The sequence below is a fragment of the Venturia canescens genome, chromosome 2 (assembly GCF_019457755.1).
Source record: "Venturia canescens isolate UGA chromosome 2, ASM1945775v1, whole genome shotgun sequence".
NCBI classification, from domain to species: domain Eukaryota; kingdom Metazoa; phylum Arthropoda; class Insecta; order Hymenoptera; family Ichneumonidae; genus Venturia; species Venturia canescens.
This window is the reverse complement of record NC_057422.1, coordinates 2,959,161-3,515,318: the sequence shown is the minus strand read 5'-3', so window position 1 is coordinate 3,515,318 and position 556,158 is coordinate 2,959,161. Positions and strand designations below refer to the sequence as shown.

At 40.5% G+C, this 556,158-nt stretch overlaps 56 protein-coding genes and 5 long non-coding RNA genes across 118 annotated transcripts in view; 30 read left to right on the top strand and 31 right to left on the bottom strand.

Annotated features, from left to right (window-relative positions):
• Window positions 1-15,810, top strand: part of LOC122407153 (pyrokinin-1 receptor-like) — a 25,610-nt gene extending 9,800 nt beyond the window's left edge. Inside the window, exons 2-3 of the mRNA XM_043413180.1 lie at window positions 12,038-12,261; window positions 12,760-15,810. Of these exons, the coding sequence (XP_043269115.1) occupies window positions 12,038-12,261; window positions 12,760-13,551 (1,016 nt within the window). The 3' untranslated portion in view covers window positions 13,552-15,810. The remainder of the gene's footprint in view (window positions 1-12,037; window positions 12,262-12,759) is intronic.
• A 1,291-nt stretch (window positions 15,811-17,101) lies between these two features.
• On the bottom strand, window positions 17,102-21,089 carry LOC122407155 (sorting nexin-4-like). The gene is made up of 10 exons (XM_043413183.1): window positions 20,766-21,089; window positions 20,032-20,138; window positions 19,748-19,964; window positions 19,528-19,633; window positions 19,319-19,428; window positions 19,107-19,244; window positions 18,764-18,974; window positions 18,335-18,467; window positions 18,138-18,252; window positions 17,102-18,042 (listed from the first exon to the last, which is right to left on the bottom strand). Exons 1-10 carry the CDS (start codon window positions 20,844-20,846, stop codon window positions 17,992-17,994), a joined length of 1,269 nt encoding a protein of 422 aa, XP_043269118.1. The 5' UTR covers window positions 20,847-21,089; the 3' UTR covers window positions 17,102-17,991.
• Window positions 21,090-21,508: 419 nt separating this feature from the next.
• LOC122407154 (synaptic vesicle glycoprotein 2B-like) lies at window positions 21,509-32,425 on the bottom strand. 2 transcript variants are annotated; one of them, XM_043413182.1, is made up of 12 exons: window positions 30,498-32,425; window positions 26,339-26,398; window positions 26,102-26,263; window positions 25,855-26,017; window positions 25,599-25,720; window positions 25,171-25,415; window positions 24,382-24,539; window positions 24,097-24,292; window positions 23,904-24,018; window positions 23,670-23,829; window positions 23,448-23,575; window positions 21,509-22,435 (listed from the first exon to the last, which is right to left on the bottom strand). In XM_043413182.1, the coding sequence occupies exons 1-12, from the start codon at window positions 30,520-30,522 to the stop codon at window positions 22,371-22,373; spliced, it is 1,599 nt and encodes a 532-aa protein (XP_043269117.1). In that variant the 5' UTR covers window positions 30,523-32,425; the 3' UTR covers window positions 21,509-22,370. The 2 variants fall into 2 exon arrangements, with proteins under 2 accessions (XP_043269117.1, XP_043269116.1); XM_043413181.1 differs by lacking the exon at window positions 30,498-32,425 and adding an exon at window positions 29,635-30,424.
• A 4,544-nt stretch (window positions 32,426-36,969) lies between these two features.
• LOC122407152 (peroxidase-like) lies at window positions 36,970-46,212 on the top strand. 3 transcript variants are annotated; one of them, XM_043413178.1, is made up of 13 exons: window positions 36,970-37,515; window positions 39,081-39,224; window positions 39,551-39,839; window positions 40,809-41,026; window positions 42,500-42,676; window positions 42,768-42,964; window positions 43,112-43,295; window positions 43,378-43,720; window positions 43,842-43,998; window positions 44,094-44,264; window positions 44,458-44,656; window positions 44,847-44,952; window positions 45,069-46,212. In XM_043413178.1, the coding sequence occupies exons 1-13, from the start codon at window positions 37,425-37,427 to the stop codon at window positions 45,154-45,156; spliced, it is 2,364 nt and encodes a 787-aa protein (XP_043269113.1). In that variant the 5' UTR covers window positions 36,970-37,424; the 3' UTR covers window positions 45,157-46,212. The 3 variants fall into 3 exon arrangements, with proteins under 3 accessions (XP_043269113.1, XP_043269112.1, XP_043269114.1); XM_043413177.1 differs by lacking the exon at window positions 36,970-37,515 and adding an exon at window positions 38,266-38,459; XM_043413179.1 differs by lacking the exon at window positions 36,970-37,515 and adding an exon at window positions 38,814-38,956.
• A 1,633-nt stretch (window positions 46,213-47,845) lies between these two features.
• LOC122405963 (peroxidase-like) lies at window positions 47,846-61,071 on the top strand. Its single transcript, XM_043411063.1, has 14 exons — window positions 47,846-47,878; window positions 48,880-49,004; window positions 56,345-56,513; window positions 56,676-56,884; window positions 57,572-57,748; window positions 58,025-58,212; window positions 58,504-58,699; window positions 58,933-59,130; window positions 59,221-59,368; window positions 59,448-59,604; window positions 59,850-60,020; window positions 60,133-60,331; window positions 60,442-60,547; window positions 60,656-61,071. The coding sequence occupies exons 2-14, from the start codon at window positions 48,884-48,886 to the stop codon at window positions 60,786-60,788; spliced, it is 2,172 nt and encodes a 723-aa protein (XP_043266998.1). The 5' UTR covers window positions 47,846-47,878; window positions 48,880-48,883; the 3' UTR covers window positions 60,789-61,071.
• A 116-nt stretch (window positions 61,072-61,187) lies between these two features.
• On the top strand, window positions 61,188-68,207 carry LOC122405806 (peroxidase-like). Its single transcript, XM_043410791.1, has 13 exons — window positions 61,188-61,687; window positions 61,805-61,985; window positions 62,399-62,639; window positions 62,734-62,948; window positions 64,640-64,813; window positions 65,453-65,646; window positions 65,713-65,908; window positions 66,036-66,233; window positions 66,519-66,660; window positions 66,751-66,907; window positions 67,047-67,217; window positions 67,386-67,584; window positions 67,701-68,207. The coding sequence occupies exons 1-13, from the start codon at window positions 61,262-61,264 to the stop codon at window positions 67,865-67,867; spliced, it is 2,661 nt and encodes an 886-aa protein (XP_043266726.1). The 5' UTR covers window positions 61,188-61,261; the 3' UTR covers window positions 67,868-68,207.
• A 22-nt stretch (window positions 68,208-68,229) lies between these two features.
• LOC122405807 (leucine-rich melanocyte differentiation-associated protein-like) lies at window positions 68,230-73,511 on the bottom strand. Of its 3 annotated transcripts, none has more exons than XM_043410794.1 (4): window positions 72,114-73,511; window positions 69,904-70,167; window positions 69,542-69,802; window positions 68,230-69,305 (listed from the first exon to the last, which is right to left on the bottom strand). In XM_043410794.1, exons 2-4 carry the CDS (start codon window positions 70,107-70,109, stop codon window positions 69,071-69,073), a joined length of 702 nt encoding a protein of 233 aa, XP_043266729.1. In that variant the 5' UTR covers window positions 70,110-70,167; window positions 72,114-73,511; the 3' UTR covers window positions 68,230-69,070. The 3 variants fall into 3 exon arrangements, with proteins under 3 accessions (XP_043266729.1, XP_043266727.1, XP_043266728.1); XM_043410792.1 differs by lacking the exon at window positions 72,114-73,511 and adding an exon at window positions 71,718-72,022; XM_043410793.1 differs by lacking the exon at window positions 72,114-73,511 and adding an exon at window positions 71,462-71,685.
• A 1,346-nt stretch (window positions 73,512-74,857) lies between these two features.
• Window positions 74,858-135,268, bottom strand: Scp2 (Sarcoplasmic calcium-binding protein 2). The gene is made up of 7 exons (XM_043410795.1): window positions 134,883-135,268; window positions 84,969-85,041; window positions 80,036-80,088; window positions 79,767-79,886; window positions 79,538-79,652; window positions 78,883-78,980; window positions 74,858-77,041 (listed from the first exon to the last, which is right to left on the bottom strand). Exons 2-7 carry the CDS (start codon window positions 85,024-85,026, stop codon window positions 76,934-76,936), a joined length of 552 nt encoding a protein of 183 aa, XP_043266730.1. The 5' UTR covers window positions 85,027-85,041; window positions 134,883-135,268; the 3' UTR covers window positions 74,858-76,933.
• A 16,161-nt stretch (window positions 135,269-151,429) lies between these two features.
• Window positions 151,430-153,048, top strand: LOC122405979 (inactive pancreatic lipase-related protein 1-like). The gene is made up of 4 exons (XM_043411099.1): window positions 151,430-151,564; window positions 151,681-152,106; window positions 152,200-152,445; window positions 152,544-153,048. Exons 1-4 carry the CDS (start codon window positions 151,516-151,518, stop codon window positions 152,951-152,953), a joined length of 1,131 nt encoding a protein of 376 aa, XP_043267034.1. The 5' UTR covers window positions 151,430-151,515; the 3' UTR covers window positions 152,954-153,048.
• Window positions 153,049-159,794: 6,746 nt separating this feature from the next.
• On the top strand, window positions 159,795-168,103 carry LOC122406579 (uncharacterized). Of its 2 annotated transcripts, none has more exons than XM_043412113.1 (6): window positions 159,795-160,005; window positions 160,662-160,800; window positions 164,358-164,393; window positions 166,143-166,431; window positions 167,103-167,289; window positions 167,392-168,103. In XM_043412113.1, exons 2-6 carry the CDS (start codon window positions 160,692-160,694, stop codon window positions 167,422-167,424), a joined length of 654 nt encoding a protein of 217 aa, XP_043268048.1. In that variant the 5' UTR covers window positions 159,795-160,005; window positions 160,662-160,691; the 3' UTR covers window positions 167,425-168,103. The 2 variants fall into 2 exon arrangements, with proteins under 2 accessions (XP_043268048.1, XP_043268047.1); XM_043412112.1 differs by having other exon boundaries at window positions 159,795-160,061; window positions 167,392-168,102.
• A 252-nt stretch (window positions 168,104-168,355) lies between these two features.
• LOC122406580 (neuropeptide CCHamide-1-like) lies at window positions 168,356-180,227 on the bottom strand. Its single transcript, XM_043412115.1, has 3 exons — window positions 179,529-180,227; window positions 168,993-169,258; window positions 168,356-168,852 (listed from the first exon to the last, which is right to left on the bottom strand). The coding sequence occupies exons 1-3, from the start codon at window positions 179,626-179,628 to the stop codon at window positions 168,799-168,801; spliced, it is 420 nt and encodes a 139-aa protein (XP_043268050.1). The 5' UTR covers window positions 179,629-180,227; the 3' UTR covers window positions 168,356-168,798.
• Window positions 180,228-194,093: 13,866 nt separating this feature from the next.
• Window positions 194,094-200,890, bottom strand: LOC122406578 (odorant receptor 67a-like). 2 transcript variants are annotated; one of them, XM_043412110.1, is made up of 5 exons: window positions 200,025-200,890; window positions 194,945-195,044; window positions 194,717-194,821; window positions 194,472-194,627; window positions 194,094-194,379 (listed from the first exon to the last, which is right to left on the bottom strand). In XM_043412110.1, the coding sequence occupies exons 1-5, from the start codon at window positions 200,786-200,788 to the stop codon at window positions 194,329-194,331; spliced, it is 1,176 nt and encodes a 391-aa protein (XP_043268045.1). In that variant the 5' UTR covers window positions 200,789-200,890; the 3' UTR covers window positions 194,094-194,328. The 2 variants fall into 2 exon arrangements, with proteins under 2 accessions (XP_043268045.1, XP_043268046.1); XM_043412111.1 differs by having other exon boundaries at window positions 194,759-194,821.
• A 7,654-nt stretch (window positions 200,891-208,544) lies between these two features.
• LOC122407085 (uncharacterized) lies at window positions 208,545-214,821 on the top strand. Of its 2 annotated transcripts, none has more exons than XM_043413067.1 (4): window positions 208,545-209,189; window positions 213,333-213,720; window positions 214,394-214,503; window positions 214,581-214,821. In XM_043413067.1, the coding sequence occupies exons 1-4, from the start codon at window positions 209,084-209,086 to the stop codon at window positions 214,745-214,747; spliced, it is 771 nt and encodes a 256-aa protein (XP_043269002.1). In that variant the 5' UTR covers window positions 208,545-209,083; the 3' UTR covers window positions 214,748-214,821. The 2 variants fall into 2 exon arrangements, with proteins under 2 accessions (XP_043269002.1, XP_043269001.1); XM_043413066.1 differs by lacking the exon at window positions 208,545-209,189 and adding an exon at window positions 211,844-212,053.
• On the bottom strand, window positions 213,932-218,529 carry LOC122407084 (CDK5 regulatory subunit-associated protein 3). The gene is made up of 11 exons (XM_043413065.1): window positions 218,451-218,529; window positions 218,174-218,289; window positions 217,874-218,048; window positions 217,545-217,783; window positions 217,195-217,465; window positions 216,895-217,013; window positions 216,526-216,804; window positions 216,115-216,326; window positions 215,818-215,989; window positions 215,589-215,713; window positions 213,932-214,710 (listed from the first exon to the last, which is right to left on the bottom strand). Exons 2-10 carry the CDS (start codon window positions 218,180-218,182, stop codon window positions 215,642-215,644), a joined length of 1,548 nt encoding a protein of 515 aa, XP_043269000.1. The 5' UTR covers window positions 218,183-218,289; window positions 218,451-218,529; the 3' UTR covers window positions 213,932-214,710; window positions 215,589-215,641.
• A 689-nt stretch (window positions 218,530-219,218) lies between these two features.
• On the bottom strand, window positions 219,219-228,022 carry trbd (trabid). Of its 3 annotated transcripts, none has more exons than XM_043413061.1 (9): window positions 227,725-228,022; window positions 227,096-227,329; window positions 226,303-226,457; window positions 224,777-225,550; window positions 224,376-224,654; window positions 223,802-224,281; window positions 223,345-223,574; window positions 222,608-223,037; window positions 219,219-222,538 (listed from the first exon to the last, which is right to left on the bottom strand). In XM_043413061.1, exons 4-9 carry the CDS (start codon window positions 225,532-225,534, stop codon window positions 222,460-222,462), a joined length of 2,256 nt encoding a protein of 751 aa, XP_043268996.1. In that variant the 5' UTR covers window positions 225,535-225,550; window positions 226,303-226,457; window positions 227,096-227,329; window positions 227,725-228,022; the 3' UTR covers window positions 219,219-222,459. The 3 variants fall into 3 exon arrangements, with proteins under 3 accessions (XP_043268996.1, XP_043268997.1, XP_043268995.1); XM_043413062.1 differs by having other exon boundaries at window positions 227,978-228,013; XM_043413060.1 differs by lacking the exon at window positions 227,725-228,022 and having other exon boundaries at window positions 227,096-227,717.
• A 344-nt stretch (window positions 228,023-228,366) lies between these two features.
• On the top strand, window positions 228,367-232,526 carry LOC122407083 (probable ATP-dependent RNA helicase DDX43). The gene is made up of 5 exons (XM_043413063.1): window positions 228,367-228,634; window positions 228,973-229,276; window positions 229,624-230,663; window positions 230,786-230,933; window positions 231,136-232,526. Exons 2-5 carry the CDS (start codon window positions 228,974-228,976, stop codon window positions 231,763-231,765), a joined length of 2,121 nt encoding a protein of 706 aa, XP_043268998.1. The 5' UTR covers window positions 228,367-228,634; window position 228,973; the 3' UTR covers window positions 231,766-232,526.
• eco (Establishment of cohesion) lies at window positions 232,497-237,300 on the bottom strand. The gene is made up of 6 exons (XM_043413059.1): window positions 237,066-237,300; window positions 234,554-236,376; window positions 234,033-234,258; window positions 233,735-233,908; window positions 233,449-233,654; window positions 232,497-233,280 (listed from the first exon to the last, which is right to left on the bottom strand). The coding sequence occupies exons 2-6, from the start codon at window positions 236,350-236,352 to the stop codon at window positions 233,157-233,159; spliced, it is 2,529 nt and encodes an 842-aa protein (XP_043268994.1). The 5' UTR covers window positions 236,353-236,376; window positions 237,066-237,300; the 3' UTR covers window positions 232,497-233,156.
• A 507-nt stretch (window positions 237,301-237,807) lies between these two features.
• On the top strand, window positions 237,808-239,456 carry LOC122407087 (protein dpy-30 homolog). The gene is made up of 3 exons (XM_043413069.1): window positions 237,808-237,992; window positions 238,129-238,202; window positions 238,638-239,456. The coding sequence occupies exons 1-3, from the start codon at window positions 237,977-237,979 to the stop codon at window positions 238,878-238,880; spliced, it is 333 nt and encodes a 110-aa protein (XP_043269004.1). The 5' UTR covers window positions 237,808-237,976; the 3' UTR covers window positions 238,881-239,456.
• Window positions 239,457-239,979: 523 nt separating this feature from the next.
• Window positions 239,980-244,445, bottom strand: LOC122407086 (endocuticle structural glycoprotein SgAbd-4-like). Its single transcript, XM_043413068.1, has 4 exons — window positions 244,258-244,445; window positions 241,658-241,836; window positions 240,445-240,706; window positions 239,980-240,326 (listed from the first exon to the last, which is right to left on the bottom strand). The coding sequence occupies exons 1-4, from the start codon at window positions 244,267-244,269 to the stop codon at window positions 240,237-240,239; spliced, it is 543 nt and encodes a 180-aa protein (XP_043269003.1). The 5' UTR covers window positions 244,270-244,445; the 3' UTR covers window positions 239,980-240,236.
• Window positions 244,446-248,704: 4,259 nt separating this feature from the next.
• On the bottom strand, window positions 248,705-255,121 carry LOC122407191 (stabilizer of axonemal microtubules 1-like; the record flags this gene model as incomplete). Its single annotated transcript, XM_043413232.1, has 13 exons — window positions 248,705-248,857; window positions 248,946-248,996; window positions 249,305-249,372; window positions 249,753-249,993; window positions 250,674-250,869; window positions 250,987-251,277; window positions 251,426-251,580; window positions 251,644-251,839; window positions 252,397-252,552; window positions 252,841-252,885; window positions 252,998-253,057; window positions 253,209-253,269; window positions 255,099-255,121. Coding segments are annotated over 13 exons (1,569 nt in total), but the record flags the coding sequence as incomplete, so codon positions are not given.
• On the bottom strand, window positions 253,692-267,245 carry LOC122407316 (folliculin-interacting protein 2). 2 transcript variants are annotated; one of them, XM_043413446.1, is made up of 12 exons: window positions 266,992-267,245; window positions 264,915-265,139; window positions 259,732-259,945; window positions 259,443-259,612; window positions 259,269-259,348; window positions 258,997-259,113; window positions 258,675-258,909; window positions 257,965-258,297; window positions 257,606-257,690; window positions 256,134-257,512; window positions 255,534-255,993; window positions 253,692-255,334 (listed from the first exon to the last, which is right to left on the bottom strand). In XM_043413446.1, the coding sequence occupies exons 1-12, from the start codon at window positions 267,090-267,092 to the stop codon at window positions 255,122-255,124; spliced, it is 3,612 nt and encodes a 1,203-aa protein (XP_043269381.1). In that variant the 5' UTR covers window positions 267,093-267,245; the 3' UTR covers window positions 253,692-255,121. The 2 variants fall into 2 exon arrangements, with proteins under 2 accessions (XP_043269381.1, XP_043269382.1); XM_043413447.1 differs by lacking the exons at window positions 264,915-265,139; window positions 266,992-267,245 and adding an exon at window positions 260,926-261,243.
• On the bottom strand, window positions 262,920-264,529 carry LOC122407318 (dnaJ homolog subfamily B member 13-like). Its single transcript, XM_043413449.1, has 3 exons — window positions 264,290-264,529; window positions 263,777-263,948; window positions 262,920-263,251 (listed from the first exon to the last, which is right to left on the bottom strand). The coding sequence occupies exons 1-3, from the start codon at window positions 264,441-264,443 to the stop codon at window positions 262,987-262,989; spliced, it is 591 nt and encodes a 196-aa protein (XP_043269384.1). The 5' UTR covers window positions 264,444-264,529; the 3' UTR covers window positions 262,920-262,986.
• A 432-nt stretch (window positions 267,246-267,677) lies between the features above and the next one.
• On the top strand, window positions 267,678-268,640 carry LOC122407183 (transcription factor SOX-3-like). The gene is made up of 3 exons (XM_043413214.1): window positions 267,678-267,717; window positions 267,903-268,377; window positions 268,532-268,640. Exons 1-3 carry the CDS (start codon window positions 267,678-267,680, stop codon window positions 268,638-268,640), a joined length of 624 nt encoding a protein of 207 aa, XP_043269149.1.
• A 6,784-nt stretch (window positions 268,641-275,424) lies between these two features.
• LOC122407317 (uncharacterized) lies at window positions 275,425-292,398 on the top strand. The gene is made up of 8 exons (XM_043413448.1): window positions 275,425-275,649; window positions 277,302-277,678; window positions 278,778-279,026; window positions 279,431-279,560; window positions 279,763-279,923; window positions 280,210-280,641; window positions 290,147-290,350; window positions 291,628-292,398. Exons 1-8 carry the CDS (start codon window positions 275,439-275,441, stop codon window positions 292,000-292,002), a joined length of 2,139 nt encoding a protein of 712 aa, XP_043269383.1. The 5' UTR covers window positions 275,425-275,438; the 3' UTR covers window positions 292,003-292,398.
• A 4,045-nt stretch (window positions 292,399-296,443) lies between these two features.
• LOC122407307 (T-box transcription factor T homolog) lies at window positions 296,444-300,948 on the top strand. Its single transcript, XM_043413438.1, has 6 exons — window positions 296,444-297,149; window positions 297,827-297,922; window positions 298,031-298,274; window positions 298,442-298,595; window positions 299,133-299,330; window positions 299,775-300,948. The coding sequence occupies exons 1-6, from the start codon at window positions 296,911-296,913 to the stop codon at window positions 300,698-300,700; spliced, it is 1,857 nt and encodes a 618-aa protein (XP_043269373.1). The 5' UTR covers window positions 296,444-296,910; the 3' UTR covers window positions 300,701-300,948.
• Window positions 298,264-299,807, bottom strand: LOC122407308 (uncharacterized). Its single transcript, XR_006260180.1, has 3 exons — window positions 299,707-299,807; window positions 299,190-299,320; window positions 298,264-298,386 (listed from the first exon to the last, which is right to left on the bottom strand). It is a non-coding gene; the product is annotated as an uncharacterized lncRNA (long non-coding RNA).
• A 107-nt stretch (window positions 300,949-301,055) lies between the features above and the next one.
• park (parkin) lies at window positions 301,056-304,559 on the bottom strand. The gene is made up of 8 exons (XM_043413433.1): window positions 303,889-304,559; window positions 303,042-303,249; window positions 302,426-302,786; window positions 302,134-302,335; window positions 301,899-302,057; window positions 301,698-301,823; window positions 301,527-301,611; window positions 301,056-301,220 (listed from the first exon to the last, which is right to left on the bottom strand). Exons 1-8 carry the CDS (start codon window positions 304,144-304,146, stop codon window positions 301,111-301,113), a joined length of 1,509 nt encoding a protein of 502 aa, XP_043269368.1. The 5' UTR covers window positions 304,147-304,559; the 3' UTR covers window positions 301,056-301,110.
• Window positions 304,560-305,078: 519 nt separating this feature from the next.
• On the top strand, window positions 305,079-309,068 carry LOC122407304 (uncharacterized). The gene is made up of 4 exons (XM_043413434.1): window positions 305,079-305,216; window positions 305,916-306,154; window positions 306,666-306,909; window positions 307,111-309,068. The coding sequence occupies exons 1-4, from the start codon at window positions 305,132-305,134 to the stop codon at window positions 307,575-307,577; spliced, it is 1,035 nt and encodes a 344-aa protein (XP_043269369.1). The 5' UTR covers window positions 305,079-305,131; the 3' UTR covers window positions 307,578-309,068.
• LOC122407301 (acylamino-acid-releasing enzyme-like) lies at window positions 308,894-314,144 on the bottom strand. Of its 2 annotated transcripts, XM_043413431.1 has the most exons (14): window positions 313,904-314,144; window positions 313,620-313,761; window positions 313,195-313,412; window positions 312,929-313,092; window positions 312,640-312,782; window positions 312,120-312,384; window positions 311,887-312,035; window positions 311,446-311,617; window positions 311,003-311,251; window positions 310,557-310,915; window positions 310,161-310,240; window positions 310,031-310,078; window positions 309,488-309,715; window positions 308,894-309,218 (listed from the first exon to the last, which is right to left on the bottom strand). In XM_043413431.1, exons 2-14 carry the CDS (start codon window positions 313,638-313,640, stop codon window positions 309,092-309,094), a joined length of 2,223 nt encoding a protein of 740 aa, XP_043269366.1. In that variant the 5' UTR covers window positions 313,641-313,761; window positions 313,904-314,144; the 3' UTR covers window positions 308,894-309,091. The 2 variants fall into 2 exon arrangements, with proteins under 2 accessions (XP_043269366.1, XP_043269367.1); XM_043413432.1 differs by lacking the exon at window positions 310,031-310,078.
• A 226-nt stretch (window positions 314,145-314,370) lies between these two features.
• On the top strand, window positions 314,371-316,676 carry LOC122407305 (protein-lysine methyltransferase METTL21D-like). Of its 2 annotated transcripts, none has more exons than XM_043413437.1 (3): window positions 314,371-314,460; window positions 316,107-316,296; window positions 316,372-316,676. In XM_043413437.1, the coding sequence occupies exons 1-3, from the start codon at window positions 314,375-314,377 to the stop codon at window positions 316,609-316,611; spliced, it is 516 nt and encodes a 171-aa protein (XP_043269372.1). In that variant the 5' UTR covers window positions 314,371-314,374; the 3' UTR covers window positions 316,612-316,676. The 2 variants fall into 2 exon arrangements, with proteins under 2 accessions (XP_043269372.1, XP_043269370.1); XM_043413435.1 differs by lacking the exon at window positions 314,371-314,460 and adding an exon at window positions 314,471-314,846.
• Cdc5 (cell division cycle protein 21) lies at window positions 316,670-321,042 on the bottom strand. Its single transcript, XM_043413430.1, has 10 exons — window positions 320,808-321,042; window positions 320,415-320,680; window positions 319,785-319,915; window positions 318,817-319,494; window positions 318,284-318,721; window positions 318,024-318,142; window positions 317,787-317,951; window positions 317,584-317,691; window positions 317,211-317,384; window positions 316,670-317,081 (listed from the first exon to the last, which is right to left on the bottom strand). Exons 1-10 carry the CDS (start codon window positions 320,850-320,852, stop codon window positions 316,851-316,853), a joined length of 2,355 nt encoding a protein of 784 aa, XP_043269365.1. The 5' UTR covers window positions 320,853-321,042; the 3' UTR covers window positions 316,670-316,850.
• Window positions 321,043-323,634: 2,592 nt separating this feature from the next.
• On the bottom strand, window positions 323,635-338,894 carry LOC122406834 (uncharacterized). Of its 11 annotated transcripts, none has more exons than XR_006260082.1 (14): window positions 338,763-338,894; window positions 338,096-338,487; window positions 337,413-337,889; window positions 335,759-337,114; window positions 334,837-335,674; window positions 334,592-334,764; window positions 333,631-334,444; window positions 332,672-333,390; window positions 332,441-332,579; window positions 330,359-331,257; window positions 329,509-329,961; window positions 328,321-329,348; window positions 326,202-327,693; window positions 323,635-325,889 (listed from the first exon to the last, which is right to left on the bottom strand). It is a non-coding gene; the product is annotated as an uncharacterized lncRNA (long non-coding RNA). The 11 variants fall into 11 exon arrangements; XR_006260088.1 differs by having other exon boundaries at window positions 323,635-324,498; window positions 324,605-325,889; window positions 338,096-338,861; XR_006260079.1 differs by having other exon boundaries at window positions 323,635-324,498; window positions 324,609-325,889; window positions 338,096-338,861.
• LOC122406825 (Y+L amino acid transporter 2) lies at window positions 328,526-347,458 on the top strand. Of its 3 annotated transcripts, XM_043412576.1 has the most exons (11): window positions 328,526-328,662; window positions 333,567-333,831; window positions 335,030-335,276; window positions 338,855-338,980; window positions 340,678-340,940; window positions 341,014-341,214; window positions 341,637-341,711; window positions 342,378-342,537; window positions 342,654-342,746; window positions 343,151-343,210; window positions 344,287-347,458. In XM_043412576.1, the coding sequence occupies exons 2-10, from the start codon at window positions 333,574-333,576 to the stop codon at window positions 343,207-343,209; spliced, it is 1,482 nt and encodes a 493-aa protein (XP_043268511.1). In that variant the 5' UTR covers window positions 328,526-328,662; window positions 333,567-333,573; the 3' UTR covers window position 343,210; window positions 344,287-347,458. The 3 variants fall into 3 exon arrangements, with proteins under 3 accessions (XP_043268511.1, XP_043268510.1, XP_043268513.1); XM_043412575.1 differs by lacking the exon at window positions 343,151-343,210; XM_043412578.1 differs by having other exon boundaries at window positions 343,151-347,458.
• LOC122406835 (uncharacterized) lies at window positions 339,932-340,963 on the bottom strand. The gene is made up of 3 exons (XR_006260089.1): window positions 340,825-340,963; window positions 340,659-340,759; window positions 339,932-340,581 (listed from the first exon to the last, which is right to left on the bottom strand). It is a non-coding gene; the product is annotated as an uncharacterized lncRNA (long non-coding RNA).
• On the bottom strand, window positions 341,011-342,760 carry LOC122406836 (uncharacterized). Its single transcript, XR_006260090.1, has 3 exons — window positions 342,484-342,760; window positions 341,541-341,802; window positions 341,011-341,152 (listed from the first exon to the last, which is right to left on the bottom strand). It is a non-coding gene; the product is annotated as an uncharacterized lncRNA (long non-coding RNA).
• Window positions 347,459-347,612: 154 nt separating the features above from the next.
• LOC122406827 (TIP41-like protein) lies at window positions 347,613-392,751 on the top strand. Of its 3 annotated transcripts, none has more exons than XM_043412584.1 (6): window positions 347,613-348,028; window positions 391,118-391,296; window positions 391,490-391,669; window positions 391,739-391,961; window positions 392,039-392,197; window positions 392,297-392,751. In XM_043412584.1, exons 2-6 carry the CDS (start codon window positions 391,121-391,123, stop codon window positions 392,534-392,536), a joined length of 978 nt encoding a protein of 325 aa, XP_043268519.1. In that variant the 5' UTR covers window positions 347,613-348,028; window positions 391,118-391,120; the 3' UTR covers window positions 392,537-392,751. The 3 variants fall into 3 exon arrangements, with proteins under 3 accessions (XP_043268519.1, XP_043268517.1, XP_043268518.1); XM_043412582.1 differs by lacking the exon at window positions 347,613-348,028 and adding an exon at window positions 388,996-389,145; XM_043412583.1 differs by lacking the exon at window positions 347,613-348,028 and adding an exon at window positions 390,780-390,928.
• Window positions 349,791-388,435, bottom strand: Gprk2 (G protein-coupled receptor kinase 2). 3 transcript variants are annotated; one of them, XM_043412568.1, is made up of 8 exons: window positions 388,006-388,432; window positions 376,941-377,725; window positions 364,621-364,716; window positions 360,000-360,357; window positions 356,900-357,806; window positions 355,408-355,545; window positions 354,599-354,727; window positions 349,791-354,256 (listed from the first exon to the last, which is right to left on the bottom strand). In XM_043412568.1, the coding sequence occupies exons 2-8, from the start codon at window positions 376,990-376,992 to the stop codon at window positions 354,161-354,163; spliced, it is 1,776 nt and encodes a 591-aa protein (XP_043268503.1). In that variant the 5' UTR covers window positions 376,993-377,725; window positions 388,006-388,432; the 3' UTR covers window positions 349,791-354,160. The 3 variants fall into 3 exon arrangements, with proteins under 3 accessions (XP_043268503.1, XP_043268504.1, XP_043268505.1); XM_043412569.1 differs by having other exon boundaries at window positions 388,081-388,432; XM_043412570.1 differs by lacking the exons at window positions 349,791-354,256; window positions 354,599-354,727 and adding an exon at window positions 355,017-355,314 and having other exon boundaries at window positions 388,006-388,435.
• A 1,346-nt stretch (window positions 392,752-394,097) lies between the features above and the next one.
• LOC122406821 (uncharacterized) lies at window positions 394,098-397,669 on the bottom strand. 3 transcript variants are annotated; one of them, XM_043412564.1, is made up of 4 exons: window positions 397,016-397,224; window positions 396,858-396,931; window positions 396,521-396,577; window positions 394,098-396,102 (listed from the first exon to the last, which is right to left on the bottom strand). In XM_043412564.1, exons 2-4 carry the CDS (start codon window positions 396,928-396,930, stop codon window positions 394,145-394,147), a joined length of 2,088 nt encoding a protein of 695 aa, XP_043268499.1. In that variant the 5' UTR covers window position 396,931; window positions 397,016-397,224; the 3' UTR covers window positions 394,098-394,144. The 3 variants fall into 3 exon arrangements, with proteins under 3 accessions (XP_043268499.1, XP_043268500.1, XP_043268501.1); XM_043412565.1 differs by having other exon boundaries at window positions 396,521-396,563; window positions 397,016-397,223; XM_043412566.1 differs by having other exon boundaries at window positions 396,005-396,102; window positions 396,521-396,563; window positions 397,016-397,669.
• Window positions 397,670-397,754: 85 nt separating this feature from the next.
• On the top strand, window positions 397,755-403,295 carry LOC122406819 (putative helicase mov-10-B.1). The gene is made up of 11 exons (XM_043412562.1): window positions 397,755-398,047; window positions 398,159-398,593; window positions 398,748-398,912; window positions 399,634-399,790; window positions 399,935-400,074; window positions 400,330-400,452; window positions 400,553-400,767; window positions 400,952-401,231; window positions 401,356-401,650; window positions 401,815-402,187; window positions 402,349-403,295. The coding sequence occupies exons 1-11, from the start codon at window positions 397,953-397,955 to the stop codon at window positions 402,591-402,593; spliced, it is 2,523 nt and encodes an 840-aa protein (XP_043268497.1). The 5' UTR covers window positions 397,755-397,952; the 3' UTR covers window positions 402,594-403,295.
• Window positions 403,296-403,431: 136 nt separating this feature from the next.
• On the top strand, window positions 403,432-407,503 carry LOC122406824 (lysyl oxidase homolog 2B-like). Its single transcript, XM_043412574.1, has 8 exons — window positions 403,432-404,821; window positions 405,344-405,490; window positions 405,592-405,864; window positions 405,982-406,188; window positions 406,274-406,571; window positions 406,770-406,898; window positions 406,992-407,115; window positions 407,228-407,503. Exons 1-8 carry the CDS (start codon window positions 404,593-404,595, stop codon window positions 407,348-407,350), a joined length of 1,530 nt encoding a protein of 509 aa, XP_043268509.1. The 5' UTR covers window positions 403,432-404,592; the 3' UTR covers window positions 407,351-407,503.
• A 487-nt stretch (window positions 407,504-407,990) lies between these two features.
• Vps24 (vacuolar protein sorting 24) lies at window positions 407,991-410,206 on the top strand. Of its 2 annotated transcripts, XM_043412592.1 has the most exons (5): window positions 407,991-408,146; window positions 408,231-408,291; window positions 408,477-408,871; window positions 409,052-409,252; window positions 409,334-410,206. In XM_043412592.1, the coding sequence occupies exons 1-4, from the start codon at window positions 408,102-408,104 to the stop codon at window positions 409,211-409,213; spliced, it is 663 nt and encodes a 220-aa protein (XP_043268527.1). In that variant the 5' UTR covers window positions 407,991-408,101; the 3' UTR covers window positions 409,214-409,252; window positions 409,334-410,206. The 2 variants fall into 2 exon arrangements, with proteins under 2 accessions (XP_043268527.1, XP_043268526.1); XM_043412591.1 differs by having other exon boundaries at window positions 409,052-410,206.
• On the bottom strand, window positions 410,067-411,006 carry LOC122406837 (uncharacterized). The gene is made up of 2 exons (XR_006260091.1): window positions 410,791-411,006; window positions 410,067-410,701 (listed from the first exon to the last, which is right to left on the bottom strand). It is a non-coding gene; the product is annotated as an uncharacterized lncRNA (long non-coding RNA).
• Window positions 411,007-411,072: 66 nt separating this feature from the next.
• Window positions 411,073-414,201, top strand: LOC122406826 (nischarin). 3 transcript variants are annotated; one of them, XM_043412581.1, is made up of 3 exons: window positions 411,073-411,192; window positions 411,372-411,842; window positions 412,157-414,201. In XM_043412581.1, exons 2-3 carry the CDS (start codon window positions 411,402-411,404, stop codon window positions 413,120-413,122), a joined length of 1,407 nt encoding a protein of 468 aa, XP_043268516.1. In that variant the 5' UTR covers window positions 411,073-411,192; window positions 411,372-411,401; the 3' UTR covers window positions 413,123-414,201. The 3 variants fall into 3 exon arrangements, with proteins under 3 accessions (XP_043268516.1, XP_043268515.1, XP_043268514.1); XM_043412580.1 differs by having other exon boundaries at window positions 411,074-411,228; XM_043412579.1 differs by having other exon boundaries at window positions 411,074-411,842.
• A 122-nt stretch (window positions 414,202-414,323) lies between these two features.
• LOC122406830 (heat shock protein beta-1) lies at window positions 414,324-442,377 on the bottom strand. Of its 3 annotated transcripts, none has more exons than XM_043412588.1 (4): window positions 441,915-442,377; window positions 428,306-428,425; window positions 426,732-426,921; window positions 414,324-415,474 (listed from the first exon to the last, which is right to left on the bottom strand). In XM_043412588.1, exons 1-4 carry the CDS (start codon window positions 442,100-442,102, stop codon window positions 415,280-415,282), a joined length of 693 nt encoding a protein of 230 aa, XP_043268523.1. In that variant the 5' UTR covers window positions 442,103-442,377; the 3' UTR covers window positions 414,324-415,279. The 3 variants fall into 3 exon arrangements, with proteins under 3 accessions (XP_043268523.1, XP_043268525.1, XP_043268524.1); XM_043412590.1 differs by lacking the exon at window positions 441,915-442,377 and adding an exon at window positions 436,962-437,126; XM_043412589.1 differs by lacking the exon at window positions 428,306-428,425 and having other exon boundaries at window positions 441,915-442,375.
• A 5,629-nt stretch (window positions 442,378-448,006) lies between these two features.
• Window positions 448,007-449,795, top strand: LOC122406828 (exosome complex component RRP43-like). The gene is made up of 7 exons (XM_043412585.1): window positions 448,007-448,169; window positions 448,252-448,288; window positions 448,380-448,517; window positions 448,591-448,885; window positions 448,966-449,086; window positions 449,248-449,351; window positions 449,624-449,795. The coding sequence occupies exons 1-7, from the start codon at window positions 448,153-448,155 to the stop codon at window positions 449,728-449,730; spliced, it is 819 nt and encodes a 272-aa protein (XP_043268520.1). The 5' UTR covers window positions 448,007-448,152; the 3' UTR covers window positions 449,731-449,795.
• Window positions 449,796-451,183, bottom strand: LOC122406832 (caltractin). Its single transcript, XM_043412593.1, has 2 exons — window positions 450,802-451,183; window positions 449,796-450,524 (listed from the first exon to the last, which is right to left on the bottom strand). Exons 1-2 carry the CDS (start codon window positions 450,802-450,804, stop codon window positions 450,015-450,017), a joined length of 513 nt encoding a protein of 170 aa, XP_043268528.1. The 5' UTR covers window positions 450,805-451,183; the 3' UTR covers window positions 449,796-450,014.
• Window positions 451,184-451,568: 385 nt separating this feature from the next.
• On the top strand, window positions 451,569-457,398 carry mio (GATOR complex protein mio). Of its 2 annotated transcripts, XM_043412561.1 has the most exons (17): window positions 451,569-451,903; window positions 452,261-452,267; window positions 452,351-452,477; window positions 452,553-452,701; window positions 452,791-452,988; window positions 453,447-453,746; window positions 453,931-454,158; window positions 454,319-454,480; window positions 454,734-454,915; window positions 455,000-455,133; window positions 455,221-455,325; window positions 455,427-455,793; window positions 455,983-456,121; window positions 456,196-456,334; window positions 456,574-456,781; window positions 456,860-457,068; window positions 457,265-457,398. In XM_043412561.1, the coding sequence occupies exons 4-17, from the start codon at window positions 452,581-452,583 to the stop codon at window positions 457,350-457,352; spliced, it is 2,580 nt and encodes an 859-aa protein (XP_043268496.1). In that variant the 5' UTR covers window positions 451,569-451,903; window positions 452,261-452,267; window positions 452,351-452,477; window positions 452,553-452,580; the 3' UTR covers window positions 457,353-457,398. The 2 variants fall into 2 exon arrangements, with proteins under 2 accessions (XP_043268496.1, XP_043268495.1); XM_043412560.1 differs by lacking the exons at window positions 452,261-452,267; window positions 452,351-452,477.
• On the bottom strand, window positions 457,382-458,426 carry LOC122406833 (uncharacterized). Its single transcript, XM_043412594.1, has 3 exons — window positions 458,194-458,426; window positions 457,920-458,106; window positions 457,382-457,690 (listed from the first exon to the last, which is right to left on the bottom strand). The coding sequence occupies exons 1-3, from the start codon at window positions 458,278-458,280 to the stop codon at window positions 457,593-457,595; spliced, it is 372 nt and encodes a 123-aa protein (XP_043268529.1). The 5' UTR covers window positions 458,281-458,426; the 3' UTR covers window positions 457,382-457,592.
• A 135-nt stretch (window positions 458,427-458,561) lies between these two features.
• LOC122406829 (nucleoside diphosphate-linked moiety X motif 8) lies at window positions 458,562-459,980 on the top strand. Its single transcript, XM_043412587.1, has 2 exons — window positions 458,562-458,856; window positions 459,187-459,980. The coding sequence occupies exons 1-2, from the start codon at window positions 458,809-458,811 to the stop codon at window positions 459,907-459,909; spliced, it is 771 nt and encodes a 256-aa protein (XP_043268522.1). The 5' UTR covers window positions 458,562-458,808; the 3' UTR covers window positions 459,910-459,980.
• Window positions 459,981-461,841: 1,861 nt separating this feature from the next.
• On the top strand, window positions 461,842-467,275 carry ALiX (programmed cell death 6-interacting protein-like protein AliX). Its single transcript, XM_043412563.1, has 13 exons — window positions 461,842-462,244; window positions 462,886-463,001; window positions 463,112-463,239; window positions 463,513-463,791; window positions 463,884-463,985; window positions 464,172-464,394; window positions 464,498-464,799; window positions 464,921-465,082; window positions 465,184-465,327; window positions 465,416-465,631; window positions 465,759-466,050; window positions 466,134-466,313; window positions 466,419-467,275. Exons 1-13 carry the CDS (start codon window positions 462,039-462,041, stop codon window positions 466,538-466,540), a joined length of 2,472 nt encoding a protein of 823 aa, XP_043268498.1. The 5' UTR covers window positions 461,842-462,038; the 3' UTR covers window positions 466,541-467,275.
• On the bottom strand, window positions 467,255-471,736 carry Moca-cyp (nuclear cyclophilin protein Moca-cyp). 3 transcript variants are annotated; one of them, XM_043412572.1, is made up of 10 exons: window positions 471,568-471,703; window positions 471,427-471,451; window positions 471,054-471,364; window positions 470,620-470,707; window positions 469,908-469,937; window positions 469,661-469,806; window positions 469,502-469,592; window positions 469,168-469,423; window positions 468,988-469,083; window positions 467,255-468,781 (listed from the first exon to the last, which is right to left on the bottom strand). In XM_043412572.1, exons 3-10 carry the CDS (start codon window positions 471,334-471,336, stop codon window positions 468,065-468,067), a joined length of 1,707 nt encoding a protein of 568 aa, XP_043268507.1. In that variant the 5' UTR covers window positions 471,337-471,364; window positions 471,427-471,451; window positions 471,568-471,703; the 3' UTR covers window positions 467,255-468,064. The 3 variants fall into 3 exon arrangements, with proteins under 3 accessions (XP_043268507.1, XP_043268508.1, XP_043268506.1); XM_043412573.1 differs by lacking the exon at window positions 471,427-471,451 and having other exon boundaries at window positions 471,568-471,736; XM_043412571.1 differs by lacking the exon at window positions 471,568-471,703 and having other exon boundaries at window positions 471,427-471,557.
• A 348-nt stretch (window positions 471,737-472,084) lies between these two features.
• On the top strand, window positions 472,085-480,960 carry LOC122406805 (serine/arginine repetitive matrix protein 1-like). 3 transcript variants are annotated; one of them, XM_043412531.1, is made up of 8 exons: window positions 472,085-472,495; window positions 473,567-473,809; window positions 473,895-474,030; window positions 474,389-476,531; window positions 476,621-476,682; window positions 476,770-476,838; window positions 477,034-477,155; window positions 477,359-480,960. In XM_043412531.1, the coding sequence occupies exons 1-8, from the start codon at window positions 472,406-472,408 to the stop codon at window positions 477,359-477,361; spliced, it is 2,868 nt and encodes a 955-aa protein (XP_043268466.1). In that variant the 5' UTR covers window positions 472,085-472,405; the 3' UTR covers window positions 477,362-480,960. The 3 variants fall into 3 exon arrangements, with proteins under 3 accessions (XP_043268466.1, XP_043268465.1, XP_043268464.1); XM_043412530.1 differs by having other exon boundaries at window positions 477,242-480,960; XM_043412529.1 differs by having other exon boundaries at window positions 472,086-472,495; window positions 477,034-480,960.
• Window positions 480,961-481,563: 603 nt separating this feature from the next.
• On the top strand, window positions 481,564-494,057 carry LOC122406806 (putative thiamine transporter SLC35F3). Of its 6 annotated transcripts, XM_043412533.1 has the most exons (11): window positions 481,565-482,443; window positions 482,807-483,060; window positions 483,164-483,325; window positions 484,290-484,643; window positions 484,738-484,866; window positions 484,983-485,172; window positions 485,293-485,382; window positions 485,811-485,940; window positions 488,410-488,439; window positions 489,503-489,792; window positions 492,553-494,057. In XM_043412533.1, the coding sequence occupies exons 1-11, from the start codon at window positions 482,305-482,307 to the stop codon at window positions 492,603-492,605; spliced, it is 1,821 nt and encodes a 606-aa protein (XP_043268468.1). In that variant the 5' UTR covers window positions 481,565-482,304; the 3' UTR covers window positions 492,606-494,057. The 6 variants fall into 6 exon arrangements, with proteins under 6 accessions (XP_043268470.1, XP_043268468.1, XP_043268469.1 ...); XM_043412535.1 differs by lacking the exon at window positions 492,553-494,057 and having other exon boundaries at window positions 481,564-482,443; window positions 489,222-489,641; XM_043412534.1 differs by lacking the exon at window positions 488,410-488,439.
• On the bottom strand, window positions 493,984-495,422 carry gfzf (GST-containing FLYWCH zinc-finger protein). The gene is made up of 5 exons (XM_043412545.1): window positions 495,057-495,422; window positions 494,863-494,921; window positions 494,652-494,793; window positions 494,453-494,570; window positions 493,984-494,326 (listed from the first exon to the last, which is right to left on the bottom strand). Exons 1-5 carry the CDS (start codon window positions 495,189-495,191, stop codon window positions 494,085-494,087), a joined length of 696 nt encoding a protein of 231 aa, XP_043268480.1. The 5' UTR covers window positions 495,192-495,422; the 3' UTR covers window positions 493,984-494,084.
• A 679-nt stretch (window positions 495,423-496,101) lies between these two features.
• On the bottom strand, window positions 496,102-499,933 carry Tango10 (transport and golgi organization 10). The gene is made up of 5 exons (XM_043412539.1): window positions 499,828-499,933; window positions 499,403-499,553; window positions 498,876-499,099; window positions 498,509-498,649; window positions 496,102-498,395 (listed from the first exon to the last, which is right to left on the bottom strand). The coding sequence occupies exons 3-5, from the start codon at window positions 499,002-499,004 to the stop codon at window positions 497,130-497,132; spliced, it is 1,536 nt and encodes a 511-aa protein (XP_043268474.1). The 5' UTR covers window positions 499,005-499,099; window positions 499,403-499,553; window positions 499,828-499,933; the 3' UTR covers window positions 496,102-497,129.
• Window positions 499,552-503,825, top strand: JMJD5 (Jumonji domain containing 5). 4 transcript variants are annotated; one of them, XM_043412541.1, is made up of 9 exons: window positions 499,552-500,694; window positions 500,775-500,788; window positions 501,569-501,717; window positions 502,022-502,166; window positions 502,265-502,442; window positions 502,528-502,689; window positions 502,761-502,978; window positions 503,195-503,350; window positions 503,489-503,825. In XM_043412541.1, the coding sequence occupies exons 3-9, from the start codon at window positions 501,575-501,577 to the stop codon at window positions 503,744-503,746; spliced, it is 1,260 nt and encodes a 419-aa protein (XP_043268476.1). In that variant the 5' UTR covers window positions 499,552-500,694; window positions 500,775-500,788; window positions 501,569-501,574; the 3' UTR covers window positions 503,747-503,825. The 4 variants fall into 4 exon arrangements, with proteins under 4 accessions (XP_043268476.1, XP_043268475.1, XP_043268478.1 ...); XM_043412540.1 differs by lacking the exon at window positions 500,775-500,788; XM_043412543.1 differs by having other exon boundaries at window positions 499,552-500,788; window positions 502,531-502,689.
• Window positions 500,782-501,443, top strand: Alg14 (ALG14, UDP-N-acetylglucosaminyltransferase subunit). The gene has a single exon (XM_043412546.1). The coding sequence runs from the start codon at window positions 500,791-500,793 to the stop codon at window positions 501,415-501,417; it is 627 nt and encodes a 208-aa protein (XP_043268481.1). The 5' UTR covers window positions 500,782-500,790; the 3' UTR covers window positions 501,418-501,443.
• A 123-nt stretch (window positions 503,826-503,948) lies between the features above and the next one.
• Window positions 503,949-512,037, bottom strand: LOC122406803 (uncharacterized). 2 transcript variants are annotated; one of them, XM_043412528.1, is made up of 23 exons: window positions 511,830-512,037; window positions 511,127-511,176; window positions 510,938-511,032; window positions 510,753-510,869; window positions 510,455-510,636; window positions 510,099-510,228; window positions 509,895-510,016; window positions 509,667-509,799; window positions 509,399-509,587; window positions 509,062-509,189; window positions 508,906-508,978; window positions 508,703-508,821; window positions 508,464-508,588; window positions 508,040-508,213; window positions 507,240-507,910; window positions 506,674-506,903; window positions 506,508-506,600; window positions 506,208-506,355; window positions 505,172-506,130; window positions 504,876-504,997; window positions 504,697-504,804; window positions 504,437-504,621; window positions 503,949-504,256 (listed from the first exon to the last, which is right to left on the bottom strand). In XM_043412528.1, the coding sequence occupies exons 3-23, from the start codon at window positions 511,010-511,012 to the stop codon at window positions 504,158-504,160; spliced, it is 4,182 nt and encodes a 1,393-aa protein (XP_043268463.1). In that variant the 5' UTR covers window positions 511,013-511,032; window positions 511,127-511,176; window positions 511,830-512,037; the 3' UTR covers window positions 503,949-504,157. The 2 variants fall into 2 exon arrangements, with proteins under 2 accessions (XP_043268463.1, XP_043268461.1); XM_043412526.1 differs by having other exon boundaries at window positions 509,062-509,192; window positions 511,830-512,036.
• A 634-nt stretch (window positions 512,038-512,671) lies between these two features.
• On the top strand, window positions 512,672-544,682 carry LOC122407122 (ankyrin-2-like). Of its 7 annotated transcripts, none has more exons than XM_043413126.1 (28): window positions 517,030-517,235; window positions 518,024-518,247; window positions 521,508-521,609; window positions 521,944-522,076; window positions 522,203-522,366; window positions 522,904-523,059; window positions 523,720-523,848; window positions 523,943-524,140; window positions 524,610-524,906; window positions 525,416-525,613; window positions 526,084-526,230; window positions 526,773-527,063; window positions 527,262-527,417; window positions 527,660-527,956; window positions 528,092-528,275; window positions 528,438-528,557; window positions 528,672-528,759; window positions 528,844-528,861; window positions 528,958-529,182; window positions 529,335-529,498; window positions 529,623-529,831; window positions 529,943-530,147; window positions 530,422-530,611; window positions 530,812-530,950; window positions 531,183-531,456; window positions 531,955-532,104; window positions 535,623-543,379; window positions 543,459-544,682. In XM_043413126.1, exons 2-27 carry the CDS (start codon window positions 518,224-518,226, stop codon window positions 543,365-543,367), a joined length of 12,003 nt encoding a protein of 4,000 aa, XP_043269061.1. In that variant the 5' UTR covers window positions 517,030-517,235; window positions 518,024-518,223; the 3' UTR covers window positions 543,368-543,379; window positions 543,459-544,682. The 7 variants fall into 7 exon arrangements, with proteins under 7 accessions (XP_043269063.1, XP_043269062.1, XP_043269059.1 ...); XM_043413129.1 differs by having other exon boundaries at window positions 517,030-517,253; window positions 529,335-529,480; XM_043413125.1 differs by having other exon boundaries at window positions 517,030-517,253.
• On the top strand, window positions 532,935-535,606 carry LOC122407125 (uncharacterized). The gene is made up of 2 exons (XM_043413132.1): window positions 532,935-533,093; window positions 533,182-535,606. Exon 2 carries the CDS (start codon window positions 533,309-533,311, stop codon window positions 534,305-534,307), a length of 999 nt encoding a protein of 332 aa, XP_043269067.1. The 5' UTR covers window positions 532,935-533,093; window positions 533,182-533,308; the 3' UTR covers window positions 534,308-535,606.
• A 150-nt stretch (window positions 544,683-544,832) lies between the features above and the next one.
• On the bottom strand, window positions 544,833-551,408 carry LOC122407123 (alkylglycerol monooxygenase-like). Of its 2 annotated transcripts, XM_043413130.1 has the most exons (10): window positions 551,182-551,407; window positions 549,379-549,506; window positions 548,450-548,601; window positions 548,232-548,335; window positions 547,851-548,013; window positions 547,591-547,742; window positions 547,318-547,452; window positions 546,480-546,593; window positions 545,626-546,022; window positions 544,833-545,264 (listed from the first exon to the last, which is right to left on the bottom strand). In XM_043413130.1, the coding sequence occupies exons 1-9, from the start codon at window positions 551,335-551,337 to the stop codon at window positions 545,777-545,779; spliced, it is 1,350 nt and encodes a 449-aa protein (XP_043269065.1). In that variant the 5' UTR covers window positions 551,338-551,407; the 3' UTR covers window positions 544,833-545,264; window positions 545,626-545,776. The 2 variants fall into 2 exon arrangements, with proteins under 2 accessions (XP_043269065.1, XP_043269066.1); XM_043413131.1 differs by lacking the exon at window positions 549,379-549,506 and having other exon boundaries at window positions 551,182-551,408.
• Between the last annotated feature and the right edge of the window lie 4,750 nt (window positions 551,409-556,158).

The following is a 556,158-nucleotide window of genomic DNA, read 5'->3' as shown; positions in this document are numbered from 1 at the left end:
CGTTTTGGATTGAAAGATTTATTTCATATTTATGAGACTGATTTATTTATGAACTCTCGAATAATTCCAGTAGATTTTCAATTTTCTTCCCTGCTGAATTTGAAAGTCGTAGTTTTTCTAACTACACCAATGATTCGTGAAATCAAAAATTCGTGCATTACAACTCTTTTTTTCGTTCCTTTCGTTCGTCTTCAACGTTGCAAACTTTAGCGTCGTTCATATTTTTCCTTGTAGAGCGAACCGAAGAGAATTCATCCCGGACCCATCCTGATCGTGTGATTCTGACCAGCAGATAAAATTCGATGCAAACGTACAAACAGTTGAAGCCATCAGGTCGTTATAATAACACAATTGCAATAACTATTTTACAAGTCCACTAACTCAATTTTACATCATCTCGACACATGATTTATTCCAAAATTCTATTCGCGACCATTTATTCAAAACGAAATTCTAGTGGCAGCCATTGATGTAAATTTTATCGCTCCTTCACAAATTTGTCTTATATCGGATTGAAATTTTCTATTGGTTGACCTAAATACGCAATGAATAGCGTAATATTACTCGTACTTCGAGAAATCCCCATTTCAATATGTCCTTCTCATCGGATCGTCATTGAAACACACAAATAATATGTTATTCTACTGCGTTCCATATCCGAACGTAACGCTGGTGCAGTATGGAATTACTTAGGATAATTGAACATTGAAAGCTGAAGGGAGCTGATTGAACTCACCGATTCAGTAATTAATAACGAATAATGAACAATAATAAACTAATCGAGATTCGATGATTAAGATCACACAATTTTATTGTGTTAAGGCATGACGCTGAAGTTTCCAACGTTGGAGTCCAACGAAATGATCGAAAAAAATTCTCTAATAATTCCAGCAATTCTCATATTTTCTTTCCTGCCAAATTTGCGATTCGTAGTTTTTCAAGCTGCACCAACGATTCGTGAAATAAAAAATTGGTGAATTACAAACGTTTTTTTTCGTTCATTTCGTTGGATTCCAACGTTGGAAACTTCAGCGTCGTTGTTAAGGCGAGGTTTGTCATTGTTATGAGTGACGTCAAAACTATTCAGTTGGGGATTTCGCAAGGTGAGTTTTAGTGATTGAACACACTCCAAATTCACGAACAAATGTTTAAGGAAGGATTTCAATAAATAGTAGATTCGCTGAAAGCTCGCGATCTCAATGACGTCCGAATTCCCGGGTGAATCAATCGATAAATTGGTGAATCAACTATATAATCTACTGATGTATGTATGTTACTGTTCTTGTCGTTGCATAGCTGAAGTGGAAGTTGATGATAGAACTGGGTGGGCGTTTTTCACGAGGAGAAAATAACGATCCACTGGATTTACTTGATGCTTTCTTTTTTCATTTTTTGAATTTGCTCCCGGCTTTGTTAATTGATTGCTTATCCTGCCTTTCCAATTTTTCCATTTCATTCCATTTTCATGACCCTAAAGTTTGCAACGTTGGAGTCCAACGAAATGAATGAAAAAAAACATTAACCATTCACCAATTTTTTATTTCACGAAATATTGATGCAGACTGAAAAACTATGAATTGCAAATTCGAGAGAGAACGAAATTGGAGTATTGCTGAAATTATTGGAGAGTTTTTTTAGATCATTTCGTTGGACTCGAACGAAATATTATGGTACTTAAACTTATGGTGAATAAAACATCGCGGATAAGGATTGTGAGTAGTTGTTCAGGACGAGAGGTTTCGTGACGTAAAATGCCACGATTTCGAATTCAATGAAAAAATCTTTTGGAAAATTATTCTTTTTGTGTTGCGAGATCTTATGGGATGATTCACGAATTTAGTTTATTGCTCCATACTTTGCAATCATCGATTTTCCTTCGCAATTGTAATTTTGTCCCCTCCGAGCTTTATTTCTTTTCATCGAGCCTTATCAAAAGTCTCGTGCGAACGAGCTTTAGACGAGAGAAAAATTGGCGACCGCTGTGACAAATTGCTACAAATGAGCCACAGCGTCGCCGGGGTTCGCGTTATTATTTCTCCAACGCCCTTGTACTCATTATCGGTTTACTATGAAGTTGCAATCGGCACCGTGAGTAGTTTATGAGTTCACACGTTGTACATAAATAGTTTTTATGTCTCGATCCTCAAAGTGAGTTCGGGCGAGACGATTTTTGTGTCTCCGAAGTCTCGTCGTGCTGGCGTCGATCGTTTACACGTTCGCTCTCATTTTTTTCTTATTTAACTTCCCTTCTGCGAATTACTTAATTCCGCGATCGGACGGAATTGAACATCGAACTTTGGGCTACGAATAACGACTCAGGAAAAAAAATTTTCAGGAGATTTTACGAATCGAAGCATTTTGAAATATTTTGCAAGTCTGCTCATTTTATTATTTTCGTTCTTTATAATTTCGGGAATTTGGAATACTACAAATGCACGTTTGAACGACGCTGAAGTTTGCAACGCGTTCGAGTCCGACGAAACGAACGAAAAAAAGATTTGTAATTCATCAATTTTTTATTTCACGAATCATTGGTGTAGCTTGAAATACTAAAAATTTCAAATTCGGCAGCGAACAAAAATGGAGATTACTGGAATTATTCGAGAGTTTTTTTTACATCATTTCGTTGGACTCCAACGTTGCAAACTTCAGCGTCATAAGTTTGAAATATGGAACCTTCATTCGCTTCCGTAACATCGAACAACGATCGCGTTTTTCGCATACTTTAAGGTAGTAACTGTACTCGTCCCCCGGGTATTATTTCCCAGCATTTATACCGTCCTTTCGATAGATTCTGATTGCTTAATTAATTTTCCTGTTGAATTAACTCGGAGGCGGTAAATTGTGGTACGGAATCGCTACCCTCGAATGATAAGACTCGCTCGAGAGACTTGCAAGTTGAAAAACTCGATATCGACCTGTCACTCTGAACGAGGATTATGAACAGAGCTGAATATTCTCATTCGTATTTGCAGCAAAATTCAACCGTCATCCGATTAGCAAAGCTTTATACTGCAATGCTCGTAACAATTTAATCAATAATTGGGAGATAATGCCGTTGAGTTTCCACGATGGAGCAAGCGGCTCTGTACTTTGTAAATTAATCTTCGAATTGCTGCTGTAAGCACGATTGATCCGAGTTATTGGCTCTCTCATAACTTTTTGTAGAGAATTTCATTATTTGAAAAAAATATTTTTTTTCATTGAGAAAAATCGTGAATAATCAAACTTCGGTATTTTCTTGTTGGCGCATGGTCAACATCATTGATTGTGAGAGTCCAAAAATCACGTTTTTCTCGATACATCGTACGATGTTTGCCGGTTCCATTGTTCACTTAAATTGAAAACTCGAACCAGTCGTTATTGCATCGAACTCCTACAAAACTCAACTTTTTATCAGGGATCGCTGATATTTATTCGAACGGCTGATAAAGGAGGAATTTGTGAAAAAGGAACAGATTGAATTTCCGAAACAATTTGCGTTGGTGACGCACCAGAAACTCGAAATACACGAAAGGAAAAAAACAATTAAATCGATCGATCACTTCATAGGAATGTTCGGCGGGCTCGTAAAATACTTCACTGTCAAATACCTCCCAACCCATTTACGATTGTAACTGATCTTTTTCCATGCGTAGAGAGCTTTTGAAGGGCTATTTGTTCCACAGGCTTTCCCACTGAGTTCCGTTTTCTGCTGAATGAGCATTTCTTTCCCCAACATATTTGGAATTGCATAAAGTCCTATGCGGGACGAATCATTTGAATGGGGAAAAAAATTCGGGAAATTTATTTGAAGAGTCGTAGGGATGAACAACGGTTCGACATCGTCCACAATAAAGCGGCTCGAATCGTATTTTTTCTCACAGTCCACATCTTCGCGCGGTCAACGTCTCACTAACAAAATTTACCTTGAGGAATTTTCAAGTATATTTTCCATCGACGTTACAAGAAATATATAAAAACCTGCGTCGAAACCGTGTTTATTCGCAAGTAGAGTTTCGTCTTTATTCGTTGGCTCCATATAGAAAATATAGCAAAACCAAGGCCCAGTTTATTTAAAATTCATTTAGAAATTTTCGAGCGTTAATACCCTTCAGTGTTCGCCACAGAAAGAGCTTTTTATCATTAATCCACCTTCCGCCTCTGAAAGTAATGACGAACATGTGGGTATGTATTTAGAGCCGTGCAAAGCAACATCAAACGATTTGATGCTGCGCGGAGCTTGCAACGAATACGCTAATCACCAATATCAGCATCGAGAATGATGTGGATTTTGCATCGCTAATTGAACCCGATTTAGTGCAACTGATCCGTCATTTTGTAGCGTCATGAACCTTCTGGAACTGAGTGTAAAATTCAACTCAAATGGTTCGGACGTACAAAGAAATGCTGCTTCACTGAGATTGATGGTTCCGCTGACTAAAGTTTGAGTTCCAATCGGAAACAGAGATCCGAACGAAGCAGCCTTCTCTTTGTGTAATTAGCTCATTGAAGCGATTTGAATTGAATTGCACACCAATCAACCGGCATTCAAATTCATGACCCTTCGAGCGTGTTGTTCGAGGTAAAGGATATTTCGAGAAAAAAAATCAGTAAATTAAAAAAAAGATTTATGAATGAGAATTCATCGTGAAGTTAATCAGCCGCGATACATTTTATGCATATTTCGCGTCGGAATCGCTCGTTTTCTGTCAATTCCTTCTATATAATGAGAAAATTGCAGTTTTTCCGCTCGTGTTGTTCAATCAACTGTGAAATATTGCATGCAAAGTGAATGTAATCAAACGTACAAAGGGGGAAATTGAGTGGACGATAAAAAGGAAAACGTGACTTTGTCGAGAGGAATATCAAAGCGATCGGACGAATGTCGTTCGCGATGAAACTGATATCGTACTTTTTCCACTGGGAAAAATGATTCACGATCCCTTCGATTATGCGATTCTTGTTTCATCAAATTATCGGAAGCTTCTGTTTAGCGTACTCCAATTCAAGCGTTTTTTATGATTCGTTCGATCGCGTCAGTCGAGTCGATCTGCACTTGATTAATTTGCTCGTTTTGTACTTAAGGAGTTTCGGTACAGGCGATACAATGTTGCCATGCTAAACCATGCTAAAAACATAAAAAATTTCAAAAAGTTTAGAATTTTATAAAATTTGGTGAACATATTCTTTAGTGCCAAATTTGACAATACAAATTTTTTAAGATTTTTCTTCTACACAGTTATCGAGTAATTGATCACTAAAGTTTACGTGTATAAGCATAGCGTTTCCATATATATAGGTATACATTCCGGGCATAAGAAATCTGCTTTAATGCGTAATTACTCGATAACTAAGTAGAAGAAAATTTTGAAAAAATTTGTGTTTTCGCACTTGATGTTGAAGAACATTATCACCAAATTTGATCAATTTCTTAATATTTTGACTTCTGTACCGAAACTCCTTAAGAGCTTGGATCAATCGACTAATCTCGCTTGGAATTTTCGAAATCGAAATTCTTTGAGACAGTTTGGCTGATTAAAAAAAGCCTCTGTCAGCCTACGCAGAACGATGGCAAGAATCGACTGACAGAGCCTTTTTTTGATCGGCCAAACTGTGCCAAAGAGTTTCGATTTCGAAATTTGCAGCTATCTCTCTCGCACTTACGGTTGCGATATACCGACTGATCCATCCTCTTAAAATAGGAGAATCAAAGCTAATGAAATTAAGAGTTCGGAATGTTTCGAGCCCGTTTGATGTTGAAGATCGAATGATTCGCATCGTTTGGTTTCTCGATGTCGATGATCGATGTACCATCGGTATTCGAGCAAGCTCTTCTTCTCGGTTTTTTCTGTCGATAGATTGCTGTAGAAACTGAGAAATAACAATTTCATCGTACGACTGTGAACTATGAGCTCGTATCCGCGTGGGGAAAGCCACAGGTGCAGCAAAACTGCCTCGAGCTGTTGCTTTTGACGGTTACAATGACCTACTAAAAAAGTTTGACGGTGATGGCTGAATGTTCACTTTGCGGAAATGACATTCCAGCGAATCCCAGGACCCTTTGTTAAACTCAATTTCGTTAAGAGAGTCTTCCAATGATATTCGTTTGGCTTCCAGCAGTTTTTGTTGTGTGTCAACGAGTCGTTCTGCATTCGAAGCGAATAGTATTTGGAAGGAAATGAAATTGAGGATCGTGGGTCCAATTCCATTGAAGTTTTTGATTAGTGGATGCATTTTTGTGCAAGGTCGAAAGTCAAAGGTGAAAAGTAACCGAAAGCGGCCTCGATCATTGGGCGAGGATGGGAAGGAAATTTTGAATTTTGTGACTCTGAAATTATTTTGCCAACGACAATACGCTTCGTCACGGTTAATGAACGGTTTCACTACTGCAAGACTTTTTTGTCTGCTCGCGCGAATGCTCACTGAAACACGCCGCCTATTCGCGATGTCATTCATCGATTCATTCCACGATGCACAATTTACACGTGTTTCACTCATTTTTTCTTTCGTTTCGCGCGTATGTGTTTTCAGTTTTTTTTCTCTTCTGTCGATTCGTTTCGTGTTGGCTTATCGCCCTGGGCGTCGAGGCGTCTCCGATTCGGTTTTCTTACGTGGACGTAGGCTTTTGTGTAATATATTGAAAGACATTATCAATCAATAGAGGCAACAAGATCGCTCGTTTACATCGATCTTTACGACTAGTTTTTGCCGCGTTTTTTTCGCCGTTTTTGTCGAGACTCGTTCAGCGCGTGTTTGCTTCACGACAATGTAGGTATCTGCACCTCGGCAGCTTCGTTCCCATTCAATTTATTCTTACTGACACTTCGTTCTGTGATTCTATGTACCCGGGGCCATTGACGAATTAATTTATGCGAGAGCAACTGAAAAACATCTTACGCGGACGAGCTCTATGAAAACTGCGATGATTTATCGCTCTCGCCGTTTCGCTTTTTTCTCCCTCATTTTCATTGAAGATCATCATATCGACGGAGAAACCTTAAGAATTTCTATATCGAGAAGCGAAGTCTCATTCGATGCGAGCTCTCCGCCAGCGAACCAAACACTTCGCTCTCACGGTGCGGGGTCATTGATGAACAAGTTTTTATCGAGCTTATGCTAACATCGAAAAATGCTATTTTATAATCACGTTTCCTGGAGTGCTGAAGCAACGCAATCGACAGGGAAACTCACTTTTTGCAGGAAAAATCCTGCTGTCCAATTGAAAAAAACGATTAACAGCGTTATAATTGCAATTCCCTCGTGTCGCGAAATTAACGAAGCAGAACTGCGCAACTCGCTCCAATTAGAATCGGATAATGCAACTTCACAAATTGCAGTTCCAGTCATTTCTCAATTTCTTAATGACCGGTGCACCACGGTGAGGAACTCTCGACATTTTATTGCGTTCTGACGAACGCAGGAACTTCCAGAGGAATGTCGCAGGTTTGAATAGTAAAAAATCGGTCGATGATTCGCCGAAAGTGACGACCCGAAATTTGCAGCCAGTTGAATTGATTTTCTCGTCGAATCGCGCACGGAATCTACTTTCTTCGTTTCCGGCCGCTGTTTTTCATCGGAGTGACGAAACTTTTCATTTATTATTTCGAACGACGCTGAAGTTTGCAACGCTGGAGTTCGACGACACGAACGAAAAAAACATTTGTGATTCACCAATTTTTTATTTTACGAAGTATCAGTGCTGCTTGAAAAACACCGGATTGCAAATTCGGCAGGAAACAAAATTGGAGATTTATTGGAATTATTGAAAAATTTTTTCAGATTATTCCGTTGGACTCCAACGTTGCAAACTCCAGCGTCATTTTTCGGAACATAAATCATCGGAAATTCGTGCCCTTTTGCTCGTGTCTGCGACAGCGGATCAATCAAGCAGCAGTTGACACAGTATTAGGTCGCTCTCTCCGAATATTCGAAAATTTATGTACCCGGCTAACCGAGTCCGGTGATTTCTTAAGTAAACAAAATGCCTAACAACATAAACGTACGTGGCAAATCCGGGGATAAATAGAGCGTGATGGGGGATGTTTTGAACGAGACGGGGACGAGTATCGAATCGATGTTGGCAAAGAAAACATTCGATAGTCCATTTTAATGGAAAGTTGAGCGAATAAATATCCGTGAAATGTCTTACTCGTTGAAAATTTTTTAATTTTATAGTGAAAATTCCACGTCACGTTTCTCACACCGTTTCGGTTAGACGTCGAAGTCGCACGGTCTTTTTTTGCTCGTAGATTAATTACCAGAGTTAAATATTCCTTGTGACCTTTCATTAATCTTCGGAAACAGAACCGAAACAAGATTCCGAGCTTCTTGTTTTCGTTCGACTCTTCCAATGATTCAGGGAATAGGCAAAGAAAATTTCCCGAGAAGAAAACAATACTTTATTCTCACGTTGGTCCATGAAAGCTCGCAGCAGCTCGGGTACTTGAATTTTCGATAACTTTCCTGGATTTATTTGATGGTGTATTCCAATCCTAAAAACGTTACTGACAGGATTTTCGTTCTTTCAGTCTCAAAGTCTTCACATCGACTTCATGATTTTTTCTCTCCCTTTTTTGAGGCGACTCTTTCAATCTTTCATGCATTTCCTCTCAAGAAAACCTTTACTGGGCTTAAGGAGTTTCGGTACAGGCAATACAATGTTGCCATGCTAAACCATGCTAAAAACATAAAAAAAATTCAAAAAGTTTAGAATTTTATAAAATTTGGTGAACATATTCTTTAGTGTTAGCATAGCGTTTTCATATATATAGGTATACATTCCGGGCATAAGAAGTCTGCTTTAATGCGTAATTACTCGATAACTAAGTAGAAGAAAATTTTGAAAAAAATTGTGTTTTTGCACTTGATGTTGAACAACATTATCACCAAGTTTGATCAATTTCTTAATATTTAGGCTTTTGTACCGAAACTCCTTAAGGGCTATAAACAGAGTAAACGTTGGAATTTTAGATGATTTCGTTTCTTTCATAAATAAAAATTGGTTGGATGGATTTACATAAAACCTTGTACACGTCTTTTACATACTCAGAAGTACTGAATTTTTTTTATTTTTTTTTATTTTTTAATGCTACGTTTTTGTACAAGGGTGTATTGAAAGTAGCACCCCTCGAATCAGCGTTGACAGCAAATCTCAAAAAATGGAACATCTCAGGACATAAAACCAAAAGAATCTTTAAATTAGCTGTCCCATGACGTAGGGGATTTTCAAAATATTGTTCAGAAAAAAATGGTGACCATTTGAAGAAAAAAATCACAATTTTTGTGGATTTCTCAGTAGAAAATTGTTTAAAAAAGGAAAAAAAATATTTGTAGAACAAAAGTTTTGTATATTTTTATGGTTTATTATATATACATTGGTTTTATTTAAATCCATCTACCCAATTTTTATTTATAAAATAAACAAAAAAAAAACAAAAATTCCAACGTTCACACTGCTCATAGCCCTTAAGAAACAAAAATCATCCGAGCCTTTGTGTTTTTCAAATTCATTTGACTGCACGTTTTAAACTCGGTCTTTTCACTCATCAATTCTACCGTCGAAAAATTGACCACCCAAGAAACGGATGAACGTTTTCGAGGTTCTTCGAAAAAACATATGACGTTGAAGTTTGCAACGTTGGAGTCCAACGAAATGATCTAAAAAACCCTCCAATAATTCCAGTAATTCTGCAATTTCGTTCCCTGCCAAATATGCAATTGGTAGTTTTTCAACCTGCACCGATATTTCGTAAAATAAAAAATTCGTGAATCACAAATATTTTTTTCCTTCATTTCGTTGGACTCCAACGTTGCAAACTTCAGCGTCGTGAAAAAACCAATGTTTTAACTCAACGTGACGTGCTGCACTCCATGTCACAAAGTCACCCTCATCGAAAAAAGCTCCATAAACATTAAGGTAGATCATGCCCGAAGGATCGTATTTTATGGGTGTCTAAATTGGGTCGATTTTTACTCCCTAATAAAGACATAATCACTCTAAATTAATGTCAGAGTTATTAATTCGAAATCGTAAATAAATTTTTTCAGCTTATCTTTTGGCGAATGAAATTAGAAGCCATTAATTAATCGGCGATCCATCATTGACTGAACCCGAAATTTCATTCGTCCCTGGCTAAAATACTATAGTTTTTTATGTAAAAAATCGCATTAGAGAGCGCGAAGGGAAAACATAAAGAGAAATGGATAAAAAAAAAGTATTAATAAAAAGACAAAAGTCCGTGCCAGGAATGGTCCAAGCCAAGAAAAAACAAAGTGCTGGAATAAGCAAATGCGAGGTTATACGACTGCTCGTTACCAATTTCGTTCAATCTCTAACGTAATATATCTCGAATTTTTTCCCAAACCTTCCTTACATACTTCATTGTTATTGTGTACTTTTTCACAAACTTCGTAAAAAGCGTTCATTCGTTATATGGAAAGATGAACGATTTTTTACGCAAAGTCCCTATAACCCTGCGTATTTTTCTTCATATTTAAACACGTTTATCTCAAGAACCAATAAGACGAGCCCTTTAAAATTTGATACGCGTGTCAACCGTCTACTTATTTAAACTCTGTAAATTTCAAGACTTTCTCAAGAAAATCGTTTCCCGCAAGAACTACCTTAAAAGCCAGCCTTTTCCCTCCGACTATAGGCGAGTATACGTTCGTTATCAATGACGCTGAAGTTTCCAACGTTGGAGTCCAACGAAATGATCGAAAAAAACTCTCCAATAATTCCAGTAATTCTCCTATTTTGTTCCCTGCCAAATTTGCGATTCGTAGTTTTGCAAGCTGCACCAACGATTCGTGAAATAAAAAATTGGTGAATCAAAAACGTTTTTTTCGTTCATTTCGTTGAACTCCAACGTTGGAAACTTCAGCGTCGTCGTTATCAGAGAAGCAGCTCCGCTGGAAGATTATATTTTCAACAAGTTCAACGTTCTTGACAGTTAGAGAGTGCCAGAGTCGGACGAGTAGTTATTAAACAGGAGAACCATGTGGACAGTAATATTAGCTCAATCGATCGGGACGAACAGCCACGAGCTCATCGTAAAGCTTGTTCGAGGGATGCACTTTTACGAATATCCGCTTTGATGTTGGCCATACGCGCTGGATCCACGGACAAAAATCGACCGTCGAGCTTCTCGTGCGCGGATGTCGTTCGGGATAAGCTCGCGGGTGATGCGAGAAATGCCGTTTTTAATGTTAAAGCAAAGTTCTTTCGAGGCATTCGTACCTCTAACTTTTTACCTGACAAACGGCACGCTTACAAATGTCAATCATTTCGTCAGCAACGAGGAAATATTCGTGCGAGAAAGAAATCGAAAATGTTCCAGAATTCGAAGTTAATTCCCGGATCCCTGCCAACATGCTGTGCTAAAAGCTATACAAAATAGTATTACAATGCAGAGTAAACGAATAAAATATTATGTACGATTTCTACATCGCATTTCAAATATGAAAATTCTTTCATGTTTGCTAAACGAATTTTTGGATTTAAGGAACATCATTCGACAGAACGAAGTTCGTGTCGACGAACGTCAGACAGATTTTCTCTATCTCCGGTCTCATTTATTCGGGACAAACGGATTTATATTTTTTGACTTAAATTGCGAATAATGAAGATGAACTGTAGATTGCACATGAACTAGAAACCTCGTAATGAATTATTCGTGGAAGAGAAGATCGAAGGAAACGCGTATAATCAGCTCCCCTGATTAGCCGTGGAAACTTTTTTCCTCGTCGCTCCCCCAAGCGCGTTTTTTATGTCAACTCATTTGTGACCGTGGGCATTACTATACGCGTGTGCCATCATCGATCGAGTTAGTCGTGTGTGCCTGATAAATTGAAGGAATACGCGGGCGAACGAACATTCATTATTTTCGTTTCTCGCGACTTATTTTAGCATATCGTTTGTTGTTCCTTCATACAATAATGCATTTCCAGAAATGACATTAACCAGCGACACTTCGAATGTAAAACAATGCGAAATTATTCGGATGACATTTAAAAAGTCTCTTAATTACATTCCTTTTTTGTCCTTTTTTTCCAGTTGCAGTCGTCGTCGCTTTCTTTCTTTGCTGGGCTCCCTTTCACGTGCAACGGCTCATCGCGATTTACGGAACCGACGACGATCTCATTACGTCGAAAAACAAATGGGTCGAGTTTTTGTATCTCCTGTTTACGTACGTGTCCGGCGTGCTTTACTACGTTTCTGCAACTATTAATCCCATTCTCTACAACATTATGTCGAACAAGTTCCGGGAAGCTTTCATGGTGAGTACGAATCGAAATGCAGGCTGAAAACGTCGCCGCTCCGACGCATAATCCACGAGCTTTGGCAGCCTTCGGAACAACCCGAGTGCCGGAAAGCTCATTCGGCATTTAAATCTATTTCTCCCTCTCGATCGCGAGGGAAACTCTGTCCGATGGAGCGTTACGAAGTTGCCTCAAAGCGCGCAGATTGTGAGAGTTGAATTTTTAAAGAATCGCTGCAATTTAAGTTGCTGCATTAATATTAAAGTTTACTCGAGCTACGCGGTAGCGAGTTGCGTAATTTATCAGTCCTGCAAATGGCCAGTTCCGGCTAATTTCTTTGGAGCAGCGCCTTTGTTGAGTAATTAAAAATCGTGCATAATTTCTCGGCTCTCTGGCAATTTATCGTTGGGAAATTGAAGAATTGATGGGAGACCGTAGAATTTCTCGTTTGACGGGATGGATTGGAGAATATTTAAAATTCGAATGGGATTTATGAACTTTGGCGTTTTTTGGCAGGAAACGCTGGCACGGACTTGCGGACGAGGCGACTTTTCCGTTTCCCAGGAGCAGCGCTCGTACTCGAGCTTTTCTAGATCCCAACAACAGCAACGCGGAGCAGCCGGTGTTTTTGGCTCGAGGAATGTAACGGGTGGCAGCGCTTTGCCTCAAGAGAGCAGCGACTATTCAGGGACTTCGATCAGAGAAGAAAGTGGCTTGAGGAGGAGTGCTTCGGGCGTTGGGGAGTCGAGGCGGGTTCTGGAGCACACGAATTCGACTCTTGAGGGCGGCCGACAACGCTCCTCGAAAGAGACCGAAGAGGAGCCTCCGGGAAGAGGCTCGTCGAGGAAATTCGGCTCAAATGCGGAGCCCCGGAACCGCGACGACTCCAGTTCGCATCTGATGGTTGGCACGTTCAATCCGGACTCTTCGAATCGAGCGAGACAAGAAACAAGCTTCAGAGAGGCTTCCGAAAGGTCACGACGATGGCGTGGAAACAGCAGCAGGTCACGAAACAACGTCGTTGGAGCGAGAAACGATCGAAATAATTCCAAAACGAACAAACGATCCGGTGATCATCGCCGTCTCAATTACGAGCCCGTTACCATCGACACGAACGTTGTACGACGGAAAAAATGGTGGCGCCTTTTCAAATGGCTTCCCAGCGCCAAAGCCTTCGGTTTCGGCAACGAGAGAGCACGCTATACCAGCCCGTCTCATTCAATCGTCAATGACATCGAGTGCAATCGAGAAGCGTATTCGATGACAGCCTGCTACACGAGCAACGCCGATGGAGAACGACCGGTGTGATAAAAGGCCGAGCGAACTCGACATTGCGAAATCAGTGTCGAGTTTTCTTGTACCCACGTTTGAGCGTTACTAAAAAAACCTATTTCCTCAGGTTCGCTATCAAAAAGGACGATCGTTTCAGAACGCTCCTTGTTTTTCAATGCTCGAATCTCTCAAATTGAGATAGTTCCGTAAAATTAACGAGCGAACGAAAAAAACGAAGATCGGAAGTACCGCGTTACGTTGTTCCTTTCTTATTTTTGCTCACTCGCGAAAAGGTCTGAAAATTGTAGAGTCACTGGGCAAGGACAAAATTGGCTACCAATTATTTCGAGACGACAATGTGCAAGTTTGAAATTTTATCTCGCTAATCGGAAGGTCCGTCATATTCGTTGGGAAAGATCAATTTCACCGGAATTAAAAAAAAAACAGCTTTAAATATGGACATTTATCAACGCGGAGAAATTCCGAGGAAACATTTTCGTCGTCGAGCATAATCACGATCCCTTCCATTCAAGGACGAATGAACGTCTCGTCCACTCTCGAAAGTGGATCGACTCGGTCGAGTGCATGTCCGAACATAATAGACGACAAAACTTTGAGAACCGGACAAAAGATCAGCGAAACTCGAACGACAGGAAAAAAATCGGTTTATGCACGTAATTGCCATGCGAAAAGACACGCGAGGCATGGAACGTACGATTTTTGTAGCTCTCGAATGATCTGCTATGTCGTACGTATACAAAGCCTGGTACGAGGAAGAGCCAATTATTTTCCGCGGTCTCGGATTGACAACAACACTCATTCTAGAGACTTCGTATATTAATACTGATGGGAATGAATGCGTGTAAAATAATCTGTAATAGAATGACTTGATGGAAAAAATTTCGAGAGAATTCTCGACGACGAGAAAATCCGTGAGGAGACTGGAAAAAAATGTTTGAATGCGTTCTATTTTTCGTTCGAGTTTAATATTTAACGAACGAAACTCCTGAAAGAAGCATTGAGAAATGATTAGAGGGAAGGAAAAAAGTTGACGAGTTTATCGCGACCTATTGACGGAAGTGTGCACATTCGGGCAGACTATTATGGAGCGTTGAAACAAAAAAGAAGAGTTTATTTTGACAAATATGGTGCAGTCGTAAATCGAGTGTGAATTTCTTGAAAATGGATAAACTCCGCAGCGAGCATAAAAAACGAGCGTGAAATGATAAATATTTAATGAGCAAGCAATGCACTGCTCTTCGGACTCTTCTGTTTCTTTTTTTCCCTCGCACTCACTTCGCAAAAAAGTGTGGACACGTGTAGCGCGCTAGCGGCAAATTCGTGATTGGATCAGTGCGGGTTTTTCATTACGTACGAATCCGTTGCGTCGACCTTTCTTCGTCAGACTATTTGGAGAGATGAAAATAGTGATTTTTTAAAAATAACCTCGTCGTGGTCGAATATGTAGTTGGAATATTATTTTTACTTGAGATTTTGTAAGAAAAAACGAATTTGCATGTGTGCGAAAGATGAAATATTTAGAACACACAAAAAATATTGAGAGAAAAACTTTCTCAATCTTATGACAATTGTTGGACGAAATTGTTTGATTTGATGTGGAAGGTTTCGTTTCCATGGTGCAAAAATCAGTGTAAACTACATTTATAAATATAAACTCGGTTTACTGTCTGTGCCAAATAACGATTTTTAATGATATGAGCTGAAAAGCAAATAATGTTAGATGAACATACGTGTACTGCGTTCGTTGAGTCTTGATGGATGACTCCAGTGTGCATTTTTTACGCCAAGACTGTTTATTAGACAAAGTACCAACTACGATGAAAAAATCTATATTTGACAGTTACGATCCGCTAATTATCTCAAGGATACCACATTAATATTGAAATGCTGTGATATTAGTCGTTAAGGAACTGTACAGAAAATCATTGTAGCGCCCGACGAATTTACGACTCGAAAGTTTATTGAAAAATAATGAATAATTTAAAATGTCAAGTGTATTTTATTCGTGTGAACGTTTATGTATAACTTACCAATATGGCATAAAACGAATGTGTATAAATATGTACAAAGGTAGAATTTAGTACAAAACGTAGTTCGAGAATATGCTCAATATACATAATATATTAGTTCGATATAAAAACGTTTGTTTATTTCCAGAAGATATGCGAAGCCAGTAAATTCAACGATAATTCATTTCCAACGGTTTGCATACACAGCTTTGTGAATGTCATCGTTTATAAATAATATTCTCGATTATATTTGGAGTCAAAAGCATAGGCGTGTCATAATTCGATCGCAGATCGGCAATTTCCTCTTTATATGAATTAGCCACGATCGTGTTCTCCCATCAAACGATAATTATGGAAACCGGATCCTTTATACAGAACGGTTATAAGTCATTATTTATGTATACTCATCATCCTAAATCTCACTGTACACGTGGCCCATTTGGCTATTCCGAGATATGCCACTTTATCGAATATCCTCTCCTCTCCATATTTTCACAGCTGCTTAAAGATAACTTCTTGCTCTTCTCTCGAACCCGCGATTCATCAAAAGTTTATACGAACTCCGAATTAGACACCGCCGAGAGGGGCCTAATTTACCTTTGGACTTGACTTTATACGCGAGACCCTCGTCACAGTTATTTGCTGGGGATAACCAGCTGATCTCATCAGGGACAACAAGTTGAGCTCATTGGGACTCCGCATCGTTATATCAATCACGCTTCATGGTTCCATTGGTATAAGTTCCATGGTCCATATATAAGCTTTTTTGTAGACGCTCGTTAAGATATTTCTCAGATTATTTACTAAATTCATCGATTATTCCAACTTTATGCGAATTCGTAGACGATTTTATGGCAAAGATCGACGCAGTTAAGCCTTTAATAATTTTCCACATGTTCTGTGGTAAAAACTTTTTCAATTATCGTTATCAAATGATACTTCGGTGGTAATGAAACAATTCTTCTGAAGTTTTTGTCTCTGATAAATGCAACGTCACGTACTGTTTATATAATAAGCTGAAAAAACGTCCTTGTATTCGATACGATCAAATATTCAGAGATCAATCGATTCGAAAACCTTTTAACGAAATGATTGAATCAAAAAAGAAAAAATCAACGATTCGTGTCATTCTGAGACACATAACAATCGTTTATTATACAAAACGTGACATCTTCATTGTTTTGTATGAAAAAAATCGGAGTGGAAGACCGATAAAAAAGACCCGGCAGACTATCGACAAAAACTATTTCGGAATTTCCAGAAAAAGTGATCCAGCCGAGTTATCGCGTCGACCGTCATGTAAAAAATAGTTTAAAAAGAAACGCGTTGTTTTCGAACTTCGTCCGGACCAGTTTATCGTCACAACCGTTTTTTTTCTATAGTTTCTGAAGAAAAAACGAACAAAAAAATAATTTCGTGTAAGTTTTTTACAAACGCGAGAACTCCGATCGCTAAATTTTCAGTATTTCACAATGATGAAAAACAAACTTAATAAAAAAAAAAAAAAAGAATAAAAATATTTGGACCAGGTCTCGGGAATGACGTGAAAACAAGGATTTGGTTACAATTTTTTATTCGCTCTCTAACAAGGAACAGTGTACAATATTGGAGTAACGCGATCAGCGTAGCAACCTCACCCGGAAGTCACTCTGCAAATATATAAAACGCTAACGCGACGAATTTTATCTTCGAAGATGTTGGGACGAATCAACGTGTGTGTTTGTGTGTGTATATAATATAATATAATACGATATGCGAGAGTTGATTCATAAAACTTGATCGGTTATTAGTTAGGTCCATTATTCGTACAATTAAAAAATGACCACCCGAATAATGGCACAGCTGAAATTCTGTTCCTCCAATGATTATCGATCAATAAATATTTGATCAGTAAAAATAAGTATTCGGAAAAATAACAATAAATACAAATAGAGATTCATTCAGAGATAGAAAGAGAAAATAGTGAGAAGAGAAAAAACAAAGAATTTCGTAAAAAATTATACACAAAGTACAATTTTTTAAAAAGTTTGAGTTAGCAGATTTTTCGCCTCATTCATTACATTTTCTAAAAAGGTATCTCGTATAGTTTTTATATACCGTACTCGATCAATTTTTCGAGGTAAGTATTCAACACCAAATTCGTATATACAGAACATTTTTTTTCCTCCTTTTTTTTCTTTCCTTTCGTAGCAATAAAATACACATTATAAATACTAAACAGTGCTATTTTGATAGAATTTTTGTTAACGCGTACAATATATACCATTTAGTCGATTCTATCTATCCGATAAAAACAATTATATTTATACATTGACAGTGACAATTAAGCATATAAATGCAGGAATGTACATTGCATGATGCGAGACACGAATATTCCTTTTTTTTGGATTCTTACCAAATATATTAATTGTCCTGGTTCCCACGACAAGACTCTTTCGATATATTTTTATGGTATTGCTTCCAAGCACTGCTTGATGTGTTGCCAAGCTTGCAGCCCCTGTATTTCCACAATAAAAAACAGTCTGATGATTTATTCCATAATTCTCATTACAAACAATTGAATATATCGTTATAGTGAAGATCGATGTATACCTTTCTTGCAAGTTTAAATTGAAGCACGCAGTACGCCGCTAAAGTTTCCTTCAAATCGATCACTTTTTGGTGTTGAAATCTCTGAATATCCATGGTAGCTTTTGCAGAAAATGACCTTGAAACAATGTTGATAACAGTAATTACAAAAAAGCAATTCAAATTGATGACAGAAGATCTAGAGGAAAACTTGAATGTACTTTAAATCCTCGTCGACCTGCTTAACCATTTCTTCATTTTGTCCTATACGTTGCTCTAGTTGTACTATTTTTAATTCTCGAACTTCTTCGGTGTCGACCGAACCAAATAGCCGGGACATGATTCCAGATTTTCCTGAATTTATCATATACAGTTTTCATTATTATCAAGATTTTTTATAACATTCTTTCGTTATTTTGTGGATACTTAATTTTTTGCCTCTTACTTCACTGGGTCTGTGAGATTCGATATGCTCAAAGATCGTATAATCCAAGCAAAACCGAATACATAAGATCAAGTTTTTTTTTAATCAAAAAACCGTTTCACCGAAACGCTCAAAAATCACGAGTTCATTTCCTTTGTCAATCTCTCAGACTCAACAGAGTGCTTTCAGAGTAAACATAAAAAGTTTCTCAAAGGAAACTGTGTACCTTGCATAACTTTATTTTTCTGCTCATACACAGAATTAAGATTGTCATTAGCCTCGTCTTTTGCTAGTTGCAAAGCCTCTCTTCGTCTAATTACAGCTTGTAACGCAGATGCTCCGAATAACCATTCTTTCAATTGATCCGCTATGAGTTCTTCTTCCTCGAGTGTAGTGTCTATAGTAGCCGCTAACGAATCCAAATAATGACCAGATTTCTAGACAGAAATCATCTTTTTTTTCTTATAAACTCAAACATAAAACGAGAACCTGATTTTTTTGTGTATTGGCATGAATGTTCCAAACTCAAATCGCTGACAAAGTAATGTGAAAATAACTATTTCATTTACCTGTAAACCATCTCCCAATTCTTTTTCAATGGCACTCCATTCACTGAACACACGTCCATAATTAGCGTGCAATTTGTACAGGGTATATTGTTTCTCGACTAGTCTGGCACGAGCACGTAGAAGATTGCACAAATTGTTCTACATGGGAAATAAATATTTAGTACAGTCTTCAAATTTTTATTTTTCTATGGTTTCATGAAGTTTTTAATTACCTGAAGGTCAACTCCATAATTTTTTATTGTCTCAAAGTTTTTGTCCGGCTTTCTCAACCTCACAGCAACACTGAGCGCCTTCAACTTTGATTCAGCTATTTGTAAATAACCTGTTCAGGTTTTGAAAGCAATCATTTTGAATACTTCTAAAATAATCGCACAAGCAAGTACAATTATGAAAATCTTCAACAGAATATTTTCACACTCACCACTTTCTTTAATGCTTTCTTTCCATCCATCTTTCTGTTGCAAAAATCCCATGAAATGTTTGTCTCGAGAAAGAACCGGATGAGAGGCAACGCGCAAGAGAAAGTTCTGAATTTATCAATAATAGTTAATGCCCTTCAATCTTTTTGCCTTCAAAGCATGTCAGAGTTTCTATAATTATCGAATATTTTCTGAATTTTCAACTTATTCAAACATACATACCTCTAGACCGGCTCTGCGACGATCCACAAAATCGGGGTCAAAAGTATCAGTAGTGATTTTTTGCCATGCATAGAGTACTTTTTTCTCTGGCAAGGGTGGCAAAACTATATAAGGATAAGATATCTCGAGATACGCTCTAAGCATCTCAAATTCTGTATACCGACGCCACAGAGAGCTGACTGTGGTGAGAGCATCTTTGAAATCAGGATCTATAACTCTGTGAAGTACTGTCATTAAAACTAGGACCGTTAACTTGACAGAAAATTTTATGAAACTGAGCTTACTTGGTATCGATTAGATAAACGGTATAGAATTCTCTCAAATTGAGACCTCCATTGGCCCTTTTTTCAGCCTCAACGATGGAGATTTCCATGTGATCGAGGAGAGACTCCTTGAATGAATGAAAAAATGCTATTAATAGAAAAAAAAGTCAAAGCTTTGTCAGATATGAAGTCTTTTTGAAACCTCAAACTTCAAACTTATAGCTTGTTTAGAGCCTGCCGCTAAACATAAGTCACAGGTTACAGTCTTTCCTATTCAACTTGATTATGAAAGTACGGAATGCATGAAGTGGAAAACTGACTTTTTCTTTGATCTTTAGATTATTTGATAAATTTGTTATGCTGCTAAATAAAGTGTTTCTCAAAAGCTGTTTTTTTTTAGTTGAAATTTGATTCGTGTGACAATCATTTTACATCGTATATATACAAGAGAATGAAGAGAAACTTCGAATTGATCTAAAGAAACAGCTGATCAGTGAATATTTTTGACATTTCTAGACACACGAAACATCATTATTATACATATACGATTTAAAACTTAGTGAACTCGGAATAAACCTTTCGACGATTACTTTTCTCTAATCTATCGGAAAATGCTTTGAATGATAATGGAAATAGAACAAATTCACTATTTATTCGTTTTGAAAGTGTCATTCAAGCTATTAATTCATCTCTATAATCGTGATTACTGAACGTAAGAAGTATATTTATATGACTGAGAATTACACAATACACACCTCTTTTTGTAAATCCAAACCCGTCATATCGTTAGCGTTTGATTCTATCTGGTAATTTCCATTCTGAAATATATCGTCCATTTTTTAATTAATCCGTTCTCGGCGACACACTCGAATCACCGGAGTTTTTGGAAACAAGTACTGCTTATCGTGAAAGTTTGACACTGTTTTCGTTACATTTACTCGACATTGTTCTCATTATTATTAAACAAGTAGAAGATGATTAAATTGATGGACTATAGCGACGACAGTCCAATAGACGCCACTACTCTTCCGTGGCCCTCTTTCAACTTTTACCTGCTCTTGCTATATACATACGTCATCGAATAAATAAACACAAGAGCTGTCAATGAATTTCGTACATAAACGTAGACGTTCATCGTACGGTTCTGCTCCCTGCGGAGCTTCACTGAACTACGACAGGCTTTCCAGTTGTCTGCAGATACACGGTAAGTACGACACTTTTTTAACGGAACGTACAAACATAATGGAATATTCGTGATATCTCAAAATGAACAATCCACTCAAAATTTCTGTCAAAAAATCTTCCTAATTTGAAAACGTCACGAGAGTCACATTTTCATGTACTGTTAAATCGTGTGTTATCTTCATACATGTTTTTTCTTCTTGCTGACGTAAATATATCGAAAAAAATCACATCTGCTGAAAACAACATATCTCAAACAAATTTTTCTCTCGTCTATCGATGAGTTCATCACACTGATAAAAGAGTCAACAACTCGTACTGTAACTACAAATATATTTCGAAATACTTCGAACAAATATTTCTGTGAACAATAACCCCTCAAACGTTTTTGTGTTTCAATATATATTTCAATTCATCATACATACTTTTTCTATACGTAACGACAATAATACTAAAGTAAATTCTTTCTTCACGCCATAATCGCAGTATTTTTCAAAATTCTATTAAATTACTCATTCGAGGCTCACGCTCTTGCGTAAATATTCGTACACATTTTTATAAATCGTAGTATACAATAATGACTATAAATTACATAAAGAGTATAGTCACAATTTACTAGCCGACCATCTGAAATAACGATTATTCAAAAAATTTCAAAATCCTATTATAAAGTACGAGTTAATTACAAAAAATATTGATTTATACACTTCAGTTACTCACTATTCTAAACAAAAATTTGTCATTTTTACGCACGTTTGTTTTTCTACATTTTACATTAATAAAATATACTATTATTATTATTATCACTAACAATCTATACATGCGTGTACATATTTATAAAATAAAAATATTTCGATCACTGTAAGCTCTCTTTTCTAAAAAAATTATTCGTATTTTACAGAAATAGTGCGTAGAAAATATGATGAAAAAATTCAACATAATCTTTTGCCTATTTTCTCGTATCGGAGCCTTTGTGCGTATTCAATACGAACGCGAGTATAGAAAAAAATGTAATCTAAACTGGTTTCACTCAGGACTGATTGATCGATAACGATTTGTATGTTCGAACACTCGTTCACACGTTCGATCGTTATTCAGTCAACGCAAATCACTGCGGCACTCACAGCTGAACTTTGCGCACGAGAGTTTTCTTTCGTCATTACACGCCCAGGAGAGAATCACTGTTCTGGTATCTCCTCCGGAGCGTCCTTTTGAGGAATGAAGAATACCAGGAGCGAACAGACTTCGGCAGTAGAAAAAAAGTTTCAATTACACTTTTATTGCGAAAAATTTTTCTAAATCGTTTTTATTCGCAATGGGTGAAACGGAGGAAGGAATAATTTTTTTTCTCTCTCACAAATTCGAACTTTTGAACGATCCTGAAAACGGAAATGAATACTTCATTTTCAGCATTCACTTCATTTTTAGCATTCGCTCATTCGCAGGTGAACAGTGGAATTTTTTAACGATCGTGAGAATGAAAAAAAACGAAATCGTTGTGAAAAAAAATGACGTTTTTAAGGGCTTATATACACTTGTGATGGGCGGAAAAATAGACATTTTTTTTATTGGATACACTTCAAGTAGAAAACGTCTGAAGAATATTCTCACTAAATTTCATCGTCATTACTCGAATCTTTAAAACCGATTATCTCAGAATCGTTTTTTTTTTTTTTTTAATACCTTCGCAATGGAGACGATTACTAAAAAACTATTAATCCGATCCATACCAAATTTATACGACTTATTTATCGTAATAATGGCTGGTGCCTGGACGAAGGATTTCGTATTTTGTTGGGGGGGGGGGTAAAAAATTGTAACAAGAAAGCGAAAATTTAGCACCTCAAAAAATGAATTTTTTGTTAAAACTATCGCCATTTTTTTTTAAACCAACATTTTTACAAATTCTTCGTCCAGGCCTAAGCTATTATTCATAATAAATGAGCGGCACGAATGTCGTATGGATCGGATCAATTTTAGTTATCACGTCGATCGCAACTGATGCTCAAAAAAGGTGCAACTGGAATACAGCTGGAGTTGCGCCATTTGAGAAATTTTTTGACGAAAAAAATGGTACAAGCACACATGAGCATATGTACTGACGAATGTGCGTTCACAGCTTTTCAACCAACATTTATTTTCTCGTCGAAAAAAATCACGAAAATCGCGTTTTTCGGCCGCTGCGAGTGACACAAAAAAAGCTTTTTTTCGATGGCACACCGTATTTGTAATGAAATGGGAAATTTCGAACTCACTCAAGCAGGCGATACCGATCATGACGAAAGGACCTAAACAGCCGGCGTCGAAGAGCACCGGAAATAGAAGGTTTCCAGCAACAGCCCCGAATCGGCCCGACATCATAGTGATACTGATGGCCATTGTTCTAAAAAAATAAAGAACCGTCAAAAGCAATGGAAAAATGAAAAAGTGTCGAAAAATTGTGAGCAATCGGGGGGTTCGAACGGAGTCGATCTTACCGAAGACACGTAGGGAAATTATCAACGATGAAGTTGATAACGGCGGCACCCCCGATGCTTGAAAGTGCAACAAAAACGGCCGAGATGCCAAGAATCCCGTTGGAATCTTCGGCCCAATAAAGCACTCCGCAACACAATCCCGCCGACAGAAAGCAGAAGACTGTAATTCGTTACGTTTTTACTGAAATATCGAGAAACTTTTTTACTCTTGTCGCGTGAAAATGAGCTTCTCACCCATGAGCTTCTTCTTGCCGACGGCGTTGATGATCGTGCCAGCCAAAGTGTACCCGATCACACCAGTCAGGGCGATCACGATGGAGTTTATGTAAACAGTTGAATTGAGAACGACCTTAAAGAAAAAAAGCGTACTTGCAGGTCCCTCGTTTTGTATAATAAATCCACGAGTTTGTCGATTATTTTCACGTACCGGTGCACACACCCCAGAAAACTGGACTGTGCGGTTACTGCTCGGAGTCTGTTCCAAGTGATACTCGTGCTTTCGACTCTCGTCGATCATAACGCAGATGGACGGAAAGGGACCGGAAGTTTTGATCGGATGGTTCGCCTCGTAGGTTTCTATGATGGTGAACAATTGTGGCATCCACAATCTCAGAGAGTTTGAACTGATTTGAAGAAGCGAAAGTATACTTTTTATTCTCATCGTCACTTTCTATTGAGATCGTGGAAACAATATTTGGAAAATCTGGCTCACCCAACAGTGCCGCCAAACTGTATAGCACCGATCAATATCAATCTGAACACGTAATGGGAATTGAAGAGTGGTTTTATCTGCTGCCATCCACCGCTCAAAGACTCCATCAGACTCTTGCTTTTGTCTTTTACTAAAACTTCGTTTTCGAGACTCTTTACCTGTCAAATGGACGAGTGTTGAGTTCGCCTCCCCGCGTGGGCGTTACACGACAAGGAACAAACGAAAAGACGACGAAAATAGCAAGCAAGAAAAGTGGGTTAACCGGTTGACTGGTATCGCGTCGCGCATGGAAATATTTGAATAAATTTATCAGTTTTCGAGCGATTTTCACACAACTTTTGGCACACGATCGTTTTTTGTGGTGCTCGGAAAAGTCGAGTTGCACGCAACATTGAAAATGTTGTCTCCGAACGGCGTCGGATATAATCAGCTTTGAGGAATAACTTTAATGAAACGCTTTTCGGTCCGCGCAGTGAAAACTTGCTTCGGAGATCGAACCAGCAGCTCCGAAAGGCCCCGAATCACTTGATCGCATTTTTGGCTAAAAAGAGACTGCTCGTGGCAGCTCTGGCGTGAAAATTGACAGTTACCAGTTAACCGGTTAAAAGCGGCTTATTAAATTTGATCCTTGAACTACCTGAACGTCTCATCGGTAGCCTACACAAGTGCACTCGACCGGCAGCCCGGTAGTATCACACGCGCGTGGGCCCGGATCTAATCGAGGATGAAACTTGAGTCGGGGACAGGAGCCCGGTCGGCATCCGATAACTTAAAGGCATCGAGACTTACCGGGTAAGTGTGGGCTTCTTTTCCGGAGTTGAGGCTGTAGATCCTTCTGAAAACCTCGAGGGCGTCCTGGTCGCGGCCCTTGGAAAGGAGAAATCGAGGGCTCTCGGGAAACCACGAGAGAGCTATGAACGCTGCAACCTCGGGGATCGCGCATACTGCCAAAAATATTCTCCAAGAGGTCACTCTGAAAGTGCCGCCGGCGACGCTCCATTGCCACGTCTGAGGGATTATCAGCCACGCGAGACCTGCAACGGGAAGTGCGTCAAGGGGAGAATCGTTGGGGGTTTCGATGTTGAGGAAAAAATGGGAATTATTTCAACATTGCAATTCGAGGTCGCGCAAAGACGTCGCGAGGGGATGCTGGAAAAGTTATCTCGAGTGTTTAATCTTGGATGTTTTGGTTATAAGCTCGTTCGGAAGCTACTCACAGGGCATCGTTATGTGCGCTATCGAATAGAATATCCCGAGCCACATATAAATTCGCGAGCGCTGCTGCTCGCCGTGAACCTCCGCAAGGTACGACATCAACGCTGAGAACGGTCCGGAAATGCTGTTTTCATTGGATATTAATAGTCAGCTTTATTCTATTATGGACACAAATGTCCTCCAAGTTCATATGCGGTTTTACAAGGATTTACGACATCGATCGGAAAGATCGTCCGCTTTTTTCTCTTCCATACTCACACAACGCCGTTCAAGAATTTGAAAAATATCAACATCCCCGACGTCTGCGACAACGAACTCGACAAACTGACCAAACTCGTCGTCAGGTAGCCGTACATCAGAATCTTTTTACGTCCAAACGTATCGGTCATGAATCCCCAGAAAAAGGAGGTCACGATCATCCCTGAAGTGCGCGAAACGACGTTCGTTTTATAATATCCTTTTTACCAATTATTATTTCGATCTTTTTATTCGTTCATTAAGGTACCAGCGAAAGGCATCGAGTTTAAGAGTCCCTTGTCGAAGAGAGTGAGACTGAGATCGCACTCCGCCGAGGATAGAACGTACGACATCGAAGTGGAGGAATAAATGCTGGCACATCCCGCCGGCAGAATGGCCAGGAGCAAAAGATAGTTGAACCTTCCATATCCTGTTCGAATTCATTGAAATACTTAATAGCAGGCGAAATTTATGGCGATTTTTCGACGAACAGAATAATCCAGACCTGTCAATTTTATTGCTCGTTCGAAATCCGCCGGTCCTTCGGCTTTCTCGACATCGTCACCTGAAAAAATGTTCAACACTCGATTACCGAAGGTCACAGCGTCAAAAGCCCGTGAACAGAGAGCTTCGATCAGTCCAAGTTTTCTTTCGAATCCTTGGAACGAAACCGCAATCGATTTTTTTTTTTTTTCATTGCTGAAAACAAGAAATGAGATTTTATCGAGTGAATGAATGTGTAAGCGTTGCTTTACTCCAGCTGATAAAACGGCAATGTGCACCGCGTCGATTGTAATGAGCTGAATGATCAATTGTGAGAACTCTTTCATGCAATCCCTGATTATTGTTGCGTGATAATCTTTCGAACGTAATTAAAACAGTTTTATTATTTCTATATAGAATCTGGATGAATGCTTAAAAGAAACCGGATTGCGAGGCAGTTCAGAGCCTTCGTTTCGATAAAAAAGGAAGCGAATTAAACGCCACAGGATCTCAGAGAATTGTTGGTAAAGAAGTCGCCCCAATTCCTTCGTTTTTCTTCCTAATTTTTCCCCATTTTTTAAACCTTCGTCGAAATTATACGGTGCATTGTTCAGAATTGGCTTTTCTTTCAATCGGCTTGTGAAACTCGTTCTTTCCTTTATTTAAACCGTAACGTATGCAAATTCGTGCTTCGAACGATATGAACGAAATATTCATCGTAAATATGGAAATGCTCCAGACCATTTCCTGCTGCAGAAGATATTATAATACTCGAGTTTTCAAACCTGTTTCAACGATATTATACTTCGAAATCATGCACCGCAGCTCCGTTGATCATTTTTTCGCGACTCAATCAAGCGGAAGACAGAAAAACTCGTTGTAGCATCGTCTTAACGATTTATATGTTTAATTAATATTTAAAGAATCGGTGAGGTCACATCCATTCATCATATTCAATATTTCTTCGGTGAAATATCGTGGAAACCGGTACGAATGAAAAGTTTCTTTACAACGGCCACTAAGCAGCCATTGAAAACGATTATTGAACAATAAACAGGCTAATGATGAGCTTCATTTCTGCCGACGCACTGAAACGATGCAGTCAAACTGCAGTATTGGTTGCGCTCGACAGAGAATTCCCAGGTTGTCATAATCTTTTCAAATGTACACGAAAAACCATGAAAAATATTATTTGGCGAGTTTTCAAATGAGAATTTACATCTTTGCAACGATTTTTTGGATGTTTTTTTGTAAAAGAGATTCACTATTTCAATTTCTGGGTGCGTCGAGCAACGACATTTTCTGAACGAAGCTTCTCCGGCACTCTGCAACTGTTTCGAGAACTTTGAACGAAATTTGTTATTCGCGATCATAGAAAAAGGGAACTGACAGACCGGAATGTTTTCTTTAAGGTAGATCATGCTCGAAGGATCGTATATTTTATGGGTGTCTAAATTAGATCGATTTTTACTCCCAAATTAAAGATATTATCACTTCAAGTTAATGTTAGAGTTATTAATTCGAAATAGCAAATAAATTTTTTCGACTTATTTTTTGGCGAATGAAATTACGAGCCATTAATTAAGGCGGGCGGATCCCGACGATACAATGTTGCCATGCTAAACCATGTTAAATACATAAAAAATTTCAAAATGATAAGAATTTAATAAAATTTGGTGAACACATTCTTTAGTCCCAAATTTGACAATTCAAATTTTTTAAGATTTTTCTTCTCTACAGTTGTATCGAGTATAATTAATCACTAAAGTTCACGTGTACAAGCATAGCGTTTCCATATATATAGGTATACATTCCGGGCATAAGAAATCTGCTTTAACGCGTAATTACTCGATATCTAAGCAGAAGAAAATTTTGAAAAAAATTGTCTTTTCGCACTTGGTGTTGAAGAACATTATCACGAAATTTGATAAATTTCTAATTATTTAGACTTTTGTACCCAACCTCCTTAATCGGGGATCCATCACTGACCGAACCCGAAATTTCATTCGTTAAAAATCGCTTTAGAGAGCGCAAAGGGAAAACACAAATGGATAAAGAAAAAAGTATTAATAAAAAGACAGAAGGCTGTGACAGGAATGGGCCAAGCCAACAAGAAAATCAAAACGCTGAAATAAGCAAATGCGAGGTTGCACGAGTGCTCGTTACCAATTTCATTCAATCTTCAATTAACGTAATATATCTTTATTACTAGTAAGACAATCGTCTCGAATTTTTCCCCAAACCTTCCTCATGCACTTCATTCTTATCGTGTACTTTTTTATAAACTTAAAATTTGAAATACGTGTCAGTCGACTGCCCATTTAAGCTCTGTGTAAATTTCAAGACTTTCTTTAAAAAAATCGTTTCGTGCGCGAACTATCTTAATTCAGCTGCATTAAATGACTTTGGTTTTGTGAATCGTCGACTCTCGACAGAGTGTAAAAGGCAAAACATCATTATCATAGGTTGGGGACACGATACCGATGATTTGCTTGTCGCGAGTGCCGCAGTGCTTGTTCATTTATGAATCTCGATAAGTCAAGAAAACGTTGCTTGTATACGAGCAAAGTAGACGACGGAGTTGTTGCTCGCGCTATGTTTACAAGATACGGACGCGATTGAGATGAAAATGAGCTCAACAATGGTGCGATCGGACACGACACTTGCCTAGTAGAAAGAAGCCTGAAAGAGCCTTATTTTCGCTGTGTCAAACCTCATCGAGCGATCGAAATAAATATTTATTGTCGAACGGTTCACAATCTAACATCGAAAAGTGAGCGTTTTCTCTTCGCATTTCCATTAACAGACAAACCGACTGATACACGCAATAGGATGTGTGCACTCGAGTTTTTTTTTCGTGCCGTGCATAATTCACGGATCTTCGCGAGCTGTTTCGAATCGCCCGAAGCGTTGATTCGAAACGTTCATTTACGTTGTTAAGCCTCGCTGCTCGGAGCGAACAAATTTCCGGCATTCGACGTTTCGTATCGGGATTTCCTCGCTCCCGTCGACTCGTTTTTCTACTTCGCAGGTCCGTTAAAACTACCAGAATTCCAAAATTTCGGCTCAATTGTTGCACGATTTCACAGAGGCGACACTGCTCGAGTCGTTTTCACACGATCGGCGAGAGAACGTAAACTCGGAAATAACTCTCATCCACAATTTTTTTCATTCGTAAGAATTCGTCGAAAACAACGTTTCCCGATGACTTTTCACAGCGAGCGTTTCGTCACCCTCGATCGTTCCGACCGAGCACAATTATCCTACGAAATCTCCTCAAAACGACGTACAAAAATTTCCAATTGCGATTGCACTCACTCTGTTTCGTGAAACAAGAAGACCGCGGACTCATATCAAAGCGTACACTGATATCGGCGTGAGCGAACTTTATTGCCGCTATTATAGGGCTAATTCATGAGCAATACCGAGAGCACGAGCCGGCCGCGGACTCTTCGCGCGCAGAACCCCGGAAAGCCGACCTCACCATTGTTAGTTTTCGGGCTAGTAAGTATTTACATTTTCAGCTACATTTTTGTATTATTTTTAAAGGGTCGAATGAAAGAGCGCGCATGTCTTTGGTTTCAAATCAATTCAAATGATAAGACAAAAAATTGAATGAAAAATGTTCTACGTGGGAAGGGGGAAAAGATTTTCATTTTATCGCATCAATTTCGATTCCTCGCATAAAAATACTCTTTCGGTACGATCCACGATGATCGAGTTTGCGCATCTATTTTTTCTTGATTGATACGAAAATCATGTGAACAGCTGCAAGGATTCGGATCGCGTTTGCCAACGACATTATTGACAAAACTGAATTTTTTTTTATTTGCTTCCGAATCGGTATTTGCTTCGACGAACTTTCTTCGTCGCAAACTTTTGCCATGGAGTCCTGAGCCACAGTTTTATCGTATGAAACGAGAAAGTGCGTCGCTTTTTAAGCACGTTTCCTGGCCCGCGCTGGGGGTAGGAGCGATTTTAATTTCCGTCAACATTTCGATCCAACGGTCAAAGTGTAAGGTCGAATTCACGAGTTTTTCGCCCTCCCAAATGGAATCGAGATCGACGTTTGTACAGCGATAAACAAACAAAAGAGCTCGATGTGCAAGACGAAGGCGCGACGTCGACGCGTGTCGATGAAAGACCGAGACCGTTAAGATAAATCTGTGAAAAGAACTTGCCTTGATAGTTTATTGACGGAGTCATGGAATGCCTTCAACGACGATGATTTTACTTCACTGTACAAACAAGAGCGAAAGGACCGAGAAGACTAAAAAATAAGAAAAAGAGCGGTCGAAAGTGTGCAGATGAATGTAAGATTTGAAAGTGATCGCTGATCTATTCCTTCGGTAGTCCTGATTGCGACTGACACCAGATTTGACGTTCATTAAACGTACTCGACTTCGTTAGTAATACGAGAGGTTCGAGCACTCGGTTTATTATCCAGTCTCATTGGCGAGGGGGGTGGACGAAACGTCACATCAGGTACGCGTGTCCAGTGTAATTGATAAAACGGGGAATCGCGATGCCGGTTTAAAGGTCGGAGGAGTATCGCGCCTGGGAAGCTTTTCCCACCTGCCACGTAGCGTTTCCTCCCACCCTCGAGCTCTACGCACATTGTGCATCGTCGAGAGCAAATGCAGCTTTCAATGGCGTCGGAAATCACGCGAGCCTCGCAGATATGCAGCAGCGAGAGGTGCTCGCTCGTCCAATCAATTCGCAGGGTTGATGTTGGCGTGCGTAGAAAATCCGAGTTGCCTCGTATCGAGCGACGGCGAATGTCTGCGAAGGAGAAATCTTCCGATGAGAATGTCCAACCAAAAGGGATGCGAGCTCTCGCGTTTTCTCCCGAAATTCTTCGGAGCAGGTGGCATTTTCCGACTACGATAATTGGCGGACGAAAACACTGAAAAATTGAGAAAACAGAAACTCTGCGGAGGAAACTTTTATCGAAATTTAAGCCGCTGCCGTCGTGCCGGTTAAAAGCTTTCGATAATCTTCGATACGTGTGACACTCGTCACTTAATGCTTTCAGTCGTCGTGCGTAGAGTGTTATACGTGTTAATTATTCAGTCTCGGTAGCAGCTCGGGAGTGTGCGAAAGAAAATATTCCACTAATATCACGACGGGATGGTCCCCTTCGGTGTTTAATCGTCGTTGCGACATTATACTCTCAATTAGTGACGATATCGTATCGTCAAATCAATATCACGATGATAAAAACATCGGGAGTCGCAATACCGTCTTCGTAATTTATTCCTCCCGCTATAGAACCGCTATAAATAGGTGCCGAGAGCTGTTGTACCGTCAAATTACAATTAATATTGAAATCATTCCCGCCGCAACGACGTTGTGGAATTAAGATTTTTTATGTAACCGTCCGGTTGCTGCGGCATCCAGTAATGATTCGGTAATCCGGAGCTCCCACGTAGCAGCGACGGAGAGCAAGTGTCCTTTCCGAATTGCCCTACTTGCCGTCCGGAGATCCAACGTATGCGGTTGAGAGATGGAAACTTTTTTAGATTCGAATGAGAGAGAGAGAGAGAGAGAGGATTATCCGGAGAGTCGTCGCTCTTAAGGAACGTCCGAATACCCCGCACTTGAGCTCGGCGCTTCGTCTCCGTTATTTCATGGAGCTCCTAAATCAGGCGGAATCTTAGCTGCGCTGCCCTCGTTGCCATCGTTTATCAACTACGTTTTGAACGATCGTTAAGAGGGGAGCTTCTAATCCACGACGCAGAAGTGCGTATTCGTCGCTCATCATGTTCAACTCCGGAGATAATTTGATGGCCCAGAAATGTGCGTCCAAAAATTGAGTTTATCTTTCCAGTGTGCAGAGCAGCAAGAGGGAGAATCGGGAAATTCGACTGGGAAGCAGCGCGGGAGTGCTTCCTGCAGGAATTGACGACTCTCGCTCCTCTGTTCACGATTCCTTGCTGAATACTGCGAAATAACAGGTCACTCCGTTGACAGGCTTGGGTTGACGCTCGAGAAATTTGTGCGGCGGAATCGAATTGGCCGGGTTGCCGTCCTCGTCGGTGAGGACGTTCGCTCCGGTTATGAGATTCTCGACGCAGGAGACGTCTTGCTCGGCCGACGTGAGCATCTCGTGAAACAAATGCGGAGGCTAATGAAAAACGAAGGACTGTTCAAATCGAGATGCAACGTCGGGGCTCGACAGCGCTCGATCGCCTCGAGATGATTGAAAAGTCTCGAGTACCATGATATCGGAGAGCGGCGATAAATCCTTGATCGGTGGCAATCGGTCGAACGGCTCTGTTATTTTTCCACTTTGCATTGCCAGAAGCAACAACCGTGTGTAATCGTTTCTCGTCGACAAAACCTTCTTGTCCCCGGATATCGACTGCAGTTTTTCCAGCCAAATCGATATGTGAGGCCTCTCTGAATCATCATTCGTTCATCAGCACGTTCAATTACGTTCTCATCAATAATCCAATCACTGAAATTATTAAAAACAACGAAAAACTTTATTACGAATAGTTTTACCATCTTGGGGAAGCAGTTGGACGAGCGCCCGGGCCAGCATGTCAGTAGACACGTAAGCCTCGTTGAGCTCATCGATTTCTTTCGAATTCGTATCCATTGTGACTATTTTAAGTGAGGGGTATTCGAGATTTATGAATTTTTCAAATGGACTCAAAAATCAAACGGTTTGGCAGAGTTAGCATGGCATCCTGTCAAATTGGACGCAACGAAGTTGGCGCACATTTAATCATTTGTTTATCAAATTAAGTAGCGAATACGAGATTTCTTCGCACACGATAATGAGGATGAAAAATAAAAAAATGGCTTTTTCCGAAAATCGTAAACACGTTTTGGAAAAATATTCGTGTTTATTCACTGTATCGGAGATTGTGAAATAAGCCGCGTGACCCTGGTACGAGCGACGTGAACTTTGTACTCACATGTAGCGGGGCAATGATTCGTATGTAAATGATGATGGAATTCCCATTGATAGTAGAACCAGCAGTTGCTATCGCATATCCATGTTTATCGATTATCTGCGTGATTCATTATTAAATTTATGAAATGACGATAAAACGATTTTGAGTATTTGAGGTGTTGGGACGCTGGCTGAGAAGAACGCTGGGACGGTCCATGGTTGCAGCCTGCTCTGATGTGGCAAATTGGGTCCGTTCGATCGCGACCTGAGACAACGTTGGCGGATCTGAAATCGTTGGAATCGTGTCATGAAAACTCACTGATTTGAGGACAATTATTCTGACGAAAAATCGGGTTTCTCTGACTAAATTGAAGGGAAAATCGTTGGGCGTCCTCGGGAATGAAAATTTTATAATTTAATGGTTTTTCTTGAAATTGGAAGCAGCGTAAGCTTCGAGATGGAGCTCGATTTCGTTCGTTCTACTGGGAAACTTGATTGTAAGACGATCGTTCGTCGAGGGACTGGCGAGCTGAGATAAGAACTGAGCGCGAGGACTGACCCGAGGTGACCCGTCGATATTTCTCGCTCAACTTGTTCGAGTATTCGTCCACACACATTCAACACATTTCTTTGTTAAATGGATCTCTCCGCATAGAGAAACGAGGATAAACTCAAATAAGGGGATGTGCGGAGGGAGATTAGAAGCCTGCACGCAGCAACGAGAGCTCGTGTTCTCTCGTGCCCTCCTCGAGATCCGTGCACATCCATCTCTGCTGTGGTTATAAGTCCGGGAAATTTCGCCAATCCGGAACAGTGAGCACCGAGACTTCGAGCTGGTTCCAGCCCACTAATTGCTTCCCAAAGTGCTCCGGATCAGACGACAGCCTGCCTGCAATTGTTCGTGAGTATTATTTTTTTAAATAGATCATATTTTACGATACGATAGTACGATTTTCTAAATTATGGATATGACTAAATGGATCATGGTAATTGATGTTATACAACGTTGGCTGCTGTGGTTCTTGAACATTGAAAAACTTTTTTTTCCCCACTTAAGATGATGGATCAGTCGGTAATCACAACCGTGAGTGCGAGAGATAGCTGCAAATTTTGAAAAGGAAATTTTTCCACATCGTTCGTCTGATCGAAAAAATAAAAATGTCATCGGATTTTTGCGATCGTCCTGCGTACGATGACATTTTTATTATTTTAATCGGACGAACGATGTCAAAGAGTTTCAATTTCAAAAATTCGAGCTGTCATTACCGACTGACCCATCATCTTAAGGAGAGTGGATCACGAAATCAAAATAATCTGAATTTGATCAAATTTCGTGATAAAATTCTTTGGCATCATGTTCAGGAATACAATTTATTTCAAATTTTTTTACCACGTGGTCATCGCATAATTGAGTGTTAAATCGAAGTTCTTATTTACGAGATGTATAACTGTTTATATGTAAACTCTATGCTTATAGACGTGAACTTTAGAGTTCAATTACTCGAGAGCTATGTGGTAGAAAAATCTAAAAAAATGTATATTGTCTTATACATTTTTAAAGAATACATTTACCAAATTTTATGAAATTCTTATCATTTTAAAATTCTTCATATTTTTAACATGGTTTAGCATGGCAACGTTGTATCGTCACGATCCACCCTCCTTAATATCGGAGCTATAATTACCTCGAGCGACAACGATCGGGCGTAACTTATTTAAATTATTCGAAAATGAATGAAGCTTCTGTTTTACCGATTGAAGTATTGCATCGAATGCACTGATGCGCAGGAGCTTCCTTTGAAAATGTGACGAGGGCGCCACCTTCGCGATTCAGTTGACACCGAAAAACAGGCCTGACGAAGATTAGCTGAAATCGAATGAATTTTTTTTCACTATTTTATGTGTGAGAGGTAAAACACAAAATACTCGAGGTCAATTGTCATTCTACTTTCGTGGTAGCAAACATGCGTTCATTATATCCGTAGGAAAGTGCTCGCGGAATGTCGAAAAAACGTGCGAAAAGTTTTGGTAAAACATTATTTTCTTTCATTAACCACAATTCCACGTGCTCGAGATTAAAATTTCGACTTTTCATTCATTCCGATGACAGAAAAACAATGATAAACCGATTTATTATTGTTGCCGGATATTTTTGGAATAGCTGATTCAGAATACATTCACGATTATTGTAACCTCGACCCGGAGAATTCCGATCAATTATTTAGGTCGAGCTATCAGACTTGTATATAGAGTCGTATATTTAGAGTGAACATCGAATCGCGTTTTCTTGATCGAGTTCCCGATCCCCATTTATTTGTTTTGAATCCCTTTTGTCACTTCGATCATTAGTACAAACATTTTTGGTACTTAGGTGACGTTTTTTAGGTTAACTTCTTTCCATAGTATGGAAAGTTACGTCCCTGCGGAGGGTTTTTTTCGTGGAGAGATTTCGTGAAAGACTGTTATAGAATTCGATGACTAAGTTACCTATCACCATTCTTATTTATCTGTGAAGATTTACAATGAGACTTGGAGCTGCATCAACAGAAAAAGTGCCGACAATATTTGCTATAGTTAAGATATAGGACTACGTAGGCAAAGAAACTTTGTTTTAGCGAAGCACGTGCCGTCTACAGTTTAAAATAACTTCTATTTTAGTAATAATCACTTTCATAAAAAAATGTAAGAAAAGTTGTTTGAAACAGAAAAATTATTTCGCTGAGAACGATTTCGAACAATGTTTTACCCATTTCGATGCGAGAAATCTTGAAAAAATGACGTTCACGTTGAAAATGTCGAAAAGACAGATCGAAAGTATGAATTATTCTTCATTTTTATTATGGATGTTTTCTGCTGTATTTTTAAACAGCAGGTAACGAAATTCTAAATATTCCAATTTCGTTATGCTGATACATACAAATCTTCGTTGAAACGATAGAAATTTTGTCGCCTGAAGAAAAAATTGGTGTCGAAACGTCCATCAAAATATTGCGATATTCCCACAAAATCCGTTCCTCAGTGTAGTAACGAGGGCTCTACTGTACGAAAATTGAGCTGAGACGCACGTAACCGGCCGACTGGATGAAAAATCATGCATCGATCACGTGCTCACCAGACCGGCTTCAGGGGCTCAGGAGTTTCATTCGCCGCCCCCCCCCCCCCCCCCACCCTCCGGCCGCCAACATTTTCACTTCCTACGACAATGCCGAAATTGCCGTGAGAATGGAGAGTAAAAAAACAAATGAAAAGCCGTCGCAGAGCGGCGTATTATTCTTTATTACATGATTAATTTCTTTTATCGACTCTTACTCCTCTTTATTATCTCAGACACGCTTCAACTGAATCCTCTAGCTCTTCGGAATAATATTTATTGAACATAGAAAGCAAATTATTTTCGAAGAATTTAAGGAATGCATATTTTATTTCAATTCCGTATGTGCAAATATGAGAGAAATGAGAAGCTCGACTCGAGTTGATGAAAAAACTATTATAGGAAAACCTTTACAAAGGTGATTTTAGTTTTCGACTTCTTATTGGAAGCGCAAAGCGCAAAAACCTTCCAGAGTATTCCACACAGGTGATGCACCGTGTACATAGCTCGTAAATACGACTAATCCATTGGCGTAGGCTCTGAGGGCTCCCTCATATTTGGAAAGTAGGCGCAAGCGCGTCTCGTCGAATCCTGTCTCCCGTCTCCCCTCCCGCGCGTGTGTTGGGGTTCGAAGACTGTTTCGGGATACAGGAAGAAAGAAATCGTTTAGGATCATCAGAAACAGTGACGCGGGAGGTTCACGTTTTCGTGCAGCCGAACGAACTCACGATTAAGAAAAGCCACAAGGTTTCAGTGATTGTTGAACTGTTGAATTCACAGTAATATCGTTTTTTACCGGACGTTTGGTACGAAAACGTGAATTACGGTTGTCCGTGTCATTAGAAAAAAAAGGATTCGCCGAGTGCAACGATCGATTTATATACGCGACTATATATCTCGTGTTGTATACTTCAAATGAAAGTTTCGCCAAAAGCAGCTGTTCCTATTCGAACACACAGCGGGTGAAAGAAAAACAAAAGACTGTCCAAAAAATTGTATTGTTTTCAAACACATTCCAACTCTGTGCCATTTATAAACGTTGTTCCACGCCCGGAAAAAGCTTTCGTCTTTGTGGAACAATTATCCCGTCACTCGTAGGGCAGAATCCTGTGCATGGATTCACCCTGGAAGATGGGACTTGACGTAATCGCATTCTTTAATAATAGTTATCAACGATTTGAAAAATTCAAGAAAACCCAATCAGGTGAGCTCTCACGCGGAGACACAAGTCACGTCCGTGCCTTTCGCTTTCGACACTGTTCAATAACACTTGAAATTTCTACATTTATACAATCAAATACAAATGCGTGTACGTTCGGCTCGATGTTATTACAACCCGAATGACGCAATAAGTGTGCACTCGAAGGGTTAAGATGCTTCCAGAACAATCGATCGGGTCTGGACAGCCGGTAAATATAGAACAAATTTCATAACTACGACGCGAGATTCGAACGCACACGCTTCCATTGATATCGCATCAAAACGCAAGATTTTGTGTTAATTGTTCCCTTGAAAATGGATAGATAAGCAAATAAAACAAAACGCTCGTTATCAGTGCACTCGTTATCAAACTGTGGCAAATCATACGTACATATTTCTCACTTCTATTTCCGCAGCTACTTCGGTAAAAATGACTGAAAAAAATGATCGAGGACGATGCAAATTTTTTTTTACACCCGCTGATATCGCTGTTAAACAATATTCCATAAATCTTTGGATTCGTGCCGGGTAAACGATGCACTGAAATACGACGATGTTTAACCTCAATAAGCGTGTTAATACTGTCAGATTTTTATGAAAAAGTCTCGTATTTTTGTACGATAAGCGAATGAGGCGCGGGCTCGTTAAGACGCTCCCGTAAGAGGGGGGAGTTACGGAACTTGTATAAATGCTGTTTGAAAACAACGGCACGGAGATGGTCAGTTTACTTTCCGCAATCGGAACGGTGCTGTCGGAATTTTCGAGCAGGTCAACGCGTTTTTGGCGAGTTTTTTCGCGATGGATATTAATTGACTACCGAGAAAATATTGATGCCGAAAATCGAAATTGGGTTGTCGCGTAGTCGCGCGTTCTTTCTTCGCCATTTTTTCTCGCTCTCCCCGATTTACGCGATGCAGGGCTTGGAAAAACACAGAGGAAATTTCCTCGGTAACGAAATTAATGATTTTCGCAACGAAGGAACATTTCGATAGAAAATTATTGAAAGCAACAAATTTGGCTTCACCCTCCCGAACATTCGATTTCACTATTCAATTTCTCGGCTTTGTTAAATGAATTGTTCTCGCTGTACGTGCCATGAAATTAGGTTTCTATAGGTGTGACTCAAACTCGGAAAATTTATGACCCCCCCCCCGACAGTGGATTCTCACAAATCGTGCATTAATCCCTCCCACACCCAGCGGAGCGGGGCTCTGCGCAGTACTTTTCCATGAATTATTTCGTCGAAAATTAGACCGTCGGGCACGTATCCAAAGCCTCCCATTAATTCTCCATTGTGTGTCCGATAAAATTGAACCAGATTTTATTCACGTGCAATAAATAATGCGAAGAATCTTCATTATCGTATTTTATTTCTATGAAGCTTCCGTAACTACTAAAATTTCGAGTCACGAATCCAGAAAATGATCGTTTCGGACGGAATTTGAGTGCGTTTTTTTTTTACTTGACTCGCCGCACGTCACTTTGAAAAGTGCTACCGAAAAACTAACCCCCCGTTAACGAGTCGGGAAAAAATTGATCGAAACTTAAGAAAGCTTGATTTTGTTTCAGCCAGTGGAATTATGGCGGGTTCGATAGCAGCCTTAGCCTGTTTATGGATAACAATCCAGAGCTTAGGGTTCTTTGGTTATGGCCACGTTATCGGTGGTTACAGAGTCCCTCTGTACGTGCAGAATCATCGTGCGGCGATGAACGGTAAGCAAAGTCGAAAAATTGATGAATAATCGAACTGGGATGACGCTGAAGTTTCCAACGTTGGAGTCCAACGAAATGATCGAAAAAAACTCTTAAATAATTTCAGTAATTCTCCTATTTTGTTCCCTGCCAAATTTGCGATTCGTAGTTTTTCAAACTGCACCAACGATTCGTGAAATAAAAAATTGGTGAATTAAATACGTTTTTTTCGTTCATTTCGTTGGACTCCAACGTTGGAAACTTCAGCGTCGTGAACTGGGAGTCGCAGATATTTTTGGAAGTGCTGAGTTTATAATTGACTGATTTGGAATTTTTTTTTTCTGCAGGAATTCTGAACGAGATGTTCGCTCGTACTGAGCAGCCGAAACCCCCGAGACTGCCGGAATTGAATGGAAACGCGCTCAACACTTCAATCGTTTATGGGCAAAACGTAGTCGGCCGTTTGCAAAGGTTGGAGGAAAACCTCGTTTCGGCGGGAATCCTTCTTGGCCAAAATACGCCTGCTCACGATCAATACATTTTTTCGGCACCGAACGACGAAGCGTTTGAGATGCAGGCCGATGCACTCGTCGCAGCTAAAGCTTCGATGTATCTCTTGCAGCATCACTGCCACAGGTAAAGTCATCGAATATCAAAAGAAATGGTTCGAGTCTCGACCGTAGTGAGAAAAAATCGAAACGATCAACGTCCAAGAAAAATTGCAGTAAAATTAAAAGTTATGAAAAGTAACTACGAAACGACGACGCTGAAATTCACAACAGAGCCCAACGAAAATAACATTTGTAATTGACCTATTTTTTATTTCACGAATCATTGGTGTAGACTGAAAAACTACAACTTTGACCCTTAGTGTGCACACCTTGACAGCGAGACATTTCGTGCGCATGGGGTCACTTTGATCAGAGGTCATTTTTGACATCGAATATCTCGGTAACTATGCGCTTTTCGGAATAAAAGGTTTAGTCACTTTTTGCAGTGAATCGATACAACTTTAAGGCTGCAAAGTCGGATTTCCAAAAAAATCTTTGTTCCTTGTTCAAAAACGTGCTCAAAGTTGCTAGTGCGCGCGTAAAAAGCACTTTTTCGGTTAAAACTCTCGTAAAAAATTAAATTTTGAGTTTTTAAAAAAATCCTTACAGAGCTTTACAGACGAGGGTCCATGCTTTAAGGGAAAAATAGTCGACTTTGCAACCCTTCCAAAAAGTGTATTTATTTTGGAGTATGAAGTGGCCCCTACTTTTAGAGAGGGGATAACGATTTCTTAATATTGGGGGTTTTACTTATGAGATGCTCATCTGTAAATGCTATTCATGCGAGAGAAAAAATGTTGGGGTCAACCTGAGCCCAGATGCACACTAAGGGTTAAAATTCAGCAGCTAACAAAATTGGAGATTTACTGGAATTATTCGGGAGTTTTGTAAAATCATTTCGTTGGGCTCCAACGTTGCAAACTCCAGCGTCATACGAAATGCTGGATCGAATTTAAAGAGTTTTCATTGAAAGACGATGAATCGAGGGGGATGACGAAGCTCGCGAAAATTCAATTTGAAAGTATGAAAGGACCGAGTTGTTGTACGATTGTAGATACGGAGAGAACGAAGGAAAGTGCGCCCATTTCGTTTCAACCCTCAGCCTGGAGGGCACGAGCTTAGGCGAGAGTTGCGTATCGAGCCATAACGTTGATTGCGATGGAATTTCAACGTATCGTTCGATCGACGGAAGTTGCAACAATCCGGACAATCCACGATGGGGTAGCGCGTTGACGGCCTATGCGAGAGTTTTATTCCCTCGTTATTCCGATGGTGAGCTTTTCTTTCACAGAAACAAGTCGAGGCTTTCGCGATATCATCGTTAATGAAGCTTCTTTGGCGGACACTGAATGAATTTGACATTTTTCTTGGAGTTTTTACCTCTCAAACGAATATTTAAATTTTTCATTAGAGGCTACGAGAAGTCATCGATCGCTTTAACAGTGACCGCCAATTTGCTGATTTTTTTTCTTCCATCGCATCTTGTTCACGGGTTCCATCGGATTTGCATCCTGTAACAGTCCGGAGTGTCACTAGACCAATACCGTTTTCCTCTGTAAAAATCGACGAGCGCAGGCGCCCGCGGTTTTCATTTCGTTTGCTCGGGCTTCACAGCACACCGACGATCATTTGTGTACCTCCTTTTGGCAAAATTTCATGCACATCATCCAATCATTCACGGTCTTCTGTCTAGAACGAATCATCCCCGATGTACAGTTCCCAGTTCCCCACATTTCCACAAACAAAAAGATATTTCGACACTCGAGCCCTCTAAATTAACTGCAATTAATTCTAATTAGTTTCAAGAGCCACGCCCGAACGCACACGGATTGTTAATAATCCTCGAGGCGCTTTTAATGGATTAAAAATAAAGAAGAGAGAGAGAAAGAGCTGGCAAGAACGAAATTCCTCGATTGGCCTAACGAATTGTATTCTGTTATTTGCATTACAGTTGTTGTACGATAAAGTGAGCACAAAATAGTGCATAATATGCCTGTGAGTGTATGCGTATGGCAGTGAATAGTAAAACTGCCTACGCCTTATAACGTACACACCCCGGTCGGGAGATTCTATCCAGCAATAGAAGAGTGTATGTAACCTAATTCGGATAATATATAATATTGTTTATCATATGCATTAACTATTTATAAATATTCTAATATGTATTTTTTGGGATTTGCTCTTAAGCGTTTAAAACCGTCCAAAATAGTCGAATATCTGGTGATTTTTTTTGTTAATATGCGGTTCACGAGTCTCGGAAAGGTCTCCGACTGCGCTGAATTTAAACTGGGTGACCGCGTAAAGATAAATTTATTTCAGGTCTGCATGATCTAGCAATAACTTGCCTTTCGCATTACATCTCACGTAATATGTCGTTTTTGCTTCATTTTTCGACTCATTTTTATTCATCGGGTCGGAGGTCTTAACCTCTATCATTTAAGATCAGCGGTCGATGAGAATTTAATGATATTTGTACGGTGCACGGTTCGCTCGTGAATTTGGTAACTCGTTTGTATAGAAATGTGGAAATTTCACTTTTGAAGCAATGACTCTGCTTCGATTCTCGTTTTTGTAACTCGCCAACTTTTCGGAGCCCACGAACCTTGCACCGATAAACGATCGTTCCTCCAATCGCAATAATGGCAAAGAATAACATTGACGTGATATTTTTTTCTCGTTATTTCGATTGACTGGGAGCGTCAGGGTGCGAAAGAACGACGTTTTAAAATAATGCTCCGTGTCCAGGGATCCAAGAGCCGAGAAAAGCTGAGAGGAGAAGAAGACAGTTGCCTGGACCGAGGATCGTCAGTACCACTCTTTCACGCAACACCGAAAATTCTGACCTCTCCAAAACTCTGTCCGTCATGCAATGGAGTCAGTTCATCGCTCACGATCTCGCTCACACTCCCGTTCGGAAAATGGGTAAGGAAGCCCTTCCTTAGACTATTCGATCGATTCTGGGCACGCTTTTATCGTGAAAGTAACGTCATGAGGGTAACGAATATTTTTACAGTTTCAACCGGTCAGCCGATTTCTTGCTGCAATCACGACGGTTCGTGGCCTGCACCGAGACACATTCATCCGCACTGCGCCGCCATCCGGATTCCTGAAAGCGATCCGATTTACGGCGAACATTACATCAGTTGTATGAATTACGTTCGTTCGCTACCGGTGATCGAAGAAGACTGCAATTTCGGACCGATAGAGCAGGTACGAAAAATCGAAATTTTCGACTCTAAAATTTAATGCTCAAAATGTTTCTTCGTTGCGGAGAAATAACGCGACTCGATGTTGCTTGTCGACTTCTTTGGAATCTAATGAAAAAGAATTTATGTTCATGACCATAATTTTTCACAGATGAATCAAGTGTCCCACTTCCTGGACGCCTCGACGATTTACGGATCAACGCTGAGACGTTCTTTCGAATTGCGTGCCTTCAGGGATGGAAAATTGCGCGTCCAAAGTCACGAAAACCACGATTATTTGCCAGGCACCACCGACGTTAGAGAGTGTCTGACGAATAGATCTTGCTACAAAGCCGGTAAGTATATGGAAGCGATCGACGATCTAAATTGCGTTGTAAGTCTCGTTGTCATATTTATTCGTTTTTTTTCATCACGTAGGCGATGATCGTGTTAATTTCGAACCGACTCTGGCCGTGATGCACACCGTGTGGCTTCGGGAGCACAATCGCATCGCCGAGAGCCTTCACAAAATCAATCCATCGTGGTCGGACGAGAAAATTTATCAGGAATCGCGGAGAATCGTGATCGCTGAAATTCAGCACATAACGTACAACGAGTGGCTCCCAATAATACTCGGAAATGATTATGTCAACGCCATTGGTTTGGGTGTCAGACAAGATCACACTGAGGACTACAGTTCTTCGGAGAATCCCACAGTCAGCAACGAAGCTGCGACTGCCGTTTTCCGGTTTTTCAATTCCCTGAAACAGGGACAGTTGAGGTACGAAAATGAAAATTTTTAATGATTCTTTCAACGAGACGACGATCCGTCGTGTCAATACAATTCGCAATTTTCCATTCCTTTTCACGTTTTACTATAAACTCCACTGAATTTGTAACAGCTTGCCGGATGATGCGCGCCAGATGAACTCGTCTCTCCAACTTTCCGACTACTTTTACAAACCTCGGATCATCGAGAACGACGGAATTTTCGACGGTCTCGTAAGAAGTCTAGCGACACAATTGGCGAACAAAATGGACATAAATTTAGTGCCCGACGTAAGAAACGATAAATCAATCTTCGATGTTTTTCATCTATGAAAGTAAATGTAGAAAAAATCTTCATAAAAGCCCCGTCTGCTTTGTTGGTGCAGATTACCCATCGACTCTACAAAACTAATTCATCCCTTGGGCTGGACACCATCAGTCTGGATATTCAACAGGGTCGCGACCATGGCCTCCCAGGCTATAATCATTATCGTAAATATTGCGGAGTTCCAGCAGCAAAGAAATTCGGAGATTTTATGGATCACATACCAATGGAGGTTCGTTCGACTGAACATGAAATATTATTGTCTTTTATAATAATTCGTATAGAAAAAAAATGCATCGATAGTTAGAGGCGAATGTTTTTTGTAAATTTTTGTTAATTGTTAATGTTGAAAAATTAATCGTATTGTTATAAAAGTACACGACAATCGTGAATAATTGCTTCCTCTTTTTCATTCGTCCTAACAGATTGTCAAAAAATTGGAATCGTTGTACGATCACCCTAACGACGTTGATCTAATTATTGGCGGTATGGCCGAACGTCCGGTCGACGACGGTCTTTTGGGGCCGACATTCCGTTGTTTACTTTCTGAACAGATGGCTCGGAGTCGCTGGACCGATCGGTACTTTTACGACTCCGCTAATCAGCCACATCCATTCACATCTGGTGAGTCATTTGCTCTTGAGTTGCTCAATATTTTTTTTACATCACATTGCAGTGCAATGGAATTCCGCTTTTTTCGATACTCTCAATTGAAGAAGTTGAAATGTTTGTTTACACAATTTTCGCTTTTTTTCTCGCTACATTCAAACAACACTCGGACAAACACTGATTCGATTTTCTTATTTTTTAACAGAGCAACTGAATCAACTGCGTCGCGTTACATTGGCGCGTATTTTCTGTGATAATAGCAACAACGTTTCACAAATGCAGCCAAATGTTTTTATACGACCTCAAGTTGGGTGAGTTGGAGTTTATCGAATCGGTCTGACCAATCGATTGGAATAAAAATCCTGTCGACTGCGATTATCGTGCATTTGAGGTAAAATAATAGTAATTTTATTTTTTCTCTATGCAGAAACGAAATTACTTTGTGCGACGATTTTCAAGCGATACCAAGCGTCGATCTGTACGCCTGGGCCGAAAAGGCTAAAGCCTACCGCTGAATATCGCGTGTAATTGACTGGTCACTTTACCGGAATCGGAAACCCGGAGATCTCGGGATCGAGAACGAGGAAAAATGATGAACAGCCTTCCGGCTGACCTCGGAGATCGCGCCCGAATCAGCGATGAAATTTCCTTGCCAACACCCACGAACGATTCTATATCGTTCTATAAAAGAAGCAACAACAAGGGGATGATTACAAAGTGGGAAAATCAAACAGGAAGAGAGCAAAGAATCTTTGTTTTATGTAACTCGGTAGACGACGGTGAAATTACGTGACTAGTTGATTGCGAAAATTCGGAAAATCTCGTTCAAAGTCGAGAAAAGTGTAACATAAGCTGCATCCCGTGAATTTTTCATTATATTTTACTGATTATTTATGTAAGAACCAATTCAATGACTGATTAACACGAGTACAAGAAATATTAACAAAGAAAATAGATCAGAAACTGTTACTAGAAACGTGTGTTTTGTGTGGAACGACTGAGAAGCGAGTGTGAGTTGAATGCATCATACATTGATATAAAAAAAATGTGCGGGACTCTTCCCACGTACACGTGGTGACAGGAAAATAATCGACGAAATATTTTTATCCTTTGATATCGCTAGAAAATGAAATATTCGGATTTTTCCGAAAAATAGGCGCCACATATTTTTACCATTCATTTGCCAAGCGTTGCTGACCAATTAAGTTGTGATCTACGCTAGTCGAAAGACGATTTTGAGTCTCGATCTCTTTTCGAGAATTTTGCCATTAGTTGAAAGGATTTCACATCGCCCAGAAGAATTTTCTTTTATTCTTCATCACTGTCGAAACTTCCAAGTTCGAAGTATCACGATATTTTCCACGTAGAAAAAGATTGCATCGCTGAGTGAAAAGTATAGGAGAATGAAGGAATGCGATGCACGTGACTGATTAGGTTTATAAGTATCATCGAGTGTTTATAAACACGAAATCATGCAATTCTTGTACTTACCATTTGAAAGACTCACCTGAATGTTATTTCTCACAGAGCTTCTTGTATTTGTACCAAAATAAATCGATGAATCAACAAAATTATGGTTTCGCCAGTTCATTAGATTCGATAATTCGTCGCAAAGTAAACAATTCTAGGAAATGGTCAGATATCAACGAAGATTCGACAAAGTGGATTTTTTTTTCGATGACACCTGCAAAATTTGATATTCTGAATCAGAATCTACGTCAAAAATACGATTATCGATGTAACTTAATTTTTTTTAATTGAAAAAATTCACTGCTTCGATTGAGAGAATAAGCGATGAAATCTTCAGAGGTGTAAATATTTCCCAAATTTAATGATCATACAATTTTATTTTACGCACACAAATCACACCCAATTGGAATTTCAATTTTTCGAAATAAAATATTATTTTAAACTAACGAAAGAAATAATTATGCGAGATTCAACGAAGTTTAATTCATCGAATTATTTTCGACAAATGCTTCACATACGGTGAACACGGAGCACTATACCGGAAATAAGATAAATCGAAATACACTTTTGAATTTCAATCACTCTCGCTTGAATAAATGAATCAGCTACTTTCAATATTCGTTGCGTTAACCTGGATTTGTTTGACTGCACCAAAATTTTATCGATTCGATCAATAACTCGTTTGAACATTCGCGAATGATTTAGCCTTATTTCACAAATATTTTTCCTCCACCATCGAAATAAACCTTGTGATCGAAAAATAATAAAGTTTCGAAAAAATGTTCTACTCGCACGTGTTTGTGTGTGAGTATTCAAGCAGGGAACTGGATTTTACGATTTTTATCACATTTCAACCTCTATATTAAATGAGAAATCTTGAATTTCAGGAATTCCAATAAGATCCGAAGCTGCCAACAACTTGTGGCCTAAATCTGGTGCACTCGAGTCTTTTTTCTCCGGAGTAGTTTATTTGAACGGAAGCCCGACAACAATTCGTGCTTTTTAAGGAAACAAGGCCGGAGCCAAACGTAGCTTCGGTGTCGAGAAGTTCTTTGTCAAAATTTCATCTCTCTTAACAAATTTCTACAAAGTCAAGCGAACCGAAAGTCCTGCTGCAGAGTCCTCAACTTGATCGGAATTTTTCTACATAGGAACTTCGAACCGAAGATCCCTTCATGAAAAATCGGAGTTAAAAAGATGCTTCCATTCATCGATACGATGTACGTGAAAAAAATTAAATTCGAAAGAATTTTGTGACGTCGATGAACTCTCGAAAATCGATCTAAATTTTTCTGCTCAGAATTGAAACCCTTCCGGCTGCTAGGTCGTTGCATATTCATTTTTTGCTCGATTAGAAACACAAACGAGTGCACAAAGCAGTGCAAACGAAGTGTGCACATCGGCTTTTGTTCGAATGGTAAAATTATCACTCCGATAAGACAATGTCAATTTTCATCTCGTTTATCGCGATCTCTCGATCAAACATTCCAAAGAAGTTTCATTGAACCTGCCAGAGGCACTGATTTGCAAAAGTTTCCAGAAGCAAGTGACGACTTTATTGCCGGAGCTAATGATTCTTGAGGAAAACTAATGATTCAATGTCAGACTGGTGCTGCTGGGCCTGTTGATAGAGCTTTCGGGAGCGTGGGGTTCGCGTTCGTTCGCCCTCCGTACTTTCTCCCGCCCATTTATAAACTTGCCACGAGCATTCTAGTTGTTCAGTCGTGCTGCCAACAATTACGCGATTAATACCGGGTCGACGCCAAGGTAGGTAAAAAACTTTCGGCGAGTTTGAGGCCGCAAAGGGTCTGAAAAAAAATTGGATCGAAGCAGCCCTCGGAGTGCGTCGGTGTAAGGAATTTTCGGTGTTTTCAGTTCTCGTGTTTCCAATTTGTTTTCGTTGGGGATCTCGTGCTTTTCGGTGTTTCTTTTTCCACTATTCGATTCACAGCGAATTGGTAAATCGGTGGCAAACCTGTGATTGAGTTTCGTACACTAGAAATCATTGAAATGAAGATGAAAAGAAAGAATGAAATGAAAACGTTTTTGTCGCCTCATTTCCGAAATATGGAGAGCCTCGAAGTTCGTTCGCAGGAAAAGTAATCGGGAAAAGGACAGCGAAAACGTCGAACGCGCCTCGCGAAATTGGCTCGATAATTTCGCGCTAAATTCTTACGAGACAACCACGAATTCGGCGCGACCCCGGCGCGAATCTGACATTTGCTTAATCGAGTAATCTGCAAACGTGATTGGCGAGCATTAGTCTTCCAATATTTCCGGTTTCACGAGATTTCGTTGGCGAAGTAAGCGTCAAAAAAGTGAGAAAAATGGCGAGAGAAGTTGGACGAGTCTCGCTGCGCGAGAAAGCATGGTTTCATTCGGCATCGAATGATTTGCGTTCTAATCGTTCTGGTGAATTTTTAATAACAGATTCCGCGATAAGCAGTCACGGCTATTGAATAGTCACGAACCGAGTGTTGGGCCCAAATCGCGAATGCACTCGTACCGGTAATCACGCGCTGAAATTGCGTACGGGAGTAACGAGTCTGCTCTAGTCTCCACGGTATTCACTCGAGTGCGACGTGCTCGGCGTTTCACTCCGATGAATCCGATAATAATCAATGATCTATTACGATTCCGCGCTTAATGAAATTTACCTGCGAAACGGTCGGTCCGACGATCGATCAAACTTTGGCGAATGCCTGATGATCGAGCATCGATTGACCGCACGCAAGACAAACACGCTGATGCGAAACTTTTCATTCCAGAAATATGAGTCCTCGATTGAGCACGGGGATCAACATCCTCGCGGTTGTTTTACTCGCAAGGACGTCGAGCAGTTGGTACGTCAACCCGGAATTATCTCCGCACGGTAATCAGCGTCTCTGCGAAGGTAAATATTGCTGAAATGATTAGCACCGTTTGAGGGCTGAGATTTCGGGTGAGCCGCGGGTCCCTGAGGCCTCGGAATATGAAGAAGCAGAGTTTTCAGAGCGATCGGGACTCGAATATGCTTCGAGTTTATAATTGAACTTTCGAAGCGTCGTGGCGTTCGTTACGAATGCAGATAAAATGGAGCTCAAAGTCCCGTCGAAGTGACACGATTTATGTAAATTTTAGTTTCGTGGAGAATTTTTCAATGAACGACGGTGAACGATGCTCGTTTGAAAAGCACCCGGGAAATTAACGTCTCACGTTATCCCAATGAGATCAAGGCCTCGCAGGATAGTTTTGCGAGGAAAAGAGCGCACGTGAGCTCGCGAAAAGACACACACGCGCGCATAAATGTCGACGTGACTATCGCGCCCGGGGCACGACGAAAGTCCATCATCCACAGTGCCCCGTGGCTTGATGCGAGCATTCCAGAAATTGGTCTCGTGATTAACTTTCGTCCGTGAAGCGTGCACCGCCCAACGTTTAAAATGCAAGCGCGTGATACACGCATTTATGGCAAGGAAAATACATTCCCGCGCAATAACCTCCTGCGCGCATAAAAACATTTATCTAACAGTGAGAATAAGTGGCTCCGGGGCTCGCCGAGCCCGACGCGCACGGCGAGCCCCCTTCCACGCTTTTTTCTTCTTTCCTCAGCTGCTGCTCGCTCGTTTTTCCACCCACAGACGCGGGCGCACAAACGATCGCGGTACTTTTTCACGCGTCAATCAAACGCTCACTTTTATCGGGTTTTCAACGATTCTTATGAATGAAAACGTGCTGAGATTGAGCGCGTTTTACTCGCAGCCGCATCTCCCAATTGCGCTTCCATAAAATGTTCCATTTCGTTCGACGTTCTTTCCTCGAAATGAGATTATTCTTCGGGGGATTTTCGATCGGTGGTCCGCGGATCGCAAGACCGCGGCGTCGAGCCGAGTTCAACGAAACTATTTCCCGCCTTGATTTTCCGCTCTGCGGCATCAGAAATATAAATTAATTAGCGAACGGCTCACGCAAAGAATTTTCTAATTTATGTGTCAGTATCCCGAGGTCGGGGACGTCGAATGAAAACATCGCGGGTGCTTGCGATAACTTACAGGAAAATGAGAGTCGAGAACGAGCTGACGAAAATCCGGAAAAGTTAGAAATCGCTGGAACAACGAGTACGAAAGCGAAAAATATTGTAACAAAAACATGCACAAAAGTGCTTGCACTCACACGCGAAAAGTATCGCGGATTCAACGACCTCGATTTATCATTTTTTCTGCTCTTCTACGGAACCGGATAACGAATAAGAACACTGGGAGTCGGTTCGAGAGCCTTAAAAACTGTCATCCCTCTTACTCGCTTTCAAAACGCAGGCGCAGCCACACGAATAGCAAAATTGTTCGACCTCGAACGAAAAAGTGTAAAAGTACGAAACTCGAAGGCAGAGCAAACACCGACATTGTTCGCCGCCGCGGAAAGTAAGGCAATGAGAGGCCAACGAAAAAACGTAGACGCACGATATACAGTCGTGGATTAACCGCAGAATAAATAGTATGTGAACGATTAGTCACGAGGCAATTTGCGGTGGAATTTCTCGCATTCAATCCCCGAGAAACGGCGATAATGACGAAAGAGAAAAGCTTCCCTTTTTCCGCATGTTTTTCTCGCCTTTTTTTCAGACTCCGGGCGCGCTCCGTATGGCAACGTCATAAAGACATCACACGAGCAAACGCTCTCGAGACGAACGGTACTCTTGTTCAAAAGAGTTTCAAGTATTTGCACTTGGAATTTTCTCAACGACACTCGATCCACAACGACCGAGTTAAGAACCTTTTTTAATTTACCTACGGGCTTATGATGGAACACGTTAAACGACGTGACGTTTATGAACGAGTGGAAACTCATTAATTTACCTGTCGAGAAGCCCGGGAGCGCTCGAGAGCTCTACACCAGACTCCTCAGCCAACGCGTTCGGTGGAGAAAAAACATGTGCGCAGGCGAATGCAGAAAATGATAGTTGCACACTTCTCATTCGTCGACGTTCGACAGGTGGCCTACCTGAGGTTCAAAAAATCCGATTTTTTCTATAGTCAAAAAAATAATATTCACTGTAACTGTTCGAAATACGAATGAAATGATGTCAGAGTTTGACTAAATTCTAATTAAAGTAGTTCACGTACGAAACGATTTTTTCTTAAGAAAGTCTTGAAATTTACACAGAGTTCAAATGGCTAGTCGACTGACACGCTTATCGAATTTTTAAGGGGGTCGTCTCATTAGCTATGGAGATAAATGTGTTTAAATATGAAGATAATAACGAATGAACGCTTCTTACGAAGTTTATAAAAAATGTACACAATAATGATGAAGTATATAACGATTGTCTTACTGGTAATAAAGATTTATTACCTTAAAGATTGAACGGAATTGGTAACGAGCACTCGTATATCACACAATTGCTTATTTCAGCATTTTGTTTTTTTTTGGCTTGGCCCATTCTTGTCATAGCCTTCTGTTTTTTTATTAACACTTTTTTATTGATCCATTTCTCTTTGCGCTCTCTAATGCGATTTTTATCATAAAAAACTACAGTATTTTCGGCAGGGACGAATGAAATTTGGGGTTCGGTCAGGGATGGATCCCCGATTAATTAATGGCTCGTAATTTCGTTCGCTGAAAGATGAGCTGAAAAAATGTATTTACAATTTCGAGTTGATAGCTCTGACATTAATTTAAAGTGATTATATCTTTAATTATAGGAAGTAAAAATCGATCCAATTCACCCATAAAATACGATCCTTCGGGCACGATCTACCTGAAGTCTTTCCACCAAAAAAAAATCCAAAAAAATCAGTGTCAAACAGCCTCTCGACGCGGTTACCCCCTTAACGTACACGCTTTTTAACAATAAGTTTCATTCGATCCTTGGGAAGGATCGAAACGATCAAACACATCGAGCAGCATTTCCTCTTTCATCAAAAATCAATTAAAAATTCATTTTCAATTGATTTCTTATTGCTCCAATTTTTTGAAGCATGATTATTTATCAGCGATTGAAAATATTTCGAGGAGGCTCGAGTTTACGAACTCTCCCGATTCGTAAAAAAATTTTCGAAATAACATCCCGAGTAATTCAAATTTGCTAACACCTCAAAACGGAATGTGAACTTTACAGATCCGGATGGAGAAACCCATCAAGGTCCTATGAAATTTCCCCCTTCGAGGGATGTTGAGAAACTTGGAAATTTCTGTCGCAATATACCAACGCCTATGCCGCGCGAGCTGTCCTTCATTCAGATACGAAAACAATACGTTGAAACTCTTTAGCGTTGAGAACGAAGTATCAATCCTCGATATTATTTCTAGGGCCGATGAATCACAACGAGATTTCAACAGTTCACCATTTCCACCAATGATCTCACGGAGAATCAAGATTTATTCACGAATCTAAACCCATTTCGTTGAGCAGAACGTTTTCATCATTTCTTTTTCAACTAAATCACAAAACTTCCTCGTTGCTAAATCGATCACAACAGAGGCCAAATAAAATGTTGGTTTAAATCTCAACGAAAAAAATGGAAAAATGATAATAATCGTTGGAGTTAATCGGACCAGTTTATCTCAACGCACGAGTCGATTCCGCTGCCCGCCAAAGCTTTATTGATTTCGCTGTTTCAACATCCGAAAACTACTCGGCTGTGTATCTCAGAAAAATCATTTCTTTTCCAGTCCATCGAACCAAATATTTTGGCTCTGAGAGCTGCAATTCGTTTGGACAAAGAAAATTGAATATTCAGTGTGCACTGAGAAGAGAGCGGTCTCGTCCGATCCCGGTTCACACGAATCTAGGTTCTCCCACCTGAATGATTACTTTGGTTCGCCGCTACGTTATGCACGATTATGTGTATAATTGCGATAGGATTTTCTATCCATCCGCCCAGGTCCGGTTCCACCGCGAGAGAGTTCCATCTCGCGCGAGTGTACATAAATAGACAGACAAAGATACGCGTTGTGACGACGTGTGCAATCTACAAAGGTGGATAATGAGCACGGAGGAGCACAGAGACTGCATCGGCAGCCGGGTAAACTCGTTGGGAAAACGTTTATGGATCTGTATCAGGGGAATGAGCGCGTGCGGCGGGGAGAATCGCAGAACAGTCTCGAGCATATTTCAATCTCGAGCCCTTCGGTCGGCATTGCTCGTGATGCCAGATCCGATTCATGTGGAACTCCGGCCACCACGGTCGTCGACTTTCGTCGGCAGATTCTCGAACGAGCCGATGAACACTGGCGTTGATACGAGAGCGGAGACTCTCCAATGAATTTCGACGCGAAATAATCTCCCGATTTCACTTGGTCATATAAAACATGCGACGTGGGTGCTCGCAATATCGTTCGAACGCAACCGGATTCACAGTTTTACAGTACAGCGAAATATGCGGTCTTTAGGGAGCACGGTTGTTTCACAATAATCAGGTGATTGGTCCAGGCCGTTCCACAGCTTCTCAAAAATTACGTGCAAACGGCTCTTTTGCCATTTACCTTGACTCCGTTCATAGAAACTCATTCGAATGGCGGATTACGACATTTTTGCCGTTTTTGTGGCTCTCGTATCGCCGAGTTACGCGGAATCGGGGACCGTTCGTTTCGCGCGCTTGGCGCGGGGGAGAAAAATCGGAGGGAATTGACGGCGATCGGCTGATTCAGACCTGTCGAATCTTCCAAGTTGATAGCCATAAAATGTTGTTTTTCATTTCTGAAGTACTGATCGAAAAATTGCAAGAGACGCGAGCAGTAATAAATCGTCGCTGTTGTTTTTTTCAACGTGCCTTTCCTGCTTTAAACGGTGTTTACGAATACGTTTTTTACTGAGAATACTGCCAGTCATTTATTTGATAGCGTAGCGAAATTCGCGCCACTCCAGGCTCATGTAAAGTAGCATAAATTAGCGTGGCACCTCGAGGGCATTCGAGCAAAACCTCGGAAAACGAGCCGTCAGTGGCCGCTTTCGCCCACGTGAAAACTCCCATTTTTCTCTTCTCAGTCTCCTTGCCAACGATTATTTGCCTATCAAAGACATTTGGAAGGACGAGAAACTGACGTGATGGCAATCACTGCGAGACGCCAGACTGATTAGATTTTAGTAGAAAACATTTACCACCTGTGCATAATGACAAAACACCTGGAATGTTCATTTCATTTTTCTCTAGTACGCCATCATTTTAACGAGGCGATTGGTCAACCTCGATTCGTTCTCTCGAATTATCATTCACGGCAATAATGTTTAAGGCGCCCACCGAGTGTCACAGCAGCCTGAAAAAACAGCCGATTTTTGAGAATTCTTTCTAAGATAACTATTGCATGGAATTTTTTCAAATTTGGAAGATTTGTTTATTCGCATCAATAATGAATGAGCTTCGATTATGATGAAAAATTGAAATTTACCAAATAGGCAGAGTTTTGAAAACAAAATGTCGAATTTCGCTCGAAAAATCGATGATTTTTAGCCCGCCAAATTGACAGTTTTCATACGATCGAAAAACCGGAAAAACAATCGAAAACTAAAAAAAAAAAACAAATCAAAACGATCGGATGATTTGTCTTCGAGTTACAACTGCAGCGAATTTGAAAAATGTAGTTTTGAGAAAAAAGGGACTGAGCGGCTTTGGAAGGCTGTAGCACAAGAATTATTTAAAATATTCATTTGAAATTTTATTATGTTATTTTTAAAAGTATAGACTATCGAAACACGTGAAAAACAAAAAAATTTCTCAAAATTTCACCATCCGTGTTATAATAAATCTACGAATCCTCTTAAAAATAAATTTCATAACCAAAATCGAATTTATGTAAAGCAAATAAATTAATTGCTTCCATATTATTCAGCAATTCGTAATTGGCTCAAAGTAAACATGCGTTTTTCACACAATCCCGAGTCAGTAACAGCAGATATCGAATCATTAGAAACAATGGACCGTTGATGGCCTCATCGCTGCCATTTATTCATCAAATAAAACGAACGATCAGCGTTTAGACTTCATCAAACAATATTTAAATCCATAGTTACTGGAGCAACAAAAAAACGTACGCGAGCCTATAAAAAGTACGAATTATTAAAACAAAATAATTGAGCTTCGATTATTCTCATTCTGTCCAATCAACCAGATTTATGACCGCCAACCCATCAAAAATTGATTGTTCCCAGCAAATTTTCGTTCAACAAATCGTTTTGTTCCAATGTCCTGTATTCTCACTGTAACGATAGTCGCTCTCAGGTTTGTTCGAATCACATGAACTACTTAAGATTCTGCACGTATCGATATTCTCCAGCGAGAATGCTATCGAAGCTTCATATCTGATTAGAACAATTCAAGCAGCACAAACGTTCAAGAGCATGCGGTTACGCCACTCCCCGGGCACAACAAAGTGGGCATACGTAACGCGAGGCTAAAAAAACATGTACAAGCATTTTTCTAAGTAGAGAGAGAGAGATTTTTATTTCATATAACATTAAAACGGACTCGATCCAGGCATGTTACCATTTCGTCTATGTTCACATCGCTCTCGATGTATAAACGTATTTATATACATCGAGAAAAAGTACGTGCATGCCATCAGCACGCGAGTCGATGTAATCTGTCGCACAGAGCCCCGAGAAGTCGGGCTAGGATGCTGGCAGAATTTATCGGTTGTCTTGAAAGTGGTGAAAGGTCCTCCCTCGCTCACGGGACCCTAGAACGGCGACCAGCCATACCGGAGGCTCGAGGCCTAAGAGCAGTAAAAGTGCACAAACGTTCCAGCCGTTTTCCCGCGCCCCACTTTATGAAACATTCAATGACAATTCATGCTGGGCGGGATTCATTTCCCGCAAAATTTTCTCGACCAAAATTCTTGACGCTCGGTCGAGAGGCTTCGTTTCTCTTACTCATTATTTGCAGGCTTATCATGATCGTGAACACACGCACAGTGAATTCTTGACTGCAACTTCTTCTTCAGTTTTATGATGAAAGATCGCGGATATTGATACGGAAAGTTAAGACCCGAACGAGAGTCTTCAGGCCTCTTAATTGCTTCTCAAACAGCAGCACTTTGAATTTCGAATCTAAATACCCCTTCCTCCATCGATTCCCCTCGAGAAAATTGACTTAATTGTCCGATGGGAGCGAAGCCATAAATCCTATCTCAACACCCCGCAGGCACATGAGAGTTGAAACGTCGTGATCGGAGTGACCAGCTAACGGCGAAACTCTGTTATTTTTTATCGTCAATTACGCAGTTTTTCATGATTTTTAAAATGCATTTCTCTTGCAGAAGCCACTAGTGGGTTCGGCAAGCTTGGATTGGGCTTCGATGCCATTGCTGCACTGTGCCCAATGATGGGCAAATTCAATGGCAAAATCTCCAGCAACGAGTTCCAGTCGGAAATCATTCACAGCTCAGTCGCTGATGTGCCTTCGCCTTCTTACAAACTCCAATCACAGTACGTCATTTCGTAATTTAATGCTTTTGTGGCTTTCGGAATTTTCGTGATCGCGCGATCGAAGTCGAACGCGATTGAAAAACGGAATAATTGATGGAATTGCAGCAGCTTCCTTTGGATTTTACGACTGTTTTCATATCGAAATCGACGTGCCTTTTTCAGGGTAGAAAACTCCATTCGCCGGCGGATTTATCCACTAAATCCGGAGCAATCTCCCTCGAACGAAACCTGCGGTGACATATTTCTTGGATATTGTCAGCCCGAGTCGCGATATCGAACGATCGACGGCTCGTGCAACAACGTACGAAACCCAACGTGGGGCATGTCAGGAACGCGTTACGGAAGACTTTTACCAGCGATATATTCGGATGGTGAGATCTACGAATATATTCTCGTTCCGTAACCGCTTTCATTATTTTCTTTTTCTTCGTACTTTCCCCCATCGCAACGCGCAATTTATATTTTTACGACTTTTTTCTTCGGGATCTACGAAATAAATCTAGAAAAATTGAATTTTAAACGTATCGCGGTTCAGCAATCAATTTCCCCTTTCGGACAATCGAAATAATGATTTTTCCACAACAAAACAGCTCGTACGAACGAGCCTTTATGCGAGAATAAGATTGCAAATTACACCAAATTTTTTGCATTCATTTTCGGTGTGCAAACGTTCGCAACAACTTCGATTATGCAAGTAACAAATCGTTTCTTCGTCCTCGAATTCTTAGTCGCACTTATTGGTAGGAAGAAAGAGACGAGAGCAGTCGAAGCAAAAAAATTCGCAGGATTTTATCACTCAACAGAAAAATTGCCCGAACGTTCGTGACGCGAACGACTTTTCAATTGAATCTACGGTGAGAGGTGCTCGAACAATTACGAAAAGAATTCGTTTGAACCAAATGTTACTTGACTCATGAAAAATAGAAAAAGAAAGTTCGAAAAACGATGACACTAAAAGTAAAATCCGTTTGTTTTCCAAGTCGAGAAAGTACGAAGTGCAAAAATGCTTGAAAAAATGTTTATCATGAAGCGAATAATTTCCCCTCCGAAATGTTCAGGAATCCATGCGCCTGCACTCTCGAAATCGAACCACGAACTACCGTTCGCTCGTACCCTCAGTTTTACTCTTTTTCCTGAGCTGAAAATTCCTGATCGGAAATGGACTCTGGTTGCGATGCAGTACGGTCAGATAATGGCTCATGATATGGCGCTCATCGCAGGCCTTATGAGAATAAGTAAGTTCGTTAGAAAATCGAAGAAAAAAAAACTTCCGTTTATCCATTTCTTTGTTAAGGAGTTCCGACGATACTTTTGCGATAAAGGGAGGAAAAATCCACCGTTTTTTGTTCTATTTGAATGACCGAATCGTGAATTTTTCGATACCGACATCGAGAGACCGAAAGATTTTTTTCATTGACAAAATAACGAAATAAAATTTTTGTTCGTATCCAGTCTCAAGTGCTCAGTTCAAAGAATAATTTGCACTGAATTTTGTCGTCGAATGATCGCAGGACCAGGCGTGAGACAGTGTTGCGACGAGGGCAGAGTGATGCCAGAACTTCGTCACGACGATCAATGCATGCCAATAATGGTGCCGGAAAACGATCCTGATTACCATGGAATCCAATGTCTCATGTTCACCCGTGGGGCCACTGACCTTGACAGTGGATGTTCGCATGGCCAGGGGCCCGCCGAGCAGGTTCGGAAAAAATTGTTACTCGAAATTCTCAAGACGAGAAATTTCTTTTGTTTCTCCTATAATTCGACCGCGTCGAAAAACTTTTTTGAACGTGAAAATAAGTTGCGGAACTAAACTAAAAAATGAGAGATTTCCCAGTGAATTTGGCGGGGAAAAATGTTGAGAGAGCTCGAAAAAATGCTCCGTTTGTATAAAAACTCGAAAAAAATGGTGTCGAGGAAGCAGAGAATAAATTCAATCAGATCGATCCGGTAATGACAAAATATTTCATAACTCTCCGATTCATTGAAGCTGACAACCGTGACCCACTATTTGGATCTCTCCGTTGTGTACGGTTCGACCGATCAAACGGCACAGAATCTCCGTGGCTGGTATGGTGGCCGCTTGAACGTCGATGTGAGAAATCATAGAGAGTGGTTGCCCAGAGCTTCGAATACTACGACCTCGTGCTCGCCCGATATTGGCCAAGAAGTTTGTTACACTGCAGGTAAACAAGTCTCATTAGTGTAACGTGCACTGTCAATGGAATGATTAATCTACTGGGAGTTACGAATTTCAATAGCAATTACGATAATAAATGAGACAAGGAGAAGGATTGATTAACAATATCATAATTGGGTATCATTAGCGACGGATATTTTGTTTAATTGGTGCGTCGTAGCTGACAATTTAATCGTAAAATTTCCGTGAATTTTTACAGCCTTTTTGTTCTCATTGCAGGTGACGAGCGCGTTAATCAAAATACTCAACTCACGGTATTGCAAATAATTTTGATGCGAGAGCACAACCGAGTGGCTGGTAAGCTCGCCGAAATAAACCCCCATTGGAGCGACGAGACACTCTATCAAGAAACCCGGAGAATTTTGATCGCGACGAACCAACAAATCGCGTACTACGAGTGGCTGCCAATTTTCATTGGTAAATAGAGAAAAACGGATTCTCATCCGATCTAATGTTCGATCGAGTTCCAAACGTTTTCTTTCTATTACACGAAACAATGTTTGACAGGCCAAAAAAATGCTGAGGAGCACAAAATCATTTACGCCACCGACGGCTACGTCGACGATTACGATCCCTCGGTCAATCCGAGCGTCCTCAACGAACATTCCAACTCCGCTTTTCGGGTCTTCCACTCGCTCATAGCCGGATATTTGTCGTGAGATATTGCCATGCACATATTTATTTCACGTTGAAAAGGTGGAGAAAATATTCACTGTTTTTTCCTCTCGAAACAGCCTCGTAAACGAAGCACGTCGAGGTAACAGTTTCCTAAGACTCAGCGACTGGTTCATGAGGCCTGGCATTATTGAAATCAACAACAACATGGACGATTTGACGAGGGGAATGGCCACGCAACCCCAACAGGCTCAGGACGAGTACTACGACAAAGAGGTGCGTCGTTTTTTCTCCCCCAAGACGATGCGGTTCGACATTCCTTTTCGAGGATCATTCGATCTTCAAAGTTTTTATTTCCATGCAATTGTTTTTACCGTCTGGTCCGCCGTGGGGGCTGAAGTTTTTGAGGAAATGAAGAAAATTTATGGGCGCGATCTAACTCGGAATTAATGGAACTCTCGACTTCAGCATTTTATAGCGAAAATAATGGCCGATGTAACGAGGCTGTTACGACCTTTCAGATCACCAAGTTTTTGTTCCGGGGTCGCAGTCCTCTCGGCGGTGATTTACGGGCAATAGACATTCAGAGAAACCGGGATCACGGGCTTGCGAGTTACAACGATTTTCGAGAGTACTGCGGAATGTCACGAGCAGAGCGCTGGCACGAGCTCGAAGACGTTATGGAACGAAAAGTACGTACGAGACAATGAAGTAGCCATTGTTACCGAGATTATCTCAGATTCGAAGTGCTCGTTTTTAACGATGCTTCATAAAATCATTGAAAATTCGATCTTTTGGATTCAGAACATCGAGAAACTCGCTCAACTTTACGAATCACCCGCTGACATTGATCTCACGGTCGGAGGCTCTCTGGAACTTCTCGTTCAAGGAACTCTCTCGGGGCCAACATTCCAGTGTATTTTAAACGAGCAATTTTATCGCACTCGAGTGGGTGATCGATTTTGGTTCGAATCCTCGAACCCCGAAGTCGCTTTTACTGCCGGTAAGTAAATTCGCGATGGTGAATGTCTCCCCTATCTTTATGGTGCAGGAAATGCAGTTTTCATTGACCCGCTCGAGCTTTTTATTGCCATTTTTTCACCCTTCTTACAGAACAATTGAAGGAGATCAGAAAAGCTACTATGGCGAGATGGTTCTGCGACAACGGCGACAACGTTCGGAACATGCAAGCCAGAGCTTTCGAGCTGCCTTCAGAATCGTGGGTTTACCAATTCGTTCGAAAAGTCAAAAAACGAATACTGAATTCACACTTTTCTCGATGCTCAAAAACAAAGAGAACTTCGAATTTTTTTTTGTTTATTTTCAGAAACCCCATAAAAAGCTGTCAAGACTTGCCCGAAGTGGATTTGTCGCTGTGGAAAGATTACGCACCCGCGTTCGAGAAGCAGCTGGAAACTTCGAACTACCAACAACATGGAAGTGTTTATTATAAGAAGTAACGAGTAAGAGAAAAAAGCAAACATTTTCGTTTCGCGACGTTCCGGATCTTGCGGAACTCTGTTGATCCAATTATTCGAGCGGTACTTGATATTTTTCGCTTACAGAATCTATACACAAGTGCAGTATTATTTAGGATTAATGAACTTTTTCATACAAGCCTCGATAAACAGTTGGCCGATCCCTCGCAATCGCAGCGGATGTTTTCGTACAACCTCGTCCACAGGAACTTATTGTACGATTTACTAAATAAAATGTCAAATGTTTTGTTTTATCTCGAATAAAGAAAATGTTATTTATTTGCTCGACCGTCCGAACGTCAAGCTCGGAAATTTCGAAATACGAGCTCGAAGAGTAATTAAACAATTCGTGAAATCGTGCCCGAATCCTGACGACGATTTCAGTCGAGTCAAATCTACTGCTCGCTGCTCATCATGCGATAAGTCAAACGTCAACTGGATCGAAAGACTTCAAAATGCGTGTCGGTCACTTGCTGTTTTCTGTGGCTTTGCTACTCACTCTGGTCTGCAGATTTTCGATTGGACAAAACGACGAATCAGAAGTTTATGGAAACGGTGGAAGGATTGAGATCGAGTTGGACGGTCCTGAGGTCCAGATACAACGACCTCCGAGGAAAGAAAATATTTTGACGATTCCAAATCGCAGAAGTCGAAATTGTGAAAATACTGGGGAGGCGAATCTCGATGAAATATCAACGAACGACGGGACGGACGAGGTCGAAAGTTCGTTGGAAACTGAGGCCAACGAAGCTCGGAAAGAAGGTGCTCGATCGTCGGACTACCGAATGCAGATTTTTGAAAAATCGCGAACTTCGTTGCCGAGTGATCGCAACGAGGTGGAAGATCGTTCGAGCCTCCAGAAAAGCGCTCGATCGAAGAGGGTGAGTTTCGTTCTCTGGCAAAAAACCGAATTTTTGGGTTTTCGATTCCACGTTAAAATGTCGTGATGGAAAAATCTCACGAGTTTCCAAGGATTTAACAAAGTTCGATCGTTCCAGGAAATCTTTTTTAAGGACATTTCCGTGGACCCTGGATTTTCGTTCACCACGAAGGAAAGTGGCAGCAAATTCGATTTTAACTTGTCTGTGAATGCGTCGTCGAGGACGAAGACGTGTCAAGACAGCTTGGACTGTGAGAACAGGGACATGATAGAAAAGCAGCGACCAGTCAGGCAAACAAGTACGAAAAGCACAAAAATACTCCTCAAGGTCGTGTCATTGTCGAGAAACTTTATTTCAAGGACAAATTTGAGAGTAGAATAAATCCTGAACTGTGAGTTTTCTTTCTGAAATCTTCAAAGCATATTCAAGATTCAAAAAAAAGTGTAGAAAAAACTTCGAAGCGGTTTGGAGCCCGTGGAACATAAAGTTGAAATTTTTGCTCCAAAAATTTGAGCGTATCTTTGAACGAATCGTGAACGAAATTAAACGAAAAAAGCTGAAACAGTTTTTCATTTAAAAATCACCCCTAAAAACATCAGGAATTCAGAGAAGAATTTTGCCTTGAGATAAAATAATATGAAAGTAGATTTTTGAGCGCCCGATTCTACTGATTTGTCAGTCAAAATGCCTACTTTCGATTTGCCTTTAAAGACAGAACGTCAGCGCTCCAGAAGTTTGTAGAGACTCACGTGAACCAAGGTCGCGAGTTGGCAAAGAATTTCCAAGATCGAGCGAGAGCTTTGGTGGCGAGAGGATTGTGTCCTCGCATGCACACGCCATCGATGCTCAACTACATCCATAGCAAGTCTGGCAACGACGTTGTCACGTTAAACGAGCAATCGGAATCGGCACTTTTTGGGACGAAACTGTTGCAGCAAACTCTTGCACAGGAGTGCGTTCAGATCAGAATATTTTTCCTCCGCAATTTTTTAGTTCGACGATCCAAAAGCGATTGGAGGTTCTAATGAAAATGATTTTTTTTTCAGTTACAATATGACGGCTGACGGATACGTTCATTTTCTTCGGGAACGAGATTTTCGCGTGGTGGATGAAAACGTTTGTCGGCCGGCTGTGTATCTTGCCTGCAATCCCTCCGCTAAGTACAGAAATATCGATGGCTCTTGCAACAACATTGCTCGTCCCTTTTGGGGTCGAACGAATTCTGCACTCGGAAGAGTTCTGCCAGCTCGTTATTCGGATGGTAACGAAAATGATCTCGATTCGATTTATTGTCAAAAAACTCATCATTTTTTTCGATTTTTTTCAATTTTATTCTCAAGATAGTTCCGTAGGTACGCGTACGAGCTAAAAGTTTGAGCGTACAATGAAATCCGATGCTTATCCGGTGCTGAGCGCCGGCATCGAGGCTCAAAATGCCAGTGTTTCCGAAATCTTATTTATTCGTCACGAAAGAAGTTAAAAAGTGTTCAAATGGCAATTCAATCGAAAAGGGTGGCCGAACATTTGAGAAAAAAGCTTTCATATTGTCTTGTACTGCGCCTGTCAGCAGGTCGCCGCACCGAACACTGTTGCCACGTCGTCACAGCTGGCCACGCGCCCTCCGCTTCACGTTAAGGAGTTTCGGTACAGGCAATACAATGTTGCCATGCTAAACCATGCTAAAAACATAAAAAATTTCAAAAAGTTTAGAATTTTATAAAATTTGGTGAACATATTCTTTAGTGCCAAATTTGGCAATACAAATTTTTTAAGATTTTTCTTCTACACAGTTATCGAGTAATTGATCACTAAAGTTCACGTGTATAAGCATAGCGTTTTCATATATATAGGTATACATTCCGGGCATAAGAAATCTGCTTTAATGCGTAATTACTCGATAACTAAGTAGAAGAAAATTTTGAAAAAATTGTGTTTTTGCACTTGATGTTGAACAACATTATCACCAAGTTTGATCAATTTCTTAATATTTAGACTTTTGTACCGAAACTCCTTAAATCAACACAGTTCATTCGCCGATATTTCCGAAATTAGATGATCAAAAGTTCCCATTTTTTAAATATTCATTTTCTTTTTACTGTTCTAATTCGTACTGTTTAAATCTTGCGACTATTTCCTCGGAGGTTTCTATACTTTTATGGGATAGAGGATTGTTGTTAAGATATTTGGTCCAGGCTTACAATGTTGCCATGCTAAACCATGCTAAAAACACAAAAAATTTCAAAATTGTCAGAATTTTATAAAATTTGGTGAACATATTCTTTAGTGCCAAATTTGACAATACAAATTTTTTAAGATTTTTCTTCTGTACAGTTATCGAGTAATTGATCACTAAAATTCACGTGTATAAGCATAGCGTTTCCATATATATTAGGTCGTATACATTCGGGGCATAAGAAATCTGCTTTAATGCGTAATTATTCGATAACTAAGCAGAAGAAAATTTTGAAAAAAATTGTGTTTTCGCACTTGATGTTGAAGAACATTATAACCAAATTTGATAAATTTCTAATTATTTAGACTTTTGTACCATACATCGTTGAAATTGTACTGCTTTGTTTTTTTGTTTGTTTTTTTACATGCTTTTTCATTTTTTAAATATTAATCCCACAATAGTACTGAACACAGGACTAGTTTTATTTTAAAGTCGTAAGATCCGTTTAGCGTCTTTATTAAAAAATGTAAACAAAGCGTTACCCAGTTGGGTGTAGGCATCGCAATGACGCATTTTTAATAGCGAATATTTCGAAAACTAAATGGTGAATCGATTCGAAATTTTGACAGTCGGTCTATGAAGGCATATTTGAATTAGCTGAAATTTAAGTTTCAGCAGGTTCTTAAGATTTCAACAAAAGTACAGAACTACCTTAATTCTGACTCATTTTCGAAGTGCTTTTCCCTCGACGATTAATTTCATTTGATTTTTCGGTGTAGGAATCCACGGGATGCCGACTAGTGTGACCGGGGCCGAGTTACCGAATCCTCGGGAGCTGAGCGTGCGATTAATCACACGAGGAGAAAAACACGACCCGGAATTAAGTCTCGTTGTGATGCAATGGGGTCAAGTAGTGGCTCACGATTTGGCCCGTCAAGTTCCCGACCAAACGGGTAAGTCCGTACCACAAAAAGGGTCGCACTTCTGATTACTCGGGGCGATCCTCCGCACCGTGTCAAAACCGTGAGAACATTAACGCTCTCCGGTCGAGATATTCACACTCCAAGGGTCGCAGATTTTGTCGTCTCGAAGACTCACGAGCTTTCTCGGCGATTGGGACAGAAATTGCGAGAAATCGAGAAAAGTCAGCGACTCTGGTTCTTCAAAAAATTTCAAGTTTTTTCCAATTTATTTTTTCTCTTAAAAAAATTCATTTTTTGTTACTGAAGTTACATTTCCGATCTTAGGGTTGATACGAAAAACGATTTTTCAACTCAGCCCATCGACCTCGAAAAGGGTTTTCAAAAAACGTGCATTTTTGATGATTTTCTGTGATTTTTCGTGGATCCTTTCTTCTACATAAAAAAAAAAAAGGATTTTCTTAGTGTTTTGGATCGAATGAAAAATCTGATTCCTTTCGCATGAGCGATTCGTCAATATTTCGATTCGAATCACACTTTCAACCATCGTCGTCAATGTTGCTGGATCAATACGAGATAGAAATGCATCTCGAATAGTTTGTATCGTTGATTGGTGTTGCTGAGCTTTCCAGATATTTGGCGAGGTTTAAATAGATTTTTGACTTTATTTAGCCGAAGGGGGCATCGAGTGCTGTGCCGACGGTGGAAGAGCTGTTCTTGACAAATCTTTGCAGCATCATTCGTGCGCTCCAATAGAGATATCGCCGCACGATCCTTTTTATTCGCGATTTGCTCAGCGATGCATGAACTTCGTTCGATCGATGACGGCTCCGAGCGAGACTTGCACACTGCAACCGGCCAGACAAGTATAATTTTTCAGTCTTCGTAGGAGGAAAATTGAACGGATAATTAGAAGAAAAAATTTTTTGCAGCTGAACGCAGTTACGAGCTTTCTCGACTGCTCACAAATGTACGGAGTGAGCGATTCCGAGTCGAAAACGCTTCGGGCGTTTTTTGGTGGGCGATTGAAAGCTGAATATCGACGAGGTCGGTGGTGGCTGCCAACATCGAGAAACCAATCGGACGTTTGCGACGTGTGGACACCGAACGATTTTTGTTACGTTTCCGGTAAGAAGCCAAGAGGAAAGTCATTCGACTCGACGTTGCTGAGGCTAAAAAAAATCGAAATATATTCAGTCATCTCACGTTTATTGTCGCTTCAATTTTTTATACTAACCAAAAAACATCGTCGCAGGCGATCCTCGGACGAACCAGAACCCCCAACTGGTCGTCCTCCACACGCTTCTCGTCAGAGAGCACAATCGGGTGGCAATGACATTATGGGCATTGAATCCCCACTGGAACGATGAAAAAAATTTTCAAGAGGCGAGACGAATCGTCATCGCGGAATATCAGCACATAACTTACAACGAGTGGCTGCCACTGCTGTTTGGTAATCAATAAAACATTGTCGTGACAGTCAATTAGCAGCTCTGCAATCGTGTCAATGTACTTGCGATAATTCTCGCTCGAATCACGAGTTTTTATCGAGAAATTCATTTTCATTCGCTCAGCAAAAGAGCTTCGGTGTTAAAAAAAACTAATTTTTTGAGATCCACTGAAAAAATTGAACGTCCGTTTGACTCGTAAGGTTTTTAAAACCCATCGAGGGTCAAGCAAAAGTTCTGTCCATAGGACGTCAAACTTCCATTTGTTATTTGGTCTCTATCGTGCACAGGCGAAGCGAACAGTCATTCTTCGAAACGAGTCAAAAGGACAATGTCTAACGAGTACAATGAGAACGTTGACCCATCAACGGTAATCGGTTTCACGACGGGAGTTTATCGATCATTGCACTCCATGGTCGCAGGAAATCTCGGGTACGTTTAAAGAAATTGTAAAATATTTACAATCAAACAATTGCTGCGAGCGATACGAAGCGGTCAATAAATTCGTCTGCTTCTCAACAGCGTTTGCGACCTCGATCGAAACATCGTTGACGTTCTCAGGCTGGAAAATTATTACTTCAGGCCGTCCGTCATAGAAAATAACGACAATTTCGCCGGCTTGTTGAGAGGTCTCGTGGCACAATACGTCGGAATGCAAGACACCGTTGTCACTGAGCAGGTGCGCGAACTTTCGCTGCGAAAAATAAAAACGAAACTCGATGAATTCGAACGTCAGTCTTCGGGATAAAAATTCACTTCGGAAGAATTTCTCCCACAACTTTCCATCAATCGATCTAACTGCGAACGTTGATTCACAGGTGACAGAATTCGCGCTCCGTTCTCGCAACCCTTTCGGCATGGATTTGACCTCCATTGATATTCAGAGAGGTCGAGATCACGGCATGCCGGGTTACAACGCTTATCGCAGATTCTGTAACCTCCGTCCGGCCCGGACTTTCAGTGATCTCGATGGGGAAATATCGCCGGAGGTAAATCTTTTAAAGTTGAAGTACAAAAGAATTTTAAAAAATTAACCCAGAACTTTCAATCGCATTTTTGCAGTTGTTTTTCCAAAGTTTTTACGTGCACGAGTTCGAGTCGTTCGAAATCTATTTCCCAGAGTCCCAATATTTTTGGGATTTTTTTTTTTTTTTCAGAACATCGAACGATTACGTCGCGAATACGCTCACGTGGACGACATAGATTTGGTGGTCGGAGCATACATGGAAAATCTCGTGCCCGGAAGTCGCTTGGGGCCAACGAATTTTTGTTTGTTTCGAGAACAATTTTATCGAACTCGAGCAGGCGACCGATATTTCTACGACAACGCCAACTTCTCACACTCCTTCACGCCTGGTGAGTTGAGCGATTCCCACGGATCCGTTATTTCCATGCAAATATCGTCCAAAGTGAATGAACGAAATAGCGAAACCGAATAAAAACTAATCGTCGCTCGTTCAACTCCTTTTCAGAACAATTCGAGGAAATAACGAAAGTTACGCTTGCTCGTTTGGTTTGCGATACGGAAAACGGCGTTGGTCACATACAGCCTGAAGCGTTTCGAGCCATATCGTGGAACAATCCACTCGTCCCGTGCAGAACTTTGCCCAAATTGGATTTGACTCTGTGGAAGGAATAAATTACGAATTATTCACAAATTTCATTCAATTTTCATTAAAATGTCAGTGAGATCGAGCTCGAAACGTCCACTAGAAATTTTTTAAGCTCAAAATGAGCTGTAGCATGATCGAGTTCGTATAAATATCGTACGTCCTTCTCGAATACTCTCATACAATCGAAAATAGTGAAAAAAAAAAACTTTTTAGTTTTAATATTTCGACTGCATCGTATAAAATATGGAAAAAACCAGTTTTCAGGCCCCTCAAATGGGAAGCAGGGATTTGAACAAAAAATGTACTGAGTCTAGAGATAAGAGGGGAAAAAGAAAAATGATAGAAAGAAAAGAGATTTTAAAAAAAAAGTATCTCCAGCAAAACAAGCTCTGTTGATAGACTTTTTGATTGTTTTATTCGCAATCATTATTTCTTGTTAACAATCATCTTTTCTTTAACACTTTCTACAAATATACATTATACAAAATAAAGAGTATTATTACTGAAAAAAATGATATAAAACTTGACGATAAGTGTTGCTCAATATAAAACTGGTATAAATTTGTTGACTGTTTTAAAATGTAGTTATATTTATTCCATTACCGATCTTCTATGCCTCGGAAGAGCTGCGTTTTGCCAGTCGTATCACATGATTAAACGAGGGAATAGAAAGTGAGTGATTGAAAAATTGAATGGAACACGAGAAAAAATATTTTACACTCACTTTCGCTCCCATTTCGTTCCTCCGAATTCTACAAAATAATCACGAAATATTCACTCGTTTTACGGAATTTTCTAGATAAATGCAAAATACTTAAAAAAATTGTAAATATCGCACATTTCGAGTGACCAAGTCACAAATTGTGGGAATTTTCATTGAGGAAAGAAATTTGTAAACTTCCTTTTCCTGGTTTCTTTAAACCTAATAAAAACTTAAAATGGCACCAAAGTACCGAATTTGGTACGCAAATCCTTTCGAAAATTTGGATGGCTCTGCTGCTTCACAAAAGCTCGTCGATTGTTAAAAAAACTTTGTCACTTGCTCCATGGTTTATGATTTTTACACGCTGCTCGATGCCTCCGCTCTTTTGACGTGTCGTTTTATCCGTTTTGAATAATCCCGCGGATAAAAGTGAGCAGGAAAAATTTCTCCGCCAATTTAGCTGTACCGAGGAGGCTGAATTTTCGGAAACTTTTCTAAGTTACATGATCAACCTGATAATACTGTTTCATACGACAAGATTCGGCGTTTGTATTTTCACTCTGTCCGGCATAACAGGCTTGGAAAAGAAATTTGTTATTTTAGCGTGTATCAACTTGAGGCATTCGGGCAATGGTGCGTTTTCGGCAAAGTTCTCGAAAATTGGCCGCTTGAAGAGTCTCTTTGCCTCGATTCTCTGCTCTCGGGTCACTTCTCGGTCGTCGAGATGTATCAGCCGTGGAAACCAAGAAATTACGAATAACCTGGAAAGGAACGAATCATTGAAATGTTGAATGGAAACAGAAAACTGTGAGAAAAACGATCGTTAAAATTTAGCAAATTAAATCAAATTATTGTTTGCAAAAATTTGAAATAAAAAAAAACATTTTCGCCAATATTATTTTCATGCATGCAAGAAAAAATTGGAGTTTTGTAACAATTCTTCGAAAAAAATTTAAAAAATGCGAATTACTCAAATGTGACTAACACAAAAATTCACCTGTACTGTAGATAATCGTAAAACGTTCCTCCGTTGAGATAACTTGGTGCAGCCTTGTTTCCCATGAGACAGAGATAACGAAGATTAGGAACACTCTCGTACAAATTTTTCACAAACGGAAACAAATCAACGATGTTGTTGTGATTCAACCAAAGCAACTGTAATTTTGGCATGTGCGGTAAACACGTGAATGAGTCGATGCTATTGTGATCCAAATTAAGGGAGGTAAGATTCTCGAATTCGGCTAAAAACTGAAGATTCCTAAAAGTCAAAAATTAGCATGTTCAATGTTCCTCTTATTTTTGGGACACTCGTCCAACATGAAAAAATCATTAGAAAAAACGTTGCTGCCTTTTTCTTACCTACAAAATTTATTGTGACTAAGATCCAGCGTGTGAATCGTACTTCCATAATTCTCGATAATGTCGAATGGCATGTAAAATAAATTTTCAAACGCGAGGGAAAGTGTCTCGGACGAATCAATCGTCGCCGCGTCATCCGCGCTTGTGGAATTATTTGGATACCGCGAGTGCGTGTCCATGTAAATCAACTTCCCCAGTGACGTCATGGCGTACTCTTTCACCCTTTTCTTATCGTCTATTTCAAGATCATTCCCCCTGCCCAACCTAAATTATCGATATTAAAAAAAAACATGAGGATAAAAATAAATGAAATAATTAACGAATATTTTCAGATTTTACGACATTTTTTTCAACTAATCAACAATCAAGCAAACTGATTCATTTATTTTCTACCTTTTCCCATTTAATTTTTTATTTCTAAGTGGGTTTTGCATGAAACAAAAATTTGCATGAAATCAAACTGATTTTGTGATTTGCCTGGTAAAATAATACATTTTTACCAATCGGCAAAGAAGCAAAAAAGACAAATGAGATATTGAGCGACGATGATTCATCAGCTGCTCAACTCAATACTTTTTATCACACATTTCATGATCAATTTTCCATGAAATTTAAAAGCGAGTTATTAATAATCAGCTATTCGGAGAGCTTGGGAAGCATTGAGCGAGCCGGCGAAGCAAAGCAGATAAAAAATGCTCCAAGTTGAGCATGGACAATGGTAAATCTTATTTTGTATTGTGGAAAAATTTCTCATCTATTGACAATTGCAGATTGTATTGTCATTCGCACGATTTTTACGTAACTTTGATTATACAATGGATGTGATCAGGAAGTGAAAAAAAACCTGATTACTTTGCAGTTCATCGAGCTAAGGCAGTTTGGAAACATGAACTCATGGGGTTTGATTTATTTATTCTAATCTTGGACAAGAATTTTGTAATCGAGATCAATTGATGATAAAATAATCATATTTTCAAAAGACGTGAAACGTTTGCATCAAAATGATAAAGCTCAATTGCGAATTACACAAGAAAGTGATCTATTTTAGTTATTTTGTACAAGTAACCTGGACCAAATTTATTTTTGCTATTTGTAGAACACTAAAAAGTTGAGATCAGTTCTTGATGAGTTACTATGAAACAGACTAGATTTTTGGAAATATTGGTTCGTAGAGGGAAAAAAATATCTCTTGGTTTTTCCGACTATTGAAAATATTTTTCATTGTTGATAAATAGAATCAACGTTTATCTCATATGCAAATATTAGTCATGAGAGCAGAAATGACCTTTGAACGAGGACAGGAATCTTAGTCTACGTAATCTCGGATGTTTATCAAAGCAAGTGTCCATTATTTTCGAATATTTCTTGAGAATTTAGTGAAAGTGATCTACTATTTTCTAAAATACAAGTTTTCAAATATGAGTGCAAACTTTGTCCAAAGGCCTACAAACTCCAAGTATACTTCGAGGGCTGAGTAACAAACTTCAATGAATATATTGGAATCGTTGAGCAAGCGCAGAGCTTTTGCTTTGTTTAATGCAAAAACTTTAATACTCACATCGCGATGAACTTTTGACGGTATTACGTAAAGTTATTCGATGGAAACGATTAATTCGATAAGATTTAAAGCACTCACGATTCCTTATCTCTCTCCCTAACCTCTGGAGATATTCAGCGACATTGGAAAAAAATGATTGGACTCAAGAGTCTCAGGAGTTTACTCGCAGCTGGTATAGAATTTTTCGCGTTGAATTGCGATTCGGATCGTGGAAAAATTGGTTCGAAAGAGAGATGGATGAAAAAACTCCATTTACCTCTGTCGTGCGTCGCACGATAAGGAATATTTCAAGTACATATATCGGCACGAGAGCACAAAGAGAACTTGTCGTAATTTAGTACGAAGCCGTGTTTTTCCAGAAGCGAAAGATTTGTTAATAGTATGTTAACAATTAAAAAGGCACATGGACACACCCAAGAGTATCTGCACCGTGTATGATAATAAAGGCGTTTGAGCGATGACACAACAGGTTTTGAGGTTAGAATTTACGGGTTTCGCGTTATATAATAACACGCAAAGCTGATTACGAATAAAATACGATTTGTTTCCCACTACCGAAATACCATCCGGAGCTTGTCTGTTTTGTTTTCGTAAGACATCATTCAATCGTGCAAATCGGAGAAGGAAGAGGGCAGGAAATAAAATAACTTACCGAACTTTCCTCCATTCTCTCGCGTTCGAAATTGGTGAGCAAACTCTCGGCGACCCGGTCGGTAAGCACAACACGGGTAGACTGACCACCAACGGCGAAGACGACAACGAACCATTCGGAAATGATACCGCTGATTTGCTTTCTCAATGCTATTTAAGCGGCCGGCTCTTGATTTTATTGTATTACTGTTTTTTTTTACATTCACCAAATTCTCCTTGCACTCTTGTTTTTCACTGGAATCGTCCGTTGCTTACCAGACACTGATCTTTAACTGCTTTCACACGACACTGAACAAAACACGTCGGAGCTACTTGGAATGCAAGATAGGAATACGAGGGAGTGCGGATTCAAGCGTTGTTTTATCATCTTTCCCGCGTACAGTCGTGCGCAAAAAGTGCTATTATGTTTTTTCAATAATTCCTCGATTATCCTGGAAAAATGTTTCTCGCATTTGCATGTACGATCAAACGTTCGTGATGAATATATCGTGACTGCCGTTGAAACCATCAAAAACGAAACTTCAAAAATTTCGATTCAATAGAGAAGGAGTTTTTTTTCCGGACCTCGTTATAGTTACCTACGAAATGTTTATTTTATTTTTGTATGTAATCCACAAACGCGCTTTAACCGCCATTATTTTATCAAACACTGTTTTGACTATGTATTATTGGGTGCGTTGGTGCGTATGCAAGCAGCGCTTTTCGCACAATTCAGGAGTGAACAACCTGTAGAACGCAGGAAATGGTTGAAATTGGAAGTTTCTTTTTTCATCACATCCTTTCCGCACATGACTGTACATTCTCAAATGTCGGAAAATTTCTTAGCGATATACTCGAATCATCGATTTCCACCAGTGATAAAGATGCAGCAATATCTATCGAGGCAAACAAATAAACAAAAGACAACCTACAAATCAGCATCGTGTGTGAAGAGTTCCTTTGCGTTGAATTTCATGCAATCATAGCACAACTACGAATGAAATATACAGGTTTGTTTTTATACATTAATACATATTTTTCATTTATTCAACAATCGTCATCTCTTTTGCTTTTCGAACGTCATTCTCGAACTAAATAATTCTGTTATCGTGAATAATATATAGATCAGCATTTCTCTTATAAAGGCGGCTCTTTTTTAGTATAATTTTTTTCTCCGTTAATTTTCGTAGCTGCGTGTATGTTCCTTTCACACTCACAAAATAGTGTGTAGAAACGCGAGACTGTTGGATTACAATAGAGTTTCGGTTTCAATATTTCTTCCTACGATATTTCGTAGTGTTATATTTTTCTTTTTTTTCGTAAAGCATATCCCAATGCACGGTATAGAATAAACGTGGAAATGATAACAACCATGTAACATTATGGCCATAGATTATAATAGAAGAATATTCGAGATAAACCCAGATAGACAAACGTGCTGTGAAAAAATTAGAAACAGAATAACTACAGCAACACGACGTTACGATTCGGAATAGCATGACGTAAATATTGCATATTTTGCTTCCGAGTTGAGCTGCAAACTAACGGCACGTTGGTAAATTTGGCAGCACAATTGTGAAAAATAATATTAACAAGATGTCGGCAATACGCGTGCATGCGTTACAACAACAGAACGGCAACAGAACAGCAGGCCGTGCTGTTGCATTGCCGAATAGTGTGAGTAATGTAACAGCAACAGAACAGCAATAGAACAGCACATCGTGCTGCTGTATTGCCAGCAACAGAACAGCACATTGTGCTGCTGTATTGCCAGCAAAAGAACAGCACATCGTGCTGCTGTATTGCCAGCAACAGAACGGCAAAAATAATTTTAACAAATTGAAAAAAAGCGGCCGTTCCGAGGGAGACTCGATCCCGGGACCTTCGGAGTCCTAGTCTGATGCGCTATCCACTACGTTACTAAACGTCTAATATTTTAATAACATCGAAACTCTTATATAAATCACGGAGGAATAGCTTTTTTCGATTTATTCAAATTATTTTTGGTATTCTATTCGTATCGCCTTCACACTGGCGATACCACTGCCTGCTGCTGGATTGCCAGCCAAAATAATGTAGATAAATCGAAAAAAAATAATCGTTCGCTCTGAGCGAGATTCGACCCCGGGAGTTTCGGAGTTCGAATCTAGTGCCGTATGTACTCCGTTATCAGCATATTGTACTTACATACTAACAAAATTTATATGTAAATTGTGAACCAAGATTTATATAGAAGTTTTGTTGTTTCTAAACTATAAGACATCTAGTAGCGTAGTGGATAGCGCATCAGACTAGGACTCCGAAGGTCCCGGGATCGAGTCTCCCTCGGAACGGCCGCTTTTTTTCAATTTGTTAAAATTATTTTTGCCGTTCTGTTGCTGGCAATACAGCAGCACAACGTGCTGTTCTATTGCCGTTTCGTTGCTGTTACATTACCCACGCTTATTCGGTTAATACAACGGCACAGCGTGCTGTTCTGTTGTCGTTCTGTTGCTATTACGAATTGGCACGTCGTGTCGGCGTATTGTGATTCTTTTTACGGTATTAAACGCAATACCGTGCCGTCATAATAAAGCTTTATGCGGCGGCAAAAGATACCATATTTGTGTTTCAAAATTCAATTTCGTGCCGTGTTATTGCTGTAATTCTAGCGCAAAATATCTATCTGGGAAGAGGTTAAGTCACGCATCCGAGACTCGAATTTCGAACAATAATTTATCAGATTCTAACACATTTTGAAGAATCACGAGGAAAATATTGACACACTTTTCCTAAATCATGTTTTTATTTCCGAGTTTAAATCAACGATCTCCTCGAGTTTAAATGAATTCAGAATCACTACGAAATACGTTAGTTTTCGTTACAATAAGTGAGGAATCAAGGAAACACGTGCTAACAATTTCGAAAGGAAATTTTTTATCTCCATTTTTACGTGAACTTCGTGCTCTACAGAGTGAGATGGACAGAACATAACCTCCTCATGGCGTACATAACTTTGATTTACCTCGAGCAATTTATATTCAAAACGACCGTTTTTGAGCTTTTGTTTTTTTAAATCTCTCCCCTACGCATCTTTACAAAAACGATGCCTATGCTGGTAAGAGGGTCAATAATGATAAGAATTCATTTATATTTTCGTGTATTCGCATCGGATAGTGTAAGAGCAATGTAGTGAAGTAATTATCAGTAATATTATTAATATAATTGTCACACCGGGTTAAACCCACTGACGTGATTCGAAACGAGCACAGAAAACAATGTATCGATGAAAATAAAATACGAGAGACACACGCGCGACGAAGTGCGCGCTCGACAGAAAATTGAGGCGCTTTCTCCGCGACAGAGCGATCGTCCCGTAAACATAACCAACAAAGGTTGTAGCTATTGACGCAGTTTGGCCTTGACGCGTGGCACTGTACACTCATTATTTTTCCGCCATTTCGTGTCTCGTTTCTCCCTCGTTCTCATTTTTACCATCCTTTATTTGCTTCGTATATTTCTTCTCATTGTTTATTATTTTCTCTAACGGACATGAACTACAATGTTATTATTTACAACGACAGAGATACGTGTGTACGTCTACTACGTATTCCGGACAGCAGGAAAGGGAAAGAAAATACACTGCGCTTCGATATTATATTCTTTCGGGCAGTGATTGATATACCACAATGTTTTCATTCTCATTTTTAATATCCGCGTTCGCTAACTCTTTTTCCATCGTTTTCCAAGTAATTTTCAGCTCGGTAATCATTAAATCGAACTCAGAACAAAACTGAAGGGTAATTTATTCAACCGATCCGCGTATTTATATATAATATGGTTTATTTTGTGTAAATCTCCGGAGATATGTAGCTTTGCTTAGCTTCTAGAAATTCGAATCATTCGAAAAGCATGAAAACGCGTAGCGCTCAGCGCCTGCTTGTGATTCATTTTTTCAGTTTCTTTCGTCGCGCGATATGAATATATATATTTTTATGTATTTATCTACTCGATCGTATTATCTGATTTTTGCGTGTCCGATCCAGTGTTTTTTTCATTCTTGTACATTTCATTGTTTATAATCGTTCGCGAAAGACTCTGGAAATGTGTGTATATACGTGCGTGGCGGCTCGCCGAGACTGGACATCGATGTACATCGCGTTGAATACTGAGGAAAAAAGTGAAAAAAAATAGAGAATAATTTTCCGGCTCGTCAGCGGTGAAAACGAAGGACAAATAGCGTGGAAAATCGACGATTTCGCTTTTTTTTAGTCTCGTTACTGTTGACTCTGTGCTTTTCTTTTAATCTGCAACGACACACACACGTTATTACTCGACACGATCACGACAGCGATGATTTTATACACTCTATTACAATGCAATATATGTATTTTATAATCTTTTTTCTTCTTCTGGGTTATTTTTTTGCTCTTCTTTTTTATTGACTTTTATTAATTTTTTTGTTTTGTTTTGTTTTTGTTTTGTTTTTATATTACCGAGTATCTTTTGTCTGCTTTCATTGAAATATTTAATTTACATCGAATCTTGCGATGGATCAACCAAAGCATGGATATCGAGAAAGGAACAATTATCTAGAGATATACAGAACGATTATGCCGACAAATCGTCATTTTATATATTCTGCGACGAAACGAGAATTTGAATTTTACGGTTCGTTAACGACTCGAGCGTTGCAAGGTGGCGCGGATTCAGCCGTTGATTTTCGTTTTTCTCTTAATCTCTCGCTCCGTTTCTCTTCTTTCTTAATCTCGTTTTTTCTCTCGCTGCTTTATTTGTTTTGCTTTGATGTTTCTCCACGATCACGCACGACGTGCTCGCGTCGATGGATGGAAACGAAAATTCTTAGAAGGAAGTCTTGCCGAAGACGAAGTTTCCAGGCGCGCTTGGGTCGTCGGAGGAGAAAAACACCTTCCACAGGGCAATGAACTTCTCGCGGTTGACTTCCTGGCCCTGCAGACAGAAATATCGGAATTAGGGTCTGAAGATTCGAGTTTTGCCGAATATCTCCCTAACTATGCGCTTTTCGGAACAAAAGGTTTAGCCACTTTTTTCAGTGAATCGATCCAACTTTAAGGAGGGTGGATCACGAAATCAAAATAATCAGAATTTGATCAAATTTGGTGATAACATTCTTTAGCATCAAGTATACAAATACAATTTTTTTCAAATTTTTTTACCACATGGTTATCGAATAATTGAGCGTTAAGGTGGCTCCTCCACGAGACAGTTAAATTAGGAAATTATTTAAATTTGGCATACGTATTGTTTAACATATGAACAACCCCTCTATAAAATTTTAACAAGTTTCACCATCCCGAACCCGAGGTATATGTAATTGAAGTTGACTCAATTAACACGTAACATATGGACCATGCATAGGCAAACGGCACATTATTAATTCTACCGCTAGTACTAAAATTATGAAGTTTATAAAAAACGAGGAGGAGCTAGAGCAGGCTATCACAGATATTGTGAAAAAAAATCAAGGTGATTAACCATCTAGTTTGACAGATATAGTCTCGAGAAGTACGAAGGTTTAGGCTGCATACGATATATTTAGCAAGCGAACAAGCGAATGTCGTCTGTATAGGCAATCTTTTCTGTGTGTTGAAGCGTAACTCGGATAGTTCCGTCAAAAAATTTACTCGCGATGTCAGATCAAAAATACTTTTAGAATAAATTTTACGAAAGCAAATGATATTTATACTATATCTGCTGGCATCGAGTACGTATATAGGGTCTTTACAAAGTTATTGATTACGATCCCAACGAATTATCAACCCTTTTAATATGCAGACGGTACACAACTTTTGGTTGGGGCTGTCGCAGAGGATCAACCTTAAATCGAAGTTCTTATGCACGAGATGTATAACTGTATACATGTAAACTCTATGCTTATACACGTGAACTTTAATGTTCAATTACTCGAGAGCTATGTGGTAGAAAAATCTAAAATAAATTATATTGTCTTATATATTGTTAAAGAATACATTTACCAAATTTTATTAAATTCTGATCATTTTGAAATTCTTAATACTTTTAACATGGCTTCGCATGGCAACATTGTATCGTCGTGATCCACCCTCCTTAAGGCTGCGCAGTCGGATTTCCAAAAAAATCTTTTTTCATTCTTCAAAAACCCGCTCAAAGTTGCTAGTGCGCGTAAAAAGCACTTTTGCGGCTATTGGATTATGGAAGCAGGTTTTTAAATAAATGGCACAAAGTTTAAGCAGAGCAATTATATATTTTATTTAATGAACTTTACTCGAAGAGATCTATCGATTAACTGAGCGTTGCAGTGGTCGAAAAAGTGACTCTGACTTTAACGACAAAGGGCCTCGTGTCGACCTCTTTCTTTATCTGTATATTCGTTATATAAACAAACTTCTAGGACTGCGAGCACGCTCTCATGTGTATTGTTTAATATCAAGTTTTATTACTATGCTGATGGATTATTTTTGCTCATATTCCAATAGCGGTTAAATATCTCTCGTAAAAAATTAAATTTTGAGTTTCGAAAAAAATCCTTACAGAGCTTTGCAGACGAGGGCCCATGCTTTAAGGGAACAATAGTCCACTTTGCAACCCTTCCAAAAAGTGTATTTATTTTGGAGCATGAAGTCGCTATGCTCCCTACTTTTAGAGAGGGGATAACGATTTCTTAATATTGGGGGTTTTACTTATGAGATGCTCATCTGTAAATGCTATTCGTGTGATGAAAAAATGTTGGGGTAAATAAATTGTGATAAATAAATGGCTGCCTCGCTAACGATTTGACGAGGTCGACTCACCACTTCGAGCTTTTTGAAGGCTTCGCGAGACTCGGCTTCCTGGACGCCGTGACTGCTGCAGACCAAACTGAACTCGTCCTCGTCGATCGAGCCGTCCCCTGAAATATTGGAAGCGTTCAGAGAGCCCTCGTTGTACTCTCCCAGGCGAAATATAACGGAAAGAAACTGCGCATTCGGGAGGGGAATCGAAAAGTTTTCGAATCCATTGTGCAGTGGAAAAGTTTCTCGAGACTAACAACCATTTCACGAGTCTCGATACCCTCGCGCTAAATCGGCACGGGGATCCGCTCTAACAATATAAATTCCTACGAAGCGCTCGGGACTAATGCACTCCGAGGATAAGACGCGAACGCAGCTCCGCCGGAAGTTCGATAAGGTTATTAATTGCTCGCACGTGATGCTTCCCAGGCTTCATGCTCACAGTGCGAACCCCAAACTCTCAATACGAAGCTACTTCAAGTTCGTTAAGACATTGATGTTTTTACGAGCCGTAAAGAAAGTGACGCTCGGATATTCCTCAGCGAAAAGTGTCTTGCTCCAATTCCATGGGAATTTTCGATGGCCCAAGAAATTACGACGACAAACATTTGTCTCCGTATTCGTAAACAAAGCGAGTGCCCGTGCCCGTGTTTTAACTCGTCCCATTGTAACTTACCGGAGGAATCTACGAGGTCGAACATCAAGTTCATGTAGGTCTGCTGCCACTCGAGGGGCTGAGACGGATCCTTCGCGTAGGTTTCCCACATCGAGTACCATTCGTCGTGGCTTACCTGCGAGCATTATTAATCGTTATTTCGAGGCTCGATTATCTCACGGGGCTGGGGATCTCATTGGAGAAGAAAAATAAAGTCGGGCTCTCGGTCATTGTGTATACGTAGACGAACCTGTCCGTCCTGGTTCTCGTCGGCTCCCGATTTCAAGCCGTCCCAAACTTTCTGAAGAGTTTCTTTGACCTTCTGGTACTTTTCGTGTCCCGGGGCCCAGCCTCTCGACTCGCATATTTTCTGATAAAAGAGGAGAAACGAAAGGCATCGATAATTCCAAATGTCGCTTCTGCGTTCGGCAATAGACGTCAGTTAATCAATGGAATCGTTGTTTCTTCGCGTCGATGCAGCATTTCGGACGCGCGTAAAAATGAGCGGAAAAATCTCACCTGGACCGCGAGGTCAACGTCTCCCGCGTCGATGCCACCGCTCTCGTTGACATCTGCACGGAACATAAAACAGATAAAAGTGAAGACAGAGCCCGATTCATCGATCGCGTTCTAAAAGCTGTTGTTGTAACGCTGAAAGTTTCACGGGGGAGATTTATCGCGCGAATCTTGAACGGATTCGAAGTCGGGATTCGCCAAGTGAGATTAGTTGCTCGCTCTAATTCAGTGAAATCCATTCGGGCCCGTATTTATATAGATTGCACGAATGGGAATGCTTTACAAGGGGAGTGGAGGCCCGAATGCGACTCCTGAGACTCGTGGAGGGCAACGCAGGGCGGTCGTAGGTCGAAGGCTAAAACGACCGAGCGGAGGGACCCGGTGAGAGGAAGAGAAAGAGAACTGAGCAGCAGCAGCGAGTGTAGCGACGAACGGAAAAGCCGAGCGCGGAGGGAGGGCGAGGGAATTCCTGTTATTCTCCACACAAATATACAACCTACAGCCCCGCAAATAAATACTTGGTTTTTTCTTTCCAGCAATATATTTCAGTTAATCTTTCCACAGAGGCTTTTTCCCACATAAATCTTGGCCCCGGATCGCTTACCCGCGCCGCACGAGGAAGCATTAAAAGAATATTCATAATACGAAAATAATGAAGTTGTACCTGAGGCGATCGCACTCGTGAAATTCATAACTTTATTCCAAGGCATTAATTTCCATCGAATTGTTCATTGCACCGAGCAATTAAGTGAAACAAACATCAAGTTACTTCCCGGATATTTTTCGATCTCGGCCTCTATTCCTCGCAGTGAATTTTAAGGCGGTGCGACAGCCAAGTCCCGCATTAAAAGTAGGGTGCAACTCCTTCCTGCGCGTGTGAACGTCATTCCTTGTGAAATACGTTCGAAAAATCATTCAAATTATCGTTAATGATCAGCAAAAAATATATGCTTACGATATTTTACTAAAATTTCATAATTGCTCGTGATTACGATTTTTATTACAATGATTTTGTTCTCAAACACTGGACGGTGGATCATGTTTTTGTTTTTTCATTTTTTTCTTCAAAAAATACTCTAACGCTGTGCTTTTAAAATCGAAATCGTAAGAACCGTTCTCGAGCTAGTTCGAAAGACATTTTTCGTTCGACGATTACCATGTGCTCGGATGGAGAAACGAGGGAACTTTAACTTGCAATATCTGAAATACTTTACGATGGAACTACTTTTTTTTTGAATCGATTCGTTTGATTTTCCTGCGCAACATATAATTTTTTCGAAATTCTCGTAAGAAATCGGGCTTTGCTATTGAACGACCTTAATGGACAATCGCGCGCGACAACTGCAACGGAGCTACCACCGAAGTAATTTCATCGTCGCAGTGATAATTCGAGTGTTTGACAGAGTGCACGAAAAATACTGTAATTTTGAGTGTGTGGAAATAGTGCATTGTCGGGAAAAGTCTAATTAGTTGGGTCGTGTTGAAAAAAAAGGAAGTTAGCTCGTTCCCACTTTTGCAGGGCCCAGCGAACCGGAATCGCGGCGCATGCTCGGAAGAATTTCCACGAAAATTCCGGAGAAAACGCCCTCGTCCTTGTGCAAGTGCTTGAAACATATTTTTCAATGAGTTTCAATAACTTCCTTCGAAATCGTTAACGAGTAGAATTTTCAGGAATCGACCCCGCGTCACTGCATGCTTGTTCAGGGCTCCATTTTTCGCTCGTGGGTTCAGGTTCTTGAAAAAAATGTACGACTTTTTGGATTAAAAAGGATTAAAAAAATTCCAGTTTCGCACGCTCGAGAAAAACGGCGCACGAACGAAACTTTTGACTGGCAACCGGTGCGCCGGACGTCGCACGAGTTTGTGGTACGAAAGCCAAACGAATTCTTCATCATTTGACAAGCTCGTGAACACTTGTACTAGAATGAACCAGAAAACATGCCTTTTCGACAAAATTCCGACTCGCTAACTCTGCCCATTGACTTTTTCTCGATTCCCTCTCCTTCTGTTGACCCGAGAGAAAAAAATAATTCTCCGACACGATTCTGGTGCCGGAATCATCGAAAAATTCGACTCCATCGGTGCACTCGTTATCGGAAAAAACGTCATAGTCAAGCCAGAAAGTTTCTTCTTTTGCTTCCTCATAGAGGAAGCTATGTGATGATGAAAATTTTTTTTTTTCCAATTCTCAATGTCAATGTGCTCAAAATGTCCCAAAACATCGAAAAATCATATCTAGAAAACATGTCCGGACGTGTGTGTGTGTGTGTGTTTGTGTTATGGCACTGCAAAATTAAAATGCTTATAACTCGGAAACGGTTTGAGATACAGGGCTACCGTTTTGCACAGATGTGAATCTAAACAAGCTCTTCATTCTCTGATAATTTTGTCAGAATTTGTAAAAAATTACGAATCCTACGACGTTTTGAAATTTTCATAAAAACGGTGTCGACGCTCTAACTTTCGAAAATTTTAAGACTTGTTAATAATTTTTTTTTTATAAATTGACTATCATAATAGGAAGGTTGGCATTGAATTTGGGGAATATCGGTTGAGCGGTTTAAATTTTATGATTTTTTGAATTTTACGAAAATATGAATTTTTCAAAAAATCGTCTAACCGCTTCGATTTTTGGAAATCTTGTAAGATATTGTGTATAAGTCTGTACTTCCTCAATATTTTCCAGCAAAGTTGTCGGAATTATTTAATTCCAATGTGAATAGAAAAACGATGAAAATTGAAAGTTGCAAACTGTTTTTTCTGATGGCTCGTCATTTAGTTTTTTTTTTTATGGATTTAAACAAAGAGATAAATTAAAGTTCGTAAAAGAAGGTAGAGAAAATAAATTATTTCCTTGTATACAAAAAACTGCTGTAAATAAAAATTTGCAAATTGCTTCCTCAAGATGGTCAAGATGCACGGTGCTCAAAGCTTCCTCTACGAGGAAGCCAAATAAATGAAAAATATAGCACCTCATAGAGTAAGCTTTGAGCATCGTGCATCTTGACCATCTTGAGAAAGCAATTTGCAAATTTCAATTTGCAGCATTTTTTTATTTCCAGAATAAAAATTGGAAGAATCTTGCCCCGGAAAACGCACCCCCTGCGACGATCCACTCTCGCAACCGAATATTTTTTCCTCACCCAAAGCCCTTCGAGCAAACCTTGTGAGCGAACATTTTTTGCTCAAGCGACTCGTGCAAACCAATAAAGCCACGAACAGGAGTATAAATGCGAAGAAACATGAAAGACCGAAAGGAAGATTGGCCTGTATCAGAGTGGCGTAGTAACGGGTCAGGGAGAGCGTGATATGTTTAGCGTTATCGTCGGTCAAAGTGGAGAAAATCGTGTTGACAAGCTAATGAGAGCTGCGAGGCGTGTGCACGTTTCGAGGCCTCCAACGAACGCTCGCACCTGTCTGTGAGAAATTGATACACTTGCATCTCGTACATAATTCAACGTGTGGCTGTGTGTTTATGTGCTTTACAGAGACACGTGTGCACGTTACGTGGCACGAGGTTGATTGTGGGAACGAAGACACCATCAAGATTGTGTCATACACGTGCTGCTGTTGAAGGAGGTAAAAAAGTTATGGAGAAGCCAACACCGAGGGCCGCTCGTCCATGGGTGTTTAATAAGGTGAGCAACAATGTTGAGTCTTCGGGATCGATAAGTTATTGGCCACTCGTCGACCTATTATTATTTTCTTCTGTTTGTTACATGCGACTTTTTTCTACAGTTTATTACAAGTTCGATTCGTAGCGGACTGTCACACAGTGAGAAAAAACTTGAAAACATTTTTTGACGCTCACAAGATTTCGGATGTCAAATTTTTTTTTTTTTTTTGGGGACCTGCTTGAAAGGATGAGAAAATTGTTGAAACAAGGTATTTTGAGGTTTCGACAAAACTTCTTCCGTCATCCGCGGGGATACTTTCGTGCCGGATAAATGGAAGATAATTGGCTGGGGAAGGAGCCGAAGACGAGGGGCACTGAACTCTTTTCTCACGTCTTCGATTTTTTGGTTATGGAGACTCGTTCAGGTTTACGAATGGCTTCGCCTGACGATAAGTAATCGTGGCTCTCTAGGGTGTTATTTCGGGGGTCGCTGCACGGTGGAAGGTCCGCGTGTCTCTATCGCAACGTCGTCGACTCGAGGAGGCCTCGGTCTTAAACGACAAGCTCGATTTTCCCAAAGCGAAGAGCACTTTTCCCGCGGTCTAAGCGTTGCCCACTTTCGAGCTCGCACGCACACGACGATCCCGAAAGTCTGAAAGTACGGTCGGATCCATTCACGGCCAGTCGTATTTCTTTCACTCGGGTGGGAGGAGGGAACAGGAGAGAAAGAGAAGTTTAACGGAATAGCCCGCAAGGATGAAGCGAGAGCGGGCCAAAAGAGGAGAAAAAAACGAAAGAGCGGCTAGATTCGTTCTCTTCGCTCTTGGCGAATATTTTATAGCGCCTCCGTTCTTTATCTCTCAGCTCCTTCACCAACCGTCATATAACAAAACATTTCTGGCTTCTATGCATGCTCAAATATCTGCGGAGGAGACCGGGGCCAAGCGGGGGACCCGAGGAAATATTTTACTTTCCAGAACGTTCAGGAGCTCTGTTTATTTATTTTCGAGCACCAAAGAAACGTACCGAAACGTTTGCAATTTTCGATAAAAAGAGTTTTCGCGAGGCGCAGGGGGCTGCGTCTAAAAAATTTGTGACGTTTTTCGAATTACCGCAATTTCGATTCGATGCAACTATTTATATAGAGAAGCGAGAATTTTTGAAATTGAATTCCCTCAAAATTTCTTCACTTTTCATCCTCTTTTTCGGAATTTCCTTTTTTTCAACATCCTGTTTTTCTTCCTTCCTCAAAATTTCGAAAGAATTCAATTGCTTTTTCTCCTCCGGATAAGTATTAAAAATTCCTTTGGGTCGACTTACCGAAGAAAGTGTTGAAGACAAAGAGCAGCTTCTTCTTGCGGAATTCCGAGATCGGCATGGTGGCGATTAGATTCTGAAAGTTTGAGAAAAAGTGATGAATTTGATTCGAGGATCATTGAATAATATATAACAGTGTATACGAGCGTTCCGTAAATTCAATTGAACGAGGAGAACGTGGCAGGGAAATCAAGTCGACGTTCGAAACTGGCCCGATCGTTTTAATTAATCGTCCCGAGGGTGAAGAATGTTGGCAGATGAATGAGAGATGGACTCGATACAGGCGGAGGTAGAGACAGCGAGGGCGGGTCGGAGGACTTCGGGGGACCGAGAGGCTGCTGCGATCGTCGAATTCCTCGTGGCACGTGGCCCACGTACATCCTCCGTCGGCGCGTTCTGCTTTCTAGCGTGGGACACGAACGTCGAAACGTGTCAGCCCGATTTATGCGTTTGGTCAGGTATCGCATGCGTTCCGTCACAGCATCAACAGCTGACACCTCGAAGGGCATAATTCTCGGGCGGTATTGTGCGGGAGAAATTTTTTTATCGCGCTCCACGCGAGGCACATTACACGGGTAATTTCAGTCGAAATGAGCTCACTCGTAGATCGAATCTATTTCACTTCGGAGCTCGTTGAGAAGGCGAAAATTCCGGGAGTCCTGGGGACCAAAGTCCCACGGTTTGGCAGCCCAGTTTCCCCTCGATTCGTCAATGAAACGAAGCCTGCAAGAGGCGTTAAGGGGGTCCGAGAATCCGATACGGAAGAGCCCATATTCGAGCACGTCGTTTGCCTTCGTGGCGACAATAGCTGCACCGAGGCACCCTCTCGCTGCTACTACCTGCTGGACGAATGCCCGAAGTTTAATTAATGGCAGGCTACCAAAATGCCAGACTCCGGGACGCGGAGGAGAGCGAGCGAGAGTCCGGGCGGCCCTGTCGCCCTTTCCCATCCTCGCAGGCTCTCGACACAATTCTATATCCATGTATTTTAAAGCCACTGCGTGTATGTCTATGTATATTCTGGATTTGGAGTATACAGAATGTAAAACATGACAAACGTTTCTCGTCGCTGCTCGCTCGTCGCTCGCCTCGAGTTGGCGTTCCCGAGCGACCGCGACCTGATGTACGATAATTTAATGAGACCCTGACCACCTCGATTACGATGTAGTATAACGGAATGTCGCGAGGCCGAAGAGCGATGAGATTAACAAGGATTATTTAACCGTTCAAAACTTTCGCCCCATTAGACATCGATATTTTCCAACTGGTAACATATTCGACTGTTTCATGGGATTCTGCTTAATCGAGGCGTTCGTCGGTTTCTCCATTATTGAGGGGAGAAATTTCTTCGTTTAAGAAAATCGCTGTTGGATGGAGAATCGTCGCAAGCTCAATGGAATTCGTTGAGTTTATGGTTCATAAAAAAACTCAATTTGGAGACTCGAATGAATATTTCTCACTGCGATAGAACCGCTGTTCGATCAAGGAAAGTTTTGTTGAATGGACAAACTTCGTTTTGTTCGCGACGAGTTATCGATTCAACCAAAAATTTTGTAGGGATACTTTTTCTATCAGTTTATTCTTCGGAAGTTGAATTTGTCTTAGCGAAAAATGATCTTCGCAAAAGCGTAGAATTACGATGTTCATTGGCTTTGGAGAGATGTAAAAAAAATCTTTTCGGATTATCCCGAAATTTGAGGACGTCAGGCCGTACTTGTTCGCGGAAGAAGGACGATTGTCATGTAAATTTGTGGAAGCTTCAAAATTAGTAACGCACGAAATGAGGCGAGCCTGGAGGGCTGGTGTGATGGGCGCGTATCGATTATGACGCCAGGTAGCTGCGTTACACGAAATATTTATTAATCAAATGCTCTCAGCGGTCTGTGCTCGTCCCCTGCAAGCAACCCCGGGCTCACTACCGCATTCTGTATATCAATGTAACGAGACTTTGGGTCCGCATGAATAAGATAAACAGCCAAGAAATGAACGGATTAATAATGAACGAATTCGGGAAAGCTCTTCGAGTTTGTCTGACCAAACGATGGTGAAACTACTGGAACGGCCAACTCATGAATAAGAGAGTGAGGGAGAGCGAGAGAGGAGAGGAGGAAGAGTGAACTCAAAAAAAGAGTAACGTTACAGATAATTTGAAGAGGCATAAAAGGTCTTTTGGGAACGTTTGCATATTTCTCGATAAAATCATTAAAAAACGATAATCGTATGAATATTAAGGTAGACCATGCCCGAAGGACCGTATTTTACGGGTGTCTAAATTCGATCGATTTTTACTCCCTAATTAAAGATATAATCATTTTAAATTAATGTCAGAGTTATCAACTCGAAATTGTAAATACATTTTTTCAGCTTATCTTTCGGCTAATGAAATTACGAGTGGTTAATTAATCGGAGATCCATCACTGATTGAACCCCAAATTTCAGTCGTCCCTGCCGAAAATACTTTTTTATGAAAAAAAATTTTATGAAAATTTATGAAAAAATTTGATGAAAGCAAATCCGAGGTTACGCACGAGTGCTCGTTACCAATTTCATTCGATCGCTTTATTACTAGTAAGACAATCGTCTCGAATTTTTTTCCAGACCTTCATCATATGCTTAATTGTCATTGTGCGCTTTTTTATAAACTTCGTAAGAAGCGTTCCTTCGTGGAAAGATAAACGATTTTTTACTGCATAGTGAGCACGTTTATCTAAATAACCAATGAGACGAACCCCTTAAAATTTGAGATGCGTGTCAGTCCATTGAAACTCTGTGTAAATTTCAAGACTTTCTTAAGAAAATCGTTTCGTGCATGAACTACCTTAAGCGATGACCACAGTTTATGTTATTTCTAATATTCTCACGTTCTTTCCTCGAAGGCGACGAAGCTTTTGAAATATTAAACTTTAATTTCCGTGCGTCTTCGTGGATTCGTTGTGAGCTGGCGCCTGCGATTTGTACTATTCCGAGGCAAAACTCGAAACTCTGCTTATATATGACGGCGCTGATTGCTCCTTCGTATGATAACTCATTCCTCCACTCACCGCATTATTCTATGTATAAATTCGTAGACTCGTGTACAATCCATTCGCACACAGAACGTGACGCGTACCTTTGACGCAAGTAGGATTTATTTTTTATTGCCGGATAAAAAGTAGGCTTGAAATAGCCTCGAATAAAGTTTCGTTAGCAGCGATTGGAAGCTTCGAATTAATGCCCCTGCCTCGCGAAATCCTCGGGGGACTCGACAACGTCAAAGAAATTAATGAAATTATTTCATTCGGCTCTCGTCAATCGCTGGAAGTTTTATGGCTTTCTTTGGTGAGCTCAACCTCGATCTGCGCGAAATTTCGTCGAAATAATTCCGACCTTTTTTATACCGAAAAACTTTGATCGTCAAAATTGATGAGGGAAAACTCACAATCTTTATCGTCCCGCGTCATCGTTGAGATTCTCTACTAATTGGAACGAGACTTTCACTGATGCGATTAAAAGCATAAATTCGTCGTTAATTCCGTTGCCTTTTCACCGAAAATACCTCCGTTTAATCAGGTTCATCCAACGATGTAATCAGTGTTGCTGCTGCTCGGAATTATTTCAATTAAAATCCTTCACATTCGTCCGGATTTTGAGCCTGTAATTTTTTACGAAAACCCATTAAATCCCAAAATTTCTCTAACAAATTCCATTGTTGCGCGCGTATGTTTCCGTGCTCCCGTGATTCCCCCTCAAAATCGGCAGCATTAATTTTCCTCCGCGCGTAAGTCGATCGTCCATTAAATCGAGCAGGATGAACGCGCTCGCAATGCATCCGCAACGAAAAAGCGACGATTTCACTCGCCAGCGGCGCGCTTTCGGTGGTGCAATATTCGCGAGTCCCTCGCGCCCGCTCGCGGGGCGCATACGTTTATGAAATTTCGTAATTAACCCCGGGACGTGGGAACCGAGTGGGAAAAGGGTGGAGAAAAATGCTACAATGCTCGGAGCTTTATTTGCGTTGCGAGTGAATTGCAAACGCATTTCCGGTTTTACCGCGAGCACATCGGATCAGCGCATCCGCATCGATTCGCCTTCCTCATTTTGTGTGTCAACAACGATCTTCCCGTTACTGTCCAATCCGTCAACAGGAATTCGATCAAACGAGTGGAAATTGAGCCTCGACGGAAAACCAAAAAAAATTGCCTCCGAAAATGTAGACAGAAAAAAGGGGCTAACGAATCTTCGTGCTCGTGACATATTTCGTGACATATTTCTTATCAGACGTTGCCTGGGATTACAGAGATTGCTCGGGCGCCGCAGCGAAAACGTCCGCGCACAGAAACAGAGCTCGATAACTCGAAAGAGGCTTTCACGCGTGAGAGAATCTTCCGCAACTCTATCTCTTACTCTTCGCTAAATTCAACGCGGTCTACACGCGACACTTCTTTTGGGAACTTGTGTGTGTGTGTGTGTGTGGAGTCACGCTAACTTTGTGCGGAGTCTGCGAGCCCGAAGTTTCGGTGACCGCAGCTTCCGTTTCTGTCCCACGGACCCGCATATTCGTGTTTGCTATTCATGTATTCTTCGCATATTTCGTAAAAAATTCAAATTTTTCCAATAATTACGATTTTCATTTTCATAATTAGACTTTCGAAGTGGTGTCATCAGAAATAAGCTGAATTGAGAGGAAAAACGTTTGTTTTTTAATGGAAATAAAAACAGAAAGCGAAAAGATCCCACTTCGAAAATTCCAGAGAACTTGTAGAAAATGTGTCAAAGTCTCTTAAGACGAGAAGAAAAAACCTAAAAAGTGTCAATCGGCCCAAAACTTTCGATTTTTATCTAAATTCCCAAATAAAACGTTGATCATGAATTTGCATGAACTTTTGATATTGTTTTCTGAAAAGTACACTCGAAGACAAGACTTATTAAGGCCCCATAATTTATTTGAAAAACTCGCAATTATTATTCGCTCGGGAAAAAAATTCTGAACAATTTCTTTGGTGCAGTAGAATAAAAAGATAAAAAACGCTTCGATAAAAACGAAATCGAAAGGGCTCGGGTTGAAAAGTGCCTTGGCCTGGAATGCCCCGCATGTAACACAGTTTGTAACACAGTCACACTGTCCGTGCGCGAGCAGTTCGTCGTCGTACGAAGCCCACTAAATATAGAAAGTCCATTTTTTTCGTCGCCTTACCGCGAAAGCTTTGTCCTTCTCCCCCACTTGAAGTGAGCTATCCTCGCTTTTTTCAACACTTTTTTGTTTATGATCCGCAGACACCCGTGAAGGAGAACGAAGGGATAAAGAGCCGAGCAGGGTGACGAACGACGTCATAAAGGCGAGTCTCGAAAGCCTGGCCCGCGATTATCGATAAAAATCCAAGATGAAAGAAAGTATTGCCCGAAGCTTGTTCTCCCGGAGCTGAGAAAACCTGCGGATTCCGCTATTTCCACACGTACGCACACGCGCGCAGACCTGGGAACACAAAGCTCTTTGGGTGTGAGCGGAAAAATCGTTGTCGCGCGAGACTTTACCGGATTCTCCGTAATTCTGTCAAATCGCGCGTACAAATTTCCCGTTTTTGTGCTCGTATCCAGTTCCTGTTTACTTTCGTGAACGATCATTGTTCAAACAGTTTTAATTGTTGAGGATGAAGGAGTTATTGGTGCGTGATAAAACCGAGCGATAATTCGCGGAGCAGGTGAAGCTCTCGCGTTTCTTTAGCGGCCGCTTTACCGAAAACTCTGCTTCCGTATCGACTTAATTGTGGTGCAGTAATTATAAAACGGAGGTTTTTTCGCAATGTGACAGTATCCTCGGCGCTCGGAGCGTGGGACCGTCGGAAAAGGGAGAAAAAAGCTTCGGTCCCATCGTCGCCGATGGGTGTCTCGGTTTTTATTCAACCGAGCATACGTCAACCGCGATGTCCAAAGTTTCAAAGATCGATTGTGTGGAGAGACAAAAAATGTTGAAAAACTTGTTTCGTCTCAAAGGCAGTTGAAAGACTAGAGGAGAGACAACAGAAAGGGAGTGAAAAAAGACTTTGGGGAGTAGAGAAAAAATTGCGTTTTTTCTCATCGTCTCTAGAGATCTGTGTGTATTCGTTCAACGTATACGTGTTGGTAATGGAATCGGAGAGAAAGAGAAAAAACGTTATTCGAATTCGTCAGTGCAAAGCACACACGAGACCTGCGATATTTTCCCATCCCTTTGCCTGGAATCCGAGTAAACAATAAAGATTCAGCGCGCTACGAGAAGGAGTGAGACAAAAGTTACGAAACATTAAATTTTAGCAGTGGTTATCGTCGACCCTCGGCTCCAGGAGGAATATATGCGAGTATGTGATGTACGTTTTTCCACATGGCCCGAGGTGTGAGCTCACTACGACAATGGCATTCAAATAACAACCTTACTTCGTTGCATATCCATTTTTTTTAGCTCATAGTTAAGGTAGTTCATGCACGAAACGATTTTATTAAGAAAGTCTTGAAATTTACACAGAGTTTCGATGGGCAGTCGACTGACACGCACTTAAAATTTTAAGGGGTTCGTCTTATTGGTTGTTGAGACAAACGTGCTTAAATATGGGGAAAAATACACAGGGTTGTAGGAACTATGCAGTAAAAAATCGTTTATCTTTCGACGGAGGAACGCTTCTTACGAAGTTTATGAAAAAGTACACAACAACGATTAAGCATCTGATGAAGTTGTGGAAAAAAATTCGAGACGATTGTCTTACTAGAAATAAAGATATATTACCTTAAAGAGTGAACGAAATTGGTAATGAGCACTCGTATAATCTCACATTTGCTTATTTCGGCATTTTGTTTCTTCTTGGCTCGGCCCATTCATGTCACAGCCTTCTGTCTTTTTATTAACACTTTTTTCTTTATTCATTTTCCGTCGTCTTTTCCCTTCGAGTTCTCTAATGCGATTTTTTACATAAAAAACTATAGTATTTTAGCCAGGAATGAATGAAATTTGGGCTTCAGTCAGGGATGGATCCCCGATTAATTAATGGCTCGTAATTTCATTCGCCGGAAGATGAGTTGAAAATATTTATTTACAATTTCGAGTTTATAACTCTGACATTAATTAAAAGTGTTTATATTTTTAATTAGTGAGTAAAAATCTACCTCAAGGATGTAAAAACGGTTCGTACTAGTCAATCAACAGTCTTTGACCATATTTTTTCAAAGAAATTACCACGGGCAATCATATATAGCACAATATTATTAAGGAAGTTGAGGCATTGGAATGAAAATGATGTCATCGTTTTTAAACCGATTGCATCTTATAAAGTGAAGTGTAAAAAAAAAAAATCAGTTAAATTTTCAGACAGTTTAGGAGCGTCGTTGCTGAGAAAAATCAATAACAACTTGGACCAAATAACACGTAACCTTATGGAAGTCAAGACACATTCAGTGATATCTCTGTTAAAAATGATGCTAAAAATATGAAATTTTTTGGGCAACATGAACAAGGCTTGCTGAGTAATGTCAATTTTTTTCAGATTTATTAGGAGATTTGTTGAGATTATATTAATAATAATTTGTTTCCCGTGCAGTTTTTTGAGGCTAGGATCGTCACCGTCCGTGCTTTCGATTGAGCTTTCGCCAGTTTTTCGTCTCTTTTTATCCCCAATTCTTCTTTAAAGTGTATGCAATATTGCCAAACTGTAAACTGGCCTAACTTTTGAAAGGTGCAGGTCATAACTTTTGGGTAAAAAGAATGACTGTACGGCCTCAACTTCCCTAAGAAATCTTGTAATGATTTTTTAATGGTAAATAATATTTAAGTTCATTTCATTACGAAAAGGATTTTATGCGGAGTTATTAACGAGACTCGGTAGTGCAGTGTGAAAAGTTTACGTCTGACAACGTCGGACGTAGTCAGTTGACAGCTGAGGTTACAACGTAACATAACGACAAAAAAGTTCCATAGAGCATTGTGCAAATGTTTACATTTATAGGTTGTGCGACGTTGCCACAACTTCACGGGGTTATGAAATCCTGAGGTTCCGCGAGTATTTGTCGTCTTTAACTTTATATTTCTAATTCAAATGTCCATTGAGACCCCCTTTTTTTAACGAACTGTTAAAATCCTCAGGGTTCAATGCATATAATAGATGTTTTTTATGATCAACATGTGATACAAAAATATACATGAAATTTTGAGTTATACAGGCTTCGAAGTCATTGTGGCTAAATATGACACGTAAAACTGTGTTTTTTTTTACGAAAAATATTTCAATTAAACAGTCGTTAAGGGACCTCGAAATTTCACAGAGATTAAGTTTTAAGCTTGGACTATAATATACAAAAAATTTAGAGTGCCATCTGAAATGGAGAGTCTAGTGCTTAGTGTTTCGAACGAGATGACTCATTGGATGTGAGCCATCAAAAATTGGTGGATGGTTCAACTGTTTCTGACAGCATTTTCGTCCAAGTTTCCTTATTAATGACGATTCTTTATCAATTTTTCTAAATGCACTAAAAAAACATTTCCATTTGCCTCTTTATGGCTTGCACCGTTGTATTTTTCTTGGCACCTCGCCATGAATAATAATGGTAGTAACGCCGTTGCATTTTTAATCGAAGGGCTGGATAAAAATGAGTGTCTTCATTAGTACGAGAGCGCGGTGGGCTCCGCGTGGCTCAAGAACGTGGCAGCACGTACAGTGTTTTTATTATCCGCTGATAAATAATACTTAAACCCGAAACGTGCGAATCTCTGCGTGCATGTTTATCCGTGAATAGGAAAACGTAAATTTTCTCGTCGAAAAGATAAACTTAATTTAGAAGAATTTCCATGTTTCTCCACAGCGAAGTGAAATACGAGGCTTTTTTGGCAATTTCTTATTACTTACGGAATTGGCACGCAGCGAAAAATCTTACGATTCCCTCATAAGTCTCTTCTCAGTATTTATAAAACGCAGTGCACACCAATCAGAACGTGTATTCAGCATGAAACGAGATACGGAAGTAATTCGTGCCAAAATGTAAAAACTGAAGATCCTCTTCCCCCTTCTTTCTCATCGAGTATTCCCTCTTTTTCTCTCCCTCTCTCTCTCTCTCTCTCTCTGGAAGATTGCTGGTCGAGGTGTGCTCTAATTTCCAATGGTCACGCTCGATTCCTGAATTATTTACCGAATGAATAATATCCGTAATTATATGGTGATTGGGAGATTTATAAAAGCGATATGAGGCATAAAGTGCGGGGTGCGAGTTCGGCGCGGCTGCTCGGGGGTGCAGGGCGGGGGGGAATGTGCCAGAAATATGAGACTCATCAGTCCCGTTTCTCCATCCATTCGCCTCCTTCCTTTCTCACACCAATTTAACGACCTCGAGATGGAGTTCTATCTCGTTATTCCCGCGGGGCTCGCTCTGTATAAATTTAATAAAGAAAGCCTTTTCTTCGTTACTTCGCTTGGGAGCAGCAGCGAGCGTCGCCCGCGAGAATGAATTGACTTAGGAAGAGCCTTGTGAAAGTTTATCGCGAGGCGCAGAGGACACGAGGAAGAAAAAGTTGTGCCGACGATCGAGTTTCCCCGCGACGTCATGAATCTCGAGCTATTGTTGAAACGTCACGAGTGACCAGCGTGCGGAGAGATTACAGCTGAGAATAAGTACCGCGGAAATAGAGTGAAACGTTGTCGGGACGAGGACGAGCCCGCAGGAACGTCCTTAATACTCGATCATTATCGTGACGTCGTCGTCGCCGAAACATTTAAATAATTCGACGCACATTCCAGCATAAAAAGCGTCCGTTATATCGTCTTTCGCGTCTCGAGTTACGGGAGATTTGTCTCGTGAAAAGTGAAGCTTCGTGCCGCGAGGAAGAAAAGCACTCGCAGCGAATCCGTTCGCCAGTCTCCAGCCTCCATTGTACTGTAATAGATTTCCTTTGGCAGCAGAGATTCCCGCGCCTTGGCCACATCGACGGTCTCGTCTCTCCCGCTCTGGAAGCCCGTGTATACGAAGCGCGCTGTGGAGGGTCGCCAGTCACTGACGTGTGGCGAGTCGCGACCATCGATATTTAATGGGCCGGCAAGCTCCGAGAAAGTGGAACGGGCAACGAGCAGAGAAAAGAAAGCGTCGAGCACGTCCGCCAAACGAGGCGAAGCAGCTTAGACGGGCTGCTCAGCGGCACCTGAATCATCGGCTTACTCTCCGGCTTCGTAGGAACTGAGCGCACTAATTGCGGCTGAGGCTGATATATCAGCCCTCCGGTGAGAGGTTCCCGGACACTCGGGGATCGGATCTTCCGATGATGCGCGGTGACCTTGATACGAGTAAGACGCGAGTGTGGCGAGTAAACGATTGATAATCGAAGCTCGCTGCTCCGAGCTCCTTCCAAGTGGCTCTTCAGAGTTGCCCTTAAGAAGCTGCGACGGCGACGGAATAAATATTGGAGATCGTTCTAACGAGGTAATCAGTTTTCATCGCGAATTACAGAACAACTTTGAACGGGTGTGCTGCCGCAGATGGTCGAAAATCATGCCGACGATGGCGAACATGAATTGAAGTGAGCGAACAACCGGCGAGTCCTTCAAACTCGATACTTTTGTCTTCGTTTGTCCGAGCGAAGATGTGCTCGAGTGTGTTCAGGAACAAATGAGATTGCGAGCTCGCGAAGGAAACTGATATCGAATTATCAAGACCGCGGAGAGCCCGAAGGCCACCCAATTCTCCCTCTCGCGGTCTCTCATCGCTCTGTAACCCGTTTAAGCTCAATCCATTATCGTTTGGCGAGTGCTCGCTCCGCGCCCTCCGCAACTCTGTCTGTATACACTTCCGCCCGCCGCGCCCTCCCTTCCCGCTCTTTCCACCTTCTGCGCGCCCATTTAACACAATTAATTATCGCGAAGCAGCGTGTTCAGTGGTACAACTAAACTATGAGATTATCCGTGTGACTCCGAGCGCGACAGCTCCTGGGAATAGAATCAAAACGTACGTCCGTCGCTGCAGTTGCTCGATATTCATTTGTCACTGCGACGCAGCCAAATAAAATGCCGAGATTCGCCGACTCGCTTTGTCGTTTTCCACCGCATCGGCGACCAGCTCCGCATGAAGCAACGTCATAAAAGTTCCGACCCAATGGAAGCAGAGCCCTCTGTAATTGGAACGCGAAAAAAGGTCGAAATTACTGCATCTTTGAGTAACGGACCGAGAAAACTCAGCTCGGAAGCATCCCCCCTTAACCCAATTCCCTTCGCACACCCGGTGCGCGCACAAGCTAAAAATCTAATCAGCAGGCCCACAAATGTTTATCTCCTCGCTGGAGCTAAGTATGAATGAGATAAACTCGCGCAGTACACACCTTTCCGCAACAATGTCAAACTCCGCTTGCCGCTCGCTCACTCACTTTTCCTCAGTGCTGATGCAACGTAAGTTGGTTAAATATACGCCTCGAGCGCGGATGTGCCCCTTCAACCCTCTCCGGATCGTTCTCTGCAGCAGCAGCAGCAGCAGAGAGGAAGGGTGCAGACAAATAGTGCTCACGGTCGAACTTCGAGGGCTCCGTTATACCGTGCTCAGCCTGCGAGATGTGTTTATATAGATGCAAAGATATAACGCATCCGCGTACAGAGCAGAGTGAGGATCGTCGAAGTTTGATGGGGGCGTATACAAACAACAACGTAGATTAGATTCGCACTGCTGAAGAACTCGAGCGATATACGTATGCATTCGTACGAATTTCTATGTCTGTGTGAAAATCGTAAAGAGTGAAAGAGCCAGGGAGCAAGAGGGTGAGAAAGCACCGATGAATTCCAAACTGTGTATCCGCCTGCTCAAACGTTTTCATCCCGAAAGCCAAATTCGTTTGTATAGAACTCGGTGTAACCATGGTCGCCACATAGCCTCGTACTATTTCTACCTCGTCCCGGAATGGCTCCTCTCACATTTGGACATTGTATATTTTTATCACCGGCCCGGGGGCAAGATTGAAATCAAGCTGCGGGAAGAGGCAGCTAAAAATTTGGCTCTTCCAACACAGTCGAATCGCCTTAAAGTCGGTTTAGGGACTGGAGGGGAAATTTAACGACCCCGCCACTGCAGCGCGCCGTCGAATTTGCGACCAGCCATTCCCCATAGGCGCGAGGCAATTGTCCCGTGTTAAGGAGGCGCCCTCGACTACGCGGTGCGCCATCGAATTTTTACCTGTTCGCTGTGAACTCTCCAATAACTCATCGGTAGCGCCGCGGTTTTCTTGCTCTATTTCCTGGCTTGTTACATGTCCAAACATCAAACCAGAAGAGGCTTTTAAGGGGATTCGACTGTATTCCAATTTCCGAGGATCGAACGATGGTCATTTTCCGATGAATGCAAAGCTTCATCAAAGTTACCACGAAACGTGCATACCGACAGGCTTTGACGTTCCAAACTTTATTCTTTTTTTTAGTTATTGAAACTCGCTCCTCCATGGGGAATCGATGTAATGGAATTACTCGTAATTGATTATGTACATGAATATGGAAATTCACGTATAATGCATGTATAGAGAAGATAGAAGGGAGAGAAGCACTCGGTACACTTTGGAGGAAGTAGCTCACGGCTCGTCTGCTGCGCGACTATCACGAGCTTTATCTCTCCCTGTCTCCCTCAGAGCTCGTGCCAGGCTCAAGAGCTTTACCCCAGGAAACGAGCTCCCGTTGTGTATGTATGCGCAATCTAGATTTTTCGGAGGAAAATTTGATCCGGTGACACGGGGTGTATACTCGCAGAGCGCGAGGGGAGAGAGAATAACGCGAATTGAGTTGAATTTTTTTCTTTCATTAAGCTTCCATTGAATACCCTTGTATATTCATATCCTGCTGTGCGCTACTCCACGTCCGCGAAGGAGAGAGTAATTTATTTAAAAGATCGACCGACGGGGAAAGTAAATTGAATTGGACCCGATTCTGCTGAGACTTCGTTATTAATAAAACAATCGCAAACACAATAACGTACTATGATTATTCATGTCTGCAATGACGTCAGAGCCCTGCGCAACCAAGATCGACAAATTTACTGTGATCATGAGCAGGCTAAATGTTCACTTGGGAAAAATATTCCTCGGCGCTCCAGCACCGAATGAGGAGCGGGAATATTATTTTAGGAATTTTTTTCACCTACTGAGGAACCTCTGGCAACATTTTCCAAGGTGTGTTTTCTCATTGGAAGTGAACTCTCACTGGAACCATGGGTGATTTTTTCGTCATGGGTTTTGGACCAAATCGTTTTTTCCCCATACGCATTCCTGGGGATTTGTTCTGCAACGTCGTTGCGAGATCGTTTTGACCACAATCTCTCAGGGATCAGGTTCCACTGAACTCTCGAGAAGCTCCAATTCAATGAATTCGAGATCGATATCAATCGTTTGGAGCTAAATGCATTACAGTCATTTCATTTCGATCGTGTGAAAGAAAATCCGATTAGCTAAATCTAATTCGTTCTTGCCGAGGTTACCGATCGCGAGATGGTACATAACTCGAACGGAGCGAGCCTCAATAAACGTGTCATAACTGTGTGAAACCCTGCAGTACGAGCGCTGGACTGCTTATCGAACATTAAATCCAAGGTCTCGGCGATAAAAAAAACGCTGCTCTTTCCAGCGTGGTTGTGCTCGTCTGACCTAACTCGACCTTTTCTACTGCCAACAACAAGGGCTTAAATTCTTTCCAAAATGTAGGCGTCGTCGTTTGGAAAACGGTGAAAAATTTCTTAAGGTATCGACGATGATAAAAGTCGATATTTACGAACCAAATGATCCCTGTCGTCGATGCTAATGTGCGTCAAGCATCGAATCGGGATCTTCGATGAAACTTTGAAGAAACGATGCTCGTAAAAATGGTAGCGTAACGATGATTGGCGCTGAGTGTCAGGGCGATGAAGCGTACGGAGAGGTAGTACAAAAGCGATTGATCCGAAAAATAAATTTCAATTATTGGAAAACTGTTGCTCTCGTCGTGGTTTTGCCTTGCAGTGAAATATCCAAGTGTCCGTTTATACAGAGTTTGTACATCGGAGCATATTATATTCCCTTTGTACGAGGCGTGTACCAGTGTAAAGCGGAGCTTTTCTCCTTCATTATCGGATCTGCGAGGGAAGAAAGGAATAAAAAAATGCTTTATACGTGCACACTAACGCTTGCTTCCGTGTGCACGTGTGTGTCCGCGTGTGTGTGGACGTGAAGAATAAAGCAATTTCTGTTGGCACGCTGGTCTTTGCATGGAATATTAAACGGATCGCTGAGAAGGGGTCTCTCGGCGTTACACACGTGTATATCGGAAGAAATTGCTCGTCAGTGGCTGACAATAAAAGAACAAAAGGGTGGATGAAAGAGGAAACGCCTTCCACTGTGAAGACCATTTACAAGGAAATCCAATCTCAACGTTCGTGGGCATTTCACAAATTTGCATGTACAACAACAACAACGTTAAGGCATCACAATACGAATCATGGTACAGAATAATAAAGGCGTTCTGAAACATCATTGCTATCGATAAAGTTCGTGAGAAATAACACGAGAAAGAAACTTTAGCGTACGAATGATCTGAAAAGATTTTTTTTTCAAAATTCCATGATTCCATTCGATTCCGCGACGTTTCTGTCCTCGTAGAATCCCGAATAATTTCAGCTCCTCGTAATGATTTGAACCACCTCCAGATAAAAGGCCATCCCGTCGGACGAAACTACAAAAAAATGTCTTTTGTTCCCGCCGGCGACGAAGGCCAAAAACAGTTGGCAGTTTTGTGCTCCAACAAAACTGTTGGCCCGAAAGAGGCTGGACCTAAAAATCCCGGTTATGAGAACAAGGCTAATGTAAATGCGGTGTCCAGGAGAAGAGACCGGGGCTGGGGGCCGGGGAATGAGCGGTGGAAAAGAAGGCGTTCATCATGCGCAGCCACCTATAGAGAAACGAAGAGAGAATCTACAGGGAGAGAGAAAGCACAGCAAAGCTTGGCAACGAGGGAGGAAGCGCTCGAGAGCCGCGTGTTCCAGTTTGTTCACGTCAATCGCATCCCACCAGAGACTTTCTCCCCTCTTTTTCCCCTCGTCTTGTCCCATTCAAGCTCTCACGTTCAAAAGGAGATTAGTGAGAGCAGTGAGAAGGAACCACAGCGTCGTCCAAGGCTGATCGTTCGCCGAAATCTCTTCCACATAAACGCATTCGCATATACCGAGAAACAAAATTTGATTGAAACACTTGAAAAATGATCAATTTAACTAAAATATTTAGGCCCGTACGAACGACAAAATATTTATTAAATTTCACAAAATATTTTAGATAATTATTCAAATAGATGACGATTTGGATCAACGAAATTGAGGGTTATGTGACGATGTTTGGGTTACTCTAACATCATATTTTGTTGCTACGAAAATAATTGTATATTGAATCTCCGTATAGCCTTTGCCTGTGGAGGGAAAACTTTAAGCTGAATTAACAAAATGATTTATCGTTCGAACAAAAAATAGAGGGTATAAATAAGAAACTTCATTGTCTGAAGAGTAAAAATTCAGTTTTGTATAGCAAAGCACTACGTGTATACTCGTAACAGAAATTATCATTGATTTGGGTTGTGTCTCCGTCAACCGAAAATCTACAGTACTTATCTAAAGATAAAATGAAAGTGAAAAAATATTTATTTACTATAAAAAAGGATCCTGTCATCCAGCCTGAAAAACCCAAATAAGCTCAAACAAAAATTTAGTGATTCGGATAAACGAATTTTTTTTTTTTATCGCGAGCGAATGTTAGATCAAGCAACAAAAATATCGACTAAAGACATTTAGTTGTTAAAACGATTTTTTATTCTTGTTGTGTCCGCGTAGACACGGTCACGAAGGCACGAGTTATCGAGGACGAGTATTTAAGGGATTAAGATCAAAAAGAGCTGAACTCGAACTCGATACTTTTACAACAAGTTAGCAATAAGTTTATTTAAGAAGTTACTAATTCGAGGTTTTATTGCCTCGAGACCAATCGCTAAAATTTCTCGTCAAAGACTGGCGATTTTAGGTTAATCGATAATTTTATAGATTCAGGGGTTTTCCCCTCCTCATGCGAATATAGCCTCAATTTCCTTCTGCAAGTTTCGACGTTGACATCGAGGATCGATGCGCTCGTTCGGGAGCGTCGATATTTCGCTATCGATGCATTTACGCGGAGAGCGCTTAATTTATATCGCTCTTTATTTTATGAGTTCGATGCACGAGCACAACATTCTCAGTGTACACTTCGTAACTTTACATTTTTAAAGACTTTCCGGACAGCTCTGAAGAAAAAACGTCTCAATTGAATCCGCCTTTTGTTGGACAAAAATTTTGTAGATCCATCAACTTTTTGTGGACTCGATTTATTCAAGTAAATCGTGAAAAATTCCCGTAAATTCATCGAGTTTAATTACTTTCTTGTTTCGTAAACATTCTTGTGGGTTATTTTTATGATACACTATTGCGCCAACATGAATTTTTCCAACTGCACCAAAGTTTTGCTCATTCGACTAAGGCCTCGCTCAAGCATTCGAGTTTTGTGCGTCCAATCTCAATATTTTCGTTGCTACTAACGCGGGATCTGTTTGTCGCCTACGAGCTCACATCGAAGCAAGCCTGGGGAAATGTAGAGAATATTTTTCCAGCTCACTTCTCCACGTTTCGTCCAGTTTCCCGTCCTCGGATCAGTTCTTCCGTTTTACTGGTTCGTGTGTCAACTGCAACAGCCGATTAACCCGAAAAATCATTCGCTCTCACTTCGTTATGTTTACTTTTGCCGAGAATATGCGTGCCTAGGGAAACTAACGTTGGGAAAATGGGGGCCTCAGGCACTTTCCGTTAGAATATTGAAAGGCATCCGCACCAAAGTATACTCGCGTTGTAACGTATCTCGTGTAAAAGATCAAAGTTAGAGTCAATGTCAGAGTCACGAGCGCGCGGTGCAAGTGGTAACTCGGGATGTACAGTTGCGCGAGCAAATGTTCCATCTCGGTCTCAGCGGTACTTCGATCAGATGGGACTAACTTTTGAACAATTATACAGTCAAAGTTCCACGAATCCCAGCAGTTTCAGGATTTATTATTATGCCTTACGTGCAATCTGCATGGCAATTCCTATCGAGTGTTTATCGTGGTGCTGGATCCGTCGGGGTTTTTCAGTTCTCGAAACGTGCAATTTCGTCTCATTCCAACAGGGGAAAATTATTGCTACGTGGAACTGCGAAATTCCGAGATTTTTTGCAGATCGAAGCTTTTCTGCGTGCTACGAGTCTGCGAAAAATGTTCCCAAACATTCGTCACGCCCTTGACCCGATCGGGATTTCGTTGCGATAAAAATGAGGAAAATTGGGAAATAAACTGCAGTTGGATCGGGTAAAAAATTGGTTAATCTCGATTGGAAAATGGGAGCAGGCCTCTGTCACGGAAGTTTATAAAATCTCGATTCAGAGCTCCGATATATCGATATTCGCATCTCCGTTAGCCGTTCGATTTCGCCTTCCAACGAGGCCGAGTGTTGCCGTTCGGTTGATAATTGTTCTATTCAAAGGAGCGAGCGAGCGCCATTTTATTTATTCATCGACGCGCTTTCGAGAGATTAGAAAAAGCTTTTATCCCGTTACCGAGATGAACGGTATTGAGGGAGTGTCTTCGCGGAAGATTCACCGATGAAAAATAATATCGTCGATTGCGTACTAAAGTACATTGCCGTAAGAAATCAAAGAGAAATTAGTGGATCCCTTTGCGGTACTTTGAAAACCCTCAACTTCACCCGCCAATGAATTTTCAGATTTTTTGCACAAGTGAATATTCGAGCGGTTGGGCGAAAGCGAATTTCAGCCCAATCAAGTTCCCCATTTGCACCGTTGATATTTCCTTCTATTTTCCCCGATTCGTGGGCATCCCCACAACGGAGACGATGAGGAGCAACCTTTGAAGTTTCGGGCTCGGCGTACTTTTATTTGTCGATGTTATTTATCGCTGTTATTTTATTCGTCGAATGCGTCGGAGGCTGATCTGCGCTGGGACGGATAACAAGGGGGAGTACAAACGGAGGAATAAATAATTGGTGTGCACTGCCCGAGCCATGTGGGTTGCGCAGTGGTTCAAACGGATAACACGAGAGCTCCCTCATATTTGCGAACTTTCATTCGAAAAGGTATTTTCTGTGCGTCCCTGGAAGCGCGCAGAGCCCATGAACCGTTTAACGCTTAATATAAAGTCCTTTCGACGGCCCCCATGCTTGCGTTTTCATTCTGTTTGTTGGCGCACATGTACACGATGTTTTAACGCATAGCTTGAAGCAATATTGGATCGCCGCGCAACGAGGAAGCCCCGTCGAGTGTGTAGGCGCATATGCGACCTGATACTCGGCCATGTTCGATGCTATCTCAGTATGTGAAACTCGCACGTACACGGATACTCGGTCCACCGCTGCACTAACGGTAATCCCGATCCTTCATGTCGCTGCAATTCCAGACCTATTTCAAGCCGAAGCAATGTCACTTCACCGCATTTCCAAATAAACCTCTCGGCCAAAACGAGACTGCGTTTCATAGTTGTTTCAAACAATATTGGATCTCTTTAAAGTACGAGACAATCCTCGTACGGAGTCGCGAAATAGCACTGTAAAAGCTCCGTATCATCTTTAGCTCCCGAATTTCGAAGCTCCAGTCAAACGTTTAACGACCCAATATAGCGGGTTCTCGTCGCTCTTCGTACGCGTACTTTCCATCAGTTCGACCGCTTTCGCTTCCCCCGCACTCCTTATCGTGCTCTCATATTTTCATAATTACGTAATTCTGTCGCGTTTTGTAGTTTTGTAACGTAGGGAAAATGGGGGCAATTCCGAGCTCCAAGATAAGAGGGCATGATGAAACTACTAAATAAATGGTCGATCTATTTTGTGGCTTGATATCTTCTTTACGATTTTCGATGTACGTTTCAACAAGTAGATGAAAAAATTGCTAAATATTTAGGAAAAACAATACTTGGTGAAATTCGGATTTACACCGAAGCTCCGGAGTAACTCCGGACGACGCTTGGGCCGAATCTAGATTGCGTTAGAGATTGCTGCTCATATCGCAAACATATTTTCGACTCGTACTTTCGCTTGTGCAACTTTGCGAGCCGACATTTCACCCTCGATTGACGAAATCCAGTCTTCGGATGGCGAATTTTCATATTTTTCAAAACAAAAATAACTTTTTTGCTTTCACATCGTTCACTGCTACATTTATGCGCCGAATATCATAAGTTGGTGTTGTTTTTGGAAATTCCCCCAAACTGCGAAATTTCACAAATTAATTAATCATTTAAAAGCAGGGTAAGCCCAACTTTGAACTGCGTTAGTGATTCTTATATAAAATGAGGACATTAAATCAATTTTCTTTAATAACATATTGAAACCCTTTATCCCGGAGTTTCATCAATTTAATGAGCAGCCTAAAATTAGATCAAAATGCACGAAATTTTACGATCGGTCGTACCTCGAAGAAAATAAATCACTTCACGCCTCGAATAATGCGCGAGTACACGAAACATTCGTTGCATGAAAGTGAGGATTTCGGAATATGAAGATATTGCAGTGTCCGTATTTACCCCACGCCCGGAGTTGCCCTACATTTCCCGAAGGGTCGATGATTTTTCGAATAATCAGGAAAAATAATCGAAATTTGTTTTCCTGGTGGCGAGACTGTGAGAGGGAGCCAGGATTCTCGTCCATTGACATACGAGGACTCATTATGCGTGGATCGACATGCTGCGTGGAAAAGTCCACTGTACAATGGCTAAAAACATTACACGAACGGCAGGGAAGTCTCGTTCGTTAAAGCAACAGTTTTCCTTCCGAAGCTTTCCGTGTTGGCCTGGGCTCGGTCTCTCGCTCGCTCCCGTGAGGGAAGTGAGAGTGGCGAGCGTGTGGGCCCGAGCCGTCGAAGTATCGAAAACCTCTCGTTGTTCTCGGCTCCCGTAGTTGCGCAGGCTATAAAAATGTTTTCGTTTTTTCCACATGCCGCTTTTCTCACCACGATCGTTTATTTTCTTCGGCCCTTTCGCGCGCACCCTCGTCCTCTCTTTTTCCGCGGGTTTTTTGAGCTCGTAAGGTACGAGAGTGGAGAGTGCGGTCGACGCGAAAAAGTAGGGTGACCGGGAGGTCGAGCAGACCGTGCACCTTTGAGCCCCGTTTCTTCTGCGAGTGCGAGGGCACTTTGGCTTTTGCATTTTTACGAGATAAAAAAAGGAATGGACGGCTTCCTCGCGGCCCAAATGGAAACGCTCTCCGAACGCTCGACAACAAATTTATCGCAGTGCCGGCCCGACTCAAATTTCCAAATTGCAAACCCCTTTTCGCAATACGGAAGATCCTTTGATCGGAAATAAAATAAATACACTGCGGGAATTCCCTCGCCGAGCACACATCGCTCCACTTTCCGAAGCCGATGGAACCTCGAGTCAGCCTCCTCGATATATGGGTCAAGTTTTATAGACTTTTGCTTGCGCGTGTTACACACGCTCTGCAGCTCGCACCCTCCGAGAGCGCGACACCCGAATCGAGCTGCCACTTTTTGCTCGGACGCGAACACGCGGAGAAATAAATCGGCGACAATGTGTGTTGCGGAGGGTGGAATAAGTGGGCTGAAAATTATGCGACGAGTATCACTCGACCTTTGCCGCACTAACGAGTGCGTGCACGGATTTATCGTCAGTAAACATTATCAGGGTTGAGCATCAAGTGCTGTCATTAATGCCAAGTTCATGCGAAAATCACAACTGTAACGATGCAGTCAACCGTTTAGCATCAAGGATTTGATCGTCGAATGAAAACCGGTAGTTCAGCTTTAGCAGGGGCTAGCAAATCAGAGCCGAGGGAAGACACGCTTGAGTTTCGATGCAGCAAAAGTGAGTCGAGAGAATAACCGAAATGGTTTTTTCACTCCGCCATTCCCTTCGTTTTGCCTCGGTCGAATTTCCTCCTCGGATTTGTTCTCTGGGCGCGTACAATTTTTGTTTTCCTTCCAGCATCCGGCGAGCGATGAGATTCAATAATAAAAAGTCCGGAGAAACGTGGCTTCTCACCGCGGCCGAGTCAATTTTCCGATCGGCTAATTTGATGGCGCGGAAACGATCGGGCACAAGCAGACTCCGTTCACACGACGAATTCCAGTAAAGTACTACGATTACCTACACGTCTATATGTGCGAAGCTCGAACCAACCGGAAGTTCGGAACTTCCCGGCCGTGACGAGGGAGGATCCCGGTCGTTGTCCAACGAGCTTTTGATCACCTCTGACCGTGGCCTTTGCCAATCTATACATCGAACCGCGCTCACAATGGCTTCTGTAACGAACTTTCCTCCCGAGCCACTTATTCACTCTACGACAGTAACGCAACTGTCTTCATTCCTGTCAGGAACATCAGCGTAGATCAAAATCGATAAACCGCGAGAGAGAATCATTAAGAAATGATTGACGAGAGTTTCTACGAAAGTCGGCATCGCCAAACTGAGGAAAATACTGTAATTTTCTCCATCGCTTTTCGGCGTGGCTCCAGATTTCGATTAAATGTAACTTCCCATTTAAGGAAAGTTGCCTTTCTACTGAATTCGTACGAATCGAGAATGCTTGCTGCATTCTCATGCATGAAAATCGAGTCAAAAGGACCTTCCACTCCCCTCGAACGCGACGAATCGTATTTTATGGGTGTCCAAATCTGATCGATTTTTACTCCTTAATTAAAGATATTGTCACTCTAAATTAATGTCAGAGTTATTAATTCGAAATTGTAAATGCATTTTTTCAATTTGTCTTCCGGCTAATGAAATTACAAGCCGTTAATTAATCAGAGATTCATCACTGACTGAACCCCAAATTTCGCTCGTCCCTGGCGACAATACTATAGTTTTTTATGTAAAAAATCGCATTTTAGAGCACAAAGGGAAAACACAAGGGGAAATAGATAAAGAAAAAAGTGTTATTAAAACGACAGAAGGCTCGAGTGCTCGTTACCAGCTTCGTTCAATTTTCAAGATAAAATATCTTTATTACCGGAAAGACAACGGTCTCGAATTTTTCCCAAACCTTCATCACATACTTCATTGTTATTGTGTACTTTTTCATAAACTTTCGCGATTTTTCGCGCATAGCCCCTGTACCCCTGTGCGTATGTTTCTTCATATTTAAGCACGTTTGTCTAAATAACCAATTGTCTAAGAACCCTTCAAAAAATTTGACCACGCGTGTCAGTCGACTATCGATTTAAACTCAGTGTAAATTTCAAGACTTTCTTGAGAAAATCGTTTCGTGCACGAACTACCTTAAGGATGACGAAAAAATGTTGAGTGGAGGATGAATATGATTTGGAGGCCACACGAGTTCCGTTCTCAAAGAAGAGAGTAAAATGTTGTGGCCGCAAAGAGCGATCGTATTTTCTCAGCAGTCAAAAAATATTCACTGCGTAGATTGCACACGCGCACTCTGCTCATCCATCTTTCATCGAAAGAAAAATGCGGAGCTTTAACACAATATTCGAAGTAACTCCGTCCAAGTTATACCGAGATTGCTAACTGTGGAAATTTGCTGTAGTTTTTTCAGACGCATCGGTCGATGCACTCGTTCATTTTCATCGGGACGAAGTGCTCGTATCAACGAATCCCATATCTGCTTTCCATATATCCACTCTCGCCCGTGGCTCTCACGAATAATGGGAAAAAAGTGTGTACGCTCTTTTCACCTTCCTTTTTCCTTCTCCCTTTTCCTCGCTTCTTCTCTCTCCCAGTAACTCCCCTAAAACTCTGCGAGCCGCGCACTTGCCTGCAGCGTCCGCATCATTCCCGGGATCTGCAGTGACCAGCCGCGAACTAACCGCCTCCACGATTCCAACTTCGCAATCTCTCTTCAAGCCTCAATGATACGCTCTACAGTTGAGTTTCATTAATCCAGCAAATAAAATATTAGAGTACACCATCTTTGTGCTTCGCATAATTATCCTCCGGATATTCCATGAAAAAATGGTGCTTTTCTCTTCGGCATTTACTCGAAAAATCCAATAGCGTGCCAGATCGTTTTTATCAGCGTTTTATTAATGGCTTTTCGCTGTGTATGAAAAGAGACAAAAAATGATAAAAATTTGAGATCACCGTACACGAAAAGATCTTTGATTCTTGTTATGGATAAAATTGAGCAGGATATTCGACAACAAATGCAGCGAAAAGTATAGAGCCCCGGAGGAACGAATTTTGTCGAAATGCGACGCGCGTGGCCCGCGAATGAATTCATTATGCGACACGATTGAATGGACGACTGACAAAGTCGCATTTTATTCGAGGCTCCGAGCGAAACACGGTCAGCGCATTTAACCGGAAAATGTAAACATTTATATTTCGACCGGAAATACGAAGCTTCGTTGCAGAACTAAAAAACCAGTCGATGGAAGAGAGGAAAAAGATGATTGATTTCCGAATAGATTTTCATTGTCGTCATATTACAACGAGCAGGAGCCGTCGCTATAAATTATTATTCATGAAAGCGTCGATGGGAATTCGTTTCGAGATTGGATTTAAAGCATCGAGAGTCGCTAGAAAATTGAGACTGAGGTTATTTCGGATGCTATTAAACCGAGCGACTTCCGAAGAAGAGTCGAGGCGCCATGGATTTCGTTTTCTCTGCATCAATCGAGCGCAACTGTGAGCAACATCGGACAACACTTGGAACAAAATATCGCCAAAGTTTTACGCGCTTTACTTGGAATCCTCCGGAGCGATGAATCGTCAAAATACTGGATCGCACGCTGCTTTCTAATGCTTAAGAGCACCCGAAATTTTTCATAATCCGGGGAAAAAAATTCAATTAAAGTCTGAAGGATTAAAAAGCTTTGGGGTAACGAATAAATGTTTTATGCCCAGGCAGGCTTTCGAATACGTTCCGCCATAATTAATTCAGAGGAAATGTCGAAATCCCGTTTTAGTCGCGTGCATGCGCGACACTCGTGCAATCCGGTATACTCGCAAACGGATTTTCGATGAACGAGAGACATAAAAGAGAGCGGAGGAGGGACGAGAATTCAGTGAATCCGGCGGAAAATATTCGACGAATTATGCCCGACACATTTCCTCTCGCCTGTTTGCCTTCCACTTTGGCTTCCCTCCTCTTGACGTCGTTACTATTTTTTCCGTTTTCTAGACCAGACTCGGAAAAATGAGTACTTTTTCCCTCTCCGCGATTCGATTTTGAAGCTCCGCTACCGCAGGAGAATGTATAAACATAAACGTGCGAATTGCAATATTCCGGCGAACATGAACGTCACTTTCGGCCGGCTCTTCTCCTCAACCGTCCTTAGGCAAGTTTTCATCAATTATTCATGTCTCTGCTGAGCCTTTTATTCCAGATAAATTTTTATTTCTTGCCGCCCCGGAGTGACTGAAGAAACTTCGAGTCTCGGAAAATCTTTCCGGAGGGACCTCAACTGCGCGAAAGAATGCGGGGGGAAGAGCTTATTCGACGTGCTCGTCGCGAAAGCACGAGAACTCGATTGTCGCTTGTCCGATTGGCTGCTCATTCGATAAAAAAACGAGCCAATGAGACTCAATTGTACGAAAATTCGACGAGAAATATACGGCATGCCGAAGGCGTGAACACGATTTCCAAATATCCTCCGAAAACGGAGGCGTTTTTCGTACATTTTTAAGGCGTGCAACGAGCATTTGAAAAATGTTTTTCACCAAAAAATTTAAAAAAGTGCCACGAAAAAGTTGCAACAAAAATACAAGAAATATACAAAGTTTTTCAGACCCTTGAAAAGCACGATATTTTACCACGAACCCCGGCTCGCCCCGTCCTGCTTCGAAGAGCCAATTTAGAAACGGATCATATTGTGACACTGATCCCACCAACGAGACGGTCAGAGCATTTTTCACAAGAACGTTTGATTTTTCCATCACGCAGTTATGAATCGAAGGAAAGAACTTTTCAGAGAATACATTTTTCATTGAAAACGTTTTGGCGTCTGGAGGGAGTACTTAAGACAACTCATTTATTAGAGCCCGCTTGACTGCGGCGAAGGCTTGGTGCACCTAGAAAAGCGGAACGCAGGGACGCGAACAGTAGCGCCGCTGTGTATGCGTCAGACGGCAAGCCACTCCGTGATAAGAGAGTTAGCACGATTCCTCAAGGAGAGGAGGAACATCAGCATGCAGAGAGAAAAGCTTCGGTATATGCGGTGCACCCTTATCGGCGTGACCATCAGCTCTGTCGACGTCAGTCAACGAGAACATTGTTCCTCGCACTCCTCGCATAATGCATCATTCGAGGACACGTTTACGAGAGCGTTGGGCTGCTCGTATATTTCGAATAAGATTTTCTTGGTGCGTGAAATTCCATGGGAAAATCAACGACGACGTTTACTCGTCGCAATGAGTGATTGAGTTTCGCAAATTGCGATTGGTATGTTTTCGAACGAATCTGAATTTTACAATATTTTATTGTATTTACGCACTCTTGAAAAATCCTATTTTCCGGATTTTTTTTCGGCTGTGGGAAATCATAATAAAAAATTGTGCAAGTTTTTTCCGCTAATTTTCCTCCCGACGATCTTTTGAAATAGTTTCGTGCGATATTTTTTACCGCGTTATTTTGTTTTCCTGGACTTCGGAACTCTGAAAACTTTTCGAGACTCGGATGACTTCGTCCAAAGGGAAAACAATTGCGGAGAATCGTTCCGCATAGACTATCATTTTGTCAGACTTTTTATTATACCGTTTTTTTTTATTTATTATTTCCAATCGAAACTTCGATTACTCAAGTAACTTACTTAGCTTGAAAAGCCCGCCGGGGTCAAGTCCAATGATCGAAGTTGGGGAATCTCCCCACTTTGAATTTTTCAATCTGCAAGGAATTCTCCAGAATTTTTGTCATCATTGAAATTGTGACATGGCCAAAATATCGTTACTTTTGAAAAACTTTGAAACTTTAAGGTAGTTCATGCACGAAACGATTTTCTTAAGAAAGTCTTGAAATTTACACAGAGTTTGATTGTTAATGAGCACTCGTAACCTCCATTTACTTATTTCGGCATTTTGTTTCCTCTTGGCTTGGCCGTTCCTGTCACAGCTTTCTGTCTTTTTATTAAGGAGCGTGTGAAAATAACACAAACATGTTAAAAATATTAAGAATTTCAAAACGATAAGAATTTAATAAAATTTGGTAAATGTACATTCTTTAAAAATATATAAGACAAAAAATAAAAAAACTTTGATTTAACGCTCAATTGTTCGATAATCATGTGGTAAAAAAATTTGAAAAAAATTGTATTTGTATAATTGATGCCAAAGAGTATGTTATCACCAAATTTGATCAAATTCTGATTATTTTGATTTCGTGATCGACTCTCCTCAACACTTTTTTCTTGATCCATTTCCCTTCGTGTTTTCCCTTTGGGCTCTCTAAAGCGAGTTTTAACATACGAAACTAGATTTTAGTCAGGGACGAGTGAAATTTGGGGTTCGGTCAGTGATGAATCTCCGATTAACGAAGGACTTTTAATTTCATTCGCTAAAAAATAAGTGTAAAAATGTATTTACAATTTCGCATTAATAATTCTGACATTAATTTAAAGTGTGAATTTAAGAAGTGAATTCCTGTCCTCAGGTTGCTCACTTCGTCTCGAGACTTTTAATATGCGCAGATGCATTCATGCAAAAGTGTGTTTCAAACAAATTTCGTCCAGTTAGAAAACAGGTTAAGGGAGAGGAGCGATACGTGAAAAAACCGCGAGGAAAGCTCCCCACGAATGAATTGCTCGAAACGGACTAATAACGCGGCAATATAAAGCCTCGAACGAGGCCCATTAACTTTTTTCGAGCTCATAGGAAAAGAGGCGAGCGGTCTTTCGAAAATAATGCACACGCGAGTTTCTCGGAGCCGCATGTACAAGAGATGTTTGTTATCGATAAGTGGTTGTATATGAATTGGTGTCGCCCGGCGATCTCGTTCGAGGGGTAAAAGTGAATGAAAAAGTGCAATTTGCACCGGGCTAAATTCTTAAATCGCGTGTTCCTCGGTGCATACAGGTGAATCGTTGGATCCTGAGAGTTTGAGTATTCGCGAGGAGGACTCGTGACACGCAAGGACGAACAACGATTCGTACGTGGATGGAGGAAGGTGGAGTCGCGATCGGGAGATTTCGCAGGGTACAAAAGGCTTTTTAACTTCGGTGGCGGGTCGAAAGGAAGGAGAAAGAAGCGAGAAAAGGGTCGTGGAGCACGTGCACATAAGGGCCGTCCGGACGTCTCTATTATCGAATTTACGATGGAGTTTTTGGCCCCGAGTCTCCGGTAAGTGCAGCAGCTAAAGTTGCTACCCTCGCCAGCAAAATCTACGGGAGACATACACATAATTTTCTCTTCAAGGATTCGAGAATGCCGGAGAAATTTACACGTGGGTATAACGTTTGGCAACGGTTACTTCACCGTTGGCAGAGAGAGCTTGGAATTCCCGAGTGCACATAGTTCCGCGTGCGCCTCGTCTTTAGCGTGCCTAACGAGAGAATCTCTGGCCCGTTTCTTCAGCGCCTTCGAAATTTCGCTGTCCAGCGCACGCATCTGCATACCGAGGATAACTGAATCGGTGAATCCCCAGGAGGAAATGAAACTAATAAAAATCGTTCTTTCCGGCGGCTTCGAGAGCTTCGTGTATCCAGCAGGTATCAAATGCGAATTGGATTCTCTAGAAAAAAACTTGATCCCCGAAGCGCTGTGTGTGCGCGCCGCCAGTGAAATTTCTCAGAGGAAACCAGGCCAGGGTTCCTCCCAGCGTCGAATAAGGCACACGCAAAAGGCGTATGTGCCAGCGCAGAGACAGGTTGCTATAGATTCGTACTTATAGAGCATGGAGCTGCACCGGAGAGCTCGGAGAAGTGGCCGAAGGAGGCTCCAGGCCGCGCCGAGAGCCAGTAATTACAAGCTGCTTTGCTAAACGATCCGCGAGTCCGTCGCAGGGCAAAAGCAGCTTCCGCACATATGTACGCTCGCCTATGTACGCGGGGATGTGGACGTTTATGTAACGGAATGGTTATGTGGCCTTGGGATTAGGGAGCGAGCTGCTTCGAAGGAAGGAGTGAAAGGAAGTCGGTCTGTGTAGCGGCGCAGCTCGATGTTGGCAGAACATCATTGTCCTGTGTGGCCCTCCGCTAATTTGCCGGTTTCCCTTCATTAAGCACACGGTATCCGAGGAAAGTATACACAGCTAGCGACCGTATTTCACTTCAGATATAGGAACAATGCGCAGAAACTTCTCGACCGAGTCCTGCTCCCTGCTGCTGCCAATGCCGCTGAGAATTTCACTCCCTGCACACAGCATATTTGTAGCTACATGCGTCCTCGCTCCGTGCGCATGTAACACGCTCGCACTGGAAGAGCAAACACTAACGTGCAGATCCGAGGAAAAAAGGAGAGTCGCTTTGTGCCAAATGGCGAATAAAGGACACGACGCCGCCGCCACTCGCGCGCTGACTCGAGACGTGCCAAAAAATAATATGGACGATACTCGTGCAAGCACGAACTTAGCTGTTTGCTCATTCTTGGCCGAAACAGCGCTGGGATGCGGCGCTCGCCTTTGTCCAAAGGTATACGAAATGGGCTCGCGGATTCATTAAACGAGGAAAGATGAAAAATACTTCATTACTTTTGAACACTAATTATCGAGGAACGAACAACTGGTTGGGCCTTCAAGATTTTTTTTCTTTCGACACTCGACCCTGTTCTACGGATTTTTTGTAACTCTCTCGGCTGGCGCTAGTTTCTGATCCCCCGAGAGGGTTGCGCGCAGGTTTTATTGCAGTGGATTCCATCGCCAATGCTGCCATTGACTTGGGAGCCTCGCCGCCTCACTAATCATAGCAACAACGAAGTGTGCGGGGTGCCGGTGAAAAAATCGTGCGCAATGCGACTCCGGGCTTGGGGAATCTAATGTCGTCAATCTCCACGCGATTTTTCGCCAGAGCGGCTACGAGAGGAGGACTTATCGGCAAATAAATTCTCGTTATTCGGCAAAATAGCTGAGGACGTGAAATAGCTGGTGGCAGAAGTAACTACTGTATATGATCCCGAATCCGGAGAGTCGTTAACTGTGCAAGTCGAAAGTTTCGAGGCAACGTTATCGCTCGTTAAAGAAAACCGTGTCGAGCACACCGCGCTATCGTCGAATGCGAGGCTAAACTTCCAAAGCACTCCGCAAGAAAAAATACTTAGATTCCACCCAAGCACCGAATCCCAGCCAAGTTTACGACAGCCGCATCTAATTACGGGTCCTTACAAACAAAACCGTTGATTGACAGCCTGACGGGCCATCGCGTTTCGGTCTTCATCGTCGAGCGAGACGGACAAAAGCGATTTATCAAAACGGTACGAGTGGAAAGAGGCAATGGCGATGAAATGTGAAACATTTAGAAACGAGAATGGGTCCGGGGCAATCTCGATCCTATTATTTTCCTCGCCACTCTTCATCTTGCTCCATGTCACTCAAATCGAGCTACAAAAATGCGCAAAATAATGCTCCATGTTTTTCCGTGTAATGCTTCTGTTTCAATCGTTTTTCACATTTTTTGTCTTTGCCCTCGACGTGGAAAGCCTCTCGTCTTACCAACTGCGCGTGAATTTAGTTTCTGCTTTTCAATTAACATGAAAAAATGACAATTGTCTACTTTCGCATGAAAAAATAACTACTTCAAGCGCAACCTTGCTGATTTTGGCGAACGCTTCTTGTTTTGTATTTCAAAATATCGAACATTTGCTGCGACAGCAACAATGCAGGGTTATATGCTTTCCGTTTTCACTGGTGGCTGCTCTGCTCAAGCTCGAGGGCGAGCTGCAAGACGCACTATTTATTTTATATGGCTGTACGAGAGTGCGTTGATCGATGCGGCGTTGCCGCGATTGAAGCTGTGTCCGCCAGGAGACAGAGACAAATTTTATCCATTTTCTTTTGCACATTGCAGACAAACGGTACGGTGAAATCATTGCAAATATCGCGAGAGTTATTTTGACAGTTGGTTCAGTATTAGTGTTCGTTTCTCATCAAAAAGTGGCTTTTTTAACAGTAGTTTATCAACGTTTTTTGCCTCTTTTACGTTTTACCATGAGATCGAATGTGAAAAACTGATTCGATTTTCACAGAATCGGTACCGTCAAACCCGTTAACATTTCGCGAGCAAACAGTCTACACCCTTTCGAACGTATCTATCAATTTGCATAAAAATCCCTCTCTTTTTATATATGCTACCGTCCCACCTTAAGACGATGGATCAGTCGGTATATGGCAACCGCAACTGCGAGAGCTGCAAGTTTCGAAATCGTAATTCTTCGACACAGTTTGACCGCTTAAAAAAAGGCTCTGTCAGCCGATTTTTAGCCATCGGTCAAACTGTGTCAAAGAATTTCGATTTCGAAAATTCCAAGTGAGGTTGTTCTACTGATCCATACTCTTAAGTATGTAGTTTTTAAGGACTGTAAGGACTCTAATTTTTTCATGTCTTACAATCCAAGGTTTCTTTTCTATGCAAGTGAAATTTAAAGAACGCTAACTTATGGCCACAATGACTAAACGTTGCAGGTTTCGTGACGAATGAACTTTCGTATCAAATGAGCTTAAAAACTGAACGAATTAAAACGCAGTCATCGATTCACCGGAGTGTGATTCGCGAGTTTTCACTCGTTTACTTCTTCGAAATCTGTTTTTTTTTTTCGTACCTGCGTATTTACAAGGAAGCCAATGAACCAAAGACCCGGAGTTTCCACAGCTGAGATGCAACAGGCGTTCGCGCTCGCCCTCGTTATCTGCCGTAAGCTGTTATAAACCTGGTACTTATGTATTTTAATCCTCGTTTTCTCGCATGCGTCATAAATCGTTTTACCATCGAACAGAGGGACCCACGAGGAGTACATAAGTCTGTAAAACCGCGGAAAACCGTTTCACACTGGTTCTCGACAGCTTTTCAAACCTCCGCTTTTTACCACCGTTTTCGAGTGCCACGCAGCCGATAAAATGATGCCGCGACACTTGTTTTCCGGTCCTCATTGACCGCTCGAGAAAATGTTGATACTCGAGTGAAAGATCAAACTGAAAAGCGATCTGAAGACGAGGAGTGGAGAAAAAGTGACTCGATTTTATCGCGAGAGGATTCGTCGCTTGGAGGGAATGCAAAAGTTCCTGAAAATCTCAACTGTCTGTCCGTCTGTGCTTTTTTTTTTATTCACTGGGAATGTTGCACCTCGACCAGTATTTGCATAACTGCACGAGGGGAAAAAGTCTACAAATCTGAATGATGATATTATCACGTTAATGAACGTTGTTTACGGTCGCGAAGTAACGACTCCGTTGGCAGAAGCTCCGCAACAACTTCTTTCGAGCGTCCTGCTCGTAGCACTTTCGGACCCCAATTTTCCAGAGAGAAGCGGCGCCGAAACCGTCCCGAAAATGTGCGAATTCCCGGCCCATGAACGGAGTTATTCAATTGCTGTTTTAATGAATCGCTTGAGATGAGCATTTGGAATACAGATTAGTGTTGCAGCGCCCCGAAAAATAGGCGGAAAGCCAGCGCAACGGAATCCTCTGCCGTTGACATTGAACATTTGAATTTCTATGGGAAACGCGGAGAGATAAATCGAGTTGATTTATGTCAACGAATGCAAATCGCACATATCCATTTGCAAATCATAAATATCTCCATCATTTAAATGTATTCGTAAACTGCGCATGCATCGAAGTAAAATCTTCGCTGTTACTTCCGGCTGCGGCCGTATCCATCCAAGGGATTCACTGACCTTGCAAAGTTGTGCTGCCATTTTGATAAATCATCGAGAAGCAGCATCGAACGAGCTTGCGGGATAAAAAGAGGTATGCAAGCGTCCGCACTGTATCAATCGAAGCAATACTTTTTGGAAGTTTGACAAGCTTCGTTTGTTTTTACTCACAAACACGAAGAAATTGACTGCAATGTTTGTGCAATTTTCGAAAAACAAAGAAACAAATTTTTTGCCTCACGACGGGGTTATGAAATGCTTTTTTGCTGCAGGTCTGACGCAGTGCATAAAAGTACAGCAAAAGAAAGAAGCAAAGGGGAAGTTTTGAAGAAAATTAAAAATTTCGAAGGAATTTCATTTGTTCTCTTATATTTCATTAAAAATATAAAAATCTGAAAGAATGAAATGAAAAAATGTTCGTTATTTTTGAAGTATCCCGTTTTGTCAGGTTCTCCGCTATCGATGTTTCCACATTTTCTGTATACGTTGCAAACAAACTGTGAACATACTTCGGATGCCCGTGTCGGAGGGTGAGAAAGAGGCGTGTGACATCGACGAGTTTTTTTTCAAAGAATTTTCTGGCCACGCGTCACCGAACACCGAATATTCTCGGCGTTATTCGTGTAGTTTTTTCGACTTTATTTCGGTAAGTTCGTTACGAAAGCCAGGAAAAAACATCGACGAGAAGAAAAAACGTAGCAGTTTTGAGTTGCAGCGCTCGCGATATTCCGATGCATTTTGTGCATTCATTTTTCAGAGGGGAAATGGAAAAAAAATACGTGCAGATTGCATGTCAGCTCGGACTCGTACTCGAAAGGCTCGAAAAAAGAGGCCGACGGTGCAGATCCACGCGAATACAATTGAAAGATCAATACGAGAATGGGAAAGAAGAAAAAAACAAATATGATGCGAGCATGAAGAGAAATGGGCGATAGAAAGCGGTCATAAAAGAAACCGTGACTAAAACGCCCGTCCACGTTTCGAGATTACGTTCCACCATTTTTTTTCTCCTTCAAAGCCTCTCTTTAGAGAAAGAAAGCAGAACACACAGAGAAGATGGAAAAGACCTTTAACTACGACGCTGAAGATTTTTTATCGCTTGTAACTTCGGCGACGGGAGGTTTGATGCCGTGGACATTTTTATTCATTAAACCCCCATCAATTTTCCATCCCCGGAAGTACAATTTTTTACCTTTCTTCATTTTCTCAAAATCCCCACAATTCGATGAGTCAAAATGAATTTTTTAGCCCAAATTATCGAGAGAGCAAAAGTTTTACTGAAAATATTCAATCCTATCGACCCCCAAATTTCCGCAGAGACGTAACTTCCCGAATTCAATTTTGCCTCTCCGATCAATAATTGCCAAAAGTTTCAAATAACAGCTAGTCCGTCCTCGGGTCGGAACAATGGACACCGAAAAAGTCGTCGGTGCGTAAAAAAGCTTTGAAAATGGTCCTGCTTTAACGTCGGGGGGCTAAGCCCAATAGCGGTAATTCTAAGAGACGATCGACGTAGCACACTTTATTGCTCGAGGGACTCGTCAGATCGTCGTGACAGCGCAGGCCACTCGAAAGCCACTGTAAGAGTTTTTCCTTCTCCACGGTTCGGTGTGTAGCCGTGGTATCCCCGGATATCTTTCGACATCGCGAACACTCAAAAGGTATATTTGCATAAGAAAATACAGTTACAAGAGTACGGAGATAGAGCGGATGTTAAATCCGTGGATTCTCGTAGTCGCGAGTCGAGGCAGTACAAAGTGCGGCGGGCAAAATATTATGAGGATAAAAAAATGAATAAAACAGAGAGGAAGGAACGTCGCAGTAAAGCCTCGAGGAATATTCCGCAGAGGACGGGAGACAACGCGTTGCGAGTTTCCCGAAGCAATGGATGTTTGTGCGAGTATGTGTCTGCGCGTGTACGGGGACGAGGATTGTGAAAATAAAGAAAAGAGAAAAGAGAAAAATGGAAGCGCGGTGCCCGTCATCGAAGATGCTCGTATTCAAATTTTCATTCTCGTTTCTACGTACCACGTGTGCGCGTGCCACTTTCTCCGACGTATTTGCCCCTTTCTGTGTGCGTGCACATTCGAGAACGTACAATACCAAAATCAAGCACCCGATAAGACTTTATCGCGTGAGCCTTCCACGGACCGCGTATCATTGTTACGGAATGTCTGCTAGGATAACCCGTGTCGTCTCTCTGAGGCAGCAGAAAAAAAGGCACCAAAAGATGTTTTTCGGGGCCGAAAAAAGGGCTTTATTCCTGCCCCGAGCTCATCGTCCCTTCGATTCTTTCTTTTATTCCACTTTACGTTTCTCTTCCGCTTCCTCGACCCCTCGCTCGCTCCGTTTCGTTGTTCCTCTCGATTCTATACTCCGCTGCGGAGCAATACGATATCTCGAAATGTGCAACGGATCATTGAGTTTCCCGTAGCTGGATCTCGTCACTGGCACTGCGCCGTCCCAGAACTCTCGTATTTCCAGAGTGCCCCGCGTCCCCGCGCACCCCGCTCCGGGGAGCGGTACTCTCTCGTATTTGGTGGCTGCACTTTCGTGCCAGAATAAAGGAGTCGAAGAAATGGAGAACAAAAAGCTGGATAGTTCCATGTCTGCACGTATCACTGTGCCCAATTTGTTGATTTATAGCCACGCGCTGCTTGCCAGAGGCGCGAAATATCGCAGCCACTTTTTTCCCCCGGAATTAATGACTTTTTCTCGCCGCTTGCGGAATGGGCGATTTAAATCGTGCGATTTGTCTCATTAATTTTTCTTCTTTTGTTTCCACAACGCCGCGGGCGTTCGATCGAGAAAAATATTCTATCGTTCGAATGTAAAGGCTGTCGTATTGCAGAATTCAATTTCCAGGATTCTCTATTTCCCCAGTCCCTAGGACACGTCACGTCCGATTGAATTACAGGCGGAGCTTCCGTGCCAAATCTGACACGTTTGCATATTTTGCCCTTCCTTCGCCCGCATCAAATTAATGACAAGTTAACCCTCCGCTTGTCACATCGAGCGTTCAATTAGCCTCGTTACTTTGAACTCGAATTTCCCACCATTTCGAACCACTGCTGCGCGAAACATTGCGGACTTTCAGGGCGTTTTAACCTCACGAGAAAACTCTGTCGCTGTCAACGGAACGAGACTCCGAATGGAACGAAGGGAAGAAAATTTTTCAATTTTCTTTTGTTTCGTTAAAAAAAAAATGGCGTGTCGCCGAATATCGCCGCTGATCTGATCCGAACTTTAATCCCTTTTATTATTTACATCGCGCATATACCACGAAAGACTGTGAGCGACTCTGAAGAATTGGCCTTCCCAGCGCGCTTAGTATGCCGTGAAAATAACGTTTTAGCTGACGGCTTTACAATATTTTTCCATCGCCGGTGAGAGCAGGCCGAAGAAAGGGTTCGATGTTCCCGCTGAGAGGAGCGTCGGAGGTGAAATCCCGGGAGCATTTTCAAGACGTGATATTCAAGGAGCAGGAGGATGCTGCGGAAGAGATTTTATTCGAGGGCTCGTCGTTGACTTTCCGGCGATAAGGGTTTCGGGAACGAGCTAGAGAGAAAAGATAAAGGGGTGTCTTCCTCAATCCGAGGATGCGGAATAATATGAATGGGAGTGAGCCAGCCCGAGGAAAACCGATAGAATTCGACGACTCGAACGAAGTCACCCCTTTCTCACTAACGCCACTTCTGTCACCCCCCCCTCCTCGCTCTCTCTCGTTCCCACGCTCTCCATCTCACTTTTGGGCTGTCGTTGACACGCCGCAATTACTGTTCGTCGGGGTGCAGGCCTGATTTGCAAATCGATGTTGGGCCGAGTGGTAGCTCAAATATATGCAGCCACAGGAATATGCGGCAATAATTTAGACCTGCATTACGTCCTTCTATGTACATAAATACAAAGGCTTCTATATATCAACGTTTACGAGGCTCTGTACACAGAGCCACATTATTTACGAAGTAGTATCATGCCTGGGAAGCAATGCACGTATATACGTGGAGCGAAGTGTCATTAAAATCCGTGTTATTCACACACGGGCCACGCGAAATTTGGCATGGCCGATTAAGGCTTCATTGTTCTTCGAGGCCGATTAAATGATGTTGTGAATAAAACGAGGCAGTTTCGTTTCATGCGAGCATCAAAAATTCTTTATGGCGTTTATTTATCCGCAGATATTCGAACATGTCGGAGGGAGAAATGGATTTTTTAATGGGCCATATGCGAGGTCTCGCGGCAGGGAACACGAGCGAACTCTTTCGAAGGGATCGATAATTTTCGTGGCTACGAATACGTGTCAGTGGGGCACAATAATTTGGTGAATTTCGCGAAAGTACGTTTTGCCTCGAACAACGAGACGATTCGGAGCTTTTTCTTTCAGTTTCTCGCGGTGGCATCTTCGTAACGGTTTTCGTGTAATAATAGAATAGAACGTAAAGGGAGCTTCGCCGAGGAAAGAAGCGAGCGCCACCCTTGTGCGCTCGCTCAAGCGTTCCTCGAGCTTTGAGAAAGTTCCTACGCGCCGCGAGTGCTCGTTTACATTTTTCGTTGTGAAAATATATATTCGAGTTGAAGTATTTCGAAAGAAGCGCATGCCTGTTGCTCGGCTCGAGCGAGCGGACTTTCCAGATCGTTCGGATCAAGTTTTCGGGATCCTGGACGTTTTGTAGCGTCAACTTTTCAGCAGCAAATGTGTCAGCTGGCACGGGAGCGACGATCAACGAACAATCGGAGTTGAAACTGGGGGAAATTTCGGAAAACTTGTCAACCGGTCGTCCGCACGCGCGACGGGAAATTAGTTGATTAAAAAAGAGCGAGCGTCCCAACGAGCCGCTGATTCCCTGTGACAATTTCGTCCAGCGAAAATCCTTTTGCACGAGAATTTCTCGCGCAAGTGATTTTGTGACACTTCGAGCTCAATTCGCGCCACCGCGACATGTCGCGCTGGTCATCAGAATTCCGGCAAATGCGATAAAAAATGTGAAGGAAATAAACACGCGACGCATCGTCGAGACCGAATGGTTTTTACGCACGTCGACGCGCTTGCATTCCTGATTTTATTCGCAATCTACGCAGAAAAGGTTAATAGCAAAATCGTGCCGAGCCACACACGCCCGCAGCAGGTCTGTCATGATTGCGTCTGAATAGAATTGAACGCGCGAGAGCAAATGAACAAATCATCTTTGTCAGCGCATAATGAAACCGGAAATTCCATTTGCAACGCCGCGCGTATTATATAAAACCTTCGTCGCTCATAACCACCGCGGAGAATCAAACGTCCTCGCGTCGACTTTGCGAACTCATTCTTTTGCTTGTCTTCGTACCTCATGACTCACGCGAATCTCGCAAGAATGCATCAGCATCGCGCATGCAGCCGCCGAGGATTCTTCGAACTCTCAAGCCATCGGGAGTTGCCCAGAAAAATGTAAAAACAGAATTCTCCTTGCAGAAAACTCATCCTTCGAATTCAAACGCTCGCTTCAGCGCCTCGTCACATTTCCCCGGAGAAAAGAACATCATTTTTTTAAGCTTGTTGCTAAATCTTTTTAGAATGCCAACCTTATGATACTCAATGATTATTATTCGTTCGGATGAACAATGCAAAAATTTTCAAGTGTGCGTGAATGATAATATTAATTATTATTCAGAAATACCTTCATTTTAATCGCTCAAGGTTCGTAGAAAATTTACTCTCGGTTATTGCAAATTGCGTTGAAATAAAGACAAAGTTTGACAACGCTCCGTAATTTCTTCGCACTCGGCTGTTGGCTCGGATGCAGCGAGCCCTATGCCTCTGTGTACGCGTTACTTGTTCCGCCCTGCGTTTTTGGAGGTTATATCAACGACTGCCTTTTAAGGAATTGCTCTCGCGTTTTGGTGTCGCATATGGTGCCGATATGATAGTGACGGAGTCGCGCATGTTTTCGGTGTTTTCTTGTCTTTTAAGTCGGTAAGCCATCTGCCCTTTTCAGTAAAATTATTCCATGTATCGTCCTGATCCGAACAGTCGTTTTTCAAGTGACATTATTTTACTGAACTTCGACATTGAATTTCTCCAAAATTAGTTCGACAATGCTTGTTTTCGTTGAAACAGTAAATTCAGGAGAAATTCATCAACGAATAGAAACATTTTTGTAGACATCTGTTCGCCTCAAAAATGTCAAGCAACAACGTTAGCGCCGAGTGCAGAAGCTTGAAACGTGTTAAGTTGCGTGACAAACTGCGTGAGTAAGTGAACTTCGGTTCTAAATTTCGGCGTTGTATGTGCGCTCCCTGCTCTTTTCCCACTTTTTATCTGACGCTTCAATCTCAGCTGGGAATAATGTGTCGACGATAAAAGTCCGCTATCCTCGTATCTTAGCGATGTTAACTCGTTTCGTCGGGGCGAACAAGCTTGCGGAAGCGCCTTTCGGCTTTTTTGTTTTTTAATCCGTCAGCTCGAAGCTTTTATCAGCACAAATTACATTATCTTGCATTGTTGGCATGCGAGATAACGAACGCGTCCGCGGTGTATGCTTGAAAATATTTTAGGTCTCGCAGCACCGAGCGAGTCGTAAGTTTTAACGCGTTCGTATACACAGAGAGGCGAGTGGAGAGATTATATCTCGGGAATGACGCGTGTGCCGGATCATTTAGAAAAATTATCGTTTCGTTTCAGGGAAACTCTGTGACGGACAGTAACTCGTTAGCTCCCAATGATCGGAGCGGCGCGGAAGGGGGTAGTAAACCGAAATTCCTCTGGAAGCGAGGATCGTAATATAAACTAAAAGGGGCGAGAGACTATGCGCGGCCGCACGTATAGATATGGGGAAAAGGTCGCGCGCTTTCGATAAAGCTTTCTATATCGCGGGCGAAGAGTTTCTCGTAAACAGGAAAAACCTCTCGAGACTCGTAAACGATCGAGCGATAGTCGTTAAATTGGGCCGAGGATAATGTTCTCTTTCTCTCCGTTTCGATCCTTATTTCTGGCTCCTGTTTCTTTTTTTACGTGCATCATCAACCTCATCCAATATTTTGTTCGTATCTTCGAAAGCTGGGGAGCTTAAATTCTCCGACACGCTCTATAAAGTTGAGGAATTTGAGAACGAATCGTCAAATTGTCCGAGGCGAAGACAGACTCTCCGATATTTCTTGGCCTTCGATCTCGCTCGAGCGGAGATCTGCCGAAGTCTTCTCCTGGATGGATTCACTTCGGTCAAATAAACACTGGAATTGGACATTTCCTACGTTCTCTTTTAGTGTGCTCTTTTATCGAGTTTCACCGACAACGAGGGGAGCTCGAACGACCGAGCGCAGAAGTCGAGAACGTTGAAATCGAATAATCTCTTATTTCAGCCTAATTTTCGTAAGCGTCCTTAAAAAGTCGTTTTTTTCTCTGACTCCGCGATGAATTAACAATTCCTTCATACACGAATCGCATCGGAATTCCCCCGGAACGGAGCTTCCTGGCGTTTGCATACCCTCGAAGTACTCAATCTGTGTACCGAGGGCAGAGTGTGGTCAGCCGGTTTTCGGAGCCGCCCTCAAGTCGGGACCGCAAGCATGGGAGTTTGAGTCTATATACGAACCTGCATCTATAGGCGGTCACCATAATATTTGGATTTCATGCTTCGGTGCGATACCGAAAGCCGAGCGTCAGGACCGGAAGATCGATCGAATTTTCGTGGTGCTCTTGACGCTGGTGTAATTGAGCAGGGAAAAAATTTGGCGAGTAGAGTCGAGCCAAGAATGGATGAGTGTAGAGAAAGCTGGGGAACGAAGCGTCGGAGCTGGGGGTGTTGACACGAAGAGAGAACCCCCTTAAAGCTTTTTCGTCACGGACACATCCTGCGTTGCTTCAATACGCTGCAATAGTTTTCGGTCCTCTGTAGCGCGACTGCTTAAAAGGGAGAAGTAATGAGCTGCTCGAACATGATTAATGTCGGTACGAGCTTTTCGTTCTGTGGCGCAAAGCAAATATACGTTAAGTAGAACACTTTCACGCGCGGTTCGTTTATCGATTGCATCCAGAGAGCCAGAGAGGGCGGCGAGGGATAGACGAAGGAGAGTAGTTTTTATAAATTTATTTATTGGATACACGTCGAAGGGATAGAGAAGAGGCGCGGAAAGAAGGTGAGAGCATATAGAAGAGATAAGTATAGACGCGCCAAGGTTGCACCGGAAGAGCAAAAAAGCTTCTTTCCATTATGGCTCTCCGTCGTTCTCTCTCTCTCTCTCTCTCTCTCTCTCTCTCTCTCCTCGTTTCATTCTTCATCCCTTTTCTCGATGAACAGGATGAGCGAGTCCTCCGAGAGGAGAGAGAGCTAGACGCGCGGAGTCTAAAGCGCTTTTCCCCAGACGCTGAATACACACCATATCGAACATGGTCAATCTACGTCATCGTATCAAACTATAAATCTCTCAAGTTTTCCCATGGAGAAACGAGATGAGGGAGAGAGGAAAAAGGAGATAGAAACTGGGGCTTGTCGTGCTGTTATGTCATTTCAGAAACGAACACGGGATTGTGGAGGGCGACAGTCATTCCCTCAAGTCCTACGTGTCTCTGCCTTAAGTACGTGATTTCGAATATCGATAACGTGCATGACTATGAAATATTATTTACAGTTGTGCACCGCGGCACTGCGGAGGTGGAGGACAAAAATTCGCGGCGCAGGGTAAGCCGCCAGTGTGCGTTATCAATCTTGGCCGCGCGTCGTGTGTAAATGGAGGGCAGTGGCGAAGAAAGAGCTTTCTCGGGGAGCGAAAAAATCCGCGAAATTCAAGCAGCATCTGGCAGTAATTGAGCTTTTAGAGCTCTCGAAACTGCAGACTCCACGACAGCGCGAAAGTCGGACTCCCAAAAAGAACATTCTCGCCTCCATCATTCTCACTCTCATCCAACATTGGTTTCAGCCCCACCAAAATGTAGCCACAAAAGAAGACCGAAACAATAGTCGCGTTCGTGAAATTCACGCCGCTTTTCTCATCGACCTGAGAAACAAAGATTCCATGGAAATTTCAACCCCAAAACTGGGAGCTTTAGCTTCACCGAGATTCGGATGAAAAAATGAAATGAAATATCGCCGTCGAATTGAGAGCTCGACAAAAATGTGGGCTTTCACAACCCTCCCGAATAATTGCTCGTGTCCAGTGTGCATGAGAAGCTGTAAACCTGCCGTTTTTCCTTTTTTCTTGACAGCACGCTTGAACGAATCGTTTTTTCAGGGTTTCCACGATGAGAAACGTAGTGAAGGGAAGTCGCACACATCGAAACGAAGCTCCGTCTATATACCTCGAGACTTTCTGTACCATCTGCGTGAATGGACCGCGCAGTGAATTTTGCAACAGCGGGCCGGGGGAGCGGGATGAGAGAAAAAAGCATCGCCAGAGCTTTCGCTTCGTTTCACTTTTGACTGACAGTTTTAGCGTTGATACAACTGGACGCGAATGGAGCGTACACAGGTACAAGTTCACACGTGTGCCTCGGCCATGTACGTAGATAGAAACATACATAATTCAGGTGTGCCGCGAGTTTCATTCGGGCGAGCGTGCTCATTCGTCGTATTTGGTGAGAAAGAACGAGAGAGGCGAGCAGGCTCGTCAACGTGAGGGAGAAGGAGGGCCCAATGCGAGAGCCCGAGTGCTTAACAATCCTACGAGACGAGGCTCGTAAACAATTGGAACTGCGATGAAGCGTTGATGCCCCGTGCAGTTAGCCTGTAAGCGCGTTGTGCGGGGTGCGAAGTATTTTTGAATGTGATTTCAGCTGCACATTAGCTGATTAAAGGAAACTCGCTCTCGTTCGCGGCAGGTAAGTTAAATTACTTGTCAAAAGAGGCTTGATTTATTAGCGGCGTTTGAAAGACGCCGGGAGCATTGAGTGAGTCGTTGTAACGGAGGTTTCAATCTTTCCCAACGTCCAATGCTGTCCCGAGGCTCATGAGTGATCGCTTCTTCCAACACTTATCGTTGCTTCCTCTGATCCAACCAACGGTTTGGACATTGTGAGTTTTTAGTGGAACAAAAAATAGCGAGAGTTCGGAGTAAAAAGTCATAGAGCGACGGAGTTCCAAACGGTTTAAGGAGTTTCGAACACCCCCGTTGCCACACGAGCCAGCATCATTACCACGGCGATGATCCCCTCTCGTTCAGCACGCGAAGGAAGAAAAGCTCTTCGGGAAATATTCTGCTTCGCCACGAAAACGCTACCCCGCGGCATAACAAACGTCGCTTAAGTGCTTTGCAACCCCAAAATCCGGGGAATATTCGCAGGCATTCGAAGGCTCGAGCAGGGCATAAAGTGCGTCGAATTACTCGCGACACAAGCTGCTGAGCTTTTATAAGCTTCCGCTACACGCGCGCCTCTCAATTTGGCTCTCATTTCCCCCAGCGAGCCCCCACCTCCCTCGCCAATGGAATAATTTTCATATCGGAATATCCCACCCCTCGAGTATCTTTCTCGAAGTGGAGAAATTCGTTGAGATAACCAATACCGTGCACGGGGGAGGCCGGGACGCGGGGAGGGAAGCAGCGTAAAAAAACTCTACCGCGGGATCCTATTAAATATTCCAATAACCACAGGGGTAGCTTTATTTTAAATGAGCAAGAATGGATTGAATATTAGAGCTACCGATATTGGCTTTTTCACCATTTTCCTACGGGCTCCGCTATACCGCGAGCCTCGTAAACATAACTATATTAGAGTCGAAGAATATTTAGTGCTCCAAATGACTAAAAATGGTGAAACAAGCAAAAAACAATCGACCTTAATATCGATTGAACCGCGGCAGAAACGTGTCTTTGTTTATTTTTTCACGTTCGGGAACAAAAGTTTCAATAATGAAATTCGTCTTCTGGCGACCGCGCTCGAAACTTGGACCTTTTGAACTCGCGCAGACGAGACGCGAGACGAACGGAGAAAGCCTCTCCAGCTGTTCCCCCGCCGCCTCGCACACTTCTCTTTTCTACTGTTGAATCCATTTGAATTAATTATCACTCGGCTTAATGGGACAAATCCTGATCCCGCGAATTCGCAGCGTGTTAAATCGCTGCGTTCGCAGTTATCGAATTACCTTAATACGGAACTTCTGGGAGGCTCGCGTTGCTAATTTCATTCATTTCGTCATCCCTCGGAAATGATCGCTATCTCTTTCATGAATGATCTACAAATGTAGCCTGAATGCGGGAGCCCGAGTTCCTGGGACACGCCCAATCTCCCGAGTCGTACTGCGCCATTTGCGAAAGCAGCAAGTGCACTTTCTTTCGGTACTTTTTGAGGCGAAAAGCTCTCTTCGATAGGCGCACGCAATGAGAGCGAAATTTTGATAAATTATTAAAAAACTACTTGGCGAAGATTAAAAAATCGGTTTAACGTTTGCTTAATTTCCGGAGATAATCGATTCCGACGATCCAATTCCACGCAGATCCTCCCACGACGTACAAATCCTCTTGGCAAGCATACAACGTGTGAAGCGTCTATCTTCAGGGAGATTCACATCGTCAGCGAGGGTGTGAGCGAGACCACGAAATTCACATAAATTCTTCATCGTGTACAAGAATACATATAGGAATCGCGGCACGCCACATATATATCGCGGTAGAAAAATACGTAATGGAAGAAATTGAAAAATATCTCTGCGAGACGAAGAAAGTCACGGAATAAAAGCCCTTCCGTCGCGCGCGGCTTCGATTTCTATGCGGAAATCGATGATTGCGAGATTCCGGTTCTAACGTTGAGCTCTCCCACTTAATCGAAATGCGATACGCCTCGTGCGTATATCCGTATGAGAATGTACACAGACGTATGATGCTCCGTATGATTTCAATTGTTCAGAATAATCTTTATATATGTATCGAGAGCCTATTCTCGTCGCATTTCGTGGACTCTTAAGGTAGATCGTGCTCGAAGGATTGTATTTTATCGGTGTCTAAATTGGATCGATTTTTACTCCCCGCAATTAAATATATTATCACTCTAAATTAATGTCAGAGTTATTTATTCGAAATAGTAAATACATTTTTTCAGCTTATCTTTCGGCGAATGAAATTACGAGCCATTAATTAGTCGGGGATCCATCACGGACTGAACCCCAAATTTCAGTCCTCCCTCGCGAAAATACTATAGTTTTTTTTGTCAAAAATCGTTTTACAGAGCGCAAAGGGGAAATCAGGAAGAAAGAAAATTTCGTTCAATCTTTAACGAAATACATCTTTATTCCTAGTAGGACAACAGTCTCGAAATTTTTCCCAAACCTTCAAACCTTTTTCCCAAATACTTCATTGTTATTGTGTATACTTTTTCATAAACTTCGTAAGAAGCGTCCGTGTTCGTGGATGGATAAACGATTTTTTACTGCATAGTCCCTGAACCTCTGTGTGTTTTTCTTCATATTTAAGCACGTTTATCTGAATAACCAATAAGACCCCTTAAAATTTGGAATACGAGTCAGTCGACTACCCATCAAAACTCTGTGTAAATTTCAAAACTTTCTTAAGGAGATCGCTTCGTGCATGGACTACCTTGAAACGGATGAGTGAAACTGCAAAGTGTCGCGTTCCCGTTTCGTGAGGTGTGCGGAAACAAAAAATTGAGGAGTCATAAACGGTTGGAAGTGTATCGCGAAAACCTACGAATTCGCTCGTCTAAAAATATGAATTAGTTTCTCCCTATGAAATAATGTATCGAGAGACATTGGTTATGATAGGCTTCCGGCCTTGATTCGAGCGTCTTATCGTTTGTGTCTCTCCTTTCCTCGGGTCTAATGCAATAAAATCGGATCACTTGTGCCCCGGTGTGTTATAAAGGCGAGAGACGACGAGTCGAGGAAGCTTCCGCAGTATATTTGGGTCAATCGAGTATTGAGAGTATGAAAATGATCTTCGAACGAGGAGCTCCGCCACGTGAATTGCACGAATCGCGATTCATTTTTTCTGTACAATTGCTCGAACCGATAAATCCTTTAAGGAGGAACTATCAATCCAGAGATGAAGGAACGAGTCGAAATAATTGTTCTGAAAATATGGCTCACGTTCGAAACGCATTAAGCCCGAGGAAACAAAAGCATCCGAGAAAATAAAAGCGATTTCCGGTAATAAGAGAAAGTCGAATGGAAAATCGGCCAACGGGGAAATAAAATCGTTTATGAAAATGGTAATATTCGCGGTTAATCGTTTATTAGCTCCCCTCGCCGCTCTTCCATTCCGTTCGACCCGTTATTGTGTTTCTTCGTTACACTGCAATGCGGGCTTGTAACAAAAGTCCGACGGAGTCGCAGAAGGAAGCCGGCCGGGCGTGGGGAGGGGAGAAGCCGAGGAGAAAGGGAGAGTGAGAGCACGGAGATGGTCTGGCGCTCGGGTAATTAAAAGTAATGGAAAATTAACAAAGTTCTCATAGCGTTAGCCGGTGGTTCATTCATCTCAGTCCGTTGGTAGCTGTGCTTTTGGGCGCGTGCACACAGATACCTGTTTTTATGTTTCATTGGACAGGAAAAGATAGAGAGGAGAGTAAAAAAGGGGGGCGTGGGGGCGGCTGAACTTTGAAACAATGTTGCGGGAGAATCGAGTTTTGGCGAGGCTGAAAATAGGCCAAATCTATCAGAGCATTGAGCACTGGTGAAAATTCCGTGTGAACTTTACGGGCCTCGTAAGTCGCCCGACTCTCGAAAAAATCCATTGTACCAGTCGCCCCTTGACGATGAGTTTAACCAAGAAGTAATTTCTCCCTCACTTTGACAGCAGCATTTCAATGTACTTATAACGATCGTCTGCTCCCACAGATCTGTACGCAGATTAACGAAAGTTCTCTTTGACTCTACGCGAGACCGTGATCGCCGGTATTATCCGTCAAGAATACTTCGCCGCGGGTGGATAGATTGCCGGAGTAGTTTCAAGCGAAGGTACTTTTACGAGAATGTACGAAAATGCGAAAGTCCCCGTTGCCCCTTAACCTTTTTCCCTCCCCTTGGTGCACCACCTCGGAGGTTTTTTCCTCGTCAAATATATAACAGCCGCTGCGTGAGAATAGTCCAAGAAAAAAAAGCGAGCTCGAACGACTCGGTGATCGAAGGGTTGCCACGGTCAAGGAGTGCTTGTGGGAGCGACGTTGACACCGCGCGATGGTGGGATGACGGACAAAGCTCGTCGGTACACGAGTCTCGACCTTGGAGGGGACGAGTGGAAATATATCTTCGTCCTATCAGCAGCGTCTCGCGTGTTTGCCCATCGAGAAAATCTCGACACCTGTCCTCGTGCGAAAGGGGTCCCCGCGAGTGGTGTGCAGAGAAAAGGACGCGAGTACCGGTCATTGGGAGCTGGGAGCGAAAGGCTCGATTGATAGAGTCTCGGAGTCATTAAGACGTAAAAATTACGCCCTTTTTGCCCCTCCGATCGAATCTGCCTTCGCACACGAAAGGGCACGTTTCATGAGTTTTTACACACGCAGCCGCGACGCGGGCTGTACCACAGCTCTTTATCTCGATGCTCGTGCTCGCGGAAAGCTCTACAGTGGTTTACTCAAGCCCAGAAATAGCCCCACGTCCGCGAGCGAACGATTCCCCGTCTCTTTCCACCTTAACGTATACACACTCGTCTCAGTCTGATGTACGCTTCAAAGTCCCTTTTTCTGTGGAAGTAGTGCACGCTCTCTGATGACGGCCCCGCAGGTATAAGTGCCGGCCGCCGATAAAGGCACGCTGCGTCCTCGGATGCAGCACATCATCAGAGGCGCGCTCGCTGCGGCGGCGGGGCTCGCGGACATTACGAGACAGCGAGCAGGGAGAAAAGACATAAATAGGCAGAGTTCTCGTGACATGCATAAAGCGGAAACTTTGCCAGGGTTATGTGCACGGAGGAGGCGAAACGATGGCTGGAGAAAGACAGTTTCGCAGGTACGAAAGTGCGCCCCGCGCGCGCATCGCCCTCGTCTTCCTACCTTCCTATCGTCGCTACTGCAGCTGCTGGACTCTACCACTATTTACGACACGCAGTTACCCGGAGGACACCCCTTTCAACGCTATTTCGTTCCCCCATCGCTCCCCGCGCCTCGCGTTCACATACAAATCGCGAGGGTTCCTCAAAAAACCATCTATTTTTGTACATATCGAACAAAAGAAATCTCAGAAACTCGGACGAAGCCCGAGGGAACGACGCGAGCGCAATTTGTTTCCAGCTCGCGAATTCAATCGCGGAAAATCAAGCGAAATTTTAAGTACATTCGCAACGAAGCAGATTCCATCCGAAAGAATCGAAGGGCCAACTCGACGAAGCTGCGATCGCGTCGGACTCGAAATTCCGCGAAATTATTCCCTCTGATGGAGCAAAAGGGACGCGGAGATTAAGGAGAATAATTACACGTCCGTGTAAGCTGCTTGGATGAGAAGCGTCCCATCCAACAGCAATCCCGTGAAGCTCCCACAGGCTCGTTATGCGTGTGTGGATGTGACATCGTCCTGATACAGCTCATCGAATATGTATACGCTTTTGGGGCTGTAACTATGGAGAACGAGAAGCGATTCGCGGTCTGGCCACGAAACGCCTGAGCTCGTACCTACTGCGGTAACTGACTATACCGTCGCGACTGTGTACTTCTCTCGCCAAACAAGCTCTCCTCGTGTCTTAGCTGTGCGGTTTTTGTGGCTAGTTATGCTTGCGATCCTGTTCCAAAGCGTAACTCGCGACTGGCGCTTTCCTCCTTGAATTCGGGTCTATAATTTTGAGCGAAACGCTCTGTCGTTTCTTCCGAACGTGCGGCCTTTGTCTCGCGATAACATTTCATCGAGCACAAACGAGTTTAATCATCGTCGCGCAGAGCTGTTGGGGAATTGAAGGGACGGAAAAATACGCGATGCGGGAACAATGTGGCCTGACTCGCTGGAGAGAGACGAGTACGAGTGTGACGAAAATAAAGGAAAAACTATTTACTTTTATAACTTTTATCTTTCCCCCGATCCTTCCCCCGCTCACTCCTCCGAACGGTCTCGATCGGGAAAAACACTCGAGGATAACTACACGCCCGCGAACATACAGGAACGGAGGGATGCGACGAGGATGATGCGAAAGGGGAAAAGGTCCGAAGGGCGATTGAACAGCCAGACTCATTCTCGGCCCCTTCGTCGCTCCTCGTAAGCGCGAAAACGAGAAGAAATCAGACTTCGGTCAGCGGACTACGGGTCTCGCTCTCGACGAGGGCCGTGTGATAAAGGGAAAACAGAAAATTGAGTCGTCCAGTGCGAAACGAGTCCCCAGGACGCGGTGAGACAAATCGGGAAAAAATGGAACGGCGGGCTCCCTCCTTGCGGTTGATAACGATCAGATTCTCGCAAGAGGGAACGAAATTGTGTCTGGAAGAGTGAAATTCGTCGGCTGTCTCCGCGTAAGCGCTAAATACGGGGATCAAGCGAAGGCCAAGGTGGAAAGGAAAACGCTGGAAAAGCTGAAAGTTATAGCGTCCAGTTTTCTAAGCTCCGACTGAAATATTGACCCTCGAGATGTTCCAATTTTCAGCGTTTCTTCGAGCAAACGAAGCGGCAGCTTCTCGCCTGGCGCGCCCTCTTTTTTTTACCTACGATCCTTCGCTCCCGAGTTTTTTCCTATTTTTCAACGAGCTTCTCGCTACTTAGCTGCCAAATGTATATCTTTGCGATCGGAGCAAGTTCGCGCGGAAGGAACGCGGCTTACTTACGAGTTGATCCTTCGGCTCTTATAAATCGCCGGCTACCTTCGTGAGGTTTGTCTGTACAAGGGGAGAGAAATAAAAAAACATTCTTCCAACACGAACTCTGCGTGTGCGAAAGGTTTTTCAAAGCTGCTTCGCTCCACTTTTTTTCATGAATTTTTTCGTATTTTTACAGATAACCCGATTGAATCTGTAGCCTAAAAGCAATTTCTGAAGATGATCGGAAGCTTTTTTCGAACGATACACTGCTTACCGGAGACGCCAATGGAAGGAAAACCGCCCATTGTGAGCTCAACAACAGTTTGAAGAAATCCCAATAACTGTCAATACGTACGTGCACGAGTGAAAGAAATCGTGGAAAAAGTACAATCTTTGAGGGATTAAAAAGAGCCTCCGTCGAGCACACTCCGAGCTCGACTCAAGCTTGCATCTGGGACTCGTATAAAGTTCATTTCAAATCGAGATCGCGCATTAAACTCCGCGCAGCTGACCTTGTGGACGAAGAATTTTACATTTTTTTCATCGGGTGTCGATCAATGGCCCACCTAAGTGAAAACTTCTTTTGAAAGTTCCCTCAATCGAGGTTCTACTGCGCGAGATTACGAGTCTCGTTTTTTCCCTTTGCACGATACTTCGCGGAAATAAACGCGCGTTGAAAACGAGTATTCAGGATGCCACTCGCGGGTCGTTCAATTGTTTCGAGTTTATTGTACGTAACCGATTTTTCAGAAGAAAGTGCGTCAAAACTGATCAACGAAATCTGAGAATTTCATTTTCACTCGCGAGTTTCGTCCTCGATACCGAAACTGCATTCTCAATTCGATCAATGGAACCAGAACTTTTTCCATGAGGCCAGTCGTTCATAAAAATGAATTTGAAAACGACCGGTTCGTAGGACAACGAAAATGGGAAAGAAATCGTGCCAAAAAATCTGCAAACGACTCCACATGCACGAAGATCCTTCGCACAGGGAAGCACGCGAGTGCATTATCGAGGAAAATTCTCGCATAGGGAAACACAGCAAAAAATAACGGAGCAACTTTAGATCCACCACTTTTTCTTCCTCGACAGCCCGAAAGTTCGAGAGAAGCAAAGAATCGCGGTGCGCGAAGAAAAAGGAGGAAGCTCCTCGAACAGCTGACTGAAGGGAGAAAATTGCAATCAGCTCAGTCCGAGACTCGACAAATCTGAAAGCTTTTTCAGACTACTTTGTTTTTCTTTTGTGTATATTTCGATACGAGTGTCGGGAGGACTCGAATAAATGAGAACGTAAACACCGCGCTCGAATCGGAGAATCTAATCATCGTTGGCAAGTTTGCGGGAACTTTTAACAAGACTTTCACGAAGGCGCGATCAATTTTTTTTCCATGAGCAGCCTTGATGCAAGGCCGAATGAAAAAGGATGGAAGACTCGAAAGAAATCTCACAAAGTTGGTACACTCGCGTGGAAAATCGAGATAAACGGTGTTGAAAAATTCGGGTGAAAATGGTGTTAACGCTAATTGTTTTTGCACTCACCTCGGATTGCGTTAGTCCAAGATAACTCGAGCAACAAACGATGCTTATCGTAAAGTCCGTTATCCGTCGACGATTAAAGTTCTCCAGACGCTTAAACGTGTCAAATGCTCGCAGAAATTATTTAATCTCAATTGAATTTTTAGTCTTCGTCTACGGAGGTACGAACGGCGAATGAGACGAGCGGACCACCGGACAAGTTTATTAACTGTGTCTGCCTCTGTGTGCTGTGCGTGTGTCAGTGTCTGTCGGGTACTTTGTATGACGAAGACGACGAGGAATTGTCTCCAAGAGTCTCTGCGGCGTGTGACCGAGCGTGGAAACACAAAGTGCGCACCGGGCTCTCGCGCTTCTCCTCTTTATACCCTCGAAACTTGCACCTGTGCTTGCGCAGACCAGCCAATACACGTTGTACGGCTGCTGCTACTGCTCTGGTGGCCCACGGTCCTGGAGCTTTTGCCACTAGAGCGAGAGCGCTCGCGGACTCTCGCACACTTCGCGCTCTTTCTCCGTCGCTCAACAATTAGCAAGGTTTTTATACTCGGCCTTCTTCCGATGCTTCTTCGATTCTTCGGTGCGCCAAATGAGGATTCTTCAATCGACGCATTCAAATTTTTCGTTTGTATTCATACTTTTACGGTTTTATTTAAACAAGACACGATTTCGAAGAACGGGATTATTTTTTAATGCAAAATTTCCTCGTTTTCTCGTTGAGCCTGTTTTTCCCGCGCTGGTAAAGCATTTTCCAGTTTATTGTGGAGCTCAAAATCATTTTCGCGGTTGAATTATTTCGAAAAATTCACTCGAACATCCGTTCTCGTCCGGAGCATTTTTCTTCAAGATTGAATGAACCGCGGTCGTTATGACCGACGAAGGAGCTTATGACAGTTGCGACGAAACATCGGCCACGTTCCGTCGGCCGATTCAGCGAAATTTTTTCTCCTCTGCAGACTGAGCCAGAAAAACATTCTCCGAAAAAATAAAAAATCATCGTACGGTTTCTCCTACGTACTGCGAACAAAATATCGGGAGAAAACAATACTCACGAACGCGCTCGTAAAACCGACGAACCTCGGGAGAAATTTACGATGAAATCTAACAAATGTTTTCTCTGGTTCCTGTGGGAGAGTTCAAGACGAGTCGTACACCCACATTTGGAACGCTGATCACTTTGAAGAATTTTCAACGTACAAGATCTTCCTCATTGACGTGCAAACACAATTTGCACAAAAATTTTTTATCCAGCATGCATTCGAGTATATTTTTGATTATTTTTCGGAAATTTATCAAAAATTAATCAAGTAAAATAAGATAAAAATTGGATGAATAAAAAATCAGAAGTTTTATTTTGATGGCAATTCGTACAATTTTTTTACTTGGTTTTGCATCTACAGACATTTGTGTGCACAGAAGCTTCCTAATTGTTTCAAATATATTAGGTTTATGCGGTTCATCTACCTAACTTTATTTTCATGTTTTATTGAGCTCTAAATATGGAAATATGTATGAAAAATTTGCATCGAAATATTAGCACAGTAAATAGATACAGTGATATCCAAAAATATTTCATTTCATTTGAATATAAATGCGATTGTATATAGTTGGAAACAGGTACGACTATTTCCAGCTATTCGTGGACAAAATAATTCAATCTCATCGGATATAAATTTGAGAAATTATTTTCAGATGAATATACATGGTCGTATTCAACTCGATAGAAATACGTAATGAAGCAACAACACACCTCCGACCGCGGCAAAAAACAGTGGATCATTTATTTGATGACCATTATTTCCATATTTTGCAGGAATTCTCAAATCTTCGTTCAGAAGACGAATCCAAGAATCTCTGCTCACTGAGTCTGTAGAAATAAAATTTTACCAAAGAATAAAAAGAGCGATCAGACTCAAGAAAGTTATTGCTCGGCTTGTATTTAGCAAAAAGAAAAATGCTCAGTTTGGATTTGGCAAAAAGTTGAAAAATCTACTGAACAGTTCAAAAATTTAAGCGGAGACATTCAATAATCTTTTTTCCGTTTAATCAAATTTTCTCGTTACTTCCGCATCAATGAAAGTCCAACGCAATAGAAAATTGCAAACGTAAAAAAATTGAATTGATGAAAAAAATCTTTTTCGACGCTTTCAACGTTAGCAAAAGACGCTTCACGGTCAAGCGGTCCCATCTAAATATTCGGCTTGCCCAGGCTACTTAACTCAGAAGTCCATTGAAGCCAAACATCGAGCACATCGCCACCATTATTGAAAAACCCTTTTCCAATGTTTTCAGAGCCCCAAAGATATTTTGGGGAGCTCGTCCAATCGAAAGTTCCGAAAATGATCAAAAGTTGGTCAGAGAGTCAGTTTTGCTTATGCGGCGATTGTTTTTATACGAATCGATAGTTTGACTGAGCGATACTATTTTGAATTTTCCTTCTCTAATATTCATATTTTAATTGTGCAACGTTGGAAAAAAAACAATATTTTGTTTCCAAATCGTGCCTCGTTCAGCTCGAGTTCTGCTACTACGTCCAGAGAGAAAATACTTCGGAAATCGTATTAGCGTGCGAAGCTGCTTTCGATAGAGCGGAGTGCAGTCTGTTTTATCGTACTCCAAAGACACGTGGTCGCGCGCGGAGAAGTTTTGTGGAATTCCAGCATCTCGCATTACAAACACACTCACACACAGCCCGTGAATATATCTATGTACGTTGGATATTTATATAGAGACGTGAGTGTGTATATTGCCTGGCAAACGTACGAGTCGTATATACGAAGGCACCGCGGAGATAGCGAGAGAACGTTTTTAAGTGAGGTTTGTGCGTGACCCGAGTACCAAAACATGTATTTTCATTCATGTGAATCCAGTCGAGACAGAAAATATAATATTACAATATTTCGTGTGGATTTTCTAACACACGACCGACCGAGTTGTTCTCCCTTTTCACCACGATTCCAAAAGTCAATATGAGCTGTATTATAACGCATACAACATCGCGGGTTCCTGCCCACTCGCAGACTTTTTATTCCATTACATTTTCCGGGCAGGAAAATAGTTCATTCTGAAAGTGAATTTCGGTCGTTCCTTGGAGAGTTTTTTGTGAGGATTTTCAATTCGCTGGCGTTGAGACTCAAATCAGTAGGCAAATTGTTGCTTGGGATGATCAAGGAGATTCGAGTCGTGGATTCTGCACGCTGCTTCCAATCCCATTCGTGACTGTTTTTTTGGCTCCACTTTCTGATCTTTGTTCCGTGTTCGAGCCAGTATTCCATCGAGCTAAGCCTCGAAGAAGCAGTTGAACAACCTGCAGGGCCAATGGAAGGATGAGGGGGGAGAAAAAAACGTACGAGACTCCTGTGTCCTGTAAGAGAAACTCCCATGGGCCCTCCTAATGCGCAATTGATTGAAAAATGTCCAGAAGAGAACAACAAGCGAGAGCTTCTCTTTCAAATACGCTCCGCGAATGCCAACAGAGTCGTTTTCTCCACGGTTACTGCAGCAACCGCGCTTCTGGAAAGCTACCAGTCCATTCGAATTCCTTTCATGTAATCTTAGCGTAGGGATACAGAAATCAAGCTCTGTGCATCGCTGGCGAACATGAATTAAGAAAGTTATTAATGGACAGAAAAATGTGAAACTTTGCAGAACGTTAAATTATGATGTAAAAGTAATTCGTACACTGAGAAAAAAATTTGGTTGAAACACTTGAAAAATGTTCGATTTATTCAATTTTTAGTCAAGTTTTAAGTTAGTTAAGATTTAGTTAAGTGGAATGAAAATAAAACCCAACTATCAAAATTATTTGTTATTTTCTGCTACAAATCATGTTTGCTAAAATGATAATACGTTTCAACAAATGTTGAGTCATATTGGATCGACCAGTTTGATTTGATTTAACAAATATAATTCTCAACAAACCATTTAGATACTTCAGTACGTGGCAATCAAATAAATATACCATAAAAGTGTTCGTGAATTAAGTAGAAATAAACAAATGTTTAGAGTTGTTCGAACAAAAGATGATGTGATTTTACTCGTTTAGTTAATTCACATAAACAAAAATTTAGTGATTCGGATAAATGAACTATTCTTTAGTTATCGCAAGCGTATGTTAGTTAGATCAAGCAACAAAAATATTCACTAAAGACATTTAGTTGTTACAACGATTTTTTTCTCAGTGTTCAAATTTTTGAGATCCGCGGTGTGTTGTAACGCGAAATATCTGTAATTTCTTTTCTGCCTCGACAAGCCACGTTAACATGCCCTCTTATGAGAAATCACAGAGTAGTTGTACATTTTTCCCCGAATCTCGTTTATTGAAGGATGGAATTGTTACATACTGACCATTTATTTTTGGACGCAATAGAAAAGAAGGAAGTGATAAAAAGAATAATATTTTTAAACGTAGTACGTCCACCGATAGAGTATTCAAGAAATCGATAAAAGAATCATTAGAGACAGATAAAAAAAAAGGTTTCGATAATATAAAAATTCACGGTCAGAAGAGAAGCGAGCGTGTGCTTACTGTGATGCTGTAAGCCGCGAGGCCTTATCACAGGAAAGGAAAAAACTTACATCCTGTGACGCAATACCCAGTGGCAGTAGTAACAACGGTATTCTCATACTTCGTTGCCATGCGCATTGAAATATTTTTTTGCAAGCAAAAAAGAATACGTAAGGACCACGCCACCAAATAATTAGCCAATGGCAAGAAAGCCACTAAATGGGGGCAAGGGTTATTTAAACCAGGTCAAACGACGTCCGAGCGCATTATTTTCCATTTTTCTGAAGTCGTCACTACGTTCAATTATTATTATAATTTACACCGAATTTTTGTCTCAATCAAGACTTGTTAAATTTTCACAAGAAACCGCGAATAATTTAAAACTCAATCAAACGCTTCACGAGTCGACCAAAACTAAACCTAACGCTTTGTAAAGTCTAATAATTAATTATAAATAATAAGTATTTTATATTATTCATCGAACCAGTTGTAACTTGGAACCTCTACGACGACGCTTTGAACCAGCCAATTGTAAACCAGGAAATCAGGAGAGATCCGACCAAATAAAATGATCTCCAGCTTATAACCGAGAAACCATCTTGTGAGTATTTATTTAAATATCTATAATGAAATAAATCATCATCACACCGCTGAAGGTTGACCTGCCATCATCTAGAAATTCGCAAAAATCATTCTTGCACTCCTACATTCGACAGACGTGGCTCTCGTCCCTGGGTAAAAGACTCGAGTGTCTTGACCCGAAAGAAGAGTCAATACCGTGTTGCGTTCCCTGTTAATTCAATATCTTTTACTGGAACGTAACAGAACGAAATTGGAGCAGTAGAGAGATGAAATATTTCCAATCATTTGTCCGGCTTAAAATTTATCGAAGGTGACTCATGACAGGAGTAATGACTAAAAGTAAGGCATGACACTCGCTTCTTTCCGGAGCGTCACAAGAGACGTTGCAACGTCTCATATTCAAGGTTATGTGTGCGTAATTCCAAATTTGAATCTATGTATCAGCATTGTATGTGCAGACTGGCAAAGACGTTCGAAAACTTTTTTTGCTAAAAGGATATGAGTCAGAATGTTTCTGAATATAATAAATTTCCAAACAAATTGAGAAGTACTCTTTTATTTCCACACATATTTTCGTATAAACGCAAAGGCTTATTCTTAAAAACTAATGTATTCCACGTAGCTGGTGAACTGTCAATGACATATTTGTTTTTTTTTATTATTTTTTTTTTATTTTTTTATTTTTTCGAACACACATGAATACGTCCACGTGAAAACGAATTTTTATGACTACTTTTTACGAAAACGAATATTCACTTCGAATTCTCGTGAGAGCAATTCGAAAAACAAAAACCTCCGGATTCCGCGGCGCACGCGCTGCCGCATTCTTGCATTAGCGACGGTTTAGGATTCTCGTATTTTTCAAATTCTTCCCCCGACGGAGCGGTTGCAATAAAAATTTTATTATACCGAAGTTTCTCATTGTACCGAGGACGTTAATTTTCGAATTTCGCACTCCATTCATGAGCACTTTTCCACTCGCGAATATGACGCTTTCGGCCTTTGCTCGTGCTCCCTCGGTTGCGCTAGCGCGTTCTTCCATTCGCGAATGCGAGGGTTGCGGATTTTTCTCGCGTTTCAAATTGCTCTTACGGCGAAGCGGTTCTTGTAGGAGTGTCATCATACTGGAACGTTGCCTTCTACTCTTAAAGTCTTCATTTTTACCTTCTGGAATAATCGAAATAACAAACGACAGTAAAGGACGATTTATCGATCGGTGGCAAAAAAAATTCTCTCAAAGTTCATCTCATCGTCGTTGAATCGATAGGGCGTAATAAAAATTGAGTAAATTGAAAGAAAACTAGCCAAAGTCGCTGACGTAAGCGAGCCCGAATCATTCGCAGGGATTGAATGCCGGTGCGATTCTTTCCGAAGAAGTTCGAAGTAAGTTTTTCGGTAGCTCGCGTCACATACGTTCCTATGAATTTATAAATAATGATAAAAAAGGGGGTTGACGCGCTCTTTCGTATACTTAATAAGAAAAAATTCAGCGCAGACTCGTGTGTCTGAATTTGCAACGAGGATTGAGCAAAGTGCCAGAGAGTGCCTTATTATTATGCTCCTCTTGAGTGCGAGAGTTCTCCTCTGGGTCGTCGGGGCGCGCGAGAGTGAAAGCGAGGTACGCGCAGGGGGCACTACGTCCTGCCCTGGCTTGGAGCGTACACGAGAAAGGGCATAGATAAAGAAAGATGAGCACAGCGATTGAAGGTGATAGGACAGGGGACGCGATAAAGAGAATGGAAGAGAGCGAAAGAGGGCGAGAGGGAGGAAAGTGCGTGCGATGTGCATATAGTCGGGAATGGGCTACCTCGAGATAATCGTAGAACACAAAGATTGCCTGATCGACTTGCAACAATGACAGTTCGTTCGGAGTTTGGATAATGAACGGCAGGAGCGATGACGACGAGGAGGACGACGACGAGGACCAAGAGGTTGAATCCTCTGGCAGGGCAGAAGCTTTCGATTGTACGCATGTCTGCGGCCCGCCAGGTCAAAAATCCATATAGCTAGAGGAGATTCTGATTCGTCATAACGAGGCAACTAGTCGGCTCGTCTACCCCTCCTCCGCCCCTGCATACCTGGGTTGCACGATCTGCACGGAGGGAAAGTCCATGTCGTCACATCCCCAATAATTATACACGTACTACATGCATCGCTATCGCTGTACCTATCGACGAGGACGTACGTATACATTCGACCAATAAACCGATACCTCCAGTTATAGACATATGCACCGATCTCCGGTATAAATATCTGTATGGAAAGCTTAATAGGCTGCACGTAATGCGAACTTAATTATCATTCGTTTAGGGGCTTGACGCACGTGTGTCTGTCGGCCGTTGTAAGTCCTCGTGCATACTTAATTACCTCAAATCACTTACAACAATTGCTCAAGCGAGTTCGCTCCTATAATTGACGATTCGTTGAACATTATTATGTACCAATGCCACTGGAAATTTACACATTAGTAACAGCTATCGACGCGTGGTCAACGCACCCACGCGCGGAAGAGCCGCATCGGACGCGCGATCAAAGTGATTGAGTACTGCACGAAACTCTCCATACTTTCGATTCGAAATTCCGGTTTTAAAGCTAGCGCTCTTCCCGCTAATATTCGTTGCGGTAAGCGAGATTTTCGCTCACTCTTTTCTGTCCAGGCGACCGAGTCGCCAGTCATTTGAAGCGGAGTCGTTCGTGACGATAAAGGCTGATCCTCTTTTGCATTAATCTGCAATATTTCTCCTCGGGTTTCAAAGTCCTCGAGAGACTCAACACACTCTCAGGTCCTCTCCTGATGTGAAAGCCTCGCGAGGACATGCTCAACTCCCTCCCGCGTGGCCCTGCGAATACACGACGCTTGAAGAGGCTCCTGTTTGGCTCGCAGCCGCACATTTCTTCTCTTTGCTCTTTCGTCAATCCTGCAGCGATAGAAAAAAGGAAGAAAGCGAGTATAAAACTGTCAAGACTTTTATGCTCGTCCCTGCCTCTGCCTCGCTGCTTGTCACTCGCACTGTATACACCGCAACTCTCCCGGTCCTCACTTGCTCACTCAGCACTTGGACGAATATCTGAAACTCAGGAATTTTCTTCGCCTCTCCTCTCTATATCAGCTTCGTACGTACTTGAACGTATCCCAATGCGAAAACTACGGATGTACGAGCATATCCGCAACGCCTGACTTACTTCGAAGCCGCACGGTAGTGTGCGCTTTTTTGGCTCTCCCTCGACTTTGACTCGAGCACACGAAAGACCGAGCGGAGATCGTATCGCGAATGAAATCGCTTTACAAGCTAAGAAATGGCTTGCATTTCATCTTTCGCTTTTACTTTCCCCTAACCTACTCTCTCTCTCTCTGTCTCTCTTCCTTGCCGAATCTGTATGTGTCAACAATCGATTGGTCCCTACTCTAGATTTTCTGCCATCGTAATCTTCTCAATCTTCGGAATCCCTAAATTCGAAAGCTTCAAGGAAAATAAAATTCAGTCAGATCTACTGCGGTGCCATAGGAGTAGGGTTTGTATCTTAATATTTATTAACTCTTACGAACATATTCATAGTCATTTTTTGTGAAGCGAGAACTCGGTGAAAATTGATGTGTCGTACCTAAACAAATATCAGTACACATGTGTACTGATTTAAGGAAGTTGAGGCTGTACAGTCATTTTTTTTATCCAAAAGTTATGACCTGTACCTTTCAAAAGTTAGGCCAGTTTACAGCTTGGCAATGTTGCATATACTTTAAAGACAAGTTGGGGAAAAAAAGACGAAAAACTGGTGAAAGCTCAGTCGAAAACACGAACGGTGACGATCCTAGCCTCAAAAAACTGCACGGGAAACAGATTATTATTAATATAATCTCAGCAAATCTCTTAATAAATCTGAAAAAAATTGACATTATTCAGCAAGCCTCGTTCATGTTGCCCAAAAAATTTCATATTTTTAGCATCATTTTTAACGGAGATATTACTGAATGTGTCTTGACTTCCATAAGATTACATGTTATTTGGCTCAAATTGTTATTGATTTTTCTCAGCAACGACGCTCCTAAACTGTCTGAAAATTTAACTGATTTTTTTTTACACTTCACTTTATAAGATGCACTCGGTTTAAAAGCGATGACATCATTTTCATTCTAATGCCTCAACTTCCTTAATATCGTACAAACGTGAATGAAATTCTGCTATAGAAATAAAAAAAAGTAAATTTCTTAAGACTTTGGTGGATCATCGACGCTCTTGTTCGAGCTCCTCAAATTTGACTATGTTTGACTGTAGATTTCGATTGTGAAAACATCACTATAAGCGTAGCAAAGCGGCATTAATAATTCTACTTTACAGTTCATCATCGAGTCGACATAAATTTTACAACGTTTCTTCGGTGAACTACGCAAGAAAAAATACCACGATTAATCCTTTGTCAGAGCAAAATAGCCAATTTAAAAGTTTTTATTCGGAATTTACTTGGAAATGAGAATGTTTTTGGTAAAAACCTCCAAAATGGGCGACATGGAACCCTAGCAATGTGGTGTCATAGTAATTTTTACAGTTTTTTTCAATATTCAAGCGTAAATGAAATTCTGCTATGTGCCACAGTAAATTTTCAAACATTTCGGCGGATCGGCGATACTTGTATTCGAGCTCTTGGAATTCGACTATGCTCAACTGTAAAATAAGCAATTGAGAAATTTGAATTTGGAAACGACGAAAATTACAATTCTTACTATTTTTTCTCTCCGTCTACGAACTACCGACAGAGAATAATTCTAAGAAATTCTTTGTTTCTACTCAATTGATAAGAAATGAATCCCATTTCACTCAACTCCAAGTACAGTTATAAATGGCAATAAAAATAACCTCAGACCGATCATGGAGCTTGGCACTCCCCATCAATACCCGGTCATTAATGCACATCTGAGCTCCGGACCTCAATGCATCTGGTATCGTCTCGTGCTGAAGAGATTAACGTCTAAGCCAATGAGGCATGTACAGCTGAACCTGCTGATCTGTATCTGTCCCATCGCCACTCGCGACGCGGTGATAATTACTGCATTAATTGAATCGACGTATGGACCGTTTCGATGCGTGAGAAGCCCTAGCAGAGGACGCCCGACGCTGTAACATCGACGTCAACATTTGTTGAAATTCAACCAAATTCCTAAAACCCCATTGACATTTCGACTCAATGATTTCAATCGAAAACCCAAACGAAAATTGTATGGCAACGTTTTCACGGATGCCTGCTACATTCGTCGTCGAATAATTCCGGTCATTAGTTCCCAATGAAAGTTACTCGGCCAACAAAATACCCCTGCGCGAAGCAGCGAATATTGAATTATTCGTGCGTACGTGTGGCCGGACTCCCGGGGAATTCTGGTCCCACCCTTGCTATTTCAATCCGGATTTTCCGCGCACGCATCTTTCGTCATCTTTCCCGAATCGTGGGCAAAGATTTTTCACGGTAATGTTCGCGGTTTTACGAATCGTAAACGCAAGCTTGCAGTCCTGTACACACTCGCGTCTCCCCGCAACTGGGCTTAGGAATACAAGAAAAAGGTCGGGCTTACGGCGTACCAGGCTCGTAAGGAATCTCGAGTATTCGGCGCTTCGAGCATGTCACGTATCCGCACCACGATACCGCATCTTTGATGTCCTCAGTGGAGTGGTCCATAGAATCGACGCACGTCGTGCACGACTCTTCACTTCCGTAAAAGCGTATCGTGAAAGAGCCTGCTTACAATGTCTCTCGGGTTGTTTCAATCACAGCATTGAGGGACGATTTTGTTACCACTTGGCCGATGTTCATTCCCCGAACAGTGCTCCACGGAAGTCTCATTCAGGGATGTGCCGCTTTTTGTAAGTTCGGTCGTTAAGAGCGTTAATTTTGGGAACTGAATTCTATTTTCCTGGCTTTTGGCACCGGTGCTAAGGGGTTTTTTTTTTTTTTTTTTTTTATTTTTGTGCAGGTTTCAAGAATTTTTCATTAAATCTCGAATAAAACGAATCGGAAGGTACACGCGGTACGAATTGAGGTGCATGGTGAAGAGAATGAATTTTTTGAGTACTTTTGGAATCGAAATAATTCAAATATTCGTGAGGAGATTTGAGATTTATGATTTTTAGTAATTTTGTGATTTGTAGTGGTCGCTGGAACTGGAGCGCTTGAATTATTGAAATGATGAAGAAAACTTCTTGCCTCGTACGATTGCACGCCTCTTCCAGCCTCCCCGTGACTTTTATTTTGCCGGGGTATTATTCAGATGCGCTGAAATCCTGGATCTACAGGACAATGTAAGAATTCGTGCTCATATACGGCGTACCTCGCGCTCGGAAAACAAGGAAAAACGAATATTTATTTAACCAGACTGGAGGCGTCGGGCTGGATTCTCCGGAGGATTTGTCCCGGCTTCCATCGAGACGCACCCGCGTGTTATACGGAAAAGAAAGAGAATGGCGACTCTTTTTGTCGTTTTTTCGTGAGCTATGCTCGTGAGGAAAAAATGACGGGAAGAGGATAAGAAAAGTGAAAGAAAATGGAGATTTAAGAGAGACGAGGGAATGGGAATGGGCCAGCGAGATGGAAATGAACAAAAATGTTCACCCAGGAAATAGTTTTGACGTGGCATAATTTATCGTTCCTCAAACATCGAGAAATCGGGGGCGTAATATGGCCCGAGGAATTCGATGATCTCAGAAAAAAATTCCCATTTCTGCAATACTCAATTTTCAAAACGAATGCAATCCAACCCGCTTAAAGTAGTTCGGCCGTTCGATAAAGTACGGTGAAGGTCCACTTTTTTGCGGTCAACGATAGTTTAAGGTCCCCTGATAACGATGAGCACAATCCGGGGCCTCTTACGGGGCAATTTTTTGAATTATTTCATTTACTATTTTGAGTTTTTAACACGGTGCCCTGTGGGAGAACTCACAGTGATATTAATTGTGAAAAAATTGTACGGTGTTCGAGCCTTGGAAAAGTTTACATCGTGAAGAAAATTTATCAGGAATTCCGTTTCTTTAAAAAAAAACATTACCTTTGAGAGGCTTTTAAGAAAGAAAACATGAAAAAACTTCAGTTTTTGACGTTTCGAATGCGGATGTCGCAGTTACTACGTTGGACTGCTGGTAACAGCTGATTGAACTTCGGGAAAATTCGGGAATCCTGGGAATTTCATCAAATTTATTTTGGAGACTGACTCACGTGCTTTCGTTCGCCCAGTAGCTTCGCTTTTTTTAACGAATTGACCGATTCCTTTTTCTCGGTGGAATTACATCGATATAAACTTTCTTTCGGACAATAAAAATGTTCCCTAGGTCATGTGTATTTCAAGTGTCACCGGTGCCGACTAAATCATGACCTAGTCAAGTTGAAATTGAATAAATTTTATCTTTTATGATATTTTTAAAGCATTTTATTAGATTTTTATGATAAAAATATTCTCAGTGTAAGCGTTTGTTAATTTTATTAATAATTTAGACTCAAAATTAATCAACATAAAGTAGTTGCAAACTTGACAGTCAAGAACAGTCGAACTGCTTGAATTCTCATGCGATTATTATTTTACACGATGAGAATTCGCTAAATAAACTCGATTACGGAGTTAGAAACAAGTGACCCAATTATTTGAACTTTTTCGTGGTTTCCGGTGGCGAGAAGTTGACAAGAATTTTGTTTTTGGTGGAGCGAGAAACGATGAGAAAATTGAGAGTTTCTAACCAAGTACAATTTCATAGCGGAAGATGGAATTTACAGAGGTTACAGCTTTGGGTTTCAAAGTTTGAAGAAGTTACCGCAACGTGGTTTGAGCAGGACACGAAAGACGATCGGATGAAAGGGGTCGAAGAGGGGCACGAGGAGGTACGCGGAGGAGAGAGTACATGGGTTAACGAAGGCTAATTGGGATACGGATGAGAGCCAGCTGCGTCAAAGTAGAGTCTCCATTGTCTCTTCCTTCTCTGTTTTTTTTCGCTTGTCTACGAGTGTGGAGACTCCCGCGACCGATATTGGCCTGATTGGCAGACCTCCGCGTCTCAGGATCCGATGGACTTTGTGCTGGTATATCGTGATGACGCTGCCGCATCGAAGCAGCGGCCAACTTGGTTGCAGCAAAAAAATGTTGGATGCACTACATGCCCCCAGTTGAGCAACGACACAAAAAATCTAACGGAATTCCCAGATTTCAAGAAAGTTGATAACGTTGAAATTCGGTTGATCATGCCCCCGGAGGCGGTCATAATATTTGGCAAAAAACGAAGAGTAAACGAAGCAGATATTGATTCAATAAATCACACCGCCAGATACGATCTTTTTCAGTTCCAAAAATACTTTCGCTGCCGCACGATATTGATGGGCAGCGAATCAAGTCTTTCTTTATCTCGACACATCGCCCCCTTTCTTGATTAAAAAACTCGATTTTACCAAAAGCTTATCTCCTCGATATCGCTTTTTAAATGTAAAACATCGTATTGTTTGAACGCAGCATTAAACGATCGAGAAATTCCATGGTTTTTCAATCCAGCTTGAAATATACCTTATGAAAACAAATTTTCAAGATATTTTCCATTGACGAAACGGATCCGGATGGCGGCTAAAATGTTGTATCGAATGTTGGTGCGTCGAATCGATCCCATCTAAGGGTAAGGCAGTCTTTTATCGACAGGACGTTATCATTCAGGATGGGAATCTCCTATCACGGTCGACGGAAACTATTTATCGCCAGCTTCTTTGCTGCTCTAACATCATCCGCTTGAAATCGATCGTTTCGGAGTTCAATTATATTTGGACACATTCTTAAGAGCTCGAATTATTCAAAGACGAAACTGATTTAACGAGGAAATCGTAAAATCCTAATGTCTTCGAAGTCCAGTGGGAACGAGAATCCAGAATGCAAAATCAAACTAGAATTGTCCGTTTTGAGGGCCCGTTTTTTTAATTGACTTCCGATGGTTTCTCTTTCAGATACACGGAGATAATTTAATTTAAAAAATTACCGTCCAATGAATAATATTCGTTGTTCAAAGTAGGAACTTTCATCGGAGTATGTCTAAAAGAAATGCCTGCTTAAAGGGGCCGTACTTTTGAAGATTATTTTAATACTTATTTCGAAATATTAGATGAGCGTAACCGTGAATTTTACTGGGCTGCACTGTTAAAATTTCCGTGCGAATGTTTATCTTTATACGAATTAAATCAAACGAATAAATATTTTTCGTCAACTTGTCTCGGCAGTCGAACACATCCGGTAAATTTAGCAGTGAACTTCACGCTAAATATTACCGTTTAATTCTCTCCGTGTATACTCGATTCCGTTGACACCAAGAAAAATCCCGAGGTGCATCTAACACTTTTGGCCAAAGCTGTATTCGTATCGTGGACTACGAAAAAACCGTTTGAGAATTCACATTGCGCGCGACATTTCTCGAGCGAGAGTAAAAATGGAAAATACAATCTCTAGTATGCGAACATCATTTTTCACTTTATTTTCAGTTGATCTACGGTAAGCTCTTGATTTTACAGGAGAACGAGAAAGGTCGGATCTCGTGTCATATGCAATTCTCAGGCATGCGTGAATCGAGGATGAAACAAAATTAATAATAATTCTCTAGTGAGAGCTCCTCTGCATTCCAGAAGTAAATTCCGATCGTTGATGCAGCCGCGAAGCGGTGAAGATTTTTAAAAAACTCGCCAAATCTTCGGCGATTCTTGCCCACTTTTTTTATCATCTCTGTACGTAATCGGGTTTCTACCTTAATGGGTGTCGTGCATAAAATTCGAGGGTGCATAAAGCTCTTGTAGAAGTATCCATACAATTTTGATGAGTCAGGAAAGAAAAATTCTTCCGCGCTCGGAGGGTCCGTACATTTTTGGGGGGTGAAAATGCGAATGAACTGTGACAATTTTTTTTTTTTAATTTTTTGTCGAATATTATGTCGAGAAAGCTTGTGCGCGGTGCTCAACAATCGGAAACAGATTTATTTAATAGTTTAGCGATTTTGACATTTCGCGTATTAAATATTGCGCTCCGATGGGGTGTGTAATTCGCAATCACTTTCAAATGTTCTGTAAGAGCAAACAGATTTCTGGAACCTCGAAATTCGTCGAGTTTCATCGAAACTTTGACTTTACAGGCTGAAACACACGGAAGCTTCTTCGCAGATTGAAATCTACGATGAATTCATATTTTTTCAATCAACCAACCTGCCCACCGCTTCCGCGGGGCTTATTTCCAGACTAAATAACTTTTCTATGCATATACCGATGAACAATGCCGACGCGATCTCAGTGGATTTCGCGGAAAATCATTTCCGCTATCTTCCAATCGTGAGGAAAAATTTAATCGAGAATCGATAGCGTTCCTCGTCGTCTAACATTTATATTCGGCTTCCTTTGATCTATCGAATCGAGAAAATTCCATGTGGATGACAGAATATTGTGAATGGAGGGAAGAGAGAGACGGAGATTTCGGAGATCGAAATGGAAGATTCGAGCAACAGTTATTCCGCCCACGAAATCAACGGACTGCAATATTTTGTTGAAAAATATTTGACCTTCACGCTGTCTTGGATGCAGAATTGAATTGAATTAAATCGATTCGCATGCTGAAAAAAATAAGCTTGTGAGTCCTCCTTAAGGGGGAATATCAGTGTGGCAGGCTGAAAAATGAGGTATTTTTGGTACCAAATTATTTGAAATTTTGTGCATTAGTTATTGAAGTATACTGAAGCATACAAGGAATTTTTAAAAAATTTTTAATACTTTTTATTAAGCAGAGGAGCGTTTGGAAAATGGCGTTTCAAAAAAGACTCTCCGACGGTTGACAGCATCGTAGGAAATTTGAAAATTTTGATTAGAAGAAAAGACGCCCATTTAAAAAAAAAATCGAATTTTACACAGAAATTCTGCGAATTCTGCAGTAAATTTTTAATAAAAAAAAGTTAACAATTTAGAAAAAAAAAACTCTGCGATGCGACGACAGCTTTACGAAGAGAATCCTTTTCGAATGAAGTCGATAGGACAAAATTTGACAGAGCTGTCAACCAGGTCGAAAAACATGCTTTCAACAAAACGCGTTTAAAGTTTTCAGAGGATATTAAATTGAATGATTCAACTCAAATATTAATATAAAACAAGTTCTTACCGATCAGTCTGCTATCCCTGGACCACAAAGAAGCTTTTTTGCGCCCAGGCTCTTTTTTTCACACTGATATCCCCCCTTAATTTCCCTTTGCCAGAGATACACTGAGAAGCGAAGACCCAGAAAAATAAGGACAATCCGATTTGAGGCGAGTGTAAGAAAGGTAAACTAATTCGTCAATCGCAAAAACCGGTGGAATGTTCGTTTTGCTTGTAGCGATCTCTAATAACGATTAGACAAGCTGATAATAGCGAGAAATCGCGAACGAAAATACACAAAAGTATGTAAAAAGCGATGCTGATCTAATCTTATCAGTCAAATTGATTGAGTTGGTTAATCGCGAAAGCCAGGCTCCGCTCCAGGAGGGGCTTTATAAGCGCAGAATTGCTCAAACATCGGTAGAGTCATCGCGTTGCCCAAACATGCTGGTCCTCCTGTTGGTCTGTTCCGTGCTGGTAATCTCCACCCTCGGTAAGTCGGTGGTCTCATAGAAAAAAAACAGAGTTTTAAACTTACCCAACAGTGATGGCTCGACTCCAATTGCCCTAAAAATGTTTCTGACTGCGTAATAAAAAATTCTGCTGCAGGGTCTCCCGCTGGAGCAGATCCGATAAGGACCAACATTGGTGGCGGCTTCGGCGAAGAGAAGATTCAGGGCGATGGCAATTTTGCGGGGGGTCATCGCGCTCCGAAAACGAGGCCAATGGACGAAGAATACGCGATGTTCAAAGAGGGACTTATGATGGAGAACGACGAAGGTGAATTGGTCGAGTTGACCCTCGGCGACGAAGGCGGAGTCATCGCGCTGGAAAATATTTTAAGCTCGAACCTCGATAACCGAGTGTTTTACCGTCTCTACACCAGGAAAAATCCAAAAGAATATCAACCACTTTGGATCGACGATCAAAGCAGTTTGTCTCGCAGTAATTTCAACGCTGATAAGCCCACCCACTTCGTGACCCACGGCTGGATCAACTCCGGAGACAGTCCAGCCTGCACTGACATCCGGGATGGTAAGTTCGAGAGTGAAAAACTTAAAGAAAATGAGAAAAATGCAGGTTTTTTCGTTTCGACTTTATCCAATGTCCGAATGTACTTGCCCTCAGCGTACCTAAAGAATGGCGACTTCAACGTGATAGTACTCGACTGGAGCACGTTCACTTTGGGACCGTACGGAAGGGCAGTGCTCCACGTGACCCAGGTTGGTCAGCACGTCGCAAAAATGATCGACTTCCTGCAGAGCAAAGCTCGTTTGGATACAAAGAAAACCACTCTCGTGGGCCACTCCCTGGGTGCCCACGTGATGGGCCTGGCCGGTTACTACTCCAAAGGAACGATCAACTACGTAGTCGGTACGTGGGACCTTGACGTTGACTTTTCTTACAGTGCCGATGGGATAACTCGCTAAGTGAGAAGTGGGAATGAAACATCGAATTTCGACGTTTTTCAGGCTTGGATCCGGCACTTCCGTTGTTCTACTTCGCCGACGAAGGTCACAGGATATCGAACAAAGACGCTAATCACGTTCAAATAATCCACACGAATGCCGGTCTCCTGGGCTACATGTCCGCGATCGGTCACTCGGATTTCTATCCCAACGGTGGATCGATGCAGCTCGGATGTCTTCTCGACGTCACTGGAGCCTGTTCCCACGCTCGTTCGTGGAAATTCTTCGCAGAATCGATCAATTCCCAAAGAGGATTTTATGGGAAACCTTGTACATCTTACCTCTCGTATATTATCGGGAGATGCACGATCGGGCCAGTCTCGATGATGGGTGGATCGTTGATTGACTTGGCCGGTACGGGCAACTATTTCCTTTCGACTTCCGCCGTAGCACCCTTCGCCAAAGGACCATGAAATACGCTTTTTTATCGAATTTCACTTCTTCCTCATCAAAATTGTTATTGCCTCGAATCAATGAAATGCACGAAAATAAAATATTTAAAACCAAACGACTCTACCCCGCGAGATATTTTTCTGTGCGCACACGAATCCTTTTCTCCGCACCGCTTTTTTCCTTCGATACACCAGAAATTCCAGCGAAGCGAACTGTCCCTTGTGAGAATCTCAAGAATGTCTGCAATCATCCCCAATCATCCGATCAGCCATAATTTTCGTAACGTTTATGAAACTCCCTATGAACGTGCGTTGAAAAAAAAACGCTCGAGAGCAACTGCTCTGCGGATGAACTTTAGTAGTTCGAGTTGAGCGCGTGGGTCGTCCGGATTCGAACATTAATCGGGGTGAAAGTGCAACCGTGCAAAAACTGCTTGGGCTCAATGACTGAGTGAATAACGCTGAAGCTCTACGCGCCAAATGGTTTTTTATACTTTTATTGTGATACAGATAATACGTCGGAGCAAATGGTCCATGAGTGGATTGAGCGGAGTTTAACGTTACGATCTCTGCAGACCGGCCACGTCACAAGTGTCCAGATTAAACTTTATGCATACAGAAAAATTTAATGGGACATAAATTTACGTCGTAATAATCCCGATTTTTACATCACACATTATAAGCACAAGTTCATCTGCGCCAATCGCGAACGCTATCGCGTTATCTTAAAATCAACAATGTCCCAATTGTATTAATCGGAGCTCGATTGTTTCACTCGATTCATCAAATTCTTCAGATTAATCGTCCTTACAATCTGTAGTACGTTGATAGGGAGCTACATATACAATCGTATATCGATACAATCGTCATACGAACACAAAGTTAATCTCACGAGTATATTGAGCTGATTACGGTTGACAGATTTTGATGCGTTCAAGGTGTAACGCTAAGATTAACAAAGAGTCAGCGAAAAAAATGATTAATAAACGCTGGCGTCAAGGTTTTTGTATTGTTTTATTGTTTATGAAGCTTCGAGACTTTTGCTGTACATTGTTGGACATCACCACACCGTTGGCTCTGGTTTGGAATGATAAGCTCGGTCCAATGGTGAATGACTAGCTCGGTGCGTCAACGACAACGTTCACTCATGTTCTTGGTCCTGTGCTGTAGGCTCAAAACTGGTTGAGCTTTGCTCTTTGATCTCCAGCCACGAATTTCCGTTGTTACATTATTTGATTTTCGCCTTTAAAGCAATACTTATTCTGGGTAATGGAAGAGATGAAAATAGGGGAAATCAATCGATTAAGGAGGAACATCAGCTTCGCGTAGAGTGAGGTTATGTAAATACGAATTTGATTGTTTTTATCCAAGTTATCGAGGTCATGTAAAGCCTGCTTGCTTCGTTTGGACGGAATTAAGTCCCAAAAATTCGTCTTTTTGGGTGGAATTTATGTGAAATATTAAAAGTGGGAGAATTAAACGACCTCGAATTTTGTACACGTGTACTTTGAATTTCAAACCTTGGAATAGTACGGTTCTAATAACCTATGATCATTTTTTATTTGTTTTTGAGTATGGAAAGATGGGGGCTGTGGAGTTGTGTCCTATGCGTAGATATTCGTATGCGTAAATATTCGAAATTTGGAAATTATTCACTAAAAAATGGCTGAATGAAATGGATTAAAAATTGGTGAGGCTACAGAAAATATATCCAAAAATGTATTCTAAAAGTTTCATTAAGCTACCACCGTTTTTCTCAAGCCGATGTTCCTCCTTAATGTCGGGGGTTCACGTTACACGTGGATTGAACCCTGACGAATGCAAAGGCCAAAATCAAGTGGATTCGAAAACGAATTAAATCAGAGAAACCGAAAATCCACTTTCCTTGCCATTCGAAAATCGTCAATTCAATGCCCGCGTACCGATCCGAATGTTCAAGATAGCAAGTTTTAACATTGTTTGTTTCAAATTGACATGTTGAAAATCGAAATGTTATTCCATATCGAATCATCAATATCATTCATTCGATCGATTCTTATCCCGATCACTCACGAAGCAAAATTTCTTCCTCCTCAATCATTGCGAGATGTAATCTGAGTAAAGATAAATTCGAATATAATAATAAAAAAATAGAGATACGGGAAATCGATCTAACGGCGTAACGTCGAATGTTTCTTGCTGCCGAGCTAAATTTTGCGACGAATTTTCGATTTGATTTATCGCGGATCCCGAGTGAATTGAAAACGTGAGGCTCGAGACTTTTTTTTATTCTTCTCCGGTTAGAGTCAGTTTTACGACTTCGTCGCTGTTTTCTACACTCTTGCTCTCTTTTTATCTCTTGATTGGTCAACTCCTTTTCAAGCCTCCACCACAGCTGGCTGTTACAAATAGGAAAACACAGAGGCCTCGTACACCGCAGCACGAAGCTTGCCCAACAGCGATGCTCGCCGCAGCGAAACCTCCGACAACTTGGTCAGCTTCGTTTCACCCGTAGGACTATTCTCAAAAGTAAAGCTCCGCTTATCGATCTTCCGCAAGTGCCGAGCAATGAATTAGCCGCTCTTATCGTCATGGGAAAATCGTGTAGGAGACGAAGCACACTCAACATTGCAAGCGGGATAGTCAACAAGCTTTGTATCGATCGAGTCTCCGACGATTCTCGCAGTGGGTTCTTAGGAAAAAACCTGATAAATTATTTATCGAAATAATCGCCGACAGTTTAGCGTCAACGATCCACTTTTCTGCAAACTTTTAAACATTTTATTTTTTAAATAAAAGAGTCTTGCGATTGCCCATGGGAAAAAACCAATTTCCACTCATCGACAGCAGTTGCTCGTGAGCAGCAAAGTGTTGTCAAAAGAAACCATTCGTTCGGTAAAACCATGAATTGGTTCCCATCCTTAATAACCTCGCTCAAAATAACCTGGTAAAATAACCAACGATCAAAATAACCATGAAAAAAAACGATTGACAGAATAACCGTGATGAATATATAACCGATTTACAAAATACCTCAAAAGACAAATAATCAAACAAAGAATAACACACTCACGAACTTACCAATACGAAGGAAAAAAACTGCAGGGTGAGTGTTCTCGAGACATCTCGAGATGTTAAACATGTTAAAAACAATAAACAATAAATTTATAATCAAGCATTTTGAATCTAGTAATGAAAATTCTGCAAAGGGTTTCGTGATTATCCGCAATCAATGTTTCAAGCGAATATTTCAATTACTTTTCATATTCCAGTAATTACGAACTTAAGGAGTTTCGGTACAGGCAATACAATGTTGCCATGCTAAACCATGCTAAAAACATAAAAAATTTCAAAAAGTTTAGAATTTTATAAAATTTGGTGAACATATTCTTTAGTGCCAAATTTGGCAATACAAATTTTTTAAGATTTTACTTCCACACAGTTATCGAGTAATTGATCACTAAAGTTCACGTGTATAAGCATAGCGTTTTCATATATATAGGTATACATTCCGGGCATAAGAAATCTGCTTTAATGCGTAATTACTCGATAACTAAGTAGAAGAAAATTTTGGAAAAAATTGTGTTTTTGCACTTGATGTTGAACAACATTATCACCAAGTTTGATCAATTTCTTAATATTTAGACTTTTGCACCGAAACTCCTTAAATTTCATTGACGATTATTGTTCTCGTGGTTATTTTACCAGGTTATTTTGAGCGAGGTTATTAAGGCCGGACACCCCCATAGAATTATCCTCAATTTGCAATAACTTTTATTCTTCGATAAAAGCCAATCGGATTTCCCACTTGAAAAGCAACCGACCGTTCAATATCTCTAGAGAAATAGTTTCCCACATTCGCGAGAAACCGATCACAAAGCAGCGTTAAATGTTGCTCCGGAAGAGGCGGTTCGCACCTGCGGTCGTTTGCTCCACGCGAGGTAATATCTTCGTGAATTCCCAACAGGTGAAATCGTCTTCACGTGTATCTTTTCCCAGCTCAAACGCCCGACGCGACAGTTTCTTTCCCTTCTCTGTTGATCACCAGCCTACAATTCAACAAATGTAACTCACGTCGAGAGTCACGGTACGTGAGCCAAAGAGGAACACATGGCTTCGTCTATAAGTGAAAAAAGAGAGAATAACTCGACCCTCCATCTAGTTCGTGCATCAAGTGAGCGCCTCCATTTGGCAAAATGGTCATTGAAGTATCGTCTATAATCTCATTAGGACTTCAAGGTTTTTTATTGCGCTTGAAATTATTTTTCCACGTTGATGTGAAAACAGGATGAAAAAACGTTTTTTTTTCCTCTTTTTTTTTCATTTTTTTCACTCTTGAACGAAATACCGATGCACATTTATTCAAGAAAGGAGATTCGAAGACAAAACCTCAATGCAGATTCATCGACAGAGGCGAAGTTTGGTGACCGAACAGGTTACCACATCAGTGACAAAAATCATAAGCAAACCAGGTCGGATTAGAGCCTCAAAGACCGTTCATTAGAAGTTTAGGTTCCTCGAAATCACTGACAGGGAAGCGCGTCTCCATGGCTGCACTGAATTAAACATACCAGAATATATGAGGCTGAAGGGAGTGTAATGAAATTGCTTGTAACTTGGTACAGCTGCCGAGGCGACGGTGCGGAGAACAGCCAAGAAGAGATGAAATATGCGCCTTTCGTTCGACGTGAATATTACCTCGAATTAATAATGATGTCGCGGTGGCTCAACTCTGTACACGAAGCATTAGTTCTCCGAACGTGTATGACGAGACAACATTTTCAAAGAAATTCCTGTGCCCGAGATCATATGGTTGAAATATTTGCCAGTCGGAACAGACATATTTCCGGGGAAAAAGATCCTAGAAATGTTATTTTTATCGTCGACCTACGAGGCGAAAAAAACGAAGGCGAAAGACGTCACGAAATCCAAATGAGGAACGTCGCACGCAATTTTTTAATAAAATTTGAAAAAGTGCTAATAAACTGTAAGAACTTGGGTACGATAAAGGCTCGGGATTCTCTCAGCTCTTCGCGTCAAACCCTACTCAGGAGTTCTGGAGGCTCGTCAAGCGACGGAATACAAAGGGTCAGGAGGTTACTGATCGTACAGGTGGGCTGCATTTCTAAACATTAACGCCACGTATACAGGGTGTCTCCTTAATGGTGGACGGTTGTTGGATCCAGGATGCAGGATTCCAAAGTCATTTTGATGGTAACCAGAAATCTTAGAGACTATGGAAAAAAAATTGAATTGAATATTATTAATTCAATGGCTTGAATGCTATCCGATAATTTGATGCAAAGTGAATATTTTTTTCGACCCAATATCATGTTTCGATGAGACCAAGTATCAAATCATCAGTAATAATGTAAGATCGATTATGATCACGTCTGATCATAATAGACTCTTACTACTGCGAAATCGTTCGCAAACTCAATCTCGTCACTTTGAGATTTAATTTTAGAAAAATCAATACTTTCAATTTGACGTTTAAACATTTTTTAACCTTCAATATTTAATTTCAGAGAAACCGATACTTTCGAGTTACCGTTTAAAAATTTTTTAACTTTTGAGATTTAATTTTAAAGACACGGATACTTTCAATTTAACGTTTAACATTTTTCACTTTTGAGGTTTTATATTATATAAACTGACACTTTATATTAACCGCTTAAAGGCTCGATCTCGTCACTCAATCTTAGTAATTGTTCGCCAATCGCGAAGCTTCTATGGGAAAACAATTACGCTGGTATTTACTTTTACTGTTCGAATCCTCGGAAGTTATTGCACGCATAGTCAATTGCAAAACTGTGAAACAGAAAATCCGCCCCTTCATCAGCAGCTCATTTTCCTTTTTCAAATGATTTATGTTTCCGTTTGAATCATTTCAAAACAAGCAATCTTAATAAGTTATTTATCAAAACCTTCGTGACAATGTTCGAAGAATGGCCGATGCTTTTCATTTGACATGTGATGGAAAATGCATCAATTCATATCGTTTACTCTTGCCAGAGAATGTGCCTTTGACGAGAACAAACGGTTCGAACCCCGGTTGCAGTTTCCTTGGTACAAATATACGACACAGATACATTCCAAGTGAAAGAAGATGTCAAAAAATGGACTCCAAAACTGACTCTCTTGGACAGCTTCCCTCGCAGTTTTTCCACCCCCACACAGAGCGTAGAAACGAATGAAAAGTCAAGGGACAACTGACATTTGAGAATCTCGAAATCGACGAGATGAACAATTGTGCGGAAACAGTCACTGCAATTCATTCGCGTTGTCTCGACTACTATTAAAACTTCTAATTATGCTTGAAATTAACGATATTTGACGTTCAGTTGATTCCTTTGGTCTAAGGCATCCGAGATGATTGAATTTGCCTTATCCCAAGTCATTGTACCACTGGAAATAGCTGTTGAACTTATTTTCGACATTCAACGAATTTCGAAACGAATGCGTTCAGTCACGAGCCACATCGATCCACGACGAATACACCATTCGATTTATTCTTCCAGGCAATCAAATCAAAAGTTTCGAAGAAAATAAGTTTCTCTCTAAGCAATGGTTGCGAGCTTGGAATTATTGTGTTTCCTGAAACTCCCATGTCTGACTATAGCCACAAGTAACTACTTGTGAATGTGAAATAAACGACTCTTTTGCTGTTTCGGTGGAACTAAGTTTCATTTGAAGTTTATGGGACACTGTACAAGTGTGTTGGTCCCTTTGTTTAACTTCAACGTCATATAGACACGGTCCGCCATGATTTTTAATGGCGGAGAATGCCGCGTGCGCTCAGTTTCCCCACCACCATGGCAGCGGGGCTCGCGTCTATATAAGTCTCCTGTTCGACTTCTCCGCCGCTCTCAGGTGCGTACAGGCGTCCTTAAATGTTGTTACTCGTCCAGTTGCCAGCATATTTTTCCTTCCCGAAGTCATATCCGTAGCTTGAAACTTCGTCAAAGTGTGATTCGACGTTTCTCAATCTTCCGGAAGTTTCCCCCTCATTTTCGCGGATAATCGAAAGCTTCTTCCGAACTGACAATCCGAAAAATCAAATTTAACATTTTCCAATATTCTTTCGAATCACGGTAATCACATTTGAATTCACGGAGAAGGAGCAACGCAGAATCGCCGACTCTTTACGGTACGAGTCCCGTGACGAGGTCCGCGGAACTTCGAGTGCGCGATTCGCAGTTTTTTTCACCCCTCTTTTTGGCAGTGATTTTGATGGTTTTTCGATAGTTTTTCATTCCGCTGTCAATACCGTCGATTTTTTGTTATTGATTGCCCTCCTTTTCCGGCCCGGAACGATAACGTTTCATTAAAGTCTTCGCTGTTCGTTCGTTGACATTCTGACCGTAATAATTCAACTACTTCTGGCGTAGGAAGCACACACGAACCGTTAAGGAAATAATTAGCATCTGCTGTGAGGGAAGTGGCAGGGGAGAAAAGGCACTTCCGATCCGCTCGCAATTCCACGATATTCGAACACACCTCCCATCAACGCTTGTACCAATCGAATAATTTATGTCCATTCGTAAAGCGACTCGGTGTCATTGATACGCGTGCGAAACTCCACAATTATACAAAAATAATAATAGCAAAGGATTCGATAGATCAATACGATGGAAATTTCGAAATTTTTTTAATTGCTTGCATCGGTGGGGGCGAAAATAATTAATGGCGGGGTTAACGAAGATAATCTTTAATTTCTGTGACTCACTGCAGGTTTGTCTCGTTCCAGGTTCACTAATCTTGCGAAATTGACAAAGGGATGGAGATGCACGATGGGAAAAGGACTTGCAGGTATCCCCAGAGTCTCAAAGCGATCGAAAGGCTCTTCATTGTAATACTGATCTTCTGCTTCGCTGAGTGTGCAGCAGGTAAGTAATTTCATAAAGTTTCCTTCGATTTTCATTACGTGCTCGTTGGAAGCGACATTTTTGAGAGGCGATTTTCAACTTTAGAATTTTCTTTTCTCGCTTTGAAACGGTCGTTTGGAAATTTCAATATTCAAGTTGACAAAAGTTCGTTGAAGGGAGAAAACTATTCGAAAGCTTCAAGATCTCAAGTTTCGGACCTCAAGAAGGGACAGTTTTTTGAAAAATTGAAAAAACTACCTACTTCCCTCAACCATTTTTCTGCATCGACCCATTCCAAGTTTCCTCATTAACCTTACCAAACGTATGCTATTCTCAATGGAAAATCTTCAACGATTTTCCGGAAACGAGGCCCCATTATCGCGGAACCTATTAGCAATCGAGTTCCTCGCATTTCGCCAAGACTCCGATCTTTACCGCGGTGGGAGCAAACCACCTTTTTGACTACTTTGACACCGACACAAGAAGCTTCGAGATCCGACCCTGCTCGTGTCTGTCGCGAGGTTACGATGCGTCATTTTACCTTGCCAAAAGCCCGGAGAGTAACAAACGAAAAAGTTTAGCCATTTCAAAAACTATGATAAGATTTTCATTGAGTAGCAATGGTGAATCTCCAATTGTGGGGTTGGCAAAAAATTTAAGTAGCTCCGAAGTACTTTAACCTGTGCGAGGTCCCTGCACACTGATCCTACGAAAAGAAGTTTATCTCACCAGTAGCATCCAACTCCTGAATTCGATGAATAGAAACTTGTTTTAAAATCATTTTCTCGCCCGGTTTCCAGGCATTCGTTTTCCGTTTCTTTGGAAATTACCAATGCCATGCTCATCGGCCCTTCGGAAGAATGGATGAATTTAGAAAAATATTTTTTTTAATACCCTTTTGACCTCTCGATTCATCATTGTTTTAATCAAACTGTGAAAAAAGGCTAGTGACGTGAATGTTTACACGGGGATTTTTACGTGGAAAATGATCTTTTTTTACACGAAATTTGTGCATAAAATCGATCAATTTTTCAAATGGATTGCCCGGCCAAACTAGTGGTCGATATTTCGACCAGACCCGTCTTTTAAAGGTTAAAATTTGGTATATCAGTACAATTTTTATGAACGTGCGTTTAAGGTTGATCCTCTGCGACAGCCCCAACCAAAAGTTATGTACTGTCTGCATATTAAAAGGCTTGATAATTCGTTCGGATCGTAATCAATAACTTTGTAAAGACCCTATATACGTACTCGGTGCCAGCAGATATAGTACAAATATCATTTGCTTTCGTAAAATTTATTCTAAAAGTATTTTTGATCCGACATCGTGAGTAAATTTTTTTACAGAACTATCCAGGTTACGCTTCAACACACAGAAAAGGTTGTCTATACAGACGACATTCGCTTGTTCGCTTGCAAAATATATCGTATGCAGCCTAAACCTTCGTACTTCTCGAGGCTATATCTGTCAAACTAGATGGTCAATCACCTTGATTTTTTTTCACAATATCTGTGATATCCTGCTCTAGCTCCTCCTCGTTTTTTATAAACTTCCTAATTTTAGTACTAGCGGTAGAATTAATAATGTGCCGTTTGCTTATGCATGGTCCATGTGTTACGTGTTAATTGAGTCAACTTCAATTACATATATCTCGGGTTCGGGATGGTGAAACTTGTTAAAATTTTATAGAGGTGTTGTTCATATGTTAAACAATACGTATGCCAAATTTAAATAATTTCCTAATTTAACTGTCTCGTGGAGGAACCACCTTAACGACTTGAACTTGGTAGAAGTTTTGAATCTTTTGGTCGAACAAATATGGTCCCCAGGAAGGACGATCTTGAGTATGTCAAAATGTAACCTTTTACACGCTCTTTTATGCGATTACGAAAATTTTCCGATCGTCATTAAAACGTGGGTGACAAAGTTAACAGAATGGAGCGCTGATCGATATTTTAAAATAATTAGTTTAGGTTACCGAGGGCGGAATTTCTATTTCCGTTACAAAATTTTCCGTAACAAATATAATCGACAGATTTTCCGTCAACGATCCTCGGTTGCGTGTATACAAATAAAGCACGAACCGGAAACTTCGTGAACAAGGGTTACTGGCGATTAAACATTTTCGAGACAACGCGAATAAAGCGGTGCCAGTTATTTTTGGATCGAAATTTCCAATTCAGAGGTCTTCGACCAAACTATTTTCAGGATCGATAAAACCTACGCACCATCAAGTGGAGCGAGACCAAGGAAACCGAAATCATCAAAGCCCAAATGTATAAACCTACGATGATCAAGTACTTTGAAAAAATGAAAAACAGAGAAAAATAGAGCGAAACAATGAGAAGAAAACCGAAATTTTTCAAATGAACCATTTTTTAAGCATTTTTAAAATCAATTTTAGTTGAGTCTCCTCATAGCTTTCGATCATCGAACTGCTTTGGGGAGCTTCGTCCAAACGAGCTCCCGTCTAATTACTTCACCACCAGCTTCAATTATGCGATGAATTTCATTTCAACGTTGCAGCCACTCCGAACTCTCGCTTTTCCGCTTTTTTATATATTTCCCTTTCCAAGTCTCCAGGAACACATATTTCGACTCGCTCGTCCTTTGACAGGAGATAAATAAATGAATATATTTACTCAAAGAATAAAAATGGCAAGGCAGAATGGAGACTTACGTTGCAATGAAAGCAGCGCCGTTGCGGAAGGAGCATAACGCAGCTTCTTTTATCACATATTCATCTGCATTCAAGCCCGCCTTATACTCGTCTTGTGAAAAATATGGTTCAACAAGAATGTAGACGCCATATTTCGAGATTTGAGCGCATCGTGTATCATGCCTCGTGCATGATACGAACCGGGATATGAAAATCGATTTTGCCTTGGAAGAACATCAATTCAGTTTCCCGCCCAATTTCATATTGAATTTTCACAACTTTTTGCTAATCGATTCAAATTAAGCAGGATCGTTAACGAGGAACAATTTGCCGGAACTAATGAAATAAAATTGTTTAAGAAAATACTAAAAGATGAAAGAAAAAATATTCCAATTTGTATTACGTAAAGCTCATAAACGGAGCACAAGCTCATTATTTTGGAGGAATCCAAATTTTTTTTCGAAATCCATTATTTTTTCTATTCCTGTTCGTTTCGTTTAATTGGATTTTTAATGCGATTAATTACGTGAAAATCAAGTTTTTTCCTAAATTCCTGGCACGTGGGCTTGCGGACTACGAAAGAGAGCTTTTCATTGACGCATTATTGAAACAAAGAGACGAGGATGAAGAAGTAACCGAGAAGAAAGAAAGCTCTCTCGAGCTTTTCGAGGATGCACCGACGCTCTCTACTTCCCATAGACAAAAGTGATTGAAGTAACGAGCACGATACGCTGAATGGCTGAGGGTTGCGTGGATACTCCACGAAAAAAGTGGTGCATGAAAGTGCACAAGCAGAAACACTTTGTACGCGCTAACGTCATCGGAGCCTGCTCTTTCGTTTCTCTCTTCCCCTCATTTAACAGTATTTTTCAAATTTTTATTATCCGAGAAAGACAATTTAATTTCTTTCTGTTTCAGGCTCTTGTCTGAGCTACGGTCATTCGTGCTGGGGTGGTGAGTGCATTTAATACGCTCCTCATTCATTTTCACTCTCCACTCAGACTTCGTACTCCAAAAATTCTTCGTCCAAATATTCGTCGCTCAGGATTTAATTCAAAGTTCCAACACCTTTGAATTACCAGGGCTTTTTTATAGCCAGAAACAATTACGTGGTCGAGTACTTTATTCGCAGTCTAAACAACGACGTCTGATGAGCCTGTTTAGAGAAATTACTGTTCTAATTTGAACCCGTAACACCTCCGATGGGTTTGAATGTTCAAACGAATCGTGCATGGTTCCGGGGAGGGATTTCAATCGAATCTCACAAGGGTACGTGGGAATCGGTACTTTGCATCGAATAATCTTTGGACTCGCGTCAGAGCCTACTTATTCACGGAGAGAAAATTTCACTAAAAACTACTATGGCGCCATAGAAGTAGGCTTCTATTTCGTGTAATATTTATCTCCATAAAAAACTTTTTCAAAGTAAAAAAATTACGCCAAGTATTAAAAAGCGCAACCTTGTTTATAATAATACTTATTATATTTTTCCCACTAATTATTTATTCTGTTTCTTTGCAAAAATATAATCATATCAATTTAATCAAGCCAAGTACTAGTGATGTTTGTTTTTTATTATTTTGTTTACAAATTTAGAAAAAAAAATCAAGCTTTTGAACAAAAACTTGGCGTGCATGGTTTTTTTAATTACCATTATTACGAAATTACACGATTATTCTTTTTATTAATTAATTAATAATTACGTATTACTTCCGTACTTTTACGTAAGTAATTACGTAAGTAGTAGTAATAATACGTAATTCGTAAATAAGTAATACGTAATAATTAATGAATTAATAATTATTAAGTAATTATATGTATACGAAATTATACGAAAGAAAATTACGTGCATGGTATTATTACAAATAATATTATAATTCAAATTAATTCTTACGAGCAATACATAATAATTTTTTGTGAACCGACTTGATGAAAATTGATGTGTGATATCAAAATAAATACATCGGTACACATGTATACCGGTATATTATCGTACAATCGCGAATGAAATTCTGTTATTTACCATAGTAAATTTCTAAACACTTTGGCGTATGATCGATGCTTGTGTTCGAGCTTCTCAAATTTTACTATGTTCAACTCTAAATTTCAATTGTGAAAACAGTACAAAGCATAGCAAAACGGTATAATAATTCTACTTGACGCAGTTCATCGTCGAGTCAACATAAATTTTACAACGTTTCCTTGGTAAACTATGTAGGAAAAAATAGCACAGTTTAAACCTTTGTTACAGCAAAATACGCAATTTAAAAATTTTCATTCAGAATTGACTTGGTTTTTGGTAAAAACCTCCAAAATCGGTGGTACAGAAGCCCAATACGATGGCAGCTTAGTAATTCTTACTATTTTTTTCTCTCCGTGTTCCAATGGAAACTTAGAAATTGATTAACATTAAAATCTGTGGCGGTTATAGAACAAGTAACTAATTGACGTTTCATTGGTTTCGGTTTTCGTTCGAGTTTCTCGATGTTTTCTACCGAAATACATCGTTGCGCGGTGTAACGGACGGGAAAATTAAATTAAACGTCGAAGCCAGCCACTTGAATTAACCTGGAGTACGAACAAAAGTGGAAATTCTTAAACCCCTGGAGTAGTTGAGCTCTCAATGCTTCATTTGTCATCGTTGGCCGATTTTCTCGCTCACAATTTCTGAGTTGCATCAACAGAAATAAAAATGCGTTACAGCCCACGGAAAACGGAGTTACGATGGTCCTAGAGCTTCGCAATATCGACAAATTGGCAGTCGAGAAGCCGAACGAGGAGCCATGCAGGATCTAAATGGCAAAACGACAGGGAACGGCGATCAGAATCGCTGGCTCTTCTCTCGTCTGATAACTGGGCGACTGGTGGTACCCGCAGCTGGTCCGATCCTTGGCGAACGTCTTAGCAACAGGTGGCACGAGAGACAAAGTGTTGGCCTTCTACCGGGAAGTTGGGAGACCGGTTATGGGAAAAAGACCAACGGGATTTTCAGGTATCAATCGTTGTAATGTTTTCAACTTGAATTCATTCCATTTCCTTGGCTTATGGTGATTCCGAATTTAATAGTAAAATCGAAATAACCATTTTTTTGTTATTTGATACGATAAAGCGTGAAAAATATTCTTGAAAATGGAGCATGAACCATTTTAATCACACATCGATTATCGAATATTGGATTCGACAGCGACTCTAGTTTAAAATCATTGATCTTCATCGATATGTCAAAACGCGATTGATTGAAAATCATTGATAAAGAAAAGAAGACGACGATCTGTAACGTGATATTTTAAATCATCGATCATGATTGAAGGCTCGCAAGAGGGTGTGGTCTAATCGAGTGGTGAACGCGCGAATCATTGCGAAAGTTGTCACGTCGCTTCGACAACGATCCAAACGTTGTTTCAGAGTTGAACGGAAAATAGTTAGATTTCCATTCGTACGTTTAATTTTCGGGCTTTTGGAAGGAACTCTGAATTAGTTTATCGAAGCTGGAAATTAAACTGGTTCACTTGCATCACTTTTTCTCTATCAATCATGGAGGATGTGACGCGATGAGTTGATCAAACTAAATCAATGATTCAACGCATTGTTTCAATGAAATAATTCATCCGCACGTTGCCAAAAATGCAGATCTTTTAAAAACCGTTTTTTTCATATTCGAAGAGACGGCAAAGAGGAAACTGACAACAGCATCGAAGATTGGAAGGATTCAAGAGATTCTCTCGAGTTGATAGACCAATTTGCGAAAGGGCGTGACCAATCGGCGGACCTTTTTCATGCGTCATCCCAAAACGAGTACGTCAATAATCATCCAAGTCTGACCCGGAAATTTCGTCTGTACAAAATATTGGTAAATATCAAGAGTTTTTTTGGAATTATGAAAATCAACGATCGAGCTACAGTTCGATTCTATGACGTCGACAGTAAATCACGTTTTCAAATCTCCTTTCAGGCCGACTCATTCGACGACGACGCGCTTCAATAATGAACAAAGCGGTGTAATAATTGACTAAAAATTAAGTACGAAGCGACGACAGTGCTACCCAACATTTGGTCTTTTGTTCAAGTAGAAGTAGTGCGGAAAAGCCGTCTCTGTTTTTTTTCATTTTCCTTCTCGAATGAAATATTTTTCTCAGTGAAGAAAAATCCCATTTTAGAGTTTGAGAGTCGCGTGAGAAATTTCTGAGAAACTCAATTCTTCGCACGGATGCATAAAACTTTAGAAAAATTTGATATTCAGGATAAAAGTTTAATCGAAACGCGATACGAGCTCATTTCCTTCGAGACAAAAATCGAATAGCAGAGAGAGGGGATGATAAACACGCTTTTCGTGCCCCAATTTCTGGACGAAAATCAATAAAGCAAGCAATTTTTAATTCGTCTTTGTTTTTTATGAGAAATTCTCAGGTAATTGAGTATTTTTTTGAACTTTTATCATTGTCAGAATTGGTACGATTAATTCGTACGTTTAGGGCGAAAAAAACTGTGTACCGTTCGAATCTACTAGTAATTTTCACCGTTGATACATACATCGATTGTCAATTGAAAAACTTTTCCTTTTTTGTTGTCTTCGACGATGTATAAATAGCATTAAAAAGGTTCGTTGAAAAGTGAGTAACTAGCAACGACACGAGTAAAAAAAAGCATATTTCTCAGTTGTTTTTTCAATTAATAATCCTGACCTGCATTCACATTCAGTAATCACCCGAAAAAATGGAACGAATATCACACAATCTTTTCACTGGTCGTTATCAGCTGGTATGATTTCAGCCTTGGAACGGATTCCTGATTGATAATCCCAACAACAAAAATCCTTATCAGCAAATTTGTTAAAATTCTTGCTGAATCCCACTCGTTCTCTTGACACATACATCAGTTTATAAGAAAATATGTAACGCAGTTCTGACTATAGAAAATTTCCTGGTGTGCAAAGTCTCAAGTGCTTTATTTGACAAACATTTTTATTGGTCAGAATCACAAGTACGACGACAATGGATTTCGTAAAAATTGGAATACACCAAAAACAAATAGAATAGAAAAATTTGACGTCATAAACTCATGAAAAAAACAGGGCAACAGTCCCGCTGCTTCTGCCACTTTTATCTTCGATTAATTGTCGATTGACTAGAAGTGTGAAAAGTCTCGGACCTCGAGGGTGACTGGGTTAATTGATATTATAAAAATAGACAGACATTATAACGAAACGATCGCAATGAAACGAGATTTTGTTGCTTTTGCAAAAAAATCACGAAACAAGGCGCTTCTTTTAAGGTTCATTCAAGTTGTTTCTCGTGCGTTCATCTAAATCCGATTTCCCTTCAAGTTCTCGAGGAAGTTTGTAACGTCGGTGCATCCGTTATTATTCATCGTTTGGCGAGCGAGCAGGGTTGTAGGGACGACGATTCGGGACGATCTGAAACAGGAACATCGTCGTCGTTAAAAATTGTTCGAAAATAAATTGAAATTACAGCGAGTCGGGAAAGAAGGTCGAAAAAATGGCGATCATCGGGGTTTCAACGATGATAAAAAAAGGTCATTTCTCAAATGCTTTACCAATTTCCGGAGAAGGAGAGAAGAGTCCCAGTCATCTCGGGAACGTCGTGACGATCCAACAGGGCAATTTGGACATTTTATGAAATCTTGTAATTGTTGAATTTCGTTGCTACTCAGATACACTAGCTCATCGACGCCCGAGTGCTGAGCTATTTCGTCAGGGCTTGCGACGTCGATCTCAACTTCCGTCGATCGCGGGAACTCGTCACCGGACGATCTTTTGCCATGGCCACCATAGCAGGAGTGTCCGTACGCCGAGCAGCCGCCTTCGAAACATAAATAAAAATGAAGAAGGGGAGATTACTCGATTTGAGGTAAAACGGAGTGTCAATTAATCAATCAGTTTGCTCGTGCTTCGGACGCCCATTCAGCGAGGAGGCCTTCGTCACTTTTCCCATCTCGTTTTTTTCTATCTTTACTGCAATTTTCGCTACGTGATTTCATTCAATTTCAATCGGTTTGCAGAATCGAACGAGTTGTGCAAAAAAACGAGGTAATATCGTTACTCGGTTTATGCTCAGGAAAACGTTCATCGGAGCTAGAAAATCTGAAAAATCTACCTCATCTCAAAATATCAAACGTTTTTTTTTGCATTGCTCTATGAATTATGAATTTTTCACCAAGAGATTCGCCGTGTGCACCGACAAAATGCCAATTAAGGCGAATCGTGCGTTCAACCAACATGTCCCCGTCCGACAAATACCCTTAACGCGATTCCCATTTCATGCTCAAACTGAATAATTTTAACCATCAACGTGTCCTTCGACTCGCTCGACGTAATTATCGGACTGACTGATCAAACGTTCTTCTCATCAGCCATGACAATATTATTTTTTAAAAAATCATGCTTCCCAAGAAAATATTTATTTATGTGAAAAGTTCATTGTTGATAGCCGTTCGAAAAAACGGTACGTCGGTCAACGAGCTTCGGTCACAGTGAAGATGAATTCACTTCGTATTTATTGAAACAAATTGATGCTTGTGCAAGCAAAATCATTGGAAATATTGAGACGAAGATCGATTATTATTAGTAAAACAAAAAATGAGACGAGAATCGATTGTTATTGGTAAAACGAAATAACAAGAGCGCAGGAATATTCTGAACGAGCCTGAAACACATTTAATGCGTTCTTAATGTTCACGTTTATAAATTAAAGCGAGTGTTATCCTGGTGACATGACGCAGGCATTACAGAATGGAGATTTGTGGTGACGTTCACTCCATACGTTTTGATTGGCTGTGTCCTACAACGGATAGCGGACACTGACATGTGTACGACAATTAATATTCCCGTGGCTGAACTGGCGAGACCCTGTATTTATTAGCTGCAAATAATGTAATGCTGCTTTTCAAGGGAAAAGCGTTGTTCCGCGATCGACGGGAGGATTTTGTGCTGTTTACACGTTCTAATAATATCAACCTTGACAACTAAATGATGGAATTTTTGTCCGCCAATTGTACTAATAAGCCGTTATGCAAATGCACTCAATTCTACTGTTCTTAACGTTATTTATAAATGTGTAATTCCGAGAAGTTTGAACGACGTTTTCCTCTATTTGTAGAAGGAAGTCAGACTCGATCGAATCCTGTGTCGTTGGCTTTATTGCATGCGTTGCTTTGTGATCCAAACAAGCTACTGAACGTTTTTGCTCTTTTCATGATCGAAGAAACGATTAATATTTATTCTCGGAATTATTAAAATTGTGTGTAATTAATTTGTTGTCAATTTTTATCATATTTTTGATCAATTTTTAATATAATGATAGCGGTTAAAATACTTTTGTTGTTAAATCGTCAAGCAAAATGTAACAGCCATTTTCTATTTGCATGCGTATGCATATCTATATTTTAGATCCGCTGGCTCGTGGTGTTGTCAAACCTTCCACCGTTTGTGTCGTTATTACTCGTTAACCTCAAATAAGTCTTCTTCTTCCATTCCCAAGTGATTTGCACCGGTAACAAGGCTTTCTCGAGACGTCATTGATATCTAAAAACATTATATTTTCTTATTCTCGTTTTTGACTCTCTAAAGTTGGGGAGATCCTATTTGATTAAATCCAAATGTTCGCACAGGAGGTGTGCCTGCCATAAGAGCCTGTGGATAACCCTTAAAAAAATGTGAATGTAAATTTTTATGATAATCCCGAGAATAGATGCACGCTGTATATTTCGAGCATATTTCCAAATGTCAATTCTTAAAGTTTGGAATTTTCAGTTTCCATTAGATTCGCGTGAACTTCCTTAAGCATTGAAAAGTTTGACATGGACGTAAAAAAATGAAAAGTGATAATTCTCTCGAAATGCACACTCGACGATTGAATATTTTTCAAACTGTCACAGTTCAAAAACGTATGGAAAAACATTCGAACGTCAACGACTTCAGCTGTCATTATTACGCTCCTTCGTCGTGATTTCATTCATTATTTTCGTCCTCGAATATACAACAGTTGTGACGCAATATTGAAGAACTTTTGGCCCGGGATTCGCGATGAACAAATATACGCGACGAGAGATCGAGTTGATACTACGGCGCTGTCGTTAACTCAATATTCGAGAACTGCGGTTGTGAGAGAAAACAAGCAAAACAGAATGGACTCAGTGTCGAAGCTCCAAGTGCTCCGGGATTACGGAGACACTGGCCAAATGGTATTTCCGACTTGTTGAAATATCAATTAGAAGGGATATTTCGAGCCATGACTTCCGACTGAATCGTTGACAAAGTATGAATGAACGAACCCGTGTCGAGCGATAAGGTGTCAGAAAACAATGAATTCAACGAACAAGTCACCAATATTGCACGGTTTTTATTGCGAAAAATATTTTTTTTAGCGAGGACCAAAATTTCCAATGTTTCGGGTCGAATTTTCCTACCTGAAAACATCGTGACATTTCGATCGAAAAAAATGCATTTTTCTCCTTGAATTCTGCATGAATCTCCGATAATTTCTTATTTCCGTTAGTAAATCGAAGCCCTCGTACATCATTTATTTTTATAATGTCGAGACCGAAAAGGTGTGACGGAGATGAAAAACAAAAAAATATGAGTGGATTTGTGACACGTGAACGAGGATTGGTCATTCGGGAAACTTCCGGTTTTTGAATGAGCGAACCGAACGTACTAGCGTGCTTCGCTATCGTCTGTACTGTATTAAAAGAAATGAGAATAAAAGGCGTAAGGAATGCAGGTAAAGTCGAGCGAACTTCTGTTGGAATAGAAATTTTCGTCCCGAGAAGATTCCGGTCAGTTAAGCACGTTACGTGGGAGCATTCGTTGGTTGAAAGTATCGGAAAAATATCAGGAATCTATGTCCCAAATATGTGTCGAATGCGAGTCTACTTTGCAAATCGTATGCGAGTTTCTTGAACGCTGTTGCTCAAAATTGCTCAATGATACTGTATAGTTTGCGAATGAATGTCGAAAAATACTCGAAAATCCGATCAAGTTCTTCAAAGACGCCTGGAAGATAAAAACGCATCGGAATTCGAAAAACTTGCGTTTCCGAGTCAAACAGCTCAGCACGAAACACGATCGTCGAACGCACAAGACTCTCATGCGCGAATGCGAAAGAAAAAATCGTTGCGAATGAGATAAACATTTCTGCAATTTTTGAAAAAATTCGAGCAAAATTTCCCAATATTTTTCTCAGATTTACGCACGTGTATCCGCAGGTATAGTCAGATCCTGAGAAAAAGTCCTAGGAACGATCTTTTTCGAAGACTTTATTGAATAAATTCAAACGAAACGAAACATTAATAAATATCAATATGCTCTGGAAGCTAAGATTGGTTTCCACTAAAGGTAATCAAATCGGTCGAGCTCAGATTATTCGTATTTTTTATAGATACACAAAAGTCACGTACTTCATCGTGAACCTGACTACGGGTTTTGGGCACGTGTGAGTTTCATCACGTACCAAAACAATTCATCGAATTTGTGTTCTCTGTGAGTATTATCAATCGTTTGAACAAAGGAACACACCACGAAGGCGTGGAAAACGAGTGAAAAGAACGACTCCCACGCACTTACACAGCACACTGCGAACGCGAAATGAAAAATTTTCTTTCTTACTATTGAATTTCGAAATGTGCTGTGGAATATCGCACCAGAGCAAATATCTCTGGGTAATCCAATTTTCATACGAATTTACTCGGATTCACGAAATACTGCAGTGCTCGTACACGGCTGGACTCATTGGGTGCATGTCAAAGAGCATGAATACTCTCAAACGATAGAAGAGTCACAAAATGGGCATAAAATGTTGTTCCTTTTGGTAAAAGATATCTAAATTTTTGTGACTTTTTTTTCATCGTCCTGCGTTTTTATTCAAAGTTTAAAGTATTCTGGGAAAAGAAGTACGAACATGAGAATAGAAAAATAATTGAAATCGTATGCAACATCCAGAAAGAAAAAAAACGTTTTTGTGTCGTGACTTCTTCCCCAGGATCTTCAATACCTTCGATTGTTCCAAGGACTGCCTTCGTGGAGCTGGCAAATTCGAAGGATTAATTCTCTCGAATGAAGATCTTGAAGAGTAGAGTACAAAAATCATTGTCTCAGGGGAAGCAATCCCCCATCTCATGTGTTTTCAAATAAATGTTTGTACCCAAGCAACGTCCGTAGTGCGAGGAAGATGGAAATGGAGAGAGAAAAAAGGCGAGGGGCAAGGCGAGAGCAGGAACGAAACAAAAAACAGGGGAAGGGAGGAAAGAATCTTTTTCACCCCTTAACGCCTCGTTGTCATTGCTCCGGGTCAAAGCAACACGAAAAATTGCATCGATGACGTCCCTCAAACATCCACGGACTTCGTACCTTTGCGTCAGCTACAAATTATTGTGAAACTGTTCAAAGACCAACGAGAATTCGAAAGTTGTCGAGTCACCTGATTCTTTCGATGAAATTTGTAAGTTGGTTGCCAACGCTAAAATGTTGATGAAAGTCAAAGCATTGTGAAGTCAAAAATTAGCGCTCGTTCCGCTCGACCGAGTTGCATCAATTCGTTCAATTTTTCTGGGATTTTCGTTACATTGGATTCCGCGTTGAGAAAGTATTTTTTGTGTCATTTTTATTCCAACTTCATTCATAGTTTTGCAGCAACGCCATTGACAGTCATGTGGAGAATATTCCGATTTCGATAGTCCTGGTTCAAAAACAACTTCGTCCCTCGACGTGACGCACGTCAACAGTGCTACAGAGTTTTGAGGTTTGCAGAGCGATAACATTGTTCCCGATATTACCAATTGGACTCTGTGATGAAAACAATATCGGAACGGAGTTGGACCAACAGATACGCTCTCGTAAGGGTGCCGCGTTATTTGTACCGAACGCTTACTGTTCAACGGTTTTCTATTTCCGTGTTCTTTAATTGAATATCAAAGCGTAGTTAACGCTCTGTATGACCACGTGTATGACACACCGACGTAAAACAAGAGTGCGGTTACCGGGGAGCAGCGTGGAAGACAAATGAGCCACGGACCATTCAGCGACTACAGTTCCAACGCTTCGTCGATGTCCGTATAGTTTTGCACGTGAAATATCAACAGAAACGAAAACGATTCAACGGTATTGATATTGCGCAATTTCCGTTCAAGTTCGATTTTCGATGGGAGAAACTGCATTTTGGTTTGAGACCTGATTCGAATTATTTAAGAATAATTTTTCGCTGTTTTATCAGTATTTAAGGGAGATCATGCCCGTAGGATCGTATTTTATGGGTGTCTAAATTCAATCGATTTTTACTTACTGATTACTCTAAATTAATGTCAGAGTTATTAATTCGAAATTGTAAATAAATTTTTACAACCTATTTTTTGGCGAATGAAATTACAAGCCATTAGTTAAAGGAGGATCCATCACTGAACCCAAAATTTCACTCGTCCCTGACGAAAATAATAGTTTTTTGTGTAAAAAATCGCTTTAGAGAGCTTAAAGGAGAAACACAAAGGAATCAAGAAAAAAGCGTTAATAAAAAGACAGAAGGCTGTGACAGGAATGGGCCAAGCCAAGAAGAAACAGAATGCCGAAATAAGCAAATGTGAGGTTGCGAGTGCTCATTTTACAAATTTCGTTCAATCTTTAAGCTAATAAATCTTTATTACTAGTAAGATAATCCTGTCGAATTTTTTCCCAAACCTTCATAATATATTTCATTGTTATTGTGTACTTTTTCATAAACTTCGTATGAAGCGTTCATTCGTTACATGGAAAGATAAACGATTTTTTACGCATAGTCCTGTGTATTTTTCTTCTTATTTAAACACGTTTATCTCAATGATCAATAAGACGAAGTCTTAAAAATTTGATATGCGTGTCAGTCGACTGCCCATTTAAACTCTGTGTAAATTTGTAAACTTTCTTAAGAAAATCGTTTCGTGCATGAACTGCCTTAATTCGATGCCCGGTACGAGCGTACGAAAACCTTGTGAAACTGATTTCGACTAGTACAACGGACAAGAATGAAATTTGAAAAATTTTTGACAGCGTCATAAATTCTTTCAAAATTCTTTCTCTGAGAATTAAAAATAAAGTTATTCATACTTCTCCGTCACGTAATCAATTTTTCTTGTACTTTCATAGCGTAAATTCAATTAATTTGCTGCCGGTACTCTGGAAACGAACCGTGTCTTTTTCACTCTATTGAAGAAAAAAAATCTAATGTCCTTTGCATTCTGTTTACGAATTAATCCTTAAAATTGTCCTCCGAACTACTCGCAAATACAAGAATCTCTTTCATACTCCGATGAAAAAAAAAAATCATTTGATTTTTCGATATCGATGTCACTGGAGCGCTCCGATGTTTTACAATAATATTAACGCAAAGTCACTTTTTCCTCATCACTCAGAAATCCCATTGAAACACGAAAATGCGTGGCCATGAATTACTTTCTGCAAGTTCATTCTGCACTCTTACCTTTTTTCTACTTTTTCTGCTTAAACGATTAATAACATTCAGCTCGTCTGTGAGCCTTTCTTACACCAATTTACGAAATAATCGCAGCGTTAGTTCGATCAGTGACGTCAAATAGGACACGAGAAATCAAAAGCTGGCAGGAACAATCTACCAAAAAAAATCCAATCTTTCAGATCACTGACTCGTGTGTCTCCATTCGAATAACTGATTGATTTTCACTGCCACGAAACCGTGAAAGTCATCGAGGTACAGATCCTGCGGGCGTGAACTTTAAGGATTCAAAGGACGCCAAAAAATGGAGGACCCCGAATTTCGAAAACTGTCAAAATGATCGTACTCCAATTCTTTTTGAATACTTATTCAGTGAAACGTGGCTATTTTTTTTCGATTCGACGTTTGACGTGTACGAGTTCTGGAAAATTGTTTCTTTGTCGATGGAAAAAGAGTCGACAATCGAAACTCTTCGTTGTTCATCTGCCTTATGCACTGAACAAAATCTTTGTGTGCAAACGAAATGATAGTAGCCAAAATTTCCATTCAAATAATTTTTTTTTAATTTCTTTGAGTCCCCTTAAGATTTTCGAACCCTAAAAAAGTGAATTCTGAATTCATTTAATAATTCCCTCATTCATATAATCTCCATGAATTTAAATCCGTTTCTAGCTATTTTTTTTTTTTTATATTTTTTAAATTCACGATGAGAATTCCGAAAGAGAATCAGAATCTATCATTCCAAAATATATCACATAAAAATTCAGGAATTATCGCTATCCCATCACCTGCGACTTTTTTGACTGGATACAATCTTGTCTATTACCACGTTTCGTTATCTCAATTACTCTCTAAACACTCCTTTCTTTTGAGACTCGAGGAGACTCGAGGAGTGAGTAAGTATTGCGGCGAATTTAAGGCCCAACAAAATTCATCAATTCTTCAACTGAATAATTAATAGCTCCTCAGATGCTATTGACATAGTTGGCACGGCACTGCCTACTACGTCAGTGTAACGATCACTGCCTGACATAAATAATCGTCAAGTTTGCTATTTGAACATCAAATAACGATATTAAATAGCAAAGATTATCTACGTCACGTGGAACATCTGGTCTGCCAATGACACGGGCATGTACGAAAGCGCTGAAAACCCACGAATGAGATAAAAGAAAAATAGATGAAAAAAATTGAAAGTATTGTTTTGGCTAAAAGTCGCTTCTGATGTACGTTATCACGTACGTTTACGTTCACCGTTAGAAAAACACGTGCAGCAAACACGAGAAGAAAAAAAAATTTCGTGTGGCAAATGATACGCGTGTAGGAATAGGGTATTACACCTTTTTTTGAAAACTGTTTTAAAATAATCCTGTGATCGTAATAAACCAGGAGAATTTTTATTTCAATTTTATAAGACCGAAAACTGTCTTGAAAACTATTTTTTATTTATAATTTTCAATTTTTGCGCGGAAACGCTAGCCGCCATGTTTTTTCGGTTTGTGACGTCACTCCGTTAGTAAACAATACAATTGCGAAAGACCAAGTAATAAGATTTGTAAAAATAATGAGTTATAGCGGTATATCATTGGTGTCTCGTGCCTGAATGCAATAATACAAGTGTAAAAATGCGACAAAAATTGTGGATTCATTGTCACCATCAACATATTTATCATTGGTAGATTTGTACTATCTGCTTTCACAAAACCGTTTTCCATAATGCGATTTTAATCAAATGAATGATAAAAGTCCACAAACGTGCATAATAACTTGTAATATTTCAAAATAACACAGAGCGCACAATAAGAATCTAGATTGTTTACTATCGGAGTGACGTCACGTTGGAATCCAATATGGCGGATGGCGTTTTCGACATTTAGAAAAACAGTTGAAAAAAGACGATTTTAAAAATTGAATTATTAAATTTACATTGCATTTTTATAAATAAATATTGACGTTTCTCGTTTACTTTTTACGAAATCGAAATGCTGACTTCTACCAAATTAATGTCTTTTGAGCCTTCATTTGCCGAAGCTTCGACTCTCGGAGATCCTGAAAACCCTAGACCAAGATTCTGGAGATTCTTACCCTCAGGACAAAACCTCACTGCAGAGTTCGCAGACTCCAACCACTCGAATCGCCCAGGAATAATGTGGCAGAATATACACAAACTCGGCTGCTCAAGAGCAATTGAGAAAATAAAGGATCAATTGTGTGCAGCTCAAAGCAAAAGATTACTTGCCCCCGGGCTTTGTGTCTATCAGCTGCTGGCGCAACGGCAGAAATCTTCCGATCAATTTAAAACTTCCAAGAAACAGCTTTAAAAAATACAAGTTTCGTAAACGAGCCCCTTCAAATCCACAAAAATCGATTTTCAAAAAATCCTGAGTGTCTGGGTCTTTGATCGAAATGGACGTTAATTCTCATCCAGACTAATTCTGAACTCCAAAAAAGAGTGTTTTGATGAATAAATGTTAACTTGACTAAATCACGAAAAAGCCTCAATTATTCCGAGCATTTTTTTTTAGAATATCAAAAAACTTTGATCACCAATTGCAGAAGCATGACATTTTTAAGAATTCGCAGTTTTTCCTCACTTCAATTCTGAACAGCTTTTTGTGGTTATAAATAAGGATGCTTCGTTTGACTCTCCAGTACTTTTTGCTTCCTCATCGAGGAAGCTTTGTGACTATGAAATTTTTTTTTTTTCCAGTTTTCAATGTCAATGTGCTCAAAATGTTCCAAAACATCGAAAAATCATATCTAGAAAAAATGTCCGGATGTGTGTGTTTGTGCGTGTGTGTCATGGCACTGCAAAATTCAAACGCTTATAACTCGGAAACAGTTTGAGATTCAGGGCTACCGTTTTGCACAGATGTTAATCTATACAAGCTCTTCATTCTCTGATAATTTTGTCAGAATTTTTAAAAAATTACGAATCTGACAACGTTTTGAAATTTTCATAAAAAGGGTGTCGACGCTCTAACTTCCGAAAATTTTAAGATTTATTAATGATTTTTTTTTTATAAATAGACCATCATAATAGGAAGGTTGGTATTGAATTTGGGGAATATCGGTTGAGTGGTTTAAATTTTATGACATTTTGAATTTTACGATAATATGAGTTTTTCAAAAAATCGTCCAACCGCTTCAATTTTTGGAAATTTGTAAGATATTGTGTATAAGTCTGCACTTCCTCTATACTTTCCAACACAGTTGTCTGAATTATTTAATTTCAATGTAAATAGAAAAACGATGAAAATTGAAAGTTGCAAACTGTTTTTTCTGATGGCTCCTCATTTAGTTTTTTAATGAATTTAAACAAAGAGATAAATTAAAGTTCGTAAAAGAAGATAGGAAAATACATTATTTCCTTGTATACAAAAAAAATTCTGCAAATTAAAATTTGCAAATTGCTTCCTCAAAATGGTCAAGATGCACGATGCTCAAAGCTTCCTCTATGAGGAAGCCAAAATGAAAAATATAGCACCTCATAGAGTAAGCTTTGAGCATCGTGCATCTTGACCATTTTGAGAAAGCAATTTGCAAATTTTAATTTGCAGCATTTTTTCATATTTTTTTTCATGTACGACAAGAACTAACAATAAGTATAATTAGTGGAAAAAGTAAATCGACTTACGTGTAGCTAAAGCCTCGACGCTGAAAGATACGACGAGTAGCAGAGAAAAGGTCAGGATCGTGAGACCGGAAGTGATGCTGTTAAGGGCGCCGATCTTCATCGTCGCAGAGTTTTTCGCAAGAAAAGTGGAGTCAGTGGTTTCGATTTTGATCTCCTCTTATATTTTTATCCTCAATTTTAATTTTTTCGGTGCTTCCTCACTGTGGGGTACTTTACGATCCGTGCTCTTGTTCTCGAAGAAGGCAACCGAATGCAGAAGCCGATGTTACCACGACGAGCAGGTGTTTTCGAATGAACGATATTTGGCGATGCGCGGATGTAGCTTTCACGGGTGCGGCGCGCTCAGTGGTGGATGGTACAAATGATAACTAAGCGCTCTGTACAGGTAGCGAAAGACTCTCAACAGGGGTTGATTCTGCGCTCGCTCCAACTTCAGCAATCTTTTTTATTCAACGTTTCATTTAACCTGGAGGTGGTGGAAGTCTTCGGAGTGGTGGTTCCCTGATGTTTTTCAGCTTCAACCGACGCCCGCATTTCACTTTTTTCGAGCGGTACTCGCTCGACATTTAAACCGTTATCGGTTGATTGTCATCATTGGAAAGTGAACAAAAACGTTTTTATCTCTTTGGAGGTTTTTGAAATTTTAGTAAACTCTGAAGCATTCATGCATTTCCGCGGTGTTCATTGATTAGATAAGTTCGTAAATACGATCTCATTGATACGCTTCTGTGTCGAAACTTTTCTGAATTTTATTGTTTTTTAAATATTAATAATATTAATAATTACTAATAATATTATTTTAATATTTTAATAAATTAATATTGAGGTCTTACATACGTCCAGCAGTACCTAAAACGCGCCTAAAGAAAAACTGTTTTTAGAAGGGATAGAAATAGAAATTAATAATAGTATATTACACACCTAGGGAGGGAAAGTAGACTACTTCAAACCGCGGGTAGAATTGACAAGCGCGCAGTTTGAGGTGGTCTAATTTCACTCCCGTGGAGTGTATACTATTTTTCACCACACATGCACCGAAAATCCAACCTTCTGATTTCGGAAAGTTGAACTTTCGGCGCATGTGTAGTGAAAAAGTCATTTTTACTTTCAATTGATTTCAATTATTTTCAATTGATTGAAGGGCTCAGGGATTTCCAGGGACGTTAAGGAAGTTGAGGCCGTACAGTCATTTTTACCCAAAAATTATGACCTGTACCTTTTAAATGTTAGGCCAACTTACAGTCTGGCAATGTTGCATACACTTTAAAGAAGAGCCGGGGAAAAAAAGACAAAAAACTGGTGAAGGCTCAGTCGAAAACACGAATGGTGACGATTCTAGCCTCAAAAAACTTCACGGGAAACACATTATTATTAATATAATCTCAGCAAATCTCCTAATAAATCTTAAAAAAATGGACATTATCCAGCAAGCCTTGCTCATGTTGCCCAAAAAATTTCATATATTTAGGATCATTTTTAACGCAGATAACACTGAATGTGTTTTGACTTTCATAAAGTTACACGTTATTTGGCCCAAATTGTTATTGATTTTTCTCAGCAACGTCGTTCCTAAAGTGACTGAAAATTGAACTGATTTTTTTTTTTACACTTCACTTTATAAGATACAATCGGTTTAAAAGCGATGACATCACTTTCTTTCTAATGCCTCAACTTCCTTAACAAACTTAGTTTTCCAGATTTTTTTTCTCATTTGACTAAAAACTTTTTAGTCCAATGACTAACTCTTTTTACTCGTTTTTTTTTACTCGTGAAACGTGGTCCAACGTGGGACAGTCCTTTGCGACGATCATCAGAACATTATCCCGGTTCGTCTGAAATTAATCGTATGAAAAAAAAATAATTGTTTCTGAAGTTGATCGAATACTCGATCAACTTTCTGTTAATCAATAAAATGACTATTCCCGTTGTATCAATAATAATCAAACAAATGTTAATCAATAAAATGACTATTCCCGTTGATTCGCGGATTTTCAAAGAAAAAATCACCAGTTCAACTGAGTTTTCAAGAAAAAAAATCTTCGTTCGAGTGCTTGATTTTTATGCTTCCGATCAGCTCTTTGGATTTCATTGAAATCTGTCGAGTAGCTTCTGAATTTCATAAACCTTAAAAGAATACTTTCGAGAAAATCGCACTCGAAAACTATTGGTTGGAATGACTGAATTTCCAAATAATATTTCCGACGAATCGGTGTTTCTCACGCTCGGATCTTGTACCAAGAAAGCGTCATTGATAAATATAGATCGATAACAACAATGAATCGTTTCTAGATTCTTTCGGAGACGCAATTTCTGAAGCGTTCTCCATCAGTGAACAAACGTTTGGAGAAACGTGGACCAAGATAGCGAAGGCAAGAACTTGCATAACGAAGATGAATCAATTAATCACAATGTGGAGACGAATAATTTCGAGGTTTCATCCGACGAAGTTGCGGATCTTGTTTTGTTCCCGTTCCCCCTTACAAAGGGAGGATCTGATACAATCGCTAAGTTTGGTAAACAAAAGAACGCATGAGAGCGTCCCACAACTGGTCATTCCATAACAATACAAAAAATCAACCGATCCTTTGAGAAAAGCGAACTTTACGTCGGTGAAATATCAATGAGAGGGTGCATAATTGAATGGCCGATCTATAATCATCGTGGAAACTTTTATCACTGCTAGAAAACAACGTTTGAGTGTTTTTCTTTCAAATATCCAGAAGAAAAAGAGTTACAATTCGAAAATAAAATGAAGTTTGTTGGAAACTACAGTTTGGTGAAAAGTCATTTATTTTTCAAATTCTTACTCGAAAGGGATTCAAGTTGAGTTGAAAATTCGCACCTTTTTTTTCCAAGTTGGCCGGAGTATCGAGATCCGAATGAATTTTCATGGTTCATGCACTCTTGCTATGAAAACTTCGTCTATTTTTTCGTTTCTTGTACACAAAGATAGTGTGCATTGTATCCGCAATGATCGAGCCACCTCATTCGCCATCCGATGAAAAATAAATAAAATTCTCGTACTGGAAAATAAATGCTTTGATATTTATACTTTCGGGATCCTGAGACGAAATATCTATTGGCAAAATATTATTGATTTGAAATTATCCTCACAATCCAGTTATCTCTATTTGAAAATATTGTGACATATTTTCGTTTATTCAAAAATATTCTGCAAACAAGGATTTTTGCTTAATTGGATAATAATTTAATTAATTGAACGACTAATCGGATATTAATTGGACAATGGAAATATGAGTGGAAGCTCGATCCCTTCGTTGAATGAAATGTAATTTTAGTTTAAGGTAGATCATGCCTGACGGCTCGTGTTTTATGGATGTCTAAATTCGATCGATTTTACTTCCTAATTAAAGATATAACCACTTTAAATTAATTTCAAAGTTATTTATTCGAAATTGTCAATAAATTTTTTCAACTTATCTTCTGGTGAACGAAATTGCAAGTCATCAATTAATCGAGAATCCATCACTGACTGAACCCCAAATTTCATTCGTCCCTGGCGAAAATCCTATAGTTTTTTACGTCAAAAATCGCATTAGAGAGCTCGAAAGGAAAACACAAAGGGAAATGGATCGAGAATAAAGCGTCAATAAAAAGACAAAGTCTGTGACAGAAATGGTCCGAGCCAAGAAGAAACAAAATGCCGAAATAAACAAATGTGAGATTATACGAGTGCTCATTACCAATTTCATTCAATCTTTAAGCTAATAAATCTTTATTATTAGTAAGACAATCGTCTTGAATTTTTTCCCAAACCTTCATTATATGCTTCATTTTTATAGTGTACTTTTTCATAAACTTCGTAAGAAGGATTCATTCGTTATATAGAAAGATAAACGATTTTTAACGCATAGTCCCTGTGCATTTTTCTTCATATTTAAACAGCACGTTTATCTCAATGACCAATAAGACGAGCCCTTTAAAATTTGACATGCGCTTCAGTCGACTAGCCATTTAAACTCTGTGTAAATTTCAAGACTCTTAAGAAAATAATTTCATGCATGAACTACCTTAACCCGTTGTGAATGGCAACGAACGTGAGAAACAAATTAATTATTTCATTAGTATTTTTCTGAATGTTACGAACCTTTTCTCGAATGTTATTTAATTCTCGAGGATTTTTCAACTCAGAGAAATTGTGCCTCAGGATATTTTGAGTGGGTATATTGTTACGTGATCGAAGAAGACGTCCTCGAGCTGCACGCACCGCGCTTGTCAATTGTAATTTTAATTCCAAATATAAGCTGAATCTCACTCCCAGAATTTGCGTGGATTGTTCCTAAGACTGAGAGTTCACTCGTGTATAAATACTATTTGTACTAATTGATCCGATTCTAAGAATAATCATTCACCTTCCCTGGCCCCAGATAAATAAGAAAAGAGCATTTGTGAGGACACTGTCCGAGGCATGCGAGTGATACATTTTGTTATAGGGAAGATAATGAGGGCTTTGTTAGGTAGAGAAATCGTAATGACCAATTAGTCGCAATGTATCCTCGATATGAAATGTTACGAGTTTGAGGATCTTGAACCATTAAGGTCTGATTACACTTGCAGTGGGCGAAAAAATGTGATTCTCTTGATTTTTTTTCGACAAGAAGATAAACGTTTATCGAAAAACTGTGAACGACATTCGTTAGCACGTATGCTCACGTACTTGTACAATATTTTTCATCAAAAAATTTCTCAAAATGGTGCAACTCTAGCTGTATTCCAGTAGCAACTTTTTTTGAGCACCAGTAGCGGTGGATAACTAAAAACTATTAATCCAATCCATACCAAATTTATGCCACTTATTTATTATAATAATAGCTCGAGACTGGACGAAGAATTTGTAAAAATTTTGGTTTAATAAAATGGCGACAGTTTTAACAAGAAATTCATTTTTTGAGGTGCTAAATATTCGGTTTTTTTCTACAATTACGAACACAATACGAAATCCTTCGTCCAGGCCCTAGCTATTATTATAATAAATAAGTCGTGTAAATTTGGTATGGATCGGATTAATATAGTCTTTTAGTAATCGTGTCCACCGCAAAGGTATTTTTCAAAAAAGGCGATTCTGAGATAATCGCGTTTAAGGAAGTTGAGGCTGTACAGTCATTTTTTTTACCCAAAAGTTATGACCTGTACCTTTCAAAAGTTAGGCCAGTTTACAGTTTGGCAATGTTACATACACTTTAAAGAAATGTTGGGAAAAAAAAGACGAAAAACTGGTGAAAGCTCAGTCGAAAACACGAACGGTGACGATCCTAGCCTCAAAAAACTGCGCGGGAAACAGATTATTATTAATATAATCTCAGCAAATCTCCTAATAAATCTGAAAAAAATTGACATTGTTCAGCAAGCCTTGCTCATGTTGCCCAAAAAATTTCATATTTTTAGCATCATTTTTAACGGAGATATCACTGAATGTGTCTTGACTTCCATAAGATTACATGTTATTTGGCCCAAATTGTTATTGATTTTTCTCGGCAACGACGCTCCTAAACTGTCTGAAAATTTAACTGATTTTTTTTTACACTTCACTTTATAAGATGCAATCAGTTTAAAAGCGATGACACCATTTTCATTCTAATGCCTCAACTTCCTTAAAGATGGAAGTATTAGACGACCGCGCACACCGCGCGGTCGGTTGAAATACCCAGAGCTACGAATCTAATGCTCCAGTCTTTATGAAATTCGGTGGACATATTCTTCAGACACTGTACTTGAAGAATATCTAAACAAAAAAATTTCGATTTTTCCGCCCATCACAAGTGTATATAAGCCCTTAAATTCACGGGCAGATTTTGCGGATCAAGTGGGCGGTTTACAGGGCCATTATCACTAAAATTTGAGGTTGGCAGCCCTCGTTAGAGTCTGGGTCTCATTAGCATGAAGAATATTTTGAGTGACGTAAGACATTTACTGCCTCATACTACAAAAACGACGAAACGGAAGAAAAGCAACGATAATTATTTCTTATCGCAAACGCGCGTTATTGTACCCTATAATTCGTCCACACCTACGTTTTATCGCGTTTTTTTTGTCTCCGCTAATAATAAATAAACATGAAAATATCAGTGACTCAATCGGTCTCTCGAATAATAAAATCACAAATAGAGCAGACAATCGTCGATTCTAGAATGAAAACGTCCGCAAAATCCGGGGAGCTTTTAACCAACCAACGCAAAAGTTAAATGGAATATGAAACGAACTCCCACTGCTTGGCCCGCGCGTTACCTGCTGCGATGCTTGCCCAAGATCTTTCAACAGCTCAAATAATTCATGAAAAAATTAATCTAAAAGCTCCTATTCTCGTTTCGCGTACTAATTCCCGAATCAATTTTATCTCCGATTGCTCCCGACCCTCCGCACTCACTTCTTACCTCTTTCTCACATTCTTTCAGAATCAAGCGGAAGAAGGAGAACGAAAAATGCGTTCTACTTTCAAGTGATACGGGATTATAGATAAGAACTAGGGAAATGCGAGCAGCTGATCAGAGCTTTTCCATTGCCAATATATTTTCCTTCAACATTTCGCTAAATATGTTTATCCTAACCTCCTATTCGTCCACGCATTTAAAAAAAATGGCAGGAAATTCGTGGATCAAGTATCGTGTGATTAAGTTAATGTACCAGCGATTTTCCAACGTTCGTCGGTTCGCCATCCACCGAAAAAGTACCGGCACGAAAAGCGCAATCGAATCTCCGAATTATTTTGATTCGTCGATAAAACTGGTGACTAGAATTTTAAGACAATTCATGCACAAAACGATTTTCTTAAGACAGTCTTGAAATTTATACAGAGTTCAAATGCGCAGTCGACTGACACGCGTATCAAATTTTAAAGACTTCGTCTTATTGATCATTGAGATAAACGTGTTTAAATAAGAAGAAAAATACACAGGACTATGCGTAAAAAATCGTTTATCTTTCCATGTAACGAATGAACGCTTCATACGAAGTTTATGAAAAAGTACAATGAAGTATATTATGAAGGTTTAGGAAAAAACTCGAGAGGATTATCTTACTAGTAATAAAAATATATTACCTTAAAGATTGAACGAAGTTTGTAAAATGAGCTCTCGCAACCTCACATTTGCTTATTTCGGCATTTTGTTTCTTCTTGGCTATTATTTTATTAAAACTATTATTTTCGCCAGGTACGAATGAAATTTTGGGTTCAGTGATGGATCCTCGGTTAATTAATGGCTTGTAATTTCATTCGCCAAAAAATAAGTTGGAAAAATTTATTTACAATTTCGAATTAATAGCTCTGACATTAATTTAGAGTTATAATATCTTTAATTAGAAAGTAGAAATCGACCCAATTAAGACACCCATAAAATACGATCCTTCGGGCATGATCTACCTTAAAATGGTGATTGGAATTTCAAAAACTTTGAAGAAAAATCATTCGAATGATGAGAATGACACGAAATCTTGTGTCCAGCAAAATCGACTATGATTCCTCGGAAAGTGAATATTCGTGAAGTAACGCAATGGAGCGAATCTCTCTTGAAAGGATATGAACTCCGTGTGTGTACCCCCCTCGATCACCTGCGTTCACTCTCACGGTATATTGGATTTTGCTCGTCACTTTTATCAGACAGTTTCTTGCCACCGTGGACCCGAAGAAAAAATGTAAACCGTACAATAGTTAATGAACAACGTACGAAGAAAAGTGCGCGTTGCGTAAAGCGTAATTAATTCTTTATCGTTCAAAAGATCAGACGCTTTTTCTCCGCTCCACGGAGACTCGGGAGCGGGGAAAAACAAAAGTTTTGAAAAGAAAACGAGCCGTGGATAAAGAAGAGACGAATCATTGTAGCTGCGACGAGAGTCTGTGGCGGATCAAGGATTTTTTTCATATTAGAATCCGCTCGAATTCCCTGCCGTTTCCTTTCGATCTACGAAGCACGAAATTTTCATTTGTTCTTAACGTGCCGAATGAAAAATTGTTCTCCCAATACGCTCGTTAGATCAAATAGACGAAAAATTTGTTGAAATTATTGTAGCTTCCCGGAGGTCGAGAAGGCTTTTACTTTCGAGCACGGTACGATGCGCCCAGTTGCACAGATGGGCCATGCACTTGCGTACCGTCCTGATATGTGCCATCACCGAATTTACATGATCGGTCGAGCGGGAAACTACAAACGCAATTTTCGAGAATTCTGAGTCGAAAAATACGATTTTTCGACTCAGAAAAATGGAAATGAATTGGGAATTACGGGGCTTCCGATGCATTGTTAATGGAGTAGCATTGTTTATTGAAATCGACGAGTTAGTGAGTTACTCGACCCTTCAAATTGGGCCAGCACGCCCAAATTTTTCCTCCAGTTTCTACATTTTTTTCTTCCCCTTAAAAAAGTGTGAATTTACGTTCCCGCTTTCACTCAACTTCCACCTCGCATCGTTCCCCATCAAATTAAGGTATTACACTCCTCCGTTTTTCCAAACGATCGCTAATCACAGCCGTTTCACACTTCCGGGATAAAAGAACGTTTTTTTTCAATTATCTCTCGCATTTTGTCTAATACCTTGCAACGCGAGTTGCAGCGTTCTTGCTCTTTTCACGTGAAACAAAGCGACGCAGTAATTCACGCGAGCTCCGTCGTTCTCTCAGTATTTGTACGTCGTACATAGCTTATTACACATAAATATTTCAAATAGTTTGCACTTATCTGCCCCCGGGAGAGGAGACGAGGCTCGAAGGAAGTTTTTCACTCAATGGGGCCTCCGTGTGTATGTACTCCATCGCGAAAAAATGCGCTCATTCATATCCCCACACAATGAGCTTCATCATATTCCTTCACCGAGTGCGATGCTTCGAAATACGTAAAAATTCTCTCATGCATGTAATGGCGAATGGAGATAATGTGAAAACAGCTTGTTATTATTGCACGTCGAGAAGAGAGCGAACAAAGGTGATATTTTTGTGCAATACATCAGCGATGGGACTGCGTCAAAGATGAGAAAGAAGCTATTTCGACGCGATTTCATAACGGCCGCCTCTCCGTTTCGAGAGGATCGGCTCTCGATGTTGCTGTAACTGACCTATGCAATATTCCGATGGAGTCTCAGAAAGAGCGCAAAATGCTGGTGCAAAAGCGTGTATTATCCAATTATATGTTGAAAACCGCAGGATCAAAGGGGCGGTTGGAAAATCAACTGGAACGATTCTCGTTCCAGTCGTCGTTTTCGACGTGTGTCGTCGTTTTATTTTTCCAATCGATTCTTATTTCTGTTTTTGGAGTTTTAATTCTTTATTAAATGCTCGGTAACTTGACCTGAAATTTCGCCAATCCATTCGCATGCACTTTTACTTTACTATTATATAAAATCAGTTATTTGTAGAATATTCGGGTTCGTGAAAGGAATACCTTAATTTCTCGGGATTGCTTCCTAAATATATCGCTATTTCACACGATGTATAGTCTCGTATTGTTTGTAACGATTGTTTAGATTTGTAATAATAGGTCGTGTCTACCTTTTTAGCTTTGTTCAGTTCTTCTTCTGTCAATGTTGAATACGTTCTTTTGTAATTGTCTACTATTATGATTTTCAATGCAGTTTTTATAAGATGAAATGGATTCTCGTTTATTCTGGTAGGTGATGGATACACTTTGCTGACTTTAAGAATCGTCCTTTCTATTGGAGGAAATTCAATTAGTAGTACAAATCTGATTTTGGATGTGTATTTCAACAAAATGGTAATTTCACTGCTTTTTAATAAATTTATTGGAAAACTTAATCCTTTTGAATGCAATGAATACACCTGAGTTTTATTCGCTGCCTCTCCCAGCCGACTTACCGTCTCCTACGACGAGGCGCGGAAGCCTCGGGAAGTCTTGGAACTCGTTGACGTGGTTAAGTTGAATGAAAATATAAAATTATACGTTATTCCGCGAAGAGGCTCGCGATGCTCGGTTAGACACGAGCTCCCATCCGTGGCAAACGCTCGCTGCATCTAACGGCACTGTGTATTTTGCATCGCGCGCGCGCGCGTGCGATATGCACATCGAGCACATGCATAAGTCTCCCGGATAAGCCAACACGGATCATGAGACTGGCCAGAAATAATGGAGAATGAGGGAACGAGACTGTTTGAGTACGTACGCGAACGAAAAATCGATGAAAAAGTATAGAATTTGAAATATTGAAAACAAGCCAAAAGTCAGAAAAGTAATACCGATCGAGAGGTTTTCAACGAGCATTTTACTTTCGAGAAAATTCTATAAAGTGCTGCCACTCGTAAGCTTATAAGGCTTCGATTTCAGTCACCGAATCATCAAATATTCAAATCTCTAAAACTCAATTTAAAACCGGGTTACAGACACGGCGGGGCTCCGGATACGTGCTCGGACGAGGCAAAAGATACAAAAATATGCTCCGTCCTTAAACACTCGCAATCCAGTATTTATGGAGCAGTGATGAATAAATTGTAATCTCAATGCAAAAGTTGTCTGTGTCCATCCGCGTTATGTCATGGAATTAAGATATTTATGAATCGTTCGATTATAAAGGATCCAAATACTTTTTCATTCTTCATTAAGGGCGGAGTAACGTAAATTCGGTGAAAAAAATTTCAACAATTTTTTTAGACGCTACAGATAATACAAATTTATTTTATTGATTATGATATCATAACACAATATATAAACAAGATTTCCTGAATTTTAAAAACTCGAATATCAATAATTAACTCGACGGTAGCAGAGGCACTTCGGAAGAAAGTTGTCCACCGACGAACAGTGTAAACCAAAATCTACTCGATCGATCCTTTTGAAATTTGGCATGGTACTTTCTTACACAATTGACCAGGTATCTACGAGAGCTTTTTTCAATTTTTCATAGTTATTAATTTTACAAAAACAAATAGGCTCTTTTGTTAGGCGAAAATCAGTGTTTTTACTTCCAAGTGTCACAAAACATCGAAAAAAAAGAAATTCTTTCGTAGATACCTGGTCAATTGTGTAAGGAAGTACCATGCCAAATTTAAAAAAAAACGGTCGAGCAGATTTCGATTTATACCGTTCACCGATGGACCATTTTTTTCTGAAGTGCCTCTGACGATTTGCTACCATCGAGTTAATTATTGATGTTCGGGTTTTAAAAATTTCGGGATTATTGTTTGTATATTGTAATATGATGTCACAATAATTAAAATTGATTCGCTACTACCTGTAGCGTCTACCGGGTTTTTTGAAAGCTTGATCTGCCGTGAGGTTGGCAGAACATAAAATGCCCGAAGCGCCACTCGTTTAGTATACAATTTTAACTAACCACGCAAACATCATCCATAAACTGTTGAGAAAGCCTAACTTGTTTGGGTCGTCACTGAGCGGCAAACAATGACCAGAGAGAATATTTTCGAATGCGTTTAAACGATTTACACTCTCGTAATATGCGCTCTTCTCCATGCTCGCTAATCTTGAGATCTAGTAAAATATACTTGAAACAAGTATATTTTACAAATCTATAGTAAGACGAAGACGAGTCGCTACTAGAGTCTTTACCGCAAGCAGAGTGGTTTCGAATGGTTTTCCAAAATTGTTTCGCCGATATTTAATAAATTACAGCGTTTTCAAAGATGTTATTAGTTCACGTATTTTTCATTATTTTTTCTCTTTCGATCGTGACTAATTAAACCTCTGTAACTTAACGCATATAAGAAATATATCAATTTCATTTTTCAATATCGTCGAAAAAAGGTGGCATTTTTCGCACACATTTTCTGACCTTCAGCAGTTGCTGTCTAGTGACACTAGTTGTATCTAGAAATTCTGGTAATATGTGACACTGTGTTCATTGATGTGACAACCCATACCATACTTCATACATATACAAAACAGTGACAGCTGTGCTCGAATATATAAGGTTATAAAGATCGCGGGTGATTAATTTGTTTTTGGTTCATGTTCGTTAGTATGGAGATATATATTTAAGAAAGATCGGGATTTCTTGTTATGTTTTTTGAGTTTACCCTTAATAGTCACACAGGGTATATTGGACCCCAGCCGTTTTTCGACCGACGATATACCAGCAAATAGAAACTTCGAGAAAATGGGACTTGTGGTGCCCTCGCTCAATAGTTCGAACCTTTGAGAAGAGAGCCTCATCGTTATTATTTGAAAGGGCCCGTTAGATTAGTTTTGGTAGTCAATCATGTCAGACCGTGCGAAAATCTGGGGTCCGATCTACCCCAGCGTGACAAATTTAACTAATACTACCTGAAAGCGTGATTTCTCAGGTTTATAGAACGAGTTGATTTTTTTTTCTAATTGAAAATTACGATTTCTACATCAATTTTTGTGATAAAAGTCATTTTTCCTGCATTCTTTTCTTTGACATTTTTTTTAATATTAAAAATAACACGAGTAGAATAAAATCGTTATGGTCATTTCTTAAAAGTTTAAATTACATTGCAGTATTTTTATTTTTTTTTTTTTTACATTTTTTAAATTATTTATCGTTCCCCAAAGTGAGTGGGGTACTTTGGACCCCGTGTAACTATTATGCCAGAAACTTGAGGTGTGACTAGTAAGGGTTAATAATGACGGCTTTGAGATTATTAGGCATCGAGATTTTTTTAAAACTTCAGAATTTGGAACAGCTGTGTAAATGCGAATATTAAAGAAAAATTTCACTCCCAAAGATGTTAATGGAGTGCACGATTAACTACCATCTGCTAGCTTATTGGACTATTTTTTGGATTGACTACTATCTGCTAGATTAGTTTGAACAAAATTTCGAACTGTCCCAAATTTTACTCAATGGACCAGTCCTCAAGGTAAGTTATAAAAAATCACGATCAAACCGTTTTCAAAGGTCATTATACAAGTATGTTGAGAACAGGTACTTCTTCATGGATTTTTGCAGATGATGCTAAAATTGAGAAAAAAAAGTAGGCCGAGGAATGCTAAAAATGGTTACACATTTTTTTTGGAACAAACTAAAAATAAGATTTTTAACCAAGCAACTATTTCATGTGCAAATTATTTTAGACTACATATTGACATACTTTGCTATAAAACAGGGAAAAATGCTGATCGTTTTGCATCATCCGAGTACTTACACAATAAATTGACATGTTTAATACACGAGCTATGAATTCAATACAAAAAGTCGACAAATCCCCGCCAAAAAACACCAAAAATGCTGTAAAAAAAGCGAGACAAGTACATTTACTTCCCTCGTCGTTAAAGTCGTTAAATGAATGAAACCGATGAATAAAAAGCACCAATAAGCAAATACATTCAACTTATTAACCTTGAATGAATATTTTTTAAATTAATTGAAAGTATAGGAAATCGTGTGATCCATCACCTTAAGAGGATGGATCAATCGGTATATCGCACGTGAGTGCGAGAGAGAAAGAGGCAAATTTCGAAATCGAAATTCTTTGACACTGTTTAACCGATTAAAAAAAGGCTCTGTCAGTCGATTTTTGCCATCGTTCTGCGTAGGCTGACAGAGCCTTTTTTAATCGAAAAAATATAAATTAAAATTCGAAAATTCCAAGTGAGGTTAGTCGACTGATCCATACTCTTAATATTAGTAAGAGGAATAATAGGAGGATTTTGTGAAGTGTGAGCAGAAGTATTAATTAAGGAGGGTGGATAGCGACGATACAATGTTGCCATGCTAAACCATGTTAAATACATTAAAAAATTCAAAATGATCAGAATTTTATAAAATTTGGTTAACATATTCTTCAGTGCCAAATTTGACAATACAAATTTTTTAAGATTTTTTTTTGTACAGTTATCGAGTAATTGATCACTAAAGTTCACGTGTATAAGCATAGCGTTTCCATATATATAGGTATACATTCCGGGCATAAGAAATTAAAATCTGCTTTAATGCGTAATTACTCGATAACTAAGTAGAAGAAAATTTTGAAAAAAATTGTGTTTTCGCACTTGTTTTTGAAGAACATTATCACCAAATCTGATCAATTTCTTATCATTTTGACGAATGTACCCACCCTCCTTAAAAGAGAATTCAAATTGTTATCTGGTATTGGAGAGGGAGATGGAAAACCTGGTTGAATTTCCGTGTGAAGTGTAGGTCTCAATAAGGCATGGAATTCCTCTCTGTTCGTACGACGGTGATTATCCAAATTTTCACGAAGAGTCTGTCTGATGTCGTTCATAATTTCATTTCGAAGATTCATTTTCATTTCGATGAATTCCGCAGAAATTTCTTGACGGAGTTGATTTGTTTCATTATTTCTTGTTGGAGATGAATGAGAACGATAACTAGAGGTGTAAAGTTGAGGATTCTGGTTCTTTTTTGAAGAATTTTGTTTCTTTCGTGACGTTTTTTGTTACTTATTGTCATCACTGAATATCACTTTTTGATCATTTCAATTTTTATCGGTTTTTTTTACTTCTGACACCAATGTTATGTGTGGGCGAAATAAAATAGTCAACTCAATTTTAATAGAGATTGGGGTGGTTTATTTGGTTACAAATGTAATACGTTGTATCTTGCTTGAGGTTCGTATCTTGAATGAATTCTTGATCTTGTTGACTTCCAAAAGACAATCGTTGTCAAGAGGCACCAGATGTTCGTTTAGTTAATACAAATATATATGAGAATTTAAAAGAGGGAAACCGTAACAATATTTATAATCCAAATAGTAACTCTCGAGTCCGATCTAGTTGCATCAATAGTGAAAGAAGTTTTATAGTTTTGTGACTCCCAATACTAAGTCGCGGTTATCATAGCTGCGACACGAAATTAACATGGAACGTTTCAGTTAATTTGATGCAGCAAAGCACGACATTCATTTGATGTTGAGTAGAAGTAAGCAAACTGAGTACGATTTGCTCAAAATCTGTACCGTAAAAAAATATAGATATTGAATAAGTAGTCATTGAGATAAAACTGAATAATTGTATCGAAATAAACGAAGTATTTCTCATTTACCAATGCCAAAGTTGGAACGACGAGATCAACGATTCGATAAGCGCTGACACGACATTCCATCTGGCTGCTGAGTTGAAGAATGAAAAAGATTTTCTGCACGGTCTTACTCCGAGTATACCAATTTTCGTGAAATGCGTCATCCGTAACAGACGTGCTCTACGATCGAAAATCGTGAATTTCAATAGAAATTTTGTTCAAAGATAAGAATAGTGATATTTCTTTTGTTTTATTCAATCAAAATTTACTGCATCGACCAATTCTTGAATGCTGGAGCAGAATATAAATACCAGCAATATGCGAAAAAATATGTAAATCATGTAGGTAAACTTTTCGACGATGGCATTTCCGAACTACAAAAGAAAAACTGGTAGTTAGTTGGGAGTTATAAGGAATACGGAAATGCTGTTGAAATGTGAAAAATAAAAAAAAAACATTCACACAAATGAATATTTTATTAATCGAGCGGAACTTACTGTTATTACTCCGTAAGCTAGAAAACAGAATTCCATAATGCAAGTAATGTACGTTACGCCGATATGAAACGCCAATATTCCGATGAGCGTTTGCCCAACTCTACAAAAATATGTCATATTTTTGTAATTAAAAATTTTTATGGGTTTTCATGATAACCAGTTAGTGAATTTAAACAATTATCATATAACGAGAGACAAAGTGAATTTTACTCCTTACGGAAGTGCATATTTTTTTAGATGTATTTTTACAAGGCGGTGTCCGGTTACATTTAAAGTTATGAGCCGTTCAGTCTTTAATCAGTGTTCGGACAGATTTTTGGCACATTCGTTTAAGGAGGGTGGCTACGTTCGTCAAATTGATAAGAAATTGATGAAATTTGGTGATAATGTTCTTTAACATCAAGTGCGAAGACACAATTTTTTTCAAAATTTTCTTCTGCTTAGTTATCGAGTAATTACGGATTAAAGCAGATTTCTTATGCCCGGAATGTATACCTATATATATGGAAACGCTATGCTTATACACTTGAACTTTAGTGATCAATTACTCGATAACTGGACAGAAGAAAAATCTTAAAAAATTTGTATTGTCAAATTTGGCCCTAAAGAATATGTTCACCAAATTTTATTAAATTCTTATCATTTTGAAATTTTTAATGTATTTAACATGGTTTAGCATGGCAACATTGTATCGTCGGTAGCCACCCTCCTTAAGTCATTAAGCATTTTTTAACGTTGACTAGGGTCTATCACGCGCGCTTCTGCGCGCGAGTGGTTTCCTAATGGCGCCGCAGCGCTTCTTTTATTGCAAAAGCATCTTGAAACCAACCTATTTTGGAGCAGTTGAATAAGAATAAACACGGGTACAGGGAGACGGCTCCACAGTTTTCGGTGTCTAGGCATATTTCTCTACGGTTTTTGGTACTACATTGACAGCTCCATGGTTTTTTTACCATGGAATAATTGTGTAGTCAGAAATTTTTGGGTCCCTTTCAATTGTATAGCGAAACAAGACTCTAAAAGTATGGAGTTGAAAACGAGTACAAAGTGTATGTAACAAGTTCTAACACTTTGAGAATCCATGGACTTGGTTCGTTGCGACAGAATCTCCAATATTTGAATGTGAAATGAAACCAATCATTCTCTGGATGAATGCTGTCGTATAATTTCGTTTTTTGTGATTGATTTTTATTTGAATGAAAAGTGATGGGCCGGACCAGTACTTTTAATACATATTTAAACATAATTTGTACTGATACAAAATCGACGTCGAGTATATTGCGAATAATACGAGAGGATCCTGAAAGTCTGAGAAGAATCGATTTTCATCTAAGTCTCTGCCACCATAGAGTATCAAATTACTATAGCTTTGATGGGATTTTTTTGGATTTTATCATAAATTTTAGTGCTGCACGTAACTCCAATGGCAACTCTTTTGATTCATTAAAACTTTTTCAAGTTCCTGACAGTTCCCGTAGGAATGATAATTCGAATTACCATTAAATACTTGGTCTCGAATTGATATCACAAACTTTAATGTTGCACATAACTTAGATGGAATTTTTTTCAATTGATTTAGCTGTTAGAATAAGATAAAAAGAATGAAGAATCGGTTTCCAAAATGTTTCCAAACGCGATTTTTCGGTTTTTTATTTCTTACGTTTTATTTGATTTTTTTTTCACTTTAAAAAATAATTACAGATTTGTATTTTTTTTAATATCATGTTTTGGTTAAATTTTTGTCGAATTGTTGTGTTGAAATTATTTACAGTTGGTTTCATAATTGTTTTTATGAAATTTTTTTTCTTCACATTTCTCGGGATATGATCAGGAAACAAGGGATCATTAATGTACCTGTCCCAACCTTCTTTCCCTAGGGGAATTTTTGGGATTTTATATCACGTTTTTTTTCTCAAAAGTCCTGCAACCTTGTTTCGCGGATTACATTAAGTTGGGCTAACTACAATCGCGCTAAGTTCAAAAAATAAAAATAAAAACTATATACTTTGTAATCAGAAAATTCAAAATTCGATTGAAGTAATCTTTTAAAATATGTTCACATACCCGACAAAAATACTCGTCACATCGATATAATCTTGTAATGCCTTACCTATTTGTTTTGAAAAATTGAAAAAAGAAATTAACTTTTAAAAGACAAGATTTTCAACATTTTCAATATAGTCGTAATAGTGAAAAATTCTATTCTATCTCATGTGACTTGCTATTGATGAACTCAAGAACAAAAATCAACAGAGTGTGGAATGCGAAATTGAAACATTGATCGATTTATCGATCGATGGCACAGATGATTCTTGGGATATTTCGTTGGGCTAAAAATCCCTCACAAACTGTCAGTACTTTATTGTCTTGAGATCATCTAATTGTATCGTACAATTTCGTCAGAAGCCAAGAAATAACTCTACATACAATCCGGAATATGGAAGCTATTGAAACACTTAACGTGATCTATCAGTTGTTCAGTCGGTAAAAATCCTGCTGCACGTTTTATTCCGAGTAGGTTAATATTTGAAAGAAAATATGAGTTACACGCTATTCTCATTTTATTAGAGAACAAGGTGTAACTTTTATTTTTCTCAAAAAGTCAAGGATGTCCGAGTAAAACGTGTAACCATTTTGCAGCCATCTCTCTCGCACTCACGCAAGCACCACGCAAGTGATAGATCACCTTAATCGATCTGCAATCGTTCTTAGAGGTTCAGTATTTACTATAAACCACAAGAATATGAGGAAGCATATTTTTGCCGGAATTGGTTTCATGCCAAAAAGTTGCTTAGGAATGAATTGCTGTAGTTCATCTGCAATTAAATTATTATTTAATTTTTCATTTTGTGTCACTTGGCATAAAATTATTCTCATAGCATAATAAAATTATATATCAAAAATGTGTGCGAAAAAATGCAACATTTTTTGATGAAATCAAAAAATAAATAATTAATATATTTTTAATGCGTTAACCTACGGAGTTCGTAGAGGTCGCGATCGAAAGAAAAAAAATAAAAAATACGTCAACTTGCAGGATTCTCTGAAATGCTGTAATTATTTAATTATTACAGAAATAAGTGTTGAAAGTTTTCCAAAACAGATAAAAAAAAACACTCTCGCTCCTGTAAAGACTCTCTAGAATCGACTCATCATACATAAATGTACTTGTCTCAGAGTCGCTACCGCGACTCTAAATATAAGCATCGCGCTACGATCGAAACTTGCCCAGATCGTAGCGATACTCAGCCCATGGTAAAAGCCATACCCTGCAGTGCCTAGCCATACCTTTGCCACGACCTCCCAGGCCTTTTTTTCGTAGGTAAGTCTTTCTTAACAGTTTTCGACGTCTAAATCGACGGCTCCAGAGTTTTCGATGTTTAGGTTGAAGTTGTCGTAGTTTATGAGGTTGAGATCAACCCCTCAATGATTTCGAAGTTCACATGAATGCTGTCATTGGTTTTCGATGGCCAGGGGGACGTTTTCATGGAGTTCAGTGTCTAGATCGACAGCTTCATACTTATCGGTTTCCGATAATATTTTTTCATGGCCTTCTGTGGCCTCGAAATCTTCCGTGCATTGAAGACCATAAAGTCGTTGATCTGGATATTGATAACGATAATGAAATACACCTACACATCGAAAACCATTAAGCCATCGATCTAGACATCGAAAATTATAGAGAAATATACCTAGATAGCGAAAACTACGGATAAATATACCTAGATATCGAAAACCATAGAAAAATATACCTAGACCTCAACAACTATGCAGCCGTCGACCTAGATAGCGAAGACTATGGGAAATGTTGTACCTAGACATCGAAAGCTATGGAGCCGTCAACCTAGATAGCGAAAACTATGAAAAAATATACTTAGACATCGCAAAATATGGAGCCGTCGACTTAAACAGAAAAAACTATGGAAACCTTGTCCTGGACATCGAAAACGATGAAGTCGTTGACTTCGACAACGAAACCCTTGCAATTATCGACGTGGACATCAAAAATTGTGACAAAGTCCACCTGGATCTCGACAACTAATAAGAACCGTCGATGTAATCACTGAAATTTGAAAAAATCAACCCGGACCACGAAATTACGGACCCTGCGATCTCGTTTTTCACATTATGTATAGTTTTTCTCATGCTTCATACTAACGATTCACAATTTCAATTCTTTGTGAAATCAGTGTATCTTCAGATCTGTCCTACGATAAATCTATTATTATTCGAAACTAGGACGTAATAAAAATCAATTCTCATTTTATTTGAATGCGAATGTAATCAGAAGCATGATATTCCATTTCAAGCCGAAATGTATTTAAACGAAAAATAATTTCTCGTTTCGAGCTAAAAACAAGCGGAGACTGAACAACCATGTCTTATGTTATTTTATACACGAATAAAAATATTTTTTTATTCGAGTGTGTAGCTTATCTTTGGGTCATATCATTTAACGCTGTTGAGAAAAAAAGACGTGATCTGATTCGTTTTGATAAAATTATTGAAAAAAGTGTTACTCTGATAGAAACGTATAACAGCACGCGTATTCACGCAACTGTCAAACCGACAGGGACTCGAATAAATAAACGAATAAAATGACAACAATCCCTCTCCGTTGGTAACCAACTTTGGCGTTACTCGCCAACTTTTTAGGGGTGGGTATCAGAAATTAGAATGCCTGTTCGAAATTTTAGTCGTTCTTACTTCTGATCCCCACCCACTTTTTAGAAAGGTATAAGAGGACGAGTGTTTTTATTACTATTTCATTTCGTTAAAACGGTGTCGACCATCGATTTTTAAAATTCGAATGTATGTTAAACTTTCAAGGACGGGGATTTTGACATGAAAATCGACTTTTTTTACACGAAATTTGTGCATAATATCGATGAATTTTTCAAGTAGAGAGCCCGACCAAACTAGTAATTGATATTTCGACCAGACCCGTCCTCCAAAGATTAAAGTACACGGGTACTGAATTTATTTTTTGTTGAATGGCAATAAGATTAAATTTGTCCCAAAACTCCTCGGCTAGTATGAATAATAATTTTGATCTATTTGAAAAAATGTGTCTACCTACTTAATGACGGCAGAATGATGATCAACGCATTCACGGAGTGCAGTTATTACAGACAAGTCGTCCCTTGGATCGTCCTTTTCACTAAACGCTTCAGCTATTCGTATGCGAACGTATTTATATTGACCCATTAATACGGCAATATAATGAATGACATATAAATATATAGCGATCACTCCAGTATGTAAGATGCAACCACCGACAACTTGTATAGCAACACCGGCTGCGAAAACACTCCTTCCGAATGGTTCACCGGGTAAGTAAGCAGGTACCGTAAAATCGGCGTACGTGAATTGTTCGCTCTCGAAAATTCGAAAAATTGGTGCTGCTGGAAAAAGGACTACAGGGAAGAGGCCTGCAATGAAGAAAAAGCTAAGGCCCGCGTTGTAATGTTTCACCGTTTGACAAACACATTGTCTCAAATCATCGCAATCGATGAGAATGAGATTGTAATTCTTGATCAATTTGCGAAGATCACTTCGTCGAAAATTAAGATACAAAAGAGGAATCAACACTTCGATAGTGAGCATCGCGATAGCACCAGATTTCTTGAAAGCTTGGTCTGCCGTGAGGTTGGCAAAATGCAAAGTGCCCAAAACGGCAGTCGTTAAGTATAACATTTTAACTGACCACGCGAACATCAACCATAAACTGTCGAGAAAGCTTAACTTTTTTGGGTCGTCACTGAGCGGCAAACAATGACCAGAGAGAAAATTTATGAATGCATTCAAATGATTTACACCCTCAAAATATGCGTTCTTCTCCATGCTCGCCAATCTTGAGATTTTATCAACTGAAGTTATTAAACTGTAGTTTGAAAAGTGTAGTAGTGCTACTGCTGGTAAAATCTCTAATCTTCTGTTCAGTTACGCTTCTCGATGAAGACTGACGAGGTGAATACTTTCGTACTTGAAGCTACCAGCTCTCGTGTAATTAATCATTCTATTTGTCAACGTTGTCAGGTTTCGAGAAGTACGAGCCAACGGTATGTATTCGACGGGAAATAGATTGAAAAAACTTTAAAGAGAATGAAAGAGAAGCACCCTTGTTCGTTCGAACGCTATATGAGGCTTCTGTTCTTCCTCTATTGGGAACATTTTCATGTTTTTTTCCCTGCAAATTTCTTTAGGGTGATACCTACTCCGATTTCTCTCGGAGGTATCGATCTCTTCCGTTCCTAACCGTTGACAACAATTACAATACTTTTTTTACATAGTTTCGGAACAACACTGAGACTCAGTCGTATAATTAACTTTCCTTTGAAGAGAATGCGATGTAGAAATGTTTATAATATATTAACGATAAGTACGTGATTCAATACCGGAGTAGGAAACAAAAAATTTTGAAAGGGGGATGACAAGAAAGGGATCAGAAGAGAGAGGGGAGCATGAGCTGACAAGCTGGGAGTTAGATTTATTGATTTTTATTCAGTTTGAATTTGTTCTTCATCAAGTGACGATCTTTGGTCTCACTGCAAACATCTGTTCGGAACGGAGAGGAAGTTGATTACATTGAAGTCTTGCTGTTCCACCGAATCATTGGGTTTATATTTTTTCATTATCGATCTTTTTTTTGCCTTCTCCGGGATGGCGTACAATATGTTCCTCATATTTATTTAAACACTTTTCCGTATCAATGTCGAGCTTTTTTCATTTCTTTTGGACTCTTTTCATAAATGTCCGAGAAAAAAGTTGTGAGTCTCAAATTAGAATAACAGTGCGATTTCATCAGAAAAACTTAACACAACACATTTCGCGAGTTTATACTTTTTTTTAATGAACGAGCCGTTAGGTCGATCGCTTTGAAAGTTCTCTGCAGGCGATTTTAATCTCACGCATGAAGGATTTCGAGCCAGTCACTCACGCTTTTGCATAGCAACAAAAACTATTTTGAGCAATCGCGCAGCTCTATGCGCTATGCTATTATTCTGTGCAAAAAGCTCTGGCTAATGCACTGCATCACAGTCGAGAAAGTATGTGAACCGTGATGAGCTCGTTCATATTACCACCAGAGGGAAAGCTCCATATCGGCGAGGTTTTCTGCAATTTTCCCTTCGCCCTCAGCGACCGCGATACGTTCTAAAATGAATTAGCTGCTGCTGCTGCTGCACTGGCAAGATTTTTGAAAAGATGGAATGAGAGGATGAAAAGAAAGACCCTGATCAGGAGCAATGAAAATTGGCTCGAATTCCAATACAAAAAAAAGTGAGTGTGCCTGAGATCACACACCCCCCCAAATGGGGTTCCACCTTGACGGGTCCACCTTGTCATAGCGGTGGCAGGGCTTAAGGAGGGTGGCTACCGACGATACAATGTTGCCATGCTAAACCATGTTAAATACATAAAAAATTTCAAAATGATAAGAATTTAATAAAATTTGGTGAACATATTCTTTAGGGCCAAATGTGGCAATACAAATTTTTTAAGATTTTTCTTCTGTACAGTTAACGAGTAATTGATCACTAAAGTTCAAGTGTATAAGCATAGCGTTTCCATATATATAGGTATACATTTCGGGCATAAGAAATCTGCTTTAATGCGTAATTACTCGATAACTAAGCAGAAGAAAATTTTGAAAAAAATGGTGTCTTCGCACTTGACGTTGAAGAACATTATCACCAAATTTGATCAATTTCTTATCATTTTGACGAGTGTAGCCACCCTCCTTAAGGTAATGGAGCAGTCGCTATCTCGCCACCGTGAGTGCGAGAGAGATAGCTGCAATTTTCGAAATTGAATATCTGCGACACGGTTTGATCAATAAAAAAAAGCCCCTGTCAGCGTATTTTTGCCATCTTTCCGCGTCCGCTGACAGAGCCTTTTTTTGATTAGTCAAACGACAGCGGAGAATTTTCATTTCGAAAATTCGAGGTGAGGTTAGGTGACTGATCCTTTACCTTAAGGTACAGCCCATGCCACATTAGATATAAATTACTCGGTCTAGCCCATGCCACTGTGGTTAGCAATTAGTCATAAATATCTCCTAATCCAAACTCCCACTGAATAACAACCCAGCTTGCCCACAGCACTTCCAAGACACCCGATAGAAGATCATCTCATTTCGAATCATGTGTTAAAAGTCTCTCGACATTGCGTTCGACTATCGTTTGACACATAATTCTGAAATAAACTCCCTTATTGTTGTGTCTCTCAGCATTGCGCCTGACTATCACACAATCACGGGAATTCCCGAGACGAATATTAGCTACCTCACGAAAAACATCACGTCATCCATCTCCCTTCAACCTATGATGAAAACAGTGCGTATCTCGCTCCGTATGTAAACAGAGCAATGACGCGCCCCTGAGGTTGTTTTCCTATTCCTATCTCATTCCTTTACCAGCGCCAGTCCGAAAATCCCATCAGCTGTGCTGGTCAGTGAACTCCGTCACGCGAAGGCCAGCAGAACTGATAGAAATAATAATATTCGACAAGAGGATTATTCTCGAGTACGGAGAGATAAGTCTGTGAGGATTAACTATTTCGATTCAAAAAAAATCGATATTTTTTTTCTCGGAGCTCCAACGAAAATCGTTAGTACATCAAAAAAAAAGTAATTTTCCCAAAATTTCAGATTGAAAAAAAAAAAATTCGATAGCATTCAAGCCACCTTTCGATATTTTCCTTTTTTTCTTAAAAATCGAGAAGCAAAAATTTTTTTTGCTCTCAGCAGAAAGTATTTGTGCTCCATGGAATTATGAATCGAATAAAATTTTTTCTCTCAAAAAAATGTTAAGGCTAACTCGCATAATTCATTCGTTTTTTTTTGTATATTTAGCTATAAGTTATGAGGTTAAAAAACGTGTGGTTACAAATAACTATTCTTGTCGTCCTTCCAAAAGAGAAGGTGAAAGTATTTTCAAAATTTTGTCGAATTAAAATTCTCTATTTCAAAATCTGGTATTTCACCGCAGAAGACGTTATAATTTGGGAATTTTCTAGTTTTCCAATAGTCTTCATTTTTTTCTAACAGAATTCGGTCGAAATATTTTACTAATTTTTATAACGCACGAGAAAACTAGAAAATTCCCAAATTTTAACGTTTTCTGCGGTGAAATATCAGACTTTGAAATAAAGAATTTGAATTTGAGAAAAACACAGCTTTATTTAGCACGTTGTCATTTTTGTTCGATGCCCTAGCAAGTCTTCGTGCATACAAATATTTATCTCTCTGATAAAAACAGGAAAATTGAAATCAATCGCTTGAGAAAACGCAAAAATCATTGTTATAACACGTAATTTTGACGTCGTAAGCGTCTTCATTCTCGTCCGGAGTTCTGCCAGAGTCACATGTGCCAATGTAATTGCTCATATGTTATAAGAGTCCCGTAGACCAGGTGTTGGACACAAAATAAAGCAACATAGCGAATAGACGAGTTAACGTTATTTTCCCAATCAGCCACCCAGATATTACAGCGATGAGCGTGAGAGAGAACGAAAATGTACATGCGCATGCGCAATCACACTTTTCGTAGCACTTCCGTAACGCTCTCGTAACACTTCCGTTACACTTTCACCAGTTTACTTCCCAAGCCCAGCGCCAGCCTATAGAAGTTTTACTTCAAAAAATACTTTTCATTTGGAGGAGTCGCACGTTACTAAAATTTTGCATTTTCGAAAACGCCGTGCAATCAGCATTTTCTATTCGATTTCATTAGACCCAGAAATGTTTAACTTTCGTAAAAAAAAACAATTCAAAAAATACGGTAAAATATTATGTACACTTTATGTCATTGATACAGTCAACTAAGGTTGTTGCTTAAAATTTTTGAGATGAATAGATATCTATGAAAATTTCCCCATTTATTGATACATATTTCCTGAATGCACTCTTTCAAGGAAAACTGAGGTTACCGAACTAGTTTCGGAGAAATTAAATGTTGAAGTTGAGCAAAAATGTCATCTCATTATATATCGGTTGAATGGGACGAAGTCGTTGCCTTCACACTTTTTTGCTCTTACTAATCAATCTTACTAATGAAGAAATTCATTTGAAAAATAATAGTTCGAATCAGGAGGATATATATAGAATGATTTGACTGAAAAGAACAGATAAATTACCGACTAAAATAACAAGAAATCACCGAAAATATGTGACTGCATCACGATCATATCGGGTTAACTGAGACTGCCGTGTAGAAATGTGGCAACGTTGCAACTACGACACTAACGGGAGCACTATCCGTGACAGATTCACGATTCACACTTTTTGGTTATGCATAGTATACAGATATGTATATAGGCGCGTACGATTTTTCGGAAAGTAGTCAAATGCGAGCAATGGGATCTCAATTATTTGTTTATTGAACACAAATGAGAATTCAAATCAGCATACAACAGATATTAATAATGTATATAGAATGGATATATGTATATATGTTTGCATATATACGGAACGTTCAACGGTTTTCAAATTTTTTTTTAAATTTCATTGAAACATTTAAATGAAATGACATCGAATATCAAAAATTGAAGCAAGGTCTCTATGTCGCTCTTTCATTGTGTATTTTAGAGAAAGTACTTCTTTGCACAAAGTACATATTAAATTCTTTGCGAATATAGCAAAGTTGACAATACGACGGCCCTCGACATCAATCGATTCGAAACTTTTGACATTCTCTTCACATATCACTTTTCGTTTTTTTCCAGCTTCAGTGAGCATAGCGCGATGCTTATAAACGTGAGAACTGACAAATCGACCATTCCATCGATGAATTTCAGGTTTTTTTGAATTTGTTTCCCCATCATTTTCATTTACCACAGTCGTTGACATGATAACCTCCAAAAACGCCGGACGAAAAAATGACACGAAAACACTGAGGCACAGGTCTCACTGCATCCAATCCAACAGCTGCATATGAAGAAATCACGCAACGTTGCCAAACTTTGTTGTTATTTCAACGCAATTTTCAATCATCGAGAATAAATGTTCTATCAACTTTGAGTGATTAAAATGAACGTATTTCTGTATTATAATCAATATTATCATTCACAGAGTTGAAAATTTTCGCAATATTCATCTGAATTAAGATGATGGATCAGTCGGTAATCACAACCGTGAGTGCGAGAGAGATAGCTGCAAATTTTGAAAAGGAAGTTTTTCCACATCGTTCGTCTGATCGAAAAAATAAAAATGTCATCGGATTTTTGCGATCGTGCTGCGTACGATGACATTTTTATTATTTTAATCGGACGAACGATGTCAAAGAGTTTCAATTTCAAAAATTCGAGGTGTGATTACCGACTGATCCATCATCTTAAAAGTAATCATTCAGTATCTATAAGTTGGCATTGCTGACGTCACTCGATGCATAAGCATAGGAGCTCCGTCCCTTACCCCCACCCTCTCAAAAGATTTAGCAACAACTTAAATTTTTACTGTAAAGAATGAATGTGTGATGCCGAGCGTAGAGATCGAATGATAAAGGATTTTGGGAATGTTCGCGGAAGTCACGAACGCTTCGGATAAAACCTCACATTTTGTATTCTTCGATTCAATAAAAACATTAAAATATATAAAAACGTGTTCGGTTATTAAAATCATTAAATTACCATTGGACAAACCTTTTGTACTTAACTGCCCCATTTTCCAGGATCGTATTTTAATGAATGGGAGACATGACTATCGGTATTTGTATTTTCAAAATTTGGTATTTGTATTTTCAAAATTCTAAAAGCCTGAACATTATCAAGATTTTTTTGCTTTTCACACTTTAATTATTCGAGATCAACGTCAACTGACAACAACAGGTATCTTCACAAAATTTGATTCGAGTACATAGGAGTACATAACGAATATTCCATCAACGTGATTTTCTGTCATCTCCGAGATCTTCTAACAACTTATGTGAATACATGAAAAAAAGCTGTTCTCCTCGCAGGCTTTCATATTTATAATCCAAATAATAACTCACGATTCTGATATAGTTGCATGAATGATGAAAGAAATTTTCTAGTTTTGTGACTCCCAGTCTAAAAAAAGGCTTAAAATTGGGCCTTCTTTCCACCGAATAGACGTTAGCCCGCCCTTAAAGACTAGAATATATTAATTGTTCCAGGCCATGGCTAATGGTCGTAGCATTATCACATTTCGATGAACTATAATTCATAATAGATTTCACAATACTCGCTGACCTGTATTTAATGAGGGGCGAAAATAATTGTTCACTTCCCAATGTATTCAGTAATTGTACCATAGAATTGAAAAAATTGTTTTACCAAAATAATTTTAATCAATTTTGATTTTTATATTTATACTCAATTTATCCCTCGAACAAAAATGTACTGCGATTATAAAATTATTCTATTTGTATGTTGTCGAATTCTTCGTTCGTGTTATTTTGGCGAAGTGTTGCCATTCTCAAATAACTTCGCAGGCGGCTGAAGGAAATTTGATTCTAAACTGTTTCTATTCCTTATTTTAGAATGTAACGTTTTTTGGATGATCTTTGTGCCTGCACATCTTCTTGCCAAGTTTCTTCAAACGTTTCTTTTTTATAGTTTTTCAGATGTTTTGAACGAAAAATTTTTTGCGTGCATTCTTTTTGCCACGTACTTTTTCATTCGTTTTTCGACTAATAACTAACGCCAAATAACACGTTTAAGATCCACTTCATCTGTGATTTCTCAGTAACTAAAAAAATCTTTTTTTTTTTACAAACGTTTATTTAATCTTGAGAAAGTTTGACTTCGCAGAATGATCTTTACAAACTCTGAACAATTTTGCGAAACTTCAATTATTCTTCAGGTACCTTGTCACATGATTCACCCGAAAACCGAGAGCTCTTATCAGCGAAATCTCTCATTATTCTCGGTGTCCCAGTCACCCGAGGTTCAATGGATTTTGTCATTCGCAATGTCGACTGTGAGAAAATAAAGCTTCCGGTCATGAGAATCCGAGCACTTAATTTCTCATTTTTGCCACTTCGCTGACAAAAAAAACCATGCAGATAAGGCCACTTTTGTTCTTTGAATAAATTTTATTCGAGGCTGTTTTGTTGAAACGAAACGAAATTTTTGGATTTCTGTATTTTATAGAAAATCTTCCAACGTCTGAAATGGTGTCGTTTCCCTCGAAGTTGATTAGTCGCAGTGTCCTTTCACTTTGTTTTCTGGCATTTTTCGAGACGAAAATGTCGAGACTCAAGGAAAAAACGTTTTTCGATCGATCGCCGAGAATATTTTCAAAAATATGTGATTCCCTTCGTAAATGTTTCCGTTGAAAATCCATTTCCGAGAGTTTAATTCATCCGTAATGAGTAATGAGCATGAAATCAAAGTATTTTGTGGCCAAAGTTCGATTCCCTTCGGAATCCGTTTAATGAAATAAGCGCGAATCCGATTTAGCAACGACGCAGTGAATAACGGTCCGGCAAAGTTGATTCCGAAGATAAAGTCTCTTTCCACAATCGGAGGACACTCGCGGGAGTCAAAGAAGAGCGTGTAGAGTGAAAGTGTAGGAAAACGCATCTCGGAGAACTGTAACGGCAGCTGAACGCACGGACGATTCGCCTTCCTCATCCAGTTTCGCGGCGTTTGCTTCGACTCGACGGTCGCGTCGTGATCCTTGTCATTCTTCGTGTCGGAGCGACGACGAGGGGACAAGACTCGGGATTTTCGATAGCTCGTTACATTCTCATTGGGGGTGAAAAAAGAAGTTCAAAAAGTACACAAAGAAGGTGGCGAGCGGGTTGAGTTTGCATTGGAAAAGATTTCAGTAATAAAGTTCCGTCTGAAGCAGGCGGTTAGCGTTCGGTGACCGGCTCGAAGCTCGTCGGGGCAACATTTTCATATTTATAATATGAAGAAACTCAATTTTGCGGTGATTCGAGGAGAGTGAAAAACGAGCGAAAGATCGATAACTCATCGGTTTTCTTTTTTTTCGTTCCTCGATCGACGAGAGTGAATTGACGTGAAAAATATTCGGGGTTAAAAATGAGGGGGCAGAACGACAGTAAAAAATTGGGTGAAAAACGATGACGAGCGTTGAAATAGTTTTTCGACGATTACCAACACGCCCCGGTCGTTTCCTCTGAACCGTGCTCCATTGTGCAAGTGCGTTCGATGTGCCCCGTCGAAATTTCATCGGCGATCCCACGTGGATTTCATAGAATAAGGTCAATCGGGATCTCCCTCGCACTACTGACTACACTCACGTTCAACGCACAAGGTAACGAACATTCCTTTCCACTTGATTTGTACGTTCGAGTTTATTCAATGGTGAAAACATGTGAAACGATAAACTGCCGGATTTAACTCGGCCAAGAAGAAACCGAAAGTTCAAGTTTCCCAACGAGCCTTTCTTATTCCCCAAGCTTCGAATTCTTCCGCGAAGAATGAACGAAATAAATGCAGATGAAGCACCCACCGACGACTTTATGCACGTGCGCTTCTCCACCGCTTCTGCCAGCTACATTTTGCTCTCGTAAATCCTCCTCTCGACTCTTCCTGCCTCGTAAAATCATTTGTTCAAAAACAAACAAGAGAACAGTCAAAGAAATCATTCCCACCGCACGAATTAGCTCTGTGCAGGTTCGAAACATCCATTAGTCGACTCTCGATTCTGCAGAAAACGTACCAGTGGACCAATCTCACAATAAAACTCGCAATAAATTCCATCGAATTGCCCCAGCTGAAAAAAACGCCCTGATAAAAGTAAATCGAGACAAACAATATTCAATTTTAACCACAAAATATTGCTGAGATCAGAGGACACAATTTATAAAAACGTTATTGATCTAACCAACAGAGCTTTGGTGCTGCTCAACGAATTCCTGTTAACGAAGTAAAATATCGTGGAAATTAACTAATTTATTCATCAGAACGAGTACCATCAACACGATTCGCTAATCGAGAACGACGCTAAACTTTGCAGCGTTGGAGTCCAACGAAACGAACGAAAAAAACATTTGTAATCTACCAATTATTCATTTCACGAAGTATCGGTGCAGGTTGAAAAGCCTACGAATTGCAAATTGTGCAGGAAAGCAAATCGAAGTATTCTAGAATTAATAGAGGATTTTTTAGATCATTTCGTTGACTTCCAAAGTTGCAAACTTCAGCATCATAATTGAGATTCAATCAACCATTGATTGGGGCAGCTAAAAAGTAAGCGTGAGCAAATGAAATTTGCAGCTCGTTGGAACAAAATCACTTGGCTTTTGTCCGTTGAATCATCTGGAAAAATTTTTAAATTTGAATGAACGAGCTAAACCAGTCGCGACAATGGTTGGCTCCATCAAACTTTCATCGTACAAAGTACATTTCCATGAATTCACCTCCAAATCGATAAATCCCTTTTACGCCTGAGTGATAATTCCATGACAACAATTAAATAATGGCAATTACAGTGTAATGAAATCGTACATCACAGAGTTAGCGAAGCTTATTAATAATGTTGGACTTTATAATCCGTGAGGGTGTATACAGGTACAGCAAGATTACTAAACAATTTTCCGGGCCCGTAGGCGGCTGCATGGGAATTCTAATTCAATGGAAGGATTGTGCACACCTTGTTATAGCATCTATTGACTTTGCGGAGCACACGCACACGAGAAGGCTTCGTTAATTAACGCGTTTCACACGATATATTATATACTGCGAGTCCGTCATGACTATAAGAGATTTGAAACTCCTGAGAGAATGTTTCGTGCTTCGCGAATGCCTCGTAACCCAAAGACCCACATCGTTCGAACGAATTTTCGATGCTGCGTCGCTGCCGGTTCGTTCGAACCAATTCGTGGCATTGGCATGACGCCGAAAAATGCTCGAGCTCGAGATTCGACTCCCGTGGAGCCTCGATAACGATCGAGAAATTTCCTGCTTCCAAAAATACGACGATAATGTTGGCGATAAAAATTTATTTCGAAATTAATCATTCGGATTGAGCTTCCCTCTCATTTCCCATTTTTAATCTCATCCATTTCGCTCCGATTCGCAGTGCGCGATAATCCCCCATCGAAAGCGTCCATTTTCTCGTCCATTTTAACATTCTCCAACGAGATTATCGAAGATTCAGATTGAGATAAAGAAAAAAACGTTGTTTACTTCGTCACTTTGAAGAAATAAAAATTCACAGCGATCTCAAAGTGCCAAGGAAATCGAGCAGTTTCGAGCACACGCATTCAACACTTTTCACGGCCGAGGTCAGAGTGTTGGACACTAAATAAAAAAGAGGAGCAATGAACGCTCTCTGACTCCGCGAAACGAGAGTGTCCGAGAAGAAGCATCGACCCGAAAGCACCATTCTAAAGCGTAAACTGAATTTCTTTTTTTCCAAAGAATTTCCGTCGTTCCAAAAAAAAACTCAAAAAACCAGACACTAAATCACGATAATCGACAAATCGCTGAGTGCCACCGACGACGAGTCACTTCGATCGTCCGGCCATGTAATAAAGCAATTTATTCGAGCCGTTTACGAGACGAGTGTAATATAGGCTGAATCTTGAATCGCAATGTAATCACAGTTACATACGATCACTTTTATCATTATTATGATGATATTCGTGAAGATTATTGTTATTAAGCAGCTGGCATACGATAAATTGTGCCTCGTGCCTAGAAACTCATTGCCCATTACGAAAAGTGCACGCATCCGTGCGGTATTACTACATTTTTGCAACGAATAAAAACAGTAATAATGTGCACTTTGGCTAGCTCAAAGCCTGTCGAACTTCAGTTAGGATAACAGCGAAAATTAGACTGTCTTTCCTTCCTTCGGTGTCTCCTGCAGACTCGTTCATTTCAATATTATTGTGATACGAGATTTTGGATTGAAGAATCGTAAGAAGCGGAAAAGTGCCGTGCACTTTTTGAGACTCCAAGGGAGAGTGTGAGAGAGCAAGAGGGAAGAGAGAGGGAACGAGGATGATTCAAATTTAATGGAATCTCGGCGAGTCCCTTACACTCGAGTGCTCGTGATTGCTCGCTCGCAATCGCTGGCGAGGAGTGTAACACTGACCGTGACGAACTTGTACAGTTACAGAGTTCGTCGTTTACGCACTGACCGCTATTCGCGAGCCGGCTACTCCGAAGGTTTTTCTTCTTTTTTTATTTTTCCCCTCTTTAAAGTTTCGTGAAGAAAAATTAGCCGGTAATGATGAGTGCTGAGATCGCTACGAGGGAAAAGACTCGTGCGTCAGGTGAAAAGTCGCTCGGGAGATCAAAACTCTGAGCATTGATGTAAATGAAAAAAGAAATTTCATATTATTCACTGCGAACACAATCGCTGCCAGACAATCTCAGCCGAGTGAGAGTTGAACAAAAATTATTCGCTTCTTTCTTTATTCTCTTACTTTTTTATATTATTCTTTTTACCACTCTCAATTTACTTCGGACTCGTGAATTGTGCGAAAGTTTAATCCTCAATTTTACTATTCTCCGAAAGCAATATTCATTCTCGAAGGAAAAAGATAATATGCAGGAAACAAAAGTCTCTTAGTCAGCCAAATGGATTATCGGAATTCCGGGGTTTTTTTAAACAGTCGAAACTGCCAAAACGTCAGCCAAAAAGTGAACAAAGTTCAAGAGATTTTCAATATCGAGAAAACAAAAATCTGAACTGTTGACGAATAGTTTTTCAAATCAAGCCTGTTGAAAAAGTCGACATAGGAATTTAACGAAGATTAAAAAAGTTCGACATCGATTGCAAGAGTTTTTAAATGGCAAATTAGTTTTCGAAGGATCTCAAAATCCATGAATTTCTGTTGAAATTTCTGGCAATTCGCCAAATACCGAACATCAAACGAATGATGATTTTTCGAGGCAACATCGAATTGAAATAATGGAGCATCATTGAGAGCAAGATTCGCGTCTCGCACATGCGTGCGTCCAATCATCGTTCATCGCTCCAACAAAAGCTTAGAAATTCGTACGAAGTTATTGTACTCGTGAAATCTTTGAAGATGAATTTTGTAGGGGAATTAAAAAATGGCGAGATTGACTCATAGAAATGTGTTTTCAAGTCTGCAGGCTCATATATCCATGTCTCATTGAGTTTGTATTGTGGAATTATTTGTGTACATCCACTGCGGATAAACCGAGCGGAGAATATGAAAGTGAGACACGCGAGGTTTAGGAGCACAGAGGAGCATTTGTGTTAGTCTATAAACATAACTGCATCGAAAAATAAAAGAGATTATAGAAGGTTGAGTTTGCTGGCGATTTATCCGAAGAATTATAAACCGAGACATATTTATTGGAGAAAACTTTTCTGCTTTTCCAGTCGCGCGAAAAGTGTAGAAAATTCGATTGATTAACGGTCTCGTGAGTGGGCAATGAGCCATTCGATGTAAAAAAAATGAAATTGTTGCAGGTCACGTTGTTTCGGAGTTTCGAAAACCAACAGAAGCCCACCGGACTCAGACGATACGGAAAAGTCTCGAGGCAATAATGTCACGAAATTTGATTTCCGGTCGAGATGTTTTGATCGGTCACAGCGGAGATCCTTGGGGATTCCGCAACGATTCCAAAGATTTGAGGAACTCACGGGGAGGAGTTCGCTCGCAGTCACCGCTCGACGGAAATTGCAACGTTAGCTCGAGTGGCGTTCGATCGACGTCGCATAATCGATCGAGAAGAAGCGTCGTTCATCTTTACAACATGGTCGTTTGCGCCACCGGATGCAACCCGATCTCTTACAAAGGTTACGGATGCTACTGCGGCTTCCTCGGCTCCGGATCCGCGGTCGATGGCATCGATCAGTAAGAAACGAATTCTCCTCACGATTTCCACTCTCTTACATTTCGAGCTCCCTCCGGACTGGTGAAAAATTGAAGACAATTTAGCGTTCGACGAAAATTCATGTGTACACACAAAAACACTCGCTAATACGTTCGTGCCAAACGTTCCATTCACTGCGACTTTTCACCACTCTGAACAAGAAGGAAATAATTCATTAGCATAATGAAAATGTCAATATTGACAATATTTTTTGAGATTATTTTTTATGGTTTATTTCGAATTGAGTTTCATTTCCAAACATTTGTTTTACTCTAAATTATTCACTCTTTTTAAGCACCCTCATTTCAGACGAATCTCATCTTTAAGAATAAAAATAAAAATGAAAATCATTTTATAAACCCACAGATCATATTTGAGCAACTGAATTTTTAAAATATTGCACATTTTCGATGCACGACTTTGATATACAACTCGCTAAATGATTGACATTGAAAATTTATTATAAAATAACTGCAGATTTTTCCATCATGACGCATAAAACGAATAAAGAAGTTCTGAAAAGGTTCGGGCCTTAGTTTCCATAAAAATATTGGCTTTTTCAGATTAATGAATTTTACTGAGAAAAACAGGGGAACGTTGGATATTTTCGAAAAGTTTTTAAAAAATCTAACTTTAGATATTTTGTATTTACAGATGTTGCAGAATGCATGATCGGTGTTACGACGCAACAGAGTGTCCGAGTTTTCTTCAGTATTTTGTACCTTATTACTGGAAGTGTTACCGAGGCTACAGACCAATCTGCGGTGAGTGAATATTTTCTCCATTTATATTTCTTCCTTAATTTGCATTTTTATTAGCAACATTTTGTTTTTTTTTTCAGCCGTCGAGCACGGTAAATGGGGCGGTTCCGGATCGTGCGCTCAACGTTTGTGCGAATGTGACAGAGCCCTGTCCGAATGCCTGAGACGGTTTCCATGTCCAACTTCCAAAGCGGTTTGCACTACGTCGCCCTGGCGTTTGATACAAAACATATTCATGATTTTTTAACCTTTGCTCCTTTTTTCACCCTACGTGCTATCAGACTGTAATAAGTTTAAGGATAAAAACTAAAGTTACCAAAACCTACGGGCTGTACAACAAAAACTTCAACAATTCGACGTTTAATTGTCATTCATTCACGCGATCACCTCAAGGTTCATGACGAAAAGAATTCGAGGGGTTACGCATGTGTCAAATACCAAAAAAACTAAAATTCTTCATTTTTTTATTTAAAAATTTAATGAACAAATTTTTTTTATATTGTTTACACTGCAAACTCATTTTTTGGGGCATGAACAAATATATTAAACTTCTTTTCACAAAAAAAGATAAATTCGGGACAAGCGATCATCAAGCATACGAAAAATTCATTCTGAATGAAAAAATCTCAAAATATGGAAACTTTCGTAGTGTAGAGTTATCCTCATGAGGCAAAAAATCTTTTAAAAAACTCATTATCTATGAAAAATAGATGACGTTGAAGTTTGCAAAGTTGGAGTTCAACAAAATGATGTAAAAGACCCTCCAATAATTTCAGTAATTCTGCAATTTCGTTCCCTGACAAATATGCAATTAGTAGTTTTTCAACCTGTACCGATATTTCGTAAAATAAAAAATTCGTGAATCACAAATATTTTTTTCCTTCATTTCGTTGGACTCCAACGTTGCAAACTTCAGCGTCGTAAAAATAGCTGAAGAATCTGGAACATGTGTAGCTGCTTACAGGAAACTCGTTCTTTTTAGTGGACGAAATTATCAAAAGGAAGGATTAAAGATTGCATGGAGGATGAAATAATCGAAGTCGCTGTAGAAACTAATTACATTATAGTCGTCGTGAATGAAAAATTACCTTTATTCACAATTCGATTTCGTATTATTTACATCGTAGTGACGTCTCTTATTTCACAGAGCATTCACTCCTCCTGTCAACCGAACCACACGATTCTTGTACTTCTTTGATATGTCCTGTTCGATCTGTGGATGAAACATCGGTGATTAGTTCATTGCTCCTGTTGCTATCTTTACGAGCAGGTATTTTCGTTCGAATTACTAAAAAGAAACATTTCATGATGTCTTACTTCGTTTTGGAGTTCCCGAGTTCTCTGAATAACGAGCTTCAGCATTGGTTGCAGTGAAATTGCTTGTTCCCGAGCTTCTTCTCGTCTCTGCTTAACCAACTTTTGCATCGATACCATCTTGTCAACCAAGGAAAGCTTCTGTTTGAGTGTGCCGGTTAGTACGTCAACGTACCTGTTGGAAAAATGATTTTGCTTAATGGTTATTCCAAATTAATTGTTTTTTTGATGAATATTTCTGCCTGTTCGGAAATATTTGAAATTTACGCAATCTGGGTATGCTCATTGAAAGGGAATTACCTCGGAGAATGTTTGATGTTGTGTAAGTGCTGTACTCGGCTGTCGAGAATTTCGGTCAAGAGTACTTGAACGTTGTCGAGCATGTTTTGTGTGCTGTCCTGAGTCGCGAGCTGCAAGATCGGCGGAGCCTCTTGCATTTGACTCATACTCAAGAGATTGTCGCTGTAACCTCTGTTGAGCTCGTACAGACGAAGTTTTAGGAAGGCTTCCAGCTGAAAAACAAAGGTTTTATTCTCGTTTATAGGATTACGATTTATTTGAACGAAAAATTTTGAATGTGCATGAAAGTTTTGTATTATTTTCTTTTTTTGTGTAGTGCTTAATAATTATCATGACGATTTAAAATTTCAAGCAAAAAAATGTATGTAGTTCAATGGACTTTTACAATTTTGATATGTTAAAAAATTTCACCTCGAATAATTCGTCGATAAAGTCGTTTCTCGTCGTGGGATTGTCAAGGATCGTGAGAGCTTCACTTCCGGTTGCTGTGCCGCCGTCGTGGCCCGCCGCTTCGACGACTATGCCAGATTCTTCCAGAGAAATATTGAAATCAATTTCGCCTTCACCGGCATCTTCCATTTCCAAATTCCCCCAATCGATTGCATCCCCGACGTTCAAATTATTGTCGCCTGTACTGAGGTCTGATATTTCAAAATCAATTACGCCGGGCTGCTCGTCTCCGAAATCAATCTACGAATGATTAATCGAACAACTGAGTTTAACACAACGATCATTTTCGTGAAATTTAAAAAAAGTTTTGTCTTTCGGTTTTTCACTCACAACATCTTCAACAACTTTGTCGTCATCTTCGTTCTCGAAATTGATGTTCCAAGGTGGTTCGATAACAGTCAGTGGTGCCTCGCCGTACGTCCATTCGTACGTTGTTGTATTTCCTTTGTCTGTAATTTTGAAAACACAAACAAAACTTTCATGAAATTAGAATGAAGACGGAAATAGAGACAAATCGAGTTATTCCGTGTCTTGAATTTTTATTTCAATCCCTCCCTCACTGATATGGTAGACAAATTTTATCAGAATTTCAAATGAAATATTGTATCATTAAGCAATACAACGGATTACCTATGAGATATTTAACCATCGAGACTCTTCCCCGACTTTGTTGAAGTCCCAGTGTAAATGCGACAAATGCTTCATAAAATTCAACAACATCATCCAGGGATTTTGATTTCTCAGCTATCTTTTCATAAATCTCTGGCAGTTCAACGATTCTTTCAGCCAATTCTCGTTTTATTCTATTACCAGAAATACCAAGTTGTTTGCACACAGTGTTGAACTCCGTCCGTGCTGTTTTCTCAGATTTTCTATACTCTGCTTCTTTTTTCTCAAGTTCCTGCAAGATAAAAGAGAAAGTTTATTGTGATTGAGATTGATCGGCTTGATATTTGAACCGGCCAAATTGTTTTGCTCACATTTTCGGTCTGCTCAATTTTTTGTATCTGTTTCTTGAAACTGGGTACTTCGTAATTTATGTTTCTCACAAGCATCTGGGCCGCCTCTGCCAAATATAAATTATCCTTTTCATAAAGTCGCAATATTTCTTGCCAATCTTTCATTCTCTGCGATCCGTAACGACCGAACAAATTCTTCGAATCTGCTTCAGTCTCTTTGAGAATTTCTATTATTTTCTTACAGTGAAAATAATTTATGTCTGAAATTGAATAAGACTTCTTCATGAATAGGCATAGATGATGATATGGAAAAGAGAGGATCATTAGAAAAAAGAATTCAATGTACTGACGTGTTCCAGAGAGCAGTTTCGCTATGCCTTCATGAACAGGCATATCTTGTATGGCATTGTTGATTTTTTCTCTTATTGTCAAAATATTAGATTGCCATCCTTTATTGCAATGTCGTCTGTTGATGAGCCAGTCCAACAATTTTCCGGCGTTTATATCGATGAGAATATTCTGTTCCTGAACGATGGAAAAAATTTACATACACGGAAAATTATCCACGTCTCAAGATGTCACAAACGTGGATATTTATGAATGTTTTAAATACGGTTCGTGCAAGAAAAATATTCACTTAGAATTCTTACCTCAATCATTTTCAAAATTCCTGTCAAAGTTATATATAATTTTTTTGTTTCTTCTTTTTCTGGTGACGTTTCGATTAAAGCACCGAACAGCTGTTTACTCTGACCTGACTGGCGACCTGGCGACAACGTAAGTGAACATAACCTATATTGCTCACATGACAGTCAAGTGAACATAGGCACTATCTATAGTCAGGTGAATACTACCAAATACTACGATACTACGACAAAGGCTACGATGGCTACGATGGAAGACGCGAAAACGGCGAAAACTACTCACGTGCAAGCAGCACCAATGAATAAGTCAGACTACGTTGACACTGACAATCTCATTAGCTATAGATGTGAAGCTGCCACCGCTACTCTACCGAAATTGCAGTAATCTTTTTATTGGACTTGGACAACACAGATTTTTTGTATACATAAAATATTGCTATATATATATATTATACTTCAGAAATCCTGGTCGTACAATCCGCTAGGGATGCATCTAATTATGTAAAATGTTTCAAGTATGAAGCGACGAAATGAACCCGTAGCTTCATACCGCAGCAAAAAAATTTTTTCCATACAAATTTCGATGTCTTTCGTCTTTGAACAAATTTTTCTTAAAAAAAACAAAAAACGAAAATAAGAACCAAAAAGGTAATTGCCCGACATACCGTGTTTGCATTGTATTTCAATTCAATGGGTGTTCCAAGCAGTCGCCCATCTAAGTACTGACCACACCCAATTACCCATTAGCAGTGATTGAACGGGAGCTCGTGGCTTCAGCATGGTCTGTTGGTGAGAAAGTTTTGATTTCTTCTTACAGCTTGAGTCCATTTTGCGATAAAATTGTCAACAAATTAATTCCAAAAGATTCAAAGCAACCACTGAATAAGAAAAATTAATTCTACATTTTAACTATAATAAGAAAAATAATTCTACACCGCCCATTAAAGACTCTGGACAGACAAAATATTACAACAGAAAAAAATAATTATATGAGAGATTGAAAACAAAAATATTACAAATGAGTGGAGCATTGTTAATTCATCTCCAAATATTCCAGAGACTTGAAATCTTCCATTTATTCATATTATTAATCACGTTATCATTATCATTATAAGCCCTTCTCAATCCATTTCAATACGGATGTTTTTTTAATAATAATGCTATTGATATTCAATAATCAATCGTCGTTCAGAATTATTGTACATCGATATATTATTCAATATAATCCATTTCATATATTCTATATTAATATAGATTTCTATCAGTTTCAATAGATGTTTTTGTGTTCATTTACTTTGCCACTTTTTTTTTAATCGGCAATTAATTTATTATTTTTCAATATTTTTATTTTAAAAGTAATATTATTAATTTTAATTAAACCTCTTACTGTATCACGTGTGCCGAGAGGAAATCGTGGCATTGTACGGGAAACACGTTGATTCGGACTAATTTATCGTTGGCTTACATCGTTTCTCACTGCATCACCTTTATATATTTATAATTAAATGAATGCTATTAAATTTCAAAGCGAGAAACGTAGCAACGAGAATCGAAACTCTGGTACATATCACGACATTTTTTTTATATAATAGTAATAATAATAATCTTATGTTTTGTGTTCGTTTTTATTTTTTCTTTTTTATTCGATTTATCTACCATTTTTAATTTAAAACACTTGCATAAAATTTATCTCAATATGAAGTTGGACACGAGGATTCGTATAGCAATCTGAGCTATATGTATTGTACGTGGAATTTTCAAAGGTGTTTGTCACTTGTGTACGTTGCGTGGAAATATTTATCATTTTTACTCAATTTTTTCGTTTTCCATATATGCTTCTTCGTGTTATTTTAAAACATTTACTGTTTTTCGTATTTTATTTTTCGCTAATTATAACACAGTTAGATCACATCGTGTGATTGGAAAAAAGTACGACGGTGCTAGAAGACTAGATGTTAATTTTTTCAAAACAGTAGAAAGGTAGTCTGCTGTTACAAGCGAATAGTTGTGTTAATAACGTTTTTGTTGTTGTATGTTAGTATAGTACGTTAATAAATATCGATGATTCTTAAAATGTGTGTGTGTGTGTGTTTGTGTGCGCACGCGCGCATGCGTGCGTGTGTGTTGCTTTTGTACTTTTTTGATTAGGGTTCTCATCGTTTGGCTGATCGATCACGAGCTCGTTTCTCGTAAATCAGAATGTTTTTTTTTTTATTCCTTTTTTTTTGTTTTCTCGACACGCGAAGGTGCAAAGACACAGTCGTACTGTTCCATTTTTTTTGAATCGTAACGTTCACGAGGAAAACATTTATCCACATTCGGCGTTAGTCGTTTTCGTTTTTTCGTTTATTTTTTTTCGGTTCGTTTCAGAAAAAAGCCCATTCTATCACTCTGTACTCGAACGAATCGATCGTGTTCGACCTTGGTCGGAAACATCGAAATAATACGTTCACTTTGCCATTTAATAATGCGCACATATATATATATATATATATCTGTGTATTCTTGGGATGGGCCAAGAAAATTACAGCTTGATTCAGTTTCGTTATGTAAGCTGACCAAAACTATGTTCCAAGCCATCGCTAATACAGCATTTTTATTACTCCCAACGATTTATAATCTTATAGTCCTTGTAACCGGAAAGGATTTTATCGTTGTTGCGTGATTTTTTGACTTTCGTACAATTTATTGCTCGATACATAAAGCGAGCTTTTTCTCTTTGTAATTCGTACGGTGTCTGATTCGATCTGCAAAGTAATTCCTCTACCCTGCTCTCACGCAAACAGAATTATAAAAAAAAATGTATAATATTCCTGTTATCAACAAAAAATAATCAATCAAAAAAACTATTTCCATAAAAATATACATATTTTTACAAATACAGAACGTTCCAAGAACAATCTTTCGAAATAAGGACTTCGATAGAGGACCGAAACCGTGTCCAAGAATCTGGTTATGTTTTTTCATTGATTTCCCTCCCCCCCCCCCCCCCCCCACTCCTGCTAGTCATTCATTTTTTAAGTTAAAGTATCGGCATTATTTCATCCCTTGGACAATTTGAATTACTAGAGCTAGCGCAAAAGTCAACAAGATCAATTTTGTAAAGCATCAAATATCCCACATTCTTTTTATCTCTACCAGTTCAATCAGCTTCCTGAAAAAAAATATGCAATTTTTTCCTAACTTCACATTTCGAAAAGTTGTTGATGAAACAGCTTGTATTCGCAAGTATATGTGTTTAAATGGATAAATTCAACGAACAATAGCAACAGCAAATTTCTAAAAATAACTACATTTCGGAGAACATTATTCGGAAAAAGTGTCTAATTAAATCGAATAAACGTCAAATTTTCATTTTATATCGGAACGATGTTTCGATAGATGTGATGTACCCACAGCGGACATTTTTATTTGTATTTTCATTTCGAAGTATGCACATATATATATGTATGATATACACATATATACTTAAATACAATCTCGCTAAACGCATTAATCTATGATGAAAAATTTGAGTGTCCATTTCCCGAACGGTTGTTTTAACCAGAATTAAATAATCATTACCGTGAATCTGTACCCACGTCACCTAAAAAACACCCCCTACTTTACTGTATAATAACCTTCAAAAAGTAAACTAGCAAAGCAGAGTACCAAAAAAAGCTTGTCGACTAATTCTAAGAGTTTCTTCCGCTCTAAAACTGTCTTTCCACTCTTCCAGGCTTTCACATCGCTAAATCGAATAATTCAACGAATTATTAAGATCTTTACTCTCAATTATAATGACATTACTAATAACGCCTTTCAATAAGCTTTTCAATTTTCATAGATACACGTGTATATATTCATTTTCACACATCTGTCCATTTATATACATATATATACAAATATATATATATATACATATATATAAATGTGTATATATATATACAGTAAATTAATGTGCAAAAATCGAAACGGGCCCGATCTTGACACTGTTTTCGGTGAATGTACTCGGTTATTACCGGACTTCTCAGGAATTGTGTGCTTTCTGTTGGTTTTTCTGTTTTTTTTTTTTTTTTTTTTTTTTTTCCCCAGTGTGTATTCTCGGAAAGTTAATCTTGTGTGTTTGCGGTTGAAATTACTGCAGTTTTATCACGCAGTAGCGAATCTCTCTTTTTATCTTTTGTCCTTAACGGATCGTGGATGGAGAACAGGAAAAAAACAAACGTCACGCTCACAGCGCTGGAGAAAATATCCTCTTAGATGAATCGACCGTCGCGGTTGCAGCCTCAGCGCATCGCACTCGCGGACCGTTATTCATCCTCCGTATCACCGTCGCTACTGTATTCCTGCAGAGCTGCTGGCCTTACGAACGGAGCATTGTTCATTTGGCTATAAAAATGATTGGCTTTAATAAAAATTATTGGCGAAATGAAGGATCAAATGGTGGTAAATACTCACGCAAGTCTTCGATAATGATTCAACCATTCTTCCAACATCTGAGCCACTAGAAGCGGTCTTTTGTGAAGTTTTTGTTGCGCCACGAGAATCCCGCCCTCTGTGGTACAAACGTCGAGCCACTGTTTCAATATCGTTTCTTCGCGTCCTATTTCTTCGGGGCTTAGAAAATGTATTGGCAAGAGTTTGCGCTCGCGATCCATTAGCGGCATAAAAGTTGTCTGCATTTGAATCTGCAGTTGTTGCATCGGACTGTTATCACCGCCGACACCTCCGTGTGCCGCCAGAGACGATAATCGCGACGATGCGTAAGGTTCTATTGGTACCAATGCCGTAAAATGTCCTCGCGTATAACCGAGGGCTATTGGTGAACGAATGCAAAACGAAGGTTCCCACAATAGAGGCAAATAAACTCCTTCGAATCTTGCATATCCTGTTAAAAAGAAAACAAAAAAAAATACGTTGAAATATAGTCCATAAAGAAGATTACTAAACGCTAGAAACAAATGAGTATTAAATCTGCAATACTTTTTTCCCAACGTAAACCCTACAACGAGATCAGAAACCCCAGTTTTTTTTGTAGCATTAAATATTTATCGTGTGCGACGAAAAGGTTTGTTTACGACGTCTTCGAGTGCACGAAAAAGCTTAAACGTACAGTCAATTCAAAGCACTGAGCAGCAACGATCGAAATTTCTTGATAATACTTAATCTTGTCGAATGAAACTGTATTAACTCACCAATATCTTCGCCTCGGAAGCTCTTGACATATTTAACCCCGTAAACTATGATAGGCCTCCGCAGTATGTGGGCGAGAGCAAAAACGTGTAATTGTTCTAATGCGCTGCCCGGTTGAGCAGCGGTTGCTAGTAGACTCTCCCAATCATCCTGCCATTGAGCCTCCTCAAGTGTGAAATCTAACATTCTTGATGCCTGCGACGCTTCGTATTCCCGCCAACGCGGATAAAAACTGTAATCAGTCACGTACCACGTTTAGTAATTAAAAGAAACACAATTTCAAATGGGCAGCTCAAAAATATTCTTTTGGAATTAAATCTTTCTCGCTACGGTATTAATAGCAGTCAATTTTTTTGCATACTTTTCCAGAATCATTATCGACAATAAAATTTAACGTCAAATGAAAAATGTAATTTTTCATTTTAACACATAATTTATAAATTCTAAAATTCAGCTCACAATTGACCAGCTTGTTGCAAAGAATCTGCAAGAGCACGTCGTAGTGCATTATCACGATCGAAAACGCCCCAGGTAGCCTGCATCGCGGAATCGAGGAGGCAATCACCGGCTGATCTATTCCAAAGAGCGTGCAAACGAGAGCCCAATCTTTCAGTTATTTCGAGCGACCAATTCAACGCCGGTGGTTCACCACCTCCGCCCTCGAGCTGCTGTTGTGCCTCACGGTCGAGTAATTCCTCGAGCATCTGTTCTTGCACGACGCTCGGAAGATCCTCAACTTCGGCAGGCAGTGCAAAAGTAGCTATGTCGGTGACGAAGTAACATGGAAACGAACCTTTTCGCAAACGTATGCTATTCGTAACATGTCTACGAATCTGAGCTGCCAAATCGGGCGCTACGTAACTCGGAACTCTTTTTATACCCGAGCCGGATCCTTCAATTTGCGATAACAAGATGGCTAAGATATCTTCACGTTGAAACCTGAAAAAGAAAGTTCCGATTAAGAATTCTCGCAATAATTTTGTTGATTTTGTGAAATTCTCTTAACTCATTTTATATTTCTTCTCTGACTTACCTGATCGCCAAATGAACGAGCGTGTGTCCTATGTCAAAGGCACTGCTTCTGTTGAGGAGTAAAACCTCGGAATGCGTCAATTGACGTGCTGGATCACCGCCGCTCGCAAGGTACGCTTCGACCGGAGCGTTATCACCTTCGACGATACCAAGACACGCATTCAACCAGCACCAATCGGTATGACGTCTGAGCTGTTTGAGTCGGCTCTCGTAGTCGCAATCGTTCGGTGATTGAGCATTTGGTAGACTGTCGTTCCTCGAGTCATATCTGTGAGAACTCCTGCAAGAATTTTCATGTCAATTAGCAAGTATAGAGTAGCGGACGAATTCGGAATATAAGTTTTTCGTAAGATTTATATAAAATCAAATTTGGAAAATATACTGAACCAGGAGAAAACGAACCTCCTGGCTATCGCGAGATTCTCATCACGTTGAGCTTGATGTATGTAAGGTAACGCAGTTTGCGGTGACAAGGGTAAGCCTCGTTGATTATGGTCCCTCTCAGGACTGGGTAAAATAAGACCCGAATTGACTCCAGACTTCTCTCTTCTCTCTCCGCGTTGTTCTTTTGTCGGGTGTCCGCACATAACACATTTTGTAGCTTTTGGCCAATTCTCATAAGTACAGGCGATGCAGGACCATTTGTCAGGATGAACATTCGGCGGTGGCGGTGTTTGCACGTTGTTCAATGAGGCAGGATTGAGTTGTTCGTTCGAGACGATATTTGTGAGGGAAGGAGGGGGTGGATCGCCGAGTCTCAGAGGTGCGAGATGTTCGTGCAAATTCGAAGCAATCGAGTTTGGCGATTGCGTATTATTCGGTGGTTTACGATTGTCACATTGCACACAACGGCTCGTATTTTGATAATTTAAATATGTGCAACTATCACACGACCATTTACCACCCGAAGGTAAATTTTGACTGTAATTTTGTGGACTAAGATTGTATGAATCCGTACTGTTGCTTATGTGTGGCACCGGACCAGACGCCACGTTCGACGACGACCTCTGCGGACTCGGATCCCTTAATCTGTATATGTCCTCTCCGAGAAGAGGTTTTGTACCTCGGCACATTGTACATTTCAAAGACGACGGCCAATTCTCATATGTACAATATTCGCATATCCACTTTGACTGAGTATCTTCCAGCCGGCTGTTCATTGTTGCTATGACGAACCTTTGATCAAAGCAAATTCATCATCTCCAAATTTAAATATGTATTTTATAATTATGAATTTATTTATAGTAATTGATCATAGAAATGGAAACAAAATGGACCAGATTTAAGTCAACTGATTTATCTTGAATTTGACAAGATGACGCTATGATTTGCTCCACTGGTTACAGTCTTTTCTCAAGACAAATTATTTTTAGTGTTCTTCAGTAAATCTTACAGCTCATTGATCATTTGACCAACGTTTGTGGATATAATTCACAAATTCAACACATCGTTGCATTAGAATGCTGTCTAGTCTGAACAAAAAAACAGCTGCATTTCGCAAGACTACAAATTGTATGAAACATCAATCATTGATCGAGCCAAGATATGTTCCAATTAAAAATAAAAAAAAAACAAAGCTTGCCAACAAATCTCATTCTTGTTAGGTTCTCATAGAGTCTCATATGATTTGCGTAGCGTTTTGCAATCATTCAAATTCTTACTCTCCAATATTAATGTCGCTTCGCCGTCACCAATATTTTAGCGATTCTACTCAAATATTTTTCAATGTGTAACCAATCAGAAGCTAAATAAGTAATTTCTAAAAACTCGAGAGACAATACCCAAACAATAGTTTTACTGCTATGTAAAACTTTTTTCCTGTTCATTTTTCACATATTTTTTAGAGTACTTTCGTATAGCATGTATTTGAGCGAGCTCAAATCGTATTGAGAAACAGAAAAATGATACCTTCCAAAGGAAATGCTTACCTTAAGCTCTAGTGGTTTTGGCTCAAAATTTGTTGACACAAATATTTTCCTAAATTGGCTAATTCCTTAGATAACAAGCTACTTCAGTGTCAGGTAGCAAACATTACGGCAAAGTACACAGCGCTGATTTTCCCAGCACAGACCGGAACCTATGACTGTAGAAACAATTGTTTGTGATTTTTTTAAATAAAATACTTTTCCATCGATTCCTCCATGAAACCAAATTATGAAAGCTAACAACCACACAAAACTATTAGCAGTAATTACGATTATGATTTTATCACAAACGAATAGAATTTGTGTATTAAATTATTTTCTATACTTTCAGTTGAGTTTTTTAACATATACAAGAAACAACTATTAGCAGTCTCGAGATTTCCGACAAGTTTTATTCAAACTCTAATGTATTTACGGAAAGTAAATTTTGAACAATACATTTGTATAATCTTTGAAATTTCATTGAAAAATATAAACAAGCACGATTGTAGGCAAAAATTGAAACAAATTCAGACAGAACAGAAAGAAAAATAATTTCAGGCGATACCAAGTTTCAAGGTCAAATACCTATTGTTTTTAGCAAAGTGCCAAATTATTCATCTTTCAATTACATCATGCTAATTTCTTCACAATGAATATTGTCCAGGCAAAAATCTGAGAGAAGAAAGAAAGAGCTGTAAGAACATCGAATCCATTCGAAATGGTAAAGTTTCAGAAGTTGTGTGAATTTTCTTGATGAAATACAGTTTTGATGAGGCAGCATGCATAGTGCAATAAGGAAAACAAGCGAGTTTACCTGGCGCGATATCGCAGAATCGGAGGTATCCCCCGGTTGGCTCGTCGTCACGCGCAGAGTGAATCCATCGCAGAAAGTATATTACAGCCACGTATAAATCGCAGACTTTTTATTCGTGTTGAACGAAACACAAGGAATTGTTGAAAGAGATTCTCGAGATTTACAGGAGTGGACGTGATTTTTCAACTATTCCAAAGCCCAAAGGAACGTTAAACCATTAAGCTCGAATTCTAACTGCAATAATTATACAAGAAAATACGACGCATTTTAAATGTTACTGATGACGATCAAAAGTTGGAATCGCGAAGTTGGAAATGAAAATATAACGCGTAAAAATTTTGACGGTTCCGCTGTCTCTACATCGCTCTCACTCGCGCGCAATGCCTGGCCCGCGTATTCATGAACGTGTGTGTGCGTGCCTGTATGAGGTAAAATACATGAATGCATGTGTACGAATATTTCTATATTTCTCTGGGTTACACGATTGTCGCGCGAGATTGACACGACACACACGCACTATTCGTCCTTGTATACATGAACACTTGGGCACAACACCAAAAACCCGCAAAATATACATAGAGTTGTAACGAAAATGAAAAACGAGAAAGGAAGACCAAGAGAAAACTCACTGTTTCCCCGTCGCGGTAGTCTAGATTTTTTCTTTATTCCTATCGTTATCGCTCACTATATGCTATATGCTCACTCGTTAATGCCCCCCTTCCCTCCCGACCACCGTTGAGCCTCCTCGCTCGCTTTCGTCCTCTTTTCTCTTCTCAGTTTCCCCCTCCTTTCTTTTTAATAGCTCGTACTCATTATCTGTGTGTATTTTCTCTATTAGCTTGTTTGGCATACGAAAAAGCTTAAATCTCCTTGTGGACAAACCTCTTCGGTGAGAAAGTTGGTTTTGACAGTCATCCGCCAAACATACTGACAGACGTACCAACTGCCAAATGTGTGTAGTATATTTTAAATTCGTCGAAAGAAAAAATCAACTGTGGCAGCACTTACTTCATCGGCGGACATTTTGAAATTGGAACACATCATGAATTTAACGAAATTTTTTTTCGTTCAATTTTAAAGACAATTCATCATAATTTTTCTAGTGTTAACTCTAATATAGTTTACCTTCTATATTATAAGTCAGTTGGTTTATCGATTAACTATTATTATATGACCATAAATTATAATCGACTCTCGTGAGAATAAAGGCACTCGAACAATTCGTGACGATTCAGCACATGGAACATGTAATTTTCTCTCTCGTGCTTTCTACCCCACCGGCCGCGCGATCGCACGCACACGCTACAAAAGCTGTATCGGCGAACCGTTCAATACTAAAATTCCTAAATCGTTTTATTTGGTTTTTAAATATTTCGAGTATTTCCTTACTTTCCTCGTTATTCATCGTAATAAAGATCAGAATAGAGCATCCATCTTCGTTGGAGATAGCGAAAGAAAAGAAAGAGAAGAGTAATCAGAATATTTTCTTCGCAATTTGCATTTTTATAACAAAGCACAATCAACCGCTTTTTTATACACGTAAGTACACGACGATATAACGAGAATAATATGTTTTTTCGATTCGATACAAGCACTGGAATGTTTGTATCGAATAACGATAATTATGATAATTTTAACGTTATTATGATATAATAACGATAAAAATGATAATTTTAACAGAATTTCCTTTATATTGCGACGCACTTGCATAAAAATTGCAATAATACCAGCACTGTAACTGAATAATATATTATATCTGAATAATCGTACTTTTGGTCATTCATGCCTGTCCACGTGTTTTTCACGAAAATCGTCGGCATTTATTTCATGGTTATAGTTTTATATTTGTGAGTCATTTCTTCTAACATTGATGATAGGATGAACGAAGGTTGGAATAGTGACGAGGACAGGGCAGGGAATCCAATAGTTTCCCAACAATATACAAACACTGACAGATATCACAATAGTGATCGTTCAAGGAATCAGAGAAACAATAGGAACAGAGACTACGATGGTTCTCAACAAAGTCATCAAGACTCCAGAAGAGACAACCGCAAGGGTGGGCAAGGGCAAGAAGATGGTTTAGTTATACATATTGAACAATCTAAAATCGGAAAACTTATTGGGCGAGGCGGCTCAAAAATAAAGGAATTGGAAAGAGATAGCGGTGCTCGTATCAACGTAAGTTCAATCACTTTGACTAGTTTTTCAGAGATTCAAATGAGAATTGAGTGTAAAACTAAGAGTCTAAAAAAGTTGTGGAATATGATGAATGATTTATAAACTTTATTGAAGACTAGAAAAAAAAGGGTTATGTCAAGATCTCTATTAATCACAGAACAGTGTGTAATTTTGTCCCAAAATATCAAGTGAATTTGTGAAGACGGTTACTGCTTCTTTATCATCTATAAGATTGACAGATCACCTCAATGAGATGCAACAAAAAATATTCCTGTCTATTTTTCATCTTCAGTATTTCAAAGGCCCTGAATTTGTGAAAGTTTTTAAAAATTGAACTACATTTTCAGATTGATAAGTCTTATGGAAACGACACTGCAGCAGTGACGTTAGTTGGTTCGGAAGAAGCTCAAAACAAGGCAAAAGAACTGATTGATGAGTTGATGAGCGAAGACCGACAATACGGATCGGGAGGTGGAGGAGGAAGACAATGGGGATCAGGAAATCGAGGTGGTGGTCGACAGAATACGTACGATCAAAAAAAAAATTATGATTCCCAGCAAGGTGGAAATTCGGCGCCAGTCGAAGCGTTCACGGAAATAGACTGGGAGAAAGCGAACGAAGCGCATGCGAGATATCAGACGGAAAGATGGGCCAACGTGGGTCCGATACTTAAAGAATTTTATCGCGAAGATCCAGTGGTAGCGAATATGAGCGAGGACCATGTAGCTCGTATAAGAAAGCAGAATAACAATATCGAATGTCGGCGAGTGTTTGACAATGTCGAGGAAGGAGGCCCCGAGAACAGCTTTAAAGTTCCAAATCCAGTGGAAACTTTCGAGCAAGCATTCCAAGATTATCCCGAGATACTCGAAGAAATCCGTAAACAAGGATTTTCCAAGCCTAGTCCCATACAGTGTCAAGCTTGGCCGATATTATTGAGTGGCAAAGATTTGATCGGTATCGCTCAAACTGGCACAGGCAAAACTTTGGCTTTTCTTTTACCGGCTCTGATTCACATCGACGGTCAACCAGTACCTCGTGCTGAACGAAAAGGGCCAAATGTTCTTGTCATGGCACCCACTCACGAATTGGCTTTACAAATCGAAAAGGAAGTCAGTAAATATTCTTACCGCGGCATTCGATCCGTTTGTGTCTACGGCGGTGGCAATAGGAAAGAACAGTCGGCTAGCGTCAGCAAAGGCGTTCAAATTGTCATTGCTACCCCCGGACGGTTAAATGATCTCGTTCAAACTGGCGTTCTCGATGTAAAGAGCGTTACTTATCTCGTACTTGATGAAGCAGATCGTATGTTGGACATGGGATTCGAACCTCAGATTAGAAAAACTTTACTCGATGTTAGACCCGATCGACAGACTGTTATGACCAGGTGAATAATTGGTTTCATCAACTAATTTTTACTTTTATTGCTAGTCGGAACTGTTTTTTCTGTCGAACTTTCCTGTTTTGATTCAATTTCAATGCTTAACCATTTAATTCTCCAATTTTCAGTGCTACTTGGCCTCAAGGTGTTCGGAGATTGGCTCAATCCTACATGAAAGATCCAATCCAGGTATTCGTTGGTTCCTTGGATTTAGCCGCTGTTCATTCAGTGCGTCAAACCATTCACTTGGTCACCGATGAAGAAAAAACGACAATGGTAAAACAGAACATTGATTATAAGATTCAACTGCATGCGGGAGAGTTATTTATGTAATGAACGTTAAGGGGATCTAACAGTTGCGCGAATGCAAGGGAAATGTCTAAAAAGTAGACGATGGGCTAACTGATCCCTTGTGCAGTTGAAGAATAAACAACAAAAACAAGAATTTTTTTTCAATATCTAATCGATTCGTTTGCAGCTGTACAATTTCTTCCAAAACATGGGAGAGAACGACAAGGTAATCGTGTTTTTCGGTAAAAAGAGTCGAGTGGACGACCTTGCGAGTGAGCTGGCACTGTCAAACGTGAATTGTCAGAGTATTCATGGTGGAAGAGACCAGCTGGATCGTGAGCAAGCGCTAGAGGATATAAAGAATGGATCTGTGAAAATACTTTTAGCGACTGACGTTGCTAGTCGCGGAATCGACATCGAGGACATAACGCACGTTTTCAACTATGATTTTCCTCGCGATATCGAAGAATACGTTCATCGTGTTGGAAGGACAGGGCGTGCTGGGCGTACCGGTGAAAGCATAAGTTTAATGGCACGAAACGATTGGTCTCGAGCCAAAGAACTTATTCGTATTCTCGAGGAGGCAAGTCAGGAAGTTCCTGAAGGGCTATACAAAATGGCAGAACGTTACGAAGCGATGAAGGAGAAAAAAGCTCAAGAGAAAGAGCGCGATCGTCTTGACTTCGGTTCTTATGGAGAACGTGACCGTTATGGTGGCGGTAGAGACCGATACGGAGGTGGTAGCGGCGGTGGCGGTGGCGGTGGCGGCAGGGACCGTTACGGTGGCGGGGGACGAAGAGGAGGAAGCCGGTGGTAGAGCGACTCTCTTCCGGTCTGCTTCGATAACGGCCTAAGGTTCCTTAAAGGCTGTGTAACTCGGGCTTAAACCCATTTTTCGTTTTGTCAAGTTTTGAACTCAATTCAATTCTGGATCGATAATACATAAGAAACAAGACTGCGTTCCTAACGCATTGAATTATTTTTCACGTCAAGACATTTCTAGTTTTTTTTGTTTAGAACTCTCTTCATTGATTCAGTGTTCGTATGATTGAAGAAACGAATCTCTATCATTTTCCATATTTTCACGTACGAAACAAGCTCTACAGCAATTTTTTTTCGTATTTCATCGAGAAATGCATATTTTTAAGTTGCTTTTCATACACTTCTTCAGTGTTCATAGTCTGCATTACCATGAAACATGTTCGTGCGAGGAATTTTTTTTTGTTCATCATTTGGCGCGCAAAGTTACTTCAATTTTTTTTATACTTTTTTTTTCTCGGTCCTCGCCTAGTCTCTAAAAACTACTCAATCCATTAGCATGGCTTCGTGGATTGTAACTGAGCTTTAATTAGTGACAATAATCGATTATCGTCGATTTATTCTTCAGCGATGATACTTTTCTACGGGTCTGGGAATTCCATTCTCTTTGCGAATATTTGTCAGTATTATTTGGACGTGTAAGACGAATGTTCAATTCATGTAATGTAGATAAACATTTATATATAAATATTCATATGGAAAGAGATGAATGTATGTGGTTTATGCAAGTACGAAGAATAAATATATATTTTTCTCGCAGATACATGTGTATATCCTTATTAAAAATTAGGCTCCTCTACATGTGACAGACTTAGTTTTTTGTCCGTTGTACTAATTGGCAATTCCGGAGTCTCGTTTACAAAGGCGTTTCGTACAGAGGAAAAGAGCTTTGAAATGTACCTCTCTTTTACAAAAATAATCAAGTTTGATTCTCGTTGCTCTGAAATTTTTAAAACTTTTTTTAACGCGCAACAATTAGATGCTATTGACTGGAGACACTGGTTAATTTATTTGTAGAGAAATTCACGCTGCTCTAATTTTCTCTTAAAAACATCGAATCGGTAATTCCGAGACATTTAAGCGCGAGTTTAAAAGATTTTTATTATTAAGCAAATTCGAAAATAACACGAGAAATATGTTCGATACTAATCGGAATTTCCGATATTTTCGCACATTGGTCGATGAAAAATTTATTAATGAAATTAAAATGCCAATTTGGTGGCGTTGATAAAAATAATGGAATAGCGAAAAAAGTTTACGTCGGATCAATACCTCGGAAATATCCAACATTATTATAAATTTTAGGAATCTCAAAGGGAGAAAAAAACAAAAATTCTTACATATAAATGAAAAATTGAAGAATAAGGAGAAATAAAATCGAAGAATTCTCTAACTGTAGACTTTGAAGTTAGGCGTCTTTGTGTACTTCTCGGCAAAGATCTTTCCGCTAGGTGTTGGCATGGAGAAGGCAATGTCTTCCAGTGACATGATGTACCCGAAGAAATAGCATGTTCTAAGGTGAGAATCATCAAAATTCAAATTACAATTACGAATATCATTTGTTCAACTAAATTATATGAAACGATGATTAAAAAATGGATAAATTTAAATGTGAATCATTATTCAATTTATATTTATATTAAATTCAAATAGTTCAAATTTGATTTGATATGATTTTTACCTCAAAATATCGAGGAGCTTAGTCGCTATGTGTTGCCGGCGATGACTCATCGCGGTCCATATAACGTTGACTCCACATTTCGCTGCGGTATCTTCGGCCGAGCAACAATTCAAGTCCGCAAATTCGGGAATCATACGATGAGCAACTTTGATGTTCTCGGCGACAAGTACTCCCAAAATAGCTTTGTCCCTGACGTAGAAATATATCTACGAAGAAAAATCGTAGTAGTTTAATATTGTGGTCGCTTTACGAAGTAGATTTGATAGGAAATCGAGAAACCACGCACTCTTTTATCGAGATAGCCCGTTAGTTCCATCTCGGCCAATCCAAGATCCTCATCAACAACCGTGAGAACTTGCTCGACTTTTTTCCAGCATTGTTTCGAATCACCTGGTTCGATACTGATTATGCGACTGTTTGTGAGGGGATCCGTCCAAACAACGCGTTCCTGCTTCCAACCCTGAAAATATTCGAATCATTGAGTACCAAACAAGTTGAATACATTTTTCAAATCCAAAAACTCAAAACAAAACGTTTACAATTAAAATAGAAATTGAATCAATCGAAAACAATCATTCACGTACATTGAACTTGAGACTTTTCACGTTATTGTGATAATTGAGATGAGCGTTCTCGTCCTCTGGGTCACCTAGTTGATAGACGATTCCGCACTCGTTGCACGTCGTAGCACCGAATCGTTTTTGGCCAGCATCGATCTGATATTGATCTTCGGCACCACCACCTTTCACAGATGTTTGCCAAGATCGCTTGGTACCCCGCTCGTTCTTTTTCTTGTTGGCCATAGAATTCCTAAAATTCGAGCGAACAACATAAAACTTTTCAATGTGCTTATTTTTTATCGTATAGATAGTCAAAATCACGACAAGACAGTTGAAATCTCAAAAAAAAAATAACGATGCGGATGCAAATTATCCATCGTTATCACCAGTCGATTGTGAATGCCGAATTTTGTTAACTTGCTCTACATGAATGAATTTGGACTTGGTTAATTATCAGTTCGTCAATCGATAATATTCTATTTACCAATTTTCTAATATATCGACGTATATACTTAAAAATATGCAAATTACGGAAATATATTTACTCGTCTCCAATGTTAGCAGTATATCCTTTCTCGAACAAAGGATAAAGTTTCTTCTCCGAATTAGTATTGTTAGAAGCTTTGGTACCATTTGAAGTATCTTGGATGTTCATGGAAAGAGTCATATTGCTTAGAACGCTGGCAGGTGACATCAAGATGTTTTGACAACTATTTTGGGCCATTTCTTGAGATTCATTTCTAGTAGGTGACAAATTGGTGAGAGTTTCCATTGTGTCATAATCGTCATCAGCCCAATCGTTTTCAAGAACTTTAAGAATACCATCGACAACATTGTTCCTCGTTTCCGTGGAGGAATCGAGATTTGGTTCATCGACCGTTAAGTCGGTCGCATCAAAAGTCATCTCCTCTAAGCGTGGTCTCTTGTGAGGATTTTTAACGTGGGGCGAGTGTTTCTCGTTGAGGGCAATTTTACCATCGGATACTTTGAGTTTGATCTTGTTGTTGACTGTGACAGTGGCAACGTTTTGAGATTTTAGAGTTCTGTTGGTTTTGAAGAATCTTTTGTTTGGATCAACAACCGGAGAAGGGGGCGCAGGTCGAGGTGCTGGATCAACAATGATTTTTGCTGGTTCTGGTCGAATTTCAGGCGATTTTTCTATCTGCTGTTCATCACTCCCCTTCGATTCAGTTTTGTTGTTCTTTGTTTTGAAAGCTTCGACTCTAGATATGTGACGTTTCGGTTTTGGTCTTTTAATGCCATGCCTTACCCCGGAATTCATCTCGCCTCGTCGCACAGCTGATCTTCTAGGGGCTCTTCTGCTGTGAGAATGATGGGTTACATAAGAAGGCATACTATGACGTTTCTTAGCAGGTTCAATGACAGTGTTATCGACGTTACCAATCGAATATCCCCTTTTTTCGATGGTATTCTTGTAGAACGATTTAGCACTTATTGTGAAATCGCTCGTTATCCCTTTCGGACTGGAATCACTTTTCTCTGTTTCTGGGAACAAAGACGCGCGTGCTTTCGGCACGGAGGATGAATAACTGTCATCGGTTTTTGGGATTTTAGCACCTGCTGATTGAGGGTAATCAATAGCTCGTCTTTTCAATAGATTTTCTCTGCGCTCCGGTGAGAGCGTTTTTTCACTATCGAGGAGACACAAAGATTTGCGACGATGCAAACGTGGTATCACGATTTCGTTCGATACACAACTCAATGGAGTTACCAGCCTGTGTTCAAGTTTTCTATCCGTTTTTTCAGGTGTTTCCTGGACTCGATTATCGTCCTCGTAGTTCTCGTCGTTACTCCCTTTTTGTGGGGTCTCCGGGACGATTTCCTCGTCAAAGAGCAACGCCATTTCGCGCTCTGGCGTTCCAATGACCCAGCTATTTGTTTCATCCCGATTCTTACGAGTCGGCGTGGATAACAAAGATTTGGGAGAATTCGGAAATAATTTCCGATTTGGAGACGAGCGAGCTGCTCGAGTGAGAGTTTTCAGCATATCAAAAGAATGTTTTGACGAATTTGGTTTCAATCTGTCCCATGTTTGGAACGACGAATTTCGTGGAGATGTTTCAGGCGTTACCAAAGGAGACACGAATGAACGCCCTGGCGAACTTTCGCGACTACTCTCGGTCCCATCTGTTAATGCCAGTGCAGACATTGGCCCCAAATCTGAATCGTCGCCTGACGTTTCTGCATCTTTACTTCGAAATTCCTCTGACCTGCCGAACAAACTTCTTTTGCTCGAACTTCCACTCGCTCCAAAGAGTCTTTTCGAGACTGAATTTGGAGTACAAATTGATTCCCCTTGCCCACTGTCACCTGACAGCATCATGAAAAAATTTTTCCCCAATGATTTCTGAAAATATGCAAAAATAAAATATTATGCTCCTTCTTACTCATAGTAACTAGCTGATCTTTGACTTATTTTATTTCAGAGTTTATTGACATGTACCTGAAAAATGCAATACTATAGCATGGAGAAAATATTTTTTGAACTTATCGCTAAATATGAAGACTAATTCTTGAAAAGCTAAAACACCATTTCAAAAATTTTAACAAAAATCTAGTTTGCATTAGCGTATCTAATAAAAAGTTTTAGTAGCAGATTTTTCGCCTAAAGTGTAAAGCCTGTAAACTGTTTCAGTTGCGGTAAAGAAAGCTTTTGTGCTGCAGAGGAAAAATGCAAAAAACAAATTTTGGGAGATCGTTGGAAATTTCAGTAAACATTTTTTGAGATAAAAAAATGACTGCAAAATAAAATCAAAGGGAAAGAAAGTCACTGTGACATGTAGAATTCAAACGAAGCAATAAAATTTGTATTCAATTCAAAATTTCACCGCATTCCTGAGTCGAAGATCCAAAATAGCAATGTTATTAATATCGACAAAAATCGTGAGTACGGTTAAAATGCGGGCGAGTGGAAATTCATTAAAAATGACGCGACAAAGTTACATGAAATGCAGTGAATCTAACCACAACCGCAATGTAGGTGGATCATAAAATCCTTGGATACTTATTTATCTTGAGAAATGTCGCACGACATACCTTGAAAAAGATGTAGACACCGTGAAAAGTGCGTATGTACTAGATTTTTCACAATCGTTCATATATATTCGTGAAAAATAAGTGATTTAGTTGGAATACAAAAATGCGTAACGCTACAAGATTCCTCAACGGCTGTTTTCTGTTTTTCCCTCCTAGAAATGTATCACGATGTTTCGATGCGTGTTGGCGCCACTTGACAGAACTCGCGCGCGTTTCTGTCTCTCCGCTGTATTCCCACTTATGAACAACAGTACAGTGGAGAGTAGAGACAGTGCTCTTGCAAATGCCTACAATAGTTATTTTTTACGCGTCAATTTTTGTTTGGATTTCCACTCGATATGATTATTTGGAGGATATAAATAAATTTGAATTGAATGGAAAATTCCACAACTGTTTTTAGTTCGTCAAATAATTAAACGAGCGCACTTCGGCGAATCAGGCTCTAGAAATTACATAATATTTTAAAATGAAAAAAAAATTTCGACAAACTTCGATTTTTATTCGACAGTCATAGAAAAGAGCTCAACCAAGCTCAACAAATGATTTACTTACCAAAAAACCGGAATCAAAAATTATTCGATCAAATTCAGAGAGCTGAAATTTTACCGCCGAAGTGCGTCATCACACTCCTCCTGACAGTCTGACAGCGACGCGTAGCGGCGATAATGACGTTAACCTAACCTCGGTTGCCCCCACTACTAAAATTTGACCCAGCTGAAAGTGCCTTGTATAAAACCGTGGTCGTACCTGTCATACCTCGTACCCAGTGCTCGTACCTATCGAAGAATATAACAACCGAGAACCGAGACCGAGTGCTCGCGCGAGCTCGACACCGGAGATCTTTGCTTATCTACGTTTCCCATCGCTTTTCTCTCGCCAGTCGGCGATGGGCAACGCCGATTGTTTACACGATGGCGTCTGCCGGTGGTAAGCTTCATTTCATTTTTTATAATTTCATGTTTTTTCTGTCACTGACCTAAACAAGTCATCGAACTATAGTTTTCAGTGTATTTATCCGTTCCAGTGCATTAACTTTAATTTTATTTTCATCTTTATTGAACAGAAAACTCGACGGAAGAACGAACTGAAACCGTGCCATCACAGCCTGTAGCCAATGTCGTGTCAGAGGCAGCACATGTAAGTCGATAACCTCTGTTAAAACGAAAAGCCGAAAAGTTTGCAGCGGTTTTCCGTTATATTTTTCCCATAGTAGCAATATAAATTTTTTCCAGAATTTATCATCCTTCTCAATATCTCTTTCTGTTATTAGTTTGCCATTCTAGGATTTTTTTCCCTTTTTATTAAGACTTTATTATTATAATGGAAATAGTACACTAATTGAAAATTTCTTAATGCTCTTATGTATTCATTTAATTTCCTGCAGGAACCCTAGTGATATTATTCCAAACAGCCATTACTATCATTATTTAGTAAAGCAAATTTGAAGCAATTCAGGAATTGCTGTTAATCGTACCCAAGTTTACCCCTATTATAATAATACATACAAGTTTTGCATACATTTTAATTGATTAAGAGGTTTAGAGTAATAATGAATAATTATTGAAATTTCAGAAAGTCATAGTTATGGACAAAGATGCAGACCTTACAGGTGTTCCACCTAAGAAGTCTCGCGTCGAGGTTCAATCTCTCCCAACGAGGCAATATCTGGATCAAACTGTAGTGCCAATACTACTTCAAGCCCTTTCGAGCCTCGCCAAAGAACGACCAGCTGATCCGATTAGTTTTTTAGCTGGATATCTACTAAAAAACAAAGCTCAATACGACAACGGTGGATCTCCCCCGACGGGCCAATAAACATACACTTTATCTAAAGTAAACAGAAGCAATTTTCATTTCTCCATAAGGTACCCACTGATATTGAGAACAAGATATACAAACAATGAATTCTATCGATACTAATTTTTGAATAAAACAAAATGTGGACTGAAATATTTCTATTTATCAATTGTTTATGAGTTTTTACTTCTCATTAAATCTCAAGCGAACTTCAATGTTTGAAACGATTATGTGATTTAGTTCTTTGCAAAGAACTTCGATAAAAGTATAAAGACAATGGTGATGTTTTGAATTTAAGTCAAAGAATTCAAGAACTGTTAGCTCCAATAACTTCACAGTTTCATATACAGAGTTATGTGAAAATATTTTCATTTCTGTGTTAAATAGCACATTTGATCATATTTTAGCAACGATCTTTTCATTTACTTCTTGATCACGATGTTGATAATACTGACTCAATTATCATTCGTGATTGAATAGAGAAGGATGGTGTCACTGGATATTCGGGGTGAAAGAGTCTTGAAAAACTCGTTTGATGTCTGAACTTTAAACTGTATGTCCCTGCTAATAAACGTATTTTTTTAAAGATTCCTACTTGCGACTCATGTTTTTCATGATTTTTTTTCACCATTAAAGCTCTTTCAAAGAGAATTCACATTACAGAAGTTGAGTTACAATTTTTCATTATATTTTTTCATGCGATGCTTCTCGATATGATCCCATGATTTCCAAAGATAGGCAAAAAAAATATTTCATTTTGTAAAAGATATTCGTATGTCCGAGTATGGTACTCTGAGCACAGTACTCGTGAGACAAAAATTTTATGGAGCACAGTACACAAAAAGCCAAAAAAAAGAGACAGAGATGGGCAGACTCCCCCAGGAAATAGCTTCCCTTAGCGGCGAATGACCAAAGGAAGCAACATCAACAGAGACTGATCTTGCCGAGGATGAAGAAATGTGAAAATCGGGGCGACCAAAGACCTCAGGCTCTGGGACAACACCTGTTAAGCTCGCAGTAACGATTCCTCTTGGGACTAGTCAGAGTTTAAGTTGTAAGTTACGAAATATAATTGTTGAGAAAGGAAAACTTAGGCAGGATAAAAAAAACGATCAGATACCTATAATCGGTCATTGTTAATCGACCGCAATTTATAGTTACCAACCATGTCAAATGCTTTGGACGACGCGAAATTCTTTGTTTACATACACTCTGAATATATATTTGTAGTGTACATTAAGCAAAGTCGATGGTTTCGCGTGTTTCCTACTCGAGCGAAACATAAAAGTTTTTACGACATACAGTAGATAATTTGGTATTCGACGAATGATGTACGTCCGATTTTGCTCAGTTGCATGTCTTGTCATATTTTATTTAAAATCTGTATTTTTTGTCCTCGTTCCTTTCGATCTGTTGGCTCTGTGGTTGATTGATTTTCTGAGCAGCTTCTCGCGCATCAGCCTCCTGGTTTTATAGAAATGATACAAAAGTAATCGTTGTAAACGAATTTTTTCGAGATGCTCTTTTTAAATTACCCAGAAAAATTTTTGAACGTATTGGAAAAATGGGAATGAATTCTTACTTGTTGTTGTTTGATTCCAGCGTATATGAGGTCAAGTCCCTTTTGGATTTCTTCGCTGACGGGGGGTGGGGTTGGAAGATGATCACCGGATACATGGAATCCAGTCTCATCGGCTGTGTAGCTTACCGATATCACTTGGCCATCAGGACTAGTGTACGAATAACTGCCTTGCTGAACGAGACCCTCAGTTTTGTCCTCGCCTTCACCAAAGGTCTTGATGTATCCGCTCTCTTCGGCTACAATATTGTTACCGGTCTCATAACTGTGCACAGAGACAAAACAAGAATCGAATTTAAGCATTGGAGTACGCAATTATTTGCCTCATGAGGTTTGAAATGCTCGTTCAAGAAGGTTGAATCTCTGGAAAAAGGCAGTCGTAATTTTGAAAACATTGGCCCTCACATTGGACCACTTCAAAAAATGTTCTTGATTGTTCAAAAGTTGCATTCCATTCGAATATTGATATTCGAATCATTGATCAATTTTACCACATTTTTTTTAAGCAGATTCCACAATTTTTTTAAATATTAAAAAAACTTTTGAGATTTCAATCTTTTCTAATGAAAAGGATCAAAAACTTGAGGATTCCATTTCGAAAATTCTTCCAAAAAAATTTCATTCGAATCTTCATGGGTTCGAAATGCGATCAAACAAAATTGGAAAAATGTTTTCAAAACGGTTGGATAACATTTTCACAACGACCCATTCAATTCAGGGGTTTTTTAAATTTGTTGCAGTTATTCCGGATATGGAAAATACTAATTAACGAAAAAACCGAGCCAGTATTGATCGAGCTACAAGCCACCGAGTCGCCAATGGCACACAGAAGCGATAGTTTCAATTGAGTGGTATCCATGAAAACGTAGTTTGATCTTGAGTGAATTGAAAGTAAAAAAAAAAGTATAAATTCAAAGGGCAAAACGAAACGATTCTCGAACGTATGCGGAGTCTGGAAGCATAGTTCAAGGATTTCTCACTGTTGCACGCGATGGAAAATGTGTACAATGTGCATACATAGATATACGAGTTGAACAAGTGCAGATAAAGATATACGAAGGAAAATATAGATGAAGACCGCACCTAACGATCAAGACACAACACGAATCAAACGGGAAGGTGCACAACGAAACACCATAAATCATTTGTACATCGCCTGACGCAACCAGGACTTCGCAGCCATTATTTTTTCTTCGTTCTTCGGTACATCACTCACCTCGTTCTATACGTTCCATCGTGTTCCTGCTCCTTGTTCCACGCGAGTATGGGAATGAAAGTTGTAGATCTCCTGTCGTCGCTGCCAGCTTGCTGTCTCTGATCCTGGTCTTGATCACGAAGATTTCGTCCCTGGTACTCCTGCTGCGCCAACGCCACTCCCACAAGTGCTGCGATTATCTGCAATTTATTTTTTTTCCTCGTCACGTTTTTTTCAAAATTTTGTCTTCTGCAAAATTTCTTATCATTTGACTTCATTATCAAATTTGCTGTTAAATGTCGATTGGGTCCAACGCAATTGCAATTTTTTGTGAATTTTTTCGTGCGAATTCAAATGGAATATATTTTTTAACGAGCCTTCAATACGTTCGATATTCTTTTAAAAATGTTGTTATTTTTCAAACTTTTTACATTTTTTCCAGGCAATTACTTCCCATATTCGAAGCTTTCGTACACGCGCAGGCTTCAATTCGAAGCTTCACCATTTTCATGGATTTTCCAGACTCTTCTGGCTTTTCACTTTTCAAGGAAGGTTTTAAGAATATTTTTCATTTTCGAAATCCCACGTTCTTGCGTACATTTTATACTTTGGCTCTGCACAGTATTTGTCCCTTGTTTATAAAAAGTAAATGCCGCATTGAGGGCTCTACAAAAATTTCTGAATCTTAACGAAACGTTACCAAATACCGAACTCTGTGACGCTTGACGTAAAGACTCAATCTCATCATCATGGAAGACGCCGTTGAGATTGCATAACTCAGAAGATGTAAATTTATTTTTTCAGGGCACGATGGATTGAGAAAAAACAAAACGCAAAAGGACGACAGAGAGAAAGCTTCGTATTACGTAAAGTGTTTGAAGAAGTTTGGTGACAGAGGACTGACACGTTGAGGGGAAAGATGAGCTCGATTCGGGCCTTCGGTCGTAACGAAAAAATGTGCGATCGGTTACTCCCAGAAGAAAGTGGTGTCAAAGGAAGTGGGAAAGAGAAACTACAAGGTTTTGGCACAACAAAAAATACTACAGTAAGAAAAATAATCGGCGTAAAGTCAACGGTGAAGAAACCCGACTAACAAATCGATGGGAAAAAAAAATCAACGATCGATTTGAACTTTTAAACCTTGCCAAAGCCTGAGGCAATTGCCGAATTTAAATCGACCTAATCCGAGAGCAATCGCGCGCCACTGGTACGATGGTGGAGAGTGAGAGGAATGGAAAGACGGTCACAGAGCGAGAGAGCCTAAGAAGGAGGGGGGAAGATCGAGAGATAGTAAAAGATGTCAGGATGATGTGTTTGAACTCTTCAGGCCGCAAGATGCTCGTTTCATCACTTCCCGGTAGCCGTAACGCGTTTCGCTCTCGGGCATCTTTTCTTCTTTTCTTTTTTTTTTTTACAAAACTCTCTACTTCGTCCCCCCTTAAGCCGACGAAGGAGACGAGGCGAAAAATTCATCCCGTTCGCGTCCCTCCTGCTCAGGAGGAGATTAGCGGTTCACGAGAAACGGCACAGCAGAGAGATGAGTGAAAGTGAAAAGCAAATGCCAACCTGGGTCATTTAACTCCTGACCCGTTAACCCAACAACGACCACCATCTTCCCGTGTTCATTTCGTACACACATTCACTACTTTCGTTTGTCCTCTCGGCTCCTTTCTTTTTGCATCTTCCAAGCCATCGAACCATTTTATTGTACGTGGCCGAAGAAATATGTATCAAATGTGCCGAGATACGTTCTTTGAGGGGGGGATTCCAGTTTTTCAGTTCGAAGCTATCGTGTCACAGTGAGGAAGGGGCAAAACGGAGTACCCGAGCAAAATTTTACTTTTCAGAAGTTCGAGGAACTTTGTCTGTTTCTTAAATAAACACTAAAAAAAATGGACTGTGGTTTCAGGCCATTTTAATTTGAGACATTTTTTTGGAGCGAAAACCTCTAAGCGATTTGGGAATTTTTTGTACTGCAATTTTAACCCAATGCAGCTGGACCGATTTTTTGATAAAGTGCTTTGTGTGAAAGAATGAAAAACGAGAAATGTTGAAAGAAATAATTGAAGAGAAACTTTACGAGGATTTCATTGTTGGAAAAATGTTCCAGTTTTGCTCTGGTTTTCCCCATTTTTCTTGATGAATTATGGTGTTCCTCGAATCAGAGAAGAATTTCGAGGCCCAAAAAGTCGTTTTACTTTTATCATTTCCAACATTCATTCAATTTTCTTCCACAAGGATTTTCCTCTTTGAGAAAGTTTTCGTGTCTGTCAGAAACTGCTACAAATAATACTACAAAAATTCAATAATTATAGAGTGAAATATTCGAGAACCTTTTCATATCAGTGGACCGATGCATAAAACGGAAAAATAATGAAAGTGAACGAATGCAGTGATTTCGACAGAAAAATACAACAACCCCAGCTGACACTTTTTTCCCAAAAATCGCAAAGACCCATTAAATATTGAGTTGAGATTTGAACTAAAGTCCATTGTCCACGTTAATTTTTTATCAAAAGAACGATCAAGTTCGCTTCGAGAATCGTTCAGAGTGAAAAGAAATTGAAATGAATCTTGACTCGAAAGAAACGTGAAAAACGACACAAACAATATTGACTCACCAGAAATTTCATTTCGTATCCTTTTACAACGAGCAAAAACAATGCGGTCACTGCGTAATACACGTTAAATAAGGATAATTATAAACAGGCGTACGAGCGCGTGTGCGTGTATGCGTAGGTGGAGTTAAAGCGATCGGAGGGCAAACGATCGAAGAAGAATACCGAAAACTCTGTGTCCCGATGAGATGAACGAATTCTCCTTTTATACATACTCTCACCCTGCCCTCTCTCTCCCTCTCTTTCTCTCTATCGTATAAGCTATTCATGAATTATGAACGTGTTGTTTACGTGCATACGTACATCAATGTATATACGTACATTTGTGTTTGATTATAGGAAGGTGCGCTGACCAGAGAGAGACATCGAAAGCTCGGGCCAAAAGGTGTTCGAGAAAGAAGAGGAGCTCGTGGGAGGAGGCTCTCCGGGAGAGAGGGGGCCGAGGGAAGAGGATTAAAAGAGGAATAAACGATCGTTCTTTCTGTCATAATATGCCTATTACATACCTTCATACATTTATTCAAATTAACATAAAAATCCACGTTCCCTAACACCGAGCCAAGCGTAATTATAATATTCAGACGGTTTGGAAAATCCATGTCTCGCTTAACTTAGTATTCAAAAAAGAAATTTCATCGCCCATATACTATGTTTCATTTAATACTCATTTACAAGCAGTACAAACTCATGTCCCCCTCGATCACTCTCCCTTTTCTCAACGATATGTTGGACCAAACTCTCGACTGTTATATTATCCATACTTGATTATTTATTTACTCATTGAAACGAGTATTCCTCGACCTCGCACACTCAAAAGTAAGAAAATTTCAGTGGGCTTAATTCTGTGGAGTATCTCGACCTTCGAGATGTTGGAAATCGAGGATTTTCGAGTTTCTTTCGCCTCGAAGAGTGCTCGATACAAAATAGACGATTGAAAAAAATGTATTTCGGGATGAATCTGTAAACAGAATTTTAGGATGTGACTCTTTGGAAATAATATTGGCAGAAGAATTTGAAAAAAATTTAGGATGAATTGTATGGTTCGTAGGTCATCGAATTGTTTCAATTAAGGAGTTTCGGTACAGAAGTCAAAATATTAAGAAATTGATCAAATTTGGTGATAATGTTCTTCAACATCACGTGCGAAAACACAAATTTTTTCAAAATTTTCTTCTACTTAGTTATCGAGTAATTACGCATTAAAGCAGATTTCTTATGCCCGGAATGTATACCTATATTAACGCTATGCTTATACACGTAAACTTTAGTGATCAATTACTCGATAACTGTGTAGAAGAAAAATCTTAAAAAATTTGTATTGTCAAATTTAGCACTAAAGAATATGTTCACCAAATTTTATAAAATTCTAAACTTTTTGAAATTTTTTATGTTTTTAGCATGGTTTAGCATGGCAACATTGTATCGCCTGTACCGAAACTCCTTAAGGAGTCCGATCGATTGTGTCGCTTTTGAAATCTTTCAGAACTTTCCTCTTGAAAATTGTATTTTTGTAGAATTAATTCTTCTCTAAACACGTTTTGATAATTATCAAATCGTAAAGCGACGAATAAATGAGCCTAATTTCTTATTTTCCTGCTCAACTCATTTCAGTGTTTTTCTCAGTACTTTGCTCAAGCCTCAATGTTATCGAATAGTCTGACTGAAAATGCTTTCAATATCACTGCCGATGGCTGTTCAATCTACAAAGATTGAACAACTGTTGAAAGTGACATGGAATCGAGACGACCCAGTGTAGATGTCGAAACGAAAGGGATCGAGGTCCGTCGTCTCTGAATTCTTCTCGGGAAACGCCTGGCGGCATCTCTTTGAGCAAGAATTATCGTTTCGTGAGAGATTCGCGTTCTGTCAATACTCGAAGTTGATTGTCACGTTCGTCAACTTTTTAAAACTCCGAGTTTTTTCCGTGCACCAAATTTGTAGCTCTCCAAAAGGAAATGTCCACTTTCTCAATTAAAAGCTTACAAATTACACTGGCAACTTATTTCAATTTTTTATCTTTTCATGGAGTTTCACAGTTTGTTAAAAAAACTTCGTATTTCGCGTTGACGAACAGACGTACGTTTTTCGATCGTTTCCGCGTCTGGAGCATCGATGATGGCAGAAAAAAAATGGAAGAGCCAACGAGAAAGTTGACCTCGAACGGAGCATCATTTCATCAGGCGAAATTGAGTGAGGCGGCAATTTTTCGTACTCTTTTTTTTTTTTCTTATTGCAACGAGGAGAATCGCTCCAGCGTAAATTCACGTTGCACCTTGCGATTTAGCAACTCACATCCCGAGCGCGGCGTACACACAGCAGATATTTCAGAGATAGAGCACATCCGCGAGTCTACGAGCACTTTTACACTCATTTTCCGGCATCATTTCCTTTCGGTGTAGATATACCAATGGAGATGAGAGACTCACACGTGAAAACGATGAACGCGATTTTATTTTCCAACTCAACTACACTCGATTCAAGCCCCTGTTACTAAAGCATTCCCTAAATGGAAAATTTTAGAAATCCTTGCATATAAAAAGTTTTCCGTTCAGCCAATTCACACGTGAATCCTCATGCGGAAACACCTTAGTTTATATCACGCAAAATTTTTAGTGTTGCCATCACGCACAGTGCAAAAATTTCCAAACTTTGGGATAATTGAGGACGATTAGAAAAATAAATGAAGTTTGTTAAATAGATTGTTATCGAGTCGAGCGATTGAGCAGAGAATATGGAAATAAAGAAAAGTCGTTTGGAGAAAGCCAAAGCGTTTGGAATTTTATTTTTATTGATACCTGAGGAAATATTCTACTTTTCAGATGTATTATATCATAAAAAATGTTTGTACTCGATAGAAAGTAGTCGTGATGAGCAATTTGAACATTTTTTTGGACCTTGGAGAACGATCTTTCAAAATAGTTCATGTACGAAACGATTTTCTTAAGAAAGTCTTCAAATTTATACAAAGTTTCAATGGGTAGTCGACTAGCACGCATATCAAATTTGAAACGGTTTGTCTGATTGGTTATTTAGATAAACCTGTTTAAATATAAAGAAAAATACACAGGATTGTAGGGACTATGCGTAAAAAGTCGTTTACCTTTCCATATAACGCGAATGAAAGCTTCTTACGAAGTTTATGAAAAAGTACACAATAACAATGAAGTATAAATTAAGGTTTGGGAAAAAATTCGAGACGATTGTCTTACTAGCAATAAAGATATATTACCTTAAAAATTGAACGATCCTACTTTTTCATTACATTTTCCTACTTTTTCTTGATCCATTTCCCCTTGTGTTTTCCCTTCGGGCTCTCTAATGCGATTTTTAACATAAAAAAAGTATAGTATTTTAGCCAGGGACGAATGAAATTTGGGGTTCAGTGAGTGATGGATCCCCGATTAATTAATGGCTCGTAATTTCATTCACCGAAAGATAAATTGAAAAAATGTATTTACAATTTCGAATTAATAACTCTGACATTAATATAGAGTGATAATATCTTTAATTAGGGAGTAAAAATCGACTTAGAAATCGATGAAATACGATCCTTCGAGCATGATCTACCTTAATTTGTGTCTAATCGCAGCTGCAATTCGAGGAGTGAAGATGAAAAGAATTTAAAGTTGTATGATTTCAGTTATTTGTAAAATTGCTTCATTCAATATGCTGAAAATTCATTTAAAATTATAATGACCATTTTCTATTTTATCTGATCTCAACGTAGATCATTTTCGATAGAAAATATTAAGCATTCAGAGACCCGGACACAATTTTACGAAATGAAAGTTATTTTTGTATGGAGAAGAGAACAAACACACTTTGATGAGAAAACGAAGGAAAAAATATTTTCTTTCAATGTTTATATCCAGCTTCGAAACCGCGTATGTATAATTCGATTTCGTAATAGTTACGGTATTGCGAGGAAGCGACCGTTACTTTCACACGAGTTGGTTGGCCTTCGCAAATATGGATCCGTGGAATCCAGAAGCCACCGGCGAGGCGCGTTTTTACAATAAATGTTCGTGGCATCTCTCCTGTGCCAGGCTCCCAAGCATCGATAACTTGAGCGTTTTAGCTCCCGTGAATTCTTCGATATTCGCGGGGGCTTCGCCGCCGCGATTCGTCCGAGGACTCTCTCCATGCTGCGTAGGTTTTTCGTCGCGTTCTCGTGACGTACTTAACTCTTGATGAATCAACGAATTTACTACACGAATCCCTCCTGTCCTCAGCCTTTTCCCGCTCTGTGTATCCGTTGAAAAATTTATTTCGAACGACATTCGCATACGAAATAGTGCGATGGAAAAATTGGAGCAAAGCATTCGCTGTCAGAGCTTCACGTAAAATTTTGACGAAAATCAACAAAAAGTTTGTTCGACGTAAAAAAATCCACGCAAACGACCTCCGGGGTCGGTCGAATTGTCAATGGATTTCATCTAAAAAACAAAACTTCGTGGTAAAATATTTCATTTAATAAATAGGACAGTACACGACTACACAAAACGGATAATATCGTCACTAGAAATAATGTATGTACATGGCTGTAAATGCTCAAAAAAGGGGGATCCCACTCGGCGCTAAGGTAACGGCGAAAAAGCGTTCGCTGAAACGTCACAGAACACAATTTTTAGTTATCAGACATTTTTTACTTTTTTATACTCGAAAAAGCAGCGCAGTCTTTGCATACTCACTATCGCAGGGTAGTCTGATGCATGATGGACATGGAAAAGGAGATGGAGAAACTGAAAAAATCGAACGATCGAATGAAAAAACTATACTCGGGAATGGTTACATGGGAAAATAATGGTTCTAATGGGCTCGTCAAATATTCGATCACCTTTTTTGTTGAGAGATCATTAAAAAATTATGTATCGATGCATTCGACCGAGGTGGTCGAAGGTAAATTTATCGTTCAGTCACTGAGAAGATTATTTTAATCCATTTCAATTGGAAACAATAAATTATCGCACGTTAGACGACTCGAAAGATGGGAGGACTGCAATTACGACTTTGATTCAAAAATGCATACATTTTTAAGAATGTACTTTACCTGCGCATAGGTCTGGTGGAGGGTCGCAGGGTTCATCCGAAGGAACCAAAGTGCCAGGCGGTATGTAACTGCAGGAAATCACAATTGTTAATTTTAGTCACTAATGATTGAGGAATTTTCTACTGCAGGAATAAAAGAACGAAGAACGTGGAACGTAGTTTCAGTTTGATTTTGGCAACTGCTAGCCAAAACCAAGCCGGAGAATTGGTAAAATAATTTTCGTTGAAATTTAACTCCCAAAAAAAGGATTTTCAATGTTCCACGTACTTTGCAGGCCCAGGTTCGCAGACAAAACATTTTCAGGCATTTATAAAAAGATGAAAGTGGAAAAAACAAATTTTCTCAGTTGTTGCATTACTTTTTCAACGACTCGTGAGCTCTCGATTCAATTTTCTAGCTCATTTCAGGATAAATATAAAATTAAGGAGGCTCGAGAAGATAGAAATACCTCAAATTATAGGTTGTACTATCGTCGACGGGAATGACAGGTGGATTATAGGCAGCCGTTGTGATCCAAGGTTTTTCTTGCGGTACAGGGATTTCGACAGGTTGATAGCTGAGGCTCATGGTAGTCTCGGAGTCCATAGGAACATCTTGAGGGCAGTATTTCCTTGCAGGTTTAAAAGGCTTCTCTCTGGTCAGGCATTTTATATTATTCGGGAAGTAGGATAGCCTGTGAGTTGTGCAGCCTGTGAAAGTAATTTATGTCCAAGTTCACTGATGCACTACTAAAATAAGTACGAGATTTGAAAAACAAAAGAAACACGTTACGAGCGGCACAGGATGAAGCAATGAAATTACACGTGCGAGGCGTAAATGGCACGTTTGCGTTTTCACCGACATTTTATTCTGCACGAATATCATGTCGTTATTCGTGTCAGAAAAACCATCACAAAAACGGAGTATATTTTTTTTTAAACTACACGAAAGTTCCTTCTGAATTTGATGTTATGAAAGAAGCGGTTTCAAGATGCCTTGAAGTCTTAAAAAAAAATTGTCAGATGGAATCAGCATTATTTCATATTAATTCAATTTCAATAGGCGAATCTTCGATATCCCAAAAACCACGTGCGTACTTTCAATGCCTCAGTAACTGAATCATCCAATTTTTTTTGACTCAGTTGAACTCGGACAAATTTAAACTCATTTACATTCAAATACTCAAATTCGAACTTGAACGAATACAAAAATTCATTCATTCGCGTGCCAAGGAAATAAAAGGTTACTCATCTTTTCTGTTATCCCAGAATTAGCCTTATCAAAAAATTTTGAAAATTTGAATAAAATTTCAAGGGGAACATCGTTGGGGTAGAAAAACTGTTTTCGAACGAAACTAATTAACATCGAAAGTGCTCGCCGCAGTACTCACAGTCGAGGGGAAGTGGAGACAGTACGAGGCTGTCCTCCGGATGATAACCCTCCGCGAGTTCGAAATCCGTACTTTTCCACGTATAATCGTGTCTCTGGGTCGTTACGTCCTGCATCGGTCCTCTTGCCATGAGGTTTTTGGTGCACGGAATACACGGAGGGTCGGGCTTGACACACCAATTTCCCAAGTAGCTCAACTAAAACAGTATTTCGACAAATTGAGTTGATTGCTTAAGACACTGAATTAAAGTAAATGGGAAACGTGGCTTCGGATTCATTTGCTGCAGAAGGCCAAGTTCAATTCTCCTAATTACCCGATTAACCGTATCGTACGACAGTGGACATTTGGAGAAAAGGTCAGCATTTGGCAAAGGTTTGGCCGCAGGTGGTCGCTCACCACCGCACCCGAAATAACTCAAATTGTACGTTGTATTGTCGTCGAAGCAGCAACCGGCGTTGAGAACGTTGTTCGATTCTTGCTGGGCAGAGTACGGCGTTCTTCGTGGTTCTCTGTGCGGCCAGTAGCTGAGTTTGTAAGTGGTGCAGCCGTCCATCGGGGTGGTCGGTGGGACGTAAGACAACCTCGAATTCCATGGTTGCGGCTCCTGTTGAACGAAGACAAATATTTTCAGTGCTCAAGTTTTCGAATTGGGAAACTCGGAGCTCGGTGCTCAAAGTTCTTCCGCGACTTTTGTTTCAGATAATTTGAAAATTGGATTTTTGAAATAAGCTGAAAACAAAGTTGTTCCTTGCCTTGGCTGTGGCCTCATTGGGCCAATAGCTGAGCCTGTAAGTGGTGCATCCATCCATGGGAACATCGGATTTTTCGTAACGTCTGAACGGCTTGAAAGGCTTCACGGGTATGCGACACGTCGAGTTGTAATAACTCAATCTGTACGTCGTGTCGTCTGTGAATTACAAAAATGAATAAATATTAATGGGCAGCCTCGATCGATGCGAGGAAAACTGACCAGACATCGCGGCACAAGGAATGTGCAAACTGTTCCCTTGCTGCTCCGAATAAGGCTCTTCTCTCTCGACCATTTTCCACGTGTAATCGTGTTTGTGAGTAGTTACGTCCTGCACCGGACCGCGGGCAACCCACGATCTTGTACATGGCATACAGGGAGGCTCCGTTTGCACGCACCAATTTCCTAAATAGCTCATCTGTTCGATGGGAATAAAGATTTTTTATAAACGCGATCATGGCGATCCTCAATATTGAAAATTACTGTCAAATGTTATGAAGACGAAGACATTTCCTCCACGAACGATCAGAATTTTCGGTGGCTTTTTGAAAACCTTCGTCGTGGCATTAAATGTGAAATTACCCCGAATTTCCGTTAAAAAACATGGAAAATTTTACAATTTTTTATTTCGACTATCTCGAAAATGATACGATTTTTTCAAATTTCGTTACAAGATGACAGGGTTCTGGATAAGTTGAAAAAATTTCATAAACTTCTGTGAAAAGCCTTTTGACGAGGCTCCGCTTTGAATATCAATTGCGAATAGAAATGTTTAAAAAACGTAATAATAATTTGTTATTTGGAATGATTTTGTGCCCTTTCTTGACGAGTTTTCGAGCTCGTCAGTCCCCGTCCGTCATTAACTCGTTCACAACAAAGAGATTTCTGAGCAATCAAATTAGCAGAACTACGAAGTACAAAATTCGCAAATTTTATACTTCAAATTTATATCAATTGAAAAAAAAATTCTCGCACTTTGTGTACAGTTTCTTCAGAAATGGGTCCATCCCCGACGGTCAAAGAATCCGGTGGTCGAGTCGCCTGTTCACTTCTGACCGTCACAGGTCCATCCCAAAATGAAAGTTTGTATGTGGTTTGATCATCCATCGGACATTCTTGTTTGGAATAGAACTGCAAAAAGGATTAAATCAAATTTATTAGCATTATTTTTCATGGTAACAGTTTCGCTGAGAATTTTAACTGCTTTTACACGTGAAAAATGACTGCATTATTGTAAGTTGCACAAAGTAAATAGGATTGAATCGAATTGAAAAAAAAATCGTTTCGCTGAAACAATCGTCGCAATTATATTCTTCGAACGTTAGCCATTCGTGTGTTATACATGGAATGAAAAGATTGAAAAAAAAGAATATTTCTTCGTGTCAAGGATGCAACGGAATATCAACATTGCGGACTTACGCGCATCGGCTTAAAAGGTTTAGTCTTTTCGGGTTGAACGTATTTCTGAAACAAAAAGAAGGAGGCGTGAATATCGTAACTCGTTTATGTACTTTTGTAATACTTGATAATGTTTCGCGCGTAGGTGAGGACCGAATGATTGTTCTTTAAAACGTACCAAACACTTGGGTTGAGGTGAACAACAGCAACAGCAATTGCAACACTCGTCATGACCCAACTTTGTCGATGGAATATCGTATGAGGCGAGTGTGTAAGTGACGCAAGGGTTAGAGCATTGGAAAAAGTAATTTATTAATGAGAATCATTGAGAATTAATAAATAATGAAATATTATCATTTCAAAATATATTTTATCTCGACTCGACTTACTCGAATTTTATTTTTTGCTTCGATTATCGAACCGCCGCGATCGATGACTCGGGGAACCCGCCTGATAAATAAATTACACAATATCAACAAACAATAGTAGTAAAAATTCGAATGCGTTAACCAACGTTCCATTGATGAATAAAAATCAAAAAGATCTGTAGAGACCGTTTGGACAGAGCTACAAAGAATTCTACGTCAATGCTCCGGAGAAGATTTAGAGAGAAAAACGTTGTAACTCACGGCGGAGGGATACAAATCTGCATGATTTTCGCGATAAAAAATTCTTGAAATAAAAAAGAAACCTAAAAAATACGATAAAATTTAGACAACACCTCAGAATTTTTGACGTGAACCGGCATATGGAAAACGGAAGAGTAATTTAAATAATTGAAAGGCGAAGATACAGAATAGAAAAAAAAAAACAAAAGAAAATGTTGAAACCACCACCCGCTTAGGTAGGGGATGGAAACAGAACGAAAATCATTACAAAACCTAATGTTTTTTATTAGTTATTTTGCTCGATTATTTTGTCAACTAATTCGCATTTTCATGTAAAAAAGCAAGTATCTCGATGCTTCAAATTTATTTCGAACTTAATACGCTAAACGAACACAGATGTCTCCTTACCACGAGTATTTGGTAACTAGGTTAGATACTCGAATTCATATGTCTTTTACGGTTATCGTATAATAATCGTTTTTTTCGATTTTTATCCTAACCGAATGGTTGATTGATCTCCATTACAATTAGATATCGAATCACATCGTTAGCTGCGATTCTTTAAATTCCGTTAAAAAATTTAAATCGAATATTTATCATCTAGCATTTTTGAGACGGTTCTTCATCTCCCGCTCATTGATCGTTGCTTTTTCGAATTTGGGTAAACTGACGGTTTATAGAAAAAAAAAGAGGGATTACATATTTACAGAGAAAAATAAAGCGTGATATTTCACGGTTGTTAAGACTCTATTCACATTAAGACTCGTCTTAATTTGTATGAAACTAATAATATTCAGAACTCATTCTAAGCATACATTTGTCTCAATCGATATAATATTGCAAAATTTTTTGGATTCACGAATTTCTATATATCACGTTGAAGCTCGAAGCTCGCTGGCGGCGTTACTTGTGCGCAAAAGATTAAAAGCAAATCTTTTAGTTTTTAAATACTACGCAGACTTCCAATCCGACCTCGTTTCAATTACCGATTTATCGGTAACACGTTAAGATATGACTAAATATACTTTAATCGCGTTTCGAGATAATTCAATTGTTGATATCTTTTCTTTAAAAAGCGCTTTTGAGCGACGATTCCATTCGTTTGTCACGCGATCGCTCATCATTTATTTTGAAATTAACTTTCCAATGCTAGAGAAGATATCAACCATGTTCGATATCTTTCTATTTTACGTTCCAAATCCAAATGACGTTAAAACTCAATTTTATCAGTGAAAACTAGTTTTCAAATGAAAATGTAAATTTGACAGAAGAGTTTCCTTCAATCAAAACATTTATTTTTCCTCTTCATTCTCGCAATCTTATGTATCTACTAACATCAGATTAGGTTCATGACATTCTCTAGAAAGGCACAGTTTTCGCATTGGAGTATTCCCAAAATAACGCCCCAGCATTGAGAAACGGTTTGAACTAACGTTAAAAGAGTGATATTTCAGAGGTCCCTGAGTTGTGCAGAGCCAAAAAAGAGCTCCAAAAGACTTCGGAATTTTCGACATTTTCTATTAATCTTACTTGATTCGGTAAATACTGCTCATGATCAATGAAACTAGTTTTCACGAATAAAAATGGATGATTACGATCTTCTGGTTTTCGTGTCAACATACGCATTTAATAATGGAACGATCCTAATTCACTTATAAAATGACTACCAACACGGTATTTATTTCGAGCTTGATTCAAGCGAGGCTCAACCCAAATCTCTGCGCTATTTGGGGGGAGTGAGTTGTCGCAACTGCGAGTAACAAGGGTATGTCCGCAGCGTCGAGATCCAGTGCTTTAGTCAAACTTCCTATCGTAACGTCACACACGTCCACAGCCATTAACATCTCGGCAAGTGCTTCGCTCCTTAGCCACATTTCTCGTAACTTGCACTCGAATATGCCGATACACTGTGTCATGAAAATAGAAAACAGTTGTGACTTTATTAACGTATGTGCTCGAGGGGAAAAAAATTGTTAACAATTTTAATCTCATTTGACAGAATTCTAGGATCGTTGCGATTGATTCGGTGTTTAAACATCGATGAAAATTTGAAAGAACGAAATGAAACCAATTATTCGTTGCAAAGAAGAAAAACAAGATATTTACATGAGTTGGCGATCGATACTTCGTCCACAAATAAGCAAATGACTCGAGCATCGTTGCAACAAGACGGGACATTCCTACTGGTACCAAAGAGTTTTGAACAGTCGATGTGTTGGACAATACACCAACTTGCCAACTGTCCATATCGGCGAGAATGCACAATGCTTCGGAGACCGGTTGATCGATGACCGGAAATTTGGCATTTATGTTCACTTCTTCTCGTAATTGTGTCAACCAATCGATCTCAACATTCTCGTTCTCGTGGTTTTCACCCGAACTTTTCTCCTTCCTTCTCTTCTTTTTCGTCAAACCCTGTATGACTAGACCCGAAGTGTAACCCGAATCGTATATCGTCGAGTCCACGATTTCGTCGATGTTGCTCTTGACTCTTCTCGGTAGGAGGGTCTTCGTGAAACCCGTCACTTCGCCAGACTCGTTTGTGCTCGGTGCCGATTTCTTTGATCTGTTGAATAAAAAAATATTCAATGGGGGGTTGAGTGATTGTTGAAAAATGTATTATTACTATTTTATAAAGAAAGTTTTATTATTATTTCAAGAAGAAACTTTTCAAGGACTTTATTGTTTAAATTTTACGTTGCAAACCTCGGCATCGGGAGTTCAACGACATTATTAGCTTCCATGAGAGCCTCGAGACTGTTGGAACGAAATAATCTTGCAGCTCGATTGCCGACGGAGTTGCCGCAAGTACGAAGAACTTCAGTGGCGTTGGTCGGGGTTTCCAAAAGTAATTTGCTACCTTCGAAGGTTTGAGGGACTGCTAAACCAGCGCCGTTACATTTTGGACACGAGACGCCGAGTTTTTCATTTCTAAACGACGTCAACGAGGGCCGCTGTATGCTTTTAGACGATTCCGGGAAGTTTCTCTGGATGATTTTTCTCAATACGCCTTCGGGTAATTCGGCCGATGTACTCGGGACTCTCGTAAATGCAAAAGAACATTGACAATTGGTATCGATCTGTTGCGTGTTACGTGGTTTCTCCTCAAAACTTTTATCCTCTTCGCCAAGAGTGAAAAACACTTGGGACTGTTGTTCGTTCTTAGCGACATCCAAACGCGCGTAAAAGGCTTCAGTCTCGAGAGGACAATATTCCGGATAAAATTTTTGTGAATCAAAACCACTGTCGTTCCGTCGCTGCAACGACATTGCCAATTTCGTTGCCATCGTTAATCCGTCAAGTTCGGATTCTTCAAGTTCAACCTTATTCTGCAGATTAAATCTTGGTGCGACGCGCGGTATGCGTTTTTTTGTCCCTCCTACGTCGTTCGTAGGACTTCCCGTCGTTGTTTCACTTACAATTATTTTCACTGTGCTCGTTGGGTAATTTTTTTCCGTCATACCCGGCGACAACAGAGGCACCTCGATGCTCGGGTCATCGTCATCCAAAGTTTCCACCTTAACCGGACACTTTAATCGGCTGTCGATCGAATTTGAGGAAAGCGTGTCAAGATTTTTTTGCGCACTGGTTGTACGCTTCAGTCGAGGAATGCTCGAGTCGATTGAGCTGATTTTTCTCCCCTTACTTGTTTTACTCGGACTCACCACATCCGCACAAATGCTTTTCGTTGAAATCGTTCCCATCGATGATTTGCATCGAATTTCTGGCCTCAATTCCTCACTTTGCGATACCGATGAGCCTTCCTCCGTCGATACTCTCAACTTGTTCGTTGCATGGGACGAATTAACGTAACGCTCGTTCGTTCGTTTTTTTCGCTCCAACACAGCTATCGCTTCTCTTACGTCCTGCTCGGATGAACAACGATATTCACGACGTTTTTTCACTACTGCACTTCGTATGAAGTACGACAGACACGTCAATACCCCGTTTATCAGTTCTGTCTTATCCGAATCACCTGCTATTACTGTATGCACCAGCTTTGATGGATTTCCAAGTGCACCGTACAAATCGCCTAATTGAGCCCAGAGCGGATTGCACGGATATCGTTTCCCCAAATCCTCCATCTGGAATTTCACAATTATAGTTTAAGATCATTAAATGATCACATAAGAAATTCGTCAAAACTATACACGATTTGTGATGAATAAAAAAATTACCAGTTGTTTGTTTTTCGGTGACATTACAGTTTGAACCCAGCCCAGATGATGCGTCAATACAGCAGTTAAAACGGTGCTCAGAAAACTGAAAGAATGTAATCAAAATTTGATTTTGGTGTGGCCGTCCTCATGTAGGAGCTTGAGGTTGAGTATAAAATACTGATTATTTTATTTTCTACTCTATTATTGTAAGAACAGTAGGAGAAAAACTTGGAAACTGTGTGGTACTATTATATTCGTGTGGAGAATTGAAAGTCGATAAAAATTGACGAGGAATAAAAAATAAAAATAACGCTTTTACAAATACAGCAGGTTCACACAAAATATGAACAGCCGACATGGAAATTTTGCCAACTTACAAATTAGTTGATTTTGTGTCAACCCCATTAATCAACTGGCAAATCTGTCGAAGATTGCGATGGAGCGTATGAGTTCTGTGCACAAGAGGCGTCGACGTACTCGTTATAACTTCGTGCCACAGAGACGGTATTCTGTCGGCGTTAATGTTGGAGAGCAAGCGTAAAAGCCACGTGATACATCTGTTTGATGCTCGATGCATACGAGAAGTCAATCCTTTACATTCGCCATTACTTTTACGGTGACATCTACATGTTTCTATGCAAGCGTAACACAAACGATTTAGCATTGTTTCCAATTGGCCAACGTGTTCCAGCAAACGTGTTTCCATCTGTCTGCAATTAAAACATTCGATCATTACTTTCAATCTCTTATTGAACTCACGCATTTTTTTTACCAATTTATTTTTTTTGGCTTTCGACGCAAAACATCAGTTTGAAAAAGTCATGAAAAATTTCATCGCTTCATATTTAGGTATCATTTCGACTTAGTTAAAAAAAAGTTGAGTTTTCACGACATTTCGTTTGCTGAATTGCGGACTTTACATCTCCGATGTTGCATGAAAATTTTTCAATTGAACAAAATAGATTTTGACTGGACTTTTGTGGCTTTTATGCTGTTACTGAATTAATGTTTCTATGCAATTTGGACTTTTTTTAATGCTCTGGTGAATATTTACAAAAGTTCAACTGTAAGAGAAATCTAATAGTACCGTTCGAAGCCAGGTGTAAGCTGAATTAGAACTGCGAGTCCAAAACGAGTTTTATGACGACGATAACAGTTTTCTCGGTTCTCGTTGCTCAAGTTCTCACAGTACGCTTGAATACCAAATTTTTCTTCCAATTCTGCGTGGCTCAGAGTCGTTGAGACTGCTCTCAACCATCTTCTGCGTAAACTCGTCGAACTACCGAACCCGGATGAACCATTACTCTCCAACGATTGTGTACCTGATTTCGATCATTATTCATTAACATTTATGGTTTCAAAGGTATTCAATTTGCAAAAAAAAATTGATGAAGTAGGGACAAACTTACTGCCCAACAATGGGATGTCTATGTCCCAACCGCTGCTCGTACTTGAGCATGTAGAATTTTTTCGTAAGCCTGGACTGAGAGAGTTGGCAGAAAAATTTCCCGAATTCATATGAGGCACTGCCATAAAACGAGTATTGTTAAACAATGCGATTCCGTGTGTGAGAAAAGAAATGAATTTTTGAGTGAGCCGTTCATTTGTTTACTTTCTTCTATGAAATTATTAAATCGAAGATATTGAAAACAGTATTCTAGCAGTAAAATCTCAAACTCACTCGTATTTCTCGTACTACCGCTACTCGAGTTTGAGTCGACAGTCGTCGAGTGTCTCAGAAGCTCGTCCGATTGTCTTTCGCTGAAATTTCGACGAGAGCTTATATTTATCCGCTTTCTTTTCTTCTCTTCTTTCCGCGATTCATTTACAATTATCGTCGTAATGCTTCAATTACCTCAACTTGCGAGCACTGTGATCAGGAGCCGGAAAGACTTTGGTACACATTATACATCTGGGGGCATTCAGAGCGTGTACTTTGAACAGCGATCCTCTGTATGTCATTGCCACTGTACCAAAAATCATTTCGCTGAGAAGACTGACGTCGTCGCAGGCAACTTTCTCATGCTGTGGAACAAACATTTGCATAGCGTGATGGAGAAATCAATTGAATTCCATTTCCTACTCAACTCGTGTCATAACAATATACATTTTTATGATTGATAGTAATTACACATAGTTTTTACCTCTGCGATAAGACCTGTTCCGTTTCTCGGACACGTTGAATTTGATGGTTTGCCATTTTGTTGAGTGGGTTGGTGATTGCCAGAGGGCACATCACCCGACGCATTGCTTACTTTTCTTGCCGAAACAGAGTCAAAAAGAAGTTTCCTGCCTCGCCACTCGCACTCACGAAACAATAGAATTCTTATTTGATCGGCACCAAAATGTACTTCGTTTCTGTAAATTGAAGAAAAAATAAATTAAATAGCAATGAATTTAGTTTTCGGGTGTACGATTGTAATGATGAATATTGCTTATTGTAAATACAACGACTGCTTTTCAAAGCCGAGGACCTGCTTGGAAAATTTAGACAGTTTTAAAAATTGGAGACAAAAATATCCTAAAAAAATAGTTTCTTGTTAAGTGTCAACAATGCGAACTGCAGTGCCATGAACACTCTGGAGAAAAATTTTAAAACAAATCTATCATCAATCATTATCATTCCATTTCATGTAGTACAAAGTCTAAAATTTATATAAACCACAAAACTCAATACAAAAATCCTTCCAATAGTAACTGGAGATAACGGTCACATGTCAGATGAAACGTGATATGTCAAAATCACACGAACCATTTTTTTTCGAGTAGAATGCTAAACATCTGATAAAAAAAATTCCAATGATGAACGAATGGAAAATTTACATTATTAATTAACAATAATCCATAATGATCGAACAATAAAAAGAAACGTTGTTTAACACCGCGACAAGGGTAATGGAAAACTATACCGGACAGTTGTAAAAGTTCACGGTCGTTACTCTTTTGTTTTTTTTCCCATACTTTTATAACCGAAATGCTCATACGACGTAAGGTTATTGAAAGTTTAGCGCTATCGCTTTTTTTCTTTTTTTGTCTCACTCACATCACGAAGAGTCACGCGACAAAATTGAGTGAAGTTTTTCCTAACAAAGACAAGCCAAACATTATAGGAATATGAAATGAAAAGAAAAAAAAAAAAACAGTGTCTCCGAATGAAATAGGAAACATTTGGACGAGAAAGCAGTATTGAATGAAACATACGAGACAAAGAAATACAATATTTCATGATTGCTTTGCAATATTCCATTGGTTCTATTTTCGCATGATTGACGTATTTTTTATGCTGTGTACTTCAGTCGTTGTCCCTCACTCGTGACACTTTGTGAATATTTTCTCACCTGTCGTTGGCCCCAATACCGAAATTAACTAGTAAACGACAGTCCGATTGTCTGCACTGTGAACTATTTCTCGTTGATAATAATTTATTCAACAAAGGCATCATAAGCTTCAGCACAATTTTAAAAACTGAATATAAATTTAAAAAATTCGATGAAAAAAACAATAACGCCGATATTCAACTATAAATCTCGCATATCCCGTCTCGTTGTTATACACTGGTACGAATTTACGTTTACGGCCTATAATCACACGAGTGACTGCTGCTGCACCATACATATTGGCGAGAGGCTCGTGAGCCAACTGTAAATAAAGTCACGTGCAGCGGAGTCATATGATTTCTAGTTAGATGAAATTCTGACTCGAGATAAAAATACGAAAGAGGGCGCTGTTTGCGCACTCGCGCAAGGCGGCTCACCGGGCTCACCACCGTCGTCCTCACCACCGTCCCCACCGTCCATACAGTGAGAAGTGAGTGAGAAGAACGACACAAACTGAGTTAAAGGTGCATCCACAGCCGAATAAGTTGAACAATAGCACGATCTGTCTCATAGCATCGTCTCGAATCCATATCGATGAGTATTGTGTGAACGTTCGAAAATATATCGTAAACGTTTTTTTTCACCTGACAAGGACAAGCGCAACGGAGATATTCACACCATCGTGAAGACCGCAAGGATGCATGCATATGCAGAAACAAAATAAAAGATATTCAAGTAATAATCCCCCAAATATATGGAAAAAAATATTGGATATACAACGAGGTTCCAAATTATGAATAACTTTTCTGTGTTTTCGATCCTTCGTTATGTTTCAAGTACAAAAAAAAACGCGACCTGCAATAGTCTTCTAACCCGTGCACGACATTCCTTGTTTCTAATTTCCATACGTCGTTCCACGTTCCATATTGTTTTTCACATTGTGCGTTCACCTTTATGTATTAAATCGCCCAGCACCACCCCAGCACTTTCCGTTTCTTCAGATAACGCCGTGAACGGCGGCAAAAGATTATCTCGCGATGACGTCAGATCTCTCCTACATAAATAAAAGTGGATTCTGATATTTTCTGGTTAAATAAGAACTGTCATTAAAATAAAGAGCGATTAAAAACATCGAACCACTCCGACAGAGCCTCTGTGACATCTTGTTTTATAAATACAACTCGCAATCAAACACAATATTTATGGAAATTCAATTATTTGATATTCAAGCATAAACTTAGTCTTATTCGACACTCGAAAAATATTAGAGTCAATGTACTTTTGCATCGAAGGAACGAGCCATAAAAATCGATTTTTCAACAATATTTTTATTCAACAGCTTATTCACCTCTGTCTATGAATATATATATTTATAATTTTCGAACATTCCTCGAGTATCGACCGGTATCGATTATACCTTGCAAAGTAGGAGACTAAGAATTCAACGCTCGCTCTCCGTGAAATGATGTTTTCTGCAAAAGCGGTGACCAAATATCGAAGTTTAAAAATTGAACGACCGCTCAGATGCAAAAAATCGATTTTTTTATTCTGAACTTTTAGCATCGACAATAATGAACACGAGAAATTATTTAACGAAAAAAACAATCGTGGTACTTCGATTTATTGTTTTTATTCGTTTGTTTAAAAGTTATTTCCACCATTTCTGAAGGAACTCTCCCAAAGAATTGAACTTTTTTCATTCCATGCGTAGAAACGAAAGAATTTGTTCTTTTTGCCCTGTTTTTAGCACACCTTTGTCTTTGAGAAGCTTTTCAACGATTGAAGAAAAAAAGCTTTGTGGATGTAATGACATCTTGTTCGACGAAATAAATTATTTGAATGTGGTCAAATCAAGGTATTTCTATGGAAAAAATGAGTCGATTCTTTCCAGTTTAAAGTTTCCAAAATTCCGTATTCCGTATCAGTCGACGTTCCTCAACCGATGATGGCGCGTGTGTGAAATTCCTAACCTCACTTTTCCATGTCTCACAAATGAAAGGACAAACAATGATGCATATATTTATTAATTCATATTTATTTAACAAAAAGTACGATCGTGAAATAAAAATAATGAGAATTGTGTCATTTTCGGTCTCCCGATTCTTCGTGGCGGTCTCTCCGTAACGGTATATCGTCGTCGATGTTTCCCTGAGCTTGTTCACCTCTAAGAAAATCGTCTCCGTCATGTATCTTAGCCGTTCTGAAAGCTTTTTTCAAATAACTCTTGCTCGTCATTGGCATGTAGATCGGAAATTCGATGTCGAATCTTATCACGAGATCTCCACGTTGTTCAGGATTTAGTGGCAACGGAAGTCCTTCGCCTGGCACTATTTTCTCATATTCAGGCCTGTTTCGAGTTTATTTTTATTGACGTGTGTCTCCATCGTGTGGCGACGAAACGGACTTTGCGGTTCGGTCTGTCACTTCGGATTACGATCGGAACGGAAAATCAAGAACGTAACCGGAATTACACAGTGAATTTTTTATCTACGAATTTTTAAATTTTCTACGTGTAGGCTGACACCGAGTATAGTCGGCCGTAGGAAATACTCGCGAAAGGGGGGCAATTTAATGACATGTCTCGACGGTGTGTAAGCACAGAATGAGGTTCAAAAATACACGAAACAACTTATTGTTCGAAAACGACTTTTTCGCTGCGTTGAAAATCTCACGCGACACAAATTCGTGCGCGTCAGTATCAGAGTCACTGAAAAATATTTTTTTTGTGTGCTACACGGACGGCCATTATTCTCGAAGTTCTGACGCCCGAGAATTCGCAAAGGTCCGCGACTGTTGCTGAATGGGGCTCGAAATGAAAAATTTCGCTCTGTAATTCCAACAATATTGCTAACATTCGAAAAAGTGAACTCACGTCACAATGCTCGTTACGGGAATCCGGAGAATTCTTTCGTCGATTGTTTTCACAGGGACGACAGTTCCGATAAGTGCCTCCCGCAAAAAAATTCTCACCGTCACAGACAGATTAGCACATTCCCTCTTGAACGTTTCGTGAGGTCGATCTTCGGTCACGAATATAATGTCAGCTGTAATTTATTCAAAATAAATAATGTTCGAGAACGATTTGTGTCTTTATTTAATTTTGTCACGGAGTTTCGTTCCTATAAAATTTTCTCCTGTGAAGAATGAAACATTTGGATCAACAGAAACAAAATTATTTCACCTTCGATGTGATTGTTCGAATTTTTAAGTGTACTCAACGATCGCTCCATGAAAAGAGAAAAAACAAAGGAATAAGCAGGCAATGTGAGTGAAAGGTCCAACGGACGCGTGAGTTTATTTGTTTATCTGTTGACGAACGGTTTAGTGACACAAATATAAGTGAGGTACGAATAAGAAATGAATTTCTGGCCGTTGGTAATTTTACCGGGTATTTTGCTAGGTCCCTGATCGCCCTCTTCGGGGAATGTAATTTGTGTTCCCGTGGCTATGCCCGGCTGAATAGGAACGGTAAGAATTTTCTCCCTCATAACGGTCTCTGCTTCATTCTCGGTTTTGAAAACGAGCCTCTCAATTTTCATTTTTTTAAAGCCTCCGTGAAAAACCTGTTACTGAGCGTTCGAATTTATGAACAAAATTTCTGACACTTCGATAGTTTTTATTCATTAGACGTCTCGTCAATTATTCCTTCATTAATTTCCAACGGATTCGAAACACCGCTGAGCGTCGCTCGAAAAATCTTACTTCCAATAAGGACAGCGGGAGGGGGTGAAAAAGTGGCTCCTCTCTGCGTTTGACACCTCGACCTTCGGGACAGTCCTCAAAGTCCGAACGAGTTTGCAAAATATTAAGTAGATCAGCGTACGGACTTTCCGTTCCAAAAAACTCTCTGGACCAAAAAAATGAAGAATTTGAGCGCGAGTCAAGCGTTAACTGAAATCTCCTTCGATCATCACCGAAACTGGTTTTTTCACTCCCTATCAAAAGTATTTTTTTTTTTTTTTTTTCATAACAATCGAAAAATCTGACGTTCTCAGAACACTCTGACGTACCTGTACGTGCGCATCGGCTCTCCGTGGTAAGCATAAGGTTGGACGTAACCGTGAGGTCCCGGGACGCCGCTCTTCAAGCCTTCCTCGCCGTACTGATCGTAGACGGTGCGTCTTAACGGATTTGACAGGACGTCGTAAGCCTCAGCGACGAGGGAAAAAATTACTCGGGAGCTTTCGTCACTGCCCAGCCTCTCAGGATTATGTCGGGTAGCCAAACGACGGAAACTTCATCAAGAGATTTTTTAATCCGTCAATATTAACATTGTGCTTTACACGAAAGGATTAACTCAAAAGAAAAATTCATTTTTCGTATCCAACGAAGTTAATCCACGCGGAATACGCGAATATTTGAATCTTGAATGAAGAAAAAATCATTTTCGGAGCGTATTTTTGTTCATTGATCGGTTTAGAGGCGCCTCGTACGATCGAATTTCGTGCTCAACCTCTCCACCACCAAATGTCGATAGTTTTAAGGTTAATCATGCCGAAGCATCGTATTTTAAGGCTGTCTAAATCGGATCGATTTTTACTCCCTAATTAAATATATTCTCACTCTAAATTAATGTCAGAGTTATTAATTCGAAATTGCAAGTACACATTTTTTCAACTTATCTTTCGGCGAATGAAATTACAAGCCATTAATTAAGGAGGGTGCATCACGAAATCAAAATAATCAGAATTTCATCAAATTTCGTGATAACATTCTTTGGCATCAAGTACACTTTTTTACCACCTGGCTATCGCATAATTGAGCGTTTAATCGAAGTTCTCATGCGCACGAGATGTATAACTGTATATATGTTGTAAACTCAACGCTTCTACACGTGACCTTTAGTGCTCAATTACTCGAGAGCTATGTGGTAGAAAAATCTAAAAAAATTTATATCGTCTTACATATATTTTAAAATAATGCATTTACCAAATTTTATGAAATTCTTATAATTCTGAAATTCTTCGTATTTTTAACGTGGTTTAGCATCGCACCGTTCTCTCGTCGCGATCCACCCTCCTTAATTAATCGGAGATTCATCATTGACTGAACCCCAAATTTCATTCGTCCCTGGCCAAAATACTGTACTTTTTTATGTCAAAAATCGCCTTAGCGATGGAGTAGCAAATGGATTAAGAAAAAAGTATTTAATAAAAAGACTGAAGGCTACGACAGGAATGGGCCGAGGCAAGAAGAAACAAAACGCCGAAATAAGCAAATGCGAGGTTATACGAGTGCTCGTTACCAATTCCGTTCGATCTTTAAGGTACTATTCTTTATTACCAGTAAGACAATCGTCTCGAATTATTTCCCAGACCTTTATAATATTATTGTTATCGTGTACTTTTTCATAAACTTCGTAAAAAGAGTTCATTCGTTAAATGGAAAAATAAACGATTCTTTAAGCATAGTCCTGATAATCCTGTGTATTTTTCTTCGCATTTAACCCTCGCAGGACGGATCTGGTCGAATTATCGACCACTATTTTGGTCGGGCGCTCCACTTGAAAAATTCATCAATATTGTGCACAAATTTAGCGTTAAAAAAATTGGATTTTAAGGCAAAAATCCCCGTCCTTAAAAGGTTAAACACGCAAAATTTGATATGCGCGTAAGTGAAACTCATTCATTTGAAACTCTGCGTAAATTTGAAGACTTAAAAAAATCGTTTGGTGGGTGAACTATTTTAAGAGTATGGGATCAGTCGACTAACCTTGCTTGGAATTTTTGAAATTGAAATTCTCTGACACGGTTTGACCGATAAAAAAAGGCTCTGTCAGCCTACGCAGAACGATGGTAAAAATCGACTGACAGAGCCTTTTTTTAATCGGTCAAAAGGTGTCAAAGAATTTCGATTTCGAAATTTGCAGCTATCTCTCTCGCACTAACGGTCGCGATATACCAACTGATCCATCCTTTTAAGGGTGATTGCGACAGGGGCCCTGAGATCGACTCGATTTTTTCAGGGTTAAACGACAGTGGGAACACGGGCGTGTATTTTTCCGGTGATAGTGAATACTTGGAATGATTTAAGGGCAAAACGTGCTGTTACGAGGAACGATAACCGTATTGAAGGGAATGTTCTCACGCTTTTTTGATGTCGAGGTCGCGACTGTTTTTCTTTATCCCCAACAAACCGTAGTAGTCCAAGCCTCGTTTTGGGCATCCGCAGCTCAAGTCGCACGTCATACCGACGTTTTCGCAGTAAAGAAAGGTCCGTTATGAACGAATGAAAAAAAATGTTCTCTTAAAACGCGATTAACGCGCCGCCGGGGGGTTAAGAAACTTGGACGTTTGAATTGAGCGGGGCTCCCGAGCCCGGATTTTCGTCGCTCATTTGTTCGATAATCGATGATAAAGCGACGACGCGATGGGGGGGCACGACGACTCGATTAAATAAATGAAGAAAAAATATGCAGCAGCAATTTGTCGTGGAAGAAAAAAGACAGTACAAAAAAAGGATAAATGAAGGAGGGGCGTCAAACAGCGACGTACAGCTTGACAACGGTCTTTCAACAACGATAAAAACTTAACGAGCTCGCAACAACGCTCGGGGCCTTGATTAAATAATAATTATACATTTCGTGTGTTGCCTCGTCCCTTTTCGGTAACTTTTTATCATTCGAGCCTGGCCGTTACTATTGTTGGCCTCCCTCTTTCCGCTATTCCCTGCGACAATTGAGAGACAAAAAGTATTTTCCCACATTTTTATAATCTTGATTGTTTTTATCAATACGGGAGTTGAATAATCGATAGTATTCTGTTGCGAGAGTTATGGAGAATTATGATCTTCTCGCGAGTCTCAATGTCAAAGGTAAGTTTCCCGGTGGTATCGAGGAGCCAGTGATTATCGAGTGGGAAAAGGCTCCGAAATACGTTTGACGGGAATTTGAAAAAAAATTAGTCAACGGGAAGAAAAAGTGGGTTCGTTTGCTGGGGGCATCGTAGAACGGGTATTTTCCTTTGGGCTGAGGATTGAATCGAGTGAATTTTCCGAAGCTTCGACGGCGCCGTCGTCGGACCGCGGGATCGTAATAGCGTCAGGGCCGCGGCCGGGGGGCGGCGAGAGCAAATCGTCGATCTCGGCGCTCGTGGCGGTCCGGCAACCGCCGGGGGGAGGTCGTCGGGCGCACCGTCAAGCGAGCCGGAACCAGCTGATCGGCATATTGACGGAGAGCAGCGCGAGCAGGAGGGCGGCGTCGAGCGGAACGAGGAGAAGGGCCGTCTGCGTCGAGCCGAAGCTCCATCGAGCCGGGATCGTGGCTGGTAGCGTGGTTCAAGTGCAGCTCCAAGGCAGCGGGGACGCGGGCTCCTCGGTCCGGGAGAAAAGCGGCGTCGCCGAGGGGGCGAGCTCGTCGTCGGGGAAGCAGAAAATACCGAGGCCCGCGAACGCTTTCATGCTGTTCGCCAACGAGTGGCGAAAGAAACTGGCGGTTGAAAACCCCCGGGAGTCGAACAAGGACATAAGCGTTAGGCCAGTAAAATCCTCTTGTTTAACGCCCGCCCGCCCGCCCATCTCGATCATCCCCGCAATTACGTGTTTCCCCTCGCGATGACGTTTCGTCGCGAACGCGACGAAATTCCCGACTCTCCAGGTTAGTCAATAGATTTTCAAATTTCTGCAACAGGCTCGGAGTTTTGTGGAAAAACATGGACAAGGACATAAAGGAAAAGTATTTCGCTCTCGCCCGGGAGGTCGATGCCGAACACAAGAGGAAATATCCCGGTGAGATTTGAGTCTTTGATGCGCGCCCTCGGATGACGAAAAAAAATATAAAACAGACGAAAAAGTGCCCGCTCCAGCGCTGCGAAATCGAGAGCGTGAGCGGCTACGCGCGGGTGCGTCGGTGTGTGCTCGCGTCAGGGAGACAGGGCGAGGGAAAGAGCTCCGGGAACGATCGATTCGACGATTTTTCCGCACGAATCACGTCGACGCTCCCTCTTTTTGCACCCTCCTTCCGGCCTTTCCCGTCCCCTCCTCGCTCGCGCACACAAACACACCGTCCATCTTCTTTATTACATTATTTTCAACCCTTTAGCCTCGGACGAATACTCGAGGAAAATCGATAGGCCGCTCCGCAGCCCCTCGCTCCTCTGTATCAGTACCGGCGATGCTCCTACTCGAGCATTTTCTTCCATTTACTCAATTCGCTTTGTACGCGTCGAGAGCGTGCAGAAAGGAGGGTGCATTCTTTCGCGTGGCTTTCGGGAGGAGAGAGAAGCTTTTCAAGCGATCGAATTCATTGGCGAGCGATTAAAATGGGGGGAAAACTCGGAGAGTTTCGAATTTGATGAAAAATTTCCAAGTCCGTTCAGGAGTCAATCGTCCTCGGCTCGAATAGATGCGTGTACGAAGGTCCACATTCAAGGGATTCCGTCGATAGAATCGAATCGGATTTCCTGCCGCTTCACAACTGGGTCAACTGATCCTGGTTACTGTAATTTTCCCGAGCCAACGGTTCCCAAGGGCGCACATTTATTTCTGGGAATAACGTGACCTCCGCTCGACGGAGGCATCGTTTCTTCGGGTTTTTCTTTCCCATTCGTGCCGAACGGTTCGCGCGACGAACTTTCTCGCAAATCGGGCCGAGGTCGGAGCCGGTGGAATGTCAATTTTAAAAATCCGCGCAACCGCGATTGAGCAGCGAGAATACGAAACTTTCGATTTTTCATTATTTTTCTCGTGGCATCGTTCAAACGGTTTTCAATCAGTCACCAGGATGCCGGCAGATCCTCGATCCACGTTTATGTCAGCTGGTCAAAGCCACCGGGAAACTCGAGAAACTTGACGCAGCGGACGAGAGCGAGAGGAAGTTCGATTCGTCGAAGCATGCGACCGCCGTGTGGTTCCCCGCTCTCCCAATTCCAACCCTGACCCAGCGGGTGTCTCCCCGTCGTCCTGCCCGTCGTCCTCGTCGTCTCGCATTGCATCGGTGTCGCCGGACTTGCGGGGTTGCCCGGCGTCGATTTCTCACAGCGTCTCCGCTCTTTCCGCGCCCCTCGCTTTCTCCTGATTCGAGTTCATGACCGACGCGAGAGGGAGGGCTGCGTCCTCTTCCGCGGCGAGGATTCGAACGACCTGGATCAAGGGGGATAAAACGAGGGAAAAAATACGCGGAGAAAAGGGCATTGCGAGGGCGGACGGGGGCTCGAGCGGAGGGGAGACGGCGAACGGGAAAAAGGCCTGAAAACGTCGCCAGGAGGTGTCCCGAGGACGAGCCCCGAGCACGGATTCCCCCTCGCCGATCAACCCGCGAGCCACACTCGGCGAGCCGAGGATTGGAGCGCCGATGCCGGGGAGACCGAAGTAAAAGCACGCGCGAAGAAAAGTCATCGGCTGCTCCGTTGTTTCGCGGGCTGAACGTCGCTCGCACTGGAATGAGCCTGAGAAGAGGGTGAGAACGTCAGAGACGACGCCGAGATGGGGCGACCCCGCGCAACGGTGGACGACGTCCCGGCGCGTGGGAGACGCCGGCGTTTCGTGCCACTTCGAGCGAGCTCTCAGAAGAGTATAAAAAATGAGAGGGAAAAAAAGAAGGAGGAAAAAAATGAAAATAAAAGTAGAACACCGGGGATGAAGGCAGGGAGTGAGCCAGAGAGGAAAAGAGCGAGAGCGCCAATTTCGAGGGACATAGACGCGAGAGGAAGCGAAGAAAGAGAGAAAATATTCTCCCGTTGAGGTTGCCGGGTGAGTGACGGGGCTCGCGGGGACCAGAGATATTGATTGCGACCCGAGACTCTACCTCGACGTTATCCATCTATACACGCCTTTATATAGACTTCGTCTATGTATGCACGATGCGACTCTGCGGAGATCCAAACACAAAAATACACCGGCGCGAGTCGACGCGCAATTCCATCCGGTCGTGTACGGTCACGATTCATTGACAACTCGATCCTCAACATTCGAATGTGGGTCTTGAACGAACCGCGATTAAACTCGTACTGAAATCTTCGGACAGGCTTTTACGTGGCGATTTAAAGGTCTGGCGAGCACTGATCGATCGGAGACTAGTCTCGCGACACTTCGGATCGATTTCCGATGGAACAGGAACGAGCCGAAAATTGGTGTTTTAAGTAGCCACATCGATGGTCAGGCTCGTTCGTGTTTAATCTGAAACGAGGAAATTCATTGGAGCGGAAAAAATGTGGAAAGGTCTCGATGCCACTGAATGTCGAGCATCAGCGGTCGCGACGTTGAAAAGTTGGCTAAATTCGTTTCTCTTTTGTTCTCCAACGAACTTGAACTCTCACTCGAGCCTGGACTTTCAATAACTCTCTCGGGCCCGCGGTTGCGGCCATTTGAATAATCCCCGAAGGCGAATGAACCGACGATCATAAGACGGGAGCGAAAGAGGAAATGTGCGATGCGAAGATGGGAGGCAGTGATTACCCCACGCGTTCGAAGTTTAGTCAAATAGCGAGGAACGTGGAAGCGAGATGCGTGTGGTCTGGCGACGCGACGCAGCAACGTCTAGCCGGATCGTTCGTCCGCGCTGCTCATTCGGGACACTGAAAGGGCGCGGGGGAGTCCGCGCGCCGCGCGGGTATGAAACGACCGGAAAAAGTGGGTTTTCTCGTCGGATCGTTTTGAGGGTTCGAGCGGAGGAATATTCGTACGGGGACGAGGAATGAGGGGAGAGCGAATTTCGAAGTGTCGATGGAATTGGGGGGATCGAAAACTCGAAAATTTCTTTAATCCTTCTATCAAAGTCTTTCGATTTTTTCATCTTTTTCCGACTGCGAGGAAACCTCGGTACAAGTGTTCAGGAAGTCTGACAGAGTCGTGAGTGCACGAAGAAGCCATTGAGCACATTCGAGCTTTAATTTGAAGTGGCATGCTGTGGCGCCGCCACAGCCGCCGATTTTACTCCGTCGGCGCCACCTGGTCCGCCTCGACTGATAATACTCGTCGACGTCGCGTTATCACTCCGCTCTCCTTCTCTCCCCGGCTCGCCTCCTGCCCCCTCCGACGCCAGCGATTCGCTCATTTGTCAAACCATTTTGCCCCACAATTTCATTCGCCTACCGCCATTCGTTTGTCCCATTAAGAAGTTTAATCCTGCCGATTATAGACGCGGTTTCGGGCACAATTCACTCCGGGAATTTCGTATTTTTTCACTTCTGCAAAACCCACGTTTCAGTTGCTTTTCTCGACAACGAAACACTCGCACAAAGCTTTCCTTGGCGCAAAAATTTCGTTCCCGCGCGAGTCGAGCCAATCCTGATGCACACTTTCTTTCAAAAGAGTCGAGTTTCCAAGAAAAAGCCACACTCGAATGTTGCTGCTCTTTCAAAGAGTCGAGCACCTCGAAAACGGAATTTTTTTCATCCAACTAAGTTTATTTCGTTGAATCATTGAGTATTTGCAGTTTTTACGCCGCATAGTTTAAGTGCACAGATCTTTGATCGCATCTTGAGAAATTTGCCCAAAAAAACATCTTGTTGCTGCAACTATCGACGTTTGCTTCATTTCCCAGGATATTCAATCAGCTGACTAAGCTCGTGTGCCACCAAATATTGCGATTTATATTATCCGTGCTATCGAAACAACAAAAAATTTGTTCGATCAGTTTTTTGACAAAAATCCTAATAATTTAATCATTTTTATGAGCACAGATCCACTTTCTTTTTTTTTCGTTCACCATATAACATAAAACCGCAAAATAATTGCTGATAATGCACTTCAACAGAATACTTTAGTACGAGTTCAAAAAAAAAAAAAAAAATTCGTTGTAACAATCGAAATGTGATCGAATCGAGAAAATATGAAGTAATTTATTGATAGAATTCTGTAGTTACATTGACGTAGTTATTGTTTGTTAAAGTTTAACTAAATTTGATAAGTTTTGACACATTTTCGTTGACCGCATTTGGTGAGTCAAATTTACCAATTATTTTTTTCATTGCGCAATATGCTTCGTGAAGAACATACGAATCTTTTGTCTGAACAGAGCGAAACTGTTGAAAAGTTCAGTGCAGTTAGTTAAGTGACACTTTTGCTTCGGTAATTATTCAGCAGAATATAAAAGTGAATTTCAGAGCGCATTTAGTTCGATGAAATGTTTCGTCGTGAAGATGCAATAATGAATTTGTTCATTTTATGATAAAATATGTCACGAGGCAAGCGAAACTTTGTCGCGCGAACGACAATTTCGCCTGTGGATCGATTTACCGAAGCTGCTCTTTTTAATTGCCAAGCGATTCCGATAAAAATGGAAATCTGAGAGATGGAGAATAGGAGGGTTCAGTGCCTCCGAAAAGCTTCCATCGCGATCGAATAGAAGCCGGAAAAACTTGGAACCGCGTCAATTTTCCAGTCCAACGAACGGAATTTCGAAAATTCATCGAAAAACGAAAATTTATCGAATCACGTCAAGAGGCATGAAAAGTTTCGACATAAATTGGCGATGTTTGGACGCGGTATCGGACGAAACTGGAACAAGTACAGTAATACGATGTCGCGCGCGGAGAATTAGTTGAAGATCGATCGGGCGGCGCGGGCAATGGCACCGTTCAGCGTTCCTCAAAGCACTCGAGGTTCTTCGTTGTAGTTTAAGTTCGACGAATAGATCGAGACAGACGCGGAGAGTTGGCTTGTCAGAGACGAAAATGAAGGCGATAGCGCGGATCGTTAGGAGGGCAATAACGTGTTAAAACGAGAGAGAGCGAGAGAGAGAGAGAGAGGAAAGGATAAAGTCGAGTAAAAAAAGAGTTGATCCGGCCAACACCCTCCGGGGAGGGCCAGGGGCGGGGGGGGGGGGGGGGGGGAGAGAGTATTTTATTCGCGTCTTTTGGCATGTACACCAGGTCGTTTGGGAGTTCGGGCGATAGAGGGTTGCGATTTCGACCTTCGTGCCGCGGCATCAGCATCATCGTCGCGCAAGCACCCAGCAGCCGCAAGCAGCGTGTACACACCTCGACAAGGTGCGCGAGGGGCAAAGCAGGAGGAGGTGCGCGCGCGAGGGACTACCCCGCGCGCGCGAAACTCCCGAAGCCGCATTCGCGTCGACGCGGTGCCGATAAGCCGAGAGAGAGAGAGGGAGCGATGAGACGAGGGGAGGAACAGAGAGGGAGAGCCGGAGGAAGGAAGAGGGGTAAAAACGAAGCACGATAAAGCGAGGAAGAGTTGTTGGAAGTTGAGCGAGCGAGCAGAGCCAGTGTCAGCATCCCCCGGCGTAAAAAGCACTCGCGTTTTTGTCCCCGGGTCGATGACGTTCTTCTTCTTCTTCCCTGACAGCCAGCACGAGGATGAGGCAGCACGTCGTCTCGTCGTTTGATGCTCTTTACCGAGCATCAAATAAACTCAACACTTTGTACTCGTCGCTCGCATTGACCACTCGTTTGTCAACGATATTTATAAAAATCACGATCTCGAAGCGTTACAACGCTGTTGTCAATCGCAAATCACTCACATCGGGCTGGTCGTCGTGGCCGAATCCCGAAATAATATACTCCTTCGAGTCTTCTCTCGTCAGGGCAGCTTTCCTCAATCGAACTACCAACCACCAGGGAAACAACGCTTCCGGAGATATCGAAACTTCAAACGCCTCTGAAAACACCAACAATTACGCGCCCCCCAACGTCCCAGTGAAACTTAACGACGAGCACGGGAATAACGACGAGGAGAAACGCCGAGTCGATGAGATACCAGTCCTCGACGGAGCCAATCCCGATAGACGGTGCGTGTGCATCGAGTGCAAGGTCTTCCCTTCCGCAGCCTCGACACCACCGAGATATCCGTCGTTCGATTAACTCCGTTAACATTATCGCCGTTAATGATCGCACGAGCTCCGCAAACCTAATCAAAAGACACGGATAAACGTTCCGGAAGAACGATTAATTATAAAACGTTTTAATGTATTGCAATATTTACGGAATATTTGTTTAAAAGTGGCCAATGTAAACGTATCGCTTGTCGCATCTTCCAATAAACCGAGACAAGTGTCGTGCGTGCGTATTAAGTGTGCCAGAAACGAGAAACTTCACCAATCCCACAAACGGGCAAATCTTACAATGATAAATATTTAATTAAACGATGGTTAAATGACACTTTGAAATAACGAGCGAAAACGCGATTTTTGGGCTTGTGAACGTACGATAATAGGACCACGAGCAGCGTGCCGCGCGCGCGACCCAAACAGCAGGACTGATAACAACAGATCGATAACTCCAGATAATAAGAGGAATTGGAGGATCAGCCAAAGGCTTTTTAGATAATCTGAAGTAGAATAAATGCCTCGCGAATCGTCGATAAAACGCGCGGGAGTTTCAGTGTCTCGGTGTCTCAAGGAGTGCTTAATTATTCGGGATTTAATCAAGAATCGAGAGCAAGCATCAAACAACTTTAGTCACATAAGCATCAACGCTCGTTGAATTTTCATTTCGTGGTGTTCTTACACGACAATAATATATTTCGCGAGATCGAACCGCAAAGCGACAACGAGCCACGAATCTCTCCGCAGATCTTTGTTCACTCGCCCTTTAAAATAATCAAATTTATCGAGATTTCGAGATTCATCTTATCTGCTAGAGATGAATTGCTGCAACTATGTTCAGCCATATCCGGCTCACGGCCACTTTTATCATCAACAACAACAACAACACAATTTCTGTTATGACAATACCAACGCTTATGGGGCTGGTGCGTATGGAATTAGCGGTGGGCTTGGAACAGCTCCGCTCTCCGATGCTGTCGAACCCAATGCCTTGCGATACAACAGACTCCCGCCTGCCTATCCGACAGGTACATTTTTCACTCGCTCTCTCGAGCTTACCCCCGCATTTCGTTTTGTGCATTTAAACCTCTTTTTTACCCCGAATTATAAAATTTCGTCGTTTGTTCAACCTTTTTCAGTAAAATCATCGAATTTTGCGAATAACAAAATAAACGTGCGAGCGACACGATAATTGAGCACGATGGTTGAGCCTCCGAGTTTACTCGGATTCGTTGCGACGACAAAATTTGACAATGTTTATTGCTATTTTTGTGAAAGAACCAAAAACCACTTCCCGTTTAGCCACGAACTTTGAAATTCTCGTTTTACCGAGTCTGTCGGATCGAACGTTGCTCGATCGACGATTCGACATCGATCATAGAAATTAACATCAGGATTCATGGGCTCGATCGTAAAGAGGAAGACTTTTCAACCAAAGCTTCGGAGAATAGGTTAGAAAAAATATTTTTTTCGTGCAAAAATAGTTTAGCTGGACAGAGTCTGTTTATTCGGCGCCGTCGAACCGACCCACCGAATTTTATGTCTTCGAGTCCATTCGATTCCCGAAGTTGACGAGCAGCACGACCAAATATTGCGTTCGCTGTGTTTCATGATTTCATTGAAATATTCCCAGTTTATTCGAATCTCAGAAAAAAAGGAATTTTTGAGGAAAAAATTGATGAATTTATAGTCAAACTCGGCTCAGTTGAAACGACATTTTGTTTGTGTATATGACTAGTGCGCGGCTCACGTTCGAACACCGGATGTTTGCAGGCAACGTCACTTCTTTTCCACCACCGACTCTCCTCCTTCCCCCCCCCCCCCGCATACGGGTTGACTAGCGCGACTGTGAAAGATAATCGATCGGTCCTATTTCATCTGTTGCACATAGACGCAGGAGTCGTATATTGTATCGATGATTCACGAATCCTCTATTTTGAAAATAGCACAATCGAGCTGCATATCCGACCCCGTTGAATCGTCGACTCGATTTCTGTACCGCAACATTTTAACGCGTGGAAATTCTTCCGCTGTACGATAAATGAGTTACTACTTTTCTTTTTTTTTTTTTTCTTTCTTCCTTTCCGTCGCCTCTCAAAGCCAAAATCAATATAACACCGGCTGGACAGACGTAGAGAACTCTTAACAAGAACTGTAATACTTCTCGTGTGATACTCATTTATAGCGCATGCACACGTGCATGTTGTTGCGTGCAGCTCTTCGATTTTGTATTCTCCGAGACCCAATCGTTAGGGTGATTAAGGGAAATAAGTTTTTCTGACAATCTCATATTCACCGCACTGGGAAGGGGTTGAACTCTCGCGGGAATCAGCTTTCGATACGTTTTTTTCCGAATTTCAAACTGGAGATTCGAAGATCCTTAGGTGCGAGATATTTTTTGACAAAATTCTTAGAAAATTCATGGTTACAGCGCAGTAGCTCGATCGCATGGAACGAATTTACTTGATGCTCCTGTAAATATGGTTCGAAAAGGTTTGGTTTCCTTGTCAGAAGATTAAAAGCTCGCGAAATATTTGCTTGGAAAGCAATTTCGAATGGATCACTTTGAGAACGTTTTTCTCGTGTTTTCTCGTTACACCCCGATCGTTGCAATCGTGCAATCGATTTTTTCTATCAAAAAAATGGTTAACGGAGCGTTTTTTGTCCTCGTGGAACGCAGATTACGTGTACAATCCGAAAGAGGCACGATTGCGAAAGGCGATGAGAGAGCAGAGCCGAGAATTATCGAGACAGACGATATTACAAACGGCGATAGCATCCGCAGGAGGGAACACGAGCGTCGGCGGTCCTGGTTGCGGTAGCAACAGCGTCGCCGATAATATATCACCATCCTTGGCAACAGGATCGACGAATTTTCTAAATCATCCACTAAACTGTTCGGCATCGGTCGTTAACGGGGGATCGATCGGTGCTGCGAGCGTTTCCTCTTTGCCCGGTAGTCCATCGTTCAACACCGGCAATCGTATAATCAATCCGTGGTTTCCTCCTTCTCATGCTCCATCCACGAACCATTTGAAGCCGATACTATCGCCGAGGGTGAGTTTAATCATCGCAGCATTCGTCATCAAGGTAGTTCACGCACGATACAATTTTCTTAAGAAAGTCTTGAAATGCAGACAGAGCTTTATTGTCGACTGACACGCACGTCAAATTTTAAAGACTTCGTCTTATTGGTCATTGAGATAAACGCGTTTAAATGTGAAGAAAAATACACAGGATTTTCAGGACTATGCTTAAAGGATCGTTTATTTTTCCATTTAACGAATGAACTCTTCTTACAAAGTTTATGAAAAAGTGCACAATAACGAATATATAATAATGAATATAACGAAGATCTGGGAAATAATTCGAGACGATTGTCTTACTGGTAATAAAGAATAGTACCTTAAAGATTGAACGAAATTGGTAACGAGCACTCGTATAACCTCGCATTTGCTTATTTCGGCGTTTTGTTTCTTCTTGGCTTGGCCCATTCCTGTCGTAGCCTTCAGTCTTTTTATTTATACTTTTTTCTTAATCCATTTGCTACTCCATCGCTAAGGCGATTTTTGACATAAAAAAGTATGGTACTTTAGCCAGGAAAGAATGAAATTTGGGGTTCAGTCAATGATGGATTGTCGATTAATTAATGGCTTGTAATTTAATTTGCCAAAAGATAAATTGAAAAAATGTACTTACAGTTTTGAATTGATAACTTTGACATTAATTTAGAGTCATTATATCTTCTATTAAGGAGTTAAAATCGATGCAATTTAGATACTCATAAAATACGATCCTTCTGGGATGATTGAAAGCTCGATTCGTAATTCGTTCCAGTTCATTTGAAGCCTCATTCGTTGGAATTAAAATCTTTTACCTCGAGGAAAAGCTCCTCGAATGGCTTTGCCATTCGTATACTGTTCATTCCCGATGTAATTGAAAAAATGTTGAAATTGGAAGAGTTTGTTGAAAATGTGCCTTTTGAAAGATTTGACCTCATTCGAGGGAATCTTCTCCTCGCAAACTTCCTCATCTGCTTCAATCGATACGTTTTCATAGCTCGAACGTTTACCTGAAAATCAAAGTGTATCGGGAAGCAATGAGCATCGCGTTTGCCGAGAGGCCCGTTGGTTTAATATTAGATTATCGATTCCAGGTCATGACGGTGGCCCAGCACCAGCAACAGCAGCAACACCGAACGTTCGATAAGACCAAAGAGGTTTTGAGAAAACAGGCTGAATGTGCCGGCTTTTCCGCAGCCTCTAATCCTCCCACCTATTCCAACGAGTTTTCCGCTCACGGGAATTCCGGAAATTTGGCAGGACACCAACCGTCCTCCCACGAGCCCAACGATTATTGCGTTATCGCTGAATTTTCCGACGCCCAAAAATGGCATCCTTATCAAGTACGCTCGTTCTTTCAATCGCATATTCAAACATTTACAGTTTCGAAAAATCTTCGCAAACGAAAAAAATGAGAAAAGCGACAGTGATGAAAAAAAACGGGAAAATCTGCCCTCCAAAAAACTTTGTCGTCGTCCCCAAATTCACAATCCGAATATTCACGCACAAATACCAGAATCCACCGTCCCAAATTTACTCACTTTTATGACATTTGAAATATTTTCTGTCGTTTAATCGAAAACTTGATTTTGCTTCCCCAAATTTGAAATTTCACGATCCATCAAAATCGTACCAGTGCGAAAGTTCCCTCTAGTTAATCGTCCCTTCATCGAGCCTCACTCTTTTCAAGTGCGTTTCACCGAATTTTTCGTAATTACTGAATTTACCAAAATCGAACTCACTCCAGAACGGTCCAACGCCTTATCACTCGAGGTCGGGCGGCGCACTCTCGAAAATGGGAAACCTACAACCAGCTATGCAATCGAATAACGTGCATGCACACACTGGCTGGAACCAGTTCTGTACCGTGCCACTTGGTAAGTACGAATGAACCTGTTTTTCGTCTCTCCGTTTACCGATTAATCGGCAACGAGTAGGAAAGCATTTTGGCAGGGAAATAATCTTTGTCCGATCCTAATTTCGAACGGGGCCGAAAGAAATTTCAATCGTCTCTTTTCTCGTCCAAAAGTTTATCCTAAATCCATTCAGATTAACCGAGCCAACGAATCTTCCTTTCAGCCACCGTGCCTCGAGGGCCCAGGCACATGGTCTTCCTCCAGGAACACCAGCAAAACCAGCATTGTGGATATCCGGACGAGATGCAAATGCCCTACATGCAGAACAAGCACATGGAAATCAGCCACAGACTCCATCCGAGTTATTCCCAACAAGAGCAGCAGGTGAGAGCCCTCGTAATTTCGGGATGAACGATCGCAACGTCAAATACTGTCGGTACTTGGATGAGCAACCGTTGAGCCGCGCACCGAGCGACAGTTCTTACGAATCGGCCAGTTTTTCGCCAATTTGTTTAGGCTAATTCCACATTTTTTTTATTTTTGGGACTAATGCAGAAAATTGAGGGAATGAAAAATGGAAATGAACGATGGGATGAAAGTGGATGCTTTTCAGTTTGTTTCTTCGAGTTGGGGAAGGAAGAAAAAATGATTTATTTGTTTGTCGTCGTAGTCGAAGCTGCAATCGAACGCGATGTCGCCGTTGAACATGTCGCAGCTGCGTGATCCGGAGAAAAGGATGGAGGACGGTCCTCGATGGGAATCGTCGAACGGCGGCCAGGGCGTGGGGTGTGCGAATGAGAGTTCGCTCGTGATGAGATCGAGGCGCGAGGGCGAGGCGAAGATTCAGCAGGATGAGCAGGAGCAGGACCGAACCGACGGTCAGGAGGGCGGTCATCAGTTGGTGAAAAATCGTGAGCCGCAGCAACGAGAGCAACGTTACAACGGGGAGTGCCCGAGTCCGAGTGAATCGAGGCACAAGAAATCAGGGAATTGTAGCAAGCAACCGTTGCCAGGTTTTCACCAAGCGTTTGGCTCGACGGAAATCGGGCGCTTCTCGAGATCGGAATTTTTCGCAAATATGGTCGGCGGTGACGCGAACAACGTGAGTAACCTTTCCCAAAATTCGTGCAATTCGACGCCGGGTTTGAACGATCGCAGCATCGAAATGGTCGAAAACTGCGAAGATTCGTCCTCCCCTTCGAGCAATATGCTCGCCGACAATTGCTCGATCGTCACACCCGGACGGAGCAATTCTTCGTCAACGTCCTCCCGAAATCGACGCGGTCGAACCGACCCCCGTACGGACGATTGCAATCCTCGGAGCAACGGAAGTAACGATAATACCAACAATCCCGTTAGCGATCGAAACAATGACAGTACGAGCTTCAACAATAGTCTTACGATAGGTGGAAATTATTACAACGATGATAGAAATATGGGACCATCCGGGGGTAGGACGGCTGCAGGAGCTGCAGCGATCCCACGATGGCACAGTCCGTATGTCAATGCGATAGGTAGCGAAACCTAATTAATCCGTGTAATCGAACAAGTAATCGTATAGCCCATGCCATTGGATTTTGGATCGTTGGAAGCGCAGCGACACTTTTTACCTACCTCTCGTTTTTCCATTTTTCCAGCATCCCTCCTTCGCGCGTCCTCAAACTTTTCCCATTTTTCTCTCGGAATCAGTTCAGATCCCAGCTCCATTCCCGATGCCAAAAGTCGAAATTTCGTTTCGTTTCGTTCGTTCGAAATTTCACTTCTGCATCCATCAACTTTCAAGCGTGGCACGATTTTTTTCGCCTTATTTTCCACATATTTATCAGAAATCCAAAATGAAATCGATGAAAAAACAAAAGGAATTTTCAACTATTTTTTTATCCTCTTCCGAATTCTTCCCCTTTTGGCTAATTTTGTTCGTCCGTTGGAGAGGAAGGTCAGAAGACTCGGCAAGACAGCGTCGAGTCCGCCCACCGAGAAATGGGCGTTCATCGAATCGTTGCGTTCGAGCGATGCAAAATTCAAGATTTTTTCAAATTCACTATATCAAATTTTACCAATGTTGAGAATATTTCTTAGAACAGATATTCAAGCTCGAGTTGCTTTCATTTTTGCCCAATCAATCTCTAAAGTGATCAATTTACATTTCACATCGAGAATACTTTCTCTGATCCCCGCAGACTTCCAAGCCGGTAAATAACCCTGGCGGGTTCGTATCGCGAAGGGGAAAGAAAAGGCAATTTTCGTTCGATCGTTGTCGCGTAAAAAGTTGATGAAATTCGAGTAGAAAAGAGTTTGCTGTGAAATTTAGGGTGTTTAGCGACCACGTACACTGTGCTCACGTACGATCTTATACACGGCTCCGTATTGGTGTTCTCTCTTTGGTGATTGTAAAACGTGTTATCTATTAAGGAGAGGGGGAGAGCGAGAGGAACGAGATTGACTTGAACCACGCCCCAAAATTTCTCTCATTTTCGAGTTTGACGTTAGGCGAGAGAATTATAATGTTTATTGCAAGCGATTATGAAATGTTTAACATTGAGAAGGGAAAGGGAGAAACAATGCCAGATAAAACGAGAAAAGAATTTCAATTGGTTATCAAAATTGTGCCTTTCGATGGACTGGATATATTAAGTATTACGTAATATTATTCGAGTGATTCAAACGAAGCGCACTCGTTGACATGAAGCAAAAAACAATTTTCCATTTATGCCCGAGATGAATAACCGAAAAGGAAGAAAAAAGCACGTCACGTCAAATATTTCATCGTTTTTCTCGTGTGTACATTCGCGCATGTTTGTCCGTCTCATATTGTCTTTCTCCGTTGAGTATAGTTCTGCAGAGTCTTTCCATACCGTTCGTGGATCTTTTTTGCGGTGAATTAACTCGTTATGCGGCTGGGCAAATGATGAAAAGTGCGGTGAGTAGGTGCACCAGCTTCGTGCGAAAGAAGCCACGGAGTCACTCTTTATCTTTGCTTTTGAGTAGAAAGAAAGTGAAAAAGTTGCTCGAATCGTTCGGTCCTCCGGAGCCGTCATCGGTCCAATTTCAGTATTCCAAAAACTTCATAAAAGCTAGAAGATTGTGTCCTTCGGTGCTCTACGGAGGCGTATTTAACGGACGAAAAAATTCGTCCGTCGCGAGCCCTCGAAAATGGGTTTTACTCGAACGTGAGTCGATTCCAAAACAGTGAGCTCGCGTTCGAAGGAAATTGTGTCGTTTCCCGTCTTGTTAACTTCCGGTCGGACAAAAACGGAGCGACTGCTGGTGACGGTCCGGAGAGCGCGCGAAGCGCAACGTCGCGAACTGTCAGTACGAAAACGCCCGAGGAAGAGTGACTGCGCGCGAAAATCAATTATTCTTTGCACCTGTGTCGACACGTGTAATTATAAATTTGACAAAAAAACGAACACGATGAGTACACGGAGAGACTTTTATGCGAATATTTCGGATGAATTTGCTAGAAAAATTTGCTATTCTTTATAGCAGCCCTGTACCGCATCGCCATTCTATTACATTTTACCAAAAAGCGCATAGTAATTTTCATGCCGAAAGCAAATTTACTATGTACGACCGGCAAAATTTCCGAATGTCACTCGTGTCTTTGGCGAAATGTTGAAAATTGGTGAATCGGAGTGGACAAATTGCTTGAAATTTTTCTATGCGTCACTGGTTAATTTTCATGTTTGTATACTCGCAACGCCTCGTATAATTGGTGGGGGCATGAATTTTGCTACGTTATTGAGCAGAATTCAGTGCGATAAAAGGGAAAATACGAAAATACGTTGTCTCCAAAATTTTCATCAAATCATTTCATTATTTACCATGTTTTTTATGAAAATTCTCTCGGTCTTCATGTTTTAAATGGTACAGCGAATTATTTGCTGCGAACTGTGGTGATGGTTCCCCAAACTTTTGCATTATTTGACACACCCTGTAGCGATTATTACAATAATATCGATGTGGTCCGACGTTACTATAAAAACATAGCAATTTTCGCTATAAAAGTCTCTCCGCGTAGGATAACCCGAACTGGAGGCACGAAGGATCGCGATCGAGAGACGATCGAACAAGCGAATTCCAAAAGGGCGACGAATTTTCCCCGATCAGCAGTATATACACGAACATAGCATATGGACTCGTGCTCACTCGTCGAAACGCAACAGTTCATTTTTTGCCGTTCTCGGACGCACGCTCCATTCCGAAGCCACCACAAATTTGCCCATCTTCGAATCCCAACCCGCTCGCGATTCCATCGGCCAAAAGCCTCCTCGCAAGCGCGTCGAGGATTCGATCTCCCCCGGTGCCAAGGGCACCGCTCCGCACCCCAAGAGTCACTTCCCCAACACAATTTTCGTATCTATCCGGGGAAAACTGGATCAACAGCGTTTCAACTCGAATCAGGATTCCCACAAACACGAGCCATTCACGAGGCACTTCTCTCGACAGAGGCTCCGCGCATTTCGCATTATCTCGACAAACACCCGCGTCCGAAATCGACAATAAATAATCAAACGCCGCGGTTGAAGTGAGCATGGCTATACGTATATGATAATCAAAATGGAGAATTCTACATCATATGTACGTTAACGATTTATTATTGTTAATAGGTTACTAATATTTATTATCAAAAAATTAAATATGTGATAATATATATATAAATCTATATATATATATATATATATATGAATATATGAATACTTATAAATACGAATTATTTAGTAGGTAATAGGTCAATATTATCTGAATGTTACGTGCATATAGAGGCGAAAGAGAGTCGGGTCTGGAAGCGATTCCAGAGCCTGCGGTTATCCTGATCGAAAATATAATGAGAATTCGATAAAAAATTGGTTGGGGTATATGGTTGAAAATGGATGAATAAAAATAGGCGACGACGTGAGTTTGGTTAACGAATATTCTCGCTGAACCCATCCTCCTGTCACTGTAATGGGACCAACGTTTTCTCCAATTTCGTTAGTTTTTATTCCGTAGATTTTGAAAGGACGTCGAAAACTCGAAAAGGAGGAGCGTCAAGTTTATCTGTTTTATGGGAGCCCGGCCGATTTATTCGAGGACGCTGTTTCGAGTGAGCGTTTCGGTGCACGACCGTGTCGAGTAGTTTTGAGAATAATTTCGTTGGAAATTCGAAGAGTGTGAAGCGTTCGGAATTTTCCGGTGCGTGAAAACGGTCGTGGATCGTTCCGCGATCGCAGCCAACCCGAGCTCGAGGCACGAATCATTTGGGCGAGAAGTACGCGAACTGAGAGTTTGCTTTTTTGCCAAAGTAATTAGAGAAAGTGTTGAATACGAGAGGAAAGTACGAATTTAAGGAGGGAATACCGCGCCCCCGTGGACACCGGATCGAATGTATTGTACGACGGATATTTTACTCTAGATTTTATTGTTGCTCTGGCACGGTCGCGAACGTCAAGCGGAGAAAACGAGTTGAAGTAACTCCGCGGCATATCAGCTTCGACTCGGAACTCAAATTCAGCTCTAAAGTACAACGCGTTGTGATCTTTTTTCCAATACTAGTGGGATTATGTAAATGGTAGAAGTGAAAGAAGGATTTTCACATATTCGTCCTCCCGAAAGGCTGCACGGACTTTTATCTGTATAGAATAATATCACTGAGGATTTTCGTCTCCCGATATATCGAAGCGACGTGCGCGATCGGCCGAGATTTCCTTACTCTCGATTATTCCGCTGTAAAAATGCTGCGATTTATACTTACTCGAAGATTTTACTTGTAGAAAAAAAGAGCGGGAACGAAGGAGCGTGGAGTCGGGCGCGTTGTCCATCGAGCGTGTTCCGCACGGAGAGAATTAAATTTGAAAAATTATCGCGAGAAACGCTAGTGCGGTGAGGAGCTGCAATTCACGATTTTATGGAAGAAAAATTCAATTTTTCTTCCATAAAATTCCGTAAAACCTTTAAAGGGTCTGTCCTAGATAGAATTTTCAAAAATCGATTATTTTTATTGCACTTTTCGAACGAAAACGCATTTAAAAGTATCATACTAAAATTTTATAAAGATCTGAGCAGTCCGAGGGCACTTTTGAGCGACGTTTACTCGGCTGTCTGAGCGCGCTGATACGCACCGCCGCGGTACCGCGTACCTGCCTTTGTTTAAACGCGTTTCTCTCAAAATTACCTTTTTGGGCGGCTCGTTGATAAAATCTCCGAAACTATTAAACCGATGCTTGCCAAAATTTTACCGCGTTTTCTTCATGACCGTAGCAATCACGCGCGTATCACGCGAATTTTGAAATTTTGAGTGGAACTATTTTTTTAATGCAAAAAACGTGTTTTCTCGTAGTTTTTGGAAAAATGCCCGCCATTTTGTCATTTTTGAGTAAAATCAAAAATCTTATAATCTGCGCTACAGTAATTTGCCTATCGAACCTAAAACCGTTTTTTTTCTCCGATCATCCATCCAGAGATTTTATCAACAGCGCATCTTTTTTTTGGACCTGTCTTCTCCCCCATTTTTCTGTGCGAAAACCGAGTAAAATGAATGAAAAAAAAATTTTTTGTGTATTTTAAGAGCGCATTTTTTAGGCCCAACACTTTTTATATTCATCATTATAATTTATACAGGTCAAAAGAAATTTGTGAAAATAGTCTTTTCAGTGCCCGTCTAATTAGCGTAGACCCCTTAAAATTTTACAGTGCGTTACAGAAATAAATACTTTTTGTTAACTTGTCCCCGCAGTCAAATGTATCACGGTAAATTTAACAGTGAATTTCACTCTAAATATTACCGTTCGATTCTCTCCGTGCGAGGTAACTAACCGCCGAGGAAATTCCAGTTTCCTCTTAATAACGCGACAATGACAAGCTCGAATCGTGCTCCGTGATATAAACGTCACTGCGCAGTCCCCGTAATAAAATTTGGGTTCTCCATCGGACTGCTAATCACGAGAAAACATTAAACTGCAACTTCGATTAATCGCTCGGTGCGAGACGATCGATTCCGCTTCACATTCGTAAGAATTTTCGGTGCGCACGCCCCGTTTTTCACCTTTGCGCACCTGCCCGAGCGCGGCGCAGGACGCGACGCTTCCCCTTCCGCAAGCGCAGACCGTTCGATACGAGTCGCATAAGCACGAGACGTTGCAACTATCAAAGTTGCGCAAACCTAGGCCGTAGGCAACACGCGTATTAGGGTGATCGAGGATAAACAAAAAACCACTTTTTTCGCCCCAATGTTCCAAGGGAATCGACCATTCCTCAATTGTAACTCGCGACGCACCGAATGCCACGTTTTTGTAACTAAATGAGAAAGTAAATCGAAAAAACGACTCGCTCGATTCAATGAAAAAGACCCCACTCCGGGACAATTACTGTCCCGATCTTCAACAAAGTATCAAATCTTGAGACAAATTCTCCTTCGTGCACGGAGAGAAAAAATTCATTCGCGCTTGAATCAGTGGCTTCCACATCGCCCATTTTGGAGGTTTTTACCAAAAACATTCCAATTTCCAAGTTAATTCCGAATAAAAACTTTTGAATTGCGCATTTTGCTATGACAAAGGAAACCTCGTAAAATTTATGTCGACTCGATTGTGAACTGTCCAGTAGAACTATTGATGCCGTTTTGCTACGATTAGTACTGTTTTCACAATCGAAATAATTTACAGTCAACCATAGTCAAATTTGAGGAGCTCGAACACGAGCATCGACGATCCGCCAAAGATTTATTTAGAAATTTATTATCGTACATAGCAGAAATTTTTTCTTCAGTTTTTCATCGATTTTCCTCGGTTCTTTTGTCGTCGTGGAAGCGAGAACTCGATTTCCATATCGAGTTCTCGTTTTCACTGGAATTTTCTCTCCGTGTATAAGAGACCCGCACACTCGCCAAAGAGTTGGAGCGAAGAGAGTCGATTTTTGAATAATCCTAAAACAAGTTGTGCATTCGCGTAATACCCGTCTCGAGGCGCTACTGCGGCTCTCAATATCTGTATGGATATTGAAGGATGTCTATCGCGTGCTTTTACGGCCTTGAATCTTAGTCAATCAATTTTTTAGTACAGCACTGTGAGAAAAAACTCGTTCTTCGTTCTGCCTTTCCTCAATTAAACATTCAAACTTTGCGTTCTCCAAATGTAGAAAATCCGAATAAAAATGTCGATTTTCCGAAGGAATCGAGTGCAGTCTTCGAGTCTTTTTCTGCTCGCCGAGCCAACTGTACAGAAATCAAAACTTTTACGAAATCATTAAATTCCGAAAGACCAGCGAAACGTTGTTTTTTAACCGCATCAAATCATTATGAAACGACTAAAAGTCCAAGTTTATTTCTGCTCGACTTTGAATCGTTTCGAACCGTTATTCGATCAAATACTCTTGCTCGTGTCGCTGAACGCTGAACTTTTGGTCGAACAGAATTAATCGTTGTAAACGTATTTGTACAAAAGATCGTTTAGCCGGATAAACATGAAAGTGTCGAGAATAAATTCGTGCTCTCTTTCCACGAGAGGAAGAAAAATGTTACGAGATACTATAATATAGTGATCGATATAATCTTCAGCCGTTACAATAAGACCCGTGATTGTGTAAAGATGACTGATATAGTGATATCGACATAGCGAAAGGTCTATAAAGAAAAATACACTTACTATCGTTACTATTTATAACATTATATGAATTATATTATTTATATTAGTTAAATCGATTGAATCTCGATAAAATGTGTCATAGAAGAGAAAATATAGCGCTTAGAAGACAGATAAGTTGGGGTGAAAATAGAGCATTTGGAGCAACTCGTTAAACCACGATCTCTAATAAACATTATACAATTTGACGCGGTCCATTGAACAAATTCAGAGTTGTTCGTGCGAGGGGGATGAGCCAGATAATCAGAAAATTCTCGTTTATTTGTGAACCATCGAATATGCTGAGGGTAGAAAAAAAAATGTCGGATGTTATGGAAACCCAGAGTTTTTTCAGAACCAACCTAAAGTGAGGTCTGGTTCCATCGGTTTTTCAATATTCTAGAGACCCCACAGGAGAAAACAATGCGTTCATCTGAGAATTGACACATTAATTAGTGTAGATAAACATTGAAACTGTGTGTTGGTATTAAAATGGAGAGAAGAAACCCAAGTGTGTATCTGCGGTGTCCAGCCTCCGGACACTGGTTTATAAATCATCTTTATTGCATCTCCCATTTCGAGAGATAATTTATGCATTATTGTACATGAAATTTCTTCCGTCGAAATGTGCTGAGGCAAAAAAAGTACAGGTGTATATGGGCGTACACGTACGAATATGAATATAATATTAAGTTTCACTATTAGCGATGGATAAAACGTGAAAAGAGAAATATAAAAGAGGGCGATCGACAATGGAGCAAGAAAGGGAAATCCGGGGACGATTCAACGGGAAAAAGTGTCGTCGAGGGCTTTCGTGCTCCTCTACTATACTTTCGATGTTTCTTGGGTAAATTTGTGTTGAAATTCGCATTTTCCATGTTTCGTTGTCATACAAAATTCTTTCATTACGGATGTGTGTTGATGGAAAAATATTTCGAACGATGAGATCGTAGCATGAAACGTGGAGAAAATAACGAATTTAGGAAAATTCGACTCTGAACTCGGAGCACGAGTTGACAGAGGGCGAGGAGCGCAGAGGGGGAAAAACGTGTGAAAAGAATGAGAGGGAGCGATCTCACAGAATTGTGAAAACACGAAATGAAGGAGATGAAGGAAAATGACGATGATCGAAAAGTAAATACCATGCCAAATAAATAACGGTTGTGTGTCCAAGGCAGATTTTTGCGTATATAAAACGAATGCGAATAATCTTTATTCTTAGTGTTATCGATACGAAACAATGGGAGAATTTCCTCGCCCATGAAAAGGGGGCTGTCGTTTGTAAACGAGAAAATAGAAAGAGAGAGAATGAGAGAGAGAGAGAGAGAGAGAAAATGTAAATCGTACTAATTAACATTTCCGAATTCAATAAAATATAATTATCATTAAAAAAAAGAGAGATGAAAAAATTGCTAGAGAAAGATAAGCTCGGCGAAGAGTCTGAGTTTTGAAAAAAACAAAGAAATAATAGTAAAAATAATCGTGTTACATAAAAGTCGTCGAGAAAATAATGAAAAATTGGAAAATCTAACAAAATCTTATCAACGATGTAACCGTAGGCCGGCACTATGCGTATCGAGGACCTACAATTTACACAGTCAAGGACGAGTCCATGATGATTTGAGGATATCATTAATCTACGTTCGTACAGTTTGAATTGTCACAACATGAAAAATGAATGATAACCTTTATCCAAATCACTGTATATCGTACGTCGGCGAAGAGAGTTCGGAAATAATTCAGTTTCGAAAGCATTAACTTTGTCCACGCGGTTATCGATTGTATTTATAGCAAAAAATAAAACGATGCTTCCAATTTTCCTTCGAACCTTTAGACCGATGCGAGGACCATTTACTGAATGGAGATCAACTCATAATATTATACCTAATTCGTTCTGAGCGAAAAACACTTTCGAAAAGTCACCCTTTAAATATAAAATATCGAATAAAACGATCATCTTTGTTCCTTATTCCGAGCATTACATTCGTTCTTCCTTTTAACCCTTCTTAGCTCATTGCCGACGGCTTCCTGCCAGCTTCCATACTCCCGTTCTCAAGCAATTCCAAAATTGCCATTCGATCTTCCAACTCCCTTGGGTTCCCACATTTTCCTAACGAGGAACAAGTCTTGCAACAAATCTTACCGGATGATTGCATCTGGATCGCACCCATCCCTGCACACACCGCCGTTTCTGATTCCAGTGAGACCAAATCGGTGAGTTTTCTCTCTCTTAATTCAGGTCATTTGACTCTGACTATTAAACCATTTCACTAATTATGTTGTCGATAGTTGGATTCATTCGAACGAAAGTATTCGGATACTGTGATGACGCGCTGTCCATTTTTTGGATTTTCGTTTTCTTTTTTTTTTTTTTTTATTTTTTTATTTTCTTTGGAAAGTCTTGAAATTTACACGTCGACTGACACGCGTATCAAGTTTTCAAGGGTTCGTCTTATTGGTTATTTGGATAAACGCGGGTTTAAGGGGGTCCTGCTTTAGGAAGTCAAAAAATCGATGGTTTTCGAGACTGTTTTTAGGACAGAGGAAAATGACTCACCGTATAGCGAACTTTTTGACGTAGTTTCAAGGATATTTCAAATGGACGAAAACATATTTTTAATGCGAGAAATACTAATTCGTAGATTCGTACATGGTTTATGTGCAAAGTCTGATCGTCGAAATTTCTCAGCTGGGAGACAACGTGGAGATCGCAATTATTGTCTGCAACAAAAATTCCAAATGTTTTTTCCATATTCATACATTTTTCTTCTATATGAACCTATAAAATCCGAAAAAATTGCGAAATTCTATATTTACAGTACATTGAAGTGATATTCTCCTGGTTCAGAAGCATTTTTTTTTTCAAACTCGCTAAAAATATAGATTTTCGCAATTTAAAATGGAAGAAAAATATATGAAAATGGAAAAATACATTTGGAATTTCTGTTGCAGACAATAATCACGATCCCCACATTGTACGCAGCTCAGAAGCTTCGGCAATGAGACTTTGCACGTAAACCGTGTACAAATTAGTATTTCTCACATGAAAAAAATGTTTTTGTATTCTCAATAGATCCTTGAAACTCTACCGAAAAGTTCGCTTTGGTGAGTTATTTCCGTCTATCCAAAAACATTCCCCAAAACATTCGATTTTTTTGACTTCCCGAAGCAGGACCCCCCTTAAATATGAAGAAAAACACACCGAGGCATAGGGACTGTGCGTAAAAAATCGTTTATCTTTCAACGCGTTTTCAAAAAATGTCTTCGTTTCGAATTGCGCTTTTTCTTGCTGCTGCCTTGCTCAGTTGCAGGGAAATAATAAAATTTGCAAGGGGGCGATGATCGAAAAAGCTTCTCGACTCGGTGGCAAAATGATTATTTTTCCAGCTTTAAATTCCTCCGGGATTTGATTATTCGACATTCGCAATCGATCGGCATTAGAAATTTGTCGAAACGATTGTATCTGCAGGATTTGGTGTTCTCATTCGCAGGGCTACGCATTTCTCGATTATTCGCGTCGACTGAATCAGCAGGATTGGCTGCACGCGACGGCCGGTAAGATGTTGAAAAATCGGGAAAGTGAATTGGTCGAGCAGCCGAGCGGAGCCTTCTCCGTTCGAGACGACGCGCTCCTGAGGCCGCGTGATCACCGGCCGGAGCGTCGAGAGTACAGCGAAAGCAATTGCAGCGCTTCGAGCACGAGTAGCGTCAGTTACGCCTTCCACGATAATCGGGGCAAAGAAAATTTCCGGGAGAAGAGAACCGAGTCGAACGGGGAGGAGGTCGTGGAGCCGGAAAATTTGTCATCCCGATCGAACCCAGCGGACGATTCTCCGCGGAGAGAAACTCCGGAGGCTCCGAAGTAAGGGAGCGAGAGTTGGCGTGCTTTTTCAACGTTGCGCACTGTGCTCGACCCCTTTTTCGCAGCATCGAACGACGGAGATTCAAACTCACCGAATGACTGCGCGCGCCCAGAAAAAGTGAATGTTCGAAAACTATTTGTAAAATTGGGAAAAACGAATATCACGAAATCCCCAAAAAATTCAGCGTTCCCTCCCAACCGTTTGGTGCCATTGGAAAGGAAAGTTTAGTCGATAGGATAGAAAATAAAATAGAATTTAATCGTTAAGAGCGAACGGTCGTTGACGCATAACTGCGATTTGTTATTCGAATTCTCGACTCCATTTGTGTTCGATCATCGATGTTACGATGTGTATTTGCCAAAATATATGATATTCGTTGATGGAGAGAAGAACAAAGTAGTGACGTGTGTCGAAGGCACGAGATTTCTTTCTTCGTCGTCCGCAAGTATAATAAAGTTCGGTTTATTATTTCAGGCAAAAGGACGTAAGCGAGGAGTGTGGCGTCAGGTATCTTGTCACTCGCTGCTGGTATTTTTTCTCTTCCCATTTTTTCCCTTTTTTCTCTCATCCTTCATTCTCTTCCTCGCCTCTCTTTCTTGCTTTCTTCATACCGACTCGGCGGCATCCCTCAAATATAATATAATAAATCCGCGGTTGCTGTCTTTCGGTTCGTCCACCCTGCGAGCGCGTACATTATTACAACGATATTCAGTATTTTTAGTAAATGCGATAGAGGCCCAAGAGAGCCGGGAGTCCGAGAGGAAAAAGAGCGGGCAAGAGAGACCGAGCGAAGGGGAATAAAAGAGGAAGAGCGAGAACAGCGAGAGGAAAAAATAAAACCGGCCGCAGTAGCGCGAAGCATCCGCAGGAGCAGCAATATCGCACTGGCGAGCGAGAGATCGGGCAAGCGTGTTCCTCCGGTGAGGCTGTTGTAAAAATTCACCGAGGAAAATCCCCGGGCAACGTTAAACATTGATTAGACCAAGAATTTTTATGACCCCTATAGTTCTTGCAGGGGCTGCCCTCTTCTGCGTCGATACACATCCACACGCGTACAAATTCACTTTACGTTTGTGTCTTTGGATATTTCTTATTTCACTCTATCTTTTGATCCTGGTAAATAACCGACGTGCGGAAGCACGAACGGATCATTTAAGCACCGACTCCTATAATAAAATAACAGTCCAAATATCTCATTTCACTGCGTGCGGCTCGGTGGCACAGCTTTCGTTCAGGACGAAAAAACTCGGGTTTTTTTCTAACGTCTTTGTTCGCTGGGAAGAATAAGTAAAAAGAATAAAAAATGTGCAAGTTCATTCGTTTTATTCGATTAAAAGGAATCGTGGATTTTTCGGAAGTGTCACATCAATTTTTTCCTTCTCCGTGTTTACTTGTCGTGAGTAAAAAAAACTTATTAACGAGTTTCTCCATAAATTGGACTCGAGGCCGATGGATCGACGGACGAGGGAAACGCTCCGATGAATTGATTCTTTTCATTTTTTATAATACTTTGAAATTGAAAAGATGAACACAGGAAATGAGCGTTGTCAACGTTTCTTTCGTAGCTGGAGCGAAAAGTGATTTTTTCTTAAGATGAATTTACAATTTTTTCATAAAAATTCTGTCGAAGTGAGAAAAAATGTGATCAATTTCAAGGGATTTGACGATCGCACCTTTTATCATTATTCTGAGATCGAAATTTCATTGTTTTTTTTTTTTCACAGAAAATTGACGCTCTTTGTGCAAATGGTGTCACAATCGTCAAAGGTTTAACTTCAGATACGAAGAACCGTTGACGACGCTCTCATTTCTTACGTTTCCCCATGTTTTTCTGGCCAAAAATGGAAATAACGATGCAGTTAAATTTTTTGCTGGTCGATTATTCCCAGAGAAGGAGCCTTGGCACGATACGAAACATCGCAAAACGTTGTTTTTCAAAAAGATTCAAACTCCTGAAAGGAGGGAGACGAAAATCGAAAAATCTGTCCCGACACTCCTTCCGTGAGACACAACTTTGTAAAAAACTCTAATGAAACTGAAAAGTGGTTGGATTCATGTCTGAGAAAAAAGGCGTGGAACCGTTCGTAAAGACACAAGCATGCGGATGTACGTGGATAAATTGTGAACAAGTTTCGAAATTTTTTTCGTCAAATTACACGAGCAAATACCGCCCTCGCTTATCCCGTAAATCTACACGTATATGGAGGAATCCACGGTCGAAACTAAAAAAGATCGCAAACAAGCTGATGGCCCTGGTCAAACATTTGGTTTTATATTCTTCATGTATCCAGGCACTAGACGATTCTGTCTCGTGCACTTTGTTGATTTTTCTCATTACATTTGGAGTTTTATTTTTCAGTAAGTATTTACGAGTCGTCTCGCCTGCCTCGGTCTCGATTACTCTGGCGAATTCGTTGACGGGGAGCGAAAAAAAAGAGAGTTTTTCCTCAACAAATTTGAAGTGGAACCAAAACTTTGTTGAAGATTTCATCAATAAATTCGCTCTTGAGAAAGTTACGATGGAACGAGGCTCGCTTCTTCGAGGAATTTCACTTCGGTACAATTCACCCTTCACGAAGCGACTGAACAAATAGTTTTATCTACTCACTCTCGATCTTGATCGACGTTGAGACAACGGACGTTAGGAATATTCTCAATGTTTATTCTAATCGACGCTAGAGAGTCGTTTCATCCTCGACGAATGAGAAGCTCGCGTCGATCAAACTACTCCGAACTATGATTAAGCGAGGAATCGAAGCTTCGTGGAATACTTGTTTTCCTAACGATTCCCCGGAGCACACGAGAATCGCTCTATTTTCGCGGCGTTACGATCGAACACCCCACAAATTGTGAACGAGCAGCGAAGCTTCGTCTGGAAAATATCCACTGTTGATTCCAACTCGCACGGATGATAGTCACTCGCAGAAGAAAGGCACTGAAGAATCGCCGCGCGGGTTTGGGACCGTTTCGTACAAAGTTGATTGTCACACGACAACAGCGCGGAATTCGGAGCAGCGGAAAAAGACGATGGAAAAAGATTCGAGAGGCTCGTGACTCGTTTGACTCTCTATCGGCGACTCTCGTGCCAATCGGGTGATAGAAAATGTGAATACAGGTCGAGGAGGAAAGTGAAAAAATGCGGAGAGAAGGAAGAGTGAGAAGAGGAATCGTTGTCGGGCGCGATAAACAAAATAGCGCACAACTCGAGGAAGACAAGAATCGGGAAAAAGCATTGAAAGATGAGGGAATGATAGTCGAGGCGCAAACATTCGCCTTCTATTTTCACGTTTCGAGCGGTTCGAGAAGAAAAAATGGCGATGGGCGTTCACCGGATGAACAAACAATAGCTTCCCCCTCCGATTCGGTTTTGCTTCTTCTTCTTCTTCTTCTTTTTCATCTCGATCGTAACAACTCGTTACTTTTTAGTAGCCTTTCTGTCTCCCTCTCCAGGTTAATCGTATGGCGAACAGAGGCCAAAAAGCGTTGTTGGCGATTGGCAAGCGTGTCGTAAAAAAGGCGTGTCCGGAGAGCGTTGGGACTGTGAAAAGATGAGAGGTGCCCAATGGGCTCGTGCCGAGAGCAACAAAACTCGGAATAATCGTCCAATCGACGATGAATTTGTAGAAGCCATGTTGCTTCGGCCAAATGGTCCTAATGAATTCTAATTGACACTCGTTTGCTTCCATACATTCGGCTCCTAAGAAGTCTCCTCGCTGTCAGCTCGGTCTCTTTCTTTTGTTTTTTCTTCTTTTCGATCCTCGTGTGCGAGTCCGAAGGAGGAGTTTTTTTCGCTCTTCCTTCCTTTTCTACTCCGTGCTCGAGCCTCTCTTTCTTCGTTTCTTCTGTCGAATGAGCGAAGAACAAGAAGGTGGCTCTCGTCGAAGACGAAGACGAGGACGAAGAAGAAGAAGAAGAAGAAGAAGAAGAAGAAGAAGCGAAGCGTTGAGTGACTAGTGCGCGTCGTCGATAGTTCACCGTCTAGTGTGAAATATCGCGCCCAAGTGTTACAAGTGCATATCCTCGAGCAACACACCCGGACAAGGCTCTCAACTTCCAACGTACTTTTCCTCGTTCTCGTTTTCTTTTTATTTCTTATAGCTTGCTCATTTTTTTTCTACTTATCACGCGCGAGTTACTAACTTCTATCTGCACGAAATATATTCTGCGAGTGAGACCGCGAGTGTAATTCGATTATAACTCCGGAAATATCCTGGTAATCGAGAGAGAAATCCATGACTCATTTTCTTCTATCCTCGTTTTTATTCTATTTCTTCGCACCGTTATATACTCCTCGCTTCCTCAATAAGTATCGACACTTTGCACCACTGCCATTATTATTGCGTATTTAGATAGATACACCCCGCTTCGACAGGTGATAATCAATGAGTCGCTCACTCAACGAGCATTCGAATAAGCTTGGAAAACTCGATAATGAACCCGAGAAATGAGCACCTGACGTCCGCGCTTTACCTTTTCTCTCTTCTTTTCTAATCTCTTCTTCGTTTAACGTTTTTCACCAAATTACGAGTTTGTGTGTGTTGCTAACGATCCTCACAATGTTGCATCGTCCAATCGATCTGTTCGATTCGTCAGAAAATCAAGGAATTCACTGTTTCACAGTGATTTTTTTGGCTGACGGAATCGTTTAACTTTCTCACTGGAAAATTCGAAGAATTCTCGCGTTTTAAAAAAAAATCAATTTCAGAAATTTTGAGTTTCGGTGTGATCGGAGCGGTGTTATCGGAAGTGAATAATTAAAATTTCCAACGCGTCTCAATTCACTATTTTTCCTGAGTCGCAATATTTCTCGTAGGTGAACGAAGAAAACGAAAAAATGAAGGCACCCGCGATCACTGAGAATAGACTTGTGAAAAAGTAAAACGATTCTGTTGGAATTGAAAAGGTTCGACGATGCAGTCGACGGTCTCGTCCTCGGTAACGGAACTTGACAGTCCTTCGCGACCGAGCGGGAACTGTTGCGAAAACGAGCGCGATCACGACGGTCGGGAGGAGAGACATCACGAACGATTGAACAGCGTCCAACAATGCAGCAATCCGAACCAAGCTCTCTCGTTGTCCCTCGAGGATCGTGAATTATGGACGAGATTTCAGTGCATCACGAACGAGATGATAGTCACAAAAAATGGGAGGTGCGTGTGTGCTTGTGTCAATTCTTTCCATTTCATTCACCTCGAGCAATCGGCTCGTGGATTTACGAATGAGTTTCTCCATACATCCAGTTACTTCGATGGGAAAACGATCCAAATCGATTCTGTAATCAAAGAAATTCCACTTGAATTTTGTGCTCGCAAGTGTTTTTATCAGTTCGAATGCTCGTCGGTTGTTTCGACAGAATGTCACAGTGTAATTCACTTGTAAGTTCTCTTTAAAAAATTTCTCTCTAATTTGTTCTTTTTCACCCTGAAGATTCTGCCTTTGCCATACTTTTGTGGCACTTTCGTCTCGTTTCCTTTTCACAGTTTTCATTGTTTTTCTTCCTTTTCCGCGACGTCGCTAGCGAGCATTAATCAGCCAATTTGTGATGATCCTCCGTAGCTGTGGCATCGAGAATCACGATTACCGGTGCAATAATTCCCACGGTGTTATTAACGATCGTTAGACTTGCACCGTTGTCTGCAGCCGAGCGAGGATACTCGACGGGAATCTTCGAATCTGTAATAACATTTGAAAATGACTGATGTATGGAAAATTCGTTCGAGTGTGTGAAAAAAATGGCGTAAAGTCGGTGTAAAGTTTGTTGCGAATATTGCAAAAATCGGAGTTTAATTTTCATTTTTTCTTTTCTCCCGAATTTCACGGTTTCCAGGAGGATGTTCCCGGTAGTAAAAGTCGTTGCGAGGGGCCTCGAGCCAGCGGCGATGTACACGCTGCTTCTGGAGTTCGTTCAAATCGATCCTCACAGGTGAGCGTCGGAAAAAGTTGCAAAGAATGAAATTACGTTCGTCAATCCCTGAATAAACTCTATTCACAGTGTTGTCACTCCATTTTTTTCTTTCTCTGAATCCTGAAGGTGGAAATATGTAAACGGCGAATGGGTGCCAGGCGGAAAAGCCGAAGTAGCGCCTCCAAATCCGATTTACATACACCCAGAAAGCCCAAATTTTGGCGCACATTGGATGAAAGAGGCGGTCTCCTTCGCCAAAGTTAAACTCACGAACAAATCGAATGGCAACGGCCAAATAATGCTGAACTCGTTGCACAAATACGAGCCAAGGGTTCACCTGGTCCGGGTCGGAGCCGAGGAGCAGAGAACGGTAAAATTTCACTTTTTATCGATCGTTTCTTCCGGACGCGAATTTTCAGAATGACCGTTGTATCCGCCACCAGAGCCTCGTCCTTGCATCCGTTTTCCGAGTATTCAAAATTCTGAAAAAAGCATCAAAATTACCGTTAAATTTAATGTTCACTCCGTATTTGCCAGGTTCTGACGTACAGATTTCCGGAGACGCAATTCATAGCTGTGACGGCTTATCAAAACGAAGAAGTAACGAGTTTGAAGATCAAGTACAATCCATTCGCTAAAGCGTTTCTCGATGCGAAGGAAAGACCGACCGACCAGCAATCTTATCCTCAATGTAAATTACAAATTTTCCTTATTTTTCACCATTATGTTCATTTCTATATGGCCCCGTTTATTGGAGGCGGAGACTTTGACTCGATAGAAGCGAGGGAAATAAAATAGCGCTTTAGAAACGAGTGCTGATATTGCTCTCTACGACGTTCATACCAAAAATGTAGTTAGATAAGTCTTATCATCTCTAATCTCCAAGATGGCAAGCCTGTTGCAACAAAATTTCATTCTCAATACCGTCTCTTGGGCACCAATCAATTTTTCCTCCTAACGGTGGAAAGGCTTGTGCTCGGTGTCGAGTCGGCACCGTGGCTGTTGATCTTAGAGATTAGAAGTCAGAGACCAAATCTCACGACGTTTGTGGAATGGGCTTACGGAGGACAGAAAAATATTGACGATTCAATTCAGCCATCGATTATATTCGATGGCTGAATTGAAAGAAATCGAAAGTTTTATCTCAAGCCCCAGGTCGAATTAAGTGAAAAAATAATAATGAATTGCAGTTTCGCTTGAGATTTGATAAATTGTAAATCCAACACAGATACGAGTGCCTGGTTTCTCCCGCAACCATCGATGAGCTACGAGTACAGTGCCTCACCCTCGACAATGGCAGGTGCTCAGAGTCAAGTTCAAAACTCGACCAACAATCTGACGAACACAGCGTGCACGATGTCATCGAGTCACAAGAGTGCGTGCAGATCCTCGCCTTATACGATCAGACACAAATATCTGCAAGACGGTGAGAATTCGGAAACTACTTTTTTTCAGCCACAATAAATTTGATATCTGAGACGTGACACTTCAAAATTAAACCATTTCGAGTCATTTCGATTTTGCAGGTTTTTCTCTACAAATCTCGTAATCGATTTTCTAGTTTTTATTTCTTTTTAATCAGACTTTCTTTTTCTTTTAAAGCAAAAGTATGCCCCAGGGAAATGCTACTTCGTAATGACAAAAATCGAAAATCTAAGAAAATAGAGGCTGAAAAATGCTCTGCGAGCACGCCGGGACCGTGGGACCCGATTTTTCTATTTATTTACTGAATGAAATGCAGCTGAATTCTGACTCAAAGATGAATTTTTGTAAACTGAAATGGTGTACACGGAAAGCGATACCCGAAATAGCGCGCGAGTCAACGTATTTCTCGGATCCGATATTAAAAAATCGAATCATGTGATTACAGAGCAACACGTCGATCCCTACGGTCCAGTTCCTCTTCTGCACTCGACAGCGTACGTAACAGCAACAGGATGGCCGCCGCGTAGTCCGGAACATTTGACAACGTTGAATCCAGCATTGTCCCAGGAATGGTCATCGTCGCCGTTGCCATCGCCAACGTCATCGTCAACGGCAGGTTCGCCGTATGCGCACGGTGTTTTGGGCAGACACGGTGGCGCGGCGGCAGCGACGACGGCGACGACGACAACGGCTTCTTGTGCTTTGTACGTTCCGTCGAGTCAAAGTGTAGCGAATTGTAACTCGAGTCCCCACGAGCACGTGCACTGCGCTGATTCATCGGTTTGGCTTCATCCTACCCCGATGTCGGATCAAATGCAGCAACACCAGCAACAACAGTCTTATTTGAATTTGAATCTTCATCTTCATCATCAAATAGCGTCGTATCCACCGTCGAATCCAGGGCTGCATCAGGGTCTTCAACATCCGTCTGAACTCGGTGAACACGCGAATCTATCGTCGCCGTCGCCGTCCGCTGCTCAACAACAACACGATTATTCTCAAAGTTATCAACAGCCAACGATGGGACACCACGAACATCATCATCACCATCATCAGCATCAGCAGCAACATCACAATCATCATCAACAGAGTCAGCTTATTCACCTTCACTCGCAACAAACCGGGTCAGTCTCGCCCCAATCGGTCACCGATCATCAATACGATCCTTCGAAGGATCACCAAGACATTGGTTACCCCGATCAACCAAATACCGAGACGAATGATGTGCCGGTCGAAAGCCCGGAGCGTCGCTACGTCACCAGCGTCATCGATCATCGTCATTCCCACCAACAAGACCCGAATCCAAGTGAATCACAATCCGCATGGACGCCATTGTCTCCACCACCAGCCACGCAAACCACAGCCATTTGATTGACAACATGTGCACCACGGTTAGACTGTTGAATAGATTCATTATAGAATCTTATCGCCTAAAAGATTTCCTTCATAGACTCTGCAGACGAATATTTATGTATTAAAAACAAATAAGTATGGAGAAATGAAGAATCAATTGTAATCCGTCCTTGATAGAAATGATATTATCGTTATATTGTTTTCTCGCTTATGCACTTGTTACTATAATCCTCTGTAAATATACAACGATCTTAAGTTCCTTCAAAGTATTCTTGCCTACCTATTTTATTGTTTTTCTTCTCATATATTTATGGTTTTATAATAATTATCTATGTTTATTGATATTTTCTTCATTTTGTACTGAGTTTGCCAGTTTCATTATGCCTCGATTCGCTGGTGTTTTTTTTTTTATCCTTTTTTCTTTTCTATTAGCCAAACCAGTGATTGCCCATGCAATCCCGCGTCCACGGCGTTTGACAGACCCAGCACCACTGAAAACCACAGCCTGCTCTGGTGCATACCATGTGCATACAACCTCCTAGAAAGGCAGAGCGAAAATTTGAGTTCAGAACCGATTTGAGATTGCAATTATTCAAGATTGGTAAATGGTAATTCCATAAAAGTACGGATCAATCATGCCACCTGCTTCCGACTCGCAAATGTTAAAACTTTCAATACCGTTTGACGAATCGAAATGAGAAAAAATTCACTCGCAGAGTTAGTACAGCTTTGAAGAGGATTGAATATTTCAACATTTTTTATATTGCTAATTTTTGGAATCTTGACCGAATGAACAAGTGATTTCTATATAAAAAACGTGAGTAATTCATAAAAAGTTCATCACCATCTCTTTCGGTGGGTGTTCTGCATTTTGGGCACGGTTTGGTGGAAGTTTGGATTATTTTTTTACTTGCTTCATCCCATTTTGCCTGAAATGATAAACGAATATTTTGAAACAATTCATCAATCGTCGACGACGACAAGTTAATTCAATATTTTTTTCACAGAGTCGTACATCTTTAGCTTTGAGAGGATCAATCGCGTATCCTCCAGGTCCGTTCATAGAATTCGAAGTCGTTGCTTGTTGAGTGTCGCATTCACCGACGTGAAAACCGCGTAAACATCTTCTACAAAACACATACTGAAAGACAAGAAAAAAACGTGAGTTTTCATTATTCCAACAACCGATAATCATGATGAAGTTATTCGTACGTACACCACAGCCCCCGATGCACTGAATTCTACGACACAATTCGTCGTTCGTACCGTCCAAAATCGGTGGAATTATACCCATTCCGCAATCTGGCTGCGGACACAATAATCCACCAGCTCGTAGAACGTGTTCCTCGGCTCCAAATCGTTGATACTGCTCGTACTAAAATTATTTACGAATATTATTAAAAAAAGCTTTTTTCACTGCCTTTTTCTAACCATTACTATTGATATTGTACCTGTTGAGCGTCTAGCAAGTGAAAATGATGAACTTCGGGTATGAAAGAATTCGGACAGCCGGCTGGGCAAGGTAATGTGTAATAACCTTTCGCGTCGTCAAATTCGAATTGTCTTTCACGCAATCGAACTGAGCAATAATCCTTGAAGCAATCGAGACAAGTGACGTGGGAAGCTTCACACGGAAATACGAGTACGGTTTCTCTGTAAATAGCCAGTAAAAGAAAATGAATCAATTTTAAGTCACAAAAAGAACGTTCAACAAATATTGGAAAATGAAAAATGCATTTCAACCTGACGTCCGTACAAGCGAGACACGGAACTTTTCTCAAATTCGGTCGTATTAAATAGAGAGGAACAGCCTCGTCGGTTTCGCCGAGACTCGCGTGGTTCGCACATTTGAAGAAAAAATGTGCGTAAAGAACTGGAGCATCTGCTTCGTCTCCCGATGCGAAATTTGGTTGGCAAGAATCGTTTTCGCAATGGACAGTAATTCTGCGAGGCTGCAAAACATCTTGCCAAGATTGAGGATCTCGATCGACCGTAACGGCCCCACTGTTACAACTCGAGCATCTCACTCGTAACTTTCCAGCTTGGACCGACTTACAGGGCGTCGAACAGTAAACAAAGAAGTGAGCACGTTCACCTTGTTGCTCTGTCGAAATAACCAAATTCCATGGAAAATATAAAATGAGCCAAAATTCGAGGACCCAGAATTCAGTCCTTTCAGGCCTGAAAACTTCAATATTCGTGGGATTCTTTGATCAGTATTTTTTCCATCATAGATTTAAATCTAATATTTCTACTCTCTCAGATTCAAGCAAAAATTTGATCAAGGGCATTTTTCAAAATTCTTCTTTTTCATCAAAATGAAAGAATACTCAAACGTGAATTTTTACGTCTTAACAACCTTGTTTGTCGATTGTTTCACTCTCAGTTAATTCTTCCAAAGACAAATCTGTCAAAGTCTCGTTCAATGGTTTTCCGCCGCTATCATTCAGTTCGGATCCCTCAGATATGGACTCCTCAATAGAATTTGTGGAGTCTTTGTATCGATTTTTTCTATTTGCTGGTGCTCTCACAGCGTGGAGAATACTTTGCTGTCCCAAGTCACATTCCTGTAGAATAAAATTGAAAATAATGATTTAGTCAAATTCAAGCCGAAGAAATTTTGATTATTCATTTTTTTAATTTGTACCTCCTACTGTGTTCTTTTATGTTATGAGTGTTTTCTGGGTCATAAATTGTACAAAATGAAAACTCAAGTCAAGAGTACGAATAGATGTCGTCAAAAAGCCTCGTAGTGTTGATCAACGACTGTTCCCTGGTAATTATGGTAGCAACTTATCAAGAACAATGTATGACTGTATTTTTCTATCTTCGGCAACTTCTAGTCCGAAAAATAGATTGGAAATATACTTGATTTCAAAAGATTAACGCACACGGATTGAAAGTATATTTTTGTTCATTGCTTGGAACTGAACTATGGAAGATAGATATGTGCCGAAGCTTTTTGTAAAAATTCTAGAGATGCGATGATGTTTTGATGCTGAGTATTAAAAAGGTAGTTTTAAACTTATATTTACATCCGATACCATAAGTAGCTATGCACTATGATAAAATTCAAAAACAAAGTACGCAGAGTCACAAGAATGTCTAGCGACAAGTACATTTTCAAAAAGTTTACTCAAGACTATCTAGTTGGGTCATGACATTTTAAAAGGTTTTCAAAAATTGTTGTAAATCAATATACTCACAGCAATGATTGTTGAATTATGAAGTTCTTTTCCAGCGAATATAATTTTTATATCGTCTGGTGGTATACCCATTTTCGGGGCAACGATTTCTTTGACGTTCTTTATATCCCATTTTGGATCGAGATCGACAGTGAGTGTATTTCCAGTATTTGTTTTAACGTAAATGCTTAACGAATTAGATATTTTACGTTTACTGAACCAAATTAGTTGGAGCATTCTAAGAAAAGCATTTCTTATGATGTTGAACAAAAAACTCATTTAGATTTATTAACGAATACTCAATGCGAGAAGTTATTTGATTCGACAAAATATTTGCACAAAAATAACGTGTGCGACATGTGCCTGGGAGAATGAAGGGATGATGTATTTATTATTTTGATGCTTCTTTGCATATAATTGTAGATACATATATATTTATGAAGTTAAATCAAAACTATATATACATATACGTGTGAAAAATACAATTATTTCTCCGTGATTAGTTCGTCTCAATAACATCGACGAGCTGTGAGACGTTTATTTGTGTATAAATGCGTGTATGTATATATATATCCTTCGTTAGTTATCGTATGATGGTAAAAGAAAATGTTACATAATTTCTCTACCGTCGATATATTTCTTCGGCGCTCTGCGTGCACTTCGGGAAATCGATACATGAAACAATGGAGCGGATAAATTGAACAAAAGGGATAGCGTGTGACACATGGGATTCTGGATGTTTTTAGACTTCAATAGAGTCGGGCAGGAGGGGAGAAAATGATCGGATCGTGTTATAGTTCGTATCGGGGGGATATCAAAATTTTGTGACGCATCTGTCAGTACAAACACAAAAAGTGTTCTATACACGCACAAAATAAATATTTTCGTAGGTAAATGACACGGCAGCGAAAGAAAACGGGTTTCTCCCATCGGTTCTTAACTGAACTTTCCTTGTGCGACTTTTTTTCTTGTGGATTCCTTAAGTACTTGGGTGAGTGAGTGCTATAGAACCTGTATACGCGATACAAAAACAATTTGATTTGTGATTCTCTAGAAACTGCGATTCGCCAACGTTCTCACAAGAGCCACCAAAATTACTATTTCGATTTTTTTACTTACCCAGCTAATTCGAGTATTCGAGTGACACGGTGGATATAATAAGTACATGCAACCAAAAGCAACGAACTTGGTTCGAACAACTTCTTGTAACAGCGTGCATTTCAATGGCATTTTGACGTTATTTGATTAATTAACAAGGGTCAAAATGGCTGGGTACGAATATCTAAACCTTGTTTGCGTATTTCTTTTAACGGTGAATTCAATCGTTGCTCTGGAAAGGTACACCGAATGTAAGTATTTTCTATTTCTCTCTCTCTCTTTTTATCTCGTTTGCATGTAATTAGCCTTCAACTCGAAAAATACAATGATATGGAATTCGATAAAAATGAAACGGAGTTAATTATTTACTAGGGTGAGGGAATTCATTTCAAACTCAATAGCATTCAATCACAGATACTTCCCACAGATTCTTCGACAGAAAATTTCTACATTCATTAATAATGACATTGACGCAAATTGTTGTTTAGTTGTGAAACCTATGAGAATGTCATTTATTTCCACAGATCATTCCAACACATTTACTGCTACATTCCTTATCGCATCTTCCATTCCATTTATGCATCTTTTGCTTCCTCTATTTCCATGTGATTTTCCATTTTTCAACCTGACTACTAATCTCCAAGTTGTTCATTTCCGTGTTCTTAAGAGATTTCCTACGAGAGTTGTTCGCAATTACTCTTTCCTAATGTACTGTTCTATCATATTTGCACTAGGGCTAGAAGAATAAATTCCAGAAAATTAAGTTAATACAGGCAGTCAACTTTTTGAATTTTGATTGACAAATTATTTTGTATTGAAAATAATATTTTTTTATAGCTAATTTGAGTTGACTAATTCATATGTCTCATGTAAAAACATTAAACCAACAATTAAATGGCAAATAAATAACAATTCATGATTCAATCAACTAAATTTGGTTTGTTTCAAAGATCCCATGGAAAGAAAAGAAATTTGTGATCCACTGGGTAAGAAACGCTCAATTCTACTATCGAGTGATCCTAACTCTGCTGTGATTGTTCGGCCTATGCACACTTTTGAACATTGGCATGTGCAAACCGACAAACAATGCAGATTTGTGTTCAAAGCTCATAAAGGTGAGCATTTGTTCACAGTTATACAAAATATGTCTCTGAGAAGGAATGGAACCGAATGCATGGATTACATCAAGGTAAAAATTCTTTTTACCCAGAAGTAGAGAAGAAACGAATTAAAAAATTTTCCAAAAATTTACTAAATAATCGACTAAAATTTCAGAATTCACGAACAGAGAATTCTGAAGAAAAATATTGTTTTCTGTGAAATTCGATAAGACGATTTGACAGAAACACACAGTGTTAAACAGAAATTTCGACTTATGGTTTTGGTACAAAAGGACATTATTATACAAAAATTTTGACCTATACGCTTGGCTCGCACAGATTTTTACAGATGATCCGTGGTAATCACACTTTTACCAAACACACATATTTGGGATTTTTAAATGTTCAATCCTTACACCCTAACCTAGGGATTCAATCACAATTACTGTGAAAAAAAAAACTGAAATTTAATAAAAACTTTATTGGAAATTTAACAATAAAAGAACGTCATGTGCCACTTTGTTTCTCTTTACAAATACCAAATGTAGAAATGATCAAAAGCAGCAGGAAGTGCATTTTATCAATGTTTTTTTCTTCCAGTTTAAACGAAGAGACGGACACACAACCTGCAAGTTTTGCGGACAGATAGATCGAAGAAAAGTAACTTACCGACCTATGCAGGAAGAATGCTCCACTTGGAATGATGGATCCGACACCCAACTTTATCGAGATTTTACTGAATTCGACCTCGAAGGAGAAATTGAAACGACCATATTCATCTCGAAAACTCCATTAGAGAAAAATCAGACTCTTGATCTTACCATCGTCTATACTCCGTACAAAAGTAAGAAAAAATCCAGTACGCAAATTTTTTTTTCAATTTACATTCATTTTCTTATTATCAGAGCTTTCCTTGTCGATGTAAGCTCAAAATCAGAATACTCTCTTTTAGGGAGCTGTAAACTTCTTACCTCACCGATCCACCTGGCTACACTACGTTTTAACATATTTAACTCCAATAACCCAAAACTTCGTGTACTTTCAGACTGTGAGAAAATCAAGGAAAATCGTGAGAAATACAAATCCTTAACGGATGAGAATTTGTGTTTATGGACAAAATATTTTTGCGATGGAATTGTAAACTGTCCTGAAGAGGTATGCCTTGACGAAGAAAATTGCGAAAAGCTCTACGATATTGTGAGCAACGGTACAGGAACCAAAGTGACGATAGGAGCCGTGACGACTATGATATTATGTTTTATCATATTCATAATGGGATTGTGGATGTGTCGAAAAAATAAAAGATTGTGCTGGTCCTCCGATTGCGCTGGACCCAGTGGTCAAGACAACAGATTGTCAAGGATAGAGCGCGAGGCGGCTGGTTCTGCAAATCAGCCAGTAGTCGTCGATCCGATGCTTCAAGTTGCCACTGCACCCTCAGTTTTGGACAAAGATTTGCCGCCTAGCTACGACTCCTTATTTCCCGAGCAATCGAATCCACCTACTACTTAAGGCCTTGGAAGTAGCCCTCTGAACGACGGTCTCAAGTTTGCATTGTTCAAGCGCAACGGAAATCTTTCTATCATTTATCAATCGCAGCTTAGTAATTCATAGAAATTTATCATTGGGACTTTTTTCCTCTTAGACTCCTTGAACAATATTTGCTCAATGTGGCAAATAATACATGGGAGTTGCTATATGAAAGAATTTCGTTACATTTAAACGATGTCAATTTTGAAATCATCGTAATCGGCGTTAACGTATCATTGTTTAATGTTTTAATTAGGCAATATTCAATAATAACGATTTTTTTGTATGATTATGCAATATCTTATACAACGATACGCCGTGAATCGAATTGTTCGATAGTCAAACATGAAAATGGCACAAATTCCATAACCGAATACGAACGTGAATATATGACTTTCCTCTCATGGCCAACTAAAGTACGACAAAAAATATCGCTTGTTGGGATCAAGATACTTCGTTAGTGAAGTTACTCTGAGGTTTTATAAACTTTGTACGTATAAGGGGCTAATTTTTTCACCCACGTAAAATAACAAGTACGTAATATTGAACAGTATTTTTGCAATATCGGGTAAAATTTACCTAGTCTCGAAAATGAATTTAATCCAATTTTTAAGCACCGCAATCGCTAATGGCCTACAAACCAGAGCGGTACTTTTCTGTAACTATACGAGACAAACATTTTAAGATTTTCCAACATTCTGTTGGTTAATGTATGTTGCGTCTAACGAAGTTTTTCAAACATGACAACACATACATACCTGAGGAAAAAATAAAGAACAAATTTCCTATGGTAGCAAATTTGAAAAAGTGCTTCCAGTACAACTTAATACAGTTTACAAGAATAGAACTTTAAACAAACAAAATAGTTCATTAACCCAATCATGTATAAACAAAAAATTGTACATAACGCGTGCCCGTTGCTGTACAAGTTTTTTAACTAATAGAAAATACAATCGAATGAAATGTTTACGCTGTCGCTATATTTGTTACGTCCGTACCCAAAAGCGGGATATTTTACATTTTGTGTATGTAATCGCGTGGTCTCGACATATTTACACTTTTTTTACGCCAGGAAAAATTTTAGTGGAAATAAAAATATTGTAGGAGTAGTAAAGGCATGAAATATTTGAATAATCAAAATGAATAAAGTTCAAATTTATGTAATTGTAACAATACCAAAAAATGATTATGAAAATGAAGCGAAAGATTCGAATTTTGAGGAACCGCAAATTTCTGCTGCCTAAACGTATCAATGGAAATAATGCCTAATGGACACAAAATGATTACACAAGCCCATATTTGTGTTTTTGAGATATGTTTACTTTTTAATTCTACCAAAATATTTATTTACACTCGAGTGAAAAAGTAGTAAAATACTGTGAGATGGCTCTCTCGCTATCGAGTCGAATAAACTAAAATTGTAAGGAAAACAAAACTGGACTCGATTCATAAACGAATATTTTGTGAAATCTTTTTCTTCGTGTAGCAAAATTTCTTTATTCGATCGAATTGAGCCCCTCCTTTTCAGTAGTATGGTCCATCAGCCATATGGCAGCGTTGATTATTTCGTCTATTTCTGCGGTCATTGACGCAAGTGAATGGTTATCATCGTATACGTGCATCCTATTACAATAATATAAAATTAGTAACAATAATTAAAATGAGTGTCTTTTTTTTTAATAGTATTTTCATTAATTGAAGATGACCTATTAGTTACATGATTAAGGGACGAGAATTAAAAAGTAAATACATTGAAAAGTATAAGTGAAAAGCATATTTACTTTGCACTTATCGATCTCTTACTCATGGAACTAAACGACAACTTTAAGCAATAAATTCAAATAATCTTTCCAATATAAAATTCGAAAGATTCGTTTGAACTTGTATCTCACCTGGTTTTCACACCATTGGCTTTGAGACGTTGGTACCAGTGTTTACCCTGGGAGGGTGGTACACGAAGATCATTTGAGCCGATTTGGACCAAGGTTGGGGCTTTGACTTTATCGACGTGAATGATGGGCGAACATTTGAGCATTTTGACAAAAACTTCAGTCGCCTCTGGACTATCCATTCGCGGCAACACCTCATCGTACCGAAAGCCACTTGCTTCGCTTACACACCTGACGATTACAAATTTTTTTTTCGAATTAATAAAGAAGCGACGATTCTTCCCGATATTGAAAATTGACTTGGAATAACCGATTCAGAAAATACAAAGTTCTCTAATAATGACGTTATCCAATATATGTGAATCAAAATGAATTTTCTATCTAGAAATTTATTAAATTCGTCAAATTCTTTATCCCTTATCTAAACCACGAACACCAATGATAATTCAATTTGCAATAATATAGTCCTTTTAAAAGTGATTGCCCGTTTGACCCGTTATTTTTCCCTCGTTTCATGAACCGCGATTCGAATGACATAATGCTTACACAACGTGACGGAATGCAATTTTCTCATCTTTAGACAGTGCATTGCGACTGAAATAACAAATCGTTCGAATTACCGGAATGGTAAACATATTTTTAAGGATCATTAACTAATGAAACGAGATGCTTTTACCAGTCGGGGATGTCCGAAATTGTAGACATCGTAGCGACGTCGATCACCGGATTTCTCATCACGACTGCTCTGTACTTATCCTGGAAATGAGATAAAATCACGTCAAGTGCCATCCATAATCAATGTCTATTGACTCATCTCGTTTATTCATTGTATGAATAAAGAAATCAATTCCTGAAGAAAATGGGACCATCAATAAAAATAAACTGTAACATGATTTCAGTTGTCGTCAAGTTAAAAAGATGTAAACTTTGTTAGCATTTTTGCACGTCAACTTTTTAGCATGATCGTAGTGATCTAGCGACACGTTATTCATCACTGTAATATTGAAGAGATTGTGGCGCAACGTGTCTCCGAACTATGATGAGATAGGTTTCAAATTAGTAAAAATCTTACGCTATATTGTCCACTCAAATGAGCGACCAAAAATCCACCATGAGAACCTCCGCAAATGGCAACGCGGGAGGCATCGAGCCAGGGATATTCTTTCAGGGCATCTTCGACTGCTTTGACGCAGTCTTTGACATCAACGTCACCGATTCGTCCCTGAAGAAATTCAATATTATCGGCTCCCATACCAGCTGAACCGCGATAATTGACTTGCAGCACTGCAAACCCCAAAAGAGCGAGAACTGCGGTGTCGATAGAAAATAAATTGGAATAGGAGCCATGAGGTCCACCGTGTATCGTGACTACCAACGGATGAGATTTGTCAGCTCCACGTTTTGGCCCAAAGTACATCGAATTGAATTCTCCTGTGAGTCAGAATATCACGAAGGGAAATTAAATCATGAAAGCTGAGATTTTTTCACGATGATTTTTTTAACGGATACGATACTTACTGACTTTGTCGTCGTTCTGAGCCACGTGCTCGAGAGGATCGTACATAAAATTTGCAAATCCTTCAATCGGATTCCTCCGGGTTATCGAATTTCTGGATATTGAATGGACGGAACTTTCATCAAAACGTCCAATCATTAGTTCCGAAGGTTCGATTACAGAAGTTTCCATAAAGAGTAAAATATTGTTATGGACGTCCAGAATACTGAGGGTCTTCAAATCGTTTTCGATTTCTGTCAGAATTTTTTTCTCTAAAACATAATGATCGCATTATTATTAGTGTTGAAATCTTTATCATTATAGTCGTGTGTGTGCTCGCGCGGGTATGTCACAGCAAAATTTCACATAGTGACATACGCAGACTCTAAATTTAGATTAACTCTTTGAGCGCAAGTAACTCAAACTTGTCCCTTCTTTTTATTCGTTGATTCTTTATTTGATTTACCGATATTTAGTGCGTAAGAACGCACAACAAGTCGTTGCGGGGTGCTGAAGAACAAATATGATGAGTCACTGCTCCAGCAACGCTTTGGAAAGCCTCGATTGAACAAACCGTAGAATTTTTTACCAAAATTTATTGTTTTATTATTGCGCACGATATCGACGAGAATTTCACTCTGGAAAAAAAAAATTATATGAGAAGCGTTTTCATTTATTTGTCTTAAAAGTAATATTCCGTAATATTACACAGTAATTTTGATTTATGACTACTAATACTTTTTTAATGACACTTCTTATAAGTTTTCCCATTTCCACTTATGCTTTGAATGTCCGTAAGGCAAAGTGACAAAATGTGAAACGCCACATGGTTAAAATGTCTTTATATTCCTATATAATTGTTAAAAATATTGAAATCCCTGAAATAGAAAAGATTTAAAAAATGCACCTTTCCTAATTCTGGTGTCCACTTCAGATGCATCAACCGATGTGCATTGTGATGGGGACCACCAGATTCTCTTTCGAGCCAAATAAGATGTTTTCCGTCTGGACTGAATCTCGGCGAACGAACCGCACAACCGTTATCGGACAAGTTGCCTGAAGGAGATAAGAGATCGGAATATTTCCCAATGATTTTTAATGGATATTGCATGTGCTTGAAGTAGTTAATCAAATATTTACGGTAATCTCCATTTTTTAAGAGAAAAATCCACGATTCTCGGTTGCTACAGTGCATGAGTCCAAGATATCGAGGTTCATGCATCCACGCCACACCAACAATACCATCACCTTCTGGTGTCCAGATTACTTGACCGGGTGAAAGATTTTCGGCGATCCCGGTCTGAACGGTTAACGTATCATCGTTCGTGTTAAGAACAACGACTACTGGACGATGTTTTCCGACCAATTGTTCTCCCCAATGTGGCTTGAACACGTATTCATTGCCCTATTCGTACTCCAATATTAGTTATTTCGATCATATAGCTTGAAAAATGAACAGGAATGTAAAATGAAAAGACATCTAAAATTTATTTTTATCCCTAAAAATGATTTATTGTGTAAATCAATCATTTTCATGAGATGATCTTTCCACTGACTATACTATTACGCTCTTAAGCACCCTAAATGGCTACAATTTTTTGTCTACGCATGACTACTACAACTCAAGATCTTATAAAAATTTATCAATTCCATTAGTTACCCGTGACACTTCGTCTTCTTCTTTCTTTTCTTTTTTATCCAATGGTTTTTGCTTGTAAAATGGTTCACACTTGGGAAGCTTTTTTTCAGCTACATACAAAAGTTTTGTTGCATCGGGTGACCACTCAAAAGATCCGAATTCCGCTGAAAAGAAAAAAAAAGATTTTCCATCCACCATATCCATTTTTAACTTCAATTGCATTAAATCATGACCTTCATGATGCAAAAAAAATCAAACATGTCTTTGTGCAGAACTCATTTTCAACTCGCAGTTTTTGAATCAAACTTACAGTCAGTATAAACATCACCATGAACATCCAAAGCTGATAAGTCATAATTCTTCACTAATCTTTGTCTGTCCCAAATTTCAATAAACTGCTTGGTGACATTATCGACAATCCCGGATCGCAAAATGGCTTTTTTCTGCCCATCTTCGAAGAGGGCAGACGCAAGTCTGAAATTCAATCAAAAACATACGACAAAGTATTTATGTATAATCACCATTTTGCAACTATTGAATACTGTAAAACTAAAAGTGAGAATTGAGGTGACATACTCGGTGGATACATCAACAGGGAAGAGTTCATTGGCAACTTGCAGATCTGGTTTAAGAATGTGCTCCCTAGAAAATTTTTGAGAAATTCGTCTCTCAAGGTTTCGTTGTGACCAAGTACTTTGTACCGTAATCCCTGACTCGTTAACCCAAGTGATTCTGGCAGATATCAAAGCAGGATTCTGTGCCACTGACTTGTAGATTTTCAATATTTTTTCAATCTAACAATGCAGAAACGAATATTTTGATGGAGTTTCTCATTACTTTTGTCTCCTCCAATTCATGCATTTTAATAAAACTTTCCATATGTAAAATAGCAACAATATTTTCAAATGTTCTCATTTTATTTACTGAATTTTCATTTTACAAATCTAAGAGTAGACTAAACAGTAAAAAAATTAATAGACGAGACAATGACTATTTTTTACCTGTGCAGATGCCATTCTCATGAATTATTTTTACGAACTGTTATCGCGCAGCACTGAACCACTCAACTTAGCTGTTATCAAGATCGTTTGTCGACTAATTATTCGTACATTCAGAGCTCAAAAATTCGAAGTAGATATGCACCTGATATAAAACAAGATTGATTTACGACATGCGAATACGTGTGAAAAATTGGATCAAATTTTTCCAAGTCTCAAAATATTCTCCACATTTATATGTATAGACGAAAAAAAGGGATCTCATCAGCGTATGTAAACAAACGTACCACCAATTTTTGCAAATATCGAATCTCAAACAATCCTTGATCACTGCATTGAAAAGGTCAATAAATCAAATTTAAATAACAATAATGTTGGTTTTTATTATTATATATTTAACTCCTATTCCATTCTTCCAAATACGGTTTTACGGTTTTATATTTTTATTTTTTATTGCTCTTACGAAAACAACTTTTAGTTAGTGAGACTGCCGAGTGGTGCGCTTCTATCACGAATTTTGCGGGCTTCAAGTGTGCTGTTCATCGTTCTGGCACAAATAAGACGACAATCGTTTCATTTATTTTGGTTAATCCTTGAATTTAGTATAGCTTTAAAATCATTTGGCAATATTTTTTATAAAATTTGAATGATTGTGAAGGAGCTTTCCTTTTTCAAATAAATATCGAGATCATCATTTTGCTTGCCCATCTTTTACACCACTAGCGGCACCGCCACTGTCAGTAACCACGTGCACGATAATGGTTCTCATTTCTCATCTCAATCAACAGTATACTTGTTGGTTCTTGGTTCAGGCAACCGGAGCCAATCGAACCAAAACTTGTTGGTTAGTTGCTGGTTGTACTACTACGTTGTACTGTTACTGTAGTGACTGTAGTACTTCGCGGTGCTCTAGAAATTATTAAGATATTATTGTGAAATAAATAGAAACATTATTGAATTTTAGGAATTTCGTATATTGAAAATGAAGGGTTTAGATGATATTTTTACAAGATCTTTCGAAATAGAATCACGAGAATGCAGTCTAACGCTACATCAGCAAAAAATAGGGGATGTAAATTGCGTAGTGTGGGACGCGGCGTTGGTACTTGCAAAGTATCTCGACGTTTGTTGTCAGAATGACAAATACGGTGGGAATTGGTTGTTTGGAAAGAAAGTTGTTGAATTAGGATCAGGGATCGGTTGTGTAGGCATGACCGCCGCGTGTCTTGGGTACTTAATTTTTATTATATGTACTTCCATCATTTCACTTGTAAAAGTTCAAATCAATCGGTTTCGATTCGGGATTCAAAAGTTCTGTTGGGTTTCACTTCTACACTTGCTCAGAGTCCCACTTGGGACTTATTTAACAACTCGCTAATCCTATGACGCTGAAGTTTCCAACGTTGGAGTCCAACGAAATGATCGAAAAAAACTCTCCAATAATTCCAGTAATTCTCCTATTTTGTTCCCTGCCAAATTTGCGATTCGTAGTTTTGCAAGCTGCACCAACGATTCGTGAAATAAAAAATTGGTGAATCAAAAACGTTTTTTTCGTTCATTTCGTTGAACTCCAACGTTGGAAACTTCAGCGTCGTCTAATCCTTCAGGATTTTTCTGCGAGATACTGATCGTACGTACTTTTGCTCATAACTATTTTGCACCATATATTTTGAGAAAAGTACGTCGTTGAGAGATCGAAAGCTTGCAACCAAAAATCTTAATTGTCCTCACCACGAGTTTCCGCTGTATAAAATTGTTCTAAATTCAATAGTTTTTTCAATAAAGTTTCGACATTGGAAGAACTGACTTCAACCTCGATGATGAAAAATCATTTGGAAACATTCCTAGCCTTAGTTCTTGAAACCTGTTATTTTTTTTTCAACTTCGAATTATGAATGTATTTCTCGTATCCGCGATAATAAGGTTTTTTTTTGTCATTATATGCACAATCACATTCGATTTATGTCGGGGCGCGAACAGTGCATAATAATCACGTTCGGTGAATATTTATTAACGGTACAAGAATACTTAATTTTCTGTTTGGAGGAATTAATTTTTTTTGTCTGGATATCTCTCATGAGTATGAAAAATGTGCCACAAACAAAATCAACCTTACGACATGCTTTTTTCTCGGATAATCTTGCTCCACAGTTCTGGGATGGGATTACATGTGACCCGAACATCACAAAAATTGCTCTTTTTATTTTAGACCTCATTTTACATTTTTCTTTATTCTTTATTTCGTGGCTTTGTATCAGATTCATCGTATTTATCACGCGATCAACTATGCTCTTACAACTGTTTTCTTCAAAATTAATCGGAATTCGAACTCTGTTTATTCTTTATCGAACCAACATTGAAAAGGTGAACCCGATGCGGAGAAACAAGACTGAATTTTAAAGTTTGTTTTTCAAGTCACTTTCAGTCACTTTTTAGTGGAAAAATAGTGTTGAACACAAAAAATTCATGAGTTAAATCATGTATCTTCAGGGCTCAAGTAATCTGCACAGATTTAGCAAGTGCTTTACCGATATTGGAGAGAAACATTCAAGTGAATGAGGATCACTGGAAAAAATTCGGTGGCTCTGTGTGCGCCCAAGTTTTGGAATGGGGGAAGGAAATTCTTGAGGATTTATCACCAGATATTATTCTTTTGGCTGACTGTGTATATTACGCAGAGGTATTTTTGTTAAGATTCATACCCGCTGGATAGGAGAATCGACCGATGGTGGTGCTTACGTTCTTTCAATTTCAGTCGATAGACCCTTTGCTCAAAACATTGGAAATGTTGTTGAATCGGAATGCTCAATCGTATGCAATATTGTCACAAGAGGAGAGAGACACACCTGGACAAATTCGAGTTTGGGAGATTTTTATGGAGAAATTAAGGAACCAGTTCAGCGTGGAAATTGTACCAATTTCGGATCAAGATTCAATGTACTCCAGCGAGGACATACACTTAATGAAACTTAAGCCTAAAAAAAAATGGATTTAAACATTGAATTTTACTGTTTTACACGAAATCGATGCCTGTGTTAATAAAAGAAAATCCGTTTTTAATTATTCGTCGATATTCATCGAACAATTTTTTTTTCATTTTTTATTGATTCGAAAGTCGAAGTGAGCTTTTTTTATGAACAGCATTATTTTTTCAGAAAATTACCTTTCTGTCGTTTCTTATACCGCCTCGTCCCTATTTCATCTCCTTTTTTTTATTCGATTTTCATTTTTTAGTCATTGCAGTTGTAATTCTTGTAACTGATCCTGAAGGTCGGAAAACCGAGATTGCAGAACCTTTTCACGCTGAGTTTGCCTGTTCACGTCATCCATAAGACCATTTATTCTTCTCGGTACAGCCGCTTCTTCCTGAGCTTGCAAAAATTTGAAAGTTGAAAGCTCCAAGTGTGCCTGTTCAATCTGTTCCCAGTGATCGTGCAGTTGTTTTGTCAACACTTGGGCGCGAGACTGAAAGTAAAGGATCATTTTTGTATGTTTCAAATATCGGTGAAATAAAAATGAAGTGGCTCAAACTACCCAAACTAAACTCGTCGATGAATTTATAACTCGAACGACAAAAGAAAATTGATGAATTACTTGATAGCCACCGGTGAGTATTTTCAATTTCTTCTCCATTTTTGCAGCTCGTTTCGCTTCTCCAGTCATATGAACCCGATTCTCTTCCAATTTTCTCTCAAAAGCTTCCACGCGATCCTTTTTGGAAGCCAGGGTCGCCCTCGTGTATCGTTTTTGTGTCTCCAGATACAAAATCTGGAATGAACAGTAACTCTCAATACCTGGGCTAGTAATAACGTGTATATGCTCATAAATCACAATTTCTATAACATTTATTGAATCGAGATGAATATGGAATGTTGATGATAAATTATATTGGTTGTTTTTTATTTCTTTTCCTAGAAATCTCTAGAACTTCATGATCTTTCAACACACATGCAATTTTCCTAATTACCTGAGACAAACATTCCTCCCAAACTGTAGTATAGGCGTCCAAACTGAGATCGCCATGGGCCATTCCTTCTCGTACGACGTTCATTTCATCGGTGAGAAGTTGTTCTGCCTGAAACGAGATGAAACAGCAAAACCTGAATAGAACCTTGCTAGAAATGTCTTCTTTCGCATATCGTTAAAAAATTTGTTGAACGAAGTGCTTACAGCTTTAAGATCTTCCTGCTCAAAATTGTCATAAGGATGCTGATCGAGATAAGATTGAGCGAGGGACATGATCGATGCACCGCGTCTGTTATTCGTTTGAAGTGGATTCTGTATTGCGTCGTACTGCAGCATTGCGATCATTTCTCTTTTAATCAGCTCTTCTGCCTAATAAAAAAAACCACAATAAAAAAATACTCGTTCATAATCAATAAGTTAGGAGAAAATGGTGAACATTACCCTTTGAAGATCAGTCAATGGTGAGTCCATTATTGGTCGCAGTATATTCATATTGACCTCAACTGGGCGAGGCAAGCTCCTCTGAATGACTTGTGATCTTCGTGCAAGTTCTTTTTTATCTGCAAAAATATTGCATGCAAATATATTATTCTACTCTATAAAAGTGTAGTGTCTTTGGATGTTACTCGAAAAGAAAAATTCATACTCAAACAATATTGGAAGGGACAATAAATGTTTCTATTACTAAAAAAAAAAATTACTTTGTTCTAAAATTTCTTGTTGTTTTCTCGCGTCAATGTCAGCTTGATCTTCGATAACGTCGTCAACCGGGATTTCGGTGCCATCCTCCTTCGTTTCGTCTTCGGGTACGACGATCTCGTAATCGTTCCGGGGTGCCGGCAGTGTGCTAAGGCCAGCCCGCAATTGTTCCTTGACTTGTTTCTGCAGAGCCGGAGTTTCGGAGCCATCAAGACCGTCGTCGGGATTTATACTGAGTTTATCACGAACCGGTGTTGGCATGAGCGCACCGTTTTGTGTTCTCAATGAAGCCGGAGTATTGAAAGACGTATTCAAGGGTGTTCCGTCACTCCGCTGAGAACGGAACGGTGTCGTCAGGACGGTGTTCGGTGTCGCAATTGCATTCGCAGCTGGAATAACGCTGCTGAAATCCGGATTCAGCAAAGGGGTATTTAAGCCACCTGTATGGAAGAAACAAAAAATTCACGATTACTTTTACTATCGAGAACCCGAGAAAAGGGAAGCTGAGAATAATTTTTTTTTAAATTTATCTAACCTTTCAAGGGAGTGTCTACGTGTGTGAGAGCCATGACATTTTGAGCTTCTTGAAGGACGCGATCGGTGACCGCAGGTGTCCGGGGCGTTGCAGCAATATTTGGCGTTAGAGAATAATCGGCTAGAAGACTGTCCGACAAAGTGATGCCGCTTTCGGTAGCGACTTCTCTCGCGACTTCCGAAGCACGTCCAAGTTTGACAACTTGTTGTAACTCCTGATCGGAAATTTGGGGTTCAGGAAGAACGAGTTTGCTTCGTTTTTTCAATGGCTCATCATTGTTCAACATTCCCATTGGTATATCATTTTCCTTGCGTTGCTTCATCTTCTGTTTGTCTTTGCGTCGCTCGATTTCTTCTTTCTCTGTTCTGAGCTCACCGTCAAGATGCTGTTGCCGCATACGAGAAAAATCTGTAGCGAGCGGATCGACATGTTCGGTGGAAGTGTCGTAAAAACCTGAAGCCGGACGTTTTTCGAACGGTATTTCGGTGTTGTAATTCACACCCCGTTTACGCTTATTTTTCTGCGAAACTGTTATTCCTGCCGCTCGAAGTTCACGACGTTTTTGTAAAGCTGCTAAACGACGTGCTTCTTCCAACTGCTTTTCACGAGCTTTGCGTTTCGCTTTTTTGCCTTGCGTATTCGCCAGTCTCGCACGTGCCTCGGATAACATTTCCAATTCTGTTGGGAACGAGTCGTTTATAACATTTGTGCAGTCTATCAATTATTCGTATTTTATACGTGGTGGATGTTATTTTTGATTGTTTAAAAAAGCTTTTTCATTTTTATAGCCTGCCTTTGATATAAGTTTGGTTTTATTGTATAATATAAAAGAGCATTCTGTTACTGAGCAATAAACAAATAGTGTCCACAGATCATGCATATTGTGAGTAAATTACTCATTCTATGTACATGATTTTCTGTGAAAAATTTCAATTTCATAGATTGGGAAAATCATTCAACAAGATTACCATCCTCGTCCATGTCTTTCGGATCCGGTCTAGCTGGTTTCGTCTCAGGATTCGGATCGATCTCGCCTGGTTTAAGTTTTCTGGGATCGTCAGCCGCATCCTCTCCTTCCTCTTTTTTCTGGGCTTGATCCCTGGAAAAGAAACAGTATTAGCTTTTTCAAATGATTTTTTCCAGAAAGTCTCTCATTTTGGATCCATTCAATTAAGCATACGAAACAGCCGTTTAAACTTGCTTCAAATTTCTGAGGTTTAAATTGATCTATATGTTTTGAGTGGTTATAAAAGTTTTAATTCATTGTTATTACACACTAAAATGACAGTTTTTCTGTAATCTGTCAAATCGTGTTATAAAATGTGATTTTCCAAATTTGCAGCTGTTTTTCTTGCACTCACAATAGTAGGATATCACCTGACCCATACCCTTAACATTAGCGTTCGATTTTGTTGGTCTGTCACACAGAAATTAGATTTATGAGGGTTTCCAAAATAATGGCTTTCGAGTAGGTAAACGTTTTTTCAAATTATCATAAATTAACTGTTAAAATGAGAAGAAATAATTTTTCCAACAGTTCATATTTTCAGGCCTGTCAAAGTGAAAACTCGATAAAGAATGGTTCATCCGGAGCTTACAATAAATATTCGTAGCGTTCCAGGCATTGTGCCGCTGTACGTCCAATGATAGGTGCTATAGTTCGCCATTGTGTGGGCATGAGTTTTGCAAGGTGCAAAAGTTTCTCATCCTCTTCTCTGCTCCATTCGGTCTTCTTGATGCTCGGATCCAACCATTCGAACCAACGAGCCTTGCACTGTTTCGCTGATTTTCTATGAAGCAACGAAGCTATACGACTCCATTGATTTTTGCCATATTTCATGACAGCCGCTTTGAGAATTTCATCCTGTGAACATTTTATTTCCAATTTCAAAAAATTGTTATAATCCTATTTTCACTTGTTTTTTCCATCAAATAATGAATGAAATTAGTGACGGGCTTTAGTAATTTAAAGGTTATGTTGACAAACGTACTTCGGTGTTGCGCCAAACGCCACCCTTTATCATAATTCGCGGCATCTTTCCGTTATTTTATATTAATGGACCAAATTATTAAAACAAGACAATTCGGTGTCTTTTTATGTGACACACGTAGAATAAACTTTTCACGTCACATCAGTTGTGCTCAAAATTCGAAGAAATTTTCACAATTTCACCGTACGACGTGTTTCGCGATGCATTTTCGTTTAGGACACGGTTAGGAGGATGCCAGGCACCATAGACTATAGCTATCAGGAAGTGACACTCAATGTTTAAGGTGATCTAGCAGTTGCGTGGGTGTGCGAGAAAGACAGCTGAAAAACGGGTACACGGTGGTTTACTCAGATATCCTTGGTTTTTCGCGAAAAATAGAAGTTGCATTTTGTTCTCTGATAGAATAAGCATAACTTTATAATTTTACATTTTCTTTCAAATATCAAACTACTCGATCGGAATAAACCATAGAACAGGATTTTTACCGACCGAACAATTGATAGATCACCTTAAGGTATGGGGCTATGCGAAACAATTTTGATTGGTCGAATGTTGCGGCAACTCGGTTTTTAATACCAACCACACAAAACGTACGCAAGTGTTTTTTTGTTGGTCACACTGAGCGCCGAACAGCAGGTTTGGTTAGATCATCGTCGCCATGACAGATTATGTACATTCAAATTAATAAATCAAATCAACAAATAGGAAATGTTATTATAAAAAAATTGTTATAATATATAATCATTTATTGACCTTTATACAATTTTATAGTCTAGTCGGGTATGTATAAAAAAGTGATAATTTTTCTCTGCATGCACTACCCATCAAAAAAAGTTAATCATAAAAAAAAGAAGCAGCTTGAAGAAAAATTTGCACGATATTCCTTTTTCGTAGAGAATCGAAATCCGCACCTACAAGGCCTTTACGGGCAATACAACGACCGTTCAATCATCGTAGCCATCGTAGCTGTTTCCAAGTATAAAAAGTAAGATTATGATGTCAACGCATGCATTTTATACGGTTGAAGTTGGCGCAATTTCTCAACCGTCCCCTCCAACAACTTCATCGAGCGCTCAAGTCCCTCAATTACTAACCACGTTTTACGAGTTCATAATTTCATGTATGTAAAAGTTGCCTATAAATTTCTTCGCTAATGTCAAATAAGAAGGGTGAGGGTGGTGGTGGTGACGAGGCTGGAGGAATCCAGACCCCTACCCTATTCGCTGCTAGTCTAGATGCTAATAAGAATAGGGTGGGTATATGCTGGGCAAATTGGTATGAAGTATGAATGTCGACGCGCACTTTTTCACACTTATGAGGAAATTTTATCAGTATTACACGAGAGATAGTGCCGGTGCTCACGTTTTCAACGGCAAAACTCTCCGTAATTATAGGTTATGCTCTCACCGAGTCAACGAGCAATCTCAGCGACAAATTGAAAAATTACCATTCTCCCAGTACTCGATAGAGTACGCAGAAAGCGATAACCTGTAAAGGAAAAAATTCTAACATTTTTCAACGTCTCGTTGAAGCATTGATCTTTGTTATATACAGGCTGTCGCAAGTTTCAGAACAAAAATGCAATTTTCATCCAGAAACAAAAACATTGAATTGTTTCAAAGCACTCTCCAGTCAAACACGGTCAACAATAGATTAACTTGCATAAAAACAAATTTGCAGAGCGCAAAATTTTTCACAAAAAAACAGTTCCTCAACGAAACTGTTTTACGTTGTTCACTATGCCAACCTTACAAACCCGATCAAAAAGGCCCTGAATTTGCAAACGAGAGTTCAAACTGGTTTTTTTTTTTTGAAAAGTTTCACGAATGAACTACCAAAGATGGGCATTTGTCACAGAAAACTTTTTTCAAAGAAATTTAATGCTTTTCAAAATGAGTTCTGTGGGTTTTAGCCCAACTTCCAACCGTTCAGGCAGCGTGCGTGAAAAGGAATAAGCGTATTAATCCGTGATGTTTTGATCGAAGTCCATCCTGTAATTTTGGCGTTTACGTTGTCGTTTGAGGCACACTCTGTATAGTTCGTAACGTCCCAATATCGAAAGAGCTTGATTCTCATGGTTGTTTGCGTCCAATAAATGTACTTTGGTGATTTCGAGTAACCGCGAGTGTGTATGATGTATGTATAAGGAGGCGTAACTCTTGTCTCGCTTGTTTGCTTTAGCCTCGCGTTAATGGGTATAACTTTGCATATCCTTCGGGGCATCTCGCAGGGTGACCGTGGCGGTAAATTTCTAATCGAATATTAATTTACGCGCATGCATATACGTTACAATGATTTTTCGATGATAGTTATTAGCGCTCATTCCAAATGTAACTTATTAGCAACAGGCGTGGCGTATGCTCTCGTATAATTGCAGAGTTGAAACAGCAGTCGGAGCGATTACTTTATACGCAGAAATCGCCATTTTTCGCCCCACTTATCCCTTCCTCCGTGAAATTAGCTGCAGAAAAGGGAGTTGTTGTTGTTCGTTCTTCTGGGATCCCGTTATTCAAAATCGAAGCTCGATACAGTTATCGATACTTCACTTGTTGGGCCCGAGGTCGTTTAACCTCGTAAAAAGTAATCGCGTCTGCTTTACCTTGATTCACACGTATTCCTCCGTGTCACTTCTCCGCATTCACCCCTAAATGCTCGAGTCATTGCGTATCATTCTCGAGCGACCTCCACGCCATAAACTTGGCAATTAGGGTCAAACAATTTCGAGCGTTTTCTACGTAAATTGATTTCACTGTCCGATGCAAAAGAAAATATTCGAATCGTTTCGCGGATAAATCTTCAACGTCACGAGTGTTTTCAGAGCGAAATAATTGCTGCTTTGAGATTTTTATTGAATCAAATAATTGAAAGCACACGATACAGGAAAATCTTTCATCGCACGATACAAAGGTTCCGATATAACGCGTTAAATACTGGTAACCAACAAATAAATACAAACTGATAAATAAAACAACAAAAAATGGAGAAATATTAATGAAATACGAAAAAATAAAATAAATATAAATCAAGGCACATATGTTAATGAACCCTCGGAGCTGTTTTTTTTGAATATTGAAAACTTTGTTGAAATTGAAATGGAATCACTCTCATTTGTCTCAGGATAAGCGGTGAAAATGTTTTGTTCGGGGGGAAACGTGAAATTTAACTAAAAATTGCTAATTATCCGATTTTATCTATTTTACCGTTGACACGTGTAATCAAAATGACATTTCGCACAGACGATTGCTTTTCATTAACGGAGCGTACATATAGAAATGAGCAATTCCTATGCAACGTTTCGACCGCTTATCCCGAGTCCAAATGAGCGATTTTTGTCAATTCTACAAAAATGTTTCCCCAAAAATTGTAGTTTCGCCTGGAAAAACCAATGTCATTTTTTCAGTGGCGTTCCGCTTTGGCCGGCCTTTCCCTGCATTCGTCATCAGGACGGAACGCGACGTCCTTGAGGTGAAGCGGAGCGTTTTGTTTATGCCCAGTGCGGGGGGCACGTACGTGGGAGAATAAAATTCCAGTTCGCACGTCGAGAGCGCGAGTGGACCAGGAATATCGATTCGTCCCACTCGCCCTCGTCTTACGCACGAGCATCCCTCACCCTCGAGCTTTCCCTGACGTTTCTTCAATTACTCCGAGAGATGAGAGTTTTTCTCTCAAGTCTTAAGGCCCTTGGATTAATCTGAAAGCGCTGCTGTTCAGTATTCGTTTCGCGCTTCATAAAGCTGGCGATTGGATGAGTGACTCAAAACTCACTCCGGTCGAGAAAAAGCGTGATTTTTGTTGACCTACTTGTCGTCGGATCCGAAGAAATGAGAGGGCGATTCAATCACGACGGAGTGAAGAGTCTCTTGAAGGAGGAAATCTGAAAAAATGAGTGAATTTCCCAAGTGATTCAGATCGACACGCTCTGCCCTGCGAGCGTCACAGCGAGCGAGGATTCTCCGTGAAATGTGCGAGCGGAGTTTCGTCATCCGAGTTCCTAGTACCCTGCACTCGTTTTTTTATGCTCGTCTTGCCCCTCGCCCCTCCCTCGCGCTCCTCTTTCTTTGTAATACGGTTACGAACACGCGATGGAATCCCCTTCGGAGAATCAATGGAGCCAGCATTTACCGGCTGGTTTTTTGCTGCCACGTGCGTTCCCTCGACCTCTGCTTACTCACTTAACCACACCAGCGGAGATTTACCCGTTGCAGCCACGTCCGTGTGGACCCGCACCTGGTGGAGCGCGAGCTTGTGTTATTCTGTTCGATGAAAAAACTCTCGCACGCAGCGATGCGACTGATTCGGTTGGATTCCTTCGCTATGTAAAAGATCTTCCGTGCTGAGAGAGCCTCATTAGACGGTGGAACCGGGCCCACGCTCGGTCCGCTATTTTCTTCGTTGGTTTTTTATGGCGAGGACGAATTGCAGTTTTTAGGCGATTTTCAGTCCGGCATTCGATCGATTTCACTTGAATCGGGGCGATTTGAGCACGGGTTGGATCCCCGGGTCGGGGGATCATTGAGAAAGGAACGTAAACGAAATAAAAAAGTGGAAAACTGGAAAAGCAAGTTTTTCAATCATCCGGACCAAACTCCTCGAGCCGGAGGTCATCTTCGGGTCGAATTCACGTCGAAAACCTCGTGCACGTGAGAAACACCGAATTATTTAGAGCGCGCGCGAGTACTCGGGCACCTCCGAGCCGAAGGGCTCGTCTCGGTGGCCCCTCGTCGTAGTATCTCCCACCGGCTCCTTTCACTTTTGTTCTCCGTCGACGGGCCACGAAAAACGGTTTCACGGCGCTCGAAAAACTCGGGGGCCCTTGTTCGGCTTTTATTCCCCGACGACCCGCTCTCGTTGGTTCATAACACCTCCAAAGGATCTTGGTTCGGCTATCGAAAATAATGCCGTCGAATCTCTTCCTCTCCATCCACTAACTCGATTCGAATGCAAACTGAACGGTGATTGCCTCGCTGTTTTCCCGCGCCCCGCGAGTCGATGCTCCAAAACACCACGGAAGTCTCGCTCCAGGCTGCTCAGGACGGATGTGGATGAACCCAATTTCCTCACGATCCAGTCGCTGCGTGTTTTCTACGGATAATTAAGATTAATGGATTTTTCGATCGACCCTATTTTTGGAAAATTTAATTGAAATTTTTCTTGAAAATATATTTGATTTTTTAAATTTTATTTATTTGAAAAAAAGCGCCGTGCATCGATCGGTTGCTGTTACGATCGCGTGTCAACCGCACACGTGCCACTGAACAGATTAGAAAGGCATTCTGTTCCGAACGACTGTATGCATCGTACTTCACGTCATCTTGGTCCCGTCCGATCAATATTGAAAATGATGTTTACGAATGTTGATAAAAAGTGATGTGGGAATGCAATAACGACGCTCACGCTTTTTTTCTTTCGCAGGGCGCAAGCGAGAAGGACCACGCGGTTGGATCCCGAAATCGATGAAATGAGCTCGAACAGTATTCTGCGTGGTTTCGAGGTCGTCCGGCTGACATCGGAGTACTCGGAACTTCCTTGGGCTTTGTGAGACTCGGTTGTTTCGATAGGAATTTTGTTTTTCTGATTCCAGATTGACAGTTCGATGGGGCAGGCACGGGAGAAAAACTTTGTGAATCGATCCGTGCGCTGGGAAATTCGAAGTGCATAAAAAGCACGTTCGCCTACGACGAAGCCTTGAGCTCCGGTGTTGGTTCGTTGGTTTCAGACTTTTGCGGTGGATTCGAAAGAAGTTGAAGGCTGCACCGTTACACCGAGTCTCGGGTGTGCTCGACGTTGCTATGGGCCCGGTATCCGCTGCTCTTTCCTCCTCCGACGAAGGCGCCTGAACGCCAGCATCCAAGTCTTGTTAATTTCAATAATTTCAAGTCTGAAAAAGAAAAAGAGAAATCGATGAATACTGAACGTCGGAGGCTCGTCTCTCAATATTCTCGTTTATAACGCAGCGACGTTGAATATTCATATAAACTCGAGGCTGTAACCGCCCGATGAAATTTTTGTGCCAGCCAGCCTCTCTCGATGAGGGGACCAGTTCTAGCGAGCTCGTCCAATGAATTCAAGGCCGAACGGATTGTCGTGCTCGCCGTCTATTTCCGCGATCGGATTTCCATTTTCAGAAACGTTGTTCCAATAGGATCCTCCCATCCGCAAACTTAATTGCCCAAACCTCTTGAGACGAGGAAAAGTTTTTCGTATTTTTAGTGTCTGCGAAGCAGACTCCGGCGGAGGAATGGGAATTCACTATTTTCGCTGTGATCGAATCGCTTCTCCGACGCGATCGGATTCCTCGTCATGAAGTATTGACATTATAAATGCATGCATTAGCCCCTCGCTCGTCGAGGGGATTCGGAAAGCATGTTTCGTGCTGCCATATGGCAGGTCCGCCATCGAAGGAGTTAATGCAGGGGTCGGTCCTCACGCCCGAAGAAAACGGAGCAAAAAATCTCACGCGTTCGAATGGCATTGCGTGCTCGACGAACGAGCCCTTCGGGCATTGCGGTTCCCTCGACACGCGAAGCTCACCCGTCAAGCAATGACTTGGAGGAGAAAAATGACGCATTGGAATGCGGACGCGATCGGATGCTCGAACGTCAAATCCTGCGATCGGCGAATTTTCTCATTTGCGACGATCCCTCCGGTCCCAGCTTCGGGTCTCACCGCCTGTCAGGTTCCTCGCTACTGTGACAAAGCCTCGGGTTTTTGAGACAAGGAGCGAAGCTCATCAGCACCCTTTGACGAGAGTTTCCGCGAGGCTTCGCAAGTGAGACGATCAAAGCTCGTCCACAGAAGTCAGATCAAACGCAAGAGACGAAATGGAGGGGTGGCTGGGAACGTGACGTCTGATATGCTTCGGCTCCTGGTCCGTGGTCGTTTTGAGCTACAAAAAAGAGCCGAATTATACACCGAGACATTGAGAACCTCCCGGAAGGGTCGTGGAGCATGGTGGGAATCGCGCGCAACTTTCATCCCCTCCCCTCGCCTCGGAACACCCTTCCAAATCCTATTCAAGTTCCCTACAGTTAAATCTCTCGTTACTCAACGCCAAGAACTCAAAGTTCGGGCTCTCTATAAATGTCTTCGGTTGTTCGGAAATATTGCAAATGCTCGAAGTTCATGTATTTTTCTCGACTTCTACTGGGAGAATAAAAAATGAATAAAATTATGAAAGAGGCAGAAACTTATTTGCTGATTTCACGAGACTGCTGAGAATTCTTTACAAAATTTTCAGATCCGAAGCTCTCCGAGTCCGATTCCGAATGCAATGAAGGTTGATGAAAATTTTGAGTTGATTTTTGACTTCGCGAAATATTTGAGACACGCGGGAGATGGTGAGAGGCCTCGAAGAGAGTTGAATTTTCCCTCGGACTCTTCCGAACTCAGCCGTTCGCTTGATCGAAGAAAAATTCAAAGATTAAAGGCTCGGAGTGCTTCGCACGACGTCGAGGAAGTGAATGAGCTTTATGAAGACACGAGATGTATAGAAAAATGGAGTAGCAATACGCACACGCGGCTTTCTCCTTCCATCGCAACATCGAACGATACGCTCGTGCTCTCTCCCTCTTATCGAACCAACAAGAACGAATCGTGTTTTACCGGGCGCAGTTTCCCTCGAGTTGCGCGAGGCGAACGGACGCTGGTCATGAAGCTCTGAGCGCGAACGACGTTTCATCTTTTTTTCCTCACAGTCGCGTTTAGTGCGCTTAGATATACGTAAATATATTTTGACATTTAACTGATTTGGTGTTTTTTGTTTCTCGTGAATATTTATCCTTCGAGCCCGAGTCGAGCCCATTTTCGTACGGTGGTGAAACGGACCTTCGTTAGCGTTTATCAGGACACGCGAGAGGTGAGTTTCGCCGTTCGAAGCCGCTTTCATTACCGAAAGCTTCGCGATTCGTTTCATCAAAGTCGATTTTATTTCCTTCCGGAATATTTTCGTTTCCATCATTTGACAGGGAATTTTTCTCCGCGACTAAAGTGTTTTTCGCCTTAAAATAAAGTGAGTAAGCAGTTTTGCTCCGGAACATCGCGAATTTTGCTCCGAAACTCACTGTTGTTGACTCTGATGTTCGAGGCTCGAGTTTATTCTGCGGTGAAGTTCCCGATAATTGCTGGCATTTAATTGCCTCTGAATCCGTTGAGCCAGATGTTCGTACGAGTGAATCCTAAATGTCTCCATAAACGTATTGTTGAGATTTTCGGGAGCGTGGACACATGGCGGTAGCCGGTTGCTCGTCCCTTCGTAGCCGCAGTCCGGACACCTGGTCTCTGCTCGTTTTCACCCCAACTTTGTAGCAATGAGCGCTGGGCGCGTGGCCACGAGTACTGCAGCCGGATATTCGTCAATTAGTCAGGAAACGTTTGTTTCAGATCCCCGTCCTCGTATAACCGTGGTCTGGGGAGGGTGCTTTCGGATCAATTTCGAAGCACGCGACCGTGCGAAATGTCTGATGGGAAACTTTGACGAAAGGCTTGTAATTCGAAGATTTTTTTGGAGCTGGAACGTCGGAGAGAAAAATGCGCGGAAACCTGCTGGAATTTTTCGAATTTTAATTTTCTTTCCTTCTGATTTTTCGTTGTATTTTAATGAGATTTAATTAATTTCGATATAAATATTGACTCCGAAGAGTGCATCGTCGAGGAATAGTTTCGTGGGTGGGAATTTGGCTTCGCAAAGAATTGGCGTACTCACCACGTGGTCGTATTGATTTTCGACGAGCTCGAGGGTTGAGGGTAGCCCACGTTTACGTCCGCGTCCACGCCTCGTCCCTGCCGCGAGGGGGTTGAAGAAAGATTCTTCATCGTCGTCGGGGTTCAAACCGGGACTGTAGCGGAGCGCGTGGGAATCGCGGTTCGTGTTAGCAGGCGCATCTCGTCTGTTTATTTATCACTTCAGGCTGGCAGTGGGCAAGGTTGCTTGGACGATGGTTATGCAATAGGGTTCCTCGAGGGCTTCGTGTTTTCGGAGTTTTGCTTCGTTGAAATCGATGATCTTTGATCCGGCGCAGATGCCAATAGCTTTAATCGCGTCCCCAGTAATCTCTCATTTCCGAACACGCAGCTGCTTCCTCGTCGGCGATAAAAGTCCACGGAAAGCGAGGGAAGAAAAGTCCGGGAAGCAATTTCCGTTGAATCGTTATCGAAACTGAAAGCAGAAAAATCGCTTTTTATATTCGCTGATGAATTTGCGAGAAAAATCGTTCACTTGAGAAACTTTGAGACGAGCAAAGGATTTGGGCATTCGAAAATCGATCTCGTAGTGGTTTTGAACTCGATGACAATAAACAGGCCGAAGGGAGCGAGAGCGAAACACTCTTTACCCTTGCTCGTGGTCGTGAATTCCATTGGCAAACAAAAAGTGACCTTTCCTATGGGAAAAAAGTGTAAGAGCACCGTGTGTACGTCCATTCTTTGCTCTCTTTCGACGTGACCCTTAAGCACACTTGGAGCTGAGCCTTGGAAGCGACGTACACCGCGATATTCCAGTTTTAAGGAGGGGTTCTGAGGCCGTTGGCTCCGAGGATCGATACATAAATACGTACACGGATGTCAGTCTGCGGACGAGTGTTTGAGCTGGTCAATATTCGACCGCTTCCGTTGTTACAGTCCGCAAAATAAAGCAGAAACTCCTGCACGGTACGGCCGTCGAGGCGGGCCGCGGAATCGACGCTTCTCTCCGAATCGGACTCCCCCATCTCGACTCCCTTGGCACGAACAGCTCGGGAGAGTCGATCGTTAAAAAATCTTCCAACGAGGCTCATAAGCCACGTTTCTCCCTGGAAGACACGGCGTTTCGCAGTAACAACCTTCGATGGAGCTCTCTCTCTCTCTCGAAGTCCCTTTTCTACTCCACATTCACAGAGTCACAGCTCCTTGGAGTCGAGCTTGTAGTGCATGAAATGAGAAAAATAGCGAAGATCGAGGTACGAGAATCTCGCACTTTTACTGGCTCTGGAAGCACCGGAAGGTACACGTTCGTAAACGCCAACCCCTCGGCGAGATAACGACGTGCGAATATTGAGAAACCGTACGATCGCACCCTCCGCACTTTTAAAGCGATTATCCCTTTTATCTCTGCTTCTACGAGTCGTTCGATCTCCCGAACAGCGTTGCTCGCTTAAAAATAACTTTGTTGTTCGTCGCAGAAGTTGCTTCATTTCGATCGACGGCAAAGGTCGGTTATTTCTAGATCGCGAAGATCGAACGAATTCCCGAATCCCGTTTTCTTCGTTTCTCAGCTCCCTCCTGAACTGCTCGGAAGTAATTTCAAGCTTCAATTTCCCCGTCAGAGAAGATCGTTCGGCTGGTACATTCGTGGATTGTTGTGGCCCTCGCGGTCTGCCAAACTGTCGAATTCGTCGCTCATTTTGATGCTGTCAAGACGAAGGACGGAGAGTGATGATGAGCGGAATCGACGCTTCTTGACGTTCCCTTCTGAAGCCTGCAACAATAGGCGTTACGTACAGTGAGTCGCCAGTGCAAGACTAAAGATCTCTCTTATCGCTTTCGTATAATAACATGAATCTTTCGAATAGGAGAGAAGCGCTGGAGTGTCATGAACCCGAGGAAGAAAGAAAAGCGTGGATCGCGCACTGGGGGGACTCCGAGGCGACCCAAGATAAAGTCACTTATCATGGGCGCTCTGATGTTTTGTGAAATTACTATGCAGATTATCGTGTCGAATACACTGTAAACTGCTGGGAAGCCGCTCGTTCCTGGATCGCTTGAGCTCCGATACGAACCCTGGCACGATCATTACGATCGAAATTTCGGTCTTTTTGACGTCTTATTTGCAGAAAAAAGAACCGATTACATGTTGGTTTTAAAATTAGTTGACGAAATCAGATTTTTAAGGTTCAAGGCCGCTTTCGATTGATTCTTGAAAAAAGAAACTCAGAAAAATAGGAAAAAAACGACTCGATTAGATTTTGTTTTTGTAAATTAGACATCTGAGAAGACCAGAATCCAATTCGGTGTTTTCTCAGTCACTACGATCCATCAGCTTTGTCTGAAGTGGAAATTCGTTGATGCAGAACTCTCAGGATTCATATAATCACATACTTTAATGCAAACTGTACTCGTCGCGAGGGTTTATCACCGAAGCGGGACGGATTAATCGGAGCAGCATCGAATCGGACGTCGGATGATTGATTCGCCGTGAATTTGACGCCATTTCGGAAGGAACTCGACTGATTTGCGGCGCTTAGGTCATCAGCGAATACGAGTTTCGTCGTTGCGCATGTATAGATCTGGGGGATCGCGCTCGAAGGTTTTGAAAACCAGAGGCGCGTGAGCCGTTCTCTCAGCCCCATTGGCTCGCGCGGAGGCAAACAGAAATCCACCGATAAATCGTACGATATTTATCTCTAAACGAACTATTAAAAAGCCTGTTGACGCTAAGGCATTGGAAAAGAATGATTATCGCGTGTATTCAAATATGATGCAATACGCAGCGAATGTAGGAACTTGACTTGTTCTAGAGATTTAGCCGCATCCAAATCGTCGTTATTGAAGCTCGCGAAGGCTGAAAAACGAGCCTGATTTTGGTCGTTTGAACGAGCGAACGCAGCTTCGGTGTCGTGAATTTCATGAACCCAGACAAAAAAGTTTGAATTACTCGCTACCAAAATCGAAACTGGCAAGCGATCCAGAGTCCAAAAAAGCTTGAACGACTCTTCATCCTGCTTGCTCGCATCTCCACCCGGACCGAAGATCGTCGTTGACAGCTGCCCGGGGTAGCGACGGCTCGTAACAGCTTCGCTCCTAGACCCACCAAAAAATATTATTCACGCGAAACTGGAATCCGAGCAGGGAAAAGTTGTCGAAACAGGATTCCAAAATCGGGTTTTACGAACGCTGTTTTCAGATGGGGTTAATCCATGATGCAGAATTTCACGCTCCGTTGGCCGACAGGAAATTTCAGTGCGAAAATGATCCTCGAAACCGGATCCCTCGTGCTGGTCCAGCATCCGAGGACCACTTTTCTGGAGATAACTGTGTCGCTGAGATTCCGCATTTTTGAGTGGAAATTCTGGTTATCGATTCCTATGGAATAAAACATTTTAGAATACGAATTGATTTTGGTTCGACGAGATTCTTCAATGGAGCAAAATGCGAGATATTTTCTTTCATTCGCTCATGGAAATTAACTCGAGATTTTATGGGGACGAAAGATCGAAAATCTAGATCGCAGGTGCAATTTCATCAAGGGCATCTCTGGCGTTGAAATAAATTTAAATGAAGCCTCGCACTTTCCTTGGTCGTCGTATAAAATAACGATTCGTTGTCGCAGCATGGTAGAGAGAAAGCAGAAATTTTCACGTGCTCCCACGCGTCTTAAACTTGCTTTTATTTCCTTCTCTTCTTCGTTTTATTTTCCTCTATAAATCCTCATGCGAGCGGGTTCCAGGCGGCGGATGCATTATTCAGGAAGAACCGAGTTAAATGATTGCTCGCTCACACACGTGGCACACACTCCGAGTAAGGAGAGTGAATGAGACTGAGATGTACCGTCCGTAACGTGCCCTTTTCGCGTGCGAAATGAGGAAAATAGAAGCTGCTTCCATCGACGAAACTGGAACGATACGAAAAGTTTCGTTCGGAGCGGATTTCTAAACAGAAAAAATGAAATTTAAAGTTTAAATTGTAGCACAGCGACAAGGACGCGACGATCGAACGATCGGGCAGCTCGTGGAGCTGCTCCGCGACAAAAAAACACTTAAAAACTTTTTGTTCCGTTGGATCTTCCAGAGAAACCATGTCGAAGCAGGGGAGCATAAAGGGCAGCATAAAAGACGGTGAGAAAGGATCGTACGATCCGGTGACGACGAACGGCGATGCCGGGAACAGCGAGATCAAGTTGGAGGCGAAGATGTCCCTGTTGAACGGGGTCACGGTGATCGTTGGTTCGATCATCGGTTCCGGAATATTCGTGAGCCCCGCTGGCGTGCTCCAGTACACAGGAAGCGTCAACGCTAGTCTGCTGGTATGGACAGCGTCGGGTATATTTTCTATGGTGAGTAAATCCCTGTTTCGAGGGCTTAAATCCACCGTCGGAAGTGAGAAATTCATTGATCGTTGGTAGATCGGAAACCGATAAACTCGATTAAAAAACGAGCAGTTTTGTCTCTCGGGAGAATATTATTCGTTGATAAATTATCAAGGACCGACTCTCGGCTGTGCTAACAAATTATGAAAACAAGTCTCCTTACTCAAATAAACGCACGTATATTGTAAGCTTATCGCTGATCGGTGCGGGGGCTCGATTAGCTCGCATGATTAATTTTTTGCTCGTTCTGCCCGTTAAGCCCTCCGGCGAGTGGTGACAGGCTCCATTTTTCTCCCTCATTATAATTATGTCTGAGAGTATGTTCTTACGTCGACATCAATTTTTCGAATGGAATCAACGGAGCGTTCATAATCGAGTCTGACTACTCGCGCATTTGGTGCGAATAAACTTGAACGAATTTTTTTACTCCCCCATTGTTGACACAACGGCGCAATGAGGACAGGAATAACTTCATTTGACGTATCTTTTTCCTCGTCACGACTCTTTTCAGTGCGGATCTTCCTGCCACGAGCTCCTCTTTGTATCTTCCCATCGCGATTGACCCCAATCTCTATATTATCTGAAATTCAAAATTACGTTAATTTCTGTAAACCTCGGAAAAATGAGCGGGAACCTTGGCGAAAGTAGGTCAAATATTTGGAAGCATCTCTTCCGGGTTTCAATTGCCCAGAATTTTTAAATTCAAGCAATTTTTTTACCAACATACAATCGTTTGGTTTTCGGAGCTCTCGCAGCTGCTGATTCCACTCCCGAAATGAGTTTTAACTTCGTAACCCGATAAGATTTTCATTACTTTCTTGAAGTTGGTCATTGAAGACGCTTTTTGGAGGCCAACTTTTCAGGTTTTTCATACCGATGATCCATTCCTTCGACAAACGTCTAAAAACACGAAAAAAATTTATTCGTAAAAATCGTATGAAAAACGAGAAAATTATTCAAATTTACACTCACATTATACAAAATACCAGAATCGGCATGATAATTTTTAGTGCAATGATAAATTCCCATTGAACGAGTTCACCGAAGCTCCGGACTGGACTCCGAGGACTGAGAAATTTGTGTACGAAGACGCGGATGTGGAAAAAGCTCGTTCGACGAAAGTGAAATAAAATGCTGATTCATTGGAGAATTTGTTATCTTCCAGGTCGGAGCTTACTGTTACGCGGAGCTCGGTTGCATGATAAGAAAATCGGGAGCGGATTACGCTTACATAATGGAGACGTTCGGTCCCTTTTTGGCGTTCATGAGGCTCTGGGTCGAGTGTATGATCGTGAGGCCGTGCAGCCAAGCGATCGTTGCCCTCACCTTCAGCGTGTACGTGATGAAGCCCTTCTTTCCGGACTGTGCACCGCCAGACGACGCGGCCAGAATGCTCGCCGTTTGTTGCATATGTGAGTTTACACTTGGATGAAATTTCGCAGGTGACCTCGAGGTCTTGAGTAACCTGCGAGGATCGCGCTCTCAATTAGAATCTAAAACGACTTAGCGCCAATTAAAAGCAAGCTTGGATGCGCTGCTATGGAAAAGGTCAAGAGTCAGGAGTGATTGGGGTTAATTAAATGAGCAATCAAGCGTATCGTACGCATGCGAAAATTGTTGAGATTCAATTTTCATGGGCCACGCTGCTTTTTGGGTGAATATGGGCCAGAGTTCGACGACGAGCGAACCAAGATCTCGTGGGACGATTAGAAATCCGGAAACCGGAGGAAATCCGCGTCCTCCTTCGAAGCCTCTCGATCCAAGGCTCGGCACAATCTCAACAGCAGCTTTAGTCTCGCTCTAAGGACGACTGGAAAAATAAATAATTGAGACATAATTAAGGAAAACAAACATTCGCTATCGAGTGTGAAATCTGAGTGAATCAGAGACCTACAATTTCGCTAACGTCCTTCGTCGGAATGGTGCAGTAGCTTGCAATTTCTGCGCACAATGACCAATCTCTCTTGGACAAAAAACAAGCATATCGTAAGCAAGTTTCGACTGATGCAACTCTCACACGGGTTACACCACGTCGTAGCTCGGTGTTCGTCTGCCCCGTGCGCTCCCTCGTCCTATATTTCTTCGAGTTTTCGTCTTCCTCTCGAAGCAGCCAGCCAACGCTGCCTTCTTCACTCCCGCAGTCGTTCTTCCTCGTACTTCTCCTGACCCCTGGTAGCTGCGTCTTGCTTCGTGGAACGAGACTTCCAACCAGCACTCGCTTGTATTATACTTTTGTGGTCTCAGTTATAGACTCGGCGCTTTGTCCTCGTTACACGTTATTGAATTACATTTCGTTACAATGGAGACACCAAATTACTCCCTTTCAAAGCTTCCATGCTGCTGGTCGCAGCAAAATCACCAAAAGATCGTCACAAAACACGTGCTCCAGGGATCAACGTCCGAAATTCTGCCTCCCGGACAACTCGACCTCGCTCGATGCTCCGGCGTTCAAAAAAAAACGCTCCGGAAGGCCTGTCTCGCTGCTCATTTCCACCCAATTCGCCTGCTCGAATTCGCGTCGATAAAGGTTCCAATTCCGAGTATAAAAAGAGCGAAATCTCAAGTTTTTCAGCGATTCGTGGCGTCGGATTTTCTGCTGGGAATAGCAACAGATCTTCGAGGTTCTTCGAGTTGACTGTGAAAACGATTGCTATTTCGAGGTCGTTTCCGTCCATTCCTCCAACACTTTTCTTCCTCAATCTCCTGCCCCCGAGTCGAAGAAAAAATGAAGTTAACGTATTCTCCGAGGTGATATGATCGATTGAACTGCAATGTGACGCATGAATCGAACCGTTGGCAGCGTAGCAGGGGGTAATGTGTTCCCGGCGACTGATCGTAACCTCGTCGATGCGAGATTAACCCTCATTCCGTCCTGAACGAATCTGGTCACTGTTGCATTTTCTCTAGTTATTGATATTCGTTTTTTTCCTCCGAGGAAATGAAGAGAGAGGTCGATTGCGGTTAGCGAACATCGATGAAAACGCGATGCGAATCCTGCTCAATTCGAACTTGAGCGAATTGAGAGAGAAAGAGAGACACGAGGCTCGAGAGTGTTTTTATTTCCATAACTGTGCGCTGGTCACAACAATCTCACTCGGTGTCAGGGACCAGTTAAACTAGTTTGCTTTTCTTAACACTAAATGGGCTCGAACTGCGACGTACGGCCGTAAAACTTTTATTTTTCTGCTCACGTTGCAGATTCATGGTCATGGACGCGCGTTTCTGCTATTCTCCGGGACGAGATCGTAGACTGTAAAAAACAAATTATCAAAATTGGAGTATCGGGTTGACCGGTGATTTAAACTGTTTTAGCAGTTACTCGTTTGCTTAAATTAATTGGATTACAAATGTACTTGAAACGACGAGAAAGGCGTTGCTAAAAATGCAGAAAATTACTAATTGCCAGCAATCAAGTGCGAGTTTTACTGCCTGCTGTGTCATTCCTTATAGAACGAAGTAATAAACTTTAGCAGTAGAAAAATTGTTCCCTCGAACACTTTGAAGAATGACTCAAGTTCCAAAAAGATAAATCTGAACAAAAATCTTACAATTATGAACGAAAACGACGAAATTTCTTCAACGATGCTTGAGGAAATCGGACGCTTGCTTCGTTAAGTTCAATTTGCAAACGCATTTCCTGCATTGAATCCGATTGTCCAGAGGACAAAGCTCTTACGCGCAGGGTCGAATGTCGTGGTTGCAAACAGGGTGAAAACCGTTGAGAACAAAACTCAATTTTCAATGCGAAAGTCTGGACTGTAAACTTGTCAGACTTCCTCTCCGAAAGATCTACGCACACAAGGAAACGCGATAGAGACGTGGAAGATGGGAGACACGTATCGATCGCATTCTTCCCCCATTCAGCCCCAAGAGTCCTGAGAATCCGCGTTTAAACCTTCTTCATGTTTGTAGTGCACCCGAGTCCCGATTCCCTGTGATTGCCTTTCTGATTGACATGCCAGTCGTCAATTTCATCAATCTATTCCTACATTTTCCTTCGTCCCTTGGCAAACACGACGATTTTCCTATAACAGAAAGTTTTTTATGTGTATTTCAAGAGAATATACGAGAAAACCTCTTTCCAGTGGTAAAATATTCTTTCAATCAACTTCCAAGATATAAAAAATAGAAAAATGAACTAGCTCCTTTCACACTTTGTTGGGAAATCATTTGTTTTATCTTTTTTTTACAAATAAGAGCTCTACGTAGAATTAACTGTGATCAATCGTACCTCCTGCACCGTTTATACAGTCTTCCTTATCTCAAGACACAAATGAGACAGAGCAGACGAGAATTGAATGTCAGTGTGACAGCAGATTTCAAATGCGAAAAAAACAGAAGATCCTTCTGATCCTTTCGATGCTGTGGGAAAAGATGCTGCTAAGAAACCCAGAGAGTGAGACGCTCGTCTCGAGCGAGCTCCGAACGACGAAGGCAATCGTTCCCGAGCAATTAGCAAATTGGAAATGTTTCCTCGCGGTCTCTCTGATCATGACGACAACGGCGATGAAGCTGATAATGATGCTCGTTGTATTTGTGATTTGGAGGACGCACTTTGGTGTCATTGCCACGTCCCATTTCAATCCTCTTCTCGTCATCGTTTTTTCCCCCATCTCGGCAAACCTGGAGAAAGAATATTTCAGAAATTAGTGGGTCGCAATGAAAATTACGTGCAAGCGCTTAACCGCTTTTGTCCTGAATGCGCGAGCTCATCACTTAGGCAGAGCAGATCGATCCGCTGTGAAATGCTCTCGAATCACGAGTGCTTCACCAATTAGGCCATCGTGCTCGTACAACCGCGTGAGAAACGATCGACTGTCCGTATCTAATACTCTACTCGTTTGCGAATGCTCGATAGAAACCAAAAATGGGAAAATAACTCTTAAAGCCAATCTCACGATCGTCGGACTCCTGAATAATCGTGATCGCTTGAGCCCGTTTCCAAAATGCATCCTTCATCAAATAAATACGTTTTTTCCCTTTCGTACAGGCACTTTGGCGTTCATCAACTGCTGGGACGTCAAATGGGCAACGAGAGTTCAAGATGTGTTCACGTACGCGAAACTTCTCGCCCTCTGCGTCATCATCGCTACCGGAGCTTATCAATTCTTCAGAGGTGAGTGAAGCAAACGTCATTTGTGCTACGATTGTCACTCGTTTGTTGCACCGAAGACGTGAATTTCATTTGGACCAGCCGAAAAAGTTTTACCTCCTTTCAGTCCTGCCCCCATTAACGAATCATTTATCTCGATCAAAAGTCAATCACTTTTCATATTGAATACACTTCGAAATCGAGATCTTTCATGTATCGATCGCCTTCGAAATTCTTAGCACGATGCTCCAAAGCCTGTACTTTTCTATCATCGTTAAATTGACTTTCGCTCTGTTCAGCTCTTTCGACGAGCAATTCTCCAGCGAGCTTTTAGGGCGCGCTACGATTATCCTCGTCTCGCGATATAGTCCGTGGAGTTTTGTATCCACACACGAGAGCACACCGGGGACTTAAATACCGAGTGCGTGCTTCTTATTTAATCGAGAAACGTTGAGCTCTCAAGATTGAATAATGAACGAGTTCTCGGTACAGACAAATAGTACGACTAGAATTTAGCACGCGCAGAAAGCTCGTTGAATGTGTCTCCGAGTCCTCGACAGTTGGATCCTTGTAATTGCATTTCTCGTTCGTAATTCCCTCTTCCCTCCTTGATGAACCGAGCAGCCGGATCAAAATGTGAATTCGTTGAATCCCACGGCTGAAACGAAGCAACGGGGGAAGTGCTAGCGTGGGAACGTGTTTTCGCGAAGTTTAAAGCTCCGAGGTCGCAGCAACTTCGTCAATCTTTCATCCCTAATTTCAGTCGATTGTTCGAGCCTTCGAAGCTCGAGAGTAACGATGCAAAATGAACTTCTTCACTGTCATCCGGAACTTTCATCATCGATCTGAGAAGAAAAACGATTTTTATATTCCTTTCCGAGCTCGGATGCGCGAGTCCAGCAAAAGGGAAGAAAAGCCCCGGCACGTTCTCTCCGGGCCTCCAGAGTTCTAGATCTTTCGAGTACACCCACGTCCGTTTTCATACGCGTGAGTTTACGAACAACATTCTACGATCTTTATCACGATTAATGTTGGCTTACACACGTACATAACTATGAATAGCGTTCTGTATAGATTCGGCTCTACTACTCTTGCTCCTCCTGTCTTTTCACAGCGTCGTTCTCTTACCGGACGAGACAATTTGCCCAATCAAAAAGCCGATCTAAATACGTCCGCGAGAGTAGAGCAACTCACGCCGGGTACAAACCTCGTGCGTGTAAAGAATATCGGTTAAATTGGACCATTCAAACTTTATCCAAATGATTCGTGGCTGTCTCCGTTTCTGCCTCTGCCGGCCCGCCAGCCTCGTCTTCCCTCCGCGCTCCTGTGCTTTTTCTTCCGGACTTCGAAGTTCAAAGAGCCCCGAAGAAAAAGGGCGCTCGATCCCGACGCGAGTCCTCCAGCTCCCACGTTCGCGTCCTCCTCCGGATTTACTTTCTTGATTGAATTATCAAGTTACTCTCCACATTGTGCTCCACGAGCGCTCCGTCTCGCTCCTCTTTGTTTAGAAGCGCTCAATAGGCCAGAGACCTGCACGAAGATCAAGGTCATCGAACGCGATCGGCTTCTCAGGCATTTCACTCCTCTCGCCTTCCCCCGGGGCTTTTATTCCTTTTGACAATAACCTGAAACACACGGAGAACCTTTGAATTAGTTGACCTCGAAAATCTACCCGAAATTTCGACCCTTCGCATTTGGTTACCTCGAAAAATCTCGAGCAGGAAACACCGAGTACTTCACCTTCGACAACACCAAGACCGAAATCACCAGCATAGCGCTGAGCTTTTATTCCGGGCTGTTCGCCTACAACGGCTGGAATTATCTCAACTTCATAATCGAGGAGCTCAAGGATCCGGTGAGAAACTTACCCCTCGCGATCGGCATATCCTGCACCCTCGTCACAGTCATCTACGTCTTGACGAACGTCGCTTTCTACACGACCTTGAGTCCCGTCGAAGTTTTGGGCAGCGGAGCGGTCGCTGTGGTAAGCATCGACGATTGTCTCCGTCATCGATCATCGCTCGAACATTTCTTCTAACGATTTTCATCGATTGCAGACGTACGCGAACCAGCTGTTCGGAGTTATGGCCTGGACGATACCGGTCTTCGTGGCACTGTCCACCTTCGGAGCGGTCAATGGCATTTTGTTGACCTCCTCTCGCCTCTTTTACGCCGGAGCATGCGAGGGCCAGATGCCTGAAATTTTGACGATGATTCAGGTCTCGAGGCTAACGCCGACGCCGGCCGTCATTTGCATGGTAAAATTTCAATTAATTTCGCGGATCATCATCAAGTCTGTAAATTTCGTTCCTTCAGTCCTCAACAGAGGGAACGTTCTTGCAGCATTTTTCAAATTACGCTGAAGTTTCCGACGCTCGAGTCCAACGAAATGATGTAAAAAAACTCTCCAATAATTCCAGTAAATCTCCAATTTCGGTCCCCTCCCGAATTTTCAATTTCTAGTGTTTTTCACTCTACGCTAATTATTCGTGAGATCAAAAATTGGTGAGTTACAAGTCTTCTTTTTCATCCATTTCGTCGGACTCCAACGTTGCAAACTTCATTTTTTCAATCGCATTTTCACCAGGATTTTTCAAAGTCCTAATCCTGCGAAAATTCCTCTCGCTATTTTTTCCCCGTACGAAGAATCCTTAAAAAATAAAATTCCGATCTTCCACAGGCACTGCTATCCATGCTCTACTTGGCGTCTTCGGACATAGTCGCTTTGATCAACTACGTTGGATTCGTCACTTGGGTTCGTTGAAACCATTTTGCCAATGATTGTTCGCACAAAGTCTCACTTTGACTTGCTTCGAGGCAAAATTTTCAATATCCCATTTTACACCCTGTAAAAAAATATATAAAAATGCCTGTTTATGATAGATTTCGTAAAAAGTAAACGATAAACGTCAATATTTATTCACTAAAATTCAATGTAAATGTTTATAATTCTATTTTAAAAATCGTCCTTTTTCATCTGTCTTTCAAATGTCTAAAACGCCATCCGCCATATTCGATTCCAACGTGACGTCACTCCGATAATAAACTATCTTGATTCTTATCGTGCGCTCTGTGTTATTTTGAAATTTAACAAGTTATTTTGTAACTCATTATATTCACTAATCTTGTTACTCGCTCTTTCGCAATCGTATTCCGAAAGTGACGTCACAAACCGAAACAACACGGCGACTAGCGTTTCCGCGCGAAAATTGAAAATTATAAATAAAAAATAGTTTTCAAGACACTTTTCGGTCTTATAAAATTTAAATAAAAATTCCACTGGTTTATTACGACCTCAGGATCATTTTGAAACAGTTTTCAAAAAAAGGTGTAATACTTTGTTCTTCGTGAATTCAAGAAAAAAAAAAAAAAAAAAAATTTTCATTCAAAAAACGTTAAAATTGTGTTGGAATCTTTTCAGCTGAGCATCGGAGTGTCCGTTCTCTGTCTGCCCTGGCTCAGGTGGGCGCAGCCTAATCTGCCGAGGCCCATCAAAGTGAATCTCGTGTTTCCGGTTGTGTACATACTCGGCACGTTGTTTGTCACTGTTGTGCCGATGTACGCTAGTCCAGTGGAGACAGGTGAGAGCCCAACGTCGACTTCTCGATCCCAAGCTCGTTTTCGAAATTGGAATCGTTTGTCGGAAGTGATTTTCGTTACGAATCGATGCCTTAATTGGTGCTTTCTTTCGTCGCAGGATACGGTATGCTCATGATACTGTCTTCGGTACCGGTGTACTTTGGATTGATTGCTTGGAAGAAGAAGCCGATGTTTTTCCAGAAAGGAGTCGGTGAGAATCTTCCAGTAACGTGTATTCGAGAAAAAAAATGTTCTGGCAACCTTTCCAATCATTTTTTCAATTTATTTTCAACGGTCCGTCAATTTAGTTGATTTTTATTCAAAATATTTCTCTCGTTACAAATTTTTTTAAGGTTAAACACGAAATATTTATGACACTTTCATTTCTTAACTATATTTTCTTGGTTTTTTGAGAAAGATGTAAAAGTGCACGATTGCGTTGGCTTAAGAGACGATTTGACAGTGAATAGTCTTGAAAAAGGATCGTAAAATGATTTTGAGTGCGCTGGAAGCGTCCGCGACTTCGTCGCCAAATTTTCTTCCCAGTTATCTGTCATTCGGTAACTCCATCGTTTTCATTACTTTTTCTCTTTAATTTTATTATTATTGCTACAGGCGCCATCACCCAATTTCTACAGAAGACCATGGTAGTCGTTGGACCAAAGAAAGAATAAGGTTTTACAAGCACACTTTTACATTACAATACTCTCTCATATTTGCCGCATGCTTTTTTTGCTATTTTCAACATTTTTATTTTAATACCGAAATTTCAGTTGAGCCGGGAGGTTTTCAACTCTGAACAATTTTTCTCCATCGGCTTTCTCATTTTCCGAGAGCATCTCGGATTTTGCATTCGAGTGCTTCCCTCTGTGATCAACTTTGTGTCGAGTCATCCGTAGTCGAATCGAACTTTTGTCGCGTCTTTGGCACAACGGTTTTTGACGTTATAATCGTATTGAGAAAAATTCGTGGTTCCGAAATCGTTAAAATTAACTGGTAATCAACAGAAATCGATTGAACTTTGTGTCCGCACTTTTCTTTACGATTTTCATAATTTGCTGTCATGTTTTCGAACTTATTATTTTGCACGATTAATCACTGATGACAGCAGCACCACCACCAACAGCACACTTGCATTTATACGAAAGCACCGCAATATTCATTCGATTAATGGTGGAGACTTTGAATATTCGAGTATTTTGTTTAAGTTATGTAGGAAGCGGTAGGTACAGAAATACCTAGAACTTGGGGGAGACTGTGAGCGATTAACGAACTTTAACGACGCGACAATTATTTTACGATAAATTAATCTCCCGCCACTTTTTACGAAGCACCGCATCGATGTATGTTAGGTTTCGTGCTTCATTCGCAGTCTCCCCCCGACAGAAACCTGTCAGCGGTTGCGCTGCTCGTACTTCGAACGATGGGCATCAATTGAGAAAAAATAAATTTTGAAAAAAAGTTTTATCGCTAGTAGAAATGAACTAAATTTTCAGTTTTTCATTTAAATTCATTCGATTGACGTAATTAATTAAAAAAGAATTAATAAAAATACGTCAATAGTCATTCAAATGGTTCGAGTTGTCGGTGTTCCGACAAAAGTGCGACAGTCTCGTCGTGGCGCGAGCGCTGACGGGTTGCGCCCGAATCAGAATCGAGATGCCGCGTCAGTCGTGAAATTTTGTGAAAAACGATAAAAATGGAGATTCCGATGGTTTTTTAACGGTTAAACGGTGAAATAAATGTTGCAGTAAGTTTCACGAAGTTCCTGCAGAAGATAATGATGGTTGTCGGAAAGGCGAAGCCAGCTCAGGTTTAAGGAAGGACCTACTCGCGAGACGCCATTTTTCAACGGTTCGTGTCGATAATTCCCTCGTAAAAAAGGATTAAAAACTGAGAAAAACGGAAACCCGATCGAGCTGGAGGCAAACGGCGAATGGAATGGATTCGAAGGGGTTCAAAAAAGTGCGTTCCAACGACAAGAGACAGCCATATTGAGTTGGGACGCGTGAACGAATGAAATTCCTCGAAGTCGTCGAAAACTCGTGCGAAGGTTTTTCGTCCCGAGAAACAAAGAAATCCGTTTGTGCGCTCGAAACTTGCGGGTAAATCCTCACGCCGGAGAAAAACACGAATCTCGCATTTCTCATATGAAGTTTATCAACGGCCGATCATCCAACGAACGAACACTGACCAAAATGTCTGTCGAATCAGTATTTTGTTTCGCGCTAATTTCCTGTTGCAAATCCAATGTTCCGAGAGTCGCTTTTGTGTGCGGCGTTGCCGTTGAAATGTCGAAGAATTTTGAAGGCACAAAAGTTTGAAAGATTCAACTTTTTCAAGGTCTCGAAGCCGAATTGATCAGTTATTCAAATTTTTGTCGCAAATAATATTTAACAAGTTCACAGGCACAGAAATAAAGTGAGTGATTATCTAAATTGAGGATGAAAAGATGAGACGTGCGAGGTTTTTCGTTATATTTTCATCGAAACAATATCTCGTATCCAGAGCTTCCAACGAATCGATTTTTTTACGAAATTTTTGTCGAAAATTTCCGCACATTTGCTGGAAATGAATAGCCTTACTCGCCATTCAATTTTTCGACATTTTATCATTTCAACGTGATCGCCTGACTGTGTTTACGAAAAAGAGTATTTTATGTAAATCTACGTTTAGGATTTTTTTACATTTCATCCTAACGAATTTTGCTCGAAAATTACGTTGCTCGTTATTTGGAAAAATACAACGGATTGTTCGATGACCGGCCGACGCGACATCTGGCGTCGCGCATGCGAAAAAGAAACGAAAAAACCGTTACTGCCAAGAGATTTAATTTTTTTAGATATTATTATTATATTACTGTTCCGTTTCGTACGAGTAGTCTCGGGACTTTTGGGTCGTCGCGCGTTCGCGGAGATATTTTCTGCCACGACAATAAGTTTTCTTCATCATTATGCTATTTTAGACCCATTTTCGTTGAACCAAGTCTCATATTTATGCATGACAAGATTTTTAGTCATCGTGTGCGTCAAGTGAAAACAAACGCAGGTTTGACCTTGAAAAGAAATTTACGTTTGCTCAGTTTGCATTTGTCGATTTTCGCGAGACAGTCGAAATTTGTGCGACGGGGCTGCGCGTCATTCGGACCCTGCTCCGTTGTAAAATGACTAGTGAAATCAACGAAAAACAAAATAATACCCACATTCCTGTTCGAGCAAGTTTCAGCAGCGGTCGAATCACGTCAGCTTGTGCGAATATGACAGAAGATTTTCAAAACATCCGAGCACCCGTCAAATTCTCTATGTTTTTCAATGTCAAAGTTATTAGCACTTTTTTCACGTCGAAAACAATCATCCATCGATTTGCACAAATTTTCATTTCTTCACCCACTTTTTCTGACGCAATACATCACACGTTCAATAATTCACTTCGAAGATAATTAATTCGAGTGACAACAAGCACAAACTCAGAGATTTATGATCGAATGGAACAAAATAATTTATATTTCGTTGCAACACACGCGGAACCGTTCGTAACTAACCTCCATTGCCGTCCAATTTTCCTCGACCGTTTTAGAGACAATAATCCCCACGGCGGGGCGCTCGTAACAGACGCGACGCGATTTACCTGTCGCTGAAACTTGTTCGTTAGGCGAAAACGACCGAATAAAAACGAATAGACAATTTGCACATATCCGTATAGTGGAAGATGTCCCTCTTCGGACCAATTGAGTCTCCACAGGGTGTATACATATACATATATTCTTGGAACGAGATCTCGGTATATATACAATATAAAAATGCGTATATATAAATACAGAAGCAGAACGATCCTTAGACCGAAAATTCTGAACTTAGTTGTTTTTACGAAGGAAAAATATCGACGCTTTTTATACTATTATTTAATAATATATTATACAAATACAAAATATACACTAATAAATTGTAGTTGTTGCTTTACAAGACGATAAAAGTGCTCGTCAGCAGGATGCGTTCGTAATCGATTAACTATTTTATCATAAACAGCAACAACAACAAACAAACAAATCAACAACTCACGTGACAATAAGGCATTGACTGAGAAATATACCGGATGAGTTATGAGTGAAGGAGCAATTTAAACATTCCGTAGAATGAATTTGTATTATTATGATTATTTTATTTTTATTATTATTACGATCCAATCCCCTCTGTATATGTACTTGAAAAACGAACAACAACAAAAAGGAGAAAAAAATAAGAGAATAACGTCGCGGGAGCTGCTCCAGTAGCAATAGTCTTAGCGTTATCGTGAGCATGCTCAAATTGCTGTGTGAACCTCATGTTTATCGAGTGTGGAAAAAAGATAAAAAGAACGAAGAAATAAAAACATTGGAATCGAATGCGTGAAACCGGTAGCTTAGGATCTTGACGGAATGATAATAAAAGAAAAATATCCAACAAAATATGAGTTTTTAAAATAAATATATATACATATATATTAAATGAAAGAGCGAACTGTGACAATACTTGTACATGCATCATACATATAGAGATGTATATATCTGTAACTGTGGCTCGAATGTTTAATCGTATGTACACTACCTCAAAATCACACTTCTGGGCTGCCCTTTCTTGAGGTTACGTCACATAAATACTCCTTCGAACGGTAGAATCGATGGTCGGAAGGATCATTCGTGTATTCGGAGATCGAGAGATGATGAAATTCGACAGTGACCATATAAACATGGTTTTTGCCATAATTTTGACGAGCGAACGTAAAATAGTTCGAATTTCAACCGCTAGGGCAACGAGTTGTTCCGAAACACTAGTTCGGCACGCTGACAACTATATATTTGGAATGCCACGGGCAGCCTCCGTGTCAATAATTGTTATTAGCGTATATATTTGAAGAGTGAAGAATATATGGAGCTGTTGGTGCAAATTCGGTACACCATTTTGACCTCTCTGTGCATATCCTACTCGCAAACCCAAGAATATGAGAAGGCTTAGTTTTGCATTCGTGGCGCTACGATCTCAGCGAGGACATTATCATTGTTTTCATTGCACGGTGGAACAGCAGAGGTTATGATTGAGTACAAACTTAAACAATTGGAAAATAATTGTGAACTAAAAACCGTAAAGATCGTTGTCTCGGTTATTTATTCGTGGGATTTCAAACAACTTGCGGAATGTCCAGAGGACAAAAACACAAATCGAACGGAATTGTGCGGGCGTGCAAAAAAAACCTTCTCATCAGAGGAATGGGTTTCATCCTTGCAAATCGTCGTTAAAGTTTTTTTATGGATTTCTTTCCTTCTCTCTCTCAGTGGCATTCGAAAGGGACAATTCTTGCAGTAAATGTCTCTGGCGAAATGTTGATTACCTTCGTTTAATAACCGCGGGTGCACGCAATCGTTCTTCATTATTTATTTCTTGTGCGTGTATAATCTTTGTTTACTATAGCCGGGATCTTCACTTTTACTGAAAACGAACCCACAGACTACACGGAAAGGTAAGAAAAAAATTAATTATTTATATTCTGATTACTGAAGCAACGTGTGTGATCACTGAAATTTGCACAACCGTTTTTTTTTATCCCTTCTATCCAAGCTTTTTTCAACTCTGGATAAATTTCACAAAAAATCAATCGAGAAAAGCATACGCCGTCCATCGCTAGACAATTTTGGGGACGATTTTTTTCATCGTCCCAGAATACGGCCTCAGATCCGAGCCCCCGCGCACCGACATTAATCATTCATAATTTTCACGACAGTTTGTTTTATCAATTTAAAAAAATGGAAAAATATTTCTCAGGAGTTGAAATAATTAAACGAAAGTTAATCCAGCTAATCGAGACAACAAAATTTTTTCCTCCGACAGGTAGCTTCGCCTAGATTGTCCCTCCATTTTTTAAAAATTAGCTGCAGCCTTCTCAACAGAAAAATGATTTTCTTTTCATGCAGTGATATATATAAAAACGCGGTTAGGATATGAAATGTTTCACCACACTTCCGTGCAGCTGTCGGTATGCGAGCTCGCTTCGCAAACTGTTTTATCCCCAACCGTTTTTATCATCATGCAATAGCGAAGAATCCAATTGAATCGTAAGAAAGTATAATTGTTCAGTCCAAATGTTACAAATCGTTCACACAGGCAGGTTCTATTTGAACTCACTTGCGTAGAAAAAGTAAAGAATCGACCGCGAGTACCTCAAAAATTCGATTTCGAAAATTTATGTTTGCGGGAGTGATGCATCAGAATCTTTCGCAACGAAATGTGTACGAAAGATCCGATTCTGTGCAAAAAATGTATCGGCGTGATTTATTGTGTGAACACTCAAACCTGAAGTGAGATCTCAAGCAATGATGATGAAGGAAAACAAAATTCCGACTTCGAAGACACAATCGACGGATTGGAATTGAATCGTGAATCGTGACGAGTATGAGTCTGGCGAAAAAAATGGTATCTTGACAAACCATTGCGACTGCAAAAAAACTCGTGAATTTTTTCATTCGCAATTAACCGCCTAATTAGCAATGCTAGCGTATTTTTTTATAGGACCTTTTTCTTCGAGAACGTTACGATGAACGACTTTTATTGGAAACTTTTTTCAATAGGACGCGTTCTAAAAGTATTAACTCAGAAATCGACTATTTTTCAATCATTTCTTATTGCTAAAGACTGGACTAGTATTCCCGCAACGACAGCACGCACATAGTCGTTAAGTTGAGGCATTAGAACGAAAATGATTATAAAGTGTAAAAAAAATCAGTTAAATTTTCAGACAGTTTAGGAGCGTCATTGTTGATAAAAATCAATAACCATTTGGGACAAATGACATGTAACCTTATGGAAGTCAAGACACATTCAGTGATATCTCCGTTAAAAATGATGCTAAAAATATGAAATTTTTTGGGCAACACGAGCAAGGCCTGCTGAATAATGTCATTTTTTTCAGATTTATTAGGAGATTTGCTGAGATTATATTAATAATAATCTGTTTCCCGTGCAGTTTTTTGAGGCTAGGATCGTCACCGTCCGTGTTTTCGACTGAGCTTTCACCAGTTTTTCGTCTCTTTTTCCCAACTCTTCTTTAAAATGTATGCAACATAGCCAAACTGTAAACTGGTCTAACTTTTGGGTAAAAAAAATGACTGTACGGCCTCAACTTCCTTAAATTTGATTTTCTACTTGTTCATCCAACGCTCGAACGAAGTTTGAATTGTGAATAATTGAAAGTGGGAGGATTTGTACAAAAAATAACTAAATCCACATTTTACGTAACAATATTGTTATTAATAGCATTCTTACGATGTTTTTTTTTTTTTCACTCTTTTTTATGACTTTGACAGGTGTGGACAGTAATGTGCCAGTCATTTGTTTCGTCTTTCTTCTTCGTTCTTTCATTCTTGTTTACGTTTTCCTTTTATTTTGTTTCTCGTTTCTCATTTTTATCTCGGTATGGCTTATTTACTTATGATAATTATATTCATATATTTATTCATTTATTAATATAGCTAATATAAATAAGAATACGTATTTTACACCTAGGCTGTTTTACAATCGACGACATTGTACTTAACCGCTACAGTGATAATTCCTAGAGAACCAATCACGCGTCTATATATACGCGATTGGAAAGTGAGGAGGTGTGTGAAAATACGAAGGATGGGAAGGGCAACGGACACGATAAAGAAACACTTGGGTGGAATGGAAAAGTACTGTCAACAACGATGCGAATCGAGGCAGCAACAACAAGAATATACACAAAAAGGCGATCTTTGGGACGACAAAGATCGCACTGCAATTGCTACGACGCGACCCGGCCACGTTTACGATTTTTACATGATTTTCGCTTCCAACAGCTCATACGATTTTTACGATCGATATGAAAAATGATATTCCTTGTTGAGCTCTTTTTGTCTCGGAATAAAAAATATCAAACGCGAGAATTGCACGATATAAAAAATCATTCGAAGTGAGGTTAGGACTACATTCTGAGGCAGATGATTCATGTCAGAATTGTGCATTCGACAGAACGGTATTAATATATTGACACATTTGTACCTGAATAGAGCACGACTATCGATCGATAATAATTTCCACTTTTCATATTATCGATAACTGCTTTGTGGACAATGAACAATTCAAAGGAGCATAAAACATCTTTAAACAGAAGTTTATGTCAACTAAATTCAGTTATGACGCAATATTTCGCGACAAATTCGTCTCGGTATGATACAAATTAGTTTCTCATTGTATCGTTCGTCAATGAAAGTAATGAACACACGCGTAAGAGTCGTACACAGTCAAGGTGAATTAATTTAAGTTAACTATAACCTACAACGTCGTATACAGGCACGAGCCTTTTTCTTTAAACTTCATTTCAGTTCTCCCGACGAGGATTGAGACTCGAGGATGATTCATCTCCGAGGCGATCGAAAAACAAAAGGATGGAAAATTTCGTGTTGCCAAAAAATATGATTTGACAGCTCCGAGGGTCGTCGCAGGGCGGCGCCAAAATCTCGGTCGAGAACTCGCTTCAACAGCGGCGCAACTTTTGCACTGTGATAGTTTTAAAAAAACAATGGTAAACACTACGCGAGGAGGGATTCGGTTGACACTAACGCACGCTACTGGCACGGCTTTCTCTAAAGTCTTTTCTTTTGCATGACTAAAAAACCTTACGTCGTACGACATTTCGACGCAGAGTTGGGCCTTCCTCTTCGTACCTGATAAAAAACATTAACATTTTTGCTCTTCCCCATTTCATTGGATTTTTTTGAGCTATCTATTTTTCACAAAAATAGATATATTCGACGCATTTTCTTTCGTATATTCGAATTCATCGAATGGCTTAAAAAAACAAATTGTCAGATTGTTATTCTCCCTCTGAGAAGTGTATCGAAAAAATATATTTGCAGGCTTCCAATCTTCGTGTCACGAGGTAACGAAGTGTAGCAAATTAGTTGAGTTATTTAGAGTCCAATTTCGAGATAAATTATCATGTATAACTCTAGACACAGCGAGTGCAGCTCCGTTCGATAGCACGTTTATATTTTTCAAGTATATCGAGAGGTGCCCCCATTCGACGATATAATTCCTTGCAATAAATCGCTCGCTTACACACACACCCAATTCCAATCGATCGTAAACAAAGCTCCGCTGGCTTATTTTTATTTTCCTCTTTTCAGTAGCAAAAAGAGTTTAATTGATAAATGCACGAGAACTACGTTTCAGTCGTGTACCTCTCATCGTTGTACGACGGGGACTGCGCCTTGATGCTTGGACAACAGCTAGGACGATTTATCGCGTTTCAGCAAGAGGCTTTTTCGAGAAACACGTCGATTTGCTCGCAACTGTCGATTTTTTTAATTGTTTTTTTTTCCACCTTTTTACAAACACTTTGGTATTGGATTCGTGCGCTTTTTTTGTGCAAATTTTATACGAGTTTGTAAGCGATATAAAAATCAACAAAAATCTTTCCGTCTATCACGGTCGTCCGTTTCTCGCACTCGGGACTCGAACTTTTCAGTCGTCTCGCGTCCTACGAACGATCACGATCCGCTTCATTTTTCTTCTGCTTTCTGTGCGACTGCCTTTCTTCCGGAATATCCTAATAACTTTCGTTATCATTGATACTTCATTTAGTTAATTCACGCCCGAGAGTTTGTGTGTGTATGACTATTTGCGAATCAGACCTCTCAATTCATTAAACGAGCTTATGCGTTATTGAATTATAATTAACGCTTGTGTCACGAGCACGTTTCATGTGGGCGTCGGCGAATATATTTGTGTATATTTTTTTCTTCTGCAGGATCGTTTGAGAAGAATTTTCGAGTACGAAACGATGAGAATTTCGTGCTAACGTATGTTTGTAGAAAAATTCACTTTTCTGAGCCAATTATTCGGATGCAACGGAAAGTTCTTGGAAGTGTTCGTATCTCCGGTGGGACAAAGTTCGAAAAAACCTGAAGAGGTTTACGAAAAGTTGGATGAAAACTGTTATCTTTTAAGTTCCCGTTTCACAACTACTGGTTTCCTTGTTTTATTATTCGCGCGCTTGATATAAAATTGTAAAGCTTACAAATGATTCGACACTACTTGTTTCAAAAAAGGCAGGTTCGTTGGTTTAGTCACTTGTTTTGGCATGATTTCCATGCTTTAAGTTTTCATTGTACAACAATGAGTTTTGTATTTTTTGGAACATTGTATTGGCTCGAAGAGAATTTAGTCAGTGAAGCGTGTTTCTTGAGCAAGTGGATTTTTGGTAAGTAACTCTGTACTAATAATTCCAAAGGAACAATCTCGGGCAGGAATTTTCTTCAGTTTCTCGCAATTCGAGTTGGAAAGTATTTGAAAATTTGTGCCCCCGAGGAAAGCCTGAAACGGCCACTGCTCTTTTCTGCTGCAACTTATTTGAGCAAATAAAATGAAAAACTAGCAATCAAATACAGAAGGAGAACTTCGGACAGTGCAGGAATTGAGATCTCTATGAAAAGTGTGTCACGCGATGAGCACGCATCAGAGTAATGTTCGTGCGTAGTTAAAAAATGGCTTTCAACTACGAAAAAATCTTCGCAAGAGCTAAAAATACACACAAATATGTTCGACGGAATTCACGAGCAGTGAATGATTTTGTTGTTGTCCCATGCAGACTAAAGAGATGCTTCGGTAGACTCGTTTGTATCGAAATTTCCCAAAATAGAGACATTTACGCGAAGAAAAGTTGTACGAATATAAATATATAGTGCTTTACTCGTCTTCGTTTCCCTCACTTGTTTTCCTTTTGAAATTTACGAGACGAATATCTTCCAACTGTTTTCGTTGGTGTATTATGACAGCCAAAGCCAGAGGGACGATAATTTCGGGACCTTGAACCGCGTGGCTTGTTGAACAAGAGACTATCGGGAGCTTCCCAAAGATTATTAGGAATTTCTTATTATTTTAATCCCACATTCCATCTGGATTGACGAACACTGAAACGAGTAGCAAATCGATCGGCATCATTACTCCTGACGCCGTAACGTCTCTCCACTAGCGTGATCAATTATCTTCGTTGTCGTCGTGTCAGAATGGCTTGCTTTTTTCTTCAGCTTCATCTTTCACTCTCGGCGACTCGGTCCAGTTAGTGTGCGTGTGTATTCGTCCGTACGTGTTTGTGCTTATGTTCGAAAATGTGCTTACGTAACATACACGAGTCTCTTCGTTTCCGAGCTTTTCGCCAACTTTCTTTCGGGACCAAGACCCAGATCGCCGGGTGCGTGGGACGTCAAAAAAGCAAAAAAGAACTCCGATCACGACGAGGGAAGGGGAAAAAAATTCGAATGACCTCAACTGGTCCCTCGGATCTTTTTCCTTCTTGGATAAACGATCGTTCTTGTGCGATTCTCGTCCATTTTTGTTTCATCTTTCTCTCTCTCTCTCTCTCTTTATGATTTTCTGTCGCGTCCGAGACCTCATCTCTTCCACGAGACGCCAAAAGGACGCGATGTTATCGAACGTCGTCGTCGTCGTCGTCGTCACGCTGCGAAATCCATGAGATTATTCATCTCGTGGACGGATTTCATATACAGCATCGCGATGTACGTCCCACCGACGATGATTTCGTCGGTGTGTTCACATTTCCGGAATTCAACCTGGATCAGCTGGCTGGCATCTCGGAATTTTGGCTCTGCGACAATTCCAACAGATGGCATTCCGAAAGTGGTATTTCTCGGGTTCTGGCGCTCTGCTTCTTCTGAAATAATAGCAAATCGAATATACCAAAAATGAAAACAACGAAATAAGGAAAGTTTTGTAAAACTCGATGATTTAAACGAGCGTGCCCAATTGCTCGAAATAAATTTGTACCATTTCCTGTACCGAGAATATCCAAAACATTATTCAGCAGCTCTTTTCCCCGGAATAACCGATTCGTGCTCCCGATTTATTTTGTACGAAAAAGCTTTAAAAACCACATCCACGAGCCGAAGCGTATATTTGAATAATTTTGCACGCAACAAGAGTCCGAATTTAGTGGAGCCTCAGTTTTGCCGAATGTTTGTTGAATTATAATTCAACACTGCTTAGAAATCTGTACCTTTCTTCGAAACGGAAAGCAGCCACGATTCTCGTTGTTTGCTGGCGGATAATTGACCAACAAATCCGGAGTTGGCGAGCTGTTCGGGCCGAGTACATTGAGCTCCTTGAAGCACTCGGTCTCGATCATCTGCAACGCGAAGAAAGCACGCATGAGGCAAGAGCTTTTGATTCACAAGTCACGTAGGAGTAAGGGATAAAGATTGAGAGAGCGAGAGTGTGTAGGCGACTGCGAATTGGTAGACAGAATAACTTCTCAGTCTTTCTCTCTTTCTTATCTCATTCCTTCTCAACATCGTCAATTATGTTTTACACCCAAGGGTTCACTTTGTCCACTATTTAAAACCGGGCTCTGCCACATTCGAGTCTCGTCGATCTATCCGAGTGCCTTTTTACTTTACAAACAAAACGAAACGACGAACTTTTAATCGACCTCCAGACGTTCGACCGTGCGGTATTCTCGGTATCGACATATACGTCACGTTTCAGTGTCGCTCTCATCCAGCGTGTATCTCGACGATATTTAACAAACACGTGCGGGCGAGGAAAGCGCAAGCTACTCTCGTTTTCGCAAAAAGGCAAAACTCAAGCGTCCAGTGACACGTTGAATCGCCTCTTTCATTGACGCGGACAATTATTCTCATTTGTAAGAAAACAATCGTTTTGATACAGGGACTCTCAAATATTCCGGAAACTAATGAAACTCGCCTGCTCATTCTGAAACCACAAATAAATATTCCCGAACCTTTTTTTTCACCTGACGGAAAGCACACTTTCGTTTCACGCTGTAAAATAACGAGCTCGCCTCACCTCATTTTGCCAGGGGATCGAAACCGATCCTGTGTTAAATTGACTGTAAAACGTGTCGTCCGTTGCATCGAGATTTACTCCTTTAACCGTGGAGAATTGTTCTATGTCGAGTACGTCCTTGGCGTAAACCGCGTGCGGCTGGAAATAAAAAATTTCAACATTTCAATAGGTCGTAAAATCATGTTTTTTTTTTTTCGTGCAGAAGAACATTTCCAATATTTTTATTGGGTCCAAGAAATATTGTTCGAAACGTTGTATCTTTGAAACATGCAGCTTGCTAGATCGGTGTTTCCGGTATTTCTAAGCTTTTCGTGAAAATTAACAAAGCATCGTCACGGCTTGTATTTCTTTGGAATTTTAATCCAAATTTTGACGTTTTTTCGCTGGATTTTGAATCCAAGTTACAGATCAATATTTTTCGAATTATAATTTACCAGTTTTTGGATAATAAAGGAGAGAAAAATTGCGTAGGAAAAGCACTATCGCCGAAACAACGAGGTCGCGAGCAAAGTAAAACCGTCCAAACCCAATAAAATCTTAAAGTCGACCTATAATTGACGCGGTGCAAAGTTGTTTCAAGCTTTTCGAGACGCTCTTTCTCCGAGCCTTCATTTTTCTATCCCTCCTAAAAGTCTCGTTCGTACACAAAGAGGCTCGAAAAGTTAAACTACGGTTGAAAGGTTGAAAGGTAGCAGAGCAAGAAGCGAAACAGTTTTTATTTCGGTTGCTGAGCTTGGTGGTTAGCGAGGAGAAGTCGTGGTCAAAAGTACGTTCACATATCCGGGAGAAACGGGAAATTTCTATGCCGCTTGCGTATAAGCTTGCTCGCAACGCGAAGCAACAGGAAAAGAGAAAAATGATGGAAAAGGAAAGCCGGGGCAAGGGAAAGAGAGAGAGAGAGAGGCTCAGCCAGACACGCTTTAAAACTGTACTTTCCATAATCGAATTACTCGACGACCACTCACGCAAGTACATCATTTCTTCCCTACAAATTCACTACGATAATTGCCGCAGTGGTGTACAGAGAGCCAAGTCCAATTAAGGCTCGGAGAACGAGAGTGCAAACCTTTTCATTACAAACACAAATTGTGACCAAAGAAGGAAAGAAATAGAAAGCAAACGAGATTAAGAAAGGCGTTTCTTTTTTTACAGGAAAAATTCTGAATATTCCTCGAGGTGCTCGATTACATTTTTCCACTCAATCGGAACGGATTTAAAGCACTTTAAGGCGCCTTCCAACGTCTCATTTCTTTGATAACTTCTTAAAAAATTTGGGCTCGTTGCGCCAACTTGAAGTTGCTTACGCGGCGAGTGGCCTGGGAACTCGTGGAGAACTCTGAATCAGCGAATGAAACGTTCGTGCAAGTGTGTTCTCAATATTCGAATAAATCGAGAAAAATTGCGGAGTTGGCACTCACCGTTGGACAAAAATGTGCTCAGATCAATTGTCGAGTACAATGAAGTAAATAGAATAAATGAGGGGGACACTCACATCCGGGATGAACGGAGGTTCCGTCATGCCAGCTTCGACCCTCTTCCAGTTGAGGCACTGGAAGAAGGCATGAAGTTTGACTTCCTTCGCTCCGTACCTGCCGCTTTTGCAGCCGAGCCGATGTTTCGGATTTTTCTTCAACAGCTGTTGGCAAAGGCTTTTAGCCTCCTCGGTAAATTTGTGAGAATATTTTTCCTGATCTTCCTTGACGCGTCGGTCGACCTCCTCGCGTTTGACCTTCTCTTTGCGGGCCCGAAACGGGGCCTGGCCCTCGATCATCTCGTAAAGGAGGCAGCCGAAGCTGAACCAATCGGGGGAGAAAGTGTACTTCTCGTTGTCAATGACTTCCGGTGCCATGTAGCCGACGGTGCCGACTCGACCCCTGACCATATCGCCCTCCATGATTTCGACCGCCAGACCAAGATCGGATATCCTCACGTGGCCGTGATCGTCGAGGAGAATGTTCTCGGGTTTGCAGTCTCGATAAACGATTCCTTGGCGATGGAGATGTTCCAGGCCGCAGGCAACCTCGGCCGCGTAAAATCTCGCTCTCCCAATGTCAAAACCAGGCTCACCGCCCATATTGTAAATGTGAAATTTGAGATCACCGCCGTTCATGATCGTCAATACGAGGCAGAGGGCGTCCTTCGTCTCGTACGCGTATGCCAACGAGACGACGAATTTAGAATTTATCTTTTGCAGTATGTTCTTCTCTATCAACACCATTGCCTCGCCCTTTCTCTTCTTTATCCGTTTTTTCTCCAGTTTCTTGCACGCGTACATTTTCCCCGTGGCTCGTACCTGGCATGCGCATACTTCCCCGAATCCACCTTTCCCCAACACTCGATACATGCGGAACGTCTTGTACGTGACGACTTGACCCTCGAGCCACTTCCACTGGAGATACCTGCGAACATAACCGTTGAAATATTAGCAATTATCATCGATTTTTTTATTAAGACAAAGGTGAAAACGATGCTCCAAAAAGTCCTTATCGACCAACAACTTGGCACGTACGCACCACATTTCCGAAGAGCGAATTTATTATGTAAAAATTCATTTTATATAATACCTTGACCAAGTTATAAATTCGGGCTTATCGATCGAGAGCAGCTGTTCGGAATACAATTGAGTCAGGCTGATGGGAAAAAGTTCGATAAAGTATTATTGTGCGCCCATAAAATGGTACTCTGGTTGGAAACTATTATTACAAAATTGAAATATCGATGCTCGACATTGGCTGGTTTCGCGAGTTCGAGTAGCGTGGAACGTAGCGATTTTATGGCTCGAGCTCGCGACGCTTTTACGTTTACGGATATGGCTGCAAAGATTCCTGGATTTGGGGATCGGTGGGAAAAGAGGCACGACGAATAAATGGCGGACTCGTCTGTCATGTTTTCGAGCACTGTTGTGACCAATCCATTGCAATAGGAATGAGGAAAAAGGAAGGAATTAAAGGAGAGCAAAAGAGCGAGGGAGGGCGAGAGATAAAATGTCATTTGGCTACGTTGACACCGAGCAATGTAGCATTCGAGCAAGATCCCTGGAAGTGAGCCAGAAAAAAGTTGATCCGCGGCGGCTTCGCGGTTTTGTATCGCGTCCCGTCCACATGCAGCAGAAATAATAAGTTTTTCCTTCTGCTTTGCCGAAGCTGCTTTACTCCCGTGTGTTTTCTCTTCTCCCCGTCTCTCCCTCGCTCAGGCTCCCTCCTTGCCATCTCTTTCTCTCTAAAAATCGAGAGAAACTTTGTCGGAGAAGGGACGACGCTGTAGATTACAAGGCAGCGCATTTGAATGCTTACAGGAGGGCGTAAGCCCCCCTCGTTTCGAGGATCGACGAGATGAGAGACAAGAAAAACGGAGGTCGGGCGCGACACACAAACAAAAGGGATCCGCGAGCTCTCGTACGTGGGAAGTCACGCGCGCGCACACGAACTCGTACAAACTCGAGTTTGAATCCACCCTCGAAAGTACAATTTGTTCGGCTCACGAGACGTTTCTCGTCCATGCAATTTGTCGTCTTGGAAAAACGCTCCTTCGTACCGTTTTTCCTCCTCGCTCTCTCTCTCTCTCTCGTTGCTTCCTGCTGGGAAAACGAGAGAAATGGAGAAAACCGAACCGAGTCCTCGAGTCCCAACGTGTCTCGGGCGACTCGAACTCCGCCAAAGAATTCTCAGACACACCGGCGATTGTCTCGATTCACAATACCGAGGTACAGGCTGCTGCTGTCGCTGCTCACTGTTTTCGTAAAGTTACACAGACACACGCGAAGCTACTTATGCTTAACGAGCGAGAAATCAAGTAATTCGAGCGACGACAAATTTACTCGAAGCTCAAAGTTCACAAAACACAACGTTATTCGAGAATCTCTCTGGGCAAGGGCGCGGAGATTGAACGAGAATCTTAGTGGATTGCAACAAATTGCGATGGGCGGAAAAATGGAAAAATTTTGTTCAAATACTTGAATCTTCGCTATCGTCATCGTTGCAGAGCGAATCAAATAAATTGTGTAGAAAAAATCGAACAAAAATTTTCGAAAAATTGAATAAATTCTTTTGAATTGAAATTTTTCAAAAAATTAAGCAACTTATTAACAGCAACTGGAACGAGGAGGATTGAGTAAGGCCTGGACAAAGGATTTCGTATTTTATTGGAAAAAAAATGTAACGAAAAACCGAGAATTTAGCACCTCAAAAAATGAATTTTTTGTTAAAACTGTCGGCATTTTTTTATAAATCAAAATTTTGACAAATCCTTCGTCCAGGACCAAGAACACTTTTTTAGTTGTCACGTCCACCGGAAGTGATGCTCAAAAGAGGTGCTACTCGAATACAGCTGGAGTTGCGCCATTTTGAGGCATTTTTTGATGAAAAAAAATGTACGAGCACATCACCATATGCAGTAACGAATGTCGTTCACAGTTTTTCCACAAACATTTATTTTCTCGTTGAAAAAAATTCAAGAAAATGGGCTCAAGGAGTCGAGGACTCGAGCAGCGAGCAAAGGCGACACTTTCGCACCTCGTTTTTCTTGCTGGCTAAAGTATTTCTGGGGAGATCGTAAAAAATGTGATTTCGAGTGCAACAGCGAATCGCATTCACCTGTAGAAGTAGACGCTGTTGAGGAACAGCGAGAAGGGTTCGCCAGCGAGAAAATTTTTCACGGTCTGAGATACATCGACGAAGAGTTCTTTTCCCCCGGAGCCGAGCCGCTCCTCGCATTCGGCGATCAAGGAATCGTTGAGTATATCGACGACCTCGGAGTTGTTGCTCCTGAGATACTGCTCGAAGAGATCCTTCGCCAATTCCATTCGATTCTCATCCATCTCAATCTCGTACCTTCCCAGGGCATCCAGGAAGAGTATGTAACGATGAAACGATTGATGCTTGTCCTGGCAGAACTGCCGGAAGAGGAGTCGACCGATCGGTTGTTGATCGACCACATAGTTGTAACTTATGTCTGGAAAAAAACAAGTTGAAACAGAAGTTAGCAAGTGGCTCAGAGCCGGGGAAATTTCACTGAAAACAACAAACGTTTGCGCTCCAAAATTCAAGAGCTTCCCTACAAACTTTCCTCCACGTTATTTTTCATTGGTCGTCGGCCTTTCTCGTCTGTCTCCGCGCACGAAAATTCGTGACAAACATCCCGAGCAAAGTGACCCCGGGACTTTGCTTCCCGAGGATTCCGCAAGGTCGTTAAACTGCCCGAGATTAATTGAATTTCATGCCCCATTATCACCCCAACAGCGTCGCTCCCATAATTGTTGGAGCACTGTTCGATAACCTGGCGACCAAAGGAGCGTGCGTCCAACTTTTATTAGCGTGAATTCGAGTGAAACAGCCTCACGGATCTTCCGATAATGAACTTTAGTCGCATGGGCTTCCCCGCGCGGGTGCGCTTCGAAAGGGCAACTTTCCAATCATTATTTTCGTCCCGAGGATCGCTCCTCTTTCCCCATTGACGAGTGCACTTTGGCTCTGACCGCGGGATGCGCTCTCCCGGGCGAACCGCAGCACAGCCCACTCGCCGAACTCTCGGTAATTCCATCGCAGCGAAATATTTGGTGTCGGGCTTCTCGCTCTCGGCCTGAACATCGGTCCAGGCTCGAGATTGACGGAATTCGGTGGTCGGCTCTCCCGCGCCTACTTCGATTTTCGTGGAAAAATTCGTGCGGCCAAAACAACTGCGGAATTAGGCGATAATTTCGTGTCCGCGGTCGTCGAGGCCGCTGATCGCATTCTCGCTTTTCACTTTTCAACTCGAAAATGATCAAAAATTGTTGAGATTCGTGTGGTGCGGTATGCGCGAGCAGGCGGAGACTTGGGAACGAGTCGGGAACTACGGTCCCGGGCTATAAAGCTGGCGGAGTTGAAGTTCGCACCGCTTTCACGGCCCATTGGCGTTGAAAAGCTTCAAATTTGAAATTCGCCGGGAAAGAAAAGCGGGAGATTTACTGGAATAATTCGGCCTTATTCAGGTCACTTCGTCAGACATTGCGAGCTTGAGCGTGCCTCGAATTGTAGAGTTTATCTGAAAATCCTCAATTTTTCGAGCTCCCGGGTCCTCGAAATCGGGCATCGGGCAAAGACTCAGCGAAATTCAGTGAAAGTGCTTTTCGGAGAAAAGCCGAAGACGCCCGAGACGAGGATCTCTCTCGGTATCGAGAGGCAAGAGCTTAACGGAACGAGGACGAGGAATGTTCGCCGTCGCTGCGAACGACGATCGCGTTGAATAAAGAGGCTATTCGAGGAAGTGCCAGCGGATGACGCAGAGCCGAGGACGGTCAAGATGACGCTTCGCTCGGGATGGTATTTTTTGTGCGGCGAACGGGGCTATCGGGACGGAAAATCTCTCGCGGAAGATCGGTAATGAGAGGCAAGCCGAGTATTGGAAAAGAGGCGTTTGCAGACGGATAACTGGCTCCGCGGGCCGGAGGATCGCGCGGCTGAAGAAAAGGGCAAGAAAAGTTTGAGGCTCGTGTGTGTTCGGGGACAGTAGAAGGAACGAGGGCGCACAGGCATGGACGAGGAAGCGAGGGGATTTGTCGAAGATTCGATAATCCTCGACGAGGTCAGCGGAGGGTCGCGTCTTGATTGACTGGGAGGTTCGAAGGGGAAGCTCCTTCTCTCTCTGGCGCTGGTGGGTTCCTCGTCTCGGAGCCGGGGCGGGGGGGGGGGGGGGGGGGGCGGTAATTTGCTCGAGTGGAGGGCCAGAGCGGATCGGGACGGTGGCAAAGTCGACGCTGGTGCTCGTGAGAGTGAATGATTGATAGTATTGGGAAAAAAATGACGTCTCTCGAGGCTTTTCCCGAATCGCGTTCTCGAGAAATTTCCGGGCTGCTGTGCTTCGCGTCTCCGTTTTCCCGCTCGTTTCGTTTCTGCGCGATCGGGGCGACGGGGGAGTGTGAGGGGAGAGCAAAAAGGCGAGATGAGAGGCGGACGTGGAGCGAGGTCCGGGCGGCATTGATCTCGCGATCATAATGATCGCGTTTTCTTTGCGCGCGAATCGAACGCACGCGTCGCTTCGTCGCGAGCGTTGAAAATCGTCAGTTTCTGCCAATCCAGAAAGCCGCGAACGGAAGCCGTCGCGCCTCCTGAATGCTCGTCACCGTCGACACAAATTTTCGGAGTTTCGGGCTGCCCGGCGCACGAGAAATGGAACGACGAGAGGGAGCCTCGAGCCCGATAAGTTATCAATGAGCGTCAGGCCGCCGCTGATTAATCTGCATACCGCTTTGTCACAGTCGCCAAATAATCTCGGTCGAGCTCGGGGCTTGCGGAAAGAGCTGTTATCAATTCGAATAACAATGCTCGCCGTCGAAGCCGGAGGCGTGCATGGTAAAAACGAGGGAGAGCGAGAGGGGGCCGGTGAAATGGGAAACGAGGGATAATGAGACGCGTATTCCCGAGGGATATTAACAGGGTTCGAGTCCCCGTGCGCGCGCGGGGATATTCGGCGCATGCTAATTCCGACCGACGTCTTACGAGTTCCCTCGTAATATCCCGGAGGCAAATGTCGGATGGATTATTGATTAAGGTCGGCTAATCGGGCGAATCTCATTGACGCGGATTGTGCACGCCGCTCGCGAGAATACATTTAATGAAAGGTCCGCTGTCGCGGCTCCCCTCCGGCGGGGAGACCGCGCGGAGGCGACGCGATTCGATTTTCCCTCACGAATTCAATTAGCCGAGGAACAAAAGACTGGGAGATGCGAAAGCACGGACACTTTTCCGTGCGTCGTCCCCGGGGAGCCAGAAGACCGTCGTCGAGGCTCCTTCCGCCCGGGAAAACCCCCGATTCGAGGCTTCCCAGTTTCCCAGACGAAATACGGAGACGCCTGCGTTTCGAAAATCCGCACGAGTTTCCTCAGCTTCCGGCTTCTTCAATCTCGCCGATGCTAATGAAAGCTCGCGCTCGGGGCCTCCGAACGCGTACACGCGCCGATGGATCGAGGCGTCCTTTGAGCACCGGTGCGTACGTAGACGCGCGTTTATAACCGAGCCACGAGAGCTTTTCAACGCCAGCAGCAGGAGGCAGACGATCCGCGAGGAAGCTTCGTCTCCGCGACCTGTCGCGAGAGAGCTCGATTATATCTCCGCCAGAGCGACAGAAGCGAGGCGAGGAAGAAGAGGAGGAAAATCAAGAGGGACCCGCAGCCTGCTTTGCGCGAGCTTTTCCAAGCGAACTTGCGCTTTCGCCGCACAATTCCCCGCCGGGCACTTGGAGTGTCCGCGCGTCGAATGCAGCACGAGAGATACGAGACAAATAAGACAATTGCGATTTCCGATATCGGGGACGGACACGAGCAGGCTAAAAATACAACGACAAGTTTGAAGAGCAGCGCCCGAACGCGTCGTCGTAGTATTTCCTAGTGTCGTCAAACCTCCTTATTTTTTAAGTGGTAAACACCGCCAGGGCAATTACGAGCGTCACGGCATACGTTGAGCTGCGCAAACTAGAAGCAGTTCTTTATTAATAGGTACAAATGTGTTTGCCTTTACGTGCGCGCGCCCGACCGCCTGCCTTCGTATCTTTAATTCGTAGCATATTATCGCGATAACGCGGCCTGCGAGAGCTTCCGACACTTCCTCCTCTCGATTATATTGACAGTGAACATCGCCGAGGCTCGACTCGCGTGTGGCACATTTCCCTCTCTCTCTCTCCTTTCAACAACAGCGCTCCGAGACTCATCGACTGCCTCGGGCACGAGCTCGACGCCAACAATGCGAGCGATGACCTACATGTTAACGAATAAATAACGCGAATAACGAGACCCAGCACTGAATCGAGTTTGTATACGCAACGACGCAGAGACGCGTTTAGGAGAAGCCTTTCAGTTTTGTCCGTCTCCGGGACGTAACCTCGTCGTCGATACTTTTTGGCACGCGACACTCGTGTCGCGAACTCGCAGCCTCGACGAGGAGCTTCGATCTCGCGGGGAGAGGTTCGAACCTTCGTTTCCCCCCGGTCACGATTGTTTTTCGAGGCTTCCGCGGGAATTCCGATTTTCAGTAATCGTCGATTTTGACGATTTCACTTTCTCGGGGATCGGACGACGGGCCTGCGACGGGACGCGTCCGACGTCGGCCCGCGTGCTGCTCTCGCTCGCCCGATCCACTTTTGCCAGCCCGAATCCCGCTTTGTCAACTTTATTCAAAATCTTCGGTAAAATTCGCCTGAAAAAAGTGATTTTTTGTGAATTTTTTAACGAGCTTTACTCACCGAGCTTATCTTTTAGTGCTATGCATTGCGATATGTGGGGGAATTGGAGTATTTTCCGCCATTTTTTACTCTTCCCCTTGTTGCTGTCACCACCGCCTGAAACATAACGAAAGGATGATTGAGAAAACGCTGCTGCTACACGCGTCCTCGTTACCGAGGACTTTGAGGAGTCGAATATCGCGCTGTGCTCTCGCTTCGCCGTCCTCCGATTTCCTCGTCGCCCTCCCTGGCTCGACCGAATCGTATTAAAGTGTTATTGTATCGTATTTATTACGAGATATCGCTACAGTCTTGTCGCTGCAACCGAGCCTCGGAACGCGAACGAGTCTGACAATCATTCAATCGAGCGAAGTGTGAATGAAAAATGAACGAGGGAAAAGGATCTTCGGTCGCTCGATTCGTCAATCGGTTATTCAATGCTTTGAGGTATTGCTTTCACGAACCCGAATATTCTACTAATAACTGATTTTCAATAACAGTTAAGTCAAAGTGCAGACGAATAGATTGCCGAAATTTCGGGTCAGGTTTTCGAACATTTAATGAAGAATTGAAAAGAAATTTTCTCAAACATTCTAAATTCCTCATACAAACTGGAAGGAAGATGATGCGTTACTTGCGATTCAAAAAAGCTACTGAACTTTTTTGCACTTTTCATGATCAAAGAAACGATTGAAATTTATTCTCGGAATTATTAAAATAATGTGTAACTTAATTGTTTGTTGAGATTGATCAATTTTTAATACAATTACAGAGGTTAAAATACTTTCGTAGTCAAATCGTCAAGCAAAATGTGACAACAGCCATTTTCTATTTACTTGCGTATGCATATCCTCAAAAACATTATAGGGGAGACCGGGGCAAAACGGGATACCCGAAAAATGAGGAAAATTTTTTTTGTCTTTTTCTTTTCAATTTTTATACTTGTCCGAAAGGAACATGAAACATATTTTTTTCGAATTCTCTTTTTTTTACATCACTTCCAAAGTGAAAACGTTTTTGCACATATATACAAAAAGTATTTTTATATCTGCGATTACTGCCTCGCGGATTACTCTTTACGACAGTAATCGCAGATAATGTTTGCGGACCATCATGTCTGGTTACACCTGCACACGAATCATGTGCCCACTCTGCACAATTTTGGCACTGAATCCATGATTCAGTGGACAAAGAATACAAATTTTTACAAAATAAACATTGGCAATCTTCGTTATTATCCATATCATTAATTTTTAATTGAATTACAGAGGGTGCGTTCGACGTATACGTTAGAGCATTGACGACGCTGAAGTTTGCAACGTTGGAGTCCAACGAAATGAACGAAACAAACGTTTGTAATTCACCAATTTTTTATTTCACGAATCATTGGTGCAGCTTGAAAAACTACGAATCGCAAATTTGGCAGGGAACAAAATAGGAGAATTACTGGAATTATTGGAGAGTTTTTTTCGATCATTTCGTTGGACTCCAACGTTGGAAACTTCAGCGTCATAGAGCATTGTAAGTGCTGAGATCGCCTTCAACGGAAGCTCTCCGTTACGGGTGCAAAATGCATCCGAGGTGCATTGAATTAAAATCATAGTAAAAAAAAATTTCATGAGTTTTTGAGGAGTAACCCCGTTTTGACTCGGAATTTTTTTTTTTTTTTTTTAAATTGAAAAGAATCCCAGTACATTTCTTAGTTTTTGTGAGTAAAAAATAGGCAGAGCTTCCCAAACTTCTGAAAAATTCAATATTTCCTTAGGTATCCCGTTTTGCCCCGGTCTCCCCTATTTCCTTATTTTGGTTTCTGGCTCTTTAAGGTGGGTGGATCACGAAATAAAAATAATCGGAATTTGATAAAATTTGGCAATAACATTCTTTGGCATCGAGTATACAAATACGATTTTTTTTCAATTTTTTTACCACATGGTTATCGCATAATTGAGCGTAAATCGAAGTTTTTATGCACGAGATGTACGACTGTATATATGTAAACTCTACGCTTATACACGTGAACTTTTGAGTGTTCAATTACTCGAGAGCTGTGTGGTAGAAAAATCTAAAAAAATGTATATTGTCTTATATATTTTGAAAGAATGCATTGACCAAATTTTATGAAATTCTTATCGTTTTGAAATTCTTAATATTTTTAACATAATTTAGCATGGCAAGATTGTATCGTCGCGATCCACCCTCCTTAAAGTTGGAAGGGTCCTATTCCATGAAATCCAAATCCTCGCAGAGGAAGTCTGCCTGCCAGGTGTATAACCCTTAAAAAATGTGATTTTCGTTAATTGTTTTTTCGACAACTGGATCCTACAATAATTCGGGGAATGAATGCACGCTGTATATTTCTAGAATATTTTCAAATTTCAACTCTTAAAATAGGAATTCGATGTCCCATTAGATCCGCGTGAACTGCCTTAACGACTAGAGTTTTCAAGTTCGCACTGAAAAATCGAGTCCCACGATTTCTCGGTCCCCGGATCGTTCGCCTGAGGAGTCTCCTCAAAATATTGATAAAGTATCATTAAAACAGTCTATTTTTTTGGAGTCTGGACAAAGACACTGACAAACGATCATTTCGAGGTTTTTGGATCGAACAGCCGCAGAAACAACGTGAAAAATAGCGCTCGTAGGCCTCGTTCCATTGGGCAAAAATGCGTGTAAAAACGGTGAGTACGCCCGGGAGAGTTTGACACGTGTCAAGAGCCCGCGTTTTAACCCTCTCGGAGCGTATGTTGCTTCTACGCAACACGCGCTTCCAGGCCCAATGAAACTGCATCGGTCAGTAAGGTCGGGGTTCTAACTGCCTATTTCCACGAAGCAAGGTTAGATTGCACTTTAGATACTCCTAAACCAAGAGATAAACTGCTTTAACTCGTCGAAATATCAATATAAAGTCGGCGTTTCATGTTGAGTTGGCGTTGTGTGAAAAGGTGCTTTAGTTATCGCAAAAGAAAAGTGGGTATAAAATTTTTTTTCGTACTCCAAACGTTATTTCCTTTCAAAGGGAAGCTAATATGATGTATTTAAGGTATTCGGTGCTAGATTAATTCGTAAATTTTCCTGATTTTGCTCCCCAAGGACCTGGTGCTGCGCGCAGCGAACATTCAAAAATTCATATTTCCCAACAAAAAAATCGAAATGTCACAATGGATTCGGAAACTAGAAAGTATTTTGAGAAAAATTTATAAAGGGAATGATTTTCCGTCAACGCGAAATAGGTCTCGGTCTGAGAGGGTTAAGGGAGTCCGAGTAAGTCAAAAGCCGCAAGACGTTTTTGGATTTTTCATCGCGCGGTTAAGTATCGAGGAGAGGCAGGGAGCCTCGGAGGGAATAAAGGAGGAGAAAAATGTGTGTTGAAATTGAATCGCATCGAGTGGTTATACGCAGAGGCAAATAGAAACGCGCGAGCACACGCGATGACGTAGAAGTATGTAGCGCGAGAGGCGCGATGTAGAAAAACAGGGAGGGGGAGGGAGAGACGCGGGGCTGGAAGAACGTCATCGGGGCCTGAATACTAGTGCTGTACCGTTACGATATCGCAATAAACATTGTAATGGCATATACAGCGGAAGGCGCACAGCGACCTCGTTATGGATAGACGCCGCGGTATATATAAGCACCGCGCGCGTTTATTTAACGAGCTACGTGCGAACGAACGCGACGCCGGTGGTGTCGGTTAGTTATGTAATTTCATCAAAGCCTCGCGAACGGGGGGGCGGCCCCTTTTCTGTATACACAAACGTCGAAAGCTCCTCGCGCACTCTCTCTCTCGATGACATTCGATGCTCGATGTTGAGTGCGAGCCTGCTGCTCGAGCTGCGGACGTCTCCTCGAAATTCTGGTGACACCGAGAAAAGAGACTAAAATTGAGCGATCCTCGTATTCAATCTTGTTCGTTCACCTGAACAAATTCTCACCTCTCGGGCTCCAATCAATAATTATTCATACGGAGCGAGACGCGTGTCGAAAAATATATCACGTCCGTGGACTTGAATCTTGTTACGAGATCGGTTCCATACGGTGCTCCTTTTGACGGATCGTTTTTCCTCCAAACTTATTTGCCGCTCTGTTTTTCTGAGCGTTTTTGTCGTCTGCGGTATCGCGGGACTGATTTTTACTTTGAATTCACTTTTTCATTGGAAACTTGTTTTATACGGGGCGAATCTCGTCGGTGTGAGTGCGAGAAAAACGGAGGCGGAAAGCGCCATTTTTCGACGCCGCTTGCAGCTCAACTCCGTCGAGCAATCTTTGCAATCGTTTCCCGTAAATCGACAGAGCTTCTTTGTAGTCGGTCGCAGCGTGATGGGAAATTTCCATTTCCTAAATTCGAGGTGAGCTTGGGAGGATGAATGACACTCGGTAATTAATCGATCGACTTGTTTTTCACGATTCCGTCCAATCCACCCTTCCTTATGACCGTTTTTCGTAACAATTTCGTCACATTCCCGGAGCAACATTCGTGGAAATGAATTTTTTCAAGCAACTCGAAAGATGCGATTTCAAGGTAGATCACGCCCGAAGGATCGTATTTTGTGAACGTCTAAATTGGGTCGATTTTTACTCCCTAATTAAAGATATTATAACTCTAAATTAATGTCAGTGCCATTATTTCGAAATTGTAAATAAATTCTATCCTCTGGCAAACGAAATTGCAAGCCGTTAATTAATCGACCATCCATCATTCGTCCCTGGCTAAAATACTCCTGTAACTCCTGTAACTGCATGCTAGTCAATTGAGTGCTAAATTTTCAAAACGCTTTTAGACATGTATTCAAGCATATCTTATTAACGTGAAAAAATATATAAAATGATAGTTTTGCAAAACTATCAGCTGATAGATGCAAATTTCCATGATGACACATTTTCACAGGTATTTTTCAAAGAATCATCTGCATTTTTTAACCGATTTTATTGCACCAAGTCTCGTTTTGTTCCTCAACCGATCCTCTACGAATTCGCCACGTAGATTTCCCTTTGAACTCATTCCTTCAGAAATTACGAATGAAAAAATTTTTCACTTAATGAACAATTATCAGCAACAGTGAAACGATCGAGTTAAAAAAACAACTACATGGTGGATTCACAGAGGACCGGTTGACGAACAAAATGAGACTTGTTGCAACAAAATCGATGATAAAACGCAGATAATTCTTTGAAAAATACCAGTGAAAATGTGTCAGCGTGGAAATTTGCATTTATCGGTTGATGCTTTTGGAAAACTAGCGTTTTTAATATTTTTACACCTTAATGAGATATGTTGTAATACAAATCCACTAACGATACATTTAATCGGTACGTTAAAATTGGTCTAAAAGCGTTTTGAAAATTTAGCACTCATTTGACTAGCATGCAGCACAGGAGTTACCTTAATAAAAAGACAGAAGGCTATGACAGGAATGGGCCAAGCCAAGAAGAAACGAAATGTCGAAGTAAGCAAATGCGAGGTTATACGATTGCTCGTTACCAATTTCCTTCAATCTTTAACGTAATACATTTTTATTACCAGTAAGACAATCGTCTCGAATTTTTTCTCAGACCTTCGTTATATACTTTATTGCTATTGTGTACGTTTTTCACAAACTTCGTAAGAAGCTTTCATTCGTTGTATGGAAAGATAAACAATTTTTTACGTAGTCCCTATAGTGCTGTGTATTTTTCTTAATTTTTAAGCACATCTGTCTAAATAACCAATAAGACGAACCCTTTAAAATTTGAGACGCGTGTCAGTCGACTACGAATTTAAACTCTGTGTAAATTTCAAGACATTTTTAGTAAAATCGTTTCGTGCACGAACTAGCTTAATAAACAGCTCGGTCGTGGCTGAAAAAAATGTTGATAGATTTGTTGGCGTATATTGAAAGTGCGCCGAATGAAGTCGAACAAATGGAATGCTCCGTCAACGGTGTTCTCATTAGAAATCGTTAAACGAGGCCGGTTTTCCCGGGCGCTAGACTCGCGTCAGCCCCTGTGCAATGGAGAAGATTGGCAAAGTTCGCAGGAGTTGGAATCAGAGAGTAAGATTGTTCGGCGAGGGCGTGAAACGAGTACGAGTAAAAGTAGCGATATGAGAGAAATTAGTATTGAGGTGCACATAGACGCAGGAAAAATCTCGTTGGGAATTTACGTTCGTGGAAAGAAAATTGGAAAGGCCGCGAGAGTAAGCGACGTTCGACAAAAGCTTCAAGAGCCCCCGATTCCGAGGCTCTCGCTCAGTTTTCCGCGCAGCCTCTAGGTTTATGCTCCCGCAGGGACGAAATTTGATCGGGAGCTCGAGCGGGATCGCGATCAACCTTTTTTCCCCGTAATTTCGTATAATTTTTCTCACCCTTCAGCTCCCCGGTGAATTCTCATCTCGGAGAAGAGGCTCGGGAGGAAGATTCCAGTGGGATACGTTGCGAGGATAAAAAAGCATTACGTAAGCGCTCGAGAGGGAGAAATTCTTTTGGGTTGAGGCGCGCTGAGAAACTCGGAAATTTACAACATCGGAGATAGATTCTTGGGAGAATCTCGTGGATCGGAGGTCGAAAACCTCCGGGCCAAAGAGAAACGAGGCGAGAGAGAGAGAGAGAGAGAGAAGAAAAAACGCCTTTTTCTCCGCTCCGTCGTGGTCGTCGTCCCGTGCGACAAGACGAGCACGCACGAGACAACGCTCACGATAAAAGGCGCGCGCGCGCGCCGCTGTATCTCGCGGGCGTGAGCGAGGTCGTGGGTATCCGGGTGAATTGAATTTTATCCCGCTCCAGGCGCCAGACTATAGACGCACGGGGCAAAAAAATGAGTACCAGCGACGTATACACATCGAGCAATATTGTCCAGAGCCGTGCTACGCGAACGTTCTTTTTTCCTCCTCGCCGCTCTCCCTGCTCCATTCGCGGAATGATACTTTCGGCCAAGAGGCAAAAAGGCGTTTGGGATTCGGCCAATTTTTCGAGATGTATGCCCCCCGATTTTACCGTCTCCGGAGTGTCTCCTCCCGCGTAAATAACTACCGAGACAAAATTCGTCTCGCGGAGGAACCAAACCGAACCAACGCGCAATGCCGAACTCCAGCGCCGCGACGAAAATCGTTGTTTGTTCATTCGCAAGCGCGTCATCGCTGCCGAATCAGCGGGGGGTCGTTAAACCGGGGCTCGCGTCGATTGACTCTCTTTCGCTCGAAACCGCGGAAAATGGGGAAAAAGCCCCGCACGCGACCTCCAATCCGCCTCCTCGCTCACCGAATAATCGCCTTGCGTCGTCGACAAACTATTTCCGACAAATTCCCGCCCTCCCGACCCGACGATCGTTCCCAGCGCTTTCCTCGAGCCGACTCGGTCTGCAGCAGATCTCCGGAATCGTAGCACTTCAATTAGAGCGATTAAACGCGCAATATTGATCGTCGCAGCGGCAGATTATATCTATGGCGTCGCAACTCCGAGCTGCTGACACTCTTTCCAACTTCCGCGTGCAGCATCGACGCGTAACCCCCCCTCGTTAAACATTTTCTCTGCGTACCTGCTACTCGCATGCCTCCAAACGTTCGAGCGACTCGAGAGCCCCGTTTATAAACGAGTGTCGAGTCGAGCCGAGAGAGAACAATGACGCAGCTGCGCGTCGCGATTCTAATGTGCGGGACGAGGAAAAAGAGTGCGAAGCGAGATGGCACCTCGCGTTTTCAGCGACCCTGAAGTTTCCGACGTCCCAGTCCAAGGGGAGGAGCGAAAACTACGAATTGAGGATTCGTCGGGGAACGAAATTGGAAGCTTTTTCACATCATTTCGTTGAGACTCGAGGCCTTTCGATGCTTCCCGATGCCAAAGTTGCGCCGGGCACGAAACAATGAACGGAACAAACTTTCAATTCGAAAGTGGAAACTAAATATTTGAGGGGGAAAAAACAAATGATTGGGGAAGCTGGGAGCAAGGTGCGGTGGTCGAACGAACAAAGCTTCGCTGCAGCTAAACAAATTCGCGTTAATTTAACGAACGTCATCGAAATGAGGGAATTCGTTGTCCCAGGCGAGCGGTTCCGGTTCAATCCGTTCGAAAATTCGCATCGAAACAGATGTTTACGGAAGCAATTGAAAAGTTTGCGTGCGAGTGCATCGAGCTGAATCGCTTGGCTTCGGTGACTCGGTCGCAGGTTCCTCGCTGCGTCGAAACGTGCACGATTTAGTTGCATAAATTGAAAACGCCACTCAAAAAAGTTGGAGCGACGAGATGTTCGTCGGACAAAACGGATTTGCTTCCGGGGAGAAAAATGTTTTCGTTCACCGCAGTTCCCTGGCGGACTCGGCGCTCGTTCCGGAGTCTGGAAAAGCGAAGGAACGAAACGAGCGTTCTCATAACGCCGTACGAGGCGACGAAGAATCGTATAAATTAGGAAAAAAGCTGGAGCGAGAGGAATTTCGTCTGCTTCGTAATCCCGTTCCGCGAACCGATCAACGTCACATTGGCTCGAGTAACTCGGGCTCTGAAACTTCGGTCGAGAGTATTCGTGGCTGCAACCGCTTCGAGTCCAACGAAATGATCTGAAAAGCTCCCCAGCGGTTCCTGCAATTGTCCAATTCTGTAACCTGCTTAATTTGCAATTAGTCGTCCGCATCGGTGAAACCGAAAATCGCTCCATTACAAATCTCATTTTCCTCAATTTCGTTCGACCGTGGCGCTAACTTTGCAACCTCCAACGAAATGACGTTAAAAAACTCTCCAATTCCAGTTAATCTCCAATTGCGTTCCCTCCCGAATTTGAAACTTGAATTCGTGGTAGCGAGTGCGCTACCAATTGGGACGCGGAGGCGCACGAGAATACGGATAAAAATGCGTGAACGTGTGTGCGGCCACGAGACGAGCTGCGGGCGCCGATAAGAATGTTACGCGAAGCGAGTAGATAACGCCGAGAGATTCTCCGCTGGAGGAGATTCCTTAGGAACGTGAGAGAGTCGGAGATAAAAACGAGTTAAAAAGTGAGCGTGTGCGAAGCCGCTTCAAAAGAGGGGGAGGAAGAGGCGAGAGAAAAAGTTGCTCATTAAAGAGTGTCCGCGAGGAAGTGGGGAGGGGGGGGGGCCGGGGTCGTTTTTTCCTCGGGATTCTCCGAGGCGAGTTTCCCTCACTTTTCTGCACTGTGCTATAATCTATTCGCGTTGACACAGCGAGTCGCGGGCGCGGCGCGGCGCGGGGTCGCTCTCGTACGGATTATTATCTCGAGCTTGAGAACACGGCGTTCGCGCCACGCGACGAGAGTGCTCGTCGAAAATCTTGGAGCTCGGAAGCGCTCCGGGAAATCGGGAGCATCGGATCCTCGCTTATTTATAAGCGCTCTGAAAGGAACAAGGAAAAATGATTGGAGGACGAGCGGGCCTGGACGTCGCCTCGAGCCGATGACGCTGAAGTTTCCAACGTTGAAGTCCAACGAAATGATGGAAAAAACTCTTCAATAATTCCAGTAATTCTCCTATTTTGTTCCCTGCCGAATTTGCGATTCGTAGTTTTTCAAGCTGCACCAACGATTCGCGAAACAAAAAATTGGTGAATTACAAACGTTTTTTTCGTTCACTTCGTTGGACTCCGACGTTGGAAACTTCAGCGTCGTTCGAGCCGCGCGAAATTAACGGCTCCGAGGACCCTCACGAATCGCGTGCGCGACTCCGCCGAGCGTTTGCTCGGTATCGAGCGATCTTCCGAATTCCAATTCCGGGGGGGTGACGTTTCGTCGATGGAGAATTGAAACTCGGGGAGGACCGATCCTCCGAAACACCGAAAGTGGGGCACCGCTACGTGCGGCGGTTCGCGAAGGAACTGAGCCGCGTTTCGCTCCCTCGAGAATAACAAATTCTCGCTACAATCACGGATTAGTACCTCGCTGTATAATTTACCAATTTCAATGCGTTTTCCTATCAGATAAACGGCAGTATTTGAGCAACGCACCATCATGTGCTCCACGAAAGGAGTTTCGTTCAACACTTTTTCAGCGTCGACACGAGCCTTTTCCTCGCGGTTTGCGACTCGTTTACCCTCGCCCGGAAGCACCGCGGGCGTAAAATCCTGCTGAAGAGTGCTCGATTCGATGGAAATTAATCCCGAAGTGTGCTTTCGGTTTTGGGCTTTCGTAAATAAACAGACTTTTTTGACGTCTCGAAGCTATGAATAAATGAGAAAAGTATGCTCGCGGTTTTGAAATTTATGACGACGCTGAAGTTTCCAACGTTGGAGTCCAACGAAATGAACGACCCAATTTTTTATTTCACGAATCGTTGGTGCAGCTTGAGAAACTACGAATCGCAAATTTGTGAGGGAACAAAATAGGAGAATTACTGGAATTATTGGAGGGTTTTATTCCATCATTTCGTTGGACTCCAACGTTGGAAACTTCAGCGTCATAATTTATGAAAATTCCGAGTGAAAATCGAATGTGTTTTCAGCTGTTTCCGGGGGGGCCTCGACGTGCCGCTCTCCAATCATTTTTCATCGCAAGTGCTTCGCCTTGAATAATATATTTCTGCTGCCTCTGCTGGCGTCGATCTCGACCAAAAGTACTCGTCCTAAGACTCGTTTTACCGCACCGAGACCGAAATTGAGCCCGTTCGAAAGCGTTTTTCAGAGACACGAGCAGCAAGCGGAAAGCGGGGGGCGGTGAAGCGCCGAAATTCGTGCCTGCGGAATCCGCGGTTTATTACAAACACGCGCCGAAGATAGAGTCGCCGGAGTTTTCAGTATTCGCGCGAATGTGCAGAAAAAATGATCCCGGAAATGAAGTGAAATATTGTCACAAGGAAATTCAAGTATTTTCAACGGCATTTTCGTGCGAGAATCGAAAAACAACAAAAAAGTACGTCCACGATTTTCCCTGGCGCTCTTCGGCACAATCGCAGGGTTCCACGCACTGAGAAGCGACGTCGAGGCTTTGAATTCGACTCCGTCAAAATTCAGGATATAAAAAAAAGGGATCAGTCACTGTTCGCTAGTAGGACGAATGTCACGACCAAAAAACAGTCGAATATCGCAATTTTTCCGAAAAAGTTATGTCGCTGAGGTTTGCAACGTTCGAGTCCAACGAAACGATCTAAAAAAACCATCCGATAATTCCAGTAATTTTTCAAAAAAAATATTTAGGCATATAAAATGTATTATGGCGCCAGATTTGTCACTAAATAAAAAACAAATAAACATGAAAAATGTGTGCGAAAACCCGACCCATTTTTTGATGCAATTAAAGAATAAATAATTAATATTTCTTCAACGCGTTGAGCTACAGAGTTCGAAGAGGTTGCAATCGAAAGAAAATAAAACAATTTTAAAAATGTCAACTTATAATATTCTCCGAAGTGCTGTAGTTAATTAATTATTAACCCTCTCGGACCGTATGTTGCTTCTACGCAACACGCGCTTCCAGGCCCAATAAAACTGCATCGGTCAGTAAGGTCGGGGTTCTAACTGCCTATTTCCATGAAGCAAGGTTAGATTGCACTTTAGATACTCCTAAACCAAGAGATAAACTGCTTTAACTCGTCGAAATATCAATATGAAGTCGGCGTTTCATGTTGAGTTGGCGTTGTGTGAAAAGGTGCTTTAGTTATCGCAAAAGAAAAGTGGGTATAAAATTTTTTTTCGTACTCCAATCGTTATTTCTTTTCAAAGGGAAGCTAATATGATTTATTTAAGGTATTCGGTGCTAGATTAATTCGTAAATTTTCCTGATTTTGCTCCCCAAGGACCTGGTGCTGCGCGCAGCGAACATTCGAAAATTCATATTTCCCAACAAAAAAACCGACATGTCACAGTGGATTCGGAAACTAGAAAGTATTTTGAGATAAAATTATGAAGGGAATCATTTTCCGTCAACGCGAAATAGGTCTCGGTCTGAGAGGGTTAAAGAAACAAATTTTGAAAATTTTCGAAAACAATTGGCAACGTTATCGCTCCGGTAAAGAGTCTCTGGCAGAAACTCGTCGTAACACAAATATACTTGTTTTTTCAATTTCGTTCCCTGCCGAATTTCCAATTCGTAGTTTCTCAACCTGCATCGATGTGAAGTCAAAAATCGATGAATTAAAAATCTTATTTTCGTTCGTACCGTTGGACTCGAAAGTTGCAAACTTCGGCGGCGTAAATATATAAAAAGAGAGAAAAAAATAAATTTTGAAAAAACCCCCACGAAAGTTGAGAAAAAAAATCAATTGTAAAAAAATATGAAAAAAATAAATGTTCGAAGAACATTTATTCGTTTTCCTAAATTTTTCTAAAAATATGAAAAATTTCTGGAAAGAGAGAAAGTGTTTTGATTATTTTAAAAGTACCCCGAGCTAAGATTGAAACTGACGATAACGAAGATATAGAAAAAGGGGTACGAACCTTCTCTGGCTTTGAGGTACACAGTGTTGGCCACGATATTCTCCAACTCCATCAATTCCAGCTTGATCGAGTTTGAGAGGCCTGATCAGGGGAAACGTGCGCTGTTTGATGCGGCGCGGGAGTCCGGCCAGTTTAGCGATGTGTTTTATTCCGGGGACGTGAGAGTGGCCAGATCGTGGGTTGCGTCGGTGATAGGAGGGTGGCGAGGCGGCGTGTCCTTTGCCGTTTGGGGGGTCGAGCGCCCAGTCGGGTCCTGGAAGACCCGCTCCCATCTGCGGCCCCGGGGCACCTTAGGCCGGCTCAATTGCGGGCGCCTTCTGGTGCTGTCGTGTTCGAGGCTCCCCGTGGAATCGTCCTCGTGGCAGGGTCGCTTCGGGGCGCGAAACGAGGGCTTTCTTTCCGGGAGGCTTGAACCCCTCGGCGGATTCGGTTACGGGGGAGTATCGAGGGTTTGCGGGAGAACCGGAAGCGGGTATTCGGCGGTGCGGAGACGGGGAAATCCGGATGAAGCGGGCAGCGAAACGCGCACTGTCGGTTCTCGCGGCTCCTCTCGTTCTCGACGCTTTCCCTCGCCGAGTCGATCCCCGCTTGTGCGTCTAGCCTCGCGCTTCTTCCCTCTCCCTAATTCAACGACGTTTTATTCACAATCGCTTGTAACGCTGCTCTCGATGCCTCGGCTGCGCCGCGTGGCTCTCTTGCCGCACTCTTCGCCGATCTCTCACCAACGTTCCTTCGCTCTCGCCACTGTCCTCTTCCCTCTCGAGGCTGCTACGAGACTCAGCATTCTGCGCACAGAGACGAACAAGAAAGATGCTAAACCGAAGACAAATGCGGAGAGGAGGCTGAGGCAAATGGGGAAAGAAAACGCTCGGAGGATGGGCTTTGTAACGACACGGCATTATCCTACACTCTACGCGCGAACAGACGCGCCGCTGCGAGTCTCTCTCCTTTCAGCGCGACGTAGCCCGCGACCCCCTCCCGGGACACACGATTGCGAGAAACTCGCTGCCTCTCGGACCCTCCGTCGAGCTGAATCCCCCTGTTGGCGCATGCAAAGAGACTGTTTCTTGGCCTTTAAAGGTCACTCGGAGACTCGTGCTCGAGGCTCGCAGCAATCGCTTCGAACTGGTAGCCGAAATTCTCGATTTTCCGGGCGCTTTCCAACTTTGCGTCTTCGCGGGGCCACGCCAATTCTTTACTTTTCATTTTCCACATTTTTTTCCCGATTTTATTTTCAGGTGGAGACTTTGCTTTCGGAGCCCAAGAAAAATGAGGACTTTCACTCTTCCCGGGCGCGATCGAACGACGCGAAAAGGCGCAAACAAGCCCGCGCAGGGATTGAGACGCCGATCGGCTAATCCGTGCATCGCTGCCGCGCGCATCTCACCCTTCCAAATTATCTATTCCATACATACTTAAGCAGGAATAATCACGTAACTCGGCAAACACTCGGCGAAGTCAAACCGATTAGGGGCCGAAGGCAGAACGCTTTTCGAGCGTTCGCCGCGTCCACTTTCGCTATCGAGGGCTTGACGCTTCGCTGTCCCATGAACGAGTCGATAAATTACCCGAAGAAAACAACGAAATTTATCGAACAGAAGCGATCGCCAATTCGGAACGCGACCAACAAAAAGTTGCTCACTATAAAAAACATTGTCGAATCGTTCCAACATTTTTACCGCCGCGAGATCCTTCGACATTTGTCAAAATTCCGACTCTCCCGTTCCCCAGGACAAAGGGAGCCCGGGGCTGAACGGGCTGGGTGGGGTTCAATATGTCGAATAACTGAATAGGGTATTTTACACCATGTAAAAAAATATATAAAAATGCATGATTATGATAGATTTCGTAAAAAGTAAACGAGAAACGTCAATATTTATTCATAAAAATGCAATGTAAATTTTATAATTCAATTTTAAAAATCGTCTTTTTTCAACTGTTTTTCAAATGTCGAAAACGCCATCCGCCATATTGGATTCCAACGTGACGTCACTCCGATAGTAAACAATCTAGATTCTTATTGTGCGCTCTGTGTTATTTTGAAATTTTACAAGCTATTATGTAAGTTTGTGGACTTTTATCATTCATTTGATTAAAATCGCATTATGGAAAACGGTTTTGTGAAAGCAGATAGTACAAATCTACCAATGATAAATATGTCGATGGTGGCGATGAATACACAATTTTTGTGGCATTTTTACACTTGTATTATTGCATTCAGGCACGAGACACCAATGATATACCACTATAACTCATTATTTTTACAAATCTTATTACTTGGTCTTTCGCAATTGTATTGTTTACTAACGGAGTGACGTCACAAACCGAAAAAACATGGCGGCTAGCGTTTCCGCGCGAAAATTGAAAATTATAAATAAAAAATAGTTTTCAAGACAGTTTTCGGTCTTATAAAATTGAAATAAAAATTCTACTGGTTTATTACGATCACAGGATTATTTTAAATCAGTTTTTAAAAAAGGTGTAATACCCTATTGTATGACACGGTCGATATTTTGAAAATTTTAAGTTGCGATATCAGTTTGGAGAAAAATAAGTAATTCGAAATTCTTGTTCCCGATCGACTGTTCAGCAGATTGCGTGTTTAATCAAAAATTCCTTCTTTTAATTCGTATTTACCCGAAAATATACATTTCAATAGTTTTCATTTCGAATGCAATTTTAACAGACCATCCGAATGTCAAAAGTTCATATTTTCGAATACAAAATGGAGCGTAATTGTTTTACAGACAGACCAGAATATAGAGTAGGAAAATATCGAAAGTGCATTTTTCGAGCCTATAAAACTTAGATATGCGGAATAGCGATGGCTCGAAAAGGCGAATGTCAAAATGGCGATGTTTAAAATTGGAGATCACCGGTCTGAGCAAGTGAGTGAGTGAGACGCGTGTATTTGGAGCTCCACTGCATTTCTTTATTTCGATCGATCGATTTTCTAATCTTTCGCTGTTTTGACTGTTCGACTTTTTGGTGTTTCAGTATTTCGACCTCAGTAATATTTGGTCTTTCGTTATTATGTTTTCAAAATTGTGAATTTTCACAGTATCGCTGACTGCAGTAATTTATTATTCGAAAGAGTGATAGTCGAATTTTCGAAAAATCGATATTTTAGTCATCGTCCTATGGGCGATTGTTACATTCTATTTTCGATGTAAACGTGCTTCGAACTTTGCAGTTTCTGCTATATTGTTTTTCGGCATTCAAAGCTCTAGTCGAATTTATCTGTCTCCATATTATCATTCGAAGTTTATAAACTCGAGATTTTAGCTTAGATTTGATCCCCACCCAACGGGGTGCTTAAAAAACTACGCAAATTTTCATTTCTCATACTTTCAATTTTATATTTTCACTTAAAAAAGTCGAAGAATGAAGTTCTTTCAAAATTTCTTTTCTTTTTAAACATTTTTTCCGATTTTCATTTTTTTCGTGATTTCTTCATTCAAATAACGAACAAAAACTGACGAAATTTTTGACTTTCTATAAAGTTTTGTTGTTTTCTTTAAAAAATGTTTAAAAATAGCGAAAGACCTCCGCGACTGTTCGTCGTCGATAAAACAATGAGCTTTTTCACTCAATCTCTTCCCGGGTTCAGGAACATGGGACGTTGAGATTATTTATTTTTCATTCGTTTCGTACGGGAATAAAAAATTTAAAAAAAAGTCACGACGGAAGCAGAATGCTTCGCGGTGTCGTCGCTGCTAAACAAATTGACGAAATCGTCTCAAGATTGCGGTAAGGACGAGCCCGAAGGGGCCACCGTTATGCGATAACGAATGGGATACGACGAGAGGATTCTCCTCCTCCGGATGCTCGCGAAGGAGCTGCACTATACGGGGGCAAAACGTCTCGAGTACGCGTTGAAACAGCGCGCATATATACACGGTTATTCACGTTTCAATGGCACTTATTCTATTACTTGGAATGGCTATCGAGCACAAGAGCAGCCTGCCGAGACGAGTTTCGATATAGCACGAGAATCCTCGTCACTATTAATGACGCTCGAGGTGGAATGCGACCTGGTAATGAAGCGAGTCCGTGCGAGCAAAGACGCACGCGTTGACTCATTCGAGGCTTAGCTAATCGAGGGAAAAATGCGAGAACGAGGCTTTGTAAAAATTGAATGAAAAGTTGGACGATCGACTAAAACGCGATCGTGGATATAAAAGCTTTTGGCAATTCGGAGATAATCATTTGGTCGCTTGAGAAATCACGGACGTCGTCGGTTTCTCTCAAATCATATTTTACCCTCTTTTTCCACGTTGACACCCACCGATCGAACGATTTGAGGCCTTAGTGCACCTGCAGTGGGCGAAAAAACGCGATTTTCTTCATTCTTTTTAGACAAGGAAATAAATGTTTGCTGAAAAACTGAAAACGATTTTCGTTAGTACTTATGTTCGTGTACTTTTACAATTTTTTTCATCAAAAAATTTCTCGAGATGGCCCAACTCCAGCTGTATTCAAGCACCTTTTTTTGAGCATCAGTTCCGGTGGACATGATAACTAAAAAACTATTAATCCGATCCGTACCAAATTCGTACCACTTATTTGTTACAATGGCTTGAGCCTGGATGAAGGATTTGTCAAAATTTTGATTTAAAAAAAATGCCGACAGTTTTCACAAAAAGTTCATTTTTTGAGGTGCTCATTTTCGGTTTTTTGTTACATTTTTTTTCAACGAAATACGAAATCCTTCGTCCAGGCCCGAGCTAATATTACAATAAATAAGTCGTATAAATTTCGTACGCATCGGATCAGTAGTCTTTATGACGCTGAAGTTTGCGACGTTGGAGTCCAACGAAATGATAAAAAAAAAACTCTCCAATAATTCTAGTGATTCTCCAATTTCGTGCCCTGCCGAATTCGCAATTCGTCGTTTTTCAACCTGCACCGATACTTCGTGAAATAAAATATTGCTCAATTACAAATGTTGTTTTCGTTCATTTCGTTGGACTCTAACGTTGCAAACTTCAGCGTCGCTAGTTTTTTAGTAATCGTGTCCCCCACAAAGATATTTTTCAAAAAAGACGGTTGAAGTACTCATAGCTACGAATCTGATGCTCCGACCACGCTGAAGTTTCCAACGTTGGAGTCCAACGAAATGAACGAAAAAAACCTTTCTAATTCACCAAATTTTTTATTTCACGAATCGTTGGTGGTGCAGCTTGAAAAACTACGAATCGCAAATTTGGCAGGGAACAAAATAGGAGAATTACTAATTATTGGAGAGTTTTTTTCGATCATTTCGTTGGACTCCAACGTTGGAAACTTCAGCGTCATGATGCTCCGATCTTCATGAAATATCCTGAGAATATGCTCCAGACATTGTACTTGAAGAATATCTTTTAAAAAAATAAGGCCTTGAATCTCGGATCGGATTTTCTCGAATTGTCTCAATCCTGCTCGTTCCGATTGCTGTTATCGAATACTCAACTCGCTTTATTTTTTGAAAAATTTCAATTCACAAGAATTTATTTGATTTTCGAAAGTTTTTGTTAGATTTGGCTTCCTCATAAAGGAAGCTATGTGACGGTGAACATTTTTTTTCTGGTTTTCAATGTCAATGTGCTCAAAATGTCCAAAATGTCAAAAATTATAACTCAAAAACAATTTGTATATAGGGCCACTGTTTTGCATAGATGTTAATCTGAACAAGCTCTTCATTCTCTGATAATTTTGTCAGAATTTGAAAAAAAATAGAATCCTACGACGTTTTGATATTTTAAAAAAAGGGTGTCATCGCTCTAACTTCCGGAAATTTTAATCCTTCGTGTGCACACCTTGACAGCGAGACATTTCGTGCACATGGGCTCACTTTGACCCCAGGTCATTTTTGACATCGAATATCTCGGTAATTATGCGCTTTTCGGAATGAAAGGTTTGGTCACTTTTTGCAGTGAATTGATCCAACTTCAAGGCTGCAAAGTCGGATTTCCAAAAAAATCTTTTTTCATCGTTCAAAAACGTGCTCAAAGTTGATAGTGCGCGTAAAAAGCACTATTTCGGTTAAAAAAATTTCGGGGTCAACCTGACCCCAGGTGCACACTAAGGGTTAAGATTTATTACTAATTTTCTTTTTTATAAATAGATTATCATAATAGGAAGGTTGGTATCGAATTTGGGAAATATCGGTCGAGCGGTTTAAATTTTATAATTTTTTGAATTTTACGAAAATATTCCCGAGTTTTTCGAAAAATCCGCTTTAATTTTTGGAAATTAATTTGGAAAAGTTAAAAGTCGATAAATAAGTTACAATTTTATTTAAAAAAAAGAATTAAAAGTAACAAATTGCTTTCTCAAGCTTTTAGAACAATGCTTAAAGCTAGTTCTACGAGGAAGCCAAAATGAAAAATATAGCACCTCGTAGAGTAAGCTTTGAGCATCGTGCATCTCGACCGTGTCGAGGAAGCCATTTGGAAATTTCAATTTCCAGCATTTTTTCTAAACAATTTATCCCCTTCGCTATGCAACGATGAGAATGACACGAAGATTCAAATGCGAAGAAATTTCGAGGCGCTTTCCAAACAGTACAATTGAGGATCGCAAGGGAGCGCGCAGTTCGTCAACGAAAGCTGCGCCACAAAAGAAAAGCTCGTTTCTCATCTTCCCATTCTCCGGCAGGGTCAAGTGTGAAAACTTCATAAAAACGCAATCGCTCGACATCGTTTTACGTTGAACTTTATGAATGCATTGGGGCTAGTCGAGAAATACGGTAAAGTTGTAAAATGGGAATGAAGAAGCGCGCGCGGAATAAGAATAGAAGGCGACATGAGATAAGAGCGGCAAGTCCGAGCGCGGAACGAGGGGGTTACCGAGGTGAGAGAAAGTAACGTCGAGACTTTTGCCGAGCTAAATGAGACCGGGAAGGGAGGAGGAGGGGGGAGAAAATATGTGAATGAGCGAGTGAACGACCGAGTGAGGATGAGCACAGGCATCCGGGGCGTGCGGCCCGAGGGGAACGAGCTCGAGCAGAGCACCTTGCGTTTCTACGAGAAAAAACAACGTCGATTTTGAGGCGATGAGAAATCGCGGGAGTTCTGTCAATTCTGCGTTTCGTGGGGAATCTTCGTAATTTTCATTTCCGTTGATTCTTGACGTTCGACGATCGATGTTGATCGCATCGATTCACAAAAATATCAACTGAGCAAGCTGTCACTGACGCGAGAGTCGCGAAAGAGTGAGGTTAGGTTTGTCGATCGCCTGTCACTCACGACCGTACTGAATTTCTCACTGCGAAACCGAAGTCGAATCTTTTCCGCAATTTTAGCGCGCTCACAACACTGGGAAATACGATTTTCCATTTTTTTACAATCCTCTTAACGTCCAATTTTGAGAATTCAGCTTTGCAGCGGCTCGGCCCGATTCCCGGGAGAGAAAAACCGCGCTCACGGCGCTTCGGTCGAGCCTTCCCGGAGGACGGTGTTTCAGCGCCTCAAAATTCTCGCTTTGGCTATTTCAACGGAATCTCGATTTCGACTCGATGATCGTACTTGAAAAACTCATTTGGAAAAGGGAAATCGTAAAAAAAAAAGTGGCAGAAGTGAATAAAAATGGACGGACCAGGAAACAAAGTCGTCGTATTTGTGGAGTGCCAGAACAAGTGAAATCCAGTTTCACGAAATTTTCGAACGACGAACGATTAAACCGGAATCACAAAAACAAGCGAACATTGCATTGTCGTGAGACAAAGAAATTCGAGGAGAATTGTACCGGATCGCGATAAAAATGGAGATAAAGTAAATGAAAAAGAATGCGAATAAAATTCGAGTCCGTGGCACGAATATAAACGATAGAAGAGCCGATTAATAAAAAAAGTCGTCGAGTATCGAATCCCGAAATCGAATATTCTCGTTCATTATCTTGTTTCCCTATTAAAATGTTTTCCTTGTTCGCGAGACTGACAGTTCGAAACAAAAAAACGATAATGCGCTTCCAGAGAGCGTTCACCGATAAACGTCGAGAGCGAATGTGCTTGAAAAAGATGAAAAAACCGTAGAAGAAATGACAGCTCAGCGACGGGAAATCAGAGCTCGAAACCTGACGATCCACGCGAGAGAATTTCCTGTCGTTTCGCGTCCCTTCCTCCCTCCCGTTTCGGCGGAGCCATGCACCGTGCGCGTCTCCATTTGAACGCGGGTTGAAACGTCAGAGGACGTCAAAAGACGGGAGTTCTTGGATCGCGAAAAACTCGCGCGTAAATGCGGAACTACGTACGTACGTTGGAAGATACTTCGTTGTTCTATACGTAACACAGCGGGCGAGTATATTTATCGCAATGCACGCGGTGACCGCCGCCGGACCCGTCCTCAATCCCGAGCGTATACGATGCACGTGTGTGACTGTCATTGTCTCTTGACGTAAGCAGAAAAAAGTGTGCTTCCAAATCGAGGGAATTTGAGGAGAAATTCGATTAACAACGAATTTTTTCGACCCCCGATTTCGAGCTGTCAAACTCGGTTTTTCTTTGTACCGGGGCACATTTCAAAGGATAAAAATTCCTCGAGGCTCGAGATGCAAGATTTTTGGACCTGGAAAAAAATCCAAGGCGCTGAGCGGCTTGGGACTCGGTACGATTTTGAGGTTAGTAGAAAAAATGACACTTGGAGAATTCGAGGAAGAAACCGTGAAAAAGTTTATCGTTTTCGGTCGACATTTATTCGCGAAGACTTCTGTGGCTGGGCCCTGGGCGCTCGCATTTGATGGTTATTTTGTGCTCATGGCTTTCTATCACGATCATCGAGCTCGAGGATGTTTTCCATCGTTTGAGCAGTCGTTATTTTATCGCTTCGTTAATCGCACAGGACATTGAGTGAACGGCGGGGCTCCGGACCCTCGCAAGTCGTGAATTTTACGAGTGGTTACTTAGTATTTCCACTTTTTTTTACTACCAGTGAATCTCGCATTCGCTATCTTTTCGATTCCCTTTTTTTCTTTTACGAAGCACGTTTCGTTTAGTGTCAGTTTCTCGCGCTCTACGGCCTTCGATTTCCATCGCCCTCGCGCAACGCCGTTTTTTTCTCGTTGCTTATCGGCCATAAATTTTGCACTTTAATCAAACGGAATTTGAAGTTGTTTGAGGAGGAACGATCAACGAATCGGTGCTCGCCGAGGGGGGAAGAGGATTTTCAAAATTTCTGTGAATCTCGACGAATCATTGCAGGCGAAAATCGTCGCTTCGAGCGAGCACCAAATTCCTTCAATGTTTTCCTGACCTTCGTTATCCGATTGAACATAAATTCGGTTTCGAGTCCTCGGAAAAAATGCTGGGAGAATTTGCGCGACGTTTTCGTCCAAGCACGAAATTCTATCGATGAAAAGTCACTTTCCCTCCGATCGCGTAAATTTATTGTGAAAAATTCTCGACATTTCACGACCCTGCATAACAAGCGCCTTTCGAAATAGCTCGAGGAGTGATTCACTTGTACGTTCACCCGGATCGATCGTGCGTAATCAGGGGACGACGTGTCTCAAAAGCTACAATAGACTTGGATATCAAAGTCGCGATCTAGGGTGAAGGACTCGTTGTGTAACGAGTTTTATTCTCTCGTGCTCGAGTGTTTTTAAAACACTCCCTATTCGCTATGATTTGACGAGTTTTATCGCGAGCCTCTCGTCCTCGTTGCTGAACAAATTGGTTTCGCTTCGCTGCAGTGAAAATGGCCCACAATGAAATTATTGTTGACAGAAAAACTGAAGGCCGAAGCACTCTCGAGTGGGTTTGCGGAATGGAGGAAGGAGCGAAATCGTTCGCCAACATTTTCTCCGTACGCGAAAGATTTCACGACGCGCGAGATCTGCAAAAATCGTGATTTCGTTGAAAAATAAGGAAAAACGAGGAGCGAGAGCGCTCTACGTGTCCTTGAAAGCCAGCGAGAGAAGCGACTTCGTTTCCTGCTTCGTAAACTCAGGACTCTTCCCCCCCCCCCACCCCACCCCACCCCCACCTCACTAGTTCGGTCATTCGGAAATATTTTTTGGGTGTCTGATTTATTCCCGAGACACCCGGTATGAAGGAGAAATAAGTTGAAGAATAAAAAGGAAGAACGAACGTGACGACTGCGACGAGTATTCGCCGGCCGGACCAAGACAAACGGAGAGAGGCGCACGACGATGAGGCTTTCGAGGAGCAGGCGGAAAGACCTGCCTGCGAAGCGCAATGGCCGACCATCAAACCGCTCGCGTACACATGCACACACGTTACGTGCGTGCGCGCGACCGAGCTCCATCTCTCAACGATATTTTGCTTGGTGTTATTAAAGATATATTTTCACAGCAACAAGTCAATAAATGTATGATAATACGCAGTCACGAAGTGTATGCAGGACTGAGAAGTAGTGGAAGGTTCATTTCTTTTCATAGTTATCACAGGAAACGTTCCGAACGGCGCGGTTCTCGGGGCTGCCAATTCGCTCTTGTAAACTCGAAGGGTTCTTCGAGATTTACTAGCTAAAGTGTGCCGCATAGCTGAGAAAAAGAGTCACGGTAATGAGCATCCGTGCCCGAACGATAAGCCAGTTTTGAGAGGATATTCACGACGATTCCCTTTCAGACATAAACGTATAACACTTTGGCGCACACAGACACACGTTCACGGTCGTTGACGCCTCGCGCGCGCCCAGGAACCTTGGCGGCTTTTCCGACCAACCCTTTTCCTGCTTCCCCTGGTCAGACTCTCTCGCGTGAAAAAAAGCCTGATCCCGGTACTGGCACACTTCACTCGGAGCCGGCAACGTCGAGCTTCGTTTCCTCGTGTCTTGTTTCGCATTGTTAAATACCTGCTCGAGGACGGTAACTTTGAAGGGTATATTTTTTGATTTTTCGAACCGTTTTGCTGGGAGAATGGAGCAGCGAGTTTCTCCCTTTTCGAGTGCAAATGTATTCGTCGATTATTTCGAATGCGAGATTTATGGGTTGAAGCTAAAGTCTGAGCGTTTTCTCTATTGACGGATCATCTCAACCAAAGTTGTGATGCCTCTGCGTTGGTGGCGAGGATCCTTATATTTTACTCTTATTATTTAGTTTTTTTCTTTTTTTTTGGTTTTCATACCTAACACTACAGGACAATTTTTGCTTGGGAGGCGCGGGGCTTTGATTGAGCACTTTTACGAAGAAAAAAACGTACGGGTTTTTGATCGCGCGCGCGGCAGCGTCTCGCTCAGCGAAATCGGAGCGGCGGCAAAAGTGCGTTACCTCTGCCTCGGGTTCGCCCGTGGACACTGACTACTGTGACTAGTCGACTAGTGTGACTGTCGCTCGCCCCGCCCGCCCCTCCCCGTGCAATACACTCACGAGCCGCTAGGAGACAGGCAGAGACAGAAAAGCAACGACGGATAGCGGGAGAATCACGAAACAGCGAGAGGGCCGATGCCGGCGCGGCGTGCGCGCCGCTACGAGAGCTCCCCCCCTCTCTCGGTCTGGCTCGCTCTTTCATCGGCCAGAGCGGGGGGGTGCGCGGAAGCTAAGGGAAAACTGGGGAGAAGAATGATGTCGACTCTGGAGGGCCGAAGAGCAGGGGCGAGAGAGAAGGTTTGATATGGAAGACAGCATAGAGTGTAAAGTTGCGTAGCTCAACCGATTTTTTTTCCGGTCATCCGGCGAAAAAAAATCAATCTAAACCGAAGAGGCTTCTCATACGTAGGCTTCGCTGCGGTCACAATCAATAACATTTTCGGGTGACAAACAGAAGCGATCAAAACCGGGGGGGGGGGGGGGGGGCGAATAACCGACTGCTCATTTTCCCACCATTGCAAAAGTCGACAGTTTTTAGCATTTATGAAGTGATGATTCCGAAGAAAATAAGGTCGAGGGAATCGACTGTAAAACAATAGAATTTACAGTATTTGAGGAGCATCAGTGTCGTGACCAGTCGTGACTGTTGCAACGATGACGCTCGACGTTCCTCCTCGTGGCTACATTTTTGCTAAAGGAAACGCCAAACGGGGAGGGATGCGAACAGGACGTAGCGGCTGGCGAGAAATCCCCTGGATTTAATGCAGTATGCACGAGAGGCTATGCCAAGAAGAGAGAGTGGGAGGGAGACAGCGAGGGCGTCATGGAGGAAGTGCGGACCGTGCGGAGGGTTCTTCTCTCTCCATGGCTACCGTGTCACATCACTACCGCGGAGCGCTACCGTACAGTCGCAAATGCCAATTCCGTTTGTGCGCTCCACTCTCGCTCCCTGTGCCTGGTAACCAAAACTTCATTTCCCTGTTTCGCCGAGAGACGATGCGCTCCATGAGGTCGTTTTCTAGTGGCTCGGATTTGTCAACCAAGCTGCAAGCTGTAACATTCAATTTACGCAATTTACCGTCCAAATAGCGGTTCGCGGCTCGGCGCAGACACTCAACGCTGCTCACGGACGAACATGAAAAGTACCGAGCGCGCAGCACTTCATCGCGAAATTTCAACTCGTTCATTCATTTTTCATTCGCTAAAATTCGAGGAAAAATCGAAATTTTTTTATTTTATAAAATCACTTGAATAAGTAATAAATTCTCCAAATATATTTTCATTTTCCGTTTATATTACACCAACTTTTTATTCCAACGTAGCTTTTCTTCGTTGTAATCCGAATAAACGATTCTCGCCTCGAGGATCGAGTGAAAAAAATTGAACTTGTGGCACTTCTTACGAACGAAGCGTCGATTCGATCGGGCGAATTCGATAACGATGAATTTTTTCAGCTTATACTTCCGAAAGTGGACGCTCGTCCTGTTCCATCGAATATTTATCGACGAAATGAGTTAATTATTGAGATTCGGTGGTCTCGAATTATTTTTAACCTTTCATTTGCATGGCCACGTGGAAAATCAATCGATTATTGGGGAAACGTTTGGAAAAGGTCGAAAAGAGAACTCAGAAAAAACACTTTATTTTTTAATAGCTCCAACGTGAGGACGTGTCATCGCCTGGAAATTCACTTTCCGAGAATATATTTTTAATATTTTAGTGTCACCTTGGTGCAGCCATTAAAAGTAATGTTTACTTATTTTAGCTTTTCGAGTGGTACACGCTTTCCATCCCAAGTTCAATATAACCTGTAGGGCATTAATGTTTGGTTTTCATCAGACGCACCGTTGTATTACGCGGTCTATTGTTTACCAACATTTAATTGACCAAAAACAAAAAGATCGTTGGGTGCAATAATCTCGTCAGACAATGCAACTCGTCATGACCAAATATAGTTTTATATATCAAACGCAAGTCGCAGCACAATCGGCGACGGATTGATTTCGAGTTTAGTACAAAACATTCAAAAAAATTCGAAATTACTTCAGAACTTTCGCTTACGATTAGAATCTCTTTGTCACAATGAGTGCATTCAAAAAATTTTTATCCTTACGATTATCAACATTTTTCTACGATTTTTAACTCCAATGATGAGCGACAAAAATCAATGTTGCTCAATAAAGGTTATTAATTGCAAGTTGCTTGAATTGCTTGAATAAATAAAAGTGCTTAAATATAACTATCCGCAAAATTGAAGAGGATGGTTTCATTTGCCAAAAAAAACTAAATTTGTATGTAAAATAAAAGTTATCACGTACGGTTTGATCACTATTTGTTGGTTAGCTAAGCCCTATCGTATCTTATTATTGGAACAATTTTATTCGTCGCCATAGAGATCGAATTATCAATGTTTTCATGTGTTTGTATAGAATTTCATGAAGAATTATGCAAATTTGTGCTCATTTTCGAATCGCAGTCTATATATTTTGTATGAAACAAAATTTCACGTTCATGCAGTCTACATCGAGACATCGAACGCCTGCTACTGTGCCACTAACGGCCTCACGCGGCCGAAAGTAGAAGAATTCTATTATATTTTTGTAACAGAGCGCCCATGAAAAGGTAGAGATATAATAATGTTCGGTAGAGGTTGGTAGAGGCGGTGAATTTCACGCCGGAATCCGTCACGAAACAATTTGACTTATATAGTCACAATTTTTGAATATTTTCATTGCTCCTCCGTAAGTAATTGATGATTTTTTTTTGCTGTATCGGATATCTGATAAATTAGCTGTAGGAAAATCTATTTATCTTATTTATTCGAGAACTTTTTTTTTTTACTGGTTTTGTGATTTAGGTTATATCGACCGCAAATTAGCGTTAAAAACCATTGTTTTGGACATTATTGGTATTTGTATTTCAATTCACAGAGAATGACGACTGTCAAAGTCCATGGAGGCATTGACATTCTCCGACTCCCTGTAAATCAGGAGGAACACAATTTTCCACCTTGGAATATCAAGTACACGCAGTCTCATATTCTGCACTCTAAATGTTCCAAAACTGAAGAAGGATGTTCCCAAGATCCAGAACCCTGTCAGTTCTGTGTGTAAGTATACATTTATGACATCATCGCTCACTTTAACAATCACTTTAAGGGTAACCGGTGCTGAATTAAATTTTCATCAGTATTTTACTGTACTATGTTGTTCCCGATAGACGCTACTTAGAATATATTTAAAATCTTATTAAAAACCTTATACGGGTTGAGCACGTTAATTCTTTGATATCTTTTTTATCAGGTACAATCAAGCTTTAGAAATGCCCCACATGCCGGACATGGTGTTTCCAAACAACATATTATATTTAAAACACAACAACGGAGCTAGCATAGAATTCAATGCGCTGGATGCTCTGAAACGTGTGTCAAATGGCAAAATACAATTACAACTAGCTTGCGCGGAAGCTTGGAAAGAATCCAGGTGAATAAATAATCCAAAAACATTTTAGGCCACAAAGTTGTATATTAACGGCAAATTTTTGTTTAACAGATTAGAAAATAAAGAGTATTTGGAGGAAAAAGTAAAGCCCTTTGACTGGACGTTCACAACTGATTATATGGGTACAACTTTGGGATTTGAGGTTCAAGAAACTAAAGAGAGAATAGATGTGGACAAATTGAAAGTGAAAGAGAAAATATTGTTTTATCACGATTTGACTCTTTACGAGGATGAACTTCATGACCACGGAATTGCTGCGATGTCTGTCAAAATTGTAAGCTGCAATGAGTATCAATTAATCCTCAAAAAAGTCTTTCACTTTCCGTGCTCACATGATTTTTTTTTTCACAGCGGGTTATGCCTAATAGTTTATTCATATTGCTTCGCTATTTTCTTCGTGTTGATAATGTCATGATCCGAGTGAACGATACTCGACTTTATCACGAATTTCATCAGAATTACTTGTTACGAGAGTTCACATCTAGAGAAGCTAAAGTCAAAGATTTACACGTGAGTGAAAATCAGTGACAGAAATTGAAATTTTTTATCAAGATTTCTATTTTTCTTGCTGATCCTGGTTCAACGTTAAATTCAAATGCCCTTTTACAGGTGCCACCGAGTCTCTTCGTAGATCCTAGCCGCATAGCTCTTCATCTGCCACTGACAAATAGTCGCTACGAAAAATTAATTGTTTCGAACCACCCTACGAATCCTCTCCCAGGGGAAAGTGAGGGATTGACAAAAACAGTGAATGAAGCAGAATATAACAAACCCGAGTGTTGTAGCTTGAATCCAACTAGTGTAGAAAACGTCCAACCAAACACAACAACAAACGACTCTGTAACTTAGAGCCTAAACATAAAATATTGAACCTGAGGATCATTCATTGTTACATTTACTATGATGGAAAAACAAAGAAATGAAAAAAAAAAGCAACTGATATAATTTTCCATGCGTTAGCTTGAAAAAATCAACGGCTGTACTGTTTAGAACAGATAATACAAAAAATAATTATAAAACACACTAAAACGAAAATGCAATAAAACGATTATTTTGGAAAACAACCTTTCCAATGAGATTTTGAGTTCATTCAGGGAGCTCTCTTAGAATGCCTACCAACGCCTACAATTACTTTTGTTAATGCATTAGTCCTGGGGGGAGGGGGGGGGGGAATAATTTTGCTAACTAGGTTTTTGGTACTTTTTATATCTTCGACCTAGAATTTTTTTCTGTATATTTTTACTCACTGATGGCCGTTTTTTTCGATACGGTATTAACTCAGTTTAATGTTTTTATGTAGTTTTGACAAAGGATGGAATGAGTTATAATGGTTGTAAAAAACGAGCGTGAGTCTGCAATACACTTTGTTAGCTTTGAATTGACGAAACCTTTGCAGCCGGCTTTTTCCCTTAAATCCGTGCGTAATAATAAACGTAGTAACGAAAGCGCTAAAAAAAATTGTGCGTTTAACATTGTTGTTTCTCCCATCAATTATTTTTTCTATCGATGAGTACATTTTCCATGTATCAAGAAAAACAATAAATTAAATCGAAGTCACGGATCGAAGTCTTCACATCACCGCCATATTTCCCCTTCCCTTTCTGCATCGGCCACGTGAACGTCATGCCGCCAAGCGGTTGTTCGTGGAAAAGAAACTTCGCACTTCGCAAGTTCAGAGAGAACTTTTCTAACTCATCCGCTACTACTACCCAATTTAATTTTCGTTTTAACGGTTGCACCGAAAGGGATTACCCGAATTGAACTCAAGCTAAATTAGAAAATACGTTAAAGCTCCGTTTCGAATATTCTCGCTGATTACGAAAGTGCTTACGAAGTAATGAAAAACGGAAATATTAGCCATTCGTGATTCGTGACAGAAGTGTTTGCATCGCGAATCCGTTCAACACTAACAAGCTTTCGAAATTAATAAGCTCTGGAATGCCGAACAAAGATTATTGTAAACGGCGTGTTAGCAAAAAAATAAAAATAAAAAACGAGCGAACAGATTTGGGACTAACGGGTGACCATAAAAAGATCGGTGAAGGAAGGAACTGTCCTTGCCTTGGTGACGACAACAGTGTTGCCAACTCCTACGGACCGTCCCCCCCCAAAATCCATCTGAAATCCCCCTAAAAACCCCTATTTTTGAAGAAGCGCTATATTCCTTCGTAACATTGAATATTGCTTAAAATTATACTTTTAAATAAAAATAAACATTTTTATAATGAATTTTATTATAATAATCTAAAAAATATTCCTGTAATGAAAATTTAATGAAAATATCGGAAAATAAAAACATTGAACAAAAAACATTTAGTGAGAATTAAATTATCATTTAATTTACACCATGTAATTTTTACAATGGAATAAATACAAATAGTGAAAAATGTTATTTATAATAACAAATTAATAAGAGAACAATTGACATTTTATTGTAAGAATTTTTTTCCCGCGTCTTCATATTTCGCCAATGTAGTTATCGAATATTTCGTCGACAACATCGACTGAATCACATTGTTTCTGAGTATTGTTTGCATTTTTGAAATCGTACATACTAACGTTGAACATTTCGAGCATACGGGCAGAAGGAACAAATTTGACGCAAGATCCGGATTGTCTTTGTAAAGTGAACCGTACCATCATAATACTTTGCAGTACTTCAAGAGACAGCTTATTTCGTAATTTATTTTTAATTACGTTGTATGTCGAAAAAGCGCGTTCGACACTTGCATTTGAAATCGGAAGTGTAAGTAGAGCCATTGAAAATTTGGCAATGTTTTCAAATCGCTTTTGACCAGCAGAATCATAATCTACAAAAACGGCTGAATAAAATTCAACGGAATTGACTGTATTTGGCCACGATTTATTTTGCAATTGATTCCATTCTGACTCTGTCTCATTCTTATTGCCGTATAAGTGAGTGCGTTGGAATTTTGCAATAATACCTGTTAAACTGGGTTTCATTCGCGATAATGCGATTTTAGGATGAAGATCGGCCATCGTCTTTAGGATAGATAAGTTGTCCGGCAATCTTTTTTGAACCTCTTGAGCCAAAGTACAGAGAAATTTTTTGCACCTTTCTTTAACATCCAATAATTCTGTTGGTTCAATATCTTGAGCAATGACGTGAAACTCGTAGCCAAAATACATTGCTGAAGTATGCATTAAACAAGATTGAAAATCGAAATTGATCAATTCACTGTCAGTTAATTTCTGCAAGCTCGATGGTACAACGAGCTTTTGCAGTAAGTTTTTGAACATCAAAAAAAGATCCTCAAGTAATTTCGTAGGTTCTACGTAATCACTTTGAAAAAGCAAATTTAATTGCGTTACACTTTTCAGTTCGTATTTTAAAAAAATAAGAAAAGCTTTGTAGGGTAACCTTATCATGATGTTGTATAACTGAGCAGCCATGTGACAATTGTCTTCTGATTTTGCAATTGAAAATAAGAATTGCAATTCTTCCCACTGATTTAAGATGGTATCGATAGCCTCGGATCGAGCAAGCCAACGAGTTCCGCTAAGACCCTGAATTTTATTCGGTTTTCCACTACCATTAATTGTTTCGTACAAAAGCTTATATTTTTCTAACCGTTTGGGGCTGTAAGAAAACCAATTATGCGTTTCTCGAACCAAAAATTCTAATGGACGAGGCAACATTTCCGATGCTTTTTCAGCGCATAAATGAAGTGAGTGACAAACACATGGCATAACGATTAGGTCATCTATTTCACGCTTAAACAAAGCTGTAACTGAGTTGTGTTTTCCAACCATCACACTCGCTCCATCAACGCCAATGCCGACCATATTTTCAACTTTTAAACCATCTTGTTCTAATTGAAGTTTAATGGCACTATGCACACTTTTTGCATCGGCATCGATTAATTTGATTAACCGATAAAACGTTGTAACCACTTCTCGTTTCTCGAAAGAGAAAAATCGCAACATGATACACAACACCTTCTGCGTTGAAAGATCAGTACTCTCGTCGATTATGAGTGAGTATGGACCGTCGCCAATTTCTTGGATAAGTTCTTGGAGCATACAAGGCCCGAGGACGTTCTTGATCAACATCGAACATTTAGTGCGATGGAGTTTCAAATTCGAAATTATATGTGACGAAGGGTCCAGCTGCGGCAGAATGTCGATCATGTGATTCACAGTCTGCAGTGAACTATGTTCTGCAATAAATGCAGCAATTTTCAATTCGGCGATCTTCGTTGCTTCTGTCAGAACTGGCTCAAATGTTGAAGTCAACGGTTCGAATGTCTTTGCTGATTTGTCCAAGGATACAGCTTTTTTATGTTTTTCTGTCTTTGCGTGGTTCATCAAATCCTTTTTGTGAGCTTTCAACGATATTCGACAATATTTGCAGACCGCAGAACATGTATCAGTTGGATCAGGCCCTAGCCAACCTATAATGTAAACCACAAGACATTTAATAATAATAATAAATTATGATATTTATCAATATCAATTGCGAAAGTCCATATAAACATTAACAAATGTTTAAAATAGTTAGTCGGACCATCACAAATAAAGAAGAATTAAAACAGTGCATACTTGAAGAAATATTAAAACATTAGGTGAAAACACATTGGAGGAAACATTAAAAGTATTAGAGGAATCGAAGGAGTACGAGTGTCTATATACTGATGAAAAATTGTAGGAAACTAAGCAAGACGAGGAGGTGAAAATGGAATCAAATTGAGGTTAACTACCTGGAATGAAAAGGAAAAAAGAAACCAGTGAAACTACCACCAAATGAAGCTCTTAATCAAACACATTCTACGAACCGAACCAGAACACACTGGTTCACATAACTTAAATTACCTTTTTCAGGAAAAAACTTTGAAAACCTCGGTTGATCTGCAAGCTTTGAAGAAATCCCTGTGTAGTAAACATTCATCTCATAGATTAAACTAACCGAATTGGAACAATCATTATTTTGAGTTGATTATGTTTAATAATCTTGTAAACGTAAAAACTGAATCTATTTTCATTCGATCCTCGTTTTTCACTTTCAACTTCCACGTATCTTTATATGTATCTTTACATACAACCGTTTTGTCGTTCGGACAGAGCGTAATAATTAAACATAATATTTAATAGAAAAAATTGAGAATGAATATATATTTTATTCGAATTTAGAAAATGCATGTTAACTAACCTTGAAGCGCTGAATCGGTCTCCCAACACTTTACATATTTTTGCAGATATTTTTTGTTTTTTTCTTTTGGCATGCTGTAATGAATTTGAATATAAGTTTGAATTATTAATACCTTTTTTATTTTTTCGCTGATACTTCAAAAAACGAAAATGACTTACTTTGCAATCCGAGAAGGTACGCGAGCGAGCAGAATCAAGAGACTCGGGCCGTGTTCCGATATTGACTGTGACTGTGAGTACTGCGAGTATTTGCTTTGGTATTCGCTCCGTGCGCGTAAACATACTACTTTGAAAGTGAGCGTGTGTCGTGTATACGTATTCCTCCAAAAACGCCGGAGTCCCCTTTATGGTGGCGCTGGCAGTATGCATGAACACACTAATACTATTAGTGTAGTAGTATTAGATTTTTGGCTCCGCCCACGCGCACAGAGCGAATAGAGATGGTGCAGATTCGATAGAGGGCAGGTCGAAAGTACTCGTGGCGCCTCTAATGTCATAATTTATAAGTTTTTGGGGTAGCACTTTCAATACTTTGATTGAAATATAATCATAATAATTGAATATATATATATATAATAATAATACAATAATGATAAAAGATCCCCAAAAATTTTCACTTTTCACCACTAGTGGCGCGGTAGTCTACTTGTACCATCCCTATAGGGCTTACAGTACTCACAGTATCGGAACACGGTCTCGGTCTCGGTAGAATATTTCGTCTTTAACACGCACCGAACACTTGAAAACTCGAAATGAGAGTAGCCCTTAAAAAATTCCCTAGAAAAAAGTTGCCCCTAAAAAAACCCCCAAAAAAAAATTGCCCCTAAAAAAACCCCTAGGCATCTGCGTTGCCCCTAAATTTAGGGGGAAAACCCCTAAGTTGGCAACACTGGACGACAAACTTTTTGTTTCTTTTTTCTTTCGCAACCCTTGCCCTTCAAATCGTGCCCGCACGTGGAAAGCAAAGAATTTGATTTCAGTTTTTTAAACCATCGCTTAACCTAATCAAATGCACAGTTCACGTGTCTACGAACACATTACGTTCTCAATAAAACGAAAATTCAAATAAATAAGAAAATTTACGATAAGAAAGTTGATGATTTCGGCAGTAAAAATGGATACTTCAAATCAAGAAATCAAGAACCATGTTAATATTAACAAAGAAATTGCTATCAGAAGTTCCATGAATGTGTAAGTTTTGGTATTAATCGACATCTCTCATGACATTGACCTTGACACATTCCTCAAGATGAATGTCACAATTGTTAACTTGGCTGCACACTTTTTTTTATTGTTCAACAGGGTACCCATGGCTTCTTTTATGCAAAATTTTTCATTCCCTCTTCCTCGAGATCTGGAAATGGCTCTTGAACATGAGAAAGAAGATTCTAAGCTTACTGAAACTGCAAAAGAATACGCAACGATATTGGGCTTTTTGAAAAATTTCAAAGATATGAAGCCACATCAATATTGGTTCTTGATGAAGCTACTGCTTTATCTTGATTATCATCAGAACGAACTGGACATGGCACAATATACATTGTATAAGCAAACAATTGTTCCATCCTCGTACATCTCCGACAACTTCGTCATACATGTCCCAGGCCTGTCCGAGGACAGACCTTCTGTCAGAGCAAGAGACGTTGTTAAGATAAGTCAAACAGATGGGCAGAATTGCACTGTTTCTTTGGTAACCTCAGTTGGAGCAAACTACATTACTGCTTTTGTAGATCCCAGGCAAGAAAATCTTACATAAAGTATTCAAGATTTGCTTCACTATTGAATAACAGACAGAACAAATACCTAGTTTGAAAAAAAAAAATCTACATTTTTAGTATTTTGCTTGAAATGCTGGAAAATGGCTTTTAATTCTGTTGCATTTTCTTTATAGATTCAAAGAGGCTTTTCAACCATACCATCGTTACGACATTTCTTTTGAATATTCGGACTACTGTTTCCAGTGCTGTCATCATGCTGTTGATAGAGCAATAAAATACAATCTTTTGCCAATACTGTTTCCATTGGAGGAACCAATCAATAAAATACAAAATCAACAGTGAGTGATTTGCATATTTTAACTCTCATGTAATTGTAGCATCAAAATTATTCATTCAAATCCATTCCCTGAAGATTTCTAAGTTTGTGTTATCGATTAGACAGTTTTCTTAAAAATTAGTATTCTAATCAGTAAATTATGGGTTCTTATGTATAATACAGCATTAGTTTATAAACGATTTTTACAGCATTTCATTAATTAACAAAAATAGTGTGAATTATGAAAAAGCCCTTTATTTTCATGGAAAAAAAAAATTAGTCTGCCATATTCCTGGTGTTTTTGCATAGTTTATTCTGCATAGTTGAAATATTTCTGTCAAATTCAATCAAATATTTCAGTGCAGTAAATAAATTGGTTTTATCTCTCAGAAATTGGAAAATTAAAAATGAAATTAAAACTGCATTTCAACTCATGATTGGAATAATATTGCAAATAAATAGACCAAATACTTCCTTGTTTTTGTGCGTGGAACAGGAAAAAAATGTTTGCTAAAAAGCAAAGAGCTGAACTTGAGTTTAGAGTCATTTTGATTTGAGAAGAACAAACCTTCCCATTAAACGCTATCAAAATATTTGTAATATTGAGTTTTTTGCCCTATGCTTGCCACGTAAAAGGTTCATTTCTGGTGCCGGCTAAATCGGTTCGTTAATATCTTGCAAGCACTGAGCTGAATAAGAATCACAGAAGAAAAGCGAACTTACTTAGGCGTTCAAATTTTCAGAGAACTCGTGTGGATCAATGAGAGTATGAAAAGCAATCCAGAACAGCAACAGGCTGTTATTAACATCATGGCCCGAACGGCATTTCCAGCTCCGTACATACTTTTTGGTCCACCTGGTACTGGAAAAACATCAACTTTGGTTGAAGCCATTAGTCAGGTTGATTTCATTTGATTATTTGAGCGCATGCTATTATCATTGTTACTAGTTATTAAAGCACTGTATTACACTTTTTTCGCACCATTTTTCTTTTGTTCTCATTATCCAATCCGTTATACCATTTTTCATTTTGTTTACATTTAGATCCTAAAGAAGAATCCTTCCAATCGCATTTTAGTTTGTACACCATCGAACGCAGCGGCGGACGAAGTCGCCTTGAGGTTATTGAAAAGCACGATAGACGCACATGACATATACCGAATGTACAGCATGTCGAGGGACAGGTGAGAAAATTGAACGAAGCAACCTTTGAATTTCGAGAATCCTTGCAAAGTGACAGAATTTTATCACCATGTATTTCTCTATTACTAACATTGCACGTTTCATAGTAGATTCGATAACTGTAGAATTTATTAATGTTCTTGGCTTTGAGTAAATAATAAAGTTTTTTATTTTATGGCTTCTCTAAAGTGTTCATGAATTTTGTGGTATTTTTCTTTGCTTCAAACGTCTTAATTTCATTTTTCTTCCAATTGCAGCAAAGATATCGGTGAAACTCTGAAAGAGTGTTCAAACTTTGCTGGAGATAGCGCACTATTCGTTTCGAAGGATATTCTGATAACGAAGAAGATTGTTATTACAACTTTAATAACTTGTCATAGGTGAAGAAAAAATTCCCCAAAAGCGCTATTTATTGCGCCTCTTTGAAAAGTTTCATTCTTTGAATTTTATTTGTTCTCACACGTACATTTTTTGTATCAGGTTGGTAAGCTACAATCTCCGGGAAAATCACTTCTCTTACGTTTTTGTTGATGAGGCCGGTCAAGCTACGGAGCCTGAGACCCTGATACCAATGACGTTGATGAGCAGCAAAGATGAGAGTCACAGAGGAAGACTCCACGGTCAAATTGTCATCGCGGGAGATCCGCAACAGCTCGGTCCATCCGTGCTATCGAAAATAGCTGAACCTCTTCTCGGTAAAAAATCTTACTCCAATAAGCGTCTAGTATTTGTAACACAAATTCAGTATTAAATACCAGTATTAAATTCGATGTCGTAAATTTCGGTTCGAATGGATTTGAATTGTAGTTGAAAAAAATTGTCTCTCCTGATGAATTTGACGCTTTAGTTAGTAGTTATTTAATAATCTTATGATGATAGGCTGCTCGATGCTGGAGAGATTGATGAACTGGAAACTCTACCGGAAAGATGGGAACGACAAATTCAATCCTTCTTACGTAACGAAACTCGTGCTGAATTATCGTTGTCATCCAGCTATTCTTCACATACCAAATGTACTGTTTTATGAGGGTGAATTGAAAGCTATTGGCGGTTCGCACACCATGAGAGCGGTCGATTGGCCAACCTTGCCTAAAAAAAAGTTTCCTGTAATTTTTCACGCGGTCGATGGAAAGGAGGCACGTGATCCACGTTCCCCAAGGTTGGCATAATCCAACAACGAAGATGAAACATTTTTGTGATAGAACTATGAAAAATTCTATTTTTATGTTTTCTTCACTTCTTCTTCATTCGTGTCACATAATAGCTGGAATTATTCATTACAGTGTTTATAATATAGAAGAAGTCAAAGTGGCGATGAATTACGTGAAAGATCTTTTACGGTCGAAAATTGGTGGCAGATCTGTACGTCAAGATGAAATCGGCATAGTTACCCCGTACCGACTCCAAAGACAAAAGTTGCACGATGAATTGGAGAACAGAAATTGGAAAGATGTGGCGGTCGGCACCGTAGAAACTTTTCAGGGACAGGAGAAAGACATAATTATCATTTCGACTGTCCGATCAGTTTTGTATGCTCATAACGGACGACTTCACATCGGATTTTTATCGAATCCAAAGGTAAATTTCAATTATGAAATTAATTAATGTCCCGTGGGACGTTCTACTTTCTCGCCCCCATTTTGAAAATTTCAACAATTTGTACATGAAAAAAAAAACACATTTCAACTGGCGAATGTATAATTTTAACTTCAATGGATGTAATGTTGCTCGATTGGTTACAGAGATTCAACGTAGCAGTTACGAGAGCAAAAGCTCTGCTGATCGTAATCGGGAATCCCACAGTTCTTCAAGTTGATGCGAATTGGCGAGAATTTATAAGTTACTGCGTTGACAACGGAGCTCTCATGGGATCAAAGTTCCTCCTCGATCGATATATTAACTGGTCGAAGGCGCGTAAACTTTTGGGTAAAAAGCACGTGCCCACGTCGAGTTGTAACCCGGATCAGCCGTTCCAAGTGGTCGAGGAAGCTCCTGTTGAGAAAAAGTCGTTCGCTCTACCCGAACACAATGCTGAGAGAAGAAGACGATTCCCGCGATATGAATCTCCGTATGACGAGTTCCTCGTTAAGAATATCGCATCCGAAGATAATTCCGGTATGTCGTCAATCGTCAAATTAATAAGCTGTCGTTTTTTTGTCTCGATATACCACTCTAATGATTTACCATAAATTTCACCGTGTTTATTTTTATTTTTCTTTCCAATTAATACTCTTTAATTATTCATTCTATTAATTTTCATTTCTGTGGTATTTAAGATGTTTTCCGTCTGCATACGTACTTGTTCAATGGTAATTCTACGAATAAAAACGGCGCCAACGTCAACGGCGACGAGGTCGAAGATGAGGAGGACTTGGCAAGAGGAATTTTCTCCGACGAGGATGAATGGGATACTTCAAATTCGCCACTCTATACAAACGCCGTAACAAGCGGTTCTGCAGTTTCGGAAATATCAAGTCGCTTATCGAACTTGGGAATGAACACGAAAAATACTAAGAGTTAGGAAGGCGCGCTACGTTTATTCCGTTTTGATACGATCCTTTTGAAATCCTACGGAGCGTCAATCTTTTTTTTTTCAGTTTAACCTTCGTTGTTATTTATTTATCATTTGTATTTACTCACGAAAAGTTAAAAATGGGTATTCTATTTTGAAGGTCTGACGTTAGTTACTATACATTTAGAAGGATCGTTCAATTCGGTTGAACCTGAGTAATATAAATTTTACAGTGGTGTACAAACACATTTATGTGGTTCATGTTACCAATATATTTTACTATTCACCATTAAAATATCGACGATAAACAGTGGCACTGGTCTGTCACTGAGTTAGTTAACCACAAATGTCTATTCTCGTTTTAAAGCACAAAACGTTCAATTACGCCTCGGGAATGCTCTTTAAGAGAATTGATAATATCTTATCGGGGACATGTCTGTGATAATGTACAATGTTTGAAAATTCTTATGAAATACTCCGTTTTATGCTTGAAACGTAACAATTGAAACGGTGCCTCTTCACGTTCTTACAACTTGACAAGCTTCTCTGGTACGAAACTTGTTTCAGGTTTAATCGTGGCTGTTATTACACGTAACAAAATATCGTATAAGATTTATGACAAAAAAGCAGTATTATTCAGAGCATTGTAACATTATTGTTCCATAAAGATACATCGATAATCGAATAAAATGTGTATTTTTAAATTTTCAATCAATTCGTATCGAATAATTTAAGGAGGAAAAAGGGGTTTCGGTGAAATTTTTACTTGTCGACGATCTCTAAACTGTAACTCAGCACTGCAGCTATAAATCTGAAGTTCCATTGAATCCGATTGAAACAAAAAACAAAAATTGAATGTGTCTTTCAAATTGTAAGCTTTTTTATCTCGGAGAACGTTCTGCCGGACGTGGAAAATGTGCGAAATCTTTTTGTGGATTATTTTGGCATCTAGATTTTTGAGAAACGAGATTCTTGCGAAAAACTGCTGTTCCTGACATTCGACCTATCGTACCATGTTTAAAGATAAGAAAGTGCAACGCGTCTAGAAATTCCTGTTTTTATGGAGGAAAACTACCGAATTATGCGACGAGTTTCCATGCAACGTTTCTTATAAATCACCTTTTTTCTCGTCGTTCTGGGATTTTTACTCCCTCGGAATAGTGTATGTTTGGTTTATCGAGCGAAACAGCAAAAAAATGTGTTATGAAAGGCAAGATTTCGATCGCAATAACGAGTGCTTGAGGATATCAAATAACAACCACACCAAAACTCTCTCCTCGATAAATCTGCACGTTGATAAATACTCTTAGAGATCTCAAAAAGCTTTTTTGCTTCAAGATATTTCATGGTGTCTTCGTATTCGTTAAAAAAACTAATGATAGTCTTACGTCGTCACTGAACAACTTTTCAATCGCCACGTGGTTTTTCAGTCAACTTATTTCTTCGAAACACTTCACACGTGGTACGAATTCACACTGATTTATCGCCTCGTAATTCGATTCAAGATCTCATGGTTTTCTTCACACGCAAACGCTTTGCACTTATACTCATTCATACGCACAGATGTTAAAAAAGCTGCACAAAGTCGACAGATGTAAGATCGCTGTGCGTTTGCACAAGGACGTCGAGATTTACTGGCGATATAACTGTTTGTAACGAATCTAACATGCATCAGTACTCGACTAAACACTCCGGCAATTGTACTCGAACGATCTTACTCCATTTGGAATTTAATGGACAGTATGAAAATTTATCTCGAGGATGATACACGGAAATGAACGCGAATATTAATTTTCCTGAATGAAATTGAAATTTCATTGCAGTAGTTTATTGTCGTGGAAATATTATTTGACGAATTGAATCGAAACCTGAATTTTAAAACGATTATTAACGAAATGAAATAAGAAAAATCGATAAATATTTTAGGAGTTTCAACTTAAAAAGAAGAAGCTCCCATTTCATTTGTGAATGAAGTTGTGTGAAAGTTCCAAAAGTAACGAGACACAAAATGTTGATACTCTGTTGGCTTTCTTTGATGCTTTTGATTATCGAGACAACGAGCAGCACCCTGGCGAAGGATTATAATGGCAAAAACGTTGGAGAATCTGTAACTTCGGGTGAAAATCATCGTGCGAGAAAAGCGCGATTGGTGAAGAAACTCAAAAAGGATTTTCGAAAATTGAAGAAACTCAATGGCGCCGTTAAACTTGTTGGGGGCACCAGAAACGAGTACGAAGGTATAATTTCTTTCGATCCCACAGAAACGAATTTATTCTTCGAAAACGTAAACTTCCTTGATGTTGGTGCGAATTTGATCCGGCCGCAACTTTGTATTTCATCTGAAAAAATCAGAAAATTGAAGCAAATCAAGAAACGATTTTTTCAAGGTGCTCCGATAAAAATATTAAATTATTATCATCAGCAATTTTTTCGACAAAAAAAATGAATATTTCACGAGGCAATAAAATTGTAATTAATTTACCAATTGCATGGGATTATTAGAATTTTTAAAGAGAAAAAACAGGGAAAGGCAAAACCAATGAGCATGTTATAAGTCGAAAAATACTCTTGACATGACAGAAGCGTGTAAACTAGCATTTGGAGAGAGCGCTCTGGTTTCATAGGCGATGAACAGAAAGCCAGGCGCGAGTGCAATTGAAAGGGCAAAAAAATAGAGATGCGCTTGTGCTCGAGAATGATATTGAATTACAGAGGCTAATAATAACTTAATGTTTGAACTAACGAAAGTTTCATTGCAGGAAACGTTGAGATTCTTCACAACGGAAAATGGGGCAGCATTTGCGACGATGAATGGGACTTTTTGGAGGCTACAGTCGTTTGCAGGCAACTCGGTTACGAGGAAGCGATCAGAGCGACCGGAAGTGGGCAGTTTGGCCAGGCGAGAAGTACGACGAGTTCGAATTGTTTGAAAAAAATTGAAACAATTTTTCCCAAATTTTTCATTCCCATCGTCGATTCACCGAGAACATTTTTTTCATAATTTCAGGACATTTTTGGATGGACAACGTTTACTGCGACGGCACGGAGAACCATTTGTCCAAATGTCGTTTCGACGGCTGGGGAATTTCTGATTGCGAGAGCGGCGAAGCTGCGGGTGTTGTTTGTCGTCACGAGGAACAAATTTCCATAGCTCCGGTCGCCAAGAAAAAATTACCCAAATTGAAGATCGAGGATCTTCATCCGCAGGACATTGCTCTAAGATTGGCTGGCGGACGGGCTCCGAATGAAGGGAGGGTGGAAATCAAACTTGGAAACGAAGGTCTTCCACTCATCCATCAATCGCGGATTAAAAAATCTTCTCGCAAAAATTTCATCTTCAAAAATGCGAGTCTGGTACTTCGTTACGTTTTGTAGCTAAAAAAAAATTGCTCCCCAGAATGGAGTGTCGTTTGCGGCGACGGATGGTCCCTCTTCGAGGCTGGAGTCGTTTGTCGCCAGCTTGGACTTGGCCACGCCTCGGATGCCGTTCAAACTAATTTTTTCGGTGGGGACCGATTACCAATGTTCGTGAGTGGTCTCAAATGTGCTGGAAACGAGATTAATATCAGCGAGTGTCTGCACGACCAAAAATTCGAGTGTCCAGGTAGAAAAAGAAAACAATAAAGTAGAAACCCAAAAAAACTACGAGCGACTCATTTTTCTCACACTCGTATTTTGTATTCATCCAGGAATCGCTGAAAACGTCGCCGGTGTCGTGTGCGTAAGGGAAATCGCTGACCTCGTAGTGGATCACATCGAGCTGATGAGGACGGCTCATCTCGAAGATCGTCAATTATACTGGTTGCAGTGTGCAATGGAGGAAAATTGCGTGGCTAGTCAAGCTTACAAAATCCAAAAAGAGTCGACGAACTGGCATCTCGAAACTCGGAGACTCTTGCGATTCACGGCGAGAATTCTAAACGCTGGCACTGCCGACTTTCGTCCGTCCATTCCAAAGCACCTTTGGGAATGGCACATGTGTCATATGTGAGCATCTATCGATAGAAATAAATTTATTCAACGTAAATTTCAATTTTGCATCTAAAATTTAAGGTTTTCCTAATTAAAAAAATTTTTAATCCCATGAACCGTTAACAAAATTATTCAACGATTTGAGCTTTTTCATAAATTGAAAAAAAAAAAAAACAATTTCTCAACATATTTTTCTTAAAACCATCGATGCAGGCATTACCACTCGATGGAAGTGTTTGCAACCTTCGACGTAATCGACTCGCAAGGTAAAAGGGTGGCTGAGGGTCACAAGGCATCGTTCTGCCTGGAAGATAATCAGTGCTTACCTGGAGTTACACCCAGGTGAAGAAGAATTAAAAATTCCTCATTGATTTCGATTAACACAGTCACTATTTCATTATCATTGACAATTTTATGTTATTTTTCGTATTGCAGATACAAGTGTGCCAATTACGGTGATCAGGGTATTTCAGTCAATTGCAGTGACATTTACAAACACAACATCGACTGTCAGTGGGTCGATATATCTGAACTAGCACCGGGTGATTATACGTTTAAGGTAATAACATGAGAAAATCGTTGTGAAAATTCCTAGAACACGTATTAAGTCTGCTCTGGTTTTTTCATACGAGAAAAAAGACTCAAGAATTTTTTCCTTTTTTTAAATACAGATCGCCGTCAATCCGGAATTCAAGGTAGGCGAAATGAGCTTCGACAACAATGCAGCCGTTTGTCAACTATTGTACACAGAAACTTTTGCCACTGTGCATAATTGCACTGTGGAACGACCTTAACGAATTTGCGGTTACAGGTCTTATGTGACCGGATGTTTTATAAATTTTTTATTTTTTCTGGGATCAAAGTTTTGATGCGGAATGTTACTTCCGTGCAGAGACTATATCATTATGTCTACTTAAAAATTTGTTAAATAAATCCACTGAGCGATACACAGTTTTGTTCTTTGCGTCGTTTTATTTGACGGAGCAATCGATCTTTTCGAGTGTGTGATTCGAAATTATTCGAATGGCAGAAAAAAAAGACAAAAGTTTACGGGAAAACAGAATGTACGAAATGCGAAAGGGTGGATGGAGATTCTGAAGATGAACTTCGGAAGTAACACTCTGGAAGTGCGTCAAGTCGAGCTAAGCTGCGAGAGTAGTGGTCTCTATATCCATTTTTGATATATTTCTAAAATTTATAACATTTTCGACGCCGGTTCTCAAAAGTTTCAAAGTTTTTACCTGTTGGCAAAAAATTCATAAAATCTCAAAAAACAAACATTGAAAATTCGATTTCTAAAAAATATTGCGAGATGCAAACCGTTCAAGGATTATCTCAGATTTCATAAGGTTTAAATTTGATGCGCCTTTTATTTAGGCCTTTGAAAGTACTTTGACAGTCTCACACCACTTCTCAAAAAATAACGCCGCAGCACGAGTCGATGTTTTCAGGAAAGATATTTTCATGTCACAGGCGCGCGAGATTAGGTTAGTTTTCACAGACTGTTATTGCCCGCCTTGACACTTCTGTCAGTGAATCACGAAAATGGGTCTTTTCGGTAAATCGCCAGAGAAAAATCCTAAAGAACAGGTGAATAAATATTGAAAACACTTTTTACATATATGAACGTGAAAAAATGAACATGGTTATGAATTGTGTGGTTGACTAATTTAGGTACAAGAATGGACGCACAAATTGCGGAAAGAGGGATATCAGTTGGATAGGCAGGTTAGAGGTGAGTCATAACACACCCAAAATCAATCACGAAGATCGTCATCAGTGTGATTACAAAACCAAATGTTGATTCGGTCAAAATATTCTCGATGAAGAGAATTTATAGAATTGATGAAAAATGTGAAAAGTTCACGAGCTCGGTCGATAAAACAGTTAAAAACTCATTCGGAAATTCGCAAATTGTAGCTATCCAACGTGAAGAGGACAAGGTCAAACGCTCGTTGAAAGAAGCAGCAAAAAAGGGTGACAAGGATGTCTGTAAAATACTCGCCAAAGAAATAATAAGAGCGAGGAAAGCCAGAGGCAAACTCTATACGTCAAAGGCTCATTTGAATTCGGTTTCGTTGCAAATGAAGAATCAACTTGCTACGATAAGGGTAGCTGGTTCCTTGTCTAAATCTACAGAGGTCATGCAAGCCATGCAATCACTCATCAGAGTACCCGAGGTTGCTGCCACCATGAGAGATTTGTCCAAGGAAATGATGAAAGCAGGAATCATTGAAGAAATGCTTGACGAAACTATGGATTCGATTGAGGATTCAGAAGAAATTGAGGATGAGGCTGATGAGGAGGTTGACAAGGTAAAACATATGCCAAATGTTGAAGAAATATACTTGAATATCAAACTGCTTCCAAAAAAATAAACAGTTCATCTCAACTTAATTCCTGTCAATTAAGACATATTAGGTCATGATGTTAGAGTGGAAATTTTCGAGAATTGGTTCGAAAGAGAATGTAAATAACATGACTATTGATTTCAGGTTTTGTGGGAACTAACGGCAGGCCAATTGGGCACAGCACCCGCTGTAGTAACGGAAACTCCTGGTGCTGTAGCGTCAACCTCCAACAAAGAAGAATTCGAAGAAGCGGATGATACAGAGCTCGAAGAAATGAAAAGCAGGTTACAGAGTCTACGAAGTTAAATTCAACAACGACAAAGCATTGATTCACCAAAATATGCGGTAGATGTGATCGTGTAAAACTAGAGCATTGTCTTTGTAATATTTTTTCCAAATTCACAAGAAAATAATTTATACTTTTAGTCCAGTGTCGAATGGAGTGGCAGCTTATGAACACTTAATTTTATCATTGTCTACATCTACACTGATGGAAGTCAAAAAAAACGCGCTAATATAAGGAACCTTTAAATTTTAATTAGAAAATAGAACTCGTAATACGAAACGAATAGATGGAAAAGTGATGACAGTATTGCTCCAGCTAATTCCAATGATGCGAATTTCGAAATTAATCAAATTCAGTAATGTCGATCCAGGAGAGCAAGTGCATATTTCCTGTTAATGAAGCTCCATGGAAGAAAAATCATTTTGCTATAATTCTAGCTTGTAAATTTTTTCGTCATTCGTTTCTTTTTTAATTTAATGTAGATAATACACTTTCATTACACATGAAAGAGGATGAGGATAAATTCATAACAGCTCTCGATTAGTTTTCCGTGAATTTGAAAAATGATTGGAATTTACACCTTTGAGGGCAAACAGAAAATTCTCTTTTTGAAGAAATGTTTTTTTTTTTTTCGTTAACACAAAATCCTTCGAAAGTAGATTTCTGAAGAAAAACGATGATTTGTGTATAAATAACAATAATACGGTAACACCAGATTTTTCATTTTTTCAAGTATTAGAAAAGTAAGAAAAGATTTACCAGGATGGCAAAGAAAAAATGCATATATTTGTTATACGAAAAAATTTTTCCGTGCTCATGGCAAATTGTTTTTTCTAAACCAAAAGTTAAAACCATAGCATTTTCATGCGAGTGTTTATACGTATATAATCGACTCTCGAAACTTTTTTAAAAATAGTATCGGCTTTCCGAGTTTACTAAATGTAACAATGTATATAAAACCGTGTTAAATCGCTTTATAAAGTATATAACTAATGTTACTAGATTGTGAAGGACGACGACGGTCTTATATTATTTCTAACCTTTCGTCCTGGTTGGTACAAAAATTGTTTTTCCCTCCCCATCCGTATGTTAACAACTGGAAATTTGAAATACGAAATGGAAATATCTTTTCAACAATATATCTGACTTCCAGCAGGCAACCGACAAAAATGTGTAAAATGTATTTTACTACTTTCAAATTCTCCATGAATTTATAAAAGATTTTCGTGTATACCTAAACGAACGTCTGGTTAATAATTTACTTATCAATATTATATGAAAATATGAATTGATGGATCATACAGCAAACGGAAGGATTCTGGAAACTTGGATCGATTCTCTCGAGTCATGTATTATTGTTATGCCATACCGCGCTGCATCGTTTATTGCGAAAGTTTTTATGAAAAGTATAAAATGTTAGTTGCGCTCCATCTATGTGCGTGCGTCCGGACTTGCAAAGCTTCAGAAATCTTTTGAGCGTGGGTGGTAGAACGTAGAACAGACGGACTCTGAAATAAAATTGCGACGATAAGAATAAACAGTAGATTAAATTTGGAACTGGTAGAATAGCGATTGTGAGAGCGATTCGCAAACTCACCCTCCCACAATCGTTTGAAATTGTTTCGAATGCTACGATCGGTCCAAAATCAACGTTCACCCTGGTTAAAAAACTTCGTCACCGTTTGTCTCTCCGCATATCTTTCATCGTACAAGTTATATTTTTTCCGTAGTGATAATAATAATAGTAATAATAACAATACAGCGATCGCGCGGCGTTCTCTCCCCCCCCCGGTACCCTAGGTGGTAGCAGAACTGTCATTGAGCAGAGCTGTCAAAAAATGAGTTTTATGAATTTCAGTAGTACAGTAGTGAGGACGAACATGTCTCGCTCGATAATAATAGATAAATGTGCCTCCGATTATTAATTACGAAAGATGAAACAGAGAAGAGTAAAAGGATGATTCACATCTCAGCAGTCATAAAAGCAGACCACTGAACGGTGTGTCTGATACGAAGCTCTCGTAGAAATTTTTGTGTTTGTATATACATTTGCACATAATAGAGTGAGCAGGGGATTTCGAGAGTTCATCATTTCGTTAGCAATATCGAGATTTGCTCATGTATATATTTATGACGTGCTTTCGTTGATGAGAGGAATTTTTCTACATTTATTTATAGTTCGTGTACAGTGAAACGTTATAAAAAAGAATGGCTTGTCTGCTGTCGAATCCAGAAAATATCGAAATTACGATACCCAGCGTAGAAACTTTGGACGGTGTGACGTATTACAACATCGAGGTTAGAATAGCCGAAGTAAAATGGAAACTGAAGCACAGATACAACGAATTCGCTGAATTACATGAGTATTTGGTTACGGAACACTGTGTCGAAAAGGATATACTACCACCGAAAAAACTCATTGGCAACAAGAGCGAAACTTTCATCGAAAAACGACGAATTGCTCTGGAAAGCTATCTCAATGCAGTTTATCATTATCTCAAAAAAACTATGCCCAGGGAATTTGTCCTTTTCTTATACCTTCATCAATACGATATATTTTTTATACTCCAAAACATGGCACTGGTATTTTTTACCCAAGGCGATAGTCTTTTGGAGTTATCCAAGAGCTACGCTTTCACACCACTTCAGGTATTCCGATAAGTCATAAACTCATTATTTATTTTGTGCCTTAAGGCAAATATGAAATTTTCATACCATAACAAAAATAGATAAAAATAAATGATCATTAGATACTCATATTCAATTAGATTACTCATGAGAATGTTTAGTACACATATGCGTTGGAATTCTATTGACTGAGATTTGTCTACTTGTTGATCTCGAACGATGCAAATTTTTTTTATATTTCAACAAATACTCTGATCTATGCAAAAATCTGTAAAATTGCGATGTAAAAATTTCACAGGCAGCGCAATATTGATAAACAAATATTTCTTTTTCAGTTATATGCCATCAGTGAGCGACTCAAACAACCCTGTCCCCCACTGGAGGTAGTGGATAGAAAGTTTGATTTCAGTCATGTTCTTGATTATAATTCTCATTTGAAACATCTGACAATAGAGGCAACATCAATATATTTTGGCACCAGTAACATAGAGCTTTCAACTTTGCCGATAGAGTTGTCAACTTTTAAGAGCGTCGAGACACTGGTGGTGGATAATTATCCGATGGATAAAATCTATGGAATGGGCAACATGAGAGATACCGTTAAGCATTTGGAAGTGCATAACACGTCGCTTCGTAACATTGTAGAATTTGCAATGTGCGAAGAAGTTCACAAGAGGATTGCGAGTGCGAATGATTCACACGTGTGGCTCAAACTTTCGCATCTCGATCTCAGCAACAATCGTATCAAAGAGATAGACGAAGCTATAAAATTACTGCCGCACATAGAAACTCTCATACTGAACAACAATTTATTGACTGAAATATCAAACGTTACACTGTTACCACGACTCTCACAATTACACCTGGGCTCGAACAGTTTTAGCAAATTACCAAACAATTTGCACACGAAATTGGGTAACATTGTTTACATGGATTTGTCGCAGAACAAATTGACGTCACTCGCGAGTTTTTCCAAACTCTATTCGCTCGAAGGCCTCGACGTAAGCTGCAATAGAATCGAGAACATCGAGGAGGTCAAGAATATTGGACACTTGCCGTGTTTGGAGAATTTGAGGCTCACGGGTAATCCCGTTTCTACGATAGTTGATTACAGGGTCAAGGTCCTAGAACCTTTTGGCAAACGCGCTGCTGACATTTGCCTCGACAACGAGAGACCCAATCAGAAAGAACTCGATACCGTCGCTGTCCTTCAAGCACTTAGAATCGCCCGCGAAGGCAAATCTCCGACTTTCAATCCCACAGATTCGTCACTCTTCGCTGCTGAAATACCCAGCACTTAAACCAAAAATTCACGCGTTCTCGCTCTTTTCGATTTTCCAATGCGGTGCTTTTTGACTCTCCCTTTATACTCATCCACAGTTTCTTTTTTTCCTTTTGAGCGTACATCTACTGTCAATGTTTTTTGTACTTGGTCATTTTTGCCATCATTCAAACCTTTGAATTTTAATTATTCAAACATCTGTTTGACGGTACTGAAATTGAAAAAGGGAACTGAATTGCTCCGTTGACGAACCTGAGTTTTTAGAATTCCTAAATATCAAATGATCCATTTATTTCCCTTCGCTTCGTTTAAGTAATCAATCATTTTTGTAATCGCAACGATTACAAATATTTCGGCCACAGAAAAGCCACAGCTTTTTCTACTCACAGCGAGACTATCTATTAAGAATACGAATGTAAATATTCATAAAGCACGAGCAAGAAATAAGTTTATTGAACACACACTCAAGGGGCTCGAACAAAACGAAACATTTTCATCACTACACAATTCTGAGAATTAGAATTGCGAACAAATGAGAAAAAAATATCAAAAGTTTTTCATCAAGTATAATTTTTGTCATTAACAAATTACGAGTTACAGTTTAATCATACTAACGGAGGGGGGGGGGGGGGGGCAAAGAAATGCATTCAACGATGCATGTAATCATCATTCTTTCTGATCACTCTTGCAACCAAAATTTTGTAAGTTATTTTTCGCTTGGGAAAGCTCTATCGTGCGTGAGATTCGATATTCACTCAACAGTATCTCTGATACCAAATAATTATAGTGAGAGATACAGTCACAAGATAAAATATCAAATAGTATATTTTGAAAAAAATAAAAATCACTTCTTACCAAGTACATACGAGAGTTTCGAAGAATACTTCTTACAAGTATGTGAATAAGGTCGATAAGAGAAGAAAAAAAGGGAATGTAAGGTTTTCCTCGAATCGACGTTCGAGTGTCGATAAGCATTGTATTAATTGATGCATGAATTTTTTACATAACGATGGATAATTCAATGAGTAAGAATCCACTGTACATAAGATGACAAATTATTTTGTTAATAAATTCAATAAGCTGTGATACTCATGAAAATTTCCTGGCATTTTTTCGTCACACCCTTCTTACCAGACTCCTTTGGATATTTGGAAACAGCAATTTGACAGGATAAACTTTTTTCTTACAAGCAGCTCGAAGGAGTTCATAAAAAAGTTGGATACATTTTCAAATTTGCCTTTATTCAGTTCTTCTCAACATTGTTCTTAATTCACCTTTAAACATTATGAACTTTTGAAAGTATTAAAATATTCATAAATAATATAGCAATGCTTACGAATAGGCTAGGCATGTTTTTTTTAGTCTTTTGACGTACATATAAACTACCACATGTGTGAATGAAAATTTTCATTTTGTATTTGTACCGTATTTCGAAATTATTTTCTCTCAAATCATTTCACTGTCAATCCAGTTAATTCCTCTTTGTCGCAGGTATCGGTTTATTCAATATACAATTCTTGGTCAAATTTTCAAAGTCCTTTCAGGATGAAATAATTTTCATTCACGACGTTTCATCGATGAATTTCAAAATTCTTTCGCCCAAAACACCGTCGAATATTCGTCGATCACAGGAGCTTTTGAAGCGCGCATAAAACTATTGTAAATTGGCTGAAGGCTCAGAAACTCGGCTCGAAGAGGCTAATTATTGAGGCACGACAATAGCATATTGGAGGGTTTTCAACGCTCCACAGTTTATTTAGGCATAGCCAGAACTGAATTTATGTATTTTTCGATTAGAACGACCTTCGGTTCCGTCGCGTGCAACATCAAAAAACTTGTTTTCCAGTGTACAAAAATGTGAGGATTTTCAGGATCGCCGGACAACGATGGATTTTAATGAATGCACCGTGTGCGTTGTACTTCCACAAACAAAGCGATTAAGGAGGAGAAAAACAGCGAAGAAATGAACGAGACGTAAGTGAAAAAGAAAACTTCATATTTTCAGGTCTAAATGATTTTGACAAAAAAAGACAAGACCCTTGTAACGCAGAACCAATTGGATAAAAAGGCCAAATAAGCTTTCGGATACAAAATACATCTGTACTTTGTAATAGTGCGTGTGGTATACAATAATATATCTATATATTTCATATATATGTAGTTAAATTTGTATAATTTAGTTGTGGGAAATTGGGATGAGTTTCTCGCCGTATCCAATGGCCGGAAGTGGAGCTTCGACTGTCAGGACGCCGTCCTTGCTGAGCGAGGATTTGATGCTTTCCGGATTCGTACCCTTCGGCAGCAAGAATTCTCTGTTGTACTCCCTGTAGACGGACTTGCTCTCGGTTTTTTCCTCGTGTTTCGCGTGGACCTGTAAGCAGAAGAAAAAATAATGAAATGCCGGGGCTTGTAATGCTTGCAGAGGAATTCGGGCAGCGGAGCACGAACAGGCTAAAAAGTGTTTGCTTGACCCTTACGGAAAATCGATACTCTGTGCAATTTCAACTGCACACCTGACTTTTAGCTTCGAGGGGAATCGCATGTGGCCTGATCCCGAGGTAATGAGCGGTTATTCCAAGCCCATTTATTAATACGCTTCGATCTGGGACAAAAGTTCATTTTATCTTGCCAGTTTAGTAAACGAATATTAGAAGGGAGCAAATTAATGGAGGAACGTCAAAAATCGTTACGAAAATGGCTTTGAAGGCCAGAATCTTTTTTTTTTTTTTTTTTTTTTTTTTTTCATTAACAAACCAACGCAACGCGTCAAATTGTAAGGAGCATTGTAAAATGAGTATCGAGGGTGCATATTTGAGTAAAAATAAAACGATTTTAGAACGGGAACGGAAAATATGTTGCACGAGCTAGCGTGTGCCCCAGAAAATCTTGTTTTAATAGTGACTCACGCATACAGATGGTAGCCTCAGTGGGGCCTGTAATGCGCCGTTTATCGAGCTCTCTCGAGTATCTCATCGCTTTAATATTCAAAATAGTAATAAACTGGCAATGGTTGGGCTTTCAGCGATTAAGTGGTTGACAGCAAATTCAAATCGCTTATCATGTTTTCTACTTCACTGTAGTGAAGTACGACGAGTTTGTGGTCGGTATTTTTCGAGCGGAAAATTATAAATTTATGAAAATGCACGTGATTATGGTCGAGGAGTTGTAATCTTAAGGTGGTTTAACTGCATCAGGAAAAAAGCTTTTGACAGGAACTCTAAACGTCGACAAAGCTCCGAGCGATCAACTCAATTATTCTGCTTTTGAATAATTGAATGAACGTATAAAAATGAGAACAATCGTGATGGACGATGTTAGTGGAAAAATATTTCTCGAAGGCAGACGAAATGAATTATCTTCGTGAAACAACACCTCTTTTGACAGCTTCCTTGAAAACTGCGTCTAATTGTAAACACAGTGACGCGCTCATTGACCATAAGACACGAGTTAATATTCGTTTTAAATTCTTTCGTCTCAGTCACGATTCCACAACACTGAAATATTGAAACGGTGGCAGCCTGCACGCTGGATGGATTTCACCTTGACTTGTCCGTATCCATAAAAATGTTTGAACAGCTGTCTTTCTTCTTGTCGTCTCGTTTTTTTAGTACGAATTTTTCGCAGATTCTCATTTCGTTTTACTGAACGTTTCGAAATCTACCAACATTTTTCGACACGAATATCGACGTGTTTATAAAAAATAACAGAATTACAAATTTACTGATTCGTAGAAATTGTAATTTCCCATAACCAGATCGACGCTTCTTTTTCTAAGTTTTTTTTAACTCTGCAAACCAATCGAATCAAACGTCGAATTCAATGATTGAAAGCTTGACTCGAAACACAATACTTATTGTCAATTCGTAGAATCCCAAATTCAATATTTATCTAAATTTCCTAATTTTTCAAAATAATTAAAAATTATTGTTATTTAAATAAACGCTTTTTAAAATTCCTCGACTTTTATCCCACAAAAATTGGTCCTTTCCACCTCGTTTTTCGTCAACCCTCTTCCTTTCGAGTGAAACTGCCAATTTTTTTTCGTAAATTTCTCCAAAAAATCCAGCACTCTTCGTCACGAGTACAGCACCGAGAGTGAGGAAGTGCCTAATTTTGAAAAATTCCATTGGAGCCTCACAAGCCGAGAGTGACGAGGACGAGACGTTTTTTCAATTCTGCCACAGCACTATGGACGAGCGATTCGAGAATAGAGTAGCCCGGACATTGGATATCGATCCGGGCAACATAATCCTTCGTCGAGTAATAAATACGTCGAGAAATAAATTTCGTAACATTCGTAAGATATTTCGCAACGAGAATAAACGCGTCGAAGAGAAAATACGACGTACTCCGAGGAGATTAGCGTTTTACGAGGCGGTTATCGGCAACGAGGTGGAAGCGGTTGGAGCGACGAGAGATGGAGGGAGCGTGGAAGCCCCTGTGCACGACAGTGCTCGAATTAAGAGAATAGGGATGAATCCATCGATCCCTTAAATGTCGAGGACTTCGTAGAAAGGAAAAACGAAAATGGGCCACTGTGTCGGCGACTTTACTGCGCCGGCAAGCCACGGGGAAACCGTTGAGCTTTTCGGGTTATCGCGGAGTCATACAAGACCGTAAAACGGAGTCAAACTTATTTCTGGATAAACGGAAACGAAGAGTTGTGCAGGCGACGCCCAGTCGCCGAATAACTTTTCACCGAGGCTTCGCTTTACCAGGCGTGTCTTCTGTCCAATCAATAAATCCCCCATAGACACAAAGTAACGAAAGGATCACGCTTCCCGAATAAATCTGATTCGAAATTCATAGGAAATTTGAAAAAGGCTAATTTCAGCGAGAACGTTTCAAAAGATACGTTTTTTACGGAACCTATTTTGCTGAAAATTCGACCAGAGCTCGTTGAAAATAACTAAAAAAGGGATTTTACTCGTCTGCGATAATAAGATCGACGATGCACCAATTTCTTCGTTATTCACTCTCGAAATAAACGGTCCACGACCAAGTTTCCTGGGATGAAAATTCGTCGAAGTTCGACGTCGTCGAAAATATTATTAACCGAAACAAAATGATCAAAGGATGAAAACCGTTGGAACTTTTTCACGTAAAAAAAGCTGCACGAGAAAAGCTAAAATTGAACGAAATCGAACGTTTTGAAAACCAGAAAAAATATCTACTCGAAACTTGGGATCGAATCATCGCGAAAGTCCTGAACCCCCGAGATTCATTACCCCGAAAATGAGAAAATTCTCTTTCGTATAAAATGGAATTCGCACCAATTAATCGTTCCGTTACAACAGACGAACGAAACCCAAAAGAAACGAGGTTTGCACACGATTCAGTGGCATCGAAGGACAACGGCTTCCCGTATTAAGGCAAAAGCCTCGTGATACGTGTCGAGAAGCGTTACAACGAGTGTCCAGGAGTGCAAATAATGCGAGAGAGAGAAGATTTGTACACGAGTGTAAAACTCGGTGTCCGCGCTGACGGTCACCGACGTATTTAGAAACGGAGACTCGTCGCTGTCGTCAGGCAATACAAATCGGTGGCGGTGCCGTCCACGACCCTGACCAGACAGCCGGGACAGCTTCCTCTCCGGCACTTTCATCTCCTCATCCTTTTTTCTCCTTTTCTGTATTCCTCTTTGACTCTCGATCCATCTGTCTGTTAATTCGACTCCGAGCTATGCGAAACCCAGTGACGTTCGAGTCGCAGATACGCGCGAGCTATCGTGGCTCGAGTATTCCGAGGGTTTTTATCCAACGAGCTCAAATCTTCGCTGGAGAGACTTCGGCTGAGATGAGAAGCGGCCGGAGTTGTCGGCGTTTGGGGGAGCCACGAATTCATTTAATGCAGTTTTGATATTTCTCCCATCCCTTTTTACTGTTCCTGCTGCACTGCTCCGGGGATCATCTCAGAGCCGGCAGAAACTCATGAAAACTGTCTGCACTCGAGCCCCAACGAATGCCAGCCAAATAAATTTCAGTTTTTTCGTGCACTTGGCTTCGTTCACTTTCTCCAGTTATTTCTATCGCTCAGCCCAGCGAGCGAGGTTTTTTCTAACGCGATGAAATTTATCGAGCGTGTCGTTCGGTGCGGTGCGACGGTGCGCCAGGTCAGTGGATTTAAAAATGCAGGTTCACGATATTGGGCCACACCTCTAATGAGAGTAACGAGGAACGTGTAATGTTCGCGGAGCTCGCGGCGAGGCTAGAACAACAAAAGCGTGTCTTCGCACGGATTATGTCACGGAGACGCCCAGATTCTCATTGGGAACAGCGTGCATCGATATACGGCGGGCAGGAGCACAGTCCCGTGCTAATTGCACTGCGCGAAGCGTTAATGAGTTAGAACGACGAAGAAAAACTGCTGCTCGCTCCGCTCCATCGTGGTGCAACCGCCAATTTATTCGGTCCCTGCCTCGGAATTGACTGAGGAAAAACAATTCAATTATCGATCGAAAGAAACTCTGAATTCGAGAAAAAGTTAAAATTCCAAGACTTGGAAGCCGTGCCGTGAAGTTTGGGACAATCGCTTGAAAACGATAAGTAAAAACGAGCTTTTCAAGAAGACTCCAATCGAACGGCGAACTTGTGCGACCAAACGGCGACTCGGTTGAAAATAATGCTCAGCTTTCGCCTCCGCGAGATGCCTCAAAATGTCGGTTCGAGTCCAACGAAAACAACGTTTGTTATTTGCCAATTTTTTACTCCACGAGTCATTGGTGAGACTGAAAACCTACGAATTGCAGATTAAGCAGGTACCAGAATTGGAGCATCACTGGAATCGTTGAAGAGTTCCCATCATTTCGCTCGATTCCAACGTCGCAAATTTCAGTCTCACCAGGAATTTGGGTACGAAAAGAACTCGAGTATTTCGAAGTTCCTCGACGTTCCGAATCTTGTCAATCGATCATTGTATGAAGGAACAATAAGAATAGTCCGGAGCTTTGAGCGAATCAGATGTATCCTCGATAATGGGAGAGTAACATGAGAAGAAAGGAGGTCACCACCGCGAGGAGACGATCGATGTTTCCAAGTCGTCGAGACAAACAGAACAAGGAGAATAGCTGACTCATTTTAACGTTTACAAAGGGAGCTGGCGCGTCACGAGGACCGAGCGGGTTTTTCGCAACGAAACGTTCGCTATCGATCTTTCGGTTGAATCACTGAGCGAAGGGTCTGCGGAATGAGGTTGTTGGAAGCCGAAGAGGGTGATTCTCAATGCTCGAGGCTCGAGGATCGGGCCCGAGGATGAATCACGAGACGAGAATTGGCTTTCTGCGACGCGATTCCAGTCCGTTTTTCTCGAGGGATTCGCCGGTTTTCCCCGTTTTCGGGCTCGAGAACTCGCGTCGCCGCCGCTGGCCCTTGCGCCGAAGCGAGGCTGCTGCTCTTTTCCACTGCGAGCTGCGGATGGGGACGCGCGTGTCCGCGCTGGAGCGAGGGAGAGAGAAAAAGTCCGGTTCGTAGGGTATCGTCTTACGCGGGGCGGCCACGATTGCGTCCAGCTTTGCCGCGGAGGCATTAAAAGTCGTGACGAAAAGAGCGCCCGGCCTAAGCGGGTATAACGAGGCTGAAGAATACGTCGGTGCAGGCGGAGTCGCGCCCGCGGTCGTGGATCGTCGAACCGCGGAGCCGGCACGAGGACGAAAAAAGCGACGGACGGCGAGGCTGAACCTCGACTTTCGCTCGGTTCGAAGCGAGCTTGCGGCACGAGCAAAACTGCTTCCTCGAGACCGACGACGTTTCGCGCGATGCTCTCGTCCGACGATCCGATTTCTCGCGGCAGGATATTTAACGCGTTGGTACATTTTTCTACCCACTTTTTACCGGCGGTTGCTTCGATCACTCGCTTTTTCTCAGGGAGTCCCAGCGCCAACGGTAATTCGATAGTTTCGGTCTGAAACGCCTCGGTTCTGACGCCTTCCCACGGGACCTTTCCGCGACGAGTCGGAGCGTCGGGTCGAGGAAAAATTTCATTTTCTTCCCGATTTCTCGGTCCCTCGGACCCGCAATTCTTCGACGATTTCCCATCGATCGTCTGCACCGGAAAGTCCGTTGCGTAACCCGAACAAAGTCGAGACTGTAGCAACAACGCAGTCGAGGACACGCTCGAGCTCGCGTTAATTCCGCCCGGAATAACGCGCTCGTGGGCTCCGCAACTATCGACAGGGTTGCTCCGCGCCGTGCGCGTGAGTCAGCACTAAAAATAATGGCATCGCTTAGCGGTGGCGTCTCTCCTTTCTAGCTTTTCGCTCTCCTCGTCATTCCAGGGATGATTTGCCCGAACCGCGCTCCAGGGGAGAGTCAAAAATAGGGGAAAAACGATCGCGGCGAGCGCGCGGAGCCGAGGCGAGGAAAAGTTGGAAGAGAGAGCCGAGAAGATCGTGGAAAAGGCGACGAATTTGTTGTCTCTTCGAACGATCGAGGCTCGCGCGAACGACCTTGAGAAACGATCCTTAAAGGCCCGCGACGAGTCACCGGCTCCTGCTCCGCGACCCGAATACCGGAGGCCTTGACCACGATAGCCGGAGTCTGCACTCCCGTCTCGCCAATTGCTCTCGCGCGATGCTCTTTTATGGAAGTATTTAAATTAAAACGACCGCCTCGAATCTCCGTCCCCATCGGTGCGTTTTAACGCATCGAAAAAAACGCGCGTAATCTCGTTCGACTTCGACAAGTTTGAGAGACAAAAAACGCAACTGGCTCGACGAGAATCACCGTGCTGATGAATGAACGAACCCTTCTTCGTCTTCGGATTACGCTTCGCTGAAAATCATCGTTGAAGAAGGAAAAAATCATTATTTTAGTTGACCCCACGATCATTGAAGGAGATAACTGTCAGAATCGATTTTCTTTCGAATTTTGAGAACAAAATTGACGTTAAATTTCCATCGTTCGAGAGAAACTACTTCGAGGACATTGGACTGTTGAATCAAGACGAAATTGGGAGTAATTTAGAAATAGACGAGGCCAAGAAGAATGGAGATGGGGGGCGCAGAGAAACTTGAATCTCATCAACTAGGAGAATTACCGAATTAGCTGGGTCTCTTCTCGCCAGTACGTTGACCCACGAACCTTCGAGGTTCATCGTACAAGTGTGGACTACGCGGACCGTGGAACGGTCAACTATTTTTTAATCGACTCTCAACTGCGGGGGGAGCAGGAGCTTCGAGTTTTGCTACGATCTACTGATTGCAACGATTTTTTCGCGCAAGGGGCATGAAATAATTTTGGGGAATCGAGAAATCACGAGTCTTGGATCGTTCCCACGGGTTCCTCAGTAAATTCGTCGGAGCGGAGTGAAGTTCGTCGAAATCAACAGCTCTTTCTGCACCAGCCTTTTTATGAGTGAATTTTTCCACACTTTCGTCGTTCTCATGCTCCATAAATTCTATTTTATGTCTGTAATTACGCTCGTTCATGTTGGAACTCGGTACGGAGTTGAGCTGGGCTTTAACAGTCGTTTATGACATTGCTCGCGGGGCTGCACTACGCTCAACGACTTTACAAATGCGTTGACCGATCGAAGATCCCGGAACGACGCGCTCGTTTCTACACCGCGGAACGAAGCGCTCACATCTCTTCTGCTGGATCGAGATTCTGGAAAAATCTTCAGAGAGAAATAGGAAAATTGAAGATTCAGGAAAAATGCACGGAAAGCGACCTGGAAACCGAGCGAATCGAATAATTTTTACAGTTTCTGCCCAAAAATCAACGAAAGCGAAAAAATTTCAAGATTTTTTCCTAAACCATTTCGTGCTCTAACGAATTCGCTCAAAGTTAGTAACAAACCTCCCGCCGACGAGTCGTGAGTTTCGGCGAGCCAGAAGATTCGCCCGGGGACTAGAAAAAGAGGCGAGCGAATAAAATACGGAAATGAGGAAAAAAGGAGCGTGCGACGACAAGTGCTTAAGGGCGTAATTATTCGTCGGATCCGAAGTGCGAGGCGTGCAAGAGGTTTTACAATGGCTCCTGAAATTATTTCGATCGGCTGGTGTGACGGTGGAGTCGCTCGCGGCGCCCGTTACCGGACGGCGAAATTATTTTTAGCCGTTACTATTTCGGTGAGCGCACACGGGCAGAATGAAAGGAAAGAAGAAAAATAAAAAAGGACCGCAGCGGAGCGATCCCCGATCGAATTCTCCGACGGAAATTCTTTCTACCTCCATTATTTCAAACGAATAAAACTTTGGGATAAATAATGCTTAACAGACTTATAAATATGGCGTCTTTCGAGATGGAATTTGCCTCGAGCTTCGCTAAATCTCTGCGATCGAATCGGGCACACGCGACGTATTTTTAGACTTCTCAAATGAGCCGCGAATTTCGACGTCCACTATTTATAAAATCTTCATTTTCCATTTGGCAATCTTTGCTGACTCTGCCACAGCTCGCGGCTCCCGGCTCCGGCCGCTTCTCGAATTCATAATGAGACTCTTAAAAGCTCTCGCAGGAATGCACGCCAATTGTATCAAACAGCTCCTGGACAGAGCTCTCGTTCGTAATTGAAGAAGCTCCGATCAGTTTTCAGTGAAAATGAAGTTCTAAAGTATTTTCAAACTGGAAGAAACACTTTCGTTGGCTCTCGAAAGATTCCGGAAAGCAGTTTTTATCTTGGGCAAAATTTAGCCAAACTTTCGCGAAGAATTTTGAATGATGTTTTCTTCAAAGATGGAAAATTCTGATTCGAAAGTGAAAACTTCTGGTCGAAATCGAAGAATTTTGCGGAATTCTCAGCTTCGAATAAAAATTTTTCATTTTCGAAATAAGAGAATTAGAAACCAAAATTCAAGCGAGTTTCGGTCAGCTTTGAGAGCGAAAATGATTCCCGGAATATTTCGAGAGGCATCGTGAGTTTCTTCCAGTAGTTCGAGCAACCGAGTTCGGTGCGATCAAAAAGAGTTTCCGACTGCCCTGAAATCGGCGTGATAATCGTCGTACGATTCCGATGAATTTTCCTCCGAGAAGACGCGACGTTGCGCGGTCCAGGCGCCGAGTCGAGCGAGTTCCGAGCGCGCGAACCGGCGAGCCTCGAAAGTAGAACTTTCCTCCGTGTTTGAGCGTCTTGAAATTACGCAACTGGACCAGATACGCGTTCCGCCAGACAGAAATGAAACAAAACCAACGAGCTACAAAGTTGCCTGAAGGATGCACGAACTGACATTTGATATCTCGAGGAAATTTCGAAAACAGTTTCGCTTTGCCAAGCTGCTCTCGTACATTGAGCGAGATAAAATCGGATAAAAAATTAGGGAAAAATCTCAAAGCTTGAAGTCGTCGGGACCGAGAAAAATGGAGGAAAACAGCTCGGCAACGGGCTTCGGAGCTTCCCGAAAAATCTCGAATTTCAATAATAAATCTTCAGCATAACGAACCAGCCTAATTGGAGGCGAAACACGTTTCTTCCGAACCGACACGCCTCCCGCTCGAGCGATCAGCGTATTTTTCATCCTCGAACGACCTTCGACGAGCCATCAAAAGACGGGGCAAGGTGAGCCACAGAAAATTAGTGAGAAAATATTTAACGAGCAGTGTTGTCACCGAATCTCTCAATTTTCATGAAAACTCGAATTCACTTATCTCTTGCTGCGTCATTAATCTTTCAAGAATTCACTCTTTCGCAGTTTTTAAGGTAGAAGGTACAGCTTTTTAACGTGGAAAGCCTCTCGTCTTACGAACTGCGCGTCGATTTAGTTTCTGCTTTTCAATAAACATGAAAAAGTGACAATTGTCTACTTTCAGATGAAAAAATAACAATTCCAACGACGATGTTCCTAATTTTGGCGAAAAAAGCTTCTCGTTTTACATTTCAAAACATCAAACATTTGCTTTGACAGCAGCACTGCACGCTTTCAGTTTTTGACTGTTGGCTGATCTGCTCAAGCTCGAGGGCAAGCTGCAAGTCGCACTGTTTGTATATACGAGGGTGCGTTGATCGATGCGACGTTGCCGCGTTTGAAGCTGTGTCCACCAGAAGAGAGAGACAAACTTCGTTTATTAATATTCTTTGCAAATTTCGCGAGAGTTATCTTGACAGTTGGCCCAGTACTAGTATTCGTTTAATCGAAAAGTGGCTTTTTTAAGGTGTTCCTTTCGCATGAACGTATTTTTTGGTAGCCCAAGTTGGGGTATTCGAAAGCTTCTGCTTCTGCAATTTTTTCAACTCCTATCGTTAATGTCTCTTTTAAGGATTCGACAACCGTTTATTTTTATCGCCGCTATGGATTCCTTCATTTTTTTTCTATCTGCGAGACAGTTTGTATGAGGAATTTATAATTATTTAGTACATGAATTATCGAATAGAAATTTCGTGGTGACGGATTCTCCATAAGCTCCCGTATAAATTCTGCGATTTTGCTTCCTCATCGAGGAAGCTTTGTGACGATGAAAATTTTTTTTTTTCCAGTTTTCAATGTCAATGTGCTCAAAATATTCCGAAACATCGAAAAATCGTATCTAGAAAAAATGTCCGGATGTGCTTGTGCGTGTGTGGCACTGCAAAATTAAAACGCTTATAACTCGGAAACGGTTCGAGATGCAGGGCTACCCTTTTGCACAGATGTTAATCTATACAAGCTCTTCATTCTCTGATAATTTTGTCAGAATTTTTAAAAATTAACAACTCTGACGACGTTTTGAAATTTTCATGAAAAGGGTGTCGACGCTCTAACTTTCGAAAATTTCAAGATTTATTAATAATTTTTTTTTTATAAATAGACCATCATAATAGGAAGGTTGGTATTGAATTTGGGGAATATCGGTTGAGCGGTTTAAATTTTACGAGATTTTGAATTTTACGAAGATATGAGTTTTTCAAAAAATCGTCTAACCGCTTGAATTTTTGGAAATTTTGTAAGATATTGTGTATAAGTCTGTACTTCCTCTATACTTTCCAGCAAAGTTGTCTGAATTATTTAATTCCAATGTAAATAGAAAAACGATGAAAATTGAAAGTTGCAAACTGTTTTTTCTGATGGCTCGTCATTTAGTTTTTTTTTATGAATTTAAACAAAAAGATAAATTAAAGTTCGTAAAAGAAGGTAGAGAATATACATTATTTCCTTGTATACAAAAAAATGGTGCAAATTAAAATTTGCAAATTGCTTCCTCAAGTTGGTCAAGATGCACGATGCTCAAGCCAAAATGAAAAATATAGCACTTCATAGAGTAAGCTTTGAGCATCGTGCATCTTGACCATCTTGAGGAAGCAATTTGCAAATTTTAATTTGCAGCATTTTTCAAGTTTTCATTCTTTATGAAACGTTCGATAAGCTGACCTGAAATTTCGCCAATCTAGTCGTACGCACTTGCACTTAACTGCATTTAAAATCAGTTATTTGCCGAATATTCGGGTTCGTGAAAATAATAGCTTAGCAGTAGCTTTTCAATGTTTTTTGCGTTCTTCACCCTTTTCCATAAGATCCAATGTAAAAAACTAATTAAATATTCTCAGAAGCGGTATGCTCGAACCCGTTAAAATTTCGCGAGCAAATAGTTTGCAAGTTTTCGACCGTATCTACCAATTTGCATAAAAATTCTTCTTTTTTCGTACGCGGTATCGTTCCACCTTAATTCTCCGAGCCTCCTGCACTTTCCTGGCGAAAAAAAGGTCCGAAGAGGACTCACCAAAAGTTTGTTGTCAACGGTCTTGACGACGATTTCCTCGGGCGTGTATTGTGAGACGTCGAATCTGAGTTTAAGCATTTTGTTGTCGCCTTCATCCTGGATGAGGGGGCTGTTGAGTCCGTCCAGCCAGGTGCGAGAGTCGTGTTGGGGGCTGAGAGAACTGTTCTGGGTACTCTGTTGGGTCGTTGAGCTGTAAAACAAAGGCTCATGAGACTAAACAGGCTTGGACGAGGGCGAGGGGAGAGCTGACGCTAACGAATGGGAGGAGGCGTATAGAACGATCTGTGAATCGTGCAGCATTCGTGCGAAATGACGCGGGGCCGAATCGCGAAAGTGCATGGAAATATTGAAACATCGATTACTGAAAATGGGCTTGGCAGAGAGCGTGGAACGGTGCGTTTCCTAAAAATACACAAAGTACGATCGCCACAAGTGTTACCGTTGATGGAAGAATTTTTCTACGAGCGCTAAAGTTCTACGACAAAAGTGTGTGTGTGTGTCCAAGTGTCAGAAAACATAAAAATACGATGAGGATGCTCGAGGCGAGAGAACGAAAATTGGGAGTGCGACGATGACGGAGAAACCAAAACGTTCTGCGGTGAACAGCCTGCGGAAGACCGTGGCAAATGAAAACTCTCGAAACTCCGATATTGCTCATAAAAAACTGTACTTATGATGAAGGAAAAAATGAATGCACCCGGCGACAGTCGTTGATCGATGCTGCTCCTCATCCAGAGCCAATTTATTAATTAAGGATTTAATGAGCGCTTCGTTAACCGGGACAAAAGGTCGTGCCGGACGAGAGACTAGCAGCCTCGGGCGTGCGAATTAATGTGCAAGAGAATTTAGCTGGCCAATTAAATGGGAAACGTCACATCGATTGCTCGTCCCGATCGTTAGCAGCGTCAAGCATTATAGTTCATTGAGAAACCGATTTTTTTTTATCCCACTGGTTTATCGTTGTCAAAGTACGAGCAGAATCGACGTCGAATGCCTGAAAAACCGACGCTTTGTCATTTTTTTTTCTTCAATTATTATAGATTTTCGAAAAATTTCAAAAAACTGAGTCTCGAGCTGCGGAATCATTTCGATCGGCGATGCTGCTCCCTTCAGCGTGGATTTCCTCGCACGATAAAAAGCCAACAAAATTTAATACGAACGTGCTGTACCGTGCGATGTGTTAGCGACAAATGAGACTCCGGAGTCACAAACGGTTACAATTCCCATGGAAAAATTCGTGGATCGTTTCGTCCTCCAGTTTCAACGATTATCTTATTTCAATCCAATGAATTAATCATGGATCGTGATCGTTTGTACGGCGAAAGCTTCTACAAAATAAACATCGTTTACGTCGAATGCAGCGGGCTCTACGTCGTGCAGCGATTTTCAAGGTGTTCGCGGTGTAATTTAACGGATGGGGGAGAAAAATGCTCGAATTGAAGCTCGTGAAGTAACGAAAAAAATGGATTGATGCGGCGCTGTTAAAACTACACGATGGAGACATTTGGCAGGTCGCTTCTCTTGATTTTTCTCGATTTCTACCCAAGTACTCGATCTACGGGCTTTTCCGTCACCTGGTGAAATTGTCGAACATGGAGCGCTTTGGCTGAGCCGAGGAAACCGGATCGACCTTATCCCAACCTTCCGTCTTCGAGGTTGTGGTTCGATGCTCGCTGCTGCTCGTGTGATGTCGGCTGGGTATTATATTTTACAGTTATCTTTATGTGAACCTTCAATATATCAACGTTTATTTGTAATTACAATATTCTTCGTTCGCGTTACAGCGCTTAAACCAACGTGCCAAGTAAAAGTCGTCGGATGCATCGGAGCAACGGACCACGCGTCTGTCCCATTTTAAAGGGGCAAATAGTGCATTCGAAATCGTTCAAATTTTCATCAATTTTTTGTTTCCCGATCGTGTTGGAGCTTACAGAGAAGTTTCGGGACTGATATTTGGCCTTCTCGTCGTTTTCTATTCCGAGATCGATCGTAATTCAACGTTTTTTGGTAGATTCAACAAAATTTTATGAAATATTTCCGATTTTTAAGTTTTCCTGTCGAATTTGCCTCAAAAAATGCAATTTTTTTGGAAATTTACTCATTTTCGGGCCCAACATTGCACATTTGGACTTTCGAGGATCCTGAGAATCGATTTTTTCGTTTCGTCGATGACAAACGTCGATTCGTTTTTAATAAGATTCTTACCGAGGCGAAAACTCGTCGAGGGAACGCGATTGGGGGAAAGAGCGAGGGCGCGGGGAGCGGGGGTCTTGAAAACGAAAGTCGTCCCGCTCTGAGTGAGTCGAAGGTCCGACTTTACAGAGGCCCATTGCAAGCAAGATGCAGGAGGGAAGGAGAATCGTAATTTTGCCGGAAATATGAATTTCCTGAGAGGAGATCGGCCGAGATAATTGATGGAAAAAGATCGAGAGATCACGATCTGCGAACTTTGCGAAAGTTTTACTTTTGTAAACGACCATTTGAGATCTCGCTCGAATCTCCTCGCGGCCCATTCTTCTCGGCGCGAGAGGGCGATGTACTCGCGTACATAAGACGAGCTCTCGGAACGACGCTGACGTTTCCAACGTTCGAGTCCAACGAAATGAAGGAAAAAAACGTTTGTAATTCACCAATTTTTTATTTCACGAATCGTTGGCGCAGCTTGAAAAACTACGAATCGCAAATTTGGCAGGGAACAAAATAGGAGAATTACTGGAATTATTGGAGAGTTTTTCCGATCATTTCGTTGGACTTCAACGTTGGAAACTTCAGCGTCATGCTCTCGGAGCGGAGCGCCGCGGATAGATCCGGTAATAAACGTGTCGTTGCTCGGAGCTTCTAAACCGTTTGAACTTTGTCAGCGCGGTGCTGAAACGTGGGACGGTGACTCGAGCTTGTAGGCGTGAAAGCGAAGCTTCTGCTCGCCCCTCAAGCCTTGGAAGGAGGTCGATGGACATTGGGCACGCTGCTGTCGGGTTCGAGCACCGACGAATGACGGCTTCGATTCATTTTCAAGCTGCTCAATGGGGCTACGCTCAATGGGATAATCCTGCTTGGAAGTCTTCGCAGATTTCGTTAAAATCGAGGCAGCTCAAGGTGATCGCGAAGGGGGGAGAGGAGAAGGAGAAGAAGCCACTCGAAAATCCAACGTCCTCCAAAGTCGTCAAACTTTTTCTTCGACTCTCCAATTCGATTGTCCTCCGGATGCACGAAGAGACCGGAGAGATTCACGGTCGGAATAGAAATGAGAAGCGGAGGAAGAGAGAAGGAGATTAATCGAGGCTCGGCGCTCCCCCTCGAGATCGAGATTCGCGTCCGAGCTCAGAGTCAAACGGGACTTTGTGGGCCCAGGAGGAATGCGAAAGAGAGCTCTCCCGAGGTCGAGACGATGCCATTTGCTTCCCACGACTTCGCTGAATAAGTTGGAAAGCTCGCACGACCGCGGCACTCCCGCTCCCCCCCACTTTTTCTCTCGTCCGCGCTGTCGGGGGCCGAAGCGTTGGCTCTAGATCGTTTCGATTAATGAAGTTAAATACAGTTATACGGCGCGAGCTCGACTTCCTTCTCCCGCCCAGCCCACCGACGTAACACACGCTCCAACGAGCACGATTACTCTCAACAAAAACCCATCTGTTTACAGAGATTCTTCACTATAATTACACATTGTGCAATCGCTAATTCATTCCTCGGCGAGATTCTTATTCCAATCGAATTAGTCATACTCCCAGTTAGGATCCGCGAGCCCGCCACGCTCTTACCAAATCGACAGCTCAAAATAGAGAACCACGAACTATGACGAATCGATTGATTACTCGAAACTTTTGAATTATTTTGAAATTTTTCATTTTCATTTACTATTTTGAGCTTTTAACACGGCACTCTACGGAAGAACTCACGGTAACAGTAATTGCGAAAAAATTTGACGGTGATCGAGAGCTCCGGAAAAGTTAACACCGTGAAGAAAATTTATCACAGATTCCGTTCCTTTGAAAAAACATTTTAAGGAGGAACTTAAAGGGAGGTTATGTAAATACGAATTTCATTGTTTTTATCTAAATTATCTAGGTTATGTAAGCTCCGTTTGCTTTATTTGTACGGGATGAACCCCCAAAAATACGTCATTTTTGGGTGGAATTTATGTGATATATTTAAAAAATGGCAGAATTAAACGGCCTCGAATTTTGCGCACATGTTTTTTAGAGTTCAAACTGTGGAACAGTACTTTTCTTCTAAACTATCACCATTTTTTATTTGTTTTTGCGTATGAAAAGATGGGGTCTGTGGAGTTATTTCCCAAGCGTAGGTATTAAATATTCGAAGTTTGGAAATGATTTACTAAAAAATGTCTGAATGAAATGGATTAAAAATTGGAGAAGCTATAGAAAATATATCCAAAAATCTATTCTAAAAGTTTCATTAAGCTATCACCACTTTTCTCAAGCTGATGTCCCTCCTTAAGCAAAAGATGAAAAACTTCAGTTTTTGACGTGTCGAAAGCAAAGCGGACGTCAGTCATTACGTTGACTGCTGGTAACAGCTGATTGAACTTCGGGCAAATTCGGGAATCGCGGGAATTTCATCAAATTTATTTTTCAGAGACTCACGCGCTTTCATTCGTCTAGTAGCTTCGCTTTTTTCAACTAATTGACTTCGATGATTTCAATGATTTTTTGTACTTCAAGTGTCACCGGTATCGACTCAACCATTAATTAGTCAAGTTGAAGTAAAATTTCATATTTTTTTATATTTTTAAGGAGGGTGGATAGCGATGATTCAATGTTGCCGTGCTAAACCATGTTAAATACATTCAAAATTTCAAAATGATAAGAATTTAATAAAACTTGGTGAACATATTCTTTAGTGCCAAATTTGACAATACAAATTTTGTAAGATTTTTCTTCTGTACAGTCATCGAGTAATTGATCACTAAAGTTCGCGTGTATAAGCATAGCGTTTCCATATATATAGGTATACATTCCGGGCATAAGAAATTAAAATCTGCTTTAATGCGTAATTACTCGATAACTAAGCAGAAGAAAATTTTGAAAAAAATTGTGTCTTCGCACTTGATGTTGCGATTATCACCAAATTTGATCAATTTCTTATCATTTTGACGAATGTAGCCACCCTCCTTAAAGCATTTTATTACATTCTTATGATAAAAATATTCTCAACGCAAGTGTTTATTATTTATTTTGTTAATAATTTAGACTTGAAATTAATCAAGGTAAAAAGTAGTTGCAAACTTGACTAGTCATAGGACGGCCGAACTACTTCAATTCTTACGAACGCATGGTTATTTTTTGTGAAGCGAGAACTCGATGAAAATTCATGTGTCATGCCAAAATAAATATGTCGTACAAACGCGAATGAAACTCTGCTATGGATCCTTGCAAATTTCTAAACACTTGGCGGATCATCGACGCTTGTCTTCGAGCTCCTCGAATTAAACTATGTTCAACTTTCAAAATTCCGATTGTGAAAACAGAAGTAACCGTAGCAAAGCGGCACAATAATTCTACTTTGGAGTTCATCATCGAGTGGACATGAATTTTCCAACGTTTCCTCGGTGAACTCCGTAGGAAAAAATAGCACAGATTAAACCTTTGTCAAAGCAAATACGCAATTTAAATGTTTTTATTCGGAATTTACTTGAAAATTAGAATGTTTTTGGTAAAAAAAACCTCCAAAATGGGCGACATGGAACCCTGACACTGTGGTGTCGTAGCAGTTTTTACAATTTATTTCTCTCCGTGTATAAGAATTGTCGAGAGTGTCAAAAACGTCGATATTTTTTGCCGACAGTCTCGAAGAGTTTGCTCAAAATGAAAAATTCTTTGCAGCATCAATTTTCGTGAGGATCTTCGTCGAGATGAAGCTCGGTTACCCGAAAACGTTGATTTCGATCGAGCCGAGCGTTCGATCCAGTTCGTGGGAAGGAGCTACAAAGTTTCGAGGAAGCAGAGCGTTCGCTGAACGTTGGTCCCTTATCCATGGACCTTAACGCACCGAGGAGCTAGAGCGGTCTGGCTCCAGGGTAGCATCGTCGGTAGGTCACCTGCACCGGAAGTTGAGTGCGCGAGTTTCCTGCGCGGCGCTTATTCCAGCGGGGAACTCGCGAGCGATCGTTTTATAGCCTCCGCTCGTCGCTTTACGCGTCGACGAGTTTCGGAGCTTCCTTCTCATTCTCTCGCATTCCCTCTTCGTGCCGCCCACAAAACCTCTCATAAATTACATCTTATCGTCGAGTTCTCCTCGGCGGAGCGAAGAGAAAGAGAAAAAACGCGAGGTAAAAAGAAACTGGAAAAGGCACGCGACGCTATAATCAGATCGCCAGGGAAACTGGGTCTGTTTTTTGTACGAATGCAATCGCCCCACGAGAAGCGAGCTCGTTCGAGCTCTTTCTTTCCAATCGTTCGTCGAGTAACGAGAATGTCGTGGCTTCCGGAAAATTCCTATTACGCGCGGTCGCGTGTCTTTTTTCCCTCACCGAAATGAAATTTATAAGACAACGGATCTTGGCACGTACGCTTGGAGCTTTGAGCCTGCTCCGAAGTTTAACTTTCCTCTTCTTAAGGAGGGTGAATCACGAAATAAAAATAATCAGAATTCGATCGAATTTGGTGACAACATTCTTTGGCATCGAGTATACAAATACAATTTTTTTCAAATTTTTTTCACCACATGGTTATCGAATAATTGAGCGTTAAATCCAAGTTTTTATGCACGAGATGTATACACGATGCTGAAGTTTTCAACGTTGGAGACCAACGAAATTCACGAAAATAATATTTGCAATTCACCAATTTTTTATTTCACGAATCATTGATGCAGAGTGAAAAACAACGAATTGCTAATTAGCCAAGTAACTAAATCGAAGAATTACTGGGATTTTCAGCTCATCTCGTTGGACTCCAACGTTGCAAACTTCAGTGTCATAGATTTATATGTAAACTCTATGCTTATACACGTAAACTTTAGTGTTCAATTATATTCGAGAGCTATGTGATAGAAAAATCTAAAAAAATTTACATCGTCTTATATATTTTTAAAGAATACATTTACCAAATTTTCTTAAATTCTTATCATTTCGAAATTCTTCAAATTTTTAACACGGCTTAGCATGGCAACATCGTATCGTCGCGATCCCCCTCCTTAATGGAGAAGACCAGGGACAAGCTTTTTTTTATTAAAAATTATTACAAAATGAAAAATTATAAATAATTTAATGAAATTATAAAAAAAAATGTAAATAAGACAAATAAACATTAAAAATTATTTTAAAAAAATTAGAAAAAAAACGACGAGAGAATGAAAAAAAAAATTTCAAGGTGTCCCCCGAGAGCTCGAAATTTTGTCGGATGATTTCGTTCATCCTGGTGCGACTCCGTTCGAGTTTTTCCGTCGAGATTCCTTCCCTTTTGATTATGGAATTGATGGCCGGACGAGCCCGTTGGATTCGTCGTAATGCGCCGTGACTATGCGAACGTTTCAACGTTTTCGATCGCATGTCAAGCGACAACGTCGCACGCAGCGCTCGGGAGATGAAAAAAGCGTGATAAAACGCGTTCTATAAACAAGTCGCGAGGCTGGTTGGTACACGCTATTATGAAATGCGTAGCGTCAAGGCAACTGCTCGCTCGTTATTACGTACAAAACGCTCGAGCCCCTCAGTTCGCGGAGACTTTAATGTACCTTCAACGCCGGTGAATATTCATGAGAAATCGGGCCAACTCTCAATGATACGAGGCCGCTCCCGACGTGCCGAGACTACTGGAGCACCGGCGCAAGCGAGCACGCAGCTCCTCAGCGACGATAATTTCATCAATTCCATTAAGCTCAGCGAGGTCTTTTCACGTCGGGAAAATCACCGATTCGCTACCGCCTCAACATTTTTCAATGAGCATCAATTCATTTAATGACGGTCACTGAAAGTCTGATGAACCCCTGAGAATCCCATCACAGTACGACGCTGAAGTTTGCAACGTTGGAGTCCAACGAAATGATGTTAAAAAAAAAAACTCTAATGATTCCAGTAATTCTCCAATTTTGTTACGTGCCGAATTTGAAATTCGTAGTTTTTCAAGTTGCACCGATATTTCGTGAAATAAAAAATAATTGGTGAATCACAAATGTTGTTTTTTTTTCGTTTTTTTCGTTTTTTTCGTTGGACTCCAACACTGCAAACTTCAACGTCGTATCGCGGTGTCGATCTTCGGATTTTTCTAGTCCGACAATTTCCCTGAAAAATCAATTCTCCGCTTTCCGTAATCCGGGTGGACGATAATGATTTCGTAAACGGCACGAGAATTCGAATGCTCGACTTTGGAGGGCCGGATCGACGTGCGTGTTATTCCCGAGATCGTAATCGCTCGAAAGCTCATTAACGATTATTCTAATTGCTGTCACGTTAAGGCCTCGTGCCTGGATTGCTTTCTGCGCAGTTTTACGTCCCGCAGCGTACCGGGGACGTCATCGAAGCGGCGTTTTTCCATTTCCGAGAGTCTTAAAGTCCTCGCCTTCCAAACTTTTCCGTCTTGCTTGTCCAAAGAATGGCAAAACGTTCGAGCTCCAAGACTCGATTTCCGCGAGCCTCGAGGGCGTGGGCGTCCGAGAGTTTATGGTCAAGTTTTTTCCGCTCCCCGCGTGGGTGTTGAAGAAGGTTTTATCGGCGACTGTGAAGAGAGAAAAACCTCTGCGGAAGTGTCGAGTGATCCGGAGGCATGCCGAGTTCGCCTCATTCATGCGAGCGAGTGCGTGGCGTGCGCGCCCGCGCGCACTTTACGTGCAACACGCGAGCACCGCTTGGTGAACAATCAAGTAAAAGAACATCGAGAAGGCGGCAAGAGGGGGGAGGGAGGCAACACTTTAACGTCGGCTCGATCGAATCCTGCACACGAAACGCTCTGGAGAGGGACGCGAGACGAGAGATCTTTCGAAACTGTGCTAAGGTTCGAACTAATTCGTTAGAATATTCGGTCAAAAGTTGGACTGGACGTTGCAAGGAAACCGCTCAGTTCTCATTTTATAAAATTCATCATTTTCAAGTTTATCGAGCCTTTTTGCTCTTTTTACCCTCATTTTTTCTCTTTGTTTTTCCTTAAGGACTACGAAGAGTGTAAACGTTGATTTCGTTTCTCGGGACAAAAAATCAAAAAGATTCTTCAAATAGAAACTAAAATGGCGACCATTTGAAGAAGAAAAATCACAATTTTTGTGGATTTTTCAGTGAAAAATTGTTTATAAAAGAAGAAGAAAAAAACTTTATTAAAAAACGGCTACGTCGTGGCGAAAACGAACGTTTTTTTTACGAAATGCAATTCGAATCAAGCCACTGTCGACGCCGATTCAAGAGGTACCATTTTCAACACAATTTTGAACGAAATAAATGCTTTTAAACGTTTACACTGTCCATAGCCCTTAATTTGATCGTTTTTCCTCATTTTTTATTCGCTTCTTCGTCTTTATCTTTTTCTAATTTTATTTTTGTCGTTTTTTTTCGTTTTCTTCGAACTTTTTGTTCCCCCCCCCCCCCCCCCCCCCCCAAAACTTGACGTCCAATAACATTATTTTCGTACAAGTTTGAAGAGGTTTTGCTCTATTATTGGAAGCGAGTATCCATGACCTTAAAAACTCTTTCATGGCAAGCGTCACGTCGCATAGGAATTTCTATTTTCGCGCTCGTTCAGCCGGAACCGCACGCGAGATTAATTTCCTGCCGTCAAAAACTGATCTGGTTGAGAGCATAATTATTGCGAGTTCAAATCGAGACGCGAACGATTGTACTGAGCTCACGAAAATCGATGGAGCACTATTTTCTTCATTTGGGTCACGAAAGGCCATTTTTTTCAACGAGAGATGCAGCGACGATGAGAAGCTTCGAATGATCAGCGATGATGCGCGCCGGCCATGCAATTTTTGCGAATTTCAAAGAGAAAAACAAATTTCGATTCATAACGAAGTGACCTTTGAAAATTGATGAAAAATACGTTTTTTTCAATATCATTTTATCTTGATAAAATTGAATTTTTAGTAATTTTTGAAAAAATACGAAAAATCGAGTTGAAAAAAAACAAATTTCCCGGATTTTTGGCGCCCCCGTTCTGCCCCCGTCCGCGCGTAAAATCGACTTTGAAACTAAAACCGGAGGAAAGTATATGGAGGACGAAATGATCGAGATAGCTCGGCGATGCCGAACTCGAGAAATGCTGCGTCGGGACGATCACATACCGCCAACGAATCGTGGTCTTGTGACGCGGTGGATAAAGGTCCTCGTCGAGGAGCATCGTCGCCCCGGAGCCGAAAGTACGGAGTGTTGACAGTGGCCTGGAGCCGCGCGAGACGCGGAAGTGTGCGACGAGCGTCCAATCTGCACGGTGTTATGAAAACGACTGCGCAAAAGGAGCACGACGCGTCGCCGGATCGTGACGCGTGCGAGCGCAAGTGCCGGGGGCCGATCGGGATGAGCTAGACAAATCGGGGGAGCAGCTGTTCCTCGTCCCCGAGCTCCGATGCAGCTTCTTTTGGGCACGTAAACATCCGCATTTATAAATACCCTCGAGAATGAGGGAAAAAGTAGAAAATTATGTTTCGGGTCGTTTAACCGGCTGGAGAAAAAAATTGAGGCGATCCAGAGCCGGAATTGAGCTGCAGCGGGAGCCACTGCGACGCGATTATCGTCGCCTCGTACCCGAGCCTCTCCGGGAGCGCAAGCCCGGAGATAAACTGCGCGACGACATCGCTCGTCTGACGTAATCCACGTGAGCGAGTCCCACTGAAGTCATCGACGCGTATTTCTCTACGTCAATGCAGAAACATGTTTGCTGATCGCGCGGCGCACACGTGGAAACAGAGTTTCTTTTAGCTCCCGGTTCGAGACGCTTCGACCTCCGTCGGGGAAACAAAGGACAAAGCCGATGCTGAGAAAACATTTCGCAACGTGCCTCGAGGGATTCGTTTCGTTCCTGGACACTTTTGTAGAAACCTTTTCGAGACGAACACGAAGAATGCGACGTCAAAACGACCCCGAACTTAGCAGCGTTTGAGTCCAACGAAACGTAAAAAAAACTCTCCCATAATTCCGCAGTAATTCTCCGATTTCGTTGCCTCCGTGAAATAAAAAACTGGTAAATCACAAATTTTCGCTTCCTTCGTTTCGTTGGACTCGAACGTCGCAAACTTCAGCGTCGCGACCTCGAATCGCTCGATGCTGCGACCCTTTGCTCGGGCTCGGGCCCTCTTCCTTGAGGGAGAAACTGTCGGGGGCTTGGATTTATCGCCGCAAGGCTGTGCAGCTTTCGGTCTATCCAGCTCCCCTTCGACCGACTATTTTAACGCGCTGCGCACCCTCTCTAATGAAGGAAGTAAAACAGCGAGGGTGAGAGGAGACGAAACTCATTGGTCGCACGTGTCTTCCCTCGTGAAGCATCTGCGGGGCGGAGCAGGGGCATCGGAACGAGGGGGAAGTTCCGAGGAGTGGGGACGTCACTCGTGAAAAGTCAGCCGTTGGAATCGAGCATGACTTTTACAGTTTCAAAAATTCGCTTCTCTCCCCCTCTTTTTTGTTCATGCAATTAATTATTGAATACCGACTTTTCTGTGACACTTGTCACTCGGGCGCGCGTCAAAGTCGTTCAGAGTTATTGAATTTTTTCATTAGTTATGTCCAAGATTACGCAAAAAAATCGATCCTGTATTTCGTGGATATTGAAGAATACATAAGTGTTTTAGTTTTCTAACCTCACCGCTGAAAATCGGTTGGAATGTTAAAAAATATTTGACGAGATTCGGATTGCGCGACGAATGGAGACTTTCCTTATTTTCCTGCTCTAGGTGTGTAATATACTATTTCGGTTAAATCTCTGGTAAAAAATTAAATTTTGAGTTTTTAAAAAAATCCTTACAGAGTTTTGCAGACAAGGGTCCACGCTTTGAGGGAAAAATAGTCCACTTTGCAACCGTTCCAAAAAGGGGGTTTTACTTATGAGATGATCATCTGTAAATGCTATTCGTGTGAGAAAAAAATGTTGGGGTCAACCTGAGCCCAGATGCACACTAAGGGTTAAGTAAGTTTCGTATTTTGGAATTTTGGAAAAATGTAGTTGGTGCAAAGATCACGGGGTCGTTATCCATCTACCTTAATTTCAAGTTTCTGTCGCTTTCTATTTTTCCTGTTATTTTTCATTTTTTAAACTTTCATTTTGCTTCATTCACTTTACAGCTTTCCTATATCGTGTTTCGATTTGTCCAGTGCCCCGAAGCAGTGCAGAGGGCCTTAATAAAACGGTCAACCAGTCCACCAATCTCCCTTTTGTCTCTCATTTCCGAGGGTCCTTTCCTGAGCAACAACCCTTTTCCTCCCGTCGTCACATTAAGGTACCGAGGAAAGCGTGTGCGTATAGACGAGCAGGGATTTCCGTCGTCGGAAATTTCGAGTGGAAGTGAAAACGATGGAAAATGAAGTAAAATGAGAATTGGGCTCGAGACCGAGTTCGAGTTCGACTGGAAGAACCAACGAATTCGTTGGAAAAACTTGTTTTCAAGAGACAACAAAAATTTTTGATCTTTCGAGCCTTTCCATGCTGGAAATACGGAAAATAAGCACCCGAGATGTCACGATAACGACGAAATTAATGAGTTTTGCAAAGCCCCCGAGAGACAATCTTTCAAAACGATTCAACGTCCGCACTTCAGTCCGGAGCGACATCGTTAACGAGCGTCCTTGCTAAACTTGTTTACGAAAGTTCAAATTTATGCCGCGACGACGCATAACAGTGAAAAAATAAAGTTTGAGGAAAAAGCGACGAAGGACCTTCGGAGCGCCCGCGACCTTGAGAATCATCGCCGAGTCTCGAGCCTCTCGGTTTCCCGTGCAGCTCCTGCAGAAGACCGTTCCGAGCCGACCCTCCGCACCGGCAGTTCGTCCCCGCGGGTCAGGGCACCGGGGGACCGGGACTCGAGGATTTCTAGTCGGCTAGAACGAGGAACAACAACGAAAATAATTTAAAAAATCAAATAAAAGGGAACGAGCGACCAAGAGCGAAGACAACAGCAAAAAGCCGAGGCAGGACGCTGCTCAAAGTAGTTCGAATCCACGCCAGTCCGGCGACCGGCCCACCGAGAGACAGGGCCAGCAGGAACAGCACCAACCGAGCGAATACTTTTGTTGCTCAACGCGCTTTCGGGCTACGCTGCTCCCCGAGAGTGTGGGCAGACTCCGTCACAGAACGCTGGGAGGGGGGAGAGAGAGCGAGAGAGGACGAAGAGCCTTCGGGCTTTTCGACTACAGTGACCGAATCACTATAAATAGCTCGCTACCAAAATACAAGTACGGACAGCGTACGTGTGCAGGTATAAAGCAGGTAGCTCATCTCGAATATGAGCCTTTGGACAGAAAATAATGACCAAAAGGTCCGATTCGATCGAGCGGATTCGATACCCGAATAGGGACTCGGGACGAGCACATCTTCGAGGAAATTTCGGCGAGAAACTGTTGCCGGAAGTTCTGTCCTTCTGCCTCCTTCCGGAGATGAAATTATCGGGAAAAATGATGAATTTTAATGAATTAAAAGCATTTGGGACGATCGCTGAGATGCACGGATTTTTCGTTCCCAAACGTCACAAGTTCGATGGGGATAAAATATGTGACTTTGTGATCTCGTTGTAGCGAATAAATGGACGTTCTTTCGCTCACGTCCTCGATCCCCGAACGCTTCCCCTTCGCAGCCTCCGGCTAGTGACGCCGCGGTGAAAAGTTCGGTGGACTTGCCTCTGATCGCTCGTTATTAATAGCGAGCCCATTCCTCGCGAATTTTTTGACATGTGTTTCTAGGAAAGTGAATCTGGTCTACTTTCCTTCGGCTTCGATATTTTCCGTCGTGTAGAAATAAACACCTCGCTGGTTAGTCGGTAGAAATACTCTCTGAATTTTGGGACGAAATTACTTTTGTGACAAGCCCAAATTCGATTCCCTGTAATTGGATTTTTGGCTCCAGCGCTCCGAACATGAATTTCAATTTTTTTGGGGTGAGGCGAATGGAAAAATCGTTTGATCGATTTTACAGAAATCCGAGCCTTCCGCAACCTGAGTCAGCCAGGTTTGCGATTAAATTTAATTAACTCACAGGAGCTTCGTAAGTGTACGCGTGTGCGATTAGCCGCGACGAATTTCGAAGATAGGTCATCGAGATACGTCTCACCATTATTATGTAAATGTATAGAGCGCGCGGAAAAAGAGGCCGGTGGAACGGGAAGCGGGACGGGGTGCAGAGTCAGCCTCGATTAACGTCGAGACCGCAGCGAACGACACTCGGATCCACCAACGCGTTTCAATAGCTCTGCGGGAGGCGACCGCCGCACACGGGCGCGTGTATTTCGAAAGAATTTTTAAACTCAACATGCTCCACTTTACAATGACGCTGAGAAGTTTCCTACTTCTTGGGCTGACTCATCGGACACCCTTGCATGTGTTCCGACACCCACGGATCGCACTCGAGGCGATGAAATTCTCTCGAGCCGTTAGAACGGAACGAGAGTGAATTTTTTGTAGAATTTATCTAGAACTGTCTGCAGCAAAATATTTACCATTTTTCGATGATCGAAACAATGTGACGGGAATATAAATAGGAAAGTTAGCAATTTCCGGTGGGCAAAAAATGTCGATTGGACGGGGGGAAGAATCGTAGTCGGAGCGTAATATTGAGGGGAAAAAATTTCGTCGAACTAGAACGGGAGAAAACTGCGCGTTCCAGCGAGTCGCCGCCTCGTTCGGGTCAATCTGTTGCTCTTGCGTTTTTGCGAAAATACTTGAGCGGAGTGAAGAGGCAGGTGCTGCACTTTGAAACTTTTCATCGATAACGAGTTTATCTTGGGTAATCGTCGAAAGAGATACAGCGATACGGGTACGCGTTTGCACCGCGAAAGAGCTTCGCACACGGCTTAACTTGTTGCTCGAAAGTGCAACGGTCGACTTTTGCCAAAAGATTCAAGCAAATGAGGCAAAATTCGTTTGCACAGTTTTTCAGGAGTTTCGGACGAAAAAAAGGGATTTTCACTCGTGTCGAAGAAATATTGTGACAAGATCGCATTAAATCGATCAGTGTCGAGGAACAAGCCTTAAACAAAGGCAGTGGACAGTGGTATCGACCGAAAAGTAACTCTACTTGGTAACTCTATTGAACGAACCTCGTGGTGCTCTTGAAGAAGTTGTTGCTTTCCCGGTTCATGAGTTCACTGCGGAATTTCGACATCTCGTCCTCCATCTTCCTCATCTCGGCGTCGAAACGTTCCCGTATGTTTGAGAATTCGGTGTCGATGACGCTGAAGTCACCGAGTTTGATGGGAATGTTACGCTTGATACCATTGTCAGCCATTTTATTTGTTTATTTATTCGTTTTGCTGTACGCTCTGTTTATCTTCCGGTCGGTCTTTCAACCGTCGATTTTTCGCACTTCAACACAGACACTCACTGATTCTACGGTGAAAAAAATACGAAAAGGCTTGGATTTTCAGGCGTCAAGGAATTTGAAAAAATGAGACAAAGTTTTATGTGATAATTCGATGGTTAGTTTTTATTTGAATTATAAATCTCGAACGACTTGTGTACTCTCTAAACTCTGGCGGAGCAATGAAGCAGCGCACGCCGTCAACTACTGGTTAAATAGATACGCCGGTCTGAAAGCCCGAGTCGTGGGTGTTCGGCGAGACTCGGTCTTCCTCGAGCGCCCCCTCCGCCCCGCGCTCCCCCCACTTTGTCCAACTGGCTCTACCCACTCCGCCGCGCCGTGAACCGTCACTCTGCGACTTCGATCCCTATCGGAACTCGCGGCAAGCTCGCGGGCCAAAATAGTCAAAACATTCACGATGCGGTCCACATTGGGCTGTGGATTCAGTTTAAATTCTCTTTATTTTATTCGTTCACCCGCATTTTAATTGACCGGCTTTTTCGAATAAATTATTACCGTTTCGGAAATTCACCACACCGCGTAATCTCATGCTCCAATTATCATTTTTTCAACTCGGGACTTGATCGAATTCGTGTCACACGCCACATGCTACCTTTATGGTCAGACCGCGTTTGCCAATTCGTTCTTGACCATTCTCACATTCTAGGAATAACTAGTCGATGAAAATGCAGTTTACGAGAAGGGGTGATTCACCCAAACGATTTATTCACCACAATTCATTTGCGGCGACCCTGTTACTCAAATGGCGATCATTTCGTGATGATTCGAACCTATTTTGGACTTTGATATTCCGAGAGTACATTTTCCGAATTGATTTTGTGACTTTTTCCCAGAAAAGCACTGCCAAATTTCGTCAAATCAGGATTTTCGGCAATCCCTTATCAGTTTTATTTTTGTCCAAAAAAAAAAAAAGAAATTAAATTTCAGTAACCATCGTTATAATTTACCGGAGATTATTCTAATTCAGAGGAATCTGTTTTCCACTTGACGAACGCACGAAATATCTATCTCGAAAGAATTACCTTTTAGGGAACTATAAAATTCGTAAAATCCAATCATCTCTTGTCGACGCGACAGCCGTAACGAATTTCCATATTCCTAATAAGCGAAGTAGTTTTTTTTGTTCCGCTCGTTAAGGCGATAAAGGTACGATGGACTTACGACAGGTGAACGATTATAAAAATGATCTAATAGTGTCTGACGATTCATGCTGCAGCAGCATCAGTTGCGGCTTTGGTAAACAAGAGCGTAGGTGACCCGTCGTGCAACGCGAGAAAAATCATAATAGTATTCTAAGCTGAAGGTGACTAATGCCACGGCCGCACGCGGACCGCGAACCCTTCCCCGTTGACTACCCTCCGCTAAGTTTTTCGCTTTTAAACTCGATGAAACTTTAGACTGTGCGCAGCAGTGGACTGAAGTATGAAATAAAGTAAATAAAAAACAAATGTACGATGTGGGGATCAACGAGAGGCAATTAATCGAAAAGTGAGCACGAGCCAACGTTGCATCTTGTCACAAAATCGCGCGTCGTGTCGTTGGCTCACCGCATCGCGCTCACACCTCAATCGTTGACCGTTAGCGTAAGTTCGTCAAAATAATAACAAGGACGCATTTTTCGCGGCTCTGTACGATACGCCGAATGTCTAAAGTCTACTTTAACCTCACTGTACGCCGAAACTACAATGAGAAAAAAAACAATCAAAATCCCTCGGACAGCGATTGCGTGTGAACGTTTTTTGGGGTTATGAATACGAAAAATATTTTTTCGAAGGTTTGCTGCGACTTTCAGGCAGGAAAAAGTAGCGAAACAAATAAAATGGTACTTTAACGAGGTAATCGTCCTACGGATCGGTGTATACGTGGATGTGCTGAATCGATTTGAGAAACAAGTAAAAAACATTGTTCCAAGAACCAAACTTTTTTCATCATTATTTTCGTTTTGTCCGTTTTAAAAAAAATACACATAAAGAATGCTTTCGAGCTCTGTGGAGGTGTCACGTGTGGTGGGCGATTTGTCGTGGAAACACCGCGTGCGCGTTCGCATATAGACTTAAAACGTATTACAACGAAACAAGATTCATCGTCACCGATTAAGACCTCGATTCAATCCCACTCGCGCGAGGATCTTTCTCGAATGAACGTTGAAATCTCGACGACGCTTCCTCTTCACGATGCTTTCTTCGTCACGAATTAAAAATAAACAAATGAAATGACCATTACACAGAAAATTATTACTAAAAATATTTCGAGAACCGATCAAATCAGAGAAGAATGAAAGGAATGAAGCAGAAATAAATGGAAAATGACACATTAACGTTAAACTCGATCCAATGAAAAAAGTTTACCCGATTTTCGAAGCTCAACCTAACCTCTTACACTCTCGCCCCCACGCGGTTCAACTCGGAAATAAACACGTGAGGAAGCTCAAATATGGGAGACTCTCTGCCAGAGACAGTGACGGCATACAACTCGCATATATTCTTACGTAGTTCGCGAGCTATTTCGGACTTTCGAGACGCGTTTCCCGATCCTTCTTTCTTGCTCTCGGTTGTCTTCCCGCATTTAATAGTAATACAAAATACGAGAAGAACACGTTACGGAACGCCTCAATGGATGACGCGTCTCTCGTCGAATACTGCAGGCTCACACACACATACCAATTTTGGGCCAATTCCTATATCGCGCCTCTTCACAGTTTCGAGGTCGAGTCAAATTCGTTCTCGAACTTTGCTTCACGCGAATCGTCCACGGATTACAAACAGAAAATAAATTCACATTTCAATATTGATATTCTTGTTGATATTTTGGACACAGAAGAAAAAGTTTTTGTGGAAAAAACAATATTTTGACACTTCGTCATGATGGGCAAAAAATTGAAGAGCTTTTTTGTTTTATTTTTTTCATCACGAGTTTCGTTTCAATATTCACAAATTTGAATAGAAAACGTACTTTCGTCTTTGTCCGAAATCCAATCGGGCGATTGATCGCACACACTGCGAAAGACGCCATCTTCCGTCGAATATAGTCGTTGTCGTTAGTATTGAGTATCGTATTGTACGATACAATACATGCAACAGGACCAATCAGAACGGATTCTACGTCCGAGAGAATCGGTCATCGAAGTGGCCGTTTGCGTATATTTTATGGCTCCAGAGAGTACGAGGGTAAAAAGTGTGTCATTGCCAAGAAAACTTGATCTCCAGCCGTGTTCTGCTCGTCAACGTCGTCGACGAGGCCCAAGATCACGTGTGTACGTGGGCTCGCATAGAGAGGATGAAAAAATGGAAAAAATCACGTTTTTTCGGTTCGCTTACTCAACGAAACAGTCTGCGTTGTTGTGAAAAAGAAAAATCAATTCCGAAATATTTTTTTCGCTTATTTGAAAAACATCTAAAAATGTTGATCCACTATTTTTCGCTCATGTGATTCATGCCTCGAAGTGTGTATTGTGTAGCTCTGAAAAGTGGCACTTTTCCAAATCCATAAAAAAACAACATAACGAAGCGTAGGTAAATATTTTTCTTACCAAACGATCTACTTTGGTCAAAGTTTTTTTTCGATCAAGTTTAACTCGATGACCGGTGCAATATATATTAATAAATGATTCTTGTTCGTAATTCTCGCAAGGTCGCGTGCAAGCAAATATATCCATTTTCAGCAATTTTCGCATTTACGAGCGAATTTCGAACGATTTTTTCGCAATCAATTAACGTCCTTTTTTTGTTCCGTCTTCAAAGATTCCACAAAAAAACATTTTCCGGTTATTTTTTAGCGCCGATATTGCTAACCAATTCATTTTTTCGAGATGTAAATTATCGAAAAAATCTAGCGAAAGATTTCTAACGTTTCGTAATGATTTATTGAGTATTGAGTGCTCAAGTTCCTCAACTGACACCCCACGCATTTTTCATTCCGATGTATTTCTCTTGTTCCTTCGCCCGATCGACATAACCTCAATGTTTTACTATTGAACAATCGGAGTTGTAATGAATATGCAGAATACCTTAAAATGCATAAGAACAACCGCTTCTGCGTAATAATATCAAAAGTGAAGATCGCAAAGGCGTGGGAGAACTGGAAAAACTCTTCAAGGATCTGAAGCATGACGTCACTGTTCGGGGGGAGCCAGATCAATGAAGCGCGTCACAACAGTCCATAGATGGACGGACACAGTGCTATAATTTGGTACATTATATTATGTGCATAAAAATACGCTCCACTTTAGTTAACTCGTGTGCATTGACGTGCTAAATTATTCTTTTTATTTCTTTTCATTTTAACATTTTTCTTTTTAAAGTTACGTAAAAGCACGTTTTTTCGATTTTCCGAGCCGATAAAATACGTGATGTCCATTAGGAAGTGAATGTTTTGCAACCACAGCAATGGCCGTGATTTTCCGTTTGATACGAGAACTTTTTCGATAGAACGACCGATTCAAGTTTTAAAAACGTACCTAACCTTCAATTTTACCACACATTTATATCAATGATGTAATAATTGTAAGAATTAAACGTAGAAAATAAAACGTTAAAAATGATTTATGCGCATACACGATGCACTTCGATGTCCGGACGATCAGCGATCAACAAACGAAATGTTCGAGAAAATGCCAAACGAATGTGTGGGCGACATTTTTGGGCATGGAGACTCTGAAAATGCTCTCTGTCGTCATTCTTATATTCGCGTACTTTATAATATGAATGATTGTGAAAAAATTTTCGCATTTCTTGTCCTTCAAATTGTCGAAAAATAAACATTTTTCTCCTTGTACGATCGAGGATATTTTTCATTTTATTTCAGTCATGGCGGTAATGGTTAGAAAATTTGTATTCCAATTTTGTCCGGTTATCGGGATATTGCTTATTATCAATCGTTATTCCTTTACTACATCCGTAAGTGATGGAAATCATGTTTTCGATGTAAAATTCATAAAGTTTTATTATAATTGGCCTTAAATTTTATTACATAGACTGATAACCGCTTACAGAGTTTACGATGTAAGGTTAGAATTTGCATAAAAGCATTTTTTTTTTTTTATTATGCGCCGTGGACTCCGTTACGAAGGAAAACAGTTTACACGAAAGTGCTGGACACTTGTAAATCGATTCGGTGAACTCCTCCTCACTCGAAAAAGGGAAAGAAGGCGACTCATCTCGTGGATCATAATAAACATTCTTTTGTCTTGAGAATGTAAATACAAACTCGAGAACGAGAACTGCAGAGCAGAGAATTCCGGATCCGCCGTTCCATTTTTACAAATTCTGAATTTATTAATAGAATGAGGAACTTCTCGTGGTGTTTCGGAGGGATTTTCAAAAATTCGGAAAAAGTTTCGAAGTTCTTTGGCGAGGTTTTTCGAAATTTTGCTTACACGCATGATCGCGAACTCAACAAGTGTTTCGTCCGAATTTTTTTTTTTCCCAATTCATTTCCGTTTCGTATGGTTTTCGAGGAATCACGTATAATTTTTAGTGCCGCAATTAATGGAAATCGTGATGGGGAAAAAATGATGTGAAATTAATAGATTCGAATGGTTGTAAAAAAATAATAACCACCTTCACGATTTTTTTGTTCGTTTACTTCTTTTTCATTGATTATTGTCATTTTACTTTGTTCAATAAAACAACTCAAACTGCTTGGAAGCATTTCAGTTTAGATTTTTTATATTCACTGACGATCGAATGAAGCTTTGCCGCTTCTATTCCGCATTCCGTTTTATAAATACCGTTGAAACCGACGAACGACAACGCGCAATATTACTTAACCGACCGACGCTCAGGCAAAGCCGGCGCGCTGCGCTCCCACATGTTTCCTAACCTGTCCCAAGTCCTAGTCCGTTGAACGAAAACATTGTGCAGTGCAGAACTCATTGATTTCGATTGGAATTATTCTTTTTACCGTCGATGTAATGCTTGAAAAAGTTGAGATAGAAAAAATTGTATAAATATCGAATTATGGCTTCATTATACAAGTACGTTTTAAAAAAATTCATATGACACAAATTATGCATCAACTAAAAATGAATTTCATGGTACCAATAAAACTGTTGACAGGTCCATTTATCCGGTCAAATATTTGAGGGATTATCTGGTAAGTCGGAAGTTTATAATCATCGAATTGTTTAAACTTATAAATTTTGTGTTCTAGATTGTAGGTATGAATTTTCGCATTGTTTTCTTAGACACAAAATATCAGGCCTGACGGTAGAGATTTTTTGACTTTTCGACCAATCAGCATCAATGTTTCTTCCATCACACATGCAGACAGTTCAGCTATATTTAAAATTGGCAATACAACTGTAGTCTGTGGAATCAAAGCTGTGAGTATTCGACATATCGACATGAGATTTTCATTACCATAAATTTTTAGTTTAAAATAAAATGTGTTACCAGGAATTGTCAGTCCCGAAGGCAGCAACACCGGATAAGGGATATGTTGTTCCGAATGTTAGTCTCAGCCCGATCTGCTCACCAAAATTCAGACCCGGACCACCCAGTGATCAAGCTCAAGAAACTTCACAACTTGTTTACAGTATTTTGAGAGATTCAGACATTCTAGATCTCTCCAGTCTTTGTATTTGCAAGGACAAGCTTGTTTGGGTTCTGTACTGCGATATGGAATGCATAGACTGCGATGGTTCAGTTATCGATGCATGCATCGGTGCTCTAATAGCTTCACTTGCTACTTGTAAGAATAATTTATCGGAGTTGCATACTTTATTATTTAATCCAAACAATTATCTCACGTCTGAAAAATTCTTTTTACAGTGACACTTCCCGAAGTGGCGTATAATCCTGAAACTGGTTCAACAATTGTTCACACCAGCAAAAGACACTCTGTTCCTATAAAAAGTTTAGTCACGAGTACGACATTTGCTGTATTTGATAAGTAAGTCTTCATCGTTTGTTCTTCTTCATCCAGCTGTTTTCATTTTCGAGAACTTCGACGTAGTGGATAGCTTTTCACGGCTTGGTATTCGATGAAACTATACGAAATAATTTGAGAACTTTTGCTGAAAAACTGAACATATCATCACATTTTTATTTCAGCGAGCTTCTTATCGCTGATCCAACAGAAGAAGAGGAAACTCAGTCCCTGACACACTTTACTATAGCAATGGATAAGGATGTCTTGTGCTGTGTCCATAAACCAGGTAATTGGAGATTTAATTTCCACAGTAGTACAATTCGTAAAAGCAGGCGCAGTCAAATTTTAGTTCCAACCTATTCATGAATAAATAATTCTAGCCTGTGAACAAGAGTTGCGGTACACGAAAATAATAAAAAAACGAAATGATAATGAAATTCTTCAATCATTAATGAAATTAAAAAACGAAAAATCTGATGAACGTTTGTCACAAAAAATAAGTTTGCTCAGTTGTTGGAAAAGCCTGTTTGCTAAATATGTTTCAATGTTCGATTACAGGTGGTGTGGCGATTTCAACAGATCTTTTTGTCAAGAGTTTGACAAGAGCCAAAAAGCGAGCAGAACGTGTCCGAGAATTGATTGATACAGCAATAACATCAAAATAACGATTTCTTATAATAAAAAATAAAGAATTTTGTATGGAAAATAAGAAACGAAGTTGTATAAATTATTTATGACAAAACTTATTTATTCAATACTTGGAGGACGCTTAAACATGGAAAATTGAACAAGTTTGATCTTAGAAGTTAAGAGGACAGACTTTGTTGCATTTGATTGTTAATAAATAATTGTTTTTGTTTCTTCAGGAACAGAGTTGCACGCAATGAGTTACGTCGATGCTTCAAAAGTATTTGACATCGTTAATCAGTCGATAGAATCTTACCATGAATTAATAGAGACAAGTTTTTTTCATGATTCGCAAAAACTCTTCTTGGGATATTTCACCATCTCCATCTCTGTCAGCTTCGTCTATCATTTCTTGAAGTTCCTCATCTGTCAAATTCTCACCTAATTCACGTGCCACTCTTTTCAAGTTTTTGAATGATATTTTTCCTGTGTCGTCGTCGTCGAACAAACGAAATGCCTTCAAAATTTCTTCTTTGGAATCTTTTTCAGACATTTTGACAGACATCACATTCAAGAATTCCTCAAAAGACAGTTTCCCAAGACCATCAGGATCAACGTCTGCGATTAACTTTTTTATTTCTTCCTTCTTAGGCTCAAATCCCAATGCTCTAATTGCTACTTTGAGCTCCTTTGTTGCTATCTTCCCAGTTCCATCAGGATCAAAAAGATCGAAAGCTTCTTTTATATCTGCTTTTTGTTCGTCTGATAATTCAAATTTAGGGGCAGCTTTTTTTCTAGCTCCTGTACTTGCTTGTTTTTTGGCAGTGGAGGCCTGCAAATGTGAAAAGTTCTGTTCAATCGATGTACATTGTGTCATAAGCAAAATGTAGAAGGTTGTAAGAGGTCAACAAGATTGCAAAGAAATTTTTTTTAAATGCCATTGCCTTTTTTTTGTTTCGTTTTGTCGAGAATCAAGATAATTTATAAAAGTACAAGAAATTTTTCAAATAATTCAGGTTGAATACATTCAGTAAATATTATCGGCAATGGATATGAACACCGAAATGATTTTCGTGACACTAGATGAAAAACGTTATATCTGTATTTACCATTTTTCATAAGACAGCTTTCTTTATTTTATAATTCGAAGGAACAGACTTCGGAATCGTGAATATGACTGATACTGTCAAAATAGAAACTAGTTTTTCCTGTATTTATCTGATATGTATACTTGCTTCCAAAATTATAAACGAGATACGTTCAACAGAAGTGTTGGTAACTTGAGCCAGCAATTAGTTTGATCGATATAACAAGTCCGAGTGTTTTTTGTCATGACAATTATTATGATGTTTCCCCATATCCCCATAGCATCCGCGCTAGTTTCGTATGTTCCAAAAAAAAAATGAAAATACAGTAAACACACGTTATTTTCGGTTTTAGTTCACTTGTTCATCACTGCAGGCGCGGTAAACTTAAGAAAGTAATAGGTCTGTTTACTCTGTTTGCGCCGGCTGAACTTTCTGCACTTTCATGAGTTACGCGTTCGTTTTACCGGATATGACGTCAGATGATGCTGTTCGTTCGCGCTAGAAGTGCAGCTACACTTTTTTTTACACTTTTTCTACACTTTCTGCACTCGGTTTGGACCGAGTGTAAAAAGTGCAGGTTCTATTTCCATGCACGCTATTGGCTGGAATAGATTGTGCAACATAACCTAAAATGCATTTGAATTTGTCAATCCAAAACTTATGTACAATTAAAACAGTTCAGTAATCTGCATGATCATCGTTACAGAAGTTTTTAATAACAATTACGACTATATTCGTTCCTGTTTAAATAAGATCCTGTATGTATTATGAGTACATATTCCCCATCATGAGGGAATCGTTAAACGCATAAATATATCTAGAGTCGCGGCAACGATACCCAATTATCGTGTTCGCGCGCTGCTTAGCTGCACTCGCTACACCCACCACTACATTCCCTAGTGCAGTAGTGCACTACTCTAGTGTCTTTTACACTCGCCGCGAGTGCAGAGTGGTGCAGCTAGCGCGAACAGACCTAATGACTACAGCCACAGAGTGGCGGCGACACATTCTCCAACATTTTCGTTTACTATATTTACGTTTTATAATCGAGCAAGTCAAACACGTTGTATCGAGTGGTGTTTCAACGCTTTTTGTATTCTATAACATTGAACCTTTATAGCAGGTAAGATTTTTCTTTCAGTTAGAATGCATACAGAATTTCCAATATAAACAATTTGTAATGTGTAAACGTCGAACAATTTCGGCTTTGGTACAGATTGAGGACCTAAAATTTTGACGCGTTATTATCGCGTCGATGAGTCGCATCATAACAACTCAATCACATTCCGGCTATTTTTTATTGTCGAGTCAGTATCAATGAAAATGAAATTCATGTTTTGAGAATATAATTAGTTGCTGGTAATTCAATCATCAAGCAAATATAGTAGCAAATTTTTCAGAAGTTATTACTCAATACCTAACGTACGAGAACGACTGAATATGCTGATTGTTTAACAATCCTATTTCCAATTACTCATAGGTAATCCGTGAGTATTTTCAAAGTGCTTCTTCGTTTCGATGAACAGTATATTACAAAGCCTATTAATTTTGTTATCTGGCAACCCCAAAGTCATTCCGTCAGGTTATGAATACAACTATTGTGGAAAAAAAGTTGGTGTTAAAAAAATATGACCAAAGGACTCCAAAATATTGATGTCACTTTGAACAAACATTGTTGCTCTCTTTGATTCTTCAAGGTATAAAATATTTTGTAAATATGATGCTTATTATAACAAGAAAAACTAATCATCCAAGTTCAATTTGATTATCAGGATAAATATCAGCTTCTTGCTTGTCAACATGAACAGTGTTAAATTGGAGGTTCAATGGTCTCCGATACATTTGAATAAATTTATAACATGGGGGACTGAAATATGCCTGTACGAAGTAGGCCAAATGAAAGACAGTGTTAGACCATCCTGTAAGTTTTTATGATTTTCATCCTCATTCTTTGTAACTTACAGTAACCAACGCAACGAAACAACCTTTTAATTATTTATGTCTATTTAGGTCAAAAAATCTCAGACTCCACATTTGCTCATCTCTTAGCAACAAACAGCAGTCATAACTATCTCAAGTGCATTGATATATATCCTCGACCGGAGCCTGATATATTACTCGCGGTTGGACAGGCTAATGGAAAAGTTGTTCTTACTACATTTGGACCCACAGCCTATGACTCTCAAGGATTAACTGGCAGAGAACTTGGTGACTATTTAATTTCTATTTTCATTCAATATTCATTTATTGATTTATATTTGATTTCACAATCTTATGATTATACTCAAAAGACTCTATTCAAATTTTATTAGCAAAATCTTTTTTTTTTTTTTTCAAGTCTTTTACGATAAGCATATTTTTTATTATTATTTTATCAGGTCTACTACTCCATCAATCAATTTAGAAAATATTAACCATTCATTCATTTTTTATTTGGAACTGAAGAATTTGATGAGTTGCACAAACAACTGTTTGATGCTATATTGATTATCACTTTGCTTGACTCGTAAAAAAATTTTTTTGGATCATTTAAAATATTCAAAAATAGATTTTCATCATGAGTGCTTTATTTATAAACTATTTTGTACTATGTCGATAGTTACTCAAAAAAAAATCTGCACTATACGTATCACAGAACGTGTTTCTATTGTAAAATAATTTTGTAGCACCGAAACATGCACGACAATGTAACGCAGTGGCCTGGAATCCGGTGGACCCGAATTTAATTGTGTCTGGTCTGGACAAATATCGCACCGATCATTCTGTTCTCTTGTGGGATATTCAAAGAACACCAATTGGATCTGACAGAGTTCATCATCATCCTAATGTTCAAACCGACACTATAAAACCAATAGCAGAAGCAGGAGTTTCTGAAACAACTCATTCGCTTGCTTGGTTTAACAATGAATCGCGATGTCTCGTTGCTGGAATAAACAACAAACAATTGAAAATCATTGATTTCAGAGGTACCGTTTTCATTGTCTGGATCCCAACATTTTGTCTGTCGGCAATTCATTATTCAATTTATTAACAATGAAAAACTTTATGATTCCGGTTAAAAGAAGACTGATCTTATAATGAAGTACATAAAATTGATCGTCAGCATAATTAAAAATAGCTTTTGACGCGATATTTCTTTTCAATCATCAGATTCCATAAAAGTGGTCAATGCAACACCCACAAAAGCTGTTTACAGTGTATCTGTGAATCCCCACAACGATTTCCATATAGTATCGCATGTGGAAAACCAAATAACAATTTGGGACACTCGATACTTTGAGAAACCTGTGCTGACGTTGCTTCAGGCAAGGCAAATCAGCAAAGTTCTGTGGTGTCCAACTCGTCACAATCTTTTGGGAACGTTGCAAAAGGATTCGGGTAAATAAAACTTCTGGCTTGATTTCACGTCTCCCAATTTATATAATATGTATTTTTGAACAATTATACTCCTAAAGTAACTTCATTTTGGACCCTTCCGCGAACATGAAATATCGGGAAGTTTGCCTTCGTTTATTCATTTTTTCGAATGATTATCCAGGTGCACTCCATCTCCATGATATTCAGCACTGCGGAGTCGGTGGTAGTGAGGAAATAGAACCTGGTGCACTGGAACGAACCGTAGCCCCGCCTTGGTCGAGTCCGACCAGTTTTTCATGGCATCCAAGTCACATTAACAGACTTTTGGCCATATCGCAACAAGGTATTATCTTCACTGTAAAAAATTCTTCGTATTTCTTCGCCAAGTGAATTAATTTCAATCAATGAAGATCCCACACAAATACCGAGATCTTGATAACAAATAATCGAATTCCATCTAGAAAATATTTTTTTTGCAACTTACCAAATTCATAAAATGAATTGTAAAATTCGCTGCACTCAATTATTCTCATCATGGTCAATAATTTATAGAATGAAATTTTCAAATAAATCAATTAAAACTACCGACGTTTTAGGTCTCACGGATTATACGGTGTACGAAAGAATAACGGTCAATTGGTCGACACGTTCGTATTTAGCTTGGAACCACGCATTGAAGTCGTTCAAATACGTTAGCAGTAGTGATAATATATACAAAGCATTCGACGATATTTCAGTACTGACGAAAAGTCGGGCGCTCTCCGAATACGGTTTGCTCGTAAGTCTTTGGATGTTTAGCTTTTGTCGAGAATTAAATCAAAAGGTGGTGTAATGAAAGATGGTTGATAATTCTCTTCCTCAGCCGGAATTAGCACAAAATGGTGAATTGGCAGAAAATGAGACACTAAAAAATTTGTGGCAGTGGTTGTATCTCAGCCGCTCGTTGGTAGAGGACGGTACGATACCAAGCACCGACAACAAACATCCGGGCGTGAGGTAAATACTCCACTCCTTTTCAACACATTTTTTTCCGTAATCGAATGTTTTTTGATATTCTTCAATGAAAATTCTTGGGTTTTCTAGAACCGTATTGAAGCTCGATGGTCAACAAAATGGCTTCATTAAAGCGGACCTCGTTCAACGTCCCTGGACCGATATCGGTTCGAATTATACCGCAAAAATGTACAGGTAACGTCGGACATTTCGATCGGTATCTCAAGAGCTTCCTGTTTGAATACCCTCGATAACTCAACGGTTTGTTCTAAGATTGTTCATTTTCTCCACCTCAGATCAGCTGACCGTGACAAAGCCCTTCAGCTTTGTGGGTGGAGGTTCGACAAAGAATCAAATGCGCTGTACAATAATTTGTTTCTTGAACGTTTGGAGAGAGAAGGAGCTTACGCTCGTGCCACCGCAATATCGGTATTCAATCTCTGTCTACGTCAAGCCATCGAGATTCTGAACCGAGGGGCCAGCAAAATGTCAATGTCTACGAATTTGAATATCGTCGCTATGGCACTCTCCGGATTTTCTGAGGATCGTAATAGCATGTGGCGGGAATTGTGCCTCAAATCGAGATCGCAACTTTCCGATCCGTATCTCAGATCGACTTTTGCTTTTTTAACTGCTGACAATGACTCATACGAAAGCGTACTTGTAAGTTTCTACAGAGTTTACGAGTCGAAGAAAATTAGCTTCATTTTTTGATAATTCCAGGGAATTTCGTTTTTCTATTGTTCATTTGCTATTCATTGAACGTTTTACACGTCCTTCCATTCTTCACGAATGAAATTCAATTGTGAATCAACCATTTGCGTCATGAAAATGTACGATTTTGATTTGCAGAACGAAAATGGTATGGCGGTTGAGGACAGAGTGGCATTTGCTCTCATGTTTTTGTCCGATAGCAAGTTGTGTGATTATTTGAAGAAGTTGACGCAAAAGTTGAGCGAGGAAGGAAATTTGGCAGGATTTTTATTAACAGGTGAGAATTCACATATTTTTCAATAGATCCCTACTATAATTTTTGCAATAATCTAAAAAATTCTTTATCCTCAGGAGCGAGCCTCGAAGGTATTCAACTGTTAAACCGGTATTTGGAAATTACTGGCGATGTACAGAGCTGCAGTTTAATTGCAATTCGAGCTTTATCTCCGAGATTACTTCAGGAGAATCAAGTCGAAGTTTGGATTGCAAGGTACTTCAATAAAATTGACAAATCATTCTCATTTGTCATTTTTTTCAGAAATTTTCATTCGTCATACAGTAGAAACATCGCAACGTAGAGCTCAAAATAAAGTAGTGTAATGAATGTGAGAATAATGAACCATGGAAATTGTTTTTTAGCCCTGGATACCTATAACTTCATTCGAACTTTGATCATTGTGACAGAATTCAACAAGCACTGATACTAACAACGTCCCATTGACTTTCCAGCTATAGAGGATTACTGGATGCTTGGAAAATGTGGAATCAACGAGCCCATTTTGACATAGTAATGAGATCGTCAACGAGTGAAAAACTATCTCAACAAGTTTCCATATCTTGTAACTTTTGTGGCAAAAGCATATCGGCTGTAATGCAAGGTTTGAGCAGAGCACGCGGACCGTTTGGTAGATTGGCAAGCACGTCGAACAAATTGAAAGTAAATATTGGCATAAAAAAATAGAAAACCTTTTATAAGGATGAATAAAAGAAACCAATAATTCACTTTTCGTTGCAGATGTCATCTTGCCCGAGCTGTCGAAAACCATTGCCACGGTGTGCTATTTGTTTGATGCACATGGGAACTGTAAGTGGCTTACAATTGACAAGCGGTAGTTCAAACCGAGGTGAAGACGATAGTAGACTGACGGAATTCAGCAATTGGTTCACCTGGTGTCAAACGTGTAGACACGGAGGTCACACGAATCACATAACCCACTGGTTTCGGTAATACAAAAAAAGCTCAGTTCAATTTTGTATAAAATAATTTTTTAAATCTCTCTAGTATGCGAGTATCGGTTACAGAATTATCAGAACTTTCTGAATGTTTGAAAAATTTGAAAAAGAAACTTTTACTTGACATGACAGATCTTTCGATAAAATTTCTCTTTACACTGAGTCAACATATGTTTTGCATCCACAGGCAACATTCCGAATGTCCAGTGACGTCATGCACCTGCCGATGTTTTTCATTGGATGCATCGTGTACAATAGGGCCCAGTATAATGTGAATGAATTGCAACAAATATGTACTAATAAATATTTTACAATATGGAATTGTTTATTTCGATTACTTTTTACATGATACAGTTAAGTTTACCTATATAGGATAACAGGATAAAAAAATATGAACGTAATTACTGATTTGGTCTGTTTGACGTTACAAAACATGTTGATTACTCTTAATATTTCTTCAACTTAGTACTAGATTTTTCAAAACGTTGTACTGTCAAAAAGATATGTACTAATTTTTAGTAACTCATTTCCTCCGGTGCACCAGCATCTAACTCCCATTTCGCACTGCCAAGCGCATGCTGAATTACAATCAAATTGTTGTAAAGTTTTGGATCTGCAAGTATTTTTATTATTAGTGCTTCAAAACAAAATGAGTGGAAATATTTTCATCAGTTTTATTTAGAAAGCAAACCTGATCAAATGACACTATGAAGCTTTTAGACTTAGATTTCAGTTGTGCTAATAATGATCTTGTATGTAGTTTCAAAATATTTCAATACAAATAAATTGGGGAAAAAAAATAACGCAATGATGATGCAATGATTTTATTGAAAATTACGTACCAAAATCTTTTGAATTCTCGGCAGGAAAATGTACATAATGTTCAGCTTGAATAGTGCCTCTGGACTTGACAATGCCCGAAACTTGGATTATCCCCTCTGGATTAACCTCCAAACGAGTTGGGAGTGTGGCATTGATTTTAACATTATCGAATGTTGTCAATTCAACACATTCACCAGTCGCATCTACCTTTGAATGAAAAAAAAAAAACAAATAGCAAGATCTTATAAATAAAAATCGACAAAAAACAGATTAAGCTAAAAATTCATCTTGTACTTTGGTTAAATTTCCAACGATGACAACTTGTTGACCCACAAAACGACCCATCATTTGACCCGAAATACGAGATTTTTCCTCTACCATGTTGAAAGAAACTGATGAGCAATCTCAAGAATATATTTGTGGCTTCGTAAACCTCACAATTCACAGTGTTTTTGGCTAAAACTGAACGGATATTTATTTTGAATCTTGAACAGTATACTTTTTACGTGAATCGACCCGGAGTTTTGGCGGTAAAATAATGCTTGGGAATATCCCTAGAATGCACCATGGTTGTTGCAGTCTTGCCAATCAAATTTGGAGTAGTAATGAGTGATGATGAAACAATGCAATAACTTTTTTATTGCTGACTATACTCGTGTTTGTTTTTTCTAAAACAAAAAAAATAAGACATGTTTTTTGTAGACCACACTGTAGTCGTGTCACTCGCGTGATATTCGAAGTGTCAAAGTCCCTGGCAGACAGACAGATTCAAGAATTGTAACGGAGGAGGTATACTTGACCCTCATAGGAATTACATATATTCTACAGAGCAACACATGATTTTTTACAAAAAAAAAAGACACTTGACAGTAGAAAGATAATAATAAAAGAATTGAAATTCGTCATCAAATGGCATTGTCAAGGACAACTTTCGAACGTTTTTTACGTTTGTACCTCGTAAGTTTGATAATTTATTTATATACTTGAACATTTCATGTGAGCAGATTTTGACATCAATCAAATGTATCAAAATTTTATCTGAATGAAATAAAAAAGTGCTTGTTAGTCAGAAGAAATACATATTGGCTTATCGCGTCAGAAAATTCTACATTTCAGCTCATTTGAATTATTGTTTGATATTCGATATTATTTGTTGTTGAAAAAACATTTGTTTAATTTGGTCAGTTGTCTGATCCCATTAAAATCTTATTATACCTGTCATAGTTTAAAAGAGTAAGGAATTTGTTATTGGAAAAATAAGTTTTTCCTCTTTTCTCTGAATTCTAGAATGCGGAAGGAAGGAGATCTCATTCGATACTGATAAGTAAAACTCTACTGAGTCCAGAGACAGTGCTAGCAACAAAAAATCGTGAATCATGTGTTAGGAAGTTGAAACTTTATCCAACTATGAAAGTTCACAAAGAAACAAGAATGGCTGCAGTACTAGTGCCGCTTTGCAGTTACAAAGGCGAGCTCGGTCTTCTTTATACTCTTAGATCAAGAAAATTGAGTTCAAACAAAGGACAAGTTTCATTCCCTGGTGGCATGAAGGACGACAATGACAAAAGTTTGGAAGTGACAGCACTCAGAGAAACATGGGAAGAACTGAGGATACCTGAGAGCCAAGTGGATGTTTGGTCTCAAACCAATATCATAAGTCGCAAAGATTTAAGCGTGCTGCCAATATTTGGTTACATTGGCCAAGTAGATCCTGAAAATTTGGCTATCAATCATGACGAAGTCGAAGAGGCATTTGTCATAAGCCTAGAAAATTTGTGCAATCCTGAACACTTTCGCTTCACACAATTTCGTAATGGTATGACACTGCCAGTTTACCTGGGAGGTAAACATCGTGTGTGGGGATTGACAGCAGCTATAACTCACATGATAATGAAAGCCTTGGTACCTGAAGTTTACAAAAACAAATTGGAAATTCTGCCGAAACTAGAGTCAACGAAGTGCTCTAATACAGCACAAAATCAGAAATCTATTTATGACTTCATAAGATAAATGCTCAATGTATAGCATTATATGCCTGTAACTATATATATCTCCATTAATATAAACCACTGTTTAATTTATACTCCTTTAAAATGACTGGTGTGTTCATTTGTCTTCCAAAGCTAATTGGAGCTTGTGAAAAATTTGGAGTTCCCGCTATAGCATGGTATTCTTCATCTCCCGGTAAAGAAGAAATGAATGGAGAACCAATCGGAAAAACCTTGAAAATTAAAAACACGTATTCGTTTGTTTGTAATTATTACCGCCAGGTAGAGTGCCAGTCGTCAGAGCCCTGATGATTGGTTGAGACATTTCTGAGTGGCCTTATCGATTGGTTCATTTCTCCACAATACGCGAATTAAAATCCTGGCGGGAAAAACGAAAAGTGCCCAATTCGAATTGACTTCGTTGAAGTATTTATTTCCCTCAAAAATGGTTCCAGCTAATCAACATTTTCCTTCGAAATGAAAAACATTGATTTCACATTTTGTTTTCAGGTTTCTTCAACCTGAGAGCACACTTAGAGGGTTGAATTGAATAAATTTTGCTAAAAACAAAATGATTGAGAATAGTTTAATGAAAATTTGACTCTTGAAGTTTCATTATTGCGAAAGACTTCAATTTTGTGGTACTGACTCATGAATACAAAAAGTACATTTTTTATCGTTGAAATCTGTTAGTTTTCCCCACGTGTTTCATCATCTTTGATCGAGTTCTTCGATACATTGTAATTAAAGTTTGTAAATAGAAATGATTTCTTTGTCACAAATTCTGTATTAATCAAGCAGAAAAAAAATAGATTTACAGTAATTTATAGATAAATTATTTAGCTTGTGCATCTGCAGCACATGGCTGCGATGATTTAGTTTCTATGACAAGTGGCCGAGTACTGTACAGGTTCCCTATAGTTACTTGTCTTCGAATCATTGCTAAGTTCTCTACTCCATAATTATAAGATTGTTCGATGCTTGCAGCATCTTGAAGTGATTTGTTTCCTCTGAATTCGTCTCTCACTTTTCGTAGCGCATACATCCTGAAAAAAGAACGTACGTGAACCAAAATTCGAAAATTCTAAACATTCGAGCTCTTATTTTGTTCCTACATAAAGTTATTGAATGTCACGAGTTGCATTTTGTAGGTTAGAACACATTGGTATAGTAAATACTGGCCATTCCAGTCGTATGAAGAACCAAAGGGTTCTTTCCTTGTTAATTGTGTTAAAGCGTAACTAAAAGGACACTAGTACCGGCTATACCGAAAACCGTCATTAACTATTGCGTTCTGAAGGTTTTTTAGCGGGCACTTTTCACTATTGAAATGTGTTTTTTCATCCGGAACTAATTTGGTTGAGTTCTGATTCAAGGAAACGTAAAGATTTTTAAATTACAGTTCTATCGAAAGACAAGAGTTTTGTGCCTAGACTCCATCGAGCCGAAGGTGGAAGAATATATCCAAAGTTCTTTAAGATTTATATTTATACATGGAAAAGAATTTACAAATGAAAAGCGTGGTTCACCTGTAATTGTAGGAATGCCATTTTTTACTTTCTCGAATTAAATTCCGATAAAGAGCCAAAACAGCACCGCGTCCGATCGCCATAATATCGACCGTTTCCACTTTTATTGTTTACAAAAACGACAAGCATGGAGTTACGAAGATAAATTCACGAATGTGCTTCACGAGAATAATTTCTTGCGCTCGATTTTATAAACTCAGCCTCCTCCACAGATTCAACAGAAGAATAAACGCGAGGTGGATAAGATTAATTCTGTATTTTCAACTTCAACCTCCACTTTTGTTCCTGCAACACTGCGTGCGAAAAGTTAGGAAATGTGATAAATGGATCAATCTCCTGTGTGTTATCTACAACTGATAAAAAAGGTATATAACGCGAACGTGACTATGATGAAACAGCTGACAACAAATCGAAAGGATTCATCGTGAACACAACGGTTTTGCGTGGGATAGCGATCGCAGTACGACTTATCATTTTGCGTAACAGCACTTCGTGAATAGAGTGAATATTTGACGACTGTAATTATTTCAAGTAGTATACAAGGAAAGAGAAATACGCGTCAAGTGTATAGAATTATTCGTAGTTAATTATCGTGTTCCCTGCCCCATTCGAAGATTCCGAAATGGCCGAACTCATTGCGATACCGCTTAAAAAGCCGTCTGACGTTGACGTTATAAAACCACTGACAAACGTTATTAAATCTACTTATAATTCGGCTACTAATCAAAAAGATTACACCGAGGCGATAAACGACTTCAGCAAATTACGAAACAACGCTTTGTGGCGAGCCTTTGAAAAATACGAGAGCTCCTTAGAGGTTATTTACAGGTATGACTCACTTTTTAAATTAATCCGTTGCGTCCATCGTATTCGTGTAATGATCGTGACACATTGTCCGATGATATTGGTACTCGAAATGTGTATCACCATCGATCATATCGTTTTTGGCTGGACAATCAATAAATACGCTCTGCCAGTTTTTTAAACTCCTTCAATTAGTCCAAAAATTTTTTCTGGAATTTTCTCGAAATAATTTTTTTCTCATAATAAATCTTGAATATGAACAAATTCTTGTCAATTTATTCAAATTCTTATAGTATCAGCAAGGGCAATGATTATGTGTCAAAAAAACAGAAAATCTGTGAAAAACCAACTCATCCTGTCTTGCGATGTATACATAATTATAATCATGGAAATAAAACTTTTATCATTTTGTGATGTCTTGAAAAACCTTTCCCTGTGAATAAAACTGAAGCAAATTTCTTCTGATTCTACCAAATGATCCTGAATGTACTTAAATTCCATTTTGACTAAGGAATTTACAGAATAATGAATATTATTGTTGAAAAGTTTCTTTCGTTCTTTTTTAATCAAACTATTATTTCATTCAACAATATATTTATAAAAATAGCCCTTTGCAATCTGTTCTGCCGTTTCATTCATATTCATCCGAATGATTTTTTTTACAGTTATTATGACCAGTTGTGTGCTCTAGAAGCCAAAATACCAGCTCATGAGCTTCAGATACCATTCAAATGGAAAGATGCATTTGATCGTACAATTTTTGGTGGCAAACTAAGTTTGAGTGAGTAAATATCAATATAAAGGTTTTTGAGGAAAGTCGATAGAGTACTTATTTTTTTATGTTTACCATCAATTCATCACTGATAACGCATCTACACATCTTTATTGAAGCAATCAGCACCTTGGCTTATGAAAAGTTGTGTGTCCTCTTCAACATTGCGGCTCTTCAAAGTGCCGTTGCGTCTATTCAGTCACTCGAGAGCGATGAAGGCTTGAGGCTAGCTGCGAAATTGTTTCAGGTTTGGAGAAAAAATATTGCTCAGATTTGTCAATCGGTTAAAATACTTTAAGAAACAACGTGTTTTTGTACGTCTGGGAAAATAAGAAATCACTTATTTTCAGTCACAGTAACAGTTGTTTTTTTTGCAAAAAGGATTTCAATGAACAATAAATATAAATTTTGGTATATTTCATTGTTGCAATATTCAATGTCTTTGTATTGTAAATGATTTAAGATTTTCACAAAATTCATTTATCCAACTTGAAAATCACTGTTCCTTTCTTTGTCTCAGCAATCGGCAGGAATCTTCAATTATCTGAAAGCTAACGTAATGTTAGCAATACAGCAGGAGCCAACTCCTGACATGAGCCCTGATACTCTCGGTGCTCTCTCATCTCTGATGCTGGCTCAAGCTCAAGAGATATTCGTGCACAAAGCCATTCACGATTCGATGAAGGAAGGAATCATCGCTAAGTTGGCTGCCCAAACGGAGGAACTCTATGCTGATACTATGAAACAGTTTCAGAAAGAAATTTTCCGTTCGTTCTGGGACAAGGAATGGGTCCCGCTGGTATGACAGTGTTAACATTTTTATATTCTTCCTTATTATTTGACTGGTATTGCAACATTTGCATTTTCGAAATTTAATCATCCAATTTTTAGATCGCAGGAAAGCAAGCCGGCTACCGAGCGATGGCTGAATTCTATCAAAGTTTAATCTGCAAAAACACTAAAGTCATTGGCGAAGAAATCGCCAGACTTGAGGTAAAATTTCATTGTTTCTTTTCTACCATTCCTTCATCAGGATTCCTGCTCTCCTTCTTACGGTTATTATTTCTATCATTGTCACAAGATAATGCACATTGTAACAAAACTTATCAACTTGTTCTTGACCAACTGCTCATCAGAGAAAAAAAACTAAGAAAGAAGTAATAGTAAGAACCTTTATAGCACGCTGTCGAGCTTTTCAAAGCTGCACAACAACGATCCAACAAGCCTTCATTGTTCCAAGAATACGCGAATAGAGCTCAGAGGAATTTGACCGAAGTGAAAAAAGACAATGATTTCATTTATAACGAAAGGATTCCGGACATCAAAAGTTTGAATCCAATTGGAAAAGCGAGTTTGGCTAAGCTGATACCGCCAGCACAACCCATGAGCGCAAATTTCAAAGGTATAAATTTCACTCTTCATTTTTTTTTTCCAAAGATTGCCTCTTTTTTTTCAAGGACTTCATAGTTTCCGAGATGTCTTCACCTTTCCCTTTGCTCCCATAGATTTGTTCGAGGATTTGCTCCCAGTGATGGTTCACCAAGCTCTTTCTTCCTACGAAGTACGTAAAAACGAGCTCGTCAATTCGGAAATATCAAAACTGCGAGAAATGACACAAGTTTTAAACAGCGTATTGGCCAGTCTGAATTTACCGGCAGCGATCGAAGATATGAGTGGTACCGAATTGCCACAATCTTTGCTCGAGAAAGCAGCGAGCGTGAGGATCGCCGGTGGCATAAAAGCGCTCGAAACTGCGATGAACGAATTGCCCGATTTACTTCAACGCAACAAAGATATTTTGGACGAGGTATACGAATGAAATTCACAATTAACGGTTTTATCGAAATTCATAAAAATTTGCTATGAGCTAGAACTCACTTAATTCATCATGGAATACAATATTTCTCATTACCTGGATTTTTTTACAGTCGGAAAGAATGCTTCAAGAAGAGCGCGATTCCGATAATCAATTGCGAGAGCAATTTAAAGAACGGTGGAATAGAATTGCCAGCAAAGAGCTGACAGCACAATTTTCGATGAATGCCCAGAAATATCGTGAGATAATCAACAATGCTGTGGCTGCGGATAAGGTATAATAAAAATAATAAATTCATGAATATTGAACCGGGAAATCTCTGTTCATTTGATTCATGAAGAAATTTATTCGACCATATGATTTCCCATTTTGCAGGTGGTCCGTGAGAAATTTGAATCTCATAGAGAAGGAATGGAAATTCTTAGTATGGACGAAAGTCGATTGAATTCCGCTGTGCCTACCGGATCAGCTGTTCAAGAAAGTCAATCGGTAATCCGTTTGCGACAACTTATGGAAAGTGTAAGTATAAATTTTACACCAGTCCAAATTTATTTTCCGTCTTCATCAAATTTGGAAAAGAATTTACGATTTTTTGTCCTTTTTTTAGGTGGAAACTCTCAAGGCTGAACGAGACGTCATAGAAAGCGAATTGAAGTCCGCGACGATTGACATGAAAACGACATTTTTGTCAGCTCTCGCCCAAGACGGCGCAATCGACGAGCCCAACTTGTCCGTTGAGAATATTGGCAAGTGCTACGGTGCCTTGAGCAATCAAGTTCGGGACAGTCTTGCTCGGCAAGAAACTTTGATCAATGATATTCAGGTATTTAAAAAATTTGTCACATTCCGAAAAATCTCCATTCTTTATATCAATAATGTGAAAAACAACTTTTTGAAACGAAAAACCCCAAATTTGTTCGATCCTTATATCTTTAATATTTTTTTCGCAGAACGCTCACGCTGCTTTTACCCGCGAACAATCGGGATCTGGCAGTACGCGGGAAACTATGCTGTGCAAGTTGGCCGCAGCATACGATGCTTTCAAAGAATTGAAGAATAATTTGCACGAGGGAGCCAAATTTTACAACGATTTGACGCAATTGCTCGTTGTCTTCCAGAATAAAATATCAGATTTTTGTTTTGCTCGAAAAACCGAGAAGGAGGAATTGATGAAGGACTTGACAACGAATTTAAGTCATGCGGGCCCGGCTACAACACCGAGTATCCCGGCTCATCACAGTGGTGAGTTATCTGGAGCTGGTATTCACACGAACATCTGAAAAATTTGTTCAATTCTTTGAATATTTCATATTGAAATCGAACAGGACCCAGTGGCATAAATCCGACGCATGAAAGTGCTCCGTCCTTACCGTATCCAACGACTTATCAAGGCGGTATGCCAATTCCATACGGTGCAACTCCCGCCACTCCGTATCCAACTTACGTTCCTCCGCCGATGCCAGCGACCTACAATCCTTACGCAACAATGCCGTACCCGACTCAAGGTGACTATTTTACTAAACAAAATTTATCAAATCTTTTTGCGAAAATTCAATTTGCTTTGCTGACATGAGAATGCTGATATTTGCCCAAAATGTTAATAATTTCAGGTCAGCAATACCAATATCAATACCAAGGTCCGCAACAACCGCCTTACAACGCTTTTGCAACGCTTCCTCGTTACACGGGACAAGGTCCGCCACCACCGTCTAATCCTCACTCGTTCTTCTAAATCGTATATGTTATTATTGTAGAAAGTAAGTATTTGAGAAAAAATCGAACTGGCAACTGATCGAGTAAACGCCGACTGATTTTTCAACGCCACGAAGAAAGTACGTCACAAAATATTTGATTTTCAGCCTACCGGCATTTGTAAATTATTTTAAAAATGCTTTCTTTTTCCGAGCACTAAAAACGGGATCTTTGAGAGCATTATTATTTCCCACGGCCGATACTTCGCCGATGAATTTTACATTCCCCGTCGAAGTGTATATTTTTTACGATAAAATAATACGATACGCGAGGTCTCTGTAATAATTGAATCCAATGTTGAGTCCTTGAAAGAAAAGCTTTATAATGAATTCATCAATCGATGGCCTTTCGAATCGAGTGAGATTATCATTTTCGAATATAATTGTTATACCGATTCTAATAACGCTGCTAAAATCATGTATAAAACTATTTTTAATGGACTATGAGAATTATGATTAAATAACGCTTCGAGAGTCCCTGAGACTTTTGTAGTCCAACCGTATTATTGAAAACTGTTATTATTACTTACATTGATAGCGCTAAAGAGCAACTTTTAACACATTTGTATATTTTTTTGCACTAACGACAAATCGATGATATTGGGATGATGGGTTATTTAACAGCAATGCAGTAATTGTGGATAATTCCTCTTCAGATATTGCTTTTGTCTATTGGACAAATAAATAAATAAATATATTGTATATGACACGCTCAACGCGGTGTTTATTTTCTCTGTTTAACGTGCTTCGTACATTTTCGATGTAACAAATCATTACTACGACGTAACGAAGGATCATACAACTGTTAAAACCACATGCGTCTGTCAGAAAATTTGAATTTTAGTCCTGGCTGATAATTTAATAGATTTCTAATAAAGAATTTCTTGCTAGCGCGATGTGTGGTGTCAAGTGTGACATGGTGAGAATTCAAAAGATTTACGACGCTGAAGTTTGCAACGTTGGAGTCCAACGAAATGAACGAAAAAAACGTTTTTAATTAACCAATTTTTTATTTCACGAATCGTTGGTGCAGCTTGAAAAACTACGAATCGCAAATTTGGCAGGGAACAAAATAGAATTACTGGAATTATTAGAGGGTTTTATTCGATCATTTGGTTGGACTCCAACGTTGGAAACTTCAGCGTCATAAAAGATTTTCGTATTATATCAATTTCAATTTACCAAATGAGGGCCTTTTCCCCCTATTTTATCCAATTTCGTCAAATTTTTATATAATCTAGGCTTCTCCAGTTGATGTACGAATATGTTGAGCTATGAAAACGGTTGTGCTTTTCCCAAGCACATCGTGTTTTTGATTTATCCTTAGAAAAACTAAATACCTGACCATTCAACCGCAGAATAGAATTTTATGAGTGATTTTGTTCGAGTTCTAAAGAAAAAATGTCAAAAGGAAACAGGGAAATGCGCATCGTTGTGTTAATCGTCAACAGGAAGTCATTCTAACGTGATGAACAACAACGAATATTGCTTATCGCCAGCTTCGTTTAGTCTTTGGAGTGTCGGCTACTTGAACTCGAGCTGCGAGAGCGACGTTTGAACTTAGCTTGAACCGACAAGACTTCTCCAGATTTTTCGAGCGTTTTCTCTTTGTTTTTTTCATTGCGGGGTTCACTACAACGTGTTTCATTATTGCTCGCTTTTCTATTATCATTCGAACGCCTTTCCCGGTGCTTGGACGTTTCCCGAGTCGATTTATCGTGCCTCGGAGAGTCTCGTCTCGGCGAATAATTCCGACGATTTCTGCGATCCCGACTGCGCCGACGACTGCTGTCACGATCTCTAGATCTCCGACGATCTCGTGATCTCGATCGTCCACGTCTCCTGCCACGATCTCTCGAATCACGTCGATTACTGTTCCATCGGTCTCCGTGTGCTCTGTTCGAATCCCGATTGGGCGATCTTCGGCTATCCTTGCGTTTTGTCTCCAATCGGTCCTGAGCATTAGTGCCGTTTCTTCCAACGCTTTTTTGTTCGTTTTGCCGATCCTGGGCCCCGCCGCCATCGCCCCCTGCGTTCATCAACGCTGACTGATTGTTTTCTCTTCGTAAAACCTCCTCTGGTATTCGATCAACGTTGTTACTCGCACCATCTCCCGCTTGGCCAGCCTCGTTCGGATCCTCCACGAATCTTCGCTTCCTTTCCGGTTCACGCTCGTAGCTTTTGATATCATCGTCCCTTTTCAAACGCTCTTTTTCAATTTTCTGTAAAACAAGCTCATATGAATTGCACTGGTTTTAAAATTCCTCTCTTTCGCTCATTCAAATTTAAGCAGTCGCAATGAATTGAAACTTGAGTCGATGCAACGAAACTTACAAAAAAGAAAACGAATTGCAATCATTTCATTAGGGCACAATGAAGTTTTATCTTATTCTCTGATCAGCGATAAGATAACAGTGACGTTGCTTACTTGAAATTCGTGGAGTTTGATTGTACGATTTTGCGCCTGTTTCCAATGAGGAGGGGTCATGCTCCTTGAACGGCTTCGCGACGGCGTGTGATATCTCTGTGAATTATTGAATTTAATAGAAAAATATTCTTTTTTAAAGAAGCTCCATTGACAGGACAAGAGGTAACGAAATGTACTAACAAAAACGCCGCGTCCTTTGAAAACTCTTCCAGCTTTCCTGTGACTCCGTAAACGGTCTCTGCCGTAATGGTGAGTTCTGAATTCCTTTTGATTAGCATTGTTAGTAGGTCCAGCACGATACAAGAATTTATTTGCAGGAACTTCAGGAATTTCATCAGGATCGATTTTTGTAACGGAAACGAGAGGATGAACTTTCGCGTCCTCCTCGTCGGCGGAATCTTGAATTTCACCGTCTTCCGATCGACTCTTTTTTTTGCTGCGTAGAGGAAAACGTGGGTTGACAACAATGCGTTTCCAAGCAAATATTTTCACTATCTTTCAACGATTCTCTTACCTTCGCTTGTTTTTCTTTTTCTTTCCCTTACCGGAATAAGAGTCAGACTCTGAACCCGAAGAACTTACTTCCTTGGGTTCTCGTTTTTTAGCTGAAACAATATTTATATTTTTCACCTCCATTGAGAATATTATTCGCCGCTTCAAATTTCATTTTCACCTTTATTCTTCACTTTCAACACGAGCTCTCCACAGTTGACGACCTTGGCGTCTTGTAATGGTCGCGACATACGATCTACCGGAAGTCCCTCAATATGCGACACGACTTCTTGCCCGGAAACAACCTCGCCGAAAACCACATGCACACTGTCGAAAAATAAGATAATAAGAATTCATTAGTCTCAATCTTCAAATGCAAAAGAATGAAGAAAAAAATTTCATTGATATTGAGTATTTTTTGAACTCACTTGTCGAGATGAGGCGCCGGTTGCGTTGTACTACAACAACAAAACATTATTAAGGGGATGAGTGACGGAGTGAAAGAGCCAGCTTTCATTGGTCATTGTGTTGTAGTAGCGATGTGCAGAGACCCCTCCCTTGCGACTACACAGAAATAGTGCTAAGTTATTTATTCCTCGAGATTGATTTGAGTTTTTTTGGTTTTTTTTTGTTTGTTCAACAGAAATCTTCAAGTCCTATTGCAGTGGAACATCCAAATAAAGTTGTCTAGAAATAAATTGCTCTGGAGTTTTACCGGAATTCAGAATTTTAACAAAATTTTTCCCTGCGATTATTCTGTGAAAAATAAATAATGTATAAACGTGATTATGAAATGTGTTACTTTTATGAACTCAGACCGTATGAGGATCGAATCTTGGTTCGCTGGTCCACTGCTTTAGGGGGAAATCATATTATTTTAAACGTTAGCACTATCTTTGCTACATTCCTGAAAACAATTCAAAGATGTTTAACACTTTGCACATTTATGCTCAGCACTAATGTGTAATGTGTTCCATCGCTATGTCTCTGGTTTACATTTTATGCTGAAAATATATCTGTGTAAAGTATTCATCTTTAATCAATGTAGAGCGCTAAGATTTTTCAATGCTTAATAAATGCTATTACCAAAAGATCAACACTTGTATTAGGGTTTCAGGTTGAATAGACAGTTGCACTTACATGAAGAACTGTGAACCGTTAGTGTCTTTGCCACGGTTGGCCATGGACAATAAAAATGGTTTGCCATGTTTAACGTTGAAGTTCTCATCTGAAAAAGATCAGAAACTCAGTTTGTTCCATTTTTTTATCTGTACAAAACGAAATTGGGGAATACTCCAAAATTGTTGTCCTCATAAATATTTGCGGTAACACGTTTGGTGGATGCTTAATGGTAGATACAGATCAATTTTTATCCAAATTCTTGATATAAATAACCATACAGAGAATATTCAGAATCATGAAGACTCCAAAGAAATATTGAGCTCAGATTTGGAGTTGATATATTTTTTTCTCTACAGTGGATTTATTAATTTCAAGTCTTAAAATGAGTGGTGTCATAGCTCCACTCTCGTTTATAGTAAAATGTAGTTTTTTTATTTGTAAGTATTCCGTACCAGGAAATGTGCCACCATAAATTGATTCTCCTCCAGTACCATTGCCGACTGAAAAATCGCCACCCTGTATCATAAAATCTTTGACAACTCTGTGAAAAACGATTCCTTTGTAGTGCAATGGTTTTCCTGTTGTTTTTCCCAATCCTTTTTCACCGGTGCAGAGAGCGCGGAAATTTTCACAAGTTTCCGGACATACATCGGCGTAGAGCTCGAATATGATACGACCCATCGGCAAACCACCGACTTCAATGTCGAAAAAGACCCGTGGATTGACCTGAGCCATGGTCGAAAACTTTCGACTACTTTTGATCCTGGAACGGGATATCGAGCTCGGAAAAAAAGTTTCAAATTTTGGGTGTTCACTAAAACTTACTTGAAGAAACACAAACTCGAGAATTCTGTAAAGTTAGACAAAAAAAAATGAAATGCCGAATCAGAGCAAACGATAACACAACGCAAATAGTATATAGTAACGCTCTCGTTGTTTATCGGATTTTAATCAATTAGTACTAACCCGTTACCAAGGCGCAGGTGGCGCGGTTTTAATCGAGAGCTGCGGGGCTTCGTTAAATGGTGTATTACTAAAGATTGTCGGAAAATATAACGCCAAACAGAGGTTAAACGGCCATATATGTACGAGCATTCACGTTCGCGCTGGATTACTGATTTTGTGTGTAAGTGCGGCGGGGGAAAAAAAATGTACCGACCGTGTGGTACCGACCTCGTGAAACTAAAATAATGGCGGTGCTATAGCTGCTAAGCAAATCATAATAAATTTACTAGACTATATAATAATAACATCTCTCAAAGTTTGTAAAATAATAATCTGCTAAAGCTTTTGGTAATGTCAAAAATTTTTTTATTGTGCATCAACTAAGATGTGGTTAAAAAAAAATCACTGAAAGAAGAAATAAATTGCTGCAATAAGCTGCCTGCCTGATCATGGGAGTGCACGTTCCAGTATATAATTTCAGTTCAATTAGTTCAATGTGCGAAAACAGATAGCACTTCAGTCTTATTCTCATTCCTGCCAACTTCTCGCCACTGAACTACTCCACTTCAATGCTTCTCGCAGTTGGCCGTCTTTGTAGAATCAAACAACTAGCGAACTCGCTCGCTCATTTTCCAAACGCCATTTTTATTTACGTACGGATTTTGCAAGGGGGTGGGGGTCCAAGAAGAAGAAGAACAAGAACTTTCCACGCAGCATTTACAATTTAATCCGAAAAAAGAATTTATATCATCACGAAATTTGTGTGCTATACACGATGTAAATCGAGACACTAAAACATTGTGTGTGTCGTGTTAAAGTGAAATGTAATATTCTTTCGCGTCTTCGTAAACTCTCATTAATGCATTCGTTAAACAATCGTGGTGTTCACAGCGAAAATCTGCGAGTTTTACCAAACTGCGCTCCAAAAAAAATGGATTATCGCCAAAAGGTATAGTTTACAAGAAGAATTTCATATCATTTGGCTATGCCTCATACGCGATTTTTGGATTATTCCCATACAGAATGCATGCACGCTTGAGTACGTGCTTTTTTACACTTTCTACTCATATTTCACCAACGCGATAGTGATAGCGAACCTCAACGACTTTTTTTCATAATCGAACAAAAAATGTGTATCTAAAATTTGTCAAATCGTTAATAAAGGTTAAAGATATATTCGAGAAGTAATATAACATGAAAGATTTGCAGATTTAAAATAGAGTAAATGGAGTAAATATTTTTTGTTCATGAAATTCTGTGTTTTCTTTTTCTTCCATACGTTTGTTGCTTAATAAAAATAAGAAAATCATCCAGAAATCAAATTCCCATTCTATTCACTTAAAACTTGATGAAAAATTAAGAAATGCAAACAATTTTCATTGAAAAAATCCAAAACTCAAATGTTACTGATGTTCATTGAGGTTTTTTTTATAGTTTATATCATCAGAGCTCAACGGTTACTGATTTTTGGCAAGCAAACAATTTATACCAAGCACTGACATTACTGGGAAAATTGGCTTACAATATCTTAAACTTTAATTTGTAAAAAATTCCTATGACTTCGAATTGGACTTAAAATTAACATGTAAAATATTTGTTGCTGCATCTATGACAAACTGTAATAATGACTGTAGATTTATTTCTTTGAGTCGTTTATTATATTACTATATTCTACAATTGTCAAATTCATTCATTCGATCTTAAGTTAACCTTCAAGTATTCCCAAAGTTTAAAATATTCCAAATAATGTTTGAACGTAAATACGATTCATTAAAAGTTAATCAGCTTTCCCTCTATGTTAATAGATTTCTTTCTTCGAGTATACTTTTTATTCTTTAGAATACATAACTTTAAAATTATTCACAGTTTTTTTCAAGTTTTGACAATTATTATGTTCAACTTTCGAACACTTCCTCATAAAAGTATACATTTGAACAAATAAAAAAAAACTTTAAATCAGTCGACTTTATACTTAGCTCGCACCCACAACTTATTGACCTTCGTTGCATTTGTTTCTTAGATGGTTGTATCAAATCCCCAAATATTGAAACACGAGGACGAAGATGACGAAGATTTGGAAACTTTGAGATTAGCAGCACTTAAGTCGCTAGGAGCCAAACACACGCCTCAAAATACTCAACAATCGATTTTGTTGTCACAACAAGTTAAATCCAGAGTTCCGTATCCTTCTTGTCAGCCTCACAATCTCCAAAGACAAGTCAAGAGAGGATACTACCAAAATAGGGCTCCAAGGCAAAATGGGGTTGGTTTGAATTCAAGATTAGTCTCTCTACGATGAAAATCCTTTTCTAAGCTTTCTTCATATTTTTTTTACACTTTTTTCACAGAACACGTACTACCCAAGCAGAGTTAATCAGAATTTAATCGAAATAATTCCTGTCGAAGAGGAAGAAACGTCTGGAAATGATTTACTTCGGTCTTATTCAAAAGGAATGAAGTTGGATCCGGAGGAAGATAGCCGAGGTAGAATAAATGACACAATATTCATATTGAAATAAGAACTTTATCGGAAAACAATGACCATTTTACGAAAGGGCAAATTATCTTTCAGTGTAGAATTCCCATTTCCTTCAAAATGTTCATTGTTATGATAAAAGCTCGAGTCCACTTGTATGTCAAGTTAACTTTAGGTGTAACTCATAGACAACAATTATTTATTGATTTCTTATAAATTTTTAACACAAATACAAAAGATAGTTTTATAAGACAAGTCCTAATAGTCGCGAAATAAAATGACTGTTTTGCTGGCATGGATGCAAGTTTTGTAAATATTCTATTCAGGTCTCTAAATTTGAGCTGCAATTTTTTTCCCCTTTGCAAGGTGATTCAAAGTTTTATCGCTACAAAGATGCGCCAAGTGGTTCCGAGGACGAGGATATTAAGGAACCGAACCGTAATTTGGCAGCGTCACAATCCTCGGAAAAAAGCGAGCGATTAGAAAAAAGTGGAGGCGACGAGAGTGGAACGGAGCGAGAAGTTCAGAGTGGAGTCGAGGAAAGTCCGCGCGATGATACGGGTCAGGAGAGAAATTCGAGCGAAGTTTTGCGGCAAAAGGCAGAAGAGGAGGAAGTAGAAGAAGAGATCGAGGAAGAAGAAGAAGAGATCGAGGAAGAGGAGGAGGAAGAGGAGGAGCAAGAAGAAGAGGAGGAGGAAGAAGAGGAAAAGCCTTCGAACGACGACGACGACGACGTCCTGTTGATGGCGGATCTCGAAGAGGAGGACAGTCTAGAGCGATTGATGGACGAGATGGAGCGTGAGATGAACACGATTTACGAGAACAAAGCGCAAAAGCCTGTGAAAAAGGAGTCTAAAGAGTCGAAAAAATCAAGCGAAACGCCGAAAGTGCGCAACCGGAAGTCTCGCGTAGAGCGTGAAACCGAAAGAAACGGCGTGACGAGTAGCTTGGTATCGAGCTCGAGTAATTTACAGACATTGACGAAAAACGAGCGGAGGTCAGTGTCGCCGCGGGCCCCCAACAGAACGTCACAGAAACGGCGTTCGCTCTCACCGAAGCCGCGTTTGCGGAAAAAGTCGCCTAGAAGATCACCCAGAAGATCACCACCGCGAATATCTAAGAAAAACTTCAGAGAAGCGCCACGAATGAGATCGCCGCGAAAACTGTCGCCACCTTCGTCAAGATTCTCACCCAGGCCCAGCGCCAGATCACCGAGCAACCGATCACCTCCTACTAGAAAATTATCGCCCAGGGTACGATCGCCTCATTCGAGATCCCCGAGGATTCGGAGATCTCGCTCGCCTCGATTAATTTCACGCTCAAAATCTCCAGTTTCTAGGATCGTGAGGTCCCCCAAGCGCTCAAACCGTTCGAGATCACCGAGGACCATGAGATCCAGGTCACCCAGAGCAAGGACGCCGAGATCCAAGTCCCCGAGGGGTAATTCACCGGTACGAACGGGTTCCCCGAGATGTCGATCGCCCAGAGTATCACCCAGAAACATAATCACCCCGCCGCGTCTGAGGTCACCGAAGATGTCGTCCCCGGAGAGGCGGAGAGGTTCGCCGCCCCCGAGATTACGCTCACCGATACGTCACTCGCCGCACAGATCACCCTGGTCCTCGCCTCGTAACTCTCCGCGTCTCTCGCCTCGGAGGAGGAGATCGCCCAAAGAAACGACGAGGAAACCACGCCACAGATCCATTACACCGGAGGAAACAGCCAACGTGAATTACAAACGCGAAACTGCGTCTCCGCTGCGAAAAAATTTGCCCTCTTCACCGGACAATACTCGATCGAAGCCCAAATCGAAGGATTCGCTTGTTTCGACGAGCAGTGGCTCCAAGGACAACACCGAAACCACCAACGACCCTGTACTGGAGGCGAGACGACGAAAGTTCGAGAGCACCAAACCCATCGATCCAATCAATGACAATAAAAAAATAAAACTCGGCAAGAGAGACTGCCCGAGCAAAGCTCGAGTCAACCCAACCGAAGAAACTGTCCAACAAAGCGTCGAGTCACCGAAATTCCGTAAAACTCATAAAATCATCGAGGACGATTATTCCGATATCGCTGAACCGGATTTGTGCCTGACCGACGATTACGTTTACGACGTTCTCGAGGACGTCGTCAGCGACGAGTCTTCCTCTCGCAACACCCTTGAAATGTGCATCGAAATGTTGCCCGTTAAAGTCGAAAAGGAAAGATCGAAGAAAAAAAGAAAACGGGATAAGGAAATTTATCAAGTTGGCAAGCTCAAAGGCGAGTTGCCCCTTTCCGAACGCATCGGGAAAGAGAAAAAATGTAAAAAAAGGAAAGACCGAGTACCGACTCCGGTCGAGAGCTCCCCCGAGCAAGAAACCATCGTAGAAGATTTGCCCGTCGACGAGGAAGAAGCCGATTTGCGAACAGAGCTCAGCCGTCGCAGAGCCGAACGGCTCAACCGAGCTGCTCCCATTCAATCCGCTCGACTTTTACAATCGGCTTTCAAAGGCGTCGTCAACGAGTAAGTTTCCCGCAACACGGTCCTGTTGAATAATATCCCAAAGATTCTTTCAATGCCTCAGTATTCATTGAGCGTTTGTGATTTTTCAGAGTGGCAAAAACCAACGCGAAAGTCATACAGCGACACATCGCCAAAGTCGATGACAAAAAGAGTAAATATTCTCCATTATTTTCCCTTTCAATTTCTTTCTTTTTCAACGAATAAAGCATTCACGATCCGTTTTTTTTTTTTTTTTCAGACAACAAAAAGGAAATCAGGCGAGTCACCGTACTTCATAGAACAGTCGCCGATTTACCAGATTCCGAGGGTGAGTTTTCCCAATTTTTCGACAGCTTCGATTTTCCTAAAACTGTAATTGTTTTGTCGCAATTCCTCTTACGTTTATCAACTCAATTATTCACTTCAGGCTTTTCCTCCTCAGAGAAGCATGACTCGAAATGAGAAAAAGCAAAAATGTTGCTGAACACTCGACTAATAAATGTTTCGTGAATTCGAATTACAGACGAAGCGACAGTCGATTCCAAGGTTCCGATAAGATTCAGATTGGGGATAAACAAACCATCGCAGGAGAACAGCAGGGAGTCGAAGCAGGCAAGGAAAACTTCCAAGAGACAAGGTCGCAAGGTAAAGCATAAAAATAATATGTCATTAACCGATCAAGAGCGAAAAAATTAGTGCGTAATTATACATAAATCCCTGGCCCTTCGCAGTGGAACTGTACATAAATGATACGTCACACTGGTTCAGTGTGCGGTGCCTCGACCACGATCATGTTCGTACAAGCGGCTTACGAAATTATGTTTCTTTGTTTTTTTCTATTTTCTCAGTGATTCGGTGCGGAACTCACTGAATGAATGACCGCGCTGTGACGCGATTGTTCAATGATCGCGAGCGTTGAGAAATGTTATCTAGTGAAAATAACAAACGCATCGTCAATATATATAACTCGAGAATAATACAAATTTTTTTGTCTCTCATAGAACATTTACCATTGAAAATAATGTTTGAAGTTAAGAGAGCTCTTCAAAGAATTATTTCCCGTCGAATCATCAACGATTGTGCAAGTTTATTACTATCATCGATTCTTTTCCGTTAATAAGCTAACGGCATCATTTTATTTTCACAATAACGCGATCGAGTACTTTGACAGATTTGCATGTTTGACGTATCCGCGAGAAGAGAGAGAGATGCGCGTGTCCTTTTCTCGTATTATTATTTCAATATTTCAATATGGGATTAACGAGACATTGAAAGAGCCGACGAAGCATCGCATAGTCTTCGATTAGCTGTGTCATTAAATACGAAACCCAAGATTCGTCTCACCCTGAAATATTTAACCGAGCAATGCAACCATGTGCCTTCGAGATCGTTGCAACTGTCACAGACTATTTCGGACGTCAATCGTCCTCGGAAAACAAAGAGCAAAATATAAACGGCAAAAGGTACAGGAAGCGGGCCAATGAAATGAATATTACCTGATTATACCGATAGAAGAATTATCGAGATAAATTAACGCCGATTATCTTCGGGGATGCTGAACATCGCCGGATTCCTCGATTATTTCGAGTCTCTCGCGATGTGTCACTCAATTGAAAAAAAAGTAGTTATCTCGACAGTTTTTTGATGAATCTCATCGTCGAGCGCTCGGAGTCGACTGCAAACTCAGTAGCGAAGCACCTCGGAAAGCCAGTATTTGAAAAGTCTGTCATTACCAACTCCGGCGTATCAAACATTTTTTATAAATCATCACAATAACGCGAGGCATAATAATGGAGCTTGATGAGTCTTGCCAAAATCTCGAGATCCCTAAAATAATAGTAGCTACGTTCCTCTCGATGAAATAAGCATGCATCGAGCTTCGAAATAAAAATGAATATATTTCTCTTTTGTTCAGGCCTAGAGTTAAAACATGTCCCATTGAATCGATTACGTATTTGTGCGAAGAAGAAGAGAAACTCTAAGAAATAAAAAGCGCGAGCTCGTTCGGAGCTGGAAAACGCTTGTAACGCGAGGAAGCATAATTTTTTTGTTTTTATTCTTTTGTTTTTTCTTCATTGTCGACTCGAATCTTAGGCGTAAAAAAAATTGTAGAACTCGTTTTATTTTAATTCTTCGTATAAACAATTGTATCTAATTATTTATTATAATTCATCGCTTAGAGCTCTTGGTTATGTAAAATTGTAATGAAAAGAAATAAGCAACAACTGCAACACGCAAGTAAGAAAGAAAAAAGATATGAATTTTGTGAAATACGTGTAAATAATTTTCATCACTCGCTCACTAAATAAACAAAAAAGGAAAATTTTAGTTATAAATTATCTCCCGGAGATATACCCTTTACGCACCCGTTATAATAGGATATTTCATTTAAGATATTGTACAAATCAACAATAACAATTTGTATATATTCATAGTATTTTTTAATGTGCGGACCTGTATGAGCGATCTTTTTGTACAAAAAATCAAGAAATGTTTTGTAAATGGAGTTTATAGAACGTTTGAATGTAACTAGACTTGAAACCGACTATATTTAAGATTTGTTCTCAAGATTATCGGTCACTTTTAACAACGTTATTCAATCGCTTGTAGTTTTAAACCAATCAAATCCCAAACGAATTGCGAACTCTCCAATTACAATGCGGTTTATGCGTCCTTAAGGGTGTACTGGCTATGAAACACTCTGTCCCGAAATTTTGTTCTGCCTCCCAGTTTATTCTCTTCATCGAGCATTGGTCTTATAAAATGTTTCCCCATTTTTTTGTTATTCCCTCAGCCTGAACGGTTAGGAATATTTGAAGCTTTACGGAATTGAAAAATTCCAAAAATTTTTTAAGTTGCAGCATTTAGAGGATAAAAACTTTTATTTTCTTTATTTTTTACATTTTTACATTCTTTACATTGTTTTAATGAAGTTTTTGGAATTTCAAATATGACGCAATTTAAAAAAAAAAAAAACAAAATTCTTATTGCTAAACTCGAAAATTTGTATGCAATAAAATTTTCACTGGGAACCATGTAAAACTGAGCCTCAGACCCAAAAAAATGTCGCTTGTATCAATGACGCAGCATTTGAAGATATTGAATCTTGCATAAATCCCAGAAAATAATAATTATTATTCAGACACGTGAATTCGAACGAAAATTGATTTGTTTTATGATTGAATTGAAGCATCAGCAATTTGAACGTTTTTAAGTATTAAAATCATTCGATATTTTGCAGAATATCGGCCAAATCACTCAACGAGTTCGAATGATTGGAACGATTTGAATATTTGAAGAGTTGCGAGTATTAAAAAATTCTTGCAACGATAATTTTTAATTCATACCATGCAATTAGAGAATCAATTAATTCATCAATTCATTTAAATTCAAGTCCAGAGAAATTTGATTAATTTTATTGTTAAGTACATTCTCCGTACTGATTTTGCTTCAAGCGTAATTACGAAAGCTGCAGCGCCATTGTGTTGCGAGTTGCGACGATAAAAAAAAACTTTCGTAGTCCCGAAGAGACATAAACATTGTAAAGCCTAGTCAAAGATTGAACTCAGCACGTTTAAAGTCTATTGTAAATTCGATTACTGAAACGTGCGAAATGATTATTCCTTCATAGTTGTTCTCGAATCAACGCCAGTGCATCCCTACGATGTGAACCTTTAGGAGGAAAATGGACGCTCAACAGTATTTTGTGAAGGTCGAAAAATGAGAAAAAATGGCGTTACTTTCCTGTCAAATGTAATGCTCCATGTTCCTCCTCGCTGATTTGTGAAATTTATTCCGGAGCAACCCCACCGACGTTCGACCGAGTGTTTCGAAATATTTTTGTCTTTTTTTTTCTCCTTTTGTAACTCGAGTGGGAAAGAAATAGAATTCTGTGGTATTCTGTGATAGAAATACGTCGCGATTGTTTTATTTTTTTTTTAGGATTTTATTGCCGACGATATTTACGATTAATTTACCTCAATCGACTTCTGCCACTGTGGTAAATGCCTATGATCCGTTTTCTCGAGGTCATTCGGAAAAAAAGTCCCGACAAGCTCCCAGCCCCGAACTCGTTTTCGTCACGAGGAACCGTTAAGTTTTTTTTCTTCCAACGTCACTCGAGCCACGGATCGATAGGTTTTTTGTCACAAAGATTGTTAACTTAGCGTACGTTCCAAAAAATATTTTATACACGAAAAAACTGTATTTATACGAAAAAGAAAACCAAACACTTTTTTCCTCTTTGTTCAACCACGTCCGATTGCGGATACGAGACTCGGTACCGAGAAATAATCGACGCGAATTTTAACACACAAAACAAAGACGCGCGATCGCTTACGTCGCACGTTATACAGAAAAAAAAACGAATACAAACAAAAAATCAACTTAACCAATTCTCTCATTTCAGAAAAAATAAACAAACGATTAATAAAGAATATTTTTTTAAATATATCGACGGCTGTTTTTTCTAGCCTCACTTTTCAACCTTCCAAAAAATCCCATCCCAATTATTTCATTGTTGTAGTCTTTGTCATTTTTTATCGTAGAATATCGTAGAATATCAAGGAGTCATGAATTTTTCATTTCGATTAGTAGTTCGTTGTTCCTGCTCTTGCATAAAAGAAAAAAATTAGCGTCCAAGGACTTTTGTACGTGCCGAATCCAGTCCAGATATGGGAGAAAAATGTGGACACAGCATTTCAAAAATTTATATAATAATGTTTTTTTTCAAACTCAGAACTCTTTTTACTGATTATGGAAACGCGACGCAGAGCTTTCTGCATAATGCACGTGTAGCGGAGTTCTCTGTATATATGTCGGTCTCACCCTCTTTCTCTTTATTTATTAACCATCTAATTATCTCTCTCCCGCTTTTTCCCTGTTTTTATGCGTCCATTTCTCTCTTCCTCCTCGTTCCTCCGTCTGCCTCGCTCTCTCCGAGCCTTGGGGGAAGCGAATATCGGATTGGAGGCGCGGTTTCGATGTACGCGAAGGTGGAAAGGGTAGCGCAAGCGCCGAGGAGTCGAGTCCGTTGAGTTAGCGAGCGCTTTTCTACGACTACGAGGCCCATCAGTAATCAATGGCCTCGCAGCTAAGGATTTAACCCTCGAGCTCTTTTTCGTGCGTGATTTAGACATTTAAAAGTCGTTTTTATTCAGTTTTATAGCGACTCAGTATTCTGGCTCGCTCACTTGCGTCTTCGATTCGTTTCCTGCGGTAAAACGTCGAGTCGCTGTTTATTTTCAACCGTCAAGTTCGATCATGCCGAAAAAGCCTGGATATAATTTTTCGTCTTTCTTCAATACATCGGAAAATCGCGAGCACACTTCGGTCGCTCTTAAACCTTCGTAATTGTATTGCATCTGATTGAAAATAGGTTTGATTGTGCGCTTGTGCAATGTGGGGGCGGTTTCCGATCAACAGGAGTTTGACTTAATTTCATAGAGCAGTGAAGCTCTCGTCGACAAACAAGTGAATTTTTTTCGACTTTTGATATTTGACCCAGGAAATAAGAGTGACAATGAGAAATCGCGGTAAAACTTTTCTGTGGATTAACCCTAAAAGGGGCAGGGCGAGTACTAATCAAACATTTGGAACAAATGCCGTTGATCCGAGAAGTTAAATCCCTTTCGCGCTCTTCGCTAGCTCGAAACTGCTCAAAAAACGTAATTTGGTGCAAGATTTTCATCAAATATGTCGCCTCACCGAATACCGACATGATTTATAGTCGCGTGAGATTTTCGTAACACGCATTGAGGCCGACGCTACGAAGATTTTTCGCTCAAAGCTCAAGATGGGCAGCGGGGGTGTTGGCGAGGTTCCAACGATCTTTCACCCTCGCCGATCCCGTGCTCCCAGCATTGTTTTGAGCGAGGATCAGCCCAGTCACGGGCCGTACGCGAGTCCCGTTCAAGTCGTCCTGGATAATTCCGGTAAGTCAGTCAATTTACGTATTTCTCATGTTACAATTACGCGATGACCAACGCTCGATAGAAATTCGATGCTTCCACTTAACATAAAATTCAAAAAGAAACGAGTCACCTTTGTTTCTCAGCATCCGAATTCTCGAAGTATCCCAGGCATTAAAATTTCTTGAAAGAAAATAAAAACATAAAAATGTAAACGGACAGCTGAAGAAATTCCATCGAATGCCAAAATCAAACGCTCTACTAAAAACAAGCTACCGGATTTACATTTGTAAAAAAAACGTGAAAAAAATAGCCAAAGTCGAACGAGATGAAAAATGAATATCCACCAAGCTTAATGAGAAATGTTCTATTGTTTTTTTTTATTAGGATGCGAGCAGCAGGGTTGCAGTGTTGCCGGGGGTTGCGGCGACTCTGCATCAAGCTGCAGATCGCTAGAGACGAGCGGCAGTTGCGCTGCGAGCGGGGTCGGGGGTGGGGGAAGTCGCGGCGGAAGCGGAGGGACCGGTCAAGGACAAGGCGAGCAATCGTGTCACATCGGTGCCCCCCCGACAACTTACCAAACTCGCAGGCACTCGATTTCCCCGTGTTACTCATCGTGTTGCGCAGAATCCGCCAAAAAAGTGCGTTGAATCATTCAAAAGTGTCGGAAACCAAAGAAAAAAAACGATCGCGGAAACGACAACGAAAGATTACGTAATAATTTTGAATTTTTTTCGATTGCAGATATACTTCGGTGTTTGCGTGACGATATGCGTTACCGCGAGCTGGGTCGGAGCTACTCATTGCATTAAATACTTATATTTTCACAAACCCGACATCATCAAGTACTCCAGCTCGTCGTCTTCAAATTCATCGGTCACAGGACACTTTCATCAACACGTAAATGTAAATCTAGAGACGCGGCAACGTCTCGACGCTAAGCTTGAAATGTTCAATCTGAAAATGCCCATTTCTTCGAATGGAAGTGGAATCAATTTCGTTTATCGACTCGAAACTCTTTGGAAAATAATTGCTTGCAATTCAAATTGTAACGAAAGGAATCCTCGTATTTTGCCAATTTTTGTCAAGGATCACGAGTCTAATTGTTCGAGAATGCTATTGAAAAATGTACCATTAACCCTTAGTGTGCATCTGGGCTCAGGTTGACCCCAACATTTTTTTCTCATACGAATAGCATTTACAGATGAGCATCTCATAAGTAAAACCACCAATATTTAAGAAATCGTTATCCCCTCTCTAAAAGTAGAGAGCATAGCCAACTTCATACTTCAAAATAAATACACTTTTTGAAACGGTTGCAAAGTGGACGTTTTCGAAATTTGGAGTTTTTTTCAAAGCTCAAAATTTAATTTTTTACGAGAGATTTAACCGAAAAAGTGCTTTTTACGCGGACTAGCAACTTTGGGCGCGTTTTTGAAGAATGAAAAAAGATTTTTGTGGAAATCCGACATTGCAGCCTTAAAGTTGGATCAATTCACTGCAAAAAGTGACCAAACCTTTTATTCCGAAAAGCGCACAGTTACCGAGATATTCGATGTGAAAAATGACCTGGGGTCAAAGTGAGCCCATGTGCACGAAATGTCTCGCTGTCAAGGTGTGCACACTAAGGGTTAATCTCTATCGAACAAGAAATGCATTGAAAATCGAGTAAAAATTGAGCATGAAAATTCCAGGGCACAGTGGGAACTTGTTTTAATATAAAAAAGTTGTTTTCTGTGCTTCCGAATTTTCATGCTCGTATCCCCAGCAAGGAAAGTTTTTCGTACGATAAGCAAATTGTTAATTTCTGCAACGAATAATATCGTAAAAGTGAATTTTTCGAAATAATTTTTATCGGTTCACATTCCAGCTCATGCCGCTTCCCTACAACGCGCCATTCTTCACGACCTGGTTTTGTACAAATTGGGCGGTGCTGTATTTTCCGATATACTTTTTGTGCCGAGTCGCCAGGACAAAATGTACAAATCCAATGGAAATAATAGCGGAAAGCTTGCGAGGCTTTCGCGACAAGGGATTCACGGGCGGTCGTTTTTTGACGAGGTGCAGTTTATTCTGCGGGCTCTGGGTCGCGACGAATTACATGTACATTCATTCGTTACGAATCCTTTTGGCGACCGACGTCATGGCTGTATTTGCGACTAATGTATCGTGCGTTTATCTCTTGTCGTGGGTTATACTTCACGAGCAATTCGTCGGTGTGCGGGTGAGAAAACTCCCTTAAATTATGTCGGATCGAATCCCCATTTCGTTCAATGGAACAAAACTTTATTCTTTTTTTTTTTTATTCAATGCTACAGATCGTCGCGGTCATCCTGTGCGATACTGGAATAGCGTTGTTGGCTTACATGGACGGTATAACCGGAAGTCCAACTCTGGGAGGAGTCGTCCTGGCTGCTGCAGCTGCTGCAGGATCAGCCGTTTACAAGGTGACGTCGAATATTCATTCAATAAGCTTTTTACCTAAAATTATTAATTCGTAGAAAATAAAACACTAAAAAAAGTGTTGATTCATTTGAATGATTTTTATTGAAAAATGTTTCAGGTACTATTCAAGAAAGTCATTGGAGAAACAACGTTCGGTCAGGTCTCCCTCTTCTTTTCTCTCATCGGTTTATGCAACGCGGCTCTTTTGTGGCCGGTTTGCGTAGCCCTGTATTTTTCTGGTGCTGAGAGTGTTCCCTGGTCGCGATTGCCATGGGCGGCGCTGTTATCGGCGAGCATCCTCCACCTGGGTTCGTTGCTTTCAAAAACAACGAAGTAGATTCATGAAAATAATCACTTCGACGAAATACTCGCCTCGTTATCCCGTGAATGAAAGTAATCGATGAAAATCCTTCGCATTACTTTTTCAGTTGCTAACATGTTGGGCAACTTTAGCATCGCCCTGACCTACGACCTCTTCATAACTCTGGGTCTCATTACCGCAGTTCCTGTATCCGCAGGTAATTTCCATTTCTTTTTAACCTCGAACTTATCCTCACAGTTATTAATCTAAAATCTGAATCCCCAAAAAACAATCAATCGTTCAACGAATCTGAATTACCCAACTGTTTTTCCAATCTTTGAGAATATTTTATTCATCAAAAAAGTTGTCTTGGTATCGGACAAATGGTTTCGTAGCCTCAAAATCCTTACTGAAAGATTCCAATACTTTATTCAACATTTCAATAAAATTTTTCAATAAAATGAGTTTCGAAAAGTTGAATTTCATCGTCGAGTACAAAAATTCCAATATTGAGTAGGAAAAGTGTAAAAAATAAATGAATAAAATGAAATAAAGAAAGATGAAATAAAAATGAAAACAATTGAAATAACAATTAAATTAAATAAAAGAACGGAATGATGAAATTTTGGTGTGTTTTTGAAACAGCACTGGACGTTGTTCTGTACGGCGCTCATTTCGTCGGCATGAAATTAGCGGGGATCATACTAATCGCGGTTGGTTTCTTTTTGGTGATGTTTCCCGACAACTGGCCAGACTACATAACTCGACTACTTCGGTATGCATTACAAAAATTAGTCACATCGGTTTTGTGGTATGCACTTTAGTTCGAAACCTCATCTTTCTTTCGTTCTCTTTTTCTTTCCTTTTTTATTGGCTTTTAGTTCCTTAGAATTCTATTATATCCGTCCTCTATTAAACTATACATATACATACTATATTGAATACTCAATCTCTTGCAAGAACGGTCAAACTCTGTCATTTACTTTGTTTTGCACAGAAATAGACGCCACGCGTAGTACACGTCACATCTATATACATATTTACGTGTCGAACGCACTTATAACAAATCTTTTCGAACGTTTCACGTTTTTTTACTATCCCACTCAACGAAGAAATATCTCGTCATTCCAAAATAATAAATAATTCGAAGAGCCCGAATATCCGCTGTGAAAACGATGCAGAAATCAGAATTTTTCGTCTCTCAGTTTCTCAAACGTTTCCTCCGGTTAACTCTGAAGAGCCACAATGAAGCGCTTTGCCTTCTGTGTATTTCGCACAAAATGTTCGTGATCTTCAATGCGAAGCCTCGAGCCTCAATCACACACGATCCTCGCGATTTTTTTCATAATCATATTTTTTCGAACAAATGACGAGACGATGACGAATTTTGTTTGCAATAATCTCATGGCCCAGAGTTCAGTTCCTAATAAAGACCGACTGAGAATTTTGTTCACTCTTCCCCTGCCAAATTGGGGACTCGAAATCTTCCATTTTCGAACGGCCAATTGTTAGCGAGGTCGACCTATTAAGGTGGGAAAATTAACGAACGATGAAGCGTTAGAAAACGTGGATATAAGCGTGTTTGTATGTACATGTGTATAAATAATTTCACTCAAGTAGTGTCTGCTTGCGAGAACAACGCCTATACATACTCCTGTTTTTTGTTCCTCACTTTGAACGATACTTCCGGCGGACCGTCGGATCGAATAATTGATTAGAATCGAGATTCATGCCACGGTACACGTCGTTATACACATTTACGATCACGCTACATCTGGGACTCGCAAATCAAGCGTTTGTTACACAATTTAAATAAATGCAGGAGAAATAATTGAACATTTCGGCACGATGGACACAAAATTGAGGGAATTAAGAATTCACAATGAAAATGAAAAACATAAATATACGAGGGGGCAATGATCGTTGGAAAAAGTACAGCAAAAATGATGTTCATTCAAAATTACTATGCCCAACGTTTGTTTTTGTAACATTTTTCAAAATATTTTCATTACTTTATTCTTTTTTTTGTGTCATTTCAATTTTATTTGAATTAAGGTGGAAAAATGCATTGAAAAATTCTTGTTCTCTTGGAGCTGGTATAAAATTTGCTAAAAAATTGCAAAACACGCATCCGTCGTCGTACCAGCGACTAGTATCGAGAAAAAAAATAAATAAAATCATGCACACGCACTGCCACAGCTTTTCATGTGCCTCGGAGTCATTACGAACGAGTAGGCCGAAGGCGAGAGCTCCCGGGAAGTGGTTTTATTTCTTTTCATCCCAGCAAATAGTTCGTGGCAGAGCCTGAAACCGTTTGGGGCACGGAACGTTTGTAAACGTCAAAACTCCGTTGATTCATGAAATCCGCGAGCTTTCCTTCTCTTAGACGAAAATAATTGTCGATTTCTTTGCGCGAGTTCGGAAGACTCGGAATTTTTGTGCTTTATTTTTCGTTCGTTCATTTTTCGTCCTTCTCGACAGAAATATAATTCGAAAAATCCGTTTTTTTCGTTCAAAATGTAGTTACGAAATCGACCGATAACGATGCGATCGTCTTCGGTGCTTCAAAAGGTTGACGGCTCGTTTATAAATTTGAATCGAGAGTCAGTCGCAATTGGCGCTTTTTAATAGACGATTTTGATCCTCGTCCTAACCTCCAAAGACGCAAGACCAAAAATGTGGAGCTAAGTTCGCGTGATTGCTCGACGATACATAAATATTAATATATTCCTAGTCGATTACGCAATAATTCCATGACATTAGATCATTATGAACCAAGATTGAAAGCGCTCTGTTATTCAGGATAAATTGTGCCAAATAAACCCAAATAGGTGTGCGTGTGTGATTGCCATTGATCGTTTCAGAAAATCAGCCGCCGATTTCCTGACGCAATAGCCCTATTTACATTCTTTATTTTTATCGTCAAATACACAAAGTTCATGTTGAAATAGAAGAGCAAGAGAGGGGGAGAGAGAGAAGGGTGAGAAAAAGAGAGAAAAGATCGTATTTCGTTGCGGAGAAACAACGCTCCGACAGCCCAACTTTCGATTGTGATTTCTATAAATGCCATTTGAGTTGAAAGACGAAAATGTTCGAGACGAAAGCAAAAAACAATAAGAAAAATACAAAAAGAAAAATGAACCGATCGATTGCTTAAAACTGCTTGTTGTTGTGTGTCAAAATCGACTTCAACACCTCCATTACTCGCTTCCCAACAATCAGGATCCATTATATGCTGTTACAGAAACATAGTCGTCATGAGTCACAGTACAAGGTAAGAAAATATACATGGGCTCTGTAAACTTGCTCGTCCAATGATTATCGACAAATCATCGTTGGGGAAATGAAAAAATAAAAATCGATCGTTTTATATGGATTGAAATTCAAACCTGCCAATTTGTTGACGCTTCTGTCCCCGCGATGAAACTTTCGTGAAACATTGGAGCAAGAAAAATAATGTTAAATGGGCGCATGTGTCTTTATATTGTCTGATCTATTGGAATTTTAATTAAATCATATTTCTGTCTCGAGTGTGCACAAACTGCAGCTTTATATCTCGCATGTCGCCTTTTTTCGTATTTCGATTTTCTAACGCTCTTTAGTCCGATTTTGTTTCTCTGATTGTGTGTCCTTGTTTTTCTTCGTCTCCGTTTACTTTATTTTCCAATCTTCGTTTTCATGCGAAAAACAGCTGATTATACGTAAGCTCCTGAGTGTCTATTTCCCCCTCTAATGTACAAAGTTCATAATTGTAGGTTAAGAGTTTTTTAGTTTCTCTCATAACGTATCTCGTGGTGAAGCGGTTTACCGAAATTTCGTGCGGAATTGAAAACCACCGATCGTGACAAACTGAATTTGCTATCTCAGTCGTTGAAATAACGAACTCGTTGTTCTAATCAAAGAAATGAAAAAAAACCCATACGTTTCGATGTCGAAAGAAAATGGCTGACTAAGAGAAGAATCGGTGCATTTCGGGTGTGTTAGTTCGCGCGCTCTCAAATCGACGAACGCCCGTGGATATAATTGTTGAAATAATTGTTAATTGTTCCCTTTCAGCGTTGCCAATAGATGGACACGATCAAAAAGACAGTATCGTGGCAGTGACGTTGAAATAAAACACAGAGCTTGCTTGCAGAATAATAAGAATATTTATGGCAGACGTGAGGTATTTTAGGTTAGGTCAAACGTTCGATCGGCGCGTGTTTGCTTTTTCTTTGATTCTTGAGTTCATAGAAAGGGCGAGGGAGGGGGAAGGGAGGGCAAGAATGCAGGGAAAAAGTATTGGGATTTGAGAGAACAAAGGGCTGAAAAGAATGACGTAAATGGGGTTGATGCAGTACGACAAGTTCGCAGCAACAAGGGGTCGTCAGGGGTGGTGTGATTAGGAGCCGCAGGCATTCGGTCCAGCAACGACAATTTCGACGGAACTACGGGGTCTCGTCGTCTCACGGTGATGGGCAAACCCTCCTTCCAATAACATCCGCAAACAACCAGACCAACTCGCTCCATCGACTTAACGCCAACAACCCCTCATCTCCCGAACCCTCGCATCGTCCTCCTACCTCAACCTCAACCACCACCAATAACAACCACCATCGTACCAACGTCTCCTCGCAAGCTCAACAAGGTATGCTTATGTTTAAACGTAGATTACGATACGTTATTGAAATGACCTTAATCGTCACAGGGATTTTTCGTTATTTCGCTATATTTTACGAATGAGGAAACCAAGTTACTACTGCAATAACCGTACGAACTTTTTCGGAAAAAAGCATGAGAAAAATAATTAAAAAATCATTTTCAGCGAATAAGAAAATATCAGCGCCCAGAATATTGAGTCAAGAAGTAATACGAAAGCCTTGAAAAAGTTAATAAAACGAATTCAAAAACTTCGTTATTGCACATAACCTATAAACACCGGATAAAATAGTAGGCAGGCTGAAAAATTATTCGTTCTTTCAGCAACGACGTTCTTCATATAAGAATTATTTTCTCGTATGCGAACTGAAATCCTCTTTTGTTGATTTTTTTTTTTAAATAATATTCACTGGTGATTTATATATTTCGTGTGCGATCTAAATCCCCTTTGATAACCTCTTTTCAATATTCACTGTTCGTTTGTCTACATATATTTTTCGGTGGCGTTCTCGTTTTATCAGTGAATCTCTTTTTCTCAACATTTGGCAAAATCTCCGCATAACGTTAATGGACATTTCTCCTCATTTGGCAGAAGGGTTCATGCGTGTGTAGGTTGAATATTGATTTACGGAAATTTCCAAACATGAGAGTCTAGTGGCTTTTAGTATGGTCAATAGAAGCCACAGAACTTGATCCAGCGAGTCACGAAATGGTAATACCAGCTCTGACAAATGTATACTTTTCGTACTCGATTTTTTTTTTCCATACACTATTTATATGAGACTGATATTATCGTTCATTACACGGAGATAGGAATCACTTTAATTGAAATAAAATCTTGTTCAATTATTCTATCGATGTATGAAAAAATTACGATTCGCTCGAAAATTCGTTACTTAGAACATCGATTTATTACTTTCACTTTTGTACGAAAAACTTGAGATTTCTCGCAGTATACACAAAGGATAATCGAACAATGGTTTTTCATACTTGACCATTCCCGACATGGTGTACATTGAGTTTTCCCCATAAACTACATAAATACGATAGCCTCGTATAAATAGACACACGTCTTGCTTGTTTCGTATTTTTATTCTATTATAAATCCGTATATACAATCGCATTATCAAATTGCCGAACCTTTTACTAAAATGGAAATGGTAGTTTTCTTTCACCCTTAAAACAACCCCGTAAATTCGAATCAATATATTTGTGGTTATGTTCGACAGTCTGCAGTTGTCATAGTTTTTCAACGCGCATCCGATGCAATTTTTTTCATACAATCAGATGAATTGAGCTTTAGTTACCTCATAGAGCTAGATGTAATGTAGGGGAATCCCCATTTAATTATACTTAATTAGTTTTAATAAAAACCTTCAATAAATCCGACCACTTTTGTTCTGCGATGCAGGCCCGAGAAGTGTCACAGTGTCAGCACTGTCGCTCTCGACTGAACTGCTGGCCCGAAACGCCTTTCGGACACACTGTTGAAATTCCATGCGCCTCACACCCTATGAAAAAAATACAGACAGTTTCTCCTTTATGGAGCGTGACACTATGAATAAACTGAAGAACTTTTGCAGTAAATTGACATTTTGAAAATTGTGGATTTCCTCGAATGGTGTAACAAAGATGACTTTATTCTTTTCCATAAGATTCCTGTCAAATGGGATCAGTAACACACTTGAAAATCTTTTATTCCGAAACATCAACGTGACATCAAAAAAACGGGCTGAATTCTTCGATTCGAACGAGGAATTGATGGATTTTTCGTAATAGTGAATTTCAAATTTTTTTAAAATACAGTTTGAAATGTCAATTATTACTTGATAGATGGTTGTTTTCTGACAGAATTTTATTCGTAAATTCATTCATGTTTAGCGTTTCTAAATAATCGGGAAATCAGTTTTTTTCTGCATTCTTCAATCGTAGTTGTGGACATGATACCTTTGTTTTATTTCGTTATCTATTTTTTGTCTGTGTTCTATATATATATTTTTATTACATATGGAATGAAGCATCATGATCGTAATATGTTCAGCGATTCAATGTTTTCGATGGCAATATAATATGAATATTTATATCTATCTGAATATGTGTATTTTTTCAAATATTTGAGGCATTCCACGTCTTGTCAAGCTACGTCACCGAGCAGTCGTTCCCTGCTTCCGAATTTTGCCACAAGTAGCTGCGACAACCGCGAACGTTTTCAGTTGTTTCCTTCTTTTGCGGTATTTCATGGAATAAAGTCGTGGAATTTATATTTTTTTCGTTTTTTGTTCAATTTTATTACGACATCGAGTTTTTTAGTTAGAGTGATGAGACGAAAAATTCGTTGCATCATTTTTTTTTTTTTTTTTTTTTTTTCAAATGTCCATGTCGTTGTTGTGATATTTTCATTGCTGTCATTGATTTGTTCGTGTGCTCGTATTATTTCGAAAAGTCATGTTCTCAAGAGTTCATGTTGTTCTGTGCAATAATAAAAAAGATAATAAAGCAGTTGATTTGACATGGAGCGCCTCGTTCAATGGGTGATACGAATTCGTTTAAAGAATTAGAGGTTATGGAGGGCGAGAATATTCGAATTCGAGCGGTTGAAAGAGTGTGATGAAAAATAAATACCGTTCGGAGGGGTGTGAGGTGCGCATGCTTGTTAAATTTTCCGTTCGTTTCTTCTCTCGCAAGTTTGTTTACATAGAAACATTTCGAATGGGAGGAGGAAATGCATATGCGACAAATTGTTTTTCAGATGGAGTAGAAGACACAGACACGGTCTGCCAGGCGGGACATCGCGCGACGTGATTGACTATCGAACGGGGTACATAAAATCGCACCTGCGATCGCCTTCCGGAAGAGTTCGGTGACTAACTCGGTTATTCGTTGGATTCAAACTTTCGTGCATTCGATTATCCACATTGTCGATGATACGAATACAGTAAACGCGTAATTTACCGAGATAAATCGTAAATCGATGTTATTAAGTGTTCACCAACGAAGAGTATAACGAATGTTTTACAATTTTTCAAATATATATACAATTATATATGACCGCGTCAGCTCATCAGTCTTCTAGGAAGATTCGTACGTTAGTAAAATGAACAACAGGGTTTCCCCGCCGCGTTCGCGGCCACTAGGTATAGCGGACCACGATGTGTAAACAAAGCAAAGAAAACCAGAGAAACAACAAAACTCAAAACTTGTTGAAATCGTGTTTTTTTCCTTGAATTACAAGCGTCTTTCAAAATGGTGGGAGAAATGTGAAAAATAAGAAATCAAGGAATGATTGGATATCGTAAAATCGTGTAATTTAATGAATTACTGAACTCTGGATAAACATTTTTATCAAATATTACGCAATATTACGATAACAATTGTAATTAGTGAATTCAGTGGAAATATCCCGTAGGAAATGTCGAAATATCGTTGAGTAAATCGTACAAACGTATGCGTTGACTGTACGATTTATAAACCCCTGGCAATAACGTCGTCGACTAATTAATCAAATTTTAGAATCTTCACGATTCCATTGTAATACGAAGATATTTAGGAAAATAACCAGTGAGAGCCGGTGCTCTGAATCGTCGTCGGTCATTCGAATCCCCACAGTTTCACTCACCTTATTCGTACCTTGAGCATGCTACATTTTTCTCAATTCACCCTCTTCCGGTTATTCCAGCATGATTCGATATCTTTCACCTTTTCAAAACACTCATAATTTTTAACCCTTTCAACAGTAATACATAGAAACGATTCGAACGAAAGTTATCGTAGCGATTCTTGCATATTGTTATCAACATATTACGACCGAGACTGGATCACGGCCGCGTTTTAATACTGTACTTCTATCGTATTCGTAAAACCTAACCTCAAAATATTCTGCATATTATGTAATCTGTTATTTCTTCGAACTATACACAAATAATCGTTGAACACTACGTGGATGTTTGAACTTGGAGATGTTTATCATAATGTACTACACACACGGACTGACTTTGTGACATATTACTGTCAATTATTACCGCGACGAGGTTTAAAAAAACGGTAGAAAGAATCGAGTTGGAACTGAAGAAAAAATACGTGTTTGAGGGACGGGAACCACGAAGCGCATTTATCTTAGGAAGTTTGAATTGTTCGTAATTCGATAAAATTATATGTATATGTATTATTAATAACGCAAATGTGATGTGTTGATAGTAAAGATAATATTTATTATGAAGATGAAGCGACGGAATAATAAAAAACAAAACAAACGGCGATTGTATTTATACTTGGTTCTTCCTTCTACTTCGCCACTTTGCGGACGGGGTGAATCGGATGTTCCATGTGTGATAAATCTGGTGGATTTTTCTCGAATTCACTTATCTCTCGCATTCCAGCTGCTGCTATTTCCCACAGCTCGGGATAGTCGGCCTTGAAATTCTCGTACCATTTTTTCACGAGTGGCCAAGATTCCAGCGAAAAATCTATCGCCTCCAGACACATCGTTGCAGTGATTAATGGAAAATCGGCCAAAGTTAAGTCATCTGCAAACGAAAATTCGTTGACGCGGACGGTGATTTCGCTTTTTGAGTCTCAGCTTCTTTCGCCGTTTCATTTCATGAGCAATGATATAATTAATGATACAAGAATTTTGTTTCAACGGTTCTCACTTGAAGCAGCGAATCGAGTTTTTTCACGTTCCAAGTAAGTCTCAAACACGTCCAGAGCCATTTTTAATTTTTTCAAAGCCAACGGAGTTCTCTCGTAATCGAAAAATATCGGTGCCATCTGAAACGAATATTTTATTTAGTTTTTTTCAAAATTCAGATCGACAACTAAAAAAACGTTTAAACAAACGGAATAACGAACCACGTATTCGGATATGTTTTTATAATACATCGCCAAATTGAAACAGAGCCGATGATTGACGATCGCCCGTGCTTTCGGATCTTTCGGATACATTTTGCCACTCGCGTCATATTTGTCGCCAAGATATTGCAAAATCGCATTGCTAAAAAATTGTTGTTTTTTTACAACGAGCCTACTTCCAACGTTGTTTTCAAGTTTTCACAATTCTTACCTTTCTCCCATAACAAGGTCTCCGTCGATCAAAACCGGAATCTCTTTTTGTGGGTTCAACTTGAAAAACGATTTTTTCAGTGCAACATTTGAGAATGTGAAAAAAAAATGTAAATTTTCTCTTGATCAGAAAAATTGAAATATTTCTTGAGTCTTTCAACGATCTGTCGTAATTTTGAATGACGAAACTCTTACCTTTGCATATTCTTCGGTCATGTGTTCTCCTTTGCCGAAGTCGACGTTGACGAGCTCGTAATCAAGATTGAGAGCTTTGAGCGCTTGCTGACAAGCGAGAGAGGGCGGCCCATCGGACACAGAATAGAGCTTCATTTTGTTTTTTGTGTTCGTTTGATAATAAAATATGAATTTATTGAAATTTGAGTGCTAATTTTTTGCTGTTTCACGATATTCACCGCGGCGAGGATAAAAGGTACGATAGAACTGTGCTGAGTTATTGTAAGCGATGGAGAATAGTTTGGGATTGCTACGATCAACCTACGCCTACGACTGAAGCCTTCATACAGCGGTGTGTACTTTCACTCGTATGTTCTCCGAGAGCTCAAGGTGGCTTTGCCGTCGACGTGTGTGATATACGATATTCTCTTCGTCTCACCTCAAAGACGATCAACGGGACATAACCTCTCTTTTTCCCTCTCTCGATTATTCTTGATTAATATTGAATATACTTAAATCCGAGATACCACACGACCTCGATTCAAGTTCTAATTATGCTTTTTACTTTGCAATTAATCCACGTTTGATCAGTCATATTTTTTGTATTCAAAATTTTGCATGAGTCACGATTACAAAACAATCGAAATAAAAATTAGCCGGAATTCAGGTTTGTTGAACTGTTAAATAACTCAAAAAATCTTTTAAAAATCATTTTTGTAAAGTCATTAATGAACGAGTATTGTTCATACTTTCGACAAATAGTTCCTTAACGCCGTGCTCTCAAAATGTTTGAGAGTGCGATTAAAAAAACGGAATCCTAAAAAATTGAAGATATTTAAAATATTAACAAATTGTTTTTTACACGTTGAAAAAAAAAATCGTTTGATGATTTGGTCATTGCTGAGTGGACAATTTTATTATCTTATGTCGAAGTTCAGGATGTCCTGGAGAATAATGTTTTTTGGCATGAAACGAAATTTCCTGTAATGAAATGCGATGTCAAATAATTTATGGTTTAACATCGTTTTGCATGATTCTTCATAATGATTCTTTGGAACACACCATATGAAATTCCGGACGACATATTTTATTGGCAAATAAATTTATCTCTTCGTTTATAAACAGTCAATTGTCAACACTTTAAAAAAATAATGAATGCCTCGTAATGTATGCGACAAACAAATAATGTTAAGCGGCATAAATTGCCGCCATATAATCGCGGACTTAATGATTTGACTACGTAATTCGATCCGATCGATAATATAATTCAACATTTTATCTTTTCAAGATAACCATAAGAACATGATTTCGTTAGGTATTTTCTCCATTTTTTTTTTTTTTTTAAATTTCAATCATAATACTACGTGTAACACGAACAAAATATACCCTTATGTATTCTTCATTCTCTTCACTGAAAATGCACAAATTCTTGCAATGAATTTTGAGACATCGACACACTCATACACGAACGAAGCAATACGAGTTTTTTGCTTCAATTACTTATCACAAGTACACCATAAACAGAAACATCGCGTTTCGTTTCTTTCCATGAAATATTTTACATATTGACGCGCGTTGAATTTTAGCCAACTCTTTTAATGTTTTTCGTTTATAAAATACTCTCTTATTACACACCGAATTTGATCATAACCTCAAAAAAGTTTATCACACGACGTTCGTCGACAAAGACGTACGGGCGTACACTCGTGTAAAAAATTGGTGGGTTCGAGAATAAATGACTTTTGCTACCGTTTGAACGTTAGCAAATTACGTTAATTTTTTGTCGGCTATTAATATTCGACAAAATGTGGGTTACGAAGGATTGTAAATTTCACGAAGAAAATTTTGTACATCCGAGTGACAGAGCTTCTCAGGCCAAACATTCGTTGGTAACGACTGTTTCGCCAGCACCAGTATCCTCTGAAACTCGAGCCCAAAATATTCCAGTCGATAAAAGAAAACTAATTTGAAGACAACTGGAAGTTGGAGTGAACGTAAAAACGAAGCATTACCGACTAGCGTATCGAACAGAATCGCTCGATTATCCGAATCTAAATTCAAAGGGAACACGTAACGATGATGCGAAGCTTCGAATCAATTAGCCGGAGATATGACGATATGTAATTTGAGCATATCTTTGTTCGGTCCGACGAGGAAAGGCGATACAGCTGGATTGGGGTTGATGGAGCCTTGCTGCGGGTTGAGTTCGTCAAACGGAAGAAGATCGTCCAAATTGAGTACTTTGTCCTTTTTACTAAATCGATGTATGATTTCTGTGACTCGTGTGATATGCTCGACCCCGTCCTGAAGTCCGTAAATGAGAACGCCGATTTTGACTCTCATGTCGTGGTCGCTATCGAGCGGTGGTTCTTTGCAGGTCAGCGAGAGTCGAACCGATCGTTTGACGTGTTCCGGCATTTCGACAGTTCCTTGCCATATTATGAGGTAAAATTTTTTTATCCAAACGCCCTTCGGATAAATATCGACGACCCATTCGCAAGCTCGATCGCCAGCGTATTCCGCGAGAAAAGAATGGCTCGAAAAAACTAAGGTTCTCGTGTGGTACGAGGGTAAACTGTTGAAATTTTCAATGGTCAATAATGAGCTGCACGTATCAACCGTGTAAAGTCTTGGCTCGAAGAGCAGAGCTCCGTCTTCCTCGTTTCTAACAACTTCGCTCACTCTCTCCTGCTGTCCCGAATGAAAAGACATTCCAATCGCCATTCTTTCAACAAAGAATTCTTTGTACTTTTTCGTCAACGGGGACAACAACAAATCTGCCAATTGCCGAGGCGACATCATTGGAAATCTTACAGGTGACATCACCGCGACGACCAGCTGCTTCATAGTGTTCTCAAATTCAGCCGGTGGCAACTGATTCACCAAACGATTCGCTTGATGATCTAACCAAGATTGCAAACACTTGTAAAGCGTCATTTCATCTTTTATTACCAGACTACTCTGATGCAAAAGAGCAACCAATACGTCCAATTCGAAGTTACCAAAGTCGGCGGTTTTTGCTACCAACTCTATGTTCCATTTGATGAAATTTTGGCACGACTGCGTTATTCCGTGATGACCGCAGTTCGACGTGTACTGGAGCCACGATACCAACGTACCGTGAATCGCTGCTACTGCTATGTGATTTCTCATGTATTCAAGGCACAACGATATTAAATCTCTGACGTTGTATTTATCTGCTAACGATAGTATCGGCAATACTACCTCGTAACTCATTCGTATTCTACCCGTGTAGAAATAACGCAAAAATTCACTAAATATTGGCGCGCACTGTGGAGTCTCCTGCAGTGTTACTCTACTCTCTTGCGATTCCGTCCATTGAGGTGACATCAGCATTACCTGAAATATAAAAACTTATGTATTATTTATTTTCATATCTCTTTCTAAATTTTCTCCTTCCTCCTTCTTTGTCTTGGATTTTTTTCCACAATTTTTTTCTTCAAACCCAATACCTGGAAAACATCGCTCGAGGCACAGAGGATCAGACGATGTGCCGGATATTCAATTCCATTCACAACCAGGCAAATATCGTTCATCAATCTTTCCGCATATAAAGTTGCAATTTTAAGTAAAATCTTGTGCGAATTGTCCACCTACAGGTTGAGAATCACTGATTATACTTTATTTTATTTATCCAATTAAATTTAAAGACAAATAATTTTGTCGCTTCATGGAAAATGTTTGTTTTCATTAACAGAAAATGACCAATATTGAATTACGTCTGAGTCCTGAAAATGTTAAGGATATTCAGAGAACTAGAAAAAAACAGCAAGAAGAAATGAATTTGTATTGTGCAGAAAATATGTGCAATGTTCTAACCTCCATAGCTTCCGGAATTGAGTTCTCCTCTCCGGAGCTCAGACTGCTCTCACTCTCGGTTGATGCTTTGTTCTCATCCATGTCTGCTAATGCTAAGCCTATCATCCAACCGACGACACTACGTAACATCTGCACATGACTCCTCTACAGGATAGTTTTTTTCCTGCCACCTCCCATCCATCTAGGACCAGCGATCATTCTTTTGGAAACATTTTAAAGTCATTCTGAAATATGGGTGATTAAAACATCTCATTATTTTAGTATGGTTTGTATTTAAGATTGAACACTGAATGTCAATAGTTGTGACGGAAATTTGTTTGCGATTGTTTCCCAGGAATTTTATGTATAAAATTTTTGCTTGCTAATAATGGAAAACATTTGCTTGTCTCAGGTTTTCCATGAATTATCATTGATGGAAACAAGAAATGAAAATATTAGTAAACGAAGATGTACATCTCCTGCCAAAGTTTTAATTGACAGCTCAAAATTTACTGGCACGATAAGCAAGATGAAAGAGACAGACTTACGTGGAATTTTAAGATTCCTGGGATTATCAACTATATCAGGATAAATAGTGGTCCACGAATCGTCGGTTAAACATTAATCATTATGTGTCTTGGAGCGATGGAAAACGAATGAATTCTCCATCATCGATTGCACTTTGGAGATGCGACAGCCCTAGAGTAGTAGCATAAACATAGGCTCGATTTTTTTGTAGCCAATTGATTTGTTATTTTTATATTGATTCTACTGATCATGCACTAGTAGAAAACAAAATTTGTCAGCCAATAGGCTTATTGTCACGAAATGAAGAAAATTTTCGTGCTGAAGGCAGTAAAGTAGTGCAAACTAGTGCAAACAAAAATACAGAAAAGTGTAGTATGCCATAAATTAAAAGTGCGTTGTCTATCTCAATACACTCGCAAAAGTTTTGGGAGAGATGAGAACTGACCAGAAACTGACTGATAGAGTTGATTGGTTGGTGGTTGAGATTCCTTTGGTACGGATTGGTCAAGTAAAAAATGTGCCTGATAAAACACGTCCCGCCACCTCCGTGAACTTGGCCGACGAATTTTGGATTACTAGCACATTACCAGCGGTTTTTTATTTGGAAAGTGCGATCGTTTGTCAGCTTTTCATCAGCGATTGTCGGATCAAAATCGACACTTGTGTTATTAGAAAAATCAAATTCAAAAATCCCGGTGAATTGATTAACTTGACGTATATCAAGTAGACTGATTAAAAACAAAAAAAATAGCGTAGATAAAAAAACAAGATGCAATAAATGTTCATTTAACCTCTTGCAAATAGTCGTTCCGGGTACCATAGAATACTATATTATAAAATTGTAAATATTAAAACCAATTTAGAAACCTCCGATAAAAGTTTTGGATAATTAAAAAACTTCCTACAAAAATCCCTGATGAAAAACTATGAATTCATTCTTTTAAAAATCTGTCACACCACCTGCATTTGAAAAACCAGATTTTCATGAATTCGCCATGATTGCAAAAAGTTGTTTATTAATATATGGATAATAATATATGCTTATGGATTTACCCATGAATTCTTGTAGCCCCGATCTTGCAAAATGAAATAAACCAATGCTCAGTTGCATTCGGCGAGCCTCGAGTCTGTTTTTCTCTATACGTTCGTTGTTACGCCACGTGCTGGATAACCAATCAAAATCAGTGAAATAAAGTATACAGGGATGAATGAAACCACATTCCAACAATTGTTCGCTTGTTGATACTCCCAATGTGTATATATCATACATTGGTATAAATCCAGGATTCCGTACATAAATAATCGCAGTTTAGTATGTGTATTTTAGTAAATAACCGAATTTTATCCATTCCGAATCTCAACGCATATAACATTAAAATATGATTTTTACAGGTTAAAAAATACAAGTATGTTTTGGACTATTATTTACGCGATCGTCTTGAGTGTCGTTTTATTGTTAGGAAGAATATTGTATGTCGTGCAAAATAAAAATGGAGAGAAAAAGAAGGGAAACTCAAAATATGTGAAAACCTTGGTGATCTTGGGGTCCGGAGGTCACACAACTGAAATTTTGGAGATTGTTAAAAATTTGAATTTCGAACGATATCGCCCGAGGATATATGTTTATGCCAGTTCTGACAATATTAGCTCAAGTAAAATTAACGAACTAGAAACGAACACCAAGGATTTTGAGACAATTAAAATTTCTCGAAGTAGAGAAGTTGGTCAATCGTATGTCACATCTGTTTGGACCACCATAATTTCTTTCAAAGATTCTGTGCAAGTTGTGTGGCGGGTGAAACCTGATTTGATTTTATGTAATGGGCCTGGTACCTGCGTGCCTATTTGTGTCGCTGCGTTTTTGATGAAACTCATGTTTCTTTGTAGCACAACAATTATATTTGTTGAAAGTTTTTGCAGAGTAAAAACTTATTCTTTGAGCGGCAAGATTCTATGTTACATTGCCAATCATGTGATTGTACAGTGGCCACAATTATGTAAATCCACAAAAAATCATATACATCTAATTAAATAGTTGTTTGTTTCTTTTCAAAAATTCAATTGTGCGTTTTTAGTTCAATACCTCTCTCACCTAATTTCCCTGGTAAACTCATTTGTCACTCTGTTCAGCAAGCACTTTATGCTAGCAGGGTCTATCAGGAAACAATTATTTTTTTCAATTACAGAAAGCAATGTGCAGTCTCGCTCCCATAGTGGCAGAACAGTTCCCTTGGAAAACAATCTTCAAAAATTTGGAAGACCATATTCCCATTGAAATGAAAACCCAATTGACATCTCAATGTCACAAGTTGCGTTCTGCTTTGGAATCAAATGAGTATGTTTCTGGACTATAGTATTTAATCAACCATTTGTAAGAGAAACAGCAGACAATTTTTAATCATTCTTCTGTAGAATTAAATAAAAAGTCGAAAATGATCGAGCATTGAGTTTCAGAATTTATGTTAAAAGTGAATTGAAAATATTGAAAAACGATTCTTCATTATTCGAATTATTACATGGTACTGGTACAATTGAACGTCTTCAAAGTTTCTGAATTCTTTTGACGCATCCTCAAACAAATAACGAAACACCGAACCTTCAAAAATATTCAACCACTCAAATCTGTCTCTGAATTAAAGAACCATGGAACAGAATCTAATTGACGATTCGTTGTTACGACTCGAAGCCTGCTTGGATCAAACATGGGAAACTTTAAATACTGGATACTGGAAAGATGTTTCAATTAATTACAGATATTCCTATACATTAGCTAGTGTCATAAAGGTAAGAAAAACTTGTCGTCTAAATGTTGAACATTACTTATTTTTGTGAGTGGAAAATTTATTTTAACTTTTTATCAATTTTTTCAACTATTCACACAGTGTATCTTTTTGGAAATTGAATGTTCAGCTGATGGAGAAAGCAGAAATGAAGTTAAAAAGAAAAAGCTGATTGAGATTATCGAGCAAATTGACAAAGCAATTTTATTGGGGGCTCCTCTCCCGAGCGCACCTCATCTCATGACCACAATTGCATCGCGATTGAATAATTTTATTGCTCGTGAGTCTCCTAAGAGAAAAGTCTCACTAAACTATTCATCCATTTCACTTTATGAATATTTACAAATTTCTATGAAATTATTCAGAAGATTCCACTAAATCCGAAGCCAACGAAATCCTGATAAACGATAACGAAATCACAATGGAACTTTTGGATCGATTCGAGTGGATCAAACGTTTCGAGAAACCTTCGATGGAAACTTTTTACAGAGACATATTTAAACCTAAATCTCCAGCTTTGCTCGAAAGTGAGTATTCTTTTATAAAATCAATCGATTCCTGTGGCATGGTTTTATGCAGGAATTTTAACGTCTCTCAGATTGCTTGGGCCACTGGAAGGCACTGAAATCCTGGAAAAATTTGGATTACTTGATTAAAATCGCCGGAAACCGAACAGTCCCGATAGAGATTGGTTCACGATATACCGAAGAGGATTGGTCCCAGAGTCTCGTCAGTTTTGCCGAATTTCTGCAGACCCACGTTTCAAAGAAAAACGATAAAATCGGTTATTTGGCACAGCATCAATTGTTCGAACAGGTTCTTCCAAAGCTTCTCATCATTTTTACTTTTCAATGACAGTAAACTGAATATCAAATAATTCTTGAAGTAGCAATAACTTTGATTTTGATTGATAAAACCAAATTTAAATTTCGTTACAATAAAATCGACTTTCTTGGAAAATATTTGATCAACACGGTGCTTTGAATTTTTACTTCTTCGCCACCATGCATTTCGATGAGGATTGTATTACAGATTCCAGAAATGAAAGAGGATTTTTCGATACCAGATTACTGCAATTTCTCTGACACTGATGAAGATCCTGATCCACCGGACATAAATGCTTGGTTTGGTCCCCGCGGCACAGTTTCTCCATTACATTTTGATCCGAAAAACAATCTTCTTTGTCAGGTGAGAAAAGGAGCCTCTCATGAGATTTCATGAACGAGCTACTGCATTACAATCATTAAACTCTGTTTATTAATCAATCATATCATAGAGAAAAATTAGAGTATATGTAATACAAGAATACTAAATATTGATATTTAGGTAATTGGATATAAACGATTGATAGTTTATCATCCGGAAGAGTCAACGAACTTGTATTCTTACGAATCAAGATTATTATCTAACACAGCGCAAGTGGACCCATTGAATCCAGATTTCGATAGATGGCCGAAATTCAAGGAAGCAAAAGGTTTTATGAGTTATTTAAAACCTGGCGACATGGCGTTCATACCACCAGGATGGTGGCATCACGTGGAATCTTTGACACCTAGCTTTTCAATAAGCTTTTGGTGGTGTTGAAGGTAGACAAAAGATAAATAAAATGAAACTGATTGAATAATTTTTAAAAAATTGAAAATAAAGTAGTTTGACATGCAAACTTGTGTCATTCGTAAACTTATTAATAATGTAAATCTTCTTATGGCTCAACACTGAGTAAGATATTGACACTGATAATGGTGAACGATGAACCATCGATAAAATACCATTCATAAACGGTGAATCTCATGGAATAACTTTTTCGTTAATCTTTTCTTACAAGATACATTTGTAAGTTTCTCTTTTCTGCATCGTTCTTCTTTCGATACAGTCGGAAGCGTCTTATAAATAAAAATGGGGAGAAAGTATGGAATTTGAAAAAAAGTAATATAAAAAATATAGCGACTTTACAGCATAGTCGCGCGCTTATTTTTGCGAAGAAACTCAGTCTCGCTAACCCAACGGAGGAAATTCGTTGTCAATCGGTGTATGACGACGGCACAGTGGACATGAACCAATCACTATTTGGTGCTTGTGCCAATCGCGCATGCACTGAAAAAGGAAATAAGAAAAATATATCGTGAAATAGTTCAAACGTAATCTATTTTTAGTAAATTTTAATAACGAAGCTCCTATGATGAAGTCGGATTTGGTTAATGGTTAACGACGAATATTGATGAAATAAACAATTGAAAGAAATCGATCGTCGAGATTTGTTTCAACTTATCTTACCTGTTTATGAAAGGAGTGTTGACACTCCAAAGTCATAATATTGCCGTTCGACATCGTTTCAAAGCATATCGCGCACTCTGAGTTGGCAGCGGGGTCTTTTTTCCATGATTCATTCGGAATATGCACCGGTTCCCATTTTTTTTTAGATCCCGAAGATACCGTTGACTCTTTTTTCAATGGAGTTCCTAAAAGTTAGAAACATCGAATAAGAAAAAGTTTGTGACAAGCACATGAATTTTTCTGGTTCTGTACCAACGCACCGCTTGATGTAGAGGCCTTCATGCGTTCGGTGTCCCCCCGATTCGGCGTGATCGGCGAACGCACTGCGGAATATTGATTCGGCTGGTATTTCACGTAACCGCACAATTCTAAAAATGAATAATTATGACAAAAACTGATGACTCACGATTGAGCTGTGTTGGGGAGAACAAAAACTCACGTCTTTGTTGAATTATCCCGATGAAATTGTCAGCTTCTTGTATTATTCGGCAGATCGGTAATTTCGATAATGAATTATTGTGCTGCTTGCGGACGCACTCGATACTCTTCAGCAAATCCAATCTGCAAAATGAAAATTTTAAATGAGAAAAAAATGCGATTTTTTAATCCTCTTTTGTCCCTATAAATTGAAAATTTATAGCTCAGATCAATACGCATATTTGGAAACCCACAGATAGAAAATTGACACAAAAAAAAGAAACGAAAGTTCAAAAAAGAAAAAAAATGAGCTCATACTCCAATACTCCGGTGTAGTGAGATCTGAGACGCCGCATCAATTTATCCATGCTATGAGCACGTGTTGTGCGAACCGGAGTTTTTGGCTGTGAAATTATCGAAACGTTATCGCCAGCTCCTTTTACAATCTCAGCATGATTCTGCACGGGCTCAGAATCCGTGGAAGGACCAGCTCCCGATGAAGGGTCATTTATTTTGGTGTGCGGTTGCGCGAGATTCCCAGTGGAGTTAGACAGTTCCAGCGAGCAATCAGGAACAGCGATTTTTTCTTGAGATCCACGATAATTTGATTTGTCTTTTAAAAACTGAAGAGGCTCTCCTAAGAATGACGTTGTGCTTTGCTTGGAGTTAGAATCACAGGGCGGCTGTGGTCCGAATTTTGAATTTGCCTGCGATTGATCGTTTACTTGGTCGGTTGTCTGCCTCGTCGGATTGAAAGGGAGTTCAGTCGCAGCAGGATTATTTAAATGATTCGGCGCTGCGGGTCGTTGAGGATTCAGTAACGGTGGAGGATAACTTAAATATGAATTTAACGGCGGTAGCGATGGGCGTGCTACATATTGTCGCGCGCCGAAGTACGGCGGCGGAAGCATAGAAGAGCCAAAGTTTGGCTGAGCAAACTGTTGTTGGACCTGGTCGAAGGGTTGAGAATTTCGGGGATTCTGATCATTCACGAGGGGTCTTTGGTTGTAAATATTGCTGTGTACATTAAGAGGAGGCCAGTAAGGTGGAATCGGGCCGAATTGAGGAGGCATGAAGGAAGTTGGTCCTTTAGGCATCTGCAAATTTTGAAACTCCTTCAGAAAATGCATTCTGTACAGGCCGAACGCCGATTGGAGAACGTGATCCAAGTTTTGCTTCGGAATGTCGGGAATTTGCTCCGGTGGCAAATTTATTGATTGGAAATTTCCTTCAACCAAACTCGCCGACAACTCGTCTCGTACTTTTATAAATTTTTCCTGAAAATACAAAAATTTTTGTTACTAATGGTCAGGTCCTTGCGAATTTCATTGAACTCGTGAAAAATCTCATTCACCTGATAATTGTTAATTCTTTTTTCAACTTCCGTGATGTTGCTCGTGATTTCAGATTCGTTTAGTGGCAATTTTGTGCCAATGGAGGAATGCAGAATATTCTGAATATTCGAAATCAGTTTGTACTCGAAATATAACTCGTTCAAGACCCTGAATGAAAATTTCACATTATTTTCCGTTATCGAAGCCCACCACTTATTTTTCGACTCAAATCTTAGACTCGCAAAATATGGAAAATTGTTTCGATCTTCAGCGCGTGTTTGAGGCATGCAGAAAAAAAAATTTTTTATTTTGAAACTTACTCAGTTAGAGCGCTTCGATTAAAATTGTATTGTTTAGTCAACAGGTCCATTGCCAATCGTCCTATAATTATCGTAGAGTTATCGGTCACGACTCTGTTGAAATAAAGTTACGCTTACGGTAAAGTATTCGATGAACAGAAGGACAATTATCGAAAGAAATTCTCACTTGAGGTCCGTCTGTAACTTCTCCTTCTCCTCCCTTATTTCGGCCAACTCATCCTTCAATAGTTGCACCTCCAAAATCAATTTTAAATTATCCACATGACTGGTCATCGACTTTAAAACATTATTGGTTTTGGGTGGAGGTATCGCAGACTTTTCCACAGCTTCCACATTCGGCAAAGTCGCCGTTTTATTCTCCACAATCGGTACTTGTTTGGAATTTTCAGAATCAATCTAATAAATCAAAAGTTTGTTAGAAACAAAATCAATGACAAGCAATAATATTTCATGGATAAATCTGAGGTTGAACCCGACATATTCCATAGAGACTACTGTTGCAACTAGTGGTGACAAACTGGGCTTTAAGTGATTGCAGTCGACCGATTCAAATGAAAAGATTGAACAAATTCTACTTATAATTCAATTATTTTTCTCACCCCTTCAGCTTATCGTTTTTATGGCAACAGCTGTGATTGAAACGGTAATTTAATGAATAAATTTTGCCGAACGACCTATCACGAATCGGATTAAATACTTGAAAGAGTGCAAACGAATCGATATTTTTCTTACCGAATTAACCGATGTTTTACAAACAGCGTTGATCAGAGCATTCTGATTCTGATATACTTTCGTCAATTTAGTTTCGTTTGCTGATGTATCGCGTGCTGATATGCGGTGTAGAATTTTCAATTCTAGTGGAGATGATTTAACGTGATTCTCAATGTCAGAAACGCTGTAAGCTCCTTTGACCGTGACTTTCGGTGAATCCCCTCCTTCATGTCTGTAGGCTTGATCAATAAACGATTCTTTCTCGATTTCTCCATCGCCATTCTCCACTGATTCGATGCCAGTATTTTTTTGTGGTAATTCGAGCGAATACGGAAGTTTTGTAGAATTTTTTTCCGCCTGAATGGGCGGTGTGAAGTTTTTTATTGTCGCTGATTTATCAACGAGCACGTTATCTCCTGAGCATTCAACATTTGAAGATGACCCTGATTTTGCAACATTGGACGGGCACATATCAGTTTTGTTAATTTCTCGGATTTCTTCTGGTTCCATAATATCTTTCGTCGAAGCAAACCCATTTGTATACTCGTTGTCACATTTCTTTTTATTATTAATTGACGCATGAGGAACGAACAGAGGTTCGCCGTTAAGGCTTTGAGCACCATTAGTGATCGTTGAATTTGACATTGAGTAGTCATAATCTTGGTGAATGAAGTCATTGAAAGCTGCCTCGTCTGGAAATAAATAACAATTTATGAACGATTCACCAGCAACCACGAATAATTCGTAGAAAACAAAATTCAGTTGCGATCGATTCGAATTCTGAGATAATCACACTCGCCATCATTGACTTTTGCACTCACCATCTAAAGACGAACCCGTTGAATTTTCATCTGCGTCGGGCTCCATAAAAAATTTCACTATTTCACAAGCATCATTTCTCGCTAAGTAATAAGCTTCTGGAAGTTTATCTGCCGTAGATATATAATCACCAACAATTGCGAGTTTCAATGACTGCGTCAAAAAGTCCCCTATATCTGATGTGACAAAGCGAACAGTGTAGACGTTAGTATTTATGACAAAAATTATTTTCCAAGATGATTATCGCCCCAAGCCGTATATTTATGAATTTTATCGAAAATCAAACATATTTTGGCGACACTATGAGATTATCGCTAGCCGAAGTGATTTTAACAAGTGAATTTGGGATATTTCCTACCAAAAGTTGAGAAAGAATCGCTTAATAGTCACAATTGTGACTTTGGTAGATTATTGAGATGTACTTACCAGCGTGATGCGATGATATGGATTGACACGGTTTTCCAAGTATTTCCATTTGCATTTCTTTCCATTTTTCATCAAGACGACTCAATTTCATGGGACCATTATTTGATATGAACTCAAACAAATATCTAGGAATTGACAAAAATAGGATCGATGCATTAAAATACGTTTCATTGAAAAAAAAAAAAAAAAAAAAAAAAAATATAATGGTTGAGTAGAAAAAAAGTTTGTACTTTACGTACGAAAAAACAAAAGCTTTTTCCTCGTCATATGGACGATCATCGGAAAAATCTGGATCCGGCATAGCTTCGGCTGTTTTTAACATGAAATCATTACCGTACATTGACAAATTTGGTTTCCACTGTAACAAAATTAAAAAAAAAGTTTACCTAAAAATATTTGAATCGATGAATGATCATTTATCATTCAGGAAAATCTCACTTACAATCTTCTCGTCCTTTATTCCAAAATTCTTAGCTCTAAGAGTTTTCAGTTTTTCCACTGCAAGCTTAAGGGTCCTTTAACAAAAGTTTAATATGCCCAGAATATTTTCATTTGTCGAATCTTGTATAAATACTCAGTTATCATTGCTCAAGCTTACTGTTCGTCCTGTAAATCGTCTCCTTCCTCAGCTACTTCTACTTTAACTACTTCTTTCTGTACAACAGGTGGCTTGGGATTTCGTACCACCGGAGCACGTGGTTCGCTCGAATTTTTAAGTTTGGGTTGCTGCTGTCGAAAAAAGAATGTTTTCATGAATTCAAACAGAAATGAGTGAATAATGCGGAGAAAATCGGAATGGTTTTTTGATCTTTCAATGTAATGAAAATGTTTGATTTCAAAGTATTGTTGCAAATTTGTCCAATACTTTTGTTTTGAATATTCAAATCGTACGATGTAAAAAGTGTATTTAAGGAGGATTCAAGAACTTCACGAACCTGTTGCTTTTTTATGGCTCCTTTAGGCGTTGAAGCAGTCTTAGCATGCTTGACAGCATCATCGCCTCGGGGTTCTATGGTCGCTTTAACAATACCCTGATCATCGATAATCTCTATTTTTCTGATAATGGAACGGACCCCTTTAGCATCTACGCAATTCGGAGTGAAGCATTCCAAGTGAAGAACTTCCTGATACACCAAAAAATCGCAGCAGTCGTAGAAACGTTTGAATAATTATTTTCTAAGTTTTCCTTGAATCCTTTTTTACCTTGTCAGAAAGTTTACCGGATGAACACAATGACTCTTTTTTAGCCTTCCAACAAACAACGTGAAAACGCATGATACAATTATTGCAAGAATTATTACAAGTGACCTGTACCATCCCAATGAAAGTTGGACTCCTGCAAGATTTTACATGAAACGTTCGTGATTTCGACAATATCACAGCTGAGAGAAACAAAAATGACTATAGAAAACTGTAACAACATCTCCATACCCAAAAAATATTGCTTTCGTCTCAGATTCATTGGCACTGAAGTTCGAACACTCATTTAAGCAGCATACAGTGTTTGGTCTATGATAAACAAGCATGTGCTCCTTGAGACCTAAAATAGCATACTAAACCAAATACTCTATTAATGCATATCTGATGAATGTTGAAAAGAATTGAGAGTCGCAATCATTAATTCAAATTACGAACCTCAAGACCCTCCTTTGTAGATTCAGGAATGATTTCATTACTACCTGGGATACAATATCCTGGACACTTCACATTACGTTCACGAATTAAGTAACAACATTTTGCAAGTGCATGAGCAGCTTTTCCAAAACTGTAAAAACGTTCAGCATGTTATAATATTCAATTTTCTTGTTTATTGTTAAATTGTCTGTGATGTTACTTTTGATAAACCATTTTTTGCTTAAAAAAATAAAATTCTCAATCAATTTCCAATAGTATGAATGGAATTTTGCTAAATGATTCAAATTTTATTTTGAATGGAAACCAATGAGTAATTAGTTAGAACATTTTTGTCAATGAAATATGAAAAAAATTACCGATAAAGTTTGACGTAAGCTTTTCCTAGGGCCCAATACACCATTGGATATTTAGCACCTTGATAATTGACTAATTTTTCTAATGCGTTAACAGCATCCCACCAATTCTTAGAGTCAGCAGATTCGATAAAACATAGGCATGACATGTATGTTACTAGTACAATGGTTTCATCATCGTTACTCTGAAATTTTGAAGTTTTAATAAATGTCCCAGTGAGATAATGAACTTGAAAATTTGATTATTTACGAATATCAGTATTGAAAACAATCAATTTGAAATAATGTGGGTATGAATTACTAAGTATTTGTTGTCTTTGTTATTTGCATCTAAAAAATCGTTAAAATATTTTGCGGCTTTTGTATAAGCTTTGGTCTGAAATGCTTTGGCCGCTGATTCCAAATAGTCTTCGAGTTCCTGAAAATAAATAATTTGGTAAAAAGTTTGATAATCGGATAACCAAATTGAAACTAAACGAGACGAACCTTTGGAATTTTAGGCTGTTGTTTCAGGACATCTAAGATTTTTTGGTCAATCATATCCATGGAACTGCTTGCCATTTTGGCAATCGCTAAATCAGCTGAACACAAATTTATTTTGAGAGATTTAAAAATTACAAATTCTTCACAACCAGGAAAGTTTTTCTGTTGACAGATAGAAACTTTAAGACTCACATGTTTTGTTTAAATTTTGCGTTGTAGGTGTTTGAAATTTCGAACAGGAGCTGCATATAAAATCACAATTATTTTAAAAAATCTTTTAAATTAAAAAAGAATTTTAAAAAAACATTAGTACAGCATAAAAAGAAAATGGTTGGTTTGAGAGGAGATATTTTTAAACTACTTCACATGTCAAATGAACTGAAAGCACATTGTTTAATTTGTAGACTTTGCGAATAAACCCGTAACCCCGAAAAAAATGATTTCAATTGTTTAGGGCATTTCTGAAAGGCAGGATTCTTTGTACGTGAATGCGAGTAGTAAAAAAAATAAAAAAAACCAACGTGCGGATGGTCACCAATGAGTCATTACGAAAAAAAAGATAATCGAATGGTTGATAATAAGTTATTGATTTTTTTATATCGATATCAGCTCTACCTTCAAGATCAAAGTGATAAAGAGTACATTGTTTGAAGAATCAATTAATAAAGATATTAATCACGCTTTTATTCTCGATGGATTGAGATAATTTTTGAAAACGTTCCTACCATACGATTGAAATATGAAACTTTTTGTTGTCACTACAGCTAAGTTTTTTAGATCCTACATACCGGCTCGCGGATTCATCGAGAATATTATTATTACCTCAAATATCGATAGCACCTCAAGAGAAAAGGGTTCAAATAAAAACACAAGGTTTACAGGCTTATGAACTTACGAGCGCGCGTTGGACAAAGGGTTTCGATGAGCATCAAGTATATGCTCTGTGCTGTATGGCGAACGAAATAAATGTAACACGAATGAGGTACAGTTTGACGTTTGCTTGCCGATGTATCATACGCCGTAACAATGCCGGATGTAGGCCGTACGTGCTTCGCGAGAATCGCGGGTTCAGACGTGTTTGCCCGCCATAACTGATCAGCCGTAATGTTGTTATACCAACTGTTGGAGAGTATGCGATTTTTTTTTCACAAATTTATGTTTCCCGCGCGACAAAAATTTCAATGTTATTTTAGTAGAACTTTGACAATTTAACCCAATATATGTACATTTGAAAAATTAAAATGAAGCACTGAGTCCGTATGTATAGATTGAAAAAATTTTTTATAAATTTTAGTATATAATTGAGTGATTATCAAAATATAATGAATTTCTATTTAAATTTCAACACTGCATGCAGCCGCCATCTTCAGTCAGTTTCGTTAAACGAAATTTCCGTTGGACCGTAGTTCTCTATGTGATTCATGTGATTAAATTCGATAATAACCATATTGCTGCCTTGTTCATTTATTTTCTTGACGGTGGGAGAGAACCAGAGAGAACGAAAGAAAAAGCAGGGAAAAACAAAATCGTGTTTTGTGAAGGCCCCGTTTGGTATACGTGGCGTGGGGTTCAAGGATGATCCGAGGAGTTAGGAGTTAGGTTACACGAGTCAAAACAAACTCGAGAGAATTATATACATATATACGACCAGAATTGCCATTCCAACCAAAGAAATCTATTTCTCTTATTTTGTTACTACATGGCGTGGCTACAAGTATATTTTTTCTTTTTTCATTCGAAGAAACAACACAAGAGCGAGAATAAATTACCAACAGAGCGTAGTATGGAAGTAAAAAAAAAGCACAAAGTATTCGAAAAAGTCGCGGGATTCGAATGAAACTTGGCAACGTCAGCAAATGAATGTATTGTTCTAAAAATAAACACGCGTGGACCCAAGTCTTTTGGTATAGAGTGTAGCGTTTTAAACACACTAATAGGAAAGTGTCCGTATAGGAAGAAAATATTTGAAAAAATACAAAAAAAAAACAGTTCCACTTTGTTTAGTTATGACGACAGACGCCGAATTCCCTCCGATCATAAGCCTGGAGGTAATAAAAATAGAGTATCTTTAAACAGACTAGACCAAGAATTGTCGAATTGCACTGCGAAATAAAGATTTCTCTGAGTTCATAACCCGATTTTGTGTTCGAATTGTTACTCGGACTGCAAGTTTTCCGTGGTAGACCTACTCTCGGCCACAGTGTCACTGAAATTCGCACTCTTTTGCTTGAACGCACACAAACAAATGTGTTTTTGTCTGGTGTTTTGTAAAAAAAAAAAAAAAATACTATTTTGCCATATTTATACATGTCCATAATAACTCAAACATCGAATTATGTTACATAACTGTAACGAAAAGTCAGCGAAATACACTCACACGTTACTGAATAATTTCTTCAATGAAAACAACAATAATCATGTACCAAAACACCTCATCGTGCATGCACTAAATCTGCGTTCGTGTGTCGAGTTTCATTTTCAGTAGCAGGTTCGTTCTTTTCTACATTAAGTCGAGTACGTATTTGTAAATGGGTGGAAAAGGAACGATGACATTTTCACGAGAACTTCATCGAATATCGATGCACTGTTTTATTAGTAAAAAAAAGTACACGCTACATTTTTATGTATATAAATATGTACGGACACTCGCGAGGACCAGCCTTTTTATACCTATATTTACACGCATGTTTATTATTGGCGCTTCCCCTCGCTGGGCAAGCTGCGATCTATTTTCGGAAAAAATATCTATCACTGCACACCAGTAGCAATCTCCCATGACGTCTCTGTGTCGAACAAACAAAATTTATCCGGAGATATGTCCCGTTGATGCATTAACATAAACTGCTTTCCATTTATCACTCGGCCGCGGATCCAATGAGGCGCGTTGCCAGCGAACTAGACGCGATTAGACGCGAGTGCGCTTCCTCAACGTTATTTTCCCGCCTTTTTACGCGTATTCATCGATGTATCGATTCGGCCACAGAGATCGAGAATTAATATGGCGGCAGCAGCTCCTTGCGGAGTCAGAACTTCGGAATATTCGAAACGTTGATTTTTTATCTTTTTAGAATTTTAAGCAAATCATATGATGGACACAATTTGTCTTGAACTGATAATTCATCGGTTTTATCAATATCTGCAAGTGCATGAAACGGAACGATTTATTTTCGCGTTCAATTAAAATTTACATTCAACAATGAATGATGGTGATTTTATTCGTGGCAACGAGAAATTCATGAAAACAAAAATGACTTACCATGCGGCTTCGAACTAATCTTGATGATTTTTGTCCACAATTATTTTTCCAAAATTAGTGTTTCTACAAATAACAGACATTGAATGCATTGTAGACAGTTTTTTAAATGTATTATGTATTGTGAAATTTTGTGTAAAATTTCACTTTTATTTTCGGAATTTTTTGAATTTTCACGTTGTTTTGCGAGACAAAAGGAAGGAAATCTTGAAACTTATTGTGACAGTTACGTTACGGAAGGATTCTCTTAGAGAATATTTCGAGTACGTTTCATGATGTTTTTTGAAAAGGCCTTTTCTATAAGAGCTCTTTTCTTTTTTACTGTAAACCGTGTCAGTATCTTCGCGAAAAAGAATCAAGTGATCGATCGACGTATAAAAATTGTCATTCGTTGGAAGATCATCGAGCGTAAAAAAGTGTGGAAAAAGAAATCTGTTGGAAGGGTTGCAGCGATGATGAACAATGCCATGGTTCAGTGATTGTTTCTCGGTTGTCAATGCTCGGGTCTGAGGGGGGAACAAAAAAGGTTAAGGTTACACGCCAGTTGAAGGGTGGCATATTGCCTTTTATTATACTTGTTCTCGGATGAGAAAGAGCGCGGAATATCCGGACTCGGTTCGAGTGAGTTTTTATTCGTTGACAGGCTGGACAAATTTTGACCATCGGTGATTTTTGCTCTCTCCTTCTTCCATTTTATCCAAGCACCCTCTCCTCATTGTTTGAATACCAAAAATAGCTTATCCAAAAAGAATCTAAATAGAATTCGTTAAATCAACGGTCGTAATAACTTTTTATTTTCAAACAATTTTGAGATACATATAAATCGATGAAAACGATCGAAGCGCCGACATTTTCCCACTGCTTGCGACGATCCTCGTGGAGGGGGACGCCGAACGAGCGAAGCGTGAGGGTGTGTCATTCTCCCCTCAGATGGAAAGGCCTAATTACTAAAGTTATAATTATCGTTAAAAAAAAAAATTCTAAAAAATTCTAATTCTCACTGCCGTGGAAGATTAGAACGGTTCGGAATGGAATGTGACGTGAAAAGGCATCGAAATATGGGCGAAAAAATTCGACAGACGATTGGCTGAGCAGTGAAGAAAAATTGATGTAAATTCTACGACGAAAATGCGTTTCGCGAGTGTCGCGGCGAAGTTTTTATACGAAACGGGAACGTTGAATCGATGCCAGCAAAATAAATAAGGAAATCGTTACGAAAATACATTCCGTTTGATCACGACGAAATAAATCCCATCAAATTTCCCGTGATTATCGTATAAGGAAGTAGAGACCTCGGGACATTCAGCGCAATAAATTTCTCTTTTATTTGGTTGTCAGGGGTGATTCACTCGTCCCGGAAATCCGGGTTGACCTACAACTAATTGTTTCTCTCGTCAAACAGATAAGGACACTCGATACCGGGTTATTTGTACACAAAATCAATTTGTAATGAGGGTGCAGATCGTTGTACAGGTAAAAGTGTAATTTTCATCGATCGAAGATTCGGTTTCAGCTCGCCTTTTTCGTATTCCGATTCTCTTCGAAGTTCCCTCCGTTTTATTCGTCAATTTTTGTCGCTGGGTCGGTTTTCAAAAGGGAGCGTCGATTCGGTGTATTTTGATGCATAAAAATGTGCATTTATTGTCGCCACTCGTAAGAACGACACGCCAAAACATTTGTGCAAAATCGTACGAAATCGCTCAAGAATATTGCCCAGGCATATTGAAGCAGCGTAGTTTTTATGTAATTGCGCCGAAATTGGAAGTGTATTTCGAGGTTGTCATACGATCGCTTTTCTATACTCTACACGCCCGGCGGAGAGTAGCGGGTCAAAAAGTTCGAGTGAACCTGTCACTTAATGGATCGGCTAAACTGGGACGTAATTTTTGTCACTCACGAAAATTCGGTGTGCCGGTACCGTCAACAGGCAGCAGGTTGCAAACCCCCACCCTGAATATGTGCCGGTTCGCTCTCGTGTCTCCGTGTTTTATTGATCGTCGTGAATGGTAACGCAGTCGCATCCACTGCCCTGAACCATAACCACCCCACCTTTTTCTTATTTTCAGAGGGTGTCCCGAAACTTGTCTCGAGGATTTATTGGGAACAAATCACGGCAATTATAAAAAATGGGTTCCACCGATTGTTGTCTCTTACACGACGAAATATGCAAAGTCCAAAAATTTAATTTCGAAGTTATCGCAAGTGGAAAAACATGCGATGTCTTTCCTCGGGCCAGTTTTGTTTTAGAACTTATGAATTTGCTTCGGAAAGTCGACTGTTTTATTAGATGATTTTTGCATTTTTTTGTCTTCCTAACCTCAAATTTGACGGCACATTTTTCCGCAGTCAACTTCACTTGTAGTTTCAAACGTTTCTTTTCAAATGTTTATTTCCCTTCACCAGAAAATCTAGTAACGTTTTAAAAAATTGTTTAATTCTGTACATAAAAATATCATTGGTCTCGTGATACTTTTCGAGAGGCAAAACACGATTTGCGACGTTACGAAGGTGCGGCGAAAGGGCGGGGAGGAGAGGGGGGGGAAGGCACTGGACAAATAGGCGGGAAAAACTCCGCAGTAGGCGTCGCTAATTGTTAATAAAATCTTGTGACCTCTGCGAGAAAAGGTGCATAAGGACTTTTTCAAAAATTCCTTCACATTTAGCTGTTCATATAAACGCGAAGAATGATTTTTCGGACACCCTGAAGACGAACCCCCTTTTTCTACATTGCGAGGTAAAGCAGAACGCGCGGGCGCGTTTGTGGCCAATGACGTTTCGACGGAAGTGATCCGCGCCCGTGCACCCTTGTAGTCGCGTATAGATAGTGTTTGTGTGTGTACGTGAGCGACATGTGGAATAGCACGAAAAACTGTCAGTAGTTATATCCAGTCCCTTGGCGAGCAGTCGGTGTTCGGTAGACAAAGCGGCGTGAGGATTGCGATTCCTCGTTTCCCGTAATAAGAAAAGCCTGATAAAAATGTGGCGGAATTCAGCGAGAATAAAATTGATCGTCGCTCGATCGATGTCTATAAACAATTACAAATAAACGTGAGACATGGTAGTGAGGTAGTAAAGAAACTCCGTAGCAATCCTTGTACAGTGTCGTCGTTGCCCCCGAGTGTTCAAACGCCTAAAAACATTCGCACAATGAATTCTAGGAATTTAGAGAGGTTAAAAATTCGTTTTTAAGCGAAAAACGCTCTGTTACGCCATCGAGTGTTACTGTCTTGTTTTCAAGCGTAGTTCGAATGTAAATATTGATTGAGTCTCGACGATCCCCGTGTCCGGGGAGTCAAACGAATATTGATGAAATTCGTACCGACGAGTTTAAAAATTCGATTGACAGGATTGAATACTCTTTTTTTGGGCATAAGCGCGTATAGAAGGAGCTCAGGGGCGACGACGAGCGCGAGGAAGGTTTCGCGGCCACGAAGCTACGAGAGACCGCAAAATTCTCGTATGTGGAGAGAAAAAAGTGTGTTGGAATGATCGCAAAGCTTTGACGCGGCTGCGCCACGACTATTTCATTCCCTGAGGAGGTTTATCGGGCGAAAGAAGGGAGGTGAAACCGGCGCGATCGCACACAGCATCGGGGCGGCTCCCACCCTTCTCTCGCTTTTTCTTTTGCCTTCTCTCCCAAAATCAACCACCAGCTCTCCCTCAATCTTTTTCCTCACGTTTCTGCTCTTTTTCCCTTTCTCTCTCTCTCTCTCTTTTACCTTCGCGGACCAGCGGGCTCGACGCAGCCTTCCTGCCGCTGGTACCGGTGCGTAAATCGTGCGTCCCTTTATTTCTCCGTGCTCTGACACATCCCAACAAATATACGTGATACACAGCTTGTCCGAACGGGATAAAACGAACGTTTGAACGTCTCCATCAGACTCTACGAAGCAGTGACGACTCAGTGATTTTTTTAAAAGCTTTCAACCAACAAACTAACGACTGAAAAGACTCTCAGACTCTTCGCAGTCTTTTTGTCTGCCACGATCTCTGAAAAACCCTCTTTCAAGCGCCCGCGGAGCTGCGGGATTTCACGATGGTCACGGATAACACCAGCCAGGTATTTCACTCTCGACACCCCTTTTTCATAGAAAAAAATAATAAACAAAACACGATCCGAATGAACGTCATTCGTTTAAGGGGGTCACCGGTCATTGTGTTAAAAAACCTTCAATATTTTCGCCAATCAGGGCGCGCACCTTGCATAATCGTCGAACCTGTCCCCGGAAGCTGTTAAGAATGTTTTAATTGTCGTCCTACAAAATGGCCTGCGAACTATCGATTTTGCAGTTGTTCTGAATTTATGTTTTTCACCCAGAAGCAAAGGCGATTAAAATCTTTTCTTTTGGAATGGATTCAACGAACGTTCCGCAATCACGAAAATGGTCACAGTGCGAGAATTTAATTTTTTTTAAAATAAACCTTGCAACGAGCTTTTCAGAATGATGAAAAAAATGGGAAATTAATTACGAAATCAGTTTTTTTTTTTTTTACCATGGAAAGTGTCATTTTTCATGGTGAATCGTTTTCTAAACTTAACGACATCGTTTCCAACGGCAAACGTAATTGCCTCTGTTCTTTGCGCTACGAAAAAATAATCGGAACATCAGAAATCTTCGAGCTTGAACTTTTTCTGTGAAATCGAAGCTCAGTCGACGGTGAGCTCGAGCAAAACTCAAATTATCAAATTTCGAGTATTCGAGACACTCTGTTTTATGAAGCTTTCCAAAAAGCTTGTAGACTTTTGAAAAATAATCGATCGAACCGTCGAATCGATTGCTCCGGAGAATAATTTGAAGATCGAGCCACGAAAACAGTCGTGAAACGATGAAACCTCGGTGGAAACATTGGAAGGGTCGGACAGCGGATTTTGTATGGAAAAGGGGAAGTTGAAGTTTCTATTCTTGGGCAGGAACCCTTCCATCACCGCTGGCATTGTTTCGTTAATGTGTTCGTATTGGATTTTGACATATTGGACGACCCAGGCATACAAAGTTTCGTCGAGCTTCGCTGACGGGTTGATTATTTGAGCGGACACTCGTTACACTTTGGCTCGATGACAGAAAACTTTATTTCCGTTTACGATTAAACTAGCTCGGGGAAACCAAAAGGAAAATTTTGTATTTTAAAAAATTGGCAAAATCGCGGACACCATTTCACAGGGTGAAGGTCACGAACCTGTCGACTTGACCTGAAGTAACCTGTACATCGTACAGTGATACTTTTGGCCTTGTGTCCCATGAAATAGAAATGAGGGGAAAGCCTGATGAGGAAAAGGCCGCTCGCGCCGCCGGTGTAGCCGGACCACCGAAATGTCTCACCCTCGCGTCATCAAATATTTCGTTCAACGGTGATTGTACCTCGCCTCCAGTTTTTCTCCCGCGTCATACTTTTTTCATCTTATCTCGTGTCTGTCGCAAGGCGAGACACTTTTTTTGTACGTCACAGGTCAATCTTGAGCTGTCAACACGAATACTTTCCTCGATGTCGTCGTTGCCAGCTGATTTTTTTTTCAACACCGTTTTTATTGAAATTTTTTAATTCACGATGATCAATAACGTTTTTAAGCCGATTATTTTCTTCTGGTGATTTTTCGTTTTACGTCATTTCCAATAAGAATAAAAATGACAGGTTTCGTCAAGGTTTCTTTCGATCGACGCTCAAATTTTGTTCATTTTTTTTTTAAACTCGAACGAATAAACTGCAAATTCGACGCACTTAACAATTTTTCGCAGCGATCTTTAACGAATTTTTTCGAAAAATTCTTAAACATTTGACAGTTCGATGTTAATGATAAGTCAAAGCTGTTGGCCCCTCATCGCTGCTTATCGTTTCTTCCAATGATCTCATTAATAATTATCAGTTGTGTATTCGGATTAAATCTAGAAAAATATCCTCCATCATGAGCCGTTGACCTCACGTCATATTTTCGAGACCGCATTGTTGTTTGAGGTTTTGCTTTCCGAGATGATTTTCAGGAGTAAATGGATCTGGAACGCTTCGCTAATTTTAACACCATTTTTAGTGAGGCCTCAAAATAAAATTTGCAAATTTAACCCTTAGTGTGCACACCTCGACAGCGAGACATTTCGTGCACATGGGCTCACTTTGACCCCAGGTCATTTTTCACATCGAATATCTCGGTAACTGTGCGCTTTTCGGGATAAAAGGTTTAGTCACTTTTCGCAGTGAATTGATCAAACTTTAAGGCTGCCAAGTCGGATTTCCAAAAAAATCTTTTTTCATTCTTTAAAAACGTGCTCAAAGTTGCTAGTGCGCGTAAAAAGCACTTTTTCGGTTAAACCTCTCGTAAAAAATTAAATTTTGAGTTTTGAAAAAAATCCTTACAGAGTTTTACAGACGAGGGTTCATGCTTTAAGGGAAAAATAGTCCACTTTGCAACCCTTCCAAAAAGTGTATTTATTTTGGAGCATGAAGTTGGCTATGCTCCCTACTTTTAGAGAGGGGATAACGATTTCTTAAGGAGGTTGAAGCGTATCTTATGTTAAAACTATTTTCCAACTTTGCACATTAAAATTTTTTAAACAGAATGCTTAAGACAGTATTAAACTTCTGGCGGGATATGCCGATGATTCACCGTCGTGAAATTGAGATATTTATTGTTGAAGTTTGCAATTTTTTGAAAGCTTCCATAAGAGCCCATGTTTAACCTTGTCATTTTCAACAATGAATATCTCGATTACTAGGCGGTGAAACCTCTCCAAATTTTTCACACATAATTAAGCGCTATTCAAGAAGATTCACGTAAATTTTCAATTCATTAATTTGGAATAATAAAATCTAATGTATTTTTCGTATCATGTCCTATATATATCGCTTCAACTTCCCTAATATTGGGGGTTTTACTTATGAGATGCTCATCTGTAAATGCTATTCGTGTGAGAAAAAAATGTTGGGGTCAACCTGAGCCCAGATGCACACTAAGGGTTAAAGAAAGTTGGAAAAACATTTCTCCGATAAAAAAATAATTTTTCAAATGATCGACGACGGTTTTTCAATCGCACGTTAATGAGTAGCTACGACAATTTGGTCGAAGTAATCGTTACTTTTTTCTGTAAGATCATTGAGAAGGAAAAAGCATTAAAAATTCGATTGTCGAAGCTTCTCGTGTGACCATTTAAGAAAATATTTTGTACACGTTTTCAAAGGAGCAATAAAAACGTGGGCAGAAAGAAAAAAGTCAAGCAATTACAAAAAAAAAATGAAATTCTGATAATCAATCTCGAGAACAGCTATTTGAAAAATACTGCGAATCGAAAATTCGCACACATTTGAGTCATTTGATTGTTTGTAACGCAGACGGATGACACGACGGCGTTTCTTCGGGCTGCTAGGTCCGGAAACCTCGAAAGAGTAATCGAGTACCTCGACACGAATCTAGATATCAATACGGCCAACTCGGTAAGAAAGAGTGATTTCGATAAACTCGAATATCTTTTGACCATGACTTGTTCTAAACGTCATTTTTGAAGATTTATTCTAAAGTACTAGAACCGGAAGTAGCACATCTCGAATCCTTTTGCGACAGGACTACTTCCAAAGCTAACAATCGTCTGATTTTTTTAGCATTAAAATTTCTTCCCTGCCTTGAAAATTCTCGTTCGATGTTGTTTAACATTCCTGAAATGAAAAACTAGAATGTCAAACGCTAAAAAATCGACGAAAAGTTAAATTCTAACGAATTATCAAAAATCTCATTAGTCATAACGAAACTAACTGTTTTTCTTATTTTTAGAATGGCTTAAATGCTATGGATTTAGCCTCGAAGGATGGCCACGTCGAAATTGTAACTGAATTATTAAAAAGGGGAGCGAAGGTTGACGCAGCCACCAAGAAAGGAAACACCGCTCTTCATATAGCTTCCTTAGGTAAGTTCCGCTTCAAATTTTTGTCTTCAAATTCCTAGTAGAAAATTGTGACAATAAAAAAACAATGGCTCAGCAGTTGAATAATTTTGTGTCTTTTCTTATTCTCTGTTTTCATACCAATGACAGCTGGGCAAACGGAAATAGTTAGGATCCTTATTCAGTATGGGGCTTCGGTCAACATACAATCTCAAAATGGTTTCACGCCTCTGTACATGGCAGCTCAAGAGAATCACGATCAAGTCGTCAAGTTATTACTGTCCAGCGGAGCCAATCAGAGCCTGGCTACTGAGGTACGTCAAGACAATTTTATAAACCGATTCATCGATTCTTCAATCTGCTGTAGAAACGAATTCCTCAAAGATTTGTTCAAAAATACCGAGCAAAGATTAACCTGAAGATACTAAAATAGCTGAAGAATATTTCAAATGCAATTCCATCAGGTTATTCGATTTGCTTCCTAAAGAGAGAATATTTTTTGGTTGCTTCGATGATTTGCCTGAAAAAATTCCAAGTACTCGACAGATAACCAATTTTTATTGAATAAGTGTCTAATGATTTATCCAATTTTTGTAATGAATCGAAAATTCATAATTTTTTGTTATCAATTTTGAAATTATTCGCAAATACCCAGGAATCTAAATACTATTTGAAGCACAATTCCATTGATTCAATGTCACCATTGGACCTTTGAAGGTTCGCCTGGGAAATTATTTCCAAGATTTGGTCAAAAATTCTGTGTTTCCAAAAAGTATTGAATATACCTTCACGAATGGTCGCAATAACTTGTAAAACTAACTTACATTTTTGTTATTTTGTCTGTATTTTAGGACGGATTTACCCCCTTAGCGGTAGCGATGCAACAAGGACACGACAAAGTAGTAAGCGTCTTACTCGAAAACGATTCGAAAGGAAAAGTTCGTTTGCCAGCGTTGCACATTGCAGCGAAGAAGGACGACTGCAAAGCTGCTGATTTATTATTACAGGTATCGCATGTATCGTAATTGTACGTGAACGTTATGAATACACATTTGTGTTATCGCGAATAATAAGAATGTGTACGTAAACTGTGCATGTAGAGATACGATTGATCGATGTGAACAAGCATCAAATTTACGAGCCTCAATGATTCGCGTTCTTTTATCTAACTACACAGATTATTAATCACTAACATCAAATCAGTTTACGACGGACACGTGTAGTTTTCTTTTTATCTTACGATATGACCGAGACTTTTTTGCTCGAATGAATATTCATCTCTGAGCAACTGAGATTTATGACGTTCCGTGCTAATTTTCTTTTTAACGAAAATCTCAAGGAAGTTATGCAACGTTTTTACTGGCCGTAAATTTTCGCCAAAATTCAAATTTTTTTATTCTTGTTTGCTACACGCTCGAAAAAATGAATCTTTGGTGCGTTCAAGGTGAAATTTATTCAGATTTTTCTGACTATGTGAATGTTTTTCATTAATTCGGTTTTATTTTCACCTCCAGAAAATAGATTTTCAGTGTAAACGTCATATTCGAGTCACTTTGCTTCTTCCGAGTTCTGAGTATCAATTCCATGCCACGCGGATGTAAAATAACGGTTTTCGAAGCCTACGAAAAGAATATTTTTTCATGAAGAAAGTTTTGTTTGTTTTTCAGAACGATCATAAGCCGGATGTGACATCGAAAAGTGGGTTCACTCCGCTTCACATTGCGGCTCATTATGGAAATGAGGAGATAGCGCGTTTGCTCATAAAACGCGGAGCTGACGTAAACTACCTGGCCAAGGTTCGTCATAATTTTCACCTTCCATGAATGTCCGTGATGAATAGAGTAATGACGGAATTTACAATGGTATCGTTGATCATCACTTGATCTGCAGCACAACATAAGCCCGTTGCACGTTGCTGCCAAATGGGGCAAGAATAACATGGTGAAAATATTGTTGGAAAATTCGGCCAGCATCGATGCCAAAACTCGAGACGGGCTTACACCGCTTCATTGCGCTGCTCGATCCGGCCACGAGGAGGTCGTTTCCACTCTTCTCGAGCACGAGGCGCCGATCAGTGCTCGCACCAAGGTATTTTTCACACTCACGAAGGAACGTTGGAAAAGCACCGATGATGGAAACTGAATTTTAGGATTTGCGTTCGCTCCACGCCTAAAAAATCGGAATTTTTCGAGATTTTGTTCGCTGCCAAAAACGTATGGTCGATTCTCGATGGATCCTTCAGTCGTAATAAGATACTTTAGATTTTTTCCTACCAAACGCAACGCAGCGAAAAAAAATGTCAAGGGAAAACTTTGTTGTGCTATTTGGGGAAGATTTTTATGCAGTATAGCAAGCCCAAATTTTGAATGAGCACTGAACACTTTTCTATGTTTTAGAGAAAATCTGGTCAAACTGCTAATCGCTTAAATTCTCTCAATACCATTTCGAGGCTTATAGAGTCGTTGAAACAAGAGGTTTCCGATGTAGCGTTGGGCACTGAGGCGACTTGAACGAGACGGAAGAACGAATGAGAAGAAATGTTTAATAATATTTGTAGAATGGATTAGCGCCATTGCACATGGCATCTCAAGGTGATCACGTCGACGCCGCAAGGGTTTTGTTGTACCATCGAGCACCGGTTGACGAAGTGACCATCGATTATTTAACATCTCTCCACGTCGCTGCACATTGCGGGCATGTTAGAGTTGCGAAGCTGTTGCTGGACAGAAAAGCTGACCCAAATGCTCGTGCCCTTAATGGCTTCACGCCGCTTCATATCGCGTGTAAGAAAAACCGCATCAAAGTCGTGGAACTTTTGCTCAAGCATGGGGCCTCGATCGAATCGACCACGGAGGTAATGCTATGCATTTTTTATATCAAAATTTGTATAAATGTTTTTTTTTCTTTTTCTTTTTCTTTTTTTCAATTCTTTCACACGCATTGTGAATAATGCAGTATGCACGTGACGATCATACTGTGAATTTAAATGTGCTTTAATGGTGTATAAAAATGCTGTATGTGTTTGCACAGCAAATCACATTGTCGAAATATCGAGAGTGAAGAAAGAACATTTTTATTTCAAGCCATCATGTTTCTTCCACTCAAACGCTCATTTAGGAACATCCTCGTGTACAAAAAACAAAAAGTAACGTACAAAGGAGTTGTACACAACAAGACGAAGTAAACATTCATTTAAAAGGCTGGTTAAAGGCTCAATACGATTGCCAACGATCAAATCGACAACTGAAGACAGTCTTTCGAAAGCTGAAAACCTGTTCGGAACTTGAGGAAGAAATTTTTGAGATATTTTTGTTTGTCAACATTCAACGTTAATTGGAAAAAAATGTTTCATGTATTTTACAGTCCGGACTGACCCCATTACACGTCGCCAGTTTTATGGGCTGTATGAACATTGTCATATTCCTACTGCAGCACGAAGCCAATCCTGACGTGCCAACCGTAAGGGGTGAAACACCTTTGCATCTAGCTGCTAGGGCTAATCAAACTGATATTATTCGGATATTATTAAGAAACGGAGCCAAAGTAGATGCTCGAGCGAGGGTAAGTCACACACGCAATTATCCATTCCGACAAATAGTTTGTTGCTGAGGTTTATTCGAACGATAACGTAGCTTCGATTGATTGAAACTATTTCTCAAAACAGGAACAAAACATTCAACCCAAATATCATATCACAAATGATCTTAACGGTTCCTGACCTCTTCTATCCTCAATAGCAGTTCAAAGCATAGAATCCAATCGCCCATTCAATGTGGGAACCATTAACCAGTCTCTAAAGTCACACACGAAAACCGAGCGTTCAAAAACCATGATAAAAAGCTGCTTTTTGGCACTTGAAATATTCGTCTTAACGAAAATGCCCCTGCAAAAATGCAACTAAATACCCCATCTATGTTGTATCGTAATTTCAATTTCTTTTTGCACCATAAATCAGCACAATATCTGCACTAGAGAGAACAGGTTTTACCTCACCATTTATATACTCAATATTCGTTTTTTTTTCTATCCAGGAAGAACAAACACCTTTGCATATCGCGTCGCGTTTGGGCAACGTTGACATCGTAATGTTATTATTGCAACATGGAGCTGCTGTTGACACAACGACAAAGGACATGTACACTGCTCTGCATATTGCAGCGAAAGAGGGCCAAGAGGAGGTAACGTACAAAGAGATCGCGAGAATAGCCGACTATATAAATACGAAAAATACGTTATATTTATTTTGGAGCCGACACAAGGAGTACCTGATTTAGCACATATTTTTCTCCTCAAACTAGCGCTACTATCATTGTTATCGTTGTTATTGTTTACAATATCAAATCGTTATCGTCCGTGTATTCACTTTTGTTTCTGTACGATTCTTATTATTTTATAGTCTGTTAATAAAATGACTATCTCCAAGTTAATTTTATAGTTTTTTTTAATGTTTTCATTGCAACTGTATATATCACTGTATTTTTTTTTTCGTTTCGCAGTTTCTTTTTATGTCTTAGGCTTCCAATTTGTTTCTGTGATTTTGTACGTAGTTGCTGGTACCGAGGTAAGCTTTTTATTGTTATTTTTACGTTTTTTTTTTTCGTATTCTTTAGTAAAAAAAATCTACATTGCCGAGAGAGATATTGTTTTGACGATTTTCACCACCGAATAATTGTCAAGTGCAACACTCTTTGATGCTTTTTTTTTCTTCTCTTATATTCAGGTGGCGGCTATCCTCGTGGAAAATCACGCTTCTGTCAAAGCAGCGACGAAAAATGGTTTTACACCTCTGCACATCGCAGCCAAGTACGGAAATATGAACGTCGCGAAAATACTCTTGCAAAAGGACAGCAAACTCGATGCACAGGGAAAAAACAACATTACGCCGCTACATCTTGCGTGTCATTACGATCACTCGAATGTTGCCAATATGATCTTGGAGAAAGGGGCATCTCCACATCTTGCCTCACAAAATGGTCATACTCCTCTGCATATTTCGGCTCGTAAAAATCAGGCAAGCACTCGGAAATGATTCGTCGACTGTTGAAAAAAATGATTTTGCTCTTTACGATCGGATATTAAATTTTTTCTTGATACGTGTGACGCGATCAACGAACAATGCATAACGCCCATTCATAATGAGATTTCTTGTTGTCTTTTATTCGAAAAATTGTGACAAAAAAATTGAAGTATTTTCTATTTCGTTCGACAGATGGATATAGCCTCGACGCTGCTTGAACACGGCGCCGATCCTAATGTCCAATCGAAAGCTGGTTTCACACCGCTGCAGTTGAGCGCCCAAAAAGGACACTACGATATGACAAATTTATTGATCGAGCATGGTGCTGATCCGAATCACAAAGCGAAGGTATCTCGAGTACTTTTTCCCTAAAATACTGTACAAGAATTTTGTGAGTTCTTCATTCAAAGGAAAATAGGAAATATTCTGATTGTGCAATTTTGAGTTTTCACTTGAATGTTGTCAACTGTGCTAAAGTTATCGGTAGGACATTGTATAAGAAGTTTGAACACTGAATTTTATAGATTATTTCAAACGTGGTAACTTGGAATTTAAGTATTTTTTAAACAAGTGTCTTTTCAATTTTTCAGAACGGTCTGACTGCTCTGCATCTCTGTGCACAAGAGGACTTCATACGCGTGGCTTCGGTCTTAGTTAAAAATGGTGCAAACGTCGAGAGTGAAACGGAAACTGGATACAGACCGATTCACGTTGCCGCTCATTTCGGAAATTTGTCAATGATACGTTTCTTGCTTAAACACAATGCTCAAATCGATGTGAGAACCAATCAGAATTATACGCCGCTGCATCAAGCTGCACAACAAGGCCATGCACACATTGTGTCTGCCCTGCTGGAAGGAAATGCGTCACACAATGCTCGAACGGCCGTGAGAATTTTTCCTGTTTTGCAGTTTTTAACTTTTGCATACTTTATTTCTTTTTTTTTTTTTTTTACTTTTCTTCCGTCCTCTTTTTCGTATTTTACCGCAAAAGCATTCACTTAATCTATCGCATTTCAACAGGATGGTTTGACCGCGTTGAACGTGGCTCAAAAATTAGGTTACATATCGGTGATGGAGGTTTTGAAGGGTTTGTCGTACGATACTCTCACACCTGACAACAGAACTTGGGAAGAGAAGTACAAAGTTATTGCTCCGGAGAGTCTTCAAGAGACCAGCTTTATGTCTGACTCCGACGACGAAGGAGGTACTTAAGGGATCAATATCGTAGAATCTCGATAAAACAAATTTTGAAGAAGACTGAAAAAGAGTATTTTGTTCAACGTTTTTAAAAATATATTCACGACTCAAACGCATTCGTGATTTTCTCTACAATCAATTGAGATCGATTAACCGAATCTCGTGACAGTTTCAGACGGTTTGGTGAACGAGCAACCGTACCGATATCTTACGGCAGATTTGATGAAGAGTCTGCGAGACGATTCGTTGCCCATTGACGTTACCAGAGACGATCCAATACACCGACAAGGTCATTTGAACTCATATTGAAAAATATAATCAAAAGAAAAGCAATTATACGAACGTCGAGATACCGATCTTCCAAGTAATTTCCTGAAGAAGAATTTTTCTCTCTGAATTTCAGTCTCGAAAGAAGAGAAGCAAGAATTCGTTCAGAGCAACAATTATTGTTTGGCTGAGAATTTCGACACGAATGACAGCGCGAGCTTGGCGTGAGTGTTTCGTTAATTTTCTGATGAAAATACTGTCAATTTTAAAGCAAAATATTTTATAAAAATTATCATTCGACTTCACAGAAGACTTCACTTCAGATCGTAAGTAAAAAAGTTATAAATTCAGCGGAATTTTATTATACAATTCATTCGCTATAAAATCCCCGATAGAATGACACAAAAATATCATGTTCACAGATTTTTAGTGAGTTTCTTGGTCGATGCTCGCGGTGGAGCCATGAAAGGCTGCAGACACAGCGGTATAAGAATCATCGTTCCTCCTCGAAGAGCCACGATGCCGATACGCGTTACTTGCAGATTGATGAAACCAAGTAAAGTCGCTAATCCACCATCGCTCATGGAGGGCGAAGCTCTCGCAACTCGGATCATAGAAATGGGACCGGTCGGAGCGAGTTTTTTGGGGTTGGTAGTCGGCTTCTTTTCTTTTAAAATTTTCCAGAGGAAAGAAAATATGAAGTGAATGAAGAATGTTGTAAAAAGCTCATGGATTTTTTAAACTCAAATCTGCTGTATGACTTCATGAACTGACGAATTATTGTGCGCGTGTGTTTCAGCCCTGTCTTGATTGACGTGCCCCATTTTGCATCGGTGCAAGGCAAGGAGAGAGAGATAATTATACTGCGAAGTGAGAACGGTGAAACGTGGAAGGAGCACGATAATTCACCAGACAATGACGATACTCTGTTCAACACACCCCATGGTAGTAAACGTAGTACGAGTGCGTTGCATCCATGTGCTTATATATTAACGTCAAAACAGCTACATAAGAAGCTTTTATTAATATTTGTATTCTCGAGTTGACTCAAAATAACCGACACAAATCTCGAATCCTTTGATTTAAGATCCTCAATTGAGTGCATCGCATAATGGACGAATAACTCGAATATTGACGACCGAATTTCCACAATATTTTGCTATTGTGACAAGAATTAAACAAGAGGTCCACGTGATTGGCGCCGATGGCGGGATTCTCATTTCCAGCGTAGCGAACCACGTGCAAGCCGTTTTTCCACCGGGGGCTTTGACCAAAAAAATCAAAGTTGGTTTACAGGTGCGTTTGGATGAAGTCTGAAACATTTTTTACAATTTGAAGTCTATTTCAATCGCGTTTCTTTTCTCTCACGAACTGATATTGTATCAAAGTTCTTTGTTTGTCCCTCAGGCGCACGTCATACCGACCGAATTGACGGCTAAACTTTTGGGCAACTGTGTGGCTGTGTCGCCCGTAATTACTATCGAACCGAGGAGGCGGAAGTTCCACAAACCAATAACTCTGACGATTCCGGTGCCACAAGCTGCCAACAAAGGAATGATCAATCAATATGGCGGGGAAACTCCTACGCTGCGTCTACTTTGTAGCATAGCTGGTAAAATTTATCGTCGTCACTCGTCAATTTAAAAGAGCACAATAAAAAAAGCAGAGTTTCTAGTAGCTTAAGTTAAACGTATCAAACAATGAAGACACGAAGTGAGTGGAATAAAGTTATTCGTAGTCGCGTCGTTTTTTTCTGCCATCTGAAGAATTGCTCGATTCCTAGAATAATTTACTGAGAAAAATATTGTTCAGGGCATGAGGGGGGAATTCAGGAGGGTAGAATTGATCGAAAAATAAACTTCTTCGTCGAAATTTTTTTTATTCAGGAGGCACGAGCGAAGCACAATGGGAAGACGTGACGGGATCTACGCCTCTGACATTCATGAATGATCGTGTATCATTCACTACAACAGTTTCCGCGCGATTCTGGCTTATGGATTGTCGAAATATCAGCGAAGTGCCCAAAATGGCTACGGAATTGTACAAAGAGTCACTCTTCGTGCCGTACATCACGAAGTGAGTTATCGACAATACTCGATTAATTTCCTTTCCAAATTTCTTTTCATATACTGACCAATCGAGTCGCATCAGAAGAATCATCGATTAAAGAAAGAAACATTGAAAAATGTTAATATTTTAACGTTTCGAAGGTTTTTTTTCTCGTTTGAACAAAAAATAGAATTTAGTTTAACCGCTTTTTTTTCGTTTACTCCCAGTTTTGTCATCTACACGAAGAGAATGGACGTGCTTGAGGCAACACTACGAATCTTGTGCATGACTGACGGCAAGGAAGGAATCCACACCCTTGAGAGACAAGAAGAATTTCTTGAAATCGTCAAGAGTCGAGACGTCGAGGTAAAGTTTCGTCCCCTCTGTTGCTCGGCTCTAGCTAAGAAGCTTAGAGAGCTTGACCTGCTTTCTTACCGTCCAACAACATCATTAGCATCACCATTGTCATAATAATAATGATATTAACCCCGTTTTCCAAGATTCGAGCCAAGTTTACTCTCCTTTTTTTTTTTCTGTCGTCCTCCATTTTCCCCATTGTTACCATCCGACTGACGAATCATTTTTATTCCCATTTTAGGCCCTCGATGGAAAAGATCTTTACATCGAATTCAGCGGAAATTTAGTGCCGGTTACGAAATCCGGTGTACAATTGAAGTTCACCTTCAAAGCTTTCCGTCAGAATCGACTCTCCTTCCACGTCAAAGTTCGAGATCCGCTACTCGATCCTGTCGCCCGCATGATGTTCATGAGAGACCCGAAAGTTGCCAAGGGCGAGCCCGCTCAGCAGCCCATTTGCGTTCTCAATATCGTACTGCCGGAGAACATTAACCAAGAAGAAAACAAGAACAGAGGTAAGCGTTCGAGAAATTGTCGATTTTTAAGGCTGGAAATGAAATATTATCGAACTCCGAGGAGCGTTAAATGAGAACTCTTGAAGCTGTTTCGAAATTAAGCGAAATTGAGCAGTCAGCGAACACTTTTTCACGGAGTTTTCGATAGGATTTTATTTTCCAACATAAACTGAAATAATTGAACATAATCATATCGAGTTGGAAGCGTGGAGTGGAATGTAAAAAAAAAGTTCATTTTTGTTCCGACATTTTTCGAACCATTCTCATCCTTACATATTTTTCATTTCACGAAGGCTTTCGTGAACGATATTTCTTGTGGGACAATGTATTCAATCATAAAAGCATTTGCAACTTAATCATTTGTCCGTGAAAATGTTGAATGAATAGGATTTTATCCGAATTGTACGGTCGAAATGATTCCCTCCTTAAAGAATCGAGTAAAGCAAAAAATTGAGGGTAATTCTGAGCCGAAAAACTCATCGCGTCTCTTTATGACAGAGTACGAAGATTCCAACGTGACAGAACGAAAAATTGATCGTTACGAGAGCGCGTATACGAAGCACGAGGGGGAAAAGGGCGATAGACCAAAGTCCTCGTCACCGTCGGAATCAAAATTCATTACTGATATTTTGCAAAAAGAACAGACAGGTACGTGGTTTAAGACCAAAATGATTTTTTTTCGATAATTATGCACGACAAAGCAATTTACACGCATCAATTGCCTCGAATTATAGCCGCGAGGTGCAAAAAGAAAGCTTTTTTCATCCCGAAAACAAAACTACGAATAATTGTTCGAACAGGAGATTTTTTTAGCCGTTCTTACGAGCATTCACGTCCGATTGAGGGAAACGGAACAATTAAATCTCGACTTGAGACCAACGCTCGGCTTGCGAGTCAATGCGAAGCGAAAGTGAGAAATCCTCAATCTCTTTTCGCTCTGTGTCTTCGTGGCGAGTGTTCAGTGTTGGTTAAAAATTCAGTGCGGACCTTGTCACGTGATTTCCAATCGAAAAATCATCAGCTAATTCTGGCAATCTTTTTCCGTGGCTTTATTCTCGGATCGATCGTTCCTTCATTCGATTTTCTGGGTTGAGTCCAAAAGTGACGTGTCACCGAAGGATTTCCTGAATTATTCAATTCAAGAATTTGGGAATTCGATTTTCTGTTTGGAGACAACGAAATTTGATCCCGCGAGAGACGAAGTTTTCTCGATGTAGACAGCGATTTTCGTCCATCAACGAGCTCAAAGAAATCTGCTCGAAGAATTAAACCAAGAGAGGAAAAACGTTTGGTAGTCCAATTGCATTAAAATAGGCGGAGAAGCCGAAATTTATCGACGATCGGATTAATTAGTGAAATATTGGATACGACTGTACAGAGATTTTGAGCGGGCCTCGGGATCGTCTCGGTTTCTATATTTTCATTGAAGGGGAAAAAGCGAAATCCTGTTAGGGGGAGTTCGAGTGTGGCTTCGTTAATTTAATTGAAGGTAAGAGCATCAACAAATTGTCACAGGGTCGCGGAAGCATCGTTAGTCAGAAGAGAGCAGTTGTTCGGGCAGTGAGTTGTGATTTTATAATCGGAAACGAAGGAATTTCGGTGGTAATCGAAAAGGAGTATTGAGGAGCATTTGAAACGTGAGTGACTGTAACTTCGGAAAAGTTTGACGTCGCGATTGTGATCTCGGAGTCTCGTAACTACTTCCCATTGAATTTTTCGTTGCAGGTATTTGCATTATTGTATAACCGAAATTCGTAGTCTCGTTTTCGCAATCGGTTCGTTTGCCAGTCCGACGAATTCGGAGCTCAGAATTATAGAAGGAGCGAGGAGCTGTCGTTGAGGCGAGGCCAAGATGGCTGAGGAGGAATCGAGAGGTGTCGAAGAGGTCGTGGAGAGCGCCGAGAAGTTGGAGGGTCTGAAGCAGATCGATTGTAAAGTCGGGCCGGAGGAGACGAGAAAGCAGGAGAGTCCGAGTCCCTCGAGGTCGAGGAACGATCTCACGCCGGGCACGAAAACGAAGCGCAAAGCGCGTTCGACGCGGAGGAGATTGAACGCGATGATGAACAACAGCTCGTTACACTTTTCCGACACGGATTCCGAGGGCGAGTTGACGCTGATAAACGCTCATACGAGAAATTCGAGTCCGGGTAAAATCGTGCGTAAAATCGACGCGCAGAACCCGACGATCTCCGTGACGTTGGAGGGCGGCGACAACGCGTCGGCCGACAACGAAATCGAGAATCCTCAGTTGCAGGGCTTCGGTAACGCGTCAACGGGGACTTCGCGCCGCGGTAGCTTCGTCGAGAATTTAACCGACGTCGACGAGATCTACACGAGCGAGCCCGAGGTCGAGGGTGTTTGTAAAACCGCCGGCAACAGAGGCCTCGTCGTCCTCCAAGATAATTGTTATCAGGGGGAAACCGACTGCGAGGACTTTTCCAACGACGAGGGTGACGAACCGAGTCCGATTTACGTCGCGGCCAGGAGCGACATCCTCTGCGACTTCAGCGGTGGGACAATCACTACGAAGGAAGGTGACGGTCCTTTTTCGATCGAGGTGCGAAACCAAATGTCCTTCGATTGCGGCGGCGCCGAGGCCAAAGAGTTCACCGATACCCCAGACATCGTCATAATGCCAACGACCGACAGCGAAGACATGGACGCCTCCGACGAGGAAGACGTCCAGGAGGGTGCTTGCGGACAGCGCGAAATGCTCGAGGACTTTGATCTTCTCGCTGCCTCACAAATCGTCATGAAAAATATCAACAAAATGGACAATTCTCTCACCGTTAAAGACGTCTCTGACAATGACATCAGCGATTGCCACACCGACGTCGAGGACGTCGATTAATGAGCGAGTCGATCGACCGCTCCCGGTAGCAGAACTTTCAACCGTTTTCGTACTTTTATTTCCACGGAGTTAGCAACCGAAAGAGAAAGGACAATCGACTTCTCGTTATTGCTTCTTCGCTCTTAAATCGTCACTTCACAGTCACGCGGCACGCCGAAAATGGACTCGCTCTTCGAGGTTTTTTTTTCCAAACGACGAAAAACTCTCTTCCGTCGTCCCCAATTTTTCTGTTCGTATCGCAGACCTTCCGCGAGAGATCTAGAAAAGCATTCTTTTTTCCGTCGATTCGAGGTCGAAAGAACAGGCGAATTATCGAGGGATATTCGAAAATGGGGAAAAATGGGAATCGTCATCGTTAGGTGGATTGTTGAAAACGATTCTAGTCACGTGAATTAGGCGGAGATTTATTCGAGCTTTCTCTTTGCACCACGCGTCTCACCGACCATTCTTTTCGGAATGGTCATGTGTGCGTTCAAAAATCGATCGCAACTGCTTGTTCGGCCCCCATAATTTGGCACGTGTGTTGGATGAAAATAAATTGTACCCGTTCCTTTGTTTCTTCGTGTAAAGTAAACATTTGGCAATTGCATTTCCATACTTCATTTTGTACGGTAAAACAAAGAGAGAACGACATCGAATCACAAGTTTGATTTCCAACATGCATCATTCCAAACGTTAATTTCACTTCTATGCTCTCTTTTCGATCGTTCTGTTTTATTCTCACCAATGTATTTCGAGGCACGAGTTAAAATTTATCAAAACTTTCTGATGTTACTTGCAGACAGAAATGCCGTCCTCAACATTATCATAGACAACCAAATGGGATATTAAAAAATCGAAATATAAATCACTATTAAAATACGTCCGTGCGCTGTATGTGTTACCTAAGAAAAAAAAAAAAAACAAAACTACATTTAACTAAACAGTTAAAAGCTCAACGAGCATCGAGCTGTGAGATTTTTTTTGCCACGTCCACGCTTGCAACGCCAATTTGTTGTGTACAAATCAATATAATATTGAATATATACATTTAAATATATAAATGCAAATATATATGATCGAGATTATAATAATTATAATTCGTGTTATTATTGTACGCCAAATATTTGATTGACGTTGAGAATATCTTACCGCGAGACAAACGAAAGGTTTTATCAAAAACGTTTGAAGAAAGACGCGTGAAAAAAGTAAAAAAAAATACACGCATATATCCAGTACGTAAAATGTAATCGAAAAAATGTATCGTTACGTTGCGTCCTAAATAAATAATGAAAAAGCGAATAAATAACATGAAGAAAATTCTTGGTTGTTCTAGATGCCGCTACTATCCACGAATCCTTTGCACAAAAAGCGGCTTCTCCCATAGAATCTGTAGATGCTAGTTATCCCAGTAACGTAAGCCATCGGGACGAACTATCGCCCACTAACGAGAAACAAACTTACACGGAGAAGCGAAAGTTCTGGGAGGACATTACGAGAAAGCGAGAAAATTATCAGCGCTCCGAGTCCGAAATGTCGAGAACTTCCCAAATTACGGTTAACGAGAGCGACAGCGAGTGTTGCATACAGAACATCGTTTCCGAGGAAGAAACCGCCGAAATCGTTCCGGAGAGATCGGAAACCATGGAAGACCTCAATATTCCGGATATTTCGGAATGTTCCGTTGCCGAAAAGGCCCACTACTTCGAGGAACAGATACAGAAGGAGCTCTCCACTTCCCGACCAACTTCGAAGCTCATTACTCAAGAATCCATCAAAGAACAGTTCGCCAAATTACCCAGCAACCTTTCCGGCCAATCGGCCCCCGACAGAGCCGACAAGGTCAAATGGGACACGGAAATAGATCGGAAAATCGAAAAGGACGATTGGAACCTGAGCGAATCGATCAGAAGAGACAAATTCTTCGCCGGGGACGATTGCAAGTTTGAAAAAACGAGAAGCAGCCTCCGCGAGCACGAGAGAAACGAGGCTAAGACGCTGGACATCGACGCGGGCGAAGATTCCGATCAGCAGGAACCTGACCAAGTTTCCGACGATAAAATTAAAGAGGCGGAAGAAAATGAATTGGAGAAAGAAATTGAGTCCAAAGACTCCAAAGCCAGAACTTTCGACCAAGACAAATCTTCAGCCCTTCCAAAAGAATCGGAATTCCCACCCGAGTCTCTCAAGCTCAAGGACATAGCTCAACCCGATTTGGATGCGCATCGGAAAATTTGCACAGAATTTTTGCAACATGAGGCTAAGCTCAGCCACGAGGAATTGGAAAGCAGCGATCGAGTGTACAAATCCCTCGATAAAACAGCTTTCGTCGTTGATAAACGCGAGGAGGATCAATCGCCGATACGAGAAGAAACTTTGGAATCTTCGCGAGACGCTAAAGCTCAGCCAGTCGCGTCTCAACACGAGGAATCGATCAAACCAGCCAAAGAGGATTCGCCTCCTTCTATGATACCTCGGAAAATAAAGCCCGACGTTCCCACCAAATCTGAAGCGAAGAAAGTGCCTTCGGAGGAGACTGAAACGAAACAAGAATTGCCATTGGAACCACAAGTGAGCCTTGCAACAGACAAGTTTAGCAGCGAACGAGATACCAAAATTTACGACAAAGAATCTACCAGCCCGTCCGAAAAAGATACTCTCAAGCTCCAAGAGGAATCGAAACTGATGAAAAAGGATTCTCGCATTCCGATATCAATGCCCAAACTTGAAAAGGAGAAAGAAGTTGCGCCCAGCAAAATCCCGGTCTCGCCGCCAGCAAAATCGGTTTCCGGGGAAGAAATAACGTCGCCGAAGATGGAAAAAGAAAAGGAGCCTGCGCCCAGTAAAATCCCCATTCCGCCGGCAGCAAAGTCGGTTTCCGAGGAAGAAATAACATCGCCGCCGATCGAAAAAGAGAAAGAATTCGCGTCCAGTAAAATTCCGGTTTCCCCGTCAGCGAAGTCAGTTTCGAGGGAAGAAATGAGATCGCCCAAGGAGAGTTTCGACGAGAAAACGAGCTTGAAATTCCGCGAGGAATCAAAGCCTGTAAAGAAGGATTCTCAGATACCGACTCGGGTAGCGACAAAAGTTGAAAAAGAGAAAGAACCGGGGGCGAGTAAGAGGGGAGAGTCGCCGACGGAAAAATCGGCGGCATGGGATCGATCTCCGTCGGGCGAGGGAGTCACGTCCCCGAAGAAGGAGTTCGAGTCCCGCATTCCGAAACCCACGGCATTGAGCAAAGGTCAGGAGAAGGAAGCTCGAAAAGATTCGCCGAAAGAGATTTTGACGGAGATAAAAACAACGGAAAAGCTTTCGTCGCAGCATTACCAAAAACTCACTTCCGAAACGACGACGAAAACGATCAGCAAAACTTTCGTCGCTCAGACGATCGACGCCGAGAAGATATTCGAGGAAGCCGAGACGAAAATAAAACAGGACACGTCCGTCGTCACTTCGAAGATCGACCACAAAGCGTTGACCGAAACGAAACAGATAACCTCTTCGGACGCTACCAAAGAGCCGGAAACATTTTTCAAACACGAGCAGTCCGATCACAAGCTCAAAGAGAAATTGACCGAATCGACCACGACCAAAGAAACTCCTCGAGAAGTGCTCTACGACAAGCAACTGGAGTCGCAAAAATCCGACGTTCTCGGACTCGAAGAAATCTCGATGACGCTAAAGGACGGTAAGCAGAGCGTCGAGGCAGCTGCCAAGAAATGTAACAAGGTCGAGAAGGATGAGCAGAGATTGCAATCGCTGGCGGACGACGGAGGAACATTTATCCAAGCGACGGACTCGAGTCTCCTCAAAGAGCGTGAGATCGATGCTCGGTTAAGAATCGAAAGAGAGTCAGACCAACGCGAGCCTCTCGATTTCGACGAGGAAATGAAGAGAGCGGTGATCAACGAGCGGCGGTCCGAGGAGCGCACCGTTTCGGAGGCGCACGTCGTGCTCCCCGCCGACCTGGGAACCAAGGAATGTCGATCGGAGGCAAGGCCAGCCGGTAAAGTCGAGTCCGAGGCTGGGACGGTAGCGCAAACGCCGGAGGAGCGTCAAGAGCAAATGGTGAAAGAATTGGAGGCTCGGAACATTGCCGAAACCATAATAGAATCGATACAAACGGAAATAGCGAAGAGGTCGGCGAGCCTGGAGGGCATCAAGCAGCTCGACACTTCGGACAGCGACAGCAAAGATTATTCGGAAAACACTTTGGACATGGACACCAAAGAATCGGAGGTATTCCACGACCAAATGGCCGACGATTTGATGAAAAAGTTCGAAGACATAATGGAGAAAAGATCGAGGAGTCAGTCCCAAGTGTTGGACGATAACGAAATGTTGCCGGAGCGGCTGCGCTCCGTGATTCTATCGCACGAAGAGAATCTCGAGAAAATTTCGGACCGCGGGAGCATCAGCGTCAGCGAGGATTTGACGAAGGACGAGGAGTCGACGCCCTACGACAAGGAGGAAAGTTTCCCCTCGTCCTCGTCTCAGCCCAAGTTGATCGACCGCGACATGACGATGAGCCCGAGCAGCATTTCCGATCCGATCGACCTCGAAGTTTCGTTGGAATCGGAGCAGTCGAACGACGTCGAATCGGCGAAGCAAGGAATCGAGAGGAAGTCGGAGGAGCCGGGTTTGGACTCGGTACCTTCTTCAGAGATGGACGAGCCCAGGGCGAAATCATCGGAAAAGGCGGAGCAGACGAAGCAGATTCAAGAGCCGATCCAAGTCGCGACGATTCACGAGAGTCCGGCGTTCGATTCCCTCGACGAAATCTGCCAGGATCGCAATATTATTGCGGACCCTATAAAAATGGATTTCTCTTTCGACGTCGCTAAGATCGAGAAGCCGAAGGACATGGGGAAGGCGAAATCCCTGGCGAACCTGATCGTCAGACGCACCGAGAGCGACGAGTCCGTGAGCCCTGCGATCCTCTCGCCCCGGTTGAGGCTCAAAGAGCTCGAGATAAAACCCGTCAACTGGATGATCGGCGACGAGAAGATCGAAGTCTCGGAGCCGCTGCAGCCCTCCCAGGCGTTCGACAAGGAGCTCGAGGAGTACCAACGCTCCCTCGCGAGGCAACGAAGTCGAACTTCCTCTCGAGACGGATCCGTGGACGAGCAGGAATCCGTAACGCGGTCTTCCGAGGACGTTAGCACCGTCGATTCGGTGAGGGAAACCTTCGTTGAAAAAGATTCTTCCGAGGTCGTCGCGACAACGCCCTCCTCCAAGTTCACCGTCACCGCCGTCCCCGAGCAGGACTTTGAGAGCGAACTCGTTGAAAATCGGCTGGACATAAGCTGTCAGGAACTCATAGACACTCTGAAGAGGGAATACGAGGCCAAAACACCCACGGAAGATCGAGACGAGTCGAAGTACACTTACGATTCGGAGAAGGCTGAAAAAGGAGGCCGTAAAACCCCGGACTTTTCGGCCCGCGTTGACCCCTCGCTGGAATCCACTGCACCAGAGGAAACGGGCGACGCGAGTGTCGGCGACGTTTCTATCGAGGTGCCGAAGTTGCTCGTAGAGGATAAAACGGAAGCTGGGGAGCCGGAAGAGGCTGCGACGACGGAGACGCGTTTGGAGGAAAAAGCAAAGGAACCGGAGCTCGAACCAATTGCGGTATCGAGCGAGCCGGCAGAAAAAAAAGAAGAGATTGTCGCAGCCTCCCGGAGGACCGTGGACGAAGCGAAGAGCGACGTTTCGTTGCGAGGTCTGAAGCAGACGTCGCCGAGCAAAGCTCGAAAGACTTATTCCGATGAATCGAAAGCCGGGGGGGGCGTTTTGGAAATTCGTGAAAAAGTATTGAGCAGCGACAAGGGGAAGAAGGAAGATTTGCCGAGCGTTGATCTCAGCGCCCGGTACGCGATAACGGTTCTCGATCAAGTCGTCAAAAAAGAGATCGCCGAGGTGAAGGAATCTCTGGAAGCCGCGAAGCAGGATCTCATCGAAGAATTGAGCGAGAACTCTGAAACGGTGTTCCAGATAAAAGACTCACCGTCGGAGTTCCAGTTCAAGCTCGAGCCCGAAACGATACCGAACGATTTGCCATTTTTGTACAAAGCTCCTTCGTTCGAGCAGGTCGAGCAGAAAGCAGCCGCCGGCAAACCGGAGGGGTCTCCGGTCGCGAAGCCCCGGAGAGTTGATCCCGAGGACAAAGCTGCTTCCGAGTCCGAGGAAAAAGTCTCCCCCGAGGGGAGATCGAAAAGCAGCAAAACGGGGGACAAAAGTTTCGAAGAAAAATCTCAATCCAGTACCGACTCCAGTGGAAAAGGTAATTTTATTAAAATCCTCGAAACGAGCGACAAGGAGACCAGCGCCGAGGCCACAGCGACCTCGCAACCGGTCGCCGCCACTCGATCGAGCTCGGACGCCGAGAGCAAAGACGAGGGAGCGACGCTCCTGACTCCTCAACCGGCCCCGCGGCGTCGGCCCAAGCCCGCGCGGACATCGAAAAAAGTCACCTCGGAAAGTGACGCGGGCTCGAGTTCCGGGGACAGCAGCAATTACCAATCCTGCGACTACGAAATCGGGAGTGGCAGCAGACCGAGTTCTTCGGACATCGAGGCGCTGCACTCGACTCTCCCATCCGGGACGGTCTCCGAGTACGAAACGGCGCTCATGTCGATCGAGCATTCGTCCGCGTCGAGGCCGACGTCGCAGGAGTACCAGAGCGCCGTCAGCACCCTGAGTTCTCGTGAATCGATGAAGTCCCTCAACTCCCTGAGCTCCGGTCATCTCGGCAGCATCGACAGCGCCGGTGAGCTTTCCGAGACTCTCGTAGCCTCGGAAGCGGAGGACGAGCAGGAGGAGGACGGCGAGAAGGATCAGATGGAGGAGAATCTCGAGGGGATTCTCGACGAGGACAAAGAGTCCGACTCCTCGAGCAGCGAGATCGCCATGGATGACGCTTTCGACAAAACCAGCGACGACCTCCCCTGTCGCATGAAACGCTCTTCGGAAATGATCTTCCAACAGATCATGGACGAAGCAGCTGCCGAAGGCGAGGAAGCCACCAACGAGGAAGAGGGAGGGCCGGAGGAGGAAACGCGATTCGACGAATGCACCACCGAGCAGTTGCCCAGCGACACCGTCGCCGAGGACGAGGAAGCTTTTAGGACCGATTCCATTTTCATGAGCACCGACCTGACCAGCGAAGCTTACGACAAGAGTTTCTCGTCGATGGAGTCCAAGACCGATGTGCCGGAGGTCCTCATCGAGGGCGTCGCTCCCCAAACCGACGCTCCCTTACTCGACACTCACCTCGAAGCCGAGGAAGAAACCGAAGCGGAGGAGACTAGGCAAGAATTGCTGGAATTCACGACTAGCACGGAAGCGGATATGCCGCTGGGAGAGACGGATGTTCCCGGGGGTGACGCGGCCCCCGGATCGATAGGAACTTTGCTCCATCAAGCGAGCACGACGTCCTCGACTTCCGGAGCGATGTCGTTCGAAACGGTGATCGAAAAAGACCAGAAACTCGACCGCCATTCCCCGGACAGCGATTCCTTCGAGCTCGTCGACAAGCCCGACATCATCGATGATTTCGTCGTGATCGAGGAAGTCGGAAGGGAAGCCGAGGAGTTCGATTCCGAGGGTAAGAGCATAAGCATCGGATCGACCTCGCAAAGCATCAACAAGAAGTACGACAGGGAACTGGAGAACTTGATTGCCGCGGAAACGAAGGACGAGGGTGAAGCCGCGCCGACGAGTCAGGCGCTACCGAGAAACAACGAGCTCTTCGATTTCGAGTCGGAGGAAAGTCCGCCGATGGCCTCGAACGCGGACGATCAATATTCCCAGTCCCTTTCCGACGACGAGAACTTCGAAGGCAGTAAAAAGTGGATGGAGATGCAATTCCAGGCCGATCCTCGGGGCTACGACCTCGATTACGATCGCGGAAGGCTCGAGGATATAAAAGAAGAGGAAATCACCGATTTCGAAGCCGGCAGCAGCAGGTTCGGTAGCTTGGGAAGCCACAAAGGCTCGATCGGCAGCGTCGGGAGCATGCGGGGGAGCTACGGCAGTGCGACCGACTTCGATGTTCTCGCGGGTAAGAAAACTTTCTCCAAACCCATCGAACACGACAACGTTTCCTTGAGCTCCCTCCAAGAGTTCGAGTCCCTGGAGAGCGCCGTCGCGATGGAAAATTCGCGCAAGTTACAGTGCGGCTCCCAGGAGTCCGTCAACAACGGAAGCCTCCCGAGGCGTTACGTCACCAGCCGCTCCGGACACGGCGACGACATATCGCTCTCCTCCTTGAAGGACTTCGAGGGCCTGGAAAAAGCCTGTCGCGAGGCTCACCTGATCGAGCTCCGCGCCCGAGAGGAAGAGGATCTTCTGGATCACGAGAGCCCCGAAAATCGTTACAAGCTCGAGAACCTACCGCGACCGAAAGCAGCGGCCGAGCCTGTGAGCGCGACCGGCTCCTTCAATCCGAGTACTTCCGGCTCCGACGATTACGAAAAGAGAATTATGGAAATCGACGAAATAATACGAATAGCGCAAGCCAACGTTGAGAAATTCGACCGCCAGGATGACACCACCGAAGACATATCCCAAATCGAGATAACCGCTGATGCCGAAAAAGTTGAAAACGTTCCTAGCGCCGTCGTCAGCGTCGTGCCGGATCCGGAGCGAGAGGACTCGCCACCGAGACCGGGCGACACCAACCTCATGGAAACCAGCACCGACTCCCTCGAGCTGGAGGAGAACGTCGACAAGAAGCACAATCCCCTCTGTCGAAGCTCCGATTCTCTGGAGATGAAAACTACCATAGATTTCCCTTCTTTGAGCTCCGATTCTCTGAACAACGTCAGAGACCCGCGGGAAACTCAAATCGAAACGAGCAACGATCGGTTCGGCAGCAACAGACGAATCTCTTCGGACTCCCTCGAAATGCCACTCGTCGAACAACAGCCGGACGCGGATTCGCACGACAAGAGCTCCGATAACGGCAGTTATCACTTGAAAGGATCTTTCGACGATTCTGTCGAGCAAACTTGCTCCACAACCGATACAAAAATAACCAACAACGGCAAAACGAGGTCACCGTCGATGAGTGAATCGTAAAATGCCCGTGAGGTTTGTTTTTCCTCATTTTAATCCCCCCCAAATTCGCCTCGTTCGACTCCGGACTGTTACCCTATTTTATCATTTTCAGATCGAGCACTATGAAAAGGATTTTCAAGAGGAGAATATACGAGAAAAGCTCTCAATGTGTGTGGTAACTACAAAATGGGAGAAGAATCAACGGCTTATGTGCACGTGTGCGAAGGCTAAAGCTTGGAAACGCGACGAGAAACTGGCTCTCGAACGAGCCAAGAATTTCGTCCGAGATTCACGACGAAATAGGATTTTATTACACGATATTATTAACACTAATGCGTTAGTTTATCATCGTTCGATTTGAATCGTAAGGGAGGATCGAGTCCTGACGTGTGACGTTGCAGGTGACCAATCCTCGTAATAAATACTTCTAAATCCGCGTAAATGCTTGGAACAATGAGAAACGAAAATTCATGATAGTTACGATATTGAGAATATTAAGAAATTGTTGAGCAAATGAGATTATAGGTGGAATGAAAGTGGCTCGTAGTTTTAAGCATTGTATCCTATTCTGGTATTATATATATATTAGATAAATATATATGAAATATATATAAATATATATATATATATATAATATAACGAATATCGGTGTGTTTACGACAGTAATTATCGTCGCAATATTTTGCTTAATTGTTTGAAAACTTTTTACCGAGCATTATTACGTTGCATTTGTATGTTTATATTTTAAAAACGCGATCGACGGACGTTCTATTTGTACGATAATGATAAAAATATGAGAGCAGCGAGACTCTCTCGAGTCTCCGTGTTTTTCGTAAACGTAACGAAATTATTGAAAATTGAAATGACGATTTATAACCGAGCCGGATAGCAGCCAGGAGACAAAAAAATCATCGTGTTTTGCTCATGTTTTTGTTCGGTAGTGTTATCGCTTTGTGCATCGGTGAGAAAAGTGTTGCTGGGAGTGGCGAACGAAAACGTATTGGATTCTTGTTTTCTTTCCAATTTATAGCAAAGTTTGTATGATCTTTGAAAAATGCTTGCTCGACTTGTGCACGGAGGCTGAAGAAAGAGAACAAGATAATCGCTGCTAATTTTTTCATCGCTGCTTGTTTAATCATCGTTTCCAATACTTCTGGATGGTAGAACGTAAATTCAGCAACTCTTTCGTACCATGTGAAGAATCAGTAGATTTTTCCTTTGATAGAATTATCTCAGGGAAATCAAGTTGTAATGCAGTCTTCGTCTACGATTCCAGCGCGCAGTATACATTAATTTTGTACATCTGATAATAAAATGAAAGTTGATTATTATCCGAGATCAGAGTTACGAGCGAAGTGATTCGACGCCTGGAACGACCGGGGGGTCGGTTTTATTTGACCCCAGAAACTATGCTCCGTTTCCCTCGATACGCTACGATGCTGGTAAAAAATGAAAGATAATTCAATAAATTTCATGAAAACGCTCAAACATTTACAGTTCTTTATTTTTCATTATTTTTCTCGACTTGCTCTTATCTCGGTCGACCTCGTCGCTCGTAATCGACGGTTATAGGTCGATCCACAAACATCTCTCAAATGCACTTTCTTTTATTCACAGTAAAAAATCACTCACTATTATTATTCCGCATCGCAAACGATCATTCTACTTCGCTATCGATTTATCAATAAATAATCACTCTTATATTTGATCGAGGCTCTTCGAAGATGCTTCCCAAGCCTCGAATCGAACACACACACTCGGAACACTCACACTCGGTATTTACATATAGACAGTCTCGACTTATAAATAAAACTGCGTGCACGGTAACTCGCACCAATGTGGTTATGTGGTTTTTCCTACTTTTACGATTCCTCGTCTCGAATATCTTCGCGTCTTACGCCAAACGGGTTAAATTTATCTGAAAAAAAACGGATTTTTATTTTTGATACGCTCATCACTTTTCCAGAGTATCTTCATTCGAAAGAGAATTAATCGAACAAAAATTTGACTTGATTCACTGAAATTTTCTTATTTTTTATAACGGGGGGTTTGAAATTCACAGAAAAAATGATCGACAACGAATGATTCGATGGAAATCATAAAAACTAATCAAAATCGGAATTCCACGGGCTGTCAACGTTCTCAAATTTGCGAAATTTTGCATAAAAGCGACGACAATAAATTGTTGAAAATTGGAAGCAAAGTTCGTGAAAAAACTTCGGAGATTTTGTTTGACCAGAGATTTGAAGGATTGTAAAATTTGAATGCAAGTGGCTTACCGAACACGGGAAGGTGAATCGAAACGCAGTTCTCGATTTGGCAACAGGTCCATCGAATTGCGACTGCGTTTTTCCAGTTCGAAATCTGGACGAGGATCTGCGAGGTTGTTCTAACGGTGGATCGACGAATTGCTTAAAACTTAAGAGCGACCTAATCGCGTTTAATCCTTCGAAAGAAATGGGCGATCCAGAGGTACCACGATGCCAGATAAACGTAGTAAATAATGTCGTTCGAGGTTCTCACGCTTCGATAGCTCTCGAACAGCAAAAGGTTGATTGTGCATCGTATAAACTCGACGATATCGGCGTGCTCGTACTCGTCGAATATGAGACCAATTGCGGTGAGGCTGAACAAGTTGTTCAGCACTATCGAGAGGCTGGTCAGCAAGTTGATTTCCTGAAATCATTTGCTGCTCTTCAGGTTCGAATAAAAGATGCAAAAAATCGTCAGAAAAAATCGATCGCTCAATGTGGATTTGCTTCAATAGTTTTTTTTTTATCTATTTTCTAATTTAGGCCCAAAAAAAAGATGAAAAATGATCGGAGAACCGCGATTCGGCAATGCAAAAACGGTTCAATGAATTTCCCTCCAGTACCAGAAGAAAATTCAGAAAAAGTCCCGAAAAATCGCACTGAGAAAAAGTAATTTTTCAACACACGCTCGATTCGATTGAATTTTCGGTTAAATTATTTCATAATCAAATGACGATAGAAACAATTGAAAAGAGGAGTAAAATCAATGGGCGTTTCGAAGACGATAAACCGACGAGAAAGCTTCAACGATCCGCGATCTTTTCGAAACGAGTTTGCCAAAGCACACCGAAGGACTAGGCTCTCTGGGTCATCGAACTTACCCGCCTCTCCTCGTAAAATTGTAGATGCACGTAAAAGACGATGCAGAAGTGCAAAGTTACGTAGAAACTTTGCCACGATGGCAAATACCTGTCGTATTTGATGCGGGAAGTGACCTGAGGAGAGAAACGATGGTGAGAATTCTGTCGAGTTTCGATTTCAAGGAGGTCGATTTTTCGAGCAATTCGATACGAGATTGAAGAGCTCACCAAAGTACTCGCTGTCAAGAGCATCGTCGCCGAGAACCGGTTTAAGCACTAATTTTATACTTGGATAACAAGAACGGATAGACCAGATAATTGGAGTGGGACAAACAGCGAAGGATTTATGCATTAAATGCACCGATGCATTTGCGTTCTTGATACACGAAGAATTACGTAAAGTTAAACAAGTATAAATCCTTCGAAACACGTAATTATTTGTACAAAGATATTTTCAAGTCGGCGCTCTTTTGCTCGAGCATTACGCGGTCAACTTTAATGCTAATGCACTCTCATTTTTTGCTTTATATTGAGAAACGATTCCTAAATTGCTTCCCCGCGTAACGTGCGTGGCTCACATTTTAATTGAGCCATTTGTCAAATCGATAATTGTCAGTCGGCTCGTTGCGGATTAACATTTTTTAGCGATCACCATTCCCGCACTAATATTCTAATGAAAAATAACGCGCGGAGGCTAATGTCAGCGAATATTTTCACGTGGAAACATTTCCACGGTTTCTTACGCGCGGCGCGTTCGTACATTCGTCGTACAGCACTCTGAGAACGCACCGCTCAAAAAAATCGCTCGACGTCGAATTTCGGAAAGCGGATTTCATTTTCGAGGCAATATTACACTCACGTTGATCTTGAATTCGTCGAGACCGAGACGAGGCGCTCCGGGAAACCAACTCGGACCCTTCCAAAGCACGGCCAGTTTGTCCTCCACGGTTTTTTGGCTCAAGCTCTTTTCGATCATCGCTTTCGCGTAAAATATCTACGGAAACAGATCGAACAGTGAAGCAGCGAAAATCGAGATTCCCTTAAACGACGAGTAGAAACAAAGAGTCATGGGAACGGATAAAATTTATTTCGACGAGTGAATTGAAAAGGGAAAATCGCGTTCATCCCTTACTTGCAAGTACAGTGGATTGAAAGTTCTCGGGCTGACGACAAGTCCATAAATAATATCTTTCTGGTCCCGTGGGGCCATGAAAGTGCCGAAAATTCTGTCCCATATGATGAGCACGCCGCCGTAATTTTTGTCCAAGCAATACAAATTGCATCCTGTCAAAACAATGAAATTCATAAAAAATCGAATCTCACTCAAAATCGAATCTAAATTCAAAGTGAAACGCGTTGAAAAAACCATGCGAAATGGGCACAGGCACTTGCCATGGTGAACGCGATGGTGCTTCGGCGTGTTGAAGAAGAATTCAAGGGGCCCGAGGTCGTCGATGAGCGTCGTGTGGATCCACAGTTGATAGATCAAATTGAATTGGTGATGAGCGACGTAATGGGAAGGCGGAATGAACAGTGCCAGCGGTAGGTAAAATACCTGAAAATAATTCGAAATATTCCCCTTCGCAATCAATTGCAAACATCATTTCGAAGCTACTGCTTAAAACTTTATTTTCTGCTCGAAACTTTTTTCTTCAGCTCGGTTTCTCTCTTCTCAAAGCTCACTGCGATCTCGAGCGATGTGATTTTCGTTCGACAGCAAATCGAGCACTATTACGGAACGAAACTTTTGCCAAAAAAGCTGAAAGCACTTACGAAGCTGCACCAATGCTGCAGCACGGACTGCCGGAGCCCAACCACCAAATTAAACTCCTCGCTGCTGTGATGGACCTGGTGATGAGCCCACAGGAAGTGCAACTCTGCGAACAGTGCCGATTGGCAGGGATGAGAACCACAAAACCAACATTTTCATGACTTTTTCTCAGCCTCTCCCCAGGCAAAGACGCAGTTTCGAAGGCAGAATAAATGTGTACCGTGATTCGCTCGGTGGACCCAGTAGTAGCAAAAATCCACCCCGATTGCAGTGACGTACCAAGTCCACACAGAGTCCCAAGGCAGGCTCCATACCCGATAGTTCTCGTAGAGATAAATATAAGCGCAGTACTCGGCACCACGGAAGAGGACGCTGAAATTAATTGGCATCGACGATTAGGGGAAGGCCGAGACAAAACGGGGACCTGAGGAAGTATTGTGGTTTTTAGAAGCTTGGAAAACTTCGCGTGTTTCATCTCAGCGACGAAGAAGGCTACAGGAATTTTCAGGGATTGGGGGAAAAATATTTCTTTGCCCAAAAAACGGAGCACGACATACACGGCATTGTTCAAAAGCGTGAAAACTAAATTTATGAGAAAAAGGAGAATCGGGAAATGTAAAAAAGAAAGAAATTTTGAAAAGAATCCCATTTTTTATGATTTTTGGATAAATACATTGGATGAGGGAAAAGAATCATTGAAATTTTTCAAAGTTTCCATTATTGCAAATTCATCTATTTTTTTCACTATCGAAATCGTGGGCAGGAAGCGCAGAAATTGGACCAAACGAATCAGGAAGTGACTTGAATTTCTTAGCTTTTTCCTTTTCTAAGTTATTTTCGATTCTCATATTATTTCGAGCGATTTTTTGGTCCCGCGTTCCTTCAATCAATCGTCGTCGTCTCTCCGATGAGAAAAAAGTTCTCGTCACTTTTTGACATCTCGAAATAGAATGGAGGAGACACGTGCAATAGTGAAAGATAATGACGCCAGTAAAAAAAGTAGCCGCAAGTCCGGCGAGTCGATACTGATGTGAATTTAAACGGCAATGAAAAGTGACGATAACGATGTTCTTATGTAAATTATTATTATACAGTGTACAACGTATGCGTATATAATGAATTGAATTGCAAAGCGTTACCTACGCTTACCGTCCAGATTCTTGAAATATCCAGTGGGAAAGAGACGTGACGTGATCGTTGAGACGAAAGGAGTTTTCTTTTTTAGCGTACAGTATCACATTTTCCAGGATAATGAGGACGAAGAAAGACAGCCAGACCTGCGTTATGAAAGAGGGAAAGACATTTGTTGCGTTTGCCTTTTATCGTGTTTATTTCCATTAATTTTCCCTCAAGCGCAATCCAATTGTGCCATTTAATGAATCGTGAAAATCGTATCAATTGCTCTTAATCGTGCTTCGATTATAATTAAGGAACAGAAAACTTTCAGGAGCCAACCAAAGCCGCAGGAAAATTCTTCGCATCGCGCTGATTTTTCAAAGTTTAAAACCAAACCCAGAAATTTATTTCGAGAGTTTTTTTCACTCGACTCGTTTCGTTCGTGGGGATTTTGAGAGGCGGCACGAACGTCGAGCAAAAGAACATTAATTTTGATAATGATGAACGAGGCAACAAATGTTCGATGATGATTGACGGGCTCTAAGATTTGAAACAGTATAAGCGAGGATTAGTAGGTCAGCGATAAAAGACAACGAATGATAGAGGCGTTGTTAAGGAGGTCAGTCAAGTATGACAAGGATCCAAAGTACTATAATTTTTCGTCGCTCGATGTAGAGCAATCTCAACGCGTTGCGTTATTTCTCGATGCAAAAAACAAATCGACGCTCCGTCGTCCCCGAAAGCTCTTCGCCGTTTCTATTTTCGTTGCAATCGAAGCTCGGGTATTTTTCGATAAACATCAACTTGGATAATCGAAGCGAAGTAACCGCGCGATCAAATCTTTTCGCATGATTATTCTTTCGGTAAACGAGTGTTTGCACGCACGAGTTTATCAGCTGAATCAACACGGATCCCGGGATACTTTTGTGCACTTTGTAATTATGCTTGCGAATGCGATTTTTTAATGCAAACTCGAGGTGAATGCGCTCTGATAGCGACGCTCTTTGCTCGCATTCGTCGGTCCGCATTCTCTCTGTTTACACTTTCAGATTTTTCTCGAGAGCTCGAATTCAAGTAAAAATATTAGTATTTTCGAAATTCGAATAGATCGAGAGCAAGTTCTTCAAATTATCAAGCGGGAAGATGATTTTTCCAAAGAAATTACACTTCTCCAAATTCACGTTCCTTCGTCACGAATTTCCGGTCAGGAATACCCGATTTTTTCTACATTTTTTTACAAATTATTCGTCATTTTTTGTGCTATGAAAACGAAAGTCGTTCCAGCTCCGTGTATTTTCGTGGTTTTCCTACGAATGTGAGCAATCAAATTCTCGGTCAAAGGGGAAATAACTCGATGAAAATACGCTTCCATGCGCCAACAACGATTCGTATAAGCAAGTAAATCGTTCCCTTGCCAGACCAATCGGACAAAAGACGAGGGGAAATCAGCGGAATAAAAAAAATGTTCAAAACGAGCGAGAAATCATTTTCAAACGTTTGTCATATCCAAATTCCCTTTTCCAGTCCAGATTGATCTTCGATTCGATATTTCAAAAATTCTATAAAACCAGGATTTCAGATAAATTGTCCCACCGAAAGAGTCTTTTCCCTCTCGGAAATCGGTGCCTCGAAAATGGCTTGAAATCGTATTGCGCACCGAGGATAAACGGCGAGCGTTAGCACCGCGATACAAAGGCTCGAGCAGAGCGAAGCGAGGCTGGAAAGCGATCGGGGACATTCGCAGCTTAATTATTAATAGATTAACTCGAAGCAGTGTAGAAGCGCGTAGAATATAAAAGAAGGTGAACAAAAAAAGGCACCGAAAGTGGTGTGTACCTGCTGTTGGTAATCCGGGACCCGGTGATAAAATTCGTAGGTGGTGTCACTCGGATCGATAGCGTAGAAGAACTTAGCGAAATTATTGACGAAAGATCGAGCGGTGGTTGCGAGGAGGCAAGTTGGTGCGACTTGCTTTTCGTAAGTTTCATTCATGACTGCGATTTTCTCGCGGTTAGCGCGCGCTTCTCGTACCAAAAGAAGCGAACCCCCGCGACGTCGGCGACGCTCTGCGCCGCAGCGTTGCAACTATGCGTTTTATACAGGAAATATAGATATAGGAATGGGAGGCAGGGACCGCGAGCGCGGAGATACGCGAGGCTCGCTCAGCCGCGGGAGCATCTCACGCGCGCACACGCGCCCGTTTTATTTGCTGGCTTATCCTTAAACAATGAAATACAACATGAAAATAAACGATGACGCGGCGAAATATCGAAGAGCTGATTATATTCGCCGGGCGCGTGCATCGAGCCGCATTCGCCACTCTTTGGAGCACCCAACCGGAGGAGCCACGCGTTATATAAGTACGACGAGAGTGCGTGTGTGACCCCATGAACACGTGAGCGCCGCAGTTCGCTCCTCCTCGACGGCGTGACACGCTCTCTGTACTTTTAAATTTTACGCGGTGCGCACGATCCTCGCTCGTTTCTCCACCAGCTTTTATCCTTTTTCCCCATTTTTTCGGAAATTTTCTGAAAAACTTATCACTTCGCGTCGATGCTGCTGGTTTTCAGACCTCACCGGATCGATGCTCACCGGAAATGCTGAAAACTAACGTTTTTTTCAAGTCTTCAAACATTACAGGGAGCCAATTAAATTTGTAAATTTATCCCGAGTAAAGATAGAACAGAATTTTAATAGAAGAATCTAGGACTTGTCCTTTGGCGCACAGCCGATTTTACATCTTTCGTACAATTCTGTTTGTTCTACAGTTTTGTTGATCGGTACGCAATTAATTAATGAATACTGATAATATTTATTGATCCAAGTTAATCTTTCCATGTACTCTCTAACAATCTACGGAAATAACCTTTTTCTAAGTTTAAGGCGGTTTCTGCTGGGAGGCATTCCAGAGATACGCTGATGCTTCTTACATTCCGTTCGGAAGTGAGGAACTGCGCCAAAAATTCTTTCTTTCCTCTCGACAGCGCGACGACGAGCTGCAATCCACGACATTATGGGAAAAAATGAAATATTCCTATAAATTAAATAATATTTGTTGTTCCAAGAAGGAACTTTTATGGGAGTATTTAATTTTGACGTCCTTTTCGCAATATCAACTGTTACGAAACTCAACATTTTGCAATACATTTAAAATTTTAGTGTCTCGAAGGAATGCATGCTTTTCTCGTTATCTTGTCTCCGCATAGTCAAATATAATGCGGTAAATTTTACAGTGAATTTCACGCTAATGACAATGACAGAAAATGCGAGGAAAGTTCGTTCCTCGATTTTCCAGGCTCATTCGCTTTGAAGATCGACGAATGTGATGAGCGACGCAGCGATTTGAAGGGGAGTGACGAAATTTGGTGAATTCACCTCGCCAGTAAAAAGTTCTGCGCATCGCAACAGAGTTTTGATCGTCGAGTTGCGAAAATGTGCACCAAAAGTTTAGCAAGCAGCGGAACAATCGGTTAATTTGATTCCGCAATCGATTCGCAAGTCGTTTCACTTGCGAAACAGCGCAATTAATCGTAGAAAAGAAAAAAGTGCGCGCTATATCGCTCTCATAAAATTGGTGCGTCTGACAAAAATGGCGAACTTTGATTAAACACAACAAAAGTGTTTGCTCACACTCTCAAGATATTCCGCGCGCCACTATTACGCACGCAACTCGTTATTTGCACGATTTTTTTCACGCACTTTGTGTGCATGCGATTGAGACATGTGGACTATCGAGTGTATCGCGAAGAGATATCTCCCAGCGTTGCAGCGATAAAAGCCCATTACAGAACGTTTCATAACACGATATACTCGAGCGAATTCATTATTTTGTATTCCAGAGAGTGTTTGTGATTGATAGACGACGGCACGATCCTTCCGAGCGAGCGAATAGGCTTTTTTCTATTGGCGGAGAGGCGCGGCGATGAAAAGTCTCCGAAATGAGCTGGAGCTTGATCGTAGCAAAAAGTTGAACTTGGTCGGTCCCAATTTCGCAATTTCCGGAATTAAAATTCGCTGGATTCAATTTTTCTGACTAAATTTATGAAACTTCTTAAGGTAGATCATTCGCGAAACGATTTTCTTGATAAAGTGTTGAAATTCAGAGTTTTAAGGTAACTCCTGTACTGCATGCTACTTAAGTGTGTGCTAAATTTACAAAACGCTTTTAGACCAAGTTCAGCGTACCGATTAACGCATTATTGTTGAAAAAATATTAAAAATGATAGTTTTGCAAAACTATCAACTGATAGATGCAAATTTCCATGACGACACATTTTCACAGCTATTTTTCAAAGAATCATCTCCATTTTTTAACCGATTCTATTGCACCAAGTCTCATTTTGTTCCTCAACCGATCCTCTACGAATTCACCACGTAGATTTTCCTTTAAACTCATTCCCTCAGAAATTATGAATGAAAAAGTTTTTTCACTTAATTAACAATTAGCTGCAACAGTGAAACGATCAAGTTAAAAAAATAACTACATCGTGGATCCATAGAGGACCGGTTGACGAACAAAAAGGGGACTTGTTGCAACAAAATCGATGAAAAAACGCAGATAATTCTTTGAAAAATACCAGTGAAAATGTGTCAGCGTGGAAATTTGCATTTATCAGTTGATGCTTTTGCAAAACTAGCGTTTTTAATATTTTCACATTTTAATAAGATGTAATACAAATTCACTAACAATACATTTAATCGGTACGTTAAACTTGGTCTAAAAGCGTTTTGAAAAATCAGCACTTATTCGATTAATGGGTCGTCGACTGACACACGTATCAAATTTTAAAGTCTTATTGGTTCTCTGGATAAACGTGTTTAAATATGAAGAAAAATAGACAGGGGTGCAGGGACTGTGCGTTAAGGGGGGGGGGGGGTAAGGTATTTAATTTTTTTTTCATTTTTTTTTAATTTTTGAAATTGAATGCATAATATCTAGTGTTCAAAACTTTAAAGCGTTTTTCCCACAACTCACGTTTTCAAAGTCGGTGCCCCTCGTAACTCGCCGCTGGATCATCTGAAATCAAAGAATTAATATTCATTCGTTAGATAATAGTTTTCCCCAGGTAACGCTGGAGAGTTTTTTTTTTTGTTAATAATTTTCATTTTGCAATAAGAAATTAGCCGATTTTTTCTCAAAAAATTGTGATTTTCCCTTCAAAGTGGTCGGAAAAATTGAAAAATTCGAAATTCGAAAAACCCTCCGAGCGTTACCTGGGGAAAACTATTATCTAACGAATGAATTTTAATTTTTTGATTTCGGATGATCCAGCGGCGAGTTACGAGGGGCACCGCAAACCAACTTTTTTTCGGAGATACGACCGAAAAATTGCTGCCATTGCCGTATTTTTAAATATTTTTTTCGGAAAATTTGAGAAGATATTCTCCAAATATCAAACTTCAATGTACCACTGGTTAAGTAAAGATATTTTTACTGTGTCGTCAGTAAAAAATTCACAAAAACATGGCTTTTTTCGTATGATTTGACCTTACCCCCCCCCCCCCCCCCCCCCCCCTTAAAAATCGTTCATCTTTCCACAAAACGAATGAACGCTTCTTACGAAGTTTATGAAAAAGTACCCAATAATAATAAAGTATATAACGAAGCTTTGGGAAAAATTAGAGACGATTTTTTTACTAGTAATAAAGATACCTTAAACATGGAACGAAATTGGTAATGAGCACTTGTATAATTTCTTGGCTTGGCCCATTCCTGTCGTCTTTTTATCAATACTTTTTTCTTCATCCATTTCCCCTCGTGTTTTCCCTTTGGGCTCTCCAAAACGATTGTTTATTTAAAAAGCTGTAGTATTTTAACCAGAGACGAATGAAATTCCCGATTAATAAATGGCTCGTAATTTCATTAGCCGAAAGATGTGTTGAAAAAATTTATTTACAATTTCGAATTGATAACTCTGACACTAATTTATAATGATAATATCTTTAATTAGGAAGTAAAAATCGAGCCAATTTAGACATCCATAAAATACGATCCTACGGGAATAATCTGCTTAAGGTTTTGCTCGAAGCATGGATCGATATTTTTCGATGAGAATTATTAAATTTTTAAAATCGACGAATTTCTCATCGGATTTTCTTATCGACTCTTCCGAACGATCCGTTAATCGCCCGAAATATCGTTGTTATTTACAACGGAGATGTCCGCATGCCTTTTTTTATCTTTCACTGAGAAACACTCCAATTTGTCAGCTAATCTCACTTTTTGTTTGATTTACGTCCGAAACGATAACCCTGATGTTCTCGAGGAAAGAAATTTCTCGGGAGCTATAAAAACGACGCGGATCTTGAAAATGGAAACGCTTCGTTTCTGGTGAAATTCGTAGAAATTTTTGGAATCGGAATAATACCTTAAGAAAAAATACCTTGCGAAATTTTCTCGCGAGCGCGCGATCGATTGGATTCAAAATTTGGCGATTGATCGAGCGCGAAAACCTGAAAAATTGGCTCGCTTCCCGATCTTTTTCTCGTTGATATTCTCCGGTGAAATCGTCACGAAGGAAGGGCACGCTCGAGTCTACGAATCTGCATAATTAGAAGGATGTCATTGACAGAAATTTCTAGTTATCTTATCAAGACCGGTGCGAAAGAATTTTATTGTCATTTCAACTCTGCTTGGCTACGATTTATCGTTTTGCAGTGCCCGTAAACTCGCGCTCACTGCCTCGGCTTTCGCATAGTACGTCGTTGTAAATTAAAATTTGTTCTTGAGTTTGACTCGCGGATTTCAAACGAGGCCGCGTTTCATTTCCATGGAAAAAAGTCCTCGCGCTGCAACGAGACGTTTTACGAGTA

Bases quoted from the DNA above. Each gene is read 5' to 3' on its own strand.
- LOC122407155 (XM_043413183.1), bottom strand. From the start codon at position 20,846: ATGGACGATATATTTCAGAATGGAAATTACCAGATAGAATCAAACGCT. The intron at 20,139-20,765 runs GTGTGTATTGTG...CATTCATTCAAG, and splicing joins GTTTGGATTTACAAAAAGAG to GAGTCTCTCCTCGATCACAT. The intron at 18,975-19,106 runs GTAAATGAAATA...ATTTCTGTCTAG, and splicing joins AATTGGGAGATGGTTTACAG to AAATCTGGTCATTATTTGGA.
- LOC122407154 (XM_043413181.1), bottom strand. From the start codon at position 29,668: ATGAGTCCGCGGTCTTCTTGTTTCACGAAACAGA. The intron at 25,721-25,854 runs GTGAGTATGGAA...CAATGAAAACAG, and splicing joins AAATTCTTGAACGGCGTTGT to CATTTCCGGACCGTTCTCAG. The intron at 24,293-24,381 runs GTGAGCCAGATT...TCTTCAAATCAG, and splicing joins CAGTTTGGCGGCACTGTTGG to TTCAAACTCTCTGAGATTGT.
- LOC122407152 (XM_043413177.1), top strand. From the start codon at position 38,342: ATGCCGAAAATCGAAATTGGGTTGTCGCGTAGTCGCGCGTTCTTTCTT. The intron at 39,840-40,808 runs GTAAAGTCATCG...GTACGATTGTAG, and splicing joins TTGCAGCATCACTGCCACAG to ATACGGAGAGAACGAAGGAA. The intron at 44,953-45,068 runs GTGAGTTGGAGT...TTCTCTATGCAG, and splicing joins TTTATACGACCTCAAGTTGG to AAACGAAATTACTTTGTGCG.
- LOC122405963 (XM_043411063.1), top strand. From the start codon at position 48,884: ATGAGTCCTCGATTGAGCACGGGGATCAACATCCTCGCGGTTGTTTTA. The intron at 59,605-59,849 runs GTGCGTCGTTTT...ACGACCTTTCAG, and splicing joins ACGAGTACTACGACAAAGAG to ATCACCAAGTTTTTGTTCCG. The intron at 60,021-60,132 runs GTACGTACGAGA...TTTTGGATTCAG, and splicing joins AAGACGTTATGGAACGAAAA to AACATCGAGAAACTCGCTCA.
- LOC122405806 (XM_043410791.1), top strand. From the start codon at position 61,262: ATGCGTGTCGGTCACTTGCTGTTTTCTGTGGCTTTGCTACTCACTCTG. The intron at 66,661-66,750 runs GTACGTTTAAAG...GCTTCTCAACAG, and splicing joins ATGGTCGCAGGAAATCTCGG to CGTTTGCGACCTCGATCGAA. The intron at 66,908-67,046 runs GTGCGCGAACTT...GTTGATTCACAG, and splicing joins ACACCGTTGTCACTGAGCAG to GTGACAGAATTCGCGCTCCG.
- LOC122405807 (XM_043410792.1), bottom strand. From the start codon at position 71,758: ATGTACTTGAAATATTCCTTATCGTGCGACGCACGACAGAG. The intron at 70,168-71,717 runs GTAAATGGAGTT...TCGATAATTTAG, and splicing joins TCGTGCGACGCACGACAGAG to GTTGGGCAGGGGGAATGATC. The intron at 69,306-69,541 runs GTGAATTTTTGT...GTTCCTTTCCAG, and splicing joins TACGATTATCTACAGTACAG to GTTATTCGTAATTTCTTGGT.
- Scp2 (XM_043410795.1), bottom strand. From the start codon at position 85,026: ATGCCGATCTCGGAATTCCGCAAGAAGAAGCTGCTCTTTGTCTTCAAC. The intron at 79,653-79,766 runs GTTCGTCTACGT...TAATGCTCGCAG, and splicing joins ACGAGAACCAGGACGGACAG to GTAAGCCACGACGAATGGTA. The intron at 77,042-78,882 runs GTGAGTCGACCT...TTCTGTCTGCAG, and splicing joins CCTTCAAAAAGCTCGAAGTG to GGCCAGGAAGTCAACCGCGA.
- LOC122405979 (XM_043411099.1), top strand. From the start codon at position 151,516: ATGCTGGTCCTCCTGTTGGTCTGTTCCGTGCTGGTAATCTCCACCCTC. The intron at 152,107-152,199 runs GTAAGTTCGAGA...ACTTGCCCTCAG, and splicing joins CTGCACTGACATCCGGGATG to CGTACCTAAAGAATGGCGAC. The intron at 152,446-152,543 runs GTACGTGGGACC...GACGTTTTTCAG, and splicing joins AACGATCAACTACGTAGTCG to GCTTGGATCCGGCACTTCCG.
- LOC122406579 (XM_043412113.1), top strand. From the start codon at position 160,692: ATGGAGATGCACGATGGGAAAAGGACTTGCAGGTATCCCCAGAGTCTC. The intron at 160,801-164,357 runs GTAAGTAATTTC...TTTCTGTTTCAG, and splicing joins CTTCGCTGAGTGTGCAGCAG to GCTCTTGTCTGAGCTACGGT. The intron at 167,290-167,391 runs GTAAATATCAAG...ATCTCCTTTCAG, and splicing joins TTCGTCTGTACAAAATATTG to GCCGACTCATTCGACGACGA.
- LOC122406580 (XM_043412115.1), bottom strand. From the start codon at position 179,628: ATGAAGATCGGCGCCCTTAACAGCATCACTTCCGGTCTCACGATCCTG. The intron at 169,259-179,528 runs GTAAGTCGATTT...TATGTTTCGAAG, and splicing joins CGTCGAGGCTTTAGCTACAC to GCGGCTGCTCGGCGTACGGA. The intron at 168,853-168,992 runs GTAAAGCATTTG...TTCCTGTTTCAG, and splicing joins CTCTCCTTCTCCGGAAATTG to ATCGTCCCGAATCGTCGTCC.
- LOC122406578 (XM_043412110.1), bottom strand. From the start codon at position 200,788: ATGGAGAAGAACGCATATTTTGAGGGTGTAAATCATTTGAATGCATTC. The intron at 195,045-200,024 runs GTAGGTAGACAC...ATATTTTTGTAG, and splicing joins CATCATTCTGCCGTCATTAA to AGTTGGGCAAACGCTCATCG. The intron at 194,380-194,471 runs GTAAATGAGAAA...TTTACGGTACAG, and splicing joins TCGTTCCAACTTTGGCATTG to ATTTTGAGCAAATCGTACTC.
- LOC122407085 (XM_043413066.1), top strand. From the start codon at position 211,900: ATGGAATCTCGGCGAGTCCCTTACACTCGAGTGCTCGTGATTGCTCGC. The intron at 212,054-213,332 runs GTTTTTCTTCTT...AAATTGTTGCAG, and splicing joins GCGAGCCGGCTACTCCGAAG to GTCACGTTGTTTCGGAGTTT. The intron at 213,721-214,393 runs GTAAGAAACGAA...TTGTATTTACAG, and splicing joins GCGGTCGATGGCATCGATCA to ATGTTGCAGAATGCATGATC.
- LOC122407084 (XM_043413065.1), bottom strand. The intron at 217,014-217,194 runs GTAATCCGTTGT...TCAAAATTACAG, and splicing joins GATGGTTAAATATCTCATAG to ACAAAGGAAATACAACAACG. The intron at 216,327-216,525 runs GTGAAATTTTTT...TTTGTTTTTCAG, and splicing joins TTATCGACGAATTATTCGAG to CTGGAAGCCTTCCTAAAACT.
- trbd (XM_043413061.1), bottom strand. From the start codon at position 225,534: ATGAACAGCCGGCTGGAAGATACTCAGTCAAAGTGGATATGCGAATAT. The intron at 224,282-224,375 runs GTAAGTCAGAGA...TTTCTTTTTCAG, and splicing joins CTCGTTCATTTGGCGATCAG to GTTTCAACGTGAAGATATCT. The intron at 223,575-223,801 runs GTGAGCTGAATT...GACTGATTACAG, and splicing joins TTGCAACAAGCTGGTCAATT to TTTTTATCCGCGTTGGCGGG.
- LOC122407083 (XM_043413063.1), top strand. From the start codon at position 228,974: ATGAACGAAGGTTGGAATAGTGACGAGGACAGGGCAGGGAATCCAATA. The intron at 230,664-230,785 runs GTGAATAATTGG...TCCAATTTTCAG, and splicing joins CGACAGACTGTTATGACCAG to TGCTACTTGGCCTCAAGGTG. The intron at 230,934-231,135 runs GTAAAACAGAAC...ATTCGTTTGCAG, and splicing joins ATGAAGAAAAAACGACAATG to CTGTACAATTTCTTCCAAAA.
- eco (XM_043413059.1), bottom strand. From the start codon at position 236,352: ATGATGCTGTCAGGTGACAGTGGGCAAGGGGAATCAATTTGTACTCCA. The intron at 233,655-233,734 runs GTGCGTGGTTTC...TTTTCTTCGTAG, and splicing joins CGGGCTATCTCGATAAAAGA to ATATATTTCTACGTCAGGGA. The intron at 233,281-233,448 runs GTAAAAATCATA...TTCTCACCTTAG, and splicing joins AAGCTCCTCGATATTTTGAG to AACATGCTATTTCTTCGGGT.
- LOC122407087 (XM_043413069.1), top strand. The intron at 238,203-238,637 runs GTAAGTCGATAA...TTGAAATTTCAG, and splicing joins TCGTGTCAGAGGCAGCACAT to AAAGTCATAGTTATGGACAA.
- LOC122407086 (XM_043413068.1), bottom strand. The intron at 240,707-241,657 runs GTGAGTGATGTA...CTCTGTGCACAG, and splicing joins GATGGAACGTATAGAACGAG to TTATGAGACCGGTAACAATA. The intron at 240,327-240,444 runs GTAAGAATTCAT...CTATAAAACCAG, and splicing joins CTGGAATCAAACAACAACAA to GAGGCTGATGCGCGAGAAGC.
- LOC122407318 (XM_043413449.1), bottom strand. From the start codon at position 264,443: ATGAAAATTGAGAGGCTCGTTTTCAAAACCGAGAATGAAGCAGAGACC. The intron at 263,949-264,289 runs GTAAAATTACCA...AATAAATTACAG, and splicing joins GGGACCTAGCAAAATACCCG to CTGACATTATATTCGTGACC. The intron at 263,252-263,776 runs GTGAGTTCACTT...AACTCGAAACAG, and splicing joins CCCGTAACGAGCATTGTGAC to GCCTGAATATGAGAAAATAG.
- LOC122407316 (XM_043413446.1), bottom strand. From the start codon at position 267,092: ATGACGTGCGACTTGAGCTGCGGATGCCCAAAACGAGGCTTGGACTAC. The intron at 265,140-266,991 runs GTGAGAACATTC...CTCTTGATGAAG, and splicing joins GACCTCGACATCAAAAAAGC to TTTCCGTCGTTTGGCTACCC. The intron at 255,335-255,533 runs GTAAATATCTTG...TTCATGACACAG, and splicing joins AGTATCGATCGCCAACTCAT to TGTATCGGCATATTCGAGTG.
- LOC122407183 (XM_043413214.1), top strand. From the start codon at position 267,678: ATGGAGAATTATGATCTTCTCGCGAGTCTCAATGTCAAAG. The intron at 267,718-267,902 runs GTAAGTTTCCCG...AATTTTCCGAAG, and splicing joins CGCGAGTCTCAATGTCAAAG to CTTCGACGGCGCCGTCGTCG. The intron at 268,378-268,531 runs GCCAGTAAAATC...TTTCTGCAACAG, and splicing joins AACAAGGACATAAGCGTTAG to GCTCGGAGTTTTGTGGAAAA.
- LOC122407317 (XM_043413448.1), top strand. From the start codon at position 275,439: ATGAATTGCTGCAACTATGTTCAGCCATATCCGGCTCACGGCCACTTT. The intron at 277,679-278,777 runs GTGAGTTTAATC...TATCGATTCCAG, and splicing joins AGCCGATACTATCGCCGAGG to GTCATGACGGTGGCCCAGCA. The intron at 279,924-280,209 runs GTGAGAGCCCTC...TTGTCGTCGTAG, and splicing joins ATTCCCAACAAGAGCAGCAG to TCGAAGCTGCAATCGAACGC.
- LOC122407307 (XM_043413438.1), top strand. From the start codon at position 296,911: ATGCAGTCGACGGTCTCGTCCTCGGTAACGGAACTTGACAGTCCTTCG. The intron at 297,923-298,030 runs GTGAGCGTCGGA...TGAATCCTGAAG, and splicing joins GTTCAAATCGATCCTCACAG to GTGGAAATATGTAAACGGCG. The intron at 298,596-299,132 runs GTAAATTACAAA...AATCCAACACAG, and splicing joins CCAGCAATCTTATCCTCAAT to ATACGAGTGCCTGGTTTCTC.
- park (XM_043413433.1), bottom strand. From the start codon at position 304,146: ATGAGTTTTTTGTTCAACATCATAAGAAATGCTTTTCTTAGAATGCTC. The intron at 303,250-303,888 runs GTGAGTATATTG...TTTATTCTACAG, and splicing joins ATAATTCAACAATCATTGCT to GAATGTGACTTGGGACAGCA. The intron at 302,336-302,425 runs GTTGAAATGCAT...GGCTATTTACAG, and splicing joins CTCGCTTGTACGGACGTCAG to AGAAACCGTACTCGTATTTC.
- LOC122407304 (XM_043413434.1), top strand. From the start codon at position 305,132: ATGGCTGGGTACGAATATCTAAACCTTGTTTGCGTATTTCTTTTAACG. The intron at 305,217-305,915 runs GTAAGTATTTTC...TTTGTTTCAAAG, and splicing joins TCTGGAAAGGTACACCGAAT to ATCCCATGGAAAGAAAAGAA. The intron at 306,155-306,665 runs GTAAAAATTCTT...TTTTTCTTCCAG, and splicing joins AATGCATGGATTACATCAAG to TTTAAACGAAGAGACGGACA.
- LOC122407301 (XM_043413431.1), bottom strand. From the start codon at position 313,640: ATGAGAATGGCATCTGCACAG. The intron at 313,093-313,194 runs GTATGTCACCTC...ATTGAATTTCAG, and splicing joins CCTGTTGATGTATCCACCGA to ACTTGCGTCTGCCCTCTTCG. The intron at 309,219-309,487 runs GTGAGATACAAG...TTATTGTAATAG, and splicing joins GCCAATGGTGTGAAAACCAG to GATGCACGTATACGATGATA.
- LOC122407305 (XM_043413435.1), top strand. From the start codon at position 314,599: ATGAAGGGTTTAGATGATATTTTTACAAGATCTTTCGAAATAGAATCA. The intron at 314,847-316,106 runs GTACTTAATTTT...ATGTATCTTCAG, and splicing joins ATGACCGCCGCGTGTCTTGG to GGCTCAAGTAATCTGCACAG. The intron at 316,297-316,371 runs GTATTTTTGTTA...TTTCAATTTCAG, and splicing joins ACTGTGTATATTACGCAGAG to TCGATAGACCCTTTGCTCAA.
- Cdc5 (XM_043413430.1), bottom strand. From the start codon at position 320,852: ATGCCGCGAATTATGATAAAGGGTGGCGTTTGGCGCAACACCGAA. The intron at 318,143-318,283 runs GTAATTTTTTTT...ATATTTTTGCAG, and splicing joins ACAAGAAATTTTAGAACAAA to ATAAAAAAGAACTTGCACGA. The intron at 317,082-317,210 runs GTAATTCATCAA...CTTTACTTTCAG, and splicing joins TACTCACCGGTGGCTATCAA to TCTCGCGCCCAAGTGTTGAC.
- LOC122406825 (XM_043412575.1), top strand. From the start codon at position 333,574: ATGTCGAAGCAGGGGAGCATAAAGGGCAGCATAAAAGACGGTGAGAAA. The intron at 338,981-340,677 runs GTGAGTGAAGCA...AATCTCGAGCAG, and splicing joins AGCTTATCAATTCTTCAGAG to GAAACACCGAGTACTTCACC. The intron at 342,538-342,653 runs GTGAGAGCCCAA...CTTTCGTCGCAG, and splicing joins CGCTAGTCCAGTGGAGACAG to GATACGGTATGCTCATGATA.
- Gprk2 (XM_043412568.1), bottom strand. From the start codon at position 376,992: ATGGAGTTGGAGAATATCGTGGCCAACACTGTGTACCTCAAAGCCAGA. The intron at 364,717-376,940 runs GTTCGTACCCCT...GTTATGTTTCAG, and splicing joins GTACCTCAAAGCCAGAGAAG to GCGGTGGTGACAGCAACAAG. The intron at 355,546-356,899 runs GTGAGTGTCCCC...TTTTATTTCCAG, and splicing joins AACCTCCGTTCATCCCGGAT to CCGCACGCGGTTTACGCCAA.
- LOC122406827 (XM_043412582.1), top strand. From the start codon at position 389,011: ATGGAGGAAGTGCGGACCGTGCGGAGGGTTCTTCTCTCTCCATGGCTA. The intron at 391,670-391,738 runs GTGAATAAATAA...TTTGTTTAACAG, and splicing joins GAAGCTTGGAAAGAATCCAG to ATTAGAAAATAAAGAGTATT. The intron at 392,198-392,296 runs GTGAGTGAAAAT...GCCCTTTTACAG, and splicing joins CTAAAGTCAAAGATTTACAC to GTGCCACCGAGTCTCTTCGT.
- LOC122406821 (XM_043412564.1), bottom strand. From the start codon at position 396,930: ATGCCAAAAGAAAAAAACAAAAAATATCTGCAAAAATATGTAAAGTGT. The intron at 396,578-396,857 runs GTTAGTTAACAT...TTTACTACACAG, and splicing joins GACCGATTCAGCGCTTCAAG to GGATTTCTTCAAAGCTTGCA. The intron at 396,103-396,520 runs GTAATTTAAGTT...TTTACATTATAG, and splicing joins AAAGTTTTTTCCTGAAAAAG to GTTGGCTAGGGCCTGATCCA.
- LOC122406819 (XM_043412562.1), top strand. From the start codon at position 397,953: ATGATTTCGGCAGTAAAAATGGATACTTCAAATCAAGAAATCAAGAAC. The intron at 400,075-400,329 runs GTGAGAAAATTG...TTCCAATTGCAG, and splicing joins TACAGCATGTCGAGGGACAG to CAAAGATATCGGTGAAACTC. The intron at 400,768-400,951 runs GTAAAAAATCTT...TTATGATGATAG, and splicing joins AATAGCTGAACCTCTTCTCG to GCTGCTCGATGCTGGAGAGA.
- LOC122406824 (XM_043412574.1), top strand. From the start codon at position 404,593: ATGTTGATACTCTGTTGGCTTTCTTTGATGCTTTTGATTATCGAGACA. The intron at 404,822-405,343 runs GTATAATTTCTT...GTTTCATTGCAG, and splicing joins CACCAGAAACGAGTACGAAG to GAAACGTTGAGATTCTTCAC. The intron at 405,865-405,981 runs GTCTTCCACTCA...ATTGCTCCCCAG, and splicing joins AATCAAACTTGGAAACGAAG to AATGGAGTGTCGTTTGCGGC.
- Vps24 (XM_043412592.1), top strand. From the start codon at position 408,102: ATGGGTCTTTTCGGTAAATCGCCAGAGAAAAATCCTAAAGAACAG. The intron at 408,292-408,476 runs GTGAGTCATAAC...CGCAAATTGTAG, and splicing joins GTTGGATAGGCAGGTTAGAG to CTATCCAACGTGAAGAGGAC. The intron at 408,872-409,051 runs GTAAAACATATG...TATTGATTTCAG, and splicing joins CTGATGAGGAGGTTGACAAG to GTTTTGTGGGAACTAACGGC.
- LOC122406826 (XM_043412581.1), top strand. From the start codon at position 411,402: ATGGCTTGTCTGCTGTCGAATCCAGAAAATATCGAAATTACGATACCC. The intron at 411,843-412,156 runs GTATTCCGATAA...TTTCTTTTTCAG, and splicing joins ACGCTTTCACACCACTTCAG to TTATATGCCATCAGTGAGCG.
- LOC122406830 (XM_043412588.1), bottom strand. From the start codon at position 442,102: ATGGCTGACAATGGTATCAAGCGTAACATTCCCATCAAACTCGGTGAC. The intron at 428,426-441,914 runs GTTCGTTCAATA...TATAATACCCAG, and splicing joins TTCTTCAAGAGCACCACGAG to CCGACATCACACGAGCAGCA. The intron at 426,922-428,305 runs GTGACGGAAAAG...TTTGTTTTACAG, and splicing joins ATGTTCGACAATTTCACCAG to CTCAACGACCCAACAGAGTA.
- LOC122406828 (XM_043412585.1), top strand. The intron at 448,289-448,379 runs GTAAGTCGGAAG...TTGTTTTCTTAG, and splicing joins AATATTTGAGGGATTATCTG to ACACAAAATATCAGGCCTGA. The intron at 448,886-448,965 runs GTAAGAATAATT...TTCTTTTTACAG, and splicing joins AATAGCTTCACTTGCTACTT to TGACACTTCCCGAAGTGGCG.
- mio (XM_043412560.1), top strand. From the start codon at position 452,581: ATGAACAGTGTTAAATTGGAGGTTCAATGGTCTCCGATACATTTGAAT. The intron at 454,159-454,318 runs GTAAATAAAACT...ATGATTATCCAG, and splicing joins AACGTTGCAAAAGGATTCGG to GTGCACTCCATCTCCATGAT. The intron at 456,122-456,195 runs GTGAGAATTCAC...CTTTATCCTCAG, and splicing joins GGCAGGATTTTTATTAACAG to GAGCGAGCCTCGAAGGTATT.
- LOC122406833 (XM_043412594.1), bottom strand. From the start codon at position 458,280: ATGGTAGAGGAAAAATCTCGTATTTCGGGTCAAATGATGGGTCGTTTT. The intron at 458,107-458,193 runs GTACAAGATGAA...TTTCATTCAAAG, and splicing joins TCGTTGGAAATTTAACCAAA to GTAGATGCGACTGGTGAATG. The intron at 457,691-457,919 runs GTACGTAATTTT...AAATACTTGCAG, and splicing joins CGAGAATTCAAAAGATTTTG to ATCCAAAACTTTACAACAAT.
- LOC122406829 (XM_043412587.1), top strand. From the start codon at position 458,809: ATGGCATTGTCAAGGACAACTTTCGAACGTTTTTTACGTTTGTACCTC. The intron at 458,857-459,186 runs GTAAGTTTGATA...TCTGAATTCTAG, and splicing joins GTTTTTTACGTTTGTACCTC to AATGCGGAAGGAAGGAGATC.
- ALiX (XM_043412563.1), top strand. From the start codon at position 462,039: ATGGCCGAACTCATTGCGATACCGCTTAAAAAGCCGTCTGACGTTGAC. The intron at 463,986-464,171 runs GTAAAATTTCAT...GAACCTTTATAG, and splicing joins AAGAAATCGCCAGACTTGAG to CACGCTGTCGAGCTTTTCAA. The intron at 465,083-465,183 runs GTATAATAAAAA...CCCATTTTGCAG, and splicing joins ATGCTGTGGCTGCGGATAAG to GTGGTCCGTGAGAAATTTGA.
- Moca-cyp (XM_043412573.1), bottom strand. From the start codon at position 471,336: ATGGCTCAGGTCAATCCACGGGTCTTTTTCGACATTGAAGTCGGTGGT. The intron at 469,593-469,660 runs GTGAAAATGAAA...ATATTGTTTCAG, and splicing joins GTTGAAAGTGAAGAATAAAG to CTAAAAAACGAGAACCCAAG. The intron at 468,782-468,987 runs GTAAGCAACGTC...CTTGTTTTACAG, and splicing joins TCAAACTCCACGAATTTCAA to AAAATTGAAAAAGAGCGTTT.
- LOC122406805 (XM_043412529.1), top strand. From the start codon at position 472,406: ATGCATTCGTTAAACAATCGTGGTGTTCACAGCGAAAATCTGCGAGTT. The intron at 473,810-473,894 runs GTTGGTTTGAAT...CTTTTTTCACAG, and splicing joins GGGCTCCAAGGCAAAATGGG to AACACGTACTACCCAAGCAG. The intron at 476,683-476,769 runs GTAAATATTCTC...TTTTTTTTTCAG, and splicing joins CAAAGTCGATGACAAAAAGA to ACAACAAAAAGGAAATCAGG.
- LOC122406806 (XM_043412533.1), top strand. From the start codon at position 482,305: ATGGGCAGCGGGGGTGTTGGCGAGGTTCCAACGATCTTTCACCCTCGC. The intron at 485,173-485,292 runs GTTCGTTGCTTT...TTACTTTTTCAG, and splicing joins GGCGAGCATCCTCCACCTGG to TTGCTAACATGTTGGGCAAC. The intron at 489,793-492,552 runs GTATGCTTATGT...ATTGTTTTTCAG, and splicing joins CTCCTCGCAAGCTCAACAAG to ATGGAGTAGAAGACACAGAC.
- gfzf (XM_043412545.1), bottom strand. From the start codon at position 495,191: ATGAAGCTCTATTCTGTGTCCGATGGGCCGCCCTCTCTCGCTTGTCAG. The intron at 494,922-495,056 runs GTAAGAGTTTCG...TCGTTTTTCAAG, and splicing joins TGACCGAAGAATATGCAAAG to TTGAACCCACAAAAAGAGAT. The intron at 494,571-494,651 runs GTTCGTTATTCC...TATTCGTTTCAG, and splicing joins AAAACATATCCGAATACGTG to ATGGCACCGATATTTTTCGA.
- Tango10 (XM_043412539.1), bottom strand. From the start codon at position 499,004: ATGTTACGTAGTGTCGTCGGTTGGATGATAGGCTTAGCATTAGCAGAC. The intron at 498,650-498,875 runs GTTAGAACATTG...CTCAACCTGTAG, and splicing joins CAATTCCGGAAGCTATGGAG to GTGGACAATTCGCACAAGAT. The intron at 498,396-498,508 runs GTATTGGGTTTG...TTTATATTTCAG, and splicing joins CCTCGAGCGATGTTTTCCAG to GTAATGCTGATGTCACCTCA.
- Alg14 (XM_043412546.1), top strand. From the start codon at position 500,791: ATGTTTTGGACTATTATTTACGCGATCGTCTTGAGTGTCGTTTTATTG.
- JMJD5 (XM_043412540.1), top strand. From the start codon at position 501,575: ATGTGCAGTCTCGCTCCCATAGTGGCAGAACAGTTCCCTTGGAAAACA. The intron at 502,443-502,527 runs GTGAGTCTCCTA...GAAATTATTCAG, and splicing joins ATTGAATAATTTTATTGCTC to AAGATTCCACTAAATCCGAA. The intron at 502,979-503,194 runs GTTCTTCCAAAG...ATTGTATTACAG, and splicing joins AGCATCAATTGTTCGAACAG to ATTCCAGAAATGAAAGAGGA.
- LOC122406803 (XM_043412526.1), bottom strand. From the start codon at position 511,012: ATGGCAAGCAGTTCCATGGATATGATTGACCAAAAAATCTTAGATGTC. The intron at 509,193-509,398 runs GTTCGTGAAGTT...TTTTTTCGACAG, and splicing joins GAGCCATAAAAAAGCAACAG to CAGCAACCCAAACTTAAAAA. The intron at 504,805-504,875 runs GTGAGTTTTTGT...ATTCATTTTTAG, and splicing joins CGGGATAATTCAACAAAGAC to AATTGTGCGGTTACGTGAAA.
- LOC122407122 (XM_043413123.1), top strand. From the start codon at position 512,941: ATGACGACAGACGCCGAATTCCCTCCGATCATAAGCCTGGAG. The intron at 527,957-528,091 runs GTGAGAATTTTT...GCATTTCAACAG, and splicing joins CACACAATGCTCGAACGGCC to GATGGTTTGACCGCGTTGAA. The intron at 530,148-530,421 runs GTAAAATTTATC...TTTTTTATTCAG, and splicing joins TCTACTTTGTAGCATAGCTG to GAGGCACGAGCGAAGCACAA.
- LOC122407125 (XM_043413132.1), top strand. From the start codon at position 533,309: ATGGCTGAGGAGGAATCGAGAGGTGTCGAAGAGGTCGTGGAGAGCGCC.
- LOC122407123 (XM_043413130.1), bottom strand. From the start codon at position 551,337: ATGAATGAAACTTACGAAAAGCAAGTCGCACCAACTTGCCTCCTCGCA. The intron at 548,602-549,378 runs GTAAGCGTAGGT...AATTAATTTCAG, and splicing joins ATATTTCAAGAATCTGGACG to CGTCCTCTTCCGTGGTGCCG. The intron at 548,336-548,449 runs GTACACATTTAT...CACTGTTCGCAG, and splicing joins GGTCCACCGAGCGAATCACG to AGTTGCACTTCCTGTGGGCT.